This window comes from Loxodonta africana, chromosome 6 (genome assembly GCF_030014295.1).
Source record: "Loxodonta africana isolate mLoxAfr1 chromosome 6, mLoxAfr1.hap2, whole genome shotgun sequence".
NCBI lineage: Eukaryota > Metazoa > Chordata > Mammalia > Proboscidea > Elephantidae > Loxodonta > Loxodonta africana.
Window position 1 is genome coordinate 125,002,913 of NC_087347.1, and position 576,716 is coordinate 125,579,628.

A 576,716-nucleotide genomic window follows, 5' to 3' on the forward strand; every position below is an offset into this window, starting at 1 on the left:
TGGAGAAAGACTCTTAACCTGCAATATGCAGATGACACAAACTCGCTTGCCGAAAATGAAGACACTTGAAGCCAAGACTGCAGCCTTCAGTATGGATTACACCTCAACATAAAGAAAACAAAAGCCCTCACAAATGAACCAATAAGCAACATCACGATAAATGGTGAAGAAATTGAAGTTGTCAAAGATTTCATTCTTCTTGGACCGACAATCAATGTCCATGGAAGCACCAGTCAAGAAAGAAAATGATGTATTGCATTGGGCAAATCTGCTGCCAAAGACCTCTTTAAACTATAAAAAAGCAAAGATGTCACTTTGAGGACTAAGGTGTGCCTGACCCAAGCCATGGTAAGTTCAGTTGCCTGATATACATGTAAAAGCTGGACATTGAAAAAGTGAGAATTGACACATACAAATGGTGGTGTTAAAAAAGAATATTGAATACACCATGGACTTCCAGAAGAACGAACCAATCTGTCTTGGAAGAAGTACAGCCAGAATGCTCCTTAGAAGCAAGGATGGCGAGGCTGTGTCTCATTTACTTTGGACGTATCATCAGGAGGGACCAATTGTTGGAGAAAGGCATCATGCTTCGTAAAGTAGAGTGTCAGCCAAAAAGAGGGAGATCCTAAGTGAGATGGATTGACACAGTGGCTGCAATAATGGGCTCAAACATAGCAATAATTGTGAGGATGGTACAGGACCAGATAATGTTTCATTCTGTTATACATAAGGTTGCTATGAGTAGGAGTCAACTCAACGGCAACTAATAACAATTAGAGACGTTGCCTTGACTCCAGGGAAAAATCAGATGTCACTGGCATCATTATTTAAACCGGTTAAATATGTAACAATAATACATCCAGCTTTTAGTACCTCACATTTTGAACACGACAACAGATTTCCATTTTTCTTTCTGTTGTACCCCAGGCATAAGACAAAGTCCCATCAGCACCAAGGTTCCCCAAGGCAGTGATCATTACCCAGGATGGGGCCTGGGAAAGGCGTGGATGACATGTCACAACTGGGTGGGGGAAGGGAGGTGAGCGCTAATATCGATAAAGCATCTCAGGTATTCTGAGATGTCCCTCAGGCGGAGGTGTTGTCACTGTATTAACTGGTCCTCCTGGTACAGTCTCTCCCCAAATCTTATCTTTCCTTCCTAAGTATCATGATATTAATTTTTCCTAAACCACCAATTTTATCATCAGACTCTCCATCTTACACAGTCATCACTGACCAGTATATGCTCATCACACTCTTTGGCTTCACGTTCAAATATCCTTCCTCCCACCCTGACCACTACCAACCCTTCATAAAATTGGAAGTTAGTTAACCATATCTCCTACCACCCCTTGCCTTAACATTACCCTTTGAGAATGAGACTAGAAAATCAGTTTATTTCACCAAGCATTTCTCTGAGTCTTCTAGAGTATACAAGAGTAAACAAAAGTTGGGATCACTGTTCTAAGAACTTTAAAATTCAACTGGGAAGAAGAGAGGAAGCTGGCCTCTTGCAGCATCATGGCTTTGTGCTTTCTTGGGGCACAGACAGTTGAGCCTGGGGTGCGAGGAAGGTCAAGGAAGGCTTCCCAGAGTAACCAGTAGGAGAGCTGAAATGCAAAGGGTGAGCAGGAACTCAGCAAGGAAAGGGCAGGCAGGACATTAAAGGCAGAAAGAAAAGGCTGCATGTAAAAAAGGTGAAGGACTCCTAGTGGAAAAATCCTGTGCTGGGACACTTAACAAATATATTGCTGATGAAAACCTCAGGATCATTCAAGTCCAATCAAGGTGACCTGGGATATCTTCAGACATGGTTTAGAACCAGAGAATGTGGCAATGTAATCTTCTATGTTGAACCTGCTTCTGCTTGAAGTGGTTTTGAACAGAAGGGTGCATCCCAGAAGTGTGAAAGGCAGGCAACCTCCATCCATGTTTATTAAGTACTTGTCTAAGGGAATAGGAGTCCCTGGATGGAGCAAACATACATGCTCAGCTACTAACTGAGAGCTTGGTGGTTTCAGTCCACCCAAAGGGACCTTGGAAGAAGGGCCTGGTGATCTACTTCCAAAAAACTAGTGATTGAAAACCCTGCGAAGCACAGTTCTACCCTGACACACATGGAGTCGGAATTGCCTCGACAGCAACTGGTTTGTTTTGTTTTGTTGGTCCAAGGGGATGGATACATGCATTGGGTGGCCATGAGTACTGTTGCCACTAGGGAGGGGATGCTGTGTTGTGGGCAAGGAGAGACCTTCATTCTCTGTTCTCTAAGCAACCTTCTCCTGACTAGGAACCTTGATACTGAAAAAAAGGTATCATTATAGCAAACATCATTGTCTGGTCCCTAGAAAGTCACATTTGCTTTAAAAAAGAAAATGAACTTTGCTTTATAACTATTAAAAAACAAAAAATAAAACCTTGCCTTCAAGTTGGTGTTGACTCATAGTGACCCTGTAGGTCAAAGTAGAACTGCCCCACAGGGTCTCCAAGGAGCACCTGGTGGATTCAAACTGTCAGCATTTTGGTTAGCAGCCAAGCTCTTAACCACTGTGCCACCAGGGCTCCTGCTTTATAACCAGTTTCTAAAAAAAGTTTAGCATATGGACAGTGCCAATTGCCGGATCACTGTGGGTGTTCAGATAAGATCAAAGTTTGGGGCCTGTAAATCCAGAACCACACCCTGGACCATGGTGACCCACCAGGCTCTGCCTGAGTGGTGAGTGGGACTTCTCCTTAAATGCAAGAACAACCTGCGCGTGCTGTCACTTGTGTGTCTTGCATTTCCTCTGTCTTCCTCTTGCCCCCACATCTATCTAGAATATAATCTAGGGCAGTGTGACTCAAAGTGCCAGACTGCACATGGTACGATACCAGTCTACAGTGAGATAAATACAGAAACTGAGATGAGGCATTTAGAAATGCTTAGAGAAACTTGACAGAGTAGTGTATTTCTGCTGAATCTAATAAAAATTTGGGACTTGTATCTTAAATGTCTTTGTTTTTCTATTTCATTTTCTAGTAATTTATTTTATTACATATTTAAAAGAAAATACTGGTCCACGATGGGTTAGAAATAAAATAACTGGTTCTTCACCCCCACGCAGTTTGAGAACCACTGATCCAGGCAGCAGGTATAGCAGTTATACATCGGTTCGATTATACAGGTTCAGTGCCCCTGCAAATGGAAACTTGGCCTTGGTCTTCAACCCTGCTGCCCTTGAGAGCCGGAAAAAAAAAAAAAAAACTTTACTCATATTTATAGAGAAAAGCCTGGGCTCTACCCTGACCAATCAAATAAGAATGGAGGTGGGATCATGTTGGGGCAAGGACACCTGTACTTACTAAAAACTCCCTGTTGTTGTTGTTAGGTGCCCTGTAGTCGGTTCCCATGCATACCAACCCTATGTACCACAGAACGAAATATGGCCCGGTCCTGCGCCATGCTCACAATCGTTGTTATGCTTGTGTCCATTGTTGCAGCCACTGTGTCAATCCATCTCCTTGAGGGCCTTCCTCTTTCTCACTGACCCTGTACTTTACCAAGCATGATGTCCTTCTCCTGGGACTGATCCCTCCTGATAACATGTCCAAAGTATGTAAGACGCAGTCTCGCCATCGTTGTTTCTCAGGAACATTCTGGTTGTACTTCTTCTAAGAAGGATTTGTTCATTCTTTTGACAGTCCATGGTATATTCAATATTCTTCTCCAACACCACAATTCAAAGGTGTCAATTCTTCTTCGGTCTTCCTTATTCATGGTCCAGCTTCTTGGTGCCTCTAATGTGCAGCTGAGGGAGAAGAACCATTGATCCCGGACATAGTCAATGAATGACCCCAGGCCGAATGAATAAATAAATGCGTCAGCCAGCTAACAGCAGGTGTTTATTACACACCTGAAGCACACCAGACAATGGTGTATCAAGTGCTGAGTAATAGCCTACAAAAGAATGAAGATTGGCCAAGATTTTCTAATTTGATGTTATTGAAGTTCCTATGGACAACGCTAACCCCTAAAAAAGAGCACAGACCAATAAACACACAGTTTTCATCTACAAAAAAGGCAACATTTATAAACTTTAGAGAGATCAAGCCCATCATTCATTCATTTATTTATATTTAAAGTAAACAGTATATTCAGTAATATCCTACCTAATGGGAGAAATTCCTCAGGTTGGTGTCTCCCAGTTGGTCAAAGAAGCCACTAGATGTCACTCAAGGTCCCCCCAGGCTTCCCTCTTTCCCCTAGGCCCCGATCATTTTCCTCTCCAAACCTTGTCCCCTCTGGGCATGGTGCCCAATGGAAGCCAAGCAAAATGTAAGGCACAAAACCTCCTGGTCGGTTGATCTCTTTCTACTACTTTTCCTAACACTCTGGGCACACCTCATTCATTCGTTTATTGGAGATTATTAACTGAGGGCTGATTACATACCAGGCGTTAGGTTAGGCTCTGATCAAATAACAGTGAGTAAAACAACCATGGTCTCTGCCTCCTTGGAGTTTGCAGTTTAATCTATGTAAGCACTTCTCATACTAATTAGTGTTATTTACTTATGAATTCTCCCTTCTGACCAGAAGCTCTCAGACTTTTTTGTCCACTACACCCAAAATGAGCACTGGTGGCATGATGGTTAAGAGCATGGCTGCTAACTGAAAGGTCAGCAGTTTGAATCCACCAGCCACTCCTTGGAAACCCTATTGGAGTTTTACTCTGTCCTATAGGGTGACTCTGAATTGACTCGATGTCAACGGGTTTGGTTTGGTTTGGACACCCAAAACAAGAAAGACATTTTACATCACAAACAACATAGGCAAAAACACATAACAAAAATTAAAGTTACACAATGTAATGCTTGTTTTTATATTGTACCATGCACTCTGATATTTCCTAGCCTATCCTAGTTCATTGCTTTTTTTCAAAATGCTGGTGACAACTCACAGAGTTCATTGCACGACCCACTAATAAGTCATAACCTTAAAAATGAAAAATACTTGCCTTGAGGGCAAAGGCCATTACCTGTATTCCCAATGATTAGCACCCAGGAAAACCAATCCCACTGCCATGGAGTTGATTCTGACTCATAACAGCCCTATAGAACAGAGTAGAATTGCCCCATAGGGTTTCCAAGGCTGTAACCTTTACAGAAGCTATGGTTTGAAACACTGACCTTTTGGTTAGCAGCCAAGCAGTTAACCACTGCGCCACCAGTGCTCCTCCTATTCACAAACATCTACAGATAATGTTATCACAGAAGATACAGGTCCCTGGGTGGTACAAGCAGTGCGTACTTGACTACTAACCTAAAGATTGGCAGTTTGAATGCACTCAACAGTGCCAAGAAAGGCCTGGCAATCTGTTTCCGTAAAGGTTACAGCCAAGAAAACCCTACGGAGTAGTTCTACTCTGTGACACATGGCGTTGCCATTAGTCAGAATGGACTCAACGGCAACAGGTTTGGGTTTTCTGGTTTACACTGGTATAGGCATACACCATGCGCACTGTGTGTAAGGGAAAAAAGATGCACATTTATGCTTATATGCAGAGGAAATTCTGGAAGTATACACAAGAATTGGTCAATAGTTCTTAACTTTGGGGAGTGGGAGTGGGAGTAGGAAGTAGTCTTTGATTTTTAAAACCTTACCTTTTTCTGTATAGTTCTTGATCCCAAGGATTGTTGCTTTGGGTTATCTGAGGTTACTCAGCAGAAAAAAAAAAAAAAAAGAGAGAGAGAAGGCAGGTAGGAAGGAAAGGAGAGAGGAAGGAAGGAAGGAAGGAAGAATTGTTGGCAAGAGGGAGAGAGCCATGTTGATAGAGTGACAAATCTGGGCCAACTGTCTCAGAGGTATATGCTAAAAAAATAGCTTTTAAAAGAAGTATATTTAAAACAGCTTGTGATTAAGGAAGCCCAAGCCATAGACTTCTGAGATTACTGGGAAAATGTATGACACTTCTTTAAAGGTTATTTTATAAATTGTTTGTTTTGTCTTGCCTTGCTTTAAGCTATGCAGGAGATTCCAGACAGGTAAAAAGATAAAATTCCCCCTTAATTGTCCAGCTAAGTCAGACAGATATCCAATTAAGGTCCCATGTCAGACACAAGGTTAGGGCTCATTTGTTTGATGCCTGTGATGGTTAAGGCTACATATCGTCTTGGCTAGGCCATGATTCTCAATGGTTTGGCAGGTATTATGTAATCATCCTCCATTTTGTGGTCTGATGTGAGCAGCCAATCAGTTGAAAGGACACTCAGTTGAAAGCCAATCAATTTCCTTGGGGGTGTGACCTGCATTCAATATATTTGAATGTTCTGGCAAAGCTGTGTCTAGATCCTGCACCCGACTTGTCATTCTCTGACCCCCAGTTCTTGGGATGTAAGAAAGCAGCCTGCTGCGTGACCTGCAGGTGTTGGGATCCTCCAGCTCCCACAACCCTGTGAGCTAACAGCCTTCCACCTGACATACCAATTTTGGGTTCCTCAGCCTTTGCAACTGCATGAGTCAGGAGAAGCCTCCAGCCTGATGTCTGACCTGCAGATTTGGGACTTCTCAGCCTTCACAAATTTGAGCCATTTTCCTTGTGATAAGTCTCTCTCTCTATATATACGCATCACTGGTTTTGCTTCTTTAAAAAATCCAGCCCAAGACAATGCCTGTGTACCTTATATCTCCCACCATCAGTTTAAGCAACAAAATAAAATCACTTAAGGTCATTTTTTAAAATTATTACAATAAAAATACACACAACAAAACTTTCACCAATTCAACAATTTCCTCATGTTCAAATCAGTGATGTTGATCACATTCTTCGTTGTGTACAACTTTTGTCGCTATCCTTTTCCAAATTATCACACCACCATTAACATAAACTCAATGTCCCTCTTACGGATTCAATTGTGTACCCCCAAAATATGTATTGAAATCCTAACTTCTGTGCCTGTGATTGGAAACCCTGGTGGCATAGTGGTTAAGTGCTGCGGCTGCTAACCACAAGGTCAGCAGTTCGAATCCGCCAGGCGCTCCTTGGAAACTCAATGGGGCAATTCTACTCTGCCCTATAGGGTTGCTATGAGTCAGAATCGACTTGATGGCAACGGGTTTGGTTTTTTGGTTTTGGTGCCCGTGGTTATAATCCCATTTGGGGATGGTTTGTCTTTGTTATGTTAATAAGATAGGATTAGTATAGTGTGTGTCTTACACGAATCTCTTTTGAGATATAAAAGAGATTATACAAGCAAGCAAGAAAAACAGAGATGGGGGATGAGAGATGCCAAGCCACATGAAGATCGTCCAGGATCAAAGAGACAAGGACCTTTCTCCAGAGCCAACTGTGAGAGAAAGCCTCACCTAGAACTGTCACCCTGTATTCAGGCCTGTAGCCTCCTAAACTGTGAGAAAATAAATTTGTTTGTTAAAGCCACCCATTTGTGGTATTTCTGTTGTAGCAGCACTAGATAACTAAGACAGACCCTAAACCAAAACTACCTCTTTCCCTCTCCCTCCCATCCCTGGTAACCATTAATAATCTTAGGTTTCTGTGTATTTACTTACTTCCTATATGTGAGATTATACAGTATTTGGCCCTTTTTGATTGACTTATTTTGCTCAGCCTGATGTTTTCTAGGTTCATGCATGTTGTAGCATACATCAGGACTTCATTTCTCTTTATGGCTGAGTACTATTCCATTGTATGTATATACCACGTTTTGCATATCCATTCATCTGTTGATGGCCTTTTCAGCTGTTTCCACCTTTTGGCTATTGGGAAAAGTACTGCAATGGGTCCTGTGTTTTTAATGTTAAAATTCATACCACTCTGAGCTCTACCTAGCAAGCTGAGTCTTGCTTTCCCTTGGAATTCTCCTCCCCAGCTATCCCCAGTGACTCCAGAACCAGTTGTCATGGAGTCAATTCCGATTCATGGCAACCCCATGTGTGTCAGAATAGAACTGTGATCAATGGTTTCGATCTTTTGGAAGATTGCCAGGGCTTTCTTCTGAGGCACCCCTAGCTAGATTCAAATTGCTAACCTTTCAGTTAATAGCAGAGCACTTACTTCACTGTTTGCACTATCCCAGCGTTGCTCATTTCTTTCAAAGGGGTCTTGCTGAGTTACTGATGTTGGAGTGGCTGGACAATTGGACACAGTGCCTCATCAAAGCTCATCCTTCTCCACTGCCTTGTTGTTCCTGCCGCTGCCTGGGGCCATTGCCAAGGCCCAGGAAGCCTGGCTTGGCTGCACAGGCTGGAGCAAATGTTTATTCCTTCCTGGCTGTAGGTACCCAGGGTTAGCACAGGTCTTAACATCATCACACAGTAACAAGACCAGTCCTCCCCTGCCAACACCCTCCAAATGTGGACATAGCCTTTGCCCTTACTCTCTCAAAGCACAGCCAAGGACAGGCTGCAGACAAGGAAAAAATCTCAGTCAATAGCAGAGTCTGCCAGTCTTCAGTAACATTTGGGGCACAGTGGTTAAAGCACTCAGCTGCTAACCAAAAGGTTGGCTGTTCCAACCCACAAGCTGTTCTGCAGTAAAATGATGTAGCAGTCTGTGTCTGTAAAGATTTACAGCCTCAGAAACCCTGTGGGGCTGTTCTACCCTGTCCTATAGGGTCACTATGAGCTGGAATCGACTCAATGGCTACGAGTTTGGTTCGGTCTAGAGAAGTTATCTTTGGTTTTTGAAAACAGCAGCTCCGGAGCAGATGTCTGCATGTGTTTGAAAGATCCTTCTCTGATCGTGGAAAAATATTTACCTGTTTTCATACAGCTATGGAGCCCTGGGTCGCTATGAGTCGGAATCGACTCGACGGCACTGGGTTTTGGTATGGAGCCCTGGTGGTGCAGTGGTTAAGAGCTTGGCTGCTAACCAAAATGTCAGCAGTTCGAATCCACCAGCTGTTCTCTGGAAACTGTATGGGGCAGTTTCACTTCATTCTACACGGTCTTTATGAGTTGGAATTGACTCCATGGCAACAGGTTTGGTTTTGGTTTAAGTGAACAAAAAAATCTTGATAACTCCAAAGTGGTAACTTAAATTATTTTAATTATGTTTCCTAGTTATGTGTAAACATAAGATTAGGTATAAGCACGTGTAGACATATACTTCACAAAATTACAAAATTCAGTTAATATCACCAGTATAAGGTGATGGATGACGTTTTGCCGACATTAAATTTTCCCTGGCAATGAGAATACGGAACTCACTGCTATGGCACAGGCTTTTTTGTTTTGTGTGTTTATAATTGATTCAATTCTCCTTACATTCTTCTCTATGTGAACTTCCGCTAAGCTTTTGTACAGTGTACCGTGAGGACAATTGACCTTCACTTAGCCAGAATGTTGTCACTTCCACAAGAGGCCTTCTATTCTTTTCCCATCAGCCCAAGACAATTAAAGTTACAGTTCTTGGTGCCACATACAAAATCAAGTGGCAGTGTTCCGTTACAGTGTGGTCATCAAAATTACTCAGAATATGCATATATTAATTTTAAGAGATTGTCATTTAAATAAAAACAAAAAAAATTAAATTTTTTACAGAGAATTTACAAATATCTTTTCTTAGACTCCAGTTTGGGGAACAATGCTGCTTGTGGTCTAGGGACCAGGTTGCTTCTTAGAAATGCAGAGTCTCAGGCCCCACCTAAGACCTAAGGAATCAACCTAAATTTTAAAGGATCTTCAGGGGATCTATATGCACATTTAAAGTTTGAGAGGTACTGTTTATGGTTCATTTCCTAATTCAGTCTTCAGTGGGCCACGTGAGTATAGGGCACAGTTTGAAGCTCTCTTTTTTTTAAAATTCCTCTCTTACATTAGGGTTGCATGTGGGTAACTATAAGGCGAACTCAACTTTCTCTAGGAATAAGGATGAGTATTGGTGACTTCGAAGGGCCTATCCTGTGACTTCCACAAAGGGAGTTTCATATGATTCCATTTACATGACATGTCCGGCATAGACAAATCCATAGAGATAGAAAGTAGATCAGTGGTTATCAGGGGATGTGGCGTGGAGGAAATGGGGCGTGACTGCTAATGGGTTGGGATTTTTTTATGGGGTGATGAAAATGTTTTGACATGAGATAATGGTAATGGTTGCACAACCTCGTAAATATCCTAAAAAGCACTGAATTGTACACTGATGTTTACTGCCGAATTATTCTTAACAGCCATACAGTGGAAATAACCTAAATGTCCATCAAGAGATGAACAGATAAAATATGGTATACATATCTAAGCTTACCCATTGCCGTTGAGTCAATTCTGACTCATGGCAACCCTACAGAACAGAGGAGAACTGCCCCATAAGATTTCCAAGGAGCAGCTGGTGGATTCAAACTGCCGACCTTTTGGTTAGCAGCCGTAACTCTTAACCACTGTGCCACCTGGGCTCCATGGTATGTATGTGTGTGTGTATATATATATAAACACATATATATTTTATCATATATACATACATATGTATACACACACACGTACAATGGAATTATTACTCAACCAAAAAGAGAAACAAAGTCCTGAAAAATGCTACAACATAGGTGAGCCTAGAAAACATTACACTGAGTAAAATAAGTCACAAAAGGGCGAATATTGTATGGTCCCTCTTATGCGACACAGAATAGGCAAATGTATAGAGACCAAAGCATATTAGTGGTGACCAGGGGGAGAAGGGAGGGAAAAAGGAGGAGTCATTGCTTAGGGGGGAATGACTTTCTGTTAAGGGTGATGGAAACATTCGGAAATGGATAGTGGTGATGGTTACCCAATATGATGAATGTAATTAATGTCACTGAATTGTACATGTAAAAAAAGGTTAAAATGACAAATGTTTTGTTATATACATATATTTACCACAATAAAGAAGAAGTTCTGAACTGAACACTTTAAAAGGGAGAAAAAAAAATTTTTTTTTAAGTAGCGGCGTCACAGTTTTCCTAAAGAATAGTAGATGGATATGAAATTTACATTTGTGTATCTAAATGGCTCATCCTGGGGAATTTTCCAAAACAAAAGTTGTTCCCTCCAGCCCCCTCCAATGTTAAGCCTCTAGTTACGTTCATGTTATAGGTCAGATTGATATTTTAAAAAGGTCACTGTGGTTACAGATGGCGTCTAGAGGAATGAGCTGGAAGGGAGGGTCTGGAGATAGCAAGGTTAGCTGGGATGCTAGCTACTAGGCTCTACAGGGGATCACTACCATTCATCTGTCAGTTTGTCGTACTGTGGTGTCTTGTGTTGCTGTGATGCTAGAAGATATGCCACCGGTATTTCAAATACCAGCAGGGTCACCCATGGTGGAGAGGTTTCAGCGCAGCTTCCAGACTAAGACAGAGTAAGAAGAAAGACCTGGGGAACTACTTTTGAAAATTAGGCAATGAAAACCTTATGGATCACAATATATGAATAATATATTGTCTGGTATAGACATGTTATTGAGAAAGACCAATTGCTAGAAAAGGTCATCATGTTTGGTAAATTAGAAGGCCAGCGAAAATGAGGGGGACCCTCAATGAGATGGATTGACACAATAGCCTCGACAATGCACTTAAACATACCAACGGTCACAAAGATGGCACAAGACTGGGCAACGTTCTGTTATACATAATGTCGCCATGAGTCGGAGTTGACTTGATAGCAACCAACAACAACACAGGTAGGACACCGATAAAGACAAATCTATACCAGATTTAAAAAAAAAAATTTTTTTTTTTTTTTGTACCAGATTAGTATCACCCAGACACAGCAACCTACCAGATTTGGAAGCTGGAGAAGAGCCGGCCCTGTCTCAACTATCTTATTTCACAGTGCCTGAAATCCCACCAATCAAGGAGTCAAGCATTTCATTCTTTCACCGAACTTTTTTTTGATACCAGGTAGTGTCACCAGGTATTATAAGGGATATGAAGATGACCAAGAGGAGGTCCTTGCCCTCAAGTAGCTCACCATGTAGTAGTGGCCATAAGATCCACACAGTTTAAGTATCATGTAATAAAATGCACGTTGTGATAAGAGCCAAAGGGAGGTATGAACCTAGGACTATCAATGCCCGAGGAAGACAATACTTCTTGCTTCTGGTGGAAGTCCCGTCTGATCTGCGGTTGGAGGATGACTGGATGTTGACAAGTGGAGACGGTGAAGAACAGTTTAGAAGGAACAGCAAGAACAAAAGCATAGAGAAACGGGAGCTAAAGGCAGGAGAAGTCTATTTAGGGAAGGATGTGTGAGCACTGGCTGGAACTGAGCTCTGGGAAAAAAGGAAGTGGAGGAGGTAAAGCAGGAAAAATGCAGACTGACAAGTTGTCTTTTTAAAATGAAAAAACGGAGGGGGGAGGAAAAAGGGGGTAAATAGAAATTGCTGTTTTTCACACATTTGTATAAATTTGCAAGATTTCACCTTGCAAAAGCTACCCCTGATTAGTAAATAGGCATTTTGTCAGCTTGCAGAGGTGATATTTTGAAAGAACTTTTGTACGAAGGGTGGCTCTGGTGCGCTGTTGAACCTAACAGAACGGGTCAGGCAACAGGAAAGGGCATGGGAAAAAAAAAAAAAAAAAAAGAACGCGAAAAGGAAGCGGGAGGGCCCTCCAAACCCCCTCCCCCATTTCAACTGAGATCGCCCAGTTCGCAGACATCCATTCTATCCATCAATGAGATATCAGAATGCACTGGGCTACAAACGCTGGCATAATACCAAATCCATATACGATACTAGAATGAATTAACATTTTAAAAGCGCATGGCACACAGAAGGCACCCAAATGTTTGCTTAATTATTGAATGTTTGTTTAGACTTTGTTTTAGGGCCTATATTTAGAAGGGAAAATAATTCAAAACCTATGCCTCTATAAGCCTTGAGGATGGGATGATCTGGGACTAAAAGACCTCGTTTCCCCCTCTTAAAACTTCGCCTTCGTGCTCCTCGGTTGTCTCTCTTAGGTTAGGGCCAGCAAGGGTCGCAGTCCGTGCAGCCAATCGCAGCGGGGCCGCGGGGCGGGGCCAGAGCGCTCCGCCTCCTCCTCCCAGCCCTCCCTGGCCAACCTTTCCAGGTCCGGCCGCCCTAGCACCTGCGTGTCCCTCCGCTCTCCCGCGGGCTCAACCTCTCCTCCCTGCGGTAACGGGGAAGGGGGTCTGGCCTCGCCTCTCGCGAGATCGCCTCCTTAGGCTGCCGCTTGGCTCCCGGCCGCTGAGTGGCGGCGCCTGCGCAGCCGCCATGTTCCGTTGCTATGCTGCGGCCCGGGAGACGGGGTGTGCTTGAGGGAGGAGGAGAGGGAGGAGGAGACGGAGGAGGAGGAAGAAAAGGAGGAGGAGAAGGAGGGGGGCGCTGAGCTCTCTTCTTGCACTCTCACACACAAACGCTGCCTAGGATTACCCGCCCGCCCGCTCTCGCCGCGGTGCGCGCTTTTCCGCTCCGCGCGGCCCCTCCACATTGTTCTCGCAGGACTCCTGGGTCCCCAGGGGCGGCATTTGGAACCTCAGCTGGGGAGGGGAAGAGACTTGGCTTTGGCCGAGGGGTCCGAGGTTCGGAGACAGGACACCCCCAGCCCGGAGCTCCCTCCCCCACGGCACTTTTGGGGGGTGTGGATTATCTCATCCCCGCAAGGAGGTGGGGAGCGGGCGCCGGCTGCCCGCCTCCTGCCCGCCTCCTTGGCGGCGCCGGCCCGCGGCAGCCCCGCAGTATGAGGTGGTGCTGGCGGTTCGGGGCCGTGGCGCGGCCGCTGTGGCGGCTGTTGCTGGGGGGCCGCTGAGGGAGACCCCAGGAGCGGCCGGCGGACGCGCTTCTTCACGGCGCGCCGGGCCTCGAGGTGTTTTCTCTCCAGCCGGGAGGACTCGGCTGTGATAAGAAGGTAAGAACCTCTGGGGTCTCCGCCGGCCTCGGCCCTGCGCGGTGTACGCGAGGCTGTTACCTGGGGCGTGGATGGCTCTTGGAGGGTGAGCCAGGTGGGGAAGGCTGGAGGTACAAGGTTGTTTAAACAGGAAGGGGTGGGAAATGACACTTTTTCTTTCTTTCTTTCCGGGCCTCTGCTCTCGGAGCTCCTGGGGCTTATAGTTGGAATCTCCGTTAAGGGTGAGCGAAAGAAGAAGGGATGGAATAGGTGCAGAGATGGAATGTTCCACGATACCTAAACTCTGGCTCTGGCTTTAGAACCTTAATTTTCCATTGCTGGTAGAATCCCCCCCCCCCCCCGTTTTTTTTAATTGGCTCATGGAAGCTATCCCTGCGTGCTGCATGGGCAGATTGGGTAGGGTGGACTTCCCTACCCTTGAAGTTTTAAGCTTATGATTCTCCCGGTACATACTTGTGTTTAGGAATGTGTAGCTGTGCCAGATAAAGTTGAGATGTAGCTAAGTGAACGGAGCGATGCATTTCGCAGGGCTTCCCTAAAATGGAACACGACAGTCGCACAGGTATATGTACGAGTGTCCCTGAGAAATTTAGGATATTTTATGTCTGCATTGTAGAGTGACACCACAAAAAGGACGATTTGCAGAATTTTGAAAGCGCTCGTTAGAGGAGAACCTGTCATGTATCTGCAATATACCAGCTGCTTTTTGAATCAGAGATTTGAGTAATATTGTGTAAGTTTATGTGACCAAATGCTGGGTCCAGCTGAAACAGTACAGCTCATTAGCCACAGATTAAAACATGCTTACGGAGAAAGATCAAAACAAAAAGTCAGTGTATCCGACTTGTAAATGACGGTTTGAGTAGGAAAAAGACTGGAATAGTAAAAGCCAGAAGGTATTGTTATAGTGGTTTCCTGAACCGTAATGTGCCAAGGAGCGGGGGGGGGGGGGGGGGGGGAACCGTCTTTTTCACTTTTTTTTTGTCGTAAAGAGTGTGTGTGTGTCGGTGTGTGTGTGCGTGTGTTGGGGGGGGAATGACCTTAAAATAAATGATTATTTGGAGCCCAAAGTACTTAATAAGTACTTCGTGCCTACTGGAATAGAGCTAGATGTATCAGTTAAATCTTGAATTTGATGAATACAAATTAAGTTTACAGATTAAGAAAAAAAGGAAGAATTTTTTTTTTAAGCAAAAGTTTCAGTGTGATACAGAACCTCTTCACTAGCTCACCATAAAGAGGGCAATCATTTTGTGGGCACCACAGTTTTTTTGGCAGAATAAGTTTATGCTCTGATTACCACAAAAGCTATTTTTATTTCTCTTCACTTTTTTTTTTTTTTTTTTTTATGGCACACAGATCTTTGTTAGGTTTTGCATTGAGACATGTGCATGGTCCCATAATGCCATGACCTTAAGTGGTTCATCTTTATATACATGGGAATATTTGTGATTTAGCTAATCTGCTTTGAGCACTTGAGCAGAGATTTTTTTTAAACACAAAGAGGCATCACTATTTTGTCGTTTTCATTAATACTAGTTGAGTAGGTTAAAACTTACTAAGTTAGGAAATACAAACTTTCACTAGTTCCTCAAAAGCCATAATGGGTGAGGCTACGCCTTAGTGCCCGTTTTCTCACATCCTTAGCTTCTGGAGTGTGGGTATTGAATTGTCTTAAACGGGTGTTTTTTTTTTTTTTCTATATACTAGTTGAATATCTTCAAAAATGTCCCTAGTTACATTGTTATTTTAAATTTATGACACCCAATTTCTAATTTAGGCTAGGCATAAAACCAGCATTGATTGAACACATTTACTAAAAATACTTTCTGGGTCGGATGTACTTAGAATGCAGCGACAGGAAAATTCATTTGAACTCTTCTACTGTGACCAGTGTACATTTCATTATTATTGAAAGACTTGGACAAGTTATAGGATGTCACAAGTTAGATTTCTTCAGTTCAGGCGTAGAAACCTAAATTAAAAAAAAATACATGTAATACTTTTTATGGAGTAGTAGTAAAAGCTGTTTTCTTATTTTTTTCTTATGTGGCTCTCAAAGACTTGTTAAACTGTGTTTTGTAGATTCAGAATATTTTAGTTTTATCTAGTAAGCATAATTTGAGTTGTAAAGTGACAGTACAGTGGGCACTGTTATCTACCTGGTTTTTATTTTTGCTTACTGTAAATTCTAAAAAGGGGATCAGTGGTCATGTTTTTGAGTAAATCATCTTCAGAAAGCAGAGTGAAAGACTAATGATACCTTTATTACCAGTAATTTTAAAGAGGCACTGTTACTGAGAGAATTTTTTTTCCCTCTGAGAGTTAATATGGTCGATTTTAAACAAGAGAGCTTTTGAAAATATATAGAAATCTTAATCTGTTTGGTAGATACTGTAAAGATGAATTTTTTTAAAGTTCTACTTGAATTCTTGTGTTGGTTATTCCACAACCAAACCAAACCAAACCCACTGCCATCGAGTCGATTCTGACTCATAGCGACCTTATAAGACAGAGTGGAACTGCCTGATAGAGTTTCCAAGGAGCGCCTGGTGGATTCGAACTGCCGACCTTTTGCTTAGCAGCTGTAGCACTTAACCGTTCCGCTACCAGGGTTTCCATATTAGTTATTAAGACCCAAAACCAAACCCGTTGCTGTGGAGTCAACCCCGACTCATAGCAGCCCCGTAGGACAGAGCAGAACTGCACCATACGGTTTCCGTGGAGCGCCTGGTGGGTTCCAGCCGCCGGCCTCTCGGTTAGCAGCCCTAGCGCTTAACCAGGACGCTACATCTTAGCTGTTAGGGATGTAAAATTGGTGACCTTCCTAGGAATGGCAAGGCTATGTGATTTAATGTGGCTAAATATGAATTGTTACTCCTAAGTAAAATTTAGTTTTTGGTAGAAATTCACTGGTTATAAACTGAGGTGAATTTTGTTGCTTTTCTGGGCTATTGCATGTTGTGAAGTTTTTTTATATGCTGTAGTCCAGATTTTTAAATTTGTCAGTTTATTAGGATAAGCTGTGAAGTCTTAAAGGTTGGTTTAACAGTCTGGAAATTTTCTTTTTTGGCCAGTAAAGTACTGTAAGAAGGTGATATTTCTTCATTTAATATTCTTTTAGTTCAGATGGTGAGAAAGAATGTTAGAAAAAATATATATAATTACTGTAGAATTTTCATTATTGGTGTGGAAGTATGGTATTTAGGAACAGTGTAATTTATTTCTCTCTCATTATATGATCAGTATAGTCAAATTTAGGAAACCCTGGCAGCATAGTGGTTAAGAGCTACAGCTGCTAACCAAAAGGTTGGCAGTTCGAATCTACCAGGTGCTCCTTGGAAACCATATGGGGCAGTTCTACTCTGTCCTGTAGGGTTGCTATGAGTCGATACGGACTTGATGGCAATGGGTTTTTTATAGTCAAGTTTAAAATGAGATGGGAAAAAAGGAGGAGAAATTTATTATTTACTTTTCCATTTAATTACAGGCGTTTTTTTCAGACTCATTTTTCTTTTCATTATTCCTAAGTAGAAACACTGAAAGAGAGGTCAAGTATTTAAAGAAATTAGTAGAACAGAATGAAAAGTAGGTACTGTGGACTATCTTGAGGAGAAGATATTAATCTAGGTGGTTTATTGTGTTTGTGTCTTTTAATGAGTAGTAGAAAGAGGAAGGATTCAAAAGGGAAGAGTATTTATTATCTTGTTATGTACCAGACAGTATACAAGTGGTTTTTCCTGTTATCCCACTTTATCATCAGGTTCACTTTGTGAGGTGTAGGTATCATTAATCCCCTGCTGTTCCCCCCTCCTCCGCCCCCGCCGTGGGAGCTAAGAGAAATTAACTTGTCCAGGGTCATACTGCTAGTAGATGGAATTCAAACCAGGTCTTTCTGACTCTGAGCTCATGCTTCAGATCAGTGCTGTACAGTAAAACTTTCTGCAATGATAGAAACACTCTTTCTCTGTACTGTCGCATATAGAAGTCATTAACTGTGTTATAAGCAGTCCCAGCACGGTGTAAACGGTTAAGTGCTTGACTATTAGCCAAAAGGTTGGCAGTTCAAACCTTTCCAGAGAGGCCTTGAATGACAGACCTGGAGATCTGCTTTCGAAAGGTCAGTCTTGTTTTCAAGGAGCAGTTCTTCCCTGATACACATAAGGTTGCCGTGAGTCAGAATCGACTTGACAGCAACTGACTACAGCAGCCATATTATGGAGCACTTGAAATGTGACCATGAACAGCTTGAAATGTGACTAGTGTATCTAAGGAACTGAATTTAACTATTTAAGCTTTAAATACCACTTGTGGCTAGTGATTATAATATTAGGCAGCATAATTTTAGATCTTGCTTATCAAATCAATTCCAAACTTGTCTACTTGACCGTGAAGGCTTTCTACCAACTTCACTAACCCTGTTTCTCATTTTTGCTTTAAAAAAAGATGCTTGTTTTTTTCCTCTGCCCTTGTTTCCTCTGTTTAAACATCCCTCTCTCCAATCCTTGCCCCTCCTCTTTCAGGCCCCCTCAAAATTCACCTTTTTCTGGAAGAATGCTGCTTAATCCAGTCACAATGATCTGACTTTGAATCCTGGTAATAAGTATCCCAGGGTTAATACATGTATGTGTTTGCTTAGAAATGTCTTATACACTCTTCTTAAGTTTTTATGTGTTACCTACTACGGAGCCCTGGTGGTGCAGTGGTGAAGAACTCGGCAGCTAACCAGAAGATTGGCAGTTTGAATCTACCAGCCACTCCATGGAAATCTTATGCGGCAGTTCTGCTTTGTCCTATAGGGTTGCTATGACTCAGAATTCACTTGATGGCACCGGCTTTGGTTTTGTGGTTTATATGTCCTTAGGGAAAATGTAGAAAAAATTAAAAATGGAGGTTGTTTCTTTTTTATTGCCTCATGAGCTTAGTCCATTGCCCAGCATCTGCTTTCAAAAGTTGCTAATTTAAAATATGATAAATACTGTAACAACATTCACCCTTAATCATCACTGTAAGAGATATTTTTGTTAACTTCTGCTCAGTTGTCCATATTTTTTATAAAGTTGTTTTGGTAGAGATACAATTTTGGGTTTAATATATTAGAAACATTGTATTGTGAAGGCAGTGCAATGCAGGGAAAAGACGACAGATTTTGGAGTCAGACAGATCTGTTTGGAAATCTGGTCTGAAACTTAGGGTGGATTTGTATAACCTCTGACCTTGCTTTTTTAACTGAAAAATATGGATAATAATACTTGCCTTGTATTGCTGTAAGGATTAAAATAATATATGTAAAGCATCTGGCACTATGCTTTAAATAGGTGATCAATAAGTGGTAGCTGGTACTATTTTTCCCTTTTGTTACATCTTCTTGACTGTAACTGCAATGATTTCTGAAACATTCAGGTAGTTTACTATAATTAAATTAATTACTATAATTTAATCATTTATCTTTTGTTAAGTTTTCCACTATTACAAATTGCAGCTAGTATCTCTGTACTTACAGTTTTTTGGTTTTTTTTAAATTTTTTCCTCAGTCTAAAGCCCTAGACTGTGACCATGATCCAATGATAAGAATATTTGTGTGTCAGATCTCTCTCTTTAAAAAGTACCTACGGTGGTCGTTCTTTTATTACAGGAAAAATACTAATTTAGTTGTAAAATTATACCTCATTCTTTTAATTGATATTTATTTTGGCTTATTGGGGAATGATATGAACAGTCATTTATATTTTAGTTCATCTAACATTGAATATTTTTTATGGTGGAAGCAGTGGTATAGAAGAAGAAAGACATGATTCTCATTCTTGAGGAGCTCGAATTCTGGGGTGGTAACACGCATGTCAACGAATCATTGCAGTTCAGAATGACGAGTGTATTAAGATCTGGGGGAAATGAGAAATGGCGATTGGGTAAGGTCTTAGTGGATGACTTGGAGTTGACCTGGGTAGAGGGAACGGCGTCTACAAAAAGTCAGAGGTATAAAAGTGTATAGTGTGTTTGGAGAAATGCAAGTTGACTGGTTGTATGTGTCTGTCTGTGGGTGAGTGTGGCTCTGTTTATGGGTGTGAGTCTGGGTGCCTCGCATGATTATGTATATATGTGTTGCTGCAGTGGGAGATGAAGCTTTGTGAGGATCCTGTTTGGGCAGTGAGTGGGATTATATTAAGACCTTTAGAATACAGGTTCCTAACCGATGTGCCATGAATGGGTTACCAGTATGCTGGAGAGCAAGATACCCTTCAGCCTAAGGGGTCTGGGCATATTGGAGTCCCCAGGGTGTTCACTTTTGCTCTTGAATAGCATCCACGGCTTATCTTGAACCCTGTTGCCTTCGAGGCTTATCCTAGTGTACTAAAAAATTATCATTTTCTTTGGTGCCACATTGAGGAAAGGATTGGGAAGCATTCCCTAGAGGCTCTAAGTATTGGAACGTTTATGGGATCTGTTCACCCCTGGCATCCTTACAGTGTAATTAAAAGTGAAACCAATGCCAAATCCTAATGTAAGTATAAAGAAGATCAAGTCAAAGCCCCTACACTCCCACTACTATGTGTGTGTGTGAGAAATAACTTTTTGATGCTCCTGCATTGCTGGTGCCTCTTGGGTAATCAAAATTGACATTGGGGAGGAATTTTAGATCTTTAAATAAGGGAATGATAAGACTAGGTGTAGGTTTTGAATGATAACCCTGTACTTCTCTAGATAATGAATTGGAGTGTGCCAGGATGAGGTTAGAAACAGAGCAGAAAGACCAGTTAGGGTACTATTGCAGTGGTTCAGGTGAGAGATGATGTTGTTAGGTGCCCTCGAGGCGGTTCTGACAGCGACTACATGCACAACAAAACGAAACACTGCTGGGTCCTGTGCCATCCTCACAATTGTTACTATGTTTAAGCCCATTGTTGCAGCCACTGTGTCAATGCATCTTGTCGAAGGACTTTTTCTTTTTCACTGACACTCTGCCTTACCAAGCATGATGTCCTTCTCTGGAGACTGGTTTCTTTGGAGAACATATCCAAAGTACTTGAGATGAAGTCTTGTGATCCTCCCTTCCAAAGAGCACTCTGGCCATACTTTTTCCAAGACAGATTTGTTCGTTCTTCTGGCAGTCCGTTCTTCTGGCGGTCCGTTGTATATTCAGTATTCTTCAACAGCGCCATAATTCAAAGGCATCAATTCTTTTCTGGTCTTTGTTATACATTGTCCAGCTTTCGCATGCATATGAGGCAGTTGAAAACACCATGGCTTCGGTCAGGCACTCGTTAGTCCTCAAAGTGACATCTTTGTTTTCAACACTTTAAAAAAGTCTTTTGCAATAGATTTGCCCAATGTGGTACATTGATTTGTTGACTGCTGCTTTCATGGGTGTTGACTGTGGAAATGAAATCCTTGACAACTTTCAGTGTTTTCTCCATTTATCATGATGTTGCTTATTGGTCCAGTTGTAAGAATTTTTGTTTTTTTTGTGTTGAGGTGTAATCTATACTGAAGGCTGTAGCTATTGATTCGTCAGTAGGTGCTTCGAGTCCTCTTCACTTTCAGCAAGCAAGTTATGTCATCTGCATAACGCAGGTTGATAATGAGTCTTCCAGCAATCCTGGTGCTATGTTCTCCATATACTCCAATTTATCGGATTATTTGCCTAGCATACAGATTGAATAAGTATGGTGAAAGGATACAACTCAGACGTACACCGTTCCTGACGTTAAACCATGCAGTATCGCCTCATTCTGTTCAAACGACTGCCTCTTGGCCTATGTACAGGTACTGCATGAGCACAATTAAATGTTCTGGAATGCTCATTCTTTGCAGTGGTATCCGTAATTTGTGATGACTATGACTTTGCATAGTCAGTACAACACAGGTAAACATCCTTCTGGTATTCTTTGCTTTTAGCCAAGATTCATCAGACATCAGCAATGATATCCTCATTCCATGCTGTCTTCTGAATCCAGCTTGAATTTCTGGCAGTTCCCTGTCGATGTATTGCTGCAACCGTTTTTGAATGATCTTCAGCAAAATTTTATTTGTGTGTGGTATTAATTACATTGTTCTGTAACTGCCACATTCTGTTGGATCGCCTTTGTTTGGAATGGGCACAAATAATGGGTCTCTTCCAGTTGATTGGCCAAGTAGCTGTCTTCCAGATTTCTTGGCATAAACTAGTGAGCACCTCCGGTGCTGCATCTCTTTGTTGAAACATCGCAGTTGGTGTTCTGTCAATTCCTGGAGCCTTGATTTTTGCCCGTGCCTTCAGTGCAGCTTGGACTTCTTCCTTCAGTACTGTTGGTTCTTAATCATATGCCACCTCCTGAAATGATTGAATGTCAGTTAATTCTTTTTGGTACGGTGACTGTGTATTCCTTCCCTCTTCTGCTTCGTTCAGTATTTTACCCATAGAATCCTTCAGTTTTGCAACTCGAGGCTTGAATTTTTTCTTCAGTTCTTTCAGCTTGAGAAATACCGAGTGTGTTCTTCCCTTTTGGTTTTCTAACTTCAGGTCTTTGCATGTTTCATTATAATGCTTTGTACTCTCGAGCTGCCCTTTGAAATTTTCTGTTCAGCTTTTACTTCATCATTTCTTCCATTCGCTTTAGCTGCTGTACATTCAAGAGCAAGTTTCAGAGTCTCTTCTGACATCCGTTTTGATCTTTTCTTTCTTTCCATCTTTTTAATGACTCTTGCTTTCTTCATGTATAATGTCATCTTACAACTCACCTGATCTTTGATCATTAGTGTTCATTGTGTCAAATCTATTCTTGAGATGGTCTCTAAATTCAGGTGGGATATACTCAAGGCTGTATTTTGGCTGTCATGGACTTGTTCTATTTTTTTTCAGCTTCAACTAAAATTTGCATATGACCAATTGATGATCTGTCCCATAGTCTGTCCCTGGCCTTGTTCTGACTGATGATGTTGAGCTTTTCCATTGTCTCTTTCAACACATGTAGTTGATTTGATTCCAGTATTTTCCACCTAGTGAGGTCCATGTGTATAGTTGCCGTTTATGTTGTTAAAAAAGGCATTTGCAATGAATAAGTCATTCGTCTTGCAAAATTCTATCATGCTATCCCCTTCTAACATTTGATCTCTCACGTGTGTTCTATCACCAAGGCCGTATTTTCCAACTACGGGTCCTCCTTCTTTGTTTCCAGCTTTCGCGTTCCAATCGGCAGAAATTGTCAGTGCATCTTGATTTCATGTTTGGTCAATTTCATAATGCATAAGTTTATTAAAATTTTCAGTTTCTTCTTTGGCATTAGTGATCATTGGGTAAATTTGAATAATAGTTGTATTAACTGGTCTTCCTTGTAGGCATATGGGTATTATTCTATCACTGACAGCATCGTACTTCAGGTAGATCTTAAAATGTTCTTTTTGATGATGAATGTGATGCCATTCCTCTTCAATTTGTCATTCCTGGCATAGTAAACCTGATTGTCTGCTTCAGAATTGCCAATGCCAGTCAATTTCAGCTCACTAATGCCTAGGACATTGATCTTTACACGTTTCATTTTTTTTTTTTGACAACTTCCAATTTTCCTAGAGTAATTCTTCCTACATTCCCCATCCCAGTTATTAATAGATGTCTGCAGCTGTATTTTCGTATTTTGAGTTGTGCCACATCAGCAAATGAACGTCCCCAAAACTTTACGCCATCCACGTCATTAAGGTTGATTCTACTTTGAAGAGGCATCTCTTCCCTAGTCATCTCTTGAGTGACTTCCAACATGAGGGGTTCATCTTCTGGCACTATATCAGTGTTCCGCTCTATTTATAAGGTTTCCACTAGCCAACTTTTTCAGATGTAGACCGCCAAGTCCTTCTTCTTTGTCTTAGTCGGGAAGCTCTGCTGAAACCTGTCCACCATGGGTGACCCTGCTGGCATTTAAAATACAAATGGCATAGCTTCCAGCATCACAGCAACAAGCAAGCTACCACAGTATGACAGACTGATAGACATGTGGTAGGAAAGATGAGAAGAGCCTGGAAAGGAGAAATAAGGATGAATGAGGATATAGGACTAGAACTGAAAACATTAGGTAGTTTTGCTAGAACTAAAAGTTGAATTGGAGACAGAGGAAAAAGAGCTGTTGATGATGGTAAGGTTTCTTCTTTGAGCAACTGGGAAGGAAAGATAAATTTTTATTTTTGAGCAGGTAATTTTTATTTAGCCAAGCATTGTGTTACGTACCAAGGTTATCATGAGTTCACATTTAATCTTTTTTTAAAAACTTAACTTATTTTGAAATAATTTCAAACCTGCAGAAAAATTTCAGGAACAATACAAAAAACTCCCGAATCCCCTTCGCCCAGTTTTTAGTCTTTTACTACAGATACGCTGTGTGTGTGCACATCTTGTTCTGCCTGGCTCACTGCAGTGGCTCAGAAGGCCTTTTCCTTCCCAGATGCTCAGAGAAGTGACCATGGTGCTGTCTGTGATGGTTTCCCTCTCTCTGCCGTATCTGATTGGATCCTCAGATTTCAGTGAAACTACCTAATCGTCTCTCACTTCTTGGCCCTTATTTTTACCCCTATTTCCCCATTTCAGGTTCTTAAAACCTCTCACCTGGACCACTGCAACAGCTTCTAACTGGGCCTCGTGCATTATTTCTAATCTTATTAGTCTTTTTTTCTGAACCATGCAAGAGCAAATTGCAGACACAATGCCTGTCACATACATAACACAGTCTCCTACATAACCACCAAATCAGGGTATCGGCATTGATACAACACTGCCTTAGAATTTCCGAATCCCATCCAAATTTTCACAGCTGTCCCAACAGTGCCTCTTTCCTTTTCCATCCATGATCCAGTTCAGGATCACACATTCCATTTAATTTTCAGTCTCTTTAGCCCTTTCAGTTTGGAAGAGTTCTTCAGTATTTCTCTGTCTTTTATGACCGTGACAGTTTTTAAGAGTACAAGCCTTTTATTCTGTAAGATGTTCCTCAGCTTAGGTCCATCCAGTGGTGACTCATGTGCAGACTGAGGGGAGTGTTGGCAGGAGCACCACAGAAATGATGTGCTATTCTCAGTGCATCTCACCAGGAGGCACCCAGTATTGTCTCACCACTGGTGATGTTTAACCTTGAACTCCTTGCTAAGCTCATGTCTGCTGGGTTAATAAAGTCACCATTTTTCCTTTTGTAAATTGAGAACTCTTTTGTGTGAAAATGTCCAAGACTGACAGTGTTGTGTTCCTCATTAAACTTCTACCCACCACAGCCTTAGGATCCATTGGTGCCTCCTGCCCGAATCATCTACTGCTATGAAGGTTGCCATCTATATTTATTAGCTGGCATTTTACTGAAAGGAGATCCTGCTTCCTTCTTCCCCATACATTTATTTAGTCGTTCATTCATATCAGTATGTACACCTGGTTTTCTATTCCTGTTCAGTGGATTTTCTCAAATACTGTCTTTTTATTTTATTTTTATTTTGGTGTGCACAGTTCCCAGACTTAGCCAATGGGAGCCCCTTCAAGGTGGCTCTCCTGTTTTTTTGACATGTCCTCATTTTTTGAGCGTTCTTTACTTTCTGGTACAACAAGATGTTCCAGGCTCATCTTGTTCTTTTCCTGTCTCAGCCCTGGCATCATCCATTTCTCCAAGGAGCCCTCATTTCTTTTCGCAGAGATGATATTTAGAAACCAAGATCTGGGTGCTTAGTATGCTCATTGCTCTTGGGGTGCCATCACTTCTAGGCAGACAAAACAGAGCTAGGAAATATATGTATGCACACATCTGAATCTATCTGTGCATATAGCTATGCATGTGTTTTAAAGTCCACACTCATGCAACTAATTCCAGTCCAGAACTTCAGAGTTCTTTCTAGCCTTCCCCCTTTGTGTATTTGTAAATCTTGTTTCTGACAGTGAGGAGCTGACTCCCATTATCCTCATTATGTTTACGTTTATTTGCTCAGTCCCCTTGTATGTATCAGTCTGCCAACTCCAGGCTAGCTGCCTCCTCAATTGCTGTCTCTGAGGCTGGGGCTCCAGGGTCCAGGGGATCCTGTCAAGTTCATGCCAGGAAGGAAAGGAAATGTCTCATTTAATCTTTTTTTTCCCCCTTCCTCATTTAATCTGAACAAGAAATCTCTGAAAGGTGTTATCCCCAGTTTTAAAGGAGAACAAACTGAAGTTCAGAAAGATGTATGACTTTGAGCTCCTGATCATGTAAGTGTCTGATGCTGAGGCATCTTTTTTCTCCTGTACTGCACAGCCACAGGCTAGCTGTGTAAAAATAGCTTGGAATTCAAAGTGGCAGAATTTAGGTAGTATAAGTGGTAGCTGAAGCAACTGGTGTGACTGTGACTGCTTGTGAAATGTGTGCATAGTCAGGAAGAGGGTCACAGAAAAAGGCCCAACACCATCATTTAATGGTTAAGGGCTCTCCCTACTGGAGGAACCCCTGAGACTGTTGCCCTAAGATATGCATGGAACTTGGCACTGAAGCTACTCCTGGAGGCCACCTTTCAGCCAGATAATTGATTGGTTTACAAAATAAACCTGTGAGTAATGTGCTCCCTTACGTAATCAACTATATGAGGCCAAATGGTCAACATTTACCCAAAAGCAGGGAGGGGAAGGAAAGCTAGATAAATAGAAGCAGAACAAACAGAATGGAAATAATGAGAATGTTGACACATAGTGAAAATTGTAACCAATGTCATGGAACAATTGGTATAAAAATTGTTAAATGGGAAGTAATTTTCTGTGTAAACTTTTAGTAAACCACGATAAAATATTTTTAAAAGTTAAGGACTGAATCACTGAATTGTACGTGTAGAGATGGTTGAACTGGTGTATGTTTTGCTATGTGTATTCTCCACAACAAAAATAAAATAAATTATTAAAAAGAAAAAAAAAGTTAAGGGCTCTCAGAAGGGTAGGAGCCAGTGAAGAAGGCTGAAGGGTGATGAGAGAAAGGAGAGTCTAGTTGTGTGGTAGAAGGTGATAGAGAAAGGACTTCAGAAGGGTATCAGATGCTGCTGAGAGAAAGAGATAAGACCAAAAATGCTTTCAGTTTGACTGTTGGAAAATTACTGACGACCTTAGCTAGTTGGTTTTCAAGTGTGTTCAGGTAGGCCAACTGTATCAGCATCGCATGAGATATTGATTTGATTAAAAATCTCAGACCTTACTGAATTAGAATCTTAACAGGGTGGGTGGGGAGAAGGAAGGTGGTAGCATAGGAAATCTGCTTAGATGCTGCTCAGGTTATTCTGATATATAATAAAGTTTGAGTTTCATTGCTTTAGGTGAAGAGTTGCAGTAGAGGGTTATGATTAGAAACAACAGAGAGAAGTAACATACAATGAATGTGCACTAGATAACAACTTAAGAAATATGGTCATAAAGGGAAGGAGGAAGTTCTCTTGGGTCATAGTGAAATACAGAACAGAGTCAAGAAATAGATTATTTTTAATGGTCACATACACCTTAACATTTTTGGGGATTAAGAGAAAGAAGCTATTGTGGTTATTTGAAAGATGGGTCAGTGAAACTATACAGCAACACCTATGATCAAAGAAATGCCCTGAATGAATTTTGGTAGGTATCTGGGATATTCCTGCCTCCATTTCAAGTGACTGCCATCTTATGGTGAGTCTTTGCAGTATAATCCAGGGGGCGTTGTTAATCTTGCTAGTTAAATTTGTATTGTGCCTTTTCGTTAAACAGTTGTGTTAATTAAGGGCTTCTCTCCCTCATTTTTTAAAAATTTTATTTTATTTTTGGTGAAAATACACCAAAACCCACTCACATTTCACAGTGTCTAGATATAATGAGGTTGGTTAAATTCTTCACATTGTGTCAATGTTCCCGTTATTTCTGTTCTAGTTGTTTCACTTCCATTTACTTCATCTCCTTGCCCCCTAACCTTCTCATCTATGCTTTAAAATAGCTATTGACCTTTTGGTTTTATATACATATATATGCATATATACACATACAGTAATGCAGTACTCAAGGGTGACAATCTTTACTCTTTGGGCTAAACAATTACTTAGTTTAAAGGTGACTTCTGGGTATAGTTTCAACTTAAGTTTTGAAGAAAACTCAGGGCCATAGTCTTGGGACTTCTCCAGACTCAATAGGTCCGCAAGGCTGGATTCTTAAAGAATTTGAAGCTCTGTTCCACATTTTCTCCCTTTTTTATCAGCATTTGTCTACTGTGTTCCTGATTGTAACGTTAAGCAGTGGTACCCGGGCATCATCTAGTTCTGGTCTCGAGGTAGAGGAGGCATGGTTTATGTAGACAGTTCATCCTGTAGTCCAGTTCCTTCTCTGATTCTTGGGTTTCCTTTTTTCTCTTTTATTCCAAATGAAGAATGACCAGTAGTTGTATCTTAGATGGCCGCTTGTAACCATTTACGACCCCAGACACTGCTCACCATACTGGAAGATAGAACATAAACTTTAAGAACTATATTATGCCAATTAACTGGATTGTCCCGTGCAACCATGGCCGTAAGCCCCCAAACCAAGAGAACTAATCCCATGAGGTGATTATGTCTAATTACTATCAGCATCTGTAGCCCCCCCCCCTTTTTGGTGGTTGTTATTGTTGCAAAACCATATACAACCCAGCATTTGCCCATTTGTCCCTTTTCCCTATGTATAACCTACTGACATCAGTTACATCACTAATGCTGTGTAAACTTCACCCATTTATTTGGTGCCACCTTTCCCATTTCTGTAAACAAAAAGTGACTACTGCGCCACCTCCCCTCCTCTCTGTAACCACTAACGAACATTAATTTCTGTATATTTACGTATTCTTGTCATTTCATAAGTCTCTTTATAAAAATATGAATTTAAAATGTATTCTTGTATATAGACACTCCGTTGCTGAAGAGTTGATTCTGACTCAGAGCAAGCCTGTAGACAGAGTAGAACTGCTGCCCTATAGGGTTTCCAAGAAGCGGCTGGTAGATTGGGACTGCTGATCTTTTGGCTAGCAGCCAGATGCTTAACTACTGCACTACCAGGGCCCCGTATATAGGCAAGTCACCAGAAACACATTTAGAATTTATGTCCAGAGTTGGAGGTGACTTCAGATGGAAAACGTTTAGCCAATCAAGAGTCAATTTAACAGATTTTTTGAATACCAGCCAGGCACTGTGCTTGCCAGTGGGGATACAGGTTGAATAAAGACGTGCTCTTTATCCACAAGGAGATTATAGTCCTTTGGGTTTTTTTATTTTTATTTTTTGGAGAAACTTGAAATCTTTTATACACCTAGAAATATGTACAGATAAGTCATAGTTATAGTTGACTGTGATAAGTGCAGCAGTATACATTATCAGGACCCTCAGACTTCTCAGTTACTTTTTTCTACTTAAAAAAAATAATTTTGTCAATGGGATAGAAAAAGATGCTGGTGAAGAAGGAGCTTCTTGGATCAAGTAGATGCTTGAGAATATGTTGGCATCCCTCTCTGGAGGGAAGATAAGAGGGCAGAGGGGTTTAGAAGCTGGCAGAATGGACACGAAAAGAGAGAGTGGAGGGAAGGAGCCGGCTGTCTCATTAGGGGGAGAGCAATTAGGAGTATATAACAAGGTGTATGAGTCGGAATCGACTCAATGGCACTGGGTGCGTATATAAATTTTTGTATGAGAGACTGACTTGATTTGTAAACTTTCACTTAAAGCACAATAAAAAAATTTTTGTTGTGGTAGTAATATACATATATAGCAAAAAAAATGCCATTTTAACCATTTTTATGTGTACAACCCAGGATCAGAATCAACAGGCTACAACTTGGGATCTAGAAGCAACGTAGGTAAAGTCTGGAAGGCTCTCCTGAAGTGGGGAGCATATCCTTCCCTTCTTCATTACAGGACAGCGCTCTCAGCTTCTCTTGGCCATGTAAGCAAGCAGGCTTTTATCTCTGCCATGCACACCCTCTCTTGTCTGTACAGGCCTCCTCTCGGCCCCCTCAGGGTAGGTCTTCCCTCCAGCCCCTCAGGACAGGCCTCCTCTTGGCTGTGCAAGCCCCCTCTCAGCTTGTGCAGGCCTCTGTTCAGCCCCCTCAGGACATGTCTTTTCTCAGCTGCCTCAGTACAGGTCTCTTCTTGGTCCCCCTCAGGACAGGTCTCATCTTGCCCATGCATGCCCCTTCTCAGCTGTGCAGCCCTCTCTGCCTTTGGTTTCCCTACCATTGGCCTCTCCACTGCATACTGACCCAGCTGATAGCCATTGTGGCAGCTTTGTTCAGCTCTCTTAGCTGTATTCCTAGCAGTAGGTTTCTACCATCATTTCCAACTCTGCTTCAGGGCCCCTTCTCGGCCTGTTGCCACTGGCTTTGCAGCAGGGCATCTTCGAGCCCTCTCCTGTCTTCATTGTTAAAGCCCTTGACCTGTGTTATGGCTCTTTTAGGAGATTCCTCACTTCATCTCTCTCTGCTTCTCTCCTCTCTCTTCCCTTTTCTCCTTCCTTCTTTCTTCTGAGACCTTTGTGGGGTTGGCTGCATATATAAGTAAACTTCTTGTCAGTTTCAAGGTATGGCCTTCCCAGCAGGGCCGTGAACTGACCAGTTCCCTCTGTGAACCAGTAGTCACTTTATTTGCATAGTCTACAACCGCCTCATTTGTATAGTCTACTGGGTTATAGTATATTGACCAATCCCAACAAGGTGTATAAAATAGACCAATTACAGGGCAGGCAGCAGCCCAGGGCCAAACAAAAAGTATCAAATCATCAAGTTGTTTACAGCTTACCCAGGAAATGTCCATCAACCTGGGCAAAAGTAACAGACCCTCTGGGGTAGAAAACTAGGGCAAAAGTAACTTCTTAGGGTTAGGGGAAAAAAAGTCTCTCAAACTGTTTTTCCAAAGAACCAAGGCAAAACCCCACATAAAGGAACTCATTTCACCATACGTGTCTAAAGTAAGCAAGATAAGTCTTGCTGTTCTCATGAGGACCATTCTGGTTGCATTTCTTCTAAGATTGATTTATTCTGGCGGTCCATGGTATATTCAGTATTCTTAACCAACACCACAGTTCAAATGCATTAGTTCTTCTGTCATCTTTTTTCATTGTCCAGCTTTCACATGCATATGAGGTGATTGAAAATACCATGGCTTAGATCAGGTGCACCTTAGTCATCCAAGTGTCATCTTTGTTTTTTAGAATTTTAAGGAGGCTTTTTGCAGCAGATTTGCCCATTGTGATGCATCATTTGATTTCTTGATTGTTGCTTCCATGGGTGGTGGTGTTAATTCAAATAGAATGAAGTCCTTGACAACTTCAGTTTTCTCTCCATTTATCATGATGATGCTTATTGGTCCAGTTGTGAGAACTTTTCATTTTCTTCACATTCAGGTTTGATCCATACTGAAGGCTATGGTCTTTTACCTTCATCAGTAAGTGCTTCATTTTTGCCAAGTGTTATTGAACCCAGGAAGGTGGGTCCTTTTCTGGCACACTCAGACCTGCCAGTAGTCTGGACACCAGCCTTTGAGAAAAGGTAAGTAACTTTATTTGCAGTGCACAGAGCAAGGAGCTGAGAGAGAGGTCCTCAGATCTGACTTCCCAAATGGTGGCCATGCAGGTGCACTGAGGTGGGGGCCTTGCCTGTGCAGGCACGCTCCAGGGTTCGCAGGGCCAGGTTACAATTCCCTTCGAGTTGTTGCAATCCTTAATCTTAAGGAATGAAGGTTGATGACTTACTGGCTACTTCCTGCTTACGTGGGGCAAAGTTAGGGATCAAGGCTGAGAAATTGCCTAGCATCTTTTGCTTGTTGTTTAGGATCTGGTGGGGGCAGGAGGGAAGAGACCTTTGCATCTTGAAGGCTTTTTAAAATGAATTGGGTTAAACACTTTAACAGACAAGGTAGGATCAGACATAGTGGGGAGATAAAAATTAGAGGAGTCACTAGGGGCCAAAGCCAGCTGAAACTGGGGAAGAAGGACATAATCCAATCCCACCAAGAGGTTGTTCCTCTGGATTCTGTTATAGGCCTTGGCCTGGTCGAGTTGGCCACTTGGTCAATTGCCTGTAAATTTAGCTAAACCTCATGAGAGGTGTTGACCCGTACACAGCAGGAGGTGCCATCTATTGCACAAAACTTCTCCCTCTTTAGCTAGACTATAGTCTAGAGCCAAGCAGTGGTCTAGTACTACTCTGGACAGAGAGTTTAATGACCGTTTTTGAGCTTTTATGGCTCTCCCAGTGGCTTGTGATAGAAGGTGGATGGTGTCGGAGAGGTTAAGCACAGCATCCTGTAAAGCAGCTAATTGTGGGATAATGGTTAGGTTTCTTAAAATGGACCATGCTATTCCTGTCTCTGTGATGGGGTTATATCCTGTTCCCCTTAAATCCCAGCTGTCTTCAGTATTGTTGGCAGCTCTTCTTCTTGTGTGTATTGGGAGGTGGAGGTTTTATAAGGGCGACGAGGTTATTGGAGGCCACAAGGGTCATGGGAAAGTGACAACTCCAGTTGTACAAGTGCCAGTTGATTTTTTTGGGTTTAGGCATGGGTAAACTAGGCTCCTGCCAGGTGCTGGGGAGGTAAAATTACTGCACAGAAAATAGATTCCTCAGGGTGCACAAACAGAGCCACCCTCTGCTGAGTGGTTATGGAGGTGAGTAGTACTGAACTATGTTCAGAAGTTGGTCAGCCCAGTGATGGAAACTTGGTGGCCTTAATTGCAACCTGGATAGACACTGAGTTCAGCCGTTGAAGAAAGGTGTCTCCAAGTACTAAGGTCTCCAAGGTAATAAGCAAAATCTACAAATGTGGTCTTGTTAAAAGAGGCAGTTTCGGGGACCACTGTAGTCCACCATGCGGAGTCGCGTTCGTCGCAAGTCTTTTTTAATGGGCAGCACTCTTCTAAGGGGTCAGAATTTCCGTTTCCTCTTTTTGGCCCTGGCATTGGAGAGATCCAGGAAACGTTAGGGATAGGGTTTCCCCAGAGAGCTTTCACATCAGCAGAGTAGGTGGGGAATGGATGGCAGATCCAACAATTACTCAGATTACCTCCCCGGGAAACAATTGGAAAGCTGCATGAATCAGTTGTCTTCCCACTTAGCGTGGGTACAAGTGATAGATTGAAGCACCGTAGAGGAAAAGCACCATGGCAAACAGGTGGTGCCCACAGCAGGGAGAGTATGAGAGAAGATACCAGTAAAGAGGATCAACGGAGCACATGTGACAAGGACACCTAGGACTTCTTCAGTCTGCAAAGGTGAAGACATGGGAGAAAAGAATGTTACTTATCTGTCTTTTTGAAGAGTAGTTTCAAGTCAGCTAGTGACTTGAGCTCCCACTCTGGTTCAGGAGGTTGGTTGTCTCTAGTCCCGTGAATGGACTGCACTCTGATGACCAGTGCTGGTAGATGAGGTCTTCAAAGGCTCGTCTGGATTGAGGGGTGCACACTTCACTCTGGTGTGGTGAATCCAAGCCTTATTCCAGCTGTCTTCGCTAAGGAATGGGTAGATAGTAGAACCTTGTAGGGGCTGGTCCACTTGGGCTGGACCTGGCTGATGGGGTGGTGGCCGTCCCACCTTTTTACAAGGACCTGGTTCTCCTGGTGTGAAAGGATGAGGAGGGATATCTGCGGGAAAGAAGAGATGACTAGAAGCATACTGGTTAATAGCCTTTAAAGTTTTGTATACCGACCTAAGATACCTGGAAACACTAAGCTCTTGGGTTACTTTAGGATCATCTGAAGCACTTAGCCCCCAGGCCACCTTAAGGAAAGGTTTCCCATATAACATTTCATAAAGGCTCAATTGGAGCCTGCTTCCAGGAGCCACCTAGACTCTCAATAGGGCACTTGGCAGTAGTTTGATCCAGGGCAAGTTGGTTTCTTGGCAGAGCTTGGCCAGTGTCTTTTTCACAATGTAATTCACCTTTTCTGTCTTTCCCGTTGATGAGGGTCTCCAGGAGATGTGTAGCCTCCACCTAATACCTGAAATGTCCTGAAACCTTTTGGGTGACTTTGGATATAAATGTTTCTCCATTATCACTCTGAATTGAATAAGGTAAACCAAATCTAGGAATAAGTTCATTAAGAAGAGCCATGCTTACCTCTGATGCCTTTTCCGTCCGGCAAGGGAAAGCTTCTACCCATCCTGAAAAGTATCTATAAACAGTAAGAGATATTTAAAACCCCTGTAGCTGTTGGCATAACAATGAAGCCTACTTGCCAGTCTTCTCCACATCCAGTTCCACAGGCTTGTACCCCAGGCATAGGAGGTGGTGGACCTGTTTTCTGCACAGGTCGCACGTTGTTGCACTGCTTTGCGTTTTAGGCCCTTTAATCATTTTTGTCAGCCATTGGAACATAGCATCTTGGCCAAAGTGTGTATTCTTCATGAGCTGCTTTTATCACTGGGTGCATCAGGTGTCACAGCACTAACACCTGCCTGTGAGAATGATAAAGCCATGCGTCTTTCGAGAACCACGGGTCATTTACCAGGAAACCCCATTTATCAGCCCTGTTTGTATCACACTTAGTGTACTGTGGGTTTGTTGGTGGTTGGAGATCAGGAGTCAGAGCAAGACAGGTGGTAGGGGTTTTTGCCTTGGCGGCTTGTTTGGCTACCTGATCTGCAAGGTGGTTTCCTTTAATTACGTGAAACTCTCCCTCTGGTGCCCAGGGTAGTGCATGACTGCCACTTCTGTTGGTAGGGTAACTGCTTCTAAGAAGACTGAGATTCGCCCGGCATGTTTTATTTCCCTTTTACCTGAAGTTAGGAGTCTTCTTTCTTTCCAAATGGCTCCATGGGCGTGAAGTACCAAAAAGGCTTATCTGGAATCTGTGTATATATTGGCTCACTGGGTAGAGCTTAGCTGAAAGGCCTGGGTCGAGACAGTACATTCTACGTTTTGAGCAGAGGGTCCAGGGGGCAGTGCCTTGGTTTCTGTGGTCTCATGAAGGGTGACTGTGGCATAGCCAGGTTTTCAGACTCCTTGTTCCACAAAGCTGGTTCTGTCTGAACAGCTCTAAATCAGGGTTTAGAGAGAGGCTGATCAGACAAGTTGGGTCTGCAGGAATACACCCCTTCAATAACCTGGACACAGTCAAGTTCGAGGTTCTCATCCTCTGATGAGGGTGGCAGGGTTCCGAGGTTGAGGTTGGAGACAGTCTTCAGCATCACAGTGGGGTTGCCGAGTAGGATAGCCTGGTACTTGCTGAGTCTCCCCTCTGTTAACCATAGACCACGTTTCTGTTCAAGCAAGGGAAGCATACAGTGGAGGGTTAGGACCATGGTAGGTTGGCCAAAAATGAACTTCTTGGATCTCTGTCAGGAGTTCACATGTAGCTGCAACAGGGTCTACTGTGTCCACGGCCTTAGGGTCTGAGTAAGCACCCCCAGGACAATTACTTGTCTCTTGTGAGTGTTCAGTGAAAAGTTTCTTGAAGTCAGGTAACCCTAGCATGGGAACAGACATCAGCTTGTTTGATTTGCTGAAGAGCTATCTGACATTCTGGTGTCCATAGTAAGGGTTCTGAATCTCTCTCTTGGGCAGCCTGATATAAGGGTTTGGTGATGAGTCCAAAATTGGGGACCTAGATTCTACAAAACCCTGCTTCCCAAGGAATTCTTGCAACTATCTCTTAGTGGATGGGGAAGCCACCTGGGCAATTGCCCTTTTTCAGTCAGGTAAGAGCTCTCTTTCTCCTTGTAATATTTTGTACCCCAGTGTCTAGATTGTCTAATGCTGCTATAACAGAAATACCACAAGTGGATGGCTTTAACAAGGAGAAGTTTATTCTCTCACAGTCTAGTAGGCTAGAAGTCCGAATTCAGGGCATCAGCTCCAGGGGAAGGCTTTCTTTTTTGGTCAGCTCTGGAGGAAGGTCCTTGTCATCAGTCTTCCTCTGGACTAGGAGCTTCTCCGCACAGGAACTCCGGGTCCGAAGGATGTGCTCAGCTCCTGGTGCTGCTTTCTTGATGATATGAGGTCCCCCATTCTCTGCTTACTTCTCTTTCCTTTTATCTCTACACACCAGGGCAACTCCCTTTACATTGGGTCAGGGATGTGACCTGAGTAAGGGTGTTACATCCCACCCTAATCTCTTTAACATAACCCAGTCTTGCCTCATTAACCACAAGCACAGATTTAGGGTTTACAACATGTAGGAAAATCACATCAATCACGAAATGGAGGACAACCACACAGTACTGGGAATCATGGCTTAACCAAGTTGACACTCATTTTTGGGGGACTACACGGTCCTTGGAAACTCTATGGGGCAGTTCTACTCAGTCCTATAGGATCACTATGAGTTGGTGTCGACGAAGGCAATGGTTTTTTTTTTTTTTTTTTAATTCAATCCATAACACCTTGGTCCTTTACATTAGGGGCATAGACCTGAGTCTTTTTCTGTGAGACTTTGTATCTCTGTTCTCCCAGAAAGTTCAGTATTGTAAGTGTACTTTTGTCAGAGAGTTCCTTGCTGGGACTGGCAATCAGTATTTCATCTACATAGTGGAGGACTGTGCTCACCTCAAGGTCCAAGTCCCAGAGGTCTCTGGCTAGTACCTCCCGAAAGAGAGTGGGGCTTTTCTTAAACCCCTGAGGTTACACAGCCCAGCAGTATCAAGTCTTAGTTCATAAGGTAGGATCCTCCTACTCAAAGGCAAGTATCTCTTGGGACTTTTCCTCCAGGAGGACACAATAAAATGCATCCTTTAGGTCCAAAACTGTAAACCTCATGCAGTCCCCTGGGAGGACTGTCAGTAGATATGGATTGGGTACCCCTGGGTCAGTGTCCTCTCTTACCTGACTCACTGCCCGTAGGTCCTGCACACACCTATACACTTTAGTGCCTGGCCTTACTGTGGGCTGAATATGGGTGTTCTAAGCAGATACGCAGGGATGAATAAGCTCATGGGCCAAGAAGGTTTTGATCAGAGGCTGCAAGCCTAATTTAAACTCTTGCTTCAAAGGGTACTGGTTGAGATGTGGAACAGTGTGGTTTGATTTAAACTTTACCTGGACTGGGGTCACCGTCTTTGCCTTACCAGGGATTCCGGTGGCCCAAACCTGGGAATTGACTTGGCCCTGGAGGTACTGGGGTAGGAGTAAAGACTCTGTAGGGGCAGCCAGTTGCAAAAGGGCCGCCTATAGAGCACAAGGCCTTATCCAGTTCCAGTCCTACTTGGAGATGATCTGCCGAAAAGGTGACTTGAACATTTACCTTGGTTAATACATCTCTCCTCAAAAGGGAAATGGGACATTCAGGCACGTAAAAGAAGCTGTGAGTCAGTTCTGTACCTCTGACCTGACCGTGCATAGGTTGAAAGAATGGTTTACTGGCAGGTTTTCCAGATACCCCGGTAATGGTCATGTTTCTTTTAGAAAGCGGGCCTTTTAGGGTGCTTAAAACTGACTAGGTTGTGCCCGTGTCTACCAAAGATTCAGTAAGTTGCCTGCCCACAGTCGTCATAACCCAGGGCTCTTCGAGGGAGATGGGAATTGGTTTAGTAGACTCTAGAGGAGCCCCTGGGTCCCCTTAATCTGACTCTTTGGCTTACAGCAGGAGCTGTGTTAGAGGTTTTTTCTTAGGTTCCCGCTCAGATTGTGCTGGCCTTGAGGGGCACTTCCTGTTTCCAGAAGCCTTCTTGTTTGCAGTAGGTGCACTGTCAGGGGTCTCGCTTTCGAGGGGCTTGGTTTTGCCCCCTCCCTTCTGGAGCCCACCAGGACTTAACCCATGGGTTATTCCACGTACAGCTTGTCTGAGTGGTGGGTTACTGTAAGAGCTGCTGCAAGGAATGCAGCTTGTTGTTTCATGTTCTGATTTTTCTTCTTCTTCTTCCCCTGTACATGGTCTCGATTACTGAAGATCTTAAACAAGTCGTGAAGTTTTCATTCCCAAACCTCCTTCTAACTTTTGAAGTTTTCATCTGATGCTGGGGGTGCTCTGGCTGATGAAAGTTGTATATATTAACCTAGCGTTCTCTGAGTCCTTAGGGTTTATATCAGTAAACTATCAGTAGGCCTCGTACACCTGTTCGAGGAAACCGGAGGGATTTTCTTCACGGCCTTGCTGTACATCCCAAACTTTTCTAAGGCACTTTTGTTTTGGGGCCCCTTGTTACAAACTTACTATTAGACAGTTTTGGTAATGTTCTAGCTACCCTGCCCCTAGCCAGTCATTCGGGTCCCATTTTGGATCAATGGCAGGTTTAGCTTGGGCAGCCGGGAGCTGAATATTGTTCTGAGGGTTGAGATTGTGTAGCTTCTTGGCGTGCCTTTTCTAAGACCATTCTCTGCTCTCTGGAATTAAAAGAACATTTAGGAGTGACTGGCAATCAGCCCAATTAGGGTGATGTTTAGCAAAAATGGGCACAAACAGAGCTTCGGTGCGTTTGGGTCATCTCTGTATGCTGGGAGATTATTTTTCCAATTGTACAGGTCAGATGGAGAACGGTGTGTGGACCCAGACAAACCCTCTAGGCTGGCCATTGTGATCTAGTCTGGTAGGTATTTGTCTCAGTGAAAATTGCCCTGAGGAGACTTGGGTGGATCCCTGGCCAAATTGCACCCCACTGTGGGTTTGTGCCGGGGAGGCTATTCCTGGGGCAGGACCAGGAGTTTCTGACTCATGAGGGACCTGTGAGCAATTTACATAGGGCTGGTGGAGGGTTCCACCAAAGGAGTAGCGGCTGTTGCTGGTGAGGCAGCGGGGGTCGCCAGTGTTGCGGCTGGCAGGGTTATGGGGCTGCCGCTGGGCCAGGAACCAGTCCTACACCTCCAGGTGGATAAGGAGGAGGGGGTACAGGTGGAGGCAGAGGGCTGAAGGGGTATGGCTCACTCGCCACGGAAGGACTGAGAGTTTCCCATCTGCCGCCCTCTGCCCCTGCAGTCTGCACCATCAGCTTACACTGTATTTGTAGGTTTTTGTTTTGCCAGAGACACGTAAAGTTCTGTACATGGGGAATTTCATCCCATTTTTCCTCTCTTTTTCAAAACAGGTCTGGCTGTAAGATGGTATGATAGCTCAGCAACCCATTTTTCGGCCACTTTTTGTTGGACCTCAGCTTGTATTGTGGCCAGGCAGTGTTACAAAAGAAAATTAGTTTCTTCTTCTTCATAGACTCATAACTAAAGAGGACCAGTTTTTAAGTATACAACCTAAAAGGGGAACATTCCGGAACACTAAATTTGTTGCCCATATCTCACTCACACACACTCTTACTCAGAACTAGAACCAGAACCAGGACCGCAGTGAACCAAAACTAGGGTGCCTTTTCTCTGCCGTCGCCTAGGGGAGTGGCGGTAGGATGAAAAACAAGGATATCTCAGTGGAGCCTCAATCCCCCATAATGGGAATGTCATAGTCCCACCTTCAATCCTCCAGATACTCTCCTACTTCAAAACCCCCAAGCACTTACACTTAAGAAGAGAAATCTCAAGGGCATTTATTTAGTGGATGTCCAAACCTGAGTTGTTTCCTAATTCTCGAAATAAAATTTCCTGAGGCCAGTTGCCGCCTCAGTCACGAACAAGAGGTTCCGTGTGCTCTGAGGATCGGTGGAGATCCCACTTGAGGGCGAGGGGGTGGTGGGCTCTGGATGGAGGGTCTCCATGATCCTCTAACAGTCGCATCTGGGTCGCCAAGTTGTTATCGAACCGGGGAATGTGGATCCTTGTCTGGCTCACTCAGATCTACCGATAATCTGGACAACGGACTTTGAATAAAACAAAGTAAGTTTAGATGCAGTGCGCAGAGCAAGGAGCAGGGAGGAAGGTCCTCAGATCTGACTCCCAGAAGGGGGGGGGGGCAGGGCTTTTGTGTGATTAGGTGGCAAGATGGAGGCTGTGCAGGTACCCTGGGTGGGGAAGGTTTCTTGCACAGGTATGCCAGGGGGTTTGTGGGGCCAGGTTACACAAGCAAGAATGTGTCATCTGCATATCACAGGTAGTGAATGAGTCTTCCAGTCCTGATGCTGTGTTCTTCATATAGTCAGGTTACTTGGATTATTTGTTCAGCATACAAATTGAATAAGTAAGGTAAAAGGACACAGCCCTGCTGCACACCTTTTCCAATCCTGAACCATGCAGTATCCCCTTGCGGTGTTCTAATGACTGTGTCTTGATTCTGCATGAGCACCATTAAGTGGTCTGGAATTCCATTCTTCGTAATATTATCTATAATTTATTATGATCTCAGTGATTGTGAGGATGGCACAGGGCCACGCAGTGTTTCACTCTGTTGGACATAGGGTTGCTATGAGTTAGAACCAACTTGATGGCACCTGACAACAGCACACAGTTGAATGCCTTAACGTAGTTGTTAACACACAGGTGAACATCTTCCTGGTGTTCCCTGCTTTTGGCCAGGACCCATCTGACATTAGCAGTGATATCCCTCATTCCATGTCCTCTTCTGAATCCGGCTTGAGCTTCTGTCACCTCCCTGTTGATACAAGGCTGTAGTTGTTTTTAAATTATTTTCAGCAAAATTTTGCTAACGTAACATTAATGATATTGTTTGATAATTTCTGCATTCTGTTCAATCGATTTTCTGTGGAACGGACACAGGTATGGATCTCTTCCAGTCAGTCGGGCAAGTAGTTGTCTTCTAAATTTCTTGACAAAGACGAGAGAGCACTTGGAAACCCTCAGTTGCCTATCCTAGGTATTACATATAAGTGGGGTCATGTAATATTTGACCTTTTGTGTCTGACTTATTTCACTCAGCATAATGTTTTCAAGGTTCATGTCAAAACATGTATCAGAACTTCGTTTCTCTTTATGCCTGGATGGTATTCCATTGTATATATGTAGCACATTTTGCTTATCTATTGATGGACATTTGGGTTGTTTCTGCCTTTTGGCTATTGAGAATCAGTTACTTTTTAAATTTATTTAAACTATTTCCATTTTTGTATTGGTAATATGGCTAGTTGGGTCAAATATCAAAATAATATAAAAAGTTATATATTGAGAGAGGAACCCTGGTGATGCAGTGGTTAAAGCACTTGACTCACAACCATGAGGTCGGCAGTTCGAACCCATTAGCTACTCCACGGGACAAAGATGTGGCAGCCTGCTCCCGTAAAGATTTACAGCCTTGGAAACCCTATGGGGCAGTTCTGTTCTGTCCCATAGGGTCACTACGAGTCAGAATGGACTCCATGGCAGTGGGTTTAGTTTTGGTTATATACTGAGAAGCCTTGTTACTACTCTTTCCCTGTCTGTCCCACCTGTCTGTGTTCTTTATAGGTAACCACTTTTTAAAATATGTAAGTTCTAGCAGTATTTATGCAAATGTAACACAAATATAGATTATTATTTTCCCTACTTTGTGTAAAGTAGCATGCTATATCAATGGATTTATTTTTTATTTTTGTTGTTGAGAATATATGCAGCAGAACATATACCAATTAAACAGTTTCTACATGTACAGTTCAGTAATATTGATTACATTCTTACAAGTTCTGCATCCATTCTCACGCTCTGCTTCTGAGTTGTTCCTCACGCATTAACAATACACTCACTGCCCCCAAGTTTCCTGTTTAATCTTGAAAATTGCTGTAGTCACTTCGATCCCATATAGATAGTTCTTAAAAGACCTAAATGCTGAAGGCAGACATTCTTTACTAGTTAAGCTAAACTATTGTTTGGTTTTAAGAAGACTTTAGGGAATATTTTTGGTTTAAGGTTTGAAGATTATCTCAAGGCAATAGTTTCAGGGGTTCATCCAGTCTCCATGGCTCCAGAAAGTCTGGATTTTATGAGAAATTTAAATTCTGTTCTGCATTTTCCCCCTTTTAATCAAAGATTCATCTATAGAATCTTTAGTCAAAATTTTCAGTAATGGTAGCTGGGCACTGTCTAGTTCTTACAGTCTCATGGCAAAGGAGGCAAGATAGTTGTTCATGGAGGCAATTAGCCACACATTCTATTTCTTCCTCCTGTTCCTGACTCTCATTGATCTTCTGATGGCTCCAGGCAAATACAGACCAATTGCTGTGCTTTGAATGGCCGCTTGCAAGCTTTTAAGATCCCAAGTACTACTCAGCATACTAGGAGGTAGAACAGAAACACTAAACATGTTATTAGGTGAATTAATTGGTTTGTCCCATGAAACCATGACCCTAAGTCTGCAGACCAAGGAACCAAATCCCATGAGGTATTTGATTGTAGTCAAGCAGCCTCAGTAGCTACTCTTTTTGTTGTGGTTGTTGTTTACAGGTGTACAACTTCTTGACAGCAATTACATTAATCATCTGTGCAGCCTAACCCTTAATCAGTGTGATTTTTCCATCACCATATATTAATATCTTATATGAATTTTTTTCATTTAACAATATACCTTTAAGATCTTTGGTTTCAGTATATAGAGAGCCCACCCCTTTTTCGTTTATTTTAATATAGCAACATGTTCTTATGTGGGTATACTATTAGGCTGTCTAATTCTAATTACTTAAACTTTTACTTCAATTTCTTAGGCCCTTTTACTTGTGTAATTCATGTACGTTCACCTCCGTCTGTATGAACGAGTGCTCTCATGAAGCATTTTTCATTAATGACCTACCTGACTGTCCGCACTGAAAGTCCTCTGGTGCATAATTGGACCACTTCTTCAGATTTTGTGGTCAAGTGAAAGACCTCACCTCCCTTATTTCAGTAGCTTAGATGAAAAATGGAAGAACAAGAGAAAAGGATGAAACTAGTATTTGTTGAACACTGTTGTTGTTACCTATCATGGAGTCAGCCCTTGACTCATGGGAACCCCATGTGTTACAGAGTAGAACTGCTTCATAGGGTTTTCTTGGCCATAATCTTTATAGAAGCATTGTGGCAGGCCTTTCTTCTGCAGAGTGCCTGGGTGGTGGCTTCAAACTGCCAGCCTTTAAGTTAGCAGCCGATCATAAGCTGCTTGTGCCACCCGGTTCCTTGTCAAATTCTGCTAGGTGTTTTTTAGTATATTTGATTTAATTCTTTCAGCAACCCTGTGTAATTGGTAGTAGTATTCCCTTTTTGTAGATGAGGAAGTTGGAGCCTAAGAAGCTGAGTTGCATGTACTTTCGCAGCTAAAAAATAGCAGTTTTATTTATTTTCAGTCCAAAATTTCAGTTTTATTTTGGTCAAGTTTTTTTTGTTTGCTTAATTTTATTGTGTTTTAGGTAAAAGTTTACAGCATAATTTAGTTTCTCATTTAAAATTTATTCACAAATTTTCTGACATTGGTTGCAATCCCCACATTGTGTCAACACTCTCCCCCTTTCTCCCTGCCTGTTCTTCCGGTTTTCATATCCCTTCCTGCCTTCTCATCTTTGCTTTTGGGCAGGTGTTGCCCGTTTGGTCTCGTATCCCTAATTGAACTAAGAAACACGTTTCTTGTGTGTTATTGCCTATTTTTATAGGCCTGTCTACTCTTTGGCATAGTGTTTAAGTGCTATAGCTGCTAACCAAAAGGTCGGCAGTTTGAATCCACCAGACGCTCCTTGGAAACTCTATGTGGCAGTTCTGCTCTGTGCTATAGGGTTGCTGTGAGTCGGAATCCACTCAACAGCAACGGGTTTGGTTTGGTTTGGTCTAATCTTTGGCTGAAAGGTGGTCTTCAGGAGTGTCTTCAGCTCTGAGTTAGCAGGGTGTCCAGGGGCCGTAGTCTCAGGGGTTCCTCCAGTCACTGTCAGACCAGTAAGTCTGGTCTTTTTTTTTTTAATTTAAATTTTGCTTTATATTTTTCTCCTGCTCCGTCTGGCACTCTCTGTTGTGATCCCTGTCAGAGCATTCAGTGGTGGTAGCTGAGCACCATCTAGTACATCTGGGCTTGGGCTGGTGGAGGTTGTGGTAGTTGTGGCCCATTAGTCCTTGGGCCTAACCTTTCCCTTGTCTCTGTGGTTTTCTTTATTCTCTCTTGCTCCAGCTGGAATAGGCCCAGTAGATGTATCGTAGATGGCCACACACAGGTTTTCAGAAGGACTCCAGATGCTACTCACCACAGTCGGATGGAGAACAACTTCTTTATAAACTGTGTTATGCCAATTGAGCTAGATGTCCCCCGAGACCATGGTCCCCAGCCCTCAGCCCAGTAATTCCGTTCCTCAGTGAGTTTGGATGTGTCTGTGAAGCTTTTATGACTTTGCTTTGGTCAGGTTGTGCTGACTTCCCTGGTACCTACTTTACCAAAGTTACTGTTTATCTACTATCTAGTTCCTGTTTTTCCCTCTCCACGCCTCCCCTCCCTCATAACCATCAAACATTGTTTCTTTCTGTGTGTAAAGCTTTTCATGAGTTTTTATAATAGTGATTTCATATAGTATTTATCCTTTCGTGACTGACTTGATGCCCTCCAGATTTATCCATGTTGTGAGATTCATCATTGTTGTTTATTGTTGCATAGTATTCCATTGTGTGTATGTACCATAGTTTGTTTATCCATTCACCTGTTGATGGGCACTTAGGTTGTTTCCATCTTTTTGCTATTGTGAATAATGCTGCAGTGAACATGGGTGTGCGTGTGTCTATTTGTGCGATGGCTCTTTTTTCTCTAGAATATATTCCTAGGAGTGGAATTGCTGGATCATATGGTATTTTCTATTTCTAGTTTTTTAAGGAAGTGCCATATCATTTTCGAAAATGATCGTTCCGTTTTGTATTCCCACCAGCAGTGCATAAGAGTTCCAAGCTCCCCAGCACCTCTCCAGCGTTTGTTGTTTTCTTTTTTTTTGAGTTTGTGCCAGTAATGTCGAGGTATAATGGTATCTCATTGTAGTTTTGAGTCGCATTTCTCTGATGGCTAGTGATCTCAAGCCTTTCCTCATCTTTCTGCTTGCTGCCTGAATGTCTCCTTGGTGAAGTGTCTGTTCTTGTCCTTTGCCCATTTTTTAATTGCATTATTTGTCTTTTTGTTGTAGAGGTGTCAGATTTTCCTGGAGATTTTAAAGATTAGACCTTTGTCAGATATGTCATAGCCAAATTTTTTTTCCCGGTCTGTAGGTTCTCTTTTTACTCTTTTGGTGACGTCTTTTGATGAGCATAAGTGTTTAATTTTGAAGATCTTAGTTGGCTAGCTTATCCTCTGGAGCTTGTGTGGTTTTGGTTGTGGTTTGTATCCTATTAATGCCATATTTTAGGGCCTCTAGTGTTGATCCTGTTTTTCCTTCTATGAACTTCATAGTTTTGGGCTTTGTATTTAGGTCTTTGATCCGTTTTGAATTATTTTTTGTGTATAGTGTGAGGTATGGGTCATGTTCAACTTTTTTTGTAGGTGGACATCCAGTTTTGCCAGCATCATTTGTTAAAAAGACTGTCTTTTCTCCATTTAATGGACTTTGGGCCTTTGTCAAAGATCAGATGGCCACAGGTGGATGGATTTACATCTCGGTTCTTGATTCTGTTCCATTGGGCAGTGTGTCTGTTGTACCAGTACCAGTACCATACGTGTATAGTAGGTTCTGAGGTCAGATCGTGAAAGTCCTTCTGGATTGTTTTTTTTCAATAATACTTAACTTATCCAGGGCCTCTTTCCATATAAAGATGGTGCTTAGTTTTTCCATCTCATTAAAGAATGCTGTTGGCAGTTGGATCAGGATTGCATTATATTTGTAGATTGCTTTCGGTAGAATTGACATTTTCACAGTGTTGAGCCTACCTATCCATGAGCATGATATGTTTTTCCTTTTATGTAGGCCTCTTTTGGATTCTTGCAGTAGTGTTTTGTAGTTTCCTTTATATAAGTTGTATGTGTCCCTGGTTAGATTTTTTTCTAAGAATTTTATTTTTTTAGAGGCTATTATAAATGGTATTGCTTTCCTGATTTCCTTTTCATAGTTCTATTTATTGGTGTATGGGAATCAAACTGACTTTTGTATGCTTGTCTTACATCCTGCCACTTTACTGAACCTTTCTATTCCAGTAGTTTTTTTGTGGAATCTTTGGACTTCTCTATGTATAGGATCATATCTGCAAATAGGGCTAGTTTTACTTCTTCCTTTCTAATTTGGATGCTTTTTCTTTCTTTTTCTTGCGTTAACTGCTCTAGCTATGACTTCTCGCACAGTCTTAAATGCTGAAGGGCATCCTTGTCTTGTTCCTGTTCTCAAGGGAGAATGCTTCAGCCTCTTTCCATTGAGAATGATGTTGTCTGTTGGTTTTGTATAGATGTCCATTATTATGTTGAGGAATTTTTCTTCAATTCCTATTTTATTGAGAGTTTTTATCAGGGATGGATATTGGACTTTCTCAAATGCCTTTTCTGCATCGATTGAGCTGACCGTGTGAATTGTTTCATTTATTCTATTTATGTGGTAGATTACATTCAACAGCCCTATCACCAGTTGAACTTCAGTGTGGCAATTGGGGCAAAACTTCTGAAATTATTTGGGATTATTTACAATTTTCTTGATGTTAATTGTTAAAAGTTCATCAGGCCTTGCCTGGAGTCTTGGCAGTAATCTCCTTAAAGTGCATTCTGCCATTTCTCTTGCCCTTTATCCTTCTCCAAACTCTAGCCAGAGTAATCTGACATTGGCTTCTGATCACATTATACTCCTACCCAGAGCTTTTCATTGTTCCTCCATCTGCCTGTAAGATAAAATCTAAATTCATGATTCACACCTGTCTATCTCTCCAAGCTTACCGCCTGATATTCCCTGGTGATTATTAAAGCACAGTGCAACGAGTGCTAATTAATACTGACTAAACTTTGAGTAAGGAGCTCTGGTGGTGCAACAGTTAAGCACTTGGCTGCTAACCAATAGGTTGGCAGTTCAAATCTACCAGTGCTGTGTGGGAGAAAAGACCTGGCAGCCTGCTCCTGCAAAGGTTTCAGTCCAGGAAACCCTATGGGGTAGTTCTACTCAGTCCTACAGGGTTGCTCTGAATTGGAATCTACTCAGCAGCACACAACAACAACAAACTTTGAGTGAATAAAATGAATGGATTTTCTAAGAGAATTAAAATTATTTGAGAAATAATCAGTTTTAAACGTAATGAGTTTTTTTTTTTTTGGATCTATTTTTTAGGTGTTTCTCTAGTATGGGAGTACATTATCATTATCACCAACTATAAAGATTTCCAAATTGTCATATTTACATTGTAATAGAAAATCTCTCTACTTGGTTTATTGACATTTCCAGTCTATTTTACCATTTCTAGCCTAATACATACTGCTGTCAGTTATAGTGACTTACTTACAGTAGCTGTTAGGGAATCTTCATTGGGAAGGCTTTTGTGATTTAAAAAAGCTTCCTCATGTGATTCTGATACTATTAGTCACCTTGCATCTAGGTATTTTTATGGGTTTTGTCTTTTGTTAGCATATTGTTTCCAAAAAGAATTGTATAGGCCAACAGTTCCTTATATGCAATTCTGAAGCTTCCAAAGCCCTGAAAAACAAGTTTTTGCAACCACTTTGGCAGCAAAACTTGACGTGAGCTGATGTGAAGCTGTTTAGTCTTCATTTATTTCACTTCCAGTGAACATTCGTAAGGTCTTCTAAAGAAAATTTAAATAACAATGTAGTTCAATAAAGGGTGCTACCCTATACCCAAGCAGGAATTTCACTTCATAAAGGTATTCGTGCCATATTACCTCTCTATTATAATTTAAATATTTTAAAATTCAAAACATTTCTGGCCAAAAGGTTTCATAGAAGGTACTGTAGACCTCAACCAATTTGCATTACCAGCAGCTTCCCTAGAGATGGTACTTCATTTTAGCTTTAATTTCTTTTGAGTGATAATGTGGTTGACCTTTTTTTTTTTCATGTTTATTTACTAATTTCTTCTTGCATACATTATTCCAATTCTTTGTTCATTTATCTGCTAGGCTTTTTATTTTTTTTTAAGTAATTTTTATTGTGCTTTAAGTGAAAGTTTATAAATCAAGTCAGTCTCTCACACAAAAACCCATATACACCTTGCTACACACTCCCAATTACTCTCCACCTAATGAGACAGCCCACTCTCTCCCTCCGCTCTCTCTTTTTTGTCCTTTTCACCAGCTTCTAACCCCCTCCACCCTCTCATCTCCCCTCCAGGCAGGAGATGCCAACATAGTCTCAAGTGTCCACCCGATCCAAGAAGCTCACTCCTCACCAGCATCCCTCTCCAACCCATTGTCCAGTCCAATCCCTGTCTGAAGAGTTGGCTTTGGGAATGATTCCTGTCCTGGGCCAACAGAAGGTCTGGGGGCCATGACCACTGGGGTCCTTCTAGTCTCAGTCAGACCATTAAGTCTGGTCTTATGAGAATTTGGGGTCTGCATCCCACTGCTCTCCTGCTCCCTCAGGGGTTCTCTGTTGTGTTTCCTGTCAGGGCAGTCATCTGTTGTAGCCGGGCACCATCTAGTTCTTCCGGTCTCACGATGATGTAGTCGTTGGTTCATGTGGCCCTTTCTGCCTCGGGCTCGTAATCACCTTGTGTCCTTGGTGTTCTTCATTCTCCTTTGATCCAGGTGGGTTGAGACCAATTGATGCATCATAGATGGCTGCTTGCTAGCGTTTAAGACCCCGGACACCACTCTTCAAAGTGGGATGCAGAATGTTTTCTTAATGGATTTTATTATGCCAATTGACATAGATGTCCCCTGAAACCATGGTCCCCAGACCCCTGCCCCTGCTACGCTGGCCTTCGAAGCATTCAGTTTATTCAGGAAACTTCTTTGCTTTTGGTTTAGTCCAATTGTGCTGACCTCCCCTGTATCGTGTGCTCTTTCCCTTTACCTAAAGTAGCTCTTATCTACTATCTAAATAGTGAATACCCTTCTCCCTCCCTCCCTCCCTCCCTCCCACCCCTCGTAACCAGAAAAGAATGTTTTCTTCTCACTTTAAACTATTTCTCAAGTTCTTATAATAGTGGTCTTATACGGTATTTGTCCTTTTGCAACTAATTTCACTCAGCATAACGCCTTCTGGGTTCCTCCATGTTATGAAATGTTTCACAGGTTCCTCACTGTTCTTTATCGATGCGTAGTATTCCATTGTGTGAATATACTATGATTTATTTATCCCTTCATCCGCTGATGGGCACCTTGGTTGCTTCCATCTTTTGCTATTGTGAACAGTGCTGCAATAAACACGGGTGTGCATGTATCTGTTCGTGTAAAGTGTCTTATTTCTCCAGGATATATTCCAAGGGGTGAGATTGCTGGATCGTATGGTAGTTCTAACTTTTTAAGGAAGCGCCAAATTGATTTCCAAAGTGGTTGTACCGTTTGACATTCCCACCAACAGTGTATAAGTGTTCCAATCTCTGCACAGTCTCTCCAACATTTATTATTTTGTGTTTTCTGGATTAATGCCAGCCGTTTTGGAGTGAGGTGAAATCTCATTGTAGTTTTGATCTGCATTTCTCTAATGGCTAATGATGGTGAACATTTCCTCATATCTGTTAGCTACCTGAATGTCTTCTTTAGTGAAGTGTCTATTCATATCTTTTGCCCATTTTTTAATGGGGTTATTTGTCTTTTTGCAGCTGAGTTTCTGCAGTATCATGTAGATTTTAGAGATCAGGCGCTGATCGGAAATGTCGTAGCTAAAAACTTTTTCCCAGTCTATAGGTAGACTTTTTACTCTTTTGCTGAAGACTTAAGTGTTTGATTTTTAGGAGCTCCCAGTTATCTAGTTTTTCTTCTACATTCTTTATAATGTTTGGTATACGGTTTATGCCATGTATTAGGGCCCCTAACGTTGTCCCTATTTTTTCTTCCATGATCTTTATCAGTTCATATTTTATATTTACATCTTTGATCCATTTTGACTTAGTTTTTGTGCATGGAGTGAGGTATGGGTCTTGTTTCATTTTTTTGCGGACGGATGTCCAGTTATGTCAGCACCATTTGTTAAAAAGACTGTCTTTTCCCCATTGAACTGTTTTGGGGTCTTTGTCAAATATCAACTGCTCATATGTGGATGGATTTATGTCTGGATTCTCGATTCTGTTTCATTGGTCCATGTATCTGCTATTATACCAGTACCAGGCTGTTTTGACTACTGTGGCGGTATAATAGGTTCTAAAATCAGGTAAAGTAAGGCCTCCCACTTTGTTCTTCTTTTTCAGTAATGCCTTATTTATCTGGGGCCACTTTTCCTTCCATATGAAATTGGTGGTTTGTGTCTCCATCTCATTAAAGAATGTTATTGGGATTTGGATCAGAATTGCGTTAAATGTATAGATCGCTTTTGGTAGAATAGACATTTTATAGTGTTAAGTCTTCCTATCCATGAGCAAGGTATGTTCTTCCACTTATGTCAGTCTCTTTTGGTTTCTTGCAGAAGTGTTTTGTAGTTTTCTTTGTATAAGTCTTTTACATCTCTGGTAAGATTTATTCTCAAGTATTTTATCTTCTTGGGGGCTACTGTAAATGGCATTGATTTGGTGATTTCCTCTTCGATGCTCTTTTTGTTGGTGTAGAGGAATCCAACTGATTTTTGTATGTTTATCTTGTATCCTGATACTCTGCTGAACTCTTAGTTTCAGTAGTTGTCTGGAGGATTCCTTAGGGTTTTCTGTGTATAAGTTCATGTCATCTGCAAATACAGATACTTTTACTTCTTCTTTGCCAATCTGGATGCCCTTTATTTCTTTATCTACCTAATTGCCCTGGCTAGGACGTCCAACACAGTGTTGAATAAGAGCTCTGATAAAGGGCATCCTTGTCTGGTTCCCGATCTCAATGGGAATGCTTTCAGGCTCTCTCCATTTAGGGTGATGTTGGCTGTTGGCTTTGTATAAATACCCTTTATTATGTTGAGGAACTTTCCTTCTATTCCCATTTTGCTGAGAGTTTTTATTATGAATGGACCTTGAATTTTGTCAAATGCCTCTTCTGCATCAATTGATAAAATCATGTGATTCTTGTCTTTTATGTTGTTTATGTGATGGATTACATTAATTGTTTTTCTGATGTTGAACCATCCCTGCATACCTGGTATGAATCCCACTTGGTCATGGTGAATTATTTTTTTGATATGTTGTTGAATTCTACTGGCTAGAATTTCATTGAGGATTTTTGCATCTACATTCATGAGGGATATAGGTCTATAATTTTCTTTTCTTGTGGTGTCTTTACCTGGTTTTGGTATCAGGGATATGGTGGCTTCATAGAATGATTTTGGTAGTATTCGGTCCTTTTCTATGCTTTGAAATACCTTTAGTAGTAGTGGTGTTAACTCTTCTCTGAAAGTTTGGTAGAACTCTGCAGTGAAGCCGTCCGGACCAGGGCTTTTTTTTTGTTGGGAGTTTTTTAATTACCTTTTCAATCTCTTCTCTTGTTATGGGTCTACCTCTGTTTGTATTAGTTTAGGTAGGTAGTGTGTCTCTAGGACACACTAGTTTTTCATAGTAATGTGATATGATTCTTTTAATTTCAGCTGGGTATGTTGTAATATCGCCCATCTCATTTCTTATTCTGGTTATTTGCTTCCTCTCCTGTTTTTCTTTTGTCAGTTTGTCCAATGGTTTATCAATTTTCTTGATTTTTTCAAAAAACCAGCTTTTTTGATCTTGTTAATTCTTTCAATTGTTTTTCTGTTTTCTATTTCATTTAGTTCAGTTCTAATTTTTATTATTTGTTTTCTTCTGGTGTCTGTGGGTTTCTTTTGTTGCTGTCTTTCTATTTGTTCAAGTTAGATAATTCTTTGATTTTGACCCATTCTTCTTTTTGGATGTGTGTATTTATTGATGTAAATTGGCCTCTGAGCGCCGCTTCTGCTGTGTCCCAAAGGTTCTGATAGGAAGTGTTTTCATTCTCATTGGATTCTCTGAATTTCTTTATCCCATCCTTAATGTCTTCTATATGCCAGTCTTTTTTGAGCAGGGTATTGTTCAGTTTCCAAGTGTTTGATTTCTTTTCCCTGCTTTTCCTGTTATTGATTTCCACTTTTATGGCCTTATGGTTAGAAAAGATGTTTTGTAATATTTCAATGTTTTGGATTCTTCTAAGGCTTGCTTTCTGACCTAATATGTGTTCTATTCTACAGAATGTTCCATGTGCACTAAAAGGAAAGCATACTTGGTTGCTGTTGGGTGGAGCATTCAGTGTATGTCTATGAGGTCAGTTTGGTTGATTGTGGCATTTAGATCTTCCGTGTCTTTATTGAGCTTCTTTCTGGATGTCCTGTCCTTCGCTGAAAGTGGTGTGTTGAAGTCTCCTGCTATTATTGTGGAGGTGTCTCTCTCACTTTTCAGTGTTGATAGAGTTTGTTTTATGTATCTTGCAGCCCTGTCATTGGGTGCATAAATATTTTGTATGGTTTTATCTTCTTGGTGTGTTGTTATTTTTTTTTTTAGTAATTTTTATTGTGCTTCAAGTGAAAGTTTACAAATCAAGTCAGTCTGTCACATGTAAGCTTATATACACCTTACTCCATACTCCCACTTACTCTCCCCCTATTGAGTCAGCCCGCTCCCTCCTTCCAGTCTCCTTTCATGACGATTTTGCCAGTTTCTAACCCTCTCTACCCTCCTGTCTCCCCTCCAGACAGGAGATGCCAACACAGTCTCAAGTGTCCACCTGATACAAGTAGCTCAGTCTTCGTCAGCATCTCTTTCCAACCCATTGTCCAGTCCCTTCCATGTCTGATGAGTTGTCTTCGGGGATGGTTCCTGTCCTGGGCCAACAGAAGGTTTGGGGACCATGACCGCCGGGATTCCTCTAGTCTCAGTCAGACCGTTAAGACTGGTCTTTTTATGAGAATTTGGGGTCTGCATCCCACTGTTCTCCTGCTCCCTCAGGGGTTCTCTGTTGTGCTCCCTGTTAGGGCAGTCATCGGTTGTGGCTGGGCACCATCTAGTTCTTCTGGTCTCAGGGTGATGTAAGTCTCTATTTCAAGTGGCCCTTTCTGTCTCTTGGGCTCGTAGTTATCGTGTGACCTTGGTGTTCTTCATTGTCCTTTGATCCAGGTGGGTTGAGACCAATTGATGCATCTTAGATGGCCGCTTGTTAGCATTTAAGACCCCAGACACCACATTTCAAAGTGGGATGCAGAATGTTTTCATAATAGAATTATTTTGCCAATTGGGTGTGTTGTTATTTTAATCATTATATAGTGTCCTTCCTTATCCTTTGTGGTGGATTTAACGTTAAAGTCTGTTTTGTTAGAAATTAATATTGCAACTCCTGCTCTTTTTTGATTGTTTTCTTGATACAGTTTTTCAATCCTTTGAGTTTTAGTTTGTTTGTGTCTCTAAGTCTCAGGTGTGTCTCTTGTAGGCAGCATATAGACGGATCTTGTTTTTTAATCCATTCTGCCACCTTATGTCTCTTTATTGGCGCATTTAGTCCATTTACATTCAAGGTAATTATGGATAGGTATGAATTTAGTGCTATCATTTTGATGTCTTTTTTTGTGTGTTGTTAGTGAGTTGCAAAAGGAGAAATACTGTATAAGAGCAATATTATAAGAACTTGAGAAATAGTTTAAACTGAGAAGAAAACATTGTTTTGTGGTTACGAGGGAGGGTGGGAGGAGGGGTATTCAGTAATTGGTAGAAAAGAACTACTTTAGTTGAAGGGAAAGACAGCACACAATACAGGGGAGGTCAGCACAATTGGACTAAACCAAAAGCAAAGAAGTTTCCTGAATAAACTGAATGCTTTGAAGGCCAGCGTAGCAGGGGCAGGGGTCTGGGGACCATGGTTTCAGGGAACATCTAAGTCAATTGGCATAATAAGACCTATTAAGAAAACATTCTGCATCCCAGTTTGAAGAGTGGCGTCTGGGGTCTTAAACGCTAACAAGCAGCCATCTGAGATGCATCAATTGGTCTCAACCCACCTGGATCAAAGGAGAATGAAGAACACCAAGGTCACAAGGTGATTACAAGCCCAAGAGGCAGAAAGGACCACATGAACCAGAGGGTACATCATCCTGAGACCAGAAGAACTAGATGGTGCCCAGCTACAACAGATGACTGCTGTGACAGGGAACACAACAGAGAACCCCTGAGGGAGCAGGAGAGCGGTGGTGGGATACAGACCCCAAATTCACATAAAAAGACCAGACTTAATGGTCTGACGGAGACTGGAAGGACCCTGGTGGTCATGGCCCGCAGGCCTTCTGTTGGCCCAGGACAGGAACCATTCCTGAAGCCAACTCTTCAGACATGGATTGGACTGGACAGTGGGTTGGAGAGGGATGCTGGTGAGGAGTGAGCTTCTTGGATCAGGTGGACACTTGAGACTATGTTGGCATCTCCTGCCTGGAGGGCAGATGAGAAGGTAGAGGGAGTTAGAAGCTGGCGAAATAGACACGAAAAGAGAGAGTGGAGGGAGAGAGCGGGCTGTCTTGTTAAACCAAAAAAAAAAAACCAAACCCAGTGCCGTCGAGTCGATTCCGACTCATAGGGACCCTATTGGACAGAGTAGAACTGCAGTATAGAGGTTCTAAGGAGCACCTTGCGGATCCCAACTGCCGACCCTCATTAGGGGGAGAGTAATTGGGAGTATGTTGCAAGGTGTATATAAGTTTTTATGTGAGAGACTGACTTAATTTGTAAACTTTCACTTAAAGCACAATAAAAATTATTAAAAAAAAAAAAAAGGATACAAGCCTGTTGCACACCTTTCTTGACTTTAAACTACACCGTATCCCCTTTTTCTTTTGAAACAACTGCCTCTTGGTCTTCGTACAGTTTCCTCATGGGCACAATTCAGTGTTCTAGAATTCCATTTGTCATGATGTTATCCATGATTTGTTATTATCCACACAGTGGAGTGCCTTTGCATAGCCAATAAACTACAGGTAAACATCTTTCTGGTATTCTGTGCTTTCAGTCAAGATCTGTGTGACATTAGCAGTGATGTTCCTCATTCCACATCCTCTTCTGAATCCGGCTTGAATCTCTGGCAGTTCCCTGCTGATACACTGCTGCAAACAGATCTTTAGCGAAGTTTTACTTGTGTGTGATATTCATGATATTGTTAAAAAATTTCCACATTTTGTTGGGTCACCTTTCTTGGGAATGGACACAGATATGAATCTCTTCCAGTCCATTGGCCAGGTAAGTGTCTTCTGAATTTCTTGGCATAGATTTGTAAGCATTTCCAGCTTTGCATCCTTTTGCTGAAACATCTCAATTGGTATTCCATCAACTCCTGGAGCCTTGTTTTTCACCAGTCTTTTCAGTGTAGCTTAGACTTCTTCCTGCAGTACCATTGGTTCTTGATCATATGTACCTCCTGAAATGTTTGAATGTCAACCAGTTCTTTTTGGTACAGTGGCTATGTGTATTCTTTCCATCTTCTCGTGATGCTTCCTTCAGTTCTTTCAATCTTGGGTAATGCTGAGCATGTTGTTCTGTTTTGGTTGGGTAATGCTGAGCATGTTGTTCTGTTTTGGTTTTCTAACTCCTGGTGTTTGCACGTTTAATTGTAATACTTTGTCTTTTAAAGATGCCCTTTGAAATTTTCTGTTCATCTCTTTTATCTCATTATTTCTTCCTTTTGCTTTAGCTACTCTATATTCAAGAGCAAGTTTCAGAGTCTCTTCTGACGTCCATTTTGATCTTTCTTTCCTGTCTTTTTAATGACCTCCTGCTTTCTTCCTGTGTAATGTCATCCCACAACTCATCTGGTCTTTGGTCATTAATGTTCAATGTGTCAAATCTGTTCTTGAGATGGCCTCAAAATTGAGGTGCGATATACTTAAGGTTATCTTTTGGCTCTCATGGACTTGTCCTAATTTTCTTCAGTTTCACCTTAAACTTGCATATGAACAATTGATGATCTGTTCCATCAGTTGGTCATAAGCAAGCTTAAGTTGAAACCGAAGGATGATGTTGAGCTTTTCCATTGTCTCTTTCTGCAAACGTAGTCTGTTTGATTCCTGTGTCATTCCATTTGGTGAGTTAACATGTGTATAGTCACTGTTTATGTTTTTGAAAAAAGGTATTTTCAACGAAGAATGCGTTAGTCTCGTAAAAGTCTATGATGCCTTGTTTCCATCACCAAGGCTGTATTTTCCAACTACCGATCCTTCTTTTTTGTTTCCAACTTTCACATTTCAATCACCAGTAATTATCAATGCATCTTGATTGCATGTGTGATCAATTTCAGACTGCAAAAGTTGGTAAAAATCTTCAATTTCTTCATCTTTTGCCTTAGAGTTTGGTTGTATTAACTGGTCTTCCTCATGGGTGTTTGTATATTACCATATGGCAGTCAATTCAATATGTATGTATATATTTAATTTTCCTTGAGATTTTTTTCTCTTTGTCCTTTGTGTTTAGAAGTGTGTTGTTTAGTTTCTATGCATTTGGAAAATTTCCTGTTATATTTCTCTTGTTCATTTCTAGTTTGGTTCTATTGTCCTAAGAGAACACATTTTGTATAATTTCAGTTCTTTTAAACATGTTTAGATTTGTTTATGCTTTGGATATGTTTGTTGCTATTTTTCGTGAAATCAATTCCGATTAGTGGCAACCCTGTGTTACCTACTAAAACTATTCCATAGGGTTTTCTTGGCTGTAAGTGTAACGGCAGCAGATTGCTGGACCTTTTCTCTGACGGTACCCCTGGGTGGGTTTGAACAGACAACCTTTAGGTTAGCAGTTGAGTGCAAACAGTTTCAGCCACCTGGGGACCTTCAGGGTATGTTAGGGCTCAGGATATGATCCATCTTGGTAAATGCTCTGTTTGTCTTTGAAAAAAATGTGTATCCTACTGTTTTGTGTAGTGTTCTATAGATGTCTATTAGATCCTGTTAGTTGATTCTGTTAGTTGATTGTGTTAATGAGTTCTGTTATTGTTAAGTGTCCAGTTGGTTTTCAACTCATAGCGACCCTGTGTGACAAAGTAGAACTGCCCCATAAGGTTTTCTAGGCTGTAATTTTTATGGGAGCAGATCACCAGGTCTTTGTCTCGTGGTGCCACTGGGTGGGTTTGAACTGTACCATTGCACCACCAGGGCTCCTTGAGTTCTTCTGTATCCTTGCTGATTTCCTGTCTGCTTATTCTATCAGTTGTTGAGAGAGGGGTGCTGATGTCTCTAATTATAATTTATAATTGTGGATTTGTCTGTCTCTCCTTTTAGTTTTATCAATTTTTGATTCACATATTCTGTAGCCCTGTTTGGTGCACACATATTTAGGATTGCTACATCTTCTTGGTAGATTGACCCTTTTATCATTATGTAATGTATTTCTTTGCCGTGATACCTTCTTTATCTGATATTAATATAGTCACTTTTTTCTTTACATGATTATCTTTTTCCATCTTTATACTTTCCACCTGCTTATACTGTTATATTTAAGGAGAGTTGCTTGTAGACCACATGTACTTGGGTCAATTTTGTTTTTTTTTTAACTCCAATTTGCCTTTTAATTGGTGTTTTTAGACAGCTTCACTTTAATATGATTATTGATATGTTAGGGGTTAGGACTGCCATTTTATTTGTTTTTTTATGTTCCCTGTGTTTTTTATTTCTCTGCTTTCCTGTGGTTTACTTGAGCATTTTTTTGAATTCTATTTTTTTCTGTCCAGCTTTTTTTACTGTATCTATATAGCTTTTTAGTGCTTGCTTATATACATGATATACATGCACAGATTGTTATAGTTTACTGGTGTCAACATTTTACCTGTTCGAGTCACATATAGAATGCTTACTTACCTTTTTACTCCTTACTCTTTCCTGTTTCCAACATAATTGTCTTAAATATTTCCTTTACATATGTTGAGAAACACACAAGGCAATGTTATAATTTTTGATTGAATTGTCAAACATAATAAACAACAGGAGAACAAATTTCTGTTATACTCTTTTGTTATTTGTTTCTTCTTAATCTTCCAAGATTCCTTATTTTATCATTCCCTTTCTATTAGAGAACTTCCTTTATGCATTTTTTAGATAAGATTTTATGGTGACAGAAATTTTTTGTGTTTCTGTTGTATAAAAATCTGTAAGCTAACCTAACAGAGTTGTAAAACAGCACAATCAAAGATGTAAACCCAGCCTCCACTGAAAGAACACCCAGTAATCTCTTTAGTCTATTTACAAGCTTTGAATAATTTTCACATAGTACTATTCACAGTTTATATTTATTCTTATGTTAGTTTTGGAGGTTTGTTTTTTAATGAATTTTCTTATCTTTTTAATATCTAGTGGATGCGAAGTTATGTCCACTTTTCATTCCTGATCTTGGTAATCTATATTTTCTCCCCCCCGCCCCTTTTTTTTCCCTTGATCAGCCTTACTAGGGACTTTTATTAATTTCATTCATTTTATAAAGAACTAACTCTTGGCTTTGATTTTTTCCTCTCTTTTAAGTCTGGTTTGTTTTTCATTGATTGCAGCTGCTGCTTTGTTCCTTCTAGTTTCTTAGAATTTTATTTGATATTCTTTTTCTAGTTTCTTGTGCTACAAGCTTAAATTAATGTTTTGAATCTTTCTTCTTGCTCATGTATGTATTTAAAGCTAAAAATTTCTAAAGCACTGCTTTAGCTGTATCCCACAAGTTGTTACATGTTGTATTTTCATGATTTAGTTATGTATTTACTAATTTCTCTTGTGATTTCTTCTTTGACTCATAGATTATTTGGTAGTATAATTCATTTCCTACTCCAGAGATTTTCTAGCTCAGTGGTCAGTGAATATACTGTTTTGTTTTGTTTTTTCCTTAGAAATTTCTTGAGTTTTTATATGTCCTTTGTGCACCTGATAAAAATGCCTGTTCTGCAACTGAGGAATTCTGGGTGTAATATTCTTTATTTTTAATGATGCAGAGAAAAAGATATTATTCTGATAAAGCTTGACCCTTGAATATGTAGTTTTTCAGTGTTCTATGTGACAAATCAAGAGTTTACATAAATCTCTTCTGCTGCACACCAAATTGTGGTGGTTGTCTTGAGCAAAAACTCTTGAAAGATTATTTAAGTTGCAAACTAGTCTTCTTTTTGTTTTAAGAGAACATTTTTAATTGAATAAATTACTAATAAACTATGGGTATTTGTATTTACGCTTTTGGGAGACATGTTCTCAAAAATGAACCCATGAGCGTAAAGGAAAACAATTGACAGTATTTGTTATGAATAGTTAAATGCAAGCTTCCTAAACCCACTGCCGTCGAGTCGATTCCAATCCTAGCAAAAATTAAAAATTGGCTCTCATGGAAACTTGAGAACTTCCCATGACTTATTGTTTTAGAAGATTGGTGGTGTTATTAACAAATGTGATTTCTAATATGATGAAATGTGTAAATGTTTGGAAGAGCCACATATGTCAGTGAATCAGTATTTTCAGAATGACCAAGCGTTATAGAATCACACATGGGTAAGCATCCATTCAATCCGCAAGACAGACCCATGGTTTTTAATATCACAGAGAAAGAACGTTCATTGATATGGCTTCAGAGTCCACATTGAAACTTAAACCAAAACAAAACCCATTGCCCTCTAGTCGATTCCGACTCATGGTGACCCCATGTGTTACAGAGTGGAACTGTTCATAGGATTTTCTTTTTAAAATATTTTTATTTATTTTGTTATTGTTGAGAATATTCCCAGCAAAACATACACCATTTCAACAGTTTATACGTGTAGCATTTAGTTACACTGATTACATTCTGCAGGTTGTCACCCTCCTTTTCTGAGTCGTTCCTCCCCATTATCATAAATTCACTGCCCCCTAAGTTTCCTATCTAATCTTTCAAGTTGCTGTATCAATTTGATTCCGTATAGATAGTTCTTAAAAGAGCATAATGCTCAAGGCAGACATTTTTTACTAGTTAACCCTTTCAAGATCCAATTATTTTCTGCTTAAAAATTTTTTTTTTCTCAATACCATGTGTTTTCATTAATGGACACATGCTGAGTCAAGGAGTGTGCTTAGATTTTGGTTAGTAATATGGATTTTTAGAAATAGTGTCTCATATTACATGGTTACTGCAGAAGTTATAATGATCTTGAATCCCGTAATTAGCGGGAGCCCGTCAGTACCTCTGGACCTTGGTTGCTGATGTTTTTCATGGCATCTTCCATTAGGTTACATGAGGAACTCCAGTTTTTCAAATATGACACAGAGACACACACATATGCAGAAACCTACCAGGGCTGCTTAACTATCACCCAGGAAACCATAAATATGCTTACATATTTACAAGGCTAGGGGTACAAAAGCCAAAAGAGAAAAATTTTTAAGCAGTCACACTTCCTGGTTGTACTACCTTACTTGCAAGCCTCATACCCCAGCTGTTTTGTGTCAACTAATGTTTCATTTGCCCTTCACCATTATGTAAGTCCCCACTGGAGGGCACTGTGTAAAAGTATAATCCTGAAAGTACACTACTAAAGAACCTGAGAGCTGGAAAAAGTGGGTGGTATACCATATGTACCACGGGCCATGAAAGGATTAACCTGTTGTTTGGTTAAACTAACAAGACTTAAGGGAATATTTCTGGTTTAAGGTTTAAAGATTATTTTAGGGCAGTAGTTTCAAGGATTCATTCAGTCTTCATGGCTCTAGGAAGTCTGGAGTCCATGAGACTTTGAAATTCTGTTCTGCCTTTTCCTCCTTTTGATGAGGATTCTACTATGAAATCTTTGATCAAAATGTTCAGTAATGGTAGCTGGGCACCATCAAGTTCTCTGGTCTCATGGCAAAGGAGGCAGTTGTTCATGGAGGCAGTTAGGCACACATGCCATATCCTCCTCCTATTCCTGACTGTCCTTCCTCTGTCATTCTGGAAGAATGGAGGCCAGTTGTGCCTTGGATGGCCACTTGTAAGATTTTTAATACCCTAGGCACTACACATCATACTAGGAGGTACAGTAGAAGCACTAAACATATTATTAGGCCAGCTAACTGGGATGTCCCATGAATCCATGACCCTAAACCTCCAAACCAAGAAACCAAATCCCATGAGATTTTTGGTTGGGCAGAGGAAGTCTCAGCAGCTACTCTTTTTTTTTTTTTTTGGTTGTAGTGATCATCTATCATAGAACTTTTGCCAGTTCAACTTTTTCCAGGTATACAACTTGTTGATAACAATTATAATAATTAGCTATGCAACCTTATCCTTAATCCAATATTTTCATCACTGTTAATCCACCCTTCCCCCTCTCTTATGCCCCTGGTAACCACTAGTAAACTTTGTTCTCTATACATTTGCCTTTTCTTGTCTGTCTTAGTTTTCTAGTGCTGCTGTTACAGAAATACCATAATGGGTGACTTTAAGAAAGAGAAATTTATTTTCTCACAGTTCAGGACGTTAGAAGTTGAAGTTCAGGGTGCCGGCTTTAGGGGAAGGCTTTCCCTCTCTATCAGCTCTAGAGGCTCTTCAGCTTCTGCTTCCTGGGCTCTCTATGTAACTTGGCATCTGTCTTACCCCATCTCTGCTCGCTCACTTGCTGTTTAATCTCTTATATATCAAAAGAAATTGACTCAAGATACACCCTACGCTAAGTCTGTCTCACTAACATAAGAAAGACAACCCATTCTTAAATGGGATTATAACCATAGGCATAAAGAGGTTAGGATTTACAACCCATGTTTTGGGGGGATGCTGTTCAATCCATATCATCCCACTCTTTGGCCCCTCAAAATTCATATCCTTGCCACATGCAAAACACATTCACCCCATCACACCATCCCAAAATTCTTAAATCAACTCTAAATCCAAAATCTCATATAGTTAATTATCTAAATCAAATATGGGTGAGACTTTAGGTGTATTCCATTCTGGCCTAAATTCTTCTTCATCTGTGAACCTGTGAAATCTAAATTAAGAGTTGTCTGTTTCCAAAGTACAATGGTGGAACAGGTACAATGTAGATATTTCCACTACAAGTGGGAGAATTTGGAGGGAAAGAAGGGATGACAGGCACCAAGCTTGTCCGAAACCCAGCAGAACAATTTAAATTAGCTCTCCAGGCTTGAAAATAATCCCTCTTCTCTTAGGCCAGCTGGGCAATGGCCCTGTTCTTCAGACTCTGGGTGTTGGCCTCACCTTCTGGATTCTACTCTGCTTCCTCCACTTTGGACGGTCCCATTCTCCTAGTCCATCTGAGTAATGACCCCACCACCTCTGCCCTGGCAGCCCCCTGTTTCTCTGTTCTTTTGGCATGGCAGCCCCACCCCTTCAGCTTTGGGCAGCAGCTCCATTTCCCTGGCACACCTTAATAGCAGCCCCGCACTCTGAAACCAAGATGGTGAGAATCCAACTCTTTGAAACCTAGGAGGCTGTGATCCCGCTCTTGGAGATCCAGAAGACCGTGGCACCACCCATTGAAACCCAGAAAGCCCTGCTTCCTGTGTGCCTTCCAATGATTCTGCTGATCACTGAGCTGCTCCAGGGATGGTCCTTTTCTTTTCTTGGAGGACAACAAGAGGTAGCTCCTTTGGCGTATTTCCTGTCTGTAGAATTCCAAGAGGTAGACAGCATTCTTTCATTTCATTCTTTCTGTGTCCTCTTCAGTCTAAGCTGATGAGTTTTCTGCTGTGGTAACTGGTTAGATCCATCAGTCACAGGCTTAGTCTTTTTAACAGAAGATTGTATAGCTACGTTCCTAGTGACCATTCTAGGACACGTGTCCTTAGTTTGTACAACAGAATTTTCCAAATCTGTAAGTTCTGTTTTCTGCAGTTCATTTTTAAGTCCATCTCCTTCCTCTTGAATTTTACTGTAAATGGCAAAGAGAAACCTCATGGCCTCTTTAAGATTTTGTTTAAAAATCTCATCAGCCAGATATCCAGGTTCATCACTAACAAGTTCTACCTTCCCCCAAACATTTGACCATAACTCAGACAAGCTCTTTGCCACTGCCTTAAAAGCATCGCTCTTTCTCTGTCGTCCAGTCACATGTTCATCGTTGTCTTTGGAAGCCTCACCAGAAGCACATTTGCTGTCCACATTTCTAGCAGCATTTTGTTGCTGGTGTCATTTGTATTCTCTAAGATGATAGAAATTTTCTCCGTGGCTCTCCTCACTTCCTTCTGACCCCTCACCAGAATTGCCTTTGTTGCCCATAACTCTACCAGCAGTCTCTTCAAGGCAATCTAGGCTTTTACTGTTAGGCACCTTAAAACTCTTGCAGCCTCTACCCATTACCCAATTCCAAAACCATTTCCACATTTTAGCTCTCTATTAGAACAGCACCCCACTCTCCAGTACCAAATTCAGTGTTAGTGCTATTATGTAACAGAAATACCACAAGTAGGTGGCTTTTAAAAACAGAAATTTGTGTTCTCACCATTTAGGAGACTAAAAGTCCAAATTCTATGGGAAGGCTTTCTCTCTCCGTGTACTCCAGAGGAATGCCCTTTTCAGCTTCTGCTTTCTACTTACTTGGAGATCTCCATGTGTCTTGTCATTTGTCTTACCCCGTCTCTGCTCACTCTTCCTTGTTTAATCTCTTTTATATCTCAAAAGAGATTGACTCAAGACACAGCCCACACTAATCCTATCTTATTAACATAACAATGACAACCAAGTCCCAAATCGGATTATAACCACAGATTAGGATTTATAACATATTTTGGGAATTCAATTCAATTCCTAATATTATCTTTTTATATATGTGAGGTCATAACAATATTTGTCCTTTTGTGATAGGCTTTATTTCACTCAGCTTAATGTCCTCCACCTCCATCCATATTGTAGCATATATCAAGACTTCATTTCTCCTACTGGCTGAGTAGTAGTTTGTTGTGTGTACCACATTTTGTTTATCCATTCTTCTGTTGATGGGCATTTTGGTTATTTCCACCTTTTGGCTATTGTGATCAGTGATGCAGTGAACACTGGTGTATCAGTCTCTGTTTGAGTGTCAGGTTTCAAGTCTTTTGGGTGTATACCTAGAAGCGGAATTGCTGGGCCATTTGGAAACCCTAGTGGCGTAGTGGATAAGTGCTATGGCTGCTAACCAAAGGGTCAACAGTTCAAATCAGCCAGGTGCTCCTTGGAAACTCTGTGGGGCAGTTCTACTCTGTCCTATAGGGTCGTTATGAGTAGGAATCGACTCAACGGCACTGGGTATGATAGTTTTATTTTTAGTTTTTGGAGGAACCACCGCACTGTTTTCCACAATGGCTGTACCATTTTTCATTCCCACCAGCGATGAGTAAAGGTTTCACTTTTCCCACACCCTTGCCAACATTTGTTATTTTCAGTTTTTTTAAATCTTAGACATCCTAGTGGGAGTGAAATGGTATCTCATTGTGGTTTTGATTTCCATCTCTCTGATGGCTAATGACACTGAGCATCTTTTCAGGCGTTTGGTGGCCATTCGAATGTACTCTTTGGTGAAAGGAAGCATTCTGACAGAATGTTGAATGTTGGTTTTCTGCTTTTGATTTTGACACTAACACAGTGTGCTATGGAGAGGCTAAGCTGGAATATTTTAATTCTGATTAAAAGTGTCACCACACCACCAGTTCCCTTCCAGTTGACTCTGACTAAGAGCAATCCCGTGTATGTCAGAGTAGAACTGTGCTCTGTAGGGTTTTCAGTAGCTGATTTTTTTTTTTTCAGAAATAGATTGCCAGGCTTTTCTTCCGAGGTACCTCTGGGTGGACTCGAACCTCTAACTTTTCAGTTAGCAGCTGAGCACGTTAACTGTATCTCTCAGGTACTCCACCTTTTACAAATAATCATTTCCTCTTCGGTTAAAAATTCAAAAGCAAGAATAAGTTTTCTTAGTTTTCTATTTTGTTTTATTAAGAATAACTTTCAGAATTATGTTGAGTTTGAGGATAATTAAAATGAAGGTTACTGTATTTAAAAAAAAACTCCATGTTTCTTCCAAATCATAAATTTTAAAAAAGAGAAGGGCTCTACACAGTTATCTTTTCTCCTGCTGTCATTCTGTAATGGTTTAAATACTTGCATCCGTGAGGAATTTACAACCTCCCCACACCCCTTTTTTGGCTACTCTTAAGTTTACATGTTTTGAATTGGAATGTGACTTCCTGAAGAATTTGTTTGTATATTAAAAGTTCTTGCTGGAACAGTTAAAAACAAAGCAATAAAACATTCCTTCAAGACATCTTGTAATTTAAGTTTAGATGATAAACTGTATGGTGTCTACTTTATACCTGTAATTTTTATCTCAATGTTTCAAAATTTTTACCTGTCTTAATTGAAAAGTGTATAATCATTTTGTCTTTTAAAACCACATCGTGTCTTCTATTTTTTCATTAAAGCTTTGTTTTCTTTTTTTTTCCCATCTAACTTAGACCTTGTGTGAACAGTAATGACCTCACGTTTCCGATTGCCTGCTGGCAGAACCTACAATGTAAGAGCATCTGAGTTGGCGAGAGACAGACTGCATACAGAGGTGGTGTGCAACATCCTTCTTCTGGATAACACTGTGCAAGCTTTCAAAGTTCATGTAAGCAGAAGCAGCTCCTGACTTTTTTCCAGTTAATCACGTTGGTTATTGTTAAGGATTGAATTGTGTCCCTCAAAAATATGTGTTACAAATTCCAAACCTTATACCTGTGGTTATAATCCCATTTGGAAAAAGGGTTTTCTTTGTTATGTTAATGGGGCCATATTAGTGTAGGGTATGTCTTAAATCATTCTTTTTTGAGATTTAAAAGGCAGATTAGGCAAGCAGCACAAAAGTGGAGATGGGGGAAGATAGATGTCAGGCCACATGAAGATCTCCAAGGAAAGAAGCTGAAAAAAAGCATGAACCTTCCCCCTGAGCCAATAGGAGAGAAAGCGTTCCACTAGAAATTATGCCCTGAATTCAGACTTCTAGCCTCCTAAGCTGTGAGAAGATAAGTTTTTGTTTGGTGAAGCCATCCGCTTGTGGTATTCTGTTATAGCAGCACTAAATAACTAAGACAGTTATAAATCTGAATTTAGATATATCTTAAAACTGGAATCATTAAGTTGTAGTACAGTTTGAAACACTTTATTCAATTAAGAAAGTCTTTTAATGTGGGTTTGTAACTACTGTCGTTTAAATTGGGCCTTTTAAAAAGTGTACTTCAGAGGACACTGTTGACAAACCAGCGGAGTATTGTGGTTAGTAGAGTATATTTGCATTGTAATATTGCACATACTATTAATAAAAATTGTGCTAAACAGAGATAAATGACAGCCCACGTCTTATCTGAGTCTTGTCTGAAATATTTATTCAATGAATATTTGAATAGTTACTATATACAAGATATATTACCCTAGTATATTCAAAGAAATTAAAAAATACCAGTCATGAATCCTGCCCTCACGTTGTGGAGCTTATATTTTAGAGGGGGAGACAATATGTTAAGTAATATTTAAATATATGATGTCAGGTGGCAATAAATGCTGTAAACAAAACAGAACAAGGGAGCATGCTGTTTTTATGGAGAGGTCCAGGGAGATCTTTCCCACAAGGGAACATGTGAGCAGAGACATGAAGCAAATGAGAGAGGAAACAGCAGCAGAAATAGCACATGTAAGAGCTGTATTTGTAGTGTTCAGGAATGTCATCGAAGCCAGAGTAGCTACAGTAGAATAAGGGAATAAGAAGAGTGGGAAGGAGAGGAGGCTGGGAGGTAGGTGTCAGCCAAATTATCTAAGACTTTCTGAGTCTTAGATAAAGACGTAGATAAAAGCTTTGGATTTAACTTTACAGGTGGGAAGCTCACTGAATGGGCTTATGAGTAATGCGATCTTAGTTATTTTTTTACTTAATAAATGTCGATTGAACTATAACGTGCATGTAGAAAAGTACATGAATCATAGGGATACAGCAGGATGAATTTTCAGAAAGTGAATATACCTATGGAACCATCCCCCAGAAAAATAGAATGTTACCAAAACCTCTGAAACCCACCTCATGCCCTTCTAGTCACCACCTCCCTTGAAGGTAACCACCATCTCCATAGATTTGACTTGACTGATTTTGAATTTCATATAAGTGAGTTCTATTTGTATTTGGCTTCATTTGTTCTGCCTTTTTTTTTGTGTGTGTGTGTGAGTTTCATTTATATGGTGGGTTGGAGTAGTTGGTTCATTTTCATTCCTAAAGTGTGACAGTACCACACTTTACTTACCCATTTGCTTATCCAGTTTACTGTTGGCATGTACTTGGATTGTTTCCACTTTGAGCTCCTATGAATAATATTACTGTGAACAGTCTTAAATGTTTTGATATATGTAAAGATGCATTCCTCTATTTCATTAAAAAAAATTTCAGACCTACAGAAAGGTGAAGTAATAATATAACGAATACCCTTTACCTAGATTGACCTGTTGTTAACATTTTGCACATTTGCTTTATCTTTCTTACTGTGCATGTATTTTTTCCTATATCTTCTGAAACTAAGTGGCAGGCTTCACCCTTAAATACTTCAGCATGTTCTCCTAAGAATCTCCTAAGTCACCACAGGCCCATTATCACACCCTAAAATATAACATTCTGAAAATAATATTATTGAATATATAGTCCATATTTCCTCATTTTCAAGTCTCCAGGATGGCACCTCACCCATTTCATGCTGTATTACCTGGGGATTTCTATGCTTTCAAATCTTCGTTGTTATTGTTAGGTGCCATTGAGTCAGTTTTGACTCACAGCAACCCTATGCACAACAGCTTGGTCCTGTGCCATCTTTACAGTTGTTGTTATGTTTGAGCCCATTGTTGCAGCCTCTGTGTCAATCCATCTCATTGAGGGTCTTCCTCTTTCTCTGCTGACCCTGTACTTTACCAAGCATGTACTTCTCTAGGGACTGATCCCTCCTGGCAACAGGTCCAAAGTATGCAAGACACAGTCTCGCCATCCTTGCTTCTAAGGAGCATTCTGGTTGTACTTCTTCCAAGACAGAAGTGTTCGTTCTTTTGTCAGTCCATGATATATTCAATAGTCTTCGCCAACACCATAATTCAAAGGCATCACTTCTTCTTCGGCCTTCCTCATTCTAGTCCAACTTTCACATGCATATGATAGAATTGAAAATACCATGGCTTAGAGCAGGCGCACCTCAGTCTTCAAGGTGACATCTTTGCTTTTCAACACTTTAAAAAGGTCCTTTGCAGCAGATTTGCCCAATGCATGCATCTTTTGATTTCTTGACTGCTGCTTCCATGACTGTTGATCCAAGTAAGATGAAATCCTTGACAACTTCAGTCTTTTCTCTGTTTATCATGATGTGGCTTATTGGTCCAGTTGTGAGGATTTTTGTTTTGTTTACGTTGAGGTGTAATCCATACTGAAGGCTGTCGTCTTTGGTCTTCATCAGTAAGTGATTCATGTCCTCTTCACTTTCAGCAAGCAATGTTGTGTTGTCTCCACAACAAAGGTTATTAATGAACCTCCCTCCAATCCTGATGCCCCATTCTTTATATAGTAGTCCAGCTTCTCGGATTATTCGCTCAGCATACAGACTGAATAGGTACGGTGAAAAGCTACAACTCTGACACACACCTTTCCTGACTTTAAACCACACAATATCACCTTGTTCCGTCCAAACAACTGCCTCTTGATCTATGTACAAGTTCCTCATGAGCACAAGTAAGTGTTCTGGAATTCCCGTTCTTCTCAATGTTATACATAATATGTTATGATCCACACAGTCGAATACCTTTTCATAGTCAGTAAAACACAGGTAAACGTCCTTCTGGCATTCTCTGCTTTCAGCCAGGATCCATCTGACATCAGCAATGATATCCCTGGTTCCACGTCCTCTTCTGAATCCAGCCTGAATTTCTAGCAGTTCCCTGTTGATATACTGCTGCAGCCGTTTTGAATGATCTTCAGTAAAATTTTGCTTATGTGTGACATTAATGATATTGTTCTGTAATTTCCACATTCGGTTGGATCACCTTTCTTGGGAATAGGCATAAATATGGATCTCTTCCAGTCAGGTGGCCAGGAAGCTGTCTTCCACATTTCTTGGCATAGATGAGTAGGACCTCCAGTGCTACATCTGTTTGTTGAAAGATCTCAACTGATAATTCCATCAATTCCTGGAGCCTTGTTTTTCGCCATTGCTTTCGGTGCAACTTGGACTTCTTCCTTTAGTACCATCGGTTCCTGATCATATGCTACCTCTAAAAATGGTTGAACGTTGACTAATTATTTTTGGTATAACGACTCTGTGTATTCCTTCCATCTTCTTTTGACGCTTCCTGCATCGTTTAATATTTTCCCCATGGAATCCTTCACTATTGCAACTTGAGGCTTGAATATTTTCTTCAGTTCTTTCAGCTTGAGAAATGCCAAACATGTTCTTTCCTTTTGGTTTTCTATCTCCAGCTCTTTGCACATGTTATTATAATACTTCAAATCTTTAGATAATATAAAGTACAAATTTCTATATTAACCAGTTTCTTTCTTTTTAATTTTATTTATTTTGTTTTTGTTGAGAATAAACACAGCAAAACATTTACCAATTCAACAGTTCCTACATGTACAATTCAGCATCATTGATTATATTCTACAAGTTGTGTAACCATTCTCACCCTCCTTCTCTGAATTGTTCCTCCCCCATTAATATAAATATAAACTCACTGCCCACTTAGCTTCCTGTCTAACCTTTAGAGTTCTTAAAAGAGCATAATACTCAAGGCAGACATTTACTAGTTAAGCTAAACTATCTTTTGGTTTTAAGAAGACTTCAGGGGATATATTTGGTTCAGGGTTTAAAGATCATCTCAAGGCAGTAGTTTCAGGGGTTCATCCAGTCTCCATGGCTCCAACAATTCTGAATTCCATGAGAATTTGAAATCCTGTTCTTCTTTTCCCCCTTTTGATCAGGATTCTTCTGTGGAATCATTGATCAGAATGTTCCATAATGGTAGCTGGGCACCATCCAGTTCTTCTGGTCTCATGGCAAAGGAGGCAGTTGTTCATGGAGGCAATTAGCCACACACTCTATTTCCTCCTCCTATTCCTGACTGTCTTTCTTCCTCAGTTGTTCCTAGTGAATAGAGAGCAATTGTCATGTTGTGGATGGTGACTCGCAAACTTAAAAGACCTCAGGCACTATGCAGCGAACTAGGGGGTAGAACAGAAGCACTAAACACGTTATTAGGCTAATTAACTGGAATGTCACATGAAACCATGACCCTAAACCTCCCAACCAAGAAACCAAACAAATCCCATGAGGTATTTGGTTGTACATAAGCAGCCTAAGCAGGTATTTTTTTTTGTGTGTGTGTCATTATAAATATATCTATCACACAGCTTTTGCCAATTCAACTTTTTACAGGTGTACAGTTTATTGACAGCAATTACAATAATCGGCTGTGAAACCCTCCCTTAACCAATGTGATTTTTCCATCACCATAAGCTGAAACTCAGTACTACATAAGCAATAATCCTCTTTCCTCCTGTGTCCCACCCCTGGTAACCACTAATAAACTTTGGTCTCTACATTTGCCTTTTCTTTTTGTATAAGTGAGACCATACAATATTTGTCCTTTTGTTTTTCGCTTATTTCACTCAGCATGTCTTCAAGCTCTGTCCATACTGTAGCATATATCAAGACTTCATTTCTCCTACTGGCTAAGTTGTATTCCATTGTATGTATGTACCACATTTTGTTCATCCATTCATCTGTTGATGGGCATTTGGCTGTTGTGATTAGTGCTGCAGTGAACATTGGTGTACAAGTCTCTGAGTCTTGGCTTTTAAGTCCTTTAGGTATAAAGGTAGACTCCAATATCCAGCATATTTGAGTTACAATGAATCACACTTATGATCATCTGTTTTTTGGCTTTTGTTCATACATGTGATCATTAAGGTTGTGTGTCAACTTGTCTGAACCATGATTCTCAGTGGTTGGCAGTTATGATGTAGTTTGGCAGTCATACGATGGTGTGATCACTCCCATGATGAGATTTGACACAATGTGATCACCACCACCATGGGATCTGCTGTGAGTAGCCTGGCAGTTAAAAGGGAGTTTCCTTGGGCGTTGGCCTGCAATGAATATAAGTAAACTTTTTGGCAAGGGTTGTGGGCTTTTGCTCACTCTGGATCCTTCATCTGGTTCCTGTTCACCTGACCTCCAGTTCCTGGGACTTAAGCTAGCAGCTTACCTGTGGATATTGGGATTCGTTGGTCTTCGCGGCCTGTGAGCAAGAGCCCTGCTATCTGACTTGCTGATCTTGCGTTCACCAGCCCCTGCAGCTATATGAATCTGGAGAAGTCTCCAGCCTGACCCATGTTCCAGCCTGTACAGCCACATGAGCCATTTCCTTGATATAAATCTCTCTCTGTATATATTTATATGCTTTACTGGTTTTGTTTCTCTAGAGAACCCAGACTAAAATAGCACATCTTATCATTAGTAATATGTACTACATAAAATGTTGCAGCATGTAATTTGCTGATGTCATTCCCAGATGTTCACTTGCACATGTTCAAAGGTAGAATTTATAAAGATACTCATAATAAAAGGCAATAATAGTGAAAAGTAAAAAAAAAATTGGTATTCAGCTTATGTCAGAACTGAGTTATGATGGAGTCATCAGAACAGAACCCCTTTGTAAGTTGGGGACTACCTGTAGGTTGGTTCTGACCTAAGTCAGGCTCCTCTTTTTTTTTTTTGGTAAGTTTTCCTTATCATTGCCTTTTTTATCAGTATCTTTATAAATCTCACCTTTGAACATCTTTATAAATCCAATCTTTTTTTGTCTTTGGGAGTGGAAACATTGCATATAAACTTATAGATATATTTTAATACATACATACGTACAAAAAAATACACAAATCGTGAAAGTTTACTCCAGCAATGAAGAAGAGTTAAGACGGCCTTGGGATTTTGTCAGTTGTGGTAATAAGTCCACTCGTGGAAGGTTCTGGATCATCTGGATTATCCCTGGGAATCGTGGTGGCCTTTCCAGTCAGAAAATTAGTGAGAGTTATCTGTCTGGTCCTTTTCTTTTTTTCGTCACATATTTTGCAATAACATCTCACTGCTTCCTGAATCTGCCTATCGACTTTAGCAAAGTGATCAGTGTTTGGGTCCATGATTTCAAGCAGCTGAAGCCTCTGCTTTAGTTTAGAAAGCTGAATCTATATGGCGGTGTATTGAACAGTAAATCGTAAAATTGAACGTCTGCTAATGAACATACGAGAATGATACATCAACAGATTACATCCTGCAACATTGTATGTATTACATATTACTAACAACATGTACAAAAAAAAAAAGGATGGTTGGAAATGCTGTTCATTGTAACTCAAATCCGTTGTAAGTTGGGGGCTACCTGTATACCTACGATTGGAATCGCTGTGTCATACCGTAGTTCTGGAGCCCTGGTGGTTTAGTAATTACGAGCTGTACTGCTAACCAAAAGGTCAGCAGTTTGATCCACCAGCTGCTCCTTGGAAACCCTATGCGGCAGTTCTCCTCTGTCCTATAGGGTCACTACGAGTCAGAATTGACTTAACAGCAATGGATTTGGGTTTTTTTTTTATGGTAGTTCTATTTTTAGTTTTTTGGGAACTGCCACAATGGCTGTACCATTTTGCATTCCCATCAGCAATGGATAAGGATTTCAGCTTCTCCACATCCTCCCCAAAATTTGTTATTTATTTTTTAATCTTAGCGATCCTGAAAAAAAAAAAAAAACCTAGAAATCCTTTAGGGGACGGAGCCAAGATGGCGGACTAGGCAGACGCTACCTCGGATCCCTCTTACAACAAAGACACGGAAAAACAAGTGAATCGATCACATACATAACAATCTACAAACTCTGAACAAAAAACACAGATTTAGAGACGGAGAACGAACTAATACGGGGAAGCAGGGATGGTTTCCAGAGCCTGGAGCCAGCGTACCAGTCAGGTACGGCACAAGCACAGAGAGCTGCTCCACCCCCCTGAACTAACCCCGGGAGGGGGACCAGCCGGTTCCACGGGCGGTGTGGGACGCAGCCAGTAGGAGAAGTCCCCGGGAGGCAGTGACTGGTCTTGGAACAGAAAGAGCAGCATCCGAGCCGGGGAACCGTCCCACAGGGATTTGGACTGGACGCAGGTACGGCATAAACACGGAGAGTTGCTCCACCCCCCTGAACTAACCCCGGGAAGGGGACCAGCCGGGTCGCGCGGGCGGCATGGGACGCAGCCGGGAGGAGAAGACCCCGGGAGGCAGCGACTGGTATTGGAGCGGGGAGAACAGCGTCCCAGCCGGGACACTCGGTCACGGCACAAGCACGGGGAGCTGCTCCACCCATCCGAACTAACCCCGGGAGGAGGCCCAACTGGTTCTCCGGGGCGGCACGGCCACATGGCTGGAGGGACGAGAAGTCCCCAGGAGGCAGCGACTGATTTTGGAGTCGAGAGTGCATCATCCCAGTAGGGGAGCCTTGACGCTGGGCGTGGGCCTGGAAGCGGAGGATCTGACCGTGACTCCAGCAGGCCAGACCCTCCGGGGGCAGTCTCCACACAGCCAGCACACATAGGCGACGCGCCTGCAGGAATCTCAGATATAATAGTCATTCCAAGCAAGACAAGCAACTCTGGCTATATTCTGAGGTGCTACTCTCCTATCTCTCTGTTCCCTCCCCCACCCTCCCCAGGCGGCTTCATTAACATCTGAATAGCCTGAGCCAGAGGGAGAACTCTGATAGGGATCTGACTGCATTTTTTTTTTAGCGGATTTTCTGGAAAAACTAGTTTCCCAGTGATGGCTCGGAGACAACAATCCATATCAAACCACTTAAAGAAGCAGACCATGACAGCTTCTCCAACCCCCCAAACAAAAGAATCAAAATCTTTCCCAAATGAAGATACAATCTTGGAATTATCAGATACAGAATATAAAAAACTAATTTACAGAATGCTTAATGATATCACAAATGAAATTAGGATAACTGCAGAAAAAGCCAAGGAACACACCGATAAAACTGTTGAAGAACTCAAAAAGATTATTCAAGAACATAGTGGAAAAATTAATAAGTTGCAAGAATCCATAGAGAGACAACATGTAGAAATCCAAAAGATTAACAATAAAATAACAGAATTAGACAACGCACTAGGAAGTCAGAGGAGCAGACTCGAGCAATTAGAATGCAGACTGGGACATCTGGAGGACCAGGGAATCAACACCAACATAGCTGAAAAAAAATCAGATAAAAGAATTAAAAAAAAAGAAGAAACCCTAAGAATTATGTGGGACTTTATAAAGAAGGATAACCTGCGGGTGATTGGAGTCCCAGAACAGGGAGGGGGGACAGAAAACACAGAGAAAATAGTTGAAGAACTCCTGACAGAAAACTTCCCTGACATCATGAAAGACGAAAGGATATCTATCCAAGATGCTCATCGAACCCCATTTAAGATTGATCCAAAAAGAAAAACACCAAGACATATTATCATCAAACTCACCAAAACCAAAGATAAACAGAAAATTTTAAAAGCAGCCAGGGAGAAAAGAAAGGTTTCCTTCAAGGGAGAATCAGTAAGAATATGTTCTGACTACTCAGCAGAAACCATGCAGGCAAGAAGGGAATGGGACGACATATACAGAACACTGAAGGAGAAAAACTGCCAGCCAAGGATCATATATCCAGCAAAACTCTCTCTGAAATATGAAGGTGAAATTAAGATATTTACAGACAAACACAAGTTTAGAGAATTTGCAAAAACCAAACCAAAGCTACAAGAAATACTAAAGGATATTGTTTGGTCACAGAACCAATAATATCAGATATCAGCACAACACAAGGTCACAAAACAGAACGTCCTGATATCAACTCAAATAGGGAAATCACAAAAACAAACAAATTAAGATTAATTAAAAAAAAAATACACATAACGGGGAATCATGGAAGTCAATAGGTAAAAGATCACAATAATCAAAAAGAGGGACTAAATACAGGAGGCATTGAACTGCCATATGGAGAGCGATACAAGGCGATATAGAACAATACAAGTTAGGTTTTTACTTAGAAAAATAGGGGTAAATAATAAGGTAACCACAAAAAGGTATAACAACTCTATAACTCAAGATAAAAACCAAGAAAAACGTAACGACTCAACTAACATAAAGTCAAGCACTATGAAAATGAGGATCTCACAATTTACTAAGAAAAACGCCTCAGCACAAAAAAGTATGTGGAAAAATGAAATTGTCAACAACACACATAAAAAGGCATCAAAATGACAGCACTAAAAACTTATTTATCTATAATTACCCTGAATGTAAATGGACTAAATGCACCAATAAAGAGACAGAGAGTCACAGACTGGATAAAGAAACACGATCCATCTATATGCTGCCTACAAGAGACACACCTTAGACTTAGAGACACAAACAAACTAAAACTCAAAGGATGGAAAAAAGTATATCAAGCAAACAATAAGCAAAAAAGAAGAGGAGTAGCAATATTAATTTCTGACAAAATAGACTTTAGACTTAAATCCACCACAAAGGATAAAGAAGGACACTATATAATGATAAAAGGGACAATTGATCAGGAAGACATAACCATATTAAATATTTATGCACCCAATGACAGGGCTGCAAGATACATAAATCAAATTTTAACAGAATTGAAAAGCGAGATAGATGCCTCCACAATTATAGTAGGAGACTTCAACACACCACTTTCGGAGAAGAACAGGACATCCAGTAAGAAGCTCAACAGAGACACGGAAGATCTAATTACAACAATCAACCAACTTGACCTCATTGACTTATACAGAACTCTCCACCCAACTGCTGCAAAATATACTTTTTTTTCTAGCACACATGGAACATTCTCTAGAATAGACCACATATTAGGTCATAAAACAAACCTTTGCAGAGTCCAAAACATCAAAGTATTACAAAGCATCTTCTCAGACCACAAGGCAATAAAACTAGAGATCAATAACAGAAAAACTAGGGAAAAGAAATCAAATACTTGGAAAATGAACAATACCCTCCTGAAAAAAGACTGGGTTATAGAAGACATCAAGGAGGGAATAAGGAAATTCATAGAAAGCAACGAGAATGAAAATACTTCCTATCAAAACCTCTGGGACACAGCAAAAGCAGTGCTCAGAGGCCAATTTAGATCAATAAATGCACACATACAAAAAGAAGAAAGAGTCAAAATCAGAGAACTGTCCCTACAACTTGAACAAATAGAAAGTGAGCAACAAAAGAATCCATCAGGCACCAGAAGAAAACAAATAATAAAAATTAGAGCTGAACTAAATGAATTAGAGAACAGAAAAACAATTGAAAGAATTAACAAAGCCAAAAGCTGCTTCTTTGAAAAAATTAACAAAATTGATAAAGCATTGGCTAGACTGACTAAAGAAATACAGGAAAGGAAACAAATAACCCGAATAAGAAACGAGAAGGACCACATCACAACAGAACCAAATGAAATTAAAAGAATCATTTCAGATTACTACGAAAAATTGTACTCTTAACAAATTTGAAAACCTAGAAGAAATGGATGAATTCCTGGAAAAACACTACCTACCTAAACTAACACATTCAGAAGTAGAACAACTAAATAGACCCATAACAAAAAAAGAGATTGAAACGGTAATCAAAAAACTCCCAACAAAAAAAAGCCCTGGCCCGGACGGCTTCACTGCAGAGTTCTACCAAACTTTCAGAGAAGAGTTAACACCACTACTACTAAAGGTATTCCAAAGCATAGAAAATGACAGAATACTACCCAACTCATTCTATGAAGCCACCATCTCCCTGATACCAAAACCAGGTAAAGACATTACAAAAAAAGAAAATTATAGACCTATATCCCTCATGAACATTGATGCAAAAATCCTCAACAAAATTCTAGCCAATAGAATCCAACAACACATCAAAAAAATAATTCACCCTGATCAAGTGGGATTTATACCAGGTATGCAAGGCTGGTTTAATATCAGAAAAACCATTAATGTAATCCATCACATAAATAAAACAAAAGACAAAAACCACATGATCTTATCAATTGATGCAGAAAAGGCATTTGATGAAGTCCAACACCCATTCATGATAAAAACTCTTACCAAAATAGGAATTGAAGGAAAATTCCTCAACATAATAAAGGGCATCTATGCAAAGCCAACAGCCAGTATCACTCTAAATGGAGAGAACCTGAAAGTATTTCCCTTGAGAACAGGAACCAGACAAGGATGCCCTTTATCACCGCTCTTATTCAACATCGTGTTGGAAGTCTTAGCCAGGGCAATTAGGCTAGACAAAGAAATAAAAGGTAGCTGGATTGGCAAGGAAGAAGTAAAGTTATCACTAGTTGCAGATGACATGATTATATACACAGAAAACCCTAAGGAATCCTCCAGAAAACTACTGAAACTAATAGAAAAGTTTGGAAGAGTCTCAGGTTATAAAATAAACATACAAAAATCACTTGGATTCCTCTACATCAACAGAAAGAACACCGAAGAGGAAATAACCAAATCAATACCATTCACAGTAGCCCCCAAGAAGATAAGATAATTAGGAATAAATCTTACCAAGGATGTGAAAGACCTATACAAAGAAAACTACAAAGCTCTACTACAAGAAATTCAAAAGGACATACTTAAGTGGAAAAACATACCCTGCTCATGGATAGGAAGACTTAACATAGTAAAAATGTCTATTCTGCCAAAAGCCATCTATACATTTAACGCACTTCCGATCCAAATTCCAATGTCATATGTTAAGGGGATAGAGAAACAAATCACCAATTTCATATGGAAGGGAAAGAAGCCCCGGATAAGCAAAGCACTACTGAAAAAGAAGAAGAAAGTGGGAGGCCTCACCTTACCTGACTTCAGAACCTATTATACAGCCACAGTAGTCAAAACAGCCTGGTATTGGTACAAAAATAGACACATAGACCAATGGAACAGAATTGAGAACCCAGACATAGATCCATCCACGTATGAGCAGCTGATATTTGACAAAGGACCAGTGTCAATTAACTGGGGAAAAGATAGCCTTTTTAACAAATGGTGCTGGCATAACGGGATATCCCTTTGCAAAAAAATGAAACAGGACCCATACCTCACACCATGCACAAAAACTAACTCCAAGTGGATCAAAGACCTAAACATAAAGACTAAAACGGTAAAGATCATGGAAGAAAAAATTGGGACAACCCTAGGAGCCCTAATACAAGGCATAAACAGAATACAAAACATTACCAAAAATGATGAAGAGAAACCCGATAACTGGGAGCTCCTAAAAATCAAACACCTATGCTCATCTAAAGACTTCTCCAAAAGAGTGAAAAGACCACCTACAGATTGGGAAAGAATTTTCAGCTATGACATCTCCGACCAGCGCCTGATCTCTAAAATCTACATGATTCTGTCAAAACTCAACCACAAAAAGACAAACAACCCAATCAAGAAGTGGGCAAAGGATATGAACACACATTTCACTAAAGAAGATATTCAGGCAGCCAACAGATACATGAGAAAATGCTCTCGATCATTAGCCATTAGAGAAATGCAAATTAAAACTACCATGAGATTCCATCTCACACCAGCAAGGCTGGCATTAATCCAAAAAACACAAAATAATAAATGCTGGAGAGGCTGCGGAGAGATTGGAACTCTCATACACTGTTCGTGGGATTGTAAAATGGTACAACCACTTTGGAAATCTATCTGGCGTTATCTTAAACAGTTAGAAATAGAACTACCATACAACCCAGAAATCCCACTCCTGGGAATATACCCTAGAGATACAAGAGCCTTCACACAAACAGATATATGCACACCCATGTTTACTGCAGCTCTGTTTACAATAGCAAAAAGTTGGAAGCAACCAAGGTGTCCATCAACGGATGAATGGGTAAATAAATTGTGGTATATTCACACAATGGAATACTACGCATCGATAAAGAACAGTGACGAATCTCTGAAACATTTCATAACATGGAGGAACCTGGAAGGCATTATGCTGAGCGAAATTAGTCAGAGGCCAAAGGACAAATATTGTATAAGACCGCTATTATACGATCTTGAGAGATGGTAAACCTGAGAAGAACACATACTTTTGTGGTTACGAGGGGGGGAGGGAGGGAGGGTGGGAGAGGGTTTTTTATTGATTACTCAGTAGATAAGAACTGCTTTAGGTGAAGGGAAGGACAACACTCAATACATGGAAGGTCAGCTCAATTGGACTGGACCAAAAGCAGTTTCCGGGATAAAATGAATGCTTCAGAGGTCAGCGGAGCAAGCGCGGGGGTCTGGGGAACATGGTTTGCGGGGACTTCTAAGTCAATTGGCAAAATAATTCTATTATGAAATCATTCTGCATCCCACTTTGAAATGTGGCGTCTGGGGTCTTAAATGCTAACAAGCGGCCGTCTAAGATGCAGCAATTGGTCTCAACCCACCTGGAGCAAAGGAAAATGAAGAACGCCAGGGCCACACGACAACTAAGAGCCCAAGAGACAGAAAGGGCCACATGAACCAGAGACCTACATCATCCTGAGACCAGAAGAACTAGTTGGTGCCCGACCACAATCGATGACTGCCCTGACAGGGAGCACAGCAGAGGACCCCTGAGGGAGCAGGAGATCAGTGGGATACAGACCCCAAATTCTCATAAAAAGACCAAACTTAATGGTCTGACTGAGACTGGAGGAATCCCAGCGGCCATGCTCCCCAGACCTTCTGTTGACACAGGACAGGAACCATCCCCGAAGACAACTCATCAGACATGAAAGGGACTGGTCAGCGGGTGGGAGAGAGACACTGATGAAGAGTGAGCTAATGATATCAGGTGGACACTTGAGATTGTGTTGGCAACTCTTGTCTGGAGGGGGGATGGGAGGATAGAGAGAAAGGGAAGCCGGCAACATTGTCAAGAAAGGAGAGACTGAAAGGGCTGACTCAAGAGGGGGAGAGCAAGTGGGAGTAGGGAGTGAGATGTATGTAAACTTATATGTGACAGACTGATTGGATTTGTAAACGTTCACTTGAAGCTTAATAAAAGTTATTAAAAACAAAAACAAAAACCTAACTCGCTCTTACCAAATCAATTCCAACTCATAGTGACCCTATAGGACAGAGTAGAACTGTCCAATAGGGTTTCCAAGGGTGTCAGTTTTCATGGATGCTGACTGCCACATCTGTCTCCCCTGGAGCACCTGATGGGCTCAAATTTTGGTTAAGAGCCAAGTGCTTAACCATTGTGCCATCAGAGCACCTTAGCCATCCTCCCTCTTACTGTGAAGTCAATTCCGACTCATAGCCACCCTATAGGACAGAGTAGAACTGCCACATAGGGTTTCCAAGGAGCGCCTGGTGGATTCGAACTGCCAGCCTTTTGGTTAGCCAAGCTCTTAACCGTTGCGCCACCAGGGCCATTTCATTGCAGCTTTGATTTGAATCTCTCATATGGCTAATGACGTTGAGTGTCTTTTCATGTGTTTGTTTGTCCTCTTTGGTGAAATGTCTGTTGAAGTCCTTTTTGCCCATTTTATGATTGGGTTATTTGTCTTTTTATTGTTAAGTTGTCAAAGTTTTACATATATTTGATTATTAGATTCTTTTCAAATACTCTCCCAGTTGGTAGCTTTTCTTTGCACTTTCTTGGTAAAGTCATTTGATGAACCAATATTTTTAATGTTTATGAAGTCCCATTTATTTGTCTTTTGCTGTTTGTGCTTTTGTTATTAGATTATACATTGTTAAAAGCTAGGCCTTACAGTGTTGCCCCTGTATTTCCTTCTAATAATTTCATGGTTTTAGTGTGCACATTTAAGTTCTTAACCAATTTTGAATTTGTTTTTTATGTATGATTCGAGGCATGGATCCTGTTTCATTTTAATGCATGTGGAAATCCAGTTTTCCCGGCACCATTTTTTGAAGAGACTCTTCTTTCCCCATCGAATGTACTTAGCACCCTCGTCAAAAATCAGTTCACACATTCTGCATCCCACTTTGAAGAGTGGCATCTGGGGTCTTAAACGCTAGCAAGCAGCCATCTAAGATGCATCAATTGGTCTCAACCCACCTGGATCAAAGGAGAATGAAGAACGCCAAGGACACAAGGTGATTACGAGCCCAAGAGACAGAAAGGGCCACATAAACCAGAGACTACATCATCCTGAGACCAGAAGAACTAGATGGTGCCCGGCTGCAACAGATGACTGCTGTGACAGGGAACACAACAGAGAACCCCTGAGGAAGCAGGAGAGCAGTGGGATGCAGACCCCAAATTCTCATAAGACCAGACTTAATGGTCTGACTGAGACTGGAAGGACCCCAGTGGTCATGGCCCCCAGACCTTCTGTTGGCCCAGGACAGGAACCATTCCCGAAGCCAATTCTTCAGACATGGATTGGACTGGACAATGGGTTGGAGAGGGATGCTGGTGAGGAGTGAGCTTCTTGGATCAGGTGGACACTTGAGACTATGTTGGCATCTCCAGCCTGGAGTGGAGATGAGAGGGTGGAGGGGGCTAGAAGCTGGCGAAATGGACACGAAAAGAGAGAATGGAGGAAGAGAGCAGGCTGTCTTATTAGGTAGAGAGTAATTGGGAGTGTGTAGCAAGGTGTGTATAGGTTTTTGTGTGAGAGAGTGACTTGATTTGTAAACTTTCACTTAAAGCACAATAAAAATTAAAAAAAAAACTGATGAATTAAAATCAAGTCTTTGGATTCTGATGGACTCATGTTTATATTCCAACTCCACAAGTTACTAGCTGTAATTAGTAAAGTTTACTTAGCAGCTCTAAACTTCTGTTTTTTCGTGTATGTTGATATTTATTACTTATTTCATAAGATTGTAATACACAGAAAGCTTGTACAAGCAAGGCATAAAGTAAAAGCTCGAGAAAAAAAAAATCAGTTGACAGCAGATGTGTGGGTTTATTTCTGGACTCTTAATTCTATTCCTTTGGTCTCTGTGTATTGTTATACCACTACCAAGCTGTTTTGACTGCCGTTTAATATGTTTTAAAATCAGGAAGTGTGAGGCCTCCTACTTTGCTCTTCCCTTTCATCATTACATTAGCTATTTGGGGCCTCTTTCCATTCCATATAAAGTTGAGAATTGGTTTTTCCTATATTTTAATAGTTTCTTAAGCTTAAAATTTCCTGTGTACGTTGCTGTATGGCAGAATCAGTTATCTTTTTTACCCTGAATTCCAAGCCATTTCACACTGAAAAAGGGCTGCAGAGTAATAATGAAAGTTGGATCAATAAAGGTACCATTGAGAATATTATCTGACATACCCTGCAAATTCAATGTGCTTTTCCAAAAAGTAAGATATTTTCTTTTGTATTTTATCATCTATTAACAGATAGTTGTTATGTAGGTTGCCAAGCAGAGATAATATGAAATGTGTAGAATTCATTTCATATAAATTTCTGGTTGATAGAAACTCCCATGTATTGTTGTTAGGTGTCGTCAAGTTGGTTCTGAATTATAGCGACCCTGTGTACAACTGAACGAAACACTGCCTAGGCCAGCACCATCCTTACAATCATTGTTGTGTTTGAGCCCATTCTCGCAGCCAGTGTGTCAGTCCATCTCCTTCAGGGTGTTCCTCTTTTTCACTGAGCATGAAGTCCTTCTCCAGGGACTGGTTCCTCCTGATGGCATGTCCAAAGTATGTGAGACGAAGCCTTACCATCCTTGCTTCTAAGGAGCATTCTGGGTGTACTTCTTCCAAGACAGATTTGTTCTTTTTCTGGCAGTCCATCATATATTTAATAGACCTTGTCAACACCATAATTCAAAGGCGTCAATTCATCTTTGGTCTTCCTTATTCATAGTCCAGCTTTCACATGTCTGTGAGGCGCTTGAAAATACTATGGCCTGGGTCGGGCACACCTTAGTCCTCAAAGTAACATTTTTAGTTTTTAACTCTTTAAGGAAGTCTTTTGTAGTAGATTTGCCCAATGCAATAGGTCGTTTGATTTCTTGACTGCTCCTTCCATGGGTATTGATTGCGGATCCAAGTAAAAAGGAAATCTTTGACAACTTCAGTGTTTTCTCCATTTATCATGATGTTGTTTATTGGTCCAGTTGCGAGGGTTTTTGTTTTTTGTTTAGGAGTAGTCCACACTGAAGGCTGCAGTCTTAGGAAAGTATTAGAGGAGTGATGTAAAAAAGTAAGCCATATTTTATGTTATACAAGTCTGTAGAATCCTTTTTTTTTTTGTATAAACTTAATAGTTCTGGTTTTAACTTCATATTAGTTAATATTTAGCTAATTAATTAATATTTAAACTTACCATTCTGTAATTGTTGCTAAATATAAAAACGCTTGCTGTTTCTGATCTAGCATAATTTCCTGGTTGGACAATTTAATTGACAGTGTTGTTAGCTGTCTTTGAGTTGGCAAACCCATGTATAACGGATCAGGCTGTTGTGATCCATAGGGTTTTCATTGGCTAATTTTTAGAAGTAGATTGCCAGGCTTTTCTTCCTAGTCTATCTTAATTTGGAAGCATCATAGCAGCATACAAGTCTTCACTAACAGAATGATAGCTGTACCTGAGGTGTGTTTGCCAGGAACGAAACCCAAGTCTTCCACACGTAAGGTGAGAATTTTAATGCCAAACCATCACTGCTCCTTTTAGTTGACACTAAAACCAAAACCCAGCTGGCTGCCGTTGAGTCAGTTCTGACTGATGGCTGCTCCATGTGTTTCAGAGTAGAACTGCACGTAGGGTTTTTAATGGCTGTGAACATTTGGAACTAGATCACCAGTCCTTTCTTCTGAGGCTCCTTTGGGTAGATTTGAAGCACCATCCTTTTGGTTAGTAGTTGGACAGTTAACCATTTGCACCACCCAGGGACTTCCTTAGTTGACAGTAGTGTGTTGCATTTTGCAGTGTAGTAATAAATGTGCTATCTAATTATTCTTTCAGGAAAACAAACTACTGTATATTTAAATGTTAGTTCCGGTAGAGCCAAATATATTACTAGAATGATAAGTAGTATGCAGAGGTGTAGAGCAAGGGGGAGTTAGAGGGATCATTTGCCCCCAGGCCCAAGTCCAGGTGGTCACCAGATGAGGCCTGTGGCGAATCATACCTCCCCTTGCTGAGGTGTAACAAGGGCACCCATTACCCTTCTTACACCTCTGGTAGTGTGGTGCTAGAAACTTTCTCTAGCATTATCTCAGGTCATTAACAAACTTACTTAAAGGAAACAGTATTTGTTAGATATGTAGTCTGTTTATTCCTAGGCACATAGTCTGTTTATTCCTCTGGGGATCTGAAGTCAAGTCATTGAAACTGACCGAGCTGCTTCATGCTTTTGTGTAGATTGTGTGTGTTTCCGCCTCTGAATGGCGCCCCAGTTGTGTGGCATGTAGCCTGTGCAGTGGCACGTGGCAGCCTGCAAACTAATTAGGACTTCTGTAGCTCTGGTATTTGTTCTTTTGTCCATTAAGTGCCATTAAATGTCAGGAAGCCCCACTGGGGGCAGCTGCCACATTTATAAGGTGACCTCATCAATATCTCCCTATTCTATAACAAGGAGAACCTTTCAGTTTCCTCTGAAAATTACCAAGCAGTGATTTATAAAGTCTTAGCTACTAGAGTCCTTGTTTTTCTTAAAAATTTGGGCACCACAGGTGACAAGTTCATTGTTGCCAGCGTCAGCTTTTTGCCCATCTGATAGTCATCCCGTCAAAGCTGTTTCTGTATATTTTCCTGAAGAAAATTGATGTAGTGAAGGACTTGGTGTAACTTTACTAGCCCTTCTTTCTCTTTCTCTGGTTGGACTTAGGGGTGAGATAAACCCATTAGTGTTGATTCAGTTTCAAGTCCTGTTTTCACTGTGACTTTGGCACAGCCATTTATTTTTGCTGTAACTAGCCTGTGGAGTATGTTGTCCCCTTCATGCTCTGAATTCATCATTAATTCACCAAAAACATGTTCCTGTCCCAAAAAACCCAAAAGACCAAACCCATTGCCGTTGAGTCAATTCTGACTCATAGCGATCCTGTAGGACAGAGTAGAACTGCCCCATAGGGTTTCCTAGGAGTGGCTGGTGAATTCGAACTGCCAACCTTTTGGTTAGCAACCATACCCTTAACCGCTGCTCCACAAGGGTTCTGGTATACATGTAATGGAATATTATTCAACCAAAAACAGGAATGAAGTTTTGATAATATGCTACAGTATGGATGAACGCTGATAACATTATACTGTTGTTGTGTGCCTTTGTGTCGACCTCAGCTGTTAGTGTCTCAGTGCAACAGAGTAGACCTGCCCCATAGGGTTTCCTAGGCTGTCGTCTTTACAGGAGCAGATCGCCAGGTGTTTTCTCCTGTGAACCAGCTGGTAGATTTGAATCGCCGACCTTTCCATTAATAATAAAAAAAAAATTAATAGCCAAGGCTTAATCATTGCTCCACCAGGGCTCCTCGGTAACGTTATGCTAAGTGAAATAAACTAGATACAAAAGGATCAATATTATGCGAAACTCCATTTATGAAATATTTGTTATTGTTGTTGGAAGCTGTTGAGTCATTTTTGACTCATAGTGACCCCATGTGACAGTAGAACTGCCCCATTTGATTTTCTTGGCTGTAACCTTTGTGGAACCAGGTTGCCAGGCCTTTCTCCTGAGGAACGGCTGGGTGGGTACAAACCGCCAACCTTCTGGTTAGCAGCTAAATGCTTAACCATTGCACTACCAGCACAGACAGATTGACAGAGACAAAAATAGAGGTTCCTACGGGCTAGGGGGAGGGGTGAGTGGGGAGCTCTTTCAGAATGGGTACGGCACTTCTGTTTCAGGTGATGAAAAGGCTTTAGAAGTAGTGGTGATCATTGCTTATCATCGTAAATGTAATTAATGATACCGAATTATATACTCAAAATGATTAAAATGGTGTATTTCATTATATATACATCTATTACTACAATAGAATTTTTTAAAAAGAATTAAAAAATTTATTTTTTTGAGGAAAAATACTAAACACCAAATAAAATCACTTCAAAGGAAAAAAAAAATGAGATACCACTTCACAGACACTAAGATGGTTTTAATCAAGAAAACTGTAAATCTCAAGTGTTGGTGATGTTGTGGAGAGATCGAAACCCTTGTACGTGGTGGTTAGAATGTAAACAGGTTGGGAAAATGTTTGGCAGTTCATTAAAAAGTTAAATTTAGAATTACCATATGACCCAGCAATTCCATTCTTAGGTATATGCTCAAAAGAGTTAAAAACTGGTATTCAAACAAAAACTTGTACATGAATGCTTATAGACGCAGTATTCACAATACTAGAAATGTAGAAACTACTCAAACGTCCATCAGCTGGTAAATGGATAAACAAATGTGACATATCCATACAATGAAAATACCATAAAAAGGAACAAAGTACTTACGCATGGTACAACATTGATGAACCTCAAAATCATGCTTAGTGAAAGAAGCCAGACATAAAAGTTCACATAGGATATGATTCTGTTTGTATGAAATTTCCGGAATAGGTAAATCCGTAGAGACTGAAGGCAGCTTCGTGTTTGCCATGGGCTAAGGGCAGCGGGCAGTGGGAATTTACTGCTCAGTGGGTACAGGAGTTCACTTTGGTGTGAGTGAAATGTTGTAGAACTAGATAGAGGTGATGGTTGCTCAAGATTATGGATGCACTAAATGCTACCGAGCTGTGTGCTTTAAAAGTTTAATTTTACGTTAATTTTCTCTTAATAAGGAGAAAGCAAAGGAAAACAAAGTAACTCATTGCTGTCATTCCCGGGGCCCCAAGTCCCTAGCCAGATCACCTTTTTCCACCTTTCAGAGTTTTCTTATGTTGATCTGTGGTAGCATGTCCAGGGTTCTTACTTAAAAACACTTAGTTGGAGTCTACTCCATCTTCTTTCTAGAGAAGGGCATTAGACTCATCTTAGTGCTTTTTAGGAATACTAATGCTTGGACCCACCCCACACCAACTTACTCACGATAGGAAGGGGGTGAGTGCATAGCATTATTATAAATTTTTTTTCTCAGATGTGTTAAATGGAAACCACCATTGAGAAACTCTTTTGGAAATACATACCTCTTACCCGTGATACATTTTACCAACAGCCATTTGACGCAGTCTGACCAGTAAGACATGAAGGGAAGCTCTTTGTAAGATAACCTTACAAAGAAGGTTCTTCTTTTGCACACAGTCATGTATGAGTGTGAATCCTGGAATTGGTATGACCATCTTGCTAACAAACAAAAACCCACTTCCATTGAGTCCAACTCATAGCGACTCAACTGCTCCCATAGGGTTCCCAAGGCTGTAAATCTTTAGGGAAGCAGACTGCCACATCTTTCTCCCCCAGTGTGGCTGGTGGGTTCAAACCACTGACCTTTAGGTTAGCAGCCGAATACTCAACCACTGCACTACCAGAGCTCCTAACCATCTTGCTAATGGCCCACGAATACAACTAACGTTAAGAATGTATGTAGATGAGAGAGATGGGAAAGAAACCAAGACCTATTAGTGTCTATGATCTACTGAATTAGTCCACTCTGGAATTTCCTGTAACTCTATACTTCCATTTTATGAATAAAATATGTCTTACTGTTTTAGCTTTGAGTTTCGATTCTGACTTGTAGCTAGAAGCTTTCTGATATGGCCAATTAGAGGAAAAATTAGTGGTATAAATATACTACTATTTGCTGATGTGTTTTTCTGATATAAATATTTTTCTTATATAAATAATGTAGCAATGAACATATTGGTCTGTGTAGATATTTCCCCCAATACTAGATTTTGTTTTATTCAGGATGGATGATAGAAGTAGTAGATTTTGTTATCGCTCTTATTTAATATTCTCAGTTTGCTTCCCACAGAATTACATCTGTCCACAGTGCTGGCAGCAATAAGTGTTTTATCTCATTCATTGGGCTTTATTTTTTTTAATTGTTTGCTGGTGGTATGTCATTGTAATCTTAGATATTTCTTTTATCACTAAACATGTTGATTAGTTTTTCATTGCTTTTGTTTATTAGTTACATTTTTTTCTTTAAGGAATTATATAGTCATATCCTTTGTACCACAGCTTAGTAGGTGTGGAATCTTCGGGAAGGTACAGTTATTGTCACAGGCAGTCCCCAGGTTACACAAACGAGATCTGTCCCTAAGTGTGTCTTTAAGTTGAATGTGTACGTAAGTCAGAACAGGTGTATATGGTTCTCATTTAGCCTCACTTTAGTGCAAGAACAGGCTAGAAGCCTTTTCAGTGATGTAAAAGTTGCATGTGCAGCAAGTAAAGGTGATTGTGATGAAGAATTTGTTGCCAGTAGGGGTTGGTTCAGCCATTTAAAAGTGAGGGCAGATTTCCATAATGTTAAAAGACAAGTATATTGTCCATGAGTCAGGAGTTTGTAACCCGGGGACTCACTGTGCTAAAACAGGTGGACATTAAATAATGCTTACATGATAAAAATTAGTGTGAGGTTAAAATGAGATAATTTGTTTAAGTTCTCTGAGTACTTTTATAATTAAAATAGTAGCCCTTTATCAAATTTGCCACAAGCTGTTTTCAGCATTTTTGTTTGCCATTTTATGGCGTTATTTATACACAAAAATTTTAAATTGTAGTTAATATGTCACTTTCCAGTCATAGTTTAAATAAAGGAAGGAATAAGACAAGTGACATGGAAATATTTCTAAGTTAATGTGGCAACAATGTGCAATCACAAAAAATATGATAATAGTCTGAATGCAAAACGCATCTTTAATCAAAGGCTTTATTTGTTATTATAATATTTATTATGTACTCTTTGCACCAGATTGGTTAAGGTTAGATTTCTTTTTTGGAGGGGGAAGGGGCTTTGTTTTTGGGTAATGGAATATATAATAAAACATTTTCCATTTCGACCATTTTTATGTCTTAGATTAGTTTTTTAAGTACTGTGTAACTTGTTGGAAACCCTGGTGGCATAATGGTTAAGTGCTGCAGGTGCTAACGAAAGGGTTGGCAGTTCGAATCCACCAGGTTCTCCTTGGAAACTCTATGGGGCAGTTCTTCTCTGTCCTATAGGGTCGCTATGAGTTGGAATCAACTCGATGGCACTGGGTTTGGTTTTTTTTTTTCTGTTTTTTATGTAACTTGTACCCCCACGTGTCTGTCAGTTTGTTGTACTGTGGGGGCTTGCGTGTTGCTGTGATGCTGGAAGCTATGCCACCGGTATTCAGATACCAGCAGGGTCACCCATGGAGGACAGGTTTCACCTGAGCTTCCAGACTAGGAAGAAGGACCCGGCAGTCTACTTCTGAAAAGCATCAGCCAGTGAAAACCTTATGAATAGCAGCAGAACATTTGTGTGATATAATGCTGGAAGATGAGCTCCCCAGATTGGAAGGCACTCAAAAGATGACTAGGGAAGAGCTGCCTCCTCAAAGCAGAGTCATCCTTAATGACGTGGATGGAGTAAAGCTTTTGGGACCTTCATTTGCTGATGTGGCATGACTCAAAATGAGAAGAAACAGCTGCAAACATCCGTGAATAATTGGAACCTGGAATGTATGAAGTATGAATCTAGGAAAATTGGAAATTGTCAAAAATGAAATGGAACACATAAATATCAATATCCTAGGCATTAGTGAACTGAAATGGACTAGTATTGGCCATTTTGAATTGGAAAATCATATAGCCTACTGTGTAGGGAATGACAAATCGAAGAGGAATGGTGTTGCATTCACTGTCAAAAAGAACGTTTCAAGATCTATCCTGAAGTACAACGCTGTCAGTGATAGGATAATATCCATACGCCTACAAGGAAGACCAATTAATACAATTATTCAAATTTACGCACCAACCACTAAGGCCATAGATGAAGAAGTAGAAGATTTTTATCAGCTGCTGCAGTCTGAAATTGATCAAACGTGCAATCAAGATGCATTGATGATTACTGTCAATTAGAACGCGAAAGTTGGAAACAAAGAAGAAGGATCAGTAGTTGGAAAATATGGCCTTGGTGATAAAAACAATGCCGGAGATCGAATGATAGAATTTTGCAAGACCAACGACTTCTTCATTGCAGATACCTTCTTTCACCAACATAAATGGCAACTATATATATATATATATTTTTTTTTTTTATACACATGGACCTTACCAGGTGGAACACACAGAAATCAAATTGACTACATCTGTGGAAAGAGACGGTGGAAAAGCTCAATATCATCAGTCAGAACAGGGCCAGGGGCCAACTGTGGAACAGACCATCAATTGCTCATATGCAAGTTCAAGCTGAAACTGAAGAAAATCAGAGCAAGTCCATGAGAGCCAAAATATGACCTTGAGTATATCCCAACTGAATTTAGAGACCATCTCAAGAATAGATTTGATGCATTGAACACTAGTGACCAAAGACCAGACAGGTTGTGGAATGACATCAAGGACATCATCCATGAAGAAAGCAAGAGATCACTGAAAAGACAGAAAAGAAAGAAAAGACCAAGATGGATGTCAGAGGAGACTCTGAAACTTGCTCTTGAGTGTTGAGCAGCTAAATCAAAAGGAAGAATTGATGAAATAAAAGAACTGAACAGAAGATTTCAAAGGGTGTCTCGAGAAGACAAAGTATTATAATGACATGTGCAAAGAGCTGGAGATGGAAAACCAAAAGGGAAGAAAACGCTCAGTGTTTCTCAAGCTGAAAGAACTAAGGAAAAAATTCAAGCCTGGAGTTGCAATAGTGAAGGATTCCATGGGGAAAATATTAAATGACGCAGGAAGCATGAAAAGAAGATGGAAGGAATACACAGAGTCATCATACCGAAAAGAATTAGTTGATGTTCAACCATTTCAAGAGGTAGCATATGATCAGGAACCGATGGTACTGAAGGAAGAAGTCCAAGCTGCTCTGAAGGCATTGGTGAAAAACAAGGCTCCAGGGATTGATGGAATATCAAATGAGATGTTTCAATAAACAGATGCATCGCTGGAGGTGTTCACTCGTCTATGCCAAGAAATGTGGAAGAGAGCTTCCTGGCCAACTGATTGGAAGAGATCCATATTTATGCCTATTCCCAAGAAAGGTGATCCAAACAAATGTGGAAGTTATGGAGCAATGTTATTAATATCACACGCAAGCAAAATTTTGCTGAAGATCATTCAAAAATGGCTGCAGCAGTATGTCGATAGGGAACTGCCAGAAATTCAGGCCGGTTTCAGAAGAGGACGTGGAACCAGGTATATCATTGCTGATGTCAGATGGATCCTGGCTGAAAGCAGAGAATACCAGAAGGATGTTTACCTGTGTTTTATTGACTATACAAAGGCATTCGGCTGTGTGGATCATAACAAACTATGGATAACACTGGGAAGAATGGGAATTCCAGAACACTTAATTGTGCTCATGGGGAACCTTTACATAGACCAAGAGGCAGTTGTTCGGACAGAACAAGGGGATACTGATGGGTTTAAAGTCAGGAAAGGTGTGCGTCGGGGTTGTATTCTTTCACCATACCTATTTAATCTGTATGCTGAGCAAATAATCTGAGAAGCTGGACTATATGAAGAAGAACGGGGCATCAGGATTGGAGGAAGACTCATTAACAACCTGCGTTGTGCAGATGACACAACCTTGCTTGCTGAAAGTGAAGAGGACTTGAAGCACTTACTAATGAAGATCAAAGACCACAGCCTTCCATGTGGATTGCACCTCAACATAAAGAAAACGGAAATCCTCACAACTGGACCAATGAGGAACATCATGATAAACGGAGAAAAGATTGAAGTTGTCAAAGGATTTCATTTTACTTGGATCCACAATCAACAACCATGGAAGCAACAGTCAAGAAATCAAAAGATGCATTGCATTGGGTAAATCTGCTGCAAAGGACCTCTTCAAAGTGTTGAAGAGCAAAGATGTCACCTTGAGGACTAAGGTGTGTCTGACCCAAGCCATGGTATTTTCAATCGCATCATATGCATGTGAAAGCTGGACAATGAATAAGGAAGACCGAAGAAGAGTTGACGCCTTTGAATTGTGGTGTTGGCGAAGAATATTGAATATACCATGGGCTGCCAAAAGAACGAACAAATCTGTCTTTGAAGAAGTGCTGCCAGAATGCTCCTTAGAAGCAAGGATGGCGAGACTGTGTCTTACATACTTTGGACATGTTGTCAGGAGGGATCAGTCCCTGGAGAAGGACATCATGCTCGGCAGAGCACGGGGTCAGCAGAAAAGAGGAAGACCCTCAACGAGTGGATTGACAGAGTGGCTGCAACAATGGGCTCAAGCATAACAACAATTGTAAGGACGGCACAGGACCAGGCAGTGTTTCGTTCTGTTGTGCATAGGGTCACTGTGAGTCGGAGCTGACTCGATGGCACCTAACAACAACAACAATGTAACTTGTGAAGTTTTTATTCTCAACCAAGTCATTGGTATGGAAACAATTGAAGATATAATAGGAGAGGATCAAAGTTTACCAGATTTAAGTCAAAATTGATTTAATTTTGTTTTTCTTCTAGAAACATGATCAGGGGCAAGTTCTGTTGGATGTAGTCTTCAAGCATCTGGATTTGACGGAGCAAGACTATTTTGGTTTACAGTTGGCTGATGATTCCTCAGACAACCCAGTAAGTTTTCTCTTTGTTCATAATATAAAGTCCTTTCTGATTTATAATAATCACTGATTTATTGAGTTTCTTTATTAATTTGGTTTGAATGATTAGAGAGAATGTAGTTCTTTTGCCTTTGTCCTTCCTTTTATTGATGGTTTAAATGTAAGAGGTTATTTTCCTTAATGTTTTTATAATTATAAGTCAGTGTGTAAATCTAGTGCCAGCTTCTTCACTTACTAAAAAGGCTATACTGGCAAATTCTGATTGAATTCTTTGTAAGTTTATATGGTTATACTCTGAGGGATTTGTATGAAAGAACATGCCAGAAAGTAATTCTTTTGATTAGTATAAGAGAATGACTATTTTGAATGAAGTATTTTGTATACTTGAGAAAAACTGAGATGCTGAAGTAATGGCTCTCTGGATCAGTACTTTAGAAATGAGGCCTTGTTATTAGAATGACTGTAGAAAATAAAATATTGTTCATGGGAAAAGTGGGATTTGTTTGTTTGTTTTCCTCCCCCTCTCCTGGTCAGGATCCTAGTCCTGAATCAATTGAAATGTTAAATGCTGACTTTGTGTGAAAACCAGCCATGAAAAAATAGGATAATATGGATAAAAACAAGCCAAGGGGTAGCTAGTCTCAGTGGAAATAAAGCCTTTTATACTGAATTGAGATAAAAACAAACTTCCCTCATAGTTTGATAGTTTCACCAGATGACCTGCGTTTCTCCAAGGACCTAGAAAAGAAATATGTTATATCTTGGTAATAACTCGATTGGGTAAACGTACCAAAACCCATGTAAAAATGAAAGTGAGTAGAAATATCATTTACGAAATGGCCAGGTACAGGTGCATTTTGGTTAATGTTATATTTCATCCAGATTCTATCCCCACTCAAGAAGAAACTATAAGTATTAGACAAATTTCAGAGATAATTTTACATGTTCCTTTCTTCTTTCCACCCATGCCTGTTCGAGTGCACGCTAACTGATCAAAGTGTTTGTATTCACCGAGCTTGAATAATGCTCAGAATTCCTAACATAATATTCTTAGTTAAAAAAAAAACGAAAAACCCATTGCCATCAAGTCAATCCCGACTCATAGCAGTCCTACAGGAGAAGGTAGAACTGCCCCATAGGATTTCCAAGGAGTGCCTGGTGGATTGCAACTGTCGACCTTTTGATTAGCAGCCGTAGGCCTTAACCACTATGCAGTCAGGGTTTCCACGCCACCACTGAATCATCAGAATTGACTCTTGTTATGAAACCTGATGGCCAAACTTGACCTAGTGGGTGTGTGAAGTCATCAGCCTCCATCAAAGGAGGGAGAATACTGTATTGTACCTGGAAGATGGACGTGTAATACACCGTTCATGAGTTTTAGGTTTCTCACTTGTCACGGGTTTTGATATTAGGTCTCTTTTGGTTATAAGTTTCAGGAACCAATTCAGGATAACTTAAGCTAAAAAAGAAAGTACACAGACTAGGAATGGGGTGAAATCAGACCAGTACATTGTTGGAAACTCAGGGAATTCTGAGTTTTAGTGTGTTGTTTGCTTTTCCCTATGCATCAGCTTCACTCTTTAATCTGCTCCTGTTGAATTTCTGTATTCTGCAGTCCACGGTGGGATGCAGGCATTAACAACTTATCCCTGTTTCCTTGGCCTCAGAGTCACCTACCTAAAGAAGAGTGTCATCTTTGTCCTAGTGTCTAATCCAAAATTCTCTGATAAAAATTCTGTCACATAAATTTTTATGGCCAAGCTTGCTGTCATAGGTTGAATCCTGCCTCCCAAAAAGCTATGTTCAAGCCCTAACCCCCAGGACCTACGAACGTGACATTATTTGGAAGTAGTGTCTTTGTAGAAGTAATCAAGTTAAGATGCAGTCATGCCGCTTTAGAATAGGTTCGAATCCAATGACTGGTATCCTTATAACCAGTAAATCCAGTTGCCACTGTGTCGATTCTTAATCATGGCAACCCCCATGTGCTTCATAGGGTTTTCAGTGGCTGGTTTTTTGGAATTAGATTGCCGGGCCTTTCTTCTGAGGTGCCACTGAACCTCCTACCTCTTGGTTAACCACTGAGCATATTAACTGTTTGCATCACTCAGGGACTCTGATATTCTTACAAGAAAAAGAAAACTGGGCACAGACATAGAGGGGAGAAGGCCATGTTAAGACAGAGTCAGAGACTGGAGTAATACAAGCCAAGGAATGCCAGGGATTGCCAGTGACCTCCAGAAGCTAGGGAGGGATAAGGAAGAATTCTCCTCTGGAGTCTTCCAAGAGAACATGGCCTGCCAACGCCTTGATTTCGGACTTCCAGAGCTGCGAGAGAATAAATTTTTGTTGTTTAAAGCCACGTAGTTTGTGGTGCTTTATCATGGGACACCAGGGAACCTGATAGACTTGGCTTAGATCAAGAACTTACTCCTGGTCCAGTCAACTATGGCTGTGGTTTGGGGTTACCTTGAATTTTTTACTATGTCTTCTGCAGTACCCATGTGGTGTTACACTTCCCAGAAAAGAGAAGGATGTCATTTCTAAGAAAGTACATTGTAAGCTAGGCAAATACCTGAAGGATGTCTGCTACACCTCACTGTGTGCCAGCATTGAGAGGAAAATAGATAATTCTTACATTATCCTGCTGACTCTCACAGGTCAAATCCTCTAGCCATAGGCCTGGCTTTAGATAGATTGGACAAGTGACAAGACAATAAAGAAGGAAGAGACCATCTACTCACCACCATAGTCACTGCTATGAGTATGAAAAACTATTGTTCCTGAGAAAGTATTCCAGAAAGAGTAACATTGAGGTCACATATACCACAAAAGATAAAAATTCCATCACATAAATTTGTATACAAGAAGACATTCCTATTTTAGGCCTGTTTATAGCTCCATGAAGGTGGGGAGTCCTATAGGGTCGCTGTGAGTCGGAATCAACTCGATGGCACTGGGTTTGGTTTGGTTTTTGGAAGGTAGGGAAACGGGTATTTTGAGCTAGGTTGATCTCACTGACATCTGCTTTTTCTTTGTCTTAGTTTTCTATCCTGAGCATACCTTATCAAGTGAGATATAGTCTCCGGTCCAAGGGTCCAATTGCTTGTGATCCAAAATGATGTCTTCTAGAAGAGTTATAATCATAGAATTTTAAAGACCCAAAAGAGGCTTTAGGGATTATCTAGTGTAATACCCTTATTTTTCCACAAGAAATTATCCACAGTTCAAGGAAATAAAGCCTGGGCTACTTTTTGACATTAATGAAAGTAGTGAGTCTCCTAACTCCCCATGCCAGGCTTTTCCCACTGTACCGAAATGTTACTATTCAGATATTCAGAAGAATCTGTGAGGTACTGAAATGTGTGCCAGGAAGGACCTTTAGGGCCCAGGTGTTGTAAATATTATCCTGCTTCTCGTTGTCAATGTGAAACAATACCAAGGCTTTGAGGATATTAATGGACTAAGGAATAGAGACGCCATTCTTAAAAAGAGAAGAGTAAGAAACTAACATTTATGAAATACCTATTGTGGGATTGGTCCTAAACCGAATGTCTGTGTATAATAGGACATTTAATTCCCACAATTTCCTTATGGTGAAGGTATCATTAAAATTATTTTATAGATGAGAAACAAAGGCTCACAGAAGTCAGCTAACTTGTTTAATGACACAGAAGTAATTTGGTAGTTGAGAAAGGATTCCAACTTGGGTCTGTCTGACTCCAAAGCTGTGCTCTCTCTTCACTGTACAGTGCTGCTTCCTAAGAGCTGATATAGATACATCCAAACCTGCTGCCGTTGGGTCAATTCCGACTCCTAGCAACCCTACAGGACAGAGTAGAACTGCCCCATGGGTTTCCAAGGAGTACCTGGTGGATTCGAACTGCCGACCTTTTGGTTAGCAGCCATAGCTCTTAACCACTATGCCACCAGGGTTTCTAGGACTTATAAAAACTGACATACTGAGGAGAGGAGGTTACTGTGCAATAAAATTACCAACAGTGATCAAAAGTAATTTGGTGAGATTCCAAAATAATTTAATCTTCACCTGTCTTTAATTCAGAGTTTTTAAACCTTAAAATTTTTCTATGTTTTATATGTAAACATACATATGTTTATATGTATGTGTATATATAGGTATATGCATGTGCGTGTGTGCCCACAGGGACACACACACTCAATATATTCATTTTAGTGGATCAAACTAATACTGCCCTAGGCATATAGACATTGAAATAAATTTGACTTAAAATTGAAAAGAAAAGCCACCTAGCTTTTTGTGGTGGTCTCGACAGTAACAGCTGTAGCATCTTAGTTGATTATCCTTTTTTTTAGCATCTTCCTTGTTAATTTGTTCCAGTGCAACAAACAAAATTCTTAAAGTTTTTCAAAATTTCTTGTACTTTTCCTTTAAAATGTATTTATCACAGCTTTTCTCTTAGCACAGTATTTTATATAATAATAATAATAAATGTTTGTTGAATGAGTGAGCAGAATAAGGTGGTTATAATTCATTATGCATAATTTCTGTAATTTTGTAAGCAGTTAAAGGTAGCTATAGTGAACTTTATCAAAATCCTCTTCATTAGAGCCTTGAGATCATCTTTATTCCCAAATTCAATTACAGTGCATGTTAGTGGGACAAAGGAAGGAGCCTTAGTGATGCAGTGGTTAAAGCGATCAACTGCTAACCGAAAGGTCTGCAGTTCGAAACCACCAGCGGCTCTGAGGGAGAAAGATGTGGCAGTCTGCTTCCGCAGATATTTACAGCCTTGGAAACCCTATGGGTTCTTTATGAGTCGGGAATGACTCGACAGCAGTGAGTTTGGGTTTGGTTAGTGGGACAGAGAGTAGATTATTGATTACTGTTGATTTAATGCTTTCTACAGGTTCATGCCTCTGGTGGTTTGTGTTGTGGTTGTGATATTTTACTGCTTTAATACTGTTTTTATATCCCGTAACCTTGTGGTTCTCAAACTTGAGCTTACATCAGAATCACGGGAGGGCTTTTTAAAATACAGATTTCTGGGCCCTATGCCTAGCGTTTCTGATTCCAAAAATCATTAGTAGAGCTCAATAATTTGCATTTCTAACAAGTTCCCAGGTGATGTTAATGCTGCTAGTCCAGCGACCACATTTTGGAAGTCACTGCTCTAACTCAATAGGCTGTTAATTAAGACAGTTGAACTAAGATATAATTCATTTGGAATAGAGGTACCCTTTGAAGATTCCTTTAACATAACTTAAAAGTCTTAAATTACTTATTTCATCAGGTTTGAGGAAACATAGGAAATATCACATAGAGGATGATCATTATTTCATTAAGCTATGTTTCAGTATAACATGGTCACTAAAGTGCTTACTTTCATCTCATATATGTCTCTGTTTTATGCCTTTTATCTGTTTCTATTGTAATACCTCAATTCAAGCTCTCGTCACCTATTACGTAAACCTCACTGGTAGTTTACTAAATGCTCCATTTTGGGAGGGAATGACGAGGGGACCTGGGGTGCAGAGAAGTGTTTCAGAGAAAAGCCACAGCATCCAGAGTGAAGAGAGGGGAATGCTAGGTTTGAGGTACTGAAAAAAACAAGTTTTGATATGGCTAAAATATACAGCAAGACAAGGGGAGTGAGAGATGAGGTTTGAGCAGTACGTCGAAGGTTACACTTGTCCAAGGTTTATTTACACTACTAACATGAGATTTGTATTTAGGCATGTGAACCTGGTTACAGGGCAGCCAACTAATAATACAGTGCAAACTAGAGGCAGTCGGGAGATTGCTGCAATAATAAAGTTACCGGAAAAGATGATGATTGGCTCTGAGGGATGAAGAAATGTGTGTGAGTGCTGGAGGTATTTAGGAGTAAAGCCAACAGGACTTACTCGTTTGATTAAGACTTCATGAGAGGAAAAGAGAAATCAGTATCTCTAATTCAGTCTTTGGCAACTTGGTAGATAGAAGAACCATTCAAATAGTGTTGTTGTTGGGTTTAACTTTTTTCTCAATTTTTAATTGTTTATTGCTAGCAATAGAAATGCAATTAATTATATATATTAATCTTATATCCTGCAAACTTCTTAAACTCACTTATTAACTCTAGCTTTCTGTAAATTCCATAGGATTTTTCTACAAAGATTATCATGTAGTATTTCCACTCATTTCTTTCAAGTTCCAGCTGCTGCTTTCTCCTGGGTCTTTGGGGGCCTTCCCATGCATTCATAGTTTAACTGACAGCCAGAATGGAGGTAGATTTTGTATGCGGATTTTGGAACTAATTAACTCTGCTGCTCTCTCCCTTCTAGAATTTCCTCCTCAATTTTTTGTGCAAGTCCTGAACTCTGTCCTCCTGACACCTCAACTCAGTAAGGCTGTCACGTGCCTTATGCAGGATTTGAGATTGCTGTTAGGGAAAAAACTACAAATGTATATATCTCACCCTTTGAACTTTTTCAAGAGTAGATTTAGCTACTGTTTCTATGTGCTTTTTGGTTGCTCTCTGGTGTCAAAAAACTATACATACACACAGAAAATAAAAATGAATGTCATTAACAGACAAGAAACTTTCAGAATTTCTTAAAAGACTGAACGCAGATAAGATTGGATTGGTGGAACGAATAGAAAGATTCAGCAGAGTAGCAGGATACAAGACCAATATACAAAAATTAGTTGAATTCTTATACACCAACAAAGAGAACTTTGAAAAGGAAATCAGGAAAACAATACCATTTATGATAGCCCCTAAAAAGATAAAATACTTAGGAATAAATCTAACCAGGGATGTAAAAGACCTACACAAAGAAAACTACAAAGCACTACTACAAGAAACCAAAAGAGATATACATAAATGGAAAAAACATAACCATGCTCATGGATAGGAATACCCAACATTGTGAAAAATGTCATCCCTACCCAAAGCGATCTGTAGAGATAATGCAATCTGGATCCACATACCAACAGCATTCTTTAACGAGATGGAAAAACTAATCACCAACTTTATATGGAAAGGAAAGAGGCCCTAGATAAGCAAAGCATTATTGGTAGAGTAGGTGGATTTGGCAATATGATCTTCAAGTTCATCTGGAAGAGTATCTGATTAAAAATAGCCAGAAATATTTGGAAAAAGATAAACAGCTTACCCTAAAATATAAAAATACAGTACGATGATATACTTAAAAACAAATACAAAAATATAGTATGATGATATACTTAAAATAGCGTGGTATTGGTATAAACCTCCCCCCCCCAAAAAAAACCGAACCTGTTACCATTGACTCGATTCTAACTCATAGCAACCTTGTAGATACAGGTAAATGGAGTAGAAGAAACCGTCCAAGAACAGATTTTTTTGTTTTTTCTGTGTGGTAAATTATGGTAACAGTAGTACTTCAGATCAGAAAAGGTATTGGAACAGTTGTTGAAGCCTAAAAAGAAACCTTTAGATTCCTGATTATTACCATATACAATAGAAAATTCCAATGTAAGTTTCAATGTAAAACAACAGTATAGAAAGTGGTAGATTAAAATCTGGAACAAGGTTTTCTACTATTTGATCATCTTTGGCAAGAACAGTCCAAGCATTTCTGAAGGAAATACTGACAGATTTCATTGCCTAACAGAATATGCAATGAGAGACACCTTAAAGAAACTTAAAAGACAAGCCATCGACTGTGGGGGAAATACAGTATATATAATAGATTATTAAAATCCGTACCATGTTAAAGAGCTTCTATAAATTACAATTAAAGGATAACTCAGTAGAAAATGGGGAGATGGCATGAAATGAAAATATGAATGAATGACAAACATGAAAAGACATTAAACCTCACTTGTAAATCAGAGATATGCTGAATAAAATTACAGGGAGCTAGCACTCTGCGTGACAGATTAGCAAAAATGTAAAGATTCATAATTCCTTACATCCCTATAGCAGTTATAATACTTTCTTGAGCTGATGTTTCATGACTTACAATCCTTGAGGCTAGGAAACTATGCCTTTGTATCACCCCAATACCTGGTATAGGGCCTCACATACGATACAAACCAAACTCGTTGCTGTCGAGTCCGTTCCTACTCGTAGTGACCCTATAGGCTTCACATAATAAATGATTTAAAGAAGAAATACACACCTTGAACTTGCCACCATGGAAAAGGGTGTAAGCCAGCCAGTCCCTGGGTGATGCAAATAGTTAATGTGCTTAGCTGCTAACTGAAGGGTTGGAGGTTTGAGGACACTCAGAGGTGCTATGGAAGAAAGGCCTGGCAATCTTCTGCAAATCAGCTCTTGAAAACTCTGTGGAGCACAGTTCCACCCTGAAAGACATGGGGTCGCCACTGAAAGCTCTATGGAGCACAGTTCCACCCTAACACACATGGGGTTGCCGTGAGTCGAAATTGACACAATGGCAACTGGTTTTAATACATTCGTAAAAATACTGTTAACAAATGAGGCTGTTTACAATAAGAACTCTAAACAGTTTGGGATTAAATTAGTTTAAACAAGCTTACTTAAAAAAATGTAAAAGCTATGCGGATATCTTCACAGTTTGTTCCCCATTTGGTGTGCTGTCACTGGGAGCAGTTCTTTAGTTTGTGCATTTGCACCTTGTACGTACATATACATGCATTTATAAAAACCTTTTCCAAAACAATTTTCTTTTCATTATAAGAAAAAAAAATGACCTCTTAGTATAAATTTAAGACAGTGTTATAAAGAACTGGTCTGATATTACCAAGTTAGTAAAGAGAAAGAAGATCCTATGATAATTTATTTTTCCAGAGGATAGTGGATTATTTGAGGGCTTGGTTGAATTCAAAACAAATAGTTTTTTTTATTTTTTTATTTGAGATTGATAGACTTGCCAAATATACTGTGTGCAAACGTGGTTTCTTCTCAGTTTTTCACCTTGGGATGATAGGAAAATACATATATTCTCTACGAAGAGAAGTACTTATTGAACACCTGGTCGATAAGTAACCCCATTAGCTTTCCATGGTTATTGGATCACAAGAAAGGTCAAATTATTCTCTTTAGGGTTTTCACACACGTGTTATGAATTTTCATGCACATGAAACAAGAGATTAGGTGATCTTTGACCTTGATTCATCTTCTTACATTCTCTTTGACTCATTTTATCTGAGAAGTCGAAAGACAGTCTCCATTGTTGCATTAGTGCTTTGGACAAATTTCAAGAAAGAACTGTTTTTTGATATCTGTATCATTTGGTGGTGTGATGTACTAGGAAGCTGTATGCGTAGAGTTTTTGAGGCTTTGAAGAAATCACCCATTGTCAAAATGTCTTTGCTTTTCTTCCTGTCAGAAATAGACTGAGGATAATACCTGTAATTATAAAGTCCTTTTTGTTTTCCCCTTTTCTTCTTCAGTTATTATTTTCCCTTAAGATGAAGGCTTCAGACAAATGTAAAGCATTCTTTATTTATGCCTCCACCACCCCAAACTTAATTTTGAAATATTTCAAACAACAGAAAAGTATATCATTCTTGTTAGTTGTTATCAAGTACTTCTGATTCATGGCGACCCCACGTGTGCAGAGTAGAACTGCTCCATAGGGTTTTCAAGGCTGAGATCTTTCAGAAGCAGATTGCCAGGCCTGCCTTCCAAGGTGCCGCTGGGTGGGTTTGAATCACCAACTTTTCGCCCAGTAGTCAAGCATTCAACTGTTTGCGCCACCCAGGACTCCACAGAAAAGTATAGAGAATTAAAAAAAAGAAAAATCAATTTAAGAAATAAGAAATTATAAAACAGTTGAATCCCTGTTGTATCCCTCCCTAATCGTACTTACATACATGCCCTTAAAGAAATCAATATCTGTGAGTGTCTTTATACTTTTACTGTTGTTGTTATTAGTTGCCATCGAGTCGTCATTTGTTGCCATCAGGTCAATTCCGACTCATGACAACCCCATGTATACAGAGTAGAACTGTTCGAAAGGGTTTTCAAGGCTGTAAACTTTGAGAAGCAGATTGCCTGGCCTGTCTTCTGAGGTGCCCCTGGGTGGGTTCAAACCACCAACCTTCCCTTAAGTAGTTGAATGCTTAACTGTTTGTGCTACCAGGTACTCCTCATATTTCTACTGCATATGAACATATCCCTAAGATATTTTTATGTGGAGGATTGGTTTGCTTTTTATAAACTTTATACAAAAGATATAAAAAGGTATGTACCCTTTTACAACACTTTTTCATTCAAGAGTGTTTTTGGAAATTGTTTAGGTTGATAGATACAGCTCTAGTTCAGCTTTATTCTCTGCTTTAGAGTATTCCATGGAGACCTGGTAGCGCAGTGGTTAGGCGCTTGGCTAACCGAAAGGTTACCACCAGCTGCTTCTCCAGAGAAAACTTGGCAACCTGCTACCGTAAAGATTACAGTTTAGGAAACCTTATGGAGCAGTTCTACTGTCATGTAGGATCACTGAGTCGGATTCGACTCGATGGCACACAACCACATAGAGTACTCCAGCATACAGTTATACCATTCTTTATTTCACTGCCTCTTCTTGAAAGATATGTGAGTTGTTTTTAGTTTTTTACTGTTACAAACCGTTCTGCAACGAGCATCCTCATGTGCCTGTCCCATTGCATGGCTGTGTGAGGGTTTCTCTTAAGATACATTCTCAGGAGTCTGGCAGACGTTTAGTTTAGAGTCTGATGGGCATGAAATGTTATTTTATTGTGGTTCCCCAATTTCAGGTGATGTTGAGCATCTTTTTATTACACTTATGAACCACTTGTTTTGTTTCTCTGCGGAACGGTTGCCCGCCTGTTATTGCTGATGATCATCATGCTGTTGATTTAATGGTGCCCTTTTCTAGGTAATCAGCTTTTTCTTTCTAGAGAATTGTTAGATTTTTCACTTTGTATTCAATATATTGTAGTTTTACCACCGTAACGTTTCTAAATGTGGATCTATTTTTGTTTTCTTATGTTCAGTATTTAGAATGTACTTTGCATCCAAAGGTTTGTGTCTAGAAAATTTTCAACTATTATCTTTTCAAATATTACTTTCAGCTGTTTCCTCTATTCGCCTCTGAATTTCCTAATAAATTTATGTTTGAGTCTCAATTTTTTCTGCATCTTTAGCTGCTCTTTCCTATTTCTTATCTCTTTGTCTGACTATGACATGCTTGTGTAATGGTTAACGAAGGAGCCCCGGTGGTGCAGTTGTTAAGTACTTGGCTGCTAACCGAAAGGTTGGCAGTTTGAACCCACGTAGCAGCTGTGCAGGAGAAAGACCTGCTTCTGTAAAGATTACAGCTTAGGAAATCCCATGGGGAAGTTCTGCTCTGTTACTTCGGGTCGCAATGAGTTGAAATTGAATGGACGGCACACAACAACAACAATAAAAAAATGGTTCCTGAGCTACACTGCTAACAAAAAGATGGAGGTTCTTGTCTACCCAGACACTTCAGAAGAACGTCCTGATGACCTGCTTCTGAAAACTCAGCTATTGAAAATGCTGTGGAGTGCAGTTCTGCGCTGACACACATAGGTTCACAGTGAGTTGGGGTTAACGCCATAGCAACTTGCTTTTCGTTGTTTTGTTTTTCTTTTTTAAATCAGGAGTTTGTCTCATCTCTTCCATTTTTATTTCAGTGACTTTATTTTTAATTTTCAGAATTTCTATTTTTTAATATCCAACTTTCCTCATTTCATTTTAGTCTGTTTCATAATTTTTTATTCTTGTGTAATGGATATTTTATTTCTCCAAATGAAACAAATGGAATACTATTCGTCAATAAAAAGTAATGAAGTATCACTCTATACCCACTAAACCAAACCCAAACCCATTGCCATCAAGTCGATTCCAACTCATAGTGACCCTATAGGACAGAGTAGAACTGCCCCGCTGGGGTTTCCAAGGAGCGGCCAGTGAATTCAAACTGCTGACCTGTTAGTTAGCAGCCATAGCTGGCTGTAGCTGTAGCTGTTAACCGCTGTGCTACCAGGGCTCCCTACATCCACTGGGATGCCTGTAATCAAAAAGATGGACAGCGGCAAGTATTGGTGAGGATGCAGAGAAATAGGAACGCTCATATATTATTAGTGGGAATATAAAAAGCTGCAGCCACTGTGGAAAAAAAGTTTGGTAGTTCCTCAAAAAGTTAAACATAGAGGTACCATATGATCAAGCAATACCACTCCTCATCGTATACCGAAGATAATTGAAAACATATGTTCGCACAAAAACTTGTACACAAATGCAGTGTTAGTCTTGGTAACCAAAAGAGGGAAACAGCTCAAATGTCTATCAGCTGATGAATGAATAAACAAAATGTGATATACCCATACGATGGAATATAGTATTCAGCCTTAAAAGGAATGAATTACTGATACATGCTACAACATGGATGAACCTTGAAAACATAATGCCAGCTCAAAGAAACCAGACACAAAAGGCCATATGTCGTATGATTCCATTTATATGAAATGTCCAGAATAGGTAAATCCATAGAAATAGAAAGTAGATTGGTGGTTCCAGGGAATGAGATGGAGGGTTAATGGGGAGTGACTGCTTATAGGTACAGGGTTTCTTTTTCAAGTAATGAAAGTGTTCTGGAATTGGGTAGTGCTGATAGTAGCACACCCTTGGGAATATACTGCAAACCACTGAATTATACACTTTGAAACAGTGAATTTAAAACTGTTTAAACAAAAGCCACATAACCAGGAGAGTGTGGTATTGGCATAAGGATAGACCTGTAGATCGGTGATACAGAATACAGAGTTCATAATCAAACCTGAATGTGTATAGGTAATTGATTTTCCACAGGATGGCAGAGAATTCAGTGGAGGAAATTGAAGGATAGTTTTTTTTAACAAAAGGTGGTAGAACAACTGGATGAAAAAAATGAACCTCACACAATACACAAAAATGAACTTTAAATGGATTCTAGACCTTAAACTTCCAGAAGAAAATCCAGGAAAAAATCTTTGCAGCCTTGGGATAGGCAAAGATTTCTTAGAGAGGTAACAAAAAGTACTAACCATTAAAAAAAATAAGTAAATGAATTGTATGTCATCAAAATTGGAAACATCTGCTCATCAAAAGCTATCATTAAGAAAATGAAAAGCAATCCACAGACTGAGAGAAAATATTTGCATATATAAACAAATTTTTTTAATTAAAAAATTTTTTTTATATCTGACAAAGGACTATATCCAGAATATATAAAGAAATAATACAATTTCAATCACAAGACTGTCAGCCCAGTTAAAAAATGGATAAAATATTTATTCATACCTTTAGTGAAAGAAGATAAGCTCATTGAACTGTGTAGTTAAAATGGGTACATTTCATTGTATATAAATTGTACCTCAATGTCATTGATTTAGACAGTTAAAAAATTTTAAAAATCACATACGGTTCTTAATAAGCACTTTTATACACTATTAAATTCAAAATAACTGTGACCTAGGACTAATATTCTTGGGCTGAATTTTGGGAAAACATACCAAAGAAGTATATGTGTGTATGTAGACTTTGGGTGTCCCAAAAGTCCGAGAGTCATTTATGCATTAATAACTTCAGAAGTATATATGGTACAAAGTGGCAAAAAGCATTATTTGAAAATTTAGTTACTTTAATGTCTTTTGTACTTAGCTTCAATTTTTAATTTTTAAAAAACTTTTTTTTTCAATTATTTACCATCTTCAATCTCTGAGGGATTAAAACATACAAAAAAATTAATGCTGATGGTAAACAAAATGTGGTATATTCATACAACGGGACATTGTTCAGCCATAAAAAGAGGAAGGTATGTTGATAAATACTACAACATGGATGAACCTTGAAAACATTATGCCAAGTCAAAGAAACCAGACACAAAAGACCACGTATTACATGATCCCATCCATTTGAAATGTTCAGAGTAGGCAAATTCAGAGACAGAAAGTAGATTAGTGGTTGCCATGGGAAAATTCAACCTAACTGCTAATAAACCCAAAAAAGCCAAACCCATTGCCGTAGAGTCAATTCTGACCCCTAGCGACCTTAGAGGACAGGGCTTACCTGCCCTGTAGGATTTCCAGGGAGCGGCGGTGGATTTCAACTACTGACCATTTTATTAGCAGCTGTATCACTTAACCACTGTGCCACTGGTACAGGGTTTTCTTTTGGGGTGATGGAAATGTCCTGGAATTAGATCGTGGTGATGTAGTGAATATATTAAAGTACACTGAAGTATACACTTTAAAGTGGTGAATTTCATGTTGTATGAAAGATATCTCAATAAAATAACGCAGTATAAAAACGTAATGCTGGGTCTTTGGGCACATGCATTTTGTATTTTGATAAATACTGTTTGGTTGTCCTCCACTGAGATCATACTAATTTATGCCCTCATAAGCATGCATCAGAGTGCCTGTGTCCTCATGCTCGTGCCGGTGTGGTGTGTAATCAGAAATTTTAATCCTTGCACATGTGATTGTTGAAAAATAGTAAGCTACTGTAGATTACTTTTGTATTTCTCTAATTACGATCAAGATTGAATGTCTTATCAAATACTTAAATTCCATTTATATTTCTTTGCTGTTAAGTTATTATCCATTGCTTGTTTTTCTGCTAAGATTGGTCTTTTTTATACTGGTTTATAGAGCGTCTTTACATATTATCTTTTTTCCCAGTTGTTCGTCTTTTGGCTTAATAATGAATTTTACCATGAATGCCATCTTTACTGCCTAGTAGTACTTGTTATGACATTACTCCATCTTCATGGTTTAAGCCAAGAACCTAATATTAGAGAATGTCCTATCTTATTGGAATCTTTGATGAGGGCCAGTGAATTTCCCAGTGCTTACCACTGTACGCATTGTGTTTGTATTTTTGATCTCAGAATCTTTCAAAAGGGACTGAATAAGGAAGGCAACTTTCAGTTGGCAGCCAAGCGTTTAACCACTGCTCCAGCAGGGATAGGTGAACTGATCCAAAATTTTGAGTTTAGGCGAGCATTAAAGTGAATGCAACTTATGAGTTTTTCTAGAAAATGTGAAGAAAAAAACCCCACTAGATTAGTAAATAGATGGGTGGGAAAATGGATAAATACGTGGATAGATAGGGGAAACCAATGTACTAGGTAGGGATGAAACCCAGCTAAAAAAAAACAAAAAAACCCACTGCTGTCGAGTCGAAAGAAGCAGATCTTTTTCCCTCCAACTTTTGAGTCAGTCAGCAAGTTTAGACAGTCCTTCAACAAAGGAAGCCCTGCGCTAGATGCTAACTAATATTGAGTGAAACACTTTATCACTGATCTCATAAAGTTCATAACATAATGAAGGAGATGGGCAATAAACGGGAAAACAAACGCACTGTTACAATTGAAAAAATGTTATGAAGGAATTTAATGTTTCTGTTTGTTTAAAGAAAATAACTGGTTAAATAGTGGTTGCGTGATGTATTTCTGATAGGGTGGTCAGTGAAGGCCTTTCTGAGAAGGTAGCATTTATGCTGAGACTCAGGATAACGAAAAGCAGCCAGCCATAGGAAAGCTGGAGAAGGACATTCTATGCAGAGGGAAGCTTGGAATTGAGGGCCAGAAGATGGCGTCTCTGAGAAACAGAAAGAGGCCATTATGGCTGGAGCTTAGTTGAGATGGAGGAAGTAAGCAGAAACCATGCAAACCACAGTAAGGACTTTGGATCTTGCACTGAAAAATTATCAAGCAGAGTTAAACAAAGTAGTGACATTATCAGGTTAATGTTTTTAAAAGCCACTCTAGCTTCTGCCTGCAGAGGAAAGAGGAAGAGGGTAAGAAAAGAAGCAGGGAGAGCTGTTAAGAGGCTCCAGTGACAGCCTAGACCAGAGGTGACGATGGTGGCAGAGTGGATGGAGAGGAATTGATAAATTGTAGATGCAGCTTGAGGGTAGAATCAGCTGGATTTGATGTGTTGGGTGTTGTAGATAACGGAGAGGAAAGACTCATGGATTTCTTCCAGCTGATTTTTCCTGTGCTCTGCATGGAATCAAGGGTGCATTGGAGGAAGTTAGGTTCATAAGTAATGATTACATAATGTTTATTTGTGTAGAGCTTTGAAAATACTGCCACATCGATCACCTCATTTGGGTTCTCTGATTTTTTAACTGAAACATGTTGGCAGTTGAAATGTTTTCCTAATTCAATTAAGTTTTCCTGAAATAGAGCTTAACTTACATTCAAAGGTGCTGAGGCCACTTAAAATTCTCACACAAAAAAAGCAGTCCTTACCAAAGCTACATGTTATCTCTTATGTAATTGGCGTGGGATTTTGGGGGCAGGGGGTGGAGATGTGCTTCATTTTGTTTATTTTTTAGGGAATAGTGTAGAAATTGTAACATTTCTCTTAGTAGATTCTGTAAGTTTTGTGTAAATGACAGTATAAAGCCCACTATATTTTTATGAAGGATAAGGAGAATTTTAAAAATATCCTAAACTGTTATAAACCATAGTTAAATTAATGGGAACCACTTCAGATTGTTGCAGTTATTAAGCATCTTTACTTTTGGAATCGATTACTGCACGCTGTATAATTCGGTGGGAAAGTGAAATCAAAATCTTAACGCTACCACAAATACATTCAATAATTTCTAGCATAATTGTATTATATTTGGCGTGAACGATGTCTATAATTTAATGATTTTTCCTTACTTAGGCCTTATTTTTAAATGTAATTTTTAGTGTTAATCTACGAATGGAACAGGTTACAAGAGTTGATACATTAGCTTCTCCAGAATAAAAGAAATCATAGTCTTGTTTATTTTTCAGAGGTGGCTGGATCCAAACAAACCAATAAGGAAGCAGCTAAAGAGTGAGCATACATACTTATTTGATGTTTTGCAAGTATATTTTATAAAGATAAAGGATTAATATAATCTGATTAATTAGAACTGCTTTTATTAATTCTAGGAGGATCTCCTTACAGTTTGAACTTTAGAGTCAAATTTTTTGTAAGTGACCCCAACAAATTACAAGAAGAATATACAAGGTAGGTTTATGGAGCACATTTTTCTTGAAAATATTTTCAAAACTCTAGTATGAAAATTCGACATCAGTTAGGCAAAAATAGATTACTGAACTGTAATTCCGAGCTTCCTAAGCAGCACACACAGTTTCTGGATGTTCCAGGATAATGGTCTCAGCCTTCCCTTCCCGTAGCTGGGAAAGCTTTAGTGGATTGGAACCCCAGGGTGGCCCCATCCAGCCCCAGGCGGCCTCCTGAGCCATACAAATACGAAGCTTTTTTACTTGTGAAAAATGGTGAAGAAACACTGCTGTAACTAAAAGAGTAACCAGATTTTGCTGCAACTCAGTTTTTCTAATTTTGTCTGGGTGTGTTTTTTTTTTTTTTTCCTTCATATAAAAGCATATTCTATATACATTTTATTTTCATCGAAGAGAACACAGAATTCTATAAAAATATGGTAACCTGTATGTGTGGGAGTCATGGTCAGGACCTATCTTTTTTTTTCCCTGTGTGATTTTAATCTTTGGTTCTAAATAAAATGTAACAGAATTTGGCAGGGAATGTGTGAGCATGTTCAGGCCTTAACCTGGCCGTTTTACTTTCCTATCCTTAAGCCTGAGTTTGTGTTATTATCTAATCATGGCATCACTTAGACTTGATGAAATATACGCAAGAATGATCCCCATGAGCACCTTGATAGCATGTGACTGGCAGGCGAAATGTTTAATGTAGAAATAGAGGGGAAGTGACAGTGTGGTGACTCTCTCTGTTACAATAGCCTGAAAGATAACCCTGTGCGTTGCTTAAAAGACAGAATTAGCTTTGAGGGTATCAGTCAAGCATATTCTACCTTCTGTAAAAGTCTCAGTTATCAAAATCAGTGACTATATTCAGAATTACTCTTAGAAAATAGGAGTTAATTTAAAAATCTATACCTAAGCTACCTGTAGACAGGACATTAGATTTTAATGTATTTAGTTACTTTTAGAATGCTGTGGTGGAAACCCTGGTGGCATAGTGGCTAACAGCTACGGCTGCTAACCAAGAGGCTGGCAGTTCGAATCCACCAGGTGCCCCTTGTAAACTCTCTGGGGTAGTTCTACTCTGTCCTGCAGGGTTGCCATGAGTCGGAATTGACTCGGTGGCAGTGGGTTTTTTTTTTTTGTATGGTGGAAGTGGATAACAAAATGATAAAGATATTTACATAATTAGCTATAGCTGCTGATCCTAAGGTATTTGTAGAGTTCTCAATTAGGGCAAGTTACATTGACATTCTTGAGACTCCTTTTCTGTGTATTTGTTGGGGGGCAGAGTGTTACTTTTTTTATAACAGGAGATGTTGGGAATATGGATCCTGGATTAGGCAGTCCTGGTGTTTGAAGCTAATAGTACAATTTAAGCTAAATTATATTAAAAAGCAAACTTGTATATCATTTTGCTTTAATGCCATATTCTTTAACCATTTAGGTTTTGTGGTGGTTGTTAAATAATTAAAGTAACAAGATCTTTCATCTTAAACAATTCACAATGTAGTAAAACTTTCCTTAATTTTGGATGAATTCCAAGGGAAATTCCTGAATTAATGAAAATTGTGAATTATAAAGCATTTCTAAATGAACTTTATTATTTCCTGGTACATGTGATAACTTGAAATCAAGTATCAGAATATTCCATTGTATGTTTTATGTAATCAAAATTTTAAATATATAAGAAATATTTGTAATTAAGAGAGCAGTACTTTAAAATTGGATTTATAATGTGTTTAACATTTAAGAAGAGCTTATTAGTGTAATTAAAATACTGTTAATCGTAACCATGTTCGTAATTTACTTCACTCAGAAACCTACTGTTTACGTATCGGCTGTCTCGTTGTCCAGTGTTTTGCATTTACAACAGTAAAAAATGTACTGTCCAACTATTTTGCACATTAACGACATATATCTGGCAGTAACAAACACCAGTGTACGAGGCGAGAGTAATACTGGCAGTGATGGTTAAGGTTATGTGTCAACTTGGCTGGGCCATGATTCTCAGTGGTTTGGCAGTTATGTAATGATGTAATTTGGCAGTATGTAGTGCATAATTTAAGAGTTATGTAATGATGTTATTTGACAGTTATGTAATGACGTAGTCATCCTCTGTTTTCGCATAAGGCTGATTTCCGCATAATGACCTGGTCTTGGGAACCTAACTATGTCTATAAATGAGGAGTAGAGATATAGACACAGATACACATACATACATACACACACACACGTATACTGTAAAACCAAACCTAAAACCCACTGCTGTCAAGTCAATTCCGACTCGTAGCGAACCTATAGGACGTAGTAGAACTGCCCCATGGAGTTTCCAAGGAGCGCCTGGTGGATTTGAACTGTCGACCTTTTGGTTAGCAGCTGTAGCACTTAACCACTACGCCACCAGGGTTTCCATGTATACTGTATAACAAAATATTTACCAATTCAACAGTTTTTCTATGTATAATTCAGTGACAATAACCAGAATTTTTAATGTTTTTTTTCTCTTGGAATATGTACTTTTTTTTAAGTGGGGTAAGTAAAAGTCTTAAAATTTCCTGTCAAAAGATTTAAAGCCACAAAATTTTGATCTTCTGCCAATGTTGTCCGACACAGATGATTTTGCCTAGTAGGGACTGGAGGGCGATCCATCTTGTAAGCAACCTCTGCAGTCTTGTTATAGAATACTTGCGCCTTTATTGGTTTTTAAGGAAATTGGGCACTTGGTAATTCTAATAATGGTAGAACAATAGTAGGGAAAGGAACCTTTTATGTCTAGGGTCTTCTTTCTGATTAAAGAGGGCTTTCTTCACTGAAATGAAGGTGGAAAGATACTTTTCTACAATCAGCAGCTTTCTGCTGCCTGATACGATGATAGTGCACAGGCCTGTGGTTACATCTGGCTTTTTATCTTAGCAGAATGGATGGTGTTCTTCGGTTGGTCTCTCGTGCATTGCTACCATTGGCTCTTCTGTGTCTCTGACTCAGGTTTTCCATGCTTCCAGCTCTGCTTTCTGCGTATAACAGTCATCTGAGTATTCCTCCCTAATCTTCTCCTCCACGCATTTAACTCTCAAAAATCTTGAGTTTTTTAATGGAAGCTGGTGGAAACAAGACAATTGAAGTACAAAATTTCATCTATCAAAAAAAAAAGAATTTTAAAAATCTGGATTTATGAATTTATGGAAACTTTTAAAATATCTTTACAAGGGTCAACGTGTAAATTATAAAAGCAAATATTTAAATATTTCAGTTTTATTGTTAGTGTAAGTATACAGTTTTTTAAAAACTGAAAATGCTGTAATTTCAGTAAATGCTAGCTGTCCTTTCTTTCAGGTACCAGTACTTTTTGCAAATTAAACAAGACATTCTTACTGGAAGGTAGGTGATTTAAAGTTTTTAGTAACGAATTTCGAAATATATTTATTTCTGAATTAAGTAATTCATGTTCATTGCAACGTGAATTATGTATCAAAAAATGGTTACGTTTAGCATGCATTTTTTTCATCAGATAGGTTCATTACTAAATAGTTAAAATGAAAGTCACATAGAAACTTCAAGTGCAAAGAATATAAATTATAGTGCTTTAGAAATGATTGTATTTAACCTTGGTTTATGTATTCTGTTTGGTTTTATTAGATTGCCCTGTCCTTGTAATACTGCTGCCCTTTTGGCTTCATTTGCTGTTCAGTGTAAGTATCAGCTCACTTTTAGGTCAAATAGGATATGATTGTGGGGCCTGTGCATTACCTTAAATGTACATCACCTTTAATACATGGGCTCTTTAGACATATGTTGTTGTTGTTAGTTGCCCTCAAGTCTATTCCGACTCATGGCGACACCTTGTGTGCAGAGTAGAACTGCTCTATAGGGTTTTCAAGGCTGTGACGTTTCGGAAGCAGATGGCCAGACCTGTCTTCCAAGGTGCCTCTGGGCGGGTTCAAACTACCAATCTTTTGGCTAAAAGTTGAGCGCTTAACCATTTGTATCATCCAGGGACATAGGTCCCTATACAGAAAGTAGTGACTGCAGAGGAAATGTAATGAAATGCCCAACTAATTAATAATTACTTTGTTTCCTGAAATTGCTTGAATATTAAATGAATTGTTTTAACTTGCTTCAACGATAACATTAGAAACAAGTATCTCACTTCCAGAAATTGATGACGTTACTGATTTAGCTCTAATAACTGAAAAATATGTTTATTAAAGTGTGAATATTTTCCTTCTACTTACCAGCTGAATTTGGCGATTACAATCAGTCAGAGAATTTGCCAGGCTACCTCTCAGATTATTCTTTCATTCCTAATCAACCTCAAGATTTTGAAAAAGAAATTGCAAAATTCCATCAGCAACATACGTAAGAATTTATTTACTTTTCTGCTTATTTGGTAAACTTAATGGCATCCTTTCTAGAGAAGTATTTTAAATTATTTCTGATTCGTTTTATTTACTTAATATAGAACAGTTACTATTATATAAAATACTATGATTTAAAGAAATGTAGGTGATATATACTAAAATACATGTTATTGCTTATTTCACATAATATATGAGGCATCTTTTCATTTCTGTTAAGAACCATACAGCTGTATGTAAGCAGAAATTCATTTGCTATTATATAAAGTCAGTTCTTAAGAAGGAATTTTAAATATTAATAGTATATTCACAGTGTACAGTTCAATCTACTTAGCAATTTTTTCTCTGTTTTTAGCTATATTAAAGGAGTGAGTTCTGTTTGGTAAAGAGCCAAGAGGAGAAAAGGAACTTTAGATAATAATAAATTAATTTTAAAATGTTCCTTTAAAAACAGTAGCATTTTTGCAGTAATAACTATATTCAACTTTCTTTTTTTGCGATACTAATTTTATGTGACATTTTTTTTCCAGAAGAGCCGTTGTATTGCTTTGAATAGACAGTAATATTGTTTATTGATTCAGAGTTCAATTTTTAACATACAATTCGAAGTACTCATGGAAGAACTAAGGCAGTGTTGAATATTGGCTGAGCCAGACTGCCTGGGTTGAAATTCACCTGGTAAACTTAATTACTGTCTTTAACCTTGGCCAAATTGCCCTGTCTCTGCTTTTCTTTTCTTATCTGTAAACTGGGGATAATAAGAGTATCTGCCTCTGGAGTTATTATAAGGGTTAAACGGGTTTATATATACTAAGTACCCAGAACAATGCCTGGCTCACGGTGAGCCCTGAGGAAATATTAGCTCCTATTATAATAAAGAAAACTTACTTTCATTTAGTAATAGCCCATGTATCTAAAACAAGTTGGCAAAATATGGCCCGTCACCTATTTTAGTATAGTCTGTGAGCTAAGAATGGTTTTGTACATTTTACATGGATGAAAAAATATGAAAATAAGAATAATGTTTCATGGCATGGGAAAATTTTAGGAAATTCCAATTTCAGCATCTATAAATAAACTCCCATTAGAGCGCAGACATCCTCATGCATTTCCAGATTGTCAGTGGCTGCTTTCACGCTACAGTAGCCGAGTTGAGTAGTACTTCCAACAGGGAACGTCTGGCCTGAAAGCCTAAAATACTTAACTATCCAGCCCTTTACAGAAAAAGTTTATGGACCTGTGATCTAAAATAAGACTGATGAATGAAAATTTTAATAGATTGGCTTAATAAAAGGAGGGGGCTATATTTTGGCCTAAAATTAAATCCCATCTATAATAAAATTCTACAAATAGCATATCTGAAACAAGAGTTTGAAGGTAAACCAGATTTTAAAATTTACCAATAGCGAAAAATTTCATCTGTAAGAAAGAGTACATTTAACGAGAGATTAATTATGTATTTCTGTTTGGTTTAAAGAAATGATTGATCACATCTTTGAACAAATTAAAAATAGAGTCATCCAGTTTAACTTTGGGGGGAGTATTTAACTTAATTTTATAGAAAGCCGAAGTCTCTCTGCTTTTCTTGGTGAGTCGCATTTGTTATGGTCATGTATTGTCAGGCTGTTTACTCCCTCATCTAGTGTCATTAGTGAGTGGAAGATTGATACCTTTGCTTTTGTAATTTGCTGGTTTGCTCTGCTGTAGTCAAATAAGATCGGATAACTAGGATTGTAAGAATTGTGTATGAAATAGGAATAAATCTGTCTATTTTTAAAGGTTTTTCACTTAAAGCAGCAGTTCTCAAACTTGTGTTTGTAAGAATCACCTAGGATACTTGCTACAGATGAACAACTTCGACCGTATCCCAAACCTTCTGTATCAGACTCTGTATAACAGTACTTCTCAAGCTGCCTGTCATGAAAGACCAGTTTTTTCCTCCAGTCTGTCAGGAATGATACATAGAATTTTTGAAAAATACAATACAAATGAATTACTAGAAAAATAAAATGGAGAAATAAGCAAAGACGTAAAAATTACAAGTCCTATTTTTTTATTGTTAGATTCAACAGACATAAAATTATTCTGCCCTGGCCCTCAATTTCTGTATTTTTTATGACTCAGAACCTGTTTGTGCTACTTGCTTTGAGAAGCAGTCCTCTGGAGGTTAGCTCAGAATCTGCTTGTTGAGAAGCACCCAGGTGATTTAAATGCAGATGGTGTATGGACCAAAGGTTTGAGAGACACGCTTGTAAGTTATGTCCAAGAACGAGTGACTTTGTAATTGGCCGCAAGAATAGCTAGGACTTTTAAAACTTGCTGTTTCTTATATTTCTGGATGATTCGGGTTACTGAAAATGTGTCCTCCTGATAAGTTAGATGTTATTGTACAGAATTAAGAAGAATAGTCATGCATGGTGTTTTGTCAAAGATTTCATTAGAATGCTTGAAAATTTTCCAGACAACTACCCTTCTTCTAGTTTGACCATGTTTGTGATTGATCTAATTTTTAACCTAATGATGTTTTTATAGAGGCTTGTCTCCTGCAGAAGCAGAATTTAATTATCTGAACACAGCGCGTACTTTAGAACTCTATGGTGTTGAATTCCACTATGCAAGGGTAAGTGTAGAATTCTTACTCTGATGTTGCTCAGTTGGGCTCCATTTTTCATTATTAATTTTTTTTTAATGCCTTAATGAGATTAAGCACCAACTGGAAACACTTGTAAGTGCCGATGACACAGTTGCACTGAAAATGTCCTCTGAGTATTTTCACAAAAACGTATGATTCAATACCTGATGAGTAGGACAAAGTGGATTCTTCATGTTAGTATTCTTAAAGGCGATATTTTATATTATAAAGATAATTTTTGCAGACCGTAAGAGACAGTACCTTTATAATTTTTATTTTATAAAATAAAGGTTAAGTTATAGGAAAAGCAATTCTTGCATATTTAACTGTCATGATAATCCTGATCATAAAAGATGCTCTGACCTCACTGAGGCCAATGCTGTTTCACTTTATTTTTGTCATTTAATGACATCATTATAAATTTTGATTTTTGAAGCACATATTTTGCACATATCCCCTCATCCCTTTACTAAAGTGGAATGTATAATCACTGTCTTTGCCTTTACAGTACTCGGTAACTTCTTTTTCTTTGCTGCCTCCAAAAGACCGTTACCCTCTTGCCATAAACATATTTGTGAGTGGTCATCCTCATGTATGTGTCTCTTCACCTAGACTCCTTATCATCATTTCCTTTGCTTTTTTCCCTTCGTTTCATAGGTCTTTATTATTGTGGTGAGAATATATACAACAAAGCATTTGCCAGTTCAGCAATTACTATATGTATAATTTGGTGACATCAGTTGTATTCTTCATGTTGTGCAGCCCTTATTGCTATCCGTTTCCAAATTATTCCCCCACCATTAACATAAACTCAGTGTCGTATAAGCAGTAGTTTTCCCTTGTGTCCTTTCTCCCATCCTTGATGATCACTAATAGCCTCTCGTTTCTACGTTTTTGCTTATTTCATGTAAGTGAGATCATACGGTATTTATCCTTTGGCAACTAACTTACTTCACTCAGCATAATGTTTTCAAATTCCATCCATGTTGTAGCATGCATTAGGATTTCATTTCTCTTTAGAGTTGTGTATGTATGCACATTTTTTGTTTATTTATTCATTCATCTGTTGATGGATATTTTGTTTGTTTCCGTCTTTTGGCTGTTGTGAATAGTGCTGCAGTGCACATTGGTGTACAGTCATGATTTCTTTATTTCTTTATCAGAATTTCTTTAGAATCTCTTAGTATTACCTATTCTTTATAAATCATCCTTCTTTTTGGGTGGTCTATTACTTTTGAACACAATTCTCTAAAATGTAGCATACCAGTCAGTATTTGTGTAACTACATTTTGTTTATTTTTACTATAAATCTTAAAACAAATAGAACTTTAAAAATGTGAATTTAATATGGTTTTAAAAAAAAAAAAAAAAGACAACCAAACTCAGTCAGTGTAGTTCTTAGCTGTTTTCTTAGTGTAGTTTAGTACCTGCAAAGACTGATCAATGATATACAATGTTGGACTTTCCTTTTTTTATTTAAATGGCATGACTGGATCTCATACATAATTAAATATAAATGTATTGATTTTATTAAGGTGTTTTTATTTGTTTAAATTATTAAATTGTAAAACTATTTCTCAGAAAACCCTAAATATAGAGTACTAGATTGAAGAAGTTTAAATTTTAAATGGTCAGCATTATTTAATAATGTATTCTGTACCCCCCCTGAAAAAAAATAGGTGCCTTAGTCTGGGTTCTCTAGAGGAGCAAAACCAATGAAGCGTATATAGAGAGAAATTTACTTCAATGAAATGGCTCACACAATTGTGAGGGACTGGCAAGTTCCAAATCTGTGGGCCAGGTAACAGGCTGAAGGCCTCTGCTGGCTCAGGAGTTTACAGGTACTGATGACCCAAAATCTGCAGGTCAGGCGGTAGGCTGGAGGCCTGTGCTAGGTTACAGGGTTGCCAAGGTTGGTGAATCCAAAATCTGCAGGTTAGACAGCAGGCCAGACACTTGCAGGCTTACATCCCAAGAACCAAGGGCCAGGCAATGAGAAGAGTGCAGAGTTGAGAAAGAGAGCAAGCTTTGCCATAACATCCACTTATATACTGGAGGCAGTCCACACACCCAGAGAAACTTCCCTTTCAACTGATTGGCTGCTCACATTCAGATCAAAAAATGGAAGGTGATTACATAGAGCCTGCCAAACCACTGAGAATCATAACTTAGCCAAGTTGACATGTAATATTAACGCTCATAGTCTATGCTTGTCAACATGGCACCTACACACATGTCATTAAACCATACATAATTGCTAAATAAAGACAGTTATAAAGTCATACTTGAGCCTAACCTGATACAACTAAAATGTGTACAACCAAAAATGTACTAGCCTCATATACATCTTGTATTTTAAATAAATGACGGAATAAGACAGGGAAGAAAGCAAAGATGTTTGTACTCTCATTCTCTCTCTCTATATATGTGTATACATACATACATATATGCATACACACATGTACACACACACGCATATAACAAAACAAAGAAGAAATACTCATTACAGTTACAGTCCTCGTTTCTGCAGCTGGTCATGTGCTCGTAGCTAGTATTTAGAATTACCTTCTTCCACCACCCATTTTCTATTCCCTTTGTCCTCAGCTGGTTGTGGTTCTTTGCCTGGTGGGTTGACTCAAACTTTCGTTCTGGGACATTAGTCAAACTTTTATTCTGGAACATTAGTAGTGATACTAAAATTGAGTTACTACAGTTAACTTTAATCACATGGCATGGTAATACTAAGAGACCCCCTAAGGAATCCCCCGTATTCCAGACATACTCTTCATTACCGACATTATATGATATCAGTCCAGTTTCCCCTTGGTAGTGAGGATCAGTTACACCAGCCAACATGGTAACTCCCTTCTTTGTTGATTCAGAGGCATGAAGAGCCTAAAGTGGCCGGGTAGCATTCGTAACTTCATTTCAATGGAATCAGTTTTATGTTTTCCTCTCTTTGGAACAAAGACCTCTAGATCCACTGACCATTGGGTTGAGGGGACAGGAAGCAAAAATTTTGTGAGTGGGTCACTAGTGGTATTAGTGAGTGGTGCCACTCTCATTTCCACTCCTTGATTCCTGGACCTGTGAATCCTGGCTATGAGAGAAATAGCACCATATATTGGATGCTGATTGAGAGCATATGCAGCCTCCTGGAGTACATTGCCCCAACCCTGCAAGGTATTGCCACTTAGCTAGTGCCATAATTGTGTCTTTAGAAGGCCATTACATTGTTTTATGAAGGCAGCTGTTTCAGGATGATGGGGAACATAGTAAGACTAGTGAATTCCATGAGCATAGGCACATTGCTGTTCTCCATTTGCTGTGAAGTGAGTTCCTTAATCCAAAGCAATGCTGTGTACGATGTCGTGATGGTAGATAAGGCACCCTGTAAGTCCATGGATGGCAGTTTTGGCAGAAGCATTGCATGCCAGGAAGGCAAATCCATATCTAGAGTGTCTGTTCCAGTAAGAACAAAATACTGCCCTTTCCATGATGGAAGCTGTCCAATGTAATCAGTCTGCCACTGATTGCTGGCTGATTGCCCCCAGGAATGGTGCCATATCGGGAACTCAGTGTTGGTCTCTGCTGCTGGAAGATTGGAAACTCAGCAGTGGCTGTAGCCAAGTTGGCCTTGGTGAGTGAAAGCCTGTGTTGCTGAGCCCATGTCTAACCTTGATTCCCACCACCATGGCCACTTTGTTCATGAGCCCACTGAGCAATGACAGGAGAGGCTAAGGAAAGAGGCTGACTGGTATCCACAGAACACATCATCCTATCCTATCCACTTGATTGTTAAAATCATCCTCTGCTGAAGTCACTTTGGTGAACATTCACATGAAACAAATATCTTCAGTTCTTTGGCTCATTCAGACAGGTCTAAGCACATAACTCCTTGTCACCAATTTTCCAATCATGTTCCTTCCGACTCCCTGACCATCCAGCTAAACAATTGGCCATAGCCCACAGTCGGTATAGAATCTCACATATGACCATTTCTCCTTCTAAGAAAAATGAACAGCCAGGTGCACGGCTTGAAGTTCTGCTCATGGGAGGATTTTCCTTCACCGTTATCCTTCAGGGAAGTCCCAGAAACGGGCCGCACTGCTGCTGCTGTCCGCTTTCAAGTGCTTCCTGCTTTTTGCCCAGAACCATCTGTAAACCAGGCAGAAGTTTTCCCTTCCTCAGTCAACTGATTGTAAGCAACACCTCATAAGGCAATAGGCGTAGACTGGGAGAGGGAAGTTAATGTGACAGGAGCGGAGACCAGGACATTTGGGCCACTCCCGTCTACATGTAGGGTATTTATGCCTTCAGATCCTGCTCGGGTCCAATCTCGTATATACCACTTCCATTTAATGATGGAGTGCTGCCGTGCACATCCAGCTTTATGACTTTGTGGGTCAGACAACACCCAGTTCATGACAGGCAGATCAGACCACATGATAACTTGGTGGCCCATGGTTAAGCATTCAGTCTCTACTAAGGCCCAGTAACAAGCCAAAAGGTGTTTCTCAAAAGGAGAGTAATTATCTACAGAGGATAGCAGGAATTTGTTCCAAAATCCTAAGGATTTACACTGTGATTCACTAATAGAGACCTGCCAAGGACTCCAAACAGCATTTCTCTCTGCCATTGACACCTGAAGCGCCATTGGATCAGCCGGATCATATGGCCAAGTGGCAGAGTAGCTTGCACAGCAGCCTGAACCTGTTGTACAGCCTTCTCTTGTTCTGAGCCCCACTCAAAGCTAGCAGCTTTTTAAGTCACTTGATACATAGGCTGGAGTAACACACGGTTGAAGACTGAGTTGCCTCCAAAATTCAAAGCAGCCCACCAGGTGTTGTGCCTCCTGTTTATTTGTAGGAAGGACCAGATGCAACAACTTGTATGTCACTTTACAAGGGCTATCTCAACATGCCCCATACCACTGGACCCCTAGAAATTTCACTGATGTGTAAGGCACCTGAATTTTTATTGGGTTAATTTATCACCCTCTGACACGCAAATGTCTTACCAATCAGTCTAGAGTTATTGATATGTCTTCCTTACTTGGTCCAGTCAGCATAATGTCATCAATGTAATGGACCAGTGTAACATCTTGTGGAATGGAAAGGCAGTCAAGGTCCCTGCGGACTAAATTATGATATAGGGCTGGGGAGTTGATATACCCTGAGGTAGGACAGTGAAGGTGTATTGTTGGCCTTGACATGTGAAGGCAAATTGCTCCTGTTGGTCCTTCAAAACAAGTATGGTGGAAAAGGCATTGGCCAGATGGAATAGCTGCATACCAGGTACCAGGAGATGTGTTAATTTGTTCAAGCATTGAAACTACATCTAGAAAAGCACCTGCAATTGGAGTCACCACATGGTTAAGCTTATGATAATCCACTGTCATTCTTCAAGGGATAGGGTAAATCGCTACCCATGCATCCTTCAAGTCCTTGATGGTGGCACTAATCTGTGCAGTTCCTCCAGGAATGTGATATTGCTTTTGATTTACTATTTTCCTGGGTAGGGGCAGTCCTAATTTCTTGGACCTTAGACTGTAGTCTGGGAATTGACTGAGGAGCCATCCTTCTCTATTTTGGTGATTCAAAGTAGAATACAGTTCACTTGACCTATAATTCTTGTACAGATCAAGTAAACTTTTAATAGGTTTCCCATCTGTTTCATTCTTAGGGACACCATGACCATCTAGCCAATGCCGTAAGTCCATGCAAGTCAGACTGTTTTGATTACTGTTTTGATTCTGTTGTCCATTACGATAACCACACCCAGCTTGTCTTTGGTTTTTAAGTGCCGCCACTTGACCCTTGCTACCCAGGGGTCCAGTCACCCCCATTGTAGTTAGGTGTCTTAATTCAGCAAGGTCAGTTCTCACTGTAGAGCATTCACAGCAGTCTTCAAGGATACAAGGGTCTCCCGTCACAAATTTATTCTTCACAGTTGTGGTGAAAGATATGTCCTCTGGGCACTCCCTAGGTGGGTCTATGAGTCTTAACATGATAAGTCCATTGCAACATGCCATTTTCCCTAAGCTTGTGGGTAACCTTTTCTACAGTATACCAAGGCGGTTCTGGCATTTCAGCTTCATTTAGTGTAGTAGGTCACCTCTTGCTCCACATTTCAGTCAACCAGCTAAATAAAGTGTTAGATCCTTCAGTAAACTTTCAAGCTGAGATGCTGAGTGAAGAGTCTGTGCTTAGTGGGCCCATGTCAATAAACTCAGACTGATCCAACTTTACGTTCCTTTCACCATCCTCCCACAGCCTTTATAGCTATTCTCACATATATTCCCCAGGTTTCTGTTTGTATATATTAGAAAAATGAAGCAGTTCTTTTGGAGTGTAGCATACTTACTCCTGGGTCACACTTTGTACTTCACATCTTGGAGCTTACTGGAACTTAAGTCTAATTATAGGTCTAGAAGGAAAAATGGTGGTGGGGTGAGTCCTGGAGACATTCAACAATGTCTTGAAAGGCGTCTGCCTCAGGCAGTACCCCAGGAAATGCCCTACATGCTACCCCAGTTGATGTCTCAGGCAAGGACTCTTCAGACACAGCTGCATTAGTCTCATCACATGGGGGTGGAAGGAATGGTTTTATGAGGGATGGTGACTTAGCAGACAGAATTGGAGTTAGGGGCTTAGTGTCTCCAGCTTCCAGATTATGTGCCCATAAGTCCCCAACCCAAGTTTCAGGATCCCATTCTTCCCAGTCAGTGCCCTCACTTTAACTTCATATACCATTCAAGGTTAGAAATTAAATTGGCATTGTAATTCAGCCAATCTTAGGATAAGACTCTGGGTTTGGTTTTTAGCAATATCAGCTGTGTTACTACAAGAAATAAGGCTTTCTTTCAGAACACAAATATCAAGTGTCAGGTCTTTTATGAGGCGCTTGAGCTGTGACTCTGAAGCCCTGAGCTGCTTTTTTTTTCTTCCACTCTGGCGAAAGTCGGACCAATCAGACAACTTCATTATACTTCTCAGTTTGACAGAAATATTGAAAGGTATGAAATACACAATCACCCAGAGCCTTGTCTCTCACAAGTATTTGATCTAGTAATAGTGATGTTTTGTGTATTTGTGTTGCCACATCAGGCTATGAAATACTAGTGCCCTCTTTACTACTGGAAGTAGTCATTAGTACCTTTAAGTATAGCTAGACTTGTATTTTGAAAAGCAAGATGTTTTCTCTCTGCTTTCAGGATATAGGTTGAAGAAGTCAGAGTGTGGATCCAAGTCATTTATAGCAGTTTCCAAAATGCAAATAAAGTCTTAGAACATTCATTATGGTGCTTCTATTATGTGCTTCACAAAATGTTGGCACCAGAATTACGGTTAACAAAGCATCGGTTATCCCGGCCCTCATGGAGTTCACAGGATAGTGGGGGAGAAAAAAACAGAACCAAAAGTATAAGGATATGAAGGGGTAAGTACAGAATGCTGTGGGATTATATGACAGGAACAGCTAATCAAGCCTGGGAGCAGAGGGTAGGAAAGGCTTGATGGAAAAAATAATACATTTTATTGAAGCCAGAAAAATGAAATACATTTAACCAAGAGAATGGTGTTCACTGTGGTGCCATTAAAAGAGAATGTGGAATATTTGAGAAAAAAAAGATTAGTATGGTTAGAATATTATATAAATAAAGAAAAAGAATTCTGTGAAAATAAAGGTAGAATGACAACTTCAGGATTAGAAAGGAAAGAATAGATGTATTCCCTGTTTCATCTTAGAACTTAGATAATCACCATATGTTTTCTTTTTCAAAAAAGCAAATTTTTATGTGAATCTTAGATTTAAAAAATATTTCCTTATAATTTGCTATAAAATTGTTAAAACTGGTGAGTTAACTTTAATATTTTTCTTATAGACCCTAAGTCTGAAGCCTACTTTATGAGTTCTGTGATTAAGACTATCACTGTGAAGATACATTGCTTATAAAAATCTTTCTCTCTGTCCATAAGCATTATAGTTATCCTTGAAAAAAGAAAGGTGAAGGAAAAGTTAACGTCCAAATGCACGCTGAGGAGTGGCCTAAAGCAAGTGGAAGATTGGATCAAAATAGCAGATTGAACACACGTCTGTATCTCTTGTCCAAAATTCCTAGAAATGAATATATACACATGTACATACATACATGTACACACATATATGTGTGTTTGTAGGGTGGTGTATTATGTTTATATATGTATGTGTGTGTCTGTACTTAATTCTTAACAATGCTGGAAAACAAGTACTGCCATTAAGATTTCCTAAAATATGGATTGGAGATATAATTGGATTAATATAGAAAACCACAATTAAAACACCTATCCTAGAGAACTCCTACAGAGGTCATAGTTTTCTAACTGGTTCTCCAGACTCAGAGGCAGTAGATAAAAGGACCAAGAGCCCCTGCCCTCCATACCTCCAAACATTTATTTTGCTTTTGACGCAGCCCAGCCCCTCCCCTTTTTCCCATATCTGCTGAGCTAAGAGCAGAGAACGCCCTTACTCATATACCACAGAAGTGAGTAAGGGTTCATGGTTGGAAAGGCAGACAAGTGCCCCAAGCTGATAGTAGTAGTGTAGTAGTGTGATCTTAATCCCTAATCCTTATAACCGGAAGACAATCTGCCTTCCCTGGCAGCATGTCCTACATTTATCAAAGGAAAAACTATTGTAGACAAAACTGCCACCCTCACATGGGCAAACAGATTCTCAAAAGGCAAAGAGAAGCAATCAGTAATCATCAAATGTCTGAGGGAAATCACTACCATGACATAGAATTACGATATTAAGAAACTCAAAACCAAATATCTTGCAAAGCAGAACTAATAGGTAGATATCCTCTACCTGGAATGGTGAACTAGTAATCTGGACCAGTGTTTCATGCTGGGTTTCCTGAGATCAACTAGATAAAACTAAATAAGATATGCTGCTATAAAGGCATCAGAAAGCTAAGCTGGATATTTGGGATTGCTTTTTCTCTCAATTCCATAGGAAAAAACTGATAAACTAAGAGGCTGTGGCCCTTTTCACGGCTTCATCCTCCTAGGAGAATAGGAATTGAAAGCCAGAGCCTACCAAGATGGGAAATAGCTGGTGACCCACCCTCCCTTATTTTGGATTAGTACTTTAAAGGATTGCACCATATCAGTATAGGTGAGTCACAAGTGGACAGACTCTAGCAGGGAATGTAGCTCATCCTCTAAATAAATTCCTCAATTTGATCTTGGAATTCTAGTGCTTCCAGAAGCCAGGTAGAAGCAAATGTTAATTATTTTTGGAGGAAAATTATCATCATTTCAGGATTTAAATAATCTCCACGATCAGTTTTATAGATTCAATGCATGAAACACAACCAGAAATTATCAAGCACACAAGGAGAGAGAATAACATGAACAAAAACCAATAGAAACAACAGATAATAGAATTATTTCCACAGACACTACGCATAGCAGAGAAAATAGATGCAGGCTCTAAAATAACTGTGAGAAGTTTGGCAGAGAACTTGAAATTATAAAAGTGAACCAAATGGAAACTTTAGAACTGAAATATATAAAACCAAAATTAGGAACTTATTGGATGCTCTTAAATACCAGTTGAACCAAAAACCAAACCCATAGCCGTCGAGTCAATTCCAACTCATAGCGACCCTATAGGACAGAGTAGAACTGCCGTATAGAGTTTCCAGGGAGTGCCTGGTAGATTGGAACTGCCAACCTTTTGGTTAGCAGCTGTAGCACTTAACCGCTATGCCACCAGGGTTTCCACCAGTTGAACATACACATAAAAACAAACCTATTCGCATTGAGTCACTTCCAGCCCATGGCCACAGGTCAGGATAAAAACAGTAAACTGGAATATTGTTCAGAAGAAAATAGCCAGGAGGAAGCATGAGGAGACCAAAGGAAAGAAGAACAGATAAAACACTTAGAAGATACAGTAATGAGGTAGAACATTGGCGTCCCAGAAGAAGAGGTGAAAGAGAAGAGGTAGAAGCAGTTTTCGTAGAGAATGTCTCAAGGCAATGAAAGACATCAAGCCACAAATTTCAAGAAACCCCATGAACCCTGAATAAGTAAAGAAATCTGTTTGTAGGTACATTACCATAAAACTGCTAAAAACCAAAGTGAATGAAAAGTTGAAAAAATTTGAAGCAGGCAGGAAAAAGGAAAGGATCAGAAATTAAAATGAAGCTGTTCTTTTGATAGAAATATGGAAAGCAGACAATAGTGGAATATGTTTAAAGTACTAAAAGAAGATAGCAGGCAAGCTGGAATTCTATAACCCAAGAAAATATTCTTCAAAAATGAAGATGGAGGGGCCAAGATGGCGGAGTAGTCAGGTGCTTCCTATGGTTCCTCTTACAACAAAGACCTGAAAAAACAAGTGAATATGACAGTCTAGGAGCCCTGAACGTCAAAGGGAAAGCTGAGGAATCAGACTGAGTGGCGGGGGGAGGGAGAGACAGTTTAGAAGCAGCGAGGAGTTGCCAGACCTGACTCAGCAGGAACCAGCACCCTGCAGGACGGATCCACTGGCGTGAGCAACATTAAGACAAGCAATGGCATTCAGGGCATGTTTTCCACATGAGGAGAGACTGAGCACCAAGGAGTCCACTCATGCCTCCAGAATCAGATAAAAGCAGTGCTCTCACCGAAAGATAAGTACGTGCATCTAATCTACCATGAGGACCAAAAAACACCCCTTTGGGAAAAACTCTTTCCCATTTACTGGACCTCTCCCCACTCTGCACCAGTACCAAGCCAGCTTCAGTGATAGTCACTTTCCCTGGGCCAAAATTAAAACCTGTCGCTTGCTGTGAGCCATTCTTCTGGCCTTAGAGAAGGAACAGATTAACAAACAGGGAAAAAATAATCTCGCTCCCTTAGGCCAGGAACTCAGGGAAGAAACAGCTACTTTGCCTAGGCACAGGCATAAGGGATCTATGGACTCTGAATGCATTTCACCCCTGCATAGACCTGTGTGGGCCCATTTCAACAGCATAGGTCTTCAGTAGCACAAAACAGCAGGGTATATACCTGAAGTCTAACTTCAACTGTTTCAGCTGTATGGTGGAGAGGCAGGTTCGGGACGCTTGGCACTGCTCAGCTTATTAAGCAGGGCCTACACCTACCCACCCACATCAGGGACCTGAGGACTAGTGGCTCCAGCCACACCCCTAGGCACCCACAGTGGGTCCGAGGATAAGTGGTGCCTCTCAGTCCTTACATCCAACAGCATTGGGTGACCATAGTCAGGCTCCAAAACCCACCCAACTACGTGCTCTAAGGAATAGTGACGCACTTTTCTCACAGACCCTCGGGCAGTTGTCAGATCCCTGCCTTGCTCAGCCAGTGACCCCCTACTGCAACCAGATACCTGTGCCTACACCAATTACCCCTGCTTGTCTAAGACTGTAGGTGAGCGCCTGCACCACACACTTGGTGACTGACTACTTGGACACGTGAGCTGAATCCATAATAGAAAACTAAATGGACTCCTGGGCTGATAGACCTAGTAACAGCTCTAACAACCTGGTACATGATGTTAGAGCTTTAAAGGCGTCAATAATCAAACTTGTTCACTTGAGCACACTATTAGGGCATATCAAAACAAAACAAGAAGCTAAGACACAGTAAGCAAACTAAATAAATAAATGCAATAACTTATTGACAGCATGGAGACAACAGTCAACATCAAATTACATAAACAGGCAGACCATGATGGCTTCAGCAAGCTCCCAAAACAAAGACTTAAGAAATCTCCTGAATGAAGATAACTTCTTAGGATTACCAGAGGTAGAATATAAAAGATTGATATACAGAACACTTCAAGAGATCAAGGAGATCAGGTACAATGCAGAACAAGCCAAGGAACACAGAGACAAAGCATTAGAGGAATTTAAGAAGATTAGAGAAGAGCATAGTGAGAAATTCAATAGGCTGCAAGGATCCATAGAGAGATAGCAAACAAATTCAGAAGATTAACAATAAAATTTCAGAATTACACAACTCAATAGAAAGTCATAGGAGCAGAATTGAGGCAATGGAAGTCAGAATCAGTGAGATTGAAGATAAAGCACTTGATACCCACATATTTGAAGAAAAATCAGATAAAAGAATTTTTAAAAAATGAAGAAAACCTAAGAATTATGTGGGACTCTATCAAGAGGAATAACCTGTGAGTGACTGGAGTACCAGAACGGGGGGATAAAAGAAAATACAGAGAGAATTGTTGAAGATTTGTTGGCAGCAAACTTCCCTGATATCATGAAAGGTGAGAAGATACCTATCCAAGATGCTCACTGAACCCCACACAAGGTAGATCCCAAAAGAAAGCCACCAAGACATATTGTAATCAAACTTGCCAAAACCAAAGAAAAAGAGGGAATTTTAAGAGTGGCTAAGGATAAAAGTCACCTGCAGAGGAGAATCAATAAGACTAAGCTTCGACTACTCAGCAGAAACCATGCAGGCAAGAAGGCAATGAGATGACATCTATAAACCCTTGAAGGAAAAGAAATTACCAACCAAGAATTATATATCCAGCAAAACTATCTCTCACATATGAAAGTGAAATTAGGACATTTCCAGATAAACAGAAGTTGAGGAAGTTTGTAAAAAACCAAACAAGAAATACTAAAGGGAGTCCTCCGGTTAGAAAATCAATGACATCAAATAATAACCCAAGACTAGAACACAAGTCAGAGCAACCAGATATCAACCCAGATAGGGAAATCACGAACAAAAACCAAAGCTAAACAGGGAAACAGAGACCTCATTATGTAAAAGATAACAACATAAAATCAAAAAAGAGGTACTACAAAATGTAGTCATAGATCGTTCATATAGAAAGGAAGTCAGTTAAGGTGATATAAAGCATAAAAGATGGGTTTCAACTTAGAAAAATAGGAGTAAATATTAAGGTGACCACAAAGGAAAGTAACAATCCTACACATCAAAATAAAAAACAAGAAAAACTTAAGACTCAGCGACTACAAAAGAATCAATGAAAAAGAGGAAAAGACAATATATAAGGAAAAAGACTCAGCACGGAAAGTTAAGTAGAAAAAAGAAACTGTCAACAACACACACAAAAAAAGACATCAAAGTGACAGCACAAAACTCATACCCATCAACAATTACGCTGAATGTAAATGGACTAAATTACCAATAAAGAGACAGAGAGTGGCAGAATGGATTAAAAAAAAACAACCCGTCTGTATGCTGTCTAAAAGAGATACACCTTAGACTTATAGACACAAACAAGTTAAAACTGAAAGGGTGGAAAAAAATGTATCAAGCAAACGGCAATCAAAAAAGAGTAGGAATGGCAATATTAATTTCTGACAAAATAGGCTTTTAAGTTAAAGCCACCACAAAGGATAAGGAAGGACACTATATAATGCTTAAAGGGACAATACACCAAAAAGATATAACCATTTTAAATATGCACCCAGTGACAGGGCTGCAAGATACATAAAACAAACTCTATCAGCATTGAAAAGTGAGATAGACAGCTCCACAATAACAGTAGGAGACTTCAACACACCACTTTCAGTGAAGGACAGAACATCCAGAAAGAAGCTCAGTAAAGACATGGAAGATCCTAAATGCCACAATCAACCAACTTGTCCTCATAGATATATACAGAACACTCCAGCCAACAGCAGCCAAGTATACTTTCTTTTCCAATGCACATGAAATATTTTCCAGAATAGACCACATATCAAGCTTAACAGAATCCAAACCACTGAAATATTACAAAGCATCTTCTCTGACCATAACGCCATAAAAGCAAAAATCAATAATAAAATAACCAAGGAAAAGAAATCAAAGACATGGAAACTGAACAACATGTTGCTCAAAACATACTGGGTTATGGAATAAATTAAGGACGGAATAAAGAAATTCATAGAATCCAACGGGAATGAAAACACATCCTACCAGAAGCTTTGGGACACGGCAAAAGCATTGTTCAGAGGTCAATTTATATCAATAAATGCACACCTCCAAAAAGAAACAAGGGCCAAAATCAAAGAATTATCCCTACAACTTGAACAAATAGAGAGCAGCAAAAGGAGCCCTTAGGCACCAGAAGAAAGCAAATAATAATAACATCAATTAAATGAATTAAATGAAATCGAGAACAGAAAACAATTGGAAGAGTTAACAAGACCAAAAGCTGGTTCTTTGAAAAGATCAACAAAATCGATAAACCATTGGCCAAACTGACAAAAGAGAAACAGGAGAGAAAGCAAATAACCCGAATAAGAAATGAGGTGGGCAATATCACAACAAACGCAACTGAACTTAAAAGAATCATAATGGAATACTATGAACAATTGTACTCTAACAAATCTGAAAACCTAGAGGAAATGTACAAGTTTCTAGAAACACACTACCTACCTAAACTCACACACACAGAGGTAGAACAACTAAATAAACCTGTAACAAAAGAAGAGATTGAAAAAAAAGAGAGAGAGAGATTGAAAAGCCAGTTAAAAAATTCCCAACAACAACAAAAAAAAAGCCCTGACCCTGATGACTTCACTGCAGAATTCTACCAAACTTGCAGAGAAGAGCTAACACCACTACTACTAAAGGTATTTCAGAGCATAGAGAAGGGTGGAATACTCCCAAACTCATTCTATGAAGCCACCATATCCCTGATACCAAAACCAGGTAAAGACACCACAAAAAAAAAAAAATACAGACCAATATCCCTCATGAACATAGATGCAAAAATCGTCAACACAATTCTAGTCAATAGAATTCACCAATGTATCAAAAAAAAATAAATAATAATTCACTATGATGAAGTGGGATTCAGACCAGGAATACAGGGATGGTTTAACATTAGAAAAACAACCAGTGTAATCCATCACATACATAAAGCGAAAGATAAGAACTACATGATCTTTTCAGTTGATAACAGAAAAGGCATTTGACAAAATCCAACAATCATTCATGGTAGTAACTCTCAGCAAAATAGGAATAAAAGGGAAATTCTTTGACATAGTAAAGGGTATTTATACAAAGCCAACAGCCAGTATCCTAAATGGAGAGAGTCTGAAAGCATTCCCTTTGAGAATGGGAACCAGACAAGGATGCCCTTTATTACAACTTTTATTCAGCATTGTGCTGGATGTCCTAGCTAGAGTAATTATGCTAGAAAAATAAAGGGCAACCAAATAGGTAAGGAAGAAGAAAAAAATCTCTTATTTGCAGATGATATGATCTTATATGCAGAAAGCCCTAAAAAACCCACAAGATAACTACTGGAACTAATAGAAGAGTTCAGGAAAGCATCAAGATACAAGATAAACATACAAAAATCAGTTGGATTCCTCTACACCAACAGAGATAACGTCGAAAAGGAAATCACCAAACCAGTACCATTTACAGTAGCCCCCAAGAAGATAAAATACTTAGCAATAAATCTAACCAGAGACATAAAAGACCAAAACTACAAGACTATACTGCAAGAAACCAAAAGAGACCTACCTAAGTGGAAAAGCATACCTTGCTCATGGATAGGAAAACTCAAGATTGTGAAAATGTCTGTTCTACCCAAAGCAATCTATAGATACAATGCAATTCCGATCCAAATTGCAATGGCATTTTTTAATGAGATGGAGAAACAAATCACCAACTTCATATGGAAAGGGAAGAGGCCCCAGATAAGTAAAGTACTACTGAAAAAGAACAAAGTGGGAGGCCTCACACTACCTGATTGTAGAACCTATTATACTGCCACGTAGTCAAAACAGCCTGCTACTCGTACAACAGCAGATATATAGGCCAATGGAACGGAATTGAGAATCCAGACGTAAATTCATCCACCTATGAGCAGCTGATATTTGACAAAGGCCCAAAGTCTGTTAAATGAGGAAAAGACAGTCTCTTTAACAAATGGTGCTGGCATACCTGAATATCCGTCTGCATAAAAATGAAATGACCCATTGCTCACACCACGCGCAAAAACTGATTCAAAATAGATAAAAGACCTAAATACAAAATCTAAGACGATAAAGATCATGGAAGAAAAAATAGGGATAACACCAGGAGCCTAATAATGTGGCATAAACAGCATACAAAACATTACTAACAATACACAAACACCAAAAGAGAAACCAGATAACTGGCAGCTCCTAAAAATCAAACACGTTCATCCAAAGACTTTGCCAAAAGAGTAAAAAGACAACCTATAGACTGGGAAGTATTTTTTGGCTGCAACAAATCCATTCTGTGTCTAATCTCTAAAATCTATAAGATACTGCAAAAGCTCAGCAACAAAAAACAAGTAGCTCAGTTAAAATGAGCACAGGATCTGAACAGACAGTTCACCAAAGAAGACATTCAGGCGGCTAACATATACGTGAGAAAACGCTCATGATCATTAGCCATTACAGAAATGCAAAACAGAACTACAATGAGATACCATCTCACCCCCGACAAGGCAGGCATTAATCCAAAAAACAAAATAATAAATGTTGGAGAGGCGGTGGAGAGATTGGAACACTTATGCACTGCTGGTGGGAATGTAAAATGGTACAACCACTTTGGAAATCGATTTGGCACTTCCTTAAAAAGCTAGAAATAGAAGTACCATACCATCCAGCAATCCCACTCCTTGAAATATATCCTAGAGATTAGGAGCCATCACACGAATAGATATAGGCACACCCGTGTTCATTGTAGCACTGTTTATAATAATAAAAAGATGGAAACAACAAAGGTACCTATCAACGGATGAATGCATAAATCAGTGTATATTCACACAATGGAATACTACACAACAATAAAGAATTACTGTGAATCCGTGAAACATAACATGGAGGAGTCTGGAAGGGATTATGCTGAGTGAAATTGGTTGCAAAAGGACAAATATTGTATGAGACCACTATTAATAAAAACTCAAGAAAAGGTTTAAACACAGAAGAAAACGTTCTTTGATGGTTACGAGGTTGGGTAGGAACAGAGAGGGGTATTCGTTAGATAAGTAGACAAGAATTATTTTAGGTGACGGGAAGGACAACACACAATACAGGGCAAGTCAGCACCACTGGACTAAACCAAAAGCTAAGAAGTTTCCTGAATACAACCAAAAACTTTGAGGGACGGGGTAGCAGGGGCAGGGATCTGGGGACCGTGGTTTCAGGAGATATCTAGGTCAATTGGCATAACAAAGTGTATTAAAATATTCTGCATCCCACTTTGATGAGAGGCATCTGGGGTCTTAAAAGCTATCAAGCAGCCATCTAAGATGCGTCAATTGGTCTCAACCCAACTGGAGTAAAGGAGAATGAAGAACACTAAAGACACAGGAAAATATGAGCCCAAGATACAAAAAGGGCCACATAAACCAGAGAGTACATCAGCATGAAACTGGAAGAACTAGACAGTGCCCGAGTACCACCAAGGACTGCCCTGATGGGGAACACAACAGAATCCCTGACGGAGCAGGAAAAAAGTGGGATGCAGATTTTAATTGTGGTAAAAACACCAGACTTAATGGTCTGACTGGGACTGGAGGGACCCCAGAGGACATGGCCTCCAGCCTCGCTGTTAGCCCAAAACTAAAACCATTCCCAAAACCAACTCTTCAGACAAAGATTAGACTGGACTATAAGACATAAAATGATACTGTTGAGGAGTGAGCGTCGTAGCTCAAGTAGACACGTGAGACTACGTGGGCAGTTCCTGTCTGGTGGCAAAGTGAGAAGGCAGAGGGGGACAGGAGCTGGTTGAATGGACACGGGGAACACCGGGGGGAGAGGAGGCGTATGCCGTCACATTATAGGGAGAGCAACTAGGGTCACGTAACGGTGTGTATATAAGTTTTCATATGAGAAACTGACTCAAACTATGAACTTCCACTTTAAAGCACAATTAAAAAAAAATGGCTGTGAACTAAAGACATTTTTAGATACAGAAAGAGAGAGACTTTGTCACCAGCAGACCCATATTAATGGACGTTTTTAGGAAGTTCTAAAGGCAGAAGGAAATTTAACCAAGATAGAAGTTCAGAGGTGGCAGAAGAGGTGTTATAAGACTAGTATCGATTTGCGTAGCTACTACCACAGTCAGGATACAGAGCATGTCTGTCACCCCCAAACAACTCACTCATGCTGCCCGTCCCTTCGTATTCACATCTTCCACTCACCCCTCATCCCTGGCAGCCACTGATCTATTTCCTAATCCTGTAGTTTTACATTTTCTAAACTGTCTTATAAATGGAATCTTACAGTATGTAACCTTTTGAGACCACCTTCCTTCATTTACAATAATGCATTCGAGTTTTATTCAAGTTACTGTGTTTCAGCAGTTAATTCTTTTTTGTCGCGAAGCAGTATTCTATCATACGGATGTGCCAGGATTTGTTCATCCTTCCACTGTTGAAGGACATCTGGGTTGTTTTCAGTTTTTTAATTAGTAGAGGTACTACATTTACTAAGTGCTTGACACGTGTCTAAGAATTTTACTAGTAATCTCATTTACGAGGGCAAAGATGTGGCACCCTGCTTCCATAAAAATTTACAGCCTTGGAAACCCTATGGGACAGTTCTGCTCTATCCTTTGGGGTTGCCAGGAGTTGGAATCAACTGGCAAACAGTGCGTTTGTTTTGTTTTGAATCTCGGTTAATCCTTACAACGGCCCTGTGAAGTAGAAGTATTTTTGTGTCCCTTTTATAGATGAGGAAAATGAAAGAAGTAACAACCATATAATAACTATTTCTGTATTTGAGAACCAGTTTGTGGTGTCTTTACAAAACTCATTTTAACGTGCATGTATCTGATGACTTCTCAGATTGGCTAGAATAATTAAATAAATTTTGAATATAGTCCCGTGTAACAGAGAAAAGGATCTGTCCGAGTGGGGCTATACATGTGACTTCATCTTAGAGCGTTTGAATCACACACTGATTTTCTGTAATTCGGCTGTGTGCTTTCATTCATCGTGGCCTATCAAAGCATAGCTTTTTTTTTTTTTTTTTGCCAACCATCTTTCTGTATCAGGTATTTATATGAAAGCATTGGCAGATCGCTCACTACTTGTATTTTTTTTCGCTGAATAATTTCTGTGAGTTTACATACTCTATTAGGCCTATATAAGTCACAAAGCCTTTTTTTTAAATCATTAGTGAATGTAAAAGCTTAATACTTTTATACCCAACTACATTAAAAATACACCAACATGGAAGTTTTAAATTGATGATATAGGGGCAAAGATAACACAAAACAAAGCTAAAAGCTGAAAGAGAAAATAATTGCAACATGTGTGACAGGAAATTTTTGGCTATATTTTATGAAGAGTTCTCACAAGTGAATGATTAAAAACATCTCATTTGAAATATATGAAAAACATGTAATAAGCATTTCACAGAAGAAATACAGATGACCAATATTATGAAAAATTGCTTGTTTCTCCTAATAACCTAAAAAATAACAATGAAAGAATGAGATACCAATTTTTATCAGGTGAGCAAAAATACCCATTACTGGCCAGAGTATAGGAAAGTAAACAGTGATACAGTGTTGGTTAAAGTGTAGATTGGTATAAGACTTCTGGAAGGCAAATATTAATGTACTTTTTGATGTCTTCAATTTCTTTTATTTTTTATTTTTTTAATTGTACTTTAGACGAAGGTTTACAGAAAAATCTAGTTTCTCATTAAACAGTTAGTACACATACTACTGTTTTATGACCTTGGTTAACAACACCACGACATGTCAATACTCTCCCTTCTCAACCTTGGGTTCCCTTTTACTAGCTTTCCTGTCCCCGCCCCCCCCCCCACCCTCTAGTCCTTGCCCCAGGGCTGGTGTGCCCCTTTACTCTCATTTTGTTTTATGGGTCTCTCTAATCTTTGGCTAAGGGGTGAACCTTGGGACTGACTTCATTACTGGGCTAAAAGGGTCTCCGGGGGCGATACTCTCAGGGGTTTCTCCAGCGTCTGTCAGGAAACTAAATCTGGTCTTTTTCTGTGAGTTAGAATTTTGTTCTATATTTTTCTCCAGCTCTGTCCAGGACCCTCTATTGTGATCCCTGTCAGAGCAGTTGTTGGTGGTAGCCAGCCACCATCTGGGTATACTGGACTCAGTCTGGTGGAGGCCATGGTGGATGTGGTCTATTAACCCTTTGGACTAATCTTTCCCTTGTGTCTTTAGATTTTTTCATTCTCCCTTACTCCTGGAGGGGTGAGACCAGTGGGAGTATCTTAGATTGCTGCTCACGGGCTTTTAAGACCCCAGGTGCTACTCATCGAATTAGAATGTAGAACATTTTCTCTATAAACTATGTTATGCCAATGGAGCTTCTGGGAAACCCTGGTGGCGTAGTGGTTAAGTGCTACGGCTGCTAACCAAGAGGTCGGCAGTTCAAATCTGCCAGGCGGTCCTTGGAAACTCTATGGGGCAGTTCTACCCTGTCCTATAGGGTCGCGAGGAGTCAGAATTGACTCAACGGCAGTGCGTTTGGTTTTTTGGTATAGAGCTTCCATGACCTTACATCGTACAAGCTGTGCTGGCTTCCTCAGTATTGTGTACTGTCTTACCCTTCACCAAAGTTACCACTTATCTATTGTCTATTTAGTGTTTTTCCATCCCAACTCCTCCCCTTCTTCGTAACCATCAAAGACTGTTTCTTTTTGAGGGTAAACCTTTTCATGAGTTTTTACAGTAGTGGTCTCATACAATATTTGACCTTTTGTGATTGACTTATTTCACTCAGCATAATGCTCTCCAGATTCATTCATGTTATGAGGTGCTTCGCAGATTCATTGTTGTTCTTTATTGTTGTGTAATACTCCTTTGTATGTATGTACCATAGCTTGTTTATCCATTCATCTGTTGATGGGCATCTAGGTTGTTTCCATCTTTTTGAGATTGTGAACAATGCTGCAGTGAACATGGGTATGCATATGTCTATTTGTGTCAGGGCTCTTATTTCTCTAGGATATATTCCTAGGAATGGGATTGCTGGATCATATAGTATTTCTGTTTCTAGCTTTTTAAGGAACTACCATATCATTTTCCAGAATGGGTGTACCATTTTGCATTCTCATCAGCAGTGCGTAAGAGTTCTGATCTCCCACAACCCCTCCAACATTTGTTGTTTTCTTTTTTTAAATTTGTGCCAGTAATGCTGAGGTGAGATGGTTTCTCATTGTGGTTTTGATTTCCGTTTCTCCAATGGCTAGTGATCGCGAGCATTTCCTCATGTGTCTGTTGGCCGCTTTAATGTCTTCTTTGGTGAAGTGTCTGTTCATTTCCTGTTTCTATTTTTTAATTGGATTATTTGTCTTTTTGTTGTAGGGGTGTTGGATTTTCCTGTAGATTTTAGAGATTTGACCTTTGTCTGATTCATAATAGCCAAAAAATTTTTCCCAGTCTGTATGTTCTCTTTTTGCTCTTTTGGTGAAGTCTTTTCATGAGCATAAGTGTTTAATTTTTAGAAGATCCCAGTTATCTAACTTATCCTCTGGAGCTTGTGTGTTGTTGGTTATGCTGTGTATCCTGTTAGTGCCATGTATTAGGGCCTCCAGCATTGACCCTATTTTTTTTCTTCCATGAGCTTTATACTTTTTGGCTTTATATTTAGGTCTTTGATCCATTTTGAATTAGTTTTTGTGTATGGTGTAAGGTTTCATTTTTTTTTGCAGATGGACATCCAGTTTTGCCAGCACCATTTGCTAAAAAGACTGTCTTAGAATTGAGAACCCAGGTATAAATCCATCCACATATGAGCAGCTGATATTTGACAAAGGCCCAGTGTCAGTTAATTGGGGAAAAGATAGTCTTTTTAACAAATGCTGCTGGCATAACTGGATATCCATCTGCAAAAAAAATGAAACAGGACCCCTACCTCACACCATGCACAAAAACTAACTCCAAGTGGATCAAAGACGTAAACATAAAGACTAAAACGATAAAGATCATGGAAGAAAAAATAGGGACAACCCTAGGAGCCCTAATACAAGGCATAAACAGAATACAAAACATTACCAAAAATGATGAAGAGAAACCAGATAACTGGGAGCTCCTAAAAGTCAAACACCTATGCTCATCTAAAGACTTCACCAAAAGTGAAAAGACCACCTACAGATTGGGAAAGAATTTTCAGCTATGACATCTCCGACCAGCGCCTGATCTCTAAAATCTATATGATTCTGTTAAAACTCAACCACAAAAAGACAAACAACCCAATCAAGAAGTGGGCAAAGGATATGAACACACACTTCACTAAAGAAGGTATTCAGGCGGCTAACAGATGCATGAGAAAATGCTCTCGATCATTAGCCATTAGAGAAATGTAAATTAAAACTATGATGAGATTCCATCTCACTCCAACAAGGCTGGCATTAATCCAAAAAACACAAAATAATAACTGTTGGAGAGGCTGCGGAGAGATTGGAACTCTTATACACTGCTGGTGGGAATGTAAAATGATACAACCACTTTGGAAATCTACCTGGCGTTTTCTTAAAAAGTTAGAAATAGAACTACCATACAACCCAGAAATCCCGCTCCTCCTCGGAATATACCCTTGAGAAATAAGAGCCTTCACACAAACAGATATATGCACACCCATGTTTATTGCAGCTCTGTTCACAGTAGCAAAAAGCTGGAAGCAACCAAGGTGTCCATCAATGGATGAATGGTTAAATAAATGATGGTATATTCACACAATGGAATACTATGCATCGATAAAGAACAGTGACGAATCTGTGAAACATTTCATAACGTGGAGGAACCTGGAAGGCATTATGCTGAGCGAAATCAGTCAGAGGCAAAAGGACAAATATTGTATAAGACCGCTATTATAAGATCTTGAGAAATAGTATAAACTGAGAAGAACACATACTTTTGTGGTTATGAGGTGGGGAGGGAGGGAGGGTGGGAGAGGGTTATTTACTGATTAGTTAGTAGATAAGAACTACTTTAGGTGAAGGGAAGAACAATACTCCATACACGGAAGGTCAGCTCAACTGGACTGGACCAAAAGCAAAGGAGTTTCCGGGATAAACTGAATGCTTCGAAGGTCAGCGGCGCAAGGGCGGGGGTTTGGGGACTATGGCTTAAGGGGACTTCTAAGTCAATTGGCAAAATAATTCTATTATGAAAACATTCTGCATCCCACTTTGAAGTGTGGCGTCTGGGGTCTTAAATGCTAACAAGCGGCCATCTAAGATGCATCAATGAGTCTCAACCCACCTGGATCAAAGGAGAATGAAGAATACCAAGGTCACACGATAACTATAAGCCCAAGAGACAAAAAGGGCCACAGGAACCAGAGACTTACATCATCCTGAGACCAAGAACTAGATGGTGCCCGGCCACAACTGATGACTGCCCCCTGACAGGGAGCACAGCAGAGAACCCCTGAGGAAGCAGGGGAACAATGGGATGTAGACCCCAAATTCTCATAAAAAGACCAGACTTAATGGTCTGACTGATACTGGAAGAATCCCGGTAGTCGTGGTCCCCAAACCTTCTGTTGGCCCAGGACAGGAACCATTCCCGAAGACAACTCATTAGACATGGAAGGAACTGGATAATGGGTTGAAGAGAGAAGCTGATGAAGAGTGAGCTACTTGTATCAGGTGGACACTTGAGACTGTGTTGGCATCTCCTTTCTGGAGGGGAGATAGGAGGGTAGAGAGGGTTAGAAACTGGCAAAACCGGCACGAAAGGAGAGACTGGAAGGAGGGAGCGGGCTGACTCGTTAGGGGGAGAGTAAGTGGAAGTATGGAGTAAGGTGTATATAAGCTTGTATGTGACAGACTGACTTGATTTGTAAACTTGCACTTAAAGCACAATAAAAATTATTTATAAAAAAAAAAAAAAAGACTGTCTTTTCCCCATTTGATGAGCTTCAGGTCTTTGTCGAAGATCAGGTTACTATAGGTAGATGGATTTACATCTGGTTTCTCAATTCTGTTCCCTTGGTCAGTGTATCTGTCGTTGTGCCAGTACCAGCTGTTTTGACTACCAGAGCTGTATAGTAGGTTCTGAGGTCAGGAAGTGTGAGTCCTCCTTCATTCTTCTTCTTCAATAGTGCTTTACTTATCTGGGGCTTCTTCTCTTTCCATATAAAGTTAGTGATTATTTTTTCCATCTCTTTAAAGAATGTTGTTGGTATTTAGATCGGGATTGCATTGTATTTGTAAATTGCTTTGGGTAGAATTGTCATTTTCACAATGTTGAGTCTACCTGTCTATGCGGATTATATGTTTTTCCACTTATGTAGATTTCTTTTGGTTTCTTGCAGTAGTGTTTTGTAGTTTTCTTTGTATAGATCTTTTACATCCCTGGTTAGATTTATCCCTATGTTTTTTGTTTTTTTAGCAACTATTGTAAATGGTATTGTTTTCCTGATTTCCTTTTCATCCTTCTCTTTATTGGTGTATAAGAATCCAACTGATTTTTGTATGTTGATCTTGTATCCTGCTACTCTGCTGAATCTTTCTGTTAGTTCCAGTAGCTTTCTTATGGAGGCTTTCAGGTCTTCTGTGTATAGTATCATATCATCCACAAATAGGGAGAGTTTAACTTCTTCATTACCAGTTTGGATGCCCTTTATTTCTTTTTCTTGCCTTATTGCTCTAGCTATAACTTCCAGCACATTGCTAAATGGGAGTGGTGATAAAGGGCATTGTCTTGTTCCTGTTTTCAAGGGGAATGTTTTCAGCCTCTCTCCATTAAGAATGATATTGGCTGTTGATTTTTCATAGATGCCCTTTATTATATTGAAAAATTTCCCTTCTATACCTATTTTATTGAGAGTTTTTGTCAGGAATGGGTGTTGGACTTTGTCACAGGCCTTTTCTGCATCAACTGAGTCGATCATGTGATTCTTTTCTTTCCTTTTATTTTTGTGGCAGATTACATTGATTGATTTTGTAATATTGAACCATCCTTGCATACCTTGTATGAATCCTGTTTGGTTGTGGTGTATGATTTTTTTGATATGATGTTGAATTCCTTTGGCTAGGATTTTGTTGAGAATTTTTACATCTATATTCATGAGAGATATTGGTCTGTAATTTTCCTTTTTTTGTGGCGTCTTTGCCTGATTTTGGTATCAGGGTTATGCTGGCTTCATAGAATGAATTTGGAAGTATTGCTTCGTTTTCTATGTTCTAAAATAGTTTGAGTAGTCCTGGTGTAAACTCTTTTCTGAATGTTTGGTGAAATTCTCCATAGAAGCCATCTTAGCCAGGGATTTTTTTTTGTTGGGAGTTTTTTTTTTGATTACCTTTTCAATGTCTTCTCTTGTTATGGGTCTGTTAAGATTTTCAACATCATTTTATGTTAGTTTGGGTAGGTAGTGTGTTTCTAGAAATTTGTCCATTCCCTCTAGGTTTTCAAATTTGTTGGAGTATAGTTTTTCATAATACTCTGTTGTGATCCTTTATGTGGTAATGTCCCCCATTTCATTTCTTATTTGGGTTATTTGCATCCTATCTGGGTTTTTTTGGCCAGTAGTTTATCAATTTTGTTGATCCTTTCAAAGAGCCGACTTTTGGCCTTGTTGATCTTTCTGTATTTCGTTTATTTCTGCTTTGATCTTTATCATTTTCTTTCTTCTGGTGGCTGTGGGTTTTTTTTTGCTGTTCTCTTTCTGTTTGTTCAAGTTGTATAGCTAGTGCTTTGATTTTGTCCCTTCTTTTTTGATGTGTGCATCTATTGCTGTAAATTGACCTCTGAGGACTGCCTTTGTGGTGTCCCAAAGGTTTGGTGTGATGTGTTTTCACTCTTGTTTGATTCTAGGAATTTTTTTATTCTATCTCTGATTTGTTCCATTACCCAGTGGTTTTTAAAAAAAAATCTTTTTTTTTTTTTAAGGAGGGCATTATTCAGTTTCCATGTTACCAATTTTTTTCCTTGCTCCTCCTGTTGTTAATTTCTACCTTGATAGCATTGTGGTCAGCAAAGATACTTTGTATTATCTCAGTGTTTTGGATTTTGTTGAGGGTTGCTCTGTGGCCTAAGATGTGGCCTATTCTGGAGAACATTCCATGTGCATTGGAAAAGAATGTGTACTTTGCAGCTGTTGGGTGGAGTGTTCTGTATATGTCTATGAGGTCACATTGGGTGATTGTGTTCTTTAGCTCTTCTGTATCTTTGTTGAGTTTCTTTCTAGATGTCTGTCCTTACTGAGAGTGGTGTGTTGATGTCTTCCATTTCTGAGGTTCCATCCTATAAAATATGTATAAAAGTGTGCAGAAATACATGCCAGGGTTTTTTATTACAACATCGCAAGTGGAGCCCTGGTGGCGCAGTTTTTAAGCATTTGTCTGCTAACCAAAAGGTCGGCAGTTCAAATTCAGCAGCCACTCCTTGGAAACCCTGTGGGGTAGATTCACTCAGTCCTATAGCGTCACTATGAGTCAGAATTGACTCTGTGGCAACAGGTTTGGGTTTGATTACTGATATGAAAAGACATGTATGATATACTAAGTACAAAAGGAGAATTACAGAATAATATATTCAAATTTTTGTTGATTAAAGAAATCATGTGGATACATATAATATGTATTTATATTTTGTAGAAATAAAGATCGAGAAGGATGTGCTGTAAAGTGTTAACAGTGGTTATCTCTGAGGAATAAGGGGAAGAGGGGCAGGGAAGATGAGAGGTGCCCTTTGATGTTTTGTTTGATGCTTCTGTATTTTTTTGAAGTTTTTTGTAATGAGTGTTTCTTGCTTAAAAATAATTAAGAAAAATATTTTAACAGGTAAATACCACATAGCACTTAGAACTCGTGTTGCTCCCATTCAGAAGTGCCATAAAATCTTAGTGGGTTTGAGTTGTTGTACTCTTAACATCTAGCAATAGAGAGGCCAGAATATTTAAGTAGCTTAGGTAATTAGTTTGTGTATAGAGCAGTTATCAAGGATTTCATTTTACCTGGATCCACAATCAACATCCATGGAAGCAGCAGTCAAGAAATCAAAAGATGCATTGCATTGGGCAAGTGGGCTACAAAAGACCTCTCTAAAGTGTTGAAAAGCAAAGGTGTCACCTTGAAGACTAAGGTGCGCCTGACTCAAGCCATGGTGTTTTCAGTCGCCTCATATGCATGTGAAAGGTGGACAATGAATAAGGAAGACTGAAGAATAATTGACACCTTTGAATTGTGATTTTGGCAAAGAATATTAAATATACATGGACTTCCAAAAGAATGAACAAATCTGTCTTGGAAGACGTACAACCAGAATACTCGTTAGAAGCAAGATGGTAAGACTATGTCTCACATACTTTGGACACGTAATCAGGAGGGATCAGTCCCTAGAGAAAGACATCATGCTGGTAAAATAGAGGGTCAGCGAAAAAGAGGAAGACCCTCAACAAGATAGACTGACACAGTGGCTGCACCAAGGGGCTCAAGCATAGCAACAATTGTGAGGATGGTGCAGGACTGGGTAGGGTTTCATCCTGTTGTGCATAGGGTCGCTATGAGTTGAAACCGACTCCACAGCACCCAACAACAACTACATAAAACAGTAGTTTCTACAGGAAAGGGGAGATGGGTCTGTTCACCACGGAGGGAATGTGAAATGAACAATTGGTGTATTGGTGGAAAATGTTAGAACATTTATTCATATTCATCTGAAATCTCATCCATTTTACATTGCAGTTTTTTAGTCTGCTATTTTGGAAACTCTATGGGGCAGTTCTACTCTGTCCTGCAGGGTTGCTATGAGTCGGAATCGACTCGACGGCACTGGGTACTGGGATTGTAAAATTATACACAGATACAAGTATGTGCATCTTAGTGAATTATTATAAGGTGAACATCCTAACTACCACCCAAGTCAGAGGTGGAATGTTGCCAGCCACTCTAGAAGCCCTCCTTGTGTCCTGTCCCAGTCACAGCCCCTCCCTGTGTTGTATCTTTTGATGGTTTTACTACCCAGTTGTGCCTCTCTAGATGCAATAGTTTGGTCTTGCTGTTTTTTTCTAATCAGATAATTTTAAATCTGTTTTAATGTACAGGTAGCCCCTTTTTCCATACTCTGACTTAGAATTTACCTGTTAAAGGATTGGAGCATTTCACCTGTATTTTTTCTCGGTCTGGATTTTGTTGATCACGCATTCATGGTTCAGTTGGTTCAGTTCAACATGTTCTGCCGTCCTCCGTATTTCCTGCAAATTAGCAGCTTGATGCAGAGACTTGATCAGATTTGAGTTTGATTCCCTTGTGTTCTTACAAGGGAAGGCACGTGATGTCTGGTTTTCCCTTTTATATATATATATACATATATATATATACATATAAGCAGTCGTTGAAGCTCAGTGCCTAGATCCATTGTCAATGGAGGCTGCAAATAGAGATATGCTCATTGTATCTTTTCATTTTCAATTCAGTTACCCAGGTGTTTAGTTCATATATGAAAGGCAGGAAAAATGGTGTTTGATTTTTTTTTTTTTTAATTTACCCAGTTTTCAAGGCAATGAATTGGTTCCCCGTCATTCTAAGATGATATACAAATACATGTTTTATAAAATATCATTATGAAGTCATGGATTAAACATTTTTGATAAGTTTCAATACACTGTAATTCCTTTCCTTATCGAAGCTCAAATTGTCGCAACTCTGGCCACTGGGAATCTCTTCTTTTGGCTCCTGAGTCCTGACCCTAGTAGTCTTTGATTGCTTCCAGACATTTTAAGATGTTCAGGCTCTTCTTGTCTATTTTCTGCCACAGACCTAGAACCAGCCGTTTCTCCCAACAGCCCTGGTTTCTTTTCATGGGAAACGGTATTTCAAAATCTCAGTCTGGGAGTTAAGGATACTTCTTCTTACTGGGTTGGTTGTCATTTCTAGGCCTTTTTAGTAGATAGAGTTAGGATATATTTATATTCATATCTATATATCTATATTGAGATACACAGTATCTTGTTTCTCAGAGGATACAAGGAATTACAGAATTTAGGATTGTTTTTGTTAGGTGCCTTCAAGTCGATTCTGACTCAGCAACTTTATAGGACAGAGTAGAAGTGCCCCATAGTGTTTCCAAGGAGCAGCTGGTGGATTTGAACTGCTGACCTTTTGGTTAGCAGCCAAGCTCTTATCCTGTAGTTATTAATTTCTTTATTCCACATTATACTTAAAACAGTAATTTTAATACTGTCACCATCAATTATTGGTAAATGCTGTCCCTCTTCTCCCTCATTTTTATGATTGCTCTAAATTTGTATTGTCAGAGCATATAGCCATTGTATACTGTAATCTCTCCCTTTTAATCATCAATTAATCTTAGTTCCAGAAGTATCTATATATTTAAAGCTTATTGCAACTCTTTATAATCAGAGATTATGTGAAATTTGTTCTCTAGTAGTGTGACTTGTTAAGTAGAAGTTAATAATATTACCAGAAATTTAATCTGTCAATTATGAAATGTTTATTTGAGAACCAGGCTCTGTGGAGGAATATTTAGATATATAATACTTCATTGCTGCTCAAAGTATGGTCTGCAGACTGGTGCTGATCCATGAATTGTTACTGGGCCCTGATGAGTGAAGTATAAAAATTGAGAGTAAGCATTTAGAAACTTCTATAGCAGTCTGACATCGCCAACTCATCAAGCATGTAATCAGTATATTTTGTTAATGTATTCATCTCTGACAGATTAGAAATTTAGAACAAACAAAACTGGTCCTTTACCACAAATAGTTTGAAATACACTGTTATATAATCCCAGCCATTGTCATTACAACTACTGCCGTCGAGTCGATTCTGACTCCTAGTGACCCATTGTCATATAGCTGACAGTAATTGGGTATTTCAGGTAAATATCCCTGAGAGAAACTTGTGTATGTGGGCTAGTGAAGTTTTCACAGGCAGGCTGGACTTGATCTAGGCTTTGATTTGATTTGGGAGATAGACGTAAAGCCCAGGAGCAGCTTTAACTAAACATGAAGTATGGATGCACAAAACACAGCATGGAACAGGCCTGACTATAGCAGAAAATTTAGAAGGGGAAGATAAAACAAGGGTGGGATGGTTGTTTGGAAGGACCTTAAATGCCAAGCTAAACAGCTAAGACATTTTCCTACAGATGATAAACACTCATTCCACAAATGCATATGAGTCACCCACAGTGAACAAAATAAAAGCCTCACACTTTCTTCAAATAAACAGGTTAAACAAATAAATTCATAGTATTAAATAGTATTAAGTGATATGAAGAAATGTATAGCAAGATATTTTAAAATAAGATGGTCAGAGTACCTTTTTCTGGATGTTAGGATTGAATAGCACTTGTGTCCTGAAAGAAACAATACTTGTTCTCTGATTTTGTCTTGCCCACCTCTGGCAGTGCCTTTGGAACTGCCACCTAAATATGGATGTCTGTAATTAAAAACTAGAGTTACTAGATATCCCTGCACATGTTTTTTTAATAAGTTTTTCTACTGGCATAGCAGCTTGATTGACTTATTTGTTTGAGGTTGTTACATCTCTGTAATGGTGTTGGTTTCCCTCAAATGCTTGGTGATCCTTGATTGTGTAGCTCCTTTTTTATTTATGATTCCTCATTCACTTCATTGTGGATGGCCTTCGTTAGATGATGGTGGAAGAAGGAAGGAATGTGTTCCCAGGTAATACGTGCTTTTAGTTTGCCCTTTTCAGTGTGGGGTTCTCCTTCCCTCCTGGAGATTATTAGCCAGCTAGGGTAGTGCTCTAATCCTCTGTTCCCATTGTCCACACATGCTACTTTTGACTGAATGCACACACTTCTGCTTCCTGTAACTCAACCCAGAAAGAACGGATTGTGGAGATTGGTGGACTAATTATGTTAGCTGCTTCTGGCCTGATCATCCTGAGAATAATTTGAGAGCCATCTCTATTTCTTATATTCGTTGTCCCTAGGCTTGTGTCTGTTTATTTTGCTGCTGTTTCAACATCTGCAGCAGTAGAGTGGTTTCTTTTGTGCATAGCTTGAGCTGTGGTTTTCTGGACCTTCACCTGCCCGCCATAGATCTGATCGTATCTACTTTTATTTCTGGCATATTGGTAACATACCTTCAAAAATGTTATGGATTGTTTTCAGGTGTCAGGGTTCTTCCTCTTTTCATGTATCTTTGATGTTTTATGAGATTGGGAGCAGAAGGGGAGGTAGGAGCATTTATTTAGTATGCCATCTTCACAAATATAGAACAGAATAAGAACTATGAGCAGATATTTTGGCATAATGCTCTCTTCACTCTTCTTGTTGCCTGACTTATGGATGTCAAGTGTTTGTATACAGAGTTCTCAATATGAGGCCCTTCCATATATAATTTGGATCCTCCTTGGGCCTTTTCTGCTATCTTGATCCAAATTTCTAATTGATGTCCTTTAAAAAATGATTTTTTAAAACTCCGATAATAGTGTACAGTAGTGCTGGTTATAGCTAAATAAAAATGCACTACCAGACAAATTAATACATACTGTTACATTTAATCACTCGTTATGTATTATCCTACCCAACAAGTTAATTTAATAAGATTTTGTTTAATTAGAAATTACTAAAATTACATTTTACAGGATTTGGTCTAGGAAGACAGTTATAAAACCTTGCTTATATTTTCATCAATTAGTTCTATCTTCTGAGCAAATGAATGGTAGAGGGTAAGAGCATGCTGTCTTAGGTTGCCTGGAGAATATTTAAAGGCAAGAAGCAAAGCTGTTTCAAGGTGGATTCGCATCTGATACAAGCATTTTAATTCTACCCGTTTTCTCAGTAGTGTAGGTTACCTATTTCAAGTAGCCCATTTCAGTTAGCATGAAAACTTTCACTCATTCTTCAAGGCACATTTTAAATTTTCTTCTCTAGGAGCTCTGGTGGTGCAGTTGTTAAGCGCTTGGCTGGTAACCGAAAGGTTGGCAGTTCAAACCTGCCAGCCTCCGGTAAAGATGACAGCCCAGGAATCCCTAGGGGGCAGTTCTGCTTTGTCCTATACGTTCATTATGAGTCGAAATTGATTTGATGACAGTGGGTTTAGGGTCTTCCAAACTGTCCAAGAACTGTTCCCCCACTCTGTACTCCCATGTGGTATTTTTATTGTATTATACTAATTAGAGGACTTCGCGTTATACGTTTAGTATTTTTACTACACTTTGTCCTTGACCAGACTCTGGACTCCTCCATGTTTTATTCACCTTTGTAATCGTAGCACCACATTTGCTCAATGATTGGATCATAATAATTTTAGAAATGGAAGAATGAATACTAATGCATCATTCTACAAGATGAGGAGGCCTTTGATTTCTGGATTCTGGCTTTTATCCCAAAGAGTCAGTCCCAGTCATAAACTATGGAAAATCCTGAAATCATTTTTGGTTTTAAAGAATTTTAATAATGCAATATTTAAGCTTAGTTTGAAGTTCATCCTTAATTTTTTTGAGGTAACAATTAACCATTTCAGTTGGTATTGTGCAATTATGTGTTGACTTTGAAAATGTCACATTGTATTCAAAAAATTAACCCTGTTTTTAAAATATATATTTAACAATTAAAGCCCACTATTTAGATTTATCATGTTTTTATTTTTTTTAAGGATCAGAGTAACAATGAAATTATGATTGGAGTGATGTCAGGAGGAATTCTGATTTATAAGAACAGGGTACGAATGAATACCTTTCCATGGTAAGAACTTCCCTCAATACTTTTGCATTTACCACTATATGCAATAATTTATATTTTATAAAATAGCTATTGAACTCTTTAATGCTGTCCGCCTACTTGTCTGATACAACTTATGCTTTACCCCACTTTCTGGGCTCCTACTAGAAGATAACAAAATAATTTAATTGTTTATTTTTAAAATTGCTAATTAGAAAATTTTACTTAGGTATTTTTCTCTAAGAGAATCTCTAAATATGTGCTGTAGTATAAAAAATAATAGCTAATGTTAAAGTGTTTACCTATGTCTTGCATCATGCTGAGGGCTTTAAATGCATTCAGTGGTATGCTAGTTTATTACTTGGAACATAGGCATGGCTGCTGCAACAAAGACCCAGTAATACAGTGATTTAAGTTAGCACAAAGTATGGTGGCCCCATGGGGTTTAGAACTCATGTTTGTTTCCTTACCACTCTGCTGTCCTTAGCGTGTTCCCCTTGTCCTCATTGTCCAGGATGGCTCAGCACCATTACCGCTTCTGCATTTCAGAACGGAGAAAAAGGAAAGGAGCATCTGCCACTTCCCTTTAAGGAGATGACTTAGAATCATAAAAATCACATTGACCACATTCTGTGTATATCTAACATATATTGAAATTACTCAAATTTTTTTTTTAAATAAACAATGATTTTCTTTAGGGAAACAAATATAAAAGAAATATAACTTCCTAAAATATTTGATCCTGATTTTTCAGTATTCGTAATTTTGTTTATTTAATTGGTTTTGATAATTACTTGCCTTAATAACACTTTAGTCAAAATATGGTAGCTGACAGAAGCAAATATTTTAGGAAACTGCTACAACATGGTTAAAAAATAAAGATTAATTTCCTAGATAGATCACAAAAACATGAACCATGAAAGAAAAAATTGATGAAGAAATTAAAGAACTTTCTTCAAAAGGAATCCTTAAGAAAATGAAAAGACAAGTTGCAGTCTTCTGCAAAATACATGTTTCATAAAGGAATTATATTTAGAATATATAAAGAACATTCATAGCTGAGTAATAAGAAGATGGCCTGATTAAAAAGACCATGCAAAATATTTGAATGGACACTTCTACTGAAAAAAATATAAAAATGGCAGATAAGCACATGAGAAGGTGCTCAGTTATCACCAAACACAAATTAAAACAGCAGTGAGCTCTACCCCCACTAGAATGGCTCAAATTATAGAGACTGACAATACCAAGTGTTGAGGAGGATGAGGCTGCATTGCTGGTATTATGCAAATACCCACTTGGGAAATCAGGTGGCAGCTTCTTTAAAGTTAAACCGTTTACAATATGATCCAGCAATTCTATTCCTGAATATTTACTCAAGAGAAATGAAAACATAAATTCAGATACTTATACACAAATATTCAGAGCTATATTATCCATGATAGCCCAAAATGGCAATTCAAATGTCCATCATCTGATGAAAGGACAAACAGACTGTGGTGTATCCACACAATGGAATACTGCTTAGTAAGAAAAAGGAATGAAGTATTAATGACACTAAAATATATGGATGACCCTATCCTCAGGAGCATTATGCTTAGTGTAGGAAACAAGACAAAAGATTACATATTCTTTGTTTCTATTTATGTGAAATTTTATGGAGACTGAAAATGGATCAGTGGTTGTCAGGGACTGAAAATGGGAGAAGGTAATTGACTGCAAAGTGCACCAAGAAAACTTTTTGGGGTGATGAAAATGTTATAATTGTGGGGGTGGCTATGAATTGAATAAATTTTTCAAAAGTCATTGAATTGTTCAGTTAAGTGATGAATTTTATTGAATGTGAATTAAAATCAAATGCTTCTGAGAAGATAGTTATTGCGCTCTCATCGTGGTGAATGCACATCTTTGATTTTAAGATAGTCCTGATTTTAATAAAGGCAACTTTTTTAATATTTAATTTAAGTTTTTATTAATTTTATATAAATGTCCAAATCAGAAATAAACACTTTTTTTACAGATGATTTAGGTTAAAACAATACAATGATACTCTAAATTTTTCTGTATTTTCAAAATTCTATATTGTATGCATATTCCTGTTTACCATTGTAAAATGATGTAAGGATTCTAGAATAGCTTTTGACAAAATTGCTATGGAAACACAAAGGATGAGACTCTCTCTAAAGCATATTGCATTGTCTTTGTAATATTTGGGATGGTTTTTAAAGGAGGAATTGACATTTCCTCTGTAAAAGGGAAGCATGGAAACAGGGAGTGTGTAGAGGGGGTCAGTCAGGGCATTCGGGTTAGAGGAACCAAGCACTTGCAGAAGCCTAATGGTAAGAACTATGAGTCAGAATCAACTCGACGGCAAAGGTTTGGTTTGGTTTAATGGTAAGAAAGGGCATAGCAAGTTTAGGAATGATGGGGTATTTGTTATATTTTTTTCTTCTGTTGTTTTGGTGGAGGAAAGAAGCAAGAGAACAAGACTTTAGGAAGGTGTTGCTTAAGTTGGATTCAGATTGTGAAGAATCTTACATATTCTATATGCTAAGAATATTTCATTTTTATAGGTAAATATATTTGGGGCTGGTTTAATGTTGAGAGATAGAACTCGTATTTCCAAGTCCTTGTCATACACTGTCAATGATAGGTTAATATCCACTTGCCTACAAGGAAGATCAGTTAATATTATTACTGTTCTTCAAATTTATGCACCAACCACAAAGGCCAAAGATGAAAAAATTGAAAATATATATGAACTGCTGCAGTCTGAAATTGAACAAGCATACAATCAAGATACATAGATAATTACTGGTAATTGAAATGCAAAAGTTGGAAATAAAGAAGAATCAGTAGTTGGAGAATGTGATCTTAGTGATGAAAACAATGCCAGAGACCACATGATGGAATTCTACAAGATGGAAATACTTTTTTTCAACAACGTAATCAATGACTATACTGGTGAACCTCCTTGGTTGACTACCTAAGAATCAAACCAACTACATATGTGGAAAGGGACGATAGAGAAGCTCAGTATCGTCGGTCAAGGCAAAGCCAGGGGCTGACAGTGGAACAGACCATCAATTGTTCCTGTGTAAATTCAAAATGAAGGTGAAGAAGTTCAAAACAAGTGCAGAAGGGTCAAAGTACTGCCTTAAATACACCCTGCCTGAATTTAGAGACCATCTCAGGAATAGATCTGACACATTGATCACTAATGACCAAAAACCAAAAGAACTGTGGGAGGACGTCATACGCGAAGAAAATGAAAGATCATTAAAAGGACAGGAAGGAAGGAGAAGACTGAAATGGATGTCAGAAGAGACTCTGAAACTTGCTCTTAAACACAGAGAACCTAAAACAAACAGAAGAAATGATGAAGTAAAAGAGCTGAACAGGAGATTTCAAAGGTGGCTTGAGAAAACAAGGTAAAGCATGGTGAAATGTGCAAAGACCTGGAGTTAGAATACCAAAAGCAAAGAACACGATCAGCCATTTCTTAAGCTGTTGGAACTGAAGAGAAAATTCAAGCCTTGGGTAGAGTTGGGCTACTAAAAGGTTCTATGAGCAAAAAATTGAATGATACAAGATGCATCAAAAGCAGGAATATACAGTCACTGCACCAAAAAGAATTGGCCAACATTCAGCCATTTGAGAAGGTAGCGTGTGATTAAGAACCATTGGTACTGAAGGAAGTAGTTCAAGCTGCACTGAAGGTGTTGGTGAAAAACAAGGCTTCAGGACTTGACAGAATACCAACTGAGATGCTTCTACAAATAGGACACTGGAAGCTCTTACTCATCTATGTCAACAGATTTGGAAGAGAGCTACCTGGTCAGCCAGTTTGAAGAGATACATGTTTGTGTTCATTCCAAAGAAAAGTGATCCAACAGAATGTGGAAATTATAGAACAATATCATTAATATCACGTATTAGCAAAATTCTGCTGAAGATAATTAAAAAAACAACTGCAGCTGTACATCGACAGGGACCTGGCAGAAGTTCAAGCTAGATTTAGAAGAGGATGTGGAATGAGAGATATCATTCCTGATGTCAGATGGATCTTAGCCAAAAGCAGACAATATGAGAAAGATGTTCGCCTATGTTTTATTGGCTATGCAAAGGCATTCAACTGTGCAGATCATAACACATTATTGATAACATTGCAAAGAAAAGAAATTCCAGAACACTTAATTTGTGCTCATGCAGAACCTATACATGGATCAAGAGGCACTTGTTCAAACAGCAAGGGGATACTGCGTGGTTCAAAACTGGAAAGATGTGCAGTAGGCTCGTATCATTCTACCTTACTTATTCAATGTGTATGCTGAACACATCATCTGAGAAGCTGGACTATATGAAGAATGCAGCATCAAGATTAGAAGAAAACTCATTAGCAACATGCAATATGCAGATGACGCAATCTTGCTTGCTGAAAATGAAGATGACTTGAAGCACTTACTGATAAACATAAAAGACTACAGCCTTCGTATGGCTAACACCTGAACATAAAGAAAACAAAAATTCTCACCACTGACTCCATAAACAACATTCATTATAAGTGGAGAAAAAATTGAAGTTGTCAACAATACTATTCTACTTGGATCAACAATTAACATTCATGGAAGCAGCAGCCAGGAAATCAAATGACGTATTGCATTTAGCATATCTGCTTCAAAAGACCTCTTTAATGTTTTAAAAAGCAAAGTTTGACTTTGATGATCTCAAACATACCAACAGTCATGAAGATGGTGCAATACCAGGCAACATTTCTTTCTGTTATACATAAGATTGCCATGAGTCAGTCAACAGCAACTAACAATAATCATACCTGCTACGGTTTAAAAAAGAAAAAAAAAAGTGAGCATTTAAGATATTGACTTGAAAATTTTATACTGTGTTTATTGTTAAATTGTATTTCCAAGACCTAAACTAAATAGATGTGACGTAAAGTTAATAAAACTTCTATTCCGCGTCATCATGGAATGTTGTAAGGATTTCTTCTGATCCTAGTTACTTCTGGAAGCACATCCTACAACGTTAATTTATTTCCAAGGCAAATCAATAATTTTTTTTAATAATCATCAAATACATGGTTTACTTTTAGTTCTTAAAGTGTGGATCCATTTTTCCAAAAGCAGCATACTTATTAGCAATACCACATGTGAATAAGAAGACCATTTCAACCTTGTCACCTTTATTTAAATTAGCCTTCCTAGAATTTGCATTGGCCCTACAATTATATTTTAACAAAGTATTGTAGAAGTCTACATGAATAACCTTAGGAAACCACAAAAATTACTTCATGAGAACTGATCATGATTACAGCTCTAATTGGTATAGTCTACATTTCAGTTACTTTTATTTCATATTAATATTTAAGATACTCAGACCAAAAATCAAATGGTGAAATTATCAAATTTTCACATAAATGAAGAGTTTAGAGTAAAAATGAAAGTTTTAGAGGTGATAGTTTCATAAGATAAAAGCTTGAAATCTAAATTAAGCTGAGTGACAGGAGACAGACGAAGAAGACCTACTGTATGGCTCTTTGTATAAACTCTAGAAAGTGCAAACTGATCTATAGTGACAGCAAATCACTGGTTGCCTCGATGAGGAGAAATGTAAGATGGTAAAAGGATGTGAGAGAGGCATTACACAGGGGCAGGAGGAATCTTTTGGGGAAGATGGATATGTTCACTATCTCAGTTGTGATGATGGTTTGACAAGTATATACATATGTTAAAATGTTATCAGTTTGTACAGTTTAAATATGTGCATTTTATTGAATGTCAATCATACTTTCAATAAAATGGTTTAAAATGTTAGGTGCCATTGAATCTGTTCCGACTCCTAGCGACCCGATGCACAACAGAACCAAACACTGCCCAGTCCTGTGCCATGCCCACTGTTGGAGTTACTGTGTCACTCCGTCTTGTTAAGGGTCTTCCTCTTTTTTGTTCACCCTGTACTTCATCAGGTGTGATGTCCTTCTCCAGGGACTGATCTCTCCTGACAACATGTCCAAAGTATGTAAAACATAGTCTTTTCATCCTTGCATCCAAGGAGCATTCTGGTTGTACTTCTTCCGAGACAGATTTGTTCATTCCTTTGGCGGTCCATGGTATATTCAATATTCTTAGTTAACACTACAAGTCAGAGGCCTCAATTCTTCTTAGGTCTTCGTTATTCATTGTCCAGCTTTCACGTGCATATGATGCAATTGAAAATACCATGGCTTGGGTCAGGCGCACTTTAGTCTTCAAGGTCACATCTTTGCTTTTCAGCACTTAAGAGGTTTTTACTGCAGATTTGCCCAGTGCAATGTGTCATTTGATTTTTTGACTGCTGCTTCCATGGCTGTTGATTGTGGATCCAAGTAAAATGAAATCCTTGACAACTTCAATTTTTTCTCCATTTATCACGATGTTGCTTATGGGTCCAACTGTGAGGATTTTTGTTTTCTATATGTTCAGGTGTAATCCATACTAAAGGCTGTGGTCTTTGATCTTCATTAGTAAGTGCTTCAAGTCCTTTTCATTTTCAGCAAGCAAGGTTCTGTCATCTGCATAACGCAGGTTGTTAATGCGTCTTCCATCAATCCTGATGCCCGTTCTTCTTCATACAGTCCAGCTTCTCAGATTATTTGCTCAGCATACAGATTGAATAGGTGTGGTGAAAGGATACAACCCTTACGCACCTTTCCTGACTTTAAACCATGCAGTATCCCCTTGCCCTGTCCAAACAATTGCCTCTTGATCTGTGTACAGGTTCCTCATGAGCACAATTAAGTGTTCTGGAATTCCCATTCTTCATAATGTTATCCACAAGTCATTATGATCCACACAGTTGAATGCCTTTGCATAGTCAATAAAAGACAGGCAAACATCTTTCTGGTACTCTCTGCTTTCAGCCAAGATCCATCTGACATTAACAATGATATTCCTCATTCCACATCCCCTTCTGAATCCGGCCTGAATTTCTGGCAGTTCCCTGTTGATCTACTGCTGCAACCGCTTTTGAATGAACTTCAGCAAAATTTTACTTGCATGTGGTATTAATGATATTGTTCAATAATTTCCATGTTCTGTTGGATTGCCTTTCTTGGGAATGCACATAAATATGAATCTTTTCCAGTCCATTGGCCAGGTAGCTGTCTTCCAAATGTCCTGGCATAGACAAGTGAGCAATTCCAGTGCTGCATCTTTTTGTTGAATCATCTCAGTTGATATTCTGTCATTCCCTGGAGCCTTGTTTTTCACCAAAGCCTTCAGTGCAGCTTGGACTTCTTCCTTCACTGCCATTGGTTCCTGACCATATGCTACCTCTTGAAATGGTTGAACGTCAACCAATTCTTTTTGTTATAATGACTCTGTGTATTCCATCTTCTTTTGATGGTTCCTGCGTTGTTTAATATTTTCCCCATAGAGCAGTTCACTTTTGCAACTCAAGGCTTGAATTTTTTCTTCAGTTCTTTCAGCTTGAGAAATGCCACGTGTGTTCTTCGCTTTTGTTTTTCTATCTCCAGATCTTTGCATATGTCATTATACTTTACTTTGTCTTCTCCAGCCGCCCTTCGAAATCTTCTGTTCAGTTCTTTTGCTTCATCATTTCTTCCATTTGCTTTAGCTACTCGACATTCAAGAGCAAGTTTCAGAGTCTCTTCTGACGTTCAATTTGGTCTTTTCTTTCTTTCCTGTCTTTTTAATGACCTTTTGCTTTCTTCATGTGTGATGTCCTTAATGTCATTCCACAGTTCATCTGATCTTCGGTCATTAGTGTTCAGAGCATCAGATCTATTCAAAAATAGATTTGACAGTTAAAAATAAAGACGGAAAAACTAAGCACTAAGAAAATGTCATAGGTACCAATAAAGCAATAAAAATTGATTATGTAATTGCCATTCCAGTAGACAGTACAAACAGAAAAAAATAATTTCAAAGGAAAGCTAGAAAAGAGAATAAAAATATTATTAAAAAAAAAACTTTAGACCTGTAGAAGATAAAAAATAGAAATCCAATGTGTCAGATATTACTAAAAATTAAACATATTGAATTCTCAATTTAAAAAGCATAGATTATCAAACTGGATATTTTAAACAACTTTATCGGTATATAATTTATATAGCATCAATTCACACATTTAAAGTATTTTTAGAATATTTACAGAGTACAAGTATCATAATGTAATTTTAAAACATTTTCATCACGCACTAAAAGAAATCCTGTACCTCTTGGCAAACATTCCCTACCTCCTTTCACCTTCCTCTGCCCCTGCTTTCCCAGCCTTAGGCAACCACAAATCTATTTTTTTTCTCTGTAGATTTGTCTATTCTGTATATTTCATATAAATGAATCATATCCTGTGTGATATTCTGTGATTCACTTCCTTCATTTAGCATAATGTTTTTGAGATACATCCGTATTGTAACATTTATCAGTCCTTATTCATTTTTATTGCCAAATAATAGTCCATTATGTGGTTTTAACACATTTTGTTTAACTGTTCATCAGTCGTTTCCGCCGTTTGACTGTTACAGACACTGCTGTTGTGAACATTAGTGTACACACTTTTGTGTGGGCATGTTTTCATTTCTTTTGGGTATATACCCAGGACTGGAATTGCTGGCTCACTGCTACCTTTAACTTCTTTTTTTTTTTTTTTAGTGTCATCATGTTCTTTTCTTAAATAAAATTTTAAACTTTGACAAATTTTTTTTCTGTCCTCAAAGTAGTAAGAGAGCAGTGCCCATAACTTTTAGAAGAAATTGTAGGAGAGTGTCTTTATGAACTTAGATAAGGAATGCTTTTTTTTCTTAATAAAATTTTATTGTGTTGAAATATATACATACCAAAAACATATGCCATTTCTACCATTTTTGCATGTACAGTTCAGCTGCATTATTGCATTCGCTGTTGTACAACAATCACCACTATTTCCCAAAGTGGCTACACCTTTTTGCATTCTCGCCAGCAGTGTATGAGGATTTCAGTTTCTCCACAGTCTTGTCAGGACTCTTTTGTCTTTTTCATTTTACTGTGTTTGACGTGGTATCTCTTTGGTTTTGATTTGTATTTCCCATGTGCTTGCTTACTTGCCATTTATATATCTTCTTTGGATTAATCAAATTATGCTAATCACTCTCATACTCTCTACAAGAGTCATGGTGAAAGCATAATGAGACAGAACATCTGAAAGTAAAAGGGTTAAAAAAGATACACAAGACACATGGAAACAAACAAACAAAAATTGTCATACTAATGCTGCACAAAATTTTGTTGTTTTTGTTGTGAGTCACGATTGAGTTGATTTTGACTCATGGTGATCCCATGTGTGCACAGTAGAACTGTTTCATAGGGTTTTCAGGGCTGTGGCCTTTCAGATGCAGATCGCCAGGACTGTCTTCCCAGGCGCCCCTGGGTGGGTTCGAATTGCCTATCTTTCGTCTAGTAGTCAAGCACCTAACTATTTGCACCACCCATTTTTCTGGGGGGAAAAAAAATCTGTTATAGCTGTACATACAGAGTATAAATCATACAGGGTACATTTATTAGAAAATACAGGTCATGTAAGATAGATTTTATGCCAAAGAGTATCTAGTTTAGAGATTTGCATTCATTGTTTGATATTTTTCCTGAGATTTGTTGAAATTAAGGTGATTTGAAACCGACTTAGATTTCCTTTCCCTTGATCATTTAGAAACAAGCCGGTTTTTTACTAGTATGAAGGGCTTTAATATAAATTTATTTATGACTTCTAAAATATATGTGACTCTTTATAGCATTTTCTGAATTGAGACACCTGGCTTTCTTTCCTCTTATAGATATTATACTATGTTATAGCCAATCTTATTCTTTTTTTTTTTTTTAACTTTCTAGAAATATACCGTCTGTCATGTGACAGGAGAATTTCCCTAGTTTTCTATATGTCCTTAAGTGTCCCTATCCAGTGAAAGCTTAGGATCCAAAATTAAAATTTTCTAAACAAGAAAACTAAACGTATCTCTTCTTCCTCATCCTAAACAGATATGCTAAAGCTGTCTCATCTACTCATTTGCCTTTTAAAGTGACTGAGGTGTGAGAAGTTTATTGTTATTTGGGAATGCCTGAGAGCTTCTTGAATGGTTAGGGCCATGAGTTGTGAAGATCCAAATTTAGAATTACCATGAAGATATTCACGTAGAAGATTCGGATAGGATACCAAAGCATATTTAGCAAAGTGAGATTAAATCTCATTGGCCTCATGACCCTTAAAGTCTTCCAGTTTAAAAAGATCTGAGTGTTACTTATTATGTGGAAATAATGAGACAGATTCATTTTGCTCACATTGATTATATTATTGAAGCTTTGAGAGCCGTCTTACGGCGTTATATGGGTTGCATGCAAGAAGCAAGACAGTGTAAGAGAAGCAACAAAAAAATCATTGTGAGTTTTAAAATTCAGTAAAAATATCTTTAGAATCTTACATAAAACCTTGAAATCTTTTTTTTTTCCTCGAGTATTGCTTCTAGTTTTAAAGTGTAAACAGCTATGTTAGTTATTTTTTAGTTCTAACTTGTGAAATGTGTTTTTAAGTATTTCTTTAATAAGATTACCATAAAAATTGGAAAGTTATATATAATTCATAACAGATATCCTGGCAATACTTTCCTCAGTTGAGCACAAAGATTCTAGTTATTTTCCCCTGAAACAACAAAAACTGGAGATTCTTTATGTACTTTATGTTTGTGTCTATCATTGCTGATGTCAGATGCATCCTGGCTGAAAGTAGAAAATACAAGAAAGATGTTTACCTGTGTTTTATTGACCATGCAAAAACATTCAACTGTGTGGATAGTAACAAGTTATGGATAATATTGCAAAGAATGAGAATTCCAGAACACTTAATTGTGCTCATGAGGAACCTGTACATAGACCAAGAGGCAGTTGTTCCAACGGAACAAGACGATACTGCGTGGATTAAAGTCAGAAAAGGTGTGCAGGGTTGTATTCTTTCACCATACCTATTCAGTCTGTATGCTGAGCAAATAATCCGAGAAGCTGGACTATACGAAGAAGAACAGGGCATCAGGATTGGAGGAAGACTCATTAACAACCTGCGTTGTGCGGATGACACAACCTTGCTTGCTGAAAGTGAAGAGGACTTGAAGCACTTACTGATGAAGATCAAAGACCACGGTCGTCAGTATGGATTACACCTCAATGTAAAACAAAAATCCTCACAACTGGCCCTATAAGCAACATCATGATAAACAGAGAAAAGATTGACATTGTCAAGGATTTCGTTTTACTTGGATCCACAATCAGTGGCCATGGAAGCAGCAGTCAAGAAATCAAAAAGACACATCGCATTGGGCAAATCTACAAAGGACCTCTTTAAAGTGTTGAAGAGCAAAGATGTCACCTTGAAGACTAAGGTGCGCCTGCCGCAAGCTGTGTTATTTTCAGTCGCATCATATGCATGTGAAAGCTGGACGATGAATAAGGAAGACCAAAGAATAATTGATGCATTTAAATTATGGTGTTGGTGAAGAATATTGAATATGCCATGGACTGCCAGAAGAACAAACAAATCTGTCTTGGAAGAAGTATAGCCAGAATGCTCCTTAGAAGCAAGGATGGCAAGACTTCATCTCACATACTTTGGATATATGATCAGGAGGGACCAGTCCCTGGAGAAGAACATCATGCTTGGTAAATAGAGGGTCAGCAAAAAGAGGAAGACCCTCAACAAGATGAATTGACACAGTGGCTGCAACAATGGGCTCCAGCATAACAATGATTGTGAAGATGGCACGTGACCTGGCAGCATTTCGTTCGGTTATACATAGGGTCGGTATGAGTTGAAACTGATTCAGCGGCACCTAACAAAAACAAATATATACTTAAAAGATTATTTTTGTAATTGTTTCCTTAATTTGTTAATATTTCCATCTATGTAATATTTTAAATACTCCAATTTATTTTCTCTTTTATCCAGGTTGAAGATTGTAAAAATTTCTTTTAAGTGCAAACAGTTTTTTATTCAACTTAGAAAAGAATTGGTGAGTACTGATCTAATAATAATCAGCGTTAATGAGGTCTTTTAAGAAATTACTGTAATCCTTCATGACAGAGCTTTTCTATTAGTAGAAGTGAAAGTGTAATTGATACTATTGATAGCTATTGAAGTAATCTGAAAATTGTTAATGTTGATTAATTAAAAGCCGCAACAGGGAACTGGACTTGCCCTTTAAATCATTACTTACTCACACACACAACTAGTAAAATTATAAAATTGAATTTTATGTTAATTAATTCACTTTGTGTAACAAAGCATATTTGTTTCCCCCCAAGTGTCTGTGGTTCTGAGTTAAAGCTCTTCTAGATATCAAGTGGTTGTAGTCTCTTGACCTGAAAAGCTGATTTCGCAAGCACAATGTTCAGTGTCATTCCTCAGAGTCCATTTTTCTTTTCCAAGTCCGTGTCCTTTTTCTTTTCTCTACTAAATTTACAGCACTTCCTTTCATACATAAGTTCATTTTAAGGGAGTTAGATGTTTAGTTTTGTTTCTGGGTCATGAACCGAAGGCCGTCACCTCCTTATATTGGAGTGGTAATGCCCTTTTTATATATTAAGTACAACACAATGAGTTATTATGGAAAGTAGTACCATATTTGAAAGAATTTCATCTTATGTATGATTTTATCTATTTTATCAAATTAAACTGACCGTATCCTTGTATTTACGTTATTTCTTAGCACTCTGGAAATCTCGATAAATTAACACAATAAATCTTAAAATTGTACTTGACATAGCTGTATTTTATCAAAGGATATTGATCTACTAAGTAACAACGGTTTATCCTTTATCCTCAGAAAATATGTAGAATTTTTCAAGAGAATTTTTATTAAAATAAAACAACACAGAAAAGCATAAAGATCTTAAGTATGCAGCTTGATAAAGTAAACATGCCCTTATCAGCACCTTCTAGGTTAACATATAGAACCCTACACCTTCCAGGTTAACATACAGAGCCCTACACCTTCCAGGTTAACGTACAGAGCCCTACACCTTCCAGGTTAACGTTACACCTTCCAGGTTAACATACAGAGCCCTACACCTTCCAGGTTAACATGCAGAGCCCTACACCTTCCAGATTAACATGCAGAGCCCTACACCTTCCAGGTTAACATACAGAGCCCTACACCTTCCAGGTTAACATGCAGAGCCCTACACCTTCCAGGTTAACATGCAGAGCCCTACACCTTCCAGGTTAACATGCAGAGCCCTACACCTTCCAGGTTAACATGCAGAGCCCTACACCTTCCAGGTTAACATGCAGAGCCCTACACTTTCCAGGTTAACATGCAGAGCCCTACACCTTCCAGGTTAACTTGCAGAGCCCTACACCTTCCAGGTTAACATGCAGAGCCCTACACCTTCCAGGTTAACATGCAGAGCCCTACACTGGAAGCCTGCTGTTGCCTGCTCCCTGTCATTAACTTTCCCAAAAGGTAAAACGTTGTTCTCATTTATATCACAGTGGATTAGCTTGCTTATTTTTGAACTGTAAACAGTAGACCCATAGGGTATGTTTTCTTTGTGTCAACCTTGTTTCCCTCAACATAGTCTGTTTATTCATCCATGGTGCACATAGCTGTAGTTCGTTCCTTCCCGTTGCTGTGTAGTATTCCACTGAATGAGTAGACAAAATCTTTGCTCATTCTTATGTTAGTGGATGATATGGGTGTTTCTCTGTTGGGGCTGTTTCGACCAGTGCTTCTGATGAATATTCCTGTGTGTATTTCAATAAAAGTTGAAAGAGATAAAATATGATAAATCTTATTTATCTAGAAACTTAGAGAACAAGCAAATATTTTAAATAATTATATTGGTAGAAGGTATCATAGAAGTCAACTTTCTAATTTTTCTTGCCTTACAATACCAGTACTATTGTAACAATAATAACAGCTATAATAGCAAACATTTATTAAGAGCGTACTTACTACGTGCCTGATAATATGCAGAGCACTTTTCCTATTATTTACTCCTCACAACCGTTCTATGAGGTAGTGTATCAGGAATGTGTTCAACCACAAGTAACAACAGAAAAATCCACTAAAAATTGCTTAAACAAAGACAATATACAGATATAAACCAGAAGGTAATATTTTCCCTCTAAAACACTTCTTTGTTTTTTAATACCCAAACTTCATAGAATCTGCATATCTACATTTTGGGGTCATAGTCGACATAGGAAAAAAATGTATGCTTATACCCCAAAACTCATTAGGGCTTTTTAAATAAAATATGTGCGGAAAAAATTTATGTTTTGTTCCAGATACAATTGGCAGAATGTCAAAATTACATTATAAACTTTTTGAAAAGTGTGCTAGTATCAGAAAAGGGGGTGTGGTATATATGCATCTTGGCACTGAGAAGCAGTACTGCATCATATTCAATCTGAAACAGTCTCTGTCGTTTTGTATACTGTTTATAGTATATGGTGTAGCATTTAAACTGTTTGTTAGCAAGTACAGAAACCCTGGTGGCGTAGTGGTTAAGTGCTACGGCTGCTAACCAAAGGTTCGGCAGTTCAGATCCGCCAGACGCTCCTTGGAAACTCTATAGGGCAGTTCTACTCTGTCCTATAGGGTCACTATGAGTCGGAATCGACTTAAGAGCATTGAGTTTGGTTTGGTTTTTTGGTTAGTGAGTACAAAGCAACTGTTAACCATAATTAAGAATTAATTTTCTAGTGATCAAGAAGTGATTTTTTAACATATTTATTATATTCTAATGTGATAGCTTGGCTTTATCTAACTCATTGGCATTTTACTGTGTTTTAGTTACAAAGAAAATATCTTCCCGATCTTGTGATAGGCAGAGATTTCTTACAGGATGTAGAAGAAAACCTCCCTGACCTTAAAAGAAAAGATTGACTATGTTAAAATTAAGAGCTCTGTTCAGCATCTGGCTGCTAACCAAAAGGTCGGCAGACCACCACCCACTCCCTGGAAACCTCAGGGGGCAGTTCTGTGCTGTCCTAGAGTGTTGCTATGAGTCGGAATCGACTTGATGGCAACGGGCTTTCGAGTTTTTTTGGTTCATTAAAAGGCATAATTAAGAGAATAAAATAGTACAGAATATGTATATGATACACACATCCTTGTTGTATATCCAGCCTAATAGAAAAATAGGCTATTGACTTGAATAGACACTTCACAAATGATATCCATGTGGCCAGTAAACCTGAAAAGGTGATGAGCCTTGTTAGTCATCAAGGCAGTGCAAATTAGGACCAAAATGTGGTACCTCTACCCACCCACCAGGATAGTAAAATGAAAAAGACTGATAAAGCTAAGGAAAGCTAAGGGTTGGTGAGTCTGTGGAGCATACACTGCTGGTGGGAGGAGTGTATATTGATCTACTCATTTTAAAAAGCGTGGGGCAGGATTTCCTAAAGCTGAGCACGTGCATATCTTATGACTCAGTCACACAAATATACACAGACGTACACCAGACAACATACAGAAATTTATGTATAAATGTATGTAGCAACATTATTCTTGTTGGAGACATCAAACGTCTATCAGCTGGAGACATCAAACGTCTATCAACAATATAGCAGGTAAATAAACTGTGGTATATTCATTTAATGGAATACTATGCAGAATGGAAAATGAGTGAATTATTGCTTCACAACTATATGGATGAATGTCAAAAACATAATGTTTAGCAAAAGAAACTATACCCAAAGAGCACATTACTATGTGATTCCATTTATATAAAGTTCAAAAACAAGCATACCTAATCTGTGTTAATAAAAGTCAGAAGAGTGATTACCTCTGGGAGGGTAATGACTCGGAGAACGGGGAGAGAAGGAATGTTTCTGGGGTGCTAGTAATGATGGCAATGGGTTTGGTTTTGGTGTGAATTTAGTAATGGTTCTCTTCTTGGACTGGGTGAAAGTTAAAACGGTTTTGGTCCTTGTGTAAAAACTAAGGTTGTACACTGATGAGATGGGTGCTTTGATGGTTTACTTCAGTAAAACTATTTTAAAAAATTTATTTGTATTAAACTTGTAGAGAAAATTAACGAATGCTTCTATTCTGTTGCTAATGATTTTAAAATTTTAAGTTTTATAATAGTGTTCCCAGGTGCTGAATTTACTTATTCACAGGGTAGACAAATTACAGAATTTGGGATGTTGTTAAAAGGTATGATTATGTATCTTAAAGTTTAATTTAGGAGCCAGGATTGTATCTTGAAACAGAATAGCTAATAGGCTTTGAAATGAATATATATCAAAATTTTTTAACTTTCTTCTAACTATGGTCTAAGGTAAGAGTTCCTCAGAGTTGTAAAATTATTGACTGAGGTCCATATTTGGCAAGTATTTTATTATACTGCTCTTTTTGTCAGATAAGCAAGAAAGATATAAGAGGGATTAGTGTTTGCAAGGCTAGAATAATTTATAGAAAGTAAATTTAATGGAGCGTTAGATTCTGATCACTTCCTGGTATTTTCTGCATTCTGTCATTTGTTACAGCATGAATCTAGAGAAACATTATTGGGATTTAATATGGTGAATTACAGAGCATGTAAAAATTTGTGGAAAACGTGTGTAGAACATCACACATTCTTCCGTTTGGACAGACCACTTCCACCTCAAAAGAATTTTTTTGCACATTATTTTACTTTGGGTTCAAAATTCCGGTACTGGTAAGTATTGCTTCTGCATAAGGCTGTATTGTTGGATTTGTCCTTTAAAATGAAGGTCTACTTTATGGAGCCATAGAATCTGTTACTCATCCATCCATACCTACTGAGTCAAAATTCCATGGAGTGGGGCACTTACATCCATGTCAGTAGAAAGTTCTATAAGTCCTTGTGATATATACATCATGATTGAAAGCCCCGTTGACTATATTCCAGGTCATTGTTTTCTAAAGTAAATTAACTGCATTTGCTTATTTATGATCTACACAGATGTTATAATTTCCATTGTGTCTTCATTAAATATTTACAAGGAAACCGTTCTTTATTCTAAGCCACCTTTATTGTATTTGTAAAAACCAGAATTTTGTATGCATGAGCACATAGTTATTTTGTCCTTTGACCTAGCATATTTTGGAATTATCAAACTCTTTATTGTAAAAAGTTCAAAATAGCTATTAGAGAAAATCAGATTTAGTCATTGAACAATTACCCCAGATTCCTTTTCCTAAAGTTACCGCATTATTTATTCGTAGTAGGTTTTCTTCCCCCCTGAGGACAACAGTCTTTTAGGGAGTAATTCGAAACTGAAGAAGCTGGCTTATTAAGCTCTGATTGTTTTGCCTCTGGAACTCTTAAATGGTCCATGAAAGCTACATTTTAAGTACAATTTGGTATAAGAATCATGTAGGAAAAAATATTCGTGATCTTCTGGTAAAATAAATGCTATTTATTTTTTTTTCTACTTTACAAAATATGACTTTCTATCTTCAGTAGATAAAACCCTTGACCATTATGTGTTGGATTAATTCATTTCATATGTTCATGAGGAAAATGTTCAGATGTGGCCCAGAAAATATTTATATTATCAATCTGAAACATTTATAAATGCCCAATTTTTCATTAGTACAGGACATCTCTTTAAAAATACAGGGCAAGAAAAAAAAAAAGTAGTAAAAGTAGCGCAAAAATTCAGTGGCAATAACTAAACAGAATAGGAAAATTCTAACACTTCTGTCTTATTTATCTTGTGCTGCTATAACAGAAATACAAGTGGATGGCTTTAACAAACAGAAATTTATTTTCTCACAGTTTAAAACCCGAAAAGAACCCACTGCCATCAAGTTGATTCCAACTCATAGTGACCCCATGCTGTTGCCAAGGTTATAAATCTTTACAGAAGCAGACTGCCAAATCTTTTTCTCTCACAGAGCCACTTGTCGTTTTGAACTGCTGACCTTCTGGTTAGCAGTCGAGCACTTTAACCACTGTACTATTTTCTCATAGTTTAGGAGGCTAGAAGTCCGAATACAAGGTGCCAAGTCTAGGGGAAGGCTTTCTCTTTCTGTCAGCTCTCGAGGACTGTCTTTGCCTCTTCTGAGCTTCTGCCTCTGGGCAACCTTCACGTGGCTTCGCCTCTCTCTTCCCCCATCTCTGCTCTGCTCACTTGTTTAATTACTTTTATATCTCAAAAGAGCTTGACTCAAGATATACCCTATACTAATCCTGCCTCGCTAACATAACAAAGACAGCCCACTCCCAGTTGGGATTATAACCACGGGCATGGGCCAAAAAACCAAACCCATTGCCATTGAGTGGATTCCAATTTATAATGACCCTATAGGACAGAGTAGAACTGCCCCATAGGATTTCCAAGGAGCAGCCGCTGGATTCAAACTGCCGACCTTTTGGTTAGCAGCCTGAACTCTTAACCACTGTGCCACGAGGGCTCCAACCACAGGCATAGAGGTTAGGATTTACAACACATCTTTGGGGGATATAATTCAATCCATAACAACCCCCCCCCAAATAAATAAATAAAGGCCCAAAAGATTCTTAAGTAGCTCAGTGTCTCTCACACTTGCCTGAAAACAGTAATGGGAAAATTAAAGTGACACATAACTTCTAAAAGGTAAGTAGACTGAGGGAGAGAGTGTCAGACCAAGTGCAGAAGTCAAGGAAAAAGCAGAAACCCCTACCTGCTGCTACTAAATCTCACTGGGGACAGAAGGAATCTCTAAGGTTCTATATGAAATGAAAGTACAGTACAAACCCTAAGGGCCTCAATGAACTTAATATGTATTCCTAAATAAGTGGCAACCTGGATTAATACACAAGGGACTATACTTACCTTTTCTACCACCCATCTGTGCCAGCAGTATTTCAGTTACCCGTAGGGTCACCCATGGTGGACAGGTTTCAGGAGAGCTTCCAGACTAAGACCAACTAGGAAGGAAGGCCTGGCAATCTTTGGAAAATCAGACAATGAAAACTTCATGGAGCACGATAGAATATTGTCTGATATAGTGCTGGAAAATGAGCCCGCTAGATTGAAAGGCACTCACAATACATAGTGGCTGCAACAGGCTCAAGCCTACCAACGATCAGGAAGATGGTGCGGGACCAGGTAACATGTTATTCTGATGTACGTGAGGTTGCTATGAATTGGCGCTGACTCAGTGGCGATACCGCTAGAGAAGCTCTTCTCCCCCTCACAATTTACTTACGCTATAAAGAAATGAATAGAATGTAGTGACCAGCTTCACTTAAAATTCAAAGGGAAATTCAAACAGGTCTCAGAGAAAATAAGAAAAAAAACTCAAGTTACACACAAAAAAATGCCAGAGCAAACAGAAAATCTAGAAATGATGGCTATGAATATAAAATACAGTTAAACCAGTTTGGAAGAAAATCATCAATGAAACAGAAGAATATTTCTACCATAGGCATTAATGAATAATATGATTTTTAAAAATGAGATTGGCAGGGAGGGGGACAGCACCTGCTATTATTTAGGCCACTATTGCCTTTGGGGGAATGTGGACCTAGTATTGGCAGAGTTTACACTTTCCAAGAGAAGTGAGATTGGAGCCCTGGTGATGCAGTGGTTAAGAGCTCGGCTGCTAACCAAAAAGTCGGCAATTAGAATCAATGTACACTTTGTCAAAAGAAGTAAGATTATGGACTTACTAAACGGTATCTCTGCATTTTTTTCAAAGTTGAATAAAATATCTTTTAACAGCTTTGTTGAGGTAAATGGAGCCCTGGTGGTGCAGTGGTTAAGGTGCGTGGCTGCTAACTGAAAGGTGTTGGGGTTCGAACCCACCAGCTGCTCTGCAGGAGAAAGATGTAGCAGTCTGCTTCCATAAAGATTTACAGCCTTGGAAACTTTAGGGGGCAGTTCTACTGTGTCCTATAGGTCACTATGAGTTTGAATCAACTTAACGGCAGTGAGTTTGAGTTTTCTTAATTGAGGTGTAATTTTCATAGAATAAACTATACATATTTAGAGTTTAAAATCTGTTAAGTTTAGAAATATATGTATATATATATCCACGTATCCCTCACTGTAATCGAGATAGTGAATATATCCATCATCCCCGGAAGCTCTGTCATGCCCTTTTGGTAACCCCTTCCTCCCGCCCCTCTTCACCTCATCCCCCTCCTCAGGCAACCACTGGTCTGCTTTCTGTCACCAAAGTTTGGCTTCCGTTCTCTAGAATTCTATGTAAATGGAAACATTGCGTGTACTTATTTCTTGTCTGACCTCTTAGCATAATTAGCTCAAGATTCATCCATGTTTCTGCATGTATCTATAGTGCATTTCTTTTTATTGCAGAGTAGGATTTCATTGTTTGGATGCGCCACAGTCGTTCCTTCCTTCGTGTTATGGTGTACGTTTGGGTGATTTCCGTTTGGAGCCTATTACAGATAAAGCTGCTGGGGCGTTTGCGTGGAAGTCTTTGTACGAACATCTGCTTTAATTTCCCTCAGGGAAAGAGCTAGGAGTGGAATGTCCAGATCATGTGGTACCTGTATTTTTAGCTTTCTAAGAAACTACCAAACATTTTTTGTGAAGTGGTTGTACCATTTTACATACCGACCAGCAGCGTATGAAAGTTTCAGTTCTCATCCACACGTTACTGTCTGTCTTTTTTACTTTAGCTGTTCTAATAGGTCCATGATGGTATCTCATTGTGTTTTTAATTTGCATGTCCCAGATGACTAAAGATTTTAAGCATATTTTCGTATGTGTATTGGTCGGTCATCCTTATGTTTTCTTTGGTGAAGTGTCTGTTCAAATCTTTTGCCCCTTTTTTTTAAAATTAGTTTTTCATTATTGAGTTTTGAGAGTCCTTTATGTCTGAGGCATACAAGTCCTTTATCAAATACATGCTTTGCAAAGATTTTCTCCCAATCTGTAGCTTGTCTTTTCACTATTTAACACTGTCTTTTGAGGAGCACAAGTTTGTATTTTTGATGAATTCCAATTTACCCAACTGTTCTTTTAAGGATCTTTTGGTGTTGTATCTAAGAAATCTTTATGTAACCCAAGGTCATGAAGATTTACTCCTTTATTCTCTTCTAAAAGTTGTATCATTTTGGCTTTTCCGTTTAAATCTGGGATCCGTTTGGAGATAACTTTGTATATGCTGTGAGGTATGGATTAAAGTTCGTTTTTTTGCAAATGGATATTCTATTGTTCCAGCACCATTTGTTGAAAAGACAGGTCTTTCTCCACTGAATTGCCTTTGCACCTTTGTTGAAAATCATTTGTCCATATTTGTGTGGGCCTGTTTCTGGACTCTGTAGTCTGTTCCATTGATCTGCTTGTCTTTGTTGACAACAAATCCACACTGTCTTTATCACTCTAGTTTTATAATTGCTTTTATAGTCAAAGTCCAGTAGTGTTACTCTTCCAACCGTTATTTTGCAGAGTTGTTTTGTATAATGTAGTTCCCTTGCTTTCCATCTAAGTTTTAGATTGAGCTTCTACAAAAAAGCCTTCTGATACTTTAATTGATTGTGATGATTCTGTGTATCATCTTAACGATATGCAGTATTCCAACTCATGAAGATGCTATATCTTTTTATTTAGGTCTTTTTTTCTCAGCAATGTTTGTACTTTTTAGTGTACAGGTCTTTTACATCTTTTGTCAGACTTATTTTTTATATTTATATTTTTCATGCTATTGTAAATGGTATGTTTTCTTTTAATTTCTGATTATTCATTGCTAGTATGTAGAAATGCGTTTGACATTTTTTATGTTGATCTTGTTTCCTGAAGCCTTGCTAAACTCACTAATTTTAATAGTTTTTTATAGCTTCCAGCAGATTTTCTGCATAGATAATAAATATAGTTTTAATTCTTCCTTCTAATCTGGTTGACCTTTCTTCCTTTCTTTCTCCAGTACAATGTGGAATAGAAGTGGTAGGAGCAAACATGCTTGTCTTGTTCCTCATCTTAAAGTGTTCAGTCTTTCAATATTAAGGGCGATGCTAGCTATAGGATTTTCATAGATGTCCTGTGTAATGTTGAGGAAGGTCCCTCTTACTCATTCACTGAAAATTTTTATTAGGATTGGGTGTTGGTTTTGGTCATGATTTTACTGCAACTACTGAGATGATCATGTAGGGGTTTTTTTGTTTTTTTTTTTTTTAAGATAATTTGATTAATGAATACCCATTGTGTTTAAAGTGTTAAGCCAACGCTGCATTCCTGGAATAAACCTCACTTGTCATGATATAGTATCCTTTTTATACAGTGTGTGATTCAGTTTGTTAAAATTTTGTTTAAACTTTTACATTAATGTTCATGAGGGTTATTGCTATATAGTTTTCTTTTTTTAATAATGTCCTTGTCAGGTTTTGATATCAGGGTAATCCTCACTTCATAGAATGAGTTGGGAAATATTCCTACATTTTCAGTTTTCTGGAAGAGTTTGTACAGTAGTGGTTTTACTTCTACTTTAAATGTTTGGTTGAGTTCATGAAACTATGTGGGCAGGAGTTGTTTTTTAAGGAAGATTTTGAACTATACTTTGTTTCTTTAATAGCTGTAAGGCGATTCTGTTTTATCTTCTTTTTTGTTTGTTTTTATTTATTGTGCATTAGATGAAAGTTTACAGCGCAGATTAGATTCCCATTCAATAGTTTGCACATACAGTGTTTCATGGCCTTGGCTTCATTCTCTGCAACGTGTCAGCACTCTCCCCGTTTCCGCCCTGTGTTCCCATTTCCTTTTGTCCCGATTTTCTCCGCCTTCCTGCTGTATCATCTTCGCTTTTAGGCAAATTACTACCCTTTTGATCTCATATAATTGATTGTTCTAAGCAGCAAATCCCTCTCAGGTATTACTGTTTAAGTGGAACGTAGAACATTGTCTTTGAGAACTATGTTGTGCCAGCTGACATCGATGTCCCCTGAGTTTATGGTCCTTCTCATTCTTCTTGGACAAGCTCTGGTAGTATGTGTCTTTCAAGAAATTTATCCATTTCATCTAAGTTGTCAAATTTATGGCATGAAGTTGTTCATAATATTCCCTTATTTTAATATCTCTGGAATCTATAGTGATGTCACTTCCCTCATTTTTTGTATTGGTAACTTGTGTCTTTGCTCTTATTTTCCTGACCAGCCTTGCTAGAAGTATATCAGGTTGGATTAAATATTTTTAAGTACCGTGTTTGACAAATAAAAGTTTCATTCTATAGCTTGTGGGCTACCTCTTTTCTACCAAGTCTTAAGGAAAGAGAATGTGACCTAAGAATATTAAACTTATCCAAATTACCATTCAAGTCTAAAGCCAACAGGTAAACATTGACTAATATACAAAACCTCGGGGAATGTAGCATCTACAGTCTCTTCTTGAAGGAGCCCTGGTAGCGTAATAGTTAAGCACTTGGCTGCTAACTGAAAAGTTGACATTTTGAAACCAATAGCCACTCTACAGGAAGAACACCTGGTGATTGCTTCTGTAAAGACTGTCATTTTTAGGTGCCATTGCGTCGATTTCAACTCATAGAGTCCCCATGTACAATGGAACAAAACACTGCCCAGTCTTGCGCTATTCTCAGAATTGTTGCTGTGCTTGAGCCCATCATTTCAGCCACTGTTCCAATCCATCATGTTAAGGGTCTTCCTCACTTTCACTGACCCTCTGCTTTACCAAGGATGATGACATTCTCCGGTGACTGGTCCCTCCTGATAGCATGTCCAAAGTACATGAGACAAGGTCTCATCGTCCTTGCTTCTAAGGAGCATTCAGGCTGTGCTTCTTCCAAGAGAGATTTGTTTGTTTTTCTGGCAGTCTGTGGCATATTCAATATTCTTCACCAAGACCATAATTTAAAGGCATCAATTCTTCTTTGGTCTTCCTTATTCATTGTCCAACTTTTGCATGCATGTGAGGTATTTGAAAATACTATGGCTTGAGTTAGGGGCACCTTAGTCCTCAAAGTGACGGTTTTGCTTTCTCAAACACTTTAAAGAGGTCTTTTGCAGCAGATTTGCCCAAATCAATGAATCATTTAATTTCTTGACTGCTGCTTCCATGGGCGTTGACTATGGATTCAAGTAAAATGACATTCTTGACAACTTCAGTCTTCTCTCCATTTATCATGATGTTCCTTATTGGTCCAGTTGTGAGAATTTTTGTTTTCTTTATGTTGAGGTGTAATCCATACTGAAGGCTGTAGTCTTTGATCTTCACCAGTAAGTACTTCCAGCCTCTTCGCTTTCACAAGCCAGGTGGTGTCATCTGCATATCGCAGGTTGTTAATGAGTCTTGCACCAATCCTAATGCTGCATTCTTCTGCATATAGTAGATTATTTGCTCAGCATACAGATTGAACAAGTATGGTGAGAAGATACAACCCTGACACACACTTTTCCTGAATTTAATTTACACAGTATCCCATTATGCTGTTTGAACAACTGCCTCTTGATCTGTGTACAGCTTCATCACGAGCACGATTAAGTGTTCTGGAATTTCCATTCTTCATAATACTATCCATAATTTGTTATGATCTGCACAGTCGAATGCCTTTGCTAATCATTAAAACACAGGTGAATATCTTTCTGGTATTCTCTGCTTTCAGCCAGGATCCATCTGACATCAGCAGTGATATCCCTTGTTCTATGTCCTCTTCTGAATCTGGATTGAATTTCTGCGGTTCCCTGTTGATATACTGCTGCAACCGCTTTTGAATTATCTTCAGAAAAATTTTACATGTGATATTAATGATACTGTTCTGTAATTTCCGCATTCCATTGAATCAGCTTACTTTGGAATGGGCAGAAATATGGATCTCTTCTAGTCAGTTGGCCAGGTAGCTCTGTCCTCCAAATTTCTTGGCATGGACGAGTGAGTACCTCTAGCACTGTGTCCGTTTGTTGAAACATCTCAATCGATACTCTGTCAATTCCTGGAGCCCCCCTCCCTTTTTTTTGCCAGTGCGTTCAGTGCAGCTTCAACTTCTTCCTTCATTACCATCAGTCTTGATCATATGCTACCTCCTGATACAGTTAAATGTCAACCAATTCTTTTTGGTATAGTGATTCTGTGTATCCCTTCCATCTTTTTTTGATGCTTTCTGTATTGTTCAATATTTTACCCATAGAATCCTTCAGTATTGCAACTCAGGCCTTTCATTTTTTCTTCAATTCTTTCAGTTTGAGAAATCCCAAGCATCTTCTTCCCTTTTGGCTTTTCTAACTACAGGTCTTTGCACATTTCATTATAATACATTACTTTGTCTTATGAAGGGGCCTTTTCCAGTTGTACTTCAGGATAGATCTTGAAATGTTCTTTTTGACAATGAATACAACGCCTTTCCTCTTCAATTTGTCATTCCCGGCATAGTAGACCATATGATTGCCCAATTCTAAATGGTCAAGACCAGTCCCTTTCAGTTCACAAATGCTTAGAGTATCAATCTTTATGTGTTCCATTTCATTTTTGATGGCTTCCAACGTTCCTGGATTCATACTTCATACATTCCATGTTACAATTATTAATGGGTGTTTGCAGCTGTTTCTTCTCATCTTGAGCCATGCCACATCAGCAAATAAAGGTTGCAAAAGCATTACTCCATATATGTCATTAAAGTCTACTCTACGTTGAGGAGGCAGCTCTTCCCTAGTCAAATTTTGAGTGTCCTCCAAGCTGAGGGGCTCATCTTCTGGCACTAGGTCAGATAATATTCTGTTGCTACTCATAAGGTTTTTACTGGCCAGCTTTTTTGGAAGTAGACTGCCAGGTCCTTCTTCCTAGTTTGTTAGTCTGGAAGCTCCGTTGAAAGCTGTCCACCATGAATGACCCTGCTGGTATTTGCAATACCAGCGGCACAAGCCACTGCAGCACAGCAAACTGACAGACAAGTGGAAACTCTATGGGGCAGTTCTGTCCAGTAGGGTCTCTGAGAGTAGGAATTGACTTGATAGCACACATCAACAGCCGTTCTTAAAAAAAAATCTGTACAATAATAGTAAAATTAAGCCAACCAAAAGATGAATCAAAATAAAGAGAGGAAGAAGATCCCTGGTGGCAGAACTGAGAATGAGGATTAAATCTTTTAAATATGGAACAAATTCTTGACAACTGTGAGAATTATGACTATGGAATAGAATTTAAATGTTACAAACATTGACAAAATAAAAATGGTAATATAACTAAAAAAACGAGGGAGCAAAGGGCTAGTGGGAGGAGGTATTCTAAGAATCTGTATTGTCAAAAATTGAAATGTAGTTTTAAACATCAGTACACTAAGGTTTTCCTAAACCTCTTTCTTCCTTTTTTTTCTTTAATGTACAGCAGTCTTTTTCTTTTAGTTCAAAAGAAATCTATTTAATATTTTTTCATTAGAAGAGCGTACGTAGCATGATCACATTGAAACAAAATTATGTTCATATATTTAGCCTTTTTGTGTGATATTTGGAATGATTTTTACCTGCTCATATGATAATTATTTCTTGAATTAGGACTGTGGTTAATTTTTTTTCTCTTGTTACACTTTTTTATATCTCTTGAATTACTTACAATAAACATGTATTCTTTTAGCCAACTGGTACTTTCTTATTGTTAAAAAAAAGATAAATATCTTACTCGCAGAATGTAACATACTGAGACTGTGGTATAGTTTCACATATTCTTCTACTAACAGTATTAAACCACTAAGCGACATACAGGTCGTCCCCAGCTTATGATGGGGTTTCATTCCAGTAACTCCATCATCAGTTCTGGAACTCATTTATTTTTTGTTTTGTTACTGCCTTTTTTTTTATCAGTATCTTTATAAATTTGATCTTTAGTTGTCTTTGGGGGTTAGAAACATTACATATAAACTTACAGATATATTTTACGTTGTATGTAGTACATATTACTAACAGTAAATCTAAAAACTAAATATTATTAACAGTAAGATGCACCAAAAAACCCATAGAGTCTTAAGTGCTGTTCATCATAACTCAAACACATTGTAAGTCGGGGACTACATGAAATATAAACCTTTCTGCCGTTCATTTCTTAATTGCTTCCTGCTATCTGAATTTAATCTTTGTATCTTTATTATAAAATTCAGCATGTTAATTCACCGTTTTGAGTAACACTCTCCTGTTTGAATCATCTTCACTGGAGAAATAGTGTATCAGTCATGGGTTCAGTCAGAGAAACAGAAAGTACTTTCGGTATTTCGAACAAAAGCAGTATAATTGAGCGACTTGGTTGCACAGGTGTTGGAAAGGCTCGAAAGGCTGGAAGAGCAAAAGGAAGAAAGTAGGGGACATGGAGGAACAAACAGGAAGAAAAGCTATTACCTAAGGCTGGAGTCCACAAGCCTGGACCTTCTGTTAGTTATGGAGGCACCATCATAGTTCTTTGTTGTTGTGTGATTTTTTTTTATTATTGTTGTTGAGAATGTACACAGCAGAATTTATACCAATTCAACAGTTTCTACATGTATAAATCAGTGGCATTGATTACTGATTAAGCTAAACTACCATTTGGTTTTAAGAAGACTGGGGATATTTTTGGTTTAAGGTTTAAAGATTATCTCAGGGCAATAGTTTTGAGAGTTCATCCAGCCTCCATGACTCCAGGGTCTGGGGTCCATGAGAATTTAAAATTCTGTCCTGCATCTCACAGACACTTCTGGATCTGCCAGAGAGGTGCTGCTTTGACCAGGGCTTGAGCCCTCTACAAAGTTCTGTTTCTGCCTGGTAGTGGTATCCCCACTACCACGACAACTGTCAGCATCTGCCCCTTTCCAGCTTTTGGCTTTTTCCACTTTCTGATCTCCCACAAGTGCCTTCTGTTAGCAGAACCTAACAAACAGCCAACCTGAAACCTGGAAAGTGGAGTTTGCAGCAGAACACAGAAGGATAAGACTGGGGCCTAATGGCATTCATAGTATAATTATTAAATTACTATATTAGTGTATATATGTTGGTATGTATACTTAAATTTATATATATGTATAAGTAAACCATGTACATTGATTGTTATGAAAGTTAAGTTGTATATTTGTAGTCCTTCAGAAGTTTAAAAAATATATCCAAAGCACTTTATTGTATTTTCTTTCATATACTTCCTGGATTTTTATTTTCTCAGCATGTTTGTACTTTCCAGCAAAGATTACATAGGATATTCTAGGCTAGTCCCTATTTTTAGGCCGGAATCTCAGTTTCAATTTTTAGTGTGTGAAGAGGAAGTTTTTCATTTGTAGTGTACCTACCATGGACCACTTTTCAAAGTACGTAATGTTTATTGCTACATCTCTTGTTGTTTATTTGTTTTTAATCATCAAAATGATTAATAGTCTTGTAAATGAGTTAGGAATGGCAGCATGACAAATATGTAGCTGAACACAGTGCTGTCTCTAATGGATATGCACTAAATAAACACTTTTTTCCTCATAACAAGCAGTGATTGCAAATACTAGAACTATTTTCATACTTAAAGCATTAAAATATTAATTAGACTGAGAGATGGAACTGTAGACATCAGAGTTATTACTTCCTTCACCAGCCTCCTCATACACACCCCGATTTCTATTCCTGAGTATCCATGGGACTGAAATCATTGCTCTAATGTGCAAATACAAAACAGTGGTGAACCTTAGTTCGTTACCTTCTTCCCAATAATTACAAGTATAGTTTATCCTTAAAAAAATTTTTTTTTTTTTCCAGAGGAAATAGATGTTATAGGAAATTTCAACTTCTCAAAAGTTTGGTAATGGTACTAACTTCATTTATCCATGGAAGATGGTCTTAAAATTGCTTGCTTACCTTTAGAAACCTGTATTTGGCTGCTTTATATGTATTAGATATCTACATTTGTCTATGGCTATATTTGATATACTAGAAATTTATATTCATTCATACTTATGTAACTTATGCTTCATGTAACAAATACTCTGAGAACAAATCTTTTATTGTCAAAATTGGTCTGAACACATTGGTTTACCACAGGGGACGACCAGTTCCACTACATAAACTGCTTGCTAGACAAATCAGCTTTAAGAAGTCCTCTAGTGCCCAACTCTCAACCATATTTCTATTTTCAGTTCTTTCCTCTACACAAAAATCTGAAGTTGTCTGTGTGTAGATACAAAGGGAGGTGAAACCAACCTTCCTATCTATGGTCACTGGCAGTCAAGGAGGCAGAAGAGCCTGCCTTCCAAGATTCCCCATGTTTCCACCCCTCTATTAAGGAGTAGTGGGAACAGCTAAATCCCAAACCTATGGTGGGGTGTGGGGGCAGGGTACGTGGGGCTTAGAAGAACTGAGCCATGGCAACCCATCTCTGAGACCAGAGGGAGAGTGTTTCTAGGACATAGCAGGGAAGAAGTGTCTCTCATAGAAAATTCTGTCTCTTATACCCACTCTTAAAGAAGCATCTGAATATGAAGTGTCAGTGGAACACATCTTTGTCATTAGTGGAAGTACTATAACTTAATCCATTCAGGTACAACTGGGACATAATCCAGTCTTTTCTTCTGCATTTTATCTTTGCTAGAAATATCTTGTCTCCTACAAAGGTTCCATCTAATGTCGTGTGTTGTTGTTTTATCTTGTGGTTCTCTTTAGGACTTCATTATTGTGCATATTTATGTATTTCAGTGGGAGAACTGAAGTCCAGTCAGTACAGTATGGCAAAGAAAAGGCAAATAAAGACAGAGTATTTGCAAGGTAAGCCACTTCTCTTTTAGTATCTGAATTTTTGTAAAAGAAAGATTAAAATTGTTAAAAACTCTTTTTGCAAATATTACAGAATTAACACATGATACTTTCTTTAATTAAACAAATTATGTTGAGCGAATAATAAATTCGTTTGTTTCATTTATTTATTCATTTTTTTAAAATTAGCATTAACCATGTGCCAAATAATTGTAGCTCTGACTAGTCTGAATCAAGTATTATGTTTATTAATATAATATTTTGTTGGAAAGTTCATCCCCTTTATTTTTTTTTATTTCATTTAGTTCATTGCTGTTAAGAACATACATAGCAAAACATACACAAGCTCGACAGTTCCTACATGTACCTTTTAGCTGTTGCGAATAATGCTGCAGTGAACATTGGTGTGCATTTGTCTCTTTGTTTAGCTTTTTGAGGAACCACCAAATTGTCTTCCACAGTGGCTACACCATTTTACATTCCCACCAGCAGTGCACGAGGGCTCCAGTTTCTCCACATCCTCGCCAATACTTACTGGTTTTCATTTTTTTTATGATAGCCATCCTAGTGGGTGTGAAGTGGTATCGAATTGCCATTTTGATTTGCATCTCCCAGATGTCTAATTTGTTTTTAATGTAATTTCTTTAATTTCAAGTTTATATAATTTAACATTTATTCTGTCATTGTTGAGATAATACACAGCAAGACACATACCAATTCAATAGTTTCCACTGTACAATTTAGTGACATTGATTACATTCTTTGAGTTGTGCAACCATTCTCACCCTCCTTTTCTGAGTTGTTCCTCTCCCATTAACATCAACTCACTGCCCCCTAAGGCTTCTGTCCGATCTTTCAAGTTACTGTTGTCCCTTTGATCCTATATAAATAAATCTTAAAAGAGCGCAATGCTCAAGGCAGACATTCTTTACTAGTTAAGCTAAACTACTGTTAGATTTTCAGAAGATTTCAGACGATATTTTTGGTTTAAGGTTTCAAGATTATCTTAGGGCAGTAGTTTCAGGGGTTCATCCAACCATCATGGCTCAAGGAAGTCAGGAGTCCATGAGAATTTGAAATTCTGTTACACGTTTTTCCCCTTTTGATCAGGATTCTTATGTAGAATCTTTGTTCAAAATGTTCAGTAATAGTAGATGGCCACCATCCAGCTCTTCTGGTCTCATGGCAAAGGAGGCAGTTGTTCATGGAGGCATTTAGCCACACATTCCATATCCTCCTCCTATTCCTGACTCTCCTCCTTCCTGTGTTGTTCCAGGTGGATAGAGACCAATTGTCATGCCTTGGATGGCTGTTTGCAAGCTTTTAAGACCCCAGGCACTATGCGTCTAACTAGGAGGTAGGACAGAAGAAGTAAGCATGTTATTAGGCCAATTAACTGAATAGTCCATGAAGCCATGACCCTAAACCTCCAAACCAAGAAACCAAATCCTGTGAGGTTTTTGTTTCTACTTAAGCAGCCCAGCAATTAACTCTCTTTTTTTTTTTTTGGTCACTGTTGTAAATGTATCTATTATACAACTTTTGCCAATTCAACTTTTTACAGGTGTACGGCTTACTGACAGCAATTACAATAATAGCTGTGCAACCTACGTTTAATCAATGCTGTGTTTCCATCACCATTACCCCTCTCTTCCCCCCCGCCACCCCTGGTAACCACTAGTAAGCTTTGTTGTCTATAAATTTGCCTTGTCTTTTTGTATAAGTGAGGTCATGCAACATTTGTCCATTTGTGATTGACTGATTTCACTCAGCATAGCGTCTTCCAGCTCCATCCATGTTGTAGCTTGTATGAAGACTTCCTTTCTGCCACTGGCTGTGTGTCTGTACCACGTTTTGTTTATCCATTCATCTTTTGATGAGCATTAGGTTGTTCCCATCTTTTGACTATTGTGAATAGCGCTGCAGTGAACATTGGTGTACAAGTCTCTGAATCTCTGCTTTCAAGTCTTTTGAGTCTGTATCTAGGAATGGAATTGCTGGGTCATATGGTAGTTCCTATTTTTAGTTTTTTGAGGAAACACCACACTGTTTTCTACAACAGCTGCATCATTTTGCATTCTCAGTGACAGCAGGTAAGGGTTCCAATTTCCTCAAATCCTTGCCAACATTTGGTATTTTCTGTTTGTTTTTTTATCTTAGCCATGGTAGTGGGAGTGAAATGGTATCTCATTGTGGTTTTGATTTGCATCTTTTTGATGGCTAATGATGCTGAGCATCTTTTCATGTGTTTGGTGGCCATTTGCATGTCCTCTTTGGTGAAGTGTCTATTCAAGTCCTTTGCCCATTTTATAATTGGGTTGTCTTTTTGTTGTTGTCAAAGTTTTATATATATTTTGGTTATTAGATTCTTGTTGGGTGTATGATTTCCAAAGATATTTTTCCAGTCAGTAGCTTGTCTTTTCACTTTTTTGACAAAGGTCTTTTGATGAACAGAAGTTTTTAATTTTTATGAGTTCCCATTTATTTATTTCATCTTTTGATATTTGTGCTTTTGTTATTATATTAGACAATCCGCTGTTAAAACCCAGGCCTGAGCATTGCCCCGGCATTTTCTTCTCAGAATTTTTTGGTTTTAGTTTGCACATTTAGACCCTTAATCCATTTTTAATTTGTTTTTGTCTATGGAGGCATGGATTTTGTTTAATTTTTCTACATGTGAAAATCCAATTTTCCTAGCATCATTTATTGAAGAGACTCTTCTTTTCCCATTGAATGGACTTAGCTCCCTTGTCAAAAATCAGTTAACTCTAGATGTGTGAGGTTTATTTCTGGACCTTCAATTCTATTCCATTGGTCTGTGTGTCTGTTGTTCTACCAATACTATGCTGTTTTGATTACTGTAGCTGTATAATATGTTTTAAAATCAGAAAGTGTGAGTCCTCCTACTTTGTTTTTCTCTTTCAACATTGCTTTAGCTATTTGAGGCCTCTTGCCATTCCATACACAGTTGAGGATTGGTTTTTCTATCTTCGTAAAGAAGGCTATTGGAATTTTCATTGGGATTGCATTGAATCTAGAGATCACTTTGTATAGTATTGGCATCTTAACAATATTAAATCTTCCAATCCATGAACATGAAACATCTTTCCATTTATTTAAATCTTCTTTAATCTCTTTCAGCACTGTTTTATTTCATTGTCTAAGTCCTTCGCATCCCTGATTCAGTTTTTTCCTAGGTATTTTATTCTCTTAAATGCTATTGTAAATGGAATTGTTCTCCTAATTTCCCTTTCAGATTTCTCATTGCTGATGTATAGAAACCCAACTGATTTTTGTTTGTTGACCTTGTACCCTGCAACTTTGCTAAATTCCTCTATTAGCTCTAGGTGTTTTCTTATGGACTCTTTTTGGGATTTTCTAAATATAGGATCATTTCATCCATGAATACAGATAATTTTACTTGTTCTTTTTCAGTCTGAATACCTTTTTTTTTTTAATGTTTTTCAGATATGTAACAGCTTTTGTTTGACATAATAGCCAGCCATTTCTATATTTATTTAAATGGTATTATTGCATAAACAGTTAAGTTGCTTTTATTTGATTTCCATTTAGTTATCTTTATAATTTAGGATTTAATATGGCCAGTTTTCCTTTCAACAAGCGAAATGGGATGATCAGACTTACGGTTTAGAAAATAAATTAATGAGCAGATTAGAGAATGGATTAACAAATAAAGAAAAAGGTTATAGCAGTAATCCAAGCGAAAAATAATAAAGGTCTGAACCAAAGCAATGACTGACAGAATAAAGAATAGGGAACAAATTTGAGGAACATTTTGTAGGTACAACCAGCAGAAGTTGATGACCAGTTGGATAGAGGTGTGTTAGAGACAGGAGTATCTGCAAAGACTGTCAAATTTAGATGACCTAAGGAATTTAAGGAATACAAGAGGAAGAACAAATTTATAATGGAAAAAGGAGTTTAATTGACACAGGCTTATTTTGAGATACCTGAGTAACAACCTAGCATGATTGTCCAATACATGATTAAATATTGAGACGAAGCACTCTGAAGGAGGGAGAGTGACCAGTCAGGTGAGTAATTATTCATTCATTCATTCATGTAGCAAATATTTATTGAAGACCTACTCTGTGCTGGGAGCCCTGGTTCAAAGTGGTTAAGAGCACAGGCTGCTAACCAAAAGATCGGCAATTCAGATCTACCAGCTGCTCCTTGGAAACTCAATGGGGCAGTTCTTCACTGGCTTATAGGGTCAGTATGAGTCAAAATCAAACAAAACAACAGCAACATTCTGTGCTGATCATTGTTTCTGGCCTTGGGAATGCAGTAAGGAGTAAGAAGGACATCTTAGCTCCGTGGAGCTTAATTCTGGTTTGTGAGACAGATATGTAAGGTAAATGAAAAATCTAGCCAGTACAAGGCCATGAGGCTGAATAGTATGTTTCAATAATGCTAAATTGGCCAGTGTCTTAGTTATCTAGGGCTGCTCTAACAGAAATACCATAAGTGGATGGCTTTAACAAAGAGAAGTTTATTCTCTCACAGTCTAGTAGGCTACAAGTCCGAATTCAGGGCATCAGCTCCACGGGAGGGCTTTCTCTGTTGGTTCTGGAGGAAGGTCCGTGTCATCAGTCTTCCCTTGGTCTCTTCTCTGCGCAAGAACCTCAGGTCCAAGGGACACTCTCTGCTCCCTGCACTGCTTTCTCGGTGGTATTAGGTTCCCATGTCTCTCTTTGTTTCTCTCTTTTATATCTCAAAAGAGATCGGCCTAAGACACTATCTAATCTAATCTTGTAGATCTCATCAATATAACTGCCACTAATCCATCTCATTACATCATAGTGATAGGATTTACAACACACAGGAAAATCACATCAGAAGGCAAAGTGGTATACAGTCATTACAGTATTGGGAATCATGACCTAGCAAAGTTGACTGATAGTTTGGGGGGACACAGTTCAATCCATGACAGCCAATAATGGACCAGAGTGAACGAGCCAGAGGGTGGTGGAGGAGATGGTCAGAGAGGTAGGCAGTGGCCAGACCTTGTATGGCCTTGTATTAGAAGCTGGTAAAGACTTTGGATTTTAAGTGGGTTGGGAAGCCAATGGAGGACTGAGGGCAGGGAAGGGATATAATTGACTTGCATAAAAAAAAAAATTAAAGTCCTTATTTTTTAGAGATAAATTAAAGTATTCACAAATATGCTATGATTCCTGGGATTTACTTCAAAATAATTGGGAGTGAGAGGGATGGAGTAAGTGGTAGAGATGAAAGGAAATTGACCGTGATGATAATTGTTGAACCTGGGTCTTGGGTACATGGGAATTTATTAAACTATTCTACTTTTGTGCAAGTTTGAAATATTCATAACAAAATAATGGCAAGAGAAGGAAAAAAAAGACCACTCTGGCTGCTGTGTGTAGCATAGATTATATGGGGTTATGAGTGGAAAGAGGATGACCGGGTAATCTAATAATAAACTAGTTGCCGTTAAGTCGATTCCAACCCATAGCAACCCCATAGGACAAAGTAGCACTGCCTCATAGGGTTTCCAAGCAGCGGCTGGTGGGTTCGAACTGCCAGCCTTTTGGTTAGCAGTCAAGCTCTTAACCACTACACCACCATAGCTCCAATCTAATAATAGCTACATTTATTTAGCACTTATTCTGTGTCAGGTAATTTTTGTATATTTGCTCATAATCACCATAATTCAGTGAGATAAATTACATCAGAAATGAGGAAACTGAGGAACAGCAAGTTTCAGTAACATACCTGAAATTATCCATATAGTAAGGGTACAGCCAAGACTCTTAAGTCAGACATTCCAGGTTCTTACCTATACTTTTGACCTCTACGGTGTAGTTTTTGCTATTCTGCATGAGATAGGTGAATGCTTGACTCCTTTCTTATCTCAAAGATAAAAGAGATGATCCTGTTGCCTGTCTCCCCCATTCAGATGTGAGCTCTGTGAGGGAAGAGATCTTTGTCAGTTTCATTAACTGGGATAGCCCCAGTATGGGCCGTGATAGGTGCTCAGTAAATATTCATTTATTTAATGTGAAGGAAAGAATTGCCTCCATTTGGGCAGAGCAGGATGGATATTATTTCCTGGGGAAGAGTCAGGTTTTGTTTTAGCAAGGTACAAAAAAAACCCAAACCGTACACATTGCTATCAAGTCGGTTCCAACTCATAGCGACCACATAGGACAGAGTAGAACTGCCCCGTAGGGCTTCCAAGAAGCAGCTGGTGGATTTGAGCTGCTGACCTTTTGGTTAGCAGCCAAGCTCTTAACCACTGTGCCACCCAGGGTCCTTGAGCAAGGTAGTAGGAAGAGTGAATTCTTTAAAATGAAAGTTTGTTTTCAGTGAAAATGACTTAAAGAAGGTTGAGTCCTTGAATTTTAAGGTTCATGTGCTAGATGTCTGTGCCATTGGAGGCCTGACAGTTTTAATAAATGATAGTTAGAAATTTTTCTTTAATTAATCTCTAGCACTGGGGTCTTTTTTTATTAGTTACGGTTTATTGGGAAAGCAGATTTGCAAAATGAGTAGCACCGAACCACATGTGAAAAGATCCTACGGGAGTTAGAAAATTTTGCTTTTGATTTTACTTTGTTTAATTTTGCTGTTAGTCTTTATTCAAAAGACCTTCCTGCTCATTGTTTTTGGAGTAAAAGGAGTTTTTGTTTGTTTGTTTTACCTTTCCCTCCAAAGTGGAAATTGTGTCAGTATTTTCCTAGTTATAAAAGTAGTAGTTCGTTAGTATTTCTTAAAACTCCAACACTGCTCTCTTAGTCATCTAGTGCTGCTACAACAGAAATACCACAAGTGGATGGCTTTCCCAAAGAGAAGTTTATTCTGTCACAGTCTAGTAGGCTACAACTCCAAATTCCGGGCATCATCTTCAGGGGAAGACTTCCTCTGTCTGTCAGCCCTGGAGGAAGGTCCTTGTCCTCAGTCTGCTCCTGGTTAAGGAGCTTCTCCGTGGAGGAACCTCGGGTCCAAAGGATGCACCCTGTTCCCGGCGCTGCTTTCTTGGTGGCATGAGGACCCCTGTCTTTCTGCTGGCTTCTCTTTTATTTCTCAAAAGAGATTGGCTTAAGACACTATCTAATCCCGTAGATCTCGTCAATATAACTGCCAGTAATCCATCTCATTAAGTCATAGTGACAGGATTTACGACACAGGGAAATCACATCAGATGACAAAATGGTAGACAGTCATATAGTACTGGGAATCATGATCTAGCCAAGGAGACAGGTATTTTGGGGGGACACAATTAAATCCACGACAACTACCAAATAATATGAAGATAAATTTTTACTTCAAAATAACCATTTAAAAATCTTTTTTTATTACACAAGATTTTTCCTACATACATACTCACAGAGATATTCATAAGTATATTTTATTTATTTCAAAAATCTTTTTGTTGGTTGCTTTTATCACTTAACATATTGTGGACATTTTTATGTGGAAAAATCAGTCGTCATTTATAATGGCAGTGAACCTTTCAACAGTTAAATCCTTTCCTCCTCACCTGTAGACTTAACCCTTGGGTTCCTCTCCTGCCCTGGAGTAGGAGCCATTGCCAGCACTGAGACTGTCCCAGTACTATGTACTGAAGTGCTGCTAAAAGTCAGTTACAGGTAATACAGTGAGCTTCTTGGAGTAAGACCATGTTAAAAAAAAAAAAAAAAAAAAAACATGTTTTCATATGTTTGAATAATAAAATTCAGTTGCATTTTTTTTCTTCATTTTGGGGTTACTCTGATCCTGATTTTTCTCTGAATAATCTACCCCACAGGAAAACAGTCAGTGAAAATGCCTAGATGTGGGAAGGATTCAGCTGGTCAGGGCTACAGCATTTTATTGTGATAAGTTTACTTGAACTTGAAGGATATAATTCATCTCTGCATTTGTTCAAAAAAGACTTGAAATTGGATTATTGTGTGGTTTTTAGATTTATGAGCGAAATATTGTCTGTTTCCCTATTAAATATAAATCTTGGTGCCACATTAGTGGCTTTGTTGTTTCTGAAGGGAGAGAAGAGAAAGTACAGAGATGGCTACCGTAATTGGCACCAAACCAAAATTATTTAAATCTTCCCTTTTACAGTCTTCGATACCCTTGTTAGCAATTAGAAGGCACTAAAGACCTGTCCCGCAGGTGAAATATGCATAAAATGTTCATTTGAAATTGTTTTCCTTGCAGTTGCTCTTGAGACAAAAATGACTTCCTGTTGGCTTTGTTATTTTAATGTAGAATATACTTGCTCTAGTTGTTAGTGTTACAACGCATGCACAACACCCATTTCAGTACTGGCTAAAATAAAGTGTGGTTCTGATTCTTACTGTTGCAGCTGCACCATAACAATATACTTAAACCTTTTTAAAAATTATTTTCCTAGTAAGTTTAACTTTTTTCTTGCTTGATATTTATAAAAATGTATGTGGTTTAATGACCAGTTCTGCTGTAGCATAATGTCCTACTCTGAGAACCAAAGCACAGGATGAATTTATATGTTAAGGTTACTACCATATCAAATGACTGTCTTTATAAGTGTTACTGTTTCAATATTATGATCATACCATGCTTTCAGAAATATACAGATAATTGCATCTGCCTTTTAGTCCTTCATTTTTGTATATGCATTATTAAAATGTGAAATCTGTTGTTTAACAGGCAATTCTATAAACCAAAATATGCATTCAGTGAATTATCAGTGATTCATTAATAAGCCTCAAATAAACCTGTTTCTTTTGTTATACTGAAATTGTATCGAATCCTCCTTGAGATAGTAAGTCATGAGCTGGGACCAGGTTTTAATAGTACTAGGCTGCTTTAATGATTCCTATAAAAAAAAAAAAAATTTATAGCCCTGAAAGGCTAAGCCTTTGTGGGCTATTTTATAATATTAAAAAAAAAAAAAAAAAATTTTTTTTTAATATATCAGAACCTTATTGTGATGACCTGATACGTTTGCCAAAATACCTGTAATAGTTTTAACAGTTATTAAATTGTCGTATAATAATGTCTAAGAAGAGACCAAAAGAGTGTACCCATACAGCAGAAAAATAAGGTACCATGGTCAGAAAATAAATTTACCACATTGCCAACACACTAATGCAGTGTGGTATTTTTTTCTCTGAAATTTCCACATGCGACAGGAAACATAGACAGCAAGCTTGAGTGGGTGGGTCTCTGAGGTTAAAACTGTTAATAACGTAAAATACCTGAAATTTAGTTTTAAATGCAAAGCATTTCCAGTCACGTTAAAAGTGTCCTGAAGCCTCATACTAGGTAAGTATATTGGATTTTTTCCTTTTTCAAATGAGTTTTTCCCCCTCTTAGAAAATGAAAGTAGTTGACCTTCTGACTGGAGTTGGTGAACTTAAACTTACAGTTTATATTTAGCAGTCTAATAGTGTGAAGAAAGGACAGGTTATTAACACGAAGAATTTGTATTCCTAGAAGAGCCTTCAATGTTAAGGTTTCTTTTAATAATCTTTACTACTTTTTAAAAACCCGGAACATGAGATAATACACTTTATTGTTCATTTTATTGTGACAAATGTAAATATTTGCACTGCAATATGCAGAAATCAAAAAATTCTCAAATTTGAGCCTATGGTACTGGGAAATGTTTGTGTTTTAAATTACTTTGAATTCACTTATGGAAAGTAAAATCTGAGTTGGTGACTTTTTTTTAGCTGATAAAGTTACATGTTTTAGAAAATGCCCATTAATCACTATGATAGCTGACAACATACAAATAATAAAACATATCCTTCTGTTCCTCACCACAGTATAAAATAGATAAACCTATACAGATGGTTAAGGAAAGGGAAAGAAAAAAGGAAATCCACTGGCCTGCCACGTATAAAAAATTTATAAATAAAATGCAACATACATAATTTTGGTTTTGTTCTGACCATATTGAATGAGAGGAGCAGGGTTTAGATTTAAAGACATTCAGGGGATAATATGCTAGGAGTCGTTTAATGTATCCCACCCAAGATGAGCTAGAGTTTCAGATACTTTAGAATAGGAATGGAAACCCTGGTGGCGTAGTGGCTAAGAGCTACGGCTGCTAACCAAAGGGTCGGCAGCTCATACCTGCCAGGCACTCCTTGGAAACTCTATGGGGCAGTTCTGCACTGTCCTGTAGGGTCACTATGAGTCGGAATCGACTCGACGGCACTGAGTTTGGTTTTGGTAGAATAGGAATAGGCGATAGCATCTGAGAAAACCTTTAATAACAAGCTACTCTCTTATTTTTTTCTCTCCTTCCTTTTTTTGTTTCTTCTCTCTCCTTCCCTTATTCTCTCTCTTATTCTTTCTGGCCTATCATTCCTTCATTCTTCATGTAAATCATATATACTTTTTTTAAGGAAATTATTTGGCGAGTAGCCTCTGAATGCGTTAGTTTCTTATGAGTAAACTGTTGATTCATCTAGAGTGTGATCTATTAAGACAGATTCTGGGATTTGATTCACAGTTTGGGGTATAAACATAAAGCTTTTCACAGGTTATTTAAATTATTTTTGCAGATCCCCAAGTAAGCCCTTGGCACGGAAATTAATGGATTGGGAAGTAGTGAGCAGAAACTCATTATCTGATGACAGGTTAGAAACACAGAGCCTTCCTTCACGGTCTCCACCTGGAACCCCTAATCAGTAAGTACAGACTAACATCACATGTACATTTTGCTAATTTCTAAACTATTGGCTGCTTATTTCCATTCCATGAAGATTAAAACCAAAAAATTGAAACACACTGCATTTGAGTCAATTCCGACTCAGAGCAACCCTAATTAAACAGAGTAGAGAAGCCCCGTAGGGTTTCCAAGGAGCAGCTGGTAGATTCAAACTGCCACCTTTTGGTTAGCAGCAGTAGCTCCCTGTAGCTGTTAACCACTGCACACCAGGGCTCCGCCTGAAGATTAGGATATGTAAAGTTTAACTCTTGGTCATCCATTTTTGTTGCTGAGTCCACTCGATGGCAGTGGGTTTGGTGTTTGGTTTTTTGCAGCCAGCCATTTCTCTGTTTGTTACCAGCACCGCTAAACAATTACAGCGAGTTATAGAAGACACAAGAAATTTAAACCAGATGATTCAAGTAATTAATTAGCCATAGCTCTGATTAAATTTTCTGGTTAATGAAACAATTAGTTATGATCCAAAAAAAATTTTCTTTTTAGTCCTAAAGAGACAATACATTTGCAGTGGTTAAGCACATGGGCCCTGGAGTCAGTGTATGTTTGAACCTTGGGCAAGTTTTGTAATTCGTCTCTTTGTCTCATTTTCCTCAGCTACAAAATTATATTTATAATAATAATGTCTTTCTCATAGTGTTGTTATGATAGTTAGATAATATATGTAAAATGCTTAGACCAGTTCCTGGCACTTAGTAAGTGCTGAAATGTTCAATATCATAATAATGATTCGTGTGATTATGTGACTTATCTGAGGATGGACATACATGGTATTTACTATGGACATACATGGTATTTAATATCTGTTCTTAGGATTTAGAGAAGGTCCCAGAAATAAAAATATTTGTAAAGACTTAAAAATAATTCACACTAGCAGGTATTTCTAAATCTTTCATTCTAATCCCTTTATTTTAGAAAATGCTGAATAAGACACAAAGTTTCAGTGACCGAAGCCTAGAAACATATAGGTAGTTAGAGATAATAGATGACTGAGTAGTAAAATCCTTGGGCTGATTGTTGACTACAGCTCAGATACTGACTTCCCATTCTGTGTTCTTTCTATTGACATCACACTATTTTTGTAAGAGACTTACTTTATCAACACAATTAGTCTTAAAAAACACGTGTCCACTTTCTGATGCAACCATATAATTAAGAAACTTGAAAGCATATTTTCATTCAGCTTTTCTCCTTCTCCATTTAGTCGAAATTCTGCGTTCACACAAGAGGGAGCCCGGTTACGACCCTCTTCGGTTGGACATTTGGTAGACCATGCGGTTCACACTTCCCCAAGCGATGTATCTGTGAATCACAGATCCCCGTCGTCAACACAGGCTAACAGCATCGTTCTGGAATCATCACCGTAAGACCTTCTTTCATTTTGTTTTCTAATCTATATTTTCAAAGGCCCGAGTTGCTTAACTTAAAGTAATTGGGGAGATATGGGAATTTGATACAAGGTTTTATTTATGTGATTTTAAAGAATTGATGTATTTATAAATGTACCTACTTATCCCTCAGAGTTCTTGTAGGACCTGCCCCTTCAAAACTTACTTTATTGTTATTTTGATGACTCAAATGTTAGTGAACTTTTTTTTTTTTTTAATGATATTGTGTTTTTGGTGAAGGTTTACATAGCAGTTTAAGTTCCCATTCAGTGGTTATATTCTTGAACTTTTAATGCATATAATGTGGCACTGAGGTCAGACAGTAGATTAGTGAAAAGTAGAGTTAAAAAAAATTTTTTTTTTCAAGTAAGGGAACCAATCATAAGGGTGAATAAACAGTTTTGGGAAAATTAAATAACAAGGGAGAACTAAGATGACCATCACACTAAAAGTCAGTCATAGAAAGCATACACGTGTTATTGCTAACATTCTTCACATTCCATACGGATACATACAGTCAGCTTCATAATTCAATACTTACGTCTCATCACTTTAAAGCCCAGACTGCTTATCCACACATTACAAGTTAGATAGGTAAGAAGATTCATTAACTATTGAGGAGAAAGAGGTATAAGGTATAGTGAATGTGATGAAGAGTTGCCATGAGTCAGAATCGACTCAGCAGCAGCTGGTTTGGTTTTGGGTGAAGAGTTAAAAAGAGAGTGGGCCTGAGAGCGTGGGCAGAAGAATAGATGGAGCGATCAGCAAAGCAGCGGTAGGTGCTCCAGGAAAACGTGACCAGATATACGAGAGCCCTGGCTGGCTGTGGGCGGGCCCGGCCGAGGAAGACTGGCTCAGCTGTTGAGACAGGTAGAAGTTTAGCCTTGGTAATGTATATCTTGGTGAAGCATTTTAGTTGTTTGCATGCATTGTGGAGAATGGAGGAGTAGGAAAGATAGACACTGCACCTGTGGGACTGATTTGTTAGTAATGCATGTATACTTTCAAAATTCTAATCCAAAACTTTTTGGTTTGATTTGTAACAGTAAGTGTGTAGTTTTTAATTATGAAGCTTAAAAATATACAGGAATTAAAGACATGACTGAACTGTGAATTGAGTAATTTGGGAATCACATACTCTCAGGACATAAAGAAGAACCATATGGAGGAATCAAAAACCTATGTTATTAAAAAAAAAAAGTTATTACAATGCAAAAATGATATAACTCTCGCAGTCTAGCCAAATTACCTTGGTCAATTTTTTTCTAAGAGCCTTTTTCAGTGACACAGACACATACATATGAATGACTACCAAAAACCCACTGCAGTTGAGTTGATTCCCACTCATAGCAACCCTATAGGACAGAGTAGAACTGCCCCGTAGGGTTTCCAAGGTTGTAAATCTTTAAGGAAGCAGACTGCCACATCTTTCTCCCAAGGAGTGGCTGGTGGGTTCAAACTGCTGACCTTTTCATTAGCATCCGAGCGCTTGAACCACTGTACCACCGGGGTTACTTTACATGTGACTATATATATATTTTTTTATATATATATTGATATATTCATATGTAAATTTTATACATTTGAAAAACCCGAAAAATCACTTGCTCTGAGAAAATACCTTTGCTCTGCTTCCCTGGCCCCCAAGAATTGAAAATGCTTGGGGCGTTCTCCTTAGACCTGCGTTTTATAAGGCTTATGTGTTCATATTGACTTTTGAATCTGTAACACGGCACTTACAATTCAGCCAGTTTTAACCTCTGTAATAGTGAGAGAGTTCTGAAAAAGCAAACTCAATAGTAAGATACTAATAACTTACATTGGTTACTTACAGTTGGCGTTTACATAACTTATCCCACTGTTCTCAGGAGAACTCAGTAAAATAGGAAAGATTTAATCCCCGACCCACAGACGTGAAAGCTCACATTTACAGCATTTGTCCCAGTTTATAGAACTAAAACTCAGGTCTTCCCACCTGAGCCAGCCAGTAGAACTTTGTATACCAGACAAGTCTTTGTTGCTGTTTTGTTTTTTTTTTTTGTCATTGTTGTTATTTAGAGAAAATACTTTGTAACTTGGAATCCACAGGTTTTAGTTTTACTATTGGCCAAATATGGAAAAAATTCAAGCCAGGCATTTCAACATGGAGGCAGTCCCCGGTTTACGAACGAGACCCTTTCCTAAGTGTGTCACTAAGCTGAATTTGTAGGCGAGTTGAAATAGGTTCTTAACTAGCCTCACTTTAGTGCCAGAAACAACTTCAAGTGTTTTCAGTGATTTTCAGCAAGTGAAGGTGGTGATGATGAAGAATTTGTTGGCAGTAGTGGGTGGTTCAGTTGTTTCAAAGTGAGGGCAAATTTACATAACATTAAAGGACAAGTAAGTCTGTAAGTCAAGTTGTCTGAAAGTCGGACAGTCGTAACCGGGGACTTACTGTGTATTGAAATAGATTGTAAGATCATCTCACCGGTTCCCTATTTTTTGAGTGAGTACGGGGGTACCTAACAACAACTGCAGGGGCTAATAAGAGGTTCGAGACCTGAGTCCTGGATTCATTCACTGGGTAAGGTTGCCTCCTGCACAACAGAAGACTGTTAAGTTTCAGGTGTGTTTATTGTGGAAACAAATAGGAGGGCAGTTGTACTGCTTAGAATAAAGTTACCATTTATAGGAGGAGTCTTTGAGACCGCAGTCCACTGTTTATGTCTTCTCTTTAATTGCTTCATTGCTTCACAGAAAATTACACTATTTTAGCTTGTAATTTTCTGAGATAACCAATGACCCAGAGTTCATTTTAAAATACTTAAGATAATTGATTTTAATAAATCCGCACAACAAATATTAATGTACTTTTACAAGTATGTAACAAGAAGCCTGAATATTTCTACAGAAATAATCACAACGCAAGTGAGTGGGGTGGTTAAGATTTTATTTTTTATTATGATACACATTGCTAATGGTGGCAACAGAGAGCTGCTTTGACTGCAAAATAAGCTGCTTTCACAGCTATTGTTGAAGTACTCAGGGGGAATTTAAAACTGACTGGGCTGAAACAGGAGCCCTGGTGGCGCAGTGGCTAAGAGCTTGGCCGTGAACCAAAAGGTCGGCAGTTCGAATCCACCAGCCGACACTCCTTGAAGAAACCCTCCAGGGTAGCGCTGCTCTAGCCTATAGGGTCGTATGAGTCGGAATCGACTCCACAGAAACGGGTTTCGTTTTTTTTGTTTCAGGCTGAAATAAAGAACGTTTTGCCCATGGTTTGAATGACAGTCCTCACAGATTTTTTTGCTACTACGTTACAATACAATTTCTATTAGAATTTAAAATATAGCAGTATTACCATTTCTAACCAAAATGAAGTGACTTAAAATCGTCGTTTTTAGGATTGAAGGTCTGAAGCCATGGGCGCAGAGGATGGATCGAATTGGATGCTGTGCTTGTATCAGGAAGAATCATTGCAGGCCCCAGGCTGCTGCAGATGCAGCACTTACCAGCTGTCCGCCTCTGGCTAAAGCCTCCGTTTTACTTCATTTTGAAGTTAAGGTCGAGCCTGGGAGCCTGATTCTGAAAGAGATGCCTACTGTTAAAACAATATGCTCGTTTTCAATTCTGTTCTCAGCATACGAGCAGACTCTTTTGATACCGTATCATGATAATCATAGCCTGAGAGTTTACGTGCACTCTTTCAAATGCCTTGAGCACCAATTAGTAATCAGTCTTAAATGGGGTTTACTTTGAAATACTTTGAATATCTGTATAAATTAGCCAAAGTGTCAATAAACCTGAATTTTGAATCAGAATTTTATCTGTATCTGACATAATATAAGCAAAGTATTAAAAAAAAAAAAAAACATTGCCATGGAGTCGATTCCAACTCATAGCGACCCTATAGGACAGAGTAGAACTGCCACATATTAAAAACCCCAGGGAGACTTGGAGGACACTAGTGTTCACTGTGGTTGAATCAGTCATGATCTCCTGGTATAAAAATAGATCTTCGAATATAAGAGTTTTAAAAGAAGCCATCATTTCTGACAAGTTTTTATTTGTGTCTACCGAGAATATGGTTTTTGTCTGTTGGTTAGTCTTAAATTAGGACAAACTTTATGCTTCTGTGACAGGTATATATATATAGTTGGGCTTTAGCATAAATTTTTTAATTCACAATTTTCAAATTTTATCTTACCCATTTTCTTTTTTAAAGTAACTAAAGTGATCTCTCTGGGGCTGCTTTTCCGTCTGTACTTTCCCTCTGACAGACCTTTTCTAGCTCTCGTCTTTGAAACCCAATGATTGCGCCAGTTGTCAGACCCCAGATGCAGCCCCATCCCTGCTGCTTTCTCTGATTCCTACTTCCCTAGTCCTATCTAAACTACCTGCTGGTAGATGCTGGCCTTTTCTTTAAGCTATGGGCTCCTTCCTTTAGGGTACCAGCTGTTATTTCTAATAGGGCTTTGTTCCACTATGCTGCCTGGTTGGTCTTCCCATGTACCTGGTGTCTCTTCATTCGTTACACTTGGTAGGTTTTTATTTTGGCCTAGGAATAGTATCTTTTTTTAGAACTGGCTATAATTTCTAATGATAATTCATGGTTTACCTATAAAAGTCATCTTCCTGCATGATCTTCTTAGTAGATAATAGATCCCATAGATTGCATACATTAGATATGAAGAAGGAAGTTATCATTTGTTACAGTAAATTGAGTTAATACTTTTGGAGTATATCTTTAAAATGTAAATGTTAATAACCTTTGCCCAACATGTGAATTTCAGGAGTCTGTGTTGGTATCCTTGCTTACCTTTACAGACTTTATTTATACACACACATATACATAGTATGTTTATATGTATATGTTGTTGTTAGCTGCTGTTAGTTCACATTACTCTAGAAACCCTGCTGAAACTTGTTCGTTTATCATAGTGACATGAAAGCCTCCACTGATGGGTGGTGGCTGCACGTGAGTTACATTGGCCAGGAGTTGAACCCGAGCCACCTTCAAGGAAGGCGAGAATTTTACCACTGAATCCCCAATGCCAGTGTCTGTGAAGACGTGCGTGTGTGTGTGTGTTTTTGAGGTTGAAAACATAAAACAGGGAGCCGTTAACAGTGTCACCAGGAGAGCACATTGTTAGATGATGAGAGCTCCCAGACCACCTAACCCCCTGCTGCAGTCAAGCGTCTGGAGAACCTGCCCACCACTCTCTGGGAAGCTATTTTAGCAAGAAAGTTAGGTAGAACTATGAGAGAAAGCAGGTAGCCCGTGTCCTGAAATCCAGAGTTTTCCCGTCCTCCTCTGCTGCACCTTGGGCTATCCTCTCAATCTGGACTCCGTTCTTCTTACCTTTATTTATGTGGTTGGAGTGCTTACACCCTATAGAAAGGCAGCAGCTACCACTAGGCTTTGTCCAGTAGTTGACACCTCGTAGTAATGCAGGCCCATTGTTTCCGGGGCTTCTAGATTTTTCATTCTGGCAATCCAGGTTTGTATGTAGTTTTTACAAAAACGATGAATTGGCCAAACAAAATATATGTTGGCCAGACTTGGCCCACAAGCCATGAATGGTTTCTCATCACAAATGCACAATAAAAATCATCTCGGGTTTTTTTTTTTTTTTTTTGACTATGCATGCCTAGTTCCCAGCCCCCAAATGCATATTTAACTGCTTTAGCGAAATGCCCCAGAATGTCACGCCATCCTTCTCTTGGAGCTGAGTGTTGCCACTGTCATGCCACTGTCTACTCAGGCATTCCACTGCAGATCAGGCTTGAGTTTGCCCTGCTGTTTTTGGCACTATACTTAGGCCCTTAGCCAGCCCCAGGATAAGGGAATTTGCTCTGACTCCATTCCCATCAGATCTCAACTTTATACCTTTCCCCCCAGGCCTTTAGTTTTGAGGCTGAGTGCGTCCCGGTTGTGACAGCAGTGAGCAAGACCAGGAAGAGGTTTCTCTTCATCTTGCTTCAAAGGTTACACTCAGCCCTAAGTGAGGCTGAGACCTTATGATCAATACATATGGAATTCAGGAGAAGGATGCGGCAGTCGGCTTCCGTAAGAATGACAGCCTTGGAAATCCTACGGCAGTTCTGCTCTGTCCCATAGGGCCGCTATGAGTGAGTCAGAATCAACTCAGCGGCAGTGAGTTTGGTGTTTCTGGTTATGTGGAATCCAGTGACTTCTGGTTTTTGTATTGTTCTGGAGGCTTTTGATCAAATGCATTTTAGAAATGTTGCATCTGTGAGGCTATACCAAGGGACATCCACCTTTACCTGCCCTAATCCCATGCAGTAGGCCATGGTTGAAGCACATGTCCCTATTCTGGTCCAGGGAAACATTTTCCTGGACCAGTAACACTTGAATGTATTGGATCTTACAGGCTCGGGTTCTTGGCAGTTGAAACTAGCAGGATGAAAACTGGTATGTGTGGGACCTGGAATCCCTGGCCATTGGGGTGATCCTCAAAGAAGCTTCTTCTGAAAAGGAAGAGTATGTTCTCTGATGCAGTCTTACAGACTTACCTGAATTCAGAGAATTTCTGCCCTGAATTACTTCTATGCAGAAGGCTAGGCTGAGTGGGCATTGTTGTTTGCCTACTTAATTTAGCAGTTATATTTTGTACCAGATTATAAAATTTCAGAAGGACTTTATTCTCTCTTAGGAGAAATCTGCCCAGAGGCCCATACGACTACACCATTCATTATTAATCCTGGCCAACTTCATTTGCACTAATCATATTTTTAGCATCATTACCCAGATCTACCAGGTGTCTAGCAAGAGCCTTTAAATAAGTTCACAGCTCTTTTACCAAGGGAGAGCATGGGTATCCAAGGGCCACGCTGACCATAATGTCTGTTTCAGTTATCTTGGGCTAAGTTATGCTACAGTAGCAAATGACCCCAATTTCCAGTGACTTATAACAATAAAAGTTATTTTCTTTCTTACATTATATATATATTATATGGCTGTGGCTCTGCTCCAGGTCATATTCATTCCAGGACCCAGATTGAGAGCGGCCCTTGTTTAGGTCATGACTAGTCTCAGGGCCAAGGGAAAAGAGAAGATAATACAAGCTGATTCTTAAAGCTTCCTTTAAAAAGTGACACATACCACTTCTACTCACATTCCATTAAAAAAACCGTTGCGGTTGAGTCGGCTCAGACTCATACGACCCTGTAAAAAAATAAAACTGCCCCATAGAGATTCCAAGGAGTGCCTGGTGGACTCGAACTCCTGACCTTTTGGTTAGCAGCCATAGCACATAACCAATACGCCACTAGAGTTTCCCGCGTGCCATTTGCCAAAGCAAATGACCCTGATGTCAACCAGAGAGGGTGGAGAATGTTTTGAACAGTTATATAATCTAATACAGTTCTGCTTCCTCAGGACCTTACAATTTGGGTATCAGGCATCTGTTGTTGTTGTTAGGTGCTGTTGAGTGGGTTCCAACTCACAACAACCCTGTAAAACAGAGTAGAACTGCTCCAAAGAGCTGCTGGTGGATTCGAATTGCTGACCTTTTGGTTAGCAGCCTTAGCTCTTAACCACTGTGCCACCAGGGACCCCTAGTCAGCAAAAGTAAGTAGATACTGGGTGAAATCTGTGCCTGAGAACCACAGCAGCTGCCAACTCTCTCATCTGTCCTCAGGCCATGGGACAGTAATGTTTTTATTTCCCAAAGGACCTCCTGCCATCTCAGTGATATGTAGTAGCCCCAGTGGTGGTCAGTGTTCACATCAAGAACCATCATCCTCTTGCCGGTTCTTTTAGTCTCTTCCAAACTCTACAGCTTCCATGGTGCTTGCTTTCTAGGAAGCAAGTCGAAACACTGGTTCCCCCTTCTGGCCTATGGGAAAGATTCACAAGTAATGTTACTGCATGGAGCCCTGGTGGCGCAGTCATTGAGCATTCGGCTGAGGATCAAAAGGTTGGCAGTTCAAATCCACCAGCCACTCCTTGGAAACCCTATAGGGCGGTTCTAATGTCCTATAGCGTCACTATGAGTCAGAATCGACTCAGTGGCAACGGATTTGGTTTTATTTTTAATGTTACTACGTTGATCCTGCTTGTTCTTAAAAGCTACAGTCTCTACCTTGAAGCTTCCTCTAATATACCCTTTTAGCTCTTTTTTTTTTTTTTTAAATCAAATCCTATTGCCACACATTGTGGCTTATGTTCTCTAGAGTTAATTGGATTTTTGCTTCCTCATCTTAAATCATTACTCCAACAATGTCTCATCCAGTTTTATCTCGTCAGTGATGCTCTTACTCAGATTCTAGTCCTTGCCCCATTACTAAGTGCATTATTCTCACGATTCATGTTTTATTTTAACATAGATTAGGCCAATCACCTAAATTCTGTGGATTGTAATATAGTTTACAAGTAAAAAACAGCCCACAGCTGTTTTACCTATGGCACAGCCTAACACTTGCTTCTGATTTCTCTTGTCTGTCTTATTCCCCAACTACCCGTGACTCCACTGAAAACTTGAAAAGAAAATCCTTTTTTTTTTTTTGGAAAAGCATTATATTGTTATAATTTATAAATATCTTCATAGGGATACCTTTTAAGTTTACTTTTCATAGGTAGAGATTGTTTACAGATTTGATGAAGTAGGAAATTAAATTTACAACTTAAACTTAAAAGTTAAGGAAGTTTTCAGTAAAAAGTGGCACTTTACAAATAAATATAATATTTTAGAGTCTGTCTCCTACTAGACATTGAAAATATCTAGGATACTTGACCCCAGCTTTTAAAATAAAAAAGTTCTATGAGGCAACTTCCAAAAGATTCATCCTTTTCCTTTTTTCTTATCTAGATCACAAGAGACTCCTGGAGATGAGCAGCCTCCAGCTTTACCACCCAAACAATCTAAGAAAAACAGTTGGAGCCAAATTCATTATTCACACTCTCAACAAGATCTGGAAAATCATAGTGATGAAACATTTGATGTCCCATCTTCTCCAGAAAAATCGACTGTAAGTAGCTGCTTCAAATATTCTCACATTTCTTTGATTTTTTTTTTTTTTATCCTAAATGAAATTTATTTTGTACTGTAGCGTGTTTTAGCTGTGAGTTATATTACAGTACTTTGTCATGATACTTTTGGTCATGAACTGTGCCATGATATAAAATGGTTACAGAATTTTCTTTTATCGGCGTTTTTAAAATGCTTACTGCTCTAGAGGTTAAGTTTTTGACAGATTTATATTGATTTCAGTCTTCTGGCACAGTGGTAAAGAGCTCAGGCTACTAACCAAAAGGTCGGCTGTTTGAATCCACCAGCTGCTTCTTGGATACCCTATGAGACAGTTCTACTCTGTCCTGTAGGGTCACTATGAGTTGGAATTAACTTGATGGCAGCAGGTTTGGTTTTTGTTTGGTTTTCATTCTTGTAAAACATACCAATATTTCCAGAACAAATGTTGATAATTCATTAAATGCCAGTAACTTTACTATATAATTCACTTAGAGCAGAGAGTTTGTAATTTTCATGGACCTTTTGACATTGAGTACATGTTCTTAGAGTATGTAAACTCTCTTCTACAAAATATAATTATGAATTATTTGGGTAATTTTGCTTTAGAGAACATGCTTTTATCACAACAAAATGGAAAGTTGTTAGAATCCCCTGGTTTATGAACTTTTGTTGCTTTCTCAAGTAGATACGAATAAACCAAAAGGGAGATTTGTCAGTAAAGTTTAAGGATACGCTGTGTTCATGAAGAAGTATAAAGATACACAGAAAAATATGGATATGTTTCAGGAAAGAAAGTTAAAGGGACATCAAAGAATAAAATAAGATAGAGAGGAGGATCACAGCAGGTATTGGCAGCATGTAGGGTGAGAAGTTTGTGGTGGCCACTGGACTCTTAGCCCTCTCATTTCTCTACCAGTAGCCCTCTCACTGTTCTCAACTCTGTTCTCCCACACTCATTGCTCCACCAGCACAGACACATCAAAAAGAGATCAGAATTTTCATCAAAAATGAATAACAACTTTAGTGCTACCAGTGTGGTAATTGTCGTGAATCCTGTCTCATGCGCTCATGCATTCGTTCACTGATTAGTCGTACTGAGCTCCTGTTGCTTGGCAGACACTTTGGTAGTTAGTGGAATATGAAGACAAATAAGGTGTTGTCCCTGTTGTTAAATAATTTACAGCCTGGTGTGTTTATTCATTCAAAAATTACTTAAGTACCTGCTCTGTGCTGTGCGTTGTTTTAGGCTGTGGGTATGTAACAATAAAATAGAAAAAAAATAGCCCTGCTTTCAAGGGACTTACATTCTGGGGATAAAAGTGAGACAAACAGTAAACAAGGTAAATAATGTAAATATATATCATATTAGTATAAATGCCAATAAGAAAAATACAGCAGGAAGAGGGCTAGGGAATTTCAGGAGTAAAATGTTAAAATTTTAGATAGTGTGAGCTGGGAATGAACTGAGTGATAAGCCATGTAGGTATCTAGTGGAAGAGCAGCAAGTCAGCTGAAGGAATAGCAGGTACAAAGGCAGGAGTGTGACTGATGTGGTCAAGCAATACCAAGGAGCCATTGTGACTAGAGCAAAAGGAGCAGAGGAGGAGACAGGTAAAGGAGACGACAGCCAGATCATAAGAGCCTTCTAGTGTAAGGATTTTGTTTTTTAACCCTGTTACTTCCAAATTGATCCTGATCCCAAGTAGTTGCCTATTAGTTCCCTAATGAACCCCATAAACTGTGAGTATGGTGTGTGAGTACTGCGTGGCCATTGCAACAAATTACTGACCCAAGCAGAGAAGTAGAGAGTGCTGTGGGTTGGGGGGCGGGGGGGAATGGCTGGTGTCAGAAATGATGAAAAAGTTGGAGAATGGAGATGCATCAGACATCCACCTCCTAGGAACCAGCTTTCTGCTGATCCTGATTCTTATTCCTCAGGAATTTAGGCGAGTCTTCCTGGATTACCTCCCCTTAAAAACCATTTCTGAAACATACTCAGTGAAAGAAGCCAGTCACAAAAGGCCATATATTGTATGATTCCATTTATATCAAATATCCAGAATAATATGAAATTTATAGAGACAGAAAGTAAATTAGTGGTTGACTAGGTCTAGGGGGTTTGAGGGGTAGTGTGGAGCGACTTGACTGCTAATGGGTATGGGCTTTCTTTTGGGCATGATGAAAATGTTCTAAAATATATTGTAGTGATAGTTATACACCTCTGTGACTATGGTGAAAAACCACTGAATTGTATATTATAAATGTGTGAATTGTATAGTATGTGAATTACATCTCAGTAAAGCTGTTTAGAAAAAAGGGCACACATATGAAGCTGAGGGAACATGCCAATTCACATGACACCTATGAGTGCTTGTTGTATGTTAAGCTTCGAGCCAGGTTCTAGGGATATAGCAGTTAATAAGGACACACTGTTCCTCCTAGCTCTTATAATTGCCCATGGAGTGGCAAGAAGGCACTGGAGAATTATCTAGTTGAGATAGCTACAAGTTATCCTTCAAGAAAGTGTATTCTCCTAAACTAGCATTTCAATTAAAATTATGATTTCTTATATATCATAGATAATACAGAAAGGATGCTTCATGTGTATCTGAAGGACGGATTATAAATGAAGAAAATTATGTTATTTCTTTTTGTCTTCTTAAGCCTAATGGTGGTATTCCACATGATAATCTTGTTCTAATCAGAATGAAACCTGACGAAAATGGAAGATTTGGATTCAATGTGAAGGTAATCTAGAACTTATATTGTACCCAACTTTTTAAATTAAGAGTCATATTTGGTAATATTTCACTAAATACTCAACTTGCTCTATTTTAAGGGAGGATATGATCAGAAGATGCCTGTGATTGTGTCCCGAGTAGCACCAGGAACACCTGTGAGTTATCTTAAATTTGCAATTAAATCCTGTTTCCAAGAATATATACTTGTTTTATCATTTTTATTTGCTTAAATAAAGGAAAAAAATTAATAATTTCCTTTAATTTATCAAATATTGTTGGCTAAATTTCTGGGAAGTTAGTTTTTACTTGTTCACTGTAACAGTTTTTAAAAGCATTGCTTTCACAAAGAAGCTATATGACTTTTAATGCTCCTAAAGTATTAACGGGTCCTATCAAAATAACCCCTTAAACAACAAAATATAAACAGAGGTGTAGTTTGTTTTGTTATGTTTGCATGTTTGTTCTTCATTTAGCATAGTTTACATACATTATATTGGCCTACCTTCTGTTAAAAAAAAAAATTACTTTAAATAGAAATGATACTAGTGAATTTTTTCCCCATAAGGACAATTTTTAAGACTTTTTATTATGAACAAAAGTAGAGAAAACAGTTTAATATTCAAAATATATAAAGAATTTGTACAATTCATTAACAAAAAGACAAACCACCCATTTTGAAAAAATAGGCAAAGAATCTGACTAGACATTTCTCCAAAGAAGATATACTAATGGCAAATAAGTATATGAAAAGATACCCAACATCATCAGTCATTACCCGTTGCCATCAAGTTGATTCCGACTCATAGTGACTCCATAGGACAGAACCTGACCCATAGGGTTTATAAGGTGCAGCTGGTGGATTCAAACTGCTGACCTTTTGGCTGGTAGCCAAGCTCTTAACCGCTATGCCACCAGGGTTCCTCACTAGTCATTAGGGAAATGCAAATCAAAACCACAATGAGATACCACTTCACACCCATTAGGATGACTATTATCAGAAAAATAATGATGATAACAAATGTTAGAGAGGATGTGGAATCATTGGACCCTCCTCCATTGCTGGTGGGAATGTAAAATGGTGCAGCCATTTTTGCTGTCCCTGAAAAAATTAACCTAGAATTAGTGTATGACCCAATTCCACTCCAAGGTATATATCTAAAAAAAAAAATAAAAGCAGGAGCTCAAACAGATACTTGTACACCAAGATCCATTGCAGCATTATTCACAGTAGTCAAAAGGTGGGAACAAGCCAAGTATCCATGAACAAATGAATGGATAAACAAAATGTGGTATATCCATACATGGAATATTATTCAGTCATAAAGCAAAATGAGGTTCTGACTCATGCTACGACACGGATGAACCTTGAAAACATTATGCTAAGTGATATAAGTCAGACACAAAAGGACAAATATTATATAATCCCATTTACATGAAATACCTAGAACAGGCAATTGCATAGGGGCAAAAATGTATTAGTGGTTACCAGGAGCTAGAGGGAGAGGGGCTTGGGGAATTATTGCTTAAGTGGTACTGAGTTTCTTTTTGGAGTGATGAAAAACTTCTGAAATGAATAGTGATGATGGTTGCATAACGTGGTAAAAGTAATTAATGTCGCTGAATTGTACGCTAAAAATGATTAAAATGGTAATTATTTTGTTCTGTATATTTTACCACAATAAAAAAATTTACAGGAAAACATAATGAACTCATGTACCCATCATTCAACTTTAACAATTACACACTTTCTGTCCATCATGATAACAATTCTTGATGAATTATGGGTGTATTACCTTTACTGCTGTTTGTATGTAGCAAATAATTGCTTTAAAATTCCCATTTATGTTATCTACTATTATTAATTTCAGTTTTCTTACCTAAATGGTCTTCAAGGACTTTTAAATCAGCACCCTTTATCATTTAACTCTCTTAGTTCTAGTCCTAGGAAAGGTATGAACCAGCAGCCTGAGAGAAAGAGGCCAGCTATGCCTTTTTTGGTGTTTGCATCAACCTCATAGTTGAAGATCACAGTTGAGATTGATCAAGGACATCATATGTCATTTGGTTCTGGTTTTTAAGGACTTTGTTGGTTGCCAATAGCAGGGTACTCATAGAATATGCCTGACTTGAGCATAAACACAAAATTTATCATTGGCTGCTGACCAGAAGGTTGGTGGTTCTAATCCACCCTTTCTTGGAACAAAGGCCTGGAAATCTACTTCCAGAAAATAAGCCATTTAAAACCGTATAGAGTACAGTTCTACTCTGACACACATGGGATTGCCATGAGTCTGAATTGACTCGGTGGCAACTGGTTTTTTACAGAGGTGTCTCAAAAAACCCAGTAACAGAAATGCAGCCAGACCTTTAGAAGGAACTTTAAAAATCATTAAGACTCTATTTGTTTCTCTATCTCTTTTTAAGTAGTTGTTCCAGTCTTCTCTCTCAGTGCAAACCAGTTTGTACACTGGATCAGCCTTCTCTCCCAAGCCACTCCAAATAAACATACAGTCTAAATCAAAACTGTACGTAGTAGCACCTTCAAGCCAAGTCCTGTAACACCGCTACAACCACGAGCACACATACACTCTCTACCTTCAAACCAGACGGTGACTCCTAAATTGCTGCTAAACAGAAATTTGATGGCTACCGCTGTTCTGCTCCTCAGTCTGTATGGTAGGATATGATTACTAATAACCCCCAGATTTACGTATTACCAGCCAAACCGCCCAGAGTAACTAAATCTCTCAGTCCAAGTTACAAATTCCTGAGAAGGAAACCCTTACCAGACCCAGCTCGGATCAGATGTCCCCTTCAGGACAAATCACTTATGGTCAGGTCCATAGTTCTATTATTTCTCTGATATCTTTTACCTTAATTACTTGTTTTCTTGAAAATTTATAAGCAGTCTTCACTTTGCACAGAAGTGCAGGACCATGCAAGCTAAAACCAAGCAAAGTGATCTTGATAATAATGGATATAATATATAAAATTACTTGGGACCTGTTATACATGTGGAGGACCAGGACACAGCTGGGGGAAAATAATCCAAAGTCCATTACACTAAGATATTTTCTCACAGATTATATCTTTAATATGGCTTCATTATTAATCTGTATCAGGACTTTCCTAAGTACTCCATGTCTCAGCTGTCAATAGCATACATGGTCATCATAACGTAAACACTAAATATTGATCTAATCAACATTATATAACTACATTGGAAGGAAGGAGACCTGGTAGCGCAACAGTTGAGCACTCAGCTGCGAATCGGAAAGTGGCAGTTCAAAACCCACCCAGCCACTCCCCAGGGGGAAGACCTGACGATTTGTTCCCATAAAGATTACAACCAAAAAAATCCTATTGAGCAGCTCTACTCTGTCACATGGGATTGCTATGAGTCAGACTCGACTTGAAGATACCCAACAACATCAACATTGGAAGGAAGGGAAGACAGGAAGTATTCGTGTGTTTGGGACTGCAGATGAGAGGACAAAAGAGAGCTAAATTCTCATCTATCACAGTAGAAAATTAGTATATAATGCCTAAAATAGAAAACATAAGAAAAACAATATGGAAATGTTATTTAGAGGTATTTAACTACACCAAAAGATAAAGTGTTTGAAGAGTTGCCTCTAGAGAAGGGAGACGTTAGGAAGTAATACCAGTAATGCGTCTTAACCTTACAGACCTAGTCAACCCTTTAGACTAATGTATGACTTTGTTAAAACAAAGATTAAACAAAAACTTCTTTTAATCAAATATATATTTTTTGACTTAACAGTTTCACTTTTAGGAATTACCGCTAACAAAGTAATTGGACTAGAGAACAAAGGATACTTATACAAGGGTGATCACTGTAGTGTTGTTCAGGAGTTAAAAATTAAAAACAATCAAAATTTCTTCATAAGAGTTGATTAAATAAATTACACATTGCTTTGCAGCTTTGGAAATGATGATGTAGTTCTCTATTAATATGAAAATATGTCCATAAGATAGATTTATGGAAAAATGCAGGTTATATTTCCATATACCATATTTCTTTGTAAATAACACATGCCTTCTACATTTGTTTGCCAAACTGCACGTTATTTGAGTACAAATACAGTATATGTTGTTATGAGTTTTTAAGGTATGAATAGTGTACATAGAAAAAGTCTGGAAGCACTGCTAAAAATATTAACATCGTTTCATCTGGGCACGGAATTACTGGTACCTATCACTTCCGTATTCATTTTTTGAATTGTCTAAATCGTGACAATGAGCATGTAATGCTCTTACGATTAGAAAAGATAAACCTATCTTTATTTGCATGCCAGTTATAATAGGTAGTGAATGACACAAAAGAAATGCTGATTTTCTGAACAGTAAATATCAACAATTTTCAATTAAGTCCAGGATGTTCAGGGAACATTCTCTAGACAGGTTCATTTCCAGACAGAATCCTATGACTCTAAATTTTCTCTTTAGACTATACAAATTATTGGTAATTTTTCCTTTTTGCCAGGTAGAACTATGTGCCATAAATATTGGCTGAATTTTGAATAATTTAAACCATAGGAATTTATCATTTTTATGTTGTTTTGTTAATTTATAGACTACCAGTGTTTATGTTGGAAACTACATTTTGAATCATTGGGGAAAATAAAGAGGACAGAGTTTGAAGTATTTTAATGTCCTTTTTATATTGGACACCTTCTAACGTAGCTAAAGTAATTCTCAAAGTCATGTTTTCCTTCCTATCTTACAGTCTTTGAGCTATTAGCTGTTGCTCCAGCCACATTCATATACAGTTTATCTAGACTTTCCAGACCAGAGTGAAATGCAAATAAAAATTTTTACCTCACAAGAGGAAAGATAAGTATAAGAGAGCTCCCTTCAATGGTGAGGATTAAAAAAAAATTTTCTTCGTTATAGCATATTGTTTAGTGTGATGCCTTATTAGCCTAAATCTCTGAACTGGAAGTAAGAAGATTAGGTTCAAGCTTAAGCAAAGACATCAGTGGATTTATACAAGGTGCAGTAAGAGAAATTCATAGCTGTCCTCTCCCTAACGCATAGACTTTCCCCTGTTTTCCACCAACTGCACTGACCACAAAGTAAGGTGAGAGACAGCTACAGCCCGTTACATTTCTCCCAGTATCATGATGAGCTTCCAACTCACCACTCTTCCGGTATCAACAAAAACCTGGGATCCAGTTGGTGCACAAAAGCATCACAGTGCTAGCGTACAGAGGGAATATATGACTGTCATCTGCTTCACTACAAAAGAGAGAAAAGCAACTAGAGAGGATGATCATAGCCTTATATTTGAAGTTTCCAGAATTCGAAGCTTTGGATTGAATTATTTCATCTTGACAACAGCTCCGAAATAATCACCTGCTCCATTTTCAGAGTTTCAAGTGTCTAAGATCATGCGGTCCGTAGGAGCAGAAGAAAAACTTGGCTCCTAGACCAGTGCTCTTTCCACTAATGATAATACCTTGTTGGATTTTACCTGACTGTGTTTATGATGGAAACGCTGGTGGCATAGTGGTTAAGTGCTGCAGCTGCTAACCAAGAGGTTGGCAGTTCGAATCCGCCAGGCGCTTCTTGAAAACTCTATGGAGCAGTTCTACTCTGTCCTATAGGGTCGCTATGAGTCGGAATCAACTTGAGGGCAGTGGGTTTGTTTTTTTGTTTTTTGTTTTTTTTTTTTTTGGTGTTTATGATGAACTTGAATAGCTGTTTTTTTCGTTTCTTCATGCCTTGCAACAGGATATTCCATTTTGTGTAAGGCCCAACCCCATCATTTTTTTCTCTCTTGTCAGTTTATCCTTCAACCTTGAGTCCCATATGTTCTGAGAACACACTATCCATATTTCTGTCCTTTCTCTTAGATCTTTTACTTTAATTGCTTGTTTGATTTCTTGATAATTTATGAGCAGTGTTCACTTTGCACAGCAGTGTAGGACTGCCAAAGCTGAAACCATGCGAAATGGTCTTGATACTAATGGGAAAATTATGATTGTTCCCATTACTTTTAAATTTTTTGTCAAAACATTAAAAATTCTCTTACTGCCTGTTATAAATACATATTGAAATCAAAAATAATAAAACTAAAATTGGTTTAGTATATAATTCAAAACATTAGAAACATTGAGAATTGTACTTCTTTGTGAAAAACTTATCCAGGGTAAGTAGTTTGAACAGTGCTGGCTTCCCTCTTCTGGTCAGACAACTTAAAATCAGTGAGCTTCTCTTCTTACCTTGGCAAGTTGTCGTAACCCTTTGTAGGTTTGGACCAGCTTCCAAGATTTTATCCTGTGCACTTTTAGTGTTGTCAAATTATCCAAGAGTTTCTTCTCTAGGTCTCTAGGACTTCTTCACCCTTCTTGTCACGATCACTTCTCTCATTGATGTTGATAAGTTTCCCTTCATTAAGTTGTTAAACCTCAGCAGTGTCAACATTCCTAAAGTCAGCTCTTTCTTCTATACCTCCATAAATGTTCCATTCAGATTTCATTACCACTTTTTTTTTCTTTGCTGCAATTTTTTGTCCAGTTCCTTCTTTAACTTATCCATTTTCACATGATTTTATCACTGAGAGACAAGGAGGCAACTCCATGTTCTGCTGTCTGTGCATGACCTGAATGACAGATGTGCAGTGACTAGTCATTAAAAGACTGATTGGTCACTGATCGTGAGATGTGTGTTATTTACATAATAATTTGTGGCCTGAAAAGCTAGCAGCAAAATTTGTGCTTTATACAGTTACTCACAGGCACTACGTTGTGATAACTGAAACTTGAAGTGCGTGATTGGGGATTGGTTTTGTTTAACTGAACCACAGTAACTGAGATCGGTCCATATCTGGATTTATAAGGGCAAAGTGAGGGCTACCTGTGTGCATGCACCTCGAGATCCCTAATCTTGTCGGAGACCCTAATATCTAGGCACATAAGCATCACCAGGAGAGAAGTTGTTGAATGAAGAAGGAAAAAAAAAACACAGTATCCTCGTGGGAAAGCTAGATTTCTACTTTTTTTAGTAGATGGATGAACAGATAGATAAATTCCTTTATGTAGTTTTAGTTCTCCAGCTGCAGAGTCCGTAAAGATTAATTTCTGTGCCTTACTTTCAGAAAGCCACATGCAAATTTGAAACCTCATGTGCCTTACGTTACAGGCTGACCTCTGCGTCCCTCGATTGAATGAAGGGGACCAAGTTGTACTGATCAATGGCCGGGACATTGCAGAACATACCCATGATCAGGTTGTCATGTTTATTAAAGCCAGCTGTGAGAGACATTCTGGGGAACTCGTGCTCCTCGTTCGTCCTAATGGTGAGTACTCGGGGTGGCAGCACATGCGTTTCTTAATTCACCGGCATGTTTTACTGTACACGGCAGCCAGAGTGAGCTTTTTAACACAGAAGCTGTATCAGATCAGCCTCTTTACTCAGAACACTGTGGCTTCCATTTACACTTGAAGTAAAACCCAAATTGTTGGAACATTTTCCTACTGCTCAGCCGCACTTGCCCTCCTCCAGCTGTACTGGCTCTCTTGCTGTTCCTCAAATGTTCCAGGCTGTTGTACTTTAGGATCTTCATACTTGGCTCTTCCTTCTGCCTAGAAAACTCTTCTTCATAATTTTTGTATGACTTACATCCTCACTTCGTTTACGTCTCTCTTCAAATGTCATCCGCAAAAAAGGCCTCCTGCCCTCACGACCACAGCTAAAATAGCCTCCCTTTTCCCCCAGTTGCTTTAGTAGTAGTAGAAGGTGCTCAGTAAATACTCATTGAATGAATAAATAAATGTTGAGCTCTGTTCCACTTTTAGAAAACTCCATAACAAGATGCGATTAAAGCATTTTGTTTGTTTTTTTTTTAATGTATGTTTTTAGTAGAAATTGTCATCTTGACTGACTATGTTATCTTCTGATCTGGACAACCGACTTGCTGGATCTTAGTCACAGAGTCCCAGGTTTGGAGAGAGCTGAATCGCCATACGCTAGCTCCTTTGCTGATGCCTGAGCCTCCACTACAGCTTCAGGAATGTCCTGCCCGTGTGGAGTGCTCAGTGGCTCCTGAAGCTGTTCGCTCTTCCTGTGGATGACTTGAACTGTTAATTGAACTAAAAATGCGTATTCTTTCAGTTCCATTGTCCCTAATTCTATCACTTTGCATTACACAGAATAAGTTTAATCACTCTTCCTTCAATTTTTTTGACAATAACTACCTAATCTTACCAAAAGACTCCACCCTTTCTCCAGTTTAACAATCCCGGATCCTTCTGCCAATATTCATGTGCATTGTTTTGAGTTCCCTCAACACTATATTGTTCTCTGGAAGAAAACCCTGTATGACTGTATCCCAGCATTGGATATATTCTTCTAGTTTTGCCCCAAACCGTTTGCTGTTAATCATAGTTTTAGCCACAAGAGTCCTTATTGGTTAGTGCCGTGTTACCAGTCATTGAATATGTACCGCAGAGAAGTAAAATGTAAAACTCTACCTGTTCCCCTTCATTACTTTGTGTCATCTGCATAATGCAGGTTGTTAATGAGTCTTCCTCCAATCCTGATGCCCTGTTCTTCTTCATATAGTCTAGCTTCTCGTATTATTTGCTCAGCATACAGATTGAATAGGTATGGTCAAAGGATACAACCCTGATGCATACCTTTCCTGACTTTAAACCAATCAAGAGGACTTGAAGCACTTACTAATTAAGATTAAAGACCACAGCCTTTAGTATGGATTGCACCTGAACATAAAGAAAACAAAAATCCTCACAACTGGACCAATGAGCAACATCATGATAAACGGAGAAAAGATTGAAGTTGTCAAGGATTTCATTTTACTTGGATCCACAATCAACAGCCATGGAAGCAGCAGTCAAGAAATCAAAAGATGCCTTGCACTGGGTAAATCTGCTGCAAAGGATCTCTTCGAAGTGTCGAAGAGCAAAGATGTCACCTTGAAGACTAAGGTGCATTTGACCCAAGCCATGGTATTTTCAGTCACATCATATGCATGTGAAAGCTGGACAAAGAATAAGGAAGACCAAAGAAGAGCTGACGCCTTTGAATTGTGGTGTTGGCGAAGAATATTGAATATACTGTGGACTGCCAAAAGAAAGAACAAATCTGTCTTAGAAGTACAACCAGAATGCTCTTTAGAAGCAAGGATGGCGAGACTGTGTCTTACATACTTTGGACATGTTGTCAGGAGGGATCAGTCCCTGGAGAAGGACATCATGCTTGGCAGAGTACAGGGTCAGTGGAAAAGAGGAAGACCCTCAATGAGGTGGATCGACCCAGTGGCTGCAACAAAGAGCTCAAGCATAACAACCATTGTAAGGATGGCTCAGGACTGGGCAGTGTTTCGTTCTGTTGTGCATAGGGTTGCTATGAGTCGGAACCGACTTGACGGCACCTAACAACAACAACAACAACCTATTCCCCACCACCCCCAACTCTGCAAAATTTTGCAAGTTCCTTTTTGTGAAAAATGACCATCTTTTTGACTTTTTGATACAAATAGGCATTTTCTTTTTAATCTCGTATGCTTTGTGTTCTTCTCCTTTCACAGTCTGGAATGGACTTTCTAGGAAGATTAAAAGGACTGCAGTAGAACATTCTATTTTGACATTTCAAGGAGATTGTTCATTTAGGGGAACCCTGGTAGCGTAGTGGTTAAGAGCTGCAGCTGCTAACCAAAAGGTCGGCAGTTCAGATCCACCAGGCGCTCCTTGGAAACTCTATGGGGCAGTTCTACTCTGTCCTGTAGGGTCGCTATGAGTTGGAATCGACTCGACTGCAGTGGGTTTTGGTTTGTTCATTTAGGCCTGATACTTAGGTGATTCCTTATTAGACATTTTCTGTCATATAAGGAAATTTAAATGTTATACCAAGAATAATATTCTCGCACCTATGTTTGTTCTGTGTTCTCCTGATAACAGATTCTGAAGGACGTAACAAATAATATTAACACATTGCCGTTAAGCCAATTCCAACTCATAGCGACCCTATAGGACAGAGCAGAACTGCCGCGTAGATTTTCCAAGGAGTGGTTGATGGATTCAAACTGCCGACCTTTTGATTAGCAACCATAGCACTTAACCACTACACTACCAGTGTTTCCACAAATATTAGCTAATAGTTATTAAGAAGGAGCCCTGCTGGCACAGTGGTTAAAGCACTCAACTGCTATCCAAAAGGTCAGCAGTTCGAAACCACCAGTGGCTCCGAGGGAGAAAGATGTGGCAGTCTGCTTCCATAAGATTTACAGCCTTGGAAACCCTATTGGATCTCTATGAGTCAGAATCAGCTCGACAGCAGTGGGTTTCATTTTGGTTTTGGTAATAGTAATTAAATGCTTTCTATGTACCTGGAGCCCTGGTGGTCCAGTGGTTAAGCATTCAGCTGCTAACCAAAAGGTCAGCAGTTTGAATCCACCAGCCACTCCTTGGAAACCTCATGAGGCGGTTCTACCCTGTTCTATAGGGTTGCTGTGGGTTGAAATCGACTCAACAGCAACATGTTCGGTTTCATTTAGTTGGTATGTGCCCAGGCCCTTTGGTATATTCTCTTAATCCTCCCACTCTCCAATAAAGTAGATGAATTATCCCCATTTTAGAGCTGGAGAAACATAGGTGCCCAGACACTCAGTTACCGCTCACAGACTCATGGTCAGTACAGAGCCAGAATATGAACAAAGGTCCATTTGATGAGAAGGCCATAGCATTTTTATTTCTCCTGAGTACCTCATTTATACTTTAAAATAGGAGAGGAGCCCACCTAGGTTCTGCCCCTCACAAAAGATCTTTCTAACGTTGTTTTATAGTCAAAATCCAGACCAGGACCTATATTCATTTTCAGTATAGGTCTATCATGTCCATTTTTATTCAACTAACATATAATCAAAATTTAAAAGTATGGTTGCTAAAAAGATGAGAAAATTTGAATTCTTTAATTGTTATTTCTTCTCGAGCAAAATTTGTATTGTGCCTTTTTGTCATTTCATTCTTTATTTCAGAAATGTATTTACCTCAAAAGTACATACATGTCCTGATCAGGAAGCAGAGCCCTTAGACAAGGGAAAGAGCCCTGTCTAGATGAGCCCTTAGACAAGCCTACCTACGCTCCATGCCCTCTACTCTGTCTTTCCTCCAGCTTTGCCTTTCCCTATGGGGTCCAGAGTTTTGTAGAACCAAGGAGGCAAGCCAACCTATCACCTGTGATCTTCCCTCAGTTCTGTGCCCAAACAGCTCTGAAACTACTTCTTGGGCCTGTGTGGACCTCGTCTCTGTATCCATTCTCCCAAGGTGGACCACATGGTATATGTACCCCTAGGCCCAAGGAGTAGCTAAGAGGCAGCAATTTGCAGAGGGGTGTAGATGAGGTTACACATGGGCCAGGATGTTCACACACATGATTATAGATCCCCACATTTTAAAAAAGGAGCTGACGATGGGAAAAGAAACAGAGTGGGCTACAAGCTAGAGCTAGGGCCTGACTCTGTGCATGCCCCATGATAATAGATTCTGACCTAAAAATCTCAGTTGAAATCTGACCTCCCAGATTGCTTTGAAAATATATTTGTCAAGGAAAGGGGACAGAAAATACTTTGTTTAGCATTCTGTTCAATTTATTTTGTAACTTTTCATGTTTAAACAGATGGCATATGAGCCTCTTTTTGTACTTTTGCCCTAGGTTCTGCAAATGCTAAAGGTAGGTCTGTTCAGAATTACTTATCAGCAGTTCCCCTTTTTCTACGTGTCTCTTCCCAGTTGTAGACATTTCCAGCCACATTGCCAAGAACCTTATATTTCTTCAAAGCTATAGCAAAGCTTTTCAACTCCATAGCAACTCTCCGTCTCTACACAGGGGCACCAAACCCAGATCTGGTGTGATTCTTCATAAATGAATTATTTTTCCAGATATAAACCTAAAGGGCATATTGGGTGATCCATCGGCCTGAGACCAGAAGAACTAGATGGTGCTCAGCTACCACCAATGATTGCCCCGACAGGGAACACAACAGAGGGTCCCTAATGGAACAAGAGAAAAGTGGGGTGCAGAACTCAAATTCACATAAAAAGACCAGACTTAATGGTCTGACTGAGACTGGAGGGACCCTGGAAGACAAGCCCCCCGGACTCTCTGTTAACCCAAAACTAAAACCATTGTCGAAGCCAGCTCTTCAGACAAACTTCAGACTGGACTATAAGCCATAAAATGATACTCGTGAAGAATGTGCATCTTAACTCAAGTAGATACATGAGACTAAATGGGCAGCTCCTGTCTGGAGGCGAGATGAGAAGGCAGAAAGGGACAGGAGCTGGTTGAATGGACATGGGAAATCTGAGGTGGAAAGGAGAAGTGTGCTGTCACATTATAGGGAGAGCAACTAGGGTCATATAACAATATGGGTATAAATTTTGGTATGAGAAACTAACTTGAACTGTAAACTTTCACTTAAAGCACAATTAAAAAAAACCAAAGGCCATATCTGACAAATTCCTATCACCAATTCATTAAGATGTCCATGTGATGTTTTTTGTTTTTAGCTGTATATGATGTAGTGGAAGAAAAGCTAGAAAATGAGCCAGACTTCCAGTACATTCCTGAGAAAGCCCCAGTAGATAGTGTCCATCAGGATGACCATTCCCTGCGGGAGTCAATGATCCAGCTAGCTGACGGGCTCATCACTGGAACAGTCCTGACACAATTTGATGTAAGTAATATCACTATATAGAAAAGGTGTTTGCCATACTGTCTAATTAGTTTCATGGTTTTTTTTTGTTTGTTTTTTAAATAATATTTTACTGTGTTTTTGGTGGAGGTGTACACAGCAGTTTAGGTTCCAATTCAACAATTTCTACACAAGCTATTCAGTGGCGTCGTTACATTCTTCACAATATGTGAACATTCCCTCTATTTCTGTTCTGCTGGTTCACTGCCCATTAATCTAGTTTCTCCACCCCCTTTCATTCTCATCCTTGTTTTAAAGTAATTGTTGACCATTTGGTCTCACATAGATGATTTAGTGCCATGGTTTTTTAACTGACTAATCTACCATGCTTAATAACTTATAAACTAAGTTATTATAATAACTTATAAACTAATGATAGGTAATTCTGAGAAATAATTATGTTTGCTATAAAAAGTTGAAAATGCAATTTTTTTTTTTAATTGCTCCCAAAATGCTAGTTATGGTTATATAAACAAATGTCTATTTAAAAGAAAGGGCTAAGGAAATTTTATACGTTGTCATCAAACTAAATTTTTCTGGTATTAAATAATTAAATAGTTGTTTTTAGGAAAGATAGCAAATGAGGGTAAGCTGTTATAGACTTAAAAATCTTGAGTTAAAATAACTCTTCTGTATTTAAAATTCATATCTTGTCATATTTAATTCTTTAATTTTTATCAGTGAAGTTGGCTATTGTTAATACTTGTTGCACTGAGGTACATATTACAGATGTGTTTTGGTAACAATAAAACATTTGATGCATGTCAGTTTTCCTTTTAAAAAGTTCTTGGTTTGTATACTATAAACATACCCAAAGTAAATATTTTCTGCAGATTTGCTATTCAAAACTTTGGATTTTTTTCCCTTGTTCTACCATTTTTCAAAATATGACATATAATTCATGTCAGAAATTGTGCAAAATTCAGCTTTGCAAATCTGAGTCGGTACTTTGTTGCCTAAAGTGTATCATTGAACAGATGAAGTACTCAAAGGAAAAACCTGTTTCCTGTTAAGATACTTACAAGTCCAAGAAACAAAACAAAAACTGGTGACTTGCTGGGCTTGTCTTATACTTTTTTTTTTTTTTTTCTGTTAAGCAACTGTATCGGAAAAAGCCTGGAATGACAATGTCTTGTGCAAAATTACCTCAGAACATTTCCAAAAATAGATACAGAGATATTTCGCCTTGTAAGTATTATCTTCGAATGTCAAGTTTAATCATTTCGCATAACTTTATTAAAGCATTCTTACTTTTGAATTTTTTTTTTCAGATGATGCTACACGGGTCATTTTAAAGGGTAATGAAGACTATATCAATGCAAATTATATAAATGTAAGTTTATTTTTATTATGCCTTTTCCATTTGAAATGCAAGAGGCTACTATAAACTTTGAGATTCTTTTTTGTTAAAAGGCTAACTTCAAAAACTGAAATAATATAAAAATAATGTTAGAGAAAATAGTTTGGTACTGGCATATTAATATACCACTGATACAGAATAGTCCAGAAATATTGTCATTGTTTTTAGGTGCTGTCAAGTTGATTTTTGACGTGTAGTAATCCCATGTGACAGAATAGAACTACCCCATAGGCTTTTCTGGGCTGTAACCTTGTGGGAGCAGATCGCCTGGGCTTTCTCCTGGATAGCCACCGGATGGGTTTAAGCCACAATCTTTCAATTTGCAGATGAGCGCTTAACCATTGCACCACCAGGATTCCTTCCAGTCCAGAAATAGACTCAGATAAATAATAGAGTTCTGTTAATGATAGAGGTGGCTTTTTATATTATTGGTGATAAAACAGATTATTCGGTGAATGGGTTGGGTACAGAATACATCTTTGTAAGGAGGTTTTTTTTTTTCCCATCTAGGAAAAAAAAAAAGAATCAGTACTTACTTTTTTTTTTTAACTTTGTAATATAGAAAATTTCAAACATAAAATGGTAGAGAAAAAAGTAAAATGAACCTTCATGTACCCATCACCCAGCTTCAGCAATTGTTAACTAATAACCAATCTTATTTAACCAATACCTCTCCAGTGCCCCCACACATCCATCATTTTGTCATCCGATGTGATTTACCTATGTGTTATATCTCTGTGATGTTAATGAGGCAAGATTAGAGGCAGTTATGTTAATGAGGCAGCGCAGGACTCAATCTACAAGATTGGGTTGTATTTTCAGTCAATCTCTTTTGAGATATAAAAGAGAGAGGTGAGCAGAGAGACAGGGGCCCCTCACACCACCAAGAATGTAATGCCAGGAACAGAGCATATCCTTTGGACCCAAGGTCCCTGTGCTGAGAATCTCCTAGACCAGGGGAAGATTAATGACAAGGACCTTCCTCTGGAGCCGACAAAGAAAGCCTTCCCCTGGAGCTAGCACCCTGAATTCGGACTTCTAGCCTACTAGGCTGTGAGAGAATAAACTTTTATTTGTTAAAGTCATCCACTTGTGGTATTTCTGTTATACCAGCACTAGATAACTAAGACAAGGCATATTATCCTATCATGGACAGCACTGTACTTCAGGATAGATCTTGAAATGCTCTTTTTGATGATGAAATGTGACGCCATTCCTCCTCAATATGTCATTCCTGGCATAGTAGACCACATGGTCGTCCGATTCAGAATGGCTAGTACCAGTCCATTTCAGCTCACTAATGCCTGGGATATCAATCTTTATGTGTTCCATTTCATTTTTGACAACTCCCAATTTTCCTAGATTCATACTTCATGTTCCAGTTATTAATGGATGTTTACAGCTGTTTCTTTTCATTTTGAATCATGCCACATCAGCAAATGAAGGTCCTGAAAGCTTTACTTCATCCACGTCATTAATTTGACTCTACTTTGAGTAGACAGCTCTTCCCCAGTCGTAATTTGAGAGACTTCCAACCTGAGGGGCTCATCTTCCGGAACTATACCAGACAATGTTCCACTGCTATTCATAAGGTTTTCACTGGCTAGTTTTGTTAGAAGCAGATCGCCAGGTCCTTCTTCCTAGTCTGTCTTAGTCTGGAACCTCAGCTGAAACCTGTCTACCGTGGGTGACCCTGCTGGTATTCTTCAATGTATAGAGAGCTCAAAAATTAATAAGAAAAATAAAACAGCATAATGAAAAAATGTATAAAAGATAATTCATAGAGAAGGAAATGCAAATAACATTTTTACAAACATTTTTAATGGCTATTTTCAAATCAGTACAAAGGTAGAGAGAATAGTTGGAGAACCCCCATAAACCTGTCACCCGGTTCAACAGCCATCAACAAATGGTCAGTCTTGTTTCAGCTTAACACTACCCCCTGGGTTATTTTTTAAAAGCCCAAATGTCATATCACTTCATTTGTAAATATTTTAATATGTACCTCTCATAAGGTGCATGCTTTTTGTTGTTGCTTTAGCCCACTCACGATACCATTATAACATTTATGAAAATAATAATGTGCACATTTAAATGAAAAATACACTCAACGTAATTCACAAAAAAGTACAAATCAAAGTTGTGAGGAATTAACCATTTTTCACCCATCAGATTAAAAGATCAAAAAGTTTGATAGTACCATAATACAAGTTCGCAATATTTTAAACCTTGGGGTTAAGTGTGCTTTTGGGGGTCAGCATTTTTTTTATTTTAAAGAAGGTTGTTCAGTGCATATACCATGATAAGTAACATCCCCTGTGGGCTATAGGACAGTAGCTTGTAATCAGTATATTAATATTATACAGCAAACTATGGATATTCCCACTGAGTAGGACAAAAAAGTCATGAATGGTCTTAGATCAGTTCTGGTCAGATTTTGCTATCACGTGAGTCCAGGTCAGGTCAGGTTTACGAAAAAAGAAAAAAAGCCTTGGGTTTCAGAATGACAGATAAGAGATTATGGATTTATTAGTGAGTATATGGGAAAACAAGCATTCCTCAAACATTATTGGTGGGAGTGTAAATTGGTATAACCTCTGGAGGGCAAGTTGGCAGTATCTATAAAAATGTTAAAGGCGTATACACTTTGATCCAGCATTCTCATTTCTTCCTCTTGTCCATAAAAATATATTTCTGCATATGCACAAAGGTGTTAGGTTTATAAAAATATTCAGTGCAGCCTTGTTTATGGCAGCAAATAGATTAGCAGCAACTTAAACGTCTGTTAAATGCATTATGGTATATTTCTACAGGAGAGCCATTTTTTAAAATGAAGTTTTATGTACTTACTCAACATGACGTCAAAGATAAAGTGAAAAAAATAAAAGATGCAGAAAAGCATGCTGCTATTTATGTTTTAGGGAAAACAGAAGGATAGTCTTGTATGTATGTGTTAAAAAAACAAAAACCCACTGCTCCATAGAGTTTCCAAGGAGCGCCTGGTGGATTTGAACAGCTGACCTCTTGGTTAGCAGCCGTAGCACTTAACCACTACACCACCAGAGGTTCCTATGTATGTGTTATGTATAGATTATTTCTAAAGGGTATGTAAGAAACTATAAATAAATAAAAAAGAATAAATGGTTCTTTCCCTATTCACCCTTTGATATTCCTGAATCTCCATTCGCGCATACATCACCTTTTTTGAAAAATATCAACCTCAGAAGTAGTCAGATAATGATTCATCTTGCTCAAATACTAGTTATCTTGTTTCTGAAAATAATTCAAAATATTATTTTAATATCCTTCAGAGTTATTTTATATGTAAAATCCAAACTAAAACAAATGGCATAATTTTTATTTCTCACCAATTTTGCCAATAAACTGTTGAAAGGTAAATATTTCTATACCAGATCTCTGCCTGACTGAAACTGGGTTCTCTGTAAAACTACTTTTAAAACCATAATAGGTTCATGTTTTGGGAAATATTTAAATTCCTGTTTCCACTAATTGAAAGATAAATATGTATAACTACAAGACATTCCCAAGAAGTTTTCTCTACCTATAAAATACTGTTGATCACAATTTGTTTTACTGATTTTGCGGTTTATTGAGGCTAGTTGTCCAATTAGTAATCATGTAGTAGACGGATTTAAAATGCCTGATCGTAGTAATACAGCAACAGTGCAAAAGATTTGATTTATGTCCTTTTCTTTTTAGATGGAAATTCCCTCTTCCAGTATTATAAATCAGTACATTGCTTGTCAAGGGCCATTACCACACACTTGTACAGATTTTTGGCAGATGACTTGGGAACAAGGCTCCTCCATGGTTGTAATGTTGACCACACAAGTTGAACGTGGCAGAGTAAGTTATACTCAAATCTTATACTTTGCTTGGGTTTTTCTCAAGTTACGTTGCATATATAGTCCACATATTCAAATTGAATTAGTCTTTTTGGTAACCTTTAAACTTGGCTTCCTGTGTTGTCATAATTAAAAGCATCATGGCTAAATGCCTAAAATTGTTATTAATACATAATAAATGTGATATGTTAGACATTATTATTTAAATGGTTAGCATCTATCTGATAAGGGACTTATATGGAAAATATATAAAGAACTCTTACAACTTAACAATAAAATGACCCCAAAAATTAAAGATGGGCAAAAGATTTCAATAGACATTTCTCCAAAGAAGATAAACAAATGGCCAGTAAACACATGAAAAGATCCTCAACATCATTTAGCCATCGGGGAAATGCAAGTTAAAACCAAGAGAAACCACTTAATATGCAGTAGGAAGGTTAAAATACAAATGACAGATAATAACCAGTGTTAGCAATGATGTAGAGAAATTGGAACCCTCATACACTGCTGGTAGGATTTTAAAATGGTACAGCTGGTTTGGAAAGCAGTCTGGCACTTCCTCAAAAGGTTAAGCATAGCATTGCCATATAACCTAGCAATTCCACCTAGGAATACCCAAGATACTTATTGTACATAGGGTCGCTATAAGTCAGAACTGACTCACCAGCACCTAACAACATCACATACCCAAGAGAACTGAAAACGTATGGCCACACAAGTAATTGGCAGATGAATGTTCATAGCAGCATTATTCACAATACCCAAAAGGGGAAAGAGCCCAGATGGGTAAATAAAATGTGGTATACAATTTTTTTTTTTTATATCTGAATAGTATTTGGTGATAAAAAGGAATCAAGGACTGATGACATGCTGCAATATGGATGAACCTTAAAAACATTACGCCCATTTAATAAAAGCCAGTCAGAAGAGATCAGATATTATTCCATTGATATGAAATGTCCAGAATAGGCAAATTTGTAGAAACAGAAAGTAGATTAGTGATTGCCTACTGCTGGGAGGGCAGGGGAGGGAGGATGCCGAGTGACCACTAATGGGTATGGGGTTTCTTTTGGGGTGATGAAAATTTTCTAAAAGTGATTGTGGTGATGTTTGCAAAACTCTGTGTATGTACAAAAAACTATTGCATACTTGGTTTTTTCAAGCATACAAATCAACAATTTTTAGTTTATTAACAGAGTTATACAAACATCACCAAAATCAACTTTAGAACATGTTAATTGCTTCAAAAAGAAACCTGTACCCATTCGCAGTAACTCCATATTCCCCCAAAAGTGCCCACCTCAGCCCTAGAGAACACTAATCTAGAGAAAAAATGTTAGTTGTTGACAAATCTAAGTAAAAGGTATGAGAATTTATTTATATTATTCTTGCAACTTTTCTGTAAGTCTGAAAGTTCTTAAAAATTAAAACATGTAAAAAATTAATGAACATAAATCCATAAATATATATATACGTGTATGTATATTCATTTTTTTTTTATTATGTCAGGTTAAGTGTCACCAGTATTGGCCAGAACCCACAGGAAGTTCATCCTATGGGTGCTACCAAGTCACCTGCCACTCAGAAGAAGGAAACACTGCCTATGTCTTCAGGAAAATGACACTATTTAACCAGGAGGTAAGAAGGCAAGGGTATCCATTCATTAGAAATGTGTTCAACATAAAGGCTTTAAAATCTGAACCTTTTTTTTAAGTCTGAATACTGGTTACTAGGAAGTAGTACAAAAAATTACTGAACTCTTTGCTTCTTTGGGAAACTTCAGAATCTATTTAAATCAATCAATGGCAATCTATTTCACTTCTCCTCAATTCTGATACCAACTACATAATGCAGTACTTCTTCCTCTGACCCTTACCACAAGAGCTAGGTCAGATATCAAGTTAAAGGGCACAGTCCTCCAGACTGCAGAATCTGCTCAAGACTTTCAGCTTTCAGCTGCAAGCTTAGGGGTTTACATGACACCCTCATTCTGACCTGCCTGCTCTTACTCCTCGTTCAGGTACAATAATTCACTAGAACAGCTCACAAAGGTCACAAAAAGCACTATACTTAAACGATTATAGTTTTATTATATAAAGGAAACAAATGAAGAGATGCATAGAGGAGATCTGAGAGGGTTCCCAAAGTGGAGCTTCCATGTCCCAAAAACAGACAGCAACCTCCCACGTTCATCAATGTCTTTCACCAACCAGGAGGCCCGTGGAGGCTCAGTGTCCAGAGCCTTTATCAGAACCGCATTGTATAGGCTTGATTGATTGAGCTCAACCTTCAGCACTTTGTCCTGATCTCTGGCTGATATCACTTGATGGATCTTTCTGGCCTGGCCAGCCCTCACCCAAGAGGATCCTCATTAGCATAAACGCTTAGGTATTGTCTGGAGGCCTCATCAAAGACATTTCAGTCACTTGGGAAATTCCACAGTAAATGAATAATTTCTTTTATAAGGATCAGTACAAAGCTGGTTCCTCTGAGGCAGAGGCTAAAGATGTCCCAAATGTCCAACTTTTCCAAACTGCTGTACCACTCCATCATCTCTAATATCAGCTACTCCCCTCCAATCAGTAATCCTCCTCTTGTCTTGGGTTTGTTAATTTGTTGCCACATCCCACAGAACTCAATGAACCATACTTACAGTTAAGTGGTTTATTAGGGAAGTAACAGGGTACATCTCAGGATCGGGATCAACTTGGAAGTAACAGGAACAAAAATTTAGGATGCAGTTCCTCAAACACGACAGCTTCTTTCCACCCTCTGCCACCAGGCCCTGCAGCAGGACCTGCTGGAACCTTGCTGCCTCCAGGCCTTACTGGGGACCTTCTTGGGCAAGCGTTACACCTCTTAGCTCCGTGGGTCAGCAAGCCCCACTGCAGCCGTCTCCTGGTTCCTGCCATCTTGCCCCGCTGTCTCTCGCTGTCTTCCATGTTACAGCTCCTCTCTCTCTCTTTCTCTCCGAGTCTCCCTTTAAGCCTAGAGGGATGGCAAAATTGATCAATCCCCTCATTAGGGTTCCATATACCTTATTTTCATGGTCCCACTCTCACAAGGGTACCATACACCAAACTTGAATTATTAGCAAGCTATCCAATCCCGTTGGTGGACCACAAGCACCTGATTTGCACAGTCTCACCCAGTCATTCAGTGGCAATTACAAGACCATGGCAAGAAAAGCCATATAAAAGCCATCCATCACACTGCACACAGTTTTAGAGGTTATCTCTCAGGAGCCAAAAGAAAAAAACAAATTCTTTGGGAAAAGTTAAATTCCTTGTCCCATAAATCTTATGAAGAGTATTCTTTTATAGTAAATATATTTCTAATTTCTGTAGCTAAATATGAATAGTTAGTGAAGAAGGAGCCTGATAAATAATACTTATTACTATTTTATTTTTTTTTAGTATTACTAAAAATCCTCCAGCCACTCCTTGGAAACCATATGGGGCATTTCTACTCCGTCCAATCGGGTCGCTTTAGGTCGCAACCGAGGGCAACGGGCTGGGTTTTTTGTTTGTTTAGAAGAAGAAGGAACTCTGTGGCACAATGGTTGTGAACTCAACTGATAACTGAAAGGTTGGTTCATACCAGCCTTTGTGGGAGAAAAGACCCGGCAGTCTGCTTCCGTAAAGATTACAGTATAGGAAACCCTATGGGGCAGTTGTACTCTGTCACATTGATTCACTAGGGAGTTGGAATCGACTTGAAGGCACCTAACAACAACAGAAGAGAGTACCTCCTACAGAAGAGCAAAGAGCATAAGATTTGAAGGCCCAGGCCTATCCCAGCAATGGTTGCAAAAACACCAAGAATTAAACCTGATTGAACTTTGTGTTTTTATGATCTACAGTTTTTAATCTACATTCACTTTCTGAGATTTTATTTTTTTAATTTCCCAGATTTCACCTGTATTGTGTCAGGATTAGCCCAACTTTATTCACAAAAAAATTCTTTCCTTACCATTTTTCTCCTATAATAATTTTCTAGTTTTCATAAGCTTTCTCTCATTTACTTGATTATCATCGTAATACCTTACAAATATCAAAACTGAGTTATAAAGAGTATTGATTCAAGTAGCGAATACTTATATGGATGTAATTTTTTCTATAAAATGATTTCTTTGCATTTCATTGAAATTTTTGAGTGAAATGAATTTATACGTTACTGTTTTGGGGGTAAGGAGAGGAGTTGGTTTTGCTTTTCTTCTAAAACTGAAATGACAGGAATATTTATTTGTATTTTAATGATAATTCCTAAGTCAACATGCGTAATTTTTATTTGCACTTAGAAAAATGAGAGTCGTCAACTCACTCAGATCCAGTACATAGCCTGGCCTGACCATGGAGTCCCTGATGATTCAAGTGACTTTCTGAATTTTGTTTGTCATGTACGAAATAAAAGAGCCGGCAAGGAAGAGCCTATTGTTGTTCATTGCAGGTATTCTGTTTTCTGTCTTTGAAGAATGATGTTAGAAATGAGTATTTATGGATAAATGAATGTCATTTTCAAAAGAGAATATGTATTTTATTTGTATTTTTTGTTGTGATTAGCACTTGAATAATTACAGGTAAAGCTATGCCCTGAGGTAGAAGGCAAAGGGTATGTTCCAACATATACTGGCAGAAAATTTATCATAAGAGGTACAATAATACCTTCTGGCACTAACTCTTAGTTCTTTTTTTTTCATATTTTGACATCTCTGAAACTGGGATATTCTTAAAATCGATGGAATCATAGATTTGATGGATTATAATATTATAGGCATTAGGTTTCGTACTAAGGTATAGATTCCTTGACTCCAGCAAGATACTCCTTCCTGGCTCATGACACCTTTTAGGATATTCAGTGAGTACTTCCATCTCTCTCAGATTGGCCCTATCTATTGACATCACAGGGTATGCCACTTCCAAGAACTCCAGGGGAACAGTGGCAGGCTACCCTCCCTTCCTTTAGACCCAGGCCCCTTCTGCCCACAAAGGGTCAAACACAGAGACTACAGCCTTTGCTGCCACTGACCCAGAGATTAGGGGACAAAAATTAATCCTGAACCCTCCCATTCCTGACCACCTTTGTCATAAAGTGATGTACTCAGAGGATGGGTTGAGATATCACTTTATTTTTAAACTTTCCAGCAGTTATTAGGAGGAGACTTTTAACTTTTAAATCACCAAAACAGATTATAGGCCAAATATTTGAGAGGCAAAATGACAGGAATGGTGAAACACATTTGATCATTTTATGTCCTACATCTCCTAATAGCTACCATACCCAGTTGACAGAGAATACTTCCATGCATTGTTCTTGACTGTCTGGATCGCAGCAGTTAAATTAAAATTAAATTTTGGCTAAAAAAAGTCTTTAGAGTGTAAAATATTGTTGTCTTGTGTCATTCGTTAATGATTTTTTATTGTCATTCTGTTATTTTGCATTTAAAGGGGGGGTTGCTCCAGTAAGCATCTCTACCTTGTTCAGATTTTTAAAACTGAATTGTAACTTTTTTAAAGTGGTATTTTTGTAATTAACAGTGGGAGGAAAATACAGACCATTTTATCTATATTAAGTGAGTAAATTAAGAGTGAATTTTCTTTTTTTTCCTTTTTCAAAATATTCTGTAGTTGGTTTGTTACTTTTGTAATATAAAACATTATAATGAAGTTGTTCTTCTACTGTATTCTGATTCAATACTTTAATTTTCCACTCAAAAGCTACAAAAAGTTTAACAAATAAGTAATAGTAAGACCTTGCCCCACATTCGTCTTTTTTTAGTGCTGGGATTGGAAGAACCGGGGTTCTTATTACTATGGAAACAGCCATGTGTCTCATTGAATGCAATCAGCCAGTTTATCCTCTAGATATTGTAAGAACAATGAGAGATCAACGAGCCATGATGATCCAAACACCTGTAAGTACTGTACTTCACGTACATGGTTTTTATTACCAGTATGTATTCTAAACCACACTTTTTTTCTCTTTAATTCCCTGCCAGGAGCTAATAATCCCTAGCACAGGGGTTGGCGAACTCCTGCCCACAAGACAAACCTGGCCCACCACCTGTTTCTATCATTAAAGATTTATTGGAACACCGCTATGCTCATTTGTTTATGTATTGTCTGTGGCTGCTTTCACACTATAATAGCGGAATTATATAGTTGTAACAGATACCACATGACCCACAGAACCTAAAATATTTACTCTCTGGCTCTTTACAGGAAAGGTTTGCCAATACCAGTCCTAGAATATCAATTCTTGAGTTAATTCTAAACAGGCTCAGAGGAACTTACCCTGTATTACTTAGTCAAGTGGAATACTGAGAATGATAGTATCCCTGAAGCGGAAAATCTTGGTCTAACTGCTTTCATGGAAATAACTGTGGTGAAGTTGCCTCTCTTTTTTACATAAGAACTTAATTTACAATAAAATAAAATAGTAGAAATTAAGCTGCTGGCTTACCGTATTTTTCACTGTCTGTGAATTACGCTTTAGGGCTCAAAAAGAGAAATCATGGAATTCTAGAATTAACGTTCAAATAATTTATTTTATGTAATTAACCTATTATGAGTATTAGCATTGTCATTGTCAATAAAGTTACTGAAGTAGATTTTAGTGTGATCTAGTAAGCATCTGTCTTTTTTTTAACACTTAATTATAGAAAATTTCAAACACACGGAAGCGGCCAAGGTAATATAATGAACACCACGTTGAGTATGCGGACCCGACAGCATTTGCCATCTTGTTTAATACTGCCACCCAGTATCTCCATATTTGAAGCAAATCCTAGACATCACATCATTTTATCTATAAATATTTCAATATGTATCCCCTAAAAGATAAGAATTATTTTTCCTTCTAAAATGAAACCACAATATCATTATCACACCTAAATGTAGTTAACGATAATTCCTTAATATTATCTAATAAGCAGTATTCTGGTATCCAGTTGTCTCATAAAAGTCATAGTTTTTTTTTAATTTAAGAACAGCTTTATCAAGATATAATTCACATACCATAAATATACCATTTTAAAGTGTTCAATTTAGTTGTTTTTACTATATTTGCAGTTTTTAACCATCACTGCTAATTTTAGAATATTTTCACCCCCCAAAAAAGAAACCGCATACCCATTAGCAGTCACTCCCATTTCCTCTGAGCCCTTTCCTGCACTCCCAGTCCTAGACAACCACTAAGTTACTTTCTGTGTCTGTATAGATTTGCCTATTCTGGATACTTCATTTAAATGGAATCATAAAATATTTGGTCTTTTGTGACTGACTTCTTTCAATTAGCGTAATGTTTTAAGACTTGTAGTATGTATCAGTACTTCATGCCTTTTTATCGCTAAATAATATTCCATTGTATGAATATACCACGTTTTGTTTATCCATTCATCGGTTGATGGATGTTTGAGTTCTTTCTACTTTTTAGGTATTGTGAATAATTCTGCTAAAAATGTTCAAGTGCAAATTTTTGTGTGGACGTGTATTTTCAGTTCTCTTGGACATTTTTTTTTGGACATACACCTAGGAGCAGAATTAGCACACCTTATGGCAACTTTATGTTTAACCTTTTGAGGAGCTGCCTGACCATTTTCCAAAGTGGCTACATCGTTGTGCACCATTGTATGTGAGGGTTCCGTTTTCTCCACATCGTGCTCAACGCTTGTTACTGTTTTTAACTTGGGTTGTCATTGTTGAGTTGTAAGGGTTCTTTATATTTTCTGGATACAAGTCATTTGTCGTACACATGATTTGCAGATATTTTTTCCCATCCTGTAGGTTGTCTTTTCACTTTCTTGATGATGTCATTTGAAGAACATAAGTTTCTCATTTTGATGGAGTCCAGTTAATTATTTCTTTTACCACTTGTGCTTTTAGTGTCACATCTAAGAAACCGCTGCCTGATGCAAGGTCGTGAAAATTTACTTGCATGTTTTCTTCTCGGAGTAGTATGGTTTTATTTCTCACATTTAGGTCTTTGATCCATTTGGAGCTGGTTTTTATATGTGGTGTAAGCTGGGGGTTCAGCTTCATTATTTGGCATGTGGCTATCCAGTTGTCCAAACACTATTTGTTGAAGAGACTCTTCTTCCCTCACTGAATTGTCTGTAGGTCCCGTGTCAGAATCAATTGACCACAAATATAAGGGTTTATTTCTGGATTCCCAGTTATATTCCATTTGTCTGTATGTCTGTCCTTAACGCTAGTACCACACTGTCTTGTAGTAAATTTTGAAATCAGGAAAGTATAAATCCTCGGTTTTGTTCTTTTTCAAGATTTCTTTTGACTATTCTTGGTGCCTTGCATTTTCATATGAATTTTTCGAATGAGTTTGTCCATTTCTGCAAAATGGGCAGCTGGCATTTTAATAGGAATTGCATTGAATCTTTAGGTCAATTTGAAGAGTATTGCCATCTTAACAATATTAAATCTTCCAAATAATGAATGCTAGATATCTTTCCATTTATATAGGTCTGCATTAATGTCTTTAAACAATGTTTTGTCATTTTCAGTGTGCAAGTGTTGAGCTTCTTTTGTTAAATTTATTCCTATTTTAGTCTTTTTGGTGCTACTGTAAATGGAATTGTTTTCTTAATTTTATTTTTGGATTGTTCATTGCTAATGTATAGAAATGCAATTGATTTCTGTGACATGACATGTTCATCTGTTCTGTAACCTTACCAAAATAATTAGCTCCAATAGTTTGTGTGTGCATGCACACACACACAGTTGACGCACAGATCTTTCTAGGATTTTCTATATGCAAGATCATGTCATCTGCAAACAGATAGTTTTACTTCTTCACGTTCAATTTGGATGCTTTGTATTTCTTTTTGTTTTCCTTTTTTTCCCCTTGCCCAAGTGCCCTGGTGAGAACTTCCAGTACAATATTGAATAGCGGTGGTAAGAGTAGACATTCTCGTCTTGATCTTAGGGGGGAAGGTTTCAATCTTTTACCACTGAGTATCATGTTAGCTGTGTGTTTTTCATAATGACCTTTATCAGATTGAGGAAGTTTCCTCTATTTACTAGTTTGTTGAGTATTTTCATTATAAAAGGGTGCTCGATTTTGTCAGGTGCTTTTTCTGCATCTGTTGGGCTGATCGTGTGGTTTTTTTACTTTATTCTGCTAATGGGGTGTATTATTTTGATTTTTTTTTAAACTTCATTGTGATATGGGTGATAGTTTACAGTGGAACTAGTTTTCCTTTCAACAATTTATATTTTAGTGGCATTAGTTACAGTCCCCTCAGTGTGACAACATTTACCCACTTCGTCCCTGGGTTCCCTGTTTCCATTCATCCATCTTTCCTGCCCCTTCCTGCCTTTTGAACATTGTTTTGGGGCAAATGCTGCCCTTTTGATCTTGTATGGTTGATTGTTCTGAGGAGCACATTCCTCACAGGAGTACTGTTCACTTTATAGGCCTGTCAATTGTTTGGCTGAAAGGTGATCTCCAGGAGTGGGTTCAGTTCCAGGTTTGAAAAGTATCTAAGGGCTGTAGTCTTGGGGGTTCCACAAGTCTCTGTCAGGTCAGTAATTCTGGTCTTTCTTATGAATTTGAATTTTGTTCCACACCTTTCTCCTACACTGTTCAGGACCTTCTATTGTGATCCCAATCAGAGCAGTCAGTGGAAGTAGCTGGGCACCATCTAATTCTTCTGGTCTCAGGCTAGTGGAGGCGGCGGTTCATGTGGTCTAATAGTCCTTTGGACTAATTATTTCTCCAAGTCTGATTTTCTTCACTCTTTGCTCTGGACAGGAAGAGACCAATATTTGTATTTTAAATGGTTGCTCACAAGGCTTTAAGGCACCAGCCAGTTGCTACTCACCAAAGTAGGATGTAAAACATTGTCTTTATGGACTATGTTATACTGATTGACCAAGATGTCCATTGAGACTATGGTCCTAAGCCCTCAAGTCCAATAACTAAGTCCTTCAAGGTGTTTGGTTATACCTAAGGAGTTTTCGTAACTTTGCCCCCCTGTGTGCTCTACTATATACGTGGATATCTTGCAGGGCAAGCAAATACATATGTAGAAATATCCTCTACCAAACCTATATATGCTTCTGGGTGTACTCCCATATGCCATCCCACACCTGTTCAGATTACATATCTACCTGTGTATCCACTCGTAAATTATCAGTTGTATATGTAGTAGTATTTATCATTGTTGCCTTTTACTTTCCTCCCAATGTCTTCCGTTGCCTTGGTGATGTTGTGCTGACATCCCCGTTATTGTATATTGCCTTTCCCTTCACCCGAGTTAGTACATATCTACTACCTAGTTAGTGATTTTTCCCTCTCTCCCCACCCCACCCCTAGTAACCATCAAAGAATGTTCCTTTCTGTGAGTAAACCTTTTCTTGACGTTTTATAATAGTAGCCTCATATAATAATTGTCCTTTTGTGATTGACTTATTTCACTCAGTGTAATGTCCTCCAGGTTCATCCATGTTTTGAAATGTTGCACAAATCCATTGTTATTCTTTAACGTCGACGTGGTATTCTACTGTGTGTATGTACTATAGTTTGTTTATCCATTCATCCGTTAATGGGCACTTAGGTTGTTTCCATCTCTTTGCTGTGGTGAATAATGCTGATGAACATGGATGTGCATAAATCTATTCATGTCGGGGTCTCATTTCTCTAGAATATATACCTAGAGAATGGGATTGCTAGATCATAAGGTATCTCTATTTCTAACTTTTTAAGGAAGTGCCATACTGTTTCCCACAGTGGTGTACCCTTTTACAATCCCACCAGCAGCATATAAGAGTTGCAGTCTCCCTACACCCTCACCAGCATTTGTTGTTTTTGGTTTTTTTTTTTTTTAATCATTGCTTTTATTGCCACGTGAGATGATCTCTCATTATTGGTTTTTTGGTTTAATGGCTAATGATCACGAGTATCTCTTCATATATTTGTTGGCTGCCTGAATGTCTCCTTTGGTGAAGTATCTGTTCATGTCCTTTGCCCATTTTTTAATTGGATTGTTTGTCTATTTTTTGTTGAGGTGTCGAAGTTTTCTATAAATTTTAGGGATTCCTCCCTTGGCAAATATGTCATTGTCAATTTTTTTTCCGAGTCTGTAGGCTCTCTTTACTCTTTTAGAGTCTTTTGAGGAGGCTCCAGTCATCTAATTTATCTTCTGCTGTTTGTGCATTTTTAGTTATGTTTGATAGTCCATTTATGCCATAAATTAGGCCTCCTACCTTTGCCTCTGTTCCCCCCCCCCCCCCGATGATCTTTATAGTTTTAGGTTTTATTTTTAGGTCTTTGATCCATCTTGAGTTGGCTTTTGTGTATGGTGTAAGGTATGAATCCTGTCTTGTTCTCCTGCAAATGGATATCCAGTTTTGCTAGCACCGTTTGCTGAAGATACTCTTTTCCCCATTTAATGGATTTTGACCCTTTGTCAAAAGTCAGCCATCCACAGGTATATCCGTAGTCTGTTCCATTGGCCTGTGTGTCTGTCATACCCATACATGCTTTTTTGACTACTGTGGCTGTATAATAGGTTCTGAGATGGGGAAGAGTGAGGCCTCCTACTTTGCTTTTCTTCTGCAGTAGTGCTTTGCTTATCCATGGCCTCTTTCCTTTCCATATAAAGTTAGTGACTCGTTTTTCCATCTCTTTAAAGAATATTAATGGAATCTGGATTGGGATTGCATTGTATCTCTATACCGCTTTGAGTTGTTGTTGTGAGGTACCATCGAGTTGGTTCTGACTCATAGTGACCCTATGTACAAGAGAATGAAACACTGTCCAGTCCTGCGCCATCCTCACAATCGATGTTATGTTTGAGCCCATCATTGCAGCCGCTGTGTCAGTCCATCTCATTGAGGGTCTTCCTTCCTCTCTTTCCTTGACCCTGTACTTTACCAAGCATAATGTCCTTCTCCAGTGACTGATCCCTCATGATAACTTATCCAAAGTATGTGAGACCTAGTCTTGCCATCTTTGCTTCCAAGAAGCATTCTGGTTACACTTCTTGCAAGACAGATTTGTTTATTATTTTGGCAGTCCACAGTACATTAAGTATTCTTCGCCAACACCACATTTCAAAGACGTGAGTTCTTTTTTGGCCTCCCTTATTCACAGCCCAGCTTTCACGTGCATATGAGGCAAGTGAAAACACCATGGCTTGGATCAAGCACACATTAGTCTTCAAGGTAACATCTTTGCTTTTCAACACTTTGAAGGTCTTTTGCAGCAGATTTGCCCGATGAAGTGTGTCTTTTGATTTCTTGGCTGCTACTTCCATGGATGTTGATTGTGGATCCAAGTAAAAGGAAATCCTTGACAATTTCAATCTTTTCTCTGTTTATCATGATATTGCTCATTGGTCCAGTTGTGAGAATTTTCGTTTTCTTTATGTTGAGGCGTGATCCATACTGAAGGCTGTGGTCTTCGATCTTCACCAGTAAGTGTTTCAAGTCCTCTTCACTCAGCAAGCAAGGTTTTGTATCATCTGCATATCACAGATTGTTGATGAGTCTTCCTCTAACCCTTTTGCCATGTTCTTCATACAGTCCAGCTGCTTGGATTATTTGCTCAGCATACAAGTTGAATAAGTATGGTGAAAGGATACAACCCAGACATACACCTTTCCTGACTTTAAACCATGCGGCATCTCTTTGTTCTGTTCAAACAACTACCTCTTAATCTATGTACAGGTTCCTCATGAGCACAATTAAGTGTTCTAGAATTAGCATTTTTCAAAATATTATCCATAATTTGTTATGATCCACACAGTCAAATGCCTTTGCATAGTCAATAAAACACAGTTAAGCATCTTTCTGGTATTCTCTGCTTTCAGCCAGGATCCATCTGACATCAGCAATGGTATCCCTGGTTCAGCGTCCTCTTCTGAATCTGGCTTGAATTTCTGGCAGTTCCCTGTCAATATACTGCTGCAGTTGCTTTTGAATGATCTTCAGCAAAATTCTACTTGTGTTTGATATTAATGATATTGTTCGATAATTTCCACATTTGGTAGGATTACCTTTCTTGAGAATAGGCCTAAATATGGATCTCTTCCAGTCGGTTGGCCAGGTAGCTGTCTTCCACATTTCTTGGCATAGATAAGCAAGCACTTCCAGTGCTGCGTTCGGTTGTTGAAACATCTCAATTGATATTCCGTCAGTTCCTGGAGCTGTGTTTTTCTCTGATGCCTCCAGTGCAGCTTGAACGTCTTCCTTTAGTAATATTGGTTCCTGATCATATGCTACCTCTTGAAATGTTCAAACATCAAGCAGTTCTTTTTGGTATAATGACTCTGTGTATTCCTTCCATCTTCTTTTGATGCTTCCTGCATTAATATTTTCCATATAGAGTCCTTCACTATTAAAACTCAAGGCTTGAATTTTTTCTTCAGTTCTTTCAGCTTGAGAAATGCTAAGTGTGTTCTTCCCTTTTGGTTTTCTATCTCCAGCTCTTTGCACATGTCATTATATACTTCACTTTGTCTTCTCGAGATGTCCTTGTACAACTCGTCTGGTCTTTGGTCATTAGTGTTCAATGTGTCAAGTCAAATCTATTTTTTGAGATGGTCTCTAAATTCAGGTGGGATATGCTCAACGTCATACTTTGGCACTTGTGAAGTTGTTCTAATTTTCTTCAGTCTCAGCTTGAACTTGCATATGAGCAATTGATGGTCTGTTCTGCAGTCGGCCCCTAGCCTTATTCTCACTGATGATATTGAGCTTTTCCATCGTCTCTTTCCACAGATGTAGGCAATTAATCCATTTATATCGGGTTTAATTATCAGTAAGTACGAACTTACCATTGTCATTTTATTGTGTTTTTTTTTTTCTAGTGCTCATGGTTTCTTTGTTCTGTATACTTTTCTGTGCTGAATTCTTTTTGTTTATGGCTTTTCTGTTTATTTCCTTCATTGCTGTTGATTTTTTGTTTACTGAGTCTTTATGATTTTCCTCTTTTATTTTGGTGAGGTTTTTTTAATTTTCTTTGTGGTTACCCTGAAATTTCGTTTTATCTTTTCAAGTTTAAAACAGTGTTTTGTCTTGATACCACCTTGACTTCCTGTCCATATAGAAATTCTGTAACTATGCCATTTATTCCTTCTTTCCGTTTTGAAGGTGTTGCCATTTACAGATTGACATCTCTGGTTCCCTATTTTCCGTCTTGTAGCTTTATTTTCTTTTGAAAATTCTTTATCTGGCTTGGTTTCCAGGTGATGTTGCCATGTGCCTTAATCTCAGGATGTTGTCTGGCATCGTTGTTTCTCTTTCCAAAGGATTCCGTTTAGTATTTCTTTTAAGGTTAGTCTGGTTTTTACAAATTGCCTTAGTTTCGGCCTATCTGGAAATGTCCTAATTTTGCCATTGCATTTGAGGGATAATTTTGCTGGATATATAATTGTTAAGTAGCATATGATCAAGAACTGATGGTATTGAAAGAAGAAGTCAAAGCTGTACCATAGGCATAGGTGAAAAACAAGGCTCCAGGAATTGATGGAATATCAATGGAGATGTTTCAATGGATGAATTCAGCACTGGAAGTGCTTATTTATCTATGCCAAGAAATTTGGAAGACAGCTAGCCACCTGGCCGACTGACTGGAAGAGATCCATGTTTGTGCCCATTCCAAATACGAGTGATCCAACAGAATGCAGAAATTATCAAACAGTATCATTAATAGCACATGCAAGAAAAGTTTTGCTGAAGATCTTTCAAAAGTGGTTGCAGCAGGACATAACAGGGAACTCCAGAAATTCATGTAGGATTCAGAAGAGGATGTGAAACAAGGGATATCATTGCTGATGTCAGGTGTATCTTGGCTCAAAGCAGAGAATACCAGGAAGATGTTTACGTGTGTTTTATTGACTATGCAAAGGCATTCCACTGTGTGCACCATAACAAATTATGGATAATATTTCGAAGAATGCAAATTCTACAGCAGTTCATTATGCTTATGAAAAACTTGTACGTAGGCCAAGAGGCAGTCATTGAAACAGGACAAGGGGATATTAAACCAAAAAGAACCAAACCCACTGCCGTCGAGTTGATTCCGACTCATATATTGCATGGTTTAAACTCAGGAAAGATGTATATCAGGGTGATATCCTTTCACCATATTTATTGAATCTGTATGCTGAGCAAATAATCCAAGAAACTGGACTGTATGAAGACAAATGCGGCATCAGGATCGGAGGAAGACTCATTAACAACCTGCGATGTGCGGATGACATAACCTTGCTTGATGAAAGTGAAGAGGGCTTGATGCACTTACTGATGAAAATCAAAGACTACAGCCGTCAGCATGAATCTCATCTCAACATAAAGAAAACAAAAATCCGCACACTTGGACCAATAAGCAACATCATGATAAACAAAGAAAATATTGAAGTTGTCAAGAATTCCATTTTACTTGTATCTACAATCAACACCCATGGAAGCAGCACTCAAGAAATCAACTGATGTATTGCATTGGGCAAATGTGCTGCAAAAGTCTTCTTTAAAATGTTAGAAAACAAAGGTGTCACTTTGAGGACTAAGGTTCACCTGACGCAAATCATGGTATTTTCAGTTGCTTCATATGCATGCGAAACCTAGACAATGAATAACGAAGACTGAAGATGAATTGACACCTTTGAATTATGGTGTTGGTGAAAAATATTGACTGTACCGTGGACTGCCAGAAGAATGAACAAACCTGTCTTGGGAAAAGTACGGCCAGAATGTTCCTTGGAAGTGAGGACGGCGAAACTTCATCTCATGTACTTTGGGCATATTATCAGTCCCTGGAGAAGGACATCATGCTTGGTAGAGTGGAGGGTCAGCGAAAAGAGGAAGAGCCTCAACAAGACGGATTGACACAATGGCTACAACAATAGGTTCAAGCATAACAACTATTGTGAGGATGTCACAGGATGGGCAGTGTTTCGTTCTGTTGTACATAGGGTCACCGTGAGTTGGAAACAACTCAGCTGCATCTAACAAAAACAACAACAACACATAATTCTTGGTTGGCAATATATATGTCATCCCTTTTACTTCTTGCCTGCATGGTTTCTTCCCAGAAATCAGACCTTAGTCTTATTGGTTTCCCTTTGTAGGTAACATTTTGTTTTTCTCCAGATGCTCTTGGGATTCTTTCTTTGTCTTTTGGTTTTGGAAAGTTTGATTATAATACGTTTTGGTGATTTTCTTTAGGGGTCTGTCCTATTTGGGGTTCTTCGAGCTTTGAGAATGATCTCTTCTCATCATTCATGATGCTATGGAAATTTTCTGCCAGCAACTCTGAAAATTTTTCTCTGTGCTTTTTTTTTTTCTGTCTCTCCCTTTTTGGAATTCTGATCATGTGTCAATTATTCCTCTTGGTAGTGTCCCACATAGCTCTTAGGCTTTCTTCATTTTTCTTCATTGTTTTTTCTGACTGTTCCTCTAACAGATTCATATCAAGGGATTTTTCTTCTAATTCACTGATTCTGTCCTTTGTTGCTTCAATTGTACTCCTTTGTCCTTCCAATGTGTTATCTATTTCTGAAATTTTAGTGGGAATATTCTGAATTTCTAGTTGTTGTTTTGTGTGGTTTCTAATTGTCTAGTTATTTTGTCATTTTGTTCTTTTATTGTTCTCTTGAATTCTTCTGAAGTTTTGTCTGTGCTTTCCGTATCTCTTTCTTGATCTCTTGGAAGGCCCTATAAATAAGTCTTTTGAATTCCTTATCGGGTAGTTCCATTATAATTTCTTCCTCAGGGAAGTTTCCTGGTTCTTTATTTTGGTCACTTGCTGGAGCCATTTTGTCCTGCTTCTGTTGCAATTTGAATATTGTCTGTTGTTTCCAAGGCATTAAAGTAATATTATGTCTATTTATTATATTCTTGTTTGCTGTGTCCTGATTTTTTGTTTTGTTTTGTTTTCTTGTATCTGGGCACGTCAGATGGGTATGCTACTCCAGTCACTTATATGGCCACATGGGAGTGCTCACCACCTGTCTCTAGATGGATGTGGTAGTGGCTGGATGTGTGAGCACAGGTCTGTGTTCACTGGTCTTGTGGGACAGCTGTGGGCAGGTTGGGCAGGTGTTGGCCGCCATCTGTCACTGGTCCAGTGGCTCAGGAGCAGGCAGTGGCACTTGACGAGTGAGTGGGGGGGCAGGTGTGGCAGATGTGGCTGGCTAGTGGGAGCTCAGTCTCTACCTCCTGCTGGATGGGGCTAGTGAGTGGCAGGTGGGCACATGCATGGTTGTGCTTCTGGTGCCTCTCACACAGTGGGGGGAGGGCGTGAGTGACAGGCTGCTGAGCGCAAAGGTGCACTCTCGCCACCCTCTACTGAGTGGAAGAGGGAGAGGGAGGACAGAGCAGTGGGGTAATGCGCACGGGGTTATGCCTTTACTGCCCCTCACCAGGAAGGAGGAGGAGGGAGGGAGTAGTGAGCAGGTGTGTTCATGGTTACAGTGCCACCTTCTCTCACTGGGAGGGGGAGAAAGCAATGGGCACGCATGTTGCTGTGCTGCTGCCATCTCTCGCCAGGCTGAGATAGGTGCAGGCCACAGGAGGGCGTGTGTTCGTGGCCACCCAGTGCCAGGCTGGCTGGCGGGACCCCTCCATTCTGTCTCTTGGCCTGTTTTCAGTTAGTTTCTTCTTCCAGTCAGTGTTCAATCTAGTTCTTTGTTCTTTCATTTGATGCTCAGGGTTCCAGGATTATCCTCTGTATCCTCTGTATCGGTTTCATTTTGTTTCTTGGGTCTTTGCTGTAAAGGAACGGCGTGGTATGTCTGACTAAGCTGCCATTTTTACAACATTGATTGATTTTTGGATGTCAAACTAACCTGGCATTTTTGGAATAAATATTACTTGTCCATGGTACATAATCTTTTTTGTAAGTTGCTTGTTTTTTTGCTAGAGTTTTCTTTCGGATTTTTGCAACTGTATTCATACATAATGGTTTTGGTTTTGGTTTTTATAGTTTGTCTAAAGCTGGAATTCTGATAAGTTCCAGACAGTGTGATTGGTTTATATGTCTCTTAAATTTCTTTTAATCTATAGCTTCTTCCTCCATATCTTTCCCCCCCTTGGAATTTATTTCATGAATAAACCGGGTTTTATGTTTATTATAGTTTCTCAGAGTCTAGATTTTGCTAATTGCACCACCAAGATACTGTTCTCTGTATTTCCTAAAGGTGGTTGATTGGATCTATAGGCTCAAGCAGCTTAGATGGTATTTGGTCTTCCTTCAAGATGTACATAATGTCTGTCTTTCATGATGTTAGCAGCATTGGGTGATCATTGCCTGCATTCATTAATTCCTTGGTGTTGCAAAATTATGATATTCTAATTCTGTCATTCCTTCTTTGTTTATTAGCTGGAGTACTTTAAAGAAAAATTCATTAGCTAACTGGTTTGGTTTTTGGATATGTTTTAACCCATTGTAGTTAATTTTTACAGTGATGTTCAAATTATCTCATTTTTCGCCAGTGGGAGCCTATTCATGTTGGATCCTATGTCTTTTTCTCAAGACCCCAGTAGTCTTTAATAGAGTCTTTGCTATCCAAAAAGAGATTTTAGGTCCCGGTTGTACCTTTCCTGCCTCAGACTTGGAATCAGTAATTTCTCCAGGAAGTCCTGTTTCTTTTTATTGAGAAATTATTTTAGGGGCCACAATCTGAGCACTAGGGTTTTTTTTATTGCTTTGGGTTAGCAGCTGTCTCTAGGAATCTTCAATTGCCAAAACTAAGAAAATAAATTTATCTTAAGTTCAAACTGAAGCTTCTGATAAATTCAGGACTACAGCATTTTTACTTAATGTTTTCTATCTTACATCTTTATCTCCTTTCTTCTTTACCAGGAATACTAGTTCTACAATAAAAGAAATGAAACCTTAGAATATAACAGGTATTCACGTGTTTTATTCCACATTACACAATGGTCTCGGAATGACAATGCCATTGCTGAAGAGTTTTCTTTGTTTTTTAACACTGCTCTTTTTCAACCTTAGGATATATCCTACAAGAGTTCTGTAGTCAAATTATAGTTTTAAAGTCACCTGAAATAGCACCTCTCTGTGTGGTTATGCCGTCAACTAGATATACACTTAATGTTGATTTGTTTCGTGTTACTTTTCAACTTTTAGGGTTTTTTTAATTAGTTTTGTAATTATGTGCTGTATTTACATGACTCCAAAGTCAAATCTATAATAGAAGGAAGGTATATGTTTCAGTTATCTAGTGTGCTATAACAGAAATACCACAAGTGGATAGCTTTAACAAACAGAAATTTATTTTCTCACAGTTCAGGAGACTAGAAGTCAGAATTCAGAGCACCAGCTCTAGGGGAAGGCTTTCTCTCTCTGTCAGCTCTGGAGGAAGGTCCTCGTCTCTTCAGCTTCTGCTTCCAGGTTCTTTAGAGATCTCCATGTGTCTTGACATCTATCTTACCCCATATCAGCTCTGTTCACTTATTCATAATCTCTCCTATATCTCAAAAGAGACTGACTCAAGATGCATAATCCTGCCTTATTAACATAACAAAGACAATCCATTCCTAAATGGATTATAACTACATGCAAAGGGGTTAGGATTTACAACACATATTTTAGGGAAACATCATTCAGTCCATATCATTCCATACTTTGGCCCCCCAAAATTCGTGTCCTTGCCACATGCAAAACACATTCACCCCATCACATCATTCCAAAAGTCTTAAATCAACTCCACATCCAAAATCAAAGTCTCGTCTTCTGAATCATCTAAATCAAATACTGGTGAAACTTTAGACATATTTCATCCTGGGCCAGAATTCCTCTTCATCTGTGAACCTCTGAAATGTAGACTACAAGTTACCTGTTTGTAGAAATACAACGGTGCAACAGGCACAAGGAGGACGTTTCCATTACAAATGGGAGAAATCGGAGGGAAAGAAGGGATAACAGGCACCAAGCAAGTCCAAACCCAGCAGAACAAATTACATTAGCTCTCAAGTCTTAAAAATAATCCTCTCTTCTCTGAGACTTTCTGAGCAATGGCCCCGCCCTCCAGACTCTGGGTATTGGCCATGCTCTCTGGATTCTGGGCGAAGGCCTCTCTGCCCTGGGCTTCAGCTCCACGTTCCAGGCCCTCTGGGATCTCAACTCTGCTCCTTCAGCTTTAGGCAGCCCTATTTTTTATTCTCCTATCCGAGTGGCAACTCAACCCTCTCGGCCCTGGCAGGCCCCATTCTTCTGCCCTTTGAGCATGGAGTCCCCACCACCCCATCTTTGGGCAGTGGCCCCACTCCCCTGGCACACCTTAACAGCAGCTCCACACTCTGGAACCAAGTTGGCGAAGGTCCAACTCCTCGAAACCAAGAAGGACCTGCTTCCTGCGCTCCTTCCAACAGTTCTGCATGATCTCTGCACTATTCCAAAGATGGTCCTTTTCTTGGAGGACAACAGATGTAGCTCATTTGGCCTGTTTCCCACATTTAGAATTACAAGGGGCAGACAACATTTTTTTCCCTTTGTTCTTCCTCTGTTTCCTTCCTGCTCTGGTAATTGGTTAGTTCTATCAATCACAGGCTTAATCTCTTTGACAGAAGATTGTATAGCTATGTCCTTGGTGAACATTCTAGGGCACATGTCCTTAGTTTGTACAACAGAATTTTCCAAATCTTTAAGTTCTGTTTTCATTTTACACAGTTTATTTCTAAGCCCGTCCATTTCCACTACCGTTTTCCTATTTGCAGCAAGAAGAAACTATGTGGCCACTTTGAGATCTTGCTTAGAAATCTCAGCTAGATATCCAAGTTAGTTCATCACTTATAAGTTCTATCTTCTACCAAACATTTGACCATAATTCAGGCAAGCTTTTAGCTACCATGTAAAAAAAAACAAGCTTTTAGCTACCATGTAAAAAAAAAAAAACACACGTTCATCGTTTTCTTTAAAGCCTCAACAGAAGCACGTTTGTCCGCATTTCCAGCCACATTCTGTGCTGACACGGTGTGTAGTCTCTGAGACGACAGAGACTTGCTCTGTAGCTCCCCTTCCTTCCTTCTGACCCCTCACCAGAATTGTCTTTGATGCCCACAGTTCTACCAACAGTCTCTTCAAGGGAGTCTAGGCTTTTACTATTAAACACCTTAAAACTTACAGTTTCTACCCATTACCCAATTTCAGAACCACTTCCACATTTCTGTTACGAGCAGCATCCCACTCCTTTGATGCCAAATTCTTAGCTATCTAGTGCAGCTATCACAGAAATACCACAAGTGGATGGCTTTAACAAACAGAAATTTATTTTCTTACAGTTGGAGGCTAGAGTCCAAATATATAGCGCCGACTGTAGAGGAAGGTTTCTCTGTCGGCTCTGGGGGAAGGTCCTTGTCTCTTTAGCTTCTGCTTCCTGGCTCCTTGGAGATCTCCATGTGTCTTGGCATCTATCTTACTCCATTTCAGCTCTACTTGCTTGTTTAATTTCTTTTATATCTCAAAAGAGATTAATTCAAGATACATCCTTCACTAATTCTGCCTCATTAACGTAACAAAGACAACCCATTCCCAAATGGGATTATAACCACAGACATGGGGCTTTGGATTTATAACACATATTTTGGGGGGACGTAATTTAATCAATAACAGTATATTTTAAAAAACAAATTAGCCTCCGTCCATCTCCTGCACCATAGTCCCTCTTTCCCTTTATAAGGAAACCATTTTATTAATGACTTTCCTTTTTTTTTTTTATTGTATACAAAAGATAGACAGATTGATAGATTTCTCCCCTTTTCTTACATAAAAATAATATATATACTTTGCCTTGGTTTTCTTGTTTTTATTTCATTTTGTTACTTAACAAAACATCCTGGAATCATTCCGCAGCAGTGTGTAGACTCCTTTTTTGCCAGTGCACTACGCAGGATTTCATGGTGAGAATGCGCAGTAATGCACTACGCAGGATTTCATGGTGAGAATGCGCGGTAATGCACTACGCAGGATTTCATGGTGAGAATGCGCAGTAGGTTACTCACTCAGCCCGTTAGTAACAACAGTTTGGGTTGTTTCAGTTTTTTGTTATAAATAATCCTGCATTCAGTAGCCTCATTTGTGCCCACATCCTTTTGATTTTTGTTCTAATTTATTTTTTGAATAGATTCTTAGAAGTGGAATTGCTGGGTCAAAGGGTAAATTAATTTAATTTTGTTGGATGTTTCCAAATTCCCCTCCATAGGGTTGTAGTATTTTACATCCAAGGATTTTGTCAACAAAAGGATGCGGTCATACTTCTTTACTTTTGCCAGTGTCTTTGGTAGAAATGGTATCTCTATGCAGTTTTAAATTGCATTTCTTTTAATGTGAGATGTTTGTCTTGTTTTATTTTCTAGTTTCTTTGATCAATTCTGTGTTTTCTGTTTGATTTTTCAGAGTCAATACAGATTTGTATGTGAAGCTATTTTGAAAGTCTATGAAGAAGGGTTTGTTAAACCCTTAACATCATCATCAAATAAATGAGAAAGCAAAAGGACTGGAACCCATGTTGGAAAGCTGCTTTCCATTACAGTCACTGTGCCATAATACTGCTTGCAGGAAATGGCGTCTGAACAAAAAATGAAGAACTAACAAAAACTTGGAAACTTCAGCACTGTTGCACTTTACATTTAAAAAAGTCACTCTCTCAAACTCAATAACTCATGTATTTGAAGACTATTTCATGCTTTGCTCCGAACAAATACAGAGTAACTGAGTATGTTCAGGGTAATTTATGAAATTTTGTGTTGGTGCCATGCAGACCCCTCCTGGTAGAATTGCCACAGACAGGGTTCAGAGTTCTCATCATCTCTGTTACACACCTGTGTCTTGAAAGCAGAAAGAAGTAAACATCAAGAGTCGGCCATGGTGTTTTCCTGTGATTCATGTACTTAACTATATACTAATTTTCAGATTTTATTTTTAAAATGTTAGCAATATCCTTCTCAATATTAGCCAATTTACTGCCTGTGGATGCAGCACATTTTTCCCTGTACTCCCCCTGTAGAGACCTGCTGTTCATAAGAAGAAAGGTGGAATTTACTGTTCCCAGGAAGTGCTGCATATTGTCCATTTACCAGCATCTTGTAGAAGTATAAACATGAACTAATGAATCTACGCATTTTCTCGGATTTAATAATGTAACTTATATTTCTCATAAGGCTGGCTTATTCCAAATCATGTGATTTCACATACTCCATGTAAAGGAATGCATGCATTGTGTCTTAACCCCTAAAGTGCCTTGAGATGTCCTTGTACGTCTAATGAAAAGGCACTCATTTGACCCCACTAGGAGGTATGTATGTATATTGTACATTCTTACATTTTTATGAATTTTGAAGACGTTCACATCATAAAAACAGCCTCTTGTATTGATAGTTACACAGTTAAAGAAGGGTAAGGAAATTCTCTTGCTTTCATTCTGAACTCAATGCTTGTACTTTGCCATAAAAAGCGAAAGATAACTTGTGTTCTTTTGAGTGAACGCTCTGCTGCTATGGAATCTTTCAAAATGTGCTCATTCCTTTACTGGGGGACAGGGGTTAAGTTTAGCAGTTCCACATAAAAAGATGCTGTATTCTTCAGATTTCATATTTCTTTTGTCACTGCTTTTAGATGTGGTATCTAACATGCACATAAAAGTTAAACATATTGATCCTCTAAGGTAAAGTTACAACAGTTGATCATGATTTATTCCTATTGCTAACCAAAACAAAAAATTTGTTTTTTTTTTTAGCCAAATGATTACTTTTCAGAGTTCGTTTCAGTTCATATCAAGCTTTGTTCACACTGGTTGGGATGCTTCAAATGAGGAATGAAACGTTTTGACTTGTTTCTACCTGTAATCACTCAGTAACCGTAATGAGGGTTTCTTGTCATTTTTGTGTACAGTTAAATTGCTCCAGTTTATACATACTTATTTAAATTATAAGCATGTTAATAAGGAGAGTTCTGGTTGTCCAGCCTGGTGGAAGATCTGATTTCCCTGTAAGGATGTATATATTTTCCTCTTCAGGTTTCTGTTTTATTTTTAAGAGCCAGTTCAATGAGTGAAAAGTTGCTCACCTGCTCAAACATTACTTTACACAATTATTTTATATGGATTGTCGTCAAAATAGATTTAAATATCAATGGTTTTTTTAATATTTCTCTATAGTCTTGATAAAATTTAGAGTCAAATGATAGCTATTTTGGAATGCCATTTAGTATGAGAAAAAAACGTATGTTTAAGAAACTTCAGTATAGTCTAAATGATAGTATTTCCAAGTGTTGAAAAATCATAATAATAATTTTTAGAAGTTACGCTTCTAAACATTAATAACCAAGACACCAAATAAATTATCATTTTAAAATTTGTTTAAAGAGAGAAGTAAACATAGCCTTTATGTCAAAGAGAAATTCTCTTATCTATTTCCAGATTTTATAATCAAGAGAGTGTAAGATAGTAAATAACCATAATCTTATTTAAACATTCCATTCTCTACCAACAGATAAATTAGGTTGCTATGTGGCACCACGATAAGTTGAAAACTGAAAACATAAGACCGTGCTGGGGGAGGTCTACATATTACATAACTGGTTTAGCAGTCGCTTTTCACCGGAGTATTCGTACTGTATAGACAGAACATGGTAACATAGACAAAAAGAGATAGCTGTGTAGATGTAAACCAACAGATGCCATGGTTGGCATGTTCTTTAATTTAAGGTTTGGTCTACACTTCTGAGAGTAACTCTGGTAATTTGTTGGCAATGAGTACTGCTGCCTTTTTCTAATCATTCATGCCTATCTTTAAATGACAATGTATTAGAAGTTTAGAATTACATTTGAATTTCTCATGTATGAATTTTCACCTGGGAGCCACCCTCTATCAGTATTTTTATGTACAGAAAGATCCTTTTTTAAAAGCGTGTTTATTAGGATCTTCCTTAAGTGTAAAATAAATTGTCCTTCACACCTTCTTAAAATGAATATGCTAATTATGTTTCCCCGTTCACCCAAAAGATAAGACTTTATCCAGCACACCTAAGAATTTTTTGACCTGTTTATTAGTAATCTAAATAGGTTTCTAAGGATAATCCTAGCTTTCAGACTTTGGATAGTTCTAGACCCCACCCATATCAATGCAGTTTTGTGTGGTAAAAGCCCAGATTTCCTGTATCTAAGCTAGTTTCCCCCTCCTCTGGCTACCCCACACCTCCACCATCGCTCCCCACACACACACTCAAGAAAGCAATGCTGATTTCTATTCTGACAAGTGGAAAGAGATACTGATGATCAGTAGACTTTTCTAAATGCTAAGAAGTATTTGTGTCAACCTTTGCCTCCGATTTGGGGTGGCTTTTCCATGTGTATTGAGCATCTGATTTGTATCAGCACTGTGTCCATAGGATTAGGAATATCTTGGAGTAGACTTTATATTCCCCAGGGAAAGGAATTGGTAGTATTTGTTAAGCCAGTGCATCTATTCAAAACAGAGGCAGGGTAAACAGCCTAAGAAACTATTCCTTTTGTGTGGCCTGCTAATGTAAGTGGGAGGAGTAAACAGGGAGGATCCTTTTGAGTAGGAGTAAAGAGAATATTTATCATATGAAAACTGACTTCAAATATGTAAATGTTAAGCCATTAAAACAGTTCCTTGAAGGTTTCAAATACTACCATACACACATAGAAAGACTTCTGTGCATCTGTGTGTGCATTTCACAATGGCTAATGCACACAAACAGGAGCAAAGGATTGTTTTAACTATAGAGTTGTCTGTAATCTGCTGGTAGGTCTGATCCGCTCTAATCAGGTATTTGAGCAAAAGTCTTCTGTCTCCACCAGGAGTAATAAAACTTGAGAGCTGAAAGGGACTTGCAAGATTTTATACGGCCTTTTTCCCCCTCCACCACCTTACAGGCAGAAAAACAGAGGGCCCACAAGATTAGGTGACTTCGCAGAGCCTGGTTTTCTACAATCTGAGTTTCCCGGTTCTCATCAGTCGGGTGTTCTCCATATTCTACTAGGACTTCAGTAAATTATAACCTATGTAAATATCATAAATTCTTGTGACTTTTAGTCTGTTTCAGCTCAGAGAAGCATAAGCAGGCAGTGTTTTCACTTAATAACTATGGTGACCTTAGAAGATGTCACCTAAGTTAGAAAATAACTAGGCTTCAGAAAGTGATCCTAACTAGGACGGTGACCCAGTTCGCTAGTCATGCTTCCCGGATAGAACATAAGCTCCTGTAAAGCATTTAGGCTCACATACATGCAGTATGAAAACATCCTGGACTGCAAATTAGAGGACTAATTTTTAAAAGCACTTAAAACCTAAAGCAAAGATTTAGGACGTATGTACATTTATAATCAATTTATGTTCCTGTTGTGAACGTGTAATAGAATTAAAGCATTACTTGTTTTAAAATCTTATCGAGAAGGGAGACACAAACAAGAATTCATAACGTGCCGTTTAATATTTGTATTTTGAATATTTAAATATTCTGATGATAAGGTTGCCAAAGTAGTTTTGAATTTACAAGAATTATTTATACCACAATAATGTGGGAAATGTTTACAGGCTCTCTATTATCGTAGTGGTTATTTTGTAGTTCAGATGAATTTGGTTTTAAGTCACTTATAAATAATAAATACTTGATGGTAATTTTTTGTTGGAATAAATATGTCTTAATAATATGACAAGACATGGATAAATTATGCTACAGCATGCTTTTTATGTAAGCTGTCACATCAGAAAAGTAACTGACTTTATATTAATGTCATTTACACTTCACATTGGCTTCAGCCACCCAGCCTCCATTTCTGGAACCATTTTTTGTGGTGTTCCCTCTACGTGGAATAGGTATGTTATTAAAACCCACTGGGATTCATTTTATCAAATATCAGAGTTACTGATCTGTTGGTAAATGTGTATTGATGTCTCAGTGTGATTACAAGTTATAGCAATGACTTTGTGAAATACTTAGAAAATTGTATAGATACGAAGAAATTTACATAATCCAAAAACTTTTCTGAGGTATCATTGCTAATAGATAATCTCCCCAGTTTTACAAAGAACCTATGAAATTAATCACTGAATTGTATGTTTTGGGTTCAACTTACTTTATAATGTCTGCAACTATTACCATCCACAATATTTTATTACACATAGAGTCCATTTATTCTTAGTAGCAATTACTACAATAAGCCTTTCAAAGTTATTAAAAGAAAAAAAAGCCCTATGTCAGCCAGGAATTACTTATCATTTTATTTTTATGATCTTGGTGAAGCTGTGGTGGGTAGACACCAAATAGTTATTTCTGTTTCCATAGCTAGATGTGCTGCTATTTATTTATATGTTTTCCTACTGCAGTATACTGTTAATTTCTGAAGTTTTGTAGTCATTTTTATTTTAGTAATCTAAATTAAGTGGGCATCCAGGAGTGTTATCTCCTGGGGAGCAGTCCATCAACATTGGTTAGATCTGGTTCCGTGCATAAATACGTAAACCAAATTTTTGTTCGTTTGTTTAATTTACAAAGGTGAAAAGTATTAGCAATATTGCAAGTTAAAGATTACAGTTTTAAGGGAGAGTTCAAAAGTTTAACTTCCTGACACCTTTTAATATTTCCAGTATAAGAAAGAAAATGCTTGGAAGCCTTGTTAGGCTCAAAAAATGTGTCGGCTGAACACTGTAGAATTTTCCTATCTGTCGTGGTGTAAAATGATACAGAAACTATTTTTCTATGAACAAAAGTTAAAAACTGTTCACTTCTTTTACTTCATTGTAAAGAGAAAAATGGTATTTGTATGTCTTTCATGCTGTAGAGAACATGAATGTATCTTTCAAATGTTTTTAGAATTATGACTTTGATTCTAAGGATACTCTTTGTTTAAAAAAAAAAAAAGGTCAGCAAGAGATTGAAAAGAAGGAAGGAAAAAATATATTACACTCCATTAGACAAAATGCAATTTAAGAAGAAAAAGGTAATTTTTATCATAAACAAGAAAAACCATTATTGAAGCATATCTCAAGTAATAATGTACACTGTGGGGTTTTGGGGGCTTTTTTTCTTCTTCCTTGTTTGGGCTCTAAGGTAGGAAATTTCAAAGAAGTTTGCACTTCCTGTTTTTAAATGGAGAATAATTGAATTCTAGACTTCTCTGGAGTATGCGTGAGGGTTAATGTGCCACTGCACGCGTTTACATTGGAGCAGAGTTCCCAGGCTTTGTCACTGTGGCGGCCACAAGTGAGGATGTCATTGTGAGAATGTGACTTTGCTGAAGCCAGAAAGCTGTGCCAAAGATTGACCGCGGTGAATACGTACAGAGGCACCTGCCCTGGGAACGGTTTGGCCCTTTTGTTCTCAGTGTCCAGACAGAAGGATGTACGCCACTCTGACTTGTAGCAGTGCCGACATATACTTAAAAAAAAAAAAAAAAAAAAAAATTTTTTTTTTTAAGGGTTTATTAATTCAGCTGAACAACAACAGCAACATTTTAAACCACCTTCTTTAGGCATGCTGTTTTTGTCCAGGATCTTCTGTAAAAGGTAGTATTTATTATTTATCACTCATTAAACTTGAATCAACGAGGGCTTCATTATTTTGACTCCACCCAACCTTCTAACTATTTTAAAAATCACTGGTTTCCATTTCCAGTAGACTCTTTGTGAGGTAAATACCCTAAACAACTTAAGGTTATATCAGTCTCCTTCAACCCTGGCGTTCCCAAAATTTAGCAACTACCATTTGTGACAACCTTCAGTAAAATGGCACATTGCTAAAATAAAATTATTACCAGGAAGCCATCAAGGTGGACATAGCCCTGCTCAAACCCTTAGACCCAAATAGATGCCGATTTATGGTTCCCTAAATCCACCACAGTCCCAGTTGAGCCCGTTTCCCATTTTATTAAAAGAAGTTTTTCCTTTCTATTCCTGAATTGCAATGTACCAGTTATTGACCTTCCTGGGCAAAGAAATTTTTCCAACCCAGTTTTGGGATTCTCTGGCACCCATCTTTTACCATCCTTCAGAGAGTTGACAAGAATATTCATTTTTCCTGGTATTCTATAGCGTAGATTAAACTTCAGTGCTAAAATTGATGTCTTGAATTTAAAATAGTAGCACTTTATTTCATGCTTACTACTGACTTAATTTATACATTTAAAATAAAAACTATCCTAGGAGTTTTGTAAATATGGAAAAAATTGATTAGTACATAGAACATTGGATTGGACCCAACTTGAAATGCTTTACAATGATCTCTTGATAGCGTATTTGATATTTAAGAGGTAATTTGTGGGATCTTAGCTGTGCTACTTTTCTGTAATTTATTTTGTACAATAAAGACTACCCAGTTGACTGTCTTGCTTCAGCCAAGCTTGGTTTCTGATAAACATTTCTGCGTTGCATTTTTTTATACATTATGTGAATACTTAGAAATCTGTTTTCTTTTGTACCTAAGGGTTAAGTAGATACCACAGCACATGTTAGCTACCGTCGAGTCTATATCAGCTCATAGTGACCCCCTGCGACACAGTAGAACTGCCCTGTAGGGCTTTCTTGGCTCTTACCTTTATGGAAGCAAATCGACAGGTTTCTCCCAAGGAGCTGCTGGATGGGTTCAAACTACCAACCTTTCCATCAATGGTCAAGCGCTTAACTGTTTGCACCACCAAAGCTCCTTCAAGTAAGTTTAAGCGTGCAAAAATCCTGACACTGTATATGTACCGAAGGATAAGATTTAAGAGGCTAAAACAGTTTACATTAAGCTGTTTTTATTTTCTGCCGTTAAAATGTATCTGCTTAAAAAAAAAAAGTCCAATCCAGTGTTCCTAAAGCATCGGGACATTTCAGTTACAATCCATATTGTAATCTTTTCAAATAAGAAGTCCTTGTCTTTATTTTCTACAGATAGTTTATTATATACTCATCAAATGATATTTTTAAGTAGTAACTTTACAAATAATTATTTCTATGTAGAGGGTATTTTAATTTGGGATTTTTTTTCTTATAACAGGTGCTATATGTAAATATGAAGGGAGAAAAAGTCATTTAGTTAAAAGGCTAGTTTGTTTCCTGATTACAGTTTTACATTTCTGCTGTCATTTTGTATTTGATGCTGCTGAACTAGTAGCGAATGGATTAGCCCCAGCATTTTTTAGACTTTCTCCCCCAGTGTCACAAAAATGTCTCCATATGGTTTTGTCTTCATAATTAGGAGGCAAAGAAGCTAAGGGTTCATTCAAAATGTACGAGCTTGAATTTGGTCAACACTGGGTACTGTGAAATCATCACGATGCTATGTGTCTGTCATTGCAGCTAAATGTATGCTTGAAAGGCCATCTATATTTGTCTCAATATCAGTGAGAAATTAAAATTCCTAATGCTAATTCATGGGGGGAAAGATCTACAACTACTAAGCGCAAACAGAAAAAATGCTGGTTTGCATTAAAACTGTTTCAATCTTAAGAACAATTTATGTTCTGTACAATGCTATTACACAAACTTTGTTGGCCATATTTCATTTTGATTGAGAAATAGTTGTTCAGGTACAAACGTGAAAAAACTCTAGCTGTGACACTATTGTTCAATGGCAAAATAAAGATGTGCTTTTGTAATGTAAGATCTAGGAGTTTTGAAGATTATTTTATGGGAGTTGTTTGTCTGACGTCTCTCAAAATGGTTATATTCATGAATGGGTGACCAGTAGAGGGAACTGGGAGAATGCTCAGTGTGAAATTTGTTTCTGGAATCACTGACTCCGATAATGGATGTGCTGGGGGGAGATGGGATGTAGAAGATTAGGGAATGTCTCAGAGAAGTTCTTCCTTCACTATGGCCACTGCTTGCCTCCTCTCAGCACCAGCCATTCCATTCTGGTTACGGTCATCCTCATATAAGACCCTCTCAGTCAAAACCAAGTACCTCTCTTTCTAAACCTGAAGTCATCTGGCTTCATACCTTCCCCAAGGGCAGTTGGGATACCATTTTCTACCTAGAAGAAAAGTACTCAGAAAAAAGGTAATAGACAAGAAGTCAAAAGTAAAGATTTATGATTTTACCATGTGTCTGTCCTTGTGTACATGGTAATAAAAATTCAAACAGCATAAGAAAGGTCCAAGATGCATGGTGAAAGCCCCTTCCCCATCCCCTACCTCTAAAAAAGGGTCCCTCGAGCCAATGACGTTATGAGTTTTATGTATTTTTTCTGGGCATGCCTGTGTGTGTATGTATACATTAATTAATGCCAAAGGGATTGTACAGTATATTTAGCAGCTTGCTTTTTCAATTAATGTATCTTGGCAACATTCCCATATCAGCATATTCAAGGCTACTTCATTCTTGGTAATCATTGCCTAGTACTCCATCATATGAATCCACCATAATTTAATTTCTCGATAGACCCTTAGATTGTCTACAGCTTGTACTTTTACAAACAAGGCTCCAAAAACATCCTTATGGAACTATTTTTGTTTATTATTGCAAATGTATCCATAGGTAAATTTCTACCAGTAGGCTTGCCAGGTCACAGGGCACCTGCATTTTTTAATTTTAATTAATGAATATTTCATTTTTTCCAAGGAGATGGCACCAGTTTGTGTTTCCACCAAAACATGATAATGCCTGTTTCTCCACGTTCTTATGATCACTGGTACCAAAGTTATTTGCTTATCTCATAGATGAAATAATAGCATCTTGACCTGCGTTTCTTCTCTTCCGCAAGTCAGGAGGTTAAACAGTTTGTTATACTATTGATCCCTTGTATTTCTTTTGCTGTAAATTCCGTATTGATATCCTGGGTAGGTTTTTCTATTGGGTTCAAATTTTTACTCATATGAAATGTTGGAAATTAAAGAAATCGCCATATTTGTAGGCAAATAACACAAGCCTTCTACATTTGCCAACTGCAGCCTCCACCCGCGAGATATTTCCGTAAGCGCTGCTGTGCCCATTTTTTTTTTTTTTTTTTACATGTTTTCTAGTCATATGTCAATTGCAAAAGCATTTTCATAGTGTGCTGTCTTTGACTTTGGGGAAGGGGAGAGTATCCCCACATTTTTAGTACATTTTAATATAAATGTATCAATCTCCTTAATGACTTCCGAGTCTGGGGTATACCTTGGAAGGCTTCTCTTTCGTTCCTAGTGACATTGCGTTTGTGGCTGAGCTTTCTTAACCACCGTCCCAATGACCTACCCAGTAAATTGGCTCTCTGGTCTCAGTTTTGCTGGAGCTCCTCCAGTTCCATCAGTTAAGTTTAAATTTATCAACGTCAGTTGTGTTTATTTCCTGCCCTACATATACGACTTAGTCTTTAGTATGTCATTTAAAGAATTACATATTACATAAGCCCCTGAAATGGAGGGTGAAAGGAAAGGTTCAGGTTTGGTTTGGTTTCGAAAGCCTTATAAAGATGTCGTTAAAATTTTTAAGTATTAAATTTAAAAATAATTTGACTTAAAAGTAGGAATCAGCAGAACAGCTATGAGAGACCGACAAATATAGATAATGCACTTGGGGTGTGTTTTTTACAGGAAAAGCTAAGGGATTATCCGTGGACTCAAACCCAAAGAAAAAGCTTTCACCCTACATAAAAGAATCACAATTTGGATATACATTTATATGTTTTAAGCTAAAACAAAGTTCATGTATTTTTTTATTCTTCCTTTAAATGATTTTCCATTTAACCCACCAACTACCAGCTCTGATCCCATCAGATATGTGGGTTTCTACCACCATTTATGTAACAATTCCTCAACCGGTAAGTATTTGGACAGTTTTCAAATGTTTCCTATTAAAAGCAATGCTACAGTTAACATTCTTTTATGCACTCTTTTTCTTTTACATCATGTTTGTACATACAAGTCAACTGTATTTAACTTTTCCCTCAATGTTTTACTAGGATAATTTTCAAACAGACAAAAAAGATGAAAGAATTGGGCAGTGAACATCTATATGTCCCTTGCCTAAAGTCTACAATAAACATTTTGCTGTATTTGCTTTATCTTATATCTGCCCATCTAAGGCCCTCCATCCATCAAGCCACCTTTTTTTTTTTAATGCATTTCCAAGTGAGCTGCCCAAATCAGTAGTTCAATCCTAAGCACTTCAGTGTTCATATCATTAACTAGTGTTCAGTATTTGCTTATGCCTCTTTTTTCTACATAAAATATAAGCAAATATTAATTTTACCTTTCAGTAAGTTTTAACAAATATGTATATCTGTATGACCCAAACACGTATCAAAAAACAAAAGGTTACCCATCACTCCAGAAAGTTCACTTTTGCCTCTTACCAGTTGTCTTAGCCTCTAGTGCTGCTATAACAGAAATATCACAAGTGGATGGCTTTAACAGAGAAGTTTATTCCCTCATAGTCTGGTAGGCTAGAAGTCTGAATTCGGGACAACGGCTCCAGGGAAAGCCTTTCTCTTTCTGTCAGCTCCAGAGGAAGGTCCTCATCATCAGTCGTCCCTGGGTCTGGGAGTATCTCAGCACAGGAACCTCAGGGCCAAAGAATGCACTTGGCTTCTGGCACTGCTTTCTTGGCGATATGAGGTCCCCTGTCTCTGCTTGCTTCTCTCTCTTATATCTCAAAAGGGATTGGCTTAAGACACTACCTAATCTAGTAGACCTCATCAGTATAACTGCCACTAATCCATCTTATTACATGATAGTGATAGGATTTACGACACATAGGAAAATCACATAAAATTGTGGACAATCACACAATACTGAGATTCATGGTCCAGCTAAGTTGGCAGATATTTTGGGGGAACACAATCGAATCCGTGACACCAGTCAACCCATGCTGTCACCTCTACCCACCCCACCCCCTCGAAATCGCTGTTTTGATTTTTTACACTATGGATTAATTAGCCTGTTCTAGAGCTAGGTATCAGTGGAATGATGAAGTCCGTTTATATAATTGGAATGATTAAGATTTGTTTCACTTGGTGTTTCTGAGATTCATCAGTGCTTCTTGTTTGTTTCTTATTATTACATGAATAAGCCAAAAAAAAAAAAAAAAAAACCTGTTGTAGTCAAGTGGATTCCACCTGACAGCAACCTAACAGTTCATTTACAGCCTCATTTTAATGGATTCCAAGATGTTTCTGTTTTTTTGTTATTACCAATAAATATGCTTTGAATATCCCTGTAACAAGTCTTCTTGTGGACATACATTTTCACTTATCTTGAGTAAATATCTGTGAAATTGCTAAGTCCACCATGTTTTTTGCTTGTTTTTTAATTGATATTGTTAAATTGGCGTCCAAAATTACGTATCAATTTACAATCTAATCAATAACGTACATGAGTGTCTCCATCTCTACTGGGTATTAAAAGGACATCATGCTTGGTAGAGTAGAGGTTCAGCGAAAAAGAGGAAGACCCTCAATGACATGGATTGACACAGTGGCTGCAACATTGGGCTCAAGAGTAACAAGAATTATGAGGATGGTGCAGAACCGGGCAGTGTTTCATCCTGTTGTACATAGGGTCGCTATGAATCGGGACCAACTGGATGGAATCTAACAACAACAATAGACTCCTAATGCCCAGCAAAGGATGGAGATGCAGAAACTCACATTACAGAGTAGACTGTGAATTGATATATAGTAATAATATATTTTTTAAAAGCCTGTTGTCCTTGAGTCGATATCAACTATTAGTGACCCTATAGGACACAATAGAACTGCCCCATAGGGTTTCCAAGGAGCAGCTGGTGGATTCAAACTGCCAACCTTTTGGTTAGCAGTCCAAGCTCTTAACCACTGCACCACCAGGGCTCCTGATATATAATATTTTCTTTCATATAATTAGTAAGATTGAAAATCTTCATACGTCTATTGGCCATGCATATTTCTTCTTCGGTGGATTGCTTGTTCAGATTCTTTGTCTATATTTTGTAAGTTGCTCTATTTGAACAGAAAATGATTTGGACTTTCACTTCTGACCATGAGGGAGGAAGAAAGTTTAGAATTATCCTCCCAATCTAAATAACTAGAAAATTTGACAAGATATAGGAAACTTTTCCAACATTGGCCAAAAGCAGAGCAAGATTATAATCCCTGAGAAAAGAGCAACAAATGATGTGAGACTTGCCATCAGCCAGGCTTCCTATAAGGAAACAATTTCCAGACTGGTGCAGAAATGGGGAACCCAAACAGGGCTGGTCATCTTACTGAGTTGAGGAGACAATGATTAGAGTTTGGGGAAGGTGGGGCAGTTATATGGGGCAAAATTCCAGAGAAGAGGAAACTATATATTTACACAGAAACTATGTCAAGAAGTTTACATCCGAGTCGCCTGAGTCCTAGACTATCGATCTATACATATAGTGGAACCTGGAGACCCAGTATGCTCTCTACAAGAATAAATATAAAGACAGATAGGTTCAAAGTAAGGGAATGGATCCACATATGTAAAATATCTAGAACTGGCAAGTGTATGTAGAGACCAAAGTTTAATCAGTGGTTACCAGGGGTGGGAGGGAAGGGGACGCTGAGTCTGTTAAGAGTAATGAAAAAACTGGAAATGGATAGTGGTAATGGTCATGCAATAGGATTAATGTAATTAATGTCACTCAATTGCATGTGTTAAAAATGTTGAAATGCCAAATATTTTGTTATATATATTTGTACCACAATTTTAAAAAAGCAAAGGAGTGGAGAAAGATATACCATGCTAATACTAACTGTGGGGGAAAGGACCTAGTTTTACCCCAAATAAAATGGCCTTTGTCCTTGGCTCTGGGGAAATAATCCTTGGAGTAATTAGGGTACCATGATCGGGAACTTCCAGGCCACACCTGGGTGTTTGTGCTGGCAAGTGGGGGCTGACCCTAACCAGCAAAGACTCACTTGGGAGGCCGCTATTTGCTAGCGTCAGGAGGCATGATTTAACCTATCATGCAGGACTGGCCAATGAAAGCCTGGAACACTAAGGTTCAGAGAACTTCATGGTTGGTGAGAACATCTGCTCTCAGGAGGGTAGAGCATCCACTGGGACATGGAAGCTCTGCCTTGGGAACCCTCCCAGACCTCACCTTAGGTGTCTCTTCAATTGTAACCTTTTTGGTGATGATAAATCTGTAGTTATAATTATGGTATACTCTCTGAATTCTGTGAGTCATTCCAGTGAATTACTGAACCCAAAGGGGCAGGAGGAGTCAGTAAGTCAGAAAGTAATGATGTTTTGTGGACTCCCAAGATTGCAGCTGACATCCTGAAGGAGTAGTGGAAAACCAGCCCTAATTTTGTGGCCAGCAGGGCAGAAGTTTGGGGTGTCATGTGGGTTTCTCAAACTTGAAGCTGGCATCTGGCTACTTGGCAGTCACAAGTATCCTTTTAACTTGGGAGTTTTGACCTAGCTCCAGGTGGCTAGAGTCAAAGGCAGCTGGTGACAAGGATGGAGAAGTGGGGTTATGAGGACAGATCAGTGCAATCCACGGTTTGTGAATTGGATTCCTGCCGATCTTTACCATGCACTAATCTAAAGAAAGCTGGAGTAGCTGTATTAACTTCAGACTAAACTTCCACCTTGACAGAACTCTCTCTGTCTTCATTCTCAACCCATCCCATCACCTTACCTTGGGACGCAAGCCTGCAGAAGTCTCCAGCCTGCCAGCCGCTACAATCATGTGAGTCAATTCCTTGAAGTCTTGAAGGGAATCAATCTCTAGATACATAGACAGGTAGATAGACTGACAGACAGAAGGATAAACAGATATCCCTGGTTCAGTTTCTCTAGAGAACCCTGACTAAGACACCCACAGGAGGCAGAGAAGAGGATTGACTGGGAAAGTGGAAGATGACACTTTCTCCAAACTACTGTGTGCTATGCAACAATTTAACAGAATAATTCTGATTCATGGCAACCCCACGTGTTAGAGTGAAACTGCCCCCATTGGATTATCTTGGCTGTGATGTTTACGTAAGCAGATTGCCAGGCCTTTCTTCTGCAGTGCTGCTGGGTGTATTTGAACCACCAACCTTTAGGTTAGTAGTCAAGCAGAAACCCTTTATGCCACCCAGGGACCTTATACAACTTTTAGTTATGTAAATGCTGGGTAATTCTTGGAGGGAGGCAGCCCTAAAAGGCAGACCAGGTGGCACTTAAGATCCTGTAGCTTGTACACTGGGGTAATCATATCCCTGGGTATGAAGACTCTCCAACAAGTACATGGCCCAGAGGGTAATTTTTTAAAACATTTTTACTATGGAAAATTTTAAACACAATAAATAGTGTTTAAAATAACAATAACAGTTTAATGTACCTATTTCCCAGCTTCAAAAATGATCAACTCACGGTCATTCATGTTTCATTTATTCCCCCACCACTTTTCCACCTTCCATATCATCATCATCATTATTGCTTTTTTATTGAGATAAAGATGCAGAGATAACCAGAAGCAATCCCTCCCATCCCTAGATGCTGCTCCTCCCACCAAAAGATGAATGAGAACAGACGAGATTGGTAGTGACGGCTTTACAACTCTGAATATACTAAAAACCACCGAATTGTACACTTTCATGTATGAGCTGTTTCTGTTCGATTCAAATAAAGCTGTTAAAAAAAAGTAGAAGAGGAAAAGCCATTTTCTCTGCTTTAACAATGTTTCAACAAACAAAGAATAAAGAGGTGGAATCTCTTTCTCCTTCCACTTTAAAGTGGTCTGGCTTTGTGACTTGCTTTGACCAATAGACGATGGCAGAAAAGACACTGTGTGACTTCTGGGTGTAGTACTTCATACAGCTTCAGGTTTTGCTCTTTCAGAGGCCTGAGCCACTTCATAAGGAAGTCCGATTACACTGTGACAGAGACACACAGCGAGAACTCAGCCGTTCATTTCCACTAACCTGGCTGAGATGCCACTCACAGGAGTGAAGCCATCTTGGCAACTTCAGCTCTGCCCTCCCACCACATCCACCCTGCAACACCACGTGGAGAAGAGCCAACGTGGCCCTGCTACACCAGGCCTAAAGTGAAGAATTTTGAGCTATTAAATGGTGATTGTTATTTTAAACTACTAACTTTTGGAGTGATTTGGTATATAAAAAAACAGTTGTCATAGAGTTGATTTCAACTCATGGCTAACTCTGCTCCAAAGGGTTTTCAGTGGCTGATTTTTTTGGAAGTAGATCACCAAGCCTTTCTTCCAAAGTGCTTCTGGGTAGACTCAAATCTCCAACCTTTAGTTGGCAGCTAAGTACATTAACAGCCTGTACCACTCAGGGACTCCAATGTGCTATATAGCAACAACTAACTGAAATGGTGTTTACCTGTGTTTTGCTGACTATATGAAGGCATTTGACTCTGGATCATAACAAATTACGGATAACATTGCGAAGAATGGGAATTCCAGAACACTTAACTGTCCCGTGAGGAACTCATACTTAGACCAAGAGGCAGTTATTCAAACAGAATAGGGAATACTGCGTGGTATGAAGTCAGGAAAGGTGTGTGTCAGGGTTGTATCCTTTCACCATTCTTATTCAATCTGTATGCTGAGCAAATAATCCAAGAAGTTGGACTACACGAAGAAGAACAGGCAACAGGATTGGAGGAAGACTCATTAACAACCTGTGATATGCAGGTGACACAACCTGCTTGCGGAAAGTGAAGACTTGAAGCACTTACCAATGAAGATCAAAGACCACAGTCTTCAGTATGGATTACATCTCAATTTAAAGAAAAAAAAAAATCCTCACAACTGGACCAATAAACAACATCATGATAAATGGAGAAAAGATTGAAGTTGTCAAGGATTTCATTTTACTTGGATCCATAATGAAAGCCCATGGAAGTACCAGTCGAGAAATCAAAAGATGCATTGCATGGGGCAAATCTGCAGCAAAAGTCCTCTTTAAAGTGTTAAAAAGATGTCACCTTGAAGGCTAAGGTGCACCTGACCCAAGCCATGGTTTTTTTCAATCGCCTAACACACATGCAAAAGCTGGACAACTAATAATGAAGACCTAAGATACGTTTCAATTATGGTGTTGGGGAAGAATATTGAATACACCACCGACTGCCAAAAGAACGAACGAATCTGTCTTGGAAGAATTACAGCCAGAATGCTCATTAGAAGCAAGGGTGGTGAGACTTTGTCTCACATACCTTGGACATGTTGTCAGGAGGGACCAGACCCTGGAGAAGGACATCATGCTTGGTAGAGTAGAGGGTCAGCGAAAAAGAGGAAGACCTTCAACAAGATGGATTGACACAGTGGGTGCAACGAGCTCAAGCATAACGATTGTGAGGATGGTGCAGGACTGGGCAGTGTTTTGTTCTGTTGTACATAGGGTCGCTATGAGTTGGAGCTGACTTGACGGCACCTAACAATAACAACTGAAATGAATACATGTATAGGTAGACCCCAACTTATGATGAGGTTTCGTTCCGATGACTCTGTGCTAAGTCGGTTCTAACGTAGGCTGAATGCATCATTTTTTTTTTTTTTTAGTTTTCATTACTTTTGCCTTTTATTATTACTATCTTTATAAATCTGATCATTATTTGTCTTTGAGGGTTGAAACATTACGTATAAACTGGGTCCTTCTTCCTAATCTGTCTCAGTCTGGAAGCTCAGCTGAAACCTTTCCTCCATGAGTGACCCTGCTAGTATCTGAATACCGGTGGCATAGCTTCCAGCATCACAGCAACACACAAGCCCCCACAGTATGATAAACTGAGAGACATTTGGGAGTTTCTTCATATATTTTGTGGTAACATCTCACTGCGTCCTGAATCTGCCTATAGACTTTAGCAAAGCAATTAGCATTTGGGTCCATTTTTTCGACCAACTGAAGCCCCTGATTTAGTTTAGAAAACTAAATCTATACACCAGTGTTTTAAACAGCAAATCATGTAATTGAACATCTGTGAATGAGCGTCAGAATGATAACATCAGCAAATTAAGCACTGCAACATTGTATGTAGTGCATATTACTAATGATAAGATGTACAAAAAAATGGTTGTAAATGCAGTTTGTTATACCTCAAATATGTCATAAGTTGAGGACTATTTTATCTGTACAGTGAAGGGTGTAATCTTAAGTGTACCATTTGATGAATCTTTAAGTGTATATACGCCCATTTACCACCACTTAGATCAAGATATAGCGTACTTCCAACATCCCAGGAGACTCTCTCATGCCTCTTCCCAGTTAGTAGCCAATCCCATCCTACTCTAGGTAACCTCCATTCTGACTTCTATCACCATAAATTAGTTTTGGCTATTCTTGAACCTCATATAAATGGAATCACATAGTATGCACTTTTGTGTCTGCCATTTTTTGCTCAATTCGTTGTGAGATTCATTCATGTTGTTGAATATAGCAGGCCATTCTTTTTTTTTTTTTTTTTAGCACTGTGCAATATTTCATCATTTTACTATACCAAATTTTATTTTTCGAATCCACCAGCCTCTCCTTGGAAACCCTGTGGGACAGTTCTACTCTGTCCTATAGGGTCACTATGAGTCGGAATTGACTCCACGGCAACAAGCTTTTGGTTTATTCTACTCTTGGACATTGAGGGTCTCTGGGTAGTGCAAATGGTTTGTGCTTACTACTGATCTAATGGTTGGCAGTTCACACCCACCCAGTGGTGCTACAGAAAAAAGGCCTGGTGATCTGCTTCTGTAAAGATGACAGCCAAGAAAACTTTACAGAGCAGTTTTATCCTGTAACACAGAATCTACTCAATGGCACTAGGTTTGAGTTTTTTTGGTTTTGGTATTCTTGGACATTAGGCTTGTCTCTAGTTTTTGGCTATTATGAATACATGTCTTCTTGTGGACATACACACTTATTTCTCAGGGGTATACACATTGTTGTTGTTGCTAGGTGCCATCGAGTAGGTTCTGACTCACAGCAACCTTATGTACAACAGAAGGAAACACTGCCTGGTCCTGCATCATCCCCACAATCATTGCTGTGTTTGAGCCCATTCTTGTGGCCACTGCGTCAATCCATCTTGTGGAGGGTCTTCCTCTTTTCGCTGACCCTCTACTCTGCCAAGCATGATGTCCTTCTCCAGGGACTGGGACCTCCTGATAATGTGTCCAAAGTACATGAGCTGAAGTCTTGCCATCCTCGCTTCTAAGGAGCATCCTGGCTGTACTTCCAAGATGGATTTGTTCATTTTTTTGGCAGTCCATGGTATATTCAATATTCCTCACCAACATCATAATTCAAAGGCATCAATTCTTCTTCAGCCTTCTTTATTCATTGTCCAGCTTTCGTATGCATATGAGGTGATTGAGAATTCTACGGCGTGGGTCAGGCACGTCTTAGTCCTCAAAGTGATATCTTTGCCTTTGAACACTTTAAAGAGGCCTTTTGTAGCAGATTTGCCCAATGCAATACGTTGTTTGATTTCTTGACGGCTGCTTCCATGGGCATTGTTATGGATCCAAGTAAAATGAAATCCTTTACAACTTTAAGACAGAGGTCCCCAGGCTTCGGAAAATTCTACTGCCTCGAGCACCGTGGTTGACATGCTTCCCCCCTCCCCCTCCCCTGTAGCTTTACATTAACACCCTGGGCTCCTCTTTTCGCTAACTGCTGCCAAAAGCTAGAGGAAATGGGCAGAAAATGGTTTAGGCGCCATGTTGACATTCTGGATAACCTTTTAGCTCATTAAGTACATCATACATAGTAATTTCCCTGCCTCTTGGTAGAGTTTAACTGTCATTTTCTGAACGTGTGATGCATGAATTTACACGTAAACCCCAATGCACCTGCATGGTATGATTAAGAATGTTGCTGATGTAACTGGTATGAACTTCCTGCTTGTAAACCCCATAAAAGTAACCTTCCCTCTCACCCTTGTCGAGCAGTCTTGGTGGCAGCAGCCCCAACTGTTACTTTCCTTGCGCATTGAAATAAAAGCGCTTTTCTGTTCTCCCACCTCGGTCTCTTGTTTATCGGCTAAATCAAGTCATGCAGAGCAGAACCTGGGGTTTGAACCTGGGGTTTCCACCTGGCAACAACTTCCATATTTTATATAGAGAATAACTTTTTAATATCATTAAATACACAGTTGTTCAAATTTCCAACAGTTTCATAGTGACCTTAAAGGTTTTGTTTTGTTTTAACAATTTGTTTGAATAAAGATTAAAATAGGATTCACATATTTCAACCAGTTGATTTACAGGTTTTCTTCTCCAACTGTAGTTTGATTTTGCCTACTGCTCTGGATAGTGTCATTTATCATGCTCCTCTGTATTTTCTGTAAAATGGTAGCTTAAATGGGTAGTTTTAAAGGAATCAATTTCGTTTCCTTGGCTTCCTTATTTTCTCTTTCCTATCACTTGTTGGACTGAGAAGAGGCCTGTGAACTTCCTGCTGGTTCTCCCTTCATACCTCCCTCTTCACAATTACCCTACTGTCCACTTTACAAGTAAAAGGGACTTACTTCTCTTAGCTATCCTGTGCCTATTATGCAATACCTTGGGGTATAAAAACCAAAACAAAACAAACCCCAGAACCAAAAAATGGGACGATTGTAAATATGTCTAGTTATTAGATCTTCCTGGAATCTCTGGGTGGTACAAAAAGTTAACCAACTTGGCTGCTAACTCAGAAGCTGGAGGGTTGAATCCACCCAAGGTGCCTTGGAAAAAAGGCCTGGTCAACCGCTTCCAAAAGATCAACCATTCAAAATGTTATGCAGCACAGTTTTACTCTGAAACACATGGGGTCTCCATGAGTGAGAGGCAACTGAGCAACTGGTTAGATCCTCCCTTATCAAGGCATCAGGGATTTATTACAGGGTTTGTACCATTCCCTATCTCATATATATTTCTGATAAAGGTGATTATGGTGGTAGAATTTTTTTGACCTGTTTGGAGATGTTCAGAATTCTGGTGTATTGCTGGAAACCCTGGTGGCGTAGTGTTGAGAGTTCAGCTGCTAACCAAAAGGTCAGCAGTTCAGTTGCACCAGGTGCTCCTTGGAAACCCTGTGGAGGCAGTTCTACTCTATCCCCCATGGTCACTATAAGTCAGAATCGACTCAGTGGCAATGGGTTTTTTTGTGGCTGCGTGGAGCAGCAGGAAGATGGAATTTTCATTTCTTCCTGCCATGACTGTTGGAGAAGGTGTAGATAAGGGTGAGATAATTTGAAGACATCAGCCCTCACTTCACCTAGGGGACACACTCAAGGCTCCATCTTAGTATATTTAAACTTTTCACAAAGCATTTGAAGAAATTAAAAAAAATCTGCTTCTAAGCATATTCATGCTAGAATTTTTATCATGCTTCAGGATTAGAAATAGCTTCAAAAGTGTTCACCTGGGAATTGGTTCGTGTTTCAGTTTCACGTTTTTCATGATTTCAAGAAGAAAGTGGTGAGCAATAAAAGGGAATTTCTTCAGCCAGATAAAGGGCATTGACCAAAACCCCACAGGTAACAGAAGGAAGTGGAGTGGCTGGTGTGTTATCTTGTTGGCCCTGGTCTGGCCTCTGAGGGATGCGGGGAACCACTGGAGGGCGTTAAGTGGAGGACCATGCTGGCCGCCTTCGTGTCTTCTACCATTCTTTCGCACACCCCCTCCCCTCTAGCCACACTGGCCCTCCTTGAATAAGCCAAGTGCTTCCTCTCTCAGGGCCCTTGCCCTTGCTGTTCCCCCTGCCTGACTACTTTTCCCCTAGATATTCACAGGGACACTCCCTTACCTCCTTTAGGCCTTCACTCACATGTCACCTTCTTAATAAGACCTTCCTCCTTCCCTACCAGCACCCAGCTTATGGTGACCTCTACTCATGGGGACCCCAACTCATGGTGTCCCCATGTGTGTCAGAGTAGAAGTGTGCTCCCTAGGGTTTTCAATGGCTCAATTTTTGGAAATAGATCACCAGGTGTTTCTTCTGAGATGCCTCTGGTGGACCTGAACCTCCAACCTTTCCGTTAGCAGCTAAGTGTACCACCTATAGGTTCTGTCCTCCTTCTCCAGCCAGTCTATTTAAAATTGCAACCCTCTCATTCCCTATTCCTAGTCCCTGCGTCAGCTAGAGAAAATGTGGCATAATGCTTTCCTAAAGATGACATCCTTGGAAACCATATGAGGCAGTTCTACTCCGTGTCCTACGGGGTTGCTATGAGTTGAAATGGAGGGCACACAACAGCAACCCTGCTTTGGTGGTCTGGAGACACTCAGGGGTGCCTTGGAAAACAGGCCTGCCAATGTGCTTTAGAAAGCTCACAGCCTTGAAAACTTTATGGAGCAGTTGTGCTCTGCACTTGTTGTTGTTAGGTGCCGTCGAGTCGGTTCCGACTCATAGCGACCCTACGCACAACAGAACGAAACACTGCCCGGTCCTGCGCCATCCTTACAATCGTTTTATGCTTGAGCTCATTGTTGCAGCCACTGTGTCAATCCACCTTGTTGAGAGCCTTCCTCTTTTCTGCTGACCCTGTACTCTGCCAAGCGTGATGTCCTTCTCCAGGGACTGATCCCTCCTGACAACATGTCCAAAGTATGTAAGACGCAGTCTCGCCATCCTTGCCTCTAAGGAGCATTCTGGTCGCACTTCTTCCAAGACAGATTTGTTTGTTCTTTTGGCAGTCCATGGTATTTTTCAATATTCTTCGCCAACACCACAATTCAAAGGCGTCAACTCTTCTTCGGTCTTCCTTATTCATTGTCCAGCTTTCACATGCATATGATGTGAAAATACCATGGCTTGGGTCAGGCGCACCTTAGTCTTCAGGGTCACATCTTTGCTCTTCAACACTTTGAAGAGGTCCTTTGCAGCAGATTTGCCCAATGCAATGCGTCTTTTGATTTCTTGACTGCTGCTTCCATGGCTGTTGATTGTGGATCCAAGGAAAATGAAATCCTTGACAACTTCAATCTTTTCTCCATTTATCATGTTGCTCATTGGTCCAGTTGTGAGGATTTTTGTTTTCTTTATGTTGAGGTGTAATCCATACTGAAGGCTGTGGTCTTTAATCTTCATTAGTAAGTGCTTCAAGTCCTCTTCACTTTCAACAAGCAAGGTTGTGTCATCTGCATAATGCAGGTTGTTAATGAGTCTTCCTCCAATCCTGATGCCCCGTTCTTCTTCATGAAGTCCAGCTTCTCGGATTATTTGCTCAGCATACAGATTAAATAGGTATGGTGAAAGGATACAACCCTGACGCACACCTTTCCTGACTTTAAACCAATCAGTATCCCCCTTGTTCTGTCCAAACAAGTGCCTCTTGATCTATGTAAAGGTTCCTCATGAGCACAATTAAGTGTCCTGGAATTCCCATTCTTCGCAGTGTTATTCATAGTTTGTTATGATCCACACAGTTGAATGCCTTTGCATAGTCAATAAAACACAGGTAAACTCTGCACACATGGGGTCAAAATGAGTTGAAATCGACTAGGCAGTAGCTGACAACAATAGCATGCTGTATATTTTACTAATTTATCTCATTTATTTTCAGTCTCCCCTGCCAGAGTCTAAGCTCCATGAAGGATGAAGGATTTTTGTATGTCTTGTTTATCAGTTGTATCTCCAGTGTTCAGAACACTGTAATAAATTATTTGTAGAATGAATGGATAAACGTTACCTTATTCCAGAGGACCTCTCTGGTAGTAACCTACAATTTTTCTTCCCAGCTTTATTCTTCCTCATGACACTTATCATCACTTTACATATATTTATGTCTCACTCCCCACTTTTTTTTTTTTTTTTCCCCACTAGCATGAAAGTTCCTTTAATAGCGTGGACATAAGTCTGTTACAGTCTCTAGAGCTGAAGTGAGGGACAGGCACTTGATAAGCTCTCAGCAAATATTTGCTGAATTAATTTCTTGAACGAATGAATAAAAGAGTATAAGAGGCAGATTTCCAAACATCTAGTTTTTTTTTTTTTTAGTGCTGAGCTCAGACAGCGCTAAACCGCCCCTATAGGATGACCAATTTGGGGTCCAGCAGCCCTGTTGGCATAGTGGTTAAAAAGTTTGGCTGTTAACCAAAAGATCGGCAGTTGGAATCCACCAGCGCTCCTTAGGAACCCTACTCTGTTCTACGGGATCACATGAGTCGACGGACCACAGGCAAAAGGTGTGTTTTCTTAGCTTGAGTGCACACCCTCCGGGGGCGGGGTCTGACGGTGGGAAGCCGCTTAAGTCCCCCAGGTAGGGCTACTTCTAGCTCGGCCCCGTCTGGCATCGCTCTTTTAACCTGAGGCCCTCCCTGCGGGCCGATTTCCGGGGCGGTGTCATTGCCCTTTTAAGACTAGCGCACCCCGCCTCCGTGGGCGGAGCTTGGAGGGGGCTTTAAGGGGTGGGCCTGCGGGCGGCTAGGGTCTTCCAGGGGATTATCGCCGGGTGGGTACGCGTCTCCGGTCCGCCATTTCTTGGCGTCTCCAGAGGCGCCGCCCCTTCTTCGGCCTTGCTCGGGACGCGACTCATCTGGTCGCCGGTGCCCGCGCCTCCTCCGCCGCCGCGCCGCCGTCCCCAGCCCAGGTATGCGCGGGGCCCGGCGGCTCCGCCCGGCTCCCTTCACGCCCCGCTCCCCGGCGCCCGGGGACCCCGCCGCTCTCGGGCCGGGCCGGGCGCTCGGGGAGGCGAGCGGGCCGCGCCGACGACCCTCGGCGGCCGACCTTGGCGGCGAGAGCCGGTTCTGGCCGCGCTCAAATAGTAAACCTGCCGGGAGGGAGGGGCGGCGGCGGCCAATGAGCCGGGGCCGCCGAGTTTCGGGCGATACCGCGCGTCGCGGCCGAGGCGGCGAGCCGGAGGGCGAAGCCGGGTTAATGTTTCCCGCGCCCGAGCCCGCTCCCCGGCCCGGGGCCGTCGCTCCCCCGACAGCCCTGGGGTCGCCCGGCGGTGTGGCAAGGGCGCTGGTCACCTCTGCCTCCGGGTCAGCGTCTTACCCGTCCGGCTGGCGGGAGGAGTGGCACGTTAAGGGGACAAAACCGAGCACCTTGAGTTTATGTCACAGTCCAATAACAAAAACCCCAGTGGGCTCTGAGGGCTAGTTTCGGCCGCTTTGAAAGTGTGAGGGTCAGGTGCGTTCCCCGGAGTGACGAGGTCTGTGGGAGCAGCCGCCCCCACTCCCGTGTCATTTGTCCTGTTAATGATGGGTTCTTTGTTGTGCAAACTTTTAATTGTATCTACCACTACCTTTATGGTGAGTCTCAAGAATTCATTTAGAAGACCCAGCTCTTCTAAACTGGCAATGTTTTTAACTAATTCTGAAGTATTTATTTAAATTAAGGAAAAAATACTCATAAGACTAACGACTTGCTTGACCTTACCTGATATAAACAAAGAAACAAAAAACACAAACCCAGAAAACCAAACCCACTGCCTTTGATTCGATTCCGACTCATAGCGATCCTATAGGATAGAGTATTACTGCCCCATAGGATTTCCGAGACAGTGAGAGCAGACTGCCGCATCTTTCTGCCACGGAGTGGGCTCGAACCGTCCACCAGGCAGCCCTTTAACTACTGCACCACCAAGGCTCCTTTTACCTGGTATAAAAAAAAAAAAAAAAAAGGTATAGTAGACTGTATATATAAGGTAGTTTGCAGGTTTTTTTTTTTAAAACTAGCACCGGTAAGTTCAATAGAAAACGATATGTATGTAACTTTTTTTCTGTCGAATTACTGTTTTACAAACATTTTCTGTATTGGTATTACTGGGACAAAGGATATTAACATTTTATGGCACTTGCTGTATATTAGCATATTTATCAAAAGGGTTTGGCCTTCATGGATGAGAGCATACACATTTCAAAACAAACTTCCAGGTTTGGGATATTTAATTTCTTTAAAAAAGCAACTTCCAGTTAATTTAGGTACTAAAATGGATTACTTCTATTTGCATTTCTATAACTGTATAGGAAAATTTCAAAAATTAGAAAACACAGATTAAAAATCAGTGTTAAAAAGAATTCACATAATCCTACCATCCAGAAAGTAGGCTAAATGTTTTTAGTGTGTCAGGCAAGTTCTTTATTGAGCGTCCAGGGGACTTTATGGCCATGCGTTTTCTTTCTTTCTTTCTTTTTTTTTAAAGTATGCATGTTGCTGTGCTAGCTATTGGGTCATAGTGGTGAGCAAGTCAGGCAAGGTCCCTATCCTTGAGTCTTAGTGGGGGAAGTATCCAGTTTAAAAAAAAAAAAAATTAGGCATGTAACTACAGTTTCTTTAAGTGTTTTAAAGATACGGCTAAGGGTACTAAAAGGCATGTAATCTAGACTGGAGAGTCCAGGAATGCTTTTCTGAGGAAAAGACATTTTAAGTAGAAATCTTAAGTTAGCCATTTGAAATGGAAGGTTGTGAAGTGGGATGAAGAGCATTCCAGAAAGATGGAACAGCTAATGCAAAGGCCCTGGGTTAGAAGGTGATTGACCTGAGCAGAAAGTACTAGAGCAGACTGAGGAGTGGGTATGGGAGGAGTCAGGATCCTAGGAGGAGCCAGGTAAGGGAGCAGGGCCTGGGGTTTTGGAAGCCACTGAAGGCTTTATACTGGGAACAAAAATCCACTTGCTACAGCAAGCAGGATGGAATTGGGAGATGGGGAAGAGTGAATATGGGGAAACATTTTAAAAAAGTTTTTAAAACAATGTATGTTTTCAGAGTCCCTGATGATGCAGGAGAAAAGTGGGGTGCAGAACTCAAATTCTCATAAAAAGACCAGACTTAATGGTCTGAGACTAGAGGAACCCCAGATGACATGGCTCCGCGCTCTCGGTTAACCCAAAACTAAAACCGTTCCGAAGCCCGCTCTTCAAAGATTAGACTAGACTGTCAGACATAAAATGATACTGCTGAGGAGTTACATGAGACTGTGGGCAGCTCCTGTCTGGAGGCGTGATGAGAAGGCAGAAAGGGACACGAACTCGTTGAATGGACATGGGAAATCCTAGGTGGGAAGGGGGAGTGTGTTGTCATATTACAGGGATAGCAACTAGGGTCGCATAACAATGTGCGTATAAATCTTTGTATGAGAATCTAACTTGAGCTGTAAACTTTCGCCCACAGCACAATAAAAAAAAAACAAAAAAACACGTTTTTTAAACTTACACGGCACATTAATTTATTCTTACTACAGAAGACTTAAGTACTCCCCCATTACCTCCTCCAGAGATAACCTTAATGGTTTGCATTTAGCCCCTTGCCTTTGTGTATGAGTAGATATGTAAGTGTGTCCATGTAAGTACATACGTATATATTTACTTTTCCCCATCCCTGTGTGGATAATATATATTTTTTTGTGATTTGATTTTTTTCTCTTAAAATTGTTGTCTGTCTTTAAATCACCTGTTTAAACAGCTGTGGTGTGTGCCATTGTACGTACCATGCTGTTTAACCACTCTCTTGTTGATGGGCATATTTAAAATTTTTTAAAGTTAACTATGCCCTGAAAATACTTGTTGGAGCAACTTGGAACACATGTATTAGTATTTCTTCAGGATAGGCTACCAGAAATAGTAATTGCTGAATTTTTGATAATGTGGTCAAATCCTCCTTCAAAGAGGACAGTGTATGAGAGTGATTGTTTTTCCAATTTCCTTTTCAACCAGGGCTTTGAACTGGTTGAGTCATGGGCGACAGAGCGCAACCCGAACAGACTCGAATATTTACAATTTGGGTAATCTGAAATGATAACTGGGACGGGAAAAATTACAGGTCGAAACCCTGTAGTAGGAGACTCAAAAGAGGAATCGTGAGCTCTTTCGGGAACCTGATGCATGAGACTGGATTATAGGCAGGGACTGTGGAGAGCAACACACATTGGAAGCCATAGTCGGCCGTGTCATCTTTGAGGGAGACACTGCTGTTTCGGACTCTGCTCCAAATCTGACGGGGCAAGAGATGTGGTTGCTATGCAACACGTACACTGCCCGTGTTTTCTCAGAGGGAAATCAGGCTTTTAGCAGGGCTACGGCCCGGCTCACTCCAACTGAAAGAATTTGAGTCTGTTCTGGTTTTGTTTCCTTGGCCATGACTCAGCTGGGAAGAACCTGTTGGAAGTCCTGTTTTCAACACTGGTTATCTTGAGTCTTTTAAATGATGAATGGTATTTTATGACAAATGAGATCTTATTTTAATTTGGATTTCCTTGGTTCCTGTTGAGTCAAAAATCTTTTTATGAATATTATCATTACTTTTATCGTCTTCTCAGACTTGTTTCTTCATAACGTGACTGTTTTTTTCTATTCAGTTATTTTAAGGATTTGTAATGGTTTTTTATTAAACTGGGTATTAATCTTTCAAAAAATATATACTTTTCCCACAAAGCTGTTTAAAAGCCTTTCATTCTAATATACTATTTAAGTATGTTTCCTTCAAGTATTTTCTCCTTTTTTTCCCACATTAAATCTTTAGTCCATCTGAAATCTATTTTCATGTAAGGTGCTCTTTCATATTTTTGTAAAAAGAACTTGCTATTTGTGGCGCTGGGTTTTATAGTTCAAAATATATAGTTATTGAAGTTGTAAATCTGGAAGAAAGCTGTGAGTTTGTTTTTAAAATATCAGTATATGGTGGGAATCAGGAAAAATTGCTTTATAATTCATTTGCTTCCTAGGGACTACAGATTTGTTGCACATTTTGAAAATAGAATCTCTTTTTAAAAACAACAACAAAAAAAACTTTTTATTATGGAAAAATTCAACAGACACAAAAAATGAAAGGAGTATAAGGAAGCTGCAGGTACCCATCACCCAGTTTCAACAGTTATTGACCAGTTACAACAGTTATTGACCAGTTACCTGGCCAATGTTCTTTTATCTCTATCCCCACTTAATTCCTTTCCTTGTATTATTTTGATGCAAATACTGGATATCACATCATTGCTTCTGTAAATATTTCAGTGTGTATCTGAAAGATAAGGACTCTTTTAAAATATAACTTCAGTACTACTATTGTATATGAAAGAAAGGTAGCACTAATTTCTTGGTTATTGTAAACAATCCAGTCAGTTTCAAATGTGTGTGTGTAATTTATTGATTTCTTTGGGAAATTTAAAAGAAGGGTCATGGCCTTGCCAATTTACCTAATTACATAGGAGTAGGCATACTTGTAAAATGAGATAATCCTCAGTTTATACCTGTAGAGTTAGTTATTTTTTAAATTGGTTGTATCTGTTTATTTTAATATTTCAGCATTTGTTTTTATCAAGTTTACAAATGTACCTAGTTTAAAGAGTCAGCTGGTTTGCACAGCTTCTTGTAAACTACAGTATGACAAGAGATGTAATCTCTTTTTTTTTTTAAAATAAGTTTAGACTTACATAACCAAAAAAAAAAAACCAACCTCGTTGCCGTTCATAGCGACCCTGTAGGACAGAATCGAACTCCCCATAGAGTTTTCAGGGAGTGCCTGGTGAATTTGAACTGCCGACCTTTTGGTTAGCGGCCGTAGCACTTTAACCACTACAGCATGCGGGTTTCCTGGACTTACACAGAGGTTACAAAAATAGTACAGAGGGCTCCCATGTACCTTTTACCAGCTTGCCCCCAGTGACAACATCTGACAACTATTTTAAAAAACAGTTTGTTTGAACCAGAATCCAAAATAGGTCCACACGTTGTGATTGGTTGATAGATATTTTAAGTCTTTTTTTTTTTTTGTAGATTCCATCTCCTGTTTACCCTTGCGATTTGTTTGTTGAGTAAGCTGAATTAAGTTTAAAAAAACAGAAATTTATCGTGTATGTTTTTGTGTTTATATTTTTGTCCAGCCTCTTTTTAGCTGTGATCTTTTATCCTTTCTTTTTGATCTTTAAAATGCAACTTTTGCATGAGTGGTTCTGTGATGTAGTGGAAAGGGACCAAGAATGGGAGTCAGAATATCAGAATTCAAACACCTCTTCTCACCATTTGGAGCCCTGGTGGAGCAGTGGTTAAGAGCTTGGCTGCTAACCAAAAGGTTGGCAGTTTGAATTCACTAGTCGGTCCTTGGACTAGTGAATTCAAACTGCCAACCTTTCGGTTAGCCGCCAGGCGCTCCTTGGAAACACTGTGGGGCAGTTCTACTCTGTCCTATAGGGTCACTATGAGTCGGAATCGACTTGACGGCACTGGATTAGTCGCTCCTTGGAAACACTATGGGGCAGTTCTCCCCTGTCCTGTAGGGTTGCTGTGAGTCCAAACAGACTCGACGGCAGCGGGTTTGGTTTTACCAATAATGGACTTGACCAGCGGTTTAATTTCTCTAACCCTGAGTTTACATATCAAAATAAAATAGGGTGTTTTTCTGAGGACCAAATAAGATTATTCACTAAGCATATGTTGTACTTGATTATGAGACATGCTAGGTGCGGCACTGGGTTCTGGGTTTTAGGTGGCTGGATATTCAGAAGTCCAGATCATGACATAAAAGTGCTTACAATGAAGGACAGACAGGTAAATGATTAATTCGAATAGATCTGTTTAGTGAAGCAGATGATAGGTAATTTCAAGGTTTAGTGGAAATATGATAGGAGTGGTTAACTCTGGCTATCAGAGAATGTTTCTGAGGGCAGATATTAGTGGAGTTAAGAATGAGTAGGGATTCTCTTATAAAGGCTTTAGATGTCTGGGATAGCAAGTGTGATCTTACTTAGGCAGCTGAAGTGAGACTGGGTAGCAAGCTGCAAAGGGAGCATTGGCTGTAAATGAACCTGCAGAGAGACTGGGGCCAGATGTTAACCTATGGGTGTGTTGTGAACTGAAAAGTTATCTGAAATTTTAGGTATTTTTGTGAGATTTACACAGATAAATGTACAGATGACAAGTATCATGGCTTTGCCAGTCTACCTAATTATGCGGGAATATCCATACTCGTAAATGTGTATAATAATCCTCCATTTATATTCACTAAGCTTTTTTTTTTTTTAAGCATGGCATAGTGGTTGAGTGCTACGGCTGCTGGTGACCAAAAGGCCGGCAGTTCGTATTCACCAGGTGCTCCTTGGAAACTCTGTGGGGGCAGTTCTACTGTGTCCTGTAGGGTTGCTGTGAGTCGGAAGTGACTTGGCAGCAATGGGGTTTTTTTTTTTTTTTTTAATTGTGGTATTGGTGCCCTGGTGGCACAGTGGTTAAGAGCTAGGGCAGCTAACCAAAAAAGGTCGGTGGTTTGAATCCACCAGCCACTCCTTGGAAACCCCATGAGGCAGTTATGCTCTGTCTTATAAGGCTGCTATGTGTTGGAATTGACTCGATGGTAATGGTTTTTTTTGTTGTTGTGGTATTTATTTTAAAATTAACTTTTATTTTTATCAAGTTTATAAATCTGTCTTATCGAAGGAGTCATGTAATCTGGAGGCTTCTTTTGGAAAACAGCACTCTCCTGAATCCCCTCTGCTGCTTCCCTAGAGTAGCAACTTTCAACTTTTAAGTAATATGCTCTCTTATTGCTACTTCTTTTTTTTCCTCTACACGTCCATATACTTCAAGTTCTGCAACCGTTCTCACCCTCCTTTTCTGAATTGTTCTCCCCCATGAATATAAACGCACTGCCTCCAAGATTCCTGTCTAATCTTTCCAGCTGCTGTTGTCAATTTGATCCCATATATAGTTCTTAAAAGAGCATAATGTTGGAGGTAGGCTTTTTTCACTAGTTAAGCTAAACTGTTGTTTGGTTTCAAGATGACTTCAGGAGATATTTTTGGTTTAAGGTTTCAAGATTATCTCAGGGCAAGAATTTCAGGGGTTCATCCACCCTCCATGGCTCCAGAAAGTCTAGAGTCTGTGACAGTTGGAAATTCTGTTCTGCATATTCCCCCTTTTGATCAGGATTTTTCTGTGGAATCTTTGATCAAAATGTTTATTCACGGTAGCCAGGCACCATCCAGTTCTTCTTGTCTCATGCAAATGAGGCAGTTGTTCATGAAGGCAATTAGCCACATATTCTGTACCCTCCTCCTATTCCTGACTGTCCCTCCTGTGTTGCTCCCAAGGAGTAGAGACCAGTCGTTGAGTCTTAGATGGCCACTGTGAGCTTTTAAGATCCCAGAGACTATGTACTGAACTAGGTAGAATAGAAGCACTAAACCTGTTATTATGCCAGTTAACTGGGATGTTCCATGAAATCATGAACCTGAACCTCCAAACCAAGGAACCAGATCCCGCAAGGTGTTTGGTTGTACATAAGCAGCCTCACCAGCTACTCTTTCATTGTTGTTGTAACTGTATCTGTCACAACTTTTGCCAGTTCAGCTTTTTATAGGTATACAGGTTACAGCAATTACAGTAATTGGTTATGTAACCCTACACTTAATGTTATTGCTAGTTCTTGTTTTTAGTGTTAGGATTTATCTGTTGGATTCCTACTGGGGAAGATGAGGAATAAGCTCTTTTTTCCATGCCCTCACTGCCTGCCCCATCATATACCTCTTCTCAGTTATAGTTACTCTGTGGTTAGGTCAATATTCGGTGTTACAGTAGTATGGCTATTTAAATTAATAGCAGCTGAGTCATGTAGTATACGGTGATTACTTTCTCTTTTCTGCACAACTTGTTTTTTTTTTCTGGAGTTAATAATTGTTATTCGTTTAGTATGTGTTCTTAAATTTTCCTAGTTGTGTAAATTGAACACATTAACTCAGAGGTGTTTCTGTCTTAGTGTGCCGTATTTTTAAATAACCACTATTGAGTCGGAATCGACTGAACAGCCATGGGTTTGAATACCTGTTTTAACCGTTTTCACTAACCTTAATGTTCTTAATAGAGATGAGGAAACACGTAACATCGAAGTAATTTGACATTATAAGGAGCCATTTAAGTAGTAATTTAAAATTTCTATGTAACAGATAGAATATTCAGTTAAATTTTATTAATTCAGTTGTATTTATTTTAGCTGAAATGAGTTTTTTTTTTATGAGTTCAAAAAAGAAAGGGAACTTCTCTGGATTGTTGTGATCATCAAATGATACTCCAGTGTTTGGCATTGTCTCCTAATGTTTGTAGGGGTATACAGCTATTGTATATATCACTCACTTATCCAGAAGACTTGATGAACTTCCGTAAGCATTGCTGTCTCCTGATAGATAAGCTCCTTGTAAATATAGTCCAGTAACTTTAGAAAAACTGCAAGCCTTAGCTCTGTCTTATATATAAAACGCTTCAGGAAGCCCTGGGATCCCTGGTGGCGTAGTGGTTAAAGAGCTCAGCTTCTAACCAAAAGGTCAGCAGTTCGAATTCACCAGCTCTTCCTTGGAAACCTATGGGGCGGTTCCCCTCTGTCCTTTAGGGTTGCTTTCAGTCAGAATCAACTTGACGACAATTGGTTTGGTTTTTGGGGAGGGGGGGGTGGTTAGGAAGCCCTGAACTAAAGTAGCCAGTTTAAATTATTTTTTTCAAATTTACTTGATTGGGAGCCCTTTCTAATAACAACTACTGTCCACAGGACTTTACTAAATACCTTTTGTGTGACTGCAGGTTTTGAGGAGCCTTTTTCCTGATGTCATCTTTTTCTCTCTGATTTTGTAGTGACAGAAATGCTGAGCTTCTTCCGTAGAACCCTTGGGCGTCGGTCAATGCGTAAGCATGCTGAGAAGCAACGACTTCGAGAAGCCCAACGAGCTGCCACACACATTCCTGCAGCTGGAGATTCTAAGTCCATCATCACATGTCGGGTGTCCCTTCTGGATGGTACTGATGTTAGTGTGGACTTGCCGGTATGTAGGGTTTGGTGAGCTTGCAAATTCTGTGTGAGATCACTGTCTTTCTTTGAGCTCTCTACTGATAACTTCCTGGATGTACTAGGTAATACGGGGTAGTACAGGGCAGGCAGTGTAACATACAGGTACATGGATCCAGTAACCTTTGACCAAAAATGCCTGGAATGATAGTATTCCTCTCTGAATTTAGTGGCAATCACTTGAAACATTTAAATGATAGAGCAGTTACTGGCATGAATCTTTTTTTGTGTGTGTGTTTATTTGTGTTCTTCATGTTAGGAATTTTTTAATTACCTCTTCAGTCTTTTCTTTTTGTTATGGGTTTATTTAGTCTTTCTACCTCGGTTTGTGTTAGTTTAGGTAGGCGGTGTATTTCTAGAAATTTGTCCATTTCCTCTAGGTTTTCAAATTTGTTGGAGTACAATTTTTCGTAGTTTCTGTTATGACCTTTTTTATTTCAGTTGGGTCTATTGTCATATCACCCATCTCATTTCATATTCGAGTTATTTCCTTTTGCTCCTGTTTTTCTTTTTAGTTTGTCAATTTTGTTGATCTTTTCAGAGAGCCAACTTTTAGTCTTTGTTGATTCTTTCAGTTGTTTTTCTGTTCTTTATTTTATTTTTGCTCTAATCTTTATTATTTCCTTTCTTCTGTTGTCTGAGGGCTTCTTTTGCTGCTCTCTTTTTATTTGGTTGAGTTGTAGGGTTAATGGTTTGATTTTGGGCCTTCTCTTTGGATGTGTGCATTTATTGCTATAAATTGACCTCTGAACACTGCTTTAGCCATGTCCCAGAGGTTTTGGTAAGATGTGTTTTCAGTCTCATTTGATTCTTTGAATTTCTTTATTCCATCTTTGATTTCTTTGATAACCCGGTAATTTTTAAGCAAGGTGTTATTCAGTTTCCATGTATTTGAGTTGTTTTTCCTGTTATTTCTACTTTTATGGCATTATGGTCAGAAAAGATGCTTTGTAATACTTTGATGTTTTGGATTCTCTTGAGGCTTGCTTTGTGGCCTAATATGTAGTCTGTTCTGGAGAATGTTCCATGTGTGTTGGAAAAGTATGTATACTTTGCTGCTGTTGGGTAGAGTGTTCTGTATATGTCTGTGAGGTCAAGTTGGTTGCTTGAATGTGCCGCTTAGCTCTTCTGTACCTTTGTTGAGTTTCTTTATAGATGTTCTGTCATTACCAAAAGCGGTGTGTTGAAATCTCCTACTTTTATTGTGGAGCTGTCTGTCTCTCTCTTCAGTGCTGTTAGAGTTTGTTTTATGTATTTTAGAACCCTGTCATTGGCTGTGTATGTATTTATTATAGTTATGTCCTCCTGGTGTATTGAACCTTTAATTATATAGTATCCTTCCTTATCTTTTGTGGTGAATTTTATTTTAAAGTCTGTTTTGTCGGAGATTAATATTGCTACTCCTGCTCCCTTTTTGGTAGTTATTTGCTTGATATATTTTTTCCATCATTTGAGTTTTAGTTTGTGTCTTTGTGTCTAAGGTGTGTCTCTTGTAGACAGCGTATAGATGGATCTTTTTTTTTTTTTAAATCTATTCTGCCACTCTTTGTCTCTTTATTGGTGCATTTAGGCCATTTATATTCAGTGTAATTATTGATAGGTGTGAGTTTACTGCTGTCATTTTTTGTGGTGTTGATGGTTCTTTGTTCTTCTTAATTTTCTGTGCTGAGTTGTTTTTCTTTACGTATTTTCTTTTTATCTTTTTCATTATTGTTGATTTTGTTTTTGATGAGTCTTTCTAAGTTTAAACCAATCTTTTATTGCTTGATACTGCTTTACCGCCCTCTCCATTTGGAAATTCTTTGACTATACTGTCTATTCCCTCCTTTTTTTTTTTTTTTTTGACTTTGTCATCGTTTATGTATTGATGTCTGTGGTTCCCTACTTTCACTCTTTTAGCTTTGATTTGTTTTCTTGAATTCCCTATCTGGGTTGATAACTGGTTGATCTGTCCTGTGTCCTAGTCTTGGATTGTGGTCCGATATTGTTGTTCTCTAACCTGAGGTCTCCCTTTAATATTTCTTGTAATTTTGGCTTGGTTTTTACAAATTCCCTTAACTTGTGTTTATCTGGAAATGTCCTAGTTTCGCCATCCTATTTGAGAGTCAGTTTTGCTGGATTTATAATTCTTGGCTGGCCGTTTCTTTCCTTCAAGGCTTTGTATATGTCATTCCATTGCCTTCCTGCCTGCATGGTTTCTGCTGAGTAATCAGAGTTTAGTCTTACAGATTCTCCTTTGTAGGTGACTTTTTGTTTATCCCTAGCTGCTCTCAAGCTGCTCTCAGGATTCTTTCTTTGTCCTTGGTTTTGGCAAGTTTGATTATGATATGTCTTGGTGACTTTATTTTGGGGTGTAGCATGTATGGGGTTCGTTGAGCTTCTTAGATAGATATCTTCATGTCTTTCATGATATCAGGGAAGTGTTCTGCCAGCAAATCTTCAACAATTCTCTGTTTTCTGTTATCCTTCCCTGTTCTGGTACTCCGATCTCATAGGTTTTTCCTCTTGATAGCGGCCCACATAATTCTTAGACTTTCTTCATTTTTATAAAGTCTTTTTTCTGATTTTTCCTCAAATAAATTGGTGTCAAGGGATTTATTTTCAGTCTCACTAATTCTGATTTCCATTGTTTCAGTTCTCCTATGACCTTCTATTGAGTTGTCGAAGTCTGAAATTTTATAGTTAATCTCTTGGATTTCTAGGTGCTGTCTTTGTATGATTATCGCTCTGTTAACTTTGTCGTTTTGTTCTTGTATTTTTTTCCTGAATTCCTCTATTGCTTTCTCTGTGTGTTCTTGGCTTGGTCTGAGTTTTGCCTGATCGCCTTCCTGATCTCTTGGAGAGCTCTGTATATTTGTTTTTTGAATTCTTTCTTGGGTAGTTCCATTACCTTACCTTCCTCCAGAAGGTTTCCAGTTTCTCTGTTTTGGTCTCTTGCTGAAGCCATCTTGACCTGCTTCTTTATGTGATTTGATATTGACTGTTGTCTCTGAGGCATCAGTAAGTTATAATATTTATTTATGGTATGTTTGTTTACTGTGTCCTAACTTTTTGTTTTGTTTTGATATGCCCAAGAAGGCCGGGCATGTGAGCTACTTTGCCCGTTGGCATCTTTGAAGCTCTCATGTCCTGCCTCCAGTTGGTCAGAGTGGCGACTAGGTGTGTGAGCCCAGGAGTCTATTCTCTTTTCTTGTAGGGGTGCGGCACAGGTGTCCAGGTTGTCAGTTACCAAGTGTGTGGTGCAGACTCTCACAGTCCAAGATTGGCAGGGCTGCACAGGGGTGTTTGGAGGAGGCACAGGTATCTGGCTGCAGTAGGGAGCTATGTATGGGGCAAGGCAGGGGGCTGATGGCTGCCCCTGGGTGCCTGGGTGGAGGGTGTGCCTCTCCCCTAGAGCGTGTAGTGGGGTTGGGGCTATTGCAGGGGGTCCTTGGGTACCTGGTGCTGTTGTCTGGAGGGACTGGGAGGCATCTCTTACTCTCAGACCCCTGTCGTAGGTGGTACTTCTAGCACTCAGGCTCCCAGTGTGGGTGGGTGAGGGCCTTGCTTAATGGGCAGGGCGGTATCGAATGTCATAAATGTGCTGCAGCTCCCCCTTGGCTGCTGCAGTTGAAAATGGGCTTCAGTTTTATGCCCTGCTGTTTTTTGCTAATGAGAATGTATGGTGTTGAGTCTGCTCACACAGGTCTGGGCAGGGGTGAAGGCCGCTGCAGGCCTGTGGACCCCTTATGCCAGTGGCTGGGCAAAGTGGCCATGGAACTGGTATGGGAGTGGAGAGCCCTGAGTTCCCAGCTTGGGAAGAGTGGCATTTTTTAATACAGCAGGACTGGTGTTGGAGTGGAGCGGGGCAGGAGGCTGGGTGAGGGATAGGAAGCGCTTTTCCTCTGTGAAAATCTGGGAGGGAGAGGCATTATTTTGCCCCTGCGCGGTAGGTTAGAAGCTTGCACTTAACTTGTGCGGGTCTGATGGCACTCCTACTTGGTTCTGGAGGTGTGTGCAAATTTGCTGCACCTGATGTGGTGGGACTTGTCTTTAAATGTGGCTGCTTATGTCAGTGCTGTGCAGACTCAGGTAGAAGGGCGCTGGCGATCTCGCGATATAGGTGCTTTTCCACTGATTTTGACTTGTCTGTTCTCCCCTTCGCTACTCAGTTCGGTTTTTCAGCTTTGTCTTTGATGATTAGGGTTCCTAGAGTGTCGTATATAACGGATTCACTTGTATTTTGGGTCTTTGTTATAAGAGGAACAGAAGGAAATGTCTGAGTATTCTGCCATCTTGGCCCCTATTTGTGTTCTTTATGATGGCAGGATGTAGTGTAGTCTAGTGGATTTCTCATAATTCTTGTTGAGCAATTATTAAAGCAAATGAGAATCTGTGAGAATGATAACAGTACTTATGTCTGTACTGTAAGCATTTTAATTCTTTATACTTTACTGTGTTTTTCAAAACTCCTTTCATTTTCCTCAAAACAAAACAGGTACTTCCACCACAGCTTGGTGTCCTTGCACAAATGAGTGAAATGAAGTGAGAAAAAGGACTTTCTTCATAGCCATCAGATTTGACTACCTGCCTCTTTAATCTCAAAGTAGTTTGCATTGTAGGTTTTTCATACACTGTAATCTTTATTTTAAGACAGGCTGTATATCTGAATTTGGGTACTTTTTTTGCAGCTACAGATGCGTAATCATAATTCACAGGGTAAAACATTCCAATATGTTTAAAAGCGGTTACTGTATCCTTACAGGCTTTTTTTTTTAAGCTCTCTGGGTTGGGGGAATTTGAGTGTTTTTCTGAGCTATTTACTAATACTGAATCTTTGGACCCTGGTGGTGCAGTGGTTAAGCACTCAATCGCTATCCAAAAAGTCAGTGGTTCAAACCCAGCAAACCTGGTGATCTGCTCCCGTAGAGATTACAGCCTAGAAAACTCTATGTGGCAGTTCAACTCTGTCCTGTAGGGCCCCTATGAGTTGGAATCCACTTGATGGCACACAATAACAGTCTTTTCTCACGTCTTTGTTTTGCATTCTAAGACTTAATAACTACGAAGTATGTTATACGTGATTTGACGTAAAGTACATTGGGTATTCTTCGGTGTTTTCCCTCTCTGCAGACGTTTTCAGCACACACTCTTTTATATGACATTCAGTATAAAACGTCTCAATGTCTCTGTGCAAATGATAGCCTACATTGCTACAGTAGGTGGCTGGAAAAGCTCTAGAAAGCCTTAAACTCATAGGGCGAGAGATTAAGGAATTGGATAGTTTGTTTACATGAATATTCTGATTAATTTAACAATTTAAAATAAGTATTGAAATATAAAATTAGTCAGAGATTCTGTATTCTTTGCTTTGATGTCATTGTATATTAGGCTGGAAATTTTTAGGGCACTTGCTTCTGGAAAACTTGAAGACATCTAAATTTTCTTCCTGTAAGGGCTTTTTGATGGTGTGCCAGACATTCCGATATGTGATACTTTGTGAAGATAGTTTTCATGTTTTTTTCTTATTTGATAAATGTCTTAAGAGTTTTGTGTATTGTTCCATTAAAATATCATTAGATACTGTGGTGAAAGCCGGGGGTGGCTGTGTAAGAGACTGGAAAGAAATTTCTCATTACCTAATGTTTGAAATATGACATCTCAGGGTTGTTGATGGAGAGGCTGATAGCAGGAGAGTAGAATTTGTAAAGAAGCTTTTTAAAAAGGCAGTGTACCATGGAGGAGAAGAAACACTAGGTTTTAAAGTAGGAGAACAAATGTCTAGTGACTGGTCCAGAATGGTTTCTTATGCTTCCTGTGCTCGGTAGGGTGTTTGTGATGCTTGATCACATCCAGAAACGCTAGCTGGCCTCTCATGGGAACAACTGCAGTGAAGCAGCCAGAGTTTTAGCTTAGACTCTTTGTGGGACTAGAACAATTGCCTTTTCAGCTCTATAGGTGAAACCTTAGAGTTAGTAATCTAGCTTTATTTTTATTTATTGTGCTTTAAGCGAAAGTTTACAAATGAAGTCGGTCTCTTTTACACATACACATTTTGCTATGTACTCCTAGGTGCTCTCCCCAGTGAGGCAGCACATCCCTCCTCTCTACCCTGTATTCTCCATGTCTGTTCAACCAGTTCCTGTCCCCCTCTGCCTTTTCATCTCACCTCCAGACAGGAGTCTACTTGAACCACGGAGTTTACTCCTCATCAGGATCATTGTCTATCTTATCGTACAGGTCAATCCCTGTCTGTAGAGTTGGTTTGGGGAATGTTTCCAATCTTGGACTATCAAAGGTTCCGGGACCATGACCGTCAGGGTCCCTCCAGTCTCAGTCAGACCATTAAGCCTGGTCTTTCATGAGAATTTAAGATCTGCATCCTACTGTTCTCCTGCTCCATCAGGGATTCTCTGTTGTGTCCCCTGTCAGGGCAGTGATTGGTCTAGTTCTTCCTGTCCCAGGCTGATGTAGTCTCTGGGTTATGTGGCCCTTTCTGTCTCTCAGGCTCATATTTACCTTGTGTCTTTGGTGTTCTTCATTCTCCTTTGCTCCAGGTGGGTTGAGACCAATTTATGCAGCTTAGATGGTCGCTTGCTAGCATTTAAGACCCCAGACACCTTTCGCCAAAGTGGAATGCAGAATGTTTTCTTAATACATTTTGTTATGCCAATTGACCCAGATGTCCCCGGAAACCATAGTCTCCAGGCCCCCATCCTTGCTACTCTGGCCTTCAAAGCTTTTGTTTGTATTCAGAAAACTTTTTTGCTTTTGGTTTAGCCCAGTTGTACTGACTATTCCTGTATTAGGTATTGCCCTTCCCTTCGTCTAAAAAAAATTTTGTCTGCTATCTAAACAAAAAAAAAATCAAGCCCACTGCCGTCGAGTCAATTCTGACTCATAGCGACCGTATAGGACAGAGTAGAACTACTCCATAGAGTTTCCAAGGAGCACCTGGTGGATTTGAACTGCCCAGCTTTATGGTTAGCAGCAGTAGCTCTTAACCACTACACCACCAGGGTTTCTGTCTATTATCTAGTTAGTGAATATTCCTCTCCCTCCCTCCCCACCCTCGTAACCATCAAAAGATATTTTCTTCTGTGTTTAAACTTTGTCCAGAGTTCTTATAATAGTGGTCTCATACAATATTTGTCCTTTTGCAACTGACTGATTTCACTCAGCATAGTGCCTTCTCCATTGCCCCATGTTATGAAATGTTTCACAGATTCATCGTTCTTAATTGTTACGGTAGTATTCCATTGTGTGAATATACCATAATTTATTTATCCATTCATCTGTTGATGGGCACCTTGGTTGCTTCCATCTTTTTGCTACTGTAAACAGTGCTGCAGTGAACATGGGTGTGCATGTATCTGTTCGTGTGAAAGCTCTTATATCTTTAGGGTATATTCCAAGGAGTGGAATTGCTGGGTCGTATGGTAGTTCTATTTCTAGCTTTTTAAGGAAGCGCCAAATTGATTTCCAAAGTGGCTGTACCATTTTACATTCCCACCAGCAGTGTATTAGTGTTCCAGTCTCTCCACAACCTCTCCAACATTTATTAGTGTTTCATGGTAGTTGCGATTTGCATCTTTCTAATAGGTGTTGATTGTGAGCATTTCCTACTGTATCTCTTAGCTGCCTGAATGTCTTTTTTGGTGAAGTGTCTGTTCATATCCTTTGCCCATTTTTTAATTGGGTTATTTGTGTTTTTGTTGTTGAGTTTTTGCAGTATCATGTAGATTTTAGAGATCAGATGCAGATCGGAATTGTTGTAGCCAAAAACTTCTTCCCAGTCTGTAGATAATCTTTTTAATCTGCTGAAGTCTTTGGATGAACATAGGTGTTTGATTTTTAGGAGCTCCCAGTTATCTAATTTCTTTTCAGGTGTTTGTGCACTGTTATGTTTTGTTTACTGTTTATGCCATGTATTAGGGCTCCTAGCATTGTCCCTATTTTTTCTTCCATGATCTTTATCGCTTTAGATTTCATATTTAGGTCTTTGATCCATTTTGAGTTAGTTTTTGTATATGGTGTGAGGTATAGGTCTTGTTTCCTTTTTTTGCAGATAGATATCCAGTTATACCAGCACCACTTGTTAGAGACTGTCTTTTCCCCATATAACTGACTTTGGACCTTTATCAAACAGCAGCTGCTCATATGTGGATGGATTTATATCTGGATTCTCAATTCTGTTATACTGGTGTATGTATCTGTTGTTGTACCAGTACCAGGCTGTTTTCATTACTGTGGCTGTAGAGTAGGCTCTAAAATCAGGTAGTGTGAGGCCTCCCACTTTGTTCTTCTTTTTCAGTAATGCTTTACTTGTCTGGGGCCTCTTCCCCTTCCATATGAAGTTGGTGGTTTGTTTCTCCATCTCATTGAAAAATGGATCAGGATTGCATTGTATCTATAGATCGCTGTGAGTAGAATAGACATTTTTACAATGTTAAGGCTTCCTATCCATGAGCAAGGTATGTTTTTCCACTTATGTAGGTCTCTTTTGGTTTCTTGCAGTAGTGTCTTGTTTTCTTTGTACAGGTTTTTCACATCCCTGATTAGATTTATTCTTAAGTATCTTCTTGGGGGCTGTTATAAATGGTATTGATTTGGTGATTTCGTATTCAAAGTTCTGTTTGTTGGCATAGAGGAGTCCAACTGATTTATGTATGTTTATCCTGTATCCTGATACTCTGTTGAACTCTTTTATTAGTTTCAGTATTTTTCTTGAGGATTCTTTAGGGTTTTCTATGTATAAGATCATGTCATATGCAAATAGAAATACTTTTACTTCTTCTTTGCCAACTTGGATACGCTTTATTTCTTTACCTAGCCAATTTCTCTGGCTAGGACCTCCAGCACAATGTTGAATAAGAGTGGTGATAAAGGGCACCCTTGTTTGGTTCCTGTTCTCAAGGCGAGTGCTTTCAGACTCTCTCCATTTAGGATGATGTTGGCTGTTGGCTTTGTATAAATGCCCTTTATCATGTGAGGCATTTTCCTTCTCTTCCTATTTTGCTAAGAGTTTTTATGATGAATTGGTGTTGGAGTTTGTCACATGCCTTTTCTGTATCAATTGATAAGATCATGTGGTTCTTGTCTTTTATTTATGTGATGGATTACATTGATTGTTTTTCTGATGGTGAACCATCCCTGCATACCAAGTATGAATCCCACTTGGTCATGGTGAATTATTTTTTTGATATGTTGTAAAATTCTATTGGCTAGAATTTTGTTGACGATTTTTGCATCGAAGTTCATGAGGGATATAGGTCTGTAGCTTTCTTTTTTTGTGGTGTCTATGTGATTTTGGTGTCAGGGAAATGCTGGCTTCATAGAATGAGTTTGGGAGTATTTCATCCTTTTTGATGCTCTGAGCCACTTTTAGCAGTAATGGTGTTAGCCCTTCTCTGAAAGTTTGGTAGAATTCTCCAGTGAAGCTGTCAGGGCCAGGGCTTTTTTTTGGTTGGGAGTTTTTTAATTACCTTTTCAGTCACTTCTTTTGTTACGGGTATATTCAGTTGTTCTACTTCTGTGTTAGTTTAGGTAGGTAGTGTGTTTCTAGAAACTTGCTCATTTATTCTAGGTTTTCAAATTTGTTACAGTACAGTTTTTCATAGTAATCTGATTCTTTAATTTCAGTTGATTCTGTTGTGATATTGCCCAACTCGTTTCTTATTCAGGTCCCGTGCTTCGTCTCCTGTTTTTCTTTTGGCAGTCTGACCAGTGATTTATCGATTTTGTTAATCTTTTCATAGAACCAGCTTTTAGTCTTGTTAACCCTTTCAATTGGTTTTCTGTTCTCTATTTCATTTAATTCTGCTCTAATTTTTATTATTTGCTTTCTTCTAGTGCCTGAGGGTTCGTTTTCTTGCTCTCTTTGTATTTGTTCAAGTTGTAGGGATAATCCTTTGATTTTGGCCCTTTCTTTTTGGATGTGTGCATTTATTGCTGTAAATTGATGTCGGAGCACTGCTTTAGCTTTGTACCAAAGATTCTGATAGGAAGTATTTTCATTCTCATTGGATTCTATGAATTTCTTTACTCCATTCTTCATTTCATCGATAATCCAGTCGTTTTTGAGCAAGTTGTTGGTCAGTTTTCATGTGTTTGATTTCTTTTCCGTACTTTTTCTGTTATTGATTTCTAGCTTTATGGCTGTATGGTCAGAGAAGATGCTTTGTATCACTTTGATGTTTTGTATTCTCTTAAGGCTTGCTTTATGACCTAATATGTGGTCTATGTTAGAGAATGTTCCATGTGCGTTGGAAAAGAAAGTATACTTGTCTACTGTTGGGTGGAGTGTTCTGTATATGTCTGTGAGGTCAGGTTGGTTGATGGTAGATCTTCCATGTCTTTATTGAGCTTCTTTCTGGATGTTCTGTCCGTCACTGAAAGTCACGTGTTGAAGTCTTCTGGTATTACTGTGGAGCTGAGTATCTTGCTTTTCAATGTTGTCGGAGTTTTGTGTATCTTGAAGCCCTGTCATTGGGTTCGTAAATATTTAATATGGTAATAACCTCCTGGTGTATTGTCCCTTTAATCATTATGTAGTGTCCTTCCTTATCCTTTTGTGGTGGATTTAACTTTAACGTCTATTTTGTCAGATATTAGTATTGGTACTCCTGCTCTTTTTTGATTATTTGCTTGATATATATTTTTTTCCATCCTTTGAGCTTTAGTTCATTTCTGCCTGTAAGTCTTATGTGTGTCTCTTGTAGGTCAATTTATAGCAATGAATGCACACATCCAAAAAGAAAGGACCAAAATCAAAGGATTATCCCTACAACTTGAACAAATACAAAGAGAGCAAGAAAATGAACCCTCAGGCACTAGAAGAAGGCAAATAATAAAAATTAGAGCAGAATTAAATGAAATAGAGAACAGAAAACCAATTGAAAGAGTTAACAAGACCAAAAGCTGATTCTGTGAAAAGATTAACAAAATCGATAAACCACTGGTCAGACTGACAAAAGAAAAACAGGAGATGAGGCACGTGACCTGAATAAGAAACGAGTTGGGCAATATCACAACAGAATCAACTGAAATTAAATTAGATGAATCAGTTCTAACTGAAATTTCCCTTATCATGATAAGGGAAAATTTCAACTGTCTGGCTTTTTAGTGTCTTTTTGGAAATGCCACAGTAAACTCTTGATTGGTTTAAGAGCTTAGTAATGTTTAGTAAACAGCCTGTCTTGTAAAACTTCGCGTGTCCTAAGTTTTAAATTAATGAGTAAGTATTTCATTAATTAATCAGGAGAATGTATTTTTATATTTGTTTTTGCTGATGTAAATGTTGAAGACTTGTGTAATATATATAGTTGCCCATTTAAATATTTTTCATCATATTTTTATATACTCTTCTGTAATTTGCATTTTCCTGTAAGGAATATTCTTAAAAACTTATTTTAATACATTTTATTTAATACCAGTTTTGGGTAGGTCTGCATCTGATACTGAACGTCTGTTTTTAAATTTCTACACATAATCTTCCTTGGTTTTATATGCAATTTATAATTAAAATTCTAATCACTTAATATTTGGATGAGCAACTGCTTAGTTCCTTTTTATGTCAAACTATTTTAGTGTACATTTTCTATGATTTTTCTCCATTTATGTTAACTACTTTTCCATTTGATTTCTCATTCTCTTGGTCTTCAAAGAGAAAAAAAACGCACGCGCATACACACAAAATAAAAGTACCATGCATTACTTCCAGTGTTGCTTCCTGCTTCTCTCTTCTTTTCCCTTTTTGTTTTTTTCATATAAGCACTTTCTGTTTGCTCAATAATTAGGAAAGGATTTAGGGAGGAGATGAAATTTGAAGGTGTTTGAATAAGTAAATGGGAAGGGAGGAGGGCTTCTGGGTGAGGCGGCAGTGTGTACACACGCATGGGCTTAGCATTGAATCTAGAGCAGGAACTGGGGAGGCTGGTGTCACTAGAATGAGGCTTGCACGTTGAAAGGACAGTGAGAAATAAGCACAGACTGGAGGCTCTGTCGGACTCAAGCACACCAATGATCATGAATATGGCACAGACCAGGCAGTGTTTCATCCTGTTATACATAAAGTTGTTAATAATGTGAAGGCTATTGAAAATTTTGTATAAATAGCCACTGAAGGTGTTTTGAACAAAATAATTTATTCAGAATTCATTAGGCAGTTATTCAACATCTATTATTCTTAAAATATTATACTTTTAACTGAGGGGAATGTAAAAGTAAATTGTCCATACAGCCTAGGAACTTCAGTCAGCTTGGTATCAATTTCCTGTATTATGGAGAAGAAGAGTACCCTGTGAACTCATCACCTAGTATCACTGGTTATCAACATTTTGCTAGTCTTATTTTATGTCTCCTCTCCTCCCCTCATGCTAGATTTAGATATTTGAAAGTAAATCCCAGACATCGTGTAATTTCACAGATCTGTATTTCTGGCAGGTAAGAACTTAAACAGTACTGTTAGCACATCTAGTAAAAATTAACTAATTCCTTAATGTTATCTAATATTAGTCTGTGTTTAAATTTCTTTGTCTCATAAATGTCTTTTTACTATTGATCTGTGCCAGACAGTGTCCCACCGTTACGCTTGGTCGATAATGTCTCCAAAGTCTTTTTCAGTCTATTAACCACTTTTCTTTTTTCCCCCTGCCATTTTTTTGTTAAAGAAACTGGATCATTTGTCATGTAGAATTTCTTACTTTTGGGTTTTGGCTGACTGTATCCTCATGTGTCTTTTAATGTGTTGTTCCCCCATATTTCCTATAAACTGATAGTTAGATCGGCGCTCTAGTGGTGCAGTGGTTAAGAGCTTGGCTGCTAACCAAAAGCTTGAATCCACCAGCTGCACCTTGGAAAACTTTGGGGCAATTCTGCTCTGTCTTACAGGGTTGCTATGAGTTGGAATCAGCTCAGTGACAGCGAGGTTGGTTGATGATTAGATCTAGAACATCCACTAGTTTTATTGGAGCAGAGCCATGCCTGTTCATTTACCTGTGACCTGTGTGTTCCCCCTACAGTGGTGGAGACAGACGGGTAGTTACACAGACCTGCAAAGCCTAAAGTATTTACTGCCTGGCATTTAGGTGGAAAAAGTTTGCTGACTCTTGATCTAGGGTAGATTCAAGTTCCTTTTTTTTTGTGGGGAGGGGACAGGAATTGGTGATGCTACTTACTTCGTGGTGCATCCTGTCAGGAAATACTTACTGTCTGTTCCACTTTCAGTGGTTTTTAGAGTGGCCAAAGGAATCAGACATCCTGTGTGCAGTTTCTCATCAGCCATTCACTGGCTTTTGCAGTCACTGATGATCACTGGCTAGATTATTGTCATCTGTATCCTTACTGCTCAAAGTATGATATGATCCTAGGACTAGTAGCACCAGGATCCCTGGAGATTTTGTGAGAAATGCAGAATTGGGGTTCCCACCTAAGACCTGCTGAATCTGTGTTTTAGCTAGTGCTGGCCTAGATCCGTTATCTCATGGGAGGCTGCAGTTCAAAATCCTGCATGCACGGGCTAGAATTCTTGTGTTTATCCAGTATGGACTGTTTGGCTACCTTGAAATATACTTTGTATAGGAAAGGCAGGATAATGACTCTTTCTTTATCAGTTTTCGGAATAATGAGTCTATGCCTTAATCTCCCAAAGTGACTGATAATTTTTTTTTTTAGTATCATTAAGAATGAATGAACTTTTGTATATTTGTGTTTTATTCCGTTGAAGGTTTTTTAGTAGTGAAGGAATATAATAAGAATAGCATTTAGGTTTAATTTAGAGGTGATGTGCATGGTTCTTTACAGAAAAAAAACAAGCTAGGAGACTACTGCATTAATTATGTTAGTCATTTGGTGCTGCCGTAACAGAAATACCACAAGTGGATGGCTTGAACAAACAGAAGTTTATTGTTTCACGGCCGAGTAGCCTAGAAATCCAAATTCAGGGAATCAGCTCCAGGGGAAGGCTTTCTCTGTCAGCTCTAGAGGAAGGTCCTTGTTATCAGTCTTCCCCTGGTCTAGGAGCTTCTCTGCACAGGAACCCTGGGTCCAAGGGATATGCTCTGCTCCTGCTCTGCTTTCTTGGTGATATGAGGTCCTCAGCTCTCTGCTCACTTCCTTTTCATCTCTCGTAAGATATAGGGTGATGCAGGCCACACCCCAGGGAAACTCCCTTTACATTGGATCAGGAATGGGACCTTAGTTAAGGGTGTCACATCCCACCCTTATCTTCTTTAATTTAATCTAATCTTGCCTCATTAACCACAGGAGAGATTAGGATTTACAACACATAGGGAAATTACAATCACAAAACAGAGGACAAGCACACAATACTGGGAATCATGGTCTAACCAAATTGACACAAATTTTTGGGGGACACAGTTCAATCCACAACAGTAATGCAGGCACAGGATGACGGGCTGCAGCCTAGTAGTGATGGTGAGATTGCAAAGGAGTGCTTAGTATATGGATATGGTGGGGGGAGGGATTGAAGAGTAGAACTGAGTCAAATACTGCTCCAACTCTGGCAGAGAGGGTGCTTATCAGTTGTATGGAAGATCATGGATGGGTAGTTGGCTGTCTTGGAGCAGGGGGTAAAGAGTGAATTAGAGAAAAGAGCTTCAGTGGGATGATGTGTTTGGAAGATAGGTTATAGAGGGTTAAAGGAGTCACCGGGGACAGTATTTTCCTGGACCTGTTATAGTCTGTTACACATTGTTCAATATGTACTGGTTAGTAGTTTGAGGAAGTGCATGAAGGAAACATGGAGGATTGCCATGAGATTTGGCAGTAAAAGGAAGGAAAGAAATGATACAGCAGCTAGGTAATGGTTGATGGAAGAGATTTGAGTTTGTTTGAAGAAGTAGGAGAAGGTTTCTCAGGAATTGATTTTATACACATAGGTAGAGGTGGGAGAAGGAACTTTCTAGGAGGAATACCTTTAATCTGCTGAGACTAAAAGGAAGGCCGATTGAAAAGACAGTATCTTGATGTCTTAAACTTTGCAAAAGAGGTTATGAAGTATAAAGTCGGGCTGGAAAGATGTGATGACCTGGAATAATTTGTTAGAGGAAAAAACAAAACAGATAAAAGTATTAGAAATGCAGGTCTTGATGAAAGAGCCATAGTGACGCAGTGATTAAGCGCTTGGCTGCTAACTGAAAGGTCAGCAGTTGGAACTCAACAGCTGTTCCCCTGGGGAAAGATGTGTCAGTCTGCTTCCGTAAAGATTTACTGCCTTGGAAGTCCTGTGGTGCCCGTTCTACTCTGTCCTGTAGGGTCACCATGAGTCAGAATTGACTAGATGACACTGAGTTTGGTTTGGTCTTCTTTTTTTTAAACTTTTTGTTGTAACTGTATAATAGTGGTGACACAGTGTTTGTCATTTTGTGATTGACTTATTTCACTCAGCGTAATGTCCTCCAAATTCATCCATGCTATAAAAAAAAAAGTTTTACAGATTTGTCATTATGGTTTTGGTCTTGATGCAGCTAAAACATGAATTTTTAGTGAGCCAGAGCTGTGTGGTTTCTGTTTTATCACTTTTCCTTTTCTACTTGGGTCACTTCCAGAGGAGAAATGGCATACAAAAGTATTAAATAAGACATTGACGCTGCAGTCAGGGCTCTCCCATCCATATTCCACACCTGATGCCATACTGGATCCTCCTCCTGTTGCCAAACATGACAGACCATTTTACAGCTCTATGTCTTTGTATAGGCTTTACACAAACTAGCAGTAGGTACAAGGCAGTACAGAGAAAGAACTTACTATCTCTAGGATGACTGGAAGGCAACACAGATGTACCGATTCTTCACAAGCTGGAGTCAGGAGTTCATCAGAGGTGTAAAGGACATTCTAAGCAGAAAGAACTTCATTTTGGCAAGGCTCAGAGGCACAGTTTGCTGGGGAAATTACAAGGGGTAAAAACGGTGGAGTGACAGGAGATAAGACTAAGAGTAAGCAGGCAGGGACCAGTTAGGAAAGATTCTCTCTTTGCACCTTAGCGATGATGAAGATGAGGAATAGTTAAAGGGTTTTAAAGAGCAGAGTGACATTGCTTTGTAATTTTAGAAAGATCACGTTGACGACGACTTCTGCCCCTTTGTATTCTGACTGCTGCCTGTCTCCAGTCTTTGTCTCTTTCCTCAACCCCGCCCTAGACTGTCAAGACTTTATATTTTTGTTCTTATTGCTTTTACCTAGGCTGGCAGAGCTCTGTTCACCCTTCAGGGCTCAATTTCGAATATAATTTCTGAAGTTTTCAGTATTTTTAGTCAGAATTAACAACTCTCTCTCAGTTCTTGAGCATTTTGTTTATAGTGCCAGAATAGCAGTTACATTTAATGTGTTTAAATCAGTTGTGTATACATTTATCCTTAGCTGTGTACCTGTCATTGCTTGAGGGCAAACGTGTAAGCATATTCCTTCATGTATGTAACTAGCATCTAGTATGCTGTTAAGTGCATAATAAAATAAACAATTTCTTGGGTCCCTTGGTGGTGCAAACGGTTTGCTCTTGACTACTAACCTAAACGTTGGTAGTTCAAACCCACCCAGCGACAGTGCAGAGTAAAGGCCTGGCTACCTGAGTCCATAAGAGATTACAGCCAAGAAAACCCTGTGGAGCAGTTGTACTCTGTAACACACAGGTCAGAATGGGCCATTTTTTAGTTATGATTGAGTCAAGCGTTCGCTCACCCATAGCGACATTACCGAGCCAGTGCCTTTCAGCTTGCAGGAAATGCGCGCATTATACATTTTTTTGGCAACCACACAACCCTCTTGCACGTTATTTTCCTAGGTGTGCTATGCGCATTATGTGTGTGGGAGCATTATTTATGTGGGTGTGTTATTTGAGAGAAAATACGGTAATAGCATTGTATCTGGGTCAGAATCAGAAATCTTTCTGAAGTCAAGACACTACAGTTAATATATTTTCTTTTCTCTGATATGATTTCATGAAATGGCATAGTTCTTCCTCTTGCTGACTGGAGTCCAGATGAAATTTTAAAATATTCCTGCTGTCCTTGACAATCAGATTAAGATGTTTTGAGAGATTCCGTTTTGGGATGTTAGATTTTTGTTAGCCTGACCATTTGTTAACTTTCTGAACCTGCAGATGCCTTGTGTTCCCTATTGATTGGCCTAGAATTGGCTTGTATTAAGGGGTCAATACATAACCTTGAAAAGCTTTTTGTTCTAAGGTGGCAGCTGTCCAGCTGGCAGAGCCCAGTCTGTCTTTTTTCAGAACACGACTGTCAGATTTAGAGGCCGGTGATGATGCTTTGCCAGAATCAGGGCAAGAATCATTTTATAGCCATGCTTCCTTTTGGCTTTTGAAGCAAATACAGAGTTTGGTGAAATGTGAAATCGATTCTAGAAACGTTCTAAGAGGTAGCTTGCGACTAACATAGTGAAAGCGTGTAGGTTTGGTACTAGATGAGTGAACGCAGCGGAAGACTTTCATGGCTTCCTTCTGTAGTCTGGAAATATTTTGTGTGCCTTTTAGGTGACTGGCAATTGCAAACTTCAGTATAATTGGTATTTTCTACTGAAGTTTGTTAACAATGCTTTGGCATTTAATTAGTTAAATTAAGTATGATTTAAAATCAGACAGTTTCCTCGTTATTTCCAGTAACGACTTGTCCGTGTTTACCCTTTCCATCAGGTTGATAGAACAAGTATGTTAAGATATTTGTTTGTTTTCATGGTGTTTTGCAAATTGGTGTCCCATTACTGAGCATGCTTTCCTTTTTCACTCTGCTTTAGCCACGCTGGACTTGCTGTGTCTGGAATATGCCACCTGTGCTTACCCTCCTCAGGGCCTTTGCATTTGGTGATGTCTCTGCCTAGGATGCAGTTTCTTTAAACATTTCTGTGGATAGTCATTTACTTCACTCCCTTACTTTATTCGGTCTCTCTTCATATGTCACCTTATCAGAAGGACCTTCCTGTTTAAATACTGCCCATCCTTTATTCCCTTACCTTGTTCTTTATAACCTTTACCACTAACTGGCATATTATTTGTTTTTCTCTTCTTGCTAGAATGTGAGATTACGAGGATAATAATTAGCATCAGTCATATCTCTACTTTTCCACTTCTTTTCAGTTCTAACACACGCTGTGCTTCCTCGACTGATCCTAGCTACCTGGAGCTGGGTCAGATTTCACAAGTTAAAAGGACAGTGCCCTTCAGACTGCCAGACAGGCAACGTTTGGGAGTCCACACAACACCCTGACTTCTGACCTGCTGGCTACAGATTCATGGGTTTTCCTCTACTCCTTCGGGATGCCAGCTGCAAACTCGAGAGCCCTCCCTGGGCTCTCTCACTTCTGACCTGCTGGCTCTCACTATTCCTTTGGGTTTGATAACTCTCTGGAATGACTCACAGAACTCAAAGAATTTGGGATTTATTGTAGGAAAAGAGAATACAAATGAAGAGATGCATAGGGTGAGTTCTAGGAGGGTTCCTGAAATGAAGCTTCTATGTCTCCAAAAGGGGCGTGCTACCCTGCCATATGCATGGATGTCTTTGACCAACCAGGAAGCCCATGGAGCTTCCATGTCCCAAGCCTTTGCTGGGGCCTCTTTGCATAGGCATGACTGATTGAATCATGTTCTCTTTCCTCCCTGAGGTCAGCTGGTAATCAGGCTACCACGTGGTCTCAGTGGCCTGCCCAGCCCCCCATTTATTTACACAAATACTCAGGTTTTGTTTTGATAACAAAGGTACCTCAGTTACTCAGGAATTCCAAGGGTTTAGTTATCTCTGGTGGTGGAGTGTTTAAGTGTTCAGCTGCAAACCCAAAGCTTGGCAGTTGAATCCACCAGCTGCTCCTTGGAAACCCCATGGGGGCAGCTCTACTCTGTCCTATAGGGTCACTATGTGTTGGAATCGACTTGATGACAACATGTTGATTAATTATCTCTCAGAAGCTCTGGTGGCACAGTGGTTAAATGCTCAGCTACTAACTGAAAGGTCAGTGATTTGAACCCAGCAGACACTCCGTGGTTGAAAGATGTGGCAGTCTGCTTCTGTAAAGATTTACAGCCTTGGAAACCCTATGGGGCAGTTCTCCACTGTCCTGTAGGGTCATCATGAGTTGGAACCGACAGCTTTTTTTGGGTTCACCATCTCTCAGAAAACAAGGGCAAAGACCAAGTTACTTTGGGTAAAGCTAAATTCCTTCTCCAGAGCTTTTTGAGGACAAGTACTTACCTGTTTTGTTGACCCATTTTGTTGCCTAGAGCAGTGACTGCCACATAAGTAAGTGTGCTATTAGTATTTGTTGAATAAATCAAACAAATTAAGAACAACAGTATTTGGGACAGATCATTAACTTTAATATAAAACAGATTAGTTCCTAAAGGAGAAATAGTTAAAATCATTTTCAAACCCAAATTCTTTATGTAATGAGGATTCTTGTCCTACTTGGGGCAAGATACTGAATTAACAAGTCTTGCTGGCTTCCTCCCCCAAGATTAATCCTTGAGAGCATAAAACCTAAGAAATTAAGAGAAAAATCAGAACTCTGAGGAAAGAGGTGTTGGTGCTGGTGTGAGTGTGGTGATGGCTACAGCGGGATTGCTGCTGGTGTGGCTGTGGGTGGGCAGAATGGGGGAGGAAGTCAGTCTGGATTCTGTTATGTGTCCCCTCTTCACCATTGTTACCTTGAGATAAGGACTCTGAGGGGCTTGATAGTAGTGACTCAGACAGTAGGTTCAAGTGTCTTGAAGTTCCGTACTTCAGGACAACACTCCTAAAGTTGTTAGCTTATGGCTAGTCCACCCTGACTCATGGTGATCCCATGCACAATGCAACAGAACTGCCCAGTCCTGCTCCATCTCCATGATCGAGTGCAGATCAGACCATTGTGATTCATACTGCTTTCACTGGCTCATTTTTAGCAGTAGACTGCCAAGCTTTTCTTCTTAGTCTGTCTTAGTGTGGAAGCTCCACTAAAACCTTTTCGGCATGGTAGCAGCACGCATGTCACCACTGACAGACGAGTGGTGCCTGCGCATGAGGGTCATTGGCTGGGAATCAAACCCAGGCCTCCCTCATGAAAGGTGAGAATTCTACCACTGAACCGGCAGTGTCCCATACCCCTAAAATTTTAAAGACCAGTCGCCGTCCAGTTGGTTCTGACTTGTGGTGACCTCATGTGTGTCAGAGCAGAGCTGTGCTCTGTAGGGTTTTCAATGGCCTGTTTTTAGAATTAGATTTCCAGGACTTTCTTCTAAGGCACCTCTGGGTGTACTCAGACCTCCAAAGCCTGTTAACCATTTGCCAAGAACTCCACCCTTAAAATCATCTAAATTCAGTGTCGTTCGCCCACCAAACTCTTGTTGTCCGCTGCTGTCAATTGGATTCCTACTTTTGGGAATCAAAGGAATCCCTTCCTCTCAGTGGTACTTCTGCTTCTCCCTAAGGCTGAGTCTCCCTAAGGCTGAGTTTACTTCTGATCTGAAGAGTTGTTTGTTGAATGAGAAGTGATTAACTATGATTTTTCTGGTTCTGAAGGCTTTCCTCCCTAGGCTCACCCTTCATCTATCACTCCCTCTGTCTTCCCTCCTAATATTCTCAGAGCTAAATGAAGTTGATACAGTCTAAGTTCAGACCCTTTCTCTTTACACATTATCCAGAGAAAGTAGCTAATATTCCCAAAGGACTATGGCCAAAATAAGGAGACAAATGAGCACAAGCACCTGAAAAGTCAAATAATAGAAGATAAACGGCATATTACAGATGGCCTAGAAGCAAAGGCAGATAAAAAAAATTAAAAGGTAATAAATTTCTAAAAGATAACAAGTATTAGCAATACGAAACAAGAACAAAAACTTAAAAGAACTAAATGGAAGTATTAGGTATGAGAAGTATAATAAAATGAACACAGTTGATGGGATAAAAAAGAAGAATGAATTAAGATAAAGGACAAATTAGTGAGATGGAAGGTTACATTGAGGAATTCTTCCTATAAAGAGGAAGGAAAAGGCAAAAAATGGAGAATATGAAAGAAAAGTTAGCTAAATAGAAGAAAAAAGAAGTGACACCACCTAGGTAGGAGACTTTAATGACAAAAAACAAATATTTGAGGAAATAATAGAGAATGATTTAATTAAAGACAGGAAATCTCAGATTAAAAAGGCCCATAAAATACTGGATAGAGTTAAGAAAAAACCCAGACCTATACACATGATAGTGAAATTCAGGGCTATCAGAGATACAGAAAAGCCTGAAAGTTTCCAGAGAGAGCAGATAACATTACAGAGGAACAAGATTCAGATTGACATCACACTTTTCAGAAGCACCATTGACTGCAAGAAGACAGTGGAGTAATATTTTGTGAGTTTAAAGGAAAGTAACTTTGAGTTTTATACCTATTGAAGTGTCGAGGGCATGATTAAAATAGTCTCAAGGATAGACTGCCTTAGGCGATTAGCCTACAAAGACATGGGAAACATTTTGGAGGAAGAACTGAAATGAGAGGGGAAACAAATCTAGGAGATGTTAAGGATATGTCATGGATTGAGTATCTGTCAACTTGGCTAGGTCATGATTCCCAATATTGTATCATTGACTACCATTTTGTCATCTGATGTTATTTCCTGTGTCGTAAATCCTATAACCATAATGTAATGAGATGGATTAGTGGCAGCTATATTGATGAGATCTACAAGATTAGATAGTGTCTTAAGGCAATCTCTCTTGAATATAAAAGACAGAAGTGAGCAGAGAGACATGGGGACCTCATACCACCGAGAAAGCAGTGCCGGGAACAGAGTGCATCCTTTGGACCTGGGGTTCCTGTGTGGAAAAGCTCTTAGCCCAGAGGAAGACTGATGAGAAGGGCCTTCCTCCAGAGCCAACAGAGAGAGAAAGCCTTCGCCTGGAGCTGATGCCCTCAATTTGGACTTGAAGCCTATTAGACTGTGAGAGAATAAATTTCTGTTAAAGCGTCCACTTGGGGTGTTTCTGTTAGAGCAGCACTAGATGACTAACATAGGACATGTAAATTTGGTATCTTCTGCATTGATCACAGTAGTTTGCTCATTTTCCCATGTTCATTACCACCTTCCAGTTTTGTTATTGCTTTTGCTACCTTGCATTCTCTTCCAGCTTAAGACTGTCTTCATGAAGCCTTCACTGATAATTCTAGTCTCCGTGGCTGTCTCGTCTGTAAAATCTGTTTGCAGGTGTAGGTGGTCCCACATAATTTGTACTCAGTTGTTCTAATATGTCCTGTGTATTTTCTCTTTCCAGTTACACTATAAGCTGTTTTAAAGTAAAGACTCCAAAAATTGAGACGGAACAAGAATTTCTCCTTAAACAGCATTGGGTACAAAGTAATACTTGTTGGTTGACAGGCAGCAAAGTACATATAAGTCACAAATTCTCTTTTGACCTTAAATGATTTATTGGAAACTACAATCTTACTTATCACCTGCTAATTGGCAGTACTTTTGAGATTGCTGGTGATGCATTCTGTAAGAGATCTTACATAACTTATGTAACATCTTGTGTTCAGACTTGATGATCTTATAAGCTGCTTATCGATTAATTTATATTCTTGCCATTTCAGAAAAAAGCCAAAGGACAAGAGCTGTTTGATGAGATTATGTACCACCTGGACCTTGTTGAAAGCGACTATTTTGGACTGAGATTTATGGATTCAGCACAAGTAGCAGTGAGTAACTGGTTTTTGGATGTTCCAATATGGGGGCAGAAAGGGAAAATTTCAGATGATGCACAAAGCGCTAAATGCTATGAGACCATGTCATCCGAACTGAATGCCCTTAGTATTAAATAATAAATTGGCAACCTTTATTCTTTAATAATTGGGGTTGGCAATTTTTCAAGCAGGGAAGTTATATTTTACTTAAGGAAATTTTATCTAGAAATATTGTGCAGGATTATTTGGAGTATACAGAAATTGAATTCAGGGGAGTCTGTTGCGGAAACTTCGGGGATAAAGTAATAATAAGCCCTGAAGTAGGTCATTCACAGTAGAAGGGAAATACGGAGAGGAAGAAACAGTGATGGTAAGGATATCAAGACATTAAGCCTTGTTTTCTGGGAGTCTGTGAACATTGTTTTGTGTGTGTAATTACATAGTAATTGCAGTGTCTAGGATCCATAGAAGAATATATACAACAAGAATTCCCAAGTTCTTTTTGAAGGGCTTTTTTCGTGTGTAATTAATAAATTAACTGGAATATCTTAGTAAGATACTGTCTTAGTTCTCTAGTGCTGCTGTAACAGAAATGCCCTCAAGTGCTTTAACAAACAGAAATTCATTTTCTCAGTTTAGGAGCCTGGAAGTGCCAATTCGGAGTGCCAGCTCTAGGGAAAGGCTTTCTCTCTCTCAGCTCTGGAGGAAGGGCCGTGTCTCTTCTGAGCTTCTGCTCCTGGGGGATCTTCCTGTAGCTTGGCATCTCTCCTCCCCGATCTCTGCTTCTTATCTCAAAAGAGATTGACATAGGAGGAAACCTATACTAATCCTGTCTTATTAACATGCCAAAGAGAATCCATTCCCAAATGGGATTATGAATTTCTGAGTTCTGGTCTCTGGATGGTGTTAGTAGAGATGTTTCTGTTTTGTTCTTCTTCTTAATGTTCTTAATTTTTCTTCTATTAGACTGAATCCCCTGTAGTGAATGAGTCTTCTTATCTCTGTTGCTGAGTGTGTAGTAAGCACACAAAGCACTTTCGTTTGTTTCCTTTTTTTTAAATAATTTATTTTTTGTGAAAGTTTGCATAACAAGTTAGGTTCCCATATGACAGTCTGTACACAAATTGTTCAGTGACATTGGTTACACTTTTCACAATGTGTCCGCGTTCTCTTAAATTGTGTTGCTGGTTCTGTTTCTAGTATTCTGGTTTCCCTACTCTTTTCTCATTTTTGCTTTAGAGTAACTGTTGACCTTTTGGTTTTATTTAGATGGTTTTTTAGTAGAGTACCATTCTTACAGGTAATATCCTTTATTTTGTGTGCCACTCTGATATTTGGGTGAAAGATGATCTTCAGATAGTTTCAGTTCAAGGTTTAAAGAGTGTCTCAGGTTGATAGTCTTAGAGAGTCCTCTGGTCTCATCTGGTCCATGTAGCCTGGCCTTTTTTAGGAATTTGAGTTTTGTTTTATATTTTTCTCCCATTCTAACTGGGACCACTTATTGTGACCCTGCTCAAAATGGTCAGTGGCGGTAGCTGGGTACCATCTAGTTCTTCTGGTCTCAGGGAAGATGAGGCATGGCTCTTGTAGGTTGTCAGCCTTACAGACTTGTATCTTCTCTGATATTTTGAATATCTTACTCTTTTGCTCCTAACAAGTAGAGATCAATAATTATATCTTAGGTGGCCTCTTGCAAGCCTTTGAGACCCCGGATGCTACTCGCTTCACTAGGATGCAGAGCGTGGACTTGGCGAACTATATTGTGCCAGTTGAGTTGTCCCATGAGTCTATGGTCCTAAGCTTTCAAACCTAGAAAACCAATCTCAGAAGGTGTTTGGTTATGTCTGAGAAATATCTGTAGTTGAGTCTTCAATGAATATATGTGCCTGTATACTCAAATCTCTATTTACACGTACATTTACTTTTTTTTACCTGGTTTTTATAGATACTTTAACGACGGCACTGGGCACTGGGATAGATACTTTGGAAACCCTGGTGGCGTAGTAGTTAAGTGCTATGGCTGCTAACCAAAGGGTCGGCAGTTCAAATCTGCCAGGCACACATTGGAAGCTCTATGGGGCAGTTTTCCTCTGTCCTATAGGGTCGCTATGAGTTGGAATCGACTCAATGGCACTAAGTTTATAGATACTTCTGTCTCTTGTCGCATATGTATGCAACTGTACCTACCCATATGCCTATACCCATCCATATGTGATCATACTCTGTTTTTTTGGTTTTTGTTGGAATTGTTGACTTACTTCACTTACATTATGCCCCCTGGGTCTGTCCATTATAATGTTTCACAGACTCATTGTTTATGGTTGTGTAATATTCTGTTGTATGTATGTACCATATTTTGCTTATCCATTCATTCATTGATGGGCACTTTGGTTGTTTCCATTTTTTTGCTGTTGTGAAAGAGTTGCAGTGAACATAGGGATACATGTGTCTGTCTGTAGTCACTACTTTTAGGTCTCTAGGATATATGCGTAGAAGTGGAATTGCTGGATCATAGAGTAGTTCTATTTCTAGCTTTTTTAAGAAAGTGCAATACTGTTTTCCCTAGTGGTTGTACCATTTTATAGTCTCATCAGCAGTGAATAAGGGTTCTGTTCTCCCCACATCCTCCCCGATATTTGTTGTTACCGGTTTTTTAATCAGTGCGGTGTTAGCCAGGGTGAGATTGTATCTCGTTGTAGCTTTGATTTGCATCTCTTGAATAGCTAATGATCATGAGTATCTTTTCATGTGTTTGCTGGCTGCTTGGATGTCCTTTTTGGTGAAGATTCTGTTCATGTCCTTTGCCCATTTTATAATTGGGTTGTTTGTCTTTTTGTTGTTTAATTGTTGAACGTTTCTATACATTTTAAAGATTAAACCCTTATCAGATACATTGTTTCTGAAGGAGTTTTCCCAGTCTGTAGGTTATCTTTTTACTCTTTTGATGAACATAAATTTTTATTTTTTATGAGGTCCCATTTATTTGTTTTGTCTTCTGCTATTCTTGCATTTGTTTTTATGTTTGTTATCCTATTTTTACAAAAGATTAGGTCCTATTGTTTTCTCCTAGGAACTTTACAGTTTTAGGTTTAACATTCAGGCCTTTGATCCATTTGAGTTAGTTTTTGTGTATGGTGTGAGGTATGGGCCCTGTTTAATTTTCCTGCCAGTGGATTTCTCATTTTGCCAGCACTGTTTGTTAAAGAGACTGCTTTTGCCCCAGTGAATGGACATTGACTTCTTGTACAAAATCAGTTGTCCATAGATGGCTGAATTTATTTCTAGGTTCTCAATTCTGTTCCATTAGCCTGTGTATCTTACGTTGAACCAGTATGAGGCTGTGTTGATTACAGTGTCTTTATCAGGGCTTTGAACTGCTTCTTCCTGGTTCAGTCATGGCTGAGGAATCGAAACTGGAACAGACACAGGTTTCTACAGTTTGAATAAACGGGAATGATAACTGGAATGGGGAGAAATTACAGGTCAAAGTCTTGGAATGGGAGGCCTAATAAGCCCTTTCAGGAGCCTGATGTGTGAGATTGAATTATTGGCAGGACTGTGTAGAGCGACATACGTTCAGAGTGGTGTAGTTGCATGCCATTTTTGAGCAGGGCACTGCTGGTTCCAATTCTGCTAAAAATCTGGCAGGCAAGGCTATGTAGTGTGTATGCTGCCCTTGTTTTCTAAGAGGGAGGTTGGGTTTCTAGCAGGGCTTCAACCTGGAATTTTCCCTTTTCCTGGTTATTGGTCCAGTTCACCCAAATTAAAAAAAAAAAAAAAATTGAGTCTATTCCAGTTTCCCTTCATTGACCTTGATTGAGATGGGAAGAACTGGTTCGAAGCCCTGGGCTCTATAGTATGTTTTGGGGTGTGTGGGACTGCCTGCTTTACTCTTCCTCAGTGTTGCTTTGGCTATTCGGGATTTCTTTCCATATGAAGTCAGTCATTAGTTTTTCCCTTACAGTAAAGAATGTTGTTGGGATTTGTATCAGGATTGCAATGTATCTGTAGGAAGAATGTTTTAGGTAAGACTGACATTTTCACTATATTAAGTTTTCCAATCTGTGAGCATGGAATATCTTTTCATTTATATACGTCTCTTTTAGTCTCTTGTAGTGATGTTTTGTAATTTTCATTGCATAAATCTTTTATGTCCCTGGTTAGGTTAATTCTTAGGTGTTTTATTGTTTTGGGGGCTATTAAAAATGGCATGTTTTTCTTCATTCTTTTTTGGAATACTCCTTGTTACTCTAAAGGAACCCAAATGATTTTTGTGGGTTGATCTTGTACCCTGCAATGTCACTGAATTCTTCTATTAGTTCCAGCAGTTTTTACTTGTGGAGTCTTTAGGATCTTCTATGGATCAGATCCCCCACGTGTCTGTCAGTTTGCCATACCGTGGGGGCTTCCATGTTGCTATGATGCTGGAAGGTATGCTACAGGTATTCAGATACCAGCAGGGTCACCCATGAAGTACAGATTTCAGCTGAGCTTCCAGCTCTGGAGCCACGGCAAGCCAATCGTTGCGCACCTGTGGAGCTACAGCAAGCCAATAATTGGGCACCTGTGGAGCTACAGCAAGCCAATCGTTGTGCACCTGTGGAGCTACAGCAAGCCAATAATTGGGCACCTGTGGAGCTACGGCAAGCCAATCTGCTTGCTTCCTAGTCATCTCTTTTGTAGTCCCATAGTCAGACTGGGAAGAAGGACCGGCAGTCTAGTTCTGAAAAGCATTAGCCAGTGAAAACCTTATGAGTAGCAGCAGATCATTGTCTGATATAGTGCTGCAACATGAGCCCCCCAGGTTGGAAGGTACTCAAAAGACGACTAGGGAAGAGCTACCTCCTCAAAGTAGAGTTGATCTTAATGATGTGGATGGAATAAAGCTTTTGGGACCTTCATTTGCTGATGTGGCATGACTCAAAACGAGAAGAAATAGCTGCAAGCATCCATTAATAATTGGAACCTGGAATGTAGAAAGTATGAATCTAGGAAAATTGGAAATCATACAAAATGAAATGGAATGCATAAACATAGATATCCTAGGCATCAGTGAGCTTAAATGGACTGGTATTGTCCATTTTGAATTGGACAGTCATATAGTCTACTATGCCGGGAATGAAAACTTGAAAAATGGTCTTGCATTCATTGTCAAAATGAACATTTCAGGGTCTGTGCTGAAGTACAACACTGTCAGTGATAGGATAATATCCATATGCCTACAAGGAAGACCAGTTAATATGACTATTACTCAAATTTACGGACCAACCACTAAGGCCAAAGATGAAGAATTAGGAGATTTTTATCACCTGCTGCAGTCTGAAATTGATCGAACACACAGTCAGGATGCATTGATAATTACTGGTGATTGGAATGCGAAAGATGGAAACAAAGAAGGATCAGCAGTTAGAAAACGTGGCCTTGGTGACAGAAACCATACTGGAGATCGCATGATAGAATTTTGCAAGACCAGTGACTTCTTAATTGCAAGTACCTTCTTTCAGGGACGTAAACGGCGACTGTACACATGGACCTCACCGGATGGAACACACAGAAATCAAATCAACTTACATCTGTGGAAAGATGATGGAAAAGCTCAGTATCATCACTAAGAACAAGGCCAGGGGCTGACTGTGGAACAGACCATCAATTGCTCCTATGCAGGTTCAAGCTGAAACTGGAGAAAATTAGAGAAAGTCCACGAGAGCCAGAATATGACCTTAAGTATATCCCACCTGCATTTAGAGACCATCTCAAGAATAGATTTGACGCATCAAACACTAGTGACCGAAAACCAGACGAGTTGTGGAATGACCTCAAGGATGTCATTCATGAAGAAAGCAAGAGGTCATTGAAAAGACAGAAAAGAAAGAAAAGGCCAAGATGGATGTCAGAGAAGACTCTGAACTTCCTTATGAACATCGAGGAGCCAAAGCAAAAGGAAGAATTGATGAAGTAAAAGAACTGAACAGAAGATTCCAAAGGGCAGCTCAAGAAGACAAGGTAAAATATTATGATGACATGTGCAAAGAGCTGGAGATAGAAAACCAAAAGGGAAGAACACGTTCAGCATTTCTCAAGCTGAAAGAACTGAAGAAAAAATTCAGACCTCGAGTTGCAATACCGAAGGATTCTACGGGGAAAATATTAAGCGACGCAGGAAGCATCAAAAGAAGAAGGATGGGAGGCGGAGCCAAGATGGCAGAATAGACAGACACTTCAGGCAAGCCCTCTCTACAAGGACCTGAAAAAACAAGTGAGTATATTTATGACAAGCTAGGAGCCCTGAGCATCAAAGGCAAGCTCAGAAAATGAACAGAGGGGCAGGGGAAGGACGAGATGATTCAGAAGTGGAGAGGAGTTACCAGACCTGAATCATGGGGAGCCATCAGGCACCATTCCCAGTGCGGTGGCAGCGGGCTGGTACTACTGTTCGGCCACAGTTTCCTCAGGGAGAAGCATCCGGCCACACAGCCTACTCACACCTCCGGAACCAGAGAAGAACGGCGCTCTCGGCAAAAGCTAAGTACTTGTGTATATTTTAATGTGCCCGCCCACCCCCAAGCCAGCTTCAGCGGCTGAATTTCCTGGGCCTGAGATAGGCACTGTTGAGCGCCTAGAGCCATCCTCCTGGCCTTGGAGAAGGAAAAAACTTGCGTTTGGGGGAAGACATAATTTGTCACCTCCACTAACCGGGGGAGCTCAGGACAGAAGTGGCTCCTGTCCAGTCATAAACGGTCTGTGGACTTTGAGCACCTTTCACCTCTGCATGGACCTGTATGGGCCTATTTTGGGAGAATAGGCTCTTGTTGGCAGACTCCAACCATTTCAGCTGTGGGGTGGAGAGGTGGGTGTTTGATGTCTGACATTGCTTTGACTATTAAACAGGGTCCTCACCTACCCACATAAGAGGCCTAAGGACTGGTAGCTCCACTCAGGTCACCCAGCCACCCGCGACACAGGTCCAAGGATAACTGGTACCTCTCAGTCCTTACAACCAAAAACATTGGGTGCCCACGGTCCATCTGCAGAACCCACCCACCTGCACACTCTAGGGAAGAGGGACGTGCTTTCCTCAGAGACACTTGGGGGTCAGCTCTCAACCCCCTGCCTTGTTCAGAGTGTGACCCCTTGGTGCAACCAGATACTGGTACGTACACTAATCCCCCCGCCCCTCTAAAACTGTAGGACAGAGCCTATACCATATACTTGATGATCAGCTACCTGGACACCTGAGCTGAATTCATACAAGAAAAGTGAACGGACTCCTAGACTGATACACCTGATAACAGCTCTAGCCATCTGGGAACAGGATGTCAGAACACCAAAGGTGAAAATACTGAAGCTGGCTCATTCAATCAACCCATTTGGGCATATCAAAACAAAACAAAGCAAGAAGCTACAACACAGTAAGCAAGCATAAACTAATACAATAACTTAAAGATAGTTCGGAGACAACAGTCGATATCAAGTCACGGAAAGAAACACACTGTGATCTCCTCAACAAGCTCTCAAAACAAAGAATCCAGGGATCTTCTAGATGAAAGTGCATTCCTGGAATTACCAGAGGCAGAATACAAAAGTTTAATATACAGGACCCTTCAAGACATCAGGAAGGAAATGATGCAATACGCAGAACAAGCGAAGGAACACAGATAAAGCAGTTGAAGAAATAAGATTATTCAGAAACATAGTGCAAAATTTGACAAGCTGGAAAAAATCCATACACAGACAAAAATCAGAAATTCTGAAGATTAACAATAAAATTACAGAAGCAGACAACTCAATATAAAGTCAGAGGAGCAGAATTGAGCAAGAAGGCAGAATTTCTGAACTTGAAGATAAATCACTTGGCACTAATATATTTGAAGAAAAATCAGATAAAAGAGTTAAAAAAAATGAAGAAACCTTAAGAATCACGTGGGACTCTCTCGAGAGAAAGAACCTACGAGTGATTGGAGTAGCAGAACAGGGAGGGATAACAGAAAATACAGAGAGAATTGTTGAAGATTTGTTGGCAGAAAACTTCCCTGATATCGTGAAAGATGAGAAGATATCTATCCAAGATGCTCATTGAGGTGCATATAAGATAGATTCTAAAAGAAAGCCACCAAGACATATAATCAAACTTGCCAAAACCACAGATAAAGAATTTTAAGAGCAGCTGGGGTAAACGAAAAGTCACCTACAAAGGAGAGTGAATAAGAATAAGCTCGGACTATTCGGCAGAAACCACGCAGGCAAAAAGGCAATGGGATGACATATTTAAAAAATTGAAGGAAAAACATTGCCAGCTGAGAAGCTGAGAATCATATATCCAGCAAAACTGTCTCTTAAATATGAAGGTAAAATCAGGACATTTCCAGATAAACAGAAGTTTAGGGAATTCATAAAACCCAAACCAAAACTGCAAGAAACACTAAAGGGAGTTCTTTGGTTATAAAATCAATAATATCAGGTATCAGCCCAAGACGGGAACACTGGGCAGAGCAATCAGAAGTCAACCCAGACAGGGAAATAAAAAAAAAAAAGTAAGATTGAAAAAAAAAAATTCAAACAGGGAAATAGTGATGTTATTACATAAAAGAAGACAACATTAAAACAATAAAGAGGTAGTAAGAAATGTAATCATAGACCTTCCATATGGAGAGGAAGATAAGGCGATACAAAGAATAAAAGTTGGGTTTAATTTCAGAAAAATAGGGGTAAATAATAAGGTAATCACAAAGGAGAGAAACTATCCTACTCATCAAAATAAAATACAAGAAAAAAATAGAGACTCAGCAGGAACAAAATCCGCAACAACGAATATGAGGAAAGGACAATTTATAATCTACTCAGCACATAAAATTAAGTGGGAAAAAGAAACTGTCAACAACACACAAAAAAAAGACATCAAAATGATAGCACTAAATTCATATCTATCCATAATTACCCTGAATGTTAATGGACGAAATGCACGAATAAAGAGACAGAGAGTGGCAGAATGGATTAAAAAACAAGATCCATGTATATGCTGCCTACAAGAGACGTACCTTAGACTTAAAGACACGAACAAACTAAAACTCAAAGGATGGAAAAAAATATATCAAGCAAACAACAATCAAAAAAGAGCAGGAGCGGCAATATTAATTTCTGAAAAAATAGACGTTAAAGTTAAATCCATCATAAAGGATGAGGAAGGACACTATATAATGATTAAAGGGACAATATATGAAAAATATATAACCGTATTAAATATGCATTCAATGACAGGGCTGCAAGATACATAAAACAAACTATCAACATTGAAAAGTGAGATAGACAGCTCCACAATAATAGTACGAGTCTTCAACACACCACTTTTGGTGAAGGAAAGGACACCCAGAAAGAAGCTCAATAAAGACACGGAAAATCTAAATACCAAAATCAACTATCTTGACCTCAGAGACACACACAGAATACTCCATCCAACAGCAACCAAGTATATTTTCTTTTCTGGTGCACATGGAACATTCTCTAGAATAGACCACATATTAGGTCAAAAAGCAAGCCTTAGCAAAATCCAAAACATTGAAATATTACAAAGCATCTTTTATGACCATAAGGCCATACAAGTGGAAATCAATAACAGAAAAATCATGGAAAAGAAATCAGACACTTTGAAACTGAACAATACCCTGCTCAAAAAAGACTGGATTATAGAAGACATTAAGGATGGAATAAGGAAATTTATGGGATCTAATGAGAATGAAAACACTTCCTATCAGAATCTTTGGGACACAGCAAAAGCAGTGCTCAGAGGTCAATTTATGTCATTAAAGGCACACATCCAAAAAGAAGAAAGGGCCAAAATCAAAGAATTATCCCTACAGCTAGAACAAATAGAAAGAACAACAAAAGAAACCCTCAGGCACCAGAAGAAAACAAATAATAAAAATAAGAGCAAAACTAAATGAAATAAAAAACAAAAACAATTGAAAGAATTAACAAGACCAAAAGCTGGTTCTTTGAAAAAATGAACAAAATTGATAAACCATTGGCCAAACTGACAAAAGACAACCCTAATAAGAAATGGGATGGGCGATATTACAACAGACCAGACAGACCAGGCCCAACTGAAATTAAAAGCATCATATCAGATTACTATGAAAAATTGTACTCTAACAAATTGGGAAAACCTAGAAATTCACTACCTACCTAAACTAACACAAACAGAGGTTAACCCAAACCCAGTGCCCTGGAGTAGAACAACTAAATAGATCCATAACAAAAGAAGAGATTGAAAAGGTAATCAAAAAGCTCCTAACAATAAAAAGCCCTGGTCCGGAGGGCTTCACTGCAGAGTTCTATCAAACTTTCAGAGAGGAGTTAATACCACTACTACTGAAGGTATTTCAGAGCATAGAGAAGGATGGAATACTACCAAACTCATTCTATGAGGCCACCATATCCCTGACACCAAAACCAGCTAAAGACACCACAAAAAAAGAAAATTTTTTATTTTTTATATCCCTCATGAACAGAGACGCAAAAATCGTCAACAAAATTCTAGCCAATAGAATTCAACAACATATCAAAAAAAGAATTCACCATGACCAAGTGGGATTCATACCAGGTATGCAAGGATGATTCAACATTAGAAAAACAATTAATGTAATCCACCACATAAATAAAACAAAAGACAAGAATCACATGATTTTATCAATTGATGCAGAAAAGGCATCTGACAAAGTTCAAAACCCGGTCGTGATAAAAACTGTCAGCAAAATAGGAATAGAAGGAAAATTCATCAACATAATAAAGGGCATTTATACAAAGCCAACAGCCAATGTCATCCTAAATGGAGACAGCCTGAGTGTATTTTCCTTGAGAACATGAACCAGACAAGGATGTACTTTATCACTGCTTTTATTCAACATTATGCTGGAGGTCCTAGCCAGAGAAATTAGGCTAGACAAATTAATAAGGGACATCCACATTGTCAAGGAAGAAGTAAAAGTGTCTCGGTTTGCAGACGACATGATCTTATACACAGAAGACCCTAAGGAGTCCTCAAGAAAACTACTGAAACTAACAGAAGAGTTCAGCAGAGTATCGGGATACAAGATAAACATACGAAAATCAGTTGGATTCCTCTACACCAACAAAAAGAACATTGACGAGGAAATCACCAAATCAATACCATTTTCAGTAGCTCCCAACAAGATAAAATATTTAGGAATACTCCCTACCAAAGATGTGAAAGACTTATACAAATAAAAGTACAATACACTACTGTAAGAAATTGAAAGATACCTACGTACGTGGAAAAACATACCTTCCTCGTGGATAGGAAGACTTAATGTTATAAAAATGTCTGTTCTACCAAAAGCCATCTATACATTTAATGCAATTCCGATCCAAATTCCTGCGACGTTCTTTAATACGATGGAGAAACAAATCACCAGCTTGATATGGGAGGGAACGAGGCCCCGGATAAGTAAAGCATTACTGAAAAAGAAGAAGAAAGTGGGAGGCCTTACTCTACCTGATTTTAGAACCTGTTATACCACCACGGTAGTCAAAACAGCCTGGTACTTGTACAACAATAGATAAATAGGCCAATGGAACAGAATTGAGAATCCAGACATAAATTCATCCACATATGAGCAGTTGATATTTGACAAAGGCCCCAAAACAGTTAAATGGGGAAAAGACAGTCTTTTTAAGAAATGGTGCTGGGATAACTGGTTATCTTTCTGCAGAAAAAGTGAAACAAGACATATACCTCACTGCATGCAGAAAAATGAGCTCAGAATGGATCAGCGACCTAAATATATAATCTAAAACAGTAAAGATTATGAACGGAAAAATGGGAACAACGTTAGGAGTCCTAATACATGGCATAAATAGTAAATAGTATACAAAACATTAACAATGCAGAAGAAAAACTAGATAACTGGGAGCTCCTAAAAATCAAACACCTATGCTCATCCAAAGACTTCACCAAAAGAGTAAAAAGACTACCTACAGACTGGGAAAAAGTTTTTAGCTATGACATTTCCAATCAGTGCCTCATCTTTAAAATCTACATGATACTGCAAAAACTCAACTACAGAAAGACAAGTAGCCCAATTAAAAAATGGGCAAAAGATATGAACAGACACTTCACTAAAGAAGACATTCAGGTAACTAGCAGATACATGAAGAAATGCTCACGATTATTAGCCGTTATAGAAATGCAAATCAAAAGTATAGTGAAATTCCATTTCACTCCAGCAAGGCTGGCATTAATCCAAAAGACACAAAACAATAAATGTTGGAGAGGCTATGGAGAGATTGGAACACTTATACACTGCTGGTGGGAACGTAAAATGGTACATCCAATTTGGAAATCGATTTGGAGCTTCCTTAAAAAGCTAGAACTAGAACTGCTGTATGACCTAGCAGTCCCACTCCTTGGAATGTATCCTAGAGAAATAAGAGCCTTTACACAAACATGTATGCACAGCTATGTTCATCGCAGCACTGTTTACAATAGCAAAAAGATGGAAGCAACCAAGGTGCCCATCGATGAATGAATGGGTGAATATATTATGGTATATTCCACAATGGACTACTACGCATCGATAAAGAAGAGTGATGAATCTGTGAAACATTTCATAACATGGAGGAATCTGGAAGGCATTAGGCTGAGTGAAATTAGTTGCAAAAGGACAAATATTGTATAAGACCAGTATTATAAGAACTCAAGAAATAGTTTAGACAGAGAAGATAATATTCTTTGATGGTTACCAGAGGGGTAGGGAGGGAGGGTGGGAGAGGGGTACTCACTAATTACATAGGAGATAAGAACTACTTTAGGTGACGAGAGAGACAACACACAATACAGGCTAGGTCAGCACAACTGAACTAAACGAGAAGCCAAAAGTTTCCACAATAAACTGAATGCTTCGAAGGCAGGTGTAGCAGGGGTAGGGGTTTGGGGAACATGGTTTCAGGGGACGTCTGAGTCAATTGGCACAATAAAATCTATTAAGAAAAGATTCTGCATCGCACCTTGTAGAGAGGCTTCTGGGGTCTTAAATGCTAGCAAGCGGCCATCTAAGATGCATCAATTGGTCTCAGCCTACCTGGATCAAAGGAGAATGAAGAACACCAAGGACACGAGGTAACTACAAGCCCAAGAGATAGAAAGGGCCACGTAAATCAGAGACTACATCAGCCTGAGACCAGAAAAGGTAGATGGTGCTGGGCTCCAACAGATGGCTACTCTGACAGGGAACACAACAGAGAACCCCTGAGGGAGCAGGAGAACAGTGGGATGCAGACCCAAAATTCTCATTAAAAAACCAGGCTTAATGGTCTGACTGAGAGTAGAAGGGCCCAGGAAGTCTTGGTCCCTAGACCTTCTTTTGGCCCAGGACAGGAACCATTCCGAAAGCCAACTCTTCAGACAGGATTGGACTGGACAATGGGTTGGAGAGGGATGCTGGTGAGGAGTGAGCTTCTTGAATCAGGTGGACACTTGAGACTATGTTGGCATCTCCTGCCTGGAGGGGAGATGAGAGGGTAGAGGGGGTTAGAAGCTGGCGAAATGGTCACGAAAAGAGAGAGTGGAGGGAGGGAGTGGGTTGTCTCATTAGGAGGAGGCCATTAGGTGGTATGTGGCAAGGTGTATATAAGTTTTTGTGTGAGAGACTGACTTGATTTGTAAACTTTCTCTTTAAGCACAATAAAAATTAAAAAAAAAAAAGGAACATGGATAGAGTACACAGAGTCATTATACCATTTCAAGAGGTAGCGTATGATCAGAAACCAGTGGGTACTGAAGGAAGAAGTCCAAGCTGCTTTGAAGGCATTGGCGAAAAACAAAGCTCCAGGAATTGATGGAATAACAATTGAGATGTTTCAACAAACAGATGTAGCGTTGGAGGTGCTCACTCGTTTGTGCCAAGAAATACGGAAGACAGCTTCCTGGCCAGCTGACTGGAAGAGATTCATATTTGTGCCTATTCCTAAGAAAGGTGATCCAACCGAATACAGAAATTATGGAATGATATTAGTATCACACGCAAGCAAAATTTTGCTGAAGATCTTTGAAAAACCGCTGCAGCAGTATATCGACAGGGAACTGCCAGAAATTCAGACTGCTGGCAGATGGATCCTGGCTGAAAGCAGAGAATACCAGAAGGATGTTTACCTGTGTTTTTTTGACTGTGCAGAAGCATTCAACTGTGTACATCATAACAAATTATGGATAACATTGCAAAGAATGGGAATTCCACAACACTTAATTGTGGTCAAGAGGAACCTTTACAGAGATCAAGAGGCAAGTTGTTCAGTCAGAACAAGGGAATACTCATTGGTTTAAAGTCAGGAAAGGTGTGCTTCAGGGTTGTATCTTTTCAGCATACCTATTCAATCTGTATGTTGAGCAAATAATCTGAATAGTTGGACTATATGAAGGAGAACACGGTATCAGGATTGGAGGAAGACTCATTAACAACTCGCGTTATGCAGATGATACAACCTTGCTTGCTGAAAGTGTAAAGGCCTTGAAGCACTTACTAATGAAAATCAAAGGCTACAGCCTTCAATATGGATTGCACTTCAATATAAAGAAAACAAAAATAATTCTCACAACTGGACCAACGAGCAACAACATGATAAACGGAGAAAAGATTGACGTTGTCAAGGATTTCATTTTACTTGAATCTGCTATCAACACCCACGGAAGCAGCAGTTAAGAAATCAAATGATGCATCGCAAAGGACGTCTGTAAAGTGTTGAAAAGCACAGATGTCACCTTGAAGACTAAGGTCGCCTGACCCAAGCTGTGGTATTTTCATTGGTGTCATATGCATGTGAAAGCCGGACAATGCATAAGGAAGACTGAAGAAGAATTCACGTCTTTGAATTGTAGTGTTGGTGAAGAACATTGAATATACCATGGACTGCCAAAAAAATGAACAAATCTGTCTTGGAAGAAGTAAAACCAGAATGGGCCTTGGAAGTAAGGATGGCGAGACTGTATCTTACATAGTTTGGACATTTTGTCAGGAGGGATGAGTCCCTGGAGAAGGACATGATGCTTGGCAAAGTACAGGGTCAGCGGAAAAGAGGAAGACCCTCAATGAGGTGGATTGACGCAGTGGCTGCAACATTGAGCTCAAGCATAACAACGATTGTAAGGATGACTCAGTACTGGGCAGTGTTTCGTTCTGTTGTGCGTAGGGTCGCTATGAGTCGGAACCCACTTGACGGCACCTAACAGCAACAACAGTAATGTGGATTAGATCATGCCATCTACAAATACAGTTTTTTTCTTCCTTACCAATTTGCATACTTCCTATTTCTCTTACTGTATTGCTCTGGCTAGGACTTGTAGTATATTGAATTAAGAGGTTTGATAATGGGCATCCTTGTCTGATTCCCATTCTCAAACGGAAAGATCTGGCCTTTCTCTGTTGAGTTTGTTGGTTGTAGTTTGCTTATATGCCCTTAATTTTGTCGAGAAATTTCCTTTCTGTTACTATCTTGGTGCGGGTTTTAATCAGGAAAGGATGTTGGATTTTATCCAGTGCCTTTTCTTCATCAATTGATATGATCACATGGTTCTTTAATTTTGTTTTATTTGCATAGTGGATTACATTGATTGATTTTCTAATGTTGAACCACTCTAGTAGTCCTGGTATGATTCCCCCTTGATCATGGTGTATATAATCTTATTGATGTGTTGTTGAATTCTGTTCGCTAGAATTTTGTTGAAAGTTTTTACATCTGTTAATTAGGCATATTGGTGTATAATTTTCTTTTTTTGTGATGTCTTTTCCTGGTTTAGGTATCAGGGTTGTGCTGTCTTCATAGAAAGAGGGGGCATTCCTTCCTCATCTGTGTTTTTGAAGAGTTTCAATAGAATTGGTCTCAACTCTTCTATGAATGTTTGGGAAAATTTCCCAGAGTAGCCATGATCCTCGGCTTTTTTTTTGTTGGTGGTGTTGGCAATTTTTCATGACATCTTCAATCTCTTCTTTTGTAATCGATCTGATTAGATTTTCTACCTCTGTTTGTGTTACTTTAGGTAGGTGGTGCATTTCTTGGAATTTGTCCATTTCTCCTTGGTTTTCAAATTTGTTGGAGTACAGTTTTTCATAGTAATTTGTTATGATCCTCTTTTCTCAGTTGGATCTGTTGCAATGTCTTCGGTTTCATTTGTTAATTTGCGTCTTGTCTTTTTTTTTTGTCAGTGTAACCAGTGGTTTGTTTATTTTATTGATCTTTTCAAGGAACCAGCTTCTGGTTTTGTTGATTCTTTCCATTGTTTTTCTGTTTTCATTTATTTCTGCCCTAATCATTTCCTTTTTTCTGATAGCTTTAGGCTTCTTTTGGTCTTCCTTTTCTGTTTGTTCAAGTTGTTGGTTTAAGTTACTGATTTTGGATCATCCTTTTTTAATGTAGACATTTATTACTATGACTTTCCCTCTGAGTACTGGTTTTGCAGTATCCTAAAGGTTTTGATACGTTGTGTTTTTGTTTGATTCTAAGAATAGTGTATTATTCAAGTTTTCATGTTTTTTTTTTCTTATTTTTCCTGTTACTGATATCTAGCTTCATACTGTTATGATCAGAGAAGATGCTTTGTATGATTTCAGTCTTTATTAAACTTGTTTTCAGAATGGACCTAACTTATGATCTATTGTGGAAAATGATCCATGTGTGCAGAGAAAAATGTGTGTTGTTCTGTTGATGAATAGAGTGTTCTATATATGTCTGTTAGGTCAAATTGCTTTATGTTTTTTTTTTTCAAGTTCTCAATGTACTTAGTGATCTTGAAACACCCAAATGTTATTGTGGAATCGCCTGTTTCTTGTTTCATATTAGTTAGTATTTGTTTCATGTGTTTTGGAGCATTGATGTTTGGTGCTTATGTATTTATAATTGTTGCCTTCTTTCTGGATTGACCTTTTTATTACATAATGTCTTCATCTCTTATAATAGATTTTGATTTCACGTCTGTTTTGTCTGATATTAGTGTGGCTTCACCTCCCCTTTTTTTTTTTTTTTACTGGTTGCAAGGAACGTTTTTTTCTGTTCTTTAACTTTCAGCCTGTTCATGTCCTTATGTCTAAGGTGTGTTTCTTGTAGACAGCAAAAGGATGGATGATGGTCTTTAATCCATTCTGCCACTCCATGCCTTTTGCGTGGGGGAGTTTAGACCATTTACATTTAATTTTGTCTTAGTTATCTAGTGCTGCTATAACAGAAGTACCACAAGTGGATGACTTTAACAAAGACAAATTTATTCTCTCACAGTTTAGGAGCCTAGAAGTCAGAATTCAGAGTGAAGGCTTTCTGTCTCTATTGGTTCTGGGGAAGGATCTTGTCATTAATGTTCCCCTTGTGTAGGAGCTTTTCAACTGAGGGATTCCAGGTCCAAAGGATGCATGCTCCTTGCTCTTTGTGCTTGGTGGTAATGAGGTCACCCCTCCTGTACACCATCACTCTGCTCGCTTCTCTCTTTTGTACCTCAAAAGAGATTGACCTAAGAAACAACCTAATCTAGTAGATTGAGTCCTACCTCGTTAACATAAACTGCCACTGATCCTGCTGCATTAACATCATAGAGGTAGGATTTACAACATATAGGAAAATCACATCAGATGACAAAGTGGTGGACAGTCACACAATACTGGGAATCATGGCCTATCCAAGTTGACATACATTTTTGGGGGCCACAGTTTGATCTGTACTGTTCCACATTTAGCCCCTCCAAATTCAGGTACTTTTTGTGTATAAAACACACTCACCCTGTCATATCATAGCAGAAGCCTTAAATCAACTCCAAGGCCCCTGTCTACTGCCCCTTTGGCATGGCACCCCCTCAGCTTTGGGCAGTGAATCCAGCCTTATTCTGCAGGCACTCGTGAAAGGCAGCCACACACTCCTGAACCGAGTTGGTGAAGATCTGACTCTTTGAAACCTAGGAAGCTGTGCCCCACTCTTTGAAGCCTTAGAGGCCATGGCTCTACCCTTTGAGACAACTGAGGTCTTGGCTTTATGTTTTGAGAGTGAGGTAGCTCTGCTTCCTGTGCTCCTTGTCTCTCTAGCTTCTATTTTCTGGATCGTTGGCCTCTAGGCTCCTTGGACCTCGCTGCCAACTTCTGCCCTGCTGGCACAAGTGTTCTAAAGCTCTGTAACTCCACCGATAAGTGCCTGGAGGCACCCCACTCCACCAGTAAACTTTAGCCAGAAGAGTACTCAGCTCTCTTGCTCTGTGGGTAGGCAAGCGTAGCTCTACCAGTAAGTGCCAGTGTTAACAGCTTTCCTCACTTCCTTTTGAGTCCTCACCAGCACTGTCTTTGACATCCATAATTCCGCCAACAGTCTCAAGGCAATCTAGGCTTTTACTAGCAGGAACTTTAAAACTCTTCTAGCCTCTATCCATTCACAGTTTCAAAACTGCTTCCACATTTCAGGTATCTGTTAGAGTAGCATACCACGCCTGGTATCAAATTGCAGCAGTACATTGACAAGGAACTGGCAGAAATTCAAACTGGATTTAGAAGAGGACGTAGAACGAGGAGTATCATTGCTGTTGCAGATGGATCCTGCCTGAAAGCAGAGAATACCAGAAAGGTGTTTGCCTGTGTTTTATTGACTATGCAAAGGCATTCGATTATATGGGTCATAACAAATTAGGGATAACATTGTGAAGAATGGGGATTTCAAAACACTTAATTGTACTCAGGAGGAACTTGTACGTAGATCAAGAGACAGTCATTCAAACAGAACAAGGGGGTGCTTTGTGGTTTAAAGTCAGCAAAGGTATGCGTCAGCGTTGTATCCTCTCACCATACTTATTCAATATGTATGCTGAGCAAATAATGTGATAAGCTTAGCTGTATGAAGAAGAACGGGGCATCAGAATAGGAGGAGGATTCATTAACAGTTTATGTTATGTAGATGACACAGACTTGCTTGCTAAAAGTGAAGGTTTGAAGCACTTACTGTGGAAGATTAAAGACTACAGTTTCAGTATGAATTACACCTCAACATAAACAAAAATTCTTACAACTAGACTGATAAGCAACATCATGATAAATGGAGGAAAGATTGAAGTTGTCAAAGATTGCATTTTACTTGGATACACAATCAACACCCATGGTTATAGCAGTCAGGACATCAAATGACGCATTGAATTGGGCAAATCTGCTGCAAAACACCTCTTTAATGTGTTAAACAGCAAAGATGTCACTTTAAGGACAAAGACGTGTTTTGGATCGTATGGTAGTTCTATTTCTAGCTTGTTAAGGAAGCGCCAAATCGATTTCCAAAGTGATTGTACCATTTGACATTCCCACCAGCAGTGTGTAAGTGTTCCAGTCTCTCCACAGCCTCTCCAACATTTATTATTTTGTGTTTTTTGAATTAATGCCAGCGTTGTTGGAATGAAATGAAATCTCATTATAGTTTTGATTTGCATTTCTCTAATGGCTAATGATTGTGAGCATTTCCTCATGTATCTGTTAGCTACCTGAATGTTTTCTTTAGTGAAGTGTCTGTTCACATCTTTTGCCCATTTTTTAATTGGGCATTTCTCTTTTTGTAGTTGAGTTTTTGCAGTATCATGTAGATTTAAGAGATCAAGTGCTGATTGGAAATGTCATAGCTAAAAACTTTTTCCCAGTCTGTAGGTAGTCTTTTTACTGTTTTGGTAAAATCTTTGGATGACCATCTTTAGTAATGTTTTGTGTACTGTTTATGCCATGTATTAGGGCTCCTAACGTTGTCCCCCATTTTTCTTCTATGATGTTTATCGTTTTAAATTTTATATTTAGGTCTTTGATCCATTTTGAGTTCGTTTGTGTGCATGGAGTGAGGTATGGGTCTTCTTTCATTTTTTTGCAGATGGATATCCAGTTATGCCAGCACCATTTGTTAAACAGACTTTCTTTTCCCCATTGAACTGTTTTGGGGCCTTTGTCAAATGTCAACTGCTCATATGTGGATGGATTTATGCCTGAATTCTCAATTCTGTTCCATTGGTCTATGTATCTGTTGTTGTACAAGTACCAGGCTGTTTTGACTACTGTGGCGGTATAATAGGTTCTAAGATCAGGTAGAGTAAGGCCTCCCACTTTGTTCTTCTTATTCAGTAATGCCTTACTTATCCAGGCCTCTTTCCCTTCCATATGAAGTTGGTGATTTGTTTCTCCATCTCATTAAAGAATGTCATTGGGATTTGGATCGGAATTGCATTAAATGTATAGATCACTTTTGGTAGAACACACGTTTTTATAACCTTCAGTCTTCCTATCCACGAGGAAGGTATGTTCTTCCACTTACGTAGAGGTATCTTTGGATTTCTTGCAGAAGTGTATTGTAGTTTTCTTTGTATATGTCTTTTACTTCTCTGATAAGATTTATTCCTAAGTATTTTATCTTCCTGGGGGCTACTGTAAATGGTATTGATTTGGTGATTTCCTCTTCGATGTTTTTTTGTTGGTGTAGAGGAATCCAACTGATTTTTGTATGTTTATCTTGTATGCTGATACTCTGCTGAACTGTTAGTTTCAGTAGTTTTCTTGAGGATTCTTAGGGTTTTCTGTGTATAAGATTATGTCATCTCCAAATAGAGATACTTTTACTTCTTCCTTGCCAATCTGGATGTGCTTTATTTCTTTAGCCTAATTGCCCTGACTAGGACCTCCAACACAATATCGAATAAGAGTGGTGGTAAACGGCATCCTTGTGTGGTTCCTGATTGCAACGGGAATGCTTTCAGGCTCTATCCATTTAGGGTGATGTTGGCTATTGGCTTTGTATAAAAAAAAAATGCCCTTTATTATGTTCAGGAATTTTCCTTCTTTTCCTATTTTGCTGAGAATTTTTATTGATGAATGGGTGTTGAACTTTGTCAAATGCCTTTTCTGTATCAATTGATAAAATCATGTGATTCTTGTCTTTTGTTTTATTTATGTGGTGGATTACATTAATTGTTTTTCTAGTGTTGAACCATCCCTGCATACCTAGTATGAATCCCACTTGGTCATGGTGAATTCTTTTTTTTGATATGTTGTTGAATTCTATTGGCGAGAATTTTGTTGAGGATTTTTGCATCTAAATTCATGAGGGATATAGGTCTGTGATTTTCTTTTATGTGGTATCTTTACCTGGTTTTGGTATCAGGGATATGGTGGCTTCATGGAATGAGTTTGGTAGTATTCCATCCTTTTCTGTGCTCTGAAATACCTTTAGTAGTAGTGGTGTTAACTCTTTTCTGAAAGTTTGGTAGAACTCTGCAGTGAAGCCATCCGGACCAGTGCTTTTTTTGGTTGGGAGTGTTTGATTACCTTTTCAATCTCATCTTTTGTTATGGGTCTATTTAGTTGTTCTGCCTCTGTGTTAGTTTAGGTAGGTAATGTGTTTCTAGGAATTCATCCATTTCTTCTAGGTTTTCCAATTTGTTACAGTACAGTTTTTCATAGTAATGTGATACGATTCTTTTAATTTCAATTGGGTGTGTTGTAATATTGCCCATGTCATTTCTTATTTGCTTCCACTCCTATTTTTCTTTTGTCAGTATGGTTAATGGTTTATCAATTTTGTTAATGTTTTCAAACAACCAGCTTTTGCTCTTGTTAACTCCTTGAATTGTTTTTTATTTCATTTAGTTCTGCTCTAATTTTTATTATTTGTTTTCTTTTGGTACCTGAGGGATTCTTTTGTTGCTCTCTATTTGTTCAAGTTGCAGGGATAATTCTTTAATTTTGGCCCTTTCTTCTTTTTGTATGTATGCATTTATTGATATAAATTGGCCACTGAGCACTGCTTTTCCTGTGTCCCAAAGGTTCTGATAGGTAGTGTTTTCATTCTCATTGAATTCTATGAATTTCTTTATTCCATCCTTAACATCTTCTACATTCCATTCTTTTTTGAGCATGGTATTCAGTTTCTAGTTTAATTTCCTTTTTTATTAACTTTTATTGAGCTTCAAGTGAACGTTTACAAATCAAGTCAATCTGTCACATATAAGTTTACAGATATCATACTCCGTACTCCCACTTGCTCTCCCCCTAATGAGTCAGCCCTTCCACTATCTCCTTTTGTGACAATTTTGCCAGCTTCCCACTCTCTCTATCCTCCCATCCCCCCTCCAGACATGAGATGCCAACACAATCTCAAGTGTCCACCTGATATGATTAGCTCACTCTTCAGCAGCATCTCTCTCCCCACCACTGTCCAGTTCCTTTCATGTCTGATGAGTTATCTTCAGGGATGGTTCCTCTCCTGTGCCAACAGAAGGTCTGGGGACCATGGCCGCCAGGATTCCTCTAGTCTCAGTCAGACCATTAAGTATGGTCTTTTTATGAGAATGTGGGGTCTGCATCCCACTGATCTCCTGCTCCCTCAGGGGTTCTCTGCTGTGCTCCCTGTCAGGGCAGTCATCGATTGTGGCCGGGCACCAACTAGTTCTTCTGGTCTCAGGATGATGTAGGTCTCTGGTTCATGTGGCCCTTCCTGTCTCTTGGGCTTAGTTGTCATGTGACCTTGGTGTTCTTCATTCTCCTTTGCTCCAGGTGGGTTGAGACCAATTGATGCATCTTAGATGGCCGCTTGTTAGCATTTAAGACCCCAGACTCTGCATTTCAAAGTGGGATGAAGAATGTTTTCATAATAGAATTATTTTGCCAATTGACTTAGAAGTCCCCTTAAACCATGGTCCCCAAACCCCCGCCCTTGCTCCACTGACCTTCGAAGCATTCAGTTTATCCCGGAAACTTCTTTGCTTTTGGTCCAGTCCAGTTGAGCTGACCTTCCATGTATTGAGTGTTGCCTTTCCCTTCACCTAAAGCAGTTCTTATCTACTAATTACTGAATAAAAAAAACCTCTCCCTCCCTCCCTCCCTCCCCCCCTCATAACCACAAAAGTATGTGTTCTTCTCAGTTTATACTATTTCTCAAGATCTTATAATAGTGGTCTTATACAATATTTGTCCTTTTGCCTCTGACTCATTTCGCTCAGCATAATGCCTTCCAGGTTCCTCCATGTTATGAAATGTTTCAGAGATTCGTCACTGTTCTTTATCGATGCGTAGTATTCCATTGTGTGAATATACCACAATTTATTTACCCGTTGATGGGCACCTTGGTTGCTTCCAACTTTTTGCTATTGTATACAGAGCTGCAAGAAACATGGGTGTGTATATATCTGTTTGTATGAAGGCTCTTGTATCTCTAGGGTATATTCCCAGGAGTGGGATTTCTGAGTTGTATGGTAGTTCTATTTCTAACTGTTTAAGATAACGCCAGATAGATTTCCAAAGTGGTTGTACCATTTTACATTCCCACCAGCAGTGTATAAGAGTTCCAGTCTCTCCGCAGTCTCTCCAACATTTATTGCTTTGTGTTTTTTGGATTAATGCCAGCCTTGTTGGAGTGAGATGGAATCTCATCGTAGTTTTAATTTGTATTTCTCTAATGGCTAATGATCGAGAGCATTTTCTCATGTATCTGTTAGCTGCCTGAATATCTTCTTTAGTGAAGTGTGTGTTCATATCCTTTGCCCACTTCTTGATTGGGTTGTTTGTCTTTTTGTAGTTGAGTTTTGACAGAATGATGTAGATTTTAGAGATCAGGCGCTGGTCGGAGATGTCATAGCTGAAAATTCTTTCCCAGTCTGTAGGTGGTCTTTTTATTCTTTTGGTGAAATCTTTAGATGAGCATAGGTGTTTGATTTTTAGGAGCTCCCAGTTATCTGGTTTCTCTTCGTCATTTTTGGTAATGTTTTGTATTCTGTTTATGCCTTGTATTAGGGCTCCTAGAGTTGTCCCGATTTTTTCTTCCATGATCTTTATCGTTTTAGTCTTTATGTTTCGGTCTTTGATCCACTTGGAGTTAGTTTTTGTGCATGGTGTGAGGTATGGGTCCTGTTTTATTTTTTTGCAAATGGATATCCAGTTATGCCAGCACCATTTGTTAAGAAGACTATCTTTTCCCCAATTAACTGACACTGGTCCTTTGTCAAATATCAGCTGCTCATACGTGAATGGATTTATATCTGGGTTCTCAATTCTGTTCCATTGGTCTATGTGCCTGTTGTTGTACCAGTACCAGGCTGTTTTGACTGCTGTGGCTGTATAATAGCTTCTGAAGTCGGGTAGAGTGAGGCCTCCCACTTTCTTCTTCTTTTTCAGTAATGCTTTGCTTATCCGAGGCTTTTTTCCCTTCCATATGAAATTGGTGATTTGTTTCTCTATCACCTTAAAAAATGACATTGGAATTTGGATCGGAAGTGCATTGTATGTATAGATGGCTTTTGGTAGAATAGACATTTTTACTATGTTAAGTCTTCCTATCCATGAGCAAGGTATGTTTTTCCACTTAAGTATGTCCTTTTGAATTTCTTGTAGTAGAGCTTTGTAGTTTTCTTTGTATAGGTCTTTTACATCCTTGGTAAGATTGATTCCTAAGTATTTCATGTTCTTGGGGGCTACTGTGAATGGTATTCATTTGGTTATTTCCTCTTCGGTGTTCCTTTTGTTGATGTAGAGGAATCCAAGTGATTTTTGTATGTTTAGTTTATAACCTGAGACTCTGCTAAACTCTTCTATTAGTTTCAGTAGTTTTCTGGAGGATTCCTTAGGGTTTTCTGTGTATAAGATCTTGTCATCTGCAAATAGAGATAATTTTACTTCCTCCTTGCCAATCTGGATGCCTTTTATTTCTTTGTCTAGCCTAATTGCCCTGGCTAGGACTTCTAGCACGATGTTGAATAAGAGCGGTGATAACGGGCATTCTTGTCTGGTTCCCGTTCTCAAGGGAAATGCTCTCAGGTTGTCTCCATTTAGAGTGATATTGGCTGTTGGCTTTGCATAGATGCGCTTTATTATGTTGAGGAATTTTCCTTCAATTCCTATTTTGGTGAGAGTTTTTATCATGAATGGGTGTTGGACTTTGTCAAATGCCTTTTCTGCATCAATTGATAAGATCATGTGGTTTTTGTCTTTTGTTTTATTTATGTGATGGATTACATTAATGGTTTTTCTGATATTAAACCAGCCTTGCATACCTGGTATAAATCCCACTTGATCGTGGTGAATTATTTTTTTGATATGTTGTTGAATTCTATTGGCTAGAATTTTGTTGAGGATTTTTCCATCTGTGTTCATGAGGGATATAGGTCTGTAATTTTCTTTTTTTGTAATGTCTTTACCTGGTTTTGGTATCAGGGAGATGGTGGCTTCATAGAATGAGTTGGGTAGTATCCCGTCATTTTCTATGCTTTGAAATACCTTCAGTAGTAGCAGGGTTAACTCTTCTCTGAAAGTTTGGTAGAACTCTGCAGTGAAGCCGTCCGGGCCAGGGCTTTTTTTTGTTGGGAGTTTTTTGATTACCGTTTCAATCTCTTTTTTTGTTATGGGTCTATTTAGTTGTTCTACTTCTGAATGCGTTAGTTTAGGTAGGTAGTGTTTTTCCAGGAATTCATCCATTTCTTCTAGGTTTGCAAATTTGTTAGAGTACAGTTTTTCATAATAATCTGATATGATTCTTTTAATTTCAGTTGGTTCTGTTGTGATGTGGTCCTTTTCGTTTCTTATTCGGGTTATTTGTTTCCTTTCCTGTATTTCTTTAGTCAGTCTATCCAATGGTTTATCAGTTTTGTTAATTTTTTCAAAGAACCAGCTTTTGGCTTTGTTAATTCTTTCAATTGTTTTTCTGTTCTCTAATTCATTTAGTTCAGCTCTAATTTTTATTATTTGTTTTCTTCTGGTGCCTGATGGATTCTTTTGTTGCTCAGTTTCTATTTGTTCAAGTTGTAGGGACAGTTCTCTGATTTTGGCTCTTCTTTTTGTATGTGTGCATTTATTGATATAAATTCGCCTCTGAGCACTGCTTTTGCTTTTTCCCAGAGGTTTTGAAAGGAAGTATTTTCATTCTCGTTGCATTCTATGAATTTCTTTATTCCCTCCTTAATGTCTTCTATAACCCAGTGTTTTTTCAGGAGGGTATTGTTGTTCAGTTTCCAAGTATTTGATTTCTTTTCCCTAGTTTTTCTGTTATTGATTTCTAGTTTTATTGCCTTGTGGTCTGAGAAGATGCTTTGTAATATTTTGATGTTTTGGACTCTGCAAAGGTTTGTTTTATGACCTAATATGTGGTCTATTCTAGAGAATGTTCCATGTGCGCTAGAAAAAAAAGTATACTTTGCAGCAGTTGGGTGGAGAGTTCTGTATAAGTCAATGAGGTCAAGTTGGTTGATTGTTGTAATAAGGTCTTCCGTGTCTCTATTGAGCTTCTTACTGGATGTGCTGTCCTTCTCCGAAAGTGGTGTGTTGAAGTCTCCTACTATAATTGTGGAGGTGTCTATCTCACTTTTCAATTCTGTTAAAATTTGATTTATGTATCTTGCAGCCCTGTCATTGGGTGCATAAATATTTAATATGGTTATGTCTTCCTGATCAGTTGTCCCTTTTATCATTATGTAGTGTCCTTCTTTATCCTTTGTGGTGGATTTAAGTCTAAAGTCTATTTTGTCAGAAATTAGTATTGCTACTCCTCTCCTTTTTTGCTTATTGTTTGCTTGATATATTTTTTTTCCATCCTTTGAGTTTTAGTTCGTTTGTGTCTCTAAGTCTAAGGTGTGTCTCTTGTAGGCAGCATATAGACGGATCGTGTTTCTTTATCCAGTCTGAGACTCTCTGTCTCTTTATTGGTGCATTTAGTCCATTTACATTCAGCGTGATTATAGATAAATAAGTGTTTAGTGTTGTCATTTTGATGCCTTTTTATGTGTGTTGTTGACAATTTCATTTTTCCACATACTTTTTTGTGCTGAGCCATTTTTCTTAGTAAATTGTGAGATCCTCATTTTCATAGTGTTTGACTTTATGTTTGTTGATTCGTTACGTTTTTCTTGGCTTTTATCTTGACTTATGGAGTTGTTATACCTCTTTGTGGTTACCTTATTATTTACCCCTATTTTTCTAAGTAAAAACCTAACTTGTAATGTTCTATATTGCCTTGTATCACTCTCCATATGACAGTTCTGTGCCTCGTGTATTTAGTCCCTCTTTTTGATTATTGTGATTTTTAACATACTGATTTCCGTGATTCCCTGTTATGAGTATTTTTTTTTAATTAATCTTAATTTGTTTTTGTGATTTCCCTATTTGAGTTGATATCAGGATGTTCTGTTTTGTGACCTTGTGTTGTAGTGGTATCTGATTTTATTGGTTTTGTGACCAAACAATATCCTTTAGTATTTCTTGTAGCTTTGGTTTGGTTTTTGCAAATTCTCTAAACTTGTGTTTATCTGTAAATATCTTAATTTCGCCTTCATTTCAGAGAGCGTTTTGCTGGATATATGATCCTTGGCTGGCAGTTTTTCTCCTTCAGTGCTCTGTATATGTCGTCCCATTCCCTTCTTGCCTGTATGGTTTCTGCTGAGTAGTCTGAACTTATTCTTATTGATTCTCCCTTGAAGGAAACCTTTCTTTTCTCCTGCCTTCTTTTAAAATTTTCTGTTTATCTTCGGTTTTGGTGAGTTTGATGATAATATGTCTTGGTGTTTTTCTTTTTGGATCAATCTTAAATGGGGTTCGGTGAGCATCTTGGATAGATATCCTTTCGTCTTTCATGATGTCAGGGAAGTTTTGTGTCAGGAGTTCTTCAACTATTTTCTCTGTGTTTTCTGTCCTCCCTCCCTGTTCTGGGACTCCAGTCACGCACAGGTCATCCATCTTGATAGAGTCCCACATGATTCTTAGAGTTTCTTCATTTTTTTTAATTCTTTTATCTGATTTTTTTCCAGCTATGTTGGTATTAATTCCCTGGTCCTCCAGATTTCCCACCCTTCATTCTAATTGCTCGAGTCTGCTCCTCTGACTTCCTATTGTGTTGTCTAATTCTGTAATTTTATTGTTAATCTTTTGGATTCCTACATTCTGTCTCTCTATGAATTCTTGCAACTTATTAATTTTTCCACTGTGTTCTTGAATAATCTTTTTGAGTTCTTCAACAGTTTTATCAGTGTGTTCCTTGGCTTTTTCTGCAGTTTGCCTTTTTTTGTTTGTGATGTCTTGAAGCATTCTGTAAATTAGTTTTTTACATTCTGTATCTGATAATTCCAGGATTGTATCTTCATTTGGGAAAGATTTTGATTCTTTTGTTTGGGGGATTGTAGAAGCTGTCATGGTCTGCTTCTTTATGTGGTTTGATATGGACTGCTGTCTCCGAGCCATCACTGGGAAACTAGTTTTTGCAGAAAATCCGCCAAAAGAAATGCAGTCAGATCCCTATCCGAATTGCCTTTGGGTTGGTTATAACCGCCACCTTGTTCCCTGTAAGGATAAAAATCTGAGATTTGGATTATATATGCTTGGCTGTAGCTGGTTCTGTGTTTTTAGTCCAATTAGGGGTGGATTTTTGGTCCCTGGGTTTTTTTTTTTTGTTGTTGTTGTTCCTTCTCTCAGGCCGAAAGAGTGGGTTAGGAAAAGACCAAAAGACAAAAAAAGGAGGGAGGGAGCCAAGCCGCCGCAGAGCTGTTCTACCTCTGGCTCAGGCAATTCCAATGTTAATGAAGCCGCCTGGGAGGGGTGGGGGAGGGGTCAGAGAGATAGGAGAGTAGCACCTCAGAATATAGCCAGAGTTGCTTGTCTTGCTTGGAATGACTATTATATATGAGTTTCCCACGGGGCGTGTCGCCTATGTGTGCTGGCTGTGTGGAGATTGCCTCCGGGGATCTGGCCCTCTGAATCCACCCGCTGCCAGTCTAAATCCTAGCGTGAAGGTTCCCGTGCTGGCACGCTTTACTCCCGGCTCCAAAATCAGTCGCTGCCTCCCGGGGACTTCTCCTCCCGCCAGCCGTGGCCGCGCCGCCCCGTGGACCTGCTGGGCCCCCTCCCAGGGTTAGTTCAGGGGAGTGGAGCAGCTCTCCGTGCTTGTGCCATGACAGCGCCCAGTCAAAATCCCGGCGGGACGGTTCCCCGGCTGGGTCGCTGCTCTCCCAGCTCCAAGACCAGTCACTGCCTCCCAGGGACTTCTCCCACCGGCTGCGTCGTCATGCCGCTGGCGCGAACCGGCTGGGCCCCTTCCCAGGGTGAGTTCAGGTGTGTAGGGCTGGGCCCCTTGTTTGCGCCGTCAGCTCCCCTGGGCTCTGCCCTAAATCGTGCGCCAAAGGTTACCTGACTGGGATGCTGGCTCCAGGCTCCGAAAACAATCGCTGCTTCCCCGTATTTGTTCATTTTCCGTCTCTAAATCTGTGTTTGTTGTTCAGGGTTCGTAGATTGTTATGTACTTGATCGATTCACTTGTTTTTCAGAGTCTGTGTTGCAAGAGGGATCCGAGGTAGCGTCTCCCTAGTCCCCCATCTTGGCCCCGCCCCCCTAGTTTAACTTTTAAGAATTCTACACAAAGAGACACAGTGGAAAATATTCTTATATTTGTGTTGCTGATTTAAATGTTCCATTGGAATGTGTAATAACAGAGACTTTAACTCCCAGAGAAGAAGAATTTATATGCAATCTGGACCAAATTGAATTGCCTTCAGTTAGATTACAGCAATATATTTGCTTCGGTTTTCTTAACACATGTTTTTTAAAATAATATTTTATCGTGTTTAAGGTGAAACCTTATACTGCAAATTAGATTCCCGTTTAACAATTTCTACATAAATTATTCAGTGATATTGGTTACAGTTTTCACAGTGTGTCATCATTCTCATTCATTCCATTCTGGTTGTACCCTTTCCAGTACTCTATAGTTTCCCTTTTCCCCGGTAGTCTACTTCTGAAAAGCATTAGCCAGTGAAAACCTTATGAATAGCAGCGGTCCATTGTCTGATACAGTGCTGGAAGGTGAGCCCCCCAGGTTGGAAGGTACTCAGAAGATGACTGCGGAAGAGCTGCCTCCTCAAAGTAGAGTCGACCTTAATGATGTGGATGGAGTAAAGCTTTCGGGACCTTCATTTACTTATGTGGCATGACTCAAAATGAGAAGAAACAGCTGCAAACATCCATTAATAATCAGAACCTGGAATGTATGAGTATGAATCTAGAAAAATTGGAAATCATCAAAAATGAAATGGAACGCATAAACATAGATATCCTAGGCATTAGTGAGCTGAAATTGACTGGTATTGGCCATTCTGAGTCAGACAATCATATAGTCTTCTGTGCTGGGAATGACAACTCTAAGATGAATAGTGTTGCATTCATCGTCAAAAAGAAAGTTTCAAGATCTATCCTGAAGTACAACGCTGTCAGTGAGAGGATAATACCCATACGCCTACAAGGAAGACCACTTAACACGACTATTATTCAAATTTAAACACCAACCACTAGGGCCAAAGATGAAGAAATGGAAGATTTTTATCAGCTTTTGCAGTCTGAAATTGATCGAACATGCAGTCAAGATGCATTGATAATTACTGGTGATTGGAATGGGAAAGTTGGAAACCAAGAAGGATCAGTAGTTGGAAAATATGGCCTTGGCGATAGAAACAATGCTGGAGATTGAATGATAGAATTTTGCAAGACCAACGACTTCTTCATTGCAAATACCTTCTTTCACCAACATAAATGGCGATTATACACATGGACCTTGCCGGATGGAACACACGGAAATTGAATTGACTACATTTGTGTTAAGAGGCTATGGAAAAGCTCAATATCATCTGTCAGAGCAAGGCCAGAGGTCAACTGGAGTAGACCATCAGTTGCTCATATGCAAGTTCAAGCTGAAATTGAAGAAAATCAGAGCAAGTCCACGAGAGCCAAAATATGACCTCGCGTATATCCCACCTGAATTTAGAGACCATCTGAAGAAGAGATTTGATGCATTGAACACTAGTGACTGCAGACTAGACAAGTTGTGGAATGACATCAAGGACATCATCCATGAAGAAAGCAGGAGGTCACTGAAAAGACAGGAAAGAAAGAAAAGACCAAGATGGATGTCAGAGAAGATTCTGAAACTTGCTCTTGAGAGTCGAGCAACTAAGTCAGAAGTAAGAATTGATGAAGTAAAAGAACTGAACAGAAGATTTCAGTGGACGGCTTGAGAAGACAAAGTAATATAATGACATGTGCACAGAGCTGGAGACGGAAAACCAAAAGGGAAGAACACGCTCAGCATTTCTCAAGCTGAAAGAAGTGAAGAAAAAAATTCAAGCCTCGAGTTGCAATAGTGAAGGATTCCATGGGGAAAATATTAAACGACCCAGGAAGCATCAAAAGAAAATGGAAGGAATACACAGAGTCATTATACCAAAAAGAATTTGTCAATATTCAACCATTTCAAGAGGTGGCATATGATCAGGAACCGATGGAACCGAAGGAAGGAGTCCAAGCTGAGCTGAAGGCATTGGCGGAAAACAAGGCTCCAGGGATTGATGGAATATCAATTGAGATGTTTCAACAAACACATGCAGCGCTGGAGGTGCCCACTTGTCTATTCCAAGAAATATGGAAGACAGCTTCCTGGCCAACTGACTGGAAGAGATCCATATTTATGTCTATTCCCAAGAAAGGTGATCCAACCGAATGTGGAAATTATAGAATAATGTCATTAATATCACACGCAAGCAAAATTTTGCTGAAGATCATTCAAAAATGGTTGCAGCCGTATATCGACAGGAAACTGCCAGAAATTCAGGCCAGTTTCAGAAGAGGATGTGGAACCAGGGATATCATTGCTGATGTCAGATGGATCCTAGCTGAAAGCAGAGAATACCAGAAGGATGTTTACCTGTGTTTTATTGACTATGCAAAGGCATTCGACTGTGTGGATGAAAACAAGCTATGGATAACACTGCCAAGAATGGGAACTCCAGAACACTTAATTGTGCTCATGAGGAACATTTGCATAGATCAAGAGGAGAGGTGTGCATCAGGGTTGTATTCTTTCACCATACCTGTTTAATGTGTATGCTGAACAAATAATCCGAGAAGCTGGACTATATGAAGAAGAACGGGGCATCAGGATTGAAAGAAGACTCATTAACAACCTGCGTTATGCAGATGGCAGAGGCTTGCTTGCTGAATGTGAAGAGGACTTGAAGCACTTACTAATGAAGATCAAAGACCATAGCCTTCAGTACAGGTTACACCTCAACATAAAGAAAACAAAAATCCTCACAGCTGGTCCAACGAGCAACATCATGATAAACAGAGAAAAGATTGAAGTTGTCAAGGATTTCATTTTACTTGGATCCACAATCAACAGCCATGGAAGCAGCAGTCAAGAAATCAAAAGACGCATTGCATTGGGCAAGTCTGCTGCAAAGGACCTCTTCAAAGTGTTGAAGAGCAAAGATGTCACCTTGAAGACTAAGGTGCCCCTGACCCAAGCCATGGTATTTTCAATCACATCATATGCATGTGAAAGCTGGACAATGAATAAGGAAGACTGAAGAGGAGTTGACGCCTTTGAATAGTGGTGTTGGCAAAGAATATGGAATATACCATGGACCGCCAAAAGAACGAACAAATCTGTCTTGGTAGAAGTGAGGCCAGAGTGCTCCTTAGAGGCAAGGGTGGCAAGACTGTGTCTTACATACTTTGGACATGTTGCCAGGAGGGATCAGTCCCTGGAGAAGGACATCATGCTTGGCAGAGTACAGGGTCAGCGGAAAAGAGGAAGATTCTCAACAAGGTGGATTGACACAGTGGCTGCAACAATGAGCTCAAGCATAACAGTGATTGTAAGGATGGCGCAGGACCGGGCAGTGTTTGGTTCTGTTGAGCGCAGGGTCACTATGAGTTGGAATCGACTCGATGGCACGTAGCAACAACAACAACAGCTTCCCTGCCGGTTCATTATCATAGATTTTTTTAATATTTGTTTTTAAATAGCCCTTTAATTTAGAGCAGCAGCCTCTGTTTCTCATAGAAAAATCATTTTTCACTGAGGCAGTTGTTTTGAAAGGTGGATAACATTTCTCTGTGTTAGGCTCTAAGCTTTTTGAGCAAAAATCGCAGGGTATTTCTCTAACTGAGCAATATAGGTGGTGGTTAAAAGGCAGGAATCATTAATTTGAATAGTTGTTTGCAGCAGGCCTTCAAACTAGCCGTTCCCTGTTCATTCATGCCGACGAAGTGAAAGTGGAACTGACCCAGAACCATAATTGGAACAGGAAAAGTTAGAGTCGAAGGCCTGGAATGGAATACTTGGAAGAGGCATGGTGAGCCCATTCCGGAGCCTGACATGTGAGATGGGATTATTGGCAGGGCTGAGAGAGTCACACATTCAAAGTCGCGTGGTCGGCCGCCATCCTTGAGTGGAGCACCGCTGTCTCCTACTCTGAGCAAAATCAGGCAGGCAAGAGATATTTGCTATGCAATGCAGACGCTGCCCTTGTTTCCTAAGAAGAAGATGAAGTTTCTAGCAGGGCTTTGACCTACAATTTTTCTCGTTCCGGTTATCATTCTGGTTCATCCAGATTGTATACATTCAGGCCTGTTCTGGTGTGGCTTCTTTGGCCGTGATTGAAGTGAGAAGAATCGGTTTGAAGGCCTGGTTTACGGATTATTTGCCTAGAGAGCCCGGGACAAGGGTGAATATTAGTTTCTGTGTCGTCACCAAGCTCCCTTGGTGATTCTTTGGCTTAGTTGTGTCTGATTATGTGTTATTTATACTTTTGAGACGCACAGGTACGTACTTCCTCTTCTGTGCCCAGCTCATGAGGTTGTAATGAAATGTGGCTTTCCGCAAACTTTCACATCTAAGTTACCAACTGAACTTTAAAAGTAGGAAATTAGAAATTAAAAAGTAGGAAATCAGAAGGGACTTTATTTCCTTTTTTAAGATCCTATGAGGGAAGAGAAACATACTCGTTTCACACTAAGCATCCAAAAATCTGTATCTGCGTGCTGCTCTCACCTTTATCTTCTAATGTAATTTAAACTCAACTCCTAAAGATTTTAATTGAAGGAAAGTACTACCAGTGCCTGTCTCTGGGCTCTGGATTTTCTAGTCCCTGGGCTAGGAATGTGGAGGAGATGAAAGAAAACAGACCAAAGAATATGCAGACGTGAACTCAGACCTCCCCTAGAAGAATGGCACTCAGAACTCCCCCAGCTCCTGGATCTCACTGTCAACCGTGTTTGATGCTTTATCCGAGTTTTGGGTCATTTTAAGGGAGCAAAATAATCGAAGCTATTACCTACAGGTGGAAAAGAAACTAAAATACATACATACTTGAAAGAAAGCTCTGATCGTTTATCTCACTGGGATGTTTTTATGTTAAATGTGCTGCTTATTCTTAGTAGGCTAGCATGGCACACTTAAGAGACTAGCCTTAAGGAGTTCTAAACATGAGATTTGTTACACCTGTCTAAGAAACACCTTGGATTGTCCTTGAAATAATAAGTGGCCTATATTGTATTGTTTACTTCTTTATATTCCTCAAATTTATTCTATGAAAAATTTTATTTAGCCTATTGGTTTTCAGTCCACTGTTAATATTCTTCACTCTTTACCAAAACTTACACAGTTTTTTTCCCCCTCCTATTGAAAGAAACTCTGGAAAAAATCAGAAGAAATAATAACATTTTGGGTGGGGGAGAATTATGTGAGGGTGGTGATAGGAATTGGGTGTCGGGGGATGGCCCTTTTGCAGGGGTCAGGTAGGACTGTATGCTTTTTAATATTACAGTAACATTACCTAGTACAAAAGATTAAGGGGCCTAGGTTATTGTTTAAAGTAACGCGTATTCATTAAAGTGGAAAATACAGAAGAACACAAAGAAGAAAAAACATCACCAGCAATATCAGTCTAGAGAGAGTATCTCTGTTACTATTTTGGTATAGATTGTCTTAATCCAAAAGAAAATTCCTGCTTATATATATGTATTTTTTCATGTTGACAAAAATTTACATTATTTTGTAGGCTGCCTTTTAAAATTTAGCAGTATATTGTAAATAATTTTGCAGATCCTTACGTAGTTCTCATTCTTTTTAATTGTGGTATGGAGTATTAATTGAAATGCTGTGTTTTAACTAGTTCATTAGTTGTTGAATATATAGGTTGTCTTAAATTTCCCTGACTTAATTCCTTGTAGGTAATCTGTACACATCCATAATGATTTCTAAATGTGGAATTACTGGGTCAAAGACACATGGTTGTTTGTAAGGGCATTGAGTATTGCATAGTCAAATTACCTCCTAAGGATTGTATTAATTTTTGCTGATTATGGTATGTGAGAGTACCTGTTTCCCTAACCATGGCCAAATGAGTGCCCAGGTGACCCATCATGTACTTGTTTTTAATTGCAGTGTAATTGATAAAACCTGAAGATAGGGCTAACCCCAGGTCCATGGTTCTGGGGAGAAAACAGTGTGGGGAATGAAAACCAGCTTTATCTTCTACCCAGTATGTGGCTGACATCAGGCTGTAGTAGATATTTAGGACAGTTTTCGAGTATTGGGTTGCTGGGCTGGGCAGTGATGATGGATTGACTTTTTGCTGTCTTAGGTAGGTGACTGTCCTCCTTATTTTTTGGATTGAGGTGTTTGTAAAGTCTTTCTACTAATAGATGGGGTTGTATTCTGCCTGGTGACTGGCTTTGCATTTTGCAAGATTGATCAGCATTTGTAGATTGAAATATGCCTAAAAGTGGTTGCCTGTAGAAATCTCAAAGACTCTACTAAAAACCGTCTAGAACTAATAGAGGAACTAGCAGAGTTGCAGGATACAAGATCAGCACACAAAAATCAGTTGGATTTCTATGCACCAGCAATGATAGATCTGAAAAGGAGATTAAGAAAACAACTGCATTTACAATAGCATCTAAGAGAATAAAATAGCTAGGAATAAATTTATTCCAGAATGTGGAAGACTTATATGATGAAAATTATAAAACACTGCTGAAAGAGACTAAAGAAAATCTCAAGGGTTGGAAGACTTAATATAGTCAAGATGTCAGTTCTACCCAAGTGATCTACAGATAAAATACGATCCTAATCAAAATTCTAACAGCATTCTTTTCAGAAATGGAAAAATGAATCCTCATTTTTACATGGAAAGACAAGAGACCCTGAATAGCCAAAGCAATTTTGAAGAAGAACAAAGTAGAAGGCCTAACACTTCGTGACTTCAAAACATACAGCTGCAATAATTAAAACACCTGGGACTGGTTTAATGCTAGACACATAAACCAATGAAATAGAATTGAAAATCCAGAAAGAAATCCAGATGTGTTTAGTCATTTGATTTCGACGAGGGCACTAAATCCATTCCGTGGAAAGGGACAGTCTGTTCAACAGACGGTGCTGGCACAGCTGAAATCACACTTGCAGAAAAGTGAAACAAGATCCAAACCTTACGTTGTACACAGAAACTAATTCAAAGTGGATCAAGGACCTAAATGTTAAACCTAAAACCTAAATGGAAGAATAATGGAGCGACAGAAAACAAAATAGATTACTGGGACCCCATAAAAGTTAAATACTTAGGTTCATCAAAAGACTTTCTTAGAAGAGTAAAGAGATAATCTATAGACTGGGAAAAATCTTTGGGAACGATATAACTGATAAGGGTCTAATATCTAAAATACACAGAAAACTATAACTTAGCAACAAAAAGACAACCCAATCAAAAAACTGGGCAAAGAACATGATCACACAATTAACTAAAGAGGATATTCAGATGGCCAACAGACACAGGATAAGATGCTCTGTGTCATTGGTCATCAGATCCAAACCACAGTGAGATACCATTTTACTCCCACTAGGATGGCTGAGAGTATAACAAGTTTTGGAGATGATGTGGAGAAATTGGAACCCTCATCCGTTGCTGGTGGGAATGCAAAACGGTACAGCCGTTGGGAAAAACAGTCTGGTAATTCCTCAAAGTATTAGAGCTGCCACATGACCCAGCGATTCCATTCCTAGGTATATACCCTAGGGGTCTAATAGAAGTGATACAAACAGCTATGCGCACACTTAACGTTCATCGCAGCACTATTCACAATAAACAAAAAGATGGAAATAACCTAAACGCTCATCAACGCATGAATGGTTAAGTAAAATGTGGTATACACATACAATAGAATTCTACTCAGTGATAAAGACAAATGAGTTCCTGAAACAGCTTGGAACATGGGTAGACCTGGAGGACATTATGCTGAACGAAATAAGTCTTACCACAAAAAAGTGAATACTCCACATTCTCACTTTTATGAAATGACATAAACAGGCAAATATATAGAAACTAGTATTCTGGAGCCCTGGTGGTGTAGTGGTTAAGAGCTCAGCTGCTAGCCAAAATGTGGGCAGTTCAAATCTACCAGCTGCTCTTTGGAAACCCTATGGGGCAGTTCTGCTTTATCCTATAGGGTTGCTATGAGTCGGAAGCGACTCGAGGGCACCTAACAATAACAGTAATATTCATTAGTCGTTACCAGGGATTTGGGAAGGGGGGTTCACTTTCTAGATAGCAGACACTTATTATTTTTGGTGATAGGAATGGTAACACTGAATGTGGGTGAAGTGTACACAGCTTGACAAAGGGAAATGATGTCACTAAAATGTACACAAGAAAAAGACCTCTTGGTAATTGCTATGGCATAGATAATTTTGAAGCAACAGCAACAACAACCAAAAAAAGTATGTGTAGGTATATATGTGGACATATATGTGTATATACATATATGTAAGTATATATGTGTGTATCTTTATCAGTGTATGCATAGATATAGGTGTGTATAAATGCATGTATGTGAATGTAGGCATATATATTCATATATACAGTAAAGCTCATAGTGGGTACAGTTACAGATACTTCTTAGACATAACGAAAGCCCTCAGGGGATTGGTTTCCTCGGTTTGAAGATGTGCTGTAGTCTTGTGGAACATCTTGGTCAGTTGGCATAATATAGTTCATAAAGTTTATATTCTACATCCTAGTTTTGTGAGTAGAGTTTGGGGTCCTACAAACTTGCGAGAGGCCATCTAAGATACAGCAGTTGGTCTCTGCTTGTCTGGGGCAAAAGAGAAAGAAGGAAGCCAAAGACACAAAGAAGAAACTAGACTGCAGGACTAATAGCCTACATGAACCATGGCCTCATCTGCTTCAAAACCAGAAGTCCTAGCTGGTGCCGAGCTACCACCACCAGCAGTTCTGATCAGGGCCACAAGAGATGGACCCTGCTACAGTGGGAGGAAAGTGTGGACCCTGGTACAATGGGAGGAAAGTGTAGAGCAGAACCTCAAATGACTAAAACAAAACAAAAAATCAGACTTGACTGGTTGAGACTGGAGGACTCCCCAAGGCTATTGCCATGAGGTACTCTTCATCCTTGAACCAGAAGTAGCCCCTGAGGTCACCTTTAAGCTAAGTAACAGAGTGGCTCACATAATAAAGTATATAAAACTGGCACACCCAGGAAGCATCACATGATAGAATATGCAACCTGCACAGCAGTGAGGCTTCTGCTCCAGTCTGTTGAGCCTCAGGCATTTCAGAAGGGACCCACCTTCACCCTCAATGCGTTAGAACTGGAATAATGCCTTACCCCTAGGTCCAGAGGCATAAAATGTGGCTGGCATGCCGCTTTGGCCAATGGTCATAAAAGGGTTTTAATGGAATTGGACCAACCAGAATGGAAATACGGAGAATGTTCACACGTTGTGAAGAATGTAAACAATGTCACTGAAAGATTTATATAGAAATTGTTGAATGGAAACCTGAAGGGTTGTGTAAACCTTCACTGAAAAGGCAATAAAATATTATTTAAAAAAAAAAATGGATGTCCATCTAGGTTTATTAAAAGAGATGGCTGACTAATAGCTACACACTTGGACTCCAGAGAAAATACTGCACAGTATTTAATTGCCTTTTAGAATGTTTGCTGAACATCCCATTTTCAGTGCTCAGAGTTACTCAGCTGGCACACTGGTAGTTTTGTGAATTTCACTTTTTGGATCTTGGAAGGGAAGAGGCTAGGCAAATAATTGGCCATAAAAAAAAAAAATACAGCAGCCCCCTCCTTATGCATGGTTTCGCCCTCCGTGGTTTCAGTTACCCACGGTCAACCGCAGTCTGCATGGGTTGTGTTCAGGGCACCCTTATTTTCCTTATTAATGGTCCCAAAGTGCAAGAGTAGTGATGCCGGCAATTCGGATATGCCAAAGAGAAGCCACAAAATACTTCTGTTTTATCATTAGTTATTATTGTTAATCTCTTACTGTGCCTAATTTATAAATTAAACTTTATCATAGGTATGTATGTACGTATAGGAAAAAACATAGTACATATGGGGTTCAGTACTGTCCGCGGTTTCAGGCTTCCTTTGGGGGTCTTGGAACGTATCCCCTGTGGATAAGGGGCGACTGCTGTAGTTAAAAGTCTGTTTTAACAGTGCTGTCTCTTTACCCACTTTTGCCTGTCTAGATTTCTGAGACTGGATTCCTTGACTCTGTGAGCTAGTTAGCACAAAAGCACTCTTTCATTTTAGGTGTTTGGAGTTGTAAGCATGTTGGAAAGTGCGCAGTCGTGTATCTTAGTTCCGTGAGTGCTGTCACTGTTAGGGCTTGGTGTGGTGTAAAGGGATTCCTAATGAGGGAGAGTTGGGACGGTTTATCAGTGGAACTATCTGAAATTGGTTTTTGGTTCTGTTTGTGTCATGGACATTTCAGAGTGAAGAAGTTACATAAATCAAAAGGCTATTATTACTCTTTACCTGGAGGTCTGCAAGTCACAATGCTAACATTTTTTGTTTGTAAAGCAAAGACTTTTTATTTCATAGGCAGGGCCATGGTTATGGGAAGGATAGGATTTTATCCTACAGATTTTTTCAAAGAGTACTATTTCTGAGTAGTATCTATTTTGTAAAATTTAGGCGACCTTGTTATTTCACCTGATTATTTATGATCTAATAAATTTTATATTTTTACTGAAACAGTGAAGCAGGCACTGAAATATGATAATTTTCTTCTATTTAATTTTAACAGCTTTGCAAAAGTCATTTATTTGGGAATAATGAGGAGAACGAAGAATCTAAATTTAGAATATCATCTTTGTTACTGAGGGAACAGAAAGAAATATTTTAAGAAATCACATATCTGATTTCAGGTCTTTTTCTGATTGTAAGCTTCCTGTGGTTATTGGGCAGATAATAAGTCTCTCTCACACTCACTCGTTTTTGTTTTCTCTTATAAAATATTTTGTCGTGGTTATCAACAAAAACATGATGAAAAATAACTTTTGGTAATAAAAATTTAAAAGTTGTATCATCTGCTTAGCACTGAATTTTTGTTTTTGTTTTCAGCATTGGTTGGATGGTACAAAGAGCATCAGAAAGCAAGTAAAAAGTAAGTTGAAAAAATTTGAAATGGAATGTACTGGAGACTCTGATTCCTATTATTAAGGGCATAAGAATCATGTTTCAGGTGAATTTTTTAGCATCTTTGCTTTCCAAAGACAATTTCATTCTAATACAGTGCCCCACTCTGAAAGCCGTATGTGCTCCATGCTAATCTAGATTCACGTGCCTTGTTTCAGGAAACAGGCTTGCAGCTTGCAGATGGCGCTGACTTCACATGAAATGCCTAGCGTTTATTTAGTAATTAGTTGTGCGGAAATTTTCCCGTTTGGCTTCTGTTTAGCATCTGCTCTGCTCTAGATAATATTGTAAGACTTTGGTGATACAATGTTTTGTAATTAAAAACAATTAAATGAAGGCAATTTGCATAAAATGTATTATTACTAACAGTAGTCGGGGAATGTGTATCCAGTCCGTAATCCAGCTTGTCCTCTGTAGTATCAGATTTTCAGGGCAGCTAACTCCTGTCTTCACAAAATAGTGGAGCCAAGAATATAGAGGTTAGTGAATTAGCTGAAGTGAATTTCAAAGTGTGTGGGAGAATTTGCCCTAAGCAATTAATAACATAGGCATTCCTCAGTGCTCTTAAGAAATACAGCCCTGCCAGTTTTCAGGGCTGTTAAATTACACAGTCAAGGCTTTTTCACGTGATGTATTTGGTCCTGAGCTAGAATTAACTTAAAGCTTTCTGTTCTTGGGAGGGTAGACAGATGAGTGTGATAGTACTATAAGATGGTCAGTGCATTTAAAAATCTACTAATTGATCTTTTTACAAACTAACCTGAAATAATGACACAATAACCTACTATCCTCTGTCCCTGCTTCTTCACTAAATTTTTGAGAAATTTACTGGCTGAGGCTGAAAATTCTTATTATTTAGATAGTGAAATAAAAAACTAAAGCTTTTTTTTTCCTTTTTTATTTTTAATGTCAGTTGGTTCGCCTTATTGTCTGCATCTTCGAGTTAAGTTTTATTCCTCAGAACCAAATAACCTTCGTGAAGAGCTGACGCGGTAAGACCACCATCTACATTTGTACAGAGGTATTGTGTTGGTTTTGGTGAGGCTAGCTGAAGATGTTGGGAGATTGTCTTTAGAATTGTTCCCAATTTATGGGCAGCTGATGAGATGGATTTCTTGCCCCTGGTAACAAAACCTGACAATAGAATTTCTTTCTAGGTAGTGTTTTTTGAAGTGTATGAATCTTTCCCTTTATCAGTTTTCAAAATAAAGGATTAGTTCTCTAGCATCCTGCAAAGGTGATTAAACAGTTGACTCATAGCAACCCCATGTGAGTCAGAGTAGAATTGTGCTCACTGGCTTTTCGTTTTTGGGGGCGCAGCAAGGGAGTTTATTAAGGAGACTTACAGATGAGGCAAGTCCTCAGCAGCCACAGGACCAAAGGAGATCTCTGTGCCTCACAGTGGGAGGGCAGCAGTTGTATAGTGGTGATGGACAATAGTGGCTGCTAGCCAGGGGCTTACGTAAGAATGACTTAGCAAATTGTAGTGAACTGATGGACCACGTGAAGATGCTCATATTCAGCCTTTCAAAACCTATTTCCCCTTAAGTCTAAACCTGAGGCCAGCTCTTGTAATCTGACATGTTCCCCCTCTTGTGCCGTAGCACGAAAGACCGCGTTCCCTCCTTGCTGGGAACAGATAAGAAGTGGGGTTGGCCAGGTGCCATATAGTGCCTGGGCATGTGCAAGAGAGAGGGAAAGTTACTGTGTGCCCAGATCAGGGGAATGCCTCCCTGACAAAAAGAAGTTGGTGGAAGAGAGAAGGCTACCCAATTCCCAGCCTACTTCTCAGAGAACATTCTGGGCTCAAGGCCTTTACTTAGGCGTAGAGGCAGACGATTTCGCCAACAGTCCACACCCCGGCTCCCATCAGGGGCCAGAAAAAGAAGCAAAGCAGTACCAAGTCCTGGTATGCCCATCACCCATTTTGAACGTTGAGCTGCATGTCTGGTTTGGTGCATAACTCTGGTGGGTGTTATATCTGTGCATCATTTGAGGCAGCATTTAATGAGGGTAACTAGTAGGACTGTCCCCAGCAGGTTGATCAGGCCTGCGTGGAGGAGGGTTCCCAACCAGCCACTCCAGTTGTGGCTTAATCCAAGCCCACTGAATAGATAAAAGGGCTGCATTTGTCCAGGCTTATGTATGTATAACACATGCTGATTGATTTATGTAAAAACAGCGTATTTCCCCCAACATGGCACGTTATATGAACAGCGCACATTCCAGTACAATACAAAAGCTGTCTCAGCACAATTGAACAAGGTATTACCTTTGCCAGACCAGGCTAGTTCAGACTTGATGTAGTCAGTCGGTGTACATTGGACTACGTGGTCATATTCTGCAAGTTTTCCACGTCCAGAGTAACATCAAACTCAGTTTTAGAGGCACCGTTCTCAGAGTCAAATCATCCAGTCTTGTGCCATTTACATTTTTAAACACAGGAATTTCCTTCTAAAGTTGGAGCACCCTCCACAGGCAGCTTTTATATTTTAAAGAAATGTTGCCCGTGAGTAGTGGAGTCAGCTGTATTCCTTCACCACAGGATTGCCTCAGTACTCCAGGTTACACATTTGCTTGGTCCATGAAGTGTCCTCCTTGTTGACAAATCAGCTGGAACCATGTAAGGAGTTAGTTCTATAAGTATCATCATCAACTCATGGATTTTAAACAGGATTAATTGTTTGAATCCATTATAGTATTTATTGATGCTCAAGAAGATCTACTTTGGCTGCTTGGAATTTATCCATGTTGGCTCCTGATTTTCTTTATTTATTGAAATGCCATTATTTAATGAAAAATGTTAGATCCTGATTTGGTTTGAATAGGCTTGAATAAACTCCGAGTAGGTTATATACACTTAGTTTTCTTTTGTCCTGCCTCCTTGGTACCTATTAATGAACTTTATATTGCAAATCCATGATCACATGCACACAGACTATTTCGTGAAGTGAAACAGTTGAGTCATTGGGTCCCTTTAGAGTGGTTTCCTCTTAAACACCTTGCCAGTGAGATTATAGAGACTTTCCATAGTTATATCCATGCCTGTGTCCCTTCGTGTCTGTGGTGGATGTGTCATCAGAGTAAAGTTAAGTTTGATCACAAAGCTCACTCTCAATAATTTGCTTTAAATGGTCTCTCGTAAGGGTGATGAACTGTACTCTGTGGTGACTTTCCTATTCCTTGCTGTTATCTTGTGGCCATGCTGTCGTCCTTCTGGTGTTCATTGCCCTTTTCTTTGTGTTGTTTTTCCTTTAAAGACTTTATCGTGGGTAAAGTTCTATAATTAGGAATGTTTTTTCCTGAAATACAAGGGTGGGATTATTTTTTCACAGTGTATTGTTCCGTTTAGTTAAATTTGTGCCTTGTATTTAATTTTTAGGTATTTATTTGTTCTTCAGTTAAAACAAGATATTCTCAGTGGAAAGTGAGTATTAATTATTTGAGGTGAACTGCACATTTTCTTGGGTGGCTGAAAATAAATTCCTAGTTAATTACGAATACCAAATGGTTAACTTAAAGTATGTGTTATTTCCATTTTTCTTAAAATGAAGGTTGTGAAGTTGACTAGTCTAACAAGTTCTGTTTTGCTCTCAGATTAGAATGTCCCTTTGATACAGCAGTTCAGTTGGCGGCATATAATCTGCAAGGTAAGCATTTCTTATCTTGACTGTTAAGATTAAGACTAAAGCATGATCCTTGTGTGTGTACCCATTTTAGTTAAGGAATTTAGAAGGTTCAAAGTAATGAACGAGGAAAGAAACAAAACTGTGTTCATCTAAACTAACTTGTATCAATATCCAGCTCTTTGGCTTGTTTTAGAACATGCCTTCTTTTTATTCCGTTTCATTTTTTCCTCCCTTTCCATGTATAGTTTTTTCAAATAAAAATTGCAGTCTACTTGGTAATTCAATAAATGTTACAACTGAACCTTCAGCTAATTTTCTTTCTTTGAAAAGAATGCAGTGATACGTGAGTGAATTATTGCTATAGCCAGATGGTTTGCTTTCTTTAGCCTTATTTCTAAAAATGCATTAATGAAAAATACTTAGAATGTATTTTAAAATTCCTGGTGTTTATTTCAGGAACTAAAAAAAAAACCCCTATTTTCCAATAAATAAAGACTAATGAAAAACTCACTCTTTTGTACCTTGTTAAATTGATCAAATATTGTTAAATGTAGGTTTTTCTTGTAAAAAATTGATAATATAAAAGAATACTGTATCATTTCAGTCCCTGTTTACCAAATGAAAAATATTTTCATTGGGGTATCCGTATATACTAGAAGGAAAATTATATTTATCGATTACCTAGATGGTAATATTTTAAAGGTTTTTGGTGATTCCACAGTTGTCCCCAGCCCCTCTAATAATATTTACGTACCATTATATAGATAATAATAAGGCTAACTTTTTAGGTGTTAGGATAAGTAGTATTTTTTGCTTCCAGTAGTTATGAAGGCATATTTTTCTGTTGATGTAGGCATTGGTAATTGGAGGAAATTTCTGTACTCCTAAAATTTTGCCACTAATGTAAATTACTATCTACTTACCTCCATCAAGTCTGTCTCCAGATTTAAAACTTACGTTTCCATCTACAGAATGTCCTCTAGAGACTCCCCTTGGAAATGATATGCCTCTAGCATTGTAATGATCGGAAGTATGTAATTGCACTCATAGTTTTTTTGCAAGCATACTTTTTACATTTCCTCATTTCCTGTATGAGGTTGTTAATTCTAAAAATGATTAGATCTGCTGAAAAGCTGTCGTTTTCATTATCTGTGTTACACTGTTTGTTATTGCTTTGTGTATTCTGTCTGTGCTTCATTATGTAGGTTTCATACAGGCCAAAGTATGTGCTTCTTGAAAATAGGACTTTTATATGTATTTGTGTATTTTAGTAAAAACAGTTAGACGTACATATGCTCAATAAATACTTATTTTTGATTCATACATGGGACTCTGCTCTCTCATATCCCTACTTACCGTAATTCATCCCAAATAACGATTCTTTCCTACTTTCACTTCCATCCATGGCACCTTTGTTTTTATAATTCCTCCAGATTTCATCCTATGTCTTAAGTGTAATAGTTTACCCAGTCCTACTAATTCTTAAGGTCTAAAGTATTGCTCTCATCTTCGTAAAGTGAGCTCCTGGTTTTTCACGTACGATACATATTTTATATCAGAGTAATTTTTCTTTATGAGCTTTTTTTTTTTAAAAATACTTTCAAGGTCAGTTTTTCTGTACTATTTCAGTATGTATGTATCCTGAATAACATTATGTAGCTGATTTGGTTTCTGAAAAACAGTGATTCAGACAGAAGAACAGTTTCCTAAGTGATAAAATGGACGTGATAATACTTGTTTTCCAGGGTGGGTGTGACATTAAATGACCTTATGTCTGTCACATGTCCAGTGGTAGAGCAGGTGCTCAGCAAGTCATGAGCTATGACCATTATTATTATTACTTATCTCAGGCTAGTTCTCATGTATTCTTACTCCCCAACTGGGTTTTTCTCATCAAAATGAAAATAATTTTTTAATAAAATAACATTTTCTTAAAGAAAAATGTCAAAAGTATAGAAAGTTAGAATTGCTGTTTGCCCTTTCCCTCTGAACCCACATATCACAGGTGAGTGTTTAGTGTTATCCAGTTCTTTTCCTGCTACCCCTTTCCAATTTTCCTAGTTGTTTTTCTTTCAATTATTTATTTAGAATTAATTTTAAATTCCAGGAAGACAGGTACTATATCTTATAATGATACATAGTGTTATGTTCTATGCGTATTAGTTAGATACTTAATGTTGTTGGCTTTAGTTGCTTTTAGTTGATTCCAGCTCATGGTAACCCCATGTGTGCAAAGTAGAACGCTTCATAGGATTTTCAATGCAGTTGTTTTTCAGGATTGCTTAAAATTTTTATTTATTCTTTGTAAGGTCAGAAGGTATTTCTTTATGGAAACTAGAAAGAGGTTTTCAAAAGTGAAACACAATAAAACGTGACTAAATTAAGAAAAACCAAGTTCCGCTGAGTTGATTTCAACTCATGGCAGCCTTGTTGTGTTAGAGTAGGACTGTATCCTACAGAATTTTCAGTGGCTGCTATTTCGGAAGTAGGGCACAGGCCTTTCTTCCCAGGCAACTCTGGATGGGGTCCAATGGCCAGCCTTTTGGTTAGCAGCCTAGTAACCGAGTCAGTTAAGTGTTGCACCACTCAGGGAATAAATTAAGAGAAAGACATTTAATTAAAAATACACCACCTTAAAAGTTCACCTAAAATACAATAAGAAAAAAAAACAAAAAAAACCAATGACAAATACGTGATACGTGTATATAGATTGACAGGCCATAAATGTAAGCTAGCTTTATTTTGGGAAATTGTCTGGGTGTTATGAATTCCTGATAGGTTAAGAAACAATCTTTCTAAACTTTTTAGCAATTTTTATGTATAAAATGGGTTTTGAAGGATTCAGCAGAAAATAAACTTATTAGTACTAACAAAATATAACTTTGTGAAACTTATGTTTGTAGCTGAACTTGGTGACTATGATCTTGCTGAGCATAGTCCTGAACTTGTATCTGAGTTCAGGTTTGTGCCCATTCAGACTGAAGAGATGGAGCTGGCTATTTTTGAGAAATGGAAAGAATACAGGTACTTGGCATTTGATCACACTTTCTTTAACATCACGACAATAGTTATTTCAAATTTGTTTTCCTCTGTTCCTATCCTTGGTGTAGAATTTTTTATATATATATTTTATATATGTTGTTATCTAAAAAATTACTATCTTTTTAAATTTCAGAGGTCAGACACCAGCACAAGCTGAAACCAATTATCTGAATAAAGCCAAATGGCTAGAAATGTATGGGGTTGACATGCATGTGGTCAAGGTAAGCCCTGTGTTTGGGTACTGTTTCTTTTCCAATTCCTTTGAGACTCAGGGTGACTGTGGGATTTTTAACTAGCCATTTTTTCATATGCTTTCCCTGTAGTTTGCGTAGCCTAGCGTTGGGTACTTTGGATGTGTGGGTAAAAAGATTGAGACTCTTCTGTAAAATACGGAATGGTTAGAATCCCACAGAAAGGTTAATTTTAAGGAGGAGGAGAAACAAGCAAAATCCCAGAGAAAGGTATGCTAGTGCTTTTAAGTTGACTTTTTTTTCCAGTTGTGAGAAATGTTTAAAAAAAAAAAAATTTTTTTTAAAACCACTTTCTATTCTTTTCACTTGAAAGTTATATTACTTTTTATCCCTTAAGGTCAGAGTAAGCGCTGTTAAAATAAAACCAACTTAGGGAGCAGAGGTGAAAGTGCGTAGTTTGAGAGGGGTTTGGTAAACTGCAGAACTGCTTGGGATGGTGATTTAAGTCATTTCTAGTTTTAACTAGCTACCTTTTCCCAGAAAGGCAGTCTTTTATAAAATTTTGTGATTCAGGTGGTTAATACAACATGGGAAGGATCTGAGAAGAGCTTTCTTTGTCTTGGGAGTATTAATTGCCCACCGTGAGTGAAGATTTACTTTAAAACTAAAATGTTTCATTGATAGAACTAAAAGTATATGGGTGTATTTTCTGGAGAAAAGTTATTTTGGATACTCTAATTCTTGAAAATATCTATATTATTAATTTTATTCTGTGTAAAAATAAAACTGAATAGTTGTGTGAAAATGTGAAACTTTTATGCAGATAAAAGTAACCAATTTTTTCTCCCTAAATTAGGCTAGAGACGGGAATGACTACAGCTTGGGACTAACTCCAACAGGAGTCCTTGTTTTTGAAGGAGAGACCAAAATTGGCTTATTTTTTTGGTAAGCAGAGTTAATGCCAGACACTTACTGTTTCTTTTAATGAGTAAAAACATTTGTATCAAGATGATACATAAACGAGAGTTTTGAAATCAAATAATTTTGAAAAGCCTGAAAAGAAAAGCAGCTGCCTCCTGCCATAGCCCGGTTGGTGTTGTTAGGTGCCGTCAAGTCAGTTCCCACTCAAAGCAACCTCGTGTACAGCACAGCGAAACACTGCCGCCCGGCACAGTCCTCACAATTGTTGCAATGTGCGAGCCCATCGTTGTAGCCACTGTGCCAGCCCATCTCACTGAGAGTCTTTCTCTTTTTCGCTGACCAACCCTGTACTTCCCAAGCATGATGTCCTTTTCCAAGGACTGGTCCCTCCTGATAACATATCCAAAGTATGAGAGACAAAGTCTCACCATCCTTGCTTCTCAGGAGCATTCTGACTGTACTTCTTCCAAGGCAGATTTGTTCAATCTTTTGGCAGTCCATGGTATGTTCATTATTCTTCACCAATACCATAATCCAAAGGCTTCAGTTCTTTAGTCGTCCTTACTCATTATCCAGCTTTCGCATACATTTGAGGCAATTAAAAACACCGTAGCTTGGGTCAGGGTGCACCTTAGTCCTCGAAGTGACACCATTGCTTTTTAACATTTTAAAGGGGCCTTTGGCACCACTCGCCTGTGAGTTTGTCATACTGTGATGGTTTGCATGTTGCTATGATACTGGAAGCTGTGCCACTGATACATCAAACACCAGCAGGGTCACCTATGGTGGACAGGTTTCGGCTTCTAGACTGAGACCAGGAAGAAGGACCTGGTTATCGACTTCCAGGGTGGCGAGGGGGAATTGGCCAGTGAAAACCTTAATGGGCACACCCCATACATATGTTTAAATTACCTGTCTTTGTCTTCTCTTTTCTGTGGTTGCATTAAATGTTCCATTGTGAACCGTTTGCTTGCCACACTGTTACACAGATTTCATCTTGGGGCGTCCCTTTCCTGTTTTCTCACCTAGGACCTTGTGTCCTTTTCTCAAGTTTTCTTTTGTTTTTTGGTATGTATTCTCAAGTAACGGCTTAAGATAAGGGTGTAGGTGGTAAACTTTTAGAATCTTTGGATTCCTTAAAATGCCTTTGTTCTTCTCTTATACTTCATTGATAATTGGACTGAGAATGGAGCTTTAGGTTGAAAATTATTCCCCTCAGATATTTGAAGATAGTATTCCATCTTATTTTTGCAGCTAGGTGTCCCTGCTGGGGACTTTCTGAGAGACTTGAGTGGATCACCTTTATAATTGTACCTTAATTGTTGAGGAAAAGGTCCCAGGTTGGCACAAATGGCTTGCACTTGTCTACTAACCTAAAGGGTGGCTGCTGTAACCCACCTGGTGGAACCGCGAAAGAAAGGCGTGCCAGCCTGCTTCTGTAAAGATTACAGCTCAGAATACCCTGTACAACAGTCTTACTCTGTAACATACAGGGTCACCATGAATTGGAATTGACTCCGTGGCAATGGGTTATGGTTTTGTTTGCTTGTTTAATGGGTAAGGAAGCTGGGTTATTTTTTCTACCCACTCCTGGAGTGTTAATTCCTTAATAGCTTGCCCTTTGGGCAGATGGAACTTACTTTATGGACAGAGATTGCCTTCAGACAGACAAAGGAAACATCTACTGTATCACCACATAAAATTGTTGTGAGAATTGAGTTAGCGCATGTAAAGCACTTGGAATAGTACCTGGCACTTTGTGGGTATTAGGTATGTAAAAGGTCTCCACCTTTGGGGTTAAGGAGCCCTGGTGGTGCAGGGGTTAAGTGCTCACTAATACCCAAAAGGAGCTGAAATGTCGCCAGTTTGTAGATACCAGTGGCTTCCCAGGAGAAAGACCTGGCAGGCAGTAAGTTCCTATAAAGGTGACCACCTAAGGAACTCTGTGGGGCAGTTCCGCTCTCTCCTGTAGGGTTGTGATGAGTCACAATTGACTCAGCCCCACACAACAACAGTATGTTAAGTATTTGTTACATGGGTAAATGCTAGCTTCTGTTCTCCTCTTCCTCCTGTTTATTTACTTGTTTGTTATTATTTACTTGCTGTTCAGTATAGCTCTTGTAAACGAGTTATGTCTTACAGTTATAGTTTACATAAGTTATATTTTAAAATGAGTGGGAATGAGAGTCACATTGTTCATAGAAATACAAAGTTCAGATATGGCAGGTGGGTTAGGATTTTAGTACAGGCAAGGAGATAGAATTGTCTCAGGAAAATTGGTCATAAACTGAGGGTTTTTTGCTGTGTAGACCTTTAAATGTTAAAGTTGCATTTTCTCAAAGCGCAGTTGCTGTGGAAAATAGAGCCGTAGGCCGTAACCAGTACTTGGTTTTTCCTTTATGCTTTTTCTTTCCTATGTCCAGTCCCTGTGTTGCTGCTCTAACAAGGAGTCTGTTTCCTGGGCCTGGAGAAGCTCTGCACCAGAGCTGGGGCCTCTGAAATACATGAGGATTTCTTCATGTTCTGTTCTCCTTAACATGGTTAATGTCTGATATATGCACCTGTATAGTTTTGCCAGAGATACTGGTTTGGAAATATATATATATATGTTCTGTTCTCCTGTTTTTTTTTTTTTTTTTTTTTGATTGGAGGCTTTTTGAATGAGCAAAGCAGATCGTTTTTTACGCTCATCAGTTTTCAATTCAGAAGTTAGATGATTAAATGTGCTTGAAGTAAAAACAGTCTTTTTTTAATTTAGAAGGCATTTATTTGTAATCTACCTGTTATTCCCATATTATTATAGGCCCAAGATAACCAGATTGGATTTTAAGAAGAATAAATTAACCCTGGTGGTTGTAGAAGATGATGATCAGGTAGGAATTGTATTTCATTCTTTAGCAGTGACCATGCTGTATGGAAACTTTTATCTCATTGTTTCATAGTCAGAGAACAGAAACTTAGTGTAATGAATAGTTCAATTAAATAATTTCCTGCCTCAGGTCACGGTGTCCTAAAAATAGAGTTTTGTTGCCTTTAAGAATAAAGATAATATAAAAGATTGTTTTTGTTTCTTCATTGATAATATATTTGAAATATGTAGAAAAATTGCATTTAATTGACTTCTCATTTACCTCTTGAGTACCTGATCCAAAAGAATAATCAAAAAGATCTACCTGCCAATATTCTTAAGGTTTTCTAAGCTAATAACCTTTTTTCATTTAAAATCTGATTCCTAATTGATACACATAACAACGTGGATTCGTCTTCAGTGCGTTTTGCTAAGTGAAAGAAGCCAGACTCAAAAGATTGTGTGCTGTGTGCATGGTGCTCTGGGAGGGACAGACCCGTGGGAGTGGAGAGTAGGTCCGTGTATTGCCTGGGATTGGGGGGGGGGGCGGGGTTTGACTACACAGGACATTTTTGGGGTGAGGGGACTAGTCTATATCCTGATGGTCGTTGTATGATGATACGTCTGTCAAAATTTATAGAAGTGTACATCCAAAATAAAGTAATTTTACTGTATGCAAATTAATAAATAAAAAATTTAAATGCACTTATAGGCAGATACTGATAAAACAAATTGTGTAAAATGTTAACAATTGTTGAATTCAGGTGGTGTGTATATTGTTCATTTTTTCTGTACGTTTTTTATAATGCCGGAAGGATAAACTCTAGTTGCTGTTTTCCTTTCTTAGGTATTTCACCCTTGTACCGCTCCCATTTTTACATGCTTTCTGTTTCCCTTCCAGCTTTTATTACGTGCGGCTATATCTTTACATGTTTGTAATCGGTCTGTTCACAATTTATCATTCACTTTTCTCCTCATTATTCGTAATGCATTTTGGTCATCCCATTGTAAACTATTGCAAGCAATAGGTGAAGGTAAAAGTATTTGAGTTTTACTAAAATTTGCAAGGACTGTATTTATGATGATGATTATTTTTTAAATAATGCATTTTCAGTGAAGGTTTACACAGTAGTTTAGGTTCTCATTCAACAATTTCTACACGGCTGTTCAGTGCCAGTGGTTACATTCTTCATTATTCTTGAACATTCTTAGTATTTCCATTCTGGTTATTCCATTTGGATTTATGATTTAAAAAAATCTTTTGCTTGTAATAATGTTTTAAATTTAATCTCTTAATAGAGCATTTGGCCATATTTGTTTATACTTTTTTTTTTTTTGGTGGGTATTTTCTTTTCTGTTCTATTGGGCCATAAAGGTGCTATAAGAAAATGTCAGTGTAAATTCCAACATAAATATTAATAAATAAAAAGCTAAGACCAGGTAAGTATTACCCTGCATCATAATCATAGCCCTCTAATGATTTGCTGTGGTGGTTGTTATGGATATATGTAGACCTAATTAAGTATCGTAATAATTGATAAAAAGAGTAATACTGTAGAAGTTACTTTGTTAAAGACTTCTGTGTACTCAGTATAATTTTTCTGGGTATTGATAATTGAACTTGGGTCCGTTTTCTCTAATAAGTACACCTCTGTTGGTCTTTGGGTCTGTACCTAACCAGTATCTGAAACATCAGTAGCTTTTGGTCAGTATTAGTAGAATAAAATAAATAATTATCAGAAGCTAGGTTGTGTCAGGTTGCTTCTTTTTAGTAGTATGCACTGATGTACAGTTTTCTTCTCATCACCAGATCTTGGTGTTCTGTTTTGATGCTAAAGTTGTTCATATATTAAAAAGAGATACTGAGCACTTAACGTGAAGGTTTTTTGGATACCAGGATGAATGAGAAACGTTACATGTCCCAAGGAAATTTTAGTGTAGTAGGAGAGCCCAACAAGTACAGAAGCCATTTCAGCAGTATGGTAAATAGTAACACAGGAGTGCGTAATAGACAGGTCTCCAAAGATGTGTGGGCATGTAAACGAATAATTTCTTTATAAGGATCAGCACAAAGATGACCCCTATGAGACGGAGGTTAAAGATGTCCCAAATGTCCAACTTTTCCAAGCTGCAGTCCCACTCCATCTTCTCTAACAGCAGCTAGTCCCTCTCCCCTCAGTACTCTCCATCTCAATCTCTGGGTTCAGCCCTTAGTCTCTGCCCAAAGGCACTCAACTTTCTTGCTCCCTGGGCTGTGAAGCCCACTCTGCCCTCTCGCATGGGTCTCTCCTGCCTTGCTGGTAGTGGGCTCTTCTTGCTGCTCTAGAGTTGTCTCTCTTTTAAGGAAAAACTGGCCAGTCCCCTTGGTGGGCCACAGTCGTCTTACTCACACAATGCTGCCCAGTCAGCTGAGTGGGAGTTCAAGACCATGGCCGTGTAAAGTAATTCAGGACGCCGCAGCGTGTGTGCACACTGCTTCATTTATAACATTGAGCCGCAGTCATGCAGTGAAATGCTGTGCAGCCAAGAAAAATTAAGTTTTGATGTGAACTGTATGATATAGCAAGTGAATTTTTGGTATAGTAGTGTTTTTGTGTAAGTGTGTTTAATTTGGTAATGTTTAAATATTTGCATAGAAAAAAGTTCAGATGGATTCCAAACTGATAATTGTGTTACCGCAGAGTGATAATCAGTTTTGGATGACTTTGATTTTTTTTCTTTTGTTTTTTTCTTGTTTATGTTTTCTTAAACATGTAGTTCTTATAAAATAAAAGGCAGGGAATGGGAAATAAAAGGGTTCCCAGTATTGGTTTGTTAGGTGCCATTTTAAATTAGTATTTGCTTAGGCTTTAAGGATTTACAGTATTGTCGCTTTATCTTGTGGAGTAGGTATGAATGGTCTCAGAGCTTTTTTGTTTCTTGTCAAAAGTCATGCGTTGCTTTACTCATTGCAGCCTAGAGATGGAAGGAGAAATAAGCTTATATGATCTCTGCTCTCAAGGAGATCATAGACATGTAGCATGAAATTAAAGTATGTTTATGATAACGGGGAATTTAACCCCCCTTCCTTATTTCAGACTTTACAAAACACCTATCATACTTCTAGTGTAAAAAAGTATTAGCTGTGAAAGGGTCAGAGGTTCAAATCTGCCAGGCGCTCCTTAGAAACTCTATGGGGCAGTTCTACTCTGTCCAATAGGGTAGCTAAGAGTCGGATTCGACTCGATGGCACTGGGTGGGGGTGGGGTGTGTGTGTGTGTGTGTATATATATATATATTTTTACTGTGCTTTAAGTGAAAGTTTACAAATCAAGTCGCTCAGACAAAAATTTATATACACCTTGATATATACTCCTAGTTGCTCTCCCCCAATGAGATAGCACACTCCTTTTCTCCACCCTGTATCCTCCATGTCCATTCAGCCAGCTTCTGTCCCCCTTTGCCTTCACATCTCCCCTAAAGACAGAAGCCTTCCGCATAGCCTCATGTGTATACTTGATCCAAGGAGCTCACTCCTAACCAGTATCATTTTCCGTCTTACAGTCCAGTCCATTCCCTGTCTGAAGAGTTGGCTTTGGGAATGGTTCCTGTCTTGGGCTAGCAGAAGGTGTGGGGACAATGACCTCTGGGGTGTATTTTTTTTTTTTTTTTTTAAGCTCAAGAACAGCTCAATTGAATTAGCTAATATTTCTGCATAGGTTTTAACTATCTAATATATTTTTATCTAAAACATTTAATACTGAAAACATACAGAAAGTTGTACGGGAAAAAAAATGTTCCTTCTATTCCAGCCCCTGGTTTCCTCGAATACATGTCACCAGATATACTTTTTTGCTTTTTAACAGTTCTGGAACAATTGGGATGTGTCTCACGTAGTGTAGTGTATGGCATCTTAAAATTATTGTTGACCAGGCAGCAGTTGTTGACATAGTTACCATTGGCTGCACATGTGTGAACAAGTCATAGCAACTTCAGTTTAGTTTTGTTGAGCTTTATTAGTAGTTCATGTGTTCTGTTTAATTGCTGTTTAAAATGGCTTAAGAAAGATGACACTGCGATTCAGCATTGAAGCATAGCTCTGAATGCAGGAAAAGCGTTCATACAAAGCTGTGGGGTGGAAAGTGGTCATTAGTGACGTAAATGTGCAAAGCTGAAGGAGTGACCTCAATTCCATGTTTTTTTTGCAAAGCAGCAACCTCCTTTTCCGCTTGAAAGTATTTGGCCTCACCTCCTCCACCCCAAACTACCGAATCAGAAGAGAGCATATTAAAAGATCCCCAAGATTTGTATGCTTAATGAAGTGGAAGTAGTACTGTTTAACCAAACCTAAAAAAAAAAAAGATTCTCAAAAGTAAATTAACAGTGATTAGTTTTTAAATTGTTAAGATTTACTACTGAGATACAAAGGATTGTGTATCACACAGCTCAGAAGACAATCATAGAGGCAGTAATGGACTATGTTTAGAAGAAATCTCTTGATGGTACAGAGGATGGTATGACATCAACAGACAAGTTCAAAAAGATTCAGAAGAGGCAGATCCCATATGTGAAAATAGTATATTTGTTTTACTAATACTTTTTTATGTAAGCACAGATGTGATTAAACTATAAATATTGGTATCTAAATCTAAAAGAGCTCTTCCAAGAATAAGAAAATACACTGTGTATAGAAATGTTGAATTGGCCTGTGTTTTGTTGTGTATATTTTCACCACAATGGAAAAAAAATTCGATTGAAAAAATAATAAAATATAACTGTGTGATAAGAAAATATGGTTATAACTTAGTGACAGTTGCCTTAATAGTGCGTCTTAAAATTGATGGCATTTTAGACTCGATCTAATAGCATATTAGCTTCTCGGATATACATAAAAGTTAGCATACTTTCGTGTTTTCTCTGCCCTCTTTAAGTTTACAGTATAGCTTGGAATTTTTTCCGTATCAACACATAAAGTACTTCCTCATTAAAACAAAACTGCTTAGCAGTCTACTGTATAGAAGCACCCTCATTTATTTAATCAGTCGTGAACTGGTTGAGAACTTTTATGTTGTATGTACACACCGATTTGTACATTGGCAAGTGTATCTGTAGGATAACTTTCGGGAAGAGAATTTGCTGGGTCAAAGGGTTGTGTACATTTATATTGGATAAAGAAATCACCAAGTTTCAGTCTTACCAATGTACCAGACTGTTCCACCACAGAGCAAGTTATTAAACATTTTACTCTAAAAGTAAAAAATGGAATTTTATTGTAGGTTTAATTTTTTATTTTAGTTATGAGTAATACTGAACATCTTTTCGTACATTTGAGTGATTTATGTATTTTCTCCCAGATTTTTTTTATCCTTCGCCCATTTTTCTTTTGGGGTGTTGGCCTTTTTTTCTTATACATTTAGCTCTTTGTGATAGCAATTGTAAATATTTTATCTGTTCTATTTAACATGGCTTATAGTTGTTTTTTGCCCTGTAGTTTTTTGAACCCCACACATCTGCGAGTGGCTTGCGTGTTACTGTGATGCCGGCAGCTATGCTGTGATGCTGGGAGCTATGCTGTGATGCTGGGAGCTAGGCCACCAGTATTTCAAATACCAGCTGGGTCACCTGTGCTGGACAGGTTTCAGCTGAGCTTCCAGACTAAGAAAGATTAGGAAGAATGACCTGGTGATTTACCTCTGTTAAAAACAAGCCAGTGAAAATCTTATGAATAACAGCATGACATTGTCTGGTACAGTGCCAGAAGATGGGCCCCTCATGTTGGAAGGTATTCAGAATACAACTGGGAGGGAGCTGCCTCCTAGAGTTGACTTTAATGATGTGGGTGGAGCCAAGCTTTCAGGACCTTCATTTGCTGATGTGGCACAACTCAAAATGAAAAGAAACAGCTGCAAACATCCATTGAGAATCAGGATGTAGAATGTAGAAGTATGAATCTAGGACAATTGGAAGTCATCAGAAATGAAATTGAACATATAAAGGTCGACACTGTAGGTATTAGTGAGCTGAAATGGACTGGTATTGGCCATTCTGAATCAGACAGTCATGTGGTCTACTCTGCTGGAAATGACAAAATGAATAGGAATGGCGTTGTGTTCGCTGTCAAAATGAACATTTTGAGATCTGTCTTGAAGTACAACGCTGCCAGTGATAGGATAATGTCCATATGCCTACAAGGGAGACCACTTAATATGACTGTTATTCACATTTACCCACCAACCACTAATGCCAAAGATGAAGAAATTGAAGATTTTTACCAACTTCTACAGTCTGAAGTTGATCAAACATGCAGTGTAGATACATTAATAATCGTGATTGGAATGCGAAAGTTGGAAACGAAGAACAATCAGTAGTTGGAAAATATGGCCTTGGTGGTAAAAATGATGCTGGAGATCGTGTAATAGAATTTTGCAAGCCCAACCACTTCTTCACTGCAAATACTTTTTTTCACCAACATAAACGGTGACTGTATACGTGTACCTCGCCGGATGGAGTACACAGGAATCAAATCGACTACATCTGTGGAAAGAGACGATGGAGAAGCTCAATATCATCAGTCAGAACAAGGCCAGGGGCTGATTGTGTAACAGACTTTGAATTGCTCATACGCAAGTTCAAGTTGAAAGTGAAGAAAATTAGAACAGATCCGTGAAGGCAAAATGTGACCTTGATTATATCTCATCTGAATTTGGAGACCGTCTCAAGAATAGCTTCGATGCATTGAACACTGATGAGCAAGGCTCGACTGGTTGTGGGATGACATCAAGGACATCATACATGAAGAAAGCAAAAGATGATTAAATAGACAAGAAAGAAAGAAAAAACCAAAATGGTTGTCAGAAAAGACTCTGAAACTTGCTCTCGAATGTAGAGTAGGTAGAGGAAAGGAAGAAATGATGACATAAAAGAACTGAACAAAAGATTTCAAAGGGTGGCTCGAGAAGACCAAGTAAAATATTGTAGTGAAATGTACAAAAAGGAAGAACACACTTGGCATTTCTCAAGCCGAAAGAACTGAAGAAAAAATTCAAGCCTCAAGTTGCAGGATTGAAGGATCCTGTGGGCATTATATTGAATGATGCAGGAAGCTTTAAAAAAAGATGGAAGGAATACACAATGGTACTGTTCCAAAAAGAATTGGTTGACGTTCAGCCATTTCAGGAGGTAGCATATAATCAAGAGTTGGTGTTATTGAAGGAAGAAGTTCAAGCTACAAAGCACTGGCAAAAAAAAAAGTTTCCAGGAATCAACAGAATACCATTTGAGATGCTTCAACAAACTGAAGATGCTCACGCTTTTATGCCAAGAAATTTGGAAGATAATTACCTGGCCAGCTGACTGGAAGAGATCCATATTTGTGCCCATTCCAAAGACAGGTGATCCAGCAAGATGTGGAAATTATTGAACAATATTATTAATAGCACATGCAAGTAAAATTTTCTAAAGATAATTCAGAAACTGTTGCAGCAGTACACTAACGGGGAACTGCAGGAAATTAAAGCTGAATTCAGAAGAGGACTTGGAATGAGGGATATCTTTGCTGATGTCGGATGGATCTTGGCTGAAAGCAGAGAATATCTGAAAGATGTTTACTGGTGTTTTATTGAATATGCAAGGGCATTCGACTGTATGAGTCATAACAAATTATTGATAATGTTTCTAAGAATGGGAGTTCCAGAACACTTAACTGTGCTCACAAGGAACCTGTACACAGACCAAGAGGCAGTCGTTTGAGCAGAACAAGGGGATGCTGAGTGGTTTAAAGTCAGAAAAGGTGTGTGCCAGGGTTGTGTCTTTTCACCATACTTATTCAGCCTGTATGCTCAGGAAATTATCTGAGAAGCCAAGACTATATGAAGAAAAATGTGGCATCAGGATTGGAGGAAGACTCATTAACAACTTGTATTATACAGATGACACAGCCTTGTTTGCTGAAAGTATAGAGGACTTCAAGCACCTAACTGCCGAAGAGTAAAGACTACAGCCTTCAGTACGGATTACCAAAACCCACCCACTGCCGTGGAGTCGATTCCGACTTATAGCGACCCTATAGGACAGAGTAGAACTGCCCCGTAGTTTCCAAGGAGTGCCTGGCAGATTTCAACTACCAACCTTTTGGTTAGCAGCTGTAGCACTTAAGCGCCATGCCACCAGGGTTTCCCTATGGATTACACCTTAACATAAAACAAAAATCCTCACATCTGCACCAGTAAGCAACAACATAATTGGAGAAAAGATTGAAGTTGTCAAAGACTTCGTTTTACTTAGATCCACAATCAACCACCATGGAAGCAGCAGTCAAGAAATCAAATGACATACTGCACTGGGCAAATCAACTGCAACAGACCTCTTTAAAGTGTTCAAAAGCCAAGATTTGCTGATTTTTCAGTCACCTCATATGCATGCAAAAGCTGGACAGTGAATAAGGAAGGCTGCAGAATTGATGCCTTTTAATTACGGTGTTGGCGAAGAATAATGAATATACCATGGACTGCCAGAGGAACTTAACGAATCTGTCTCAGAAGAAGTACAGCCAGAATGCTCTTTAGAGGGAAGGCATGTGAGACTTTGTCTCACATACTTCGGACATGGTGTCAGGAGGGACTAGTCCCTGGAGGACATTTTTATGGGTTAAATTGGGTCTCCTCAAAATATGTGTTTTAAATCCTAACCTCTAAGCCTGTGTTTGAACCCTGGTGATGCAGTGGTTAAGGGCTTGGCTGCTAACCAGAAGGTTGGCAGTTCAAATCTACCTTGGAAGCCCTTCGGGCAGTTCTTATCTTGGATGGTCGCTATGAGTCGAAATTGACTTGAAGGCAGTGAGTATACCTGTGTTTCTAATCCCGTTTTGGCATGAGCTTCCTGTTAATGTTGATGAGGCAGGAATAGTGTAGGGTGTGTTTTGAGTTAAATCTCTTACAAGAGATTAAAAGAGCAGATTAGGGAAGCAGAGATGGGGCAAGAGAGATGCCAAGTCACATGAAAGAGCAGAAGCTCAGAAGAGACAAGTGCCATCCTCCAGAGTCGACAGGTAGAGAAAGCCTTCTCCTAGAGCCAGCACCCTGAATTTGGACTTCTAGCCTCTTAAACTGTGAGAAATGAAATTTGTTTGTTAAAGCCATCCACTTGTGGTATTCCTGTTTTAGCAGCACTAGATAACTGAGAAAGACATCGTGCTTGGTAGAGGGTCAGCAAAAAAGAGGAAGACCCTCAACGAGATGGATTGACACTGGCTGCAACAGTGGACTCAAACATAGCAACAATTGTGAGGCTGTCACAGGACCAGCAGTGTTTAGTTCTGTTGTACCTAGGGTTGCCATGAATCAGAACCGACTAGGTGGCACTTAACAACAGCAGCTGTTTATCATTCATTCATTCATTCATTCATTCATTCATTCATTCATTCATTCATTCATTCATTCATTCATTCATCTGTCCCTATTTTTAAACGTGCAATTATTTACTTGATCATTTCTGTTTCGGACGTTTAGGGTTTTGTGTCAGTATTTACTATTTTAAATAAGATTATGAAGAAAATATTCGTATGTAAATTTTGGTGTTTAAAATTATTTTCTTTGCAATGGCAGTATAGTTTAATTGTTACAAATACAGGCTCTGGAGCCAGACTAACTCATGGCCTTTGAGTTGATTTTGACTCATGATAACCCTATAGCACAGAGTACAAGTGCCCCATAGGGTTTCCAAGGTGTGGCTGGTGGATTTGAACTCCCTGCATTTTGGTTAGCAGCTGTAGGTCTTAATTGCTGGACTACCAGGCCTCCAGAGTCAGACTGGCTAGGTACAAATTCTGGTTTCCCTTCTTATTAGCTTTGTGACATTGGGCAAGTTGCATAATCTCTTTAAGCCTTTTTTACTTTGAAATGAGGCTAATGATAGTATCTCCTTTTTGGAGTGGTTCGTGTGAAATCCTTAGAAAAGTACTCTGAATGTTAGTGTTGTAATTAGAGTCCTGTGAGTATGATTACTATAACAAAGAGTGGTAGCATTTTTAAAGCTGTTAGTAAATATTGCCAGATTTTATACCACCTTTTTAAGTATAATTACACAATTATCCCAAAGAATGACAGATGAGACCTCATTTTTGTCTCTCTGAGAAGAGATCATATAAGTAGGGGGTAAACCCTTTGAAATAATTTTATATTGTCTGAGAAAATGGACTGCTTGGTTTCAACTCTTTTTTTATGAAGGTAGCTATAAAGAGGGTCTGAATATCAGGGAGTAAACTGGATGCTTTATTGTTTGATTCATGATATTGCTTTGGTTGTATTTGTAGCTCAGTAATAAGAGGTGAGGGAGCCCTGGTGGCACAGCGGTTAAAGCGCTCTGCTGCTAACCTAAAGGTCGGTGGTATGAACCCACCAGCTGCTTCATGGGAGAAAGATGTGCTGATTTACTTCTGTAAAGATTTACAGCCTCGGAAACCCTGTGGGGGTAGTTCTAGTATGTCCTACAGGGTCGCTATGAGTCGGAATCGACAGCAGTGGGTTTGAGAATAAGGCACGGGACCGTATGGCCTTATAATTACCTCTCTTTCCATCTGTTTCTTTCTCAGGGCAAAGAACAGGAGCATACATTTGTCTTCAGACTGGAACACCCAAAAGCTTGCAAACACTTATGGAAATGCGCTGTGGAGCATCACGCCTTCTTCCGCCTCCGAGGCCCTGTCCAAAAGAATTCTCAGCGATCAGGGTTTATTCGATTAGGATCGCGATTTCGATATAGGTTAATTTTAACAACTGTTTGCTATAACTTTCTCTTATAGAGGTAAAAAATTTATTAGCTCACCTCCTTATTTTACAGGTGTGGAAACGAAGACATGGAGAAATAAAATGGTTTGCTAAAGTCTTCCATTGGCAAAAAATAGAAAGGAGAAGGTGTGGTGTTCTGTTACTGGTTGTAATTTCCTGAATGGTCAGGAAAACATAGTAATGGTATGATGGGCTTTGTCTCCCTTTTAATGTTTAGTTTATGTATTAGCCAACTTCCAGCTTAAGTCCATACTAGAGTTCCAGGGCTTCTCTGTCTAACAGCTAGATACCATATAACCAGAAACCAAACCCAGTGCTGTTGAGTCAATTCCAACTCCTAGTGACCCTATAGGACAGAGTAGAACTGCCCCATAGGGTTTCCAAGGAGCGGCTGGTGAATTTGAACTGCTGACATTTTAGATAGCAGCCGAGCTCTTAACTACTGTGCCACCAGGGCTCCAAATACCATTTAAAAAACCCAGACTCGTTGCTGTCATGTTGATTCCAACTCATAGCGACCATATAGGACAGAGTAGAACTGCCCCATAGGGTTTCGAAGGAGCGGCTGGTGGATTTGAACCGCCAGTCTTTTGGTTAGTAGCTGAGCTCATAACCGCTGCAAGAAGGATGATCTGCACTTAGTGAAAAACTGGTCTGCATAACATTTGTGGTCCTTCATAAACCTGAAGTTTCATTACTTCTATAGAGTCGCAGTTTGTTGGCCATGAATCAGAAATGTTTCGGCTTACTGGAGAGTAGATTATTGGCGTGAGTTTTCAGCATGCCGTGGGTGTTGGTCACTGTGATTTACAGAAGGAATCGATTGTGTAGAATTCATGTAAAGGAGCTTCTATTTTACATGCATGGAAAATGAAACATTTTCCTTAACAAACTTTAAATGAAAATCGAGAAGAAAGGGAAAGCAGTTTTAAAAAATAGTTCTAAAAAGTTACTCCAAAAAGTATATCGCAATTAGAAAAAGTAATGAAAAATCTTGTGAACAGTCGCCCGCATTGACTGAGGCCTGTGGATGGGGAGCAGAGTCCCATGAAAGCACAGATATTCCGAAGTTATTTAATATGTTCGCAGGTGATGTGCGTGCCTGCGTAAGAAATGTCGGTGTAATCTATGATGCGTGTTTCACATGAGCCCAGAAAGTGACAGAATGACCTGATAAAGAGACATCAGGACTGTTATTAATAGTTCCTTCAGGATGACGTTCAGGACGATGCTTTTAAGGAGAAGCTGCATATAGACTTTTTCTTATTTACGTGTATCTGATTATTGTAGGCCTTAACTCTCTCTTCCCTGTTAACATGCCCGCTTTATTTTAGTGGGAAAACTGAGTATCAGACCACAAAAACCAATAAAGCAAGAAGATCAACAACCTTTGAAAGAAGACCCAGCAAACGATATTCTCGAAGAACTCTGCAAGTGAAAGGTGAAGTGCAACCCTGTCTTAAAGACCTGTTCTCCCTTGACAGTTAGGCAGCTATCTGAGTGTTCTCACGTCTGTTTCTGTCAACCAAAGTATTCATATATCAAGTTTGGTTCTGGCATAATCAGTTTCATAAGATAAAGAAAGCATTGCCTGTATTGTTAACTGCGATTTAACTTTCTGTTAATGCCAGTCCAAAGATTGTGTTCACTTTTGTTTGTATTAACTTTTTTAGTTCTTCTGTAGAACATCTTACCTCCCTTTTTTCTCACAGAGATCCTATTCATAATAAAATAGCTCTTAAACCCTTTTCGGAGCTTTAAAAAATGTTGGCGTTTGATGAATAAATTTTAAGTAAAATTATATCATATTGGATTATAATAAAATTTTAATAGTTTTTCATTTAATTTTCAATATACGTCATACATAGGAATTTCCCAGTTTATAAATGTTACTTGCTGTTTAAGTTACTTTAGTTACGTAAGAAAAAGCATGATTAACTTTGACAGATAAAGACTTGTTACGTGTGGTTTTGAATCTGAGTGTGTATTAAAATACAGATTGAAGTTTAAGTGTGTCCAGGGTCAAGATCCCCACCACTTGTCTGAAAACAACCATCATGCTCTGATACTTGGCAGTCTTGATTTTTTAAAAAACTGATTTATTTTTCAATCCAGTGTTGCTTTTGCTTTTAGTGTTTGACATATAGTCCATATATTCATAAATTAAATAATGTAATTGTTAGTTCCCGTTCAGTTGATTTTGACTTACAACAACCCCAACGTGTGCAGAATGGAACACTCCATAGGGTTTTCAAGGGTGTTTTTGGCAGCAGGTTGCCAGGTCTGTCTTCTGAGTAGCCTCTAGGTGGGTTCAAACCACCAGCCTTTTGGCTAGTAGTGGAGCGCTTAACCATTTGGACCACCCTGGGACTCATAAATTAACTAATACATAGCTATAAATGAAACCATTTCAATTTATGATTGTTTTAAAACTCCAGGCTATCTCTTATTTTGTACCAATGATGATTCAGACTCACTGAGGTCACTACGAGGCTCATAGGTGGTTGTGCTTTAAAGGAAGAGATGCGTATTTTTATTGCTTTATTTAAAACCAAAAAAGGAAATAATTGCCATTATTGACTTTAATGGCATGAACACCAGAATACTTTTGTGAAATGAAATTTAAATATATGGCTAAGAAATACAGCTTGTTAGTCCAGGTTTGATTTTGATGGATAGTGAAGCAATTTACTTTGTAAGATGAGACTAATGGAAAGTTGTCTTTTTTCTTTTGTCAGCAAACACAGCAAAACCTGAAGAACTCAGGTGAGTAATGTCTTCCAGCTTAGGAATTGATATAGAATGTTTTAGAATTTGTGTTGTTTTTGCCATTAATTAGTTAAAGACCTAGGTGTCAAGGTGTTCCATGGCTTTGGTATTATAGTAGAGTACAGGTAAACATATAATGCTAGATAAAATTGACATGAAGAAAATGAAATAGTTTGAAGGCGTAATGTGGGGTAGAGGTGTATGGGCTGTTCATAATGAGAATGATACACGTTTGTTATTGACAAGTGACTGAGGATATAAAGATGAATATAGTATGGTCCTTGCACACAAAGAACTCAAAGAACAAAGGTTGATTTTCAGATAAGGAGTTAATTTTATTCCTGGGATAAACTCTACTTGATCATTGTGTATAATCCTTTAGATTTTATGTTGCTGGATTTGGTTTCCTAATATGTTGCTGATTTTTGCATCTATTTTTGTAAGGGATGGGTCTGTAGTTTTCTTGTGACATCTTTGTCTGGTTTTGGTATCAGGGTAATTCTGGCGTCATAGACTGAGTTAGGAAGTATTCCTTTCTCCTGTTCTTTGGGAAGAGTTTTTAAAGAATTGGTGTTAATTCTTGTTTAAATGTTTGATAGAATTCAATGTTAAACTGTCTAAGCCTGGGTTTTTCTTTGTGTGAAGTTTTTAAATTTCCTAATTTGTTCTCTTTGTTAGGAGTCTTTTCAGATTTTCTATTTCATCTTGAGTCAGTTCTGTAGTTTGTGTCTTTCTAGGAACTTTTCTATTTCATTTATCTAATTTGTTGGCATACAGTTGTTCATAATATTCCTTTATAATCCTGTTTTATTTTTGTAAGATTTGTAGTGTTGTCCCCTCATTCATTCTTGATTTTTAGTCATTGGAGTCTTCTTTCTTTTCCTTCATTAGTCTGGCTAAAGGTTTTTCAATTTTTTTGATCTTTTGAACAATATAATTGTTTTGTTGATTTTATTTTTCAGTTTTCATTAACTTCTGCTCTAACTTGTATTATTTCCTTTCTGCTGCTTATTTTAGGTTTAGTTTGTGCTGCGTTTTCTGATCTCTTAAGGTGGAAGATGAGGTTATTGATGAGATCTTAATTCTTTTTAATATGTTCACAGCTAAAATTTTCTTTTAAGCACTGTTTTAATTTTATCTTATAAGTTTTGGTATGTTGTGTTTTCATTTTCGTTTATCCCAAAATATTTCCTAATTTCTCTCATGATTTCTTCTTTGCCCCATTGTTTATCTAGGTTCATTTCAATGTGTGGAAATTAAGTAACAAATTAGATTGCGTCATTTGTGCACATTGGTGAATATGTTACTTTTCCTCTTGCTGCTTTCCCTAATTGCGTTCTGTTGTGATTGGAGAACATACTTGGTATGATTTTGATCCTTTTTATTTTATCAAGACTCGTTTTTTATTTCTTTGTGTTCCTCAGACAGGATAACCTCAATTGACCTAACTTCAAGTTCACTGATTCTTTATTCTGCCTGCTCAGATCTGCTATTGGGTCCCTGTAGTGAATTTTTCATTTCAGTTTTTGTACTTTTCAACTCCCGAATTTTTATTTGGTTCTTCTTTATACTTTTTATTTGTGTAATGATATTCTCTAATTGATGAAACGTTATTCTCATACTTCCTTTATTTCTTTAGACATACTTCTTGGTTCTTAAGCTTATTTAAAATAGCTGATTTAAAGTCTTGGCCTGATAGGTCCAATGTCTGGACTTTGTCAAAGACAGTTTCTGTTGACAGTTTTTTCCTGGGTTTGAGCCATCCTTTTTTTTCCCAATGTCTTTTACTTTTTGTTGAAAACTGGACATTTTAAATGGTATTTTCAAAGTAGAAAATCTGTAAATAAGGCTTTCTACTCTCCCCAGGTTTGTTGTTGCTGGTCTGTTGTTGTTACTGCTATTTGTTTAGTGACTCTCCTAAACTAATTCTGTAAGGTCTGTATTTGTCATGTGTGGCTACTGAAGTCTCTGCTTAGTGGTGAGCTAATGGTTGAACAGCAATCTCCTTTGACCCCTGGAACCAGTAAGTCTCCCAGCCTTTGCTGTGGGATTCTGTGTGCATGTTGGGACAGGCCTTCAGCACTCATCCAGCCTTCACTTCCTGCTTACGAAGAGCCTGAAGGTCAGCCAGAGGTTAGAACGTTGGGCATGTATAATGGCATATGCTTGCACACAGCCTTTGGATTCCAATGACTATGTCAGAGCTTTTCAAAGCTCCCTATGGGCATCTCATTCCAGAGCTTTTCCTTTAAGTTTTTTGGTCAGCTTGTTGTTTGCCCCAACTGTTAATTGCTGCCTTAGGCAACTATGATGACAAACAGTGTACCTGGAGAAAGGCAAGCTCTGTCAGATAAAAACAGGCCCTGTGAGTGGGGTTTCCCATGGTATTGCCAGACAGGTCAGGTGATGGCAGTTCTCTAGGAATGTGGCTTTGAAAGAGCTCCAGCTCCATTCTCACCCCTTCAGGGGCTGATGTTTATTGTGGTTGCAGGCTGTTTATTTTCATAGCTACCTTATAGCTGGAAGGAGGGGAGAGGGGAATAGGACAAGTTAAAAAACAGGCACAAAGCTCACTGTTGAGCTGTTTTTCTTGAATAAACGCTCCCCAGTTGGTAGTAAGCCATTGGTTAGTTGCTAGAGTTCTGAAAAAGTTTATTTTGACATTTTTTTTGGTCAGTGCTCTTGTCGCTTTTATGGAGGAGAAGAATTTTGGAGGTCGTTAGCTCTGTCTCTCCCACTGAGGACACCCTCCGTAGTGCATATTCTTCCATCCGTTTACTGCCAGCATATTTGTATCTTTGTGTCTGAAGTGTGTCTCCTGTAGATAGCAAAATAAATGGATCTAGTTTTCTTTTCAGTCTAACAGTCTCAGCCTTTTGACTGTTACTAATCCATTCATGTTCAATGTTATTCCTGATATGCTCTCATTTACGTCTCCGTTTTTGCCTTCTGTTTTTCATGTCTCTTGTCTTTTTTTGTTCTTATTCCTCCTTAACACCTCCTCTTGCATTAAGTGATTATTTTCTAGTATATCATTTCAATTCCTTAAATGGTTTTTAATTAGGTTTTTTGTTCTTTTATTATTCAGTTGTTGGAATTCTTTATATATTCTAGATACAAATCCCTTACCAGAATGTCTGAAATTTTCTCCCATTCACTTTTTTCGTTTGAAACACACAGAGGTTTTTAATTTTGATCGTGTCCAGTTTTTCTGTTATTTTTTCAGTTATTTGTGCTTTTGGTATCACATCTAAGAACCCATTGCCTAGTCAGAGATCGCAGAGGTTTACTCCTGTGTTTTCTTCTAAGAGTTTTATGATTTTAGCTATTATATTTAGATCTTTTATCCATTTTGAATGAATTTTTACATACGGTGTGAAACAGGTGGCTAAATTCATTCTATTGCATATAACTATCCAGGTAGTTGTCCCAGCACCATTTGTTAAAAAGACTACCCTTTCTCTATTGAATGGTCATGGCACCCTTGACCATAGATGTATAGATTTATTAGTGAACTCTCAATTCTCTTCCATTGATCTGTATGTTTGTCCTTTTGCCACTACCATCCTGTCTCGATTTTTCTAGCTTTGTAATAAGTTTTGAAATCAGAAAATGTGAATCTTCTGACTTAGTTCTTTTTCAAGAGTGTTTTCACTATTCTGGTTCCTTGAATTTCTGTATGAATTTTGGGATCACCAGGTCAATTTCTGAGGAACCCTGGTGATGCAGTGGTTAAAGGGCTCTGCTGCTAACCAGAAGGCCAGTGATTTGAATCCACTAGCTGCTCTGCAGGAGAAAGATGTAGCAGTCTGCTTCTGTAAAACTTTACACCTTGGAAACCCTCTGGGGCAGTTCTCTCTCATCTGTCCTATAGGGTTGCTGTGAGTCAGAATCGACTTGGTGGCAGTGGGTTTGGTTTGAGTGTGGTAGTCAATATCTGCAAAGAGCTTTAATGATTTTTTAGCCTTTTTTGTTTTTTGGGGGGGGGGCATTATTTTCTTAATCTCTGTTCTGGGGTTTACAGTATTCATCTTAGCTTACCAGAATCAACTTAAAATTTGTGCTGAATTACTTCCAGTGAGATATAGAAGCTATACTTCTGTATTTTCTCCTATAGTTCTAGCCCTGGTGGCACAATGTTAAGAGCTTGACTGCTAATGAAAAGGTTGGCAGTTTGAACCCACCAGCCACTCTGCAGGAGAAAGATGGGGCAGTCTGCTTCCGTAAAGATTTTACAGCCTTGGAAGCCCTATGGTGCAGTTCTGTTCTCTTCTGTAGGGTCACTTTGAATTGACATGATGGCAATGGGTTTGGTTTTTTTTTTTGTTGTTTGTTTTATTGTTATGCATGTTATGTTTATACATTATAAGCCTATCAATATATTGTGTAGTGGTTACCTTATATAATTTTATGTGCTTTGAAGCTGAAGGAAGAAAGGTGAGCAAGTATATACTTACAGAGTTTGCTATATTAACATTCTTATTTACCATTTCTTCTTTCCTTCATTTTTTTCCCTGTGGATTTGCATTACCTTACCGTATGGTGTCACTTCCTTACTCCAGTGTAACTTTGTTCCTGCCTACCTCCTTTGTGCTGTTTTCAGATATATTATAGTCAGCAGTACAGTTGTGTAATACTGTTTTATGAAATTGTTTTATCTGTCAGTTAAAAGAAGAATGGAAATGAAACATGTAATTACATTGTCTTTTATAATTACTTACAATGCAGAATTACCTTTAGTGGCAGTCTTTGGGGTGTGTGTGGGTGTGTGTGTGTGTACTTGAATTGCTGTCTAGTATGCTGTTCTTTCAAGCAGCCCTGGTGGTGCAGTGGTGATGTGCTTGGCTGCCAACTGAAAGGTCAGTAGTTTGAATCTACCAGCTGTTCCAAGGGAGGAAGATGTTGCAGCCTGTTTCTGTAAAGATTACAGCCTTGAAAACTCTGTGGGGCAGTTCTACTGGGTCCTACTGGGTTGTTATGAGTCGAAATTGCCTTGATGGCAATGGGTTTTTGTTGTTGTTGTCTTTTTAATGCCTTCATTTCAGCCTGAAAGACTCTCTTTAGTATTTCTCTCAGAGCAGGTCTGTTAGGTCTCTCATTTTTTGTTTATCTGAGAATTTCTTAGTTTTTCTGTCATTTTTAAAGGATACTTTTTGTAGGTATAAAAAGGGGGACGATCTACTTCCGAAAACCCCATGAGCATAGTTCTTCTCTGACACGTGGAGTCGCCATGAGAGAATTGATTCTAAGCAGCTGGTTTTTGTACGAAATGTGTTCCTTTTCTCTTGTTCTTTCAAGGTTCTCTTTGTCTTTCAGCATTTTCCTATGATTTGTCTGTGCGTAGATCTCTTCACTTTTATCTTACTTGGAGCTCGGTGAGCTTCTGGGTAGTCGGTTGTTTCGCTTATTGTTACAGATAACTTGGAGTTACCATCCCCCTCTTTATTGCTTATCACCAAAATCTTCTTTCTTTTTACACTTGTTCATAATATTCTGTCATAATTCTCTTTGGTTCTTTTTTTTAATTTGTACTTTAGATGAAGGTTTACAGAGCAAACTAGCTTCTCATTAAACAGTACACATATTGTTTTGTGACATTGGTTACCAACCTCACGGCATGTCAACACTCTCCCTTCTCGACCTTGGGGTCCCTGTTACCAGCTTTCCTGTCCCTTCTTGCCTTCTAGTCCCTGGGCTGGTGTGCCCCTTTAGTCTCATTTTGTTTTATAGGCCTGCCTAATCTTTGACTGAAGGGTAAACCTCAGGAGTGACTTCGTTACTGAGCTAAAAGGGTGTTGAGGGCCATACTCTTGGGGTTTCTCCAGTCTCTGTCAGGCCAGTAAGTCTGGTCTTTTTTTGTGCATCAGAATTTTGTTCTATATTTTTCTCCAGCGCTGTCTGGAACCCTGTGTTGTGATCCTCACCAGAGCAATTGGTGGTGGTAGCTAGGCGCCATCCAGTTGTACTGGACTCAGTCTGGTGGAGGCTGTGGTAGTTTTGGCTCATTCGTCCTTTGGACTAATCTTTCCCCTGTATCTTTGATTTTCTTCATTATCCCTTGTTCCCAAAGGGGTGAGACCAGTGGAGTATCTTAGATGGCCACTCACAAGCTTTTAAGACCCCAGCCGCTACTCACCAAAGTAGAATGTAGAACATTTTTTTATAAACTATGTTATTCCAATTGAGCTACATGTTCCCTGAGACCGTGGTCCCCACAGCCCTCAGCCCAGTAATTCGGTCCCTCATGGAGTTCGGATGTGTCTGTGGAGCTTCCCTGACCTTTTACAAGTTGTGCTGGCTTCCCCAGTAGTGTATACTGTCTTAGGCTTCACCAGAGTTACCACTTATGTATTGTCTATTTAATGTTTTTCTATCCCCATCCCTCCTTCCCTCTTAACCATCAAAGATTGTTTCTTTTTGTGTTTAAACCTTTTCATGAGTTTTGTAGTAGCGGTCTCATACAGTGTTTGTCCTTTTGTGATTGACTTATTTCACTCGGCATAATGCCCTCCAGATTCAACCATGTTGTGAGATGCTTTGCAGATTTCATCATTGTTCTCTATCGTTGTATAGCATTCCATTGTATGTGTCTATCATTGTTTGTTTATCCATTCATCTGTTGATGGGTGTCTAGGCTGTTTCTGTCTTTTTGCTGTTGTGAACAGTGCTGCAGTGAACATGGGTGTGCATATGTCAGTTCATGTGGTGGCAATTATTTTTCTAGGATATATTCCTAGGACCGAGATTGCTGGATCATGTGGTATTTCTGTTTCTAGCTTTCTAAGAAAGAAACCCTGGTGGCACAGTGGTTAAGAGCTACGGCTACTGAGCAGAAGGTCGGCAGTTTGATTTAATCCGGTGCTCCTTGGAAACCATATGGGGCAGTTCTACTCTGTCCTATATGGTTGCTGTGAGTCGGAATTGACTTGATGGCAGCGGTTTGGATTTGGGTTTTGGAAAGAAGTGCCCTATCATTTTCCAAAATGGTTGTACCATTTAACAGTCCCACCAACAGTGCATAAGAGTTCCAATCTCCCCTCAGCCTCTCCGACATTTGTTATTTTCTGTTTTTTTTTTTTCATTTGTGCCAGTAATGCCGAGGTGAATTCCCTTTATTTCTGTCGGGTTGGTTGCAATGTCTCCACTTTCATGTCTTATTTTAATTATTTGCATATTTCCTTTTCTTTGTCAGTCTAGCAAAAGGTTTGTCAATTTTGTTGATCTTTTCAAAAAATCAACATCTGGTTTTATTATTTCTCTGTTGTTTTTCTGTTTTTGATATTCCGCTCTGTTCTTTGTTATTTCTTTTCTATTTGTAGGTATAGGCTTAGTTTGCTTTTTCTAGGTCCTAAAGTTGCTGAGTTAGGCTGTTGGCTTGAGTTCTTTTTTGTTTTTTTCATGTAGGTGTTTATTGCTATGAGTATCTCTCGAGTATGATGTTTGTTGCATCACATAAGTTTTGGTGTGGTTTTACGTTCATTTTCATTTGACTCTAAGAAATTTGTGATTTCTGTTTTGATTGCCTCCTTTACCCATGTTGTTCTTAGGTGCTGTAGAGTGAGTTCTGACTCATAGTGACCCTGTGGACTACAGAACGAAACACTGAGGGGTCCTGCACCATCCTCACAATCATTGTTATACTTGAGCCCATTGTTGCAGGCACTGTGTCAATCCATCTCATTGAGGGTCTTCCCCTTTTTCGCTGAGCCTTCACTTTACGAAGCATGATGTTATTCTCCAGGGACTGATCCCTCCTGATAACATGTTCAAAGTACACGAGATGAAGTCTTAACATCCTTGCTTCTGAGGCACATTCTGGTTGTATTTGTTCCAAGACAGATTTGTTCGTTCTTTTGGCAGTCCATGGTGTAGTCAGTTTTCTTCACCAACACCATAATTCAAAGGTATCAGTTATTCTTTGGGCTTCCTTATTCATTGTTCAACTTTCACATGCATATGAGGCGATTGAAAACACCATGGCTTGGGTCAGGTGCACCTTAGTCTTCAAGGTGACATCTTTGTTTTTCAGTACTTGAAAGAGGTCTTTTGCAGCAGATTTGCCCAATGCAGTGTGTCCTTTGATTTCTTGACTGCTGCTTTCATGGTTGTTGATTGTGAACCCAAGTAAAATGAAATCTTTGACAACGTCAGTCCTTTTCCTGTTTATCATGATGTCACTTATTCGTCCAGTTGTGAGGATTTTTGTTTTCTTTGTGTTCGGGTGCAATCCATACTGAAGGCTGTCATCTTTGGTCTTCATCAGTAAGTGCTTCAAGTCTTCACTTTCAGCAAGCAAGGTTGTGTCATCTGCATAACTAGATGTCATATGAGACTCCTTGAAATGGTTGAATGTCAACCAGTTCTTTGGTACAGTGACTCTGTGTATTCCTTCCATCTTCTTTTGATGCTTCCTGCGTTGTTTAATATTTTTCTTGTAGAATCCTTCAGTATTGCAACTTGAGGCTTGAATTTTTTCTTGGTTTCTTTCTGCTTAAAAAATACTGAACGTATTCTTCCCTTTTGATTTTCTGTAACTCCAGGTCTTTGCACGTTTCGTTATAATATTTGCTTTGTCTTCTCGAGCCACCCTTTGAAGTCTTCTGTTCAGCTCGTTTATGTAATCATTTTTTTTTTTCCATTTGCTTTAGGTATTCCCTGTTCAGGAGCAAATTTGAGTCTCCTCTGACATCCCTTTTGGTCTTTTCTTTCCTGTCTTTTTAATGACCTCTTGTTTTCTTCATGTATGATGTCATTCCACAACTCTTCTGGTCTTTGGTCATTAGTCTTCAATGCGTCACATCTGTTCTTGAAATAGTCTCTAAATTCCGGTGGGATATACTCAAGATCATATTTTGGCTCTCATGGACTTGCTCTAATTTTCTTCAGCTTCAGCACGAGCTTGCATAGGAGCAACTGATGGTCTGTTTTGCAGTTGGCCCCTTGCCTTGTTCTGACTGATGATATTTAGCTTCTCTATCATCTCATACCACACGTGTTGTTGTTGTTAGGTTACATCAGATTGCTTCCAACTCATAGTGGCCCTGTCTACAACAGAACCAAACACTGTCCAGTCCTTCCCCGTCCTCACAGTCGTCGTTATGCTCGAGCCCATTGTTGCAGTCACTGTGTCAATCCAATTTGTTGATGGTCTTCCTCTTCTCGCTGATCCTCCACTTTACCAAGCATGACGTCCTTCTCTTGGGACTGGTCTCTGCTGGTAACATGTCCAAAATAAGTGAGACGAAGTCTTGCCATCCTTGCCTCTAATGAGCTTTCTGGCAGTACTGTGTACTGCTTTCAAGACAGATTTGTTAATTCTTCCTGCAGTCCATGGTATAGTCAGTATTCTTCACCAGCACCCTAATTCAGAGACATCAATTCTTTGATCTTCCTTATTCATTGTCCAGCTTTCACATGCATATGAGGCAATTGAAAACACCATGGCTTGGGTCAGGCACACCTTAGTCCTCAAAGTGACATCTTTGCTTTTAAAGCTTAACGGAGGTCTTCTGCAGCAGATTTGCCTGATGGAATACAATGTTTTATTTCTTGACTGCTGCTTCTGTGAGCATTGATTGTGGATCCAAGTAAAATGAAATCTTTGACAGCTTGTCTTTTCTGTTTATCATGATGTTGCTTATTGGTCCAGTTGCGAGGGTTTTTGTTTATGTTGAGGTGTAATCCATACTGAAGTCTGTGGTCTTTGACCTGAGGCAGTAAGTACTTCAAGCCCTCTTCAATGTCAGCAAGCAAGGTTGTGTCATCGGCATAACACAGGTTGTTAATGAGTCTTCCTCCAATCCTGATGCTGTGTTCTTCATAATAAATGTAGTCGATTTGCTTTCTGTTTATTCTGTTTGGGGAGATCCAGGTGTACAGTCACTGTTTATGTTGTTGAAAGATGATATTTGCATTAAAGAAATCGTTGGTCTTGGAAAGTTCTATCATGCAATCGCTGGCTTTTTTTCTGTCCTTCTTCCTTTGTTTCCAGCTTTTGCATTCCAATAACCAGTAATTATCAATATGTCTTGATCACATGTTTGATTAATTTGAGTGCGGAAGTTGGTAGAATCTTCAGTTTCTTCATCTTGGTCGTAGTAGTTGGTGAGCAAATTTGACTTATAGTCGTATTAACTGGTCTCACTTGTAAGCATATGGATGTTGTCCTATCACTGACAGTGTTGTACTTCAGGGTAGATCGTCGGTTTGTCATTCCTGGCGTAGTTGATCATACGATTGTCCAATTTAAAATGGACAGTACCAGTCCATTTCAGGTCACTAATGCCTAGGGTTTTGATATTTATGCATTCCATTTAATTTTTGATAACTTCCAATTTTCCTGATTTGTACTTCATATATTGCATTTTCCGATTGTTAATGGATGTTTGCAGCTGTTTCTTCTCATTTTGATTTGTGCCACATCAGCAAATGATGGTTCCAAAAGCTTGACTCCGTCCATGTCATTAAAGATGACTCCACTTGGAGGAGGCAGCTCTTCCCCAGTTGTTTTTTGAAAGTCTTCCAACCTCAGTTAGCACTATACCAGACAGTGCTCTGCAGCTATTCATAACATGTTTACTGGCCAATTTTTTCAGAAGTAGACCGCCACGTCCTTCTTCGTAGTTTGTCCTTGGTCTGGAAGCTCCACTGAAACTTGTCTACCATGGGTGACCCTGCTGGTTTTTGAAGTATCGGTGCAAAACTTCCAGCATCACAGCAACATGCAAGCTACCGTAGTACAACAACCTGACAGTCAAGTGGTAGACAGTTATGGTAGTGCTGTTTCTCTCTTCAGTTTTGTCAGTGTTTGCTTTATATATTTAGGTGCTCCAATGTTGGGTACATATATACGTGATTGTTAAATCTTGATGTATTGACCCTTCTGTCACTATACAAAGTCCATTTTTCATCACTTCTAACAGATTTTGTCTTAAGGTCTTCTTTGTCTGATATTAAGATTTCCATCCAGCTCTCTTTTGGTTATTGTTTGCGTGGAATATTTTGCGGAGCCCTGGTGGTGCAGTAATTAAGTGCTTGGCTGCTAACTAGAAGGTTGGCAGTTCAGATCTACTGACTGCTCCTTGGAAACCCTATGGGGCAGTTCTGCTTTGTCCTGTAGGTTCACTATGAATCGGAACTGACTCAACAGCGAGAGTTTTTTGTTTGTTTTTATGGGTATAATTGCAAAAAGTGAGGCTTTAAAATTCATACATAATTTTTAAAATGAATTTTCCCCCCATTACAGTGTTCACAATAGCATTTCAACTCAGAGTGATGGCTCCCAACAGGTAAGACAATTTCAAGCTTCTGAAACACTAAAAGCTGTTAATTATGGGAAATAATGTTATTAATGGGGTTTTCATTCTATGTTAGTGATGTAACCATGGGCAAGTTATGTGCATTTTGTTTTCCTTATCTGTAAAGAGGCTCAGTAATGTCTAATCCTCTGTTACAGTATTTTCTAAGATATTCTAAGTAAAACGGTTGTCTATGAAACGTTTGTCTTCTCTGTAAATTGTAGACAGTGAGTAAAAATATTAATATTTAGTTAAATTACCGTTGCCTAGATGGTTATGTAAAACTGACGCTTTTGCTTACACTATCTTTATTCATTATGTAGGTAGTATTGTGTTTGGTGAGGTGGTCTTTTATATAGGTGGTATAGATGATCATCTGTATATTTGTGTCTGAAGGCTTGGGGTCTCAGACCTACTCTGCCTGTGATGCCCCCCCTTCCCTGTGGTCCTGTGCTGGTGGAGCTAGAGAACGTTCCACGGAGTCCTGGAATAGACCAACACGACAGGAAGTGGTTTGTTAACCCCTGAAACCAAAATAAAATGCTTGCTTAATTTGTATTCTCAATTGCCTGCCATGAAATTAGAGTTCTTTAAATATGATTGAAAGCAAATTATTCATATTTGTGAGCTGAAAAGAAACATAATTGAGTAGCCTTAAAGAGATGGGAATGAAGAAAGGAGTGCAGGTGTGTCTAAGTGAAGGACAGCAGACTCTTGTCCTCATTTTGTTTAGCCTGATCTGGGAGTCGTGGTTGGTTCTCTGTTGAAAAAGACTTCCTTGCTAATTAGTAGATCCTTTTTTTGGGTACAAAATAGAAGTGTGTTCATTATATATTATTCTGTTAATATTATGCTACTATTTCTGATGGGCATTCTACATTAAAGACTGAAGATAAAACCAAAAGGGAAACATGATTATATTCCAGTAAAATAAAACAGGAAATGCTCCATTTTTGGAGACTTAGAGATAATAATCTGATGACAGAGAAGATGTTTATTTAGCATTCCAGGGCCTTTTTCTAGATTAATAGTAAGTACACAAATATGGATAGTTTGTGGCTTATTGGTGTTAATCAGTGGGGTTTATCCCTTCCTAAATAAATGTATGGGGCTTCGGGAGCTCCTTGGTAATTATCTGACTGAGTAGTCATATTGGATATATGTTCACGTTTTGTGTCTGTTTATGAGATGGATCTTGATAATGCTTAGGATTTTTCTCTTTCTCTCTTAGTGCGTTTTGTACCTGAAATCTAATGAGTTTCTGTGGTGATCTCCAGGTTTTGGTCAGCTTTCTGTGCAGCTAGTTCTTCCTTCCTGGTGGTGGGTCAACGGTGGTTGGTGATTATTTCTAGTCTTTGCTATGCCATTTTTATTCATTGTTATTTTGCTTAACTAACTTAAAGGTGCTTTGCTCGTGATGGGTAACTATCACTGGTGGACATATTTTTACTTCACTTCCAAATAACTTGAGATTAATTTCTAAAATTAAGGGGTGTGTGCGTGTGTGTTTTCCTTCCGTTTCCACCCCTCCTTTCTACTTGGGAGTGTGGTCGGGGTACTTTGTGTACATCGGATCACACACTTCAAGTGTAAACAGTAAGGCTTCTAAATGCCAAATTTTAGCCTTTCTTAGACCATTAAAAAGAGTTTTATCAATTTCTTACTCAAAACACGCCTTCAATAAGCAACTGTGTTGTCTCTTAATGTTAGCACTAAGTCCTATCAGCAAGGAAAAATAGTATACTCAGATTTCAAGAATAAAAGAATTATCTGTGTTTGCCTTTTATTTTAGTATAGAATGAGAGTCTAACTAGTTTGCATCCTGTATTATAACACTAAACCCATATTGATTTTTAAATATTTTTTAATTTCAGTGGGTACATATTGAAATTTGTTTGATTTGATTCATTAGGCACTACTCAGTTCCTTTGTTGCAACCTTTAGAAAGAGAGAGTATCGAATCTACTTGAATATCAAGAAAAGTGAAAACTTTGGAGCTGAGTGTCCTTCTTTCTTATGTGGCTGTGCTGAGACCTCCTTGGCTGAATGGAATAAAGCTGTGGTACTTAACACCTGTGAGGCCTCCGTGCTTGTTGATAGAGGCTTGGACTGAATGTAGAGCTGACCTGGCTTGGAGCTAATGGGTTCCCCCTCCTGTATTTCTAATGCAGTCTGCGTTTCATTGTTTCTACATGGTTTGATTTTCATTAATACTTCTAAAAGACTCTAAAGCAGTCCTCTTTTAGAAAACGATAGGTTGATAAAATTTGAAAATACTCCCTAGGTTTTAAAACATTGGGCAAGATTAACAGGTCACTGTATTTCTGGCAACCCTGGTGGCCTAGTGGTTAAGTGCTACGGCTGCTAACCAAGAGGTCGGCAGTTCAGATCCGCCAGGCGCTCCTTGGAAACTCTATGGTGCAGTTCTACTCTGTCCTATAGGGTCGCTTTGAGTTGGAATCAACTCGACGGCAGTGGGTTTGGTTTTGGTTTGGGTATTTCTGGCAGGTGACTTCGGCAGATAATTTTTAACTGATTTAATCGAAGCCTTCTCCCTCCTCAATTCTTTAGCTTATTCTGGCTGGTGTGTTTTAAATGACACCACTGTTTGAGTGAGTGATTTGGTATATCACTAACTTAGAATTATCTGGTATTTAGAGTGTCACCTTTTTGAGAAATGGTTTATGTACTTTAAATCTATAAACTGTTTATAAACAGTGAACAAACAAAACTGATTAATATTTGGAAAATCTTGGCTGAGCTTAGTTTAATTTTCTAAAATTTTAGAGACCCTAAATTGAAGATTGTAAGTGCTATGAGTTAGATCTGATGAACAATTTTTTTTTTAAAGGAAATAAAATTCTTTAGTAATTTTATTTAAAGGCTTCCAAGTTCTGAAAAATCTTTAGTTTATTTTCAGTTTCCCTAGTTAAAAAAGGTAAGGATTCATGTTTTGGTTTAGTTAGAAAAATAACATCTTTAGACATCTTTTGTATTTAGGGTGATTTTTTTTTTTTTTTTAGTTATGTTAAATATTTGCTGCCCTTTTTGCCATGTCACAAAGCCTTGGCAGCTGTCTTCTGTCTACTGAAGGACTGATGAGTGCTCACCAGGACCCTGCATGCTGCGTGGTGCACGCCCGTAGCTCTGAAGCCTGTGCTGTAGCTAAACAGGACCCTGCATGCTGCGTGGTGCACGCCCAAAGCTCTGAAGCCTGTGCTGTAGCTCTGTGGGACAGAGGGATAGCTAATATGCTTAATAAACCATTTCTTGGTGGAAGTTCATGATCTTGTCATATTATCTGTACCTGGTGAAGTTCTTTTTGAGATCCTGTGAAATTTGATTATAGAAAGAACAATGATTCATCATTATTAATTGGGGACATTGATAAAAGTTTACATGGCCTCTGAGAATAGATTTTTTAAAATGTTCTTTCTGGATTTTATTTCCTGGGTCTCAGTTTTTTGAAATCACTTAATTTGGAGAATATTTTTCACAACTGCCCTTCTCCATATGTGCGTTTGTCCTTATGTAGGATTCTTTCAAATATTTGAATTAAGTAGATGATGACTATTTTTTTCTCTTCTGATTAGAATCTCAAACACCTTTTTTGCCTTTCATTTTAGTAACAACATCAGGGACAGATACAGTGTCTTGCTTTCTATGAAATTTCCTCCTTAGTTAATTCACCTAACTGAATCTGATTACTTATATGTATTTCCATATTGACATTTTCCATTCCGTAAAACTTTGTGGATTTTACTCTCTTTGTTGTTTTTGAATGTTCCCATCGCATGGCGTAGATGTTGATGATTGCTCACGGCAGTGGTGCATGCTGGTCACGTTGCCTTTCTCCGTTATGACCTCCTATACATCCATTTTCTCCTGTTCCTGTTTACTAACTGTACTCCCTCCCACTCCCCAACCATCCAGGCTCTCGGCTGCCAGTGACTGCTGTCAACGTGGTGGAAACCAGTGGAACACAAGGGCCTTGCCCCCACCCCAGACCGCACATAGAAACTACACTGACTTTGTCCATGAGCACAATGTGAAGAATGCAGGAGTCCATCATGATGCTCACTTCCCTGGCCATTCAGCCATGACTGAGATATGAGTGTTAAACCTTGTAGGCGTTTGGACTGTTTTTGTCATGCAAGTTGGTGGTGTACATTTTGTAGTTTATATAGGGTATTGATCATGTGAGGAAAATTTGGGAGAAGCTGTTTTCTGCTGAGTCACTAGATGTGTAGTGCTGTTTGTAATTAATTTTTCTCTGAAAGGGAAAAGGATCTAAAGAACCTATATGCCATCGGTAATAATGACAAAAGATTTTTTGTTGAGGAGTATATATATATCATTGTAATTTTGGAAAGGTTTTTCACGATTGCAGCATGCTAACACATTACTCAGGGGATGTCTTAGGAGAAGGTTTGTGCCTGTGTCACCTCACCCCATGCCATGTCAAATGGACAGTCAAAGAAACAAACACACGACAAGCACACTCAGAAGGAATTACGTCCAGACACGATGCATCGTCAGCCTTTGTGCTGTTTTTATACCGCTTACTCTTAGACCCTATTCTTAGTCTTTCTAAAGTTGACTCAGGCCTTAATTTCAGTTAAAATGTCAAAGATTTTGTAATTTTAGTTTTTAAAAATTTACTTTTTAATAAACACAAATATTGCAAGTTGCCAGAAGCTCTAAAAAATCACATTAATAGTGTGTTTCATGTAGAGAGAAATTTAATTACTATTGAATGGCTATTCAAAATGGGAAATGTGTTTACTTTTTTGCTTTTCATGTCATGGACCTGGCAGATTACCCATGTTTGCCGCAGCCTTATAATTGGCTTTATACTACCTTTAAAATAAAACTCTGAAGCCACACAGTCTCAATTTCAGATGTACTGGGTATGTATTCCTGTGTTTCATCCCTTATGGACTTTACAGTGAATCGTCCGAGCTCTTTGGTTTGATTCCTTCAGGTGAATTAGCTGGAAAAAGTACATTTTGGATGTAATGGGAAGTGGTAGAAGGGAAACATTTCTTCTCCTATGTAGTTTTTTCAAATTTTTCACCTATGTGTTTATTTGAGGGTATTTTATAATCTGGGAATTCATAATGCTTCAGTGTACTGAAGCCATGTTATAAACAGCCTAACCCACTTAACCTGTCCTGCTCCCCTCAGAGGGCAGTCTTAACCCTCAAATTAATCTCTGTCAGACAAAAAGAAGGTTTCAGAAGGCATTATTACTGTACTGTTGTTTGCAGATATAATACAGACTGTCCATAGGAGGTATAAGTACGCAGACAGAGCTAAACAGTATTTCAGGAATTAAATTTGTAGGCAGGTTTCCATTTGTGATTTTGTTATAATTGTATATAATGGGGGGAAGGACATTCAAAGTATTCTTTAGCCATTCCTCTGAATAGCCCTAAATAGCCCAGCTCCCTGTTAAGCCTATCATCATTTAGCATGTTTAAAAATGGTCACTGATATGTGGCTTTCATAGTTGTTTTGGACTTTATATAGCTCAGATTATAATTGGGAAGTATTGTCAATGGTCTCTCTTTTTTTTTTTTTTCCTGAAAAGAAAGGAATTATTTGAATTGTAGCATTTTCAGCTTTGGTGTGTGCCATTCAAAATTTCATGGGTATGAATATGATTAGGGGCCCTGTTATTTCTGTAGTAGAAACCAAGGGGTCCTAATCGATAACAAAGCTTTCCTGGTCTTTTAGTCCCAGGGTTTGACTTCTCTCACTTTACAACTGAGCTTGAGATCTGAAGGTCGTACGCTGATGTAGTACCTCCTATGTATCTTGGAAGCAGAATCTCTTAACTTAGGGAAGTATGGGAGGATTGTCATTGAACAGTAAGCTCTTCAGTTTATATTGAAAGTAGTCATTTCTATACTTAACAATTTGAGTTAATCAAAACTGGTACATTTAAGCAATGGAAGGATAGTATAGTTTTCCTTTGTTTTGCAAACCTCGTTATAAAATAATTAATTCGTGTATTGTATCAAACTGATGATAGAACTGGGTTGGAAAAGTGGTATGGGAGGGAAGGCAGGAAAGGGGGAAGGGATGGGTAGTCAGGGGCTAAGGCTGGATGGCAGTAGAAGCAAATGTGCTATTTTTATGGAAGTTCCCATATTCTCCAGAATTTCATATCAAACATTGTGAATAAATAATGTGTTCTTGCTACTGGTATTTTCAAGATAGAGAAACATGTTTCCAAAGCTATGAGCAAATTACAGGTAGCTCAATCTAAATTAAGTAAATTGTCACCAACCTATTTATACTGTGCATTTTATTATGTCTAAAGGGTCACTGATCATAAAACCTACATTATTGTTGTTGCTGTTTGCCATCAAGTCTGTTTGACTCACAGCAACCCTATAGGACAGAGTAGAATTTCCCCGTAGGGTTTTTCAGGCGGTAGTCTTTGATGGGAGCAGATGGCCAGGTCTTCTTTCCCACAGAGCCACTGGTGAGTTTGAACCGCTGACCTTCCAGTTAGCAGCCGAGCACTTAACCATTGCACCATCAAACCAAAACCAAACCACACCTATTGCCGTTGAGTCGATGCCAACTCATAGAGATGCTGTAGGATAGGATAGAACTGTCCCACAGGGTTTCCAAGGCCATAATCTTTACGGAAGCAGACTGTCACATCTTTTTCCTGCCGAGCAGTTGGTGGGTTCAAACTGCCAATCTTTAGGTTAGCACTCAAGTGCTTAACCGCTGTGACACCGGGGCTCCTAAATCCTGGATTAGGGGAATGGTATTCTCTAGAAGCCCCGTACTTGGTCATCCCCGTTTTTATCTTCTGGATGACGTGGTTCAATTTACAAAGGTTTAGCTGATTTTATTAAACATAGTTGATTTTAACACCTTGAATTAGGTTGATTATATTTTATGTGCATTTTATAGACAGAAAAAGAAATTGCAAAGCAAGTGACTGTCACACTTTTGCACACATGAAATTAAACTCACTGGTGAGATTGTTTTTTCTTTTTGTGGAAAAAAGATTTCAAAGGCATTTACCTATCTCTGAGTGTAATCCAATCTTCCTGAATTTGGTAGAATAATCAGAAATACCCTTATTAATGAATTTACAGAAAAAGCAAAGTTTATCTTATTTGCCCTTCTGTGTATATAATATGTGTGTATTTTGAAAAGCAGCTGATATACATTCTGTTATCAGTGCAATTCAAGTAATCTTTTTTGGTGTGGCTTTTTAAATTTAACATGCTGACTAAAAATGTTATTTTTTATTGCAGATGGATGTATTTTTATTGCTGAAATTGTCCGGGTGGTAAAAGGTGCCATATAAACATGTCATGCTACAAAACTGGAGTGTCCCCTAATGGAGGCCAGGGAGGCAGCTTGTTTCATAGGATAAAGCAGTTATTTGAGTCTTAATTATGGTAGTTCCTGTTATTTACTAGACTTACATATTTACTTGCTGATATGTTAATAATTATTTTGATAACCTTGGTGTGTTAACACACCACTTTGATGTGTCCTGATGTCATGAATTTCATCTTTCTGTCTTGACAAAACAGGAAAATAGATGGAGTTGGTAGGAAGTGCTAGAACGTGGTGACTTTAGGGGTTTAGGAGGAAGAATAGAATTGGGGAGATGACTGACTTCACAGGATAACAAGACTAAGTCTTGGGCTTTGATTCCTTTTCCTCCCCTGTTGTGTTCACAATTGTAAATTGAAAATGTTGAGAAGCTACGGTCCCACGTTAGTGCAGTGTGCTCTGGTGGAGTGAGCAGTTTTTGTGTGAACGAGGTGACTTTACTGTTCTGGCTGGGGCAACTAGATCACAGTTCATTGCCTTGAAAGGCCATTATTTTGTGTGTGTGCTGCTTTGAATATTGGGTTTGAAAAAAATGACACCAGGCTACATTAACTTATTTATGTTCATGGGGTTTGTCGTGTGGATTTGCAGTAATAAAATCATCTTGCAGCAATAGCACTTCATTTCTTTCTCATCCCATATTTCACTTTATTGTGGAAAATACAGATAACGTAAATTTGCGATTTTAACCGTGTTTCAGTACGATTCAGTGGCAGTAATTGCATTTACTGTGTTGTGCAACTACCACCTCTATTTCAGAAACTTTTTACCACCCCAAATGCTGTACTCGTTAAGCAGTGACTTCCATTCCCCAGTCCTCCACAGTCCCTTACAGCCTTTAATCTACTTCTTTCTCTGTCACCTTGCCTGTTCTGGGTATTTCACATGAGTGGAATCATAGTTTCCAGTACAGTGATGAATAGCAGTGGTGGAAGAGGGCATCCTTGTCCTGTTTCTGATTCTAAGGGGAAAGCTTTCAGTCTTTAACCTCTGAGTGTGATGTTAGCTGTGGGCCTGCCGTGAATGGGCCTTACCATGTTGAGGATGCTTCCCTCTCCCAGTCTTAGGAGTGTTTTTATCATGAAAAGCTGTTGGATTTTTGTCCAGTGGTTTTTCTGCATCAATTTCGATGATCATGTGGTACCTTCCTGTGTTTTAATATAAATTTTTACCGCATCACAAATATACCTCGCTGCCAGACTTGCTGTGGATGTTTGCACGTGAGATGCTTTTACAAGAGGCATAGACTGTGAAGGTACTTCTGCAGCGGTGACTTCTCTTTCCCCCGTGCTTCTGTCTCATGTATAATACATGATTTGTTAGACCGTTTGTAGATAACTATACATTGTGTGAATTTAGATATAATTGCTTTCCTCAGATCCCTTTTTGCAAACCATAAAAGTTTTGTATCCTCTGTTCTGTAAGTTAATTTTTTCCTTCAGCCATATGAAATCAGTATGAGAACTGAGTCTTGCTCAGTTGACATTAACCTTAGTGGTACAGATATTAGGATGCTAAGCATGTCGGTTTCATTGTAAAATCTGTTAAGTACCTCTTCACTTCTTTATTTCTGACCATCACTAATGTAATGCATTCTAGCTGCCTTTAGCTCCTTGGGTTGATGAGGAAGGACGTGCGTATTAGCCTTCTTAGAGTTAGTGAAGAGAAGATTTACAAATAAATTGGTGAAAGGAAATAAAAGTTCCAGGGCTCTTTTAATTATACATTTTTATTTATGTACCGAGATGGAAAAACAAAAGTGTTCCTGTTCTTCTTGAAGGAATTATTTTCACAAATTTTTCTTGTTAGATAATTACGTAAGTTTCTGTGCTCCTGACAACAAGCCAAACCCTCAGTTCTGGATGGTGATGCTTGAATGAACTTCTTACATCTTGTTGCTGACAGCTGGCCAACAGTTTGTTTATATTGGCGTGGAGAAAAGATATCTGACTCGGAGAACAACATTCTCCAAGGAGTGTGACTGAAGACTCCCTTAGTGGTGTAATAAGCCTGTACCTCCTCCTCTTAAAAACAGGTCCAGCAGCTTTTTTGTTGTTGAAGAAATTTTGTTTTGTTTTTAAATAATTTTTAAAAAGAAGAAAGAAGATATATTAGCGTGTGGTTAAAATTTGTAAGAAGTTACAGATCCCTTAAAAAGCTTTGGCTTACCTGACTGATCATTGTTAATAAATGAAAAAATCTTAAATTTTTAGGGGTAAAGTGAAAGACAAGAATGAAAGATAATAGGGAGGTGATTTGCTTGATTGGTCTTGTGATACTAGTGAGAGGAGTATCCAGGCAAATATGTGGAAAACATCCTAGGGTGTGAAACACCGCAATTAGAGAATTCTGTTTGTAGCCCAGCTGTTAGCTTCAAGAATTGCTTAATTGTAAACTCTCTAGGAATTTGGAGATAAGACCTGTATTTAATAAGCTGCATTAATTCTTTCTGGGATACCATCAACGAAACCATTGGGAGTCCCTAGAAAGACTTAGGCAGATTGGGTACCCTCAGCTATGCAGGTTATCACTTTGATGGGAACTGCACGGTCTGGTTGGAGCAATAGCAGTTAAAAATATTGGAGTAGATCCGAAGCCTTTCCAATCTATTCTGTTTGATTAGGTTGGTAGCCTTTGAATATTAGTCTAAGGAATCCGGATTTGGTAAGGAGGCCTGAGGTAAGCATTGCAGATTTTTAAGTGAAAGAGTTTGGGTTGCTTGTATTGAAATCACCTTTTTTAATTCACTTAATTATTGGTTGAATGCCTACAGTGTACCTCCTTGGTCCTCACTCTCCTACCCATAATCACTTATAACTAACTCTTTCCTACACCCTCAGATTTCTTGACCTTTCGTCTGTCGTACACATCTGGTTAAATTCTGGATTTAATACTAGTTAAATCTAGCTGTTTAGTGTGCATCAGGATGGTGAATGTGAAAAACGCACACCACTGAATGGTCTCACTTTGAATTCTGGTCACTAAGCTCGAGTGGGCCTTCATGTCGCCTTAAGCCTTCTCATATTCCCTTAATCTGTTTTTTCTTCCTCCCACTCTGCGTGACAGAATTTCTCTTTCAGCCCTTCACAGCCTCCTCGGTTCTCACTCTCAGCTGCTGAGCTTGCTTCCTGTTCTGTTGAGAAAATAAGCAGCACTCAGGAGAGGTCTGTACACTCCCAGCATCTCATCCATTTGGGCGTGAACGCTCAGCTTTCCCTGCTGCCCCTCTGGACGAACTCTTCCTGCTTCTGTTTAAGGCCCACCTCTCCACTTTCCCCTAGACTTTGATGTTAACTTTAGACCGTCATTTCAGCAGTACATACTCCCTTCCAGTCCGTGTTACCAATGTCCGCTCTGTACTGAAATATCCCCGTCAGCACAAAACATCCTAATATCGTTAAAAAAGGGACCCTCCTTTGAGTCCTCCTCCCCTTTTGGCAGTTCCCCCTTTTCTTTGTTGCACTCACAGCAAACTCCTCACCTTGATGGAATTGTCTGTGCTCACTGTCTGCTTTTTCTCTTCCTGCTGTCTTTTGCACCGGCTCTAATCAGATGTTTCTGCCCCTAAGCTACTATGTGTGATTGTGAAGGTTGTACGCTGCACAGATGTGCCACATTCAAGAATATCATGTTCACATCATATTTATGATGATGATTTTCCAGCAGGTGGCACTAAACTTCCTGTGCTAATAATTGTGCGTATGACAATTTTACAACAGATGGAAGCCAAGTGTCTTTACAGTTTTTACCTCAGAGGGAAGTATAATGTCTTCAGGGAGGCATTGTTTAAATCTGCACAGTGGCTCTGCAGGAAACCCTGGTGACGTAGTGGTTAAGTGCTATGGCTGCTAACCAAAAGGTCATCAGTTCGAATCCACCAGGTGCTCCTTGGAAACTCTATGGCGCAGTTCTACTCTGTCCTACAGGGTCGCTATGAGTTGGAATCGACTAGACGCCGGTGGCTTTGGTTTTGGTTTAATGGCTCTGCATGGGCTAACAGAGTTTACTACCGCTCCACCAAAGTAGCCTTTGTGAAGATTACAAATGACCTTCACATTTCTAACTCAGGGTCAGTCTTCAGTCAAGTTATTAGCATTCAGAACAGTTGTTTTCTTCCTTAATGAAATACGTCGTTTGCTTAGTTGAGGATCACCACTCTTGTTGTCTTATAATATCAGTAGCCATGCATTTTCAGTCCCCTTTGCTAGTTCCACCTTATCATCCCTAAATTCTAAACATTGTCATTTCCCCCAAAGCTCTCTAGGATCTTTTCTGTAATAACTCATTCCCTTGCTAACCTCAGCTAATGCTATGTTTTTTTTTAACATGCCATCGAAACAGTGACAATTCCCCGGCTTTATTGTCAGCCTGCACCTCTTTATTTCCAGATTTATATATCCGGTCGCCTATTTGACATCTCTTAGGTATCTTTTTTTTTTTTAGGTATCTAGTACAGGTATCTCAGTTAAAAAAAAAAAAAAAAATTTTTTTTTTCAAAATAGATTTACAGAGAAACTCCTACACACCCCTCGCTCACTTCCCCCCAGTGTCCACATCCCACGTAACTACCGTACAGTAGGACTGTTATCAAAACTAAGAAATTAACATTGGTACAATACCACTAACTAAACCTTTTTCAGATTTTACCAGTCTTTCCACAAATGTTCCCAAGATCCGTATTGTTTGTATTTTGTCGTCTCCTTCTGTGACACAAGTTTTTTCTTGTTTTTCATGACATTTTGAAGAGCACTGGTCAAGTACTTTGAGGAATGTTTATTCATTTAGATTTGTTTGATGTTTTCTCATGATTGTATTGAGGCCATGTCCTTGGGAAAGAAATACCACAGAGGTGATATTAAGAAGTCTCAAATTTAACAGGTTCACAGTCAACTCCTGATTTCTCTCCACCTCTGAGCTTTTTATTTACATCTCTGCAGCTCGACGGCAGTGGGTTTTTGGCAGTTTTTCTTAGCTCAGTAAGTGGCAGCTCTGTTTTTAGTGCTGTTTAGGCCAGTTGCCTCGGGTTCTACTGCAGACCTACCCAATCAGAAACTCCTGGGATGGGGCCCAGCAGTGTGTTTTAACATGCCCTCCAGGAGATTCTGCTGTACACTATTATAAGGTTAGCACCTTATAATAATCTTTGTCTCATACGTCTCAATCAGTAACTTCTGCCAGTTCAACAAACTGTATCTAGAATCCACCACTTTGTCACCATTGTTCTATAGGTATACCAGTAAACATTTAATCCAGTAAAGCATTTAATCTTACAAGGACCTGCAAGGTATTTAGGCCAGTGAAAAAACAGAGAGAGGGTAGGTAACCTGTCCAAAGGCGCATTGCTTGTACTTGGTGCATCTGGGCTTCAAACCTAAAGAGCTGGTCCTGGAGTTCAGGCCACTTACCACTGCACTGCCTCCTGAGAGTGTAGAGCTAGCGGGGCACAGATTGTGGGGAGCTCTGGCTGTGCAAGGGAGTGCAACAACAATTCTGCTTTAGAAAGATGACGTGGGAAACAGTATGAAGAATGACAATCTACACGTCAAATGGTAGAAGACTGGATAATTTAAATATGCTGCATCCACACTAAGCAGTTGTTAAAGGAAAAATTTGCATATGCTTTTATGGGCGGATGTCAACAGTATACAATTTATAAAACTGAGAACATACCTCAGACACTTAAACAACTTAAAAACTTAAGTTGTTTAAGTGTCTGAGGTATGTTCTCAGTTTTGTAAAAACAACCAGACCACATATATATTTGTAAGTGCACAGAAAAAGGTTCTAGGTGGATAAAACCGTGGATTCTCGAAGAGTGGAGATAAGGGAGACATTACTTTTTTTAAAAAACAAGCACGTACTCCTATAAGTAAAAACGAAATACCTCAAAGTATTCCACTTCCAGTCACCATCAAGTAGATTGTAACTCATGGAGACCTCAAGTGTGCTCCATCAGATTTTCATTGACCTTTTTTTTTTAAGTTTGCCAGGCCTTTCTTCCAAGACACCTTTAGGTGGACTTGAATTTCTAGCCTTTTGGTTAGCAGCCAAGCACATTAGCCTTGTGCACCACCCAGGGACTTCACCCTAAAATATAGAAGGAAACAATGCAAACTGCTTTATATAGGCAAGTGTCCTTGGAAAGGAAGGAGACGGATAAAAGAACGTCCTTACTTATTCCTTTGCAAATTGTTGAGAAATGGGTGTGTGAAGGGACATTGCCAAAAGCTACAGTTTGCAAATGGGATGTCAAACTGCGTCTTTTCTTCCCTTTTTAAAAAAATATACAATTCACTGATTTTTTAGTATTTTCGCAAAGTTGTACAATCATCAAAAACCAAACCCACTGCCATCAAGTCGATCCCAACTTATAACAACCTTAAAAAACAGTAGAGCTGCCCTGTAGGGTTTCCAAGTCTAAGTCTTAATGAAACAGACTGCCACATCTTTCTCCCACAGAGCAACTGGTGGATTTGAACCTAAACTTTCAGTTAGCAGCCAAGAACTTTACTGTGCCACCAGGGCTCCTTTGCACAGCCATCGTCACTGTCCAATTGCAGAACATTTTCACCAACCCCCAAGAATAAAACCCTTCTCCATTAGCATTCCACCCACCTTCTAGCTCCTAGCAAATTCTGATCTACTTTCTGTCTATGGATTTGCCCGTTCTGGAGATTTCATAGAATCATGTAATATGTGGCCATTTGTGCCTAGCTTCTTTTACTTGCCATTATGCTTTGTTTTTTTTTGCTGTCTATATATTTACTTATTTTTGTCATTTTATGCAAGTGAGATCAGACAGTATTTATCTTTGTGACTGACTTATTTCACTCAGTGTCTTCTACGTCCATTATTGTGGCATGTCTCAGGACTTCATTTCTCTTCACGGCTGAGTAGTATTCCATTGTTGTATGTACCACATTTTGTTTATCCATTCGTTTGTTGATGGGCACTTAGGTTTTTTCCACCTTTTTACTGTTGTGAATAGTGCTGCAATGAACATAAGTACATTTTTGTCACTACTTTTAGTTCCCTAGAGTCTATACTTAACAGTGGAATTGCTGAGTCATATGGTAGTTGTTTTTTAAATTTTTGAGGAATCTCCCTGCTGTTTTCCACAATAGTTGTATCATTTTCTATTCCCATCAGCAATGGGTGAGGGTTCTGACCTCCCCACATCCTTGCCAACATTTGTTATTTTCTGTTTTTTTGATCATTGCTATTCTGGTAGAGGTGAGGTGGTATCTGGCTAATGACGACGAGCATCTTTTCATGCGTATGTTGGCCTCTTAAAAACCTCTTTGGTGAATGCTGTATGTTTCTAAGGCTTGTTCATGTTGTAGCATATATCAGTGTTTGATCTCTTTTAATGGCTGAGTGGTATTCCATTGTGTGATATACCACATTTTATTTATCACTTCATCAGTTGATGATATTTGGGTTTCCACTTTTTGCCTATTGTGACTAATGCTACTGTGAATGATTTGTGTACAGGTTTTTGTGTGAACACGAGCTCTCAATTGCCTTGAGTATAAATGTATGAATAAAATTTCTGAGTCAAATAACACTTCTACGTCTAATATCTGGAGGAACTGCTCAATTGTTTTCCCAATTGTTTCAGTGTATGGGGTTCCAGTGTCTCCACATCCTCGTCAGCACTTGTTATCTCTTGTTTATTACAACCATTCTGGTGGGTGTGAGGTTTTGGTTTCCATTTTTCTGAGAGCTGATGATACTTGTAAATATCATTTCACCATACTTATTCAGTCTGTATGCTGAGCAAATAATCCGAGAAGCTGGACTAGATGAAGAAGAATGCAGCATCAGGACTGGAGGAAGACTCCTTAACAACCTATGATACACAGATGACACAGCCTTGTTTGCTGAAAGCAAGGAGGACTTGAAGCACTTACTGATGAAGATCAAAGACCACAGCCTTCAGTACGGATTACACTTCAACATAAAGGAAAGAAAAATCTTCTTAACTGAACCAATAAGCAACATCATGATAAATGGAGAAAAGATTAAAGTTGTCAAGGATTTCATTTTACTTGGATCTGCAGTCAACACCCATGGAAGCAGTAGTCAGGAAATCAAGTGATGTGTTGTAGTGGGGAAATCTGCTGTAAAAGACCTCTCTAAAGTGTTAAAAAGATGTCACTTTGAGGATTAAGGTGTGCCTGAAACAAGCCATGGTATTTTCAGTTACCTCATATGCATGTGAAAGCTAGACCTTGAATAAGGAAGACCAAAGAAGAATTGATTTCTTTGAATTATGTTGTTGGCAAAGACTGTTGAATATACCATGGACTGCCAGAAGAATGAACAAAATCTGTCTTGAAAGAAATACAAGCAGGATGCTCTCGTTAGACATGAGGATGGCAAGATTCGTCTCACATACTTTGGACATGTTACCAGGAGGGAACAGTCATTGGAGAAGGACATCATGCTTGGTAGGGTAGAGGGTCAGTGAAAAAGAAGAAGACCCTCGATGAGATGGATTGATACAGTAGCTGCAGTGACGGGTTCAAGCACAGCAACGATTGTTAGGATGACGCAGGACTGGGCAGTGTTTCGTTCTGTTGTACACAGGGTTGCTGTGAGTCAGAACTGACTCGATGGCACCTAAAACAACAACAGTGATCCTGAGTATTTTTTCATATGCTTATTAACCATTTTTACGTCTTTTTGGAAACATGTCTATACATACCCTTTGCCCATTTTTAAGATTGATTGTCTTTTTATTGTTGAATTTTGAGTTCATTATATATCTTAGATTGCAAGCTTCTTGTCAGGTACACAGAAAACATACATGATTTGAAATTTTTTTTTTTTCCATTCTGTGTGATATGGTCTACCTCAGAGAACTTTGCATTTATACTTGAGAAGAATGTGTATTCTGCTGTTGTTGAGTCTGTTAGGTCTCATTGGTTTGTAATATTGTTCAAGTCTTCCATTTTCTTGTTGATCTTCTGTCTGGTTTTTGTATCCATTGTTGACAAGGGGGTATTGATGCCTCTCCAGCTGTAATTGTTAAATTGTTTGTTTCTCCCTTTAGTTCTGTCAGTTTTTGCTTAATGTATGTTGTGACTCTGTTTTTATGTGCCTATGTAATTGCCATATCTTCTTGATGAATTGACTCTTTTATCACTGTAAAATGTCTTTTGTCACTCTTGTTGCTATCAGAGTCAGCAGCAGTCCTCAGCGCCAGCCAGAAATGAGACCAGACTAACTCTCATTGACCCCCAGGGAGGTTTGCCCTGTTGGCTTCAGAGGCCAGAACTATGGGGTGTGCAGAGAAGTAGATAGATTCTGACTGTGGAAGCAGACTCTACTGTAGGCCCTTCTGTAGCAATTCACAACAGACTTGCAGGTGACTATGTCTGGATGGGGAAGGGGTTGTTACACTCAAAACGGACCTCCAGGAAAGTCTGCCTTGTTATCAGAGCCTGCCTTGTCATACGCTGACTGTGGGCATACCGTCCACTAAAGTGCCTACTTCCTAGCACACAGCAGCCTCAGTCAGCAGTCCTCAGCACTGACCAAAAGGGGAAGCAGACAGACCACACTGACTCCCCAGGAGATCTGTCCTGTTGGTTTCAGAGGTCTGAGCTATAAGGTGCACAGGGAAGCAGGTAGAGTGTTGTCTGTGAGAGCAGACTCCACTGCATAGGTCTTGTGTAGCAGTTTGCAGTGGGCTTGCAGCCAGCAGTGTCCGGGTAGGGGAGATGCTAGTACAATTCAGATGGACACTGGGGGAGGTCTGCCTTGTTGATTTTAGAGCAGAAGCTTGGGATCCTGTCTCTTAATACAGGCAGGGGCCATGGTGCTTGGGGAAACAGGCTCCTTTTCTGGGGCTACTTCCTCAGTTCACAGTAGCTGGCAGCCCGTTGGCTGGCGGGAGGAGCAGGGACGGTGGTAGAAACAATTTTCCTACTGTATGTGATTTGTTTTTTTGACTCTTGCCTGTCTTCAGTTCCCTGCTGCTTTCTCCTCCTCCCTGATTTCAGAGTCTCTCAAAGCTTCTATTTCTTGTATTTGTGTGGAAGTGTTGAAAAGTTAGTCTGTTTAGGCCGCCATCGTCCCAGAATCAACATTTACATTTTTTGTGTGCTTATGCCCTTTTTTTTTTTTTTTTTTTTTGTAGAATGCCTTTCAGCTTAGATTTGTGTGATTGTTTTTCATAACTAGATTCAGATTAAGTGTTTTTGCTAATGTTTTGGTAAGGGTGATGTCTGCCAGATTTCTACTTCTACTCTAATTTATACTGTGACATTTTGAGACTGAGTGACTGCTCTGTTCCTGAACAGTTTTTTCCTCAATGGTATTAGTATCTGCCTTAGTCTGGGTTCTCTGTAGGAGCAAAACCAGTGAAGTGTATATAAATAAATATAGAGAAAAATTACTTGAAGGAAGTGTCTCACAATTGTGGGGGCTGACAAGTTCCAAACCCATGGGTCATACAACAGGCTGAAGACCTCTGCTGGCTCACGTGATTGCAGGGGCTGATGAACCACCAATCTGCAGGTCAGGTGATAGGCTGGAGGCCTCTGCAGGCTCATGGGCTCATGGGGGTTTGAGAATCCAAAATCTGCAGGTCAGGCTATAAGCTGGACGCCTCTGCTGGCTTACATCCCAAGAACCAGGGTCAGACAAGAAGATTGCAGGGTTGAGAGAGAGAGAATACGAGCTTTGCCAGAACATCTGTATGCTGGATGCAGGCCACACCCCCAGTGAAACTCCCCTTCTGATTGGCTGCTCACATCAGATCACAAAATGGAAGGTGATTACATAGTGCCCACCAAACCACTGAGAATCGTGGCCTAGCCGACTTAACATTAGCCATCACAGCATCCATGGATATTTTTTGCCTGAATCAGTTATTATTACATTGGTATTTGTAATGGAGTGATTTTCTAATTCTGTCATTACTTTTAGAAATATGAGTTGGCATTCTGTAAAGAAGATTATGATGGTTAGTTTTGTGTGCTGACATGGCTAGGCTATGTTGTTAGGTGCTGTTGAGTCAGTTTTGACTCATCGCAATCCTACGTACGATAGAACGAAACACTGCCCGATCCTGCATCATCCTCACGATTGTTACTGTGTTTGAGCCTGTTGTTGCAGCCACTGTGTCAGTCCATCGCATTGGGGGTCTTCCTCTTTTTCACTGACCCTTTACCAAGCATGATGTCCTTCTCCAGGGACTGGTCTCTCCTGATAGCATGTCCAAAGTACGTGAGACAAAGTCTCGTCGTTATCACTTCTGAAGAGCATTCTGGCTGTACTTCTTCCAGGACTTCTTCTGCCAGTTACAGTGTATTAGCATAATGAAATACTAAGTGTTACTGTGAAGGTATTTTGTAGGTGTGGTTAACTTTTAGTAAAGGAGATTATTCTCAATAATGTGGGCGGACCTCATCCAATCAGTTGAGGGCTTTAGGAGAAGAAGAAATTACGCCTCAAGCCCGCAACATCAAATCCTGTCTGAGTTTGCAACCTGCCTTACAGATTTCAAAGCTGCTAACCCCCACAATTGCATAAGCCAGTTCCTTAAAATAAACCTTTTAAAATGTGTGTATATATCCTGTTGGTTCCTTTTTGTTGTGGTGAACCCTGACTGACACACATTTAGGTTCTGCGAGTGGTTCTAAATGAACAGAATCTGAATTGGTAATGGGGTTTCTGAAATTAGTTCCCTAATCTGATTAGATATAAAGGTACTAATGATCCTATTTCCGGTAATGAATTGGAAACCGATAGTCTGTGGCATGATACGGTATTTGGGATATGCAAAATATCACCATTAAATCACCATTGGATACTATAAAAAGGCAATGTTCTGGGTGATCATGTATTTGATATCTTATGACATTTTTGGCAAATGAATAAGTTCAGCTGGTTGCTTCTACCTGCACTGGAGAAAGTAGGAAAAGAATGAGCTCAGCATTTCAAATTCTCAATTTTTGCTCTTCATAAATGACCTGAAAGTATCTATGTCTGCCCTGCAAGAAATCCTGATCTCCTGTAGCTGCAGAACTGAGAGTTGTGACAGTCAAACTCAGAGTCTCATCCTGCAGGTGGCTGAATTATAACACAAATTGTATTCCCATCTTCATAGAGCTGTTTAAGTGTGGGCATTGATTGGGAAGGAATATCTCACCATTCTGACTTCCAAGGAGCATTCTGGCTGTACTTGTTCCAAGACAGATTTGTTTGTTCTTTTGGTGGTCCATGGTATATTCAATATTCTTCACCAACACTGTAATTCGAATGCATCAAGCTTTCTTCAGTCTTCCTTATTCATTGTCCAGCTTTTGCATGCATATGAGGTGATTGAAAAAAGCCATGGCTTGGGTCAGCTGCATCTTAAAGAATTGGTTGACATTCAGCCGTTTCAGGAGGTGTAGCATATGATCAAAAACTGATGGTACTTAAGGAAGAAGTTCAAGCTGCACTGAAGGCATTGGGAAAGAATGACCCAACAAGAACAAAAAAAGACCCAATTCCATCGAGTCGATTCCAACTCATAGCGACCCTATAGGCTAGAGTAGAACTGCCCCATAGTTTCCAAGGAGCGCCTGGCAGATGGGATCCTGAAAATTCAGATGGTGACATACTGGCCAATCCTGATGAAACTGGGGGCGTTGAACCCTTAAATGTTGCTGAGTCTTCTTTGCCAGCAGAAGCAGCCCTTCCAGCATTTTCTGAGGAGGTTAGTCCTTTTCTTGAAGAACCACCCATTTGCTTCTAGACTCAGATCCTATCAGGCCCCAAAGGATGAAGTACAAAGTGTGACCCATGACAAAAATGTGCTGCATTCCAAAATAATTGTAAAATTTTTCCAGTTGATACAGATAGATCTGGGGAATGTGTGTGTGAATGGATATTTAAGGGTGTGAATAATAATGATGTGAGAAACAAGGTGGAATCAGCCTGAATTTGTTGAGATGAGACCGTTAAGCAGAGAATCTGGATTCAGTATTGTAGCTTGAAGGGCTTTCAACAGTTTGGTTGGTTGGCTTAAAGATGACCTACACTAAATGAAGTTGAAGTGCCAGAATTGCCTTGGTATACCGTAGAAGAAGGTATCCAGAGGCTTAGGGAGATTGATATGTTAGAGTGGGTTTATCGCATAAGACTTGCTCACCCACCCTGGAAAGTCTGAGAACACTCCTTCACCATGACTGTGAGAAATAAATTTATGAGGGAAGCCCCAGTATCCCTTAAAGAATCCTGTGGTGATTCTTCTGTGTAAGTTAGAAGTTACAGTGAGAGCTGCTGCTAAGCAGTAGTAGTAGCAGTGGGGATAATTGGATCCCGGGGTGGCAGGGGCCAAGTGGCAGCACATAGTTGCTAAAGACAGGTTGGATGTGGTTACCATAAGATGTAGGCTCAAAGCAGTAATCAGAAGAGTCTCATTCAAAGGAACATAGGTGAAGGCATTGCTCATGATGTCCATAGAAGAGAAATAGATGGGCAGTCTACTAAATTCTGACTTGTCTGTATAGATGGAAGAATTCTAGATCAAACCAACTGAAGTCTTACTCAAATCACAAAACAAGGAGTTGAGGACTGTGGTGAAATGAGTAACAGCTTGAGAGGTTTTTTTTCTTTAAGCCCTGAGGAGTTACCTTGGCCATAGTTTTCTACCCCAGAGGATTTGTTACTTTCATCCAGATTGATTGACATTTCCTGGGTAGGCTGTAAACAGCTTGTGATTTGATACTTTTTGTATCAAATGGGCTGCAGCCTGCCCTGTGATTGGTACACACCTTGCAAGGATTGGTCAATATGCCATGCAAATTAAGTGATTTAGAGTATGCAAATAAAGTTACTATAGCCTACTGTGCTACTGAAGTGCCTGCAGCCTACTGAGAGGGGATTGGCCAGTTTTTGGTCCTGGTGGGAGGATCATGCCTTGAAATTGACAAGGAGTTTGCTTATATATGAAGCCAGCCCAACAGAGGTTGGCAAAAAGAAGCAGGAGGAAGAGAGAAGAGGAAAGAAACCTTCAAAAAGAGCTGTAACACAGGTCAAGGGCTACACCGCCGAGGGCAGTGAGAGGCCCAGGAGGGGGCCTGCAGCAGAGCCGGCATCCAACAGGCCCAGAAGAGGCCTTGTGGCAGAGTTAATGGTGATGGCAGAAACCTGCTGCTAGCAATGTAGCCAAGAGTTGAACAGAACTGCTACACTGGCTGTGAGCTGTATCAGTTAGCAGTTAGGCCAAAGGCAGAAAGGCCTGTCCTCGGGGCTGAGAGGAGGCATGTAGGGCAAAGAGTAGAGCCTGCTTCCTCTAACAGCCAAAAAGCTGAGAGAGCTGTCCTGGGCTGAAGAAGGGAGGGATGTGCTCTCCACTTTGGGGGAGCCTTCCAGACTTTGCCTACATGCTGTCTGATCCTGAGTTGTACCCTGTTACTTGCTTACTAAACAGCTTAATTTTAAGTATGGTCTGCGAGTTCTGTGCAGCCACAGCAACGAACTATCGAGCCCAGTAGAGAAGTATATAGAGTGTCGTCGACAGGATAGCTGGTGTCAGAGTTGGTAAAAAGGTTGGAGAGTGGAGGTGTGTCTGACCTCCACGTCATAGGACTCAGCCTTGGGCTATTCCTGGTCGTTATCCCCCCTGAAGTTAGACAAGTTCCAATGCTACTACTACCACCGTTTTACAGGGACCCTCAATCAGTTCCAAGACTTGAGCAAGTTTTAAGACCCAGAACCCGTAGACTGAAAATCTTTGAAGAAAGATCTCACTATACTACCAAAAAATGTATACTGTTAATCTCCTCCCAGCCTTACCAAAGGGACCTATGGCCTTTTACCACAGTGACTGTGCCTTGGGGAAATGGAAGTAATTGGACTTTTGGGTGATTACTGGACACTGGCTCTGACTGACACTAATTTCATTAGATACAAAACATCACTGTAGTCCCTCAGTCAAAAAAAAATTTTTTTTTGTTTTTTTTTTTTAGGGGCTTATAGAGGTTAGGTAATCAGTGGAGTTTTAGCTCAGGTTCATCTCACAGTGGGTCTCTGTCCTGTGTTTATTTCCCCAGTTCTGGAAGGTGTACTTGGAATACATATATTCAGTCACACACATAGTCCCCACATTAGTTCCCAAATCTGTGGAGTGAGAGCTAATATTATGTTAGGAAAGGCCAAGTAGAAGCTACTGGAACTATCTACCCAAGAAAATTATAAATCAAAAATAATATTGCATTCTTGGAGCAACTACAAAAATTTGTTCCACACTCAAGGAGTTGAACAATTCAGGGGTGGTAATTCCCACCACATCCGTATTTGCCCTGTGCAGAAAGCAAATGCATCTTCTAGAATGACAATGGGTTATCCTTAACTAGTTGGTAACTCCAGTTATATCTGCTGTTCCAAATGTGGTTTTGTTGCTTGAGCAAATTAGCACATCCCCTGAGACCTGTATGCAGCTATCGATCTGGCAGATACTTTTTTCTCAACACCTGTTAGTAAGGACTTGCTTTCAGCTGGCAAGGCCAGCAATGCACATGCACTGTCCTTCCTCAGGGAAATATCAGTTCTCAAGCCCTATGTCATAATTTAGTCCACAGGGACCTTGATTGCCTTTCCCATTACATTGGTAACATTGTGTTGATTGGACCTAGTGAGCAAGAAGTGGCCACTGCTCTAGACTTCTTGGTAAGACATTTGAGTGTAAGAGCGTTGTATATAAATAGAGCAAAAATTCAGGGCCTTCAACCTCTGAAATTTATAGAGGTCCAGTGGTATGGGGCATGTTGAGATATCCCTTTTAAGGTGAAGGATGAGTTGTTGAGTCTGTCCCCTCCTACAACCAAGAAAAAAGGCGTAACACCTAGTGGGCCTCTTTGGACTTGGGAGGCAACATTTTGCTTGTGGTACTCTGGACCATGTACTGCCGGTATACAAAAAAACTGCTGGTTTTGAGTGGAGCCTAGAACAAGAGAAGGCTCTGCAATAGATGCAGGCTGCTGTGCAAGCTGCTCCACTTGTACCATATAATCCAGCAGATCCAGTGGTGCTTGGAGCTTCTGGCAGACCCAAGTGGGTGAATCCAGACCGTTAGGGTTTTAGAGCAAACCCCTCTCACCCTCTGTGGATAACTAATTTCCTTTTGAGAACAGGCTTTGGCTTGCTACTGGGGCCTTAATAAAGACTGAATGCTTGAAACTGTGAACAACCACATTAGCATGTGACTAGAGTTACCTGTTATGAATTGGATGGTGTCCGACCCCCTAAGTCTTAAAGCTAGATGAGCACAGCAGCACTTCTATCATCATATGTAGTGGTATACATCAGATTGGGTTTGAACAGGCCCTGAAAGCACAAGTAAGATACATGTCATGGGTTGACTTGTACCCCCCAAAACATCTGTTAACTTGGCTAGGTTATGATTCCCAGTATTACGTGATTGTCTACCATTTTGTCATCTGACATGATTTCCTGTGTTGTAAATCCTATGACTATAATGTAATGAGATGGATTAGCGGCAGTTACATTGATGAGATCTACAAGATTAGATAGTGTCTTAAGCCAATCTCTTTTGAGATAGAGAAGCGAGCAGAGAGACATGGAACCTCATTCCACCAAGAAAGCAGTGCCAGGAGTAGAGTGTGTCCTTTGAATCTGAGGTTCCTTCACCGAGGTGCTCCCAGACCAAGGGAAGACTGATGACAAGGACCTTCCTCCAGGGCCGACAGAGAGAAAAAGCCTTCCCCTGGAGCCGGTGCCCTAAATTTGTGCTTGTAGCCTACTAGACTGTGAGAGAATAAATTTCTCTTTGTTAAAGCAATCCACTTGTGGTATTTCTGTTATAGCAGCACTTAGATGTCTAAGAAAATAAATAAACGAGGGAGTGCCCAAATGTCCATGGTTCCCACTCCTAATACATTATTTTCTCTTTCATTCCTTACCTGTGGCCTCATGAGGAGTTCCCTACGATGAAGTTTTCTGAGCAAGAGAAAACTCAGGCCTAATTTACAAGTGGTTCTGCTGATACGCAATTACCACCTGAATATAGACAGTGGCTCCTGTCTGGGACATCCCTGAGGACAGTGGTGAAGGGAAATTCTCCCAGTGTACCTGGTGGTTCATTTTTCTTGGAAGGAGAAATGGCCAGATGTATGAATGTATATTGACTGGGTAGTGGCCACTTGGTTTGGCTAGATGGTCAGGGACTTGAGAGGGGCATTATTGGGTATTGGTAACAAGGCAGTCTGAGTATGAGATATGTGACTAGACCTCTCTGGGAAAAAAAACAAGATATTTATGCCCTATGTGAACGTTCACTAAAAGGTGACCTCAGCAGAGAAGGATTTTAATAAGTGGATAGGATGGCTCCTTCTGTGGATACCACTTAGCCTCCCTTCTTAGCTACCTCTGACATGGCCCAGTGCCTCATGAGCAGAGTGGCCACGGTGGCAGGGATAGAGGTTATACATGGCTCAGTAAGATTGACTTCCACGCACTAAGGCCACCGTGGCTACAGCCACTGCTGAGCAACAGACACCCTGTACGGTACCATTCCCTAATCATCAGCCAACTACCTGGTGACAGGTTCACTGTCTTGGCCTGCTTCCAGCATGAAAAATACAGTGCTTTTTGTGTGTGTGTGTGAGATAATGTAGGCAGCAAAACATTCGCCATCGCACTTCCACATATACAATGATTTTAACATTTTTCATGTTGTGCCACCATTATGACTATCCTTTTTCAAAATAGTCTGTCAAAATTAACATAAATTCAGTGCCCACCCCCGATCAGAAACACATCCTGTACTAATACTGCCTTATTAACAGGCGTGTAGATGATTCAGAAAATGAGATTTTGGACTTGGAGTTAAGACTTTTGGGATGATGTGATGGGTTAAATGTGTTTTATACGTGGAAAGGACATGAATTTCGGGAGGCCAAAGAGTGAATGTCATGTATTGACTTGTGTCCCGCAAAATATGTGTTATAAATCCTAACCCCTATACCTTGGAAACCCTATGAGGCCGTTCTGCTGTGTCCTATAGGGTTGCTAGGAATCACCTTGACAGCGGCGGGTTTGTTTTTTGGTTTGGGTATACTTGTAGTTAAAATCCAGTATGGAATGGGTTTTTTTTTTTTTTGGTCATATTAGTAATTCTTTGTTAAGTCTGATTCTGTAAAGATTTACAGCCTTGGAAACCCTATGGGGCGGTTCTGTTTGGTCCTGTAGGGTCGCTGTGAGTTAGAATCGACTGAAGGGCAGCAGGTTTGGTTTGAGTTTGCACAGTAATTTGGGGAGAGATGATGGAGACCAGAACTAGGGTGGTATTGGTGGAGAGAAAGCTAAATGGATGTCTTTGAGAAGTATTCAGGATGTAGAGTTATAGCTCGTAGCAGATTGCCACACTTTTCCCCTGTGGAGCAGCTGGTGGGTTTGAACCACTGATTTTCGATTAGCAGCTGAGTGCTTACCCACTGCACCACCAGGGCTCCTGTAGAATTGATAGGATTTTATTATTGATTGAACGAGGAGTAGAGGAAGGGGATCACGGTCGATGGCCAGATTCCTGTGTTGTTCACAGCAGCCACCATCCTGACCCCCTCTAGTCTCTTATTTACGTTGTAGCCAGGATGATGGAGTAACATGCAAAACTCATGTAATTCCCCTGATTTCATTGTTTTTTATGGCCAAGTAATACTCCGCTGTATGGATACACTGCATTTTATTTGTCCATTCATCATTTGGTGGACATTTGGGTTGTTGCCATGTTTGGACTACCATGAATAATGCTGCTATGAACATTTACGTACAAGTTTTTGTGTGAACGTGTTTTCATTTCTCTTGCGTGTGCGCCTACATTGCCCTTAATTTTGAAAGCTATTTTCTGGATATGAAATTTTGGTTGATAGTTTTTCTTTCAATAATTTCAAGATGTTGTTTCATTATCTTCTAGCTTACATTGTTTCTGATGAGAAAATCTGTTGTCATTTTTATTTTACCGTTAACAGAAACTCAGTGCCCTTATTCAATTAAGATTTTCTGTTTATCACTGGTTTTAAGCAGTTTTATTATGATGTGCCTTGGTGTAGTTTTCTTACGTTTCTTGGGCTTGAAGTTTGTTGGGATTCTTAGATCTGTGGATTTATAGTCTTCATAAATTTGGAAAAAACCAGGCCTGTTTCTGGAAATATTTAATCTGGGTCAGTTTCAATTGATTCATTATTCTGTTCAGTATGAGTTGTCTTTTTCTGCCTCTTTGTATTCCTTTTAATCTTTGAGTGGTTGCCTGACGTTGTGAATTTTACCTTGTTGGGTGCTAGATGTTTTTCTACAAATCCCCTTGAGCTTTGTTTTAGGATGCAGTTAATCGAAAGCAGTTTGATCCTTTCAGGTGTAGCATTTATGATTTGTTAGGTGTGTCTGGCGCGTACTCAGTCTAGAGATAGTCATTTCCCACTACTGAGGTGAAACCTTCCTGGACATTCTACACAATGCCCTGTGAATTACATTTTTAGTCTTTCTGTGGAAACAGGACCTGGTCTTGCCCCAAAATGAGTACCACTGGTTCCTTCTCATCCTCTCTGTGGTTTTTTTCCCCAGCCTCAGAGAGTAAAAAAAAAAAATTTTTTTTTTTTTCAGAGAGTTTCCTCACACACATGCACCGATGAGTCCTCTACTGAGTACTTGAGGTGGACCCTCTGCAGACCTCCAGGGATTTTTCTTTGTGCTGCCCTCCTTTTTGGTATTGACAGAGGTTTTTGACATGAATCAGACCAGCTGGGATACAGACTCTTCCATAAATGTTTTTTCCAACAAAGATTTTTGCTAGTATTTTAAACTCTTTTTATGATAAATTTCTTACTCCAAATAAGTTTTCTATTACCTTTACAGCCTGCCTCTGAATATTGATTTGCTAGATAGCCCAGACTTGCCGGAAACAACCATTGATGATGTAATTGGAGCACATGACACCATGGAACCATCTCAAGCACCAGCTGAAATTAACGTTACAACCATGCAAACTGGATTAGAGGAACGTGAATGTGGGAGTAAGTGAACATTCTGTATTAGATCAGTGGTGTCTTCTTTTTATCTTCCTTTGAAATGAGATGTTTACATCAGTTCCTTCAAGAATATTTTATGCAGTAGTTGAATTCTTAAATTTAATTTGGAACAGTTATGCCTTCTGTTTCTTTCTGGTTTAGGGGTACATTGAAATATTAAGGATAACATAACTGAGGCAATTAAGCGTTTTAACTTTTATAAGTCATTAAACATGCGTTTTCAAACTTTACTTTTATTTTGTTTCTTGAGTGAAAATTAAGGAAAAAAGTTTCCTTGAAGGTTTTCTGGGGCAGCATAGGATTCAGTGTTTGGGGTTCTGTTAGTTCCTAGAAAATATTTTGTTATTAATGAGGGTAGTTTTTGCTCAGACCCACAAAAATAAATAATCCAAAAATAATGTTGCTTTCCTTAAATTTTAAAAGGTTAAAAGTTTAGCAGAAGTTTAAAAGGAAAAGAAAATTTCACGTTGAAAATTTTTATGTATTCGGCTTGATCTTAAAATATAACTTTTATCTTTAAAGGAGTTTCCTATTGAATTTCAGTGTCATGCTGGTGTCATTTAAAAACAGCTTCTATTTATGTGGCTATTGGCAGTTTAATTGCTAAGGTAGGCTAAAATCAGACACCATTTCTGACCAACCCGTGGGAAATTGCCAGTGCGGACTATTGTCTCTGAGAGTGTAGAATACAGCACTGTGTTTAGTGATATAGAAATAAAAATGTTAGTGAAAAGTTTCACAGTGCTTCTGGTTAATAGAATATACTGAAGTGCAACTGCTAATTGACATTCAAAGTTTATTTTTTTGTTGTTGGCTAAGTAACCACTACAAATAATGGTTAAACAAGTGCTCTGGCACATGGTGGTGGTTTGCACTGACATGTACTGCATTTAAACTGTGCTTGTGAGTCTGAGGTCAGGGCAACAAAAATTAACTTTGATTTATTACATTGGTGATTTCAGAGTAATGTTCTAATTTAATTTTTTAAGGCAGTTATTGGATTAAGAAAACATCCTCCGTTTCTATTCCTCATTTCCTTTCTTTGTAATACTGTCTTCTGGTTAGTTTCCAGTTTTGGTGTTCCTGCCCTGCTGAGCTCCGCCTCTTGTGAGGCATGCGTACTCTCTGTCACTACAGGCATACTTTGTTTTATTGTGCTTCACTTTATTGCGCTTCGCAGATACTGCATTTTTTACAAATTGAAGGTTTGTGGCAGCCCTCCATTGAGCAAGCCTGTTGGAGCCATTTTTCCAACAGCACATGCTCACTTCGTGTCTCTTTGTCACATTTTATTAATTCTCACAGTATTCCAAACTTTTTCATTATTATTATATCTGTTATTGCTCTGTGATTGGTCATCGTGGATGTTACTGTTGTAATCGTTTTGGGCGCCACGAACCGCGCCCGCTTAAGGCAGTGAACCTAAGAATGTTGTGTTTGTTCTGACTGCTCCGCCAACTGTGCATTCCCTGTCTCTCCCCTGGCCTCGGGCTTCCCTGTTCCCTGAGACAAAACAATACTGAAACTAGGCCACTTAATGACCCTACAATGGCCTCTAAGTGTCCAAGTGAAAGAAAGAGTCGCTCGTCTTTCACTTTAAATCAAAAACCAGAAACTACTAAGTTTAGCGAGGAAGGCGTATCGAAAGCCGACATAGGCTGAAAGCTAGGCCTCTTGCACCAAACAGTTAGCCCAGTTATGAATGCAAAGGAAAAGTCCTGGAAGAAAATTTAAAGTGCTATTCCAGTGAACACACAAATGAGAAGAACTTGAAACAGCCTCATTGCTGATATGGAGAAAGTTTTAGTGGTCTGGATGGCAGATCAAACTGGGCACAACATTCCCTTAAGCCAAAGCCTAATCCAGATCAAGGCCCTAAATCTCTTCAATTCTGTGAAAGCTGAGAGAGGCAAAGAAGCTGCAGAAGAAAAGTTCGAAGCTAGCAGAGGTTGGTTCATGAGGTTTAAGGAAAGAAGTCATTTCCATAATGTAAAAGTGTGTTGTAGGGGAAAAAAAATCACAAAGCTTAGTAAAGCAAAAAGAAAGTTTTATTTGACATATATTCAGAAAGACAGAAGTTGAGAACTGGACGAGCATGCTGCCAGAGCTATGTCTGCCTGAGTCCAGAGAATATCACAGGATAGACAGACGTGGGAAAATGGACAAGCACGCTGCCACAGCCACGTCTGCCCAAGTCCAGAGAACATCACAAAATAGGCAGACACGGGAAAACAGACAAGCACGCTGCCCCAGCCACGTCTGTCTGAGTCCAGAGAATATTACAGAATAGACTGACGTGGGAAAATGGAGAAGCATGCTGCCACAGCCACGTCTGCCCAAGTCCAGAGACTATCACAGAATAGACAGATGTGGGAAAACGGACAAGCATGCTGCCACAGCCACGTCCAGAAGATCTAGCTAAGATAATTGATGAAGGGGGCTACACTAAACAACAGATTTTCAGTGCAGATGATAGAGCCTTGTATTGAAAGAAGATGCCATCTAGGACTTTCAGAGCTAGAGAGGAGAAGTCAGTGCCTGGCCTGAAAGCTTGAAAGGACAGGCTGACTCTTGTTAGGGGCTAATGCCGCGGATGACTTTAAGTTAAAGCCAGTGCTTATTTACCATTCCAGAAATTCCAGGGCCCTTAAGAATTGTGCTAAATCTACTCTGCTTGTGCGTTAGAAATGGAATAAGGAAGCCTGGATGACAGCACATCTGTTTACAACATGGTTTACTGAATATTTTAAGCTCACTGTTGAGACCTACTGTTCAGAAAAAAAGATTCGTTTCAAAATGTTACTGCTCGTTGACAATGTACGTGGTTACTCAAGAGCCCTGATGGAGATGTACAAGAAGATTAATGTTGTTTTCTTGCCTGCCAACACAGGGTCCATTCTGCAGCCCATGACTCAAGGAGTAATTTAGACTTTAAAGTCTTATTATTTAAGAAGTACATTTTGTAAGCCTATTGAAAACCCTAGTGGCACAGTGGTTGAGAGCCACAGCTGCTAACCAAAAGGTCTGCAGTTCAAATCCACCAGGTGGTTCTAAGAAACTAAGGAGCAGTTCTGCTCTGTCCTATAGGGCCTCTATGAGGCGGAATTGACTCGACGGTAACAGGTTTTTTTTTTGTATAGCTGCCATAAATAGTGATTCCTGTGATGGATCCGGGCAAAGTAAATGCAAAACCTTCTGGAAAGGGTTCACCATTCTAGGTGCCATTAAGAACATTCAGGATTCATGGGAGGAGGTCAGAATATCACCGTTAACAGGAATTTGGCAGAAGTGGATTCCAGCGCTCCTGGGTGAATTTGAGGGGTTAAAGACTTGAGTGGAAGAAGTAACTGAAGAAGTGGTGGAAATAGCAAGAGTACTAATATTAGAAATGGAGCCTGAAGATGTAACTGAATTGCTGCAATCTCATGATAAAACCTTAATGAATGAGAAATTGTTTCTTATGATGAGCAACGAAAGTGATTTCTTGAGATGGAACCTGCTTCTGGTGAAGATGCTGTGAACATTGTTGAAATGACAGTAAACAATTTAGAATATTACCTAAACTTGGTTGATACAGCAGTGGCAGAAATTGAGATTAATTCCAATTTTGAAAGAAGTTCTACTGTGGGTAAAATGCTGTCAGGAAGCGTCACATGCTACAGAGAAATCTTGTGTGTGGAAGAAAGGGTTAGTTGATGTGGCACACTTCATTGTTGTCTTATTTTAAAGAAATTGCCCCAGCCACACCAACCTTCAGCAACCACTACCCTGCTCAGTCAGCAGCCATCAGCATTGAGGCAAGACCCTCCACCAGCAAAAAGATTATGATTTGTTGAAGATTCAGATGATGGTTAGCATTTTTTAGCAGTAAAGAATTTTTTTAAATTAAGGTATGTATATTGTTTTTTTAGACATGGTGTTGCACACTTAATATACTACCAAAAGAACCAAACCTGTGTCCCTGAGTCAGTTCCAACTCATAGCGACCCTTCAGTATAGTCTAAACATAACTTTTATAGGCACTAGGAAACCAGTCGGAATCGATTCAACGGCAGTGGGCAGTGGTGGAGGAAACCAGAAGAACCTTGTGACTCTCTTTATTGCAATATTCGCTTTATTATAGTGATCTGAACCAAACTCAGAGTATCTCAGAGCATGCCTTTAAAAAGATGTAAGAGAGCAAACCAAGTAATTTATAGTAATTTAGACTGAGCCAAAAGCAGTGCTAGTTAATGGAAAGTATTTCCAAGGTATAAAATAGAAATATTCTCCTTTATGGAGATGACAGTATTGATTTTATTTACATTCCATTTTATATACATTATATAAATTCAAAATTGAATTCCTTCAGTGCTGTTATAGTATTGTATTACCTGTTTTCATCGAGTTGATTCTGACTCACAGCAACCCTGTAGGGCAGAGTAGAGCTGCCCCATAGGGTTTCCAAGGCTGAGTCTTCACGGAAGCAGACTGCCACATCTTTCTCCCACAGAAGGGTTCATTCCAATCACCAGTCTTTCTGTTAGCAGCCAAGTGCTTAACCAGTGCATCACCAGGGCCCCATGTGTTGTATTAGTATACAACATTTATTGAGACCATACTTGTTCAGAAGATTGTGGTAGATGGGAGAGTGTTATAAAAATGGCGTGTCTGACCTTCTCCAACCCCTCAAGGGGGAAGGAGAACCAAGATCAACAGCACAAGGCTGACTCCCATAAGGCGGAAGCCAGACAAGCCTCCTCTTTCCGCCATCTTTACTCATTCTAACACCAGCCTGTCCCTTGCATGGCACTCTGTACTCCTCTGCTGGGTTTGATAAGTCATTGCAATGGCCACACAGAATGCACAGACCGTACGCACATTTATGGGGATTGTTAGGGAAGTAACAATTATAATTCAGGCTCAGGAACACTCAGGATACAGTTCTTCCATCAGGACAGTCTCTTCCCAGCCGTGCTCGCAAGTATGCTTTTGCCTAGACCTAGGCCTCTCCCCAGAGGCACTTAGCTTTCTCTTTTGGTGGGCCGGAAAGCCCGCCACACCGTCTCCTGCTGTCGGGTCCACCATGCTTTCTTCATGTATGATGTCCTTAATGTCATTCTACAACTCACTTGATCTTTTGTCATTAGTGTTCAGTGTGTCAAATGTGTTCTTGAAATGGTCTCCAAATTCAAGTGGGGATAAACTCAAGGTTGTATTTTGGCCCTCGAGGACTTGTTTTAATTTGTTAAAATTTAGTACCAGATAATTTGAAGCGTAAGAAAACCAGGAGATGGCAATTAAATGGAGTGGAAGGGAAGATTTTGAGAAGATCAGTGTTGAATTAGTGATTCTCAACTTAGATTTATATTTATAATTTTTTTTTTATATCAAGTGATTTATATTAAAATCACTTGAAGAGTTTGGAAAACTACCAGTGCCTGCCTTCAGAGTCCTACCTAGAGAGATTCTGGTAATAGTTGGTCTAGTTTGAGCCCAAGGATCAGCGTTTCTTAAAGCTTCCCATCGGACCCTAATGTGCAGCCAGGGATGAGAATCCACTGGGCTAACTCTTGGGTACTTTCAGAAGATCCTTCCACCAGGAGAGAATGATTTCCTAGTCCCCCCCCCCTCCCATTTTTCTGCCTGGCTATATTGAAAGATAAATTTTTATTAGGCATTCAACAATTTTGTGTCAAGTAACAGTGTAAAATTTCAAACTGCATTTATTTAGTCCCTGCAAAAAGTTGTTGGAGGGTGGTTAATTTATATACAGTTCACTTAAAGCTGAATTGTGTTTAGCGTATTATCTTCTCAGGATTAGAGGACTGCATTTGTAATGTGTTCTGCAGCTAGATGGGACATAAGGGTACTGATCCTGCACCACACACGATGATATAATACGCTGGATCAGTGAATGAATACATCTGTGTCCGTGATCAGCTTAACCCATGTATTTATTGATCAGGGTGCTCCAGAGAAACAGAACCAATAGAAGGTTTATTTTAAGGAACTAATTTATGTGATAGTGGAGTTGGGCCTGGCAAATCCAAAGTCTGTAGGGCAGATTGACCCTACAGACTGGAAACTCTGGCAGAAATTCCACGTTACAGTCCTGAGGCTGAATTCATTTTTTCCGAGGCAACCTCAGTTTTTGTCTTAAGTCCTTCAGTTGATTGGATGAGGGCCACCCATATGATGGAGGGTAATCTCCTTAGGGTGAACCGATGGTAAATGTTGATCGCATCTACAAAACACCTTTACGGCAACATCTAGACTAGTGCGGATCCAAACAATTGAGTATCCTAGCCTAGGCGAGTTGACACATAAACTATCACAGTCCACATATGTCTAGTTGTAGGCAGTGTGTATAGTCAGTGCCAAGGAAAGAAAGCAGTTAAGTACTGAGCTTAGACAGGAGTGTGGGTTGTGGTTATAGAAGAAAAGGATTATGCTACAGGTGTTCTCAGCCCTTCCTTGAGTCTCTTGTCTAGGTAAACCTTCTTAAGAGATTCCATATCCACTTGCTTTTAGGAATGATACAGATACGGAGCCCTGTTGGTGCAATGGTTAAGCACGCGGATTCTGTCTGAAATGTTGGCAGTTTGAACCCACCCAGCGGCTCCACAGGACAAAGACCTGTGACGATCTGCTCACATAAAGATTAAAGATAACAGCATAGAAAACCCTATAGGGTACTTCTGCTCTGTCCCATGGGGTCACTGAGTTGAATATCGACTTGATGACACCTTTTTAACAACAACAGATAACAGAGCAGTGTTCTGCTTAAGGTTAACTCTTAGTAATCAAACTAACAGGGTTATGGAAAGAAAATACATTTGTCCTCTTCTATCCTTTTTATCCTGATAATCTGGATTATTACCTTTAATTGATGGTAATTGGGGTTGGGAAAAAGCAATTTAAGCCTATACCTTCACCAGCCTTCTGTTTTTTTTTTTTTTTTTCCCTAGCTCTGAAAGATGCCTCAGAGAAGCTCAAACAGCTTGAGATGGAGGACAGTCCTTTGCCATCCCCTCATTCCAACATAGATGTTAACATCAACAACCAGGTACTCAGATGTCTCCTTCACGGACCTGTTAAGCATCTACAGAGCTCTTAGAAATCCTCTTTCCAAAGTTTATACTTTTTCTTTTCTTTTGCTGGGAAATCTGTCTTTGCTGCACTTTTATAAACCTGTTCTTTTTTCACTTAATTAAAAAGTGAAATTCGTGTATGTGTAGGAAAAAAGAGGAAACTTGAATAACAACAGTAAAATCATCTTTTTTTTAACCCACAGTAAGCGTTATGACCTAAACCTTTTAGTACAACCCACCCTTTCTCTAATTCTGTTCAACAGGTCTTGATTTAGTTGAAAGACTTGCTGAAAGCCTTCAAAAAATTTTTTTTGTATAGTTTATTTTTTTATTATTGTTGTTGAGAATATACAGAGCAAAAACATAACACCAATTCATGTTTTCTACCTGTAAATTTCAGTGACGTTGATTACATTCTTTGAGTTGTACAACCATTCTCACTGTACTTCTCTCTTTTTTTTTTAATTGTGCCTTAAATGAAGGTTTACAGAGCAAATTAGTTTCTCATTAAACAATTAATACACATTGTTTCCTGACATTGGTTGCCAACCCCACGATGTGTCAACACTATCCTTTTCCAATCTTGAGTTCCCCATTACCAGCTTTCCTGTCCCCTCTTGGCTTCTCATCCTTGCTTCTGGGTTCGATGCCCCTTTAGTCTGGTTTTGTTTTATGGGCCTGTCTAATCTTTGGCTGAAGGGTGAACCTCAGGAGTGACTTCGGTAGTGAGTTAAAAGGGTGTCTGGGGGCCATACTCTTGGAGTTTCTTCAGTCTCTTGTCAGACCAGCAAGTCTGGTCTTTTTTTTGTGAATTTGAATTTCATTCTACATTTTTCTTCAGCTCTGTCGGGAACCCTCTATTGTGATCTCTGTCAGAATAGTCAGTGGTGGTAGCCGGCCACCATCTAGTTGTGCTGGACTCCGTCTGGTGGTCTGGTGATGTAACCCGACACTTCCTGGGCTGCTTGGCATGGGTAGGAAGACACACAGAGCAGATTAAAGTGAAAGAAGAAGCTTTATTTAGTTGGCCAAGTAAAGCAGCACACCAGGACTCGAGTTGCCAAGGTGTTTCCCAGAACAATAGCCCAAGGGGTTTATATGGATAAAGTAAATCGAACCTGGAGTCCCCAGGAACCCTCCACGGTAGGGCCAGCTTGGTGATTGGTTTGACCCGAGAGGGAGTTCTCAGAGCAGTCCAATCTTCTGCATCTGAAAGGGGGGCCACAAAGATGTCATTTTTCCCAGGTCCGGGACATAGACAGGGATGTGTTTTTTGGTCTCTGCTGTCAATAAGTCGTCTGAGGGGCAAGATTGTCAGTACTGTGCAGTTCAGGTGGGCCTGAGCTGGTCCAAGACCAGTTTTAGCTGGACCGAAGACCCCAGTCTCTTGCTTTCTTTAACTGAGTCTAAACTGGAAGTATACCTAAATAAGGAGATACTCTAAAAGCAGAGGTTAGTTCCTGTTTTATTTAATAAGGGGATAGCTTCCACGCTGGAAGTTAACCCTCTATGTTACTGAAGGTGGCAGGCTCGGCCCCTCGACATGGCCCCTTGATTATTTAGCATGGCCAGCATACTGCTGGCCTCAGTGGAAGCTGTGGTAGCTGTGGTCCATTAGTCCCTTGGATTAATCTTTCCTTTGTGTCTTTGGTTTTCTTCATTCCTCCTTGCTCCAGGTGGGGTGGGACCATTGGAGTATCTTAGATGGCCACTTAGAAGCTTTTTAAAACCCCAGATGCTACTCTCCAGAGTAGGATGTAGAACATTTTCTTTATAAACTGTGTTATGCCATTTAAGCTAGATGTCTCCAAGACCATCTCATCCTACTTTTCTCAGTTGTTCCTCCCCTATTAACATGAACTCACTGCCCCCTAAGGTTCCCGTCTAATCTTTTGAGTTGTTGTCAGTTTGATCCCATATAAACAAAAAACCAAAACCCAGTGCCGTCGAGTCAATTCCGACTCATAGCGACCCTATAGGACAGAGTAGAACTGCCCCATAGAGTTTCCGAGGAGCACCTGGCGGATTCGAACTGCTGACCCTTGTGGTTAGCAGCCATAGCACTTAACCAGTATGCCACCAGGGTTTCCTGATCCCATATAGATAGATCTTAAAGGAGCATAATGTTCAAGGTGGACATTCTTTACTAGTTAAGCTAAACTATTGTTTGGTTTTAAGAAGAATTCGGGGAATATTTTTTGGTTTCAGGTTTAAAGATTATTTTAGGGCAGTAGTTTCTGGGTTCATCTGGCCTCCATGGCTCCAGAAAGTGTGGCATCCGTGAGAATTTGAAATTATGTTCTGCATCTTCTTTTGATAAGGATTATTCTATAGAATCTTAATCAAATCATTCAGTAATTATAGCTGGGCACCATCTAATTCTTCTGGTCTCATGGCAAAGAGGGCAGTTGTTGATGGAGGCAATTAGCCACATGTTCCATTGCCTCCTCCTCTTCCTGACTGTCTTTCTTACTCTGTTGCTCCAGGTGATTGAGAGGCCAATTATTGCACCTTTGTTGGCCACTTGCAAACTTTTGTGACCCCAGGCCCTGTGCAGCAAACTAGGAGGTAGAACAGATGTGCTAAACACATTAAGTTAATTAACCAGACTGTCCCATGAAACCATACCCTCAGCCACCAAACCAGGGAATCAAATCCCATGAGATGTTTGGTTGTACATAAGCAACCTCAGCAGCTACTGTTTTTTTGTCATTATTGTAAATATATCTGTCACACAACTTTTGCCAATTCAACATTTTATAGGTTCACAACTTATTGACAGCACTTAAAATAATCAGCTGTGCGATCCTACCCTTAATACGATTTTTCTATCACCGTGAACCAAAACTCAGTGCTCCATAAGCAATGACCCCGTTTCCCCCTCCCTCCTGTCCCTGGTAATCACTAATAAACTTTAGTCTCTATACATTTGCCTGTCCTTGTCTTTTTATATAAGTGAGGTTATACAATATTTGTCCTTTGGTGATTGACTTATTTTACTCAGCATAATGTCTTTAAGCCCTATCAGTATTGTAGCATGTATCAAGACTTCATTTCTTTTACTGGTTGAGTAGTGTTCCATTGTATGTATGTACTCCATTTTGTTTATCCATTCCCCCGTTGATTGAGCTGTTGCATATCACTTTATTGTTGAGTAGAAACAATATTTTTTAAGAATGCAAAGGCAAATATTCCCTATTTGGCAATGATTGTCTTGCCCTTTATTAGCATGAAGAATAGTTACTAATATTATACTAATATCATTGGTGCATTTTCTTTCTTCATTGTTTCTGGAAATCAGGTTGTTATGCTGGTAGTATTTACCATTCTTTTAGCTACATAGTAGACTAGCTCTAAAAGCACATGTCCCATTTATTATGATCTCAAGCACTGTTCTGGCATCATTTAGATACATTAAAGAGTTGAAACAGAAGAAACTGTTTATAAAATGTGGTTAACACTTATGTGTACATTTAGTAAAAATGTAAGGTAAATCATATCTAATCTTCCAAAACAGGATTCTTAATCTGCAGATCATGAATCTACCCATGAATTAAGTCCCATGAAACTGAACGTAGGTTCTTATCTTTGTATTCATGTATATGTTTTTCTGATAAACTGGATCTATAGCTTTCGTCAGTTCTTAAAGGGGTCCATGATGAAAAAAAAAGTTAACCATAACCAATTTTAAAATCACTCCTTGCATCTCCCCAAGGTTAAAACATAAAATAACTTCACTTCGGTTAGGAGGTTTGTATAGTTTTTTGTTTTTTAATTCAACAGTTCCAGTGTTTCTAAGGAACACTCACAATTAGGACCTCTCTGTAAATAAAGTACCATTTTTCTTTTGGATGCTAAAGCAGTTACTCTTGGTCATTTGCACTGCTTTGGACCAGTTCTTTCCAGTTAAGTGATAGCCGAGGAAGAAACACCGGGACAGACCTGAATTGTTAGAATTTGGGTGAACTGGAACAGTAGCCAGAATAGGACAAATTACAGGTCAAAGCCCTGCTAGAAACTGAATCTCTCTCTCTCAGAAAACAAGGGTAACGTACATGTTGCATAGGAGCCAAGTCTCTTGCCTGTAGGATTTTGCTTAGAGTGGGAAACAGCAGTGCCCTGCTCCAGTATGGTGACGGACTGCAAAGTCTTGAATGTGTGTCGGTCTCCACAGTCCTGCCAGTTACCCAGTCTCATGCATCAGGCTCCTGAAAGGGCTCACAGCGCCGTGTCTGAGTCCCCCATTCCAGAGCTTCAACTGTAATTTTTCCTATTCTGAATCACCCAAATTGTAAAAATTCGGGTCTGTTCCAGTTTCACTTTATCAGCCTTGGCTGAATTGGTTCGAAACCGTGGTTATTTGACGTGAGTTATAAAAATGCCTCACTGAAAGGTGTTCACACTTCCTAGCGAAGACTTTTTCAGGTGTAGTTTGAGATCTGGGCCTGAATAATTTTAGAGGACACTGGGACCTTTCAGGAAGGGTAGGTGGCTTTCTGGTTGAGAATTTAAGTAGAGTTTGTGTCTGCTTTAACCCCTGACATATTCTCTAACTAAGCTGACTCTGACAGCCAAGGACTCTTCATAGTAGACTGAATATCCACAGTTGTTTCAGATCAGGTCTAATTTGGGCCTTAGGAGTCAGGGTGTCCTTTTAATTCTTTTGGTCTTCTGTTTGCTATATTTTGGCCATCCAAGGCAGACATATAGACATCATAGTAACTGGGCGCTGTTGGAGTTACGTGTGATGATAAAATAGTCGTGACAATATTTAAAAACTCTTATACTCAACTTGTATTTCAGTAATTTTTTTGTATTATGCCACAAGTCCCTGGGTTAGGAACACCGACTTACGGACAACTTGTCCTTGCCCTGTAATGTTTTGTAAATTGCTCTCACTTTCAAACAATTGAACCAACCCCTACTTGCAACAAATTCTTCTTCACCATCACCTTCACATGCTGCACGTGCAGCTTTTAAATCCAAAGGCATTAAGCCTCTGCTTGCAACTAAAGTAAAGCTAGGTAAGAACTGTATGCACGTGTTTTGACTTAGCTACAAATTCAACTTAAAGACACACATAGGAGCTGAGCTTGTTCATAACCCGGGACTGCCACTATACGTACATTGTCGTAGGGTCGCCGTGAGTTGGAATCAACTCAACGGCACGCAACAGCAGCAGTGTATATACGTGATAATTGTAGAAAATAAAGATTTTTAGGAAAGGAAATTAAAATCATCTGTTATCTCACTACTCAGAGACAACTACAGGTAGCAGTTTTTAGATATTCCAAGTCTAAACTTTCATATTTAGATGAAACATCTACCATTTCGTAGTGAGATTCCAACATCCAAACGTTTTAATGTGTTAGATATAGTTTTCCAAAATAAAAATGGGATGACACTGGTTTTTAAAACTAATATATTGTAGACGTCTTTCTGTATTTCAGCAACACATTACAGACCATAATTAAATTGCGTAGACATTTAGATTGTCCCTCTTAGACATTCAGATGTTGGCTAACTTTCACTGTCACAATCAATGCAATGATAAGTTGCCTTATAACTAAATATTTGTAATCATCTTTGATTATTTTCTTGGGATAAATTCCTAGAAGTAAAAGTCCTGAATCAAAGAGCAGGCATAATTTTAGAGCTTTTGTACTTTCACAAAATTGCCTTCCAGAAAGATGGCCACTGTTCACGCTCTTACCAGCTGTATGTGTAAGAATGTTTGTTCTTCATGTAGGCAGGTTGCTTTGAGAAGCCCATAATGTGCAAATATCAGTGGTTTCACAAATAACTTCAACTCTGAGACATAATTGTCTCTGAAAAGAAAATGTCAAAGCATCTGAACCAGGTTGAAATAGGACGTAGGGACTTCTTTCAGCGGTTAGGAACCATTCTGAAGACTGGGGGTCACAGAGGTTAGGGGCATAAACCGCCTAGTTCAAGTAATGATTCTCAGACTTTTATGTATATCAGAGTCACTTGGGGAAGCTTGTTCAAAATTCAGATTTTAGGGTCCCACCCAGAGGGCAGATGTGTGGTGATCACACTAAGAAACACCAAATTAGAATAACCACATTAATTAAATCTTTTCAGACCTGAAAGGGTGGCGTACTATGTAATGCCATACCTAGCAGCAAGCCTGTTTCCCAGAACACAAACCCAGAGCGTCTTAGTCTAAGAAAATATTTAGATTGCATTTGTTGTTTAGGCAGTTGTTAGAATAGCAACAACAGTAAGAATAATGGTAATTATTGTTATTAATGATCATTATTCATTTTAAGTAAAATTAGTTATGCAGGTATTTGCATTTCTTTTGAATTTATTTCTTAATCTGTTTCCTCCTATTTATTTGTTTTTGCAATAGTTACATTGTTGTAACTATGGTCTTATTGACTGGCTTTGTGCTTTATCCTATCTTGTTAGTAAGTCTATACCTGAGGATGACCTGTTTGTGGCTCCATAACATAATCGCAGACACAAGTATCTACCTGGTGATAGCTCCAGAATTACAGGAATTAGCCTCTTTAGGGCCTGATTTAAAATCCAGCCCGAATGTGTGTGATTTAATTCCAGCATTTCTCCTGAAATGTGTAGTCAGTTATTCAGTTGCTTAAAGACAGGAAGTTGAGCTAGATGGTCTCTAGATGTCCCTACCAATTCCTGGTCTATGTTTGTGATTAATGGGCCTCCGCTTGAATCTATAGGTAGAGTGGCTTATGCCTAGAATAGGATGTGGCTGCTTAAGATAAATGATTTCTTGGTTCTCTGAATATGATGTTTTCATCAGTCTCTTTCCTACTTCTGTGTAGCTTATCAGGGAGCCCTGGTGGCACAGTGGTTAAGAGCTCGGCTACTATTGAAAAGGTCGGCGGTTCGAATCCACCAGCTGTTCCTTGTAAACCTTATGGGGCAATTCTGCTCTGTCCTGTAGGGTCACTGTGAGTTGGAATTGACTTGGTGGCGTTGGGTTTGGTTTGTTTGGTATAGCCTATCAGAGCTGCTTAGTCTGTTTTTAATCTAGGAGGAAGTAGTGAAGCTGACTGAGAAATGTCTTAATAATGCCATTGAGAGCCCAGGATTGAATGCCGTGAGAGTTCCTCCTGACTTTAAGAGTAACATTTTGAAGGCTCAAGCTGAAGCAGTGCATAAGGTAAGCCACCTAAGAACAAATAATATACGTGTTTAAAATAGACAAGGATGTTAAACAAGAGGAACCTAGTGAGAGATGAGAGAGAGCGAGAAGTACCAAGAAACAAGAAGAGAGACTTGCCTTTCCCAACTCTAAATTTTTATCAAGCTGAATTCAGAGGGAGCAGTCATGAGATTAAAAAGTAAGAGTAAAGAGGCTCTGGGATATAAGAAGTAAAAAACAAAAAAAAACTAAATTTCTATAAAAATGAGTCCCTACACTTTGCCACTTTTGTACTTTTCTAGCCAAAAAACCTAATGATTTTTAGGTTCCCTTCAATGTGGAGTCCCTGGGTGGTGCAAATGGTTAATGTGCTCAGCTGCCCACCAAAAAGTTGGAATTTTGAGTCCACCCAGAGATGCCTCAGAAGAAAGGCCTGGTGATCTACTTAAAAAAAAATCAGCACTTGGAACCCTATGGAGCACAGTGCTTCAGTGACACACGTTGGGTCGCCATGAGTTGGCATCAGCTCAACAGCAACTGGTTTCAATATTAAGCCTGTGATGCTAGAGCTTTCCTTGTGCATATGCTACTCCCCACTGCCCATCTACCTACAATATGGCAAAATTCTGATGTTGTTAGCAACAGGAGTGATAGTTACCAGGTGGTTAGTTGACTGTGACATTGATAAAGATGCAGTGTCTGGGGAGCAGTTCCTATGAGGGTGATGGCATCAGGTTTTTCTGGGCTCTCCTTAACTTTCAAACTTATCCTCAGTACCAAAACCAGGACAGAGGCCTGCCTCACCAAGTCAGGTTGTGAACTAGCATTTTAAAAGATCTTGTGGAAGGGAAGATGTTCTTTCCCCATGGCACAAGCCTTGAAGAGACCTAAGAGGACTCTGGGAATATTGCCCATGCTTTCTTTCACCCCCCTCCTCCCAATATAAATATCCTTTCTGCAGACACAAGCGTTAAACAGACCTGAGAGGACTTTAGATATACTCTTTGTCCTTTCTTTCCATATAAACATAAAGCATACAGTGTTTACATATAAAAAGTAAATAAAGAGGCGGGGCTAAGATGGCAGAGTAGTCAGACGCTTCTGGTGATTTCTCTTACAACCAAAAAAACACCCCCAAAAAAAACAGGTGAAACGATAATATATATGACAAGCTAGGAGCCCTGAACATCAAAAGCAAAATCAGTAAACGGACTAAGCGGCAGGGAGTGGGAGAGACGGTTCAGAAGTGGCGAGGAGTTGCCAGACCTGAATTGCCGGGAACCGTCAGGAGCCATTTCCTGGAGCATCTGTAGTGGGGCTGGCAGCAGCATGCTGGATGTGGTTTCCTCAGGGACAGACAGCGAGCCGCACGGCCTGCTTACACCTCCAGAACCAGAGAAGAACAGCGTTCTTGGAAAAAGCTAAGTACTTGCATTTATTTTACCATGTCCCCAGCCCCCAAGCCGGCTTCAGTGGCTGTCGATTTCTCTGGGCCTGACATAGATCCTGCTGCATGCTCAGAGCCATTTACCCGGCCTTGGAGAAGGAATAAATTGACAATTGGGGGAAAAGATAATCTGCCAGCTTCACTAAGCTGGGGAGCTCAGGACAGAAGCGACACCTGTCCAGGCAGAAATGGCCCGCAGACTTTGAATACCTTTCCCCCCTGCATGGACCTGTGTGGGCCGATTTCAGAATAGGTCCTTGTTGGCAGACTGCAACTGTTCCAGCTGTATGGTAAAGAGGTGAGTGTTTGATGTTTGATACCGCTTTGCCTATTGAACAGGATCCTCACCTACTCAAATCAGGGGCCTAAGGACTGGTGGCTCGACTCAGGTCACTTAGCCACCACAACAGGGGTCCAAGGATAAATAGTATCTCCCAGTCCTTACAACCAAAAGCATTGGGTGCCTATGGTCTGGCTAAAGAACCCACCTGTGCACTCTGGGGAACAAGGACACGCTTTCCTCACAGACACTCAGGGAATGGTTGTCAGCCCCTTGCCTTGTTCAGAGTGTGCCCCCTGCTGCATCCAGATACCTGTACCTACACCAATCACCCCCACCCCTCTAAGATTGTAGGACAGTACCTGTACCACACACTTGATGGCCAGCTACCTGGACACCTGAGCTGCATCCTTACAAGAAAAGTGAATGGACTCTTAGGCTCATATACGTGGAAACAGCTCTCACCATCTGGTGACAGGACATTAGAGCTTCAGAGGTGAAAATAATCAAGCTAGCTCATTCAGGCAGCCTATTTGGGCATATCAAAACAAAAAGCGAGAACCTAGGATACAGTAAGCAAACATAAGATAAACTGATAAATAACTTATAGATGGCTCAGCGACAACAGTCAATATCAAATCACATAAAGAAGCAGACCATGATTGCTTCAACAAGCTCTCAAAACAAAAATCAAGGAATCTTCTGGACGAAGGTAATGCAGAATACAAAAGATTAATATTGCAGAACCGTTCAAGACGTCAGGAAGGAAATCAGGCCATATGCAGAACAAGTCAAGGAACGCACAGATAAAGCAGTTGAAGAAATTAAAAAGGTTATTCAGGAACATAATGAAAAATTCAGTAAGCTAGAAAAATCTATAGACAGACAGCAATCAGAAATTCAGAAGATAAACAATAAAATTACAGAATTAGCTCAATAGAAAGAGGAGCAGAATTGAGCAAGTGTTTTGGCAGAATTTCTGAACTTGAAGATAAAGCACTTGGCACCAATATATTTGAAGGAAAGTTAGATAAAAGAATTTTTTGAAAAATGAAGAAACCTTAAGAATCATATGGGACTCTATCAAAAGAAGTAACCTACGAGTGATTGGAATACCATAACAGGGAGGGATAACAGAAAATGCAGGGAGAATTGTTGGCCGGAAACTTCCCTGATACCGTGAAAGATGAGAAGATATCTATCCAAGATGCTCATCATATGCCACATAAGGTAGATCTCAAAAGAAAGTCACTAAGACATATTATAATCAATTTTCCAAAAACAAAGATAAAAAATTTTAAGAGTGGCTAGGAATAAACGAAAAGTCACCTACAAAGGAGAGTCGATAAGAATAAGCTCAGACTACTCGGCAGAAACGATGCAAGCAAGGAGGCAATGGGATCACTTACATAAAGCATTGAAGGAAAAAAACTGCCATCCGAGAGTCATATATCTGGCAAAACTTTCTCTCAAATATGAAAGTTAAATTAGGACATTTCCAGATAAACAGAGGTTTAGGGAATTTATAAAAACCAAACCAAAATTACAAGAAATACTAAAGGGAGTTCTTTGGTTAGAAAATCAATAATATCAGGTATCAACCCAAGACTAGAACACTGGACGGAGCAACCAGATGTCAGCCTAGACAGGGAAATAACAAAAATAAATCAAGATGAAAAAGCCTTCAAAACAGGGAAACAGTGATGTCATTATGTAAAAGAAGACAACATTAAAACGATAAAAGAGGGACTAAGAAATGTAGTCATAGATCTTTCATATGGAGAGGAAGTCAGGGCGAAATAAATGAAAGTTAGGTTTAAACTTAGAAAAATAGGGGTAAACACTAAGGTAACCACAAAGGAGACTAACATCCTACTCATTAAAATATAGATACAATGCAATTCCAATCCAAATTCCAATGACATTTTTTAATGAGATGGAGAAACAAATCACCAACTTCATATGGAAGGAAAAGAGGCCCAGAATAAGTAAAGCTTTACTAAAGAAAGAGGAACAAAGTGGGAGGCCTCACACTACCTGATTTTAGAACATATTGTAGTGCCACAGTAGTCAAAACAGCTTGGTACTGGTACAACAACAGATACGTAGACCAATGGAACTGAATTGAGAATCCAGACATAAATCCATCCACAGTGAGCAGCTGGTATTTGACAAAGGCCCAAAGTCAGTTAAATGGGGAAAAGACAGTCTTTTTAACAAATGGTGCTGGCATAACTGGATATCCATCTGCAAAAAAAATGAAACAAGACCCATACTTCACACCATGCACAAAAACAAACTCAAAATGGATCAAAGACCTAAATAAAAAATCTAAAATGATAAAGATCATGGACGAAAAAATAGAGACAACGCTAGGAGCCCTAATACATGGCATAAACAGTATACAAAACATTACTAACAATGCACAAACACCAGAAGAGAAACTAGATGCCTGGGAGCTTCTAAAAATTAAACACCTATGCTCATCCAAAGACTTCACCAAAAGAGTAAAAAGATTACCTACAGACTGGGAAAAAGCTTTTAGCTATAACATTTCTGATCAGCGTCTCGTCTCTAAAATCTACGTGATACTGCAAAAACCCAACAACAAAAACACAAACAACCCAATTAAAAAATGGGCAAGGGATATGAACAGACACTTCACTAAAGAAGACATTCAGATAGTTACCAGATATATGAGGAAATGAGCACGATCGTTAGTCATTAGAGAAATGCAAATCAGCACTACAATGAGATTCCATCTCCAGCAAGGCTGGCATTAATCCAAAAAACAATAAATGTTGGAGAGGTTGTGGAGAGACTGAAACGTTTATATAAGGCTGGTGGGAATGTAGAATGGTACAGCCACTTTGGAAACTGATTTGGCGCTTCCTTAAAAAGCTAGAGCTAGAACTACCATACAATCCCACTCCTTGGGATTTTTCCTAGAGAAATAAGAGCCTTTACAGGAGCAGATATATACATACCCATGCTCATTGCAGCACTGTTTAGAATAGCAAAAAGATGGAAGGAACCAAGGTGCCCATCAACGGATGAATGGGTAATAAATTATGGTATATTCACAGGATAGAATACTACACATTGATAAAGAACAATGATGAATCCGTGAAACATATGATAACATGGAGAAATCGGGAAGGCATTGTGCTGAATGAAATTTAGTCAGTTGCAAAAGGACAAATATTGTATAATACCACTATTATAAGAACTCAAGAAATAGTTTAAACAGAGAAGGAAATATTCTTTGATGGTTATGAGAGGAGGGAGGGAGGGAGAGGGGTATTCACTAATTAGGTAGTAGAGAGTTGATTAGAACTATTTTAGGTGAAGGGAAAGATAACAACCAATACAGGAGAGGTCAGCACAACTGGCCTAAACCAAAAGCAAAGAAGTTTCATGAATAAATCGAATGCTTCGAAGGCCAGCATAGCAGGGGCAGGGGTTTGGGGACCATGGTTTCAGGGGACATCTAAGTCAATTGGCATAATAAAATCTATTAAGAAAACATTCTGCATCCCACTTTGGAGAGTGGTGCTTAGGGTCTTAAATGCTAGCAAGTGGCCATCTAAGATGCATCAATGGGTCTCAACCCACCTGGAGCAAAGGAGAATGAAGAACACCAAAGACACAAGGTAATTATGAACCCAAGAGACAGAAGGGGCCAGATAAACCAGAGACTGCATCATCCTGAGACCAGAAGAACTAGATGATGCCCAGCTACAACCAGTGACTGCCCTGACAGGGAACACAACAATGAACCCCTGAAGGCACTGGAGAGCAGAGGGATGAGGACCTCAAATTCTCCTAAAAAGACCAGACTTAATGGTCTGACTGAGACTAGAAGGAACCCGGAGGTCATGGTCCCCAGACCTTCTATTAGCCCAAGACAGGAACCATTCCCAAAGCCAACTCTTCAGACAGAGATTGGACTGGACGATAAGATAGAAAATGATACTGGTGAGGAATGAGCTCCTTGGATCAAGTAGACATATGAGACAATGTGGGCAGTGTCTGTCTGGAGGGGAGATGAGAAGGCAGAGGGGAACAGAAACTGGCTGAATGGACGTGGAAATACAGGGTGGTGAGAAGGAGTGTGCTGTCTCATTAGAGCAACTGGGAGTATATAGCAAGTTGTATATAAATTTTTGTATAAGAGACTGACTTGTAAACTTTCACTTAAAGCACAATAAAAATTAAAAAAATGAAATTATGACAAGTTGTGTGAAATCAGATAACTTGGATTTGGATCCCGTTTCTACTTCTGCCACCTACTAGGTTTGTGACATGGGGCAAGTTAGTTAACCTCTCTGAGCCTCAGTTTAATCATTTTTAAAGTAAGGATAATGGTCTACCTTAAATGGGTAGTATTTTTTATAAGGATGAGATATGGTAATGAATGAAAAGGACATGGCATGGTTCTTGGCATATAATGCACATTTAAAAGGTGCTGACCCCCAGTAGTAGTAGTAGCAGCAGCAGCAGTAATACTTGTCATTGTCATTACCTTACATTTCAGTTATGCTTTGGGTATTTCTTGACTGAGACAAGAGGGAAATATCCTGAATAGCCTCAGAGAAGAGGGATTGATTTAATACTTAAAAACTTTCCAACAAAGACAATCTAGAACCAGATGGCTTCATTGCTGAATTCTACTCAATATTTAAGGAAGAAATAGTGACAGTTCTACACAACTCTTTCAGAAAGTAGAAGAGGAAGGACTTTCTAACTCATTTTATGGGGCTAGTGTTACCCGAATAACAAAACCAGAAAAAGATATTTTAAGAAACGACAGACGAATATTCCTCTTGAACAGGAACATGAAAGTCTTTAACAAAATGTAAGCAAATCATTTGCAACAACTTGTAGAAAAGATAGTACATCATGAGCAAGTATGATTTATTTCAGGAATGAAGGTTGGTTTATCATTCAAAAACCAGTGTAACAAAAATTCACCATATTAAAAAAATTTTTCAAACTGTGATCTCAACTGATACAGAAAAGGCAGCTCAGAAGAGTCAACACCTGTTCATAATAAAACTCTCAGCAAACTAGGACTAGAAGGAAACTTGCTTTCCCTAATAAAAGGCATCAACGGAAATTATATAGCTAACATCGTACTTGGCTGCAGCAGCTAAAGCGAAAGACAACAGTCTATGTTGGTGATGATGGAGCTTCTATGATGTATATGTGTAAACTGCTGGTAGGAATGAAAATGGTACAAGCAATCTGGAAAATATGCACTTAGCATCTGACCCAGCAATTCCACTTGTAGGTATTTACCGAGGAGAAATTAAAACTTACATTCACGTAGATATTAGTATACGACTATTCCTAGCAACTTTATAACAGTCAAAAACTAGAATCAATCTAAATGTGCATCAACGGGTAAACCGATAGTACAAATTGTGGTATTTCTTTCTATTTGCTGGGTAGTATGAGTCGGAATCAACTTGATGGCAATGGGTTTAGTTTGTTTTTTTTTTTTTTTGGTTATTTCACTACCCAGGAAATAAAAAGAAAGGAATTTGTGATGCATGCAGCATCGTGGTTGACTCTCAAAAACATCTTGTTGCTCTAAAGAGGCAAACACAAAGGATACCATTTACATGAAACTGTAGAAAATACAGTTTGTTTACCACATGCAAGGGTTTTTGAAACAATTACCTAGGAACACCTCAAGGGAACATTTTGGGGGGGTAGTGGAACTGTTCCCTGTGTTGGTTGTAGTTGGTTATGCATCTGCATATATTTTTCAGAATTCATTGAACTGTACACTGAAAATGAGTACATTTTACTCTATGTAAGTGATCATTTTTTTTTTTTTTAAGTGATAGCTCAGTAAAGTGGAGGAGAAAACGGACTTCTTAAGAAACATTTTTTAGAAAGTCCCTCCTAAAATATTCCTTGCATTTGGGAAGACATAAAAAGCCAAATATACAGCTTAACATCTGTTTCTTTTTTTAATCATATAAATTTGAGAAACTCTGATATTGAATCTTTTGGCTAATGCTGTTTTTCTTAAATAACTGGAAGCTGTCTGGGAAGAGCGTGTGAATTTGTGTGGCAACATATGGGAAGTTGGAGCTTGGATTACTGGGTTTGGGTACGGGCTAGGATTAAATGAGGCACAGTACTGATATTTCCATACGGAAGTTATAATTAACTGAAGCAAACTGTGATACTTCTGATTTTACTGGAAAGAAATTTAAATTTTTTGTAATAGTATCCTCAACAAAGATTTAATTTTTTTCATGATTTCATTTTATTAGGTTACAAGAGAAGATAGTTTGTTAAGTCATAAAAACGCCAATGTTCAGGATGCCACTGCAAACAGGTACAGTTCTGAGTGGGCTCAATTAAATTGATGTTCTTATTCTTTCCTCTTAACTTTTTTTTTTCTTTTTTTCCTCCTTCCCTATTCATCACCACATGGTTACAAGATACCTATCCATTCCATAGCTCCTAGTACCTAGTTTTAGATTATTTGAAGATACTCCCGATTAGTCTCCCTACATCCCCATTTTTCTTTACTTGATTGAAATCATACAGCAGAACAATTTTTAAACATATTTATAAATTTACAAGCCATGCTGTTTTCAGTGGCCTCATATGCATGTGAAAGCTGGACAGTGAGTAAGGAATACCGAAGAATTGACACCTTTGAATCATGGTGTTGGTGAAGTGTATTGAATATACCGTGGACTGCCAAAAGAACAAACAAATCTGTTTTGGAAGAAGTACAGCCGGAATGCTCCTTAGAGGCAAGGATAGCGAGACTACATCTCACATACCTTGGACATGTTATCTGGAAGGATCAGTCCCTGGAGAAGGACATCATGCTTAGTCACGTACAGGGTCAGTGAAAAAGAGGAAGACCCTCAACGAGATGGATTGACACGGTGACTGCACCGGGGGCTCAAGCATAACAATGATTGTGAGGATGGCGCAGGACCAGGCAGTGTTTCGTTCTGTTGTATGAGTTGGAACCGACTCAACAGCACCTGACGACAACATAATCTTACAACATACCCGATAAGGAATGTATTTTATTTCTCTCGAGTATCGTAGTTAACTTTAGTGTCATCCTGTCGCCACAGTGGCCTTGCTGTAAATTATTTCTCATCGGCTTTCACATTAACCAAGCAAATTTGTTTGTTGCTCCTTCCCTCTCTTTTCTTTTACCTTTCTTTAATGAATATTATGCGTTTTTTTTGTCTTGTTAGCCTTTTATCCCCTGCTCTGTGCCAGTTTGTGTTATTCATCACCGTGTATTCAGTGTTCTGTGCTAATTTGGTGCTCAAAAAAAGAGCAGTGTTGAGTAAATGAATGCTATTTCTTTTCCTGTTATTCAGAACTTATTCAGTGAAGGGTTTCTGATTAATCATATTCAGTTCTGGATACTGTAATCAGAGTAGCACTTAAGCATATAGCATGCCTTGTATATAGAACTTTGCTGTTAGTACTAAACAGACTTACTCCCTAACTGGTGATCAGAGTAAAACTGAAATTACGACTTAACCTTTTAATTTTAGTAAATCTACTGGCCCACAACATTTTCAGTACTATTATTATAAATGAAACCTTTTAGAATAACCTCATCAAAATTTTTGTCAAGAGGAGGATAATGGGGACAGAATTGGGCACAAAAGTTTCATTGAGCTTTTAAACCTGGAAAGAGCCTAGAAGACGCCTCAAGTTCCTTCCAGAGTTATTTTGGCTAAATGTTCATATTCTGAATAATCTTTTTTTCCTGAGGATTTTAAATGCACCCTTCTAAATATGTTAAATTCTTATATAAATCTGGGTCTGTTTCTGTGCCGTTTCCTGTTCTGTTAATCTCTCCCTTCCCGGTGCCATACCACACGGGTTCTATTACTGTAGCCCCTTTTGTTTAATGACATATTTCAAGCATAGCGAAAACTGTGGAGAGTTATATAGTACAAAGTTGTGTACCAAATAATCAAGCTTTGTCACATCTTAATATTTATCCTATAATAGATTTAGACCTTTTTCCTTTCATTTTTTATTGAACTGTAATTCACAAACCATAAAACTCACCCTTTTAAAGTGAATAATTTAATGGTTTTTTAGTATATTCACAAAGTTATGCAAGTATCACCACTATCTAATTCCGGAATATTTTCATCACTTCATAAAGAAACCCCTTAGCAGTCGTTCTACATTCTTCTTTTCCCCTAGCAATCACTAATCTACTTTCTGTCTCTATGAATTTGCCTGTTGTAGAAATTTCATATAAATGTGACTGGTTCCTTAGTATACTGTTTTTAGGGTTCATCCGTGTTGTACCACATATCAGCACTTCATTCCTTTTTATGGCTGCATAATATTCCATTGTATAGGTGCACCACGTTTTGTTTATCCATTCACCTATTGATGGGCACGTGACTTGTTTCCCCCTTTTGCCAACATAGTGTTGCTGTGAACATTTGTGAACAAGTTTTTGTTTGGATGGCTGTTTTCAGTTCGTTTGGGTATGCACCTAGAAGTGGGATTGCTGGATTGTGTGGTAATTCAATGTTTTAACTTTTTGGGGAACCATCAGACTGTTCCATTACAGCTGAACCATTTTACATTCCCATCAGCAGCATATGCTGGTGTACGAGGGTTTTGATTTCTTCACATCCTCACCAAGTCTTTCATTATCTGACTTTTCGTTGTTGACAATATACACAGTAGAACATATATCAATTTAACAGTTTCTTCATAAAGAATTTAGTGACATTGATTATATTGTTCAAGTGGTGCCACCATTCTCATCCTCTTTTTATGAAGTGATCTTCCCCTATTAACGTAAACTCACTCCCCCCAAGTGTCCTAGTTATTATCTGACTTTTGATGGTAACCATTCTAGTATATGTTAAGTGGTATGTCATTGTGGCTTTGACTTGCAGTTCCTTAGTGACTAATGATGTTGAGCATTGTCTCATGTGCTTATTGGCTATTTGTATATCTTCCTATGAATAGCAGCAGAACATTGTCTGATATAGTGCCAGGAGATGAGCCCCTCAGGTTAGAAGACACTAAAAGTACGACTAGGGAAAAACTGCCCCTTCAAAGTAGAGTCGACTTTAATGACGTGGATGGGTCAAGCTTTTGGGACCTTGATTTGCTGGTGTAGCACGACTTAAAAAGAGAAGAAACAACTAACTGCAAACATCCATTAATAATCAAAACGTGGAATGTACGAATTATGAACCTCGGAAAATTGGAAATCATCAGAAATGAAATGGAGCACATAAACATCGATATCCTAGGCATTAGTGAGCTGAAATGGGCTGGTATTGGCCATTTTGAATCAGATAATCATGTGGTCTACTATGCTGGGAATGACAAATTAAAGAGGAATGGCACTGTGTTCATCTTCAGAAAGAACATTTCAGGATCTCTCCTGAAGTACAGTGCTGTCAGTGATAGGATAATATCCATATGCTTATAAGGAAGACTAGTTAAAAGTACTATTATTCAGATTTACACATCAACCACTATGATCACAGATGAAGAAATTGAAAATTTTTTGAACTTCTGCAGTCTGAAATTGATCAAACATGCAGTCAAGATACCTTGATAATTACTGGTGATTGGAATGCAAAAGTTGGAAACAGAAGGATTGGTAGTTGGAAAATGTGGCCTTGGTGATAGAACTGACTCTGGAGATCACGTGGTATAATTTTGTAAGACTGATGACTTCTTCATTGCAAATACCTTTTTCAACAACATAAATAGTGGCTGTACCGGTGGACCTCACCAGATGGAATGCACAGGAATCAAATTGACTACATCTGTGGAAAGGGATGATAGAAAAGCTCAATATCATCAGTCAGAACAAGACCAGGGCCGACTGTGGAAGAGACCATCAATTGCTCATATGCAAGTTCAAGTTGAAGAAAATTAGAACAAGTCCACAACAGCCAAAGTATGACGTTGTGTATATCCCACCTGAATTTAGAGACTATCTCAAAAATAGATTTGATGCATTGAAGACTAATGACCAAAGACCAGACAGATTGTGGAATGACATTAAGAACATCACACATGAAGAAAGCAAGAGGTCATTAAAAAGACAGGAAAGAAAGAAAAGACCAAAAGGGATGTCAGAAGAGACTATGGAACTTGCTCTTGAATGAAGAGTAGCTAAAGCAAAAGGAAGAAATGATGGAGTAAAAGAGCTAAACAGAAGATTTCAAAGGGCAGCTTGAGAAGGCAAAGTAAAGTATAATAATGAAATCTGGAAAGACCTGAAGATAGAAAACTAAAAGGGAAGAACATGCTCGGCACTTCTCAAGCAGAAAGAACTGAAGAAAAAATTCAAGCCTCGAGTTGCAACATTGAAGGATTTTATGGGGAAAATACTAAACAATGCAGGAAGCAGCAAAAGAAGATGGAAGAAATACACAAAGTCACTGTACCAAAAAGAACTGGTCAACGTTCAACTATTTCATGAGGCAGCATAGGATCAAGAACTGATGGTACTAAAGTAAGAGGTCCAAGCTGCACTGAGGGCATGGGCAAAAAGCAAGGCTCCAGGAATTACGGAATACCAGTTGAGATATTTCACCAAGTAGATTCAGCACTGGAAGTGCTCACTAGTCTGTGCCAAGAAATTGGAAGACAGCTACCTGGCCAACCGACTGGAAGAGATCCGTATTTGTACCTAATCCAAAGAAAGGTGATCCAACAAAATGCAGAAGTTATAGAACAATATCATTAATATCACACACAAGTAAAATTTTGCTGAAGATCATTCAAAAGTGATTGCAGCAGTACATTGACAGGGAACTGCCAGAGAAATTCGAGCCTAATTCGGAAGAGGGCATGGAACAAGGGATATCATTGCTGATGTTGAATGGATCATGGCTGAAAGCAGAGAATACCAGAAACATGTTTATCTGTGTATTGTTGACTATGCAAAGGCATTCGACTGTGTGGATCATAACAAGTTATGGATAACTTTGGGAAGAATGGGAATTCCAGAACACTTAACTCTGCTTATGAGGAACTTGTACTTAGACCAAAAGACAGTCGTTTGAATAGAACAAGGGAATACTGCGTGGTTTGAAGTCATATGCATCAGGGTTGTATCTTTTTCACCATATTTATTCAATCTGTATGCTGAGCAGATAATCTGAGAAACTAGACTGTATGAAGAAGAACAGAGCATCAGGATTGGAGGAAGACTCATTAACAACCTATGTTATGCAGATGACACAACCTTGCTTGCTGGTTCAAGAGAAGAAGACTTGAATCACTTACTGATGAAGATCAAAGACCACAGCCTTCAGTATGGATTACACCTCAACATAAAGAAAACAAAAATCATCACAACTGGACCAATAAGCAACATCATGATAAATGGAGAAAAGATTGATGTTGTCAAGGATTTCATTTTACCTGGATCCACAATCAACGCCCATGGAAACAGCAGTCAAGAAATCAAAGAATACATTGGTTTGGGCAGATCTGCTCCAGAGGATCTCTTTAAAGTGTTAAAAAGCAAAGATGTCACTTTAAGTACTAAGATGCGCCTGACCCAAGCCATATGCATGCAAAAGCTGGGCAATGAATAAGAAAGATCGAAGATGAATTGATGCGTTTGAATTACTGCATTGGTGAAAAATACTGAATATACCATGGACTGCCAGAAGAATAAACAAATCTGCCTTGGAAGAAGTAGAGCCAGAATGCTCATTAGAAGCGAGGATGGTGAGACTTTATCTCACATATTTTGTACATGTTATCAGGAGGGAGCAGTCCCTGGAGGAAGGACATTGTGCTTGGCAGGGTAGAGGGTCAGTGAAAAAGAGGAAGACCTTCAGCGAAATGGATTGACACAGTGGCTGCAACAGCGAACTCAAGCATAACAATGATTGTGAGGATGTTGCAGGACAGGGCAGTTTTTCATTCTGTTGTACATAGGGTCACTATAAGTTGGAATCGACTAGACAGCACCTAATAACAACAATTGCTTATTTAGTGTTGGCAACTTGTAACTGACAATTATGGTGTTAATTGATAGTTATTTCAGTAAGTTGTCATTCATGTAGTTTGTTCTTATTAGCAGTGTTGTTTTTGCATTGTGATTAAACCACGGGGTAACTGTATAAAAACTTGTATTTTATTCTAGATTCATTCTACAATTTTCAGAGAAAAAGAGCTATGGCCACTAACCAAAAGGTCAGCAGTTCAAATCTACTGGGTGCTCTTTGGAAACCCCAAGAGGCAGTTCTGCGCTGTCCTTTAGGGTCACTGTGAGTCAGAATGGACTCGACAGCAACGGGTTTTTTTAATTGTGCTTTAGGTGAAAGTTTACATAGCAAATTAATTTTCCAGTCCCCACAGTGTGTCAGCACTCTCCCCATTTCCACCATGGGTTCCCCATTTCCGTTAGTCCAGTTTCCCTGTCCCTCCCTATGTTCTTGTCTTTGGTTTTAGGCAAATACTGCCCTTTTGGTCTCATGGTCAGTTGTTCTAAGGAGCGCATTCTTCATGGATGTTATTGTTTACTTTATAGCCCTGCCTTTCGTTTAGCTGAAAGGTGCTCTCCTGGAGTATCTGTAGTTTCAAGTGAGAAGATTCTTAGGGCAGTAGTTTCAGGGGTTCTTCCAGTCTCCTTCAGACCAGTAATTCTGGTCTTTTTTTTTTTTAATTTTGTTCTACGTTTTTTACCCGTTTTAACTGGGAGCCTCTATTTTGATCCCAGTAGAGTGGTTGGTAGTGGTAGCTGGACACCTAGTTCGTCTGGTCTCAGGTTAGAGGAGGCTGTGGTTCACGTGGGCCTTTATTCCTTTGGACTAATTGCTCTCTTGAGCCTTTGGTTTTCTTCATTCACCTTTCCTCCCGGCAGGAAGAGACCAGTAGTTGCTTTTTATATAGCTGCTCACATGCTTTTAAGACCCCAGATGCTACTCACCAGGCTAGGATATAGAAGATTGTCTTTATGAACTGTGCTTTAACAATTGACCTAAATGTTCCTAAAGATAATGGTCCTTAAGCCTTCATGTTCCAAAAGTTCAGTCCCTATGTCTAAGTAGTTTATATAACTGTTCTCCCTATACCAAAAAAAAAAAAAAAAAAAAAAACCCCAAACCCGTTGCTGTTGAGTCAGTTCTGACTCAGCGACCCTATAGGACAGAGTAGAACTGCCCCATAGGGTTTTCAAGGAACGGCTGGTGAATTCGAACTGCTGACCTTTTGGTTAGCAGCTTAGCTTTTAACTGGTGCACGTTATATATATATGAGTATACATGCCTCATTTACAAACACAGATGTAGAAATATCCACAGCCATACTGATATATGTAGATGGATGCACTCCCATACCACCACCCTCACCTGTTTAGCATGCGTATTGGCCTGTGTCTATGCCCAAATTATTGACAGGATTGCATACATTTCTGTTGGTTAAAGCCACCCACTTGTGGTATTTCTGTTATAAGAACACTAGATAACCAAGCCAAACAAGTTAGGAATTAAGCATGTAAAAATCATGTATGGAAAAAGCAATGATAGTGAGCAGTATGACAGCAGACAGTGCTATCTGCTCATATACCCTTCCCAATCCACCACATCAAAGATTTTATATCTATGTCAGACGCATGCACGTATTTTGGGGGAACACAGTTAAATCCATAACACCCTTTCTTTGAAAATGCTTCCTATGTCTGTACAGATCCTACATTACATGAATTGTTCTCTTCCCAGTGCTGCATTAAATGAGAATAATATGTCCCTCCCTGAAGATCCTCTTGCTCTGATGCATTCCACACCTACGGAAAATGGTTCTGTTCTAAAGGTAAGAATGCTTTTGCTTCTCAAGTTTTCTCCAAAGACAGTGTTGAGTTGAATCCTATAGTATACCAGGGACATCTGGTGATTTTTTTTTTTTTTTCGTGCTTCAGGTGAAGGTTTACAGAGCAAATTAGTTTCCCATTCAGTAGTTTATAGATAAATTGTTGGTGATATTGGACATAATTCCCACAATGTGTCAGCACTCTCCTCGTTACCATCCTGAGTTCCCCATTGTCGTTCGTCTGGGTTTCCTGCCCCTTCCTGTCTTCTCGTCATTGCTCTTGGGCAGATGTTGCCCTTTGGGTCTCATGAAGATGATTGTCTAAGGAACACTTTCCTCAAAGGTGTTATTGTTTATTTTATAGCCCTGTTACTTGACTGAAAGGTGATCTCTGGGAATGGCTTCAGTTCGAAGTTAGAAGAGTGTCTAAAGGCCATAATCTTGAGGGTTCCTCCAGTCTCTCTCAGACCAGTAAATTTGGTCTTTTTTATGAATCTAAATTTTGTTCTATATTTTTTTCCCACTCTAACCAGAACCTTCTATTGTGATACCCGGTCAAAGCAGTTGATAGTGGTAGATGGACACCGTCTAGTTCTTCTGGTCCCAGGCTAGTGGAGGCTGTGGTTCTTGTGGTCCATTAGTCCTTTGGACTAACTTCCTTGAGTCTTTGGTTTTCTTCATTCTCCTTTGCTTAGGATGGAAAGAGATCAATAGTTGTATCTTACATGGCCGCTCACAAGCTTTTAGGACCCTAGGTGCTACTCGCCAAAGTAGGATGTAGAACGTCTTTATGAACTATGTTATGCCAGTTGACCTAGATGTACCCCGAGACTGTGGCCCTTAACCTTTAAGCCCAGTTAACTCAGTCCTGCAAAGTGTTTGATTGTGTCTAGGATGTTTCTATGACTGTTCCCGCTTTGTGCTTTCTTGTATATATGGCCATATGTGTACCTCATACAAATGTATATATGTAGAAATATCTACAGCCAAACTTATGCGTGCACGTGGGTATACTCCCATATGCCCTCCCACACCCATTCAGCATACCTATCTGTCTATCACCACATCCCTCACAAGAGTTTCTAGTTTGTTTGTATTTTTGTTTTTTGTGTGGTCTTGGTGCTGGCTGTGCTTCCACTCATTATTATTGTTTTGTTTTCTAAAAAAATATACAGTGTTACATGCAAAATAAGCACCTTTTAAGTGCTGCTTTGATGAAAGAGTGAAAGATAGATCTCGTAACGCATAGGTAATGTTGAAATTCATATTCGTATGTACTATAGAGTGTAAGGTCTATGAAAGACTTGATCTGTTTTGTTCATTGCTGTTTTCCTAGTGCCTCAAACAGTAAGTGGCACATAATAGGCACTAAAAAATATTTGTTGATTGAAATAAACCTTTTGCAATAACAAGGACCAATAATTGTATCGCGGCATAACCCAGCTCATCCTAATTTCTGCCTCATGTACCCACTTGCCACACCTGTCCCAGTTCAGAAATTATAGAACCAGTTCATTGCGCTGTGAATGTTTCAGTTTTTTAAGTTAAATTAAAAATTATCCTTGCAAATGACCATTTACCATTTGATACTTTTATTGCATAATGTGATGATTAATGTTATGTGTCAACTTGTCTCGGCCATGATTCCCAATATTGTATAATTGTCCCCCGTTTTGTGATCTAATAGTCTTCTGTTTTGTGTAATAATCCTCCATTTATGTGTTGCAAACCCTAAATCTCTATATGTTAATGCAGCAGGGTTAGTGTGGGGTGTATCTTGAGTCACACCCTTACTCAAGTCACTGCTGTACTCAAGTATCCGATGTAAGAGGAGCTTCCTTGAGGGTGTGACCTATATCCAGTAAATATGGATTCTCTGCCAAAGCTCACTCTTGCTCTGGATCCTGCACTTGGCTTGTCATTATATGACCTCCAGTTTTGGGGACTTGAGGTAGCAGCCTTTCGTCTGACCTGCCAATTCTGGGATTCGCCAGCTACTGCAGCCCCATGAGCCAACAGCCTGTTTTCTGACCTGCTGATTGTGGGTTCATCAGCCCCTGCAAACATGTGATTCAGGAGAAGCCCCCAACCTGATTCCTGACCCATGAATTTGGGACTTATTAACCTCCGCAACCATGTGAGCCATTTCCTTGCAATCAGTCAGTCAGTCTCTCACACTTCACTGGTCTTTCTTCTTTAGAGAACCCAGCCTAAGACATTTGCTACCGAGAGTGGAGTCTTAAAAAAACCCCAGTGCCTATGAGTTGGAATAGAAACAAAATTGTAAGAATGAGTTTTCTAAATTGGTTCTCAAGCCTGGCTAGTCTTAAAGGCACCGATGACTCTGCCTCCAGTAGTAAAGAGGGCACTGCTCATCCATGGTGTGAAGCAGCAATAGAGATAAGCAAAATATCACTAAAACCCACTGCCACTGAGTCGCTTCCGACTCATAGTGACTCTATGGGGCAGGGTAGAACTACCCCATAGGGTTTCCAAGGAGTGCCTGGTGGATTTGAACTGCCGACCTTTTGAAAATATTACTACCAATAGATAAAATATTTGTGAGAAGGCTCTGGATGATTGCATATCAGACACTTTTCAATAAATTTTGTCAGACTGAGAAGTATAAGGAATCTGGTCGGTTACTCTTACTTGCACTAGACAAAGTGGAAAAAGATGAACTCAGGGTTTCAGAGTCACAGCTCAAGTGCCACATAAAAGACCTGCAAGTTGCTGCTTGCGCCCTGAAAGAAAACATCATTTCTTGTAGTAACAGAGCGGATGTTGTCGAAAACCAAACGAAGAGTCTAATTGTAACAGTGGCTGAATAACAACATCAGTTGAATTCTCAACCTTGAGTAGTGTCTAAAGTTAAAGTGAGGGCATCGATTGGGAAGAAATGGGATTCTGAAAACTTGGGATAGGGACATATGGGCAGAAAATCAGCAAGATGGGGACACTGGGACCCTAAATTTCATTGAATCACTACTACTAATAGCGCCACCCCTCCCATCTGAAGCGGTTACTCCATCTTTGTCTGCTAAGCCACCCTCCCCAGGAAAAGCATTATCCCTTTCACCTGCATTTGATGAGATTAACCCAGCTGTGCCCAAAGCGCCTTTGTCTGAGATGGCACCTGGGACATTGCCTGAGGCAGATGCCTTACAAGACATTGCTGAATGTTCTCAAGAGCCACCCACACCACCCATTTTTGCTTCTAGACCTATAATTAGACTTAAGTCCCAGCGAATCCCAAAAGGTCAAGTTGAAAGTGACCCAGGAGGAGGTACGCTACAGTCCAAAAGAACTGCTTGACTTTTCTAATATATACAAACAGAACGCTGGAGAATATGTGCAGGTATGGCTATTAAGGCATTCAGCCAGCAAGCTGGTGGCAGATTGATTACATTGGAAAGGGCAATGTTTTATTCTTACTGGGATAGACAGTTACTCTGGATAGGAATTTGCCTTCCTTGCATGTAATTCTTCTACCAAAACTACCATCTGTGGACTTAGAGAATGCGTTATCCACCATCATGGCATACTACACAGCATTGACCGAGATCAAGGGACTCACTTCACAGCAAATGAAGTGTGGCATTGGGCCCATGCTCGTGAAATTTCCTGGTCTTACCGTGTTTCCTGTCATCCTGAAGCAGCTGGCTTAATAGAATGATGGAATGGCCTTCTAATGACCACAATTACAGCACCAGCTAGGTGGCAGTACTTTGCAGGGTTGGGGCAGTGTTCTCTAGGAAGCTGAATGTGCTCTAGTATATTGTTCCAGTATCCAATATGTGGTGCTGTTTCTCCCATAGCCAGGATTCCTGGGTGCAGGAATCAAGGAGCATAGATAGGCATGGTACCACTCACTATTATCCCTAGTAACCCACTTGCAAAAGTTTTGATTCCTATCCCCATGACCCTATGCTCAGTCTTAGTTCCAAAAGGAGAAGTGCTCCCACCAGGGGACACAATACTGATCCCTTTGAACTGGAAGTTAAGAATGTCACTTGACTTATCCTGCCTCTGGATCAATGGACAAGGACGAGAGGTGTCATATTGGCTGATGTGATTGATCCTGATTACCAAGGAGAAATCGTATTGATACTGCATAATGGAGGTAAAGAAAAGTATATCTGGAATACAAGAGATCCCTTAGGATGTCTCTTAGTACCACCATGCAGTGTGATTAACGTCAGTGGGAAACTACAGCAACTCAATTCTAACATGACTGCTAATGGCCCAGAACTTCAGAATGGGTGTTTTGGTTTCCCCACCAGGGAAAGAACCACAATCAGCTGAGGTGCTTGAGGGTAAAGGGAATATGTAATGAGTAGTGGAAGAAAGTAGTTCTAAATACCACTTAGGACCACATGACTAATTATGGAAACGAGGACTGTAATTGTATTTCTTTCTTGTTTTATTATATGTGTATGAGTGCATATATGTGTATATACATAGCAGTTATTTTTGTTTTCTTCCCTCATAAAATATAAAACATAAACAGACCTAATGTGTTTTTGGTTGTATGCATGTTAGTTGTATCATGTTAGGTGCAAGTATGATTTTATCATTTTCTCTATTTAGAGATTGTGTGTGGTTTAAGGAGACACATACAGGTGCCAGGTTGGCAAGGGGTGGACTATGATGGGTAATGTTATGTGTCACCTTGGCTTGGCCCTGTTTCCCAGTATTGTGTAATTATCCTCCATTTTGTGATTGGATGTCATTGTCCTCCATTTTGTTACATTGTGTAATTATTCTCCATTTATTTGTTGTGAACACTAAACCTCTGTATGTTAATGAGGCAGGGTTAGTGTGGGGTGTGCCTTGAATCACACCCTTACTATAGGGCTTTATTCAAGTCACAGCTTTACTTAAGCCTTACTCAGGTCACATGTTTACTCAAGTCATGGCCCTACTCAAATATCTGATGTAAGGGGAATTTTTTTGAGGGTGTGACCTACATCCAGTATATATGGATGCTCTACCAAAGCTCACTCTTGCTCTGGCACCTGCATCTGGCTTGTCATCATCTGACCTCCGGTTCTTGGGCCTTGAGGCAGCAGCCTTTTGTCTGACCTGCCGATTCTCTGATTCGCCAGCTTCTGCAGCCCTGTGAACCGGTAGCCTGCCATCTGATCTCCCCAATTTGGGATTCGCCAGCTGCCACAGCCTCGTAAGCCAACAGCCTGTCAGCTGACCTCCTGATTTTGGGTTCATCAGCCCCTGCAAACATGTGAGTCAGGAGACTCCTAACGCCTGACTCACGGATTTTGGAGTTGCCAGCCTCCCCAACTGCTGCGTGAGCCATTTTCTTGAAATGAATCTCTCTCTCTCTCTCTGTGTGCATACACATACATACGTGCTTCAGTGGTTCTGTTTCTCTGGAGAACCCAGCCTACAGTACATAATCTACATTTATTGTAGAAATTTACCAAATACTTCATAAAAAGAAAAAAATGGAAATCACTTGTATTCCAGCCACCCAGCGACTGTATATAGTTAGCATTTCGGTGTATCATTTTTCAGACTTTTGGACTTAAAAAAAGATTCAACCTAAAATACCTTCAATCAGAAGCTGTCTTTCTGCCAGTTAAAATGCTAAAAAGACGTATTGACATCTTTAATTATTAATAATCGTTAAATGGAATCTGAGATTTTTTAAAATAGTGAAGGACATTTAGTTCAAAGATTATTTATTATGTATGTAATATGTACCAGACAGTATGCTAGGCTTTGAAGATTAAAAATGAATGAAACATGGCTTCTGCTTTCAACCTGATCGTAGTCTAATGGGAGAGAGAATTGTAAAACACTCTGATAAAGAGCCCTGATTGCTCAGCAGTTAAACACTCAGCTGCTAACTGAACGGTTAGTAGTTCAGACCCACCCAGGGGCTCCGTAGGAAAAAGATCTGGCGATCTGCTCCTATCAGCAAAGTGTTCTAGTAGAGGTATATGCACAGGCTGTTATGGGACACTTAACCCAGCTCACAGGTGTGAAGGGGTGGGATGGGAGGGAAGAGATGTGAGAAGAGAGAGAACAGTTTTTTCAAGTATGTAATTACAGTCGGGTTTAATATTGAAACATGAATAGGGGATTCAAGAAGCATGAAGGCAGATAGACAGAAACAGAATTTATAAATAAAGGGCTTTTATGTTATGCAGTATACCGTAGATTCCTGTTTCTCTTATTTCCAGATTGGAATTTTATCTCTTACTCTTTTTTAAATTCTCCCTATACACACTCATATACACACACACACACCAGAGAGCAGTACAGAATTGTGTCTTCCAGAAGGCGTTTCAAGTACTAATTTAAAATGCCTTAATTAAGAGCTGCTGTGGCTGCTTGTGTGCAACCAAACACTTCATAGGATTTGGTTTCTTGGTTTAGAGGTTTAGGGTCATGGTTTTGTGGGACATCCCAGTTAATTGGCCTAATAACATGTTTAGTGCATCTGTTCTACTTCCTAGTTTGTTGCATAGTGCTTGGCAGGGATGAATTACCCAATAGGAAAAGCAAGCATGTGCTTAGGGCATCAATAAAACAGAGGCACCAGTTGTTCAAAGCAAAGACCCGTAGGTGCCAAGCAGACAGGACACAAAGAAAAGTGAACTAAGTTCACTGACTCATTTTATTTGTTGTAGAATATGTGGAATATTCTTTTTGTAGAAAATGTGTATAGTAAAAATCTTAGTACCCTGCATCCACTAAAAGTTCTATAATCCAGCTCCTCTCATTCCACTGAAATGGTGTACACCGCTTTTGTGTTCAGTTACTAACATTATTTAGAAAAAACAAACCTGTTGTCGTTGAGTTGATTCTGACTCATAGCAACCCTATAGGACACAGTAGAATTGCACCGTAGCATTTCTAAGGAGCAGCTGGTGGATTCGAATTGTGGTCCTGTTGGTTGGCAACCAGGCTCTTGGTTAGCTAAGACACACATACACGCACACACACAGAGATACACGTGTGTGTGTGTGTGTGTGTGTGTATATATATGTAATTCACATATTCTGTTTGAATACATGAGTAAGCAGAGGAGGGGCACCATACATAATCAGTGTCTAGGGCCCTCGCATGCCTTAATCCAGCCCTGGTGCCTGGGGTCTTAACAGCTTGCAAGCAACCTTTCAAGGCACAACAATTGGTCTCTATTCGCCTGGAGCAAGAAAAGAGGAAGGAGAGTCAGGAATAGGAGGAGGAAATGAAACGTGTAGCTTTTTATGAACAACTCTCTCCTTTGCCATGAGACCAGAAGAACTGGATGGTGCCTGGCTACCACTACTGAACATTTTGATCAAAGATTCTATAGAAGAATCCTGATCAGAAGGAGGAAAATGCAGAACAGAATTTCAGATGCTTATAGACTCCAGATTTTCTGGAGCCACGGAGGCTGGATCAACCCTGAAACTATTGCTCTGAGATAATCTTCAAACAGTAAACCAGAAATATCCCATGAAGTCTTCTTAAAACCAAAAAATACAAATCGTAACTAACACTGCACGAACACCAGAAGATAAACTAGATAACTAGGAGATCCTAAAAATTAAATAAGTAAGCTTATCAAAAGACTTCACCAAAAGAGTTAAAAGAGAACCTACAGACCTAAAACTGGGAAAAAATTTTGGGCTGTGACATATGTGACAAGGGTCTAATCTGTAGAATAACACCTCAACAACAAAAAGACATATAATCCAATTTAAAAATGGTTAAAGGATATGAACAGACACTTCACCAGTCACGACATTCAAGCAGCTAACAGACACATGAGGAAATGTTCTTGGTCATTAGCCACTAGAGAATGCAAATCAAAACCACAATGAGATAGGATCTCAACCAGACGTTACTGGCGCTAATCAAAAAAACAAAAAATAGTAAATGTAGGAGAGGTTGTGGAGAGATTGCTGAACTTTTATGCACTGTTGAATATAAAATGGTACAACTGCTATGGAAAACGACATGGTGCTTCCTTGAAAAGCTGGAAATAGAAATACCACAGGATCTAGCCACTCCTAGGAATATATCCAAGAGAACTAAGAGCTGTCACACAAATAGACATGCACACCCATGTTCATTGCAGCATTATTCACGGTAGCATAAAAACAACCTGAGTACCCATCCAAAGATGAATGGATAAACAAATTATGGTACGTATACACAAAGGAATACTATGCAATGATAAATCTGCAAAACATGTCACAACATGGATGAATCTGGAGGCATTATGCTGAGTGAAATTAGTCTCAAAAGGACAGATACTATATGAGACTACTATTATAAAAACCCAAGAAAAGGTTTACACACAGAAAAAAAAATTCATTAATGGTTATGATGGAGAAGGATGGGGAGAGAAAATCACTAGATAGTAGACAAGTGTTAACTTTGGTGAAGGGAAAGACAACACATAATACAGGGGAAGTCAACACACCTTGACCAAGGCAGAGTCGGAGAAGATTCCTAGACACATCCAAACACTTTGAGGGACCAAGTTACTGGGACTGAGGGCTGGAGATCATGGTCTCAGAGGACATGTATGTTAATTGGCATAACATAGTTCATAAAATGTTCTACATCCTACTTTGGTGAGTAGCATCTGGGGTCTTAAAAGCTTGCGAGTGGCCATCTAAGATACATCTATTGTTCCAATCCCATCTGGAGCAAAGGAGAATGAAGAAAACTATGGTGTCAGGCTACCACCACTGATGGCTCTGACAGGGATCATAATAGAGGGTTCCAGACAGAGTGGGGAAAAAAATGTAGAACAAAATATAAATTCACACACACACAAAAAAGACCAGACTTAACTGGTCTGACAGATATTGGAGGAACCCGGGAGATAGTAGCCCCAGGCACCTTTTTAACTCAGAACTGAAGCCATTTCCAAAGTCCACCTTTCAGCCGAAGATTAGACAGGCCTATGAAATGAACAATAACACACATGAAGAACATGTTTCTTAGTTCAGTCAAGTACAGGAGACCAAGCTGGCATCACCTGCCCCAAAACAGATGAGAAGGCACGAATGGAAAGGATAACTGGACAAAGGGACATGGGGAACCCAAGGTATAAAGGGAAACGGGAAGAGTGCTGACACATTGTGGGGGTTGCAGCCAATGTCCCAAAACAACTTAGGTATAAATTTTTGAACGTGAAACTAATTTGCACTATAAAGTTTTACCTAAAGCACAATAAAATTACAAACAGTAGTTTAGCTTATCTAGTAAAGAATGCCTTGAGCATTATGCTCTTTTAAGATCTTTCCGTATGGGATCAAGTTGACAACAGCACCTTGAAAGATAGGAACCTTAGGGAGCAGTAAGTGTATGTTAATGGAGGAGGAACAACTCAGAAAACGATGAGAATGTACAATTCAAAAAATGTAATCAGTGTTACTGAACTAAACATGTAGAATCTTGAATTGATGTAACTTTAACTGTATACTCTCAGCAACAAAGTAATTTTTCAAAAAGTATTAATTACAGTTTATGGGGGAAAAGTTCACATGGTGTTCTTTTGCAAACAGTAAAGAAGCACTTGGAATTTAGGCATCTCCTTTACTCACTGTCTGCTGTGCTGAACCTTTTACCTCTTTAGTCTGGTTCAGAATCTAAGAGCCAGAATAGTCTTAACCCTGCCCAATTTTGTCTCCCAAAAGAAATAGCTATATGAAAATTCATACTACATGTTAGCCTTTTTAAGTTCTGTATGCTAAGTTCCCCTCCATGGAAAAGGAGAATCGTTAATAACCATGATTCCTGAATGTCTCTGTTTATTTAAAGTAAAGAATACCAATCAGTCCTCGTCAGGATTATAAATTGAGAAGATACGGAAAAGGCTTAGCCTGATGCTTAGTGGGTCATTTAACAACTATAGATGCTTTTGTCTTTCATAGGATGCTACAGATGAATTGGACGCCTTGCTTTTATCGCTGACGGAGAATCTAATTGACCAGACAGTCACACCTCAGGTAAATATGCTGTAAACAGCAAGATGGAAAGAGATCCTGCCAGATTCCAATTTCTGCCTTTTTGGCAGTTTAGTACAACTTTTCGTTTAAAAAATGTTCAGATTTCAATAACTACTTAGCATTGTCTTTCTGTACTGAAATTCTACCACTTCACATTTGTGTGTTACTGTATAGTAACCACATTACTATAACCCTATTTGTAATTCAGGACCATATTAAGTAGTATTGAATGATCCACAGGCAACACCCATGAAAGCAGCAGCCAAGATATCAGATGATGCGTTGCATTGGGCATATTTGCTGCAAAAGACCTCTTTTAAAGTGTTAAAAAGCAAAGATGTCACCTTGAAGACTAAGGTGTATCTGACCCAAGCCATGGTGTTTTTAGTTGCCTCATAATGCGTGCGAAAGCTGGACAACAAATAAGGAAGACTGAAGAAGAATTGATGCCTTCGAATTATGATGCTGGTGAAGAATATTGGATATACCGTGGACTGCCAAAAGAAGGAACAAATCTGTCTTGAAAGAAGTACAGCCAGAATATTCCTTAGAAGCAAGGATGATGAGACTACGTCTCATATACTTTCGACGTGTTGTCAGGAGAGATCAGCCTCTGGAGAAGGAGATCATGCTTCATAAAGTAGAAGATGAATGAAAAAGAGGAAGACCCTCAATGAGATGGACTGACACCGTGGCTGCAACAGTGGCCTTAAGGGTAACAACCATCATGAGGATGGCACAGGGCCAAGCAGTGTTTCATTCTGTTGTACATAGGATTGCTATGAGTCAGAACTGACTGGGTGACACCTGTCAACAACACCCATATTAAATAACATAAGAGGCAACTTGTGGGGATAAACCGGCATCTAAAGAGTTAAGATGATAAGGACATATTTAATTTAAAAAAAAAAAATTATCCTGAAAGGTAGGAGCATAAAAAATTGGTAGCCTTGAACGTAACAGTCATTATCACAGTATGGAAATACTGTGTTAAGTGCTATGATCATAATACAAATAAGGAACACTTTTTTTCCTCCAGCGACTTAAAGTCAAAATAGTTGAGGTGAAAGGTATACAGATGACTAACTTAGTGCCTTATGAGTCATATGACAAAAATCGCTGTGGGAAGTAGATGCCATTCCGGAGGCTCAGAAGTACAGATGGTACTTCCTGTGGTGCTGGATGTGTGCTTAGATCACTCCTTCTCAAACTTCGTTGTGTATTGGAATCACCAGGAGTAGGACGTATTAAAACACAGATAGCTGGGACCATGTCCAGAGTTTCTGATTAGGTAGGTCTGGGGAGAGGCTGAGATGTTGCATTTCTAACAGGTTCCCCCGTGATGCAGATGTATTCTGGGAACCACCCTTTGGGAACCACCAGTTTAGGTCAATAAAGAAACTTCACCAAAGGACAAGAATTAACCTCTAATCTGGAAAAGTGAACCAGGTAGAAAATAAAAGGGATAGTGACAATATTTAACCATAATAATCCTTTAAATAGAGAAAAGAAGTAGCTTCCAGGATTAATATAAGATGGCTAAAACCTGGAGGAGGAATCTGTGGGTGCTGATTCCATGTCCGTTCTTTCAGTGGGGAGGGGATAAAAAACCAAAACCAAACCCAGTGCCGTTGAGTCGATTCCAACTCATAGGGTGATGGAAATGAAACCGATCTTAAAAAACCAAGCAGTTTTCATACCACCAATATTTTTCTGTTTTTTTGAAATCAAAATTGATTACTGTGCATTACAGGTTCTGTACCTGGGCTGTCCATCCTGTTATATGCTTCTCAATTATTAGACATGTGATGCTCCCTTTTAATAATTTTAGCTTTATAACAGGTTTTGATATATTGCAAAACCAGTCCAATATTCTTATACAGCACTTTGGCTGTTTTTGCTTATTCCTTCTTTTACACAACCTTTAACATAATTTTGTTAAGTCCCACCCCACCTCCCCACATCCCCTTGGATTTTTATTTGTAATTGCATTAAATCTTTAAATTAATTTGGAGAAAAAATGTACGTATTTGTGATAATTTGTCTTCTTAGCCAAGAACACTGTGTTTTTCTCATTCAAAACTTCCTTTATCTCCTACTAAAGTTATGTGTTATAGGTTCCCCTTCCCCCGGTGGAAGTTCTGTACTTTCCTATTTTTGTTATTTCCCAGTCCGTCATGCTTTTTATGCTACTATTAATGGGATCTTTTTTCCTCATTCTATTTCAAAATGACTTTAAGAAGGCTATTGTTTTCTGGGGAAAAAAAAAAAGTTTTTTATCAATTAAAATAAAAACTGAAAAGTTATAGAAATAATAAAGTTTGCATTTTATAGAGGAAAAGGTTTTTATAATCATTTTCTTATACTTTATCTGGGTTATAGTTCTCATTCTTAAGGAGTATCCAGATTATGGTTATAAAATTCCACCTTCCTAGGAGGAAATGAAGGCAGAACTTAAAAGTTTAAAGGAGGAATGTCCATTACTAAGACTAGGAAGAAAGTTCTGGAAGGTCGTGGGACTTCCACCAGTTTGGGAATTGATTCTAAAAGAAATATATGACAAGAAGGTATCTCGTAAGACCAATAGGATTGTCTTAGTCATCTAGTGCTGCTGTAACAGCAATACCACAGGCGCATGGCTTTAACAAAGATAAATTTATTCTGTCACAGTCTAGTAGGCTACAAATTTGAATTCAGGGTGTATGGGCCAGGGGAAGGCTTTTTCTCATTTGGTTCTGGAGGAAGGTCCTTGTCATCAATCTTCTCCTGGTCTAGGAGTTTACCTGCACAGGAACCGCAGGCCCAAAGGATATCCTCTCTTCCTTGCGCTGCTTTCTTAGTGGTATGAGGTCCCCCCTACTCTCTACTTGCTTACCTTTCCTTTTATCTCTTGTAAGATGAAAGGTGGTGCAAGCCAGACCCCAGGGAAACTCCCTTTACATTGGATCAGGGATGTGACCTTAGTAACAGTGTTACAATCCCATCCTTATCCTATTTAACATAATCTAATCTTGGAAACTGTGGTGGTCTAGTGGTTAAGTCCTATGGCTGCTAACCAAAAGGTTGGCAGTTTGAATCCACCAGTTGCTCCTTGGAAACTTTGTGGGGCAGCTATACTCTGTCCTGTAGGGTCACTATGAGTTGTAATCGACTTGATGGCAACGGATTTGGTTTTTTTGGTTTAATCTTTCCTCATTAACCACAGGCAGAGATTAGGATTTACAATACATAGGAAAATTACAATGACGAAGTGGAGGACAACCACACAATACTGAGAATCACAGTCTAACCAAGTTGGCACACATTTTTGCGGGGACAAAATTCAATCCATGGCAGATAGTATCCATTTTTTAAATGTCAGGTGCCCAAATTAAGTCTAACATACTCCTCAATCCATGGCATATTATCCTCTTGCGTCCACGTCATACTTCTCTTGTGTTTGTTTTGTTTTGTTTCATTCCCCTTCAGCCTCTATTTCCCATCTCCATTCCCCTTTTTCCTTTATTCTCCACTCCTCACCTCCACTCCCCTTTTTCTTCATCCTCCATTCCCCACCTCCATTCTCCTTTTAATAAAATATATCAATTTTTTCTCATCAGCATTTAAGGTCACCAGTACAAGGACTGGTTTAAGTTTCCATAAAATAAGGGGATTTTACTAGATTATAATTCTGTATATAGAAGTAAGATCTAGAAAATTAAACATTAAAAACAATGTAATAGAGGAGGCAGAGCCAACACTGTACCCTAGACAGACACATAATGCCATCCCTCTGCAGCAAAGACCCAAAAAACTAAGTAAAACAGACACAAACATCAATCAGTCCTGAAACCCTAAGCATCAAATGAAGGAATAAAGAACTAGAGCAAACACCAATTGGAAGAAGAAACTGACAGAAAACAGACAACAAGGAGAGATACATGATGTTGGTCCTGCCAACTAACACAGCACAGTATTGCCATCTTGGAGCACAGCCAGCAACAATCCCAGACGGGGAGTGCCAGAAGGCAACTTCATGGAGCTCCCAACAGAAGACAGAGCACCTGGTGATCAGAGAAACACACTTTCCCACCCCTCACCCTTCTGGAGAGTAGAAGCAAGAACCGCCCCCCCATCCCAGGCAGCCCCCAGTTGCCGGGGTCCACAATGTGAGCCACCACCATCACTTCCTCTGGGCCCGCTCTGCCCCCTCCTGCCATGCAGCTTTTTTTTTTTTTTCTTTTCTATCTCCCTCTTGCCCAGCTCCTTATGCCACCTCCACCCCTTTCTGATGGCCCCTGATCTGCCACCGTGGCTAGTGACCCATCTGCCTGTTGCCTTGCCAGGTCCAGCCCAGCCCTACCAACCAGTTCCCAGTGCACCACCACTTTTTTGCTTGTTTTTCTTTCTGTTCTCTCTCTTCTTTCATCCTTCCATCTAACCCCATATGCCACCTACCTGCTTCCTGCCAGCCCCCAGTGCTGCGGATAGAGGGCCACTGGCACACCGGACCTTCGCTGCAAGGGTTCGCCCTGTCCACGCTCACTGACCTTCACCATGCCACCATTTTTTTTTTCTTTCTGCCTCCCATCTAGCCCCACACGCCACCTCCCTACGTCCCTCCCCTTCCCACCAGTACCCAGGTCCACTCCACCCCCACCTGCTGGCCACTCGCTGTGTGGCTGTAGTTAGAGCATCTCAGGTACACAGGCCTGCCACTGCAACAGGTCTGCATCACCACCACCCCCTCCCCCGCTTCCTTCCACTTGACCAGCTGCTGAATGGTAGGAAGCAAGCCTGTACCACTGCCCTTACAACACCACCATCTTCCTGGCAATGGGCTGTCAATGCTGCCACCCCACTGGACCAACATCAGAAGGCAGACAGTGTCTGCTCAGTCTGCCCTCAGCCACCTCGGCAAACCAGTGTACAGTAAAGCATGCTCCCCCTGCCTGCTGCTGCCCTGCCCACCCAGACAAAGTGATGAGAGCTGTCATATCCACAGACAAGCAAGTGGCAAAGCACGTCCAGCCCACCTACCCTGACAGATCAAAACTAAACAAAAACAAGCAGGATGAAACAAATGAACATAAAATAAGTTAAAAAAATAATACCTTAGTGTCTTGGAGACAACAAACAATATCAGAACATGTAAAAAAAAGCAGGACAAGATGGCTCCAGCAAATGGCCAAAATAATGAGATAACCTTCCAGTAGAAGAAAAGGCTCAGGAACTACGTGACATGGAATTCAAAAGACTGATATTTAAGGCTCTTCAAGAGATTAAGAAAGAGATCAAGGAAAACACAGACAAAACTGAGGAAAAAATGGAGAAAATCATGAAAAACACAGAAAAAACCAACAAAAACATAGCCAAAATCAAGGAAAACGCAGATAAAGCAACAGAAGAATTCAGGAAAATAATAAAAGAACAAAATATCAAAATAAAGAATTAGGGAATCATGCAAAAACAGCAACTAGAAATCCAAAAGATAAACACCAGAATTTCACAAATGAACGACTCAATAGAAGGTTTTAGGAGTGTCTTAGTTATAAAAAAAAAAAAAAAAACTTGTTTTTTTTTCTCCTCTGGTTATCTAGTGCTGCTATAACAAACACCACAAGTGGATGGTTTTAACAAAGAGAAATTTACTTTCTGACAGTAAAGTAGGCTAAAAGTGCAAATTCAGGGTGTTGGCTCCAGAGGAAGGCTTTCTCTCTCTGTTGGCTCTGGAGGAAGGTCATTCTCATCAATCTTCCCCTAAACTAGGAGCTTCACTGCATAGGAAACCCGGATCCAAAGAACTTGCTCTGTTCCTGGCACTGGTTTCTTGGTTGTATGAGGTCCACCCCTCCCTGCTCGCTTCTCTCTTTCATATCCCAAAAGAAACCAGCTCAAGATACAGCCCAATCCCATAGATCGAGTCCTGCCTCATCAATACAACTGCTGCTCATCCCCCATCGTTAACACCATAGAGGCAGGATTTACAACACACAGGAAAACCACATCCGATGACAAAATCGTTGGATAATCACAATTCTAGGAATCACGGCCCAGTGAAATTGATACACACATTTTTGGGAGACACAAATCACTGCATAACATTCCACCCTTTGGCCCCCCAAAAAACACGTCCTTGTAACACGGGAAACATATTCACCCCATCATATCATAGCAAAAGTCTTAACTCCAACTCCAAAATCCAAAAACTCCTCTTCATCTGTGAAATCTAGAATATAGGTTATCTGCATCCAAAGGTACAGTCGTAGAACAGGCACAAGCTAGACGTTCCCATTACAAATGGGAGAAACTGGAGGGTAAGAAGAGATAACAGACACCAAGCAAGTCAGCAGAACACATTACATTAGCCCTCAAGGCTTTGAAAATAATCCTGTTCTCTGAGACAACTTACACAATGGCCTTGCCTTCCAGACTCTAGGTATTGGCCACACTCTATGGATTCTGAGTGGAGACCCCTCAGCCCTGGGCTTCAGCTCCACCTTGCAGGCCTACTGGAATGGCAACTCTGCACCCTTGGCTTTAGGCGCATCATTCTCCTAGTCCATCTGAGTGGCCACTCCACCCTTAGAAACACCAGAGGCCATAGCTTCACCCTTTGAAACGCCAGGGGTCATGGCTGCTATCCCTTTTGAGACTGAGGCAGCTCAGCTTCCTGTGTTCCTTGTCTCTTCAGCTTCTGCTTCCTGGCTCCTTGGCCTCTCGGCCCTTCGGCCTAACACCCACATCTGCCCTGCTGGGGCAAGCATTCCAAAGCTCTGTAGTTATGCTGATAATTGCCTGGAGGCACCCCACTATGCCAGGAAGCCTCTTGCGCACAGGCACTCAGCGATCACACTCCATGGGTCAGCTTCAGTGCCTCTGGTTCTGGCCTCCTGGTTCTGCTGCCGCTGGTTCTCTGCTGCTGCTGGTCCTCTATCCATACATAGTTTCAAAGCCACTTTCACATTTCAGGTATCTGTTAGAGCAGCACTCCACTGTCTCGGTACCAGATGTCTTAGGCTGGGTTCTCTAGAGAAGCAAAACAAGTAAAACACATATGTATGTATATAAAAAGAGATTTATATCAAGGAAATGGCTCACATGGTTTTTAGAGGCTGTAAGTCCCACGTCTGTGAGGCAGGGAAGAAAATTTTCCTGATTCACGTAGCTACAGGGGGTGGTGAACCCAAAATCAGTCGGCCAGAGAGCAGAGCTGCCACAGGCTGTGAAGGTTGATGATCAGCAGTCAAGATGCTGGCAAGCTGCTAGCCCAAGTCCCAAGAACCGCAGGCCAGCTGCAGGATCCAGAACAAGCAAAAGCCCCAGCAAGGTGAGCAGGAAGGAAGTAAGTGGAGGAGGGCAGGGATATGAAGGCCTAGGGGGTGGTGAGTCACCACAGGCCCCGCCCCTGCTGGTACCACTCAGCAGATTCCGTTATGGGGGTGATCATGTATCAGCTTTCAATAGGGAAGTGATCACAACATTATACAACTGCCAAAACACTGAGAATCATGGCCCAGCCAAGTTGACACACAATCTTAACCATCACAAGGAGCAAATGTGAAATAATGGAAGATACAATCATTGAGATAGATGACAAATCCATGGATGCCACTTTGAGGAAAAATCAGAGAAAAGAATGAAGAAAACCTAAGAATTATGTGGGACACAATCCAGAGGAAAAATTTGCATGTGATTGGAGTTCCACAACAGGGAGAAAATGGAAAACACAGAGAAGGTTGTTGATTTGTAGGCAGACAACTTTCCAAATATTGTAGAAGAACAAAACCTGGCCATCCAAGAAGCTCAGTGAACCCAATATGGGCCAGACCCCAGAAATAAGTCACCAAGACATGTCATAATGACACTTGGCAAGACCACAGACAATGAAAGAATCCTGAGAGCAGCTCAAGAAAAATGAAAGGTCACTTACAAGGATAGGTACAGTAAGACTAAGCTCTGATTATTTGGCAGAAACTATGTAGGCAAGAAGGCAATGGGATAATATATAAAACCTTGAAAGAAAAAACTGCTAACCAATAATAGTATATCCTGCAAAACTATCTCTTAAATACAATGGTAAAATTAGGGCATTTCCAGATAAACAGAAATTAAGGGAATTCATGAAAACTAAACCAAACTTACAAGAAATATTAAAAAGAAGTCTTTTGGTTAGAGACCAGTAACAGGCAGCAGCCAGAGTCTAGAACACAGGACAGTGTCAGCCAGATACCAGCCTAGGTAAAGAACTCTCAATGATAGAGCTAAAGGATTTAAAACAGGGAACAAAGATGTCAATCTATAAATGACCACAACGCCAAAACAATAAATGTGGGAATAAATGGTGTAGGTATAAAACTTTCAAATGGAGAAGTCGTCAAGGCGATACCAAGTAATAAAAGTCTAGTTCAGACTTAGGAAGATAAGGGTAAATTTCAAGGTAACCACAAAGAAAGTTAACAAACTTATCAGAATAAGAGAGAAAAACATAAAGTCTCAATGAACGCAAAATCTATAATAACGAAAGGAAAGTAAATCCACAAAGAAAAGGAACTCAGCACAGGAAAGTAAGAGGAACAAAGATAAGCACCAGAAAAAAACAACAACACAGCAATGTGACAGCAATAAACTTATATATGTCGATAATCGCACAAACGTAAATGACTAAAATGCATTCATAAAGAGAGTGTGGCAGAGTAGATTAAAAAATTCAACCAAGCAATATGCTGTCTACAAGAGACACACCTTAGTCACAAAGACACAAATATGTTAAAAAATCAAAGGATAGAAAAAAAAAAATGTCAAGCAAACAGTAACCAGAAAAGAGCACTAGTGGCAATAGTAATCTCAGATAAAATAGACTATAATGCAAAATCAACCATAAAAGACAAGGAAGGACATCATATAACAATTTAAGGTACAGTCCACCAAGAAGACATAACCTTAAACACCTACGCACCCAATGACAGGGCTCCAAAATATATATAACAAACTTTAACAGCACTGAAAAGAGAAGTAGACTGTTCCACGATAATAGTAGGAGACTTCAAAACACCACTCTCAGTAAAGGACCTAACATCTAGAAAGAAACTCAACAAAGGTACGGCAGATCTAAGGGCCAAAATCAACCAGCTTGACCTCACAGACATATATAGAACACTCCACCCAACAGCAGCAAAGTGTACATTCTTCTCCAACCTGCATGGAACATTCTCCAAAATAGACCACATTTTAGGCCACAAAGCAACCCTTCATAAAGTTTGGAACATTGAAATAATACATTCTCTCTGATGACAGTACGACAAAAGTAGAAATCAACAGCAGGAGTAGCAAGGAAAAAAAATAAAACTACATGGAAACTGAATAACACCTTCCTTAAAAACAACTGAGTAATAGAAGAAATCAAAGAGAGAATTAAAAAATTCCTAGAATCAAATAAGAATGAAAGCAAATCATACCAAAACCTTTGGGACACAACCAAGGCAGTGCTCAGAGGTCAATTTACAGCAATAAACACTCAAAGAAGAATGGGCCAAAATCAAAACGTTAGCCCTAAAACTCAAACAAATAGAGAAGAGCAAAAAATGGTCACAGGCCCCAGAAGAAAGGAAATCATAAAGATCAGAGCAGAAATAGAGTACAGGAAAACAATAGAAGAAGTCAACAAGACCAAAAGCTGGTTCTTTGGAAAGATCAACAAATCAAAAAACCATTGGCCAAACCAACAAAAGAAAAACAGGAGAGGTAGCAAATAACCCAAATAAGAAGTTAGATGGGAGACATTACAACAGACGCAACTGAAATAAAAAGGATCATAACAGAGTACTATGAAAAATTTTACTCTAATGAATTTGAGAACCTAGAGGAAATGAACAAATTTCTAGAAAAGCACAACCTACCTAAACTAACAGAAATTGAAAATCTGAACAGACCCATAACAAGAGAAGAGACTGAAGAGGTAATAAAAGAACTCCCAACAACAACAACAAAAAACCATAGCCCGAATGGCTTCACTGGAGAATTCTACCAAACATTCAAAGAAAAGCTCACACCAGCACTACTCAAACTATTTCAGAGCATTGAAAAGGAAGGAGTATTCTCAAATTCATTCAAGAAACCCAGCATAACCCCAATACCAGTGCCAGGCAAAGGCAACACAAAAAAAGAAAATGACAGAACAATCTCTCTCATGAGTATAGATGCAAAATTCTCAAGAAAATTCTAACCAATAGAATTCAGCATCATATCAAAAAAATAAAATGACCAAGTGGGTTTCATACCAGGTATGCAAGGATGGTTCAACATTACAAAATCAATCAATGTAATCCACCACATAAATAGAACAGAAGAAAAGAATCACATAATCATCTCAATCTATGCAGAAAAGGCATTTGATAAAGTGCAACACCTATTCCTCATGAAAGCTCTCAATAAAATAGGAATATAAGGGAAATTGTTCAGCACAGTAAAGGGTATCTGTCCTGGTGGTGCAGTGATTAAGAGTTTGGCTGCTAACCAAATGATTGGAAGTTTGAATCCACCAGCCACTCCTTAGAAACCAAAAAATTCTACTCGGTCCTATAGGGTGACTATGAGTCAGAATCGACTCAAAGGCAGTGGGTTTGGTTCGGTTTTGGTTATACAAAACCAACAACCAGTATCATTCTCAACCAAGAAACAAGGATGGCTTTTATCACCACTGTTATTTAACACTGTGCTGGAAGTCCTAGCTTGAGCAAAAAGGCAAGAAAAAGAAAGAACACCCAAATTGAAAAGGAAGAAGTAAAACTCCTTTTTCTCAGATGATATGATTCTATACCTAGAGAATGCCAAAAATTCCACAAGGAAACTACTGGAACTAATAGAAAGATTCAGCAGAGTAGCAAGATACAAGATCAGCATACAAAAATCAGTTGAATTCCTATACACCAACAAAGACAATTTTGAAAAGGAAATCAGAAAGACAATACTCTGTATAAAACCAAAACCAAACCTGTGGCTGTTGAGTTGATTTTGACTCATAGTGGCCCTATAGCCCCTAAAAAGATAAAATACTTAGGAATAAATCTAACTTAGGATATAAAAGACCTATACAAGGAAAACCACAAAACTTTATTGCAAGAGACCTACATAAGTGGAAAACATACCATGCTCACGGATAGGAAGACTTAACATTGTGAAAATGTCAGTTCTCTCCAAAGTGATCAACAGATATAATGCAATCCCAATCCAAGTATCAACAGCATTTTTTTAATGAGATGAAAAAACTAATCACCAACTTTAAATGGAAAGGAAAGAGGCCCTGGATAAGCAAAGCATTATTGAAGAAAAAGAACAAAGTAGGAGGCCACACACTACCTAATCTCAGAACTTAGTATACAACAGGGTAGTCAAACAGCCTGGTATTGGCACAACAGACACATAGATCAGTGGAACAGAATCAAGAACCCAGATGTAAATCCATCTACCTATGCTCAGCTGATCTTTGACAAAGGACCAAAGTCCATTTAGTGAGGAAAAGACAGCCTTTTAAAAAAATGGCTGTGTTAGTCATCTAATCCTGCTGTAACAGAAATACTACAAGTGGATGGCTTTAACAAAGAGAAATTTATTTCTTCACAGTAAAGTAGGCTAACAGCCCAAATTCAGGGTGTCAGCTCCAGGGGAAGGCTTTCTTCCTCTGTAGGCCTTCTCATCAGTCTTCCCTCGGACTAGGATCTTCTTCGTGCAGCAAACCCAGGTCCAAAGGACACACTCTGCTCCTGGCACTGCTTTCTTGACAGTATGAGGTCCCCTTGTCTCTCTGCTCGCTTCTCTCTTTTGTATCTCAATAGATTGCATCAAGACACAGTCCAGCCTTGTAGATTGACTCTTGCCCCATTAACACAACTGCCGCCAATCCTCCCTCATTAACATCACAGAGGCAGGATTTACAACATGTAGGAAAATCACACAATACTGGGAATCTTGGCCCAGCCCAGTTGGTACAGACATTTTTGGAGGACCTAATTCAATCCATGACAATGGTGCTTGGAAAACTGGATGTCCATCTGTAAAAAAAACTGAAGCAGGACCCCTACCTGACACCATACACAAAAACTAACTCAAAGTGGGTCAAAGACCTAAATATGAAACCCAGAATGATAAAGATCATGGAAAAAGAAATAGTGCCCAGCACCAGGGGCCCTAATGCCTGGTGTAAAGAGAATTCAGAGCATAACTAACAATGTACAAATACCAGAAGAGACTAGGTAAGTGGGAGCTCCTAAAAATTAAACACGCTCATCAAAAGATTTCACCAAAAGAGAAACAAAGAGTAAAAAGGGACTGGGAAAAAGTTTTTGGGAGGACATATGCTACAAGGGCCTGATTTCTAAAATCTGTAGAGTACTTCAACATTTCCAAAAGAAAGGGACAAATGATCCAGTTTAAAAATGGGTAAGGGATATGAACAGATACTTCACCAAAGAAGGCATTCAGGCAGCTAACAGAGAAATGAGGAAATGCTAGCAATCATTAGCAACTAGAGAAATGCAAATCAAAACTGCAATGAGGTGCCGTCTCACCCTGACATTACTGGCACTAATCAAAAAAAAAAAAAAAAAGAACCAGAAAATAACAAATATTGAAGAGGGTATGAGGAGACTGGAACTCTTATGCATTGCTGGTGGGAATGTAAAACAGTACAACCACTCTAGAGGGTCCCGGTCAGAGTGTAAGTAAAATGTAGAACAAATTTCAGATTCACAAAAAAAGACCAGACTTACTGGTCTAACAGAGACTGGAAGAGCCTCCAAGACTGTGGCACCTGGAAAAGACACCGTGCTAATTCAGAACTGAAGCCATTCCCAAAGTCCACCTTTCAGCCAAAGATTAGACTGGCCTATAAAACAAACAGTAACACATGTGAGGAACGTGCTTCCTAGTTCTGTCAAATACACAAGACCAAATGGGCAACACTTGCCCAAAAGCGAAGGCAGGAAGGGACAGGATAACTGGGCAAATGGACATGGGGAAGCCAGGGTATAAAGGGAAAGGGGGCGAATGCTGACACATTGTAGGGATTGCAAGCAGTGTCAAAAAACAATTTGTGTATACATTTTTGAATGAGAAACTAAAAATAATGTGTACCAAAATATCAATAAAAAAATAGGTATTATAAAAAAAAGAATGTAATAAAGGCCATGTGACTCACGAGCAACATGGGTGTTTTATTGCCGTTTCCTCATGCATGATTGGTCATTAGAGAACCACCTGTGTATAAACAGTTGTTTTTTTTTCCTGTGTACTTTCTTCCTTTGTGCTATTCATTTGGATTAATCACAAGCCATTGTTCAGAATGCTACCAAGAAGGCTGTGGTTATTTGTAATGAGCTGAAATTTCAGAAAATAAACATGATACTGGGGGTGTGGGAGGACACTCATTAATTAAACCAAGAATAGTAGTAGCATTCTCGGAGCCAGGGGCAGATTATTCAATAGGCAAGGTAAGAACGGCCTACTTTGCTTACCAGATCATCTGTAGTGAACAATTTAACATGGGTTTCAGCACAACAACCAAAAAAACCAAACCCACTGCCATTGAGTCGATTCGGACTCATCACGACCCTCTAGGACAGAGTAGAACCGCCCTGTAGAGTTTCCAAGGAGCACCTGGTGGATCTGAACTGCGGACCTCTTGGTTAGCAGCCGTAGCATTTAACCACTATGCCAACAGGGTTTCCCAGCACAACAAAGATGTGGTGAAATCCATGGGAAATTGTTCACTGCAGGTTAGTAAGTAAGCACAAGTAAGCCTGTGCTTACCTTGCTTTGTGGGTCATCAAATGCTGTCGGGGACTGTAAATTTTAAAAGAGGGCTTGATTCTATAGGAAGCTGCTGTGGGGTTAAAGGGAGAGAGATGCCAGCCATACCTGGAAACAGGCTCACTATGATGGATCTGGTAAGCAGGGTAAGCACTGTGTTTACCTTGTCTGTTGGATAGTCTGCCCCTGGTTGGAGCAGTATGTTTTTAGGTTAGAGATTCTTAAAATTATGACAGTTTGTTAAAGGGGAAGGTGTAGCTGCTGTATCATAGAAAAAAAAAATTTTGGATTCAGAAGTCTATGTCAGCTTAAGGGGGACCATAAAGAACTGCCTTCCTCCTTACCATGTGTGGGCTTTAAAATTAACTTTCCCCAAAGAATTTGGTCTTTGTACTTGATTCTTGAGGGATAACCTCTCAAACCATGGAAATTCTCCAGTAATTAAAGTATCTTTGATGAAGCCTGTAGACCACACCTGAGGGTTTATGCTAATGAGGTTACTCAGGGTGGGGTTGGCCAGGCCAGGAAGTCCACTGATTGATATCAGCTGACCTGGAGCTGGGGCAAGCATGATTCAGTCAGTTCTGTCCATATAATCAAAAAACCCGTTGCCATCTAGTTGATTCCGACTCATAGTGACTGTATAGGACAGAGTAGAACTGCCCCATAGGGTTTCCAAGAAGTAGCTGGTGAATTTGAACGGCCGACATTTTGGTTAGCAGCCACAGCACTTACCCCCTGCACCACCAAGGCTCTGTCTACATAATTAAGACCCCCAATAAAAGCTCTGGACATGGAAGCTCCATGGGCTTCCTGGTTGGTGAAAGACATTGATGCACATGGGGGGGTAGCGTGTTCCTTTTTGGGACATGAAAGTTGCGCGTTGGGAACTCTCTCAGACTTTGCCCTGTGTGTCTCGACATGTATCCTTTTTGCTGTAATAAAACTGTGCTTTCTAGAGAATTATCAAAGCCCCTCAATAGTAGGAGCTAGCAGGTCAGAAGTGAGGGGGCTGATGGACCTCTGCTTGTGGCTGGTATCTGAGGGAGTAGAGGGAAAACTCCAAATTTGGCACCAGCAGGTCAGAAGTGAGAACTCCCAAGCTCAAGGTTGGCATCTGAGGTGTTGGGCAGACTTGGCAGCCTGGAGGACTGAGCCCTTTAACTTGAGCTCTGACGTAGCTCCAGGCTGTTAGTCAAAGGAAGAAGTGCTGCATGTTCAGCTCTTGTCAAAATGGAAGTGGAACAAAGGGGAACAATTGATAATAAATCTATTTTGATTTTTCCCCTCAGTTATTATGAGTCAGAATTGAGTCAACAGCAGCTGGTTCGGTTTTTGTTTTTTATTCAGTTTTGTTTTTTTATTCAGTGACAAAGTGGGATTTGAATTTCCACTCACCATGTATTTCATGATAGCAGAAATATTGTGAATGTAATTATGACAATGTCAGTCTTCTCTAAAGTAAATACATATGTAAATTTTTTTAGGTGTCTTCACCATCCATGATCACACCCCGCTGGATTGTGCCAGTAAGTTCATGATTTTTGTCATTTTTCTTTTGGTTACGCATTCAAAGTGAGATCTGAAGTTGACCATCAGGTTCTCGTTTTTCCTTAAAAATGGAAGGCTTGTTATCAGAGCTCTGTAACTGAGCTTTAATGGCTTCAAACTAGTGACTTTTCTGTTCGTAAATGCTTAGGGTGACAAATTCAACAACAAAAAAATCTGAGGTGAAGGATGGTAAGGAAAAAACACTCTGGTCACCCTGCTCTTGAGTGAAGGTGGTTTGGAGCTGAAGTGCTGGGTGGACACTGTTGCCTCTTTGTTCAGACATGTTGTATATTTCCCGCAGCAGAGTCGTGTCATTTCTAATGGACTTGCAGGAAACGGAATGTCCTTGTCTGGGAAGGAGGGACATGATAATAAAGAAGCAATCTCCTCGCTGATCTCCCCGCCAGCACCGTTCTTGGTCGATGCTGTGACTAGGTGAGGAAATTCATTACAGTTCTTAGACATTTGTTAGGAGGAAAAAATAATAATATTAAATACATATGTATAAGCAACATGGTCAGTTCTTTAGTTCAGCTTACTTGAAGTTGGATAAATCTTTTGAGTAATGTTTTCTCCTTTTTCTTGTCAGTCACAGTTTTCTACTAAATTATGAAACAGACCTTCCTTATTATGGTTTCTTTACAAAGTTATCTTTGCTAGGTGTTACGGAGTGAATTGTGTCCCCCCAAAATGTGTGTAAATTTGGCTAGGCCATGATTCCCATGATTGTCCACCATTTTGTGATCTGATGTGATTTTCCTGTGTGTTGTAAATCCTGTTTCTATTATGTTAATGAGGCAGGACTTAATCTCCACGATTAGGTTGTGTTTTAAGTCAATCTCTTTTGAGATATAAAAGAAGCGAGTAGAGAGATAGGGGGACCTCATACCACCAAGAAAGAAGCATCGGGAACATAGCATGTCCTTTGGACCTAGGGTCTCTGTACTGAGAAGCTCCTCCATCAGAGGAAGATTGAGAACAAGGGCCTTCCCCCAGAGCTGACAAAGAGAAAAAGCCTTCCCCTGGAGCTGGCACCTGAATTCAGACTTCTGGCTTCCTAGACTATGAAAGAATAAATTTCTGTTTGTTAAAGTCATAAATGCTAGGGCAGATGTGGGCAGAGAGGCCCGAGGGGCCGAGGAGTCAAGGAACCAGGGGCCTCAAAGGGTGGAGTTGCCACTCAGATGGACCAGGAGAATGGGGCCGCATAAAGCAGAGGGAGCAGAGCTGCCGTTCCAGCGGGCCTGGAAGGCAGAGCTGAAGCCCTGGGCCAGGGGGCCTCCACTCAGAATCTGGGAAGTGTGGTCAATACCTAGAGTCTAGAGGACAGGACTATTGTCTAAATGGTCCCAGAAAACAAGCCTTGAGGGATAATGTAATATGTTCTGCTGACTTGCATGGTACCTGTTATCCCTTCTTTCCCTCCAGTTTCTCCCATTCGTAATGGAAATGTCTAGCTTGTGCATGTTCCACCATTGAGCTTTGGAAGCAGATAACTTGTATTCTAGGTTTCACAGATGAAGAAGGATTTTTGGATTTTGAACTTGGAGTTGATTTAAGAGTCTTGCTATAATATGGGGTGGATATGCTTTACATGTGACAAGGACATGAATTTGGGAGGGCCGAAGGACGAAATGTCGTAAATTGAATTGTCTCCCAAAAATATCTGTCAGCTTGGCTAGACCATGATTCCCAGTATTGTGTGGTTGTCCACCATTTTGTCATCTGATGTGATTTTCCTACATGTTATAAATCTTACCTTTATGATATTAATGAGGTGGGATTATTGGCAGATATGTTAATGAGGCGGGACTCAGTCTACAAGATTAGATTGTGTCTTAAGTCAGTCTTAAGTGAGCAGAGAAACAGGTGACCTCCTACAACCAAGAAGGTAGTGCCAGGAGCAGAGCGTGTCTTTTGGACCTGCGGTCCCTGCACTGAGAAGCTCCTAGACCAGGGGAAGATGTATGACAAGGACCTTCCTCCAGAGCCAAGAGAGAGAAAGCCTTACCCTGGAGCTGGTGTCCTAAATTTGGACTTCTAGCCAGCTAGTCTGTGAGGGAATAAACTTCTGCCATCCACTTGTGGTATTTTTGTTACAGTAGCACTAGATGACTAAGACACTAGGTGAAGACTTTAACAGGCTTATCTTTAAAGATATATATTTGTTTTTAAATCAAGTTGTATCTCTTTTCTTTGAAGCTTTACTTACCATGCCTACTTATCTGGATGGTAGTCAGTGATGAATGGTGTTGTCCATCAGTACAGATGAAGAGACAGTGTGAGGGTGGCTAGGAGATTGTCAGGGTGAGGGCTCCTAGAGAACTTTTACTGACAGCTCTTTCAGCCCATTTTACTATATTCCTTGCCACAAAAAAATTGGACTCAAAAGAGCTTGCTTTGTTCAGCATCTTGCTGTTCAACTTTTGATTGCTGGGATCATAAAAAAAAAATTTTTTTTCTTCACCTATTTTGCAAAAGATTTATAATTGCCTTCATGCTCACCTTACACCTGTTCTCTAGTTATGCCTTTGCTTTCTCATGTCCTCCTGATATTATGAAGCGGGTCAATTGCAGTAACTGCTTTTTCTTAGAGATAATGAGGAAAAAATGATTAGAGATGATTAACTTAAGAGAAATTGATAGCTTAATTTAAAATTGCTCTATTACCACCACAGTTTTTAAAGTAAAATTATTATTCATTCAGCAGGCATTGCTTGGATCTGGCACTGAAGATAGCAGTGAACAAGACAGACATGGGACCTGTCTTTGGGGAGCTTGCAACTACAATGTTAGTTGTCAAGTAGCACTTTACACAATGTTTTTTTTATAGTGCTTTAGGTGAAAGTTTATAGCGCAAGTTAATTTCTCATATAAAAACTTATACACATATTGTTACGTGACACTAGTTGCAGTCCCCACAATGTGACAGCACACTCCCCTTTTCCACCCCAGATTCCTTGTGTCCATTCAGCCAGTTACGATCCCTTCCTGCCTTTTCATTAGTTTCCGGGCAGGAGCCACTCACTTGGTGTCATGTATCCAGTTGAACTAAGAAAGCACTCTCCTCACGAGTGTTATTTTTTTGTTTTATACTCCAGTCTAATCTTTGTCTGAAGAGTGGGCTTCAGGAATGGTTTCAGCTCTGGGTTAACAGAGCATCCGGGGGTCATAGTTTTGGGGGTTCCTCCAGTCTCTGTCAGACCATTAAGTCTGGTCTTTATATGTGAATTTGAGTTCTCTGCACTTTTCTTCTGCTCTGTCCAGGACTCTCTGTTGTGTTCCCTGTCAGGGCAGTCATTGGTGGTAGCTGGGCACCATTGGTCTCAGGGTGATGGAGCCTCTGGTTTACGTGGACCTTTTCTCTCTTGAGCTAATATTTTCCTAGTATTTTTGGTGTTCTTTGTTCTCCTTTGCTCCAGGTGGGTTGGGACCAATTGATGTATCTTACATGACCGCTCCCAAACCTTTAAGATCCCAAACACCACTCATCAAAGTGAGATGCAGAACGTTTTCTTAATAAACTTCGTTATGCTGGTTGACCTCGATGTCCCCTGAAACTACGGTCTCCAGGCCCCAGTACCAGCTACTCTGTCTCTCAAAGTGTTTGGTTGTGTTCAGGAAATTTCTTAGCATTTGGTTTAGTCTAGTTGTGCTGACTTCCCCTGTATTATGTATTGTCCTTCCCTCACCTATGATGATTCTTGTCTACTATCTAGTTAGTGAATTCCCCTTTGCTCTCTCCCCGACCTCGTAACCGTCAAAGAATACCTTCTTCTGTGTTTAAACTTTTTCTTGAGTTTTTATAATAGCGGTCTCATACAATATTTGTCCTTTTGCAGCTGACTAATTTCACTCAGCATAATGCCCTCCAAATTCATCCATGTCGTAACGTGTTTCCTGGATTCATCCTTGTTCTTTCATTGCATAATATTCCATTGTGTGTATGTACCATCATTTGTTTATCTGTTCATCCATTGATGGGCACCTAGGTTGTTTCCATCTTTTTGCTATTGTGAACAGTGCTATAAATGACTATGGGTGTGCATATATCTGTTTATGTAATGGCTCTATGTCTCTAAGGAGTAGGATTGTTGGATTGTATGGAACTGCTGTTTCTTTTTAAGGAAACGCCAAATCGATTTCCAAAACTGGTTGTACCATTTTACATTCCCACCAGCAGTGCATAAGTGTTCCAGTCTCTCCACAACCTCCCCAACATTTATTATTTTCTGTTTTTTGGATTCGTGCCGGCCTTGTTGGGGTGTGATGGAATCTCGTTGTAGTTTTAATTTGCATTTCCTTAATGGCTAATTATCCTGAGCATTTCCTCAGGTATTTGTTAGCTGCCTAAAGGTCTTCTTTGGTGAACTGTCTGTTCGTATCCTTTGCCCATTTTTTTTTCTCTCTTTTTTTTTTTAATCGTGCTTTAAGTGAAATTTTACAGTTCAAGTTAGTTTCTCATACAAAAATTTATACACACATTGTTACGTGATCCTAGTTGCTCTCCTTGGAATGTGACAGCATACTTCTCCTTTCCACCCCTGATTTCCTGTGTCCATTCAACCAGCTCCTGTCCCCTTCTTCCCCCTCCTCTCGCCTCCAGACAGGAGTTGCCCATTTAGTGTCATGTATCTACTTGAGCTAAGAAGCACTCTCTTCACGAGTATCATTTTATGTCTTACAGTCCAGTCTAATTGTCTGAAGAGTTGGCTTTGGGAACGGTTCCAGTTCTGGGCTAACAGAGAGTCCAGGGGCCGTGTCTTCTGGGGTTCCTCCAGTCTCAGACCATTAAGTCTGGTCTTTTTACTAGAACTTTAGTTGTGCACCCCACGTTTCTCCAGCTCCGTCAGGGCAGTCATTGGTGTTAGCTGGGCACCATCTAGTTCTTCTGGTCTCAGGCTGATGGATCCTCTGGTTTATGTGGCCCTTTCTGCCTCTTGGGCTAAGATTTTCCTTATGTCTTTGTTGTTTTTCATTCTCCTTTGCTGCAAGTGAGTTGGGACCAATTGATGCATCTTAGATGGCCGCTCGCTAGCTTTTAAGATCCCAGATGCTATTCACGAAAGTAGGATGCAGAACATTTTCTTTTTTTTAATTTTTATTGTGCTTTAAGTGAAAGTTTACAAATCAAGTCAGTCTCTTATACAAAAATTTATATACACCTTGCTATATACTCCTAATTTCTCTCCCCCTAATGAGACAGCCCACTCCTTCCTTCCACTCTCTCTTTACATGTCCATTCCACCAGCTTCTAACCCCCTCTTCCCTCTCATCTCCCCTCCAGATAGGAGATGTCAACATAGTCTCAAGTGTCTACTTGATCCAAGAGGCTCATTCTTCACCAGCATCTTTTTAGAACATTTTCTTAATAAACTTTGTTATGCCGGTTGTCCTAGAAGTCCCCTTCAACCCTGGTCCCCAGACCCCCACCCCTGCTCCTCTGTCCCTTGAAGTGTTTGGTTGTATTCAGGAAACTTCTTAGCTTTTGGTTTAGTCCTGTTGTGCTGATTTCCCCTATATTGTGTGTTGTCCTTCCCTTCACCTAAGGTAATTCTTTTCTACTATCTAGTGACTATCCCTTCCCCTCCTTCCCTACCCTCATAACGATCAAAGAATGTTTTCTTCTGTATTTAAACCTTTTCTTGAGTTCTTATAATAGTGGTCTTATACAATATTTGTCCTTTTGTGACTAATTTCACTTAGCATAATGCCTTCCAGATTCATCCATGTTCTGAGATGTTTTGCGGATTCATCTTCGTTCTTTATTTTTGGGTATTTTTCCCTTGTGTGAATGTACCATAATTTGTTTATCTGTTCGTCCGTTGATGGGCACCTGGGTTGTTTCCATCATTTTGCTATCGTGAACAGTGCTACAGTGAATATGGGAGTGATGTATCTATTGTATGATTGCTCTTACTTCTCCAGGATATATTCCAAGGAGTGGGATTGCTGGATCATATGGCAGTTCTATTTCCAGCTTTTTACGGAAGTGCCAAATCAATTTCCAAAGTGGTTGTACCATTTTACATTCCCACCAGCAGTATGAGTGTTCCAGCCTCTCCACAACTTCTCCAGCAGTTATTATTTTGTGTTTTTTGGATTAATGCCAGCCTTGTTGGGGTGAGATGGCATCTCATTGTAGTTTTGATTTACATTTCTTTAATGGCTAATGATCCTGAGCAGTTCCTCAGGTATCTATTAGCCGCCTGAATGACTTCTTTGATGAAGTGTCTGTTCATATCTTTTGCCCATTTTTTAATTGGGTTATTTGTTATTTTGTTGTTGAGGTTTTCCAGTATCTTGTAGATTTTAGAGATTAGACGCCGATCAGATGTATTGTAGCCAAAAATATTTTCCCAGCCTGTAGGTTGTCTTTTTTGATGAAGTCTTTTGATGAGCATAAGTGTTTGATTTTTAGGAGCTCCCAGTTGTCTGGAGTTGTCTAGTTTCACTTCCGGTGTTTGTGCATTGTTAGTAGTGTTTTTTGTTCTGTTTATACCACGTTTTGGGGTTCTTGTGTATGTTGTTGTGTTGTTATTGTCAGGAGCCGTCGATTCGGTTCCGACTCATAGCAACCCCATGCACAACAGAAAGAAACAGTGCCCAGTCCTGCACCACCCTTACAATCATTGTTATGCTTGAGCTCATTGTTGCAGCCACTGTGTCCACCTTGTTGAGGGTTTTCCTCTTTTCCGCTGACCCTGTACTCTGACAAGCATGATGTCCTTCTCCAGGGACTGATCCCTCCTGACAACATGTCCAAAGTATGTAAGACGCAGTCTCGCCATCCTTGCTTCCAAGGAGCATTCTGGCCGCACTTCTTCCAAGACAGATTTGTTCATTCTTTTGGCAGTCCATAGTATATTCAAAATTCTTCACCAGCACCACAATTCAAAGGCGTCAACTCTTCTTCGGTCTTCCTTATTCATTGTCCAGCTTTCACATGCATACAATGTGATTGAAAATACCATGGCTTGGGTCAGGCGCACCTTAGTCTTCAGGATTACGTTTTTGCTTTTCAACACTTTGAAGAGGTCCTTTGTAGCAGATTTACCAAATGGAATGTGTCTTGATTTCTTGACTGCCGCTTTCATGGCTGTTGATTGTGGATCCAAGGAAAATGAAATCCTTGACAACTTCAACCTTTTCTCCGTTTATCATGATGTTGCTTATTGGTCCAGTTGTGAGGATTTTCACTTTCTTTATGTTGAGGTGTAATCCATACTGAAGGCTGTGGTCTTTGATCTTCATTAGTAAGTGCTTCAAGTCCTCTTCACTTTCAGCAAGCAAGGTTGCTTCATCTGTATAACGCAAGTTGTTAATGAGTTTTCCTCCAATCCTGATGCCCCATTCTTCTTCATACAGTCCAGCTTCTTGTCTTATTTGTTCAGCATACAGATTAAATAGGTATGGTGAAAGGATACAACCCTGACACACACCTGTCCTGACTAAACCAATCAGTATCCCCTTGTTCTGTCCGAACAACTACCTCTTGATCTGTGTAAAGGTTCCTCATGAGCACAATTAAGTGTTCTGGAATTCCCATTCTTCACAGTGTTATCCATAGTTGGTTATGATCCACACAGTTGAATGCCTTTGCATAGTCAATAAAACACAGGTAAACATCCTTCTGGTATTCTCTGCTTTCAGTCAGGATCCATCTGACATCAGCAATGATATCCCTGGTTCCATGTCCTCTTCTGAAACCAGCCTGAATTTCTGGCAGTTCCCTGTCGATATATTGCTGCAGCCATTTTTGAATGATCTTCAGCAAAATTTTGCTTGCGTGTGATATTAATGATATTGTTCAATAATTTTCACATTCAGTTGGATCACCTTTCTTGGGAATAGGCATAAATATGGATCTTTTCCAGTGAGTTGGCCAGGAAGCTGTCTTCCATATTTCTTGGCATAGATGAGTGAGCACCTCCAGTGCTGCATGTGTTTGTTGAAACATCTCAATTGATATTCCATCAATTCCTGGAGCCGTGTTTTTCACCAATGCCTTCAGAGCAGCTTGGACTTCTTCCTTCAGTACCATCTGTTCCTGATCATATGCCACCTCTTGAAATGGTTGAGTATCGATTAATTCTTTTTAGTATAGTGACTCTGTGTATTCCTTCCATCCTCTTTTGATGCTTCCTGCGTCATTTAATATTTTCCCCATGGAATCTTTCACTGTTGCAACTCAAGGCTTGAATTTTTTCTCCAGTTCTTTCAGCTTGAGAAACGCCGAGCGTGTTCTTCCCTTTTGGTTTTCCATCTCCAGCTCTTTAAAAAAAAAAAAAAAGGTGTCATTATAATACTTTAGTTTGTCTTCTTGAGAGGCCCTTTGAAATCTTCTGTTCAGTTCTTTCACTTCATCAATTCTTCCTTTTGCTTTAGCTGCTCGACGCTCAAGAGCAAGTTTCAGAGTCTCTGCTGACATCCATCTTGGTCTTTTCTTTCTTGTCTTTTCAGTGACCTCTTGCTTTCTTCATGGGTGATGTCCTTGATGTCATTCCACAGCTCGTCTAGCCTGTGGTCACTAGTGTTCAATGCGTCAAATCTTTTCTTGAGATGGTCTCTAAATTCAGGTGGGATATACTCAAGGTCATATTTTGGCTCTCGTGGACTTGCTCTGATTTTCTTCGGTTTTAGCTTGAACTTGCATATGAGCGATTGATGATCTCTTCCACAGTTGGCCCCTTGCATTGTTCTGACTGATGATATTGAGCTTTTCCATTGTCTCTTTCCACAGATGTAGTCAATTTGATTTCTGTGTGTTCAGTCTGGCGAGGTCCATGCGTATAGTTGCGGTTATGTTGGTGAAAGAAGGTATTTGCAATGAAGAAGTTGTTGGTCTTGCAAAATTCTGTCGTTCGATCTCCAGCATTGTTTCTATCAGCAAGGCCATTATTTTCCAACTACTGATCCTTCTTCTTTGTTTCCAACTTTCGTATTCAAATCGCCAGTAATTATCAATGCATCTTGATTGCATGTTCTATCAATTTCAGACTGCAGCCGCCGATAAAAATCTTCCATTTCTTCATCTTTGGCCCTAGTGGTTGGTGCGTAAATTTGTATAATAGTCGTATTAACTGGTCTTCCTTGTAGGCATGTGGATATTATCCTGTCACTGACAGTGTTGTACTTCAGGATATATCTTAAAACGTTCTTTTTGACGATGAATGCAACACCAGTCCTTTTCGAGTTCTTATTCCCAGCATAGTAGACTATATGATTGTCCAATTCAGAATGGCCAATACCAGTCCATTTCAGCTCACTAATGCCTAAGATATCAATGTTTATGTGTTCCAATTTCATTTCTGATGATTTCCAGTTTTCCTAGATTCATACTTCGTACATTCCAGGTTCCGATTATTAATGGATGTTTGCAGCTGTTTCTTTTCATTTTGAGTCATACCACATCAGCAAATGAAGGTCCCGAAAGCTTTGCTCCGTCCATGTCATTAAGGTCGACTTTACTTTGAGGAGGCAGCTCTTCCCCAGTCTTCTTTTGAGTGCCTTCCATCCTGGGGAGCTCATCTTCCAGCAGTATATCAGACAATATTCCGCTGCTATTCATAAGGTTTTCACTAGCTGATGCTTTTCAGAAGTAGACAGCTGGGTCCTTCTTCCTAGCCTTTCTTAGTCTGGAAGCTCAGCTGAAACCTGTCCTCCGCAGGTGACCCTGCTGGTATCTGAATACCAGTGGCATAGCTTCCACTGGTATTCTTGTGTATAAGATCCCTATTTTTTCTTCCATGATCTTTATCATTTTAGATTTCATGTTTGGTCTTTGATCCATTTTGAGTTAGTTTTGTTCATGGTGTGACGTTTGGGTCTAGCTTCATTTTTTTGCAGATGGATATCTAGTTATGCCAGCACCATTTTTTAAAGAGTCTGTGTTTTCCCCAATTAACAGACTTTGGGCCTTTGTCAAATATCACCGTGCTCATCGGTGGATGATTTTACATCTGGGCTCTCAGTGCTGCTCCAGTGGTCTGTGTATATGTTGTTGTAGCAGTACCAGGCTGTTTTGACTACCATCACAGTATAATAGGTTCTAATATCAGGTAATGTGAAGCCTCCCACTGTGTTCTTCTTCAGTGATGCCTTACTTATCTGGGACCTCTTTCCTTCCCATACGAAGTTGGTGATTTGTATCTCCATCTCGTTAAAAAATTACCATTGGATTTGGATCAGGACTGAATTGTATCTGTAGATGGCTTTGGGTAGAATAGACATTTTCACAATGTTGAGACTTCCTATCCGTAAGCAAGGTATGTTTTTCCACTTACATAGGTGTCTTTTGGTTTCTTGCAGTAGTTTTCTTTTTGTAAGTCTTTTATGTTTCTGGTTAGATTTATTTCTAAGTATTTTATCTTTTTAGGGGCTATTGTAAATGGTATTGATTTGGTGTTTTCCTCTTCGAAGTTCTCTTTGTTGGTGTAGAAGAATCCAACTGATTTTTGTATGTTTGTCTTATATCCTTATACTTTGCTGAAATCTTCTATTAGTTCCAGCAGTTTTCTTGTGGATTTTTTAGGGTTTTCTGTGTATAAGATCATATCATCTGCAAATAGAGATACTCTTTCTTCTTCCTTACCAATCTGGATGCCCTTTATTTCTTTTTCTAGCCTAATTGCTCTGGCTAGGGCCTCCAGCACAGTGTTGAATAAGAGTGGTGATAAAGGGCATCCTTGTCTGGTTCCTGATCTCAAAGGGAATGCTTTCAGACTCCCTCCATTTAGAATGGTATTGGCTGTTGGCTTTGCATAAATGCCCTTTATTATGTTGAGGAGCTTCCCTTCTATTCCTGTTTTGCTAAGAGTTTTTATCATGAATGTGTGTTGAACTTTGTCAAATGGCGTTTTCTGCATCAATTGATAAGATCATGTGGCTTTTGTCTTTTGTTCTATTTATGTGATGGATTACATTGATTGTTTTTCTAATGTTGAACCATCCCTGCATACCTGGTGTGAATCCCACTTGGTCATGGTGAATTATTTTTTTGATATGTTGTAGAATTCTATTGGCTAGAATTTTGTTGGGGATTTCTGCATCCATGTTCATGAGGAATATTGGTCTGTAATTTTCTTTTTTTGTTTTGTCTTTAGCTGGCTTTGGTATCAGGATTATGCTGGCTTCATAGAATGAGTTTGGAAGTACTCTATCCTTTTTTATGCTCTGAAGTACCTTTAGTAGTAGTGGTGTTAACTCTTCTCTGAAAGTTTGGTAGAATCCTCCAGTGAAATCATCAGGGCCCAGACTTTTTTGTATTGGGACTTTTTTAATTACCTTTTCAATCTCTTCTTTTGTTATAGGTTTATTTAGTTGTTCTACCTCTGTTTGTATTAGTTTAGGTAGGTAGTATGTTTCTAGAAATTTGTTCATTTCCTCTAGGTTTCAAATTTGTTAGAGCACAGTTTTTCATAGTATCCTGTTATGATTCTTTTAATTTCTGTTGGGTCTGTTGTGATACTGCCCATCTCATTTCTTATTCGGGTTATTTGCTTCTTCGCCTGTTTTTCTTTAGTCAGTTTGGCCAGTAGTTTATCTATGTTGTTGATCTTTTCAAAGAACCAACTGCTGTTCTTATTAACCCTGTCAGTTGTCTTTCTATTTGCCATTTCATTTAGTCCTGCTCTAATTTTTATTAATTGCTTTCTTTTTGTGCCCAAGGGCTTCTTTTGCTGCTCTCTTTGTATTTGTTTGAGTTGTAGGGTTAATGTTTTGATTTTGGCCCTTTCTTCATTTTGGATGTGTGCATTTATTTATATAAATTGACCTCTGAGCACTGCTTTTGCTGTGTCCCAAAGGTTCTGGTAGGATGTGTTTTCAGTCTCATTTGATTCTGTGAATTTCTTTATTCTGTCCTTAATTTTGTCTATAACCCAGTAGTTTTTGAGCAAGGTATTGTTTAGTTTCCAGGTGTTTTATTTCTTTTCCTTTCTTTTTCTGTTATTAACTTCTGCTTTTATGGCTTTATGGTCAGAAAAGATGCTTTGTAATATTTCAGTGCTTTGAATTCTGTTAAGGCTTGCCTTATGGCCTACCGTGTGGTCTATTTTGGAGAATGTTTTGTGTGCACTGGAAAAGAAAGTATACTTGGCTGCTGTTGGGTGGAGTGTTCTACATATGTCTGTGAGATCAGGTTGGTTGATTCTAGCATTTAGATGTTCTGTGTCTTTATTGAGCATCTTTCTGGATGTTCTGTCCTTCACTGAAAGTAGTGTATTGAAGTCTCCTCCTATTATTGTGGAGCTATCTATCTCACTTTTCAGTGCTGTTAGAGTTTGTTTTATGTATTTTGGATCCCTGTTGTTGGGTGTGTAAATATTTATTATGGTTACATTCTCCTTGTGTATTGACCCTTTAATCGTTATATCATGTACTTCCTTATGCTTTGTGGTGGATTTAACTTTAAAATCCATTTTGTCCGAAATTACTGTTGCCACTCCTGCTCTTTTTTGTTTGTTGTTTGCTTGATATATTTGTTCCATCGTTTGAGTTTTAGTTTGTTTGTGTCTTTAGGCCTAAGGTGTGCCTTTGCATATAGACAGATTGTGTTTTTTAATCTGTTCTGCCACTCTCTTTGTCTTTATTGGTGCATTGAGTCCGTTTACATTCAGCGTAAAAGTATAAGTGCTGACATTTTGATGTCTTTTTTTGTGTGTTGTTGACAGTTTCTTTGTTCCACTTAATTTTCTGTACTGAGTCGTTTTTCTTTATTTTCTTTTCATCTTTTTCATTGTTCATGGTTTTGTATTTACTGAGTCTTTATGTTATTCCTGTTTTTTATTTCGATGTGTAGGATTGTTAGTTTCCTTTGTGGTTACCTTAATATTTACCTCTATTTTTCTAAGCTTAAACCAATCTTTTATTTCTTTATATGGCCTTGACTTCCTCTCCATATAAAAGATATATGACTACATTTTTTCGTCCCTCTCTTTTTTCATTAATGTTGTCATCTGTTATATATTGACATCTCTGTTTCACTATTTTCAGTGTTTTAGCTTTGATTTATTTTTGTGACTTCCCTATCTGGGTTTATATCTGGTTGCTTTGTCATGTATTCTAGTCTTGGGTCCTGATCTGATGTCAGTGATTTTCTAACTGGAGCACTTCCTCTAGTATTTCTTGTAATTTTGGTTTGGTTTTTGCAAATCCCCTAAACTTCTGTTTATCTGGAAATGCCCTAATTTTTCCATCACATTTGAGAGATAGTTTTGCTGGATATATAATTCTTGGCTGGTATTTTTTTTATCTTCAAGGCTTTATGTATGTCATCCCATTGCCTTCTTGTCTACATGGTTTCTGCTGAATAGTCCAAGCTAAAGACTAAGCTTATTGACCCTCCTTTGTAGATGACTTTTCATTTGTCCCTAGGCATTCTTAAAATTCTCTCTTTATCTTTGGTTTTGGTAAGTTTGATTATAATATGTCTTGGTGACTTTCTTTCGGGATCTACCTTGTGTGGGGTTCAGTGAGCATCTTGGATAGATATCTTCTCATCTTTCATGATGTCAGGGAAGTTTTCTGCCAAAAATCTTCAACAATTCTCTGTATTTTCTGTTATTCCCTCTCCACCCCCACCCCCCCACCCCCACCCCAGTTCTGGTACTTCAGTCACTCGTGGGTTGTTCCTCTTGATAGAGTCCCAGATAATTCTTAGGGTTTCTTTATTTCTTTCAATCCTTTTATCTGATTTTTCCTCAAATAAGTTGGCATCAAGTTCTTTATCTTCAGTCTCACTAATGCTGGCTTCCATTGCCTCAATTCTACTTTTATGATTTTCTGTTGAGTTGTGTAATTCTGAAATTTTATTGTGAATCTTCTGGATTTCTGTTTGCTGTCTCTCTCTGTGGATTCTTGCCGCCTGTTAAATTTGTCGTTGCACTCTTCTGTAATCTTCTTAAGTTCTTCTATTGCTTTGTGTGTGTGTTCTTTGCCTTGTTCTGCGTTTTGCCTGATCTCCCTCCTGATCTCTTGAAGAGTTCTGTATGTTAATCTTTTGTATTCTACCTCTGGAAGATTTCTTGATTCTTTGTTTTGGGGGCTTGCTGAAGCCATCATGGTCTGCCTCTTTATGTGATTTGATATTGACAGTTGTCCCCAAGCCATCAGTTAGTTATCATATTTATTTATTTTATGTTTGCTTACTGTGTCCTAGCTTCTTGTTTTGATATGCCCAAGTGGGCTGGTTGTGAGCTAGTCTGATTTTGGCACCATTTACTCTCTAATGTCCTGTCACCAGGCGGTTAGATTTGTTACTAGGTATGTGAGCCCAGGAGTCCATTTACTTTTCTTGTATGTATTCAGCTCAGGTATCTAGATAGTCAGTCACCAAGTGTGTGGTGCAGGCTATTACCTGCAGTCTTAGATGGACGTGGGTGATTGGAATAGGCACAGGTATGTGGCTGCTGTGGGGGGTCACGCCCTGAGCAAGACAGGAGGCTGACAGCTGCCCCTGGGTGTCTGGAAAGAAAGCATGTCCCTGTTCCTGAGAGCTCGTAGGTGGGTAGGTTCTGTAGCCGGATTTTGGGCACCCAGTGGTGGTGGTTGTAAGGACTGAGAGGCACCACCTATTCTTCGACCCCTGTTGCAGGTGGCTAGGTGGTGTGGGTGGAGCGACCAGTCCTCAGACCTTTGCCCATTTTTTAATTGGGTTTCCTCTTTGTTGTTGAGGTGTTGCAGTATCTTGTAGATTTTAGAGATTAGACCCTTACTGGATATGTCAGAGGCAAAAAAATTTTCCCCAGTTTGTAGGTTTTCTTTTTACTCTTACAGTGAAGTCTTTTGACGAGCATAATTGTTTCATTTTTAGGAGCTCCCACTTACCTAGTTTCCCTTCTGATGTTGGTGAAATGTTAGTTATGGTTTGTATTCTATTTATGCCAGGTATTAGGGCCCCTGGCCAGCACCATTTATTTGTTAAAAAACTGTCTTTTCCCTAATTAACAGACTTTGGGCCTTTGTCAATATCAGCGTGCTTATAGGTGGATGATTTTATGTCTGGGTTCACAATTCTGTTCCATTGGTCTATGTATCTGTTGTTGTACCAGTACTAGGCTGTTTTGACTACTGTGGCAATATAGTAAGTTCTAAAATCAGCTTACGTGAGGCCTCCCACTTTGTTGTTTTTCAGTAATACTTTACTTATCCAGGACCTCTCCCCGTTCCATATGAAGTTGGTCATTTGTTTCTCCATCTCATTAAAAAATATCGTTGAAATTTGGATCGGGATTGCATTATATCTGTATATCGCTTTGGGTAGAATTGACATTTTCACGGTGTTGAGTCTCCCTATCCATAAGCGTGGTAGGTCTTTTCACTTATGTAGGTATCTCTTGGTTTCTCGCAGTAGTGTCTTGTAGTTTTCTTTGTACAGGTCTTTTATGTCTCTGGTTAGGTTTATTCCTCAGTACTTTATGTTCTTAGGGGCTATTGTAAATGGTATTGATTTGGTGATTTTCTTCTCAAAGTTCTCTTTGTTGGTGTAGAGGAATCCAGCTGACTTTTGTGGTTTATCTTGTATCCTGATACTTCACTCAAATTTAATAGGTTACTTTTCTAAGCATTTTATGCCTAATAATCACCCCTGTAAAAACTGAGATTGCGTTCAGAGGGCCTGGTGGTAGTGCTTTGTGATTGAGTTTACATAATAAAGTGTGAGTTAAGGACTTCCAAATAAAAATTATAGAGGAAAGAAGAGCTTACCTTTACTCCTTCCCAAACCCCGACAAAGTAGTAAGAAAGGAATTAGAGAGGAAAAAAAAATGAGAAATGGGTGGAACAGAATAGTCAGAAGGCAACCCACACGTATACCGGTGCCTGATTTATGGAAGAGGTGATGGCACAGTGCTGTGGGGAGGTGCACTTTTCAGTAAGTCACCTGGACAAGGTAGATAACCATGTGGGAAGGAAATTAATCTTCACTCTACCCCATATCATACCCTACCCTATATCATACCCAAATATCTGTTCTGGATAGATTGCAGATCTAAATGTAAAACATGAAATCATAAAGTTTTAAAAGAAAACTTTTAAACATGATGAACAACTCTGTGGCCTTGAATTAGGCGAAGAGTTTTTAAACATGTTACAAGGAGCTCTAGCCATACCGGAAGGATTCATAACTTTGGATTATATCAAGAACTTCTGATCATCAAGATATAATTGCAAGAGTGTGAAAAGGACCAACACAGAGTAAGAGAAAATTTTTGTACACTCGCTCTCTGTGTGTGTGTTGTGTGATAAAGGACCCATACCTGGAATATATAAAGAGTTTCTACAGGTGAGTAAAAAAATAATCTGTAGAAAATGCACAAGAGATTGAGTAGGCAGTTCACTAGAGGATATCCAAATGTCCAGGAAGTATATGTGAAAAGGCACACAATTTGACCAGTTACTGGAAATGCAAATTGAAAGCACCATGTGATACAACCAGAATGACTGAAATGAAAAAGAGAGTACCAAGTATTGGTGAAAATATAGGGCAGTAAGAACTCCCATACACTGCTGGTGGGGTTTAAATTTGCATGTTGAAAATAGATTTGTCAGTATCTCCTAAAGTCGAACACACCCAGTGACATAGTGATTCTATCCTTATGTGCATACCTAATAGAAATGCAAATATATGTTCATTAAAAGACATGTACAAGAATTTACTTGAGAGGTGGTCGTTGAAAAGCCAACCCGGAGAGTAATAATTAGAAGCTCTCCACCCCCCAACCCCAGAACCGCCCCTGTGCAAACCCCCCTTCCCTCCTGTCCCTGCAGGCTGTGTTTCACTCCCCTCCCCTCCCAGAGGCACTTGCCGTCTGTACAGTCCCGATCCAGCTCTGCTTTACCCATCTCCCCATCCCAGATGCACAGGCCATTGCCCCCGCTCACCAAAAAACCCACTGCCACCAAAAAACCCACTGCTGTTGAGTCGATTCCAACCCTTAGCGGCCCTATGAGACAGAATAGAACTGCCCCATAGGGTTTCCATGGCTATAAATCTTCACGGAAGCAGACTGCCACATCTCCCATGGAGTGTTAGTAGGTCGGAACCTTGGACCTTTGGGTTAGCAGCCAAGCAATTTAAGCTCCTGCCTGCAGGACCCCCCCGCCCCCCGCCCCAGAATATAAAAGCATGTACAAGAATGTTTATAGCAGCTGTATACCTAATAGCCCAAGCTGAAAACTTTCCAAGTGCCCAGCATCAGTCAGCTAGGTAAGTGCGGGAATACTCTGTAGCAGTGAGGATTAATGAACTATAGCGGCAGCATAGACAGAGTATATAAACATAATTGTATTATTTTATCTATTGTTGTATAACAAATCACCACAAACTCAGTGGCTATCTTAGTTATCTAGTGCTGCTATAACAGAAATACCACAAGCGGGTGGCCTTAACAGACAGAAATGCATTTTCTCACAGTTTAGGAAGCAAGAAGTTCGAATTCAGGACTAGCAGGATGGAAGCCACAGTTTTATATAATCTGACCCCAGAAGTGACATTGACTTAGCGCTGTCGGTTAAGCGGTCACATCCTGCCCAAACTCAAAGGGAGGAGATTACATGAGAATGGGAATACCAGGAGATGGGGATCTTTGGGGGCCGTCTTAGAGTCTGCCTGTCGTAATAATGGTAAGCAAAATAAAGTTCAAAAAGACACACAGCTCTTAGAGTTCCCCGTGAGCAGGGCAGTGAGTGGAAAGAGGCCCAGAATGGCTTTGCGTGCTGGTGATGTTGTTCCTTGACCAGTGTGCTGTGTTTGATTTGCAAAAAGTCATCAAGCTGTAAACTCGCCATTTGTGCACTTCAGTGGATGCACGTTAAAACGTATCACGGAGGACAGTTAGAGCCTGGGCTAGTTGTGCATCGGCATCACCTGATGACGCCTCGGTAAAACAAGGGTTGCTGGGCTCTGCCCTCAGAGCCTCCGATTCGTTAAGGTCTAGGCTGGAGCCTGTGAATTTGCATTTCTAACATGTCCCAGGCACCACACTTTGAGAACCAAAACCAAGTGCAAACCCACTGCTATCAAGTCGATTCCAACTCACGGTGACCCCATGTGTTACAGAGTAGAACCTGTAGAACAAGTGGAACTCGGCTGTAATCTTTACGGAAGCAGATCGCTAGGTCTTTCTGGTGCAGGAGGCTACTGTTTGTAAGTCTTGTTAGTACTTCTTGACATTTTAAACTAAGTACATATGTTACTTTGATATTTTAAGTTTTGAAGAAACCAAAATAGATGTCATTACATCCTTGGTCCCTTACACAATGCCATATACTTTTATTTTTCACTACCTTTAACGAAGTAGATTAACTGGTTTACGAACTCAGACACAGCCACCTGGGGCTATAGAAAGAGACCATCTTCCCTTGGTGTTACCTAAGGATATTGCCATCCTGCTGATCACTGTACTATTCTTGATATTTACAATAATATCCTTAACTCATTAAAAAATGGTTAAATATATATTTGATGTATTTTATTCAAGGAAGTAGGGGAAATTATGGCATCTGTAGATTTTATTTCAAAACGAGGTGAGCCTTGTTTATCTAGACAGTTACCTTCTGTGGAGTACCGCGTTGTTAGATCAGGCGTTCCTGTGTATTCATTTAGGTCTGTGATTGACTTTCCTCTCAGCATGCCCCACTGGCACTGGTAGAGGAATGCTTGTTACCCCCACTCAGAACAGCCTCACTGAATAACTCATTCTCTCTTCTGTTCAGCTCTGCTCCAACTTTGGCCACAGAAGCCATCTTGAAGCAGAAGTGTTTACTGACAACTGAGCTCTAAGGGCTTGCACCTTCCCACCTGGAACTGGAATGCCCAGCACTCTCCAGCAGGTCGTCCTGGAATTAATTTCAGCTGGAAGGTGTGGGATTCAAGAGCTTGTCCTTGTAGGTAAAAAAGCTCTACCGAGATTTGACTTCAGCTCTATGGAAAAACAGCTACATATTCCGTCCAACTGGAAGAGTTTAATCACACTGCATTTCTACCCAAATGAGGGAGTCTGGTATTTTTATGTGATTTTCTGAAAGTTGTTAAATTTCTTAAACAAAGAAATTACTTTCCTTGTAGTTTTCTTCGATCTCTTGGTTCCGCCCAGTGGTTGTAACAGTTTATAAGAACTCCGTAACAAGGCCGCCTCCGGTAGTCATCAGCCTTTTGAATGTTACTTTCCTCCCTGTCATCAGAGTGAGTGTCTTTGATCTGAATGCCTGTTAGGGAGATTGCACTTTTCCATCTGTTACCTGGAAATCAGGAATTTAGGAAGTTCCTGAGGACACTATGCAGATAGATTGTTAAAGGCCAGCTCTTTTGTAATTATAACAATACTAAAGAGAAGTTTAGAACTCAGAGGGTTTTCGAATGTCTTCCATACGTTCAACCTCTTAGTGGACTGTTGTGTGCCGTCAAGTCAGTTCTGGCTCAGAGCGACCCTGCAGGACAGAGTAGAACTACCCCCTAGAGTTTCCCAGGCTGTAATCTTTCTGGAAGAAGACTGCCAGGTCTCTTCTCTCACTGAGCCGTTGCTGGGTTTGAATCTCCGACCTTTTGGTTGGCAGCGGAGCTCTTAACCGTTGCACTGCCAGGGCTCCTTTCTTACTGGACTAGCTATCTTAGTACTCCAACTCTGCATCAAGGTAACTGTCACTTTGAGAAGAACTACAGGAGGATCAGTTGTTGGCTGGTCATTTTTTTCATCCCTGCCCCGCCGCAGGAAGCAGCCGTGTGCACTACACACATTCCGTAACTTCTCAGCCTAGAAATTGGGTGAAGGGTGGGTTGCAATTTAAGACACTGTGGGGTGAGAGGCCTGCAGTATTTACTTCATGTTTCCGCACTCCTTCCCACACAGGTGGAGGCTTGCAGGCCAGTTTAGACTCAGTCAAGGAGGGAGCGGCGCACTGCTTTCTAGCTGGACACAGGCTCCAGTTCCTTTCAATATAAATTGAATAAATTTAGAGCTTGCAAACTCTGAAAACAAAACAAAAGACATCAGGACAGAAATAGGGAGTGGGGGCAGAGTATGGAGGATTTCATTTCTTGAATATCTATGCAGCATACTGAAAGAACTCACATTAAATTAGGAACTTTTCATTTAAAAAAGAATTCTCTAGAATTTCCTCATCTCTTTTTGTCTGTACAAAACATTGTATAGGTTCACAAACTTGCCTGGCTAGAGAAAATCTGAGTTCTGAGCCATTTTACTGTTAGTAGTGACTTTGAGCTTTACCTTTTCTTCCCCAAAAAATGTTTCTGGATGCAAAAGTAATGCATGTTTGTTATAGAAAATACAGAAAAGTATAAAATAACCACCCATCATACCAACACCTAGAAACAACACTGTTTCTCTTTAAAGCTTTAGAATGAGTGAGGCTGCAACAATGGGCTCAAGCATAGCAACAGTGGTGAGGATGGTGCACTTGTTCTGTCGTGCATAGGGTTGCTGTGAGCCGAAACCGACTCGATGGCACCTAACAACAAACGACAAGGTAAACCTCAGTTGCTTCAAGGAATGAGCATATCTGGAAGCCTTGTTGATGAAGTCATTGTTAATCTCTCGTTATTGGGGACTGATGTTGAGCAATACCTTCAGAAATTTGTTTTGGGGTTTTCTCCCCTATCATGTGTATATAATTGAGCATTTATTTGTACTGCTCAGTGTGAAAGAGCACCAGGTTTTATGATCTTTAGAACTCCGTGGTTTGGACTCTCCTGGGCTCCCTGTAGCATAATCCTGTGCTCAGGCAAACAAGCACTAGTGTCTGGCTGCAGAGCTCAGGAATTTTAATCCTGCACTGTTTCCCAGGGAGCTGGAGAGACGGGGAGCCGCTTTTGCATCAGACAATTTTGTTGGAGGAAAGGAAGTTGGCACTTCATGCTGGCTGCCTCCCCTTCCCCATATTATGCCCAGCTTTTGAATTTTAGCGGTGAACATCTTCCCGGTGCTAAGTTGTTAAACACATTTTCTCACAGCTGTAAGTGACACGTGGGACCAGGGGTCTGGCCCAGGACATGTTGTACAGGACCAGCGTACTGACCACCCAAGATGGACTGGAAGGTTAAAGTTGGACTCCCAAGGTTTAAAATGCCTAAATTTCCCATCCAGTTTAGGAGGTAACATCACCCTTACTTTAAACTTTCCAAAATTTAGGAGTGAAGTAGCCAAATGTGTTCCATAATCTTTGTGTCTCCAGGTACTTGCATTCTTGCCAGTCAGAATATTGATAGGAACTTGCTTAAAATTCATTTGAATCTCATGCTAAAAGAAAATGTTTTCGTGCCCTGACGCGAAGTGGTAAACATGGAAATTAATACTTTAATGATGCGTAAGTCCTGGCAGATGAGATACGTGTCCGGTAAAATTTCCTGTCATGTCTGTTGCTGGTGCCACCCCCGAGACGCTGTAAGGGTTCTTCTTGTTCTGCTCACCTGTGAAGTGGGGGCTACTAAGGATGTCTGGGAATGTGTCAGATAAAGAAAACCAAACTCAGTGCCGTCGAGTCAATTCTGACTCATAGCGACCCTACAGATGTGTCGGATAGGGAAGGGGTAATGTCTTTCTCTGCATGTGTGAGTCGGTACAGGGTGCCGTCCCAGAGAGAGATTCCAGGTGATAGTGGGAAGAAGGTAGGCTGAAGTGGAGGAAGAGGCAGCTGACGTGGTGCTACAGGCTGGTGACCTTCCAGGCACAGGACTCAATTACAAAAGCTAAAAATCCATCTCACACCTGAATCACCTAGTAAACTAAGTAAAGCTCCGATCCTGTGATGAGGCGAAATAGCCCTACTGACCAGGGCTTTCAACCCTTTTTGAGAATTTGCATTTCCACCCCAGATGTAGTGAATCAGAATCTATATTTTTAGCAAAATACTGAGTTGATTCTTATGTTTAACTTCCTGGCAAATTCTAAGCTGGAAGCATGTTAGAATTGCAGATTCACGGCACGGGTTCGCACCAGGTTTGAAACCCTGCTACTGACTGATCAAAATGAGTGTTAGATGGAGCGAAAGTTTTTTTCTGTATCTAGATGAGGTTCTGGAAACCCTGATGGCGTAGTGGTGAAGTGCTACGGCAGCTAACGAAAGGGCCGGCAGTTCGAGTCCGCCAGGCGCCCCTTGGAAACTCTATGGGGCAGTTCTACTCTGTTCTGTAGGGTCGCTGTGAGTCGGAATCCACTCAACGACACTGGGTTTGGTTTTTTGGTTTAGATAAGGTTCCCATGCAGTAGTACAATATAGCTAAAAAGAAATATTGGCAGCACTTAATTAAGTCAGCATAGAAGGCTGGTAGCACTCCTCCCTTGGAAGGCTGCCTGGAGGTGGTTTACAGCTGTGATAACAGACTCAGGTTGGCAAAAAATGAACAGAAGGCTGCTGTAGCCACAGGGCTCAACCACTCTGCGCTTGCTTTCTTTCCGGACTTTCAGGTACTAGATTTTACTCTGGTAACTCATGAGAAACAAAGATGATAAAATGTAGGACTATTAGCAGAGCTTAAGAAGGTGCTTAGAAAGCGGAGGGTATGCTGTCCTGCAGTTGCCTTCGTGGTCTGGGAGGATTCCAGGGCCTGTTGTTGCCGACAGCTTCCTGGTGGTTGGCCGTGGGCACTGCTGTCACAGCAGTGCTCTGCAGGAGGGTCTGCTGCCCTCCTCGGGGTGGCCAGGCTGCCTTGGGGAGCAGAAAGGGGATAAACCTCAAGTCAGTCCCTTTTATAGCCCCAGGAGGGAAGGGAGAATTGGCATGGGTAGTTTAAAATAAGGCATGTGGCGTTCAGTTATGGGTCTTTGCTCTTCCTCAGAACTTGCAAAATAATAAATGTGATCCTATTTCTTAGTGACTTTTTGTCAGTGGTATCCCCTTTGTCTACAAAGGAAGGGCTCATGTTATTTCATTCCTGCCTTCCTGGAGATTGAGCTTATTTCCTTGGATCTTGAGAAATTCAGACATTTCCTTAGCTGCTTTCCTAAAATTTTTATCTTGTTTCAAAGAAAAGTCCTTTTAAAAACAACTGTCTTTTTTTTAGTCTAATTTTTTGTCTTTACCTTGACTTACCTTTGCACAGTCCCAGAAGTTCTGTGGACATTTAAGGATGAAAGCCCCTGGCTTGTTCCTGGAATCTAGACTGCTTATTCTCTTCTGCTTCTCAGTTCTGACCGGAACCTGTGCCTCTGTCTTCTCTTAGATAAACCCCAAAGTGAAAGCTCGGGTGTCACTTAAGAAATGTTGTCAGAGAGAAATAGCTGGCAGCGACTTATAGAAAAAACTCCTCCGGGTTTTTCTGTCAGTAAGGGTCTTGTCTGTCTCCTCCTTCACAGCAGGGGTCGGCAGACTTGCTGTAAAGACAAGGATGGTAAATATCCTCCCCTCTGATGTTGCAGCACAGATGGTGGTAAACACTGAGCATGGCTGCGTTCCCATAAAATTCTCTTCACAAAAACAGCCGCTGACCTGAGATTTCCAGCGTTGTAAAGTAGTAGAGATGGCTCCCTGGGAGTCAGGTATTCAGAGTGGTGCTGCAGCCAGTCACCTGTCACTTGGAGGCACCCAGCATTTCTAGACCTTGGAGTCCTCATTCTCGCTTGCAGTCCGGACAGGGTGTAGTCATGTGCTCCTGGCTCTTAGAGCCTTTGAGGTGAGAGCTCACTAATTTTTATTCACTTGTGCTCAGCCTTTTAGTCGCTTAGAAATCTAGAATTCTTGCACACTGAAGAATGTGCATTTCTGTATTATTTGTCTTTTTTTTTTTTCATTTCCCTCTCAAAAATGTAAGCACTGTAGTTCTTGAATGATTAGAAGAAAGTTGGAAATTTTTCCCATTAGCCCCCTGGATGAGAAAATGTGTTTGGCTTATAGAAGTTTGCCCTGAGCTGAACTCTGCTGTGTTAACATGTTAACAGAGCTGTGCCTGTTTCCCAGTTCTGAAAGGTGGGGTCCGGAAGTCCCTGCTCTGTCACATGGAACAGTAACGCAGTCACTCCTCAGGATCTCTATCAGAGAGCTGGCCTGCTAATAGCGCGGGTCCCCTGCTCCTTCTTTCTCCATGTCTGGGTATGTTAGGTGGTTAGGAGGACCTCACTAACTGTTTTGTGTTTACTTTTTATATATGTAATGCTTTGCAATAGCTTTTATAGTGTAATTTATTTTTATATCAAGTGCACTGTTCACGTGTTCACAGTTTTCTACAACTTGTATTAAAAGCACTGCACTGGACTGTGAGTTTGTACACTGAAATGAGAACTGTAGATTGGACCCCACTCAAATAAAGCTTTTGTGAAAGAAACCTCATGTTCTTAGGAGCTGTTTCAGTTTCTTCGATGTGCGATGCCTTTTCCTCTCCTCGGCAGCCTGGCTAGACCAGACTCACGGTTAGCAGGAGCCTGAGAGAGGCGGGAGCTGGAAGTGGTGGCCGTGAGTAGAGGCAGCATCACGGTTCCCAGTGTTCATTTCAGGATGTGTGGTGTAGATTTGGGAGTAGAGGCATTCTGAAAATTTAAAAACCACATTGGTCATACCCAGCATATCCCAGAGGGGACAGTGGTCATTGGAAGGAGGCTGCATGGCACAATAGAAAGCACTGGCTTTGGGAGTCAAAACCGGGCTCTACTTCTTGCTACCCAGGAGGCCTTGAATGAATTATTTAACAAATCTGTGCCTCACTTCCCTTGTCAGAAAGATGGGCATGATACACGCAGCGTACAGTACAGTGTCTGGTGGAGAGTCGGTCAGCACAGCCCTCTTCTTTCCTTCGCGGCCCCCTCTCCTGCTTTCTCTAGGTTTACATTGGGCCACCCAGGGAGGAACAGTGCTGCCTGGGCTTTTTCATACCTCTGCTAGGCAGGGTAAGACTACACCATAAGAATATAAGCAGGGCTTCTGAGAAAGGGCTTTTGTGGTCAGCTTCGAGAACAGCTTTTTTTTTTTTTTTCTTACCATTGCAGGTCAGTAAGGTCAGTGGCACACCCGGGCCCAAGAAAGGGAACTTGCCATGAGTTTGGTGGCAGTGTGGTTGCTCAGGGTTGTCTCTCCCTAGCCCCACCCCTGCCCAGGCACATGCTCATTCCAACTGTGCTTAGATTCCAGGACTCCAGCCAGAGAAGAAAACCAGAGGGTGGCAGAGGCAGCCTTTCTCTTCCACAGCAGTGGGCGCTGCAGCACTCCACTGTCCACACTCTAGCTGCCACCCCAACAGCCCACCACAGTGCAAAGATAAGGGCTAGTGCTTGTACTCTAGCTAGGAAATCAGCATGTTATGACAGAAACAGATTTTTAAGATTACCTAGTCTCAACCTCTTAGTGTATAGATAAGGAAACAGATCCAGAGAATAAAAAGGAACTTACGTGCCCCACATCACATGACAAGGCCCAGGAATCCAGGTCACTGGGTTTCCAGGATACTTTCTCACTGTTTTCCTTTTTGTCTGCTTCCCTCAGCACTGCTTGTAGCAATTTGTTTTTCTCCTGCATCCCTGAGGCCCTTCCTGCCAGGATCCAGACTTTCCACAGGAGAAGCTTATCAGTTTCAACCTCCAGGGCTCTATGTAGTGCCTTTCCAAGGAAAAGCAAAGCAAGTACAATATGCATCTGGAGGGACCCATCTATTTTCTTAAATGATATTTTGTTATGTTTTTGGTGAAGGTTTACACCAGGGCTTTGAACTGGTTCTGCCCAGTTCAGTCATGACCAAGGAAGCATCAACAAAACAGACCCAAATTTTTAAAGTTATGGTAAATTGGAAAGATAACCAGAATGAGAAAACTTAACAAATCAAAGCCCTGCTAGAAAACTTAATCTCCCCCTTAGAGAACAAAGGCAGCATATGAGTTGCATAGCAACCAAATCGCTTGCCCTCAGATTTTGAACAGTCAGAAGCAGTGCTACCCCATTCAAAGATGGCAGCACCCCACTCAAAGATGGCAGCCAACCTCACCACTTTAAATGTCCGTTGCTCTCCTTTAGTCCTGCCAATAATCCAGTCTCATGCATCAGGCTCCAGAAAGTGCTCACTACGCCTTCTGAGTCTCCCATTTGTAGGCTTCGACCCATAATTTTTCCTGTTCCAGGTACTGTGCCAAATCTGCCAAATTGTAAAACTTTGGGTCTGTTCCTGTTTCCCTTTGTTGGCCATGACTGAACGGGGCAGAGCTGGTTCAAAGGCCTGGTTTACACAGCAGTTTAGTTTCCCATTCAACAATTTCTGTACAAATCGTTCAGTAACATTGGTTACATTGTTCACAATGTTTGAATATTCTCATTATTTCCATTCTGGTTTTCCCATTTCCATTAATGTCGTTTCCGTGTCCCACTCTCATTTTTGTTTTAAAACAATTGCTTACCATTTGGTCTCGTATAAGTGACGTTTTAAAGGACCACAGTACTCACAGGTGATATTCCTTATTTCGTGAGCCAGTTTGTTATTTAGCTAAAAGGTGACCTCGGGCTTGTTTTGGTTCAAGGTTTAAAGAGTATTTCAGGGCAGTAGTTTTAGGGAGTCCTCTTGTCCCAAATGGTCCAGTAAGTCAGGATTTTTTAAGAATTTTAGGTTCTGTTCTGCATTTTTCTCCCATTCTATCAGGATTCATATTTTGTAGCCCTGATCAGAATGGTTGGTAGTGGTAGCTGGGCACCATCTACTTCTGGTCTCAGAGTAGATGAGGCCTTGGTTCATATAGATTATTAGTCCTAGGAAGGAACCCTGATGGCACAGTGGTTAAGCACTTGGCTGCTAACCTAAAGGTCAGTGGTCCGAACCAACCAGCTGCTCCATGGGAGAAAGATGTGGCAGTCTGCTTCCGTAAAGACTACAGCCTAGGAAACCCTATGGGGTAGTTCTGTTCTGTCCTTTAGGGTCGCTATGAGTCAGAATCGACTTGCCAGCAATGGGTTTTGGTGTGTGTTTTTTGGTGATAACATAGAAAGAGGGAGGGACGGAGATGCATAGGGGCAGAGTGTATGTATACCATTGTAACTAAGCTGGTATTTTTCAGACTAGTTTGTTATAAATTTAAGGTGTTAATTGTAACCTCCAAGGTAACCAATATCAAAATAACTAAAAAATACGCAGAAACGGTGAGGAGCAAAAAAAGTCCACCCAAATACAAGAAAATACAAAAAAGAGTAATGGGGTTAAGAACAAAAAACATGAGACATACAGAAAACAAATAGCTAAATGGCAGAAGTAAATCCTTATCGGTAATTTAATGTAAGTAGATTAAAAGGCAGAGATTGGTAGATTGGAGGGGAGGGGGGAAGATCCATCCACATGCTGTCTATAAGAGACTCAATTTAGATACCAAAAAACCAAACCAAACTCATTGCCATCAAGTCAAATCTGACTCATAGTGACCCTGTAGGACAGAGTAGAACTGCCCCATAGGGTTTCCAAGGAACGACTGGTGGACTTGAACTGCCAACACTTTGCTTAGCAGCTGAACTCTTAACCACTGCGCAACCAGGGCCCCATACAAAGACACAAAAAGGTTGAAAGAGGATGGAAAAAGATGGTCCATATAAATAGTAACCAAAAGAGAGCTGGGGTGGTGTCATGGATTGAGTTGTGTCCCCAAAAAAATGTGTGTATCAACTTGGCTTGGCCATGATTCCCAGTATTGTGTGGTTGTCTTCCATTTTGTGACTGTAATTTTATGTTGAGAGGATGAGGGAGGGACTGTAATACCACCCTTACTCAGGTCACCTCCCTGATCCAGTGTAAAGGGAGTTTCCCTGGGGTGTGGCCTGCATCACCTTTTCTCTCTCAAGAGATGAAGGAGAAGCAAGCAGAGAATTAGAGACCTCATACCACCAGGAAAGCAGCACTAGGAGTGGAGCGTGTCATTTGTACCTGGAGTCCCTGTGCCTGGGAAACTCCTCGAGCAGGGGAAGATTGAGGACAAGGACCTTTGTCCAGAGCTGACAGGGAGAGGGCCTTCCCCTGGGGCTGGCGCCCTGAATTCAGACTTCTGGCCTGCTGGTCTGTGAGAGAATGAACTCTTTGTTGAAGCCATCCACTTGTGGTATTTCTGTTACAGCAGCACTAGATGACTAAGACAGGTGGCTATATTACTATCAGACAAAATAGGCTTTAAATTCAAAAGGTTACAAGAAACAAAGAAGGACATTATATATTTATAAAAGTTGCCATACAGCAAGAAGATGCAACAATTATAAGCATATATGCACCTAGTAACAGAGCTCCAAAATACATGAAGCAAAAATTTGACAGAATTGAAGGGAGAAATAGATAGTTCTGCACTAATAGTGGGAGGCTTCAATATCCCATGTTCAATAATGGATAAAACATCTAAACATAAGACCAGTAAAGAAACATGGGACTTGAACAACACTGGCATCACTGACATATATAGAATACTCCACCCAACAATAACAGAAAACACATTCTTCTCAACTGCATTTTGAACATTTCCTAGAATAGACTATATGTTAGACCTCAAAACAAGTTTTAATAAATTTAAGAAGATTGAAATCATACAAAGTATCTTTCCAATCACTATCAAATGAAACCAGAAATCAATAACAAAGGAAAACTAAAAAAGTCACAAATATGTGGGAATTAAACAACACACTCAAAACAATCAATGGATCAAAGAACAAATCAAAATGGAAATCACAAAATATCTTGAGATGTATGAAAATGAAAACACACCAAAATTGATGGGATGCAGTGAAAGCAGTAGCAGAAGGAAGGAAATAATAAAGGTCACAGAGAAAATAAATGAAATGGAGAATAGAAAAGCAATAGAGAAAATTAATAAGACCAAAAGTTGGTTTTTTGAAAAGATCAAAAAAATTGATAAACCTTTAGCTAGAGTAAAAAAAGATTCAAATAAAAAATGAAAATGGAGACATCACTACCGATTTTATAGAAACAAAAAAGAATACCATGAACAATTGTACATCAACAAATTGTACAGCTTAGATGAAATGGACAAATTTCTAGAAATAAACTACCAGGCTAACTCAAGAAGAAATAGAAAACCTGAACAGACCTAGAACAAGTGAAGATATTGAAAAAGTAATTAAAAAAAAAAAAATTTCCCAATGAAGAAAAGCCCAGGACCAGATGGTTTCATCGATGAATTCTACCAAATATTTAAAGAGGCACTAATACCAATCCTTCTCAAACGCTTCCAAAATAAGAGGAAGGAGCACATCCCTACTCATTTTATGAAGCTAGCATTAATTTAATATCAAAGTCAGAAAAAGGCATGACAAGAAAAGTACATGCCAATATTCACAATAAAATATCAAATTGAACTTAGCAGCATAGAGGGATTTATCCCAGGAATGCAGTGTAAATACACCACATTAATAGAGCGAAAGGAAAAAAAAACACATGATCATCTCAAGGCAGAAAATTCATTTGACAAAAAATCCAACACCCTTTCATGATAAAAACACTCAGTAAACTAGGACTAGAAGGAAACTTCCTCAAATGATAAAGGCAGTGTATGAAAAACTCACAGCTAATATCAGACTCAATGGTGAAAGACTGAAAATTTTCCCAGTAAGATCAGGAATAAGACAAGGATGCAAGGATGCCCATTTTCACAGCTTCTGTTCAACAGTACTGGAAATAGTAGCCCAAACAGAAAAGAAGGAAGGAAGGAAGGAAAGGGCATCCAAGCTGGAAAGAAAGAAGTAAAATTATCTCTATTTGCAGATGACATGATCTTATATATGGAAAACCTTAACAAATCCAAAAAATAATAATAAATAACTGTTAGAGCTAATAACTCAGTAAAGTTGCAGGGTACAAAGTCAACACAAAAATCATTGTATTTCTATACACTAAGAATAACTAAATCAAAAAGGAAATTAAGAGAAACAATTCCATTTACACCCAGAAGAATAAAATACTTAGGAATAAATTTAACCAAGGAGGCGAGTGACTTGTACACTGAAAACTAAAACTTTGCTGAAAGAAATGAAAGAAAAACTAAATAAATGGAAAAACATCCCATGTTCCTGGATTGGAAGACTTAATATTATTGAGATGTTGATACTACACAAAGCAATCTACTGATTCTATGCAATTGTATCGAAATTCCAAAGGTCTTTTTTTTTTAAGAAATGGAAAAGTTGATGCTCAAATTCCTATGAAATTGCAAGGGTCTCCAAATAGCCAAAACAAATCGTGAGTAAGAACAAAGTTGGAGGACTCACACTGATTTCAAAACTTATCACAGAGCTTTAGTAATCAAAACAGTGTGGTACTGATGTTAAAAGAACGAACAAATCTGTCTTGGAAGAGGTACAACCAGAATGCTCCCTAGAAGCAAGGATGGTGAGACTGCATTTCACATACTTTGGACAAGTTATCAGGAGGGCCCAGTCCCTGGAGAAGGACATCACGTTGGGTAAAGTAGAGGGTCAGCGAAAAAGAGAAAGACTCTTAACAAGATGGGTTGACATAGTGGCTGCAACAATGGACTCAAGCATAACAAAGATTATGAGAATGGACAGGACCGGGCAGTGTTTTGTTCTGTTGTACATAGGGTTGCTATGACTCGGAACCAACTCGGTGGCACCTAACAAAAACAACAATAGCATTGGCCTAAGGATAGATGAATAGACCAATGGAATATAATAAAAGTCCAGAAATAAATCCATTGCTGATGTCAGATCTTGGCTGAAAGCAGGGAGTACCAGAAAGGTGTTTACCTGTGTTTGGTTGACTATGCAAAGGCATTTGACTGTGTGGATCATAACAAATTATGGATAACATTGCAAAGAATGGGAATTCCAGAACACTTAATTGTGCTCTCAAGGAACCTGTACATAGATCAAGAGGCATTGGTTGGAACAGAACAGGTGGATACTGCATGGTTTTAAAGTCAGGGAAGGTCTGCGTCAGGGTTGTGTCCTTTAACCATACCTATCCAATCTGTATGCGGAACAAATAATCCGAGAAGCTAGACTGTATGAAGAAGAATGAGGCATCAGGGTTGGAAGACGACTCATTAACAGCCTGTGTTACGCAGATGATCTGTATGCGGAACAAATAATCCGAGAAGCTAGACTGTATGAAGAAGAATGAGGCATCAGGGTTGGAAGACGACTCATTAACAGCCTGTGTTACGCAGATGATACTACCTTGTTTGCTGAAAGTGAAGAGGACCTGAAGCACTTACTGATGAAGACCAAAGACCACAGCCTTCAGTAGGGATTATACCTCAACATAAAACAAAAAACTTCACAACTGGGCCAATAAGCAGCATCATGGAAAACGAAGAAGAGATTGAAGTGGTGAGAGATTTCATTTTACTTGGATCCACAATCAACACTCATGGAGGCAGCAATCAAGAAATCAAAAGACGCGTTGCATTGGGCAAATCTGCAAAAGACCTATTTCAAGTGTTGAAACGTAAAGATGTCACCCTGAAGACTAAGGTGCGCCTGACCCAAGCCATGGTGTTCTCAATCACCTCATATGCATGCAAAAGCTGGACAATGAATAAGACTAAAGAATTGACGCCTTTGAATTGTGGTGTTGGTGAAGAATATTGAATATACCATGGACTGCCAAAAGAATGAACAAATCTGTCTTGGAAGAAGTACAACCAGAATGCTCCTTAGAAGCAAGGGTGGCGAGACTACGACTCACATACTTTGAACATGTTATTAGGAGGGATCAGTTCCTGGAGGAAGGACATCATGCTTGGTAAAGTAGAGGGTCAGTGAAAAACAGGAAGACCCTCAATCCACTGTGTTGATTGACACGGTGGCTACAACAGTGGGCTCAAGCATAACAAGGATTGTGAGGATGGTGCAGGACCAGGCAGTGTTTTGTTCTGTTGTGCATAGGATCGCTATGACTCAGAATCGACTCGAAGGCACCTAACAACAACAACCTGACCAACTGATTTTCCGCAAGGGTGCCATGTCCATTCAATGGGGAAAGAATAACCTCTTCAACAAATGGTGATGGGACAACTGGATTTCCATATGAAGAATGAAGTTGGATGCATACCTCACACCATGTATGAAAATCAACCCAAAGTAGATCAATGACCTGAATATGATAGCTAAACCATAAAACTTTTAGAAGAAAACACAGGGGTAAATCTTCATGACCTTGGATTTGGCAACAAAAGAAAAAATAGATAAATTGGGCTTTGTTAAAATTAAAAACATTTATGCAGCAAATTATATCATCAAGAAAGTGAAAAGATAACTTACAGAGAAAATATTTGCATATCATACCCCTGATAAGGGCTTAATGTCCAGAATATATAAAAAAACCCTTACAGCTTGACAACTCCATTAAAAAATGGGCAAAGGACTTGAATAGACATTTCTCCACAGAAGATACACAAATGGCACATGAAAAGATGTTCAACATTAGGGAAATGCAGATGAAAATCACAGTGAGGTACCACTTCACATCTATAGGATGGCTATCATATAATAGTAAGTGTTGGGGACGATGTGGAGAAATTGGAGCCCTCATGCATTGATGGTGGGGATGTAAAATGGTGCATCTGCTGTGGAAAAGTTTGGGGGTTCCTCAAAAAGTTAAAAATACATTTACCCTATGATCCAACAGTTCAATTCCTAGGTATATACCCAAAAGATTTGAAAGCAAGGACTCAAAAAGAGCCCTGTACACCAATGTTCATTGCAGCATTATTCACAATAGCCTAAAGGTAGAAACAACCCAGATATCCATTAACAGGTAAATGGATAGCCAAAATGTGGTACATACATACAGTGGAGTATTAAGCAGCTCTAAAAAGGAATGAAGTTTTAATACATGCTACAACATGGATAAACTTTAAAGACTTATGCTGAGTGAAATAAGACACACAAAAGAATTCTTTATATAAATAGAATATTGTATGATTTTAAATTTTTTATATAAGTGGAATATTGCATGATTCCACTTATATGAGGCAGTTAAATGAATGAGGTATATGAGGTACTTAGAATAGGCAAATTCATACAGACAGAAAGTAGAATAGAGGTTACAAGAGGCTAGGGGGAGGATGTAATGGAGAATTATTGTTTAATGGGCACAAGTTTCTGGTTGGGATGATGTAAAAGATCTGGAAATATTAGTGGTGGTTTATTGCATTGTGAATGTACTTAATGCTACTGAATTGTACACTCAAAAATGGTAAATTTTGTGTTATGTATATTTTACCACAACTTTTTTTTGTTAAATGCAACATGGGTCACAGGTTTGGATCCAGGAACAGAAAAAAGGCATTCATGGAAAAGCATGTGAAATCTGAATAAAATCTGGAACTTAGTTATAAAAATAAGAGTAAAATAGAGTGAATCCACACAGTTTTGCAGTGTTCTGTGACTTCTCCTGAGCAGGACTAGGACTAAGGTGAGGCGAATGAGGCCCTGGAGCACAGAATTATGGGGGTACTCACTCTCAGGGTCGTGTGGGTACGCACCCTGCACTTGCATGCCCGCCCCGCACTCACATGACCCTGATGGTGAGTGCTTCCTTAAATGTTGCACTCTAAGCTCCTCACTCACTTCACCCTAGCTCAGGCCCTGCTCCTAACACCTGGACACTGGGGCCCAGGATCATAGAGAGCATTTGGGTTAAGATCTCCAGGACAGAGCATTTCTGCGCTGTCATGCCACCCTCTGAATCTGACTGCAGAGCCTGGAAAGCTGTGCTCTGGGGAAGTTGGGGTAGATATCTTGACCTACACAGAAACACCCTCAGCAGTCACAGCTGCCTGTTGCTGGGAACAGAACAGCAGCCCAGATTTGATTATGGGGCTCAGGCAGGACCAGCTTACACCTGTGAACAGGTAGTCACAAACCAAACCAGAAAAAAACAAACTTGTTGCCGTCTAGTTGACTTCAACTCATAGCGACCCTGTTGTTGGTGGTGAGGTCGAGTTGGTTTTGACTCAAAGCAACCCTATGTACAGCAGAATCAAACACTGCCCAGTTCTGAGCCATTCTCACAGTCATTATGCTTGAGCCCATTGTTGCAACCACTGTGTCAGTCCACCTTGTCCAAAGTCTTCCTCTTTTTCGCTGACACTCTACTAGGCATGATGTCCTTCTCCAGGTACTGGTCCCTCCTGATAACATGTCAAAAGTGAAACAAAGTCTCTCCATTCTCAATTCTAAGGAGCATTCTGGCTGTACGTCTTCCAAGATAGATTTGTTTGTTTTTCTGGCAGTCCGTGGTATATTCAATATTCTTTCACCAACACCATAATTCAAAGGTATCAATTCTTCTTCGGTCTTCCTTATTCATTGTCCAGCTTTTGCATACACATGAGGCAATTGAAAATTACATGGCTTGGTTCAGGTGCACCTCAGTCCTCAAAGTGATATCTTTGCTTTTTAACACTTTAAAGAGGTTTTTTGCAGCAGGCTTGCCCAATGCAATACATCATTTGATTTGACTGCTGCTTCCGTGGGTGTTCATTGTGGATTCAGGTACCAAGGACTGAATAAACTACCAATGAAATAGATACTTCCCCCACTATGTAGATGTGGAAATGAAGCACAAAGAGGTTAAGTGTGATGGTTAAGGTTGTGTGTCATCTTGTCTGGGCCATGATTCTCAGTGGTTTGGCTGTTAAGATGCAGTTCAGCAGCTATGTAATGATGTAATCACCTGCATAATGAGACCTGATATAATGTAATCACCTCCATGATGAAATCTGCTATGAGCAGCCAATCAGTTGAGAGGGAGTTTCCTTGGTGGTGTGGCCTGCATCCAATATATGCGGACTTTCATGGGCTTTTGCTCACTGTGTATCCTGCATCTGGCTCCTGTTTATCTGACCTCCAGTTCTTGGGACTTGAGATAACAGCTTATCTGCCGATCTTGGAATTCATCAGTCTTAACAGCTTGTGAGCCAGTGGCCTGCCAGCTTACCTGCCCATCTTGGGTTCATCGGCCCAAGAAGCTATTTGAGTCAGGAGAAGCCTCCAGCCTGACCCATGGACTTGGGACTCTCCAGATTCTACAACCATGTGAGCCATTTTCTTGATATAAATCTCTCTCTATATATATGTATGTGTGTGTTTGTGTATACACACACACACATGCTTCACTGGTTTTGCTTCTCTAGAGAGCCCAGCCTAAGACATTTGGTACCGAGAATGGTTCTAAAGAGACAAAATGGTAGGATGAATTTTCTAAATTGGTTCTCAAGTCTGGCTAGCCTTAAAGATGTTGATGACTCTGCTTCCAGGGAAGAGGGCACTGCTAATCCATGGTGTGAGGTGGCAATAGAAATATGCAAAATGTCATCACCAACAGATCAGGTATTGGTGAGAGGTGAGGCTCTGGGTGATCGCATGTTTGATACCTTTCTACAATTTTGTCATAATGAGAATTATAAGGAAGCTGGCTGGTTGGTCCAACTTAAGCTAGACAGAGTGCTGAAAGAAAGAGATGAGCTCAGGGCTTCAGAGTCACAGCTCAAGCGCCACATAAATGACCTCAAAGTTTCCACTTGTGCCTTGAAAGAAAGCCTTATTTTTATAGTAACAGAACTGATATTGCCAAAAACCAAACCCAGAGTCTTATCATAAGAGTGGCTGAATTACAATGCCAATTGAATTCCCAACCTTGAATCGTATCTGAAGTTAAAGTGAGGACATTGATTGGGAAGAAACTTGGGATGGGAACATATGAGCAGATAATCAGAAAGCTCGAGACACTGAGCCCCTAAATTCCATTGAATCACTCCGGCCAACAGAACCAGCCCTCTCACCCCCATCTGAAGAGATTACTCCATCTTTGTCTGCTAAGCCGCCCTCCCCAGTAAAACCATTAGCTCCTCCACCCCATCAGATGAGATTAACCCAATTGTGTCTGAAGAGCCTTTGTCTGAGTCATTCCTTGGGGAGGCATCTGAGTCATTACCTGGGGCATAGCCTAAAGAAGATGCCTTACAAGACATTGCTGAATGTTCTCAAAACACATCCCCACCACCCATTTTTGCGTGTAGACCTATAACTAGACTTAAGTCCCAGCGAGCCCCAAAAAGTGAAGTACAAAGAAGGAGGTATGCTACACTCCAAAAGAACTTCTTCACCTTTCTAATATGTATGAACAGAAACCAGGGAAATATGTGTGGGAATGGCTATTAAGGGTGTGGGATAATGGTGCAAGGAACATAAAGTTGAATTACTCTGAGTTTATCGATATGGGCCCACTAAGCACAGATCTTTTGTTCAGTGTTTCAGCTTGAGAGGTTAGGAAGGGATCTCGTAGTTTATTTGGTTGGTTTCGTAAAGCATGGATTATGCAATGATCCACACTAAATCAAGTTAAGTACCAGACTTGCCTTGGTATACTGTAAAAGAAGGCATCTAAAGGCTTAGGGAAATTGGCATGTTAGAGTGGATTTATCAAGTTTGACCCACAGACCCACATATGGAGTGGCCAGAGGACACACCTTTTACCACACAGTGAGGAACAAATTTGTGAAAGGAGCCACAGCATTCTTGAAGACTGCTGTGATTGCTATTTTATGTAAGTCAGATATGACAGTGGGAACTGCCCTAATTAAGACACCTAACTACAATGGGGACAGTTCTACTCTGTTCTGTAGGGTTGCTATGAGTCAGAATCCACTGGACAGCAGTGGGTTTTAACTACAATGGTGGCACAATGGTTAGGAGCTGGGCTGTTAACCAAAAGGTCTGCAGTTCAAATCCACCAGCTGCTCCTTAAAAACCCTATGGTACAGTTCTACTCTGTCCTATAGGGTCACTATGAATTGGAAACGACTCACTGGCCTATAACAACAACAGCAACATAACAACTACAATGGGGCTGATTGGATCTCATGGTGGTAGAGGCCAGGTGTCAGCACTTAATTGACAGAGACAAAGTGAGCATGGTTACTGTAATAGACAGCAGAATCAAAGCAGTAGTCTGACTCGTATGGACTTTTTTGCGTTGGCTACTTAGTCATGGTGTCCCTAGGAGTGAAAATAGACCAGAAATCTACCAAATATTGATCTATACAGCAGAAGAATTTTAGGTCAAGTGAGTGACAGTCTAACTCGAATTGCTAGAACAGTCACAGCCCCTTAGTCAAATCCCAGACTTGAGCCAGTTTATAGACCCACAACTCTTGAGGAAGGACCCCACTACACTGCCAAAAATTTATACTGTTAATCATTCTCCCAACCTTCCCCAAAGGGATCTACAGCCTTTTATTTTACAAGAGTGACTCTTCACTGGGGAAAAGGAAATAATCAGAATTTTAGGAGATTTTAGGCTACTGGCTCTGAACTGACACTAATTCTGAGAAACCCAAAATGTTGCCATGTCTCACCAATCAGAATGGGGGTGTATGGAGGTGAGGTTATTAATGGAATATTATCTCAGATTCTGCTCACAGTGGGTCCAGGGGGTTCCTGAACTCATCCTGTAGTGATTTCCCCAGTTCCAAAATGCATAATAGGAATAGATACACTCAGCAATAGGCAGACCCCCACATTGGGCCCCTGACAAGTGGACTAAAGGCTATTATGGTAGGAAAAGCCAAGTAGAAGCCGTTATAATTTCCTCTGCTTAGGAAGATAGTAAATCAAAAGCAACACTGTATTCCTGAAGGGATTGCAGAGATTAGTGCCACCATCAAGGACTTGAAGGATGCAGGCAAAGTCATTCCCACCACATACCAATTCAACTTGCCTATTTGGCCTGTGCAAAGAACAGATGGATCTTGGAGAATGACAGTGGATTATTGAAAACTTAACCAGGTGGTAACTCTAATTACAACTGTTCTTCCAGATGTGGTTTCATTGCTTGAGCAATTTAATAAATGTCCTGGTACCTGGTGTGCAGCTATTGATCTGGCTAATGCCTTTCTCTCCATACTTGTTTTGAAGGACCACCAGAAGCTGTTTGCCTTCAGCTGGCAAGGCCAGCAATACACCTTCACTGTCCTATCTGAGAGGTATATCAACGCTCTGGCCCTATGTTATAATTTAACCCGCAGGGACCTGGATCGTCTTTTCTCTTCCACAAGACATCACACTGGTCTATTACACTGAACATTATGCTGACCGAACCTAGTAAGAAAAAAGTATCATTGACTCTCGACTTATCGGTAATACATTTGTGTGCTAGAGGGTGGGAATATAATCCAACAAAAATTCAGTCACCTTCCACCTCAGTGAAATTTCCAGGGGCCCAGCAGTGTGGGGCATGTTGAGATATTCCTTCTAAAATGAAGGGTAAGTTATCGCATCTGGCCCCTCCCACAACTAAAAAGGAGGCACAACACCTCATGGGCCTCTTTGGATTTTGGAGGCAACTTTTTCCTCATTTGGGTGTGTTACTCTGGCCTATTTATCAAGTGAGTAGAAAAGCTGCTAGTTTTGAGTGGGGCCCAGACCAAGAGAAGGCTTTGCAACTGGTTCAGGCTGCTGTGAAAAGGAGGGTTTTAACAATCAAATGGATAGTATGATGTGTTCTGTGGAAATCAGTCATCCGCTTTCCCCAGCCACTTCAGTCATTGTCCAATGGGCTCATGAACAAAGTGGAGATGGTGGCAGGGATTGAGGTTATGCATGGGCTCCACAACATGGACTTCCACTCACTAAGGCCAACTTGGCCACAGTCACTGCTGAGGGCCCAATCGGGCAGCAGCAGAGACCAACGCTGAGTCCCCAATATGGCACCATTACTCAGGGTGATCAACCAGCAACCTGGTGGCAGATTGATTACATTGGACCGCTTCCATCATGGAAAGGGTGGCGTTTTCCTACTGGAATAGAAACTTACTCTGGATACAGATTTGCTTTCCCTGCATGCGATGCTTCTGCCAAAACTACCATCCATGGACTTACAGAATGCTTTATCCACCATCATGGTATCCCACACAGATCAAGGGACTTATTTCACAGCAAATGAAATGTGGCAGTAGGCCCATGCTCATGGAAATCACTGGTCTTACCATGTTGTCTATCATCCTGAAGCAGCTGGCTTAATGGAACAATGGAATGGCCTTCTAAAGATACAATTATGGCACCAGCTAGGTGGTAATACCTTACAGGGTTGGGGCAATGTTCTCCAGGAGGCTTTACGTGCTCTAAACCAGTGTCAAATATGTGGTGCTATTTCTCCATATCCGGGATTCATTGGTCTAGGAATCAAGGGGTGGAAATGGGAGTGGCACTACTCACTATTACCCCTAGTGACCCACTCACAAAATTTTTGCTTCCTGTCCCCATGACTTTATGCTCTGAGTGTCTATAGGTCTTAGTCCCAAAGGGAGTTACTGTATTGATCCTGGTTACCAAGAGGAAACTGGATTGATACTACATAATTCAGGTAAAGAAGAGTATATCTGGAATACAGGAGATCCCTTAAACATCTCTTAGTACTACCAGGCCCTGTGATTAAAGTCAGTGGAAAACTATAGCAACTCAATTCCAACATGACAACTACTGACCCAGACCCTTTAGGAATGAAATTTTGGGTCACCACACCTGGCAAAGAATCACAACCAGCTGAGGTGCTTGCTAATGGTAAAGGAATACGCAATGGGTGGTGGAAGAAGGTAGTTCTAAATACCAGCTACGACCACATAAACAGTTGCAGAAGTGAGGGCTGTAATTATTATATTTCTCCCTTGTATGTGTACATCAAATATTTTTGTTTTCTTCCTCAAAAATATGGAAACAGGGCTGGTACCTGTTCAGTTGTATGCATGTTAGTTGTATCATATTAGGAGGAAGTATACTTTATAATTGTCTTCATTTAGAGATTGTGTATGGTTTAGGGAGATGTATATGGGTGCCAAGTTTACAAGGAGTGGACTGACATGGTTAAGGTTGTGTGTCAACTTGTCTGAGCCATGATTCTCAGTGCTTTGGCAGTGAAGATGTAGTTTGGCAGCTATGTAATGATTTAATCACCTCCAAAAAAAAAAAATTTTTTTTTTTTTAATAATGAGATCTGACATAATCACCTCCATGATGAGAACTGCTATGAGCAGCCAGTCAGTTGAAAGGGAATTTCATTGGGAGTACGGCCTGCATCCTGTATATGTGGACTTTCTGGCAAAGCTCATAGGCTTTTGCTGGCTGTGTATCCTGCATCTGGCTCCTGTTCATCTGACCTTCAGTTCTTGGGACTTGAGATAACAGCTTACCTGCTGATATTGGGATTCATCAACCTCCACAGCCTGTAAGCCTGCAGCTTGCCAGCTTACTTGCCAATCTTGGGTTCGTCAGCCCTGGCAGCTATGTGAATCAGGAGAAGCCTCTAGCCTGACTCATGGACTTGGGACTTTCCAGCCTCTACAACCACGTGAGCCATTTCCTTGATATCTCTCTCTCTCTTTCTAGATACACACACACACACACACACACACACACACACACACACACACACGCTTCACTGGTTCTGCGTCTCTAGAGAACCCAGCCTAAGACAGGTGCAATGCCCTTGGTGACAACATGGGGGCCCTACAAAGCTGAAAAAGACCTAGCTGGCCAAGCAAGAGAGGAGGTTAGTTCTCTTTTCAGAAGGTCACCAAGTTTTCAGGAGAGAGGAGCCCCTGTAGGGTGTGAGGCACACTGGAAAAGTGAGAGAGACTATTACAGAATAATTCGGTGTTGACTCAAACATGTCCAAACCAAAAAACCAAACCTATTGCCATCAAGTCGATTCTGACTTATAGCAACCCTATAGAACAGAGTAGAACTGCCCCATAGGGTTTTCTTGGATATAATCTTTATGGCAACAGATCGCAAGGCCTGTCATCCATGGCACTATTAGGTGGGTTCAAACCACCACCCTTTTGGTTAGCAGTTGAGCATAAACCGTTTATGCTACCCATTCACCTTTAGGTAAGATCAACTTTGACAGCATCTCCTCACCAGGAAGAGAATCAGCTCCCAGGACAGGGGGCTCTGGTTGTCACTATGAGTGGAATGCTTTCACTGGCCCATCCTCCTGGAACAGTTAGGAGTCATTAGCACAAGAACTGCACTCGTTTTATGGAAGCCACATCTTACGGTTTTATCTTTGTAGCCTCCAATTATGCTCTCTGCCACTAACAAGCCACCTTAGTGGCTCCCTCCTCTCCCCCAGGCCTCACCCTTGGGCCTCCCTCCCATCCACCAAGCCAGACACTGTCTGGCTTTTTTTCACCAGATCCACGAGAGGCTGCCTGACTTGGGGTTTAGATGGGAGGGAGTCATTGGGCCTCAGGGGGCCTGGAGCATCTTTCCCACAGGGAAAGGCACCCCAGACTGTGGCCAGCCCATGGCTCAGATCCTCGCTTGCTACACTCTCCAGCAGATGACTACTGTGACTATAGTCACAGGCTGAATTTTGTTAAACAGAATTTAAAAAAATATTTTTATTACGAACTGTATCACACAAAGAAGTGCCCAAAGTAAGTGCCCAGCTTTACACGTTATTAGCAAGCAAACACTTGTTTACCGACTCATCTCAAGAAAGAATTTTGGCACTGCCCAGACGTACTTCCGGGCCTCTTCCCAACCCCCTCCATATCCCCAGACAACACAGCCCCGACTTCTATTGCATATTGGTATTATCAGCTGCATGGCGACCCCATGCACAACAGACACACTGCCAGTCCAGCACCATCCCCAGGATCTGTGGTGGACTTGACTGTTGTGATCCATAGGATTTTCACTGGCTGATTTTTGGAAGCAGTTCGCCAGGCCTGTCTTCTTGGTCTTAGCCGGGAAGCTCTGCTGAAACCTGTTCAGCATCGTAACAACACGGAAGCATCGGCTGATAGATGGGTGGTGGCTGTGCATGAGGTCCATTGGCCACAGTTGAACCTGGGTCTCCTGCATGAAAAGCGAGAGTTTTACCACTGCACCACCAATGCCTCCTGGCTTATTACTTCCCTGCTTTTCTTTATCCCTAAACAGCGGCATTTAGTGTTGCCTGCTTTTGAAGTCCACATAAATAGACTCATACTGGATGTATTCTTCTGAGCATCTCCGAATCAGTGTTCATGAATGCATTCAACAGCCATTTATGGAGCATCTCCCATCTGCTGGGCACTCTACTAGCTGTTCGGGGCACAGGACAGTGGTCCTGCCTTCATGGAGCCCCATGCTCACCGTGCCTTCCCAGTAGCCCCGAGGCCACAGTGGCCCTAAGGAGGCTGACCATCCTTTCTCTGACATTCTGGGAGATTCTTCCTGGGTTCTCTTCAGAATTTTGCAGCCTCCATTTCTTTCCTTCCTCCTCCCTCCCCCATGGCCCAAGTCCAGTCGGGGTCTCTACCCTTTTTTTGTTAACTCCAGGCTTTAGCATCTTGATTACATACTTTGCTCCCGGGATTCTTCATGATTTCTGGTTGTTTCAAAAATCAAGTCCTCTCTGTCTTAGTTACCTAGTGCTGCTTTAACACATACACCGTAAGTGGGTGCCTTTAAGGGACAGACATTTATTTTCTCACGGTTCTGGAGGGTAAATTTTCAAATCAGGGTCTCAGCTGTTTTGACTCCTCCCTTGTGGGTGCCCTGGGCATTCCCTGGCTTGTAGACAGCCTTTACCTGGTGTCTGTCTTGCCCCCTATGTGTGTGTCTCTGTGTCTATTCTGGTTTTTTTATAACTCGGAAGTGATTAGGTTTAGAATGCATCTTACACTGGTGTGACCTTATCAACGTAACAGAAGAAAACTCTGTTTCCAATCAGGAGCTGCAGGCTAAGCAGCCACAGAGGCCCCTACACTGAAGGCCAGGAGAAAACAAGGCTGGGAGCAGGCCCCTTGGGGCCTCCAGATCTGTCCATCCAAGCAGGGTCTCCTACGCCCCCAGGGCTCCAGGGGGTGCAGAGCTGGCCAGGAGAGAACACCAGTAAGCCCCAAGGACTCTCTTGTTTGCCTTCTCAGACCTGCTTTCTTGCTGTGCTCCTGGGTTTATATCTGGCCAGGAAGTCATGTGGGTAGAGATTTGCTTATCCAACACCAAGTTGAGTCAGCCTTTGAGCAGGGGTCAACAGGTATTTATGGAGCACCTCTGTGTGCCGGGTTAGACTGTGCACCACATAGTTCCCCAGTGACCTGGAATCCCCCTGCCACCCATGCTGGGAGGGCAAACAACTACAACAGCAAAGGCCTGGCGATCTGCTTCTGAACATGAGCCAGTGAAAACCCTCTGGATCACAGCCGTCCCATCCGCAACCAATCACAGGGCTGGTGCCAGTCCAAGCAAGGTTTCATTCCATTGTGCATGGGGTCGTCATGAGTTAGGGACCAACTCGACGACAGCTAACGAGAACAAGAAACACAAGGAGGTCTCTTTCACATCATTTGGCAACAGATCCAAAAGGAAATTTGATTGTAGGCCTCTTTACCCACAGGCTTGGGCTCTCGGTATTTTATGGTGATGGAAGGAGACCGTGGGGCCTGGATCGCAAGCAGATTCTTGGGGGTGAAGGGTGGGTTGGGGGCATCTGTGAAGTTGCAGAGGTGGGGGCAGGGCAGGGAGTGAGGCTCCCCCAGACGAGACGGTGGTGGCCTGGTTGTCGACAGCACAGAGAGAAGCAGCGCTGGAGTCACCTTTCCAAGCGAAAGCACGGAGATTGTCCTGGCCTCTGGGTTCTGGCGCTTCTGCAGGCCCAGGCCTCTCTGGAGGGCCAGCTCAGGACGAGGTTTAGAAGGACATTGCATCAGGCCCACCAGCCCACCAGAGAGCTGGCTGGGCCAGGCCCAGAAGAGCAGACACTGGGCTCCCACCCAGGGGACTTGTGGGGTGATTTGGGGCCAGCTGTTCCTCCTGTGAGGACTGGGACATGTTATCGGTCTAGACAGCATGTAGACAGCAGCCACGCTGGATGTGGCTGGCAGTAACAGAGGGGCAGCCGGTGCATCAGGGTGGGTTTAGTAAGAGGGGTCCCCTCCACTGGTGCTTAGGAAAAACGCACCTGGACTTTGATCAGTCCAAGCACTTCCTCCTCTTTTTGAAACCCAGGCGGAGTGTGGTTGCCCCTCGCCTGTTCTGAGGCCGCCCCCCGGCTACTCTGCGACCCCCCAAGACTGCTCCCTTATGTTTAAGATCTTTCCCCTTGGGTAGCGCATTTCAGAAGCACCTGCATTACAGTTAAACTTGGTGACCCGGACCTGCCTTATAGGAAATGCTTCTGCCACAAGATGACACTGTTACCGGACAAACCCCTCTGCTTTCCAGACCCAAAGACCCACCTTCATATCTCAACCGTCAGGCCCAGTCCGCCAGCAGGGCAGGTGAGGAAACCGAGGCCCAGAGAGAGGTGGAGACTTGTACCACATTACAGAGAGCAGTGGACTCCCAGAGGAGCCTCCTGCAGACCAGAAGGAAGCAACGTCCCTGGCCACATCCTAGGGTCAGAGCAGGCCTTGGGAGGAGGCCAGCCTGCCATGGGGCTCACTGAAGGCTGGGGAGGTGCGCAGGAATGAGCCAGGAGCCATGCTGTCCAAGTGTGGTCCCAGGGACACCTGCATTAGACTCACCTGGAGAGCTCATTAAGCAGACCCCTAGGTGAGTCTTAGTCCCAGGGATTTTGGAGACCTGCGGCAAGATGGGCAGGGCTCCGTGGAGAGCGCATGGGGAGCTTTTAAGAAGTCCTGATGCCTGGGCCCCTCCCCAGACCAAATCAGAATATCTGCGGTGGGGCCCAGGCAGCAGTATTCTTCTGCATATTTAAAATAATGTCTCATCTCATCACAAGGGAGCTGCCTGGCAGGACTGACTGCAGGACTGTCAGGCCAGAGCAGAGAGGGCCAACTGCAAGTGGCAAAAAGCCCCTGGGCCACTCTACCCCCTGCCCTATCCAACCCCCGCCCCAGAGTTGGGCCACACCATGGAATCCACCACACCGTGGAATCCAGGCGATGGCCTGGTCGGTGGCTGGAGGGGCCCTCCTTCCAGGGTCTGCAGAGCAGGCAGGGTAAGGCACTGGGTGCGGGGGTCCTTAAGAGCCCTGGAGTGAGGCGGGAAGGACTGACCGGCTCTGGGACGGCGGGGAAGGTGGCTCCGGGGGAGGGGGGGCGTCCTCCTAGCGGCGGAGGGGGGACCCTTCCCCCACCTCGAGTGTTACAGCCCCCCCGCCCCCGGCAGCAGCGCTCCCCGAATCCCGGGGCCGAGGGAGAACGACCGTCGCCGCGCTCTCCCGGCTCCCGGCGCTCACCCCCGCGGGGCGCGCCGATGTCGGGGCGAGGGGGTCCTGGCCGCCCCTCCCATGGCGCGACCTCTCCTCCCCCGCCCCCCGCTCTCCCGCTGCCCTTAAGCCCCCTTCCCCCAGAACCCTCTGTGGTCTTGTTTCTCCCCCAGGACTGACTGTTCGCTGAGCAGAGCTCAGGGAACGCGGGGCTCTGTGAGCCACTCTAGGTCTGCCTGTGCCCCACTCCGGGTCATGCCCCAGCATCTCTGCCCTCCAGCCCCTGTCTGTCCAGGCACCGGAGCTCCAAGCCCGCGGGCTCTCTCTGTCCACTTGTGGGGCAGGAGAAGGAGCCTGTGCCTGGGGGTGTTCTGTGGCTTTGGAGAGGTGGACGATGCCAATGCGGACAAGGCTGTTGCTGGCAGCTGATGGAACTTTGATTTCTGTGTTTGCAGTTGTCCTCTACTCCCCTGACGTTAGCCGGGGCCTCCATGCAGGCACTGTGCCCCGAAGCTGGCCTCGCGAAGATGCCCGCCAGGAGGCAAGCCTCGCGTTACAGCACTTCTGCTGAGACTGAGAGAACTACACAGCGTTGAGATGCTGCCATCTACAGGTTGTCACGCATAGTGCAGGGAACCTGGAGGTCTGGGAGCTCAAAACTACTTTGACCCAAAAATGTTTTCCTGTGAATTTGTTGACATTTGCACGGAGGGTACAGACCAGTGCTGTGTACCCTCAGGCACCTTAGTAGAAACCAAGGCGGCGGGGGAACCAAACTATATTCCAAGTCCATTGCCGTTGACGAACAGAGACAGCTCTGAAGAACAGTTTACAGAATTTGAGTCCAAAGGGGTCAAAATAACTGCTCGCAGTAGTGTGGGATTTTCCTTCAGTTGTCACAGTGCTCAAATGGTCGAAAATTTAGAAACTTATTTGGCTTAAGCCTCCTCTTCCATCAGTCACTTCCTGGAGGGTATGGATTCACTTGGCCGACTGAGACCCACTTCACAGAGGAGTAAACCTTTCACCAGCCTCCCTGTGTCTGTGGGCAGTTGTGAGGCCATCAGGCCACTTGGAAGCCTGGTCCCTTCTGCAGGGAGAGCAGCATCACTGGCTGACAGAGAACGGGCTTTGAAGCAGCTGAGGATAGTGAGGGCCAGAGAAGAAAAACAATCTGAAATAAACTCAGCCTGCTTTATAATGGTACCCGGGATGTGCTCAGGCCCAGGAAAGGAAAGGTTACTTTTCTTTCCTCTTCCTCCCTCCTGCATAGGCCAACTCTGGGCTACTGCTCTTACAGGAGGTGAGTGGGCCTGGGGCCCAGCCTCAGCATATGCCTGGCACACAGACATTGCTCACAGGAGAGATGAGGTTGGAGGCTTGGAAGGCACCCACAAGGGCCTGGGGTCCCTGAGTCCTCGTGGCTGGGGTTTTTTATTATTATTATTATTATTGTGCTTTAAGTGAAGGTTTACAAATCAAGTCAGTCTCTCATACAAAAATCCATACACACCTTGCCATATACTCCTAATTGCTCTCCGCCCAATGAGACAGCACACTCCTTCCCTCCACTCTCTTTTCGTGTCCATTCAGCCAGCTGCTGACCCCCTCCGCCCTCCCATCTCCTCTCCAGACAGGAGATGCCAACATAGTCTCATGTGGCTACTTGATCCAAGAAGCTCACTCTTCACCAGTATCATTTTCTATCCCACTATCCAGTCCAATCCCTGTCTGAAGAGTTGGCGTTGGGAATGGTTCCTGTCTTGGGCTAACAGAAGGTCTGGGGACCATGACCACTGGGGTCCGTCTAGTCTCAGTCAGATCACTAAGTCTGGTCTTTTTATGAGAATTTGAGGTCTCCATCCCACTGCTCTCCTGTTCCTTCAGGGGTTCTCTGTTGTGTTCCCTGTCAGGGCAGTCATCAGTTGTAGCCAGGCATCATCTGGTCTCAGGCCGATGTAGTCTCTAGTTTATGTGGCCCTTTCTGTCTCTTGGGCTCTTAGTTGTCGTGTGACCTTGGTGTTCTTCATTCTCCTTTGCTCCAGGTGGGTTGAGACCAATCGATGCATCTTAGATGGCCGGTTGTTAGCATTTAAGACCCCAGACGCCACATTTCAAAGTGGGATGCAGAATGTTTTCAGAATAGAATTATTTTGCCAATTGACTTAGAAGTCCCCTTAAACCATGGTCCCCAAACCCCCGCCCTTGCTCCGCTGACCTTTGAAGCATTCAGTTTATCCCGGAAACTTCTTTGCTTTTGGTCCAGTCCAGTTGAGCTGACCTTCCATGTATTGAGTATTGTCCTTCTCTTCACCTAAAGCAGTTCTTATCTACTAATTAATCAGTAAAAAACCCTCTCCCACCCTCCCTTCCTCCCCGCCTCGTAACCACAAAAGTATGTGTTCTTCTCAGTTTATACTATTTCTCAAGATCTTATAATAGTGGTCTTATACAATATTTGTCCTTTTGCCTCTGACTGATTTCGCTCAGCATAATGCCTTCCAGGTTCCTCCATGTTACGAAATGTTTCACAGATTCGTCACTGTTCTTTATCCATGCGTAATATTCCATTGTGTGAATATACTACAATTTATTTACCCATTCATCCGTTGATGGACACCTTGGTTGCTTCCAGCTTTTTGCTATTGTAAACAGAGCTGCAGTAAACATGGGTGTGCATATATCTGTTTGTGTGAAGGCTCTTATTTCTCTAGGGTATATTCCGAAGAGTGGGATTTCTGGGTTGTATGGTAGTTCTATTTCTAACTGTTTAAGATAACGCCAGATAGATTTCCAAAGTGGTTGTACCATTTTACATTCCTACCAGTAGTGTATAAGAGTTCCAATCTCTCCGCAGCCTCTCCAACATTTATTATTTTGTGTTTTTTGGATTAATGCCAGCCTTGTTGGAGTGAGATGGAATCTCATCGTAGTTTTAATTTGTATTTCTCTAATGGCTAATGATCGAGAGCATTTTCTCATGTGTCTGTTAGCTGGCTGAATATCTTCTTTAGTGAAGTGTGTGTTCATATCCTTTGCCCACTTCTTGATTGGGTTGTTTGTCTTTTTGTGGTTGAGTTTTGACAGAATCATATAGATTTTAGAGATCAGGCGCTGGTTGGAGATGTCATAGCTGAAAACTCTTTCCCAGTCTGTAGGTGGTCTTTTTATTCTTTTGGTGAAATCTTTAGATGAGCATAGGTGTTTGATTTTTAGGAGCTCCCAGTTATCTGGTTTCTCTTCGTCATTTTTGGTAATGTTTTGTATTCTGTTTATGCCTTGTATTAGGGCTTCTAAGGTTGTCCCTATTTTTTCTTCCATGATCTTTATCATTTTAGGCTTTATGTTTAGGTCTTTGATCCACTTGGAGTTAGTTTTTATGCATGGTGTGAGGTATGGGTCCTGTTTCATTTTTTTGCAAATGTATATCCAGTTATGCCAGCACCATTTGTTAAAAAGACTATCTTTTCCCCAATTAACTGACACTGGGCCTTTGTCAAATATCAGCTGCTCATATGTGGATGGATTTATATCTGGGTTCTCAATTCTGTTCCACTGGTCTATGTGTCTGTTGTTGTACCAGTACCAGGCTGTTTTGACTACTATGGCTGTATTATAGGTTCTGAAATCAGGTAGAGTGAGGCCTCCCACTTTCTTCTTCTTTTTCAGTAATGCTTTGCTTATCCGAGGCTTCTTTCCCTTCCATATGAAGTTGGTGATTTGTTTCTCTATCACATTAAAAAATGACATTGGAATTTGGATCGGAAGTGCATTGTATGTATAGATGGCTTTTGGTAGAATAGACATTTTTGCTATGTTAAGTCTTCCTATCCATGAGCAAGGTATGTTTTTCCACTTAAGTATGTCCTTTTGAATTTCTTGTAGTAGTGCTTTGTAGTTTTCTTTGTATAGGTCTTTTACATCTTTGGTAAGATTTATTCCTAAGTATTTTATCTTCTTGGGGGCTACTGTGAATGGTATTGATTTGGTTATTTCCTCTTCGATGTTCTTTTTTGTTGATGTAGAGGAATCCAAGTGATTTTTGTATGTTTATCTTATAACCTGAGACTCTGCCAAACTCTCCTATTAGTTTCAGTAGTTTTCTGGAGGATTCCTTAGGGTTTTCTGTGTATAAGATCATGTCATCTGCAAATAGAGATAATTTTACTTCCTCTTTGCCAATCCGGATGCGCTTTATTTCTTTGTCTAGCCTAATTGCCCTGGCTAGGACTTCTAGCGCAATGTTGAATAAGAGCGGTGATAAAGGGCATCCTTGTCCGGTTCCCGTTCTCAAGGGAAATGCTTTCAGGCTGTCTCCATTTAGAGTGATGTTGGCTGTTGGCTTTGTATAGATGCCCTTTATTATGTTGAGGAATTTTCCTTCAATTCCTATTTTGGTGAGAGTTTTTATCATGAATGGGTGTTGGACTTTGTCAAATGCCTTTTTTGCATCAATTGATAAGATCATGTGGTTTTTGTCTTTTGTTTTATTTATATGGTGGATTACATTAATAGTTTTTCTAATATTAAACCAGCCTTGCATAAAAAAAAAAAAACTTTCATTTATTTATTTATGTTTTTTGTTTATGCATACCTGGTATAAATCCCACTTGGTCGTGGTGAATTATTTTTTTGATATGTTCTTGAATTCTATTGGCTAGAATTTTGTTGAGGATTTTTGCATCTATGTTCATGAGGGATATAGGTCTGTAATTTTTCTTTTTTTGTGATGTCTTTACCTGGTTTTAGTATTAGGGAGATGGTGGCTTCATAGAATGAGTTAGGTAGTATTCTGTCATTTTCTATGCTTTGAAATACCTTTAGTAGTAGTGGTGTTAACTCTTCTCTGAAAGTTTGGTAGAACTCTACGTGGCTGGTTTTCACCTGAGAATGTAGAGGGTTGCACTAGGCTGGGGTTATGGAGCATGGGGAGCCCTCAAGGGTGGGACCAGTGGTCAATGCCCTCCAGCGGCTGACAAGCATTCTCCAAGACGGCACTTCTCAAAGCGTTATCTGAGAATCCAGGTGGTTCCAGAGACTGCTCAGGGAGTCCACAACATCAGAATGGTTTTCATAGTGGTACTAAGACAACCTGTGGGGACATTGGTACTGATTGTATAAACTAAGCCAAGCACTCCTCCAGTAATGATGTAGGTACAGTAAAACCTGTGAAAGCCAGAATCTGTGCAAGGTGGAAACATGTCAGAAGGAAAATCCAAATATTTTCCACTAAAATAAGCCACAGAAAAGTGGCCAGACTGCACCCTATCAAATGCAGAAAACTTTCAAGGCACACAAAAACAAGGCAATCCTGTCGCGTTCAGGCTTTCACAGGTTTCACGGTAGTGTGAAAGCAAGCAGTTAGAAAGAGATATGCCAAACAAACACTAACCAAAAGAACTCGGAACGTGGAAACACTGATGATGGCTGTAAAACGTGATGAACACAATGTCACTAATTTGTACATGTAAAGAATATTTAAATGGCATGTGTTTTGTTACATTTGTATTTACCACAATAAATTAAAAAAAAAAAAAGAGCATATAAAAAAAACAAGAGTCAGAAAAAGAATTATCAGGAATAAAGATAGATATTACATGCTAGAGTAAATTCACCAAAAACACATAACAGTCTTAAATGGGTATGCACTAAACAACAGAATTTCAGGATACATGAAACAAAAACTGATAGAGTTACAAAGAGAAATATGTAAATCTTCAGTTATCACACAGATGTCAACATCTTGCTCTCAAATAATGAAAAAAACAAGTAGATGGAAAAGCTGTGAGGATATAGGCAACTTGAACGACACTATCAACCAAACTGGCCTAACTGACATTTATAAAACACTTCATCCAATAACACAACAATACACACTGTTTTCTAGTGCACACCAAAGATTACCAAGATAGACCATATTCTGTGCCACAAAACAAGTCTCAATAAATTTTTAAAAAGACTTAAACCATACAAAATATATTGTCTGACCATAATGGAATGAAACTAGAAATTAATGACAGAAAGATCTCTGGAACACCCCCAAGTGTCTGGAAACTGAACAATCTACTTCTAAATGACTTACTGAAGAAAGCATCAAAGTGAAATCAAAACATGTTTTTAACAGAATTTAAATAAAAACAAAAATCTTGCAATTTGCCAACTGCAGTTAAAGTAGTACAAAGGAGAAAATTTATAGCACTAAACATCTATATTAGAAAAAAAAAAGAAGTTCTCAAATCAATGATCTCAGCTTAAATCTTAAAAAAAAAAAAAAAGGAGGTGGAGCCAACATGACTGCCTAGACAGGCACATCACGCCATCCCTCTGCAGTAAAACAGATACAAATGAAGGGATAAAGAAATAGATCAAACACCAAATGGAAGGAGAAAGTAAAAGAAAACAGAGAATGTGGAGAGCTATGGACTGGAGTTTCCCTGCCAACTAACACAGCACAGTGTCACCATCTTGGAGCACAGCCAACAATGACCCTGGACAGGGAATATGGGAAAGCAACTTCGTGGTACTCCCAACAGGAGACATAGCACCCAGTAACCAGAGAAACACTCTTTCCCTCACCCTTCTGTCCCATACAAAACCCCTACCCCTTCCCAAGGGGCTACGCTGTGCTACATGGCTAGAGCTACCAGAGCACTGCCAGGTGGAGTCTGCCCTACCCCCACTCACCACCTCCTGGCGGCCCATTTTATATATTCATTTTCCCTTCCTTTCTTTTCTCCCTCACACTTACCCTATATGCTACCCTCACCCCTCTGCCACAGAAAACATTGTACCACTTGGCTACAGAGATACTGGCTACCTGCCACCTAGACCCATATGCCACATTTCCCCTCTTTCATGCCAGTCCCTAGGTCCACCCCACCCCCACCCACTGGCTACCCTTATATTTTTTCCTTTCTCTTTTCTTTCTCTCCCCCACCTAGACCTGTACACCACCTCCCCCCATTCCCACCAGACCTCACTGTGCAACTGCGGCTAGAGTATTCCTGGCTCAGGCCCACTGCTGCATTGACCCTGCACTGCCCCTCACCTCCCACCACTCGACTAGCTGCTGAATGGTAGGAAGAGAGCCCATACCACCCCCCATCCGACACCCCCACCCAACTGGTGAGGGACTGTGAATGCTCCCACATTGCTGGACCAATATCTGAAGGCAGGCAGCGCCTGCCCAGTCTGCCTTCAGTCAGCTCACCAAACCAGTGTACAGCAAGGCAGTCTTGCTCTGCCTGCTGCTGCCCTGCCCACCTGGTGAGAGCTATTGTGTCCACAGACAAGCATGCAGCAAAGCACGCCGGGCCCTCCCACTTTGACATATCAAAACCAAACAAAGAAGCAGGACAAAAAAAAAATATGCAATCAATAAGTAAAGAAAATAATACCTTAATGTCTCAGAGACAGCAGACAATATCGAGACATATAAAAAAGCAGGACAAGATAATTCCAGCAAGTAAGCAAAATAGAAAATCAGATGACCTTCTGGTAGAAGAAAAGGCAGTGGAACTACCTGGTATGGAATTCAAAAGACTACTAATCAGGGCTGTCTAAGAGATTAGGAAAGAGATCAAGGAAACACAGACAAAACCAAGGAAAAAATAGATAAAATCATGACAAACACAGACCAAACCAACTAAAACAGCCAAAATCAAGGAAAACACAGACAGAGCTATAGAAGAATTCAAGAAAGTAATATAAGAACACAACATCAAAATAAATAATTAGAAATCATACAACAACAGTAACTAGAAATCCAAAAGATAAACAATAAAATTTCAGAAATGGACAACTCAACAGAAGGCTTTAGGAGCAAATTTGAAACCATGGAAGACAGAATCAGCAAGATTGAAGACAAATCCATCAATGCCACTTTGCTTGAGGAAAAATCAGAGAAAAGAATGAAAAAAACTGAAGAGTTATTTGGGAAACAATCAAGAGCAAAAATTCACATGTGATCAGAGTTCCAGGACAGGGGGAGAATATGGAAAACACAAAGAAGATTGTTGAAGATTTGCTGGCAGAAAACTACCCAAATATCATGAAAGACAAAAAGCTGACCATCAAAGAAGCTCAATAAACCCCATATAGGCTAGACCCCAAAAGAAAGTCACCAAGACATATCATAATCACACCTGCCAAAACCAAAGACAATTCTGAGAGCAGCTCAAGAAAAATGAAAAAGTAACTTACAAAGGGGAAACAATAAGACTAAGCTCTGATTACTCAAGAGAAGCTATGCAGACAAGAAGGCAATGGGATGACATATATAAAAACTTGAAAAACAAAAACTACCAACCAAGAATAATATATTCTGCAAAACTCTCTCAAATATGATGGCGAAATTAGGACATTTCCAGATACACAGAAATTAAGGGAATTCATAAAAACCAAACCAAAACTTACAAGAAATATTAAAGAGTCTTTTGGTTAGAGAACCAACAATAGCAGACAACAACTGGAGTCTAGGATGCAGGGCAGCATCAGCCAGATACCAATCTAGGTAAAGAACCCTCAATAATAAAACAAAGATAAAAGACTTAGGGAAACAGAGACATCAATCTATAAATGATGACAACAGCAAAACAATGAAAGGGGGAATCAACACTACAGGTATGCAACTTTCAAAGAGAGAGGAAGTCAAGGTGATATCAAGTAATAAAATTCTGGTTCAAACTTAGGAAGATAAGGGTAAATTTCAAGGTAACAACAAAGAAAGTTAAAAACCTACTCATCAGAAGAAAAACATGAAATCTATAATAATGAAAGAAAAGAAAACCCACAAACAAAAGGAACTCAACACAGGAAAGTAAGAGAAGCAAACGAAATGTCAGCACCACAAAAAAAAAAAAAAAAAAAGCACAACAATATGACAGCAATAAACTCATATCTATCAGTAACCACACTGAATGTAAACGGCTTAAATGCACCTGTAAAGAGACAGAGAGTGGCAAGTGGATAAAAAAGCACAACCCATCAATATGCTGTCTACAAGAGACACATCTTAGACCCAAAGACATAAATATATTAAAAATCAAAGGATGGAAAAAAATGTTTCAAGCAAATAGTAACCAAAAAAGGGCAGGAGTGGCAATACTAATCTCAGATAAAATTGACTTTAAGACAAAATCAACCATAAAAGACAAGGAGGGACATTATAAAAACTATTTAAGATAAATTTCACCAAGAAGACATAACCTTAATATCTATGCATCCAACGACAGGGCTCCAAAATACATAAAACAAACTCTAACAGCACTGAAAAGAGAAATTGGAAGTTCCACAATAATAGTAGGAGACTTTAATGCAGCACTCTCGGTAAAGGACAGAACATCTAGAAAGAAACTGAACAAAGGTACAGAAGATCTAAGGGCCAAAATCAACCAACTTGACCTCATAGACATATATAGAAGACTCCACCCAACAGCAGCAAAGTATACATTCTTTTCCAACACACATGGAACATTCTCCAGAATACAGCAAACTTTAGACCACAAAGCAACCCTCCATAAAATCCAAAACATCAAAGTAATATAAAGCATCCTCTTTGTTCACAATGCCATGAAAGTACAAATCAATAACAGGAAAAATGAGGGAGAAAAAATCAAACACATAGAAACTGAATAACACCTTCCTTAAAAACAACTGAGTAATAGAAGAAATCGAAGAGGGAATAAAAAAAACTAGAATTAAATGAGAAAAAAAATATTATACCAAAACCTTTGGGACACAGCAAAGGGACTGTTCAGAGGTCAATTTATACCAATAATGCACGCATCAAAAAAGAAGAATGGGCCAAAATCAAACGTTAGACCTACAACTCAAACAAAAAGAAGGAGAACAGCAAAAGAAGCCCACAGCCACCAGAAGAAAGGAAATAAAAAGATTATAGCAGAAGTAAATGAAATAGAGAACACAAAAGCAATAGAAAGAATCAACAAGACCAAAAGTTTGTTCTTTGAAAAGATGAACAAATCAAAAAAACACTGGCCAAACTGACAAAAGAAAAACAGAAGAGGGAGCAAATAACTCACATAAGAAATGAGACGGTGGGTGTTACAACTGACCCAACAGAAATAACAAAGATCATAGTGGAGTACTATGAAAAATTGTACTCTAACAAATTTGAGAACCTACAGGAAATGGATAAATTTCTAGAAACACACTACCTGCCTCAGCTAACACAAGCTGAGATAGAAAATCTGAACACACCCATATAAGAGAAGAGATTGAAGAGGTAATAAAAAGAACTCTCAATGACAAAAAAATATAATTTTTTTTTTTGTGTGTGTTTGCCTGGCTTTGGTATCAGGGTTATGTTGGCTTCATAGAATGAATTCAGGAGTATTCCTTCCTTTTCTATGCTCTGAAATAGTTTGAGTAGTACTGGTGTGGCACAGTACTACAAAGTAGGAAGCCCTGGCCCAGACAGCTTCACTGGAGAATTCTACCAAACATTCAGAGAAGAGCTCACACCCAAACCCACTGAAACCAAACCCATTGCTGTCGAGTTGATTCCAACTCATAGCGACCGTACAGGACAGAGTAGAACTGCCTCATAGGGTTTCCAAGGAGCAGCTGGTGGGTTGGAACTGCTGACGTTTCAGATAGCAGCCGAACACTTCACCACTGCGCCACACCAGTACTACTCAAACTATTTCAGAGCATAGAAAAGGGAGGAATACTCCTGAATTCATTCTATGAAGCCAACATAACCCTGATACCAAAGCCAGGCAAAGACAACACAAAAAAATGAAAATTATAGACTTATATCTCTCATGAATATAAATGCAAAAATTCTAAACAAAAGTCTAGCCAATAGAATTCAGCATCGTATCAAAAAAAAATTATATATCATGACCAAGTTGATTCATACCAGATACAAAAAGATGGTCCAGAAACATTAGAAAATTGATCAACATAATCTACCACACACAAATAGAACAAAAGAATCACAGGATTACTTCAATCAATGCAGAAAAGGTATTTGACAAAGTGCAACAATATTCCTGATGAAAAACTCAGTAAAATAGGAATAGAACGGAAATTCCTCAACATAATAAAGGCCACCTGCCCTGGTGGCACAGCATTTAAGAGTTTGGCTACTAACCAAAATGTTGGCAGTTTAAATCCAACAGCCACTCCTTGGAAACCCTATGGGGCACTTCTACTGGGACCTAAAGGGTCGCTATGAGTCAGAATCAACTTGGTGGCAATGAGTTTGGTTTCGTTTTGGTTGTACAAAACCAAAAGCCAACATCACTCTCAATGGAAGGAAGCTGAAAACATTCCCGGGAACCAGACAAGGATGCCCTTTATCACCACTCCTATTTAACATTGTGCTGGAAGTCCTGGCTAGAGCAATAAGGCAAGAAAAAGAAATAAAGGGCATCCAAATTGGAGAGAAAGAAATAAAACTATCCCTATTCTCAGATTATATGATCCTATGCATTCCACAAGAAAACTACTGGAACTAACAGAAAGATTCAGCAGATCAAGAACAACATACAAAAGTCAGTTGGATTCCTATACACTGGCAAAGAGAACTTCAAAACGGAAATCAGGAAAACAGTACCATTTATAGCCCCTAAAAAGATGAAATACTTAGGAATAAATCTAACCAGGGACATAAAAGACCTACACAAAGAAAATGACAAAACACTATTGCAAGAAATCAAGAGACGTACATAACTGGAAAAACATACCCTGCTCGTGGATAGGAAGACTCAACGTTGTGAAAACATCAATTCTACCCAAAGCAATCTACACATACAATGCAATCTCGATCCAAATACCAACAGCGTTCTTTTTTTGTTTTAACTTTTATTGTGCTTTAAGTTAAAGTTTACAAATCACGTCAGTCTCTCACACAAAAATATACACCTTGCTACATACTCCCAATTGCTCTCCCCCTAATGAAACAACCCACTTCCTCCCTCCACTCTCTCTTATCGTGTCCATTTCACCAGCTTCTAACCCTCTCTACCCTCTCATCTCCCCTCAAGGCAGGAGATGTCAACATAGTCTCAAGTGTCCACCTGATCCAAGAAGCTCACTCCTCACCAGCATCCCTCTCCATCCCATTGTCCAGTCCAATCCCTGTCCGAAGAGTTGGCTTTGGGAATGATTCCTATCCTGGGCCAACAGAAGGTCTGGGGGCCATGACCACCGAGGTCCTTTCAGTCTCAGTCAGACCATTAAGTCTGGTCTTTTTACGAGAATTTGGGATCTACATCCCACTGCTCTCCTGCTCCCTCAGGGGTTCTCTGTCATGTTCCCTGACAGGGCAGTCATCGGTTGTCGCTGGGCACCATCTAGCTATTCTGGTCTCAGGCTGATGTAGTCTCTGGTTTATGTGGCCCTTTCTGTCTCTCGGGCTTGTAATTACCTTGTGTCCTTGGTGTTCTTCACTCTCCTTTGATCCAGGTGGGTTGAGACCCATTGATGCATCTTAGATGGCTGCTTGCTAGCGTTTAAGACCCCAGACGCCTCTCTCCAAGGTGGGATGCAGAATGTTTTTGTAATAGATTTTATTATCCCAATTGACTTTGATGTCCCCTGAAACCATGGTCCCAAACCCCTGCCCCTGCTATGCTGGCCTTCGAAGCATTCAGTTTATTCCAGAACCTTTGCTTTTTGTTTAGTCCAATTGTGCTGACCTCGCCTGTATTGTGTGTTGTCTTTCTTGTCACCTAAAGTAGTTCTTATCTACTATCTCCCTCCCTCTCCCCTCTCGTAACCATCAAAGAATATTTTCTTCTCTGTTTAAACTATTTCTCGAGTTCTTATAATAGTGGTCTTATACAATATTTGCCCTTTTGCAACTGAATAATTTCACTCAGCATAATGCCTTCCAGGTTCCTCCATGTTATAAAATGTTGCACAGATTCATCACTGTTCTTTATCGATACTGTGTGAATATACCATAATTTATTTATCCACTCATCTGTTGATGGGCACCTTGGTTGCTTCCCTCTTTTTGCTATTGTAAACAGTGCTGCAATGAAAATGGGTGTGCATATATCTGTTCGTGTAAAGGGTCTTATATCTCTAGGATATATTCCAAGGAGTGGGATTGCTGGATCGATGGTAGTTCTATTTCTAGCTTTTTAAGGAAATGCCAAATCCATTTACAAAGTGGTTGTACCATTTTACATTCCCATCAGCAGTGTATAAGTGTTCCAATCTCTCCACAGCCTCTCCAACATTTATTGTTTTGTGTTTTTTGGATTAATGCCAGCCTTGTTGGAGTGAGATGGAATCTCATTGTAGTTTTGATTTGCATTTCTCTAATGGCTTTTTTAATGGCTAATGATCATGAGCATTTCCTCATGTATCTGTTAGCTACCTGAATGTCTTCTTTAGTGAAGTGTCTGTTCATATCTTTTGCCCATTTTTTCAATTGGGTTATTTGTCTTTTTTGCAGTTGAGTTTTTGCAGTATACCAACAGCATTCTTTAATGAGATGGAAAAACTAATCGCCAGATTTATAAGACAGGAAAGAGGCCCTGGATAAGCAAAGCATTAGTGAAGAAAAAGAACAAAGTAGGAGGCTTCACACTACCTGATCTGAGAACCTACTATACAGCCATAGTAGTCAAAACAGCTGGTTCTAGCACAAAGACAGACACATAGACCAATGGAACAGAATCAAGAACTCAGATGTAAATCCATCCACCTGTGGTCAGTTGATCTTTGACAAGGGATCAAAGTTCATCAAATGGGGAAAAGACAGTCTTTTTAACCAATGGTGCTGGCAAAACTGGATGTCCATCTGTACAGAAATGAAACAGGACCCATACCTCACAACATACACAAAAACAAACTCAAAATGGATCATATACCAAAGAAAATGTAGGGACAATGCCTGGGGCCCTAATACAACACGACAATACGAACGATAATTAACAATTCACAAACCCCAGAAGATAAACTAGATAACTGGGAGCTCCTAAAAATCTTTGACAGTTATGAGGGAGGGAAGGGGTGTGGAGGGGAAATCACTAACTAGACAGTAGACAAGTGTTAACTTTGGTGAAGGGAAAGACAATACACAATATAGGGGAAGTCAGCATAACTTGACCAATGCAGAGTCATAGAAGCTTTCTAGACACACCTAAACACCTTGTGGGACTGAGTTACTGGTGCTGAGGGCTGGGGATCATGGTCTAGGGGAACATCTAGGTCAACTGGCACAGCATAGTTCATAAAGAAAATATTCTGCATCCTACTTTGGTAAGTAGCCTCTGGGGTCTTAAAAGCTTGTGGGCAACCACCTAAGATTCATCTATTTGTCCCATCCTGTTCAAAGTAAAGGAGAATGAAGAAAACAAAGACACAAGGAAAATATTAGTCCAATGGACTAGTGGACCACGTGAACCACAGCACCCACCAGCCTGAGCCCAGAAGAACTAGATGATGCCTCGGTACCGCCACCTACGGCTCTGACAGGGATCACAATAGAATCTCGGACAGAGCAGAAGAAGAATGTAGAACAAATTTCAAATTCATAGAAAAAGACAAGACTTACTGGTCTGACAGAGTCTGGAGGAACTCCCGAGACTGTGGCCCCTGGACACCCTACTAACTCAGAACTGAAGCCTCTCCTGAGGTCCACCTTTCAGCCAAAGGTTAGACAGGCCTGTAAAGCAAACAGTAACACACACGAGGAACACGCTTCTTAGTTCACAGCTCAGTCAAGTACAGGAGACCAGTGGGCAACACTCACCCAAAAGCGAAGACGAGAAGGCAGGAAGGGACAGGAAAACTGGAGGAATAGACGCGGGGAACTTGGGGTGTAAAGGGAAAGGGGGAGAGTGCTGACACATTGTGGGGATTGCAACCAATGTCAAAAAACAATTTGTGTATAAATTTTTGAGCAGGAAACTAATTTGTGCTGTAAACTTTCACCTAAAGCTCAAAAAAAAATTTTTTTTTGGAAACCAGAAAAAGGAGAAAATAATTAAATCCAAAATAAGCAAAAAAAGGATATGGTAAAAAAAAAAAAAAAAAAGCAGAAATTAATGAAATAGAAGGCAGAAAAACAATGTTATTGTTATCTGCCGTTGAGTCGATTTCCAGCTCATGGCAGCCCCGTGTGTGCAGAGTAGAAGTGCTGCATAGGGTTTTCAGGGCTGTGACGTTTTAGGGAAGTAGATCTCCAGGCCTGTCTTCCAAGGCACCTCTGGATGGGTTTGGGCCACCAACTTTTCAGCTATTCATTTAGCACTTAACTATCTGTGCCACCCAGGAACTCCTCAGAAAAATGATAGAGGAAATCAATGTAAACAAGAGATTTTTTTTTGAGATCAATAAAATTAATAAACCCCTAATGAGTTAGATCAGAAAAGGCGAGAAATCACAAATTGCCCATGTCAGAAACAAGAGATGACATCACTTCAAGATCAGTAGATCTCAAAAGGAGAGTAAGAAAACATTATGCCAGTAAATTTGACAACTTAAATGAACAAATTCTTTGAAAGAAAAATCTCACTGAACAAACAGCCTGAATAGTTCCATATCTACAAACGAGATTGAATTTTTAATTAAAAATCTTCCCACAAAGAAAACTCCAAAACGAAATGGCTTCGTTGGAGAACTATACCAAATATTTAAGGAAGACACAGTACCAATTCTACCCAAACTTGTCTAAAAAACGGGAAAGGATGGAATACCCCCAATTCACTCTATGAGGCTAACATTTCCTCCAGACAAATACTTTTCAAGAATAGAAAACTACAGACCAATATCCCTCACAAAGATGCATAAATTCTTATAAAAATTTTAGCAAATTGAATCCAACAACACATAAAGAGGATTATACATTACCATGACCAGTAGGATTTAGTCTGTAGCAAAGCTGATACAGCATTTGCAGTGTGAAGAATTACTTAGCATGGTGTTTCTCGCCGTGGTCTTGTAACTCCCACCCAGGTGAAGGGGTGAGGCTGTGCAAATAAGATCGTTTTTGCCACCAAGAAGATTGGTCAGTTTTGCCTTAAAAGAGAGCCACTGTCACAGCAGAGAGAAGAGCCCACCGCCACCAAGCCAGGAGAGACTGGCAGCGGAGACCCACAGGAGATGGTGCAGTGGGCTTCCCGGCTCATGGAGCAAGAAAGCGGAGTGCCTTTGGGCAGAGGATAAGAACCAGGAAGTCTATGCCCGATCCACGAATTTGGGACTCGCCAGCCTCCACAACCATGTGAGCCATTTCCTTTATATGGAACGTGAGTTCTGTGAGATGTTGCAGTGAATTAGGGAACCCAAAGACAGGAGGGAGAGTGCTGAGGTAAGAGGGAGTAGTTGATGTCAGAGATGAAGGAGCGCTACAGCAGCTTGGAAGTTAGACATTTAGGACATGTTTGACTTCCACCTCATAGGAACCAGCTTTATACTGATCCTTATAAAAGAAACGATCTGTTCAGCATTTGAAAATCAATGTGATTCATCATGTCAACAGACTAAGGAAGAAAAACTACACAATCGTCTCAAAACATGCAGGAAAAGCCTTTGACAAAATTCGCCATCAATTCCTGAGAAAAGTTTTCAGCAAACTAGGAATAGGAAACTTTCTCAACCTGATTACAGACATCTGCGGAATACCTACGATGAACATCATACTTAATGACGAAAGACTATTTTCTACATACAATCAGGTACAAGTGGAGAGTATCTGCTCTCACCAGTTTTATTCGACATTGTACTGGAGGCATCCCAATTGGAAACAACGAAGTAAAACTATATTCCTAGATGATATGATCACAGCAAAGTAAAACGATATTTATTCACAGACAACATCATCGTCTAAGTAAAAAATCTTAGGGAATCTTTAAAAAAACAAAGCTACTAGAATGAATGAATAAGTTTAACAAGGTTGCAGAATGCAAGATCAACATAAAAAATCAATTGTATTTCTACATACTATTAAAAAATAGAAGTGAAATTAAAATAACAGTATTCTTTAAAAAAGCACCAAAAAAGATGAAATAAGCAGGGATAAAACTGATAAAACATATGCAAAACCTAGACACCGAAAGGAACACTTCAAAATGTTGCTGAGAGAAAGACATCGATAAAGGGATCAGAAGACTTGATACTGTTAAGGTGTCAGTTCTCCTTCAAAATGACCTATAGATTCACTCCCAATCCCAAACCCAATCAAAATCTCATGAGGGCTTTTTTTTTTTTAAGACTGACAATATGATTCTAAAGTTTCTGAAATATTTATGGAAATGCAAATGTTAAAACAACTTTGAAAAATAGGAACAAAGCTTGAAGACTTACACTACCTCACTTTAAACTTATTATAAAGCTACAGTAATCCAGCCAGTGTGGTACTGGTGTACAGATTAACAAATACATCAGTAACAGAATAAAGAGTCCAGCAAAAGACCAGCATTGTAAGCAACTGTTTTGTCCTTAGGGCAGCTGACCTGGGCCTGGGGTGGCCAGAATCCCAGGTCATCAACTCAGCCTCCAGCAGCCCTGTCCATGTCCCTTGGGGTCATGTGAGATATATTATCAGTGTCTACGGGTGTCATGGTGTGAGGGAAATCTGGAGGCACTCTTTTATTGCACTTGTCCCCCTGCCTACCTCCACTGAGGTCTTCCTTGGTTGCCAGGTGCTGGTTTGGTTATAGAGAAATGTTCTCTGATGCTCTCTGCAGTCTCTTGTGGACAGCAGGGTCATGGCAACCTGAGGCAGGCAGCTCAGTCGTGGGCTCTGGGCCATGAAGTGTCCACTGATGGCCATGAGACTGTCATCCCTGGTCCTGGAGATCCCGCGCCAGGTGGTGGCAGCACTGCTGGACCTCCCAAGTCCTGACCCCCATGAGATGCAGTGTGAGATGGTGGGGTTTATAGTTGCAGTTGAGTTTTTAATTAGTACAATCCTATTTTATTCAAGGAAAACAAAACTAAACAAAGAACTGGCCACATCAGTTTCTGTCCTTCTAGAGGAAAGACATCAAATTTTTGCAAAGCTCGCCTTGATTGAAAATGAATTTGGAGGCCTAGAACAACATTAACGGAAGACAGATTCAAGAACACAATATCATAAATACAAACATAAAATACAAAAATAATTGGAGGCAATTAACAAAGAGCTCAAAACTTCCAACTCTTTATTTGGGCTTAATAGAGAAAATTTTAGAAAAGATGTGAAAAATGAGAAATCTAAACATTTAGGCAAGTTGGGCTACTGGCTGGCATTACCAGGGAGCTCAAGAAGATGAGTGAAAACACATCACATTTGAAGCAGCTGCAGCCACAACAGTCTTCAAAATCCATTAACGGAAAGAAGGACAACTGCAGACAGCACTAAAAGATGCTTTGGAGGACAATTTCCATCTTTAGGGAAGCATAGAGTTGCTCTCACAGAAAGCCAAAGGATGGAGAGGAAGAAAGACAAACCTAGGACTCAGCAAGAAAGGTCAGAAACCTACAGCTACCATCATTTGTTGTTGTTAGGTGCTGTCGAATCGGTTGTGGCTCATAGCGACCCTATGTACAACAGAACCAAACACTGCCCGGTCCTGTGCCATGCTCACAATCATTGTTATGCTTGAGCCCATTGTTGCAGCCACTCTCTCAATCCATCTCATTGAGGGTCTTCCTCTTTATCACCGATACTCCACTTTACCAAGCATGATGTCCTTCTCCAGGGACTGGCCCATTCTGATAACATGTCCAAAGTACACGAGACAAAGTCTCACAATCCATGCTTTTAAGGAGCATTCTGGGTGTTCTTCCAAAACAGATTTGTTAGTTCTTCTGGCAGTCCAGTTCAGTATTCTTTACCAACACCATCATTCAAAGGCATTCTTCAGTCTTCCTTATTCATTGTTCAGCTTTTCATGCATATGAGGTGATTGAAAATACTGTGGCCTGGGTCAGGCACACCTTAGTCCTTAAAGTGACATCTTTGCTTTTTTAATCCTTTAAAGAGGCTTTTTGCAGCAGATTTGCCCACTGTAATATGCCATTTGATTTCTTGACTGCTGCTTCCATGGGCGTTGATTGTAGATACAAGTAAAATGAAATCCTTGACAACTTCAATATATTCTGTTTATCATGGTGTTGCTTATTGGTGCAGTTGTGAGGATTTTTGTTTTCTTATTGTGGACGTGTAATCCATACTGAAGGCTGTGGTCTTTGATCTTCATCAGTAAGTGCTTCAAGTCCTCTTCGCTTTCAGCAAGCAAGGTTGTGTCATCTGCATAACGCAAGTTGTTAATGCGTTTTCCTCCAATCCTGATGGCCCGTTCTTCACATGGTCCAGCTTCTCGGATTATTTTGCTCAGCATACAGATTGGATAATTATGGTGAAAGGATACAACCCTGACACACACCTTTTCTGACTTTAAACCACAGTGTCCTCTTGTTCTGTTTGAATGACTGCCTCTTGGTCTATGTACAGGTTCCTCATAAGCATAATTAAGTGTTCTGGAATTCTCATTCTTTGCAATGTTATCCATAATTTGTTGTGATCCACACAGTCAAATGTCTTTGCATAGCCAATAAAAGACAGGTAAACATCCTTCTGGTAATCTGTGCTTTCAGCCAACATCCATCTGACATTAGCAATGATATTCCTCATTTCACATCCTTTTCTGAATCCAGCTTGTACTTCTGGCACTTCCCTGTCGATGTGCTGCTTCAACCACTTTTGAATGATCTTCAGTAAAATTTTACTTGTGTGTGATTTTAATGGTATTGTTTGATAATTTACGCATTATGTCAGATCGCTTTTCTTTGGAATGGGCACAAGTATAGATCTTTTCCAGTCAGTTGGCCAGGAAGCTGTCTTCCCAATTTCTTGACATAGACGAGTGAGCACTTCCAGTGCTGCATCCATTTGTTGACACATCTCAATTGGTATTCCATCAGGTTCTGGAGCCTTGTTTTTCACCGTGCCCTTCAGTGCAGCTTGAATTTCCTCCTTCGGTACCATTGGGTCTTGATCATATACTACCTCCTGAAATGGCTGAATGTCAACCTGTTCTTCCTGGTACAGTGACTCTGTGTATCTGTTCCATGTTCTTTTGATGCTTCTTACATTGTTCAATATTTTCCCCATAGAATCCTTCAACATTGCAACTCAAGGTTTGAATTTTTTTCTTCAGTTCCTTCAGCTTGAGAAATGCCAAGCGTGTTCTTCTCTTTTTGATTGTCTAACTCCAGGTCTTTGCACATTTCATTATAATGCTTTATTTTGTCTTCTCAAGCCACCCTTTGAAATCTGCTCAGCTCTTTTACATCATCATTTTTTCTGTTCCCTTTAGCCACTCTGGGTTCAAAATCAAGTTTCAGAGTCTCTTCTAACACCCATTTTGGTCTTTCTTTCCTGTCTTTTTAATGGCCTTTTGCTCTTCATATATGATGTCCTTAACTCATCATTCTATAACTCGTCTGGTCTTCAGTCATTAGTATTCAATGCTTCAAATCTATTTTTTAGATGGTCTCTAAATTCAAGTGGGACATACTCAAGGTCATATTTTGGCTCTTGTGGACTTGCTGTAATTTTCTTCAGCTTCAACTTGAACTTGCATATGAGCAATTGATGGTCTGTTCCTCAGTCAGCCCCTGGCCTTGTTCTGGATGATGATATTGAGCTTCTCCAGCATCTTTTTCCATGGACATAGTTGATTCGATTCTTGTGTTTTCCATCTGGCAAGGTCCACGTGTATAGTTGCCTTTTATGCTGTTGAAAAATGTATTTGCAATGGATAAGTTATTGGTTTTGCAAAATTCTATCATTTGGTCTCCAGCATCATTTCTATCATCATCAAGGCTGTATTTTCCAACTACTGATCCTTCTTCTTTGTTTCCAACTTTTGCATTCCAATCACCAATAATTATCAATCATATTCATTGCATGTTTGATCGGTTTCAGACTGTAGAAGTTGGTAAAAATCTTCAGTTTCCTCATCTTTGGCATTAGTGGTTGGTCATAAATTTGAATAACAGTTGTATTAACTGGTCTTATGAATATTATCCTATCACTGACAATGTTGTACTTCAGGGTGTATTTTGAAATACTCTTTTTCATGATGAATGTAATGCCATCCCTCTTCAATTTGTCATTCCTGGCGTAGTAGACCATTTGATTGTCCTATTCAAAAAGGCCAATACCGTCCATTTCAGCTGACCAATGTACAGGATATTGATCTTTATGCATTCCATTTTATTTTGACAACTTCTAATTTTCCTAGATTTGTAATTCATACATACCGTATTCCAATTATTAATGGATGTTTGCAGTTGTTTCTTCTCATTTTGAGTCATGCCACTTCAGCAAATGAAGGTCCTGAAAGTTTTGCTCCATCCATGTCATTAAGATCAGCTCTACTTTGAGGAGGCAGCTCTTCCCCAGTCATATTTTGAGTGCCTTCCAGCCAGAGGGGCTCATCTTCTGGCACTATATTAGACAAAGTTCTGCTGCTATTCATACGGTTTTCACTGGCCAATTTTTTCAGAAGTAGACCATCAGGCCCTTCTTCCTAGTCTGTCTTAGTCTAGAAGCTCAGATGAAACCTGTCCACCATCGGTGAACCTGCTGGTATTTTAAATACTGGTGGCATAGCTTCCAGCATCACAACAGCATGCAAGCCACCACGGTATGACAAACTGACAGATGCATGGGGGCTACCATCATACTCAATGGCAGAAGTCTGAAACTCTTCCTCATAAGATCAGGAAAGAAACAAGGATGCCCACTTTCACCACTGTTATTCAACATTGTACTGGAAGTCCTAGCCAGAGCAATTAGGCAAGAAAAAGAAATAAATAGCTTCCAAATTGCAAAAGAAGTAAAACTATCTCTATTTGCAGATGACATGACTCTACATATAGAAAATTCCAAAGAATCTATAAGAAAGCTACTAGAACTAACAAATTCAGCAAAGTTGCAGGGTACAAGATCAACACACAGTAATCATTTGCGCTTCTACACACCAGCAGTGAACAATTTGAAAAGAAATTAAGAAAATAATTCTATTTACAATTGCATCCAAAAGAATAAAATACCTAGGAATAAATTTAACCAAGGAAATGAAAGACTTGTACACTTGGAAAAAAAGTACAAAACATTGTTGAAAGGAATTAAAGAACAAAATAAACAGAAAGACATCCCATGTTCATGTTCATGTATGGAAGACTTTTAATATTATTAAGATAACAATGTTACCCAAAGCGATCTACAGATACAGTACAATCCCTATTAAAATTCCAGCAGTCTTTTTTAAAGAAATGGAAAAGTCAATGCTCAAATTCATATGAAATTGCAAGGGTCCCTGAATAGTAAAAATAGTATTGAGGACAATGACAAAGTTGGAGAACTCAGACTTCTGAATTAAAAAACTTACCATGAAGCAATAGTAATCAAAATAGTGTGTGTTGGCATAAGGATAGACATATAGACTAATGGAATAAAATTGAGAGTCCACAAATAAACCCATACATCTATGGCCAAATGATTTTCAACAAGAGTGCCAAGACCATTCAATGGAGAAAGAACAGTCTTTATAACAAATTGTGCTCAGGCAACTGGTTATTCACATGTAAAAGAATGAAGTTGGACCTCTACCTCACACCATCAGTGGCATCACTAGGGTTGGTGTCGCCCAGTGCAGTAACTCATGGTGTCACCCCCACACCCCACCATGGACCTCCTCTCATACATAGCGTTTTCCCCACTTCCTGTTTTAGACTGTCAATTTCTCTATCTAGTTATCAAAGAGCTGTGGATTCAATAATTGTCATACATGTAAGTTTATTATCAATTTTAATCATAGAATAATATGTGACTAATATAAATGTAAATTGTTTAAATGTAATGTTTCTTAGGTTATATGATATTAACAGAATTGTTTTGTAAAATCTTTCTACAATGAATTACAACATTATTAGTAATAAGCGGAAGACTTTTTTAATTTACTCCTTCTCCTTTAATTACTAGCTCATTCTCAAAAAGAGTTATTGATACAGGCTCACAAATACCACTTACCACAGTATTGTAGTAAAACACCAGAAAATCTGACAAAATCAGCAACTATAAGAACACCAGCAGCAGCAAAAACAGTGCATGCATGTAGCTCGTGCATACAAACCACATGGTTGGAAGCATCACTGTAATCGAGTAATAATGACAGCTCTAACTGCAGGACATTAGAAGGTTCAAAAAGTAAATTAGTGCAGCACTTTTAGCCTGGTAGGTATATTGATACATGTAAGCTGGGCTTGGAGCCCTGGTGATGCAGTGGTTAAGAGCTACAGCTGCTAGCCAAAAGGTCAGCAGTTTGAATCTACTAGCTGCTTCTTAGAAACCCTATGGGGGCGTTCTACTCTGTCCTATAGGATCGCTATGAGCCAGAATTGACTCGACCAAAAAGGGTTTGATTTTGGTTTATTAAGCTGGGCGTACAAAAAATGTTTTTGTTGTTATAGTATAACTATAGGGATATTTTTATTAAAAAATTAAATTTCTGCTGAAACACTGCACAAAAATTCTATAGACAGTTATTTTGGTGTCACCCCCTCTGACAGTGTTACCTGGTGTTGTCTGCACCCCTGCACCCCCTAGTGATGCCACTGCACACCAGATACAAAAATTAACTCAAAGTGCAGCAATGACCTAAATCTAAGAGCTAAAACCGTAAAACTCTCAGAAGAAAACATAGGGGTAAGTCTTCATGACCCTGGATTTGCAATGGATCCTTAGATATGATCCAAAAGCATGAGCAGGAAAGGAAAAATGAGATAATTGGGATTCACTAAATTTAAAGCTTTTATGTATCATAGAACATTATCAAGAAAGTGAAAAAGAGGAAGCAGGGCCAAGATGGCAGAGTAGTCAAATGCTTCCTGTGGCCCCTCTTACAACAAAGACCTGAAAAAACAAGTGAATCAATTATATATGACAACCTAGAGCCCTGAACATCAATGGCAAAGTTGAGGAATTGGACCAAGTGGCAGGGGGAGGGAGAGATTATTCAGAAGCAGCAAGGCGTTGCCAGAACTGACCCAGTGGTAACCGGCACCCCGCAGGTCAGATCTGCTGAGGCAAATGCGCAAGGCAGGCAGTAGTGATCAGGATGCATTTTTCACATCAGGAGAGACCAAGCGGTGGCGAGTCCACTCATGCCTCCGGAATTAAGTGAAAAGCAGTGCTCAACTGGCAAAAGTACACTTGTTTAATCTACCATGCGGATCAAAAAACACCGCTTTGGGAAAAACCTCTCTCCCATTTACCTGCTACCTTCCCACTCTGCACTGGGTCTGAGATTGCTTCAGAGATTGCTGCATCCCCTGGGTCGGAAGGAGGACCCATCGTGCACCCTGAGCCAGTCTCCCAGCCTTGGAGAGGGAACAAATTAACAAACAGGAAAAAATAACCTTCCAGCTCCCCTAAGCTGGGAACTCAGGGCAGAAATAGCTCCTTTGCCTAGGCATGGGCATAAGGGGTCCACAGACTTTGAATACCTTTCACCCCTGCATAGACCTGTGTGGGCCCATTACAACAGCATAGGCCCTCACTAACACAGTAAAACAGGGTATATACCTGAAGTGTAACCTCAGCTATATCAACTGTATGGTGGAGAGGTAGGTTCATGACATTTGACACTGCTCTGCCTATTAAGCAGGGCCCTCACCTACCCACATCAGGGCCTGAGGACTGGTGGCTCCACCCATGCCACCCAGCCACCCACGACAGGGTTCTAAGAATAAGTGATGTCCCCAGTCCTTACAGCCAACAGCACTGGGTGCCCATAATCTGGCTGCAAAACCCACCCACCTATGTGCTCTAGGGAACAGGGACACACTTTCATCACGGACACTCAGGGGCAGCTGTCAGCCCCCTACTGCAGCCAGATATCTGTGCCTACACCAATCACCCCTGCCCATCTAGGACTGTAGGTGAGGGCCTGCACCACACACTTGGTGATCGACTACCTGGACACCTGAGCTGAATCCATACAAGAAAAGTAAAGAGACTCCTGGGCTCACACCCGAAAAAAAAAACACCTAGTAAGAAATCTAACCACCTGGTGAAAGGACGTTAGAGCTTCCAAGGTGCCAAAATTCAAACTAGCTCACAAGCAGCCTATTTGGGCATATCAAAACAAAACAAGAAGCTAGGAGACTGTAAGCAAACATAAAATAAATAAATACAATAACATACTGATGGCTCAGAGACAACAGTCAATATCAAATCACATAAACAGGCAGACCATGATGGCTTCAGCAAGCTCCCAAAACAAAGAATCAAGAAATCTTCCAGATGAAGAGAATTTCCTGGAATTACTGGAGGTAGAATACGAAAGATTAATATACAGAACTCTTCAAGAGATCAAGAAGGAGATGAGGCAAAATAAAGAACAACCGAAAGGCACACAGACAAAGCAATAGAGAAACTTAAGAAGATTATACAAGAGCATAATGACAAATTTAACAGGCTGCAAGACCCACAGACAGACAGCAAACAGAAATCCAGAAGATTAACTATAAAATTTCAGAATTAGACAACTCAGTAGAAAGTCATAGGAGCAGATTTGAGACAATGGAAGTCAGAATTAGTGAGATTGAAGATAGCGCTCTTGACACCAACATATTTGAGAAAAAATCAGATAAAAGAACCTAAAAAAATGAAGAAACCCAAATAATTATGTGATACTATCAAGAGGAATAACCTATGAGTGACTGCAGTACCAGAATGAGGGTGGGGGTGGGGGATAACAGAAAACACAGAGAGAATTGTTGAAGATTTGTTGGCAGAAAACTTCCCTGATATCATGAAAGATGAGAAGCTATTTATCCAAGATGCTCATCGAACTCCACATAAGGTAGATTTTAAAAGAAAGTCAACAAGACATATTATAATCAAACTTACCAAAACCAAAGATAAAGAGAGAATTTTAAGAGGAACTAGGGATAAATGAAAAGTCACCTACAAATGAAAGTCAATAAGAATAAGCTCGGACTACTCGGTACAAACCATGCAGGCAAGAAGGCAATGGGATGACTTATATAAAGCATTGAAAGAAAAAATTGCCAGCCAAGAATCATATATCCAGCAAAACTGTCTCTCAACTATGGAGGTGAAATTAAGGCATTTCCAGATAAACAGAAGTTTAGGGAATTTGTAAAAACCAAACCAAAACAACAAGAAATACTAAAGGGAGTTCTTTGGTTAGAAAATCAATAATATCAGGTATCAACCCAAGACCAGAACACTGGACAGAGCAATCAGATGTCAACCCAGAGAGTGAAATCACAAAAATAAATCAAGATAAAAAAATGCTCAAAATAGGGAAACAGTGATGTTATCATGTAAAAGAAGACAACATTAAAACAATAAAGAGGGACTTAGAAATGTAGTCATAGATCTTTCACATGGAGAGGAAGTCAAGGCAATATAAAGAGATAAAAGATTGGCATAAACTTAGAAAAATAGGAGTAAATATTGTATCCTAGCCAATCCCCACTTGTCTGTCAGTTTGTCGTCCTGTGGGGGCTTGCATGTTGCTGTGATGCTGGGGGCTATGCCATCAGTATCCAGATACCAGCAGGGTCACCCATGGAGGACAGGTTTCAGCTGAGCTTCCAGACTAAGATACACTAGGAAGAAGGACCCGGCAGTCTACTTCTGAAAAGAATTAGCCAGTCAAAACCTTGTGAATAGCAGTGGAACATTGTCTGATATAGTTGGATATAGATATAGTTTGAGTGCCTTCCAGGTTGGAAGGCACTCAAAAGACGACTGGGGAAGAGCTGCCTCCTCAAAGTAGAGTCAACCTTAATGACGTGGTTGGAGTAAAACTTTTGGGACCTTCATTTGCTGATGTGGCACAACTTAAAATGAGAAGAAACAGCTACGAACATCCATTAATAATCGGAACCTGGAATGTACAAAGTATGAATCTAGGAAAACTGGAAATCATCAAAAATGAAATGGAATGCATAAACATCAATATCCTAGGCATTAGTGAGCTGAAATGGACTGGTATTGGCCATTTTGAACTGGACAATCATAAAGACTACTATGCTGGGAATTACAACTTGAAGAGGAATGGTGTTTCATTCATTGTCAAAAAAGAACATTTCAAGATCTATCCTGAAGTACAATGTTGTCAGTGATAGGATAATATCCATATGCCTACAAGGAAGACCAGTTAATATGACTATTATTCAAATTTGTGCACCAATCACTAAGGCCAAAGATGAAACAATTGAAATTTTTTATCAGCTTTTGCAGTCTGAAATTGATCAAACCTGCAATCAGGATGCATTGATAATTACTGGTGACTGGAATGCAAAAGTTGGACACAGAGCAGAAGGATCCCTAGTTGGAAAATATGGCCTTGGTGATAGAAACAATGCCTGAGATCAAATGATAGAATTTTGCAAGACCAATGACTTCTTCATTGCAAATACTTTTTTTCACCAACATAAACAGTGACTGTACACTTTTTTTTTTTTTATACACATGGACCTTGCCAGATGGAACACACAGGAATTAAATCGACTATATCTTTGGAAACAGACCATGGACAAGATCAATATCATCAGTCATAACAGGGCCAGGGGCCGACTGTGGGACAGACCATCAACTGCTCATACGCAAGTTCAAGCTGAAACTGAAGAAAACCAGAGCAAGTCCACGAGAGCCAAAATATGACCTTGAGTATACCCCACCAGAATTTAGAGACCACCTCAAGAACAGACTTGATGGATTGAACATTAATGACCGAAGACAAGTTGTGGAATGACATCAAGGACCTCATACATGAAGAAAGCAAGAGGTCATTAAAAAGACAGGAGAGAAAGAAAAGACCTAAATGGACGTCAGACGAGACTCTGAAACTTGCTCTCGAATGTTGAGCTACTAAAGCAAAATGAAGAAATGATAAATTAAAAGAACTGAACAGAAGATCTCAAAGGGTGGCTCGAGAAGACAAAGTAAAGTATTATAATGATGTGCGCAAAGAGCTGGAGATAGAGAACCAAAAGGGAAGAACATGCTTGGCATTTCTCAAGCTGAAAGAACTGAAGAAAAAATTCAAGCCTTGAGTTGCAATAGTGAAGGATTCTATGGGGAAAATACTAAACGATGCAGGAAGCATCAAAAGAAAATGGAAGGAATACACAGAGTCATTATACCAAAAAGAATTAGCCGACGTTCAACCATTTCAAGAAGGAGCATAGGATTAGGAACCGATGGTACTGAAGGAAGAAGTCCTAGCTGAACTGAAGGCACTAGCGAAAAACAAGCCTCCAGGAATTGACAGACTATCAACTGAGATGTTTGAACAAACAGATGCAGCACTGGAAGTGCTCACTCATCTATGCCAAGAAATGTGGAAGACAGCTTCCTGGCCAACTGACTGAAAGAGATCCATATTTATACCTATTCTCAAGAAAGGTGATCCAACCGAATGCGGAAATTATCCAACAATATCATTAATATTGCACACAAGCAAAATTTTGCTGAAGGTCATTCAAAAGCAGCTGCAGCAGTATATCGACAGGGAACTGCCAGGAATTCAGGCCGGTATCAGGAGAGGACATGGACCTGGGGATATCATTGCTGATGTCAGATGGATCCTGGCTGAAAGCAGAGAATACCAGAAGGGTGTTTACCTGTGTTTTATTGACTATGCAAAAGCATTCGACTGTGTGGATCAAAACAAATTATGGATAACATTGTAAAGAATGGGAATTCCAGAACACTTAATTGTGCTCATGAGGAACCTGCACCTAGATCAAGAGGCAGTTGTTCAGACAGAGCAAGGGGATACTGAGTGGTTTAAAGTCAGGAAAAGTGTGTGCCAGGGTTGTATCCTTTCACCATACTTACTCAATCTGTATGCTGAGCAAAGAATCCAAGAAGTTGGACTATATGAAGAAGGATGTGGCATCAAGACTGGAGGAAGATTCATTAACTACCTGTGATAAAGCAGATGACACAACCTTGCTTGCTGAAAGTGGACTTGAAGCACTTACTGATGAAGATTAAAGACCACACCACAGCCTTCAGTATGGATTACACCTCAACATAAAGAAAACAAAAATCTTCACAACTGGGCCAACAAGCAACATCATGATAAATGGAGAAAAGATTGAAGTTGTCAAGGATTTCATTTTACTTAGATACACAATCAACACCCATGGATGGAAGCAGCAGTCAAGAAATCAAAAGACTCATTGCATTGGGCAAATCTGCTGAAAAGAACCTCTTTAAAGTGTTGAGAAGCAAAGATGTCACCTTGAAGACTAAGGTACGCCTGACCCGAGCCATGGTATTTTCAATTGCATCATATGCATGTGAAAGTTGGACAATGAATGAGGAAGACGGAAGAAGAATTGACGCCTTTGAATTATGGTGTTGGCGAACAATATTGAACATACCATAGACTGCCAAAAGAATGAACAGATCTGTCTTTGAAGAAGCACAACGAGAATGCTCCTTAGAAGCAAGGATGGCAGACTGCATCTTACATACTTTGGACACGTTATCAGGAGGGATGAGTCCCTGGAGAAGGACATCACGCTTGGTAAAGTACAGGGTCAGTGTAAAAGAGGGAGACCCTCAACGAGATAGACTGACAGAATGGCTGCAACAGTGGGCTCAAGCATAGCAATGATTGTAAGGATGGTGCAGGACCGGGCAGTGTTTTGTTCTGTTGTGCATAGGGTCGGTATGAGTCACACACACCTAACAACAAACAACAACAACAGCCAATAAAATTCAACAACATATCAAATAATAGTAATGATAATTCACCATGGCGAAGTGGGATTCATACCAGGTATGCAGGGAAGTTTCAACATTAGAAAAATAATCAATGTAATCAATCACATAAATAAAACAAAAGACAAGAACCACATGATATTATCAATTAATGCAGAAAAGGCATTTGATAAAGTCTAACACCCATTCATGATAAAAACTCTCAGCAAATAGGAACAGAAGGAAAATTCCTCATCATATAATAAAGGGTGGTGGCATTTGTATAAAGCCAACAGCCAACATCATCCTAAATGGAGAGAGTCTGAAAGAATTCCCCTTGAGAACAGGTACCAGACGAGGATGCCCTTTATCATCAGTCTTATTCGACGTTGTGCTGGAGGTCCTAGCCAGAGAAATTAGGCTAGAGAAAGACATAAAGGGCATCTAGATTGGTAATGAAGAAGTAAAAGTATCTCTATTTGCAGATAATATGGTCTTATATTATAGGAATATATAATAGGAAACCCTGGTAGCATAGTAGTTAAGAACTATGGCTGCTAACCAAAAGGTTGGCAGTTCGAATCCACCAGGCGCTCCTTGGAAACCGTATGGGGCAGTTCTACTCTGTCCTATAGGGTCACTATGAGTTGGAATCGACTTGATGGCAATGGGTTTCAACGGGTATGTTCTTATACACAGAAACCCCTAAAGAATCCACAAGAAAACTACTGGAACTAATAGAAGAGTTCAGCTAAGTATAAGGATACAAGATAAACACAAAATCAAGTTGGATTCCTCTATACCAACAAAGACAATGTTGAAGAGGAAATCACCAAATCAATACCATCTACAATAGCCCCTAAGAACATAAAGTACTTAGAAATCAATCTGACTAGAGATGTAAAAGACCTATACAAAGAAAACTACAAGACACTACTGCAAGAAACCAAAAGAGACCTACATAAATGGAAAAACATACCCTGCTCAAGGATAGAAAGACTCAACATTGTTAAAATGTCTTTTCTACCCAAAGCGATCTACAGATACAATGCAATCCCAATCCAAATTTCAGTGGCCTTTTTTAATGAGATGGAGAAACAAATCACCAACTTCATATGGAAAGGGATGAGGCCCCACATAAGTAAAGCATTACTTAAGAAGAACAAAGTGAGAGGCCTCACACTACCTGACTTTAGAATGTATTATACCGCCACAGTAGTCAAAACAGCCTGGTACTAGTACAACAAAGGATACATAGACCAATGGAACAGAATTGAGAATCTAGACGTAAAATCATCCACATATGAGCAGCTGATATTTGACAAAGGCCCAATGTCCATTAATTGGGGAAAAGACACTCTCTTTAACAAATGGTGCTGGAGTAACTGGATATCCCTCTGCAAAAAAGTGAAACAAGACCTATACCTCACACCATGAACAAAACTAACTCAAAATGGATCTGAGACCTAAATTTAAAATCTAAAATGATAAAGATGGAAGAAAAAAATAGGAAAAATGCTAGCAGCTGTAATACATGGCATAAACAGAATATAAAACGCTACTAACGATGCACAAACACCAGAAGAGAAACTAGATAACTGGGAGCTCCTAAAAATCAAACACTTATGCTCATCCAGTGACTTCAACAACAGAGTAAAAGACAACCTACAGACCGGGAAAAAGTTTTTAGCTATGACATTTCCGATTAGCACCTGATCTCTAAAATCTACAAGATAAGGCAAAACCTCAACAACAAAAAGATAAATAACCCAATTAAAAAATGGACAAAGGATGTGAACAGCAACTTCACCAAAGAAGACATTCAGGCAGCTAAGGGATACATGAGGAAATGCTCATGATCTTTAGCCATTAGAGAAATGCAAATCAAAACTACAATGAGATTCCATCTCACCCCAACAAAGCTAGCATTAATTCAAAAAACATAAAATAATAAATGTTGGAGAGGTTGTGGAGAGACTGGAACACTTATGCACTGCTGGTGGGAATATAAAATGGTACAACCACTTTGGAAATGGATTTGGTGCTTCCTTAAAAAAGCTAGAAATAGAACTATCATACGATCCAGCAATTCCACTCCTTGGAGTATATCCTAGAGAAATAAGAGCAGTCACACAAATAGATACGTGCACACCCATGTTCATTGCAGCACTGTTCACAGTAGCAAAAAAATGGAAACGACCTAGGTGTCCATCAACGGACGAACGGATAAATTATGGTATATTCACACAATGGAATGCAACGCAACAGTAAACAAAAACAATGAATCTGTGAAACATAACCTGAATGAACCTGGAAGGCATAATGCTGAGTGAAATCAGTCGCAAAAGGACAAATACTGTATGAGGCCACTATTATAAGAACTCAAGAGAAGTTTAAACACAGAAGGAAACATTCTTTGATGGTTACGAGGGCGGGGAGGGAGGGAGAGGGAAATTCACTAACTAGATAGTGGATAAGAATTACCTTAGGTGAAGGGAAGGACAACACACAATAAGGGGAAGTCAGCACCACTGGACTAAACCAAAAGCTAAGAAGTGTCCTGAATACAACCAAACACTTCGAGGGACAGAATAGCAGGGGCAGGGGTCTGGGGACCATGGTTTCTGGGGACATCTAGGTCAACTGGCATAACAAAGTTTATTAAGAAAACTTTCTGCATCCCACTTTGGTGAGTGGCGTCTGGAGTCTTAAAAGCTAGCAAGTGGCCATCTAAGATGCATCAATTGGTCCCAATCCACCTGGAGCAAAGGAGAATGAAGAACACCAAAGATACAAGGAAAATATGAGCCCAAGAGACAGACAGGGCCACATAAACCAGAGACTCCATCAGCCTGAGACCAGAGGAACTAGGTGGTACCAGCTACCACCAATGACTGCCCTGACAGGGGACACAGCAGAGAGTCCCTGATGGAGCAGAAGAAAAGTGGAGAGCAGAACTGAAATTCTATTAAAAACACCAGACTTAATGTTCTGAGACTGGAGGGACCTGAGAAGACATGGCCTCCGGACTGTCTGGTAGCCCAGTACTAAAACCATTCCCGAAGCCAACTCTTCAGACAAAGATTAGGCTGGACTATAAGACATAAAATGATACTGGTGAAGAGTGTGCTTCTTGGTTTAAGTAGATACATGAGACTTAATGGGCAGCTCCCATCCAGAGGCAAGATGAGAAGGCAGAGGGGACAGGAGCTGGTTGAATGGACATGGGAAATACAGGGTGGAGTGGAGGAGTGTGCTGTCACATTGTAGGGAGAGCAACTAGGGTCATATAACAATGTGTGTATAAGTTTTTGTATGAGAAACTGACTCGAACTGTAAACTTTCACTTAAAGCACAATAAAAAAAAGAAAAGAAAAGAAAGTTAGAAAATAACTATAGAATGGGAGAAGACGTTTGCAAATCACATATCTGGTAAGGGTCCAGTATTCAAAATATACAAAGAACTTCTACAATTCAACAACAAAAAGGCAAACAACCCAATTGAAAAACAGGTATTTCTCCAAAGAAGATATAAAAATGGCCAAAAAACACATGAAAAGATGCTCAACATCATTAGCCCCTGGAGAAATGCAAATCAGAACCACAATGAGGTATAACTTCACCCCCACTAGGATGGCTATAATTTCAAAAAAAAAAAAAAAGGAAAATAACAAATGTTGGCAAGGATGTAGAGAAATGGCAAGCCTTGTGCATTACTAGTGGGAATATAAATGATGCAGATAATATGAAGAACTGGCAATTCCTCAAAAAGTTAAACATAGAGTTACATGACTCAGCAATTCCATTCTTAGTTACACACCCAAGAGAGTTGACAACAGGTACTCAAAGCAAATACTTGTACATGCAAGTTCATGGCAACATTATTTGCAACACCCACCAACCAGCAGTTGCAGGGTTAAAGAAATTGTGGTATACACATACAATGGAATAATGTTTAGCTATGAAAAGGAAAGGAGGCCTGGTGGTGCAGTGGTTAAGTGCTCAGCTACTAACCAAAAAGTTAGCAGTTTGAGCCCACCAGCTTACAGCCTTGGAGGTCCCATAGGGCAGTTCTACTCTGTTCCTGAGTTGGAATGAACTCAGTGGGAATGGGTTTGGTTTTTATAAAAAGGAATGAAGTACTGATATGTGGTACAACATGGATGAACTTCAAAAACATTAAGCTAAATGAAAGAAGACAGACAGAAAAGGTCACATATTGTATGATCTGTTTATATGGAGTGTCCTGACTAGGTAAAGCCATTGAGAGAGAACAGAGTGGTGGTTGCCAGGGCGGTGGGGAACGGGGGCAAGTGTAACCCATAGGGGTCTTCTTTTGGGATGATGGAAGTGTCTGCGAACTAGGTAAACGCCGTGGTTGCACACACTGCGAACGTGCTCAATGCTACCGGGTTAGTCACTTTAAGATGGTTAATTTTATGTTATGCGAATATCACCTCAATGAGAAAAAAAAATCTCCAAACGGAGGAATCTTCAACACGGTCAGAAAAATCACAAAAAGAAGCAGAAACGGCTCTGCCGAAACTTGAAGCCCTTCTTGAACTGCATGGAGAAAAAGAAAAGAATTTTCACTAAAAAAAAAAAAAAAAAATTTTTTTTTTTAACCAGTTTAGAGCAAGTTTCCCACAAAAAGAGAATTTTTTCAAAGCTCGCTCCCTACCCTCCCAGAAACAAGGAGGGAAGCCAGAAATAGCTCACGTTGTTTACAGTAAAGTGTGAGGAGTATTCCAGAAAGGACCAGGGCGGGGAAGGGGCCTTCCTTGCTGAGCTGGAAATGGAATGGGGATTTGACGCAATCTTGTGCCTCGGGGCCTGGCGCGTCCTAGGCCATTTCAGGAATCTGCTCTGCGAGCAGTCTGCGTTCTCCAGGCTGCAGGACGCCACCCCGGAAGTGGGGAGGGCTGGGGCCAGCGCCCAGGTCTCCTCCCTGTGGGAGCCGGCGGCCCCACGGAGACCTTGCCTGAGTGACGGGAAGTCGGCGCGGCTCTGGAGTCAGGCGGACAGGAGGCGGGCTGCTGACCCCCAGGGCTTCCTCCTGGCTTGTTTGTTGGGGCAGGTGCAGCCTCTCCTACCCCTCGCAAGGTGCCAGGCATCAGGTTCCCACACTCTTCCTGTGCCTTTGAAGAGCCCCAACGTAGCCACATAAAAACACAACAGGGTGGTCCCTGAGGCACAAGAGGGTGTACGGGCCCCCACGGCTTGTTGGGGAATTGGGGAGGATAGCACAGGGTGAGGGGGTCGCTGGGGTTGGCCCAGGCCCCCAACCCCTGCACTGAGACCTGGGCAACTGCAGACACAGCTAAGGGGCTAAGCCAGTGCTGCTGGCGAGAGGGCTGGAGAAACAAAGGCGCTAGGACGCGAGGGAGGGGGAAGTGCAGGGAGGCTCGTGCAGGTGGGAGGGCAGCCAGAACCCCCCGCTGGGGAAGACGAGGACCCTCAAACCAGGAGGCCTCAGCCCTGGCTGACCAGGAGGGTGGGGCACTCAGGAGCAGGGAGCGGGCCCTGCATAGGCCAGGCCCCCACTTCCAGCAGGGTCGCACTGCCTTCCTAGAGCCAGCCCCAGCGTTGCTGCCGCAGCACCCCCTGAGGCGGAGGAGTTTGTGCCCCTCCTGCAGGGCCAGATCTGTCCAGGGAGGCGGAAGGTCCGGCCACACCTGGAGGGCTCTGGGCTTTGCAGCCACCTGCCTGCTGCTGGGGCCTGGGACTGACTTTCAGCTTCTGAATGTAGTTTTTTTGCGGGGGAAGCATTGAGGCCCCTGGCCCAGATCTGCCTGCTGCCTCTCTGTCCCGCCCTTCCTGCCTGGGCCTAACACACCGAGGAGCTTTGGTCTTGCAGGGCTCATGGCTGTCCACCTAGTGGGAAGTGATGCCTCTGGCTGCCCTGTACCCATCTCCACCATGGCCTTGGAACCTTTGCCCTCCCGGTGACACTCCCAATGCCTGTGCTGCCCTGGCTGCTGAGCCAGCTTCTCGGCCAAAGGATTTCTGGACGCTTCCTCACCTCCCTTGTCTCTGTTCTGGTGGCTCACTGCTTATCCTCTTGGGACAGTCCAGGAGGCGATATAGAGCCTCACTCACTCACAGATCCATTTGTTATTTCACTCACTATATGCAAGGCTAGTGATCAGTCCCAGAGAGGAAGAGCTTGGAGGCCTTCCCCTCTGTCCCACTCAGAGCTCATCTGGGCGTCAGAATCGCCCACACTCACTGGCAGTGAACGGTGCAGGTGATGTGTGGTGACCCCGCTCAGTCTGGGTCCTCCCCAAGCCTCTGTGTTGTTAGCCGCCTTGGAGTCGTCCCCGAGTCCTGGCAAACCCGTGCACAGCAGAACAAAACTCCGCCTGGTCCTGCGCCATCCCCATGATTGGTTGTGGCTTGGATCATTGTGATCCACAGGTTTTCACTGGGTGATTTTTGGAAGTAGATCACCTGGTCTTTCTTCCTAGTCTTTCTTAGTCTGGAAGCTCCACTGAAACCTGTTCGGATTCATAGCAACATGCAAGCCTCTGCTGACAGGCTGTACGTGAAGTGCATTGGCTGGGACTTGAACTCAGGTCTCCTGCACGGATGGCGAGAATTCTACCACTGAGCCATCACTGTCCCCTCTAAGCCTCTACGGACAGGCTCCAACTGATCGCTAGATGTGAACCACCTCCCTTTGTTGCACAGATTCCTGCAACTTGGTAATCAGAGGGGAACTTAACCTTGCATAGGATTTGAAGACAGACCTCCTGGCCCCAAAATCCTTCCACTGAAGGACGGTCCCAGGGGCCTGAAGTTCCCTGTCACAGAACTTTCCCCAGATGAAGACACTCTGTTTCCAGTAGCCTTTGGGTGAAATGCAATTGCTCTGGGAAGGGTGCCAGTAGTGTGGTCCGGCAGATGGTGCGGATTCTGCTGTCAAATGAGTACTCCCCCTCCAAGGCAGGCTGTGAGCAGATGCCGCCTGAGAGATTCCGGGTAGTGGAAGGACCCAGGTCACTGGGAGCAAGCTGGACAGCCCTGTCTACACTCCACCCCCACCCCGATGCCAAGGAGTGGGTGACTTGGAGGGAGGTAACCATTCCTTGTAGTTCAGAAGGGCTTTCCAGACTGGCTCATTCACCCCGTGCTGAGGTGGTGCCAAGGGTGGGCAGGGTTCTAGGGTCAGATGCCCTATGACCCTTATGGTTGTGGGTTGATCGGTGTCCCCCCCAAAAGATGTGTTCAAGTCCTAACCCCAATACCTTGTAAATATGACCTTATTTGGAAATATGATCTTTGCCAGTATAATCAAGATGTGGTCACATTGGATTAGAGTGACCCTAATCCAATGACTGGTGTCTTTATAAGAGAAAGGAAAGGGAGATTTCGATACAAAGACACAGATACGCAGGGGAAGAGGCCATGTGATGATGGAGGCAGAGATTGGAGCGTTGCTCCATAAGTCAAGGATTGCCAGCAACCACCAGAAGCTAGAAGAAGCAAGGCAGGGTTCTTCCTTTAGAGCCTTCAGAAAGAGCATGGCTCTGTCCACACCTTGATTTTGGACTCCTAGCCTCCAGAGCCGTGGGACGGTAAATCTCAGTTGTTTTAAGCCACTGAATTTGTGGCGCTTTGTTACAGCAGCCCTAGGGAGCAAATACATCTCCATGCTGGGGTGGCTACTTTTGGCCTGTGCCTCTGCCTCATGCCCTGACAGCCAGGGTTTGGGAGTGTTGGTGAGTCACCTGGGGAAGCAAGGTGGGACCCCACCCAGAGCTTCCTTCTCTCATTCAAGAATTGTTTGTTGATCACCTACTGGCCAACCATGGGGGGTCTGGGAGTAAGTGCAGGGGTGCACGATCATGGAAGGTTCCTGGAGAGCCGGGGCAGCCTGCTGGCGGAGGCTGCCTGCAGTGTGTCCACAGAGCATGGCCTGTGAGGCTGGAGGGGACGGTGCAGGGCAGGGACAGGTCCTTAGTGGAAAGCCGCTTGGTGTTTCAGCCCCGCTCAGGAACACCTCCACCACCTTGTCTGACAGTCTGTCGTACTGGGTGGCTTGCGTGTTGCTGAAAGCTATGCCACCGGTATTTCAGCTACCAGCAAGGTCAACTGCTCATGGTGGACAGGTTTCAGCGAAGCTTCCAGACTAAGACAGACTGGAAAGAAAGGCCTGGTGATCTGCTTCTGGAAATCAGCCAATGAAAACCCTGTGAATCACAACAGAATCTTGTCTGGTTCACTTACTTTGGACACGTCAGGAGGGATCAATCACTGGAGGAGGACATCATGTTTGGTGAAGTAGAGGGCTAGCAAGCAAGGGTGAGGGAGACCCTCGGTGAGATGGATTCACACAATTGCTGCAACACGGAACATGCCAGCCATCATGAAGTGATGTAGCACCCGGCAGCATTTGGTTCTGTTGTACATAAAGTCACCATGAGTGGGCGCTGACTCGCCGGCAGCTCTGTCTATCTGAACACCTGAGTTGGGCTGGTTCTTCTGTATCCAAGACATCACTGTGTTCGCAGTGGTGACAACCTTGGTGATTTCACAAAGTGGACTCCCAAGGCTCGGAGATCAGTGGCTTGTACCAGGTTACACAGCTCTTATGGTGGGGTGGTAGGTGCTATTTAAACTCAGGTCTCCAGCCCCCTGACCAGAGCTCTTTTGTCCAGTATCCTTTGCTGCTAGAAGTCTTGTGTTTTGACCCCAGGAAGGTGGGGAGCAGTTTGATAGCTGCACTTCTGTGTTTTCAAAGTGCCAAGGTGAATGGAGGGAAATAAGTCAGTTTGCATCTGAGAATCGTTTCCAACCCTGATTCCTTCTGACACTCTGAACCTGGGGCATTATGACCAGAAGCATCCTGACTGATATTTTTCTCATTGTACCCCATGTCCCTGGGCCACTATCCATGTGACACCTCCATTTTGGCACCAGGCTAAGTACTGCCCCTCTTTCTCTGGGCAGCCATAGCTAAGGCCCTGTTTGGATCCAGGTGGCCCTACCCGTGTCCCAGCACCTGGGTCACTGTATTTGCATCACTGGAGAAGCCTCACTGCGGGACCCTGCTCTCAGGCCTGGGTGCCCTGTGGTGTGACTGGGGATTTCTGGAGGGCAGAGACTACATCTGGCACACAGGTGCCCAGGACGTGTGTGCTGAGTGTGATGCTGGGTTCCCCACCTTCTGGTCTTTTGTGCTTAGTGTGTCTTTGGCACTTGGCTGATCCATTGCTTGACCTTGTAGTGTGTGGGCGTGGCCTCCCAGGCTGGGCTGCTGTCTTCCTTGAGGGCCTGCACTGTGTTCCTTTTTGGGGCTCTCCCTCTCACAGACACCAGGGATCAACCGCCAGAGCAGTGGCTGGCCTGCCTGGCCTGCTCTGAAATGCCCCCTTCTCACTGCCAAGGCCATCGAGTAGGGTTTGTGGGTTGGCAGGGCCTCAGAGACATCCAGCCATATCCTGCCTCCCATTCACGAAGCCCCGGGGAGGCCATCCGGATATGGGACTGGACGCTCTGGCCCTGCTTGGCCTCCACACTGAATGAGGGGGCAGCCTCCTGAGGCTGGGCTGGTCCTAGGTGGTCCTGCCCTGATCTCCCAGCTCATGGGAGTGGGGCTGAGGTTCTCACACCCCCGTGGGTCGCAGCTCACAACTCTGGACTGGGGCAGAGTCTAGTCTGATCCTCAGGGTTAGCCAGGACACCAGGGAATGAGAGCCAGGCAGAGAACCAGGACTGTGTGGGGGGCTGGGCAGAACTGGAACCAAGGGAGACATGCAAACCAGGTCTTGCATAGAGAAATGGGCCTTACGTGGTGTTCCAAATAGTCAATGCCTAGGATAGCAAAGGTCCCAGCCAAGGAGTCCTGTCATTAAACATGCTAGATGAGAGGTAGGGGTGAGGGGAGTGGCCGGGCAGCCCCAGCTGAGTCTCAGACTCTCGGTACTGGCCTGAGGCAAGTGCCACCACCAGGATGGGAGACCTTGGCTGCTGGTTACACAGTGTATGGGGGGTGGGCTGGTGGTGGGTCTTTGATCTTCCTGCACTGCTCACTCCCCTGGTTCTGACGGTGAGAGGTGGGACACCAGCCATTAATGACCAGTCATGTTTCACCTCTAAATAGTTCTCAGGCCAAGACGAGGCCAGAGGAGGAGGGTCACAGTGTGATGGAGGGGAAGGAGGGTTGGCAATGCCCAGAGGTGGCCCTGGTCCAAGAGAGCAGGCCTCTGTGACAGGCTGTGGGGGCCCAAGCAGGGCTGGGATGGGATGAAGCATGTGATGGAGTGTGCGGTCCAAGAGTCTGCATGCGCACTTTGCTGATGCTCCCCGGAAGCTTAGGGTGTCGGGTGCGAGCCAGGGGCTGGGCGTCCTGCCAGGGCTGAGGCCTAGGGCTCAGGGTCTGAGGATGGTGAGACACGTGGGTGATGCAGAGAAGGCGGGGCTGGGTGAGGGAGACAGCTCTGTGCTGTTCGGGTAAAAAAAGGTTTCAAAACCCACTTCCCACTCCTCCTCACCTCTGTGAAGCTATTTAACAAACAGGACATCCTGAACACACAGGAAGGTGGCCTGTAAGCTCTGAGATGTGGTTGGCCATCCCCATTACCCCATGCTAAACCAAAAACCAAACCCACTGCAGGCAATTCCAACTCATAGCGACCCTATGCTAGTCAGGATCAATCAATCCAGCCAATACTATAACCCCCTTTTTGACTATCAGGGGAAAGAACATTGCTGCCACAAAACGGAGGCAGAGGAACAGGGTTTTTACTGCTAGAATTCAGGTTCCCGCCCCCCAGCCAACCACCTGGCTCCTCTTACTACTTTCATGTCTAGTCGTGAACTAAATGAAGGACCCCAGCAACCCTACACCAGCAGGGGCAACAAAGAACTCAGACCCCCAGAAAGGAAGGCGTGAGACCCGCTAGGTTAAGTAACCCAGCTGACCACGACCAAGGCCAGACTGGGCATAACAGCAGAGGGAGCGTCTTGTGATCTATTGCAGAAATAAGGAGTAGCCTGTAATGTTTTTCCTTCCCTGATATGTCATGTGTATTTCAATATATTTCATAGCCAAGTGCATCCTGACTGATACTTTCCTCACTTTATTCCATGCTCCCGGGCCACCGCCCATGTTATGACATTTTTCTTTTCTTTCCTCTCTCTCTCAGCTCTAAGGCAGCAATTCCCAGAGCTTTTGTTTATGGGAGCTGTATCTATCAACATTTATCATGGTAGAAATTAAAGCCAATAACTTTTAAAATATTTATTAAAAAATAAATCCATTACCTTGATAAAAATAGCATATATTTATGCAAACCGTATTTTCCAAACGAAAAAAAAAAAAAAAAGGTAGTGAGAAGAATGGCATCGTTTCGCACTTTAGCAAACCTCCTTAAGGTCTGGCTTAATAGAAGGCAGCTGCATTCTCCTAGCTGCTCCTCCATCAGTCTGGCGCAGTAGGTTGCCTCGGCTCAAGCAGACCAAGACAGCCTCGCCTCCCCGTGGCGTTCATCGGGAAGGGTGCTGCACCTCGGCAGAGGGCATGTCACGGGAGCCAGCTTTGATCCGTAGATTCTAGACTATATAGAGGAGTCATGACAGGACCCGGGGAGGAAGAGACACCTCCCCAACACCCTACATTAGGAGCAGGATGAAGTACCCGCGGAAGCAGTTGTGGGTTGACTCCCCGCCCCCTCTGAGAAGGGCAAGCACTGTCGCTACGGGGCACAGTTATGTCAGATGAGGGCATTCTTTCTGATATGAGAAAAAGAGCGTATGTTGGGCAGCCTAGGGAGTATAGGGTGGGGGCCTTTGGTCAGTATCTTTGGTCACCCAGCATCTGAGCACCCTTCCTCTTTGGCCAGTCCTCCAGAGTGAATTTTGGCAAAGTCCTGCCTCCTCTTACAGCTGAAGGGGCCAGAAAATCTCTCCCCCCGTGTTCCGGAAGCACAGAGTGGATGCAGCATCCCCGAGGCTGACCCAGGCACGTGCCCACTCCGGCCCTTTAACGGTAGAGCTCGTGGCAAAGGTGGCTGAGGAATTATTCACAGCAGCGGGGACGACACGGGTGGTGCTGTTTTGGCGGCAGTGCCACATGGCCAATGGCAGTGGTCCCAGCTGTGGCATTCTCACCAGATGGCTCCTGAGGCACGACCCTGACCGGGCTTCCAGCTATGCAGCTTCGCGTGGCCCCTGCATGCTGGCTGAGCCACCTCCAGCCTTGCTCTCAGCGCTGTGAGCTACTCGTGTCCTCCTGATCGTGTCCTTTTCCTAAGTCAGCCAGGTCATTTTCATGTGCTTGTCTTCAGAACCCTGGTGAGGGCTGGGGTAAGTCAGCTTCTCTCCCTTATCTAGACTGTTGCTAAGGCCTGTCTTGACTCTGCTGTCTCTCCCTGGTTCCCAGTGCCTCCTACCTCTCTGGTCTCCTCGTGCCGGCCTGACCCTCCCAAATCATCCTGCATATCCCCCCAGAGAAGCCCTCAGGATACAGCACTTTCATTAACACCCTGCCGTGTGTGGAGCCCCCGGCAACTCTACGCTGGTTTCAGAAGGGGTCTGAATGCAAAGCCTTCCGCATCTTGCCTCAATCCCCCCAACAGATCACCTTCTAATTAAAACAATTAATTTTGAAAAAATTACATAATGTTTGTAAAATACCAGGAAAAAATTTGTACCACAGATTTTGTGATCCTGTTCCAGTCTTTAAAACTTACTTTCTAACATTTTAAACGTATGGGCTGATGGCCACCTGAGCAGATTGTTATCACTCCACGGGGGGCATACTGCCCCACCCCACCGGTGGTGGGCTTGGCCACGGGCTTTGGCTGACTGACTGAGCAGACTTTACACCGAACGTGAGCAGAGGCTGTATTTGTGCTCGCAGGGTTTGGCTTGGCCTCTTGTGCTCTTTCAGCCTGGGACGAGATTAAGGGATGTGTGTGGAGCAGGCCTGGATCAGCTCCACAACCTGCAGTGTTAACACGGCAATCAATTTACAGACCCAAGAGCAAGAATTTGTAGTTGGAAGCCACTGAGATTTTGGAGGTTGTTTTGCACCAAAAGCTGACAAATACATGAGCTTACAGGAGAGATTACAGAACCTGACACATGCTAAGTACTACCGCCGTCACTGTGTTGCAAGGCAATTAGGTAAGTCTCCAGGCGTGGCTGAGGCTGTACTAACTTAAGCAGGCCAAGCACCACTCTATAATCTGTCATTCTCTGCGGTTTTTAACTTAATGATCTTGAGGGAGGAAAAAGGTCTGATGGAGAATGGCCTCTCTGAGTGTGAAAGCTTGTTATCCCACCCCAGAAACTGGCTCTCCAACACCAGGTGAGTAGAGCTGGCGAGGAAAGCAGGAGGGTAGAAGGAATTGTACCGGGTGTCAGCAGCCTGGAAGTATAGCCAGTAACGGCTGATCCCACTGCAGCCCCCAAACCTGCTCAACACCTCCAGCAACACGTGCAGCTTACTGAAATGTAAGTCAAGGTTTCTGAGAGTCTTTGGGAGTGAAAGGGAGATCAGGGGCACTGGTTCCTGAAATCGATGAGGATGACGGGGCTGGAGTTCCCGGTGAAGGTCACCTGAGGCCAGTGGCATCCTCCCAAGTGTTCTGCATAACCTGCTCTGGGCTGGTTCCCTCCCACTGGCAGGCAGCTGTGCTGAGCACCATCCCACTGTCACGAGGAAATGCGGCTCAGAATTACTTCATCAGAAACTTGGGGTGGGCAGGGGCCACCTTTGAGTTGTTCTCCACAGTATCCCCACTCCCTGGCTTGCACGTGCTCCACAAATACTCGAGTAAATGAATGAGTGAAACATGTCTCACAAAACGTTATGTCCACTGCTACTCAGGGCTGCTTCCTGCATCCTGGTGGCTAGAGTAACTGACAGTAGTGTCAGCCTGAGACCTCGACTCAGTCCTAGCCAACTGCGCTGGGCTGTGGTGCCCCCCGACTTCAAGAACCCTGATCCCAGGGCTGGCCTTTGTGGGAGCATTCTGTAGTTCATTTAAAAAAAAAAAAAAAATTTTTTTTTTTTTTTTTTATCATCTTTAGGGCAAAAACAGAGAACTCAAGTTTACCTTTTTCTTTTTCTCTAAACGGAACTGGTGTGCCCACAGTCAGGGCAGTGTATAGTTATTTACTTAATTCACATGGAGTCCAATTTAGATAATTTGTAAAATGCTGCGTATGAAAATTGCTTCCATCCATACCTTTTTAACCTCCAGCTGGAATCAACTTGACCACAACTAACAACTCCAAGTGTTCGCTCGTAGCAGCAGAACATGGCTCTCGCAGGACCCGGAGTCTGCCCTTCTGATTCCCACAGTACTCCCAGTATGGAAAGAAACTGCGTTCTTGTTTCTTAGATAACTTAGAACCATTCTGCTTCCCCTCTTGCTGATGGATCAGAGTTCGGTTGGACCTCAAAATAGTACTTGATCCTGCTACCATTTTTGGTTATTGCCACTCTTCTCTAGCTTTCAAATGACAAGTAATGCTCTGTACTACAGCCAACTAATATTCTAAAAAATGGGCAACCCACTCTTTGCTTATTTTGGTGGTTCCTCAAGAGATACTACTACTACCTGTGTGTAAAAATTCAAGGTGCTAAATAACTGTGTCACTTTGTGGCCTGATTGACACTGGAGCAGGGTTGTTGGCATGCTACCTGTTCCCAAAGGGTGGTAGCCCCTCCCTCGAAACCCGATGTCAACTCTGACTCATAGCGACCCTACAGGACAGAGTAGGACTGCCCCACAGGGTTTTCAAGGAGCAGCTGGTAGATTCAAACCGCCGACTTTTTGGTTAGCAGCTGAGCTCTTAACCACTGTGCCACGAGGTAATTTAAAATTGTCCAGGCTAGCGTCATCTACCATCTGGCTTCTAAGACCCATGGGGATTTTCAATCCCTACATTTATGCCTGAGCCGTGGGGGCACACTGGTTAAGTGATATGGCTGGTAATCAAAGAGAGGTGGGCAGTCAGAATCCACCAGCTGCTCCTCGGAAACCCTATGGGGCAGTTCTACTCTGTCCCGTAGGGTTGCTATGGGTAGGAATCGACTCGATGGCAACAGGTTTTCTTTTTTTTTTTATATTCATGCCTACTACTTTGATAAGATCCCACACCAGGTACATATTCATGTTTTAAACAATCTTTAAGGACATCTGCAGTAGACACGAATCTTCACATACAACCTTAAAAAAAATACTCTAACATAATACATTGTACTGTATAGAACCAGAATTAAACATATTACATTGCAAAAATATTCATATAAATACTATATATCCATGATTCACTCCCTTAGAAAGATTCATCTCTTACGATATTGAAGGCCAGTATCAGCAAGGTCCACAGAAGAACTATCTTTAACAGCAGGAACGCTAAAAGTAACTGTGAGGTTTATAAACAAGTGGTGGCAACGACAAGTCTTTATATTTGCTATTATGTCACAACAGGAGCAACTCGAAATACAATTTTAGACTAGCAGTGTACTAAAAAAAAACTTAAAAAAATAATACCTTTGATAGGTCTATTAGCACTTAAAAGACAAAACCAAACAGCTGTGTAGTTATTCCTTTTAAGGACTTGCTAAAACAACTCAAGTGACTGCTCCCAGCTAGGTCTGTAAGCACCCGCCCAGACAGCAAGTTCCCCCACACGTGTACACACACCGCGCAGCACAACCACGTATTAAAATATCTACTGAAATCTCTGGGGCATGCTGAGAGACATCAAACTCAAACAAGGCTGAGACGCAGGGGCCTGGAACCCCGTTTTCTGCTCTGGGTGTGGGAACAAAGACAACAGTAAGGTGGGTTTGCGTGTGTGTATGTGTGTGTATGGTTTCCACCCCACTTAGGGGCCCTCCCTAGAACCAGAGTTTAATCTGGCATGTCTATATTTAACTTGGGAGGTGGGGGAACATATTTCCCAGGGCTCTGGGTTATAACTACCCTGGCCTTCTTTCCAAACATCGGGGCAATTTTAGGGGCTTCTGGAACCGATGTTTCTTCAATATCTTCACTATCTTCATGATGGAGGTCATATGAAATGTTCCCGTATTCTCTTAAAAATGGGAAAATTTCAAGCAGAAACTGACAGAAATCTCTGCGAATACCAAACCACCAATGATTGCCCCCCTTTCGCCTAAATGTCGTGGCCATTAAGGTTATTAGTGACAGCCAAAGGGGGACAAATATGGATATATAAGAGAATGTATTGTGACCGTCCACTCTGTGAGCCAGCAGGACCTCGAAGGTGAGAAGGGGCACGACGATCGTTATCCAGCTCACAGCCATGGTCACGTGTGTTCTACGCTGCTCCGCAACCACATCCAGGGACCGCAGGAAGAGCAGCGACCAGACGATGTAATAGAGCACGACCAGGCAGAGGAAGGACATGAGGACCCACAGCGGCACGAACACCACCAGCCACGGCCAGTGGATAATCCTGTCCAGCCTCAGAGCGATGAAGATGAACTGCAGGATGTTGACAGAGCACAGGATCTCCAGCTCCAGCGACCGATCATGTCGGAAACCCCAGACGCAGGCGGCCACGGACACGGGGGACACAAAGAAGAGCGGCATGAAGACCAGCAGCCAGAAGTGGGTCCCCCTCTCCACCCTGTCGCACACCAGGACCTCGAACATGAGCAGCAGCAGGTGGATGCCCACGGAGATCAACATGGCTTTGAACTCCACACAAGCCTCCCCCTCGGTGCGGTAGCGAGGGTTGCGCGCCCAAACACCTGCGCCCACAGAGGCGCCCGCGATGACCATGAGCTTCCACAGCCATATGGGCGCGAAGACGGCCCAGTAGCTCCACTGGATGACGCCGTCCAGGCGGAGGGGCAGCAGCACGGAGAAGAGCAGCAGGCAGGTGTAGATGAGGAACTTACTGGGGTTGAAGTCCTGGAAGAGGCCCCGGGGGTTCATGGCGGAAGCCGCCGCCCGCCCGGGCCTCCTCCCCGCCCCCGCGCGGAGGGCGCCGCGTCCCCGGCCCGCTGCGGCTCTGGCCCGGCCCGCTGCCGCGCTAGGTGGGCATCCGCCCGAGCCGGCGTGGAGGACGCCCCGGCCTGCGGCCCGGAGGAGCCGGACCACGTGCGCGCGTGGTCACGTGGCGCGGCCGGAAGCGGGGCGGGCGTGGCGTGCGCGCTCCGGGGCGCCCTGCGGGCCGCGGGCTCGGGCTGGCGCGGCGGCTAGGAGCGGGGCGCTCGGCGGGGCGCGGCGCTGCGCGGCCCGGCTACAGGCCCGCGGGCAGCCGGCCGGGGGCCCTGGGCGCCCGCCTTCATGTCGCACACCTTCAGGAGCACCTCCTGCGGGCGACGCCGGCAGGGGCGGAGGGCGGCCCGGCCCGGGTCCCGGCGAGCTGCTGACGGCCCGGCCCGACCGGCGGCGGCGAGCGGGTCGCGGCCCCGGGCGGCCGTTTCCTGGCGGCGCCGGGAGCCGGAGGCCGGAGTGAGCTCACATCCTCCGGCCCGGCCGGGGGCGGGGCCCGCCGCCGGTGCCCCACCCGCGCCGTTGCCGGCCTCGGCTCTCCACCAACCGGCCCAGGGGGGCAGGCGCCCGCGATCGGGCTCCAGCCCGGGCGCGAGCAGCGGGGAACGGCGTGTGCGGAGTGCAGGAGCCCGAGTGCCCGCGCGAGAGCGGGTGGCCGGCGCGTAGGGGAGTTTGTGAGCGAGGGGAGGGTGCCCCTAACTATGAGTGCACGGGACTGTGCGGGGCGGCCGGTCTGTATGTGTCCCTGGGCCAAGGGGGTAGGCCCAAGTGTGGGTCAGTGCCTTGGGCTGGGGGGTTTTGCCTCCATGGGCAGTGGACAGTTCCTGGTCGGCCTGGGAATTGGCTGGGGCAGTACCTAGGCGGCATGGGTGGTTTTGCACGCCAAGAGGCCAGATGCTGGGGGAGGGTGCTAGGCCCCACAGGGCCCCCTAGACATAGTCCAAGGCAACAGGTGAGGAAACTGCCCAGAGAGGGGGCTCTTCTGCCCCGGGTCACCCAACAGGTTAGGAGCAGAGTTGGGACTCGGATTAAAACCACATTTTGGCTTGTCTGGCCTTGTCTTGGTCTATTTTTCAAAACCATGTTGGGGAAAAGGACACTGGACCGGTCAAGACATTTGGGCTCTAATCTAGGCCCAGCCAGTTGAGAAGCCTAGGCAAATTCACCGTGTTATCTCTGGACCTCAGTTTCCTGAGGAAGGGAGGCTGGCCTGAGTGGCCTCCAGGCAGCAGGTCTGAGATTTGGAGCACCTGTCTCTGGGCCAGCCGGGCAGACCCAGGAGGATTTCTGCCTCTCTTCTTTGCTCTCCTGCTGCTCAGAAAGCCCCAGTTGCTTGTCTTTTCTACCTTTGAGCTCCCACTCCATCCCCTGTAGCCTAGTCTGAAACCAGGGTGTGGAATGCTGACACTTTAGTACTGGGTGCTGAGGGGGGGAGAGGTTATCAGAGGAACATCACTGGGTGTCAGACTCCACTGGGTAACAAGGAAGGGATAGATTCTGTGCCTATCGGGGCTTCCAGACAGAAGCCAGGCAGCTCTCCTGTGCCCTCACAGCACGGTCCCCAGTCCATGCAGAGGGAAGTAGGGGTCATGGTTCGCATCCAGGAGCCAGCTCTCCCCAGACGTGGCCAGTGTCAACAGGATGTTGGTGTGAGTTGGGCAGTCCCAGGCCTCAGAGATCTGCCTACAGCTTTATCTGCTTCCACCTTGACCAGGGGCAATCTGGTGGCCCTGGGGAAGGGCTCCTAGCTGAGTGAGCCTTGCCAGTACTCAGGGCTCAATGCCGAGTCCTGATTTCATGATGGAGACTGTCCTCAGAGCCCTTGGTCATTGGAGGGGCCACTGCTCTGGAAGAGACCAGGGTGACAGTGCTGGGTCTCCAGGGAGCCCTCGGTGACATCTGGCCATGCTCCCAGACTGACTGTGCCAGCCAGGTTCCAGATGCCCAGAGGACTGGCACAGTCAGCCTGGATGGGATTAAGACTCCTCTAAGGGGCCTGGGCCACAAGAAGAAGGATCCCCTTGCTGAATGTTTTCCTGAGTGGGGACCTTGGGGAGGGAGTGACTTGTGAAAAAGCCCAGGGAAATTTCCCCCTTCATACCGATTTGAGCCGTCAGTGTCTTCACAAGGAAGCCGTGGCTTCCCTGGCCCTTTGCGTCTGTCCCTGTCAGCGCCCAGCTTTACCCCTTGGCCGCAGGCCTCCCTAATGCGACATGCTTTCACCAACTCTGCCTGCAGTAGCCTGCTCAGCCTCTCCCTGCCCCCAGCACACACCCACACAACCTCTCCAGGGAGGTAGTGTGCTCAGGGAACGTGGGTCCAGAGTCCCCAAGGCCTGGGTGCTGACTACAAGCTCTGTGACCTTGGTAAGTAACAGCCATAGTGCCTTATCTGTGAAAGTGGGATAACCTCACAAAATTGTGACAACAAAATGAAATAATGTGGGAAACCTAGAATATGCTCAATGGTCCTGTCTCAGTGGTGGCTGTTGTTACTGTTTCCATGCAGATCAGGTGTTCCCTCCTCCAGGAAGCTCCTCCCCAATGGCATGATCCTGAGGCTTACCCCACAGAGTGCTGGATCTTTCCTGCTCATCTGGCTTCCCCAATGGGCTGTGGCTGCCCACGGAGGGACCCATCTTTCATCTCTGCAGTTTCTAGCACAGGCCTCTGCAGAGTACGTGTATCTGGGAAGGGCAGGAAAGCTGGGGCTGACAGGGCAGCTTTTCTGGTGCTGAGCAGCAGATGAGGGCAGAGTTGGGAGACAAAGCAGCTTGTCTAAAGCTCACTGGTCTCCATTTGCTGGGCAGTGTCGCCAGGCTTACAGGAAGATGTTCCAGAGCGCACCGGCCGCTTGTGGTGGGACTGGGCTGGATATTTTAAGCACTCTATCATTTGTTTTTTTTTTGTTTTTTATCATTTGACACTAACTTTCAAAGGCTTAGTTGGCAAAGGCAATAACCTCATTTTACAGATGAGAAGACTGAGGCCGACAACACTGACCAGAGTTCTTGCTAAACTGAGGGCTGCAGAGTTAATCCTGAGCCCTTCGGTTGGCCCTGTTGGTCTGGCCCCGTTGGCAGGTTCAGTCAGTGAGAGTGGCCCACTGAAAAGCCGGACTCTGGCTGGGACCCCTGGGTGTTTTAGCAGCTTGTCTCTGCTGCATTCATTCCTTAACTCATGCATCCATTGAGCCAGGCTGTACTGAGCACCTGCCCTCTGCCCGGGCCCTGAGCTGGGCAGGGGGCGATCAGTGAGCTATGCCTATGACCTTTCCCAGGCTGGCGCCATCTCAGTTCTGGGCTCACCTCCTTTAAGATGCCCTCCCTGGCCACCCCGTTTTTATTTCTACTGTTTCCTGTATGGTCACTAAATACACACTCATTTGAGAAAATCTAGAAAATGCAGAGTCGTTTAAAGAAAAAAAAACAAAAACCCTAATCTTGACACCTACAGAAAATCACTGTTGACATTTTAGTGTATTTCCTTTCCGTTGGTCTCAGCAAAGAGATGGCGTGCTCCGCGTACAATTTTGCTCTGCTTTTCTGCTGAACATCAATTCTCAGGCTCATGTATTTTTGCCTTTTAACAGCTCTGAATCTCGCACTGTGTAACGGATGGTGTTCTAGGGGCACTGTTAGCCTGCGCTGACATCACACTCCTCCACAAGGGGCTTGTGCTTGCTTCTCATAGTCACCTGGGGCACTGCCAACTCCAGAGGACTTTAAATTTAAATTGGATTCAGTTAAAGTCTTTGCTTGAGTGTTTTGTTTTGTTTTTTGAGACCCTGTCTATGTAGTACAAGTTGAGACTCAAGTTTGCGTGAGCCTGGGCTTGTTCAATGCTCAGGGGCGATTTCTTTCCCTCCTTCCACCCATGGTCAAGGTTGAGACATGCAGGTTTCCTTCCTTTCCTTTTCTGCCTGACCAGACTGTTTAGCATCGTCTTTTGCACCAGGGAATAGCTTTTTGGTGTCCCAGCTTTATTTATGTCTCTTATTAGATACTCCATCCTCGGTAACTTTCTGCCTTCATGGTACAGGAAGCAAGGTTGTGTTGTACAATCGGTGGCACCCTAAATGTGGTGAAATGCCATGAATAGAAACGTGTCAGATTATCGTAAACGCATTGGGAGCATCTCGGTAATGGTCACACCAGAGCACAGCATAGGTTGTCCAATACCTTACCTACCCATTCCCGTATTGAATATTTTGATGATTTCTGCTCTTTTCTAAGGTGAGGAGAAAAGTCTTCATCACTGTGGTCTTTGTTTGCATTCAGATTATTTCTTTAAGGTAGGTTCCCAGTAAATAAAATTGCTGGGCTAGAGGAGTATCTTAAAGACCCTCGATACATGAAGCCTCGTGTTTTTAGAGGTTGTTTTCTTCTCTTCTGTGTTGTCTTCACAGCAGCGGAGTCAGCGCCAGCACTAGGGGTGTTAATCTGCCTCTACTAAGAGCAGCTGCTTGAGCTCGTGTGGTCTGACAACTCCACAGGGGTGAAGGATTAAGGTTAACGCGGTAAAGAGGCTGCAATCAAAGGTAGGCTCAGGCCTAGGGTTGTATAAGATTAAAAATCAACTTAAACATAGGAAAGGCTTTGGCATGTCTGTACGTGAGCGTACGTGCAAACGCAAAACCCACAGCTGTCTAGTGGATTCCGACTCGTAGCGGCCCTTAGGGCAGAGTAGAACTGCCCTGTGGGGTTTCCAAGGCTGTGAATCTTTACGGAAGCAGACTGCCACGTCTTTCTCCCACAGAGCAGCTGCTGGGTTTGCACTACTGACTTTTTGGTTAGCAGCTGAGTGCTTTAACCACTGCACCACTCAAGCTCCTTGAGTGTACATGCACTCAGTGATTTTTTTGGTGTCAGATCACAATAACCTCCCAGGGTTGTAAACTGATAAACAGAACGCTGGGATAATTTAACTTGAAGCATCCAAATACAGTTAAATACTGCTAATTCAAACTAATGTGTTTCTTTATGGGGGTGGGTGGGCAGCTTCCTGAAGTATGGAATATTGTCAAAACAAATGGCGGGCAGTTCAGGTTATCGATGGTGAGTATTTAAATTGGTGCTACTCTTGAAAAATGTTGAATTGGCAAATGTTATGTTATCTATGTTTTTACAATAATAAAAAAAGAATCGGTGCTACTGAAATGTTTTAAACAGTTTGCGTGTGTCATTTGAACACTCTTCCCTGTCTTGTTTGCGCTACTAATTTACTCAGCAAAGGATTTTTTCACTGGACAAAGGTAATCTGCGGCTCTGCTGTTATCTAGATTTGTTATAAATTCCAAGTTAGCGTGGCCTGGAGGGATGATGTGTTTACTGGGGTAGAAACACACATTGGTAAATTTAATCCTAATTTCATTCCGGGTTGCCTTTCATTCTTTGACTGGCTGGTACCAAATAGCAAAAACAATAAACAAATAAGTGACTCTGCCTGCCAGGCCCTGGAGTTATCTGGTTGAATACTGTGGGGCTCTTGCCTTTAAGGAGCCTTAGTGGTGCAGTGGTTAGGAGCTTGGCTGCTAACCAAAAGGTCAGCAGCAGTTAGAATCCACCAGCCGCTGCTTAGGAACCCTGTGGGGCAGGCAGTTCTGCTGTGTCCTGTAGGGTTGCTATGAGTCCGAATTGACTCGACAGCAATGGATTTTTTTTTTTTTTGTCCTTGCCTTTGAGGGGCTGTTAGTCTAGCAGTGCTGGAGACAGACACCTCAGCATTGTGGGTGACAGGGGCCACAGGAGCATGGCACTCCCCTGCACCCAAGCTTCTGGCCTTACAGCCCTGGTTGACCCATCTCAGCCCACCTCTCTGGCCTCATCTCACTGCTCACTGGGCTCGTGTAGCCACACCAGCTTCTTTTTGTTCCTCAAACCCCAGCCCCGTTGCTGCCTTGGGTGAGCATTCGAGACTGATGTATTTGGACAGCTGCCTTTTGGGGAGCTATGGCTTGAGGGGCCTGGGCTCACGCACTGCTTCAAGCCCTTCACTCAGCCCTCAGCAGTTACATCTAGACCCGTCTACTAGGACCCTGCACATGCCAGGCCTTATGGAGGAAAGCAAGCCAGAGGCCCGTGGTCCCTGCCCCCCAGGACGGAGTACTCTGATGTACAGTCAGAACGCGCAGACACGAAACGTTAAACAACCCTGAAAGGGCCAAGCAGAGGTTATTGGGCTGAAAAAGACTGAAAGTCAAGTAAAAACTAGAGAAAACAAGCTGCAGGGTGAAGATGGGGCCAGCGGGGTGACTGGGGCGTAGGTGGTGCAATCAGCTGTAACAGAACTCTAAATGAGACCAATGTTGAGAGGGTCGTCTGGTGTATTTAAGCACGAGCTGAAGAAGGGAGTGTTTGGAATCAATGATAACATCTGCTACACAGGATAGAAAACCAAAAAAAAAAAAAAAAAACCAAACCCACTGCCGTCAAGTCGATTCTGACTCATAGTGACCCTGTAGCACAGAGCAGAACTGCCCCACAGAGTTTCCAAGGAGCGCCTGGCAGATTCGAACTGCTGACCTCTTGGTTAGCAGCTGTAGCACTTAACCACTACGTCACCAGGGTTTCCACACAGAATAGAAGTGAGGATTAAATGAGATAATAGAGATATAAGGCCTAGCATAGTTAGTAGATGCTCAATGTACGTACACGCTCCCCTATGTGCACACGCACACACATGCACCCTGTGTGGCAGGGAAATGGGGCCAGCTTCAGATCTGTGTTGCAGTCAGGTGGGGTATAACTGCAGGAGAACTTCAATAAGTAACCCAGGTGACTGGCACCTAATCACTTCTCCACACTGGGTCTGGTTCTGCTTTATAAATTAAGGGGCCAGGGTAGATCTGGGATTTTCAAATGCAGGCAGGATCCTAGGCCTCAGCCCAGACCCACTGAATCAGAATCCTTGCAAGTGGGGCCCAGAATCCAAATATTTTTAAAGCTCCTCAGGTGATTACAGTATGTAGCTGGGTTTTAGAACCCCTCAACCGGATAGCCCTCCCAAAGCCATTTTTGCGCTAACAGTCTGTTTTTCTGTCCCCTAATGCCCCGTACCCCCGTGGGAGGCCTTGTATCAGTGTGTCTGGTCCCGAGCTCATCTTCAGCTCTCACCAGAGGTAGGGAGGCTCTTCTGGGACTGACTCACCATTTAAACCTGGAGCCGAGACCCCTCAGTCTAGAAATAAATCTGTATTAACTGTCTGGTGCCCTGCTCTGGAGGCCGTCTGTCTGGGAGGAGGGGAAACAGCTCTCCTCTGAGACCTGGGATGCCTTCTCACCGCATGTCAGCCGAATCTCTACTGAAGATGAATCTCTGAAGGTAGAGACACATTGTAGGATTAAAACCATGACCAGGTAATCCCTGCCTTCTCACACAGCAGCTTCACAGTGTCCCTGCTGCTCTGCTGTTGATCTGACAAAAGCACATGGAAGTTATTTATTGTCGCAGAAGTTCCTTCCGAACTGCCTGAAACAGCCATAAACACCCTGGCCTTGTCTAGGGAGGCTTTTTGTTCGCTTCCTGAGTTCCTCTTGCAAACACAGCCCAGGGTTTAGAGAAGTCTGCGAATCTAGATTTGCCCACACGGAATGGTAATGTCTTGACCTCAGAATGCTCTCACAGAGAAGAGGGTGTGAGAAAGGTTCTACTTTACAGTTTCTAAGTGGGTGATTTTAAAAACTCAGTAAAAATGGAAGTGGTTTACAACTGCTAGTATCAGAACAACAGATACATTAGCAAAAGGAAAAAGAGTCATAAACGACTCCGTGGGAGTGTGTATTGGGGTGTACAGGGAGCAGAGATACAAAGAATACCTAGGATTCAAAAAAATAAAAAATTATGAACGTATTGTTGTTGTTCGGTGCCGTCGAGTCAGTTCGGACTCATAGCGACCCTGTGCACAACAGAACGAGACACTGCCCAGTCTTGTGCCATCCTCACAATCACTGTTATGCTTGAGCTCATTGTTGCAGCCACTGTGTCAATCCACCTCGTTGAGGGTCTTCCTCTTTTCTACTGACCCTGTACTCTGCCAAGCATGGTGTCCTTCTCCAGGGACTCATCCCTCCTGACAACATGACCAAAGTATGTAAGACACAGTCTCACCAGCCTTGCTTCTAAGGAGCGTTCTGGCTGTAAGGAACATATTTAGAAGTGAATAAACTGCCCATCCCCCCCCCAAAAAAATTTGTTGGCATCCAGTCAGTTTTGACTCACAGTGACCCTATAGGACAGAGTAGAACTGCCCGATACGGTTTCCAAGGAGCAGCTGGTAGATTTGAGCTGTCGACCTTTTGGTTAGCAGCCAAGCTCTTAACCTCTGTGCCACCAGGGCTCCACAGATGGCCCAATTTTCCCTTTTTGGGGTTAAAGGAGCTTCAGAGGAGGAGGCAAAACAACTGCTTTCACACTTAAACAGAGTAGTAATGATAATAACGGTGATAAGGATTGTAGTAAGTATCACCACTTATTTAGCAAGGTATGTCTACCTGAGCAGGAAGAATGGCCTGGTGATCTACTTCTGAAAAAGCCAATGAAAACAATTCGATCCACAACTGATCGTGGTGATGGCTCAGGACCAGGCAGTGTTCCGTTTTGAGTGGGATTGCCGTGAATCTGGCCAACCCCACAGCAGCTAACAACAGTCTGCCCCAGGGGTGGTGTTGAGATGGAGGTGGGGAGGAAACTGAGGCTCAGAGAGGTCAAGTGCGTGACTGAGATCCCAGAGCTGGAACTCGAGCCCAGGTATCCCTGTCCTCTGCTGCCCCGTATCCACGGCAAGCACAGCAAATGAGACAGAATTAGTGTCCTCACTAAGGGTCATCTGGGTGCCATCAAGTTGATTCTGATCATGGCCACCCCATGTGTTACAGAGTAGAACTGCCCACAGAGCTTTCTTGGCTGTAATCTTTACAGAAACAGATCGCCAGGCCTAGCTTTCACGGTGCCGCTGGATGGATTCTACAGATGAAGGAGAAAACTTAGAGGATTTCTGTCTAACAGCTGGTGAGAAGTTATTTTTAAAGATTTATTTCCAAATAACCAATTTCTAACCATTAAAAAAGTTTGCTTATTCACAATACAGGTGAGGTCAGCACAACTAGACTAAACCAAAAGCAAAGAAGTTTCCTAAATAAACTGACAGCTTCGAAGGCCAGCATAGCAGGGGCAGGAGTTTGGGGACCATGGTTTCAGGGAACATCTAAGTCAATTGGCGTAATAAAATCTGTTAAGGAAACATTCTGCATCCCACTTTGGAGAGTGGCGTCTGCGGTCTTAAACACTAGCAGGCGACCATCTAAGATGCATCCATTGGCTTCAACCCACCTGGATCAAAAGAGAATGAAGAACACCAAGGACACATAAACCAGAGACTACATCAGCCTGAGACCAGAAGAACTATATGGTGCCCAACTACAACTGATGACTGCCCTGACAGGGAACACAACAGAGAACCCCTGAGGGAGCAGGAGAGCAGTGGGATGCAAACCCCAAATTCTCGCAAAAAGACCAGACTTAGTGGTCCGACTAAGACTGGAAGGACCCTGGTGGTCATGGCCCCCAGACCTCCTGTTGGCCCAGGACAGGAACCTTTCCCAAAGCCAACTCTTCAGACAGGGATTGGACAGGACAATGGGATGGAGAGGGATGCTGGAGAGGAGTGAGCTTCTTGGATCAGGTGGACACTTGAGACTATGTTGGCATCTCCTGCCTGGAGGGGAGATGAGAGGGTAGAGGGGGTTGGAAGCTGGCGGAATGGACACAAAAAGAGAGATTGGAGAGAGGTAGCGGGCTGTCTCATTAGGGGGAGAGCAATTGGGAGTATAGGTGTATATAAGTTTTTGTGTGAGACTGACTTGATTTGTAAACTTTCACTTATACTTACTTAAAGCACAATAAAAATTAAAAAAAAAAAAGTTTGTGTATTGACTCCGGGTGAGTAGAGAGGTGAGTGGATGAGGCCCCTTCTGGATGAAATAGTTCACATGTTCTTGGCAGTGTGTGGGTGTGGAATTATGGAAGAATGCCTCAGGCTTGACTTTGTCCCAGCCTTAGGGCCCGAGGTTGATAGTGCTACTGCATACCCACAGGAGAAACGAGTTGGGTGAGGCTATGGGTGACACATTCCTGCACAGCTTGTTCTTCTCCTTTTTTGTGTCTTGGAGTCAGGGCATTGAAATCCACATTTCCATCATGGCTACCACAAACCAACCAGCATATTTTGCATATTTCGTCTGGGCAAGGATCTGTAGTAGCCACTGTGTTTTCCTAATCATTCAGTATGTTGTTGTTAGTTGCTGTAGAATCAGCTCCGACACATGGTGACCTTATTGTGTACAAGAGAATAAAACTTTGCCTGGTCCTGTGCCGTCTTCATGATGCGTCTTAGTCATCTAGTGCTGCTACAACAGAAATACCACAAGTGGATGGTTTAACAAAGAGAAGTTTATTCTCTCACAGTCCAATAGGCTAGAAGTCGGAATTCAGGGTTCCGGCTCCAGGGGAAGGTCCTTGTCATCAGTCTTCCCTTGGTCTGGGAGCATCTTAGCGCAGGTACCTCAGGTCCAAAGGATGTGCTCTGCTCCCAGTGTGGCTTTTTTGGTGGTATGAGGTCCCCATGTCTCTCTGCTTGCTTCTCGCTTTTATATCTCAAAAGAGATTAGCTTTAAACACTACCTAATCTTGTAGACCTTGTCAATATAACTGCTGCCAATCCGTATTACATCATAGTGATAGGATTTACAACGTATAGGAAAATCATATAAAATGGTGGACAGTCACACACTACTGAGAATCATGGTCCAGCTAAGTTGACAGATATTCTGGGGGGGACACAATTCAATCCATGACAATATGTTTGAGCCCATTATTGCAGCTATCGTGTCAATCCATCTCTTGTTTTTGCTGACCCTCTGCTTTACCAAACGTGATGTCTTTTTCTAGTAATTGGTCTTTCCTGATATAAGTGAGCTGAAGTCCCGCTATCCTTGCTTCTAAGGAAGATTCTGGTTGTGTCATTCAGTATAAAAAAGCAAACCTGTTGCCCTCAAGTCCATTCTGACTTATAGCAGCCCCATATGACAGAGTAGAACTACCCCATAGAGTTTCCAGGAGCTGCTGGTGGAACCAAACTGCTGACCTTTTGGTTAGCAGCCGACTCGTAACCACTGTGCCATAAGGGCTCCATCATTCAGTATATTGTTGCTGGTAGGTGCTGTTGAGTCGATTCCAACTCATAGGGACCCCATGTACAACAGAATGAAATACTGCCTGGTCCTGTATCATCCTCGTAATTGTTGCTATTTCTGAGCCCATAGTTGCAATCCATCTCGTTGAAAATCTTCCTCCTTCTCACTGACCCTCTATTTTTCCAAGTGTGATGTCCCTCTCCAAGGACTGGTCCCACCTGATAACATGTCCAAAGTATGTGAGAAGTCTTGCCAACTTTGCCTCTAATGAGCATTCCGGCTGTATTTCTTCCAAGACAGATTTGTTTGTTCTTCGGGCAAAAAAAAAAAAAACAAAAAACCAGTCCGCGGTATATTCAGTATTCTTTGCCAGTACCATAAATCAAAGGCATCAATTCTTATTCAGTCTTCCTTATTTCTTGTCCAGCTTTCACATCCATATGAGGTAACTGAAAACACCTGGCTTGGGTCTGGCACACCTTAGTCCTTAAAGTGACACCTTTGCTTTTTAACACTTTACAGAGAACTCTTGCAGCAGATTTGCCCAATGCAATTCGTCATCTGATTTCTTGACCGCTGCTTCCATGGGTGTTGACTGCACCCAGGCAAAATTAAATCCTTGGTAACTTCAATATTTTCCCTGTTTATCATGATTTTGCTTATTGGTCCAGTTGTGAAGACTTTTGTTTTCTTTATGTTGAGGTGTAATCTGTACTGAAGGCTGTCGTCTTTGATCTTCATCAATAAGTGCTTCAAGACCTCTTCACTTTCAGCAAGCAAGCTTGTGTGATCTGCTTTATCACAGGTAGTTAATGAGTCTTCCTCCAGTCTCCTGATACCATGTCCTTCTTCATATAGTCCAACTTCTTGGATTATTTGCTCAGCATATAGATTAAGTATGGTGAAAGGATACAACCCTGACACACACCTTTCCTGACTTTAAACTATACAGTATCCCCTTGTTCTGTTTGAACGACTAACTCTTGATCTATGTACAGGTTCCTCATGAGCACAATTAAGTGTTCTGGAATTTCCATTCCTTGCAGTGTTATCCGTAATTTGTTATGATCCACACGGTCAAATGCCTTTGCACAGTCAATAATACACAGGTAAACATCTTTCTGGTATTCTCTGCTCTCAGCCAAAATTCATCTGACATCAGCATTGATATCTCTCGTTCCACATCCTCTTCTGAAAGCAGCTTGAATTTCTGGCAGTTCCCTGTCAATGTACTGTTGTAACTGCTTTTGAATGATCTTCAGTAAAATTTTACTTGTGTGTGATATTAATGATATTGTTCGATAATGTCTGTGTTCTGTTGGAGATCACCTTTCTCTGGAATGGCATTAAAAATTTTTTTTTTCTTTTCTTGAGCTGCCCTTTGAAACCTTCTGTTCAGCACTTTGACTTCGTCTTTTCTTCCTTTCATTTTAGCTACTCTACATTCAAGAGTACATTCGGAGTCTCTCCTACCATCCATTTTGGTCCTCGTCCTTTCATTCTTTCTTGTCTTTTTAATGGCTCCTTACTTTCTTTGTGTATGATGTCCTTGATATCATTCCACAACTCATCTGGTCTTCGGTCATTAGTGTTTAATGTGTGAAATCTATTCTTGAGATGGTCTCTAAATCCAGGTGGGATATACTCGAGTTCATACTTTGGCTCTCATGAACTTGTTCTAACTTTCTTCAGCTTCAGCTTGAACTTGCATATGAGCAATTGATAGTCTCTTCTACAGTCAGCCCCTGGCCTCGTTCTGACTGATGATATTGGGCTTTTCCATCATCTCTTTCCACAGATGTAGTCGATTTGATTCCCGTCTTTTCTGTCTGGCGAGGTCCATGTGTATAGTCACCATTTATGTTATTGAAAAAAGGTACTTGCAATGAAGTCACTGGTCTTTCAAAATTCTCTCATGCAATCTTTGGCGTCGTTTCTATCACCAAGGCCATATTTTCCAACTACCAGTCCTTCTTCCTTGTTTCCAACTTTTGCATTCCAGTCGCCAGTAATGATCAATGCGTCTTGATTGCATGTTTGATCAACTTCAGACTGCAGAAGTTGGTAAAAATCTTCAGTTTCTTCATCTTTTTTTTTTTTAATTTTTAATGTGCTTTAAGTGAAAATTTAAAAATCAAGTCAGTCTCTCATACAAAAATTTATATACACCTTGGTATATACGCCTAATTGCTCTCCCCCTAATGAGACAGCTCGATACTTCCCTCCGCTCTCTCTTTTCATGTTCATTCCTCCAGCTTCTAACCCCCTCGGGCCTCTCATCTCCCCTCCAGATAGAGATGCCAACATAGTCTCAAGTGCCTACTTGATCAGTTTCTTCGTCTGTGGCCTTAGTGGTTGGGGTGTAAATTTGAATAACAGTCGTATTAACGGATAGGATTAATAATCCTATCACTGACAGTGTTGTACTTCAGGATAGATCTTGAAATGTTCTTTTTGATGATAAATATGATGCCATTCCTCTTCAATTTGTCACTCCTGGCACAGTAGGCCATATGATTGTCTGATTCAAAATGGCCGATACCAGTCCATTTCAGCTCACTAATGCCTAGGATATTGATCTTTATGTGTTCCGTTTAATTTGTGACCACTTCCAATTTTCTTAGATTCATACTTCATACAGTCCACCTTTTGATTGTTAATGGGTGTTTGCAGCTGCTTCTTCTAATTCTGAGTCATGCCACATCAGCAAATGAAGCCCCCATCTTTAAGGTCGACTACTTTGAGGAGGCAGCCCTTCCTCCGTTGTATTTTGAGTGCCTTCCAACCTGAGGTGTTCATCTTCCAGCAGTATATCAGACAATGTTTTGCTACTGTGCATAAGGTTTTCACTAGCCAATTTTTTTAGAAGTAGACTGCCAGATCCTTCTTCCCAATCTGTCTTAGTCTAGAAGCTCAGTTGAAACCTGTCCATCAAGGGTGACCTTCCTGGTATTTGAAATACCAGTGGCAAAGCATCCATTATCACAGCAAAACGCAAGCCACCGCGGTAAGACAAACTGACAGACACATGGGGGTCACTGAGTTTTGAAACCTGAATATACAGGAACTCGGATGTAAGTCGAGGGCTATATCACAGGGTTCCATTCTGATGATGACTCTGTCATACGTCAATTCTGATGTAAGTTGAATACCTTATTTTTATTTTTTTACTTTTCATTCTTATTACCTTTTATTATCAATATCTTTATAAACCTGATTTTTATTTTTATTGTCTTTGGTGGTTGGCATGAGAATGATAACATCACCAAATTATGCTCAGTGGTTTTTTTTTTTGGTTTTTTATTGTGTGTAGTACGTATTACCATAAAATGTACAAAAAAAAAAAAAGGCCGTCTTAAGTGCAGTTCGTCGTAACTTGAATACATCCTAAGTCGAGAACAACCCGTAATAATTAGTCTTTTCTCGCTTTCATCTCTGCATGGAACATGCAGCCCAGGAAGTTGCCGTGGACAGAGCAGGGTGTCAGGCCCTGGCTAACTTTGGCTCCCTCCTTTCATCTGAAGTTGGGTGTTGGCCTCAGGCTTTGTGTCCCTTTCACTAAAAGCAGGATCCTTGAGCAGGGCTGGCAAAGGGCCTGGTTTTAGGCCCTTTTCTTCCAGCTCCTCGGTTTACTGTTGTGTGCCTGGCCCCAGTTTTCTCGTCCTGCTCTATTTTCGTTGGCAAGGCTGCTTCCTGGTTTAGGGCCCAAGGTGATGGATTCTTGGTCTGTTTACAGCATAGAAAACCAAAATTAAACCAGTTGCCATGGAGTCGATTCCAACTCATGGTGGCCCCGTGTGTGTCAGAATAGAACTGTGCCTGTGGAGTTTTCAATGGCTGAGTTCTTTCTAAAGCAGAACACCAGGCGTTTCTCCTGAGGCGCCTGTGGGTGGGCTCAAAGCTGCCAACCTTTCGGTTAGTAGTTGAGCGCTTAACTGTTTGCACCACTCAGGAAGAGTGCAGAGTGAGAGTTAAAGCTGGGGCTTGATGCAGGGCAGCCCTGGCCTGAATCCACCTCTGCCACTTACTGGCTGATCTTAGACAAACAGCTTGGTCCTTGTGCCTCTGTTTCCTTTGGCTGTAAAATGAGGTAATGGACACATGTGGGGTATCACGTGGGGCCACGCACATTGTAGGACTTGGCTGAGTTCAGGCGTGTGACGTGGTTGGAGCAGTACTGGCCTGTGGTGAACCTTCTCTCATTGCTAGCTGCTCTTGTGTTTAAAAGCGAGTATTATTACAGCAGCCTCTGTCTTGGATCATCGTCCCTTGATCCCGTCAGCAGAGTCTGGGGAATGCTGGCTGCCAGCTCTGGGGTTCACAGGGCCAAGGCTTCCTCATCCACCAGAAGTTTCCCTCTTGCATTAGAAGGAGGTCTCCAGAAACTGCACTCTAAGCTGTCAAGTTCAGCATTTTGTATGTGGCTTTGGAGAAGGGAGTGTGATTTTATTGCCCCTTTGGTGGGAAAAGTCACTTAATGTTTGGGTCTGTGTGGAAAACTGACCCCCATCGTGTGGCGTTGTGGCACTTCTGGTGTCTTTCCATGAGGGGCGGGTGGGAGCTCCAGGCTTTTCAGAGCCACAGGCCATCTCTAGATAGCATATGAGAGGGTGGTGCCCTCGGGTGCCCATATCCCTGCCCCCAGCTTTCATGTTGTCTTAAATTCTCATTCGGACACAGCTAGGTTCCTCTTTTAAAGTAAAAGATAATAATATCCAGCACTTAAATAACATATAAACCCTGGTGGCGTAGTGGTTAAGTGCTACAGCTGCTAACCAAAGGGTCGGCAGTTCAAATCCACCAGGCGCTCCTTGGAAACTCTATGGGGCAGTTCTACTCTGTCCTATACGGTCGCGATGTAGGTACAGTTATTACCCACATTTTTGCATATGGGGACCCTGAGGCTCAGCAGATAAAGACTTGCTCAACTCAGACAGCCTGAAGGTGAAAGTGGCAGAGCGGGACCCACAGATGGTCGGACTTGAGTTCACCTGTGAAACATATGTACATGGCCTCCCACCACTGATTTTACTTTATAACTTCTTTTATTTTTGTTGTTGTTGTTGAGAATATACACAGCAGAACAGACACCAGTTCAACGGTTTCTACATGAACAATTCAGTGACATTGATTACATTCTTCTAGTTGTGCAACCATTCTCACCCTCCTTTTCTGAGTTGTTCTTCCCTCATTAACATGAACTCACTGCCCCCTAAGATTCCTTTCTACTCTTTCGAGTTGCTGTTGTCCATTTCATCCCGTACAGATAGTTCTTAAAAGAGCACAATGCTCAGGGCAGACATTCTTTACTAGCCTTTTCGTTACTGTTGGTTTAACAGTATACCAGCTACTTTTTAGGCCTCTGGACCTTGTAGATAGTAGTTATTCCAGTTCTAATGCAGTTAGCGTCAAGGTGGGTCCCTTTTGAAATGCGTGAAGCTGAGCAGACTGGAGTTGCAGCCTCGTTGTCATGTGGGCTGAGCATTCTATTAGGTGATGCTTCCTGAATGTGTCAGTTTTGTAAACTTTTGCCTTTTTCCCTCTTTATTTCTGTGAGATAAAGCTTGCAAGCATAATTATGGCTTTCCCGTGTGATAGTTAGAGAGCCCTTTTGGGTTTGCTGTGATTTTTCTGTGTCAGATTTGGAAAACCAGAGGTTCCTCATGGAACCTAATGGAAAGGCACCTATAATAAATTTTCTATTTAGTTCTCATTGGTATGTTGTCATACAACAGATCGTTGGCACCAGAGTGACACTTCCTTATTGATGGCTTGTATTACCAGACCATATTTCTCAAAATCCATATTACCAAGTAAAAATTTAAACATACTCAATTACTAAACATGCATTCCAATACTAAAAACACATGCCATCAAAAAAATATTAAAAAAAAAAAAATGACAGTGTGAGGGCTATTTAAACTAAACTCTTGCTGGGCTTTAAGAAGACCTCCAGGCATATTTTTGGGTTAAAGTTTAAAGATTTTCTCAAGGCAATAGTTTTTGGGTTCATCCAGCCTCCATGGCTCCAGAAAGACTGGAGTCCATGACAATTTGAAATTTTCTTTTGTATTTCCCCCTTTTGATCAGGATTCTTCTATAGTATCTTTGATCAAAACATTCAGTAATGGTAGCCAAGTACCATCCAGTTTTTCTGGTCTCATGGCAAAGGAGGCAGTTGTTCATGAAGTCAATTAGCCACACATTCCATTTCCTCTTCCTATTCCTGACTCTCCTTCTTCTTCTGTAGCTACAGGTAAATAGAGACCAACTGTTGTGTCCGGGGTGGCCTCTTACAAGCTTTTAAAACCCCAAGCACCTAAAAATAGAACTACCATATAACCCAGCAATTCCACTCCTAGGTATATACCCCAAAGACTTGAAAGCAGAGACTGAAACAGACTTGTACACCAATGTTCGTTGCAGCACTGTTTACAATAGCCAAAAGGTGAAACAACTTAAATGCCCATCAGTGGATGAAAGGATAAACAAAATGTGGTACATAATACAATGGAATACTACTCAGCCAGTAAGAGAAATGAAGTCTTGATACATACTACAATATGGATGGAGCTTGAAGAATTATGCTGAGTGAAATAAGTTAATCACAAAACGACAAATATTGTATGATCTCACTTGTCTAAAAAGACAAGAAAATGCAAATGTATAGACACCAAAGTTTATTAGTAGTTACCAGGGGCAGGAGGGAGGGGGAAAGAGGGAGAGTTATCGCTTACGGAGTACTGAGTTTTGGTTTATGGTGATGAAAAAATTGCATTAATTAAGGGTAAGGTTGCATAGCCGATTATTGTAAGTGTTGTCAATAAGTTGTATACCTGTAAAAAGTTGAATTGGCAAAAGTTGTGTGACAGACATATTTACAATGACAAAAAAAAAAAGAATAGCTGCCGTTTATGTACAACCAAACACCTCATGGGATTTGGTTGCTTGGTTTGGAGGTACAGGGTCATGGTTTCATGGAAAATCACAGTTAACTGACCTAATAATGTGTTTAGTATCTCTGTTTTACCTCCTAGTTCATTGCATAGTGTCTGGGGTCTTAAAAGCTTGCAAGAGGCCACCCAAGGCACAATAATTGGGCTGTATTTACCTAGAGCAATATAGAAAGATGAAAAGTCAGGACTCGGAGGAGGACATGGAATGTGTGGCTAATTGCCTCCATCAACAACTGCCTCCTTTGCCATGAGACCAGAAGAACTGGATGGTGCCTGGCTACCATTACTGAACATTTTGGTCAAAGGTTCCATAGAAGAATTCTGACCAAAAGGGTAAAAATGCAGAACAGAATTTCTAATTCTCATGGACTCCAGTCTTTCCAGAGCCATGGAGGCTGGATGTGTGATGGTTAAGATTATGTGTCAACCTGGCTGTGCCATGATTCTCAGTGTTTTGGCAGTTGTATAATGTTGTAATCACTTCCCTGTCAAAATCTGATATGTGATCACCCCCATGGTGGAATCCGCTGAGCGGTACCAGAGGGGGTAGGGCCTGAGGCTGCTCACCACCTCCTCAGCCTTCACCTCTCCATCTTCCACCACCTACTTCCTTTTCTGCTTGCCTTGCAAAGGTTGCTGGCTTGTTCTGGATCCAGTAGCTGTCTCTTGTCTGACCTCTGGTTCTTGGGACTTGAGCTAGCAGCCTACCTGTCCATCTTGAGATTCGCTGATCTTCATGGCCTGCGAGCAAGAGTCCTACTCCCTGACCTGCCTATCTTGGGTTTGCCAGCCCCTGCAGCTATGGGAATCAGGAGAAACCTTGCGATCTTACCTACCGATCTTGGCGATTCCTTGACCATCACAACCTGTGAGTGAGATCCCTGCTCTCCATCCTGCTCAGCTTTGGTTCACCAGCTTCTGCAGCTCTGTGAATTGGGAAAGGTCTGTATCCTGATCCAAGGACTTGGGATGTTCACAACCCCTACAATTGCATGAGCTGTTTTCTTGATATAAATCTCTCTGTATATATTTTTATGCTTTACTGGTATTGCTTCTCTAGAGAACCCAGCCTAAGACACTCTGAGATAATCTTTCAACCTTCAACCAAAATTATTCTCTGAAGTCTTCTTAAAACTAAACAACAGTTTAGTTTAACTAGTAAAGAATGTCTGCCTTGAGCATTGTGCTCTTTTAAGGACTATCTATATGGGATCAAACTGACAACAGCAACTCAAAAGATTAGATAGGAACCTTAGGGGGCAGTGAGTTAATGGGGGAGGAATAACTTAGAAAAGGAGGGTGAGAATGGGTGCACAACTCAAAGAATGCAATCAATGTCACTTAATTGTACATGCAGAAACTGTTGAATTGGTGTATGTTTTGCTGTGTATAGTCTCAACAACGATAACAAAGACCCCAGGCACTATGCAACAAAGTAGGAGGTAGAACAGAAGCATTAAACGTGTTATTACCCAAATTAACTGGGATGTCCCATGAAACCATGACCCTACACCTCCAAAACAAGGAACCAAATCCCACGAGGTGTTTGGTTGTACACAAGCAGCCTCAGCAGCTATACTTTTTTTTTGGTCATTGTTGTAAATTACCTATCACAAAGTTTTTGCCAATTCAACTTTTTACAGGTGTACAACATATTGACAGCAATTACATTAATTGGCTGTGCAACCTTACCCTTAATCAATGCGATTTTCTCCCACCACTTATTGAGGAGAAAGTAGCACGTCTTGAGCACCTACTGTGTTCCAAGCATGATGTAGGAATATATAACTAAAATCCCTGATCAACTCCTTTCTCCCAAGATTGAGGAACATGGGGCTCTGCCCTCCTCAGCCAACTGTGCCAGGCTGGAGCTGACAGGATGAGAGGCTGACAGGGCCAGGCTGGGCTGGTCCATCCCAGGAGAAGGATGGAGGCTGGGGACGCCTCAGGCACCTTCAGGTGCTGTTGGCCCAGGTGCAGCTGCCCCTCGCGGGAGACAACAGAGGAACACATCTGCTCATTAGTGGACTGCCAGGCGGCTGGCTGAGCGCCCTTCCCGCAGGGCCTTCCCGGAGCTCTCCAGCCAGGTGTCCAGGCACAGACCCCAGAGCTGCTTTCACAGGCTCATTCCTCAGGCAGATTCGATCCAGGTATCTGACAACTTCAGCTTCAGGGTCATGGCCTCCACATCTAAGCCCCTGTAGGACACCCAGGAACTCAGCAGTGTGGATAGTAGAATCCAAAAACCAATTAATTTGGGGCTTGGGGGGAAATCCATCTGAACAGTGGTTTGGCCAAACTTTCAATCATTTGTAAGACAGAAGGGCCAGGTTGTGCTGTGGCTACAGCTTGGGGCTGGCTGTTGCCAAGTAGGACAGGCCCCTTGCAACAACTCGTCCACCCTTAACAGAGTCTTCCCTCCCAAGTGAAGTGGGGCTGTACGTGGGTCAAGGGGATCTCCAGGCAGCTCCCAGAGCCACTGTTCTTGAACACCTAGCAACAGCCTTGGTTCAGCCCATAGTCAGTTCCTGGGGTGCCATATCACATAGCCAAAGTGAGAACAAGGATCAGAGCCCAGTGCTTGGAAGAGCGTTGAGGGGGCAAAAGGCCATGGTGAGCTTGCTGCCTCAGCCACCTTAAAAGACAGTCCAAGGTGCACAGGAACCTTAGGGCTGACCTGGGGGCCAAGGAGGCTAAAGCATGAACTGAATTGCCCCTCTAATCACTCTGGAACAAGTGCCGTGAGTGTGAGTTGGGATTATCCCCCAAACTGTAACCATCTGCAGGCTTCTTCTGTCTCTTAAGATGAGTTTGCTCAGCAGCCAGTGCAAGATAGATGCTTTTGGTCCTCACTGGCTAAGGTCCTTGTTTCCCTGGTGACTTCTGTGTACTTCTCCAAACTCAATAGAGACACATTGTCCCTTACCCTGACTGGTGGAGAGCTCCAAATGCATTTGGCTGCACTCATTTGGGGGGCTGGGCTCATTGGGGCCGGAGCCGTGTACAGTTCTCAGGGTGAATGTTAGAGAAAGAGACAGCCTGCACCTTTGGTGTGCTCCAGCATGTGCAGGTCTGCATATGGGTGCGCACACACACACACACACACACACACACACACACTTCACTTAGGAACACTGATCGCAGCCTCAGAGGGACCAGAGCAAGGGATGCAGATTAAGGCGGAGTAAAGGAGTGCTCAGCTCAGGGAGGGCTCCTGTGGGAAGGAGAGGTGAGTCATAGAAGGGTGGTGATCAGGGCCAGATTAAGGCATGTGAGGGCCCTAAGCACTGATAATATGTGGTGCCCCTTATTGGGTGAGTGTAGCAAGCGTTAGACTAGAAAGAAATAGTATACTCCCAAGAGACCCACCGAGATAAGGAGTATCAATTACTGGGGAGGGACCCGAGGAGACAGATGTCAGTGAAGGCGTTGAAGTGGTAGGGGCATCATCACTTTAACAATCTTGCATGTGGGTGCCCTCATGACTCTTCGTGAACTTTATTTCCGATTTGCACATTCTCATACACTGGAGCTGTTATCAAAGTCATTTAGTGCCCCCCAGTTCCCTTCCACTGTGGCACTCACTTTTCCTTGTGTCCTGTCTGCTTGGCATCTATGGGTCTTTGCTTTGGACAACTGGTACCCCTGTTTTGTTGATGCCCTAAGCATGTGCTTACCTGGCTTATTGGACAATCTGTCCCTGGTGGTGATGATGGGTTTACCTCCCAGAACCGTCTCGTGAAGGCTGAGGTTCTAGGGTTTCCCACACTGGCACCTCAGCAGCTCGGGAAGGGCTTTCTACTTGGAGGTTTCTACAAGGGTTTCCACCCTGTAAAACACTACCTAAAACTGCTCAGGAAATTTCCTGTTTCCTTTTTTTTAGCAGGCCAAATGTTCTTCCTGTCACTCCAGGCTTTCTGTTCTGATGGGTTTTTCTAAACATATCCCCCAGTGCCTCTATTAAACAATCCTATTTAACCTTGTCAAACACTTCAATGCTTTTCTGCCTCTGGGCCTTTGTTTATCTTAGTACCTCCTGCCTGGATGGCCCTCCTTTTCTCTCTCCTTCTTTTGTGTTCCTCAGAATCCTCTTCGCTTTCTCAAGCTCCATCTCTTGCAGAAAACACCTGGCTGCCTACTTCACTCTACTATGATGTCTCTTGCTCTAAAGTCCTTAGAAATCCTCTCTCTCTTTTTTTTTTTAAAGTTTCATTGTGCTTTAAGTGAAAGTTTACAAATCAAGTCAGTCTCTCACACAAAAACTTATATACACCTTGCTACATACTCCCAATTGCTCTCCCCCTAATGAGACAGCCTGCTCTCACCCTCCACACTCTCTTTTTGTGTCCATTTGGCCGGCTTCTAACCCCCTCTACCTTCTCATCTCCCCTCCAGACAGGAGGTCCCAACATAGTCTCAAGTGTCCACCTGATCCAAGAAGCTCACTCCTCACCAGCATCCCTCTCCATCCCATTGTCCAGTCCAATCCCTGTCTGAAGAGTTGGCTTTGGGGAATGGTTCCTGTCCTGGGCCAATAGAAGGTCTGGGGGCCATGACCACCGGGGTCCTTCTAGATTCAGTCAGACCATTAAGTCTGGTCCTTTTATGAGAATTTGGGGTCTGCATCTCACTGCTCTGCAGCTCCCTCAGGGGTTCTCTGTTATGTTTCCTGTCAGGCCAGTCATCAGTTGTAGTTGGGCACCAACTTCTGGTCTCAGGCTGATGTGGTCTCTGGTTTATGTGTCCCTTTCTGTCACTTGGGCTTGTAATTACCTTGTGTCCTTGGTGTTCTTCATTCTCCTTTGGTCCAGGTGGGTTGAGACCAATTGATGCATCTTAGATAGCCACTTGATAGCATTTAAGACCCCAGATGCCACTCTCCAAAGTGGGATGCAGAATGTTTTCTTAATAGATTATGCCAATTGACTTAGATGTCTCCTGAAGCCATGGTCCCCAAACCCCTGCCCCTGCTACGCTGATGTTCGAAGCATTCAGTTTATTCAGGAAACTCCTTTGGTTTTGGTTTAGTCCAGTTGTGCTGACCTCGCCTGTATTGTGTGTTGTCTTTCCCTTCACCTAAAGTAGTTCTTATCTACTATCTAATTAGTGAATACCACTCTCCCACCCCCCTCCCTCCCCCTTCTCGTAACCATCAAAGAATATTTTCTTCTCTGTTTAAATTATTTCTCGAGTTCTTATAATAGTGGTCTTATACAATATTTGTTGTTTTACAACTGACTAATTTCACTCAGCATAATGCCTTCCAGATTCCTCCATGTTATGAAATGTTTCACAGATTCATCACTGTTCTTTATCCATTGTGTGAAAATACCATAATTTATTTATCCATTCATCCGTTGATGGGCACCTTGGTTGCTTCCATCTTTTTACTATCGTAAATTTAGTGCTGCAATGAACATGGGTGTGCATATATTTATTCATGTAAAGGCTCTTATTTCTCTAGGATTTATTCCAAGGAGTGAGATTGCTAGATCGTATGGTAGTTCTATTTCTAGCTTTTTAAGGAAGCACCAAATCGATTTCCAAAATGGTTGTACTATTTTACATTCCTATCAGCAGTGTATAAGTGTTCCAGTCTCTACACAACCTCTCCAACATTTATTATTTTGTGTTTTTTTGATTAACGCCAGCCTTGTTGGAGTGAGATGGAATCTCATTGTATTTTTGACTTGCATTTCCCTAATGGCTAATGATTGTGAGCATTTCCTCATGTATCTGTTAGCTACCTGAATGTCTTCTTTAGTGAAGCATCTGTTCATATCTTTTGCCCATTTTTTAATTGGGTTATTTGTCTTTTTGTAGTTGAGTTTTTGCAGTATTATGTAGATTTTAGAGATGAGGCACTGATTGGAAATGTCATAACTAAAAACTTTTTCCCAGTCTGTAGGTAGTCTTTTTACTCTTTTGGTGAAGTCTTTGGGTGAGCACAGGTGTTTGATTTTTAGGAGCTCCCAGTTATCTGCTTTTTCTTCTGCATTGTTAGTAATGTTTCGTATACTGTTTATGCCATGTTTTAGGGTGAAATTCTCTCTTCTTTTGAGGCCTCAGTTTCCTTTCCTGTAAATGGGACGATATGATATCATGGATTTGTCGTGTCACTTGAGATGACCCTCACAAAGGTGGCTGACACATAGTAGGTACTAAGTACTTCACTATTTTCTTGCTCTATGCCAGGCACAGGGACACAGATGTACTATGCAGTCCCCAGCCTGTTGAGAGTGAGCAGGGCTGGGGTATAAGGAAGGCTAGATGAAGGGCACCTTGCCCATCTAGGAAGGGGGTTGGAGTGGCAGGGAAGACTTCTGGAGGGACCCACTACTTGGACTGAGATTGAGGACAAGTAGAGACAGTCAAGAGCATCAGGGGTTTAGCAGGAGGGGAGGGCAGTATGGCAGAAAAGGAGAGGCGTGAAACTACTGGGGGAGCCCCAAAGTTGGAAGGGGCTGGAGTCTGGGGTGCTTTCTGAGGAGCAGCAGGAGAGGAGGCTGGCGGCCTGGGTGAGGCCTAGACAGATGGGCCCTGTGGGCTGGGCTGAGTCTGGGCTTTACCCAGGAGGCAGTGGAAGTCACTGAAGGTGGTGAGTGGGGCAAAACCTGGTCTTGATGGTGCAGAGCAAGTCAGGAGAGGCAGACCCAGAAGAGGCAGGCTCAGCAGCCTGTGGAGGGAGAGTGTAGACCCAAGGGGAGGGCTATGTGCAGACAGCCCTGACTCAGGCTTAGTCAGTGATGCTGGCCTAGGCCTCCCTGCTTCCTGCAGCCTCAAGTTGTCTTCCTGGAATAAAAGGTGGAAACTTTGAGTTTACTCTCTGGGATTGTTGTTGAACTTTGTCTGGGTTAGGCAGGTGGATGGGCCTTCCTAGGACCCGCAGTGTTCATTTCTCTATTCAGTCTTCATTTTCTTGTGCTCATGGTAATACAGTTCTACAGTGGAACATCTTGTTTGTCTTGGTTGGGTGTTGCCTGTCCATGGAGTTTGCTCAGTTCAGTCTCCTCCTGTATCTACTCCTCACTAGGGAGGCTGTTTCGTGTGAGCAGAGTGTGTGGAGGCTTCTAACGCCAGCAAGCACTGGGGGCAGAAGCCAGGGAGGAGAAGGGGGGCAGAGGCTCCCTGGGCTCCCCCATCACAGTGCTGCTGGGGACACTCACCAGGCCATGCGCCCCATGAGTGTCTGTGCCTGGCGCCATGCCTGGTAACTGGTAAATGGTCAATAATCCTTAAACGAATGCTCGGCGATTGCTGGAATCTCTGTGTCTTCAAGCTGTAGGTGCATAGTAAGTACATGATACATTCCTGCCCTTCCTACCCTGCCCCAGAGTCTTTTTTTTTTTTAAGAAAATATTTACCATTTCAACCATTTTTTATGTGTACAATTCAGTGACATTAACTACATTCTCCATGTTGTACAACCATCACCGCTCTTTCCAAATGTTCCATCACCCCAAACAGAAGCTCAGTGCCCCCCAAACAATGACTCTCCCTTTCTCCCTCCCACCTGCCCCTGTATGAAAAAATCAGTTGCCATCAAGCCGACTCATGGTGACCCCATGTGCGTCAGCGTAGAGTGGTGCTCTGTAAGGTTTTCTTTTTTTTTAAACTTTAATAAACAAATTTTCAATGTATTATGAGATATTTTAAACCACGGCAACATTATTCTTTTCTTTATGCCTTCATTCCAGCATGTTCATGCTTTTTTTTTTTTTTTGCTTTAAAGAACATGAACTTATTTTCTTACAGTTCAGGAGGCTGGAAGTATAAATCAGGGTCTTGGCCATGTCAGTTCCTTCTGTAGGCCTCTCTCCTAGGGTCTGGGTCTGCTGGCAACCCCTGGCGTTCCTTTCCTTCTAAGGACAGGTCCTCACATGGCCTTTGTCTTCCCCGTGTGTGTGTGTTTGTGTCTATTCTGCTTTTTATTTTATTTTTTGTCATTGTTGTTGAGAATATACACAGGAGAACATTCAACAATTTCTACATGTACAATTCAATGACATTGATTACATCCTTCAAGTTGTGCAACCATTCTCACCCTCCTTTTCCAAATTGTTCCTTATCCATTAACGTAAACTCCCTGTGCCCTAAGTTTCCTATCTAGCAAGTTGTTGTCGTTGATTTGATTCCACATAAATAGTTCTTAAAAGAGCGCAGTGCTCAAGGTGGATATTCTTTACTTTTTAAACTAAACTTTTGTTTGGTTTAAAGAAGACTTCTGGGGGTATTTTTGGTTTCAGGCTTAAAGATTATCTCAGGGTAATAGTTTTGGGGGTTCATCTAGCCTCCATGGCTCTACAAAATCTGGAGTTCGTGAGAACTTGAAAGTCTGTTCTATATTTCCCCCCTTTTGATCAGGATTCTTCTATAGCTGGGCACCATCCAGTTTTTCTGGTCCTGTGGCAAAGGAGGCAGTTGTTCATGGAGACAATTGGCCACCTATTTCATCCCTTCTTCCCCTTCCTGACTCCTTCTTCTTCTGTTGCTCCAGGCAGATTGTTGTACCTTGGGTGGCTGCTTGCAAGCTCTTAAGACCCCAGAGCTAGGCAGTGAATGAGGAGGCAGAACAGAAGCACTAAACACAATTTTCTGCCAGTTAACTGGGATGTCCATGAAACCATGACCCTAAACTTCCAAACCAAGAGACCAAATCCTATGAGGTGTTTGGTCATACATGAGCAGCTCAGCATCCATAGGGTTTTCAATGGCTATCATCTTTCAGAAACAGATCACCAGGCTTTTCTTCCAAGGTGCCTCTAATTGGACTCAAGCAGCTAACCTTTAGGTTAGCAGCTGAGCACTTTATCCCTTTGCACCACACAGGGACTCCAAAAAATTTTGGTCTCTATGAATCTGCCTATTTGAGATATTTCATGAGTGGGATCATACAGTGTTTGTTCTTTTGGGGCTAACATTCATTCAGCATAATCACCCTACTGTCTTAATGTTGTGGATCTCAGGCCAGGAGTGACAAGCAGTGGAGGAGATTACCATCTCACTCTCATGAAAGTCTCACTCCTTAGTGCATTCCAAGGGGTCACATGTTACCTGTCTGGGCCCGGGTGACATTCCAAGGGTCACATGTTACCTGTCTGGGCCCGGGTGACTGATGAGTGTTCATGCAAGGGGGAGGGGCAGGGAGAGGTGTTGCCGCTATTCCCAGTCTCTGAAATGTGTTGGCCTCTTTCTGGAAATTGCTCACTTTCATTATCACCAAGCTTGGCAGCCATTGGGGAATTTCTGGAGGGAGGGGGACCCTGGAAGGAAACCACCCCCGACCTGTTGTTTTCCCAGAGGCGCAGACACAAAGGAAGGATGGCGTGGAGGTGGTGCCACAGAGTGGAATTGTTTTCCTCCTAAGAACAATCCAGCTCATGTGAGAAAAAGGAAGGCTGTTATCCTTTAATCTCATGTTTATTTTCCTCCAACCGATGGTTTAAATTGTGTGGGGTTTCAGCAGCTGGGGGTGGGGATGGAAGGAAGGCCGTTTGTGCAGTAAGTAGAGGCAATCAGGTGGGTGTGAGCTCCCTGGTGCAGTGGGTAGTACCCAGATCAGCATGCAAAGTGGCATGGTGACCCTGAACTCAGTTGTTATCTGCATAAAGCACTACAAGCTCAGAGAGGTGAAGGGACTTGCCCAAGGTCATGCAGCATTTATCAACAGAGCTGCACTTGAACTCATGTCTCTGTGATGCCTAAGTCATGGTAAAAAAAAAAAAAAAAAAAACAAACCCAGTGCCTTCGAGTCAACGCCAACTCATAGCAACCCGATAGTCATGGTACAGCATACACCTAAATGGAAGGGACAGCAGGCCCTACCCTGGCCTGCTGGTCCCAGGACTTGTTCTAGATCATTCCAGGCCTTCCATCTATCAAAGCTTACTATTTCCACGTCCTAACCTCCTTGATGCCTTCTCCTGTAAGTGCTAATGAATCAGGGAGAGGTCTGCTTGCAGGCACAGTGTGTGAGTGCTGTCAGACCTACTGGAGGCAGCCCCCT

General features: G+C 40.2%; 3 protein-coding genes across 11 annotated transcripts; 2 read left to right on the plus strand and 1 right to left on the minus strand.

Moving 5' to 3' along the window:
* The first annotated feature begins 13,075 nt into the window (after window positions 1–13,075).
* On the plus strand, window positions 13,076–252,081 carry PTPN4 (protein tyrosine phosphatase non-receptor type 4). Of its 9 annotated transcripts, none has more exons than XM_064287297.1 (29): window positions 13,077–13,845; window positions 31,178–31,322; window positions 64,940–65,094; window positions 92,076–92,183; window positions 108,932–108,974; window positions 109,052–109,151; window positions 112,487–112,531; window positions 112,790–112,842; window positions 113,389–113,509; window positions 116,041–116,128; window positions 148,700–148,788; window positions 160,747–160,810; window positions 165,301–165,473; window positions 178,365–178,433; window positions 179,698–179,778; window positions 188,960–189,085; window positions 190,328–190,486; window positions 199,325–199,484; window positions 202,151–202,234; window positions 202,326–202,382; window positions 209,395–209,551; window positions 214,782–214,948; window positions 216,064–216,154; window positions 216,238–216,299; window positions 220,047–220,193; window positions 221,705–221,833; window positions 224,496–224,644; window positions 225,974–226,109; window positions 242,573–252,079. In XM_064287297.1, the coding sequence occupies exons 3-29, from the start codon at window positions 64,957–64,959 to the stop codon at window positions 242,657–242,659; spliced, it is 2,883 nt and encodes a 960-aa protein (XP_064143367.1). In that variant the 5' UTR covers window positions 13,077–13,845; window positions 31,178–31,322; window positions 64,940–64,956; the 3' UTR covers window positions 242,660–252,079. The 9 variants fall into 9 exon arrangements, with proteins under 9 accessions (XP_064143369.1, XP_064143367.1, XP_064143366.1 ...); XM_064287296.1 differs by lacking the exon at window positions 31,178–31,322 and adding an exon at window positions 61,942–62,094; XM_064287299.1 differs by lacking the exons at window positions 31,178–31,322; window positions 242,573–252,079 and adding an exon at window positions 226,194–230,725 and having other exon boundaries at window positions 13,076–13,845.
* Window positions 252,082–266,526: 14,445 nt separating this feature from the next.
* Window positions 266,527–481,017, plus strand: EPB41L5 (erythrocyte membrane protein band 4.1 like 5). The gene is made up of 25 exons (XM_023556079.2): window positions 266,527–266,633; window positions 275,593–275,780; window positions 298,367–298,471; window positions 338,692–338,734; window positions 339,680–339,758; window positions 342,149–342,193; window positions 342,364–342,416; window positions 345,299–345,419; window positions 345,571–345,658; window positions 346,485–346,573; window positions 349,353–349,422; window positions 359,965–360,134; window positions 361,495–361,601; window positions 362,899–362,926; window positions 374,175–374,217; window positions 374,623–374,738; window positions 401,476–401,633; window positions 408,599–408,696; window positions 415,755–415,883; window positions 423,883–423,947; window positions 431,332–431,422; window positions 441,325–441,399; window positions 456,672–456,713; window positions 457,037–457,170; window positions 475,453–481,017. The coding sequence occupies exons 2-25, from the start codon at window positions 275,601–275,603 to the stop codon at window positions 475,517–475,519; spliced, it is 2,196 nt and encodes a 731-aa protein (XP_023411847.2). The 5' UTR covers window positions 266,527–266,633; window positions 275,593–275,600; the 3' UTR covers window positions 475,520–481,017.
* A 64,547-nt stretch (window positions 481,018–545,564) lies between these two features.
* TMEM185B (transmembrane protein 185B) lies at window positions 545,565–548,562 on the minus strand. Its single transcript, XM_010596402.3, has one exon. It carries the CDS (start codon window positions 548,498–548,500, stop codon window positions 547,448–547,450), a length of 1,053 nt encoding a protein of 350 aa, XP_010594704.1. The 5' UTR covers window positions 548,501–548,562; the 3' UTR covers window positions 545,565–547,447.
* Window positions 548,563–576,716: the final 28,154 nt, after the last annotated feature.

What these genes read in the sequence shown, in the direction of transcription:
- PTPN4 (XM_064287297.1), top strand. Translation starts at nt 64,957, where the DNA reads ATGACCTCACGTTTCCGATTGCCTGCTGGCAGAACCTACAATGTAAGA. An exon ending in TGCAAGCTTTCAAAGTTCAT is followed by an intron (nt 65,095 to 92,075) that starts GTAAGCAGAAGC and finishes TTTTTCTTCTAG; the next exon opens with AAACATGATCAGGGGCAAGT. An exon ending in TGACACTATTTAACCAGGAG is followed by an intron (nt 221,834 to 224,495) that starts GTAAGAAGGCAA and finishes ATTTGCACTTAG; the next exon opens with AAAAATGAGAGTCGTCAACT.
- EPB41L5 (XM_023556079.2), top strand. Translation starts at nt 275,601, where the DNA reads ATGCTGAGCTTCTTCCGTAGAACCCTTGGGCGTCGGTCAATGCGTAAG. An exon ending in GCAAAACCTGAAGAACTCAG is followed by an intron (nt 362,927 to 374,174) that starts GTGAGTAATGTC and finishes CCCCCATTACAG; the next exon opens with TGTTCACAATAGCATTTCAA. An exon ending in AGAGGAACGTGAATGTGGGA is followed by an intron (nt 401,634 to 408,598) that starts GTAAGTGAACAT and finishes TTTTTTCCCTAG; the next exon opens with CTCTGAAAGATGCCTCAGAG.
- TMEM185B (XM_010596402.3), bottom strand. Translation starts at nt 548,500, where the DNA reads ATGAACCCCCGGGGCCTCTTCCAGGACTTCAACCCCAGTAAGTTCCTC.